Source organism: Hippichthys cyanospilos, chromosome 1 (genome assembly GCF_059441005.1).
Source record: "Hippichthys cyanospilos isolate Australia breed blue-spotted pipefish chromosome 1, RoL_Hcya_1.0, whole genome shotgun sequence".
NCBI lineage: Eukaryota > Metazoa > Chordata > Actinopteri > Syngnathiformes > Syngnathidae > Hippichthys > Hippichthys cyanospilos.
In genome coordinates this window covers 7,145,659-7,614,326 of record NC_142369.1, presented here as the reverse complement: position 1 = coordinate 7,614,326, position 468,668 = coordinate 7,145,659, and the positions used below count along the sequence as shown (strand labels likewise).

Genomic DNA, 468,668 nt, shown 5'->3' with positions numbered 1-468,668 from the left:
CAATTTACATGGACATAGTAACTTGGCACTATGATAGTGGCTAAGCCATATCTTTGTCTGAATGAAGCTCCTCAATTTCATGTCAACATAGTTCTAAACTGTGAACATGCGGGGGGGTTCACTGTATGAAATAACAACAATGAAGGCTATTTTTTTTCTTTATGATTATATTTTTCTGAACTTGCTTAGAGCTAGTAAATATTTCCATTTTGGGAATCGTTATTTCCTTAGTGTTGCCATAGCACGTGTGATGTGTATCTTTTCTCGTTATTTTTTTTTCGTGGAAAAAAAAAGGGTGCGATTTCTTGTCCAACAAGACGGCGGCGTGAGTATGTTTTTTTTTTTTTTTTTGTAGCAGCTGGGCGGCAACGTTGCCAAAAACCCCGGTCGAGATCCCCTTTCCCCTTTCTGAGATTGCAAGAGAAAAAGCAGGGTTCTAAAAAAAATTTTCAAACATCCTGCTATCAGATAGTTGCCGATGTTCTTTTATTTTTACGGGATTTCCCGATTGGCTTTGGGGGAAATGTTCATTTTTGAGAGAAAAAAACAAACAACAAATGCGCTCGAGACCCCCCTCACCCTCCCCCACCCCCCAGACTCATTCTCCTCACTCCCATGATGCACTTTTTTGCGAAACAGAAAGCATGACCACGAGGTACCATACCTTCCAGTCCATTCAAGTTGTCGGGCAGGGTTTGAATGTAGATCAGTGTTCAGTGGCGACCCTTCAAGTATTATCGCGTTATCCCGACGTGACTTTTTTTTTTATGCAAAACACGTGCAATCCCGCCCCCACTTTCAAGCCACCGCGAGGGCTCATACCTGCAGGAAGTCTTTCTCTCTCTCTCTTTCTCTCTCGCTCGCTCTTTTTTCCCTCTCTCATCAACCAGCAATTTTTTTTTGTTTTTTCACCAAAACAAGACAAGCAATGCAGTGCCTGTTCCAGCTGTCCAACTTGTACATACATGTAAAATGTGACATAGACTTACTTTTTGGGCGGGGCTTATTCATGTCCTAGCATGTCAGCGCACATGAAGCTTGCTTTTGGTTTTTGAAATGAGATGAAACAAACTTTTGGTTTTGTTGTTGTTGGTTTGTTTGGGGCAGCGCTATACAGTCTTTTGAAATGCAGGGCAGGTCTTGTGGCACTTTTACTTACCCCCCCCCCCCCCCTCCCCCTCCCCCACACCCCGTCGTGCGCACGCAACAACAACAACACCAACGAGGCGTTCTGTATACCTATGTAGTGATGGTAGTTTCGCTGCGAGTGTGTGCAAAAGGTCTTTGTATGTATCTGAATGTATGTTTTAGAGGATTTTTTTTTGGCCCCCCCTTTTTTTTAGGAGACACAAGGTGTCCATTGTGAACTGTACAGGCCTTGATGCCTCCTTTTTTTTCTTTTTTTTTTGAAGCGACGCCTTCCGGTCGGTTACATTTGGTGCAGGGGTTAAAATTGCCACAAGATTAAAAAAAAATCAGTGTAAATAAAGGCTCAACTTTTTTTCTTTTTTTGTGATTGTTACTGTTATATCCAGCCTATACTGCTAGCAGCTGTTCTTACTGCAGTCAATTACTGGAAGTGGATATATTTCCTATGCAAAAACTGTTTAAACAATAAAATGAGCTATGCTACAACAAAAAAAAAAATGTCTGCGTTTTTCTCCGGTGCATGTTTGTGTGATGGATTGATGGTGATTAGAAAAAAAATGGTTGACTAAAAATGTAAATATTTATTATTTATTTATTTATATTTATCACTTACTGCATATTAATATTTATATATATTTAGATGTAAATGTCATGAATCAATATTAATATATATTATATATATACATATAAATAAATCAATTTAATTAATTACTTTTTGGGTCTGGTTTCAACCCGGTGATTGAGTTTGTGGACTGATCACATGGATTGCTGGTTGCGCTCAAAAAAAAAAAAGAATTAACCCGAACAGGTAAAACGGTCGAAAGTCCCCGTGTCAACCATTGCTGAAATTCTAATCCACCCCTAAATTTCTCTAAAATCTTTAAAATTCTGGACTTAGAAACAGAAAAACGTGTGCCTAATAAAGGCCGTTTTTGCCTGTTAAAAATATCGACCGAAAGCGGCCACTGTGCCCGGTAAATAGTTAACATGAAGAAAGCAAAGAAAATTTGACAACTGCGTCCAAAGTAACAAACTAAAACCCAGAAATAAACTTCCGACAAAAAACGTGAACGACAGACTCAGAAAACCACTAGAATTAGACTAAAGAAGACACTTCAACAAGAAATGAAAGGAAACAGGATACTAAACACATTCAAAATTGACGAAACAAACAAGGAACACCTGCACGTGATACAATAAGAGCAGAAAGCTGATTGGCAGACACAAGGGAAGCAGGTCAACGAGGACAGGTGGACGAGACACTGACACTGGGGAACAAAAACATGAACTCAAACACGCAAACAAAACCCCACAATTCAAAAAGACAAATAAAAAAATCCAACAAAAGCCAAAAACAGAAAAGAAAAGAAAACCCAAACCCAATTGTACATTTTCTGTTCAAATTAATCGGAACATAGAACAACCTATAGCTAAATTTTGATTGTGACCCATTTGCAAAATTGAGTGCTTTTATTTTGTTAAGTCTTATAAGGATACACATTGTCATCATTAGCACAATGCAATGCCATGCAAAAATAAAATAATATTTCACAATCTATCTTCTGGAGTAGGTGACGAAAACAACAATCAAGAGATATCATGACGAATGTAGTTCCAAAATTTAATCAGACATAAAACGCATACCACTCTGTTGTGTCTTTTTTTTCTTCTTCTCCCCCATCCAAAAAGGCTTTGCGCTGGAGCACTTGCCTGAAAAATCACATGGGGCACATCATTGAAAAGGTTTGAGAACCACTGTTCCAACATATCTATATCATAATTATTTACAGTTCAAAGTCAATTTAATGAGATTAACTTTCCAAAAAATATGACTGAATCCATTTAGGTTTACCAATTTCGAGGGGGGGGGGGCTAATTACAGCACTCGCTGGATTAAGCCTTGTCAGTCGGAAACCGGTAACAAGAATGCCTTTTTTCTTTAAGATGCCTTCACTGATGACGTATCTCGCTAATTGGATTTCATCCGTTCTCCGAAAGAGCGGGCGCGCTTTTACTTTGCTAATCTACTGTAATACCGGAATCCCGCATAGCCGGGAGACCATCTCAGGGAGCGCATTGTGTCTCTCGGGTCACTTGGGGTAAAGTCCTTGCGGGTCACAGTGTCAAGTAGGCCCGGCTCTGATCTAGTAAGCCTCCCTAATGGGATCGAGGCGGCAAAAGTCTGTCTAAGGCGCCAATTACGGCTCATTACGCCACGGCCTCAGATGCTCCGGCGGCGTCCCGAAAGGCCAGCTCACCGCCAATGGGGCATGCTGATATAAAATGACCCGATCTCTAATGGCGATCATTGCGCCGTTTATCCAAATTGGCCGTCGGGACTCGGCATCTGGCTTCAATAGCGGTTGGTGAAGGTCTTGGCACCCGCTTGTCTCTTACATATTTTCCGCTCTCCTTTATCGAGGCCTGCCGTCGGTGGGTGATTTGAGGAGGACGGATGGATGATGATTTGGCGCGATTATGTTTCGCAAAGGGGATTTCTTGATTGCCTTTGGACCCCAATCCCCCCCCGGATCTCCAAGAGGGGCCTTGAGGTATACGTCGAAAGTTATGTACAGACGCGCGGTGCTCTCACACGTACTTGTGAGCGCAGAGGTTGGCCTAGACCTGCGCCAGTGCCAGCAGAAAAGAACTATCACATCCCTGACATGCTTCTTTTTTTATCCATCAACAAAGCTTGTGCGATATTTCGCGGGCGCCCAAGTACAAGGACCAAATAGCGCAGCCATCATCAGTTCCACGGAGCGACTTGAAATTGGACGGACATGAATCAGAACAGGAAGTAGGAAAAAGTCTTAAAAAGACACGCCCGACACGCAAAAAGTACCATTATGGATTCAAGTAAGCATAATGGGGACAACTCCTTTAACCCTTGCGGCATTATCTTACAAATTATGGAAATTCCTTTGATTTTTTTTTATATCATAAAAGAATCAATGGAGAAAAAAAACACGAGCTGAATTTTCCAGCAGATGAGTAAAATATGTAACATTTTAAAATGCAACGATTCTGATATTTCTATGTGATAGCAGCTGGACATGCAATATTTTGTGTGCAAAAATAATTATTGTCCAAATTATGGCCCATAAAAAACCATCATAATTGCAATTTTTGAGATGCATTTTAAAATCAATTATGACATTGATTTTTCTGCAATTTTGCAACATTCTGTTAAGTGGCTGTCAAATATTTATTTATAATTATTTCTTTTTGAGAATAGGTCTGACTTTCTTGATTATTTTTTGTGGGCAAATATTTATTAATAATTATTTCATTTTGATAACAGATCTATGATCCAAACACTTTAAGTTGATTATTTTTTGTGGACAAAATAAATGAATGAATAAATGAATATTTGACTCTGATATAAATATTTCTCTTTGAATAGGTCTGACACTTTATGCGGATTATTCTTTGTGGACAAATATTTATTAAAAATGAATTCTATCTTTCGATAACGGATCTATGATGCAAAATTATTTTTTTGGACCAATACAAATGAACTTTGAAAGGTTCAAAAATTGAATAAATCAGACACTGATGGTATGATTCGGTACTTGTACTGAAAATACATTTTATAGGGGGTACATCATTGAAAAAAGGTTGAGAACTACGTTCTTTCTGATTGGCCAGAATTTGGTGACACTACTGCCATCTGGTGGCCCGGCATGCATCCATAAAACCGCACTATGCGGGCTTGTGTAGCAGCGATTTTTTTTTCAATACACAAAGCCATGTGTATATTTTGCACACGAAAGGGTGGAGGATATCGGGTTAAATAGATGGATATCGGAAACAAAAATCACTTTCATCGATTAGGCAGGAAACACACACAAAAAAAAAAAGACCCACGCCCTGCGATTGAACCGTTTTGGTCGAAAGCCGCCATTTTGGGTGAGTTCCAGGCCTCGCACTTTGAACTCCTCGACAAGACGTTTTCTGGCATCCATTTTGCACAGAAGCTGGCCTGCTCGGCCGCCGTTTATGAGTTCAAAAGGGACACAACAAGCTATTTTGCAACTGAAGAGGGCTGAGGAGGGAAAATGCCTTAAATAGTGTTCTCATCACCGTGTATTCCCACACGCATTTGCATAAATTTCATAGTCTTAAGTCGCGGATTGGGACGGGAGCGTGTTATTAGTCCGCGTTTAGGTGGTCGTACGAGCCCGTGGCACTGAGGCTCCTTGTTATCTCGCTGAAAGCACGAGCCGGGTCTTAAGATCGTGGGATTTGTTCCCATATTAAAGCGGCGGGATGGGCTGGAAAAAAGAAACAGGTGTTGGGTGTTTGTGCGTCCGTAGGTTGCAAAAACACGCTGTTCATCTGTTGTGTTTGTGTATACATGTGACAGAGGGGTTTCAGTGGGGGAGAGGGGGGGGGCTTTATTGAAAAGTGCGCCTCTCCTCCCCTGTTCAACATGCTGGATTAGCACCAGCAGTTTCCCATGGAGCTGCCCCCCCGCCACCCCCCCGCCCCTCTCCCTTCGCATTTGCATAAGGCGCAGACAGGCGGAGATGTGACAAACAAACCTGGCACACACAATACACACACAACACACACACGACGCCGACCGGCTGCCTCCTATACATGAACCCGAATGAAAGTACTCCCTCCAAAATGATCACCTTACGACATATTTTACTGGCTCTCCGCAGCTTGGCTCTCTGCGCCGCTGTCCCGCCGCCAAGTTCCCATCAGGCGGCTGATTTATGGCGCTCGATGCATTCCTCGGGCCGCCCGGGCTGAAATATGAGACGGGATGCCGAGGGGATATTCGCGCTGCAACGCTGCGCAAACTTGGTCTCGCAAGAGAATGTTCAACACCGTTATATAGGCGGCATTAGAAAGCCCCTGTGCGTTATTCTTTGCTTCCAAAATGGCTGCTCGGAACCAAAATGGCTGATTCATCTTGGGAATGGATCCTTGAGAGACCCGTGATGATCGATGGTGTTGGTTAGGGATACCAGCCAGAGGGAGCAAAGTTGATTTTGGAATTTGTCTCTAAAATGGCCGCTTTAAAAAGAGAATGGCCGATTGGCCAATGTTACATGTGCTCTTTTGTGACAGATACTGTATGTGCGCCAAGTTTCTGTTAAAGGTTCCCCTATCATGGAAATTTAACTTCTCTGGAGATTTTAACCGTGTTGCAATGTTAACTTTGCACAATAAACACCTACAAAGCTATTTGCTTTCTTCGACCCATTTCTGAGGATTTTTTATGTTTTAGTGTCTCAGCACCACAATATTTTTTAGGGGGTACTCAAGACTTATTCTTTTCTTGTAGTTTTATATATGTATCACTGATACATCTACAAAAATTGTATAAGTATCCCTAAACCTGAATCCTTTTTAATATTAAAAAGAGAAAAAAACAATATAAATCAACTTTCAACTGCTGTTAATTATTTTTCTCGTGTTTATGTGGGTTACAGCTTAGTCTAAAGCTGAAAAAAAATCACCAAGTGCATCAAAGTACATAAAAGTACAAATAAATAAATAAATAAATAAATAAATAAATAAATAAATAAAATTGTATTTTATTGCAATTACACTTTAGATGACAAAAAACAAAGGCTTTCCCCGGGGTGATCTGAGAATTTTGGTAAAGTTTACCAAAGGAAGTAGTAAAAGAAAATAGACAAGAACTAAAGGGGTGAACGTTCTTGTCAAAAATGATCAGCAAAACAAAAGTCGGAATATTTTGAACAATTTAATAATCAAAATGCATACAATTATTATTTAAAAACATAAAAAAGATTACATTAAATGAATCATGACAGCGCATTGCATGTAATTTTTATTTTTTATTTTTTTTAACTGTGATTTCTTTCATTTTACGCATAGCATGCGCGGTGTTTTGTTGGTACCAGGAAGTCAAGACAATAGACGCCTCCCTGACAGTGTCAATCAACCAATGAGACATTTGTGGGCGGGGTTAACTCACCCAAGCCTCTCTGTGTACACACCTGTTGCCAATCTGCTCATCTTCTCTCTTCTCTGTAATTGTTATAGCCTTTTGTTTTATTGCAGACATATTTTAAATGGTGATGGTACTCTCAGACAACCTTGGTACTAAATCTTTATCGTCTTGAGCGAGAGAAAAGGTGAACTACATAAGTTGGCAGAAGTACATCATCAAGCTAATTTCTGTGAGTAGTGTCAATGGCCGTCCTCTCTTCCTCACGTTTTGATGATGTTTTTGTCCCCTTTTTACATGTTACTCACTAAAACTACCGAAACAAACAATAAAATGTTTTTCTTTTTTCTAATATACGTGTGCTCTCGGCCAGTTAGTAGCTAACACAGCTAGCGAGCTAAAAAATAGCATTAGCGTTGATTTGTGAACATGTTACTGTGGTTCGAGTAATATGAAGTGAATCCTTAAATAACTTAAGACGGATGAATCAAATTACATGATGATTTAGCGTTATCTGTTTTTCCTAAAATGAAAAAAACAACTGGTGGCGTTTTCCAAATAGTTGGTGGCTAAAGTGCCTGTGGAATGACCCAGATGTGAACTGTTCCCTTGAAACAGCTTGAGGGAGATGTGCGACTTTGTTCCGTGTGAAAATCACGGCGAAGGATATGTCGTCTGCTTAGCAGAGACGCACGATTTATAGCAATGGCACATGTCGGATAAAACGTCACGTACGTGCGATATTTTCGAGGAATACTGCATTTGTGTGTTCTTTGCGGTGTTGACGCCAAGCTGATGTTTGAGCGAGCGCCTTTTGCAAGGCCGACGCGAACACCTCGGCTCCGGCCTACTTTTCTCACCCGGGCTCTCCTACGCTCTTGGCTCCGAGGCGGTGGGAGAGCCCGGACGCCCGCCCGCCCGCCTCGGAGCGGGCGGCTTCTCGTTGGGCTCGGGCCAGGAGGTGAAACTGCGGTTTTTTAAAAATAGACGCACAGTGAGCCCCCGCTAAACCAATTCAAATGTATTGCGCACCACAAAAAAAAAGAACAAAACGTGTATGTTAAACAAACGGTTCAAAAAGACTAAACGCATTTTAATTTAACATTACATCATACTACGCGGTAACGGTAACCAACGTGGTACCCTTGGTCGCCTCCAAGTTAAATAGCTGTTAAATAGCTCCCTTTTTGATTGGACAATATAACTTCATAGGAATGCTCCAGAAGTGATACTTTAACATGTAAACACTACTAAAGATGAATACAGTATGTAAAGTATGTATTAATTCTAGAAGTTATTAATACTAAAATAAAAAGATAAAACTCTGAGAGATCATTTAAGATGTTTTTTTTTTTTTTTTTCCAGACATTTACACTGCAAGCCCTTCGCATTTATTAAAAAAAAAGGTAGGTGATTTTGATCTATATTGAGTTCTGTTATATGGTTTTTCACATTATATGTTAGCATTAAGCTACTGGACTTCTTTTAGACCCCCCCCCCTCCCAAAAAAACAAACAGCATATATATATATATATATATATATATATATATATATATATACACACAGAGTGGACCCCCGGTTTACGACATCCCCGCCTTGCGTTTTTTTTCAGCTTGCGACGTCCCCTCTTTACGCCATTTTTTGCGGCATACAACACATCCAACATTGGCGGCCAGTGTGCAGTGTGCGCGCGTGACCGCCATGTTGGATGTGTCTGCGCTCATACGGCTATATACGTGTCACCGCCTACATCAGTACAAAGCTGCTCTGCTATTGGTCGACGTCACAGTCAAAACGGCTGCATGCTAAAGACTGGATCTTGTCCTGCGTGATTAACAAATTTATTGTGCATTTGCTTAATTGAAACTTGAATGGGTTAGTCAAGATTGCTAGAAGATGAGAAGTAAGAAGAAGATTTATATGGAAACTAAGCTCTGATCCTGGTCCGGTTCTTTTGTCAACGTTTAGAATCCTTTGTGGTCCTTGAGTCAAGAAGAATGTTTATGAAAGTTGAATGTTTATGAAAGTTGATTGTCTAGATGTGACGTAACAGCACATGACCTTACATAACCTTACATAACCTTAAAAATGACTTGGCATTTCTATAGCAACTTATCCTTACAAGGGTCGCTGGCTTGCAAGCACCTATCCCAGCTGTCTTCGGGCAGTAGGCGGGTGACACCCTGGACTTGTTTCCGGCCAATCGCAGGCCACGCAGAGACGAACAACCATTCGCACTCACGATCACACTAAGGGCAATTATTCATCTCCGATACGCCCACCATGCATATTTTTTGGAATGTGGGCGGAGACCCGACACGTAAAGTCCAGACAGGTAGACAGTTGCAAGCTGGAATCGAACAATGTGAGCCAGACTTGCTAACCACTATTCCACCGTCCTGCCGCTGGCTGCAAAAGCAATTAAAAAAATCAATTTCCCCATAACGTGTCTTCTATAGATGCAATCAGCGATTTGACTTGCTGTAAAATCCCCCAAAGAATTCCCCGTCTTTTCCCTGAAGCACAATGCGCAGGCTTGCCGCACATCTGCAAGCGCGTACGCCCATGTGAGGCTTTTGTTGACTTGCGTGTTACACCCCTGCCGTGGCACTTTGGCACCTGCGTACCATTAAAAAGCTAAAGGCTCCATAATAAGCTGCAGGTGCACCCCTGGCAAAGGCGGGGAGGGGGGGGATAGTCGCACTTCAGTGTGTGTGTGCGTGTATACGCGTGTCAGTTTGTATTTCGTATTTCAATATCGTTGCTCCGATTTTTGAAGCTCAGCAGGGAAACAAAAGAGACACTTCTGCCGGTCACGGCCGCCCATCTGCAACACCGTCGATACTTATCGACGTCAATTTCTTCACGCGGTAGCCGTGTCGGCATGTATGCAAAATGCAGCTCCCATCGCCATTGACAAGCGACGACTTCAAGTGACGGCCAATAAGGATGCAATCTACTTCCTGAAAAATCTAATTACGTGATGAATGGCGCCATGTATATACCCTGGCAGCATAATATCACACGCCCACCTGCGAAAAAGCGCACTGGAATAATTGTTTGTTTTCCGAGCGGCGATCCGACGTTTGAGTAGCTTTACGAACTCTCACAAACTTGCTGACTGAGCACTTTTTTTTTTTTTCTGTGAGTTTCTGAGTTGCAGCTGCTTTCTGCGGAAGATTGATGATAGAAATTGGCGTCATTAAAGTGCTGGAATCCCTCACCTGCTTAGCATTTACAGGACTTTGTGCATGCTCTTCGCGCCATTAAGCATTTCCAGATTTCACGAGCGATCGGTCTTTCCGCTCTTCCTGAGTTCAAGGACGGTTCATTTTATTGTTACGAGACGGTTAGATCCAAAAGGATCACTATTCCGTTTGTGAGGGTTTGCAATGTGTTTTACCATAAGAACCAACTCGACATTAAGATAAATGTGGCATTGCGTTCAGAGATTTTATGACCATTCAAAAGTTTAAGAACACGCTTTAATTCCATGTATGAAAAAAAGTGAGAGTTGTGCCAAAAACTGCATTAAATATACAGACCTCATAGATATTGAACATACTATTGAACAGAAGAAGGCAAAAAATCTATATAATTTCTATTAGTTATTTGACCACTTTTATAATTGAAACCATTTGTGGTCCCTCTGGGTTATAGTTTGTTCTGTTTGAAAATCCTGTCATTGCCCCAAAAAATAAATATGAATTAAACTCACTAATGTTATGAATTATTAACAAAGAAAAGGTGTTATGTTCTCAATTATTCCACTGGAGCGGAATAATCACGCATTTTTGTTTTGTTACTAGAAGAAAAAAAAAGTGATGTGACAAAAACGGCATGAAAAAATTAGACTTTATATTTATAGATAGGTCTGATTTTATATGTTCATATCAAAAAATATAATTTCTAATGATTATGTGAACACTTTTATAACCGGAGCCATTTGTGGTCCCTTGAGTTTATAATGCTGTTTGAAAATACTTTGAAATGACTTAAACTCACTAGTTATGTCAAATATTCCACTTCTAAACATTTTTGGAGGAAATAATATATAATAACATATTTTGTGTTTATGTAAAAGAAAAAGTGTTTAACAAAACCAGCTTGAAAACATTCAATTTTTTTTTATTTTTATTGTACAAACATTGTCTTTAGTTTGACCAACAGTTATTTTAAAAAAATGTTTTCTTAAAAGTAAAATGTATCGCATCACTTGACTAAAATACTCCAAGAATGCTGTTGAAAATAAAAAAGGCCCAATAAATGGTCAAAATCCTGCAACCCCTTATAGGACTTTTGACATGATTTCTTTGTGAAATCAAAGGAGAACGCATTGAGAAAAAAAAAAAAAAAACACTAGGGAGTTGACACTTTACGTCAATTATATAATCATGCGAAAGTTCAAAATACAACCATGCTGCAAATTTTAAACTGTTGCACCTTGGCGTACAAAATTTTAATCACGCCTAAGTTTATTGTCCCAGTTTGGACCCACACACACTCATTGTAATCCATGTTTTTTTAAATGGATGTTAAACCTATGTTTTATATTGCATCTCCTCTGATTTTTGCACCTTGGTATTGAGCAGCGGTCAGGATAAGTGGACAAAGGAAATTCTAGGATGACTTGTGTGTTCCACCTCAAGACAGTCGGTGGTGCCATAGAGCAGAAAATGTTTTTGACCGAGCTGTCTCTTGCTTTACACAACGCAAAGCATTTGCCTGGAACCAAGTGCAGTTGTTTTTGGCTGTACTTCATGTACGTGGGAGGGGGGTATGTCATCTTGCCGGAGTTTATGGGTGATTTTTGTGTTAATGTTTAATAGACGCTATAACAAGTTCTTCGAGGACACATTTCTTGCTGTTTTTGCTTGAAAACTCTTTGCCCGAAATTTTTTTTGCAATCGCTTGCCGGTATTATTTTTGTTTTGAAATTCCGCGTGTCTGGATGTACGACAATTCAAATCGATGTCGGCGCTCGCCTCAATGGCGTTTTGAAGGAAAGTTGAGGCCGTTATCTGGTCAAAATGATTTCATTTCCGGTTAGATTGTGACATTCTAGTTCGAACCAAAACTACTAAGCGGGACTTGCGTTAAGTTATATGACGTAGCATTGCTAGCATGAAAAAGCATCCTCGCATCACAATGTCAAGGAAGTAACTGAGGAATGAACATATGGCTCACGTGTTCAAACCTAGCAAAGAGCGGAAGATGAACAATGATTTGTGTGAAATGAAATGGACCACCCGCAACACCTCCACCCCTCCCAAAAAGTAAGTGTGTATGTATAACCTTCACTTTCATGTGCCCATGGGAGTGAGTGAGTGAGTGAGGGAGGGAGGGAGGGAGGGAGGGAGGGAGGGAGGGGCGGGGGGGGTTATTCCTTCCGCTGTGTTTGCAGCGAAACGCAACTGGCATCGCGCGCACACTTTCTCCCATATGGCGTATGGATCTGGGATGCGAGGATGCGGTGTCTAAAGAAAAAAAAAAAAAGTAGAATAAAAAGAAGTCCCATATGCGTGTCTGTTTCTCTTCATTAGCTGGCGGTCGGAACAGAAGTAGCTCCTCGCCGGCTTGACTGAAATGACTGACGGTAAATTCGTTCCAACAAGGACTCGACGCCGCGGAGATCTGACGTTCCCTTGAGGGCGACGCTTCGGTTGCGCCAATTTTGGCTTTCATACGGTGGAAGCTGGAGGCTAGTAACAGATTATTATTACACTTCTTTACAAAGCTGGAAGCGTGGCGCTGCCAATGTAGAGTCGACATTTTTGACTGGCAAAACTCACACGTTGTAGGCTAAATGCTAAAGACTTTTTTTTCCCATAATGCAACAGGGCATTGACTTATACATGCATATACCCTTGGTAGTACGGGGGGAAAAATGGCAAAATGATAATATATAAATTAAAAAAAAACTAATAAACTACTACTACTTTTCTAAATGTCATAAATGTGGTATAAATGAAAAAAAAATCTGCAGTATTTATACTTATATTTATACTTTATTTAAAAGTAGTATTTAAAAGTACTTTATTTATACTATACTATACTATGTTTGAACAAGTTTGTAGTATTTGCAAAAACGTTCAAACATATTTGCACTTCACTTTCATGTGCTCATGGGAGCGAGCGAGTGAGAATAACATTTATGACAAACTTGTTCAAATGTATTTGCAAGTACATTTGAACTCATTTGCATGTATGTCCAAACAATACATTTGAATGCTTGCAAATACATTCAAACAAGTTTGTCATAATGTTGAATTCCTTTTGGCACATATTTGCAAGTATTTCGAACATGTACAAATTCGGACGGATTTATTTGCAAGTGAATTCAAATGCAGTATAACTAATTTGCAAGAGTGTTCAACTTGTGAACAACTTGTTTCTCGTAAATGTTGACTTGACATTGGTGTGCATTTGCAATTTGTGAGTAAATTCAAATTTTTTTGCCCAACAAATTTGCAAGAACGTTCAAATGTACTTGCAAATATGGTTGAATGTACTTGCAATAACGTTTGAACAGGTTTGTCATAAATGTTGACCTCACATTGGTGCGCATTTGCAAGTACGTTCGAATGTATTTCCAAATATGTTGAATTTTCAAGTTAATGCGAATGTATTTGCATGTGAAGTCCGCCGAATTTGCAAGAATGTTCAAACGTACTTGCAAATACGTTTGAATGTACTTGCAATTACATTTGAACAAGTTTGTCATAAATGTTGCCTTCACGTAGGCATGTAATTTCAAGTACATTCAAAATTATTTCCAAGTATGTTGTAGATACGTTGCAGATACGTTTGAACAAGTTCATCATCAATGTTGACCCCACATAGGTGTGTATTTGCAAGTACATATTAGTAGAACATACAGTACTTGCAAATGAGTTTAACTGCACTTGCAAATATTTTGAAACGCACCTTGCAAATAATGTATTGGGTTAGGGAACTCGTTCGAACAGATTTGCAAGTTTGTTTTAACTAGTTTGCCGGTCGAAAATGTTTATTCCGCACTGGCACATATTTCCAAATTGTTTGAACATAGTTGCAAATGCCACAGAACGTACCGGGCCATACGTGGCAATTAAAATTTTTTTGACATGCAAACTCATTCAAATGGATTCATAAGTGTGTTCAAACAGTCTTCAAACATACTTTCACATTTGTTCAAATAAATTTGCAAGTTTGTTTTGTTTTGTATTGTTTTTGTTTAACAATTTTGACAGTCAAGAATGCTGACTCCACCCTAGCACTTATTTCAAAATAGAACATACAGAGGACCCCCGCCAAACTAAATTAATCCGTTCCGAAGTTGGGATCGTAAGGCAAAATCATCGCAAGGCGGGCAATAGAAACCTGTGGTGAATAGCTAATGCGGGCAAAATCCCAGGTAAAAACATCAAAATATTATACACATTAAAAATTTGTAACAAAATAGTAAGTACTACTTATACATAAAATATACTTGTATGCTTCTATATAATTAAGTAACATAATAAATAAAAATATAAGGTAAAAATGAAGTTTCATTTACCATCATATTCCTTAAGGAGGGTATCTACATTCATATTTCTTGATTATCTCGAGCTTCATTTCAAAACTAATCATCTGTAGAATTGAATAACATGATATATAAAAAAAATGTAAAGGAAAAGTGACATTTTATTGACCTTTGGAGTGACGTGACTTTAGCTAGTTATGGCCATATAACGTAGCGATGCTAACGATGTGCGTGCCTTCTTCATATTTCTTGATTATCTCCAGCTGAACATGTTTGAACCAGTTTAGTAGCGGAAAATGTTGACTCCATATTGCAGCTCCTCACTTTTACACTTAGTAAAAGACTGAGTGGAGACCACTGATGCTTCGGCTCTGCTTGCCTTTTGATTTTGGCGTGATAGCGGTGGAGGGCGGGCAGTTACTCCCGAGATCCAACTATTTGTATATACCCAATTAAAAAGTCAATTTTACGTAATGTGTCCCTCTAAGCATAACAAATGCTAACATGCCAACACACTTGTTTTTTTTTTTTTTTTATCAAGCAGAAAGCGCAGAACCCCCTACTCTCACCTCAACTCCTCCTTGGGCCAAGAGGCAAGGAATAAACTGATCCTGTGTCAGACATTCCCCGGATAGTACAGCGTAGCCAGCAGCGCTATTAAGGTTAAAGAGCATTCTGGAGCGCTTGGAGAATCAGCGGTGCGGTGGGAGGAGGTGGGTGTGTGTGTGTGTGGGGGGGGGGGGGGCGATGTTGTAGCTGTGAGGAAGTGATGCCGGCGGAAGGGTGGCGGGAGGGGCCAACGGTGCGCCCCTGTTCGCCCCTAGCCACCCTCCTCCGACTGCCATCTGATGTGAGGTAACATGTGAGGGCGAGCATCCATCTGTCGGCGGTATACGCTAGCAGAAGGTGCAGCTAATGAGGCTTGATTTGCCGCTGCACCTGCCTCCAATCTGGGGGGGTGCGCGTGTACGCATGTGTGTTTGTGCGCCAGGGATGCTCCATCTCGCCAGCCGCCCCTCAACCCACGGAAACCTCCATCGACACCCCGCCCCCTCCCTCAAGGTGTAATCATTGCTAAGCTTGTATGGGAGCGCCTGCAGGTGGACGGATCCTGGGAATTCATTAGGAAGTAGGTGAGACCCTGGCTTGAAAGCGCCTTTTGACCCCCCCCCCTCCCAAAAATCCCCGTCTTAGAAAAGATTCCCAAAAAAGAAGCCGCGTCGGCAACATCTCCGCGCAACTCGGTCAAGCCGGCGTCTCCAGTCAAGAGTACAAGTAAAAAACTTGTGAATAGAAAAAAAAAAACAAAAAAAACAATTGGGTACCCATGATGGATATTTGCTCATTTAACGCCAAACACAATAAAGACAAGTAAAACTTTGTGAGTAGTTAGCAAAAATCTTTTTTTTATGGGCTGAATGTCAATATTCGGGCTGTTGATTAATATTCTGTTGATTATTTTGTCAATTAATTGGATAATATTCATAAAAACGAAATAACACAACAGTAATAAAAACAATAAAAAATCACAATATTTAAATGGTTTAACTAAACAACAGTTAAGTAATAGCACAAGACAGAAATTGATGTTACTCACCAACCTTTTTGAAATGTATTTTTGGATCACTCCGTGTTTTCAAAAGTAAAATTTGCAAATGTTTTTGATTCAGCAAAAGAGATCATCAGTGTTATTACTGCTGAGAGGCTGAAATGAGGATTTAAAGTTAAACAATGGCTCCTAAAAAAATTATTCATGAAAAAGTTCATGATTAATTTTGATTCATCGTCAATCGTCAATCGTCAAAAATGGAGTATTTAGTCAAAGTACAAAAAAAAATAAAAGGATGCTAAGGGTTGTAAAAAGAGGGGGGAAAAAACAGTCCTGATTCAAATCGGTTATGTCTAAGGAAAAAAAAAGTCCAGACTCTGAAAAGTATTTAAGTACTGAAATGAATTTTACTGTCATTTTTACAGCCTGTTTTCCTGCCTTATAAGTCCCCCAAGATCTCGTTCATTGTCGATCCCGACAGCGTTTGACTTTTTTCTTTGTCGTTTTCGCATCATTTCATTATACATAGAGACGTTTTTGATTTTGGGGGGGGTAACAAGCCAATTATAACAAAGCAAAGAGCAGAAAATACATACGTAAAACTTGAAAAACCAGCTAACCCTAAATCACACGCTAACCTGCTCCGGAATCAAAGCATTGATTTTTCGTTACTTGCCGCCGCCGGTCCTGTCGGCGTGTTAAATGCGTCACGCATAACACAACCCCCCCCCCCCCCTGTCAGAGATACCATTTGACACAAGAGCTCTTCGGGGGCCAGTTATTCCAGGCCATTGAATCCAGATCAAAACCAGCCCATCGGTGTTCCCCTTCTGCTTCTGTCCGTAAACCAAAACCCGGCGCGAATCGTCCACCGCAAACCGCAAATATGAGCTAAGTTATTATTGTTCGAACGTCTGCGCCGAGAAGCACTTAGACGAGGAGCGGAATTATAAATCAAGGCTGCAGACAAAAGAAGGGATTGGCGGGAGAGCTGACACCGTGATGACTATTACTTCTTAAGAATTTAGCAGCCTCGTGCAGGAAAAACTGGACTTGGTCCAAGTGTCTAAATCTCAATTGAGTGGAGCGCTGTATGGCAACTCTGTAGCCGTTTCCTGAGCTCTATTTATCCGGAGGTAAAAATGAATTACGGCATCATCAGCAAATAAATCGAGCGGCGGCAAATAAATCCCGGCCTCGCGTTGAAACCGTGAGGCGGTTCCATGGGAAACTGAAAGGGCGGCGGGGAGTTTTAGAATGCCGATCGTCCCATTAGGCTCATTTCTTCGCGTACCGATTCAATTTGGTATGCTGAAAGAAAAAAGAACAGTGACGTATAACGGGAGAAAAACTTGTAGGGGGGTGCATCTTATTATATGGGTACGAGCCAATAGGAGGGTACCAATAGGTGAAAACGCAAATTTTGCAAGGGAGCGAGAAAAAGATTAAAAAAAAGTAAAAATCGATGACCGTGAAGAGGTGTTGTTTCATTTTTTTCCCACATAATATTCGAGGACACGGGGCAAACTCCAGTCCTCGAGGGCCGGTATCCTGCATGTTTTCCAAACCTCTTTCTCAAGTACGCCTGATTCAAATGATTACGATCAAGCATTATCAGCATGCTAATAAGATAATCATGTGAATCAGGTGTGTTGGGGGGAGAAAACTGTAAAACATACAGGATACCGGCCCTCGAGGACTGGGGTTCGATACCTGCGATGAGATTCAGTTTTGAAGCAGAAAATATGGAATAATGAAATGATGCGGTAAAACTTTGTGTTTTTCTCAAAATGGGGGTTCCCAGAGTTACAAAATTTGTAGAAAAAAAAAGGAACGAGATTTCCATCTGGGGTTTTCGTCACTTTGTTTCTCCATGTACAACAAACTAAAAGTTGAAAAAATTACATTTTACCAAGCGATCGCATTCTATTAACCTGTTTTAAAAATGTTTTTCACGTTTTAACCGATTAAAAGGGATAGGTAGCGTGTAAGATTTAGAGTGTTTTTCATTACGGACAGCAGGAGGTGCTGCATTTACTGTTGTCCGAAGCTATAAAAAACATGGCCGCCTCCGGAGAAGTGCCACCCCCCCAAGTAATATAATTTAATGATAACTCGACCTATGGTTAGATTTAAAACATACTGTTGATCATTAAGAACACATTCATTTGCAAGTTTTTGAAATCCTCAATTTGATTTATTCCTTTTTAATGAAAAATGGATGGATGGAATTTCTGCCAGGATCGCCCCGGTTTCTTGAAAAAAACACTACAAACTTTTGTGGCACAGTATTTCATTGTATTCTGTATTTCACGCTTTGAAACCGTTGAATTTCGTAAAAAATAGCGTTTGATGCCGCGTCTTGCTTTTTTTTTTTTCATTCCATTCTCGCTCCCCTGTAAAATGTGCGTTTTCACCAAGTGGTCCCCCTTCTATTGACTCCAATGAGATACAGGCAGCAAGTATCCAGTGACTTTGAAATGGATGAGAGAGCAGTTAAGGGGGATATCGCTTGTTTACTTTTCAATCCCCTCCATCGTGGCTTTGAAACTGGAGGCTGACGTTAACGCTTGTCACTTGAGACGGCATACTGCCCTCTTCTGGCATCAGCTTTTTCCTGTGACTCACGCAGGGCACATCAGATTTCACCGATGCTCACTTTTTTCTCCATCTTCACAATGATATGATATGATATGACCCCCCCCCCACCCACACTTCATAAACGACGGAATAAGCGGGACGTTTGCGATTGTTTGCTCCCCAACCGCAACGTCCCAGTCAAGACGCTTAACGAGCGCCGTAAATCGTTCATTAGAGCGATGTGTAAATGCCATATGCTGGGGACCGCGTCTCTCTTGTGCGTAATGGCGCTCCATCGCGGCGGCTGACGTGGGTCAGATCTCCAGGCAGGTGGCCGGGAAATGGAGGCAGATGGGCCCAGTGGGCCTGCCTGCCCGTCGCCGCCGAATCTGTGAACTTCCCTCTCTCCCCCTCTCTCTCTCTTCACTTTCAAGCGGCACTGATGGGCCCTTGAATTATTACCGGGCCCCCCATTCATAATTACCCCGGGCCTGGTGGGGACCAAAGCCCCACTAATGACGCCTTTGTTGCAGCTGATCAACGGCGCACAATCAACAAGAGAGGACGTATGACTGAGAGAAGCATTGAGCGATAACGTGCCTTTAGGGCAGCCTCTCTAAAACAATCACGCATGCTTTCTCTTCGCTCCCCTCGTTAAAGACCACTGTTCACAGGGAGCGTGAGACTCTGGGTGTGTTTGTGCGTGTGCGCGCGTGTGTGTCGGGGCCTCTGATTCGGCGCTTCCCACAGGCTTTATTGCATCCACCGTGTGTGATGTCTTTAGACGGCAAACTCTAAGGTGCTGCTTTCAAATAAGTGACGTGTGAGCGCAAAATAGAGACGTTCGCCGTGAACGCAACTCTCAATTGATGTTTGTCGCGAAGCAAAACAAAAGCTTGCGCCATCAAGAGAATAAAACAATTGAGATTAATTAAGATCTGTTTTATTATTGTGGTGGATGAAAAGATTGATTTACAACAGCAAAAATAGTGGCTTGTCATTTATTTTCCTCAACAGACGCTTTGGAATCGTTTACCTTCTGCTGCAAACTTAAGTTTATACCATGAGGCGTAATGGTCTGTTTTCTTTTGTCAGTTAACGTTACAGTGGACCCCCGTGTTACAGCGTCCCTGACTTGTGGTTTTTTTCATGTTGTGACGTGGAATACGGAGTTTTGCGTTCCCTCTTAACGGTATTTTTCCGGGTTTTTGACAAAAACAACTTTCATGACCCTAGGGGGTTGGCTGTATTGGTGTTCTTTTGTTTCCATCTGCAGGCATTTTTAGGTAATTGCACTTATTTTCTGTTGCCTAACTGCCTCTATGCAACGCGTCACTACAATGCTCGTCTCCTATTGGTCAGCGTCTCCTCACAAAGATGCTGGTCTACTATTAGTCGGCGTCACTTGTTTCAAAATGGCAGAATGGTAAAGCTTTGTTCTATCGCGTGTGGTTCCAAAACTGTATTTATAGTGCATTTTACTGCTTAATTCAAACTGAATGGTTTAGCCAAGGGTCCCAAGATGGCTCGTGATGTTAAAGAGCGAAGTAAAAAGATGATTTATATGAAAACAAAGCTGGAGATAATCAAGAAAGACGAAGCTAGCCTAGCCTGGGCTACCCTTACTAAGGAATATGGGCATAACTAGCGCCACTCAAAGGTAAATAAATCATTTCTATATTTTTTATTAATGTTTTCTGAATGTATACATGTATATTATATATACATAGCACATACGATAATCTTTTGGTACCAATTTTAATTTGTCCAATTTAGATGTTTTTACCTGGGGTTCTAAACGTATCGAACGTATCGAACTGAATTCGTCTTACGAGCCCAACCGCGGAATGGATTAATCTCATAACACGGCGGCCCACGGTATAATAAAACATCATCCGTCATGTCCGTCGCAGACTTGCTTAAACGTTTTCTCAAGTTTTAATTGGCAAAGAGCTTTGCTACGATTTGCTGCATTAGCATCTTGTTGCTATCGTTAGCTGTGACTGCAGTCACAGCTTGATGCTTCGCATTTATATGATCTCTTAAACTTTTTGTGCCGAGCAAGCTCCTTTTGACAAAGAACCGCTCTTCCTTCATAAAATGTGCCCTCGGGACCTTCCACTGGATTCATTTAATTCAACATTTTGTCTCCTATTTGGAAAAGTCAGAGACTTAGAACAAGTAACTAGATTACCTGATGGAAAGGATGCCCTAAATCTGCATGTGTTTGGAATGATTTTTGGGTCATTTTCCTTCACATCATTCTCTCAGTATTTGAGCCAAGGGACGGCACACTCCTGGGAGTGTGATAACCAAGTGGTCATGCCATGTTGAATTTCAACATGTTGTCAACATCTGGGTGAAATTTCAGCTCCCCAGTGTCTCCTTTCAATGCTTTCATGTTGATATGAAATACTTCTGGGTGTTAATGGTGTTTTTCAAATGTGTCACAGTCAAACTTTGGAAAAATCAAAACATGGTTTCTCTGTGTAGACAAAGCAGGACAAGAGGACGCCATATATGGTACAGGTGTGAAACTCAAGGCCCGGGGGCCAGCTCCGGCCAGCCACGTCGTTTTATGTGGCCCGGGAAATGCTGATTTGACTTTTTCCGGCTAAAATACCAAACTTGCGAGGTGTCTTCAACTTTTAAAAACTTGGGGGGGAACACACAAGAATTTATTTTATTATTTCCAACCTCTCTTTTGAACAGTTTTTGCCGGCCTGGTTTTAAAACCTTGCTAAGTGTATGACTAACACACTTAAAATCAGTCATACTGTCCATCTCACAGAAACTATAACTACAACGTGGCCCTGTAGTCATAAATCACATAAATCTGTGATTTATGATATTGAATTCATATTCAAGAACTTCTGCGGCCCATGTACAGTTTATTCCTTTCAAAATGTTATTCGTATTTTGTTTTTTAGTCAACAAATTGTCGTCACCATGCAACTTGTATTTTATCGACGCCAATTTTCGAGATGTCTAGACGAGATGAAGCTTGAAAACCGGATGGGATCTTCCGAGTCCCAGCAGAACTCAGATTGCAAAGGATTAAAAAGTTTTCAGTTTGGAAAGCAGAGTTGAACTGAGGGCAACATTGTTTTTCTTTCTACTTTATTGGAAATAAAGCACTGCTAAAGACTAATTCGTTGCTCATTTTCTCCCACCTGGGATTAAGTCGCCTCTCAAGAGGAGAGTGAAAAGGACAAGGATGAAGTGCACCTGCTGTCCTTTCTTTGTATTTGATGCCAAAGGTGCCGGGGTGCCATCAATGATAGCAATCATGTCGGCATTAATATCCTACTTTTCGCTTTTGAGATGCTCTCAAACGTCCTGCCAACCTTGGCAGATTATCCGTCATCTTAGCTGGCAACATGGCGGCGCGAGAGCATCTGTTTTTCGCTCGCCGTGACCGAAAGGAAAGGAAAAAAAAAAAGAAAAAAACGGGAGAGGATTTATTGAGTGGTTTGATGGAACCTACAGAATATTTCTCGCGCATCAAGCGTCTGGCTCCAAAAAGGCTTTGACGGTTAGCTTACTGCAGAATGTGTGGGCGGACATCGATCTAAGATGGGTGGATCCCGGAGTCGAGAACTTGGCTCCTTTTCAAATGAAAAGTGGATGGGGGCATTTTTATAGGGCCGCTTCGACAGCTCCCCCGCAACCGCCGCCCCACGCCGCCCGCTAAGTCACATGCGTGAGGACAGCGTCTTCGGCTTCCCTGCCCCTTTTACAGTCAGCAACTATTGGGGGTAAGACCCTTAGGACGGAGTGGAAAAATAAATATGTCCTGATAAGCTTGGGTCAGAATAAATAAAGGATACAGAAGTTTGTTTTTTTTTTGTCACCGTGACGACTGCAGGACCATTAACTCTTCTGTTATGTTGGTTTGAAAAAGACAGCAGTAATGTCATTTGTACACCCAAACGTCTCCAAAATGGGTATAATTCTAATACATTGTTGTTGTTTTTTTAAACCAATGGTTTATGTTCATTTCTTAAGATACCAGCAATACTGTCTCTGTCTCAATATGAACTGGCGGTGCGTACATTTATTCAAAAGTGTCCAAAATGCTGTTTTTTTGATTGAAGACCCACTCACATAATAACAAAGGCAATAGTTGTTGTGGGCCACATGTTGTTTTTGTTGAAAAAGGCACTTGCTTTACTATTCAAAGCTTAATACTGTAAAATGGGGAAAAAAAAGATTAAGCAACAAGGGAGAGGTGGTGGAAGGTTGTTGACCCAAAATGCAGAGGTATAATGAAAAATGCAGCAATAATAATTTAATGTAAAAATGACCAAAAATCAAACAAACTCAATAACGACAGCAATAACGGACGAAACATTCAATAATGACCTGCAAGAAATGAAAGGAAACAGGAAACTAAACACACTCAAAAATTAGACAACAAGGAGCACCTGGCTAAGACACAATTGGAGCAGGGAGCTGATTGGCCAACACAAGAGAGGCAAATTAACGAGGACAGGTGGACGCAATCACACTAACATGGCAAAGAGAAACATGAACTAACATGAACAAAAGATCAAACAACTCAGAATGTGAAAAGACAAATCAAAACCCAAGAAAAACCCACAACAGAAAATTGTTTTTTTTAAAGATATTTGGTTTACTTTTATTACAATAATTTCAACAATAATGCAACGAACTTGTATCCTTTACTTGTGATTTCAAAACCACTAAGTTTGTTGTGTACAGTAATAATACTGTGAGATGATTAAACATTTACTTGTTTCTTCATCATAACAAGTTTGACACCCCTATACTAAAGTATAATAATAAATTACTGAATTTATTTAGTACCAGCCAATATTGAACCCATCAAACACTCGAAAATGTTGAATAAAGTAAAAATAGCTGAATAAAAACATCATTGTTACATTCATTATCAAGATTGGTGCAAAACTTTAAAATTCAGATCAGCTAACGAATGATTGATTGTGTAATGACATACACTAGCTCAAATTTAGATATACAAAATCAAAAAAAATCTCTTTTAATCGCGTTCGACAAAAGAAAACAAAAAAGCCAAATTTGATTTCCTCTTACCAATAGGACATTCAGGACAGAGCAGCTCTCCTGAAATTATTCATCCTCTTCCCGGTTCTGGGAACACGGCCATCTTGGTCCCCTGGCGCAGATGTGGAAGCCACCCAAAATCCGGGTGAGGAAGAAGGTTCCCGCCGTAGCCTAGCAACGGTGAGTGGAAACACACACACGTATGCACACGTACACTGGATGGGTGGCCTTGCGCTGCCAGGGGCGGGATTGGGGCGCCTGGCTGCAGCTCGCTGGCAGATGACAGAGAGTGAAACCTGCCGTTGTGAGATTAGCGGATCAGATCCTTGCAAGCACTTCGTCATGCAAAATGGGAAAATGAGTGCAGGAGTTTGGGGGGGAAGCTTTCCTTGAGCGTACGCATCCCGTGCAAAATGTCACGTTACATCAGCTTTGACGACAGCGGTCTGCTTCGCGACAGTGTCATGGACCTCCAGGATTTGTATCTGCTTGCTCCCGGCAACGGCTAGATGATCTGGAATTCCAGCAATTGCACCCTGACATGACCTGGAATGTACTATGGCAAAAAAAAAAAAAAAAGAAGACATACAGTTGGCAAGTCATAATCCTCTATAGTTTGACCGTAAAATGGTGAGACACTTATGGTAGCCCTGGAGTGCAAATCATAAAAACGAATGACTGAGCAAACAAACAAAAAATGGTCATCGCAAACGTCACACACGTTACAAAAGACATTGTCAACTCAGAAATCACAAAAAAAACTGACAAATCGATGCAAACAAAAATACAAAACACAACTGCAAGCAAATGGAGCGCAAACAAAAACAGGTAAACAAAATGCAAGCCAAATCGCAAACAAAAGAGTAGAGAAAATGTGTTGCAAACAAAAACAAAGACAAAAGACAAATGCAGATCAGGAAACACAAAAGAACAAAAAGAAGTGCAAACAAAAAAATACACATCACAAAAGATGAAATGCAACAATGTCAAAAATGTGACATAGACAAATTTGTTGTAAGAAACATAAATAACTATAGTAATCATCACCATCAAAATAATAGTTAATGATAATAGTCAATAAAAACATACTTAATAATGTCATTATTATATTGAAATTAGAGAATGCTGTTTCATCACCCTGGATTTAACCTGTTAAAAGCTCCATTAATAGTGACTCATTACTTAACAGTTACATATAATGCACATTAGCTGGCTAAAACATATACAAACAACTCCTCCCTGAAGACAACATGCTATGATGCATTTGAGTCGATTAGTAATTTTCATTCACCGTTTGTCAATTTGCAACTCAATCCAAGTCAGCACTGGTTTGTTCCATTCTTTAGTTACAGGGGTGTCAAACTCATTTTTGTTGCGGCCCATTTTGTACTTTTAACTTCCCCTTTCAGGGAATTATGACGAGAAAACCAAATTGATCATCTCACAGTATTATTATTGGATGGATGGATGGATGGATGGATCTATCTATCTATCTATCTATCTATCTATCTATCTATCTATCTATCTATCTATCTATCTATCTATCTATCTATCTATCTATCTATCTATCTATCTATCTATCTATGAGATAGATACAAGCTAGCTAGCTATGAGATAGATACGAGCTAGCTAGCTATGAGATAGATACGAGCTAGCTAGCTATGAGATAGATGCGAGCTAGCTAGCTATGAGATAGATATGTAGCAAGATAGCTATGAGATAGATATGTAGCTAGCTAGTTATGAGATAGATATGTAGCTAGCTAGCTATGAGCTAGCTATGAAATAGATAGATAGCCTTGTTATCATTTCACCTGCACAAGTCATATCCAAGAAACATTTAATACATTTGAGTGATGGGGGAAGACAGACGGCAAGGCCCGTCGAGATGCGCTAATGCTGTTGCTTTCGAGCGCACATACAATGACGTGGAAGGCCTGATCTTGCCACCGGGCCTCGAGTTTGACACCCGCGCTTTAGAACATATATACGGAAAAAAACACAGGTAAAAATGCCATGTTGTTTTATGTGAAACTGGTCCATAGAGCCCCAAAAGGGTTCGGGACCGGCGCTTTTCGACAACCTAAAGGTCCCGCTGCGTGAGGCGGCCAATAACCCCGGGAAACGTCCTTCATCTCGAAAAGTATCGAGCCTTCCCGCCGGATCCCATCGCGAGGCGGATTACAGTGGGAAAGGGCAACCGGGATCGCTCGGAGAGCAGGCCCCCTTCCACCCGAGCGAGGATGACGCACAGAGGGAAGGGAGGCGGCATAGTTCGGATTCCCAATATGCGTCCGGGGAATCCGGAGCGAGGCCAGATGGCACGGGCCTGCCGGTCTTTGGGAACGGCGGCATACGGCGGCGGGACGCGCGGCAGAAGGTAGCGGGAAACGGCGGCGGGGTCAGCTCTTGATGTCGGACGCTCCCCGGAGCGTTTCCTTCCCTCCCTTTGAACAAGAAGGAGCGTCTCCCAGCCGCAACTGTGCCGATTCCCCGCTTAACACGGCGCTCCACTTCAAACGCGGGCCCCCTTATTCCCTCCTGCCCGGAGCCTCGCCAGTTCCCAACATATGTTCTCGGGCCCCGACGTGCCAATAACACGCCGGCGACGAGCGCACGTGGACATATTGTGTTCTCTTTCCGCCTTTCATCTCGCACAATTCCGGTCCGGTCGCGCGACGGCGGCCAATTATATCGCTCGCGCTCGGAGACAGATGTCCAATGTAACCTGGTTAGCGCTAATAGGCGGGTTTTTGAAACCGGAGTAATTATTCATCATTCACGCCGGGCTAAGAGATATGTGATGCTAAGTGCGCGTGACAGGTGTTAGCGTCGATTGCCCGCCCGATAACCGCGGCGGCCATTTGCCGCGGTAGAGAAAGAACGGCGCCAATCTTCCTCCATTTTGGTTGGAATCACAGCTTTTTAAAGGTGCCGTATAGACAAAGACCCCTCGTTATTCTCATTAATCCTCCATCTGTCTCCTTGGCAGAAGCCCACCGTTAGCGATCGCGGCGTAATTAACATTTCATCTATATGATGTCCTGATGAAAGCGGGAGAAATCATTGATTTCGTTTTGTGTGAGCTGATTTCATAAAGAAAAAAAACCTTGCCCGAAGACACCAATTGTATTAGATGATTTGGATCTTTTTCATTTAAGTTAAGTCAATAAAAGTATACTTTTTTTTTTAAGACGGATAATGCTCTAGCCTCCTAATAATATATATATATATATATATATATATATATATATATATATATATATATATATATATATATATATATATATATATATATATATATATATATATATATATATATATATATATATTAAAAAATAATAATAAATTTATATATATATATAAATATATATATTAGGGCTTACACAGTAAAAGCATCAAAGTTAGGGCGTTCTGGAGATTACAATTTTATGACTCATTAAGAAAAATGAACTGCGTTCAAACTATTTACTTTCAGTGGAACTTTACAGAGTCGCCAGCACAAAGACAGACAAGGACATATTTTCACATAAAAGAGCTGCTCATCGAAAAACAAAATCAATAAATCAGCCTCCCATCTCGACTAAAAAAATATGTCTTTGAAAAACGTAAACAATTTTGGTGGTATTATTTCACATTCATTCCTAGATTCCTGATTAGTAAAAATGTTGCAATTTTTTGTAAAATGCGATGAACCTTGATTAATTGTGGAAATGTTTGCAATTACTTAAAAAAGTGAGGTGTCTTGACAGCACATATTTATATACACTCATACACAAACACACAAACGATTTAAATTACCGACATTGCAAATGAAAAGAAGGTAACTGTTATATTTAGCGTTTGTGTTGTGAGGGAGAACTGGCATATTGTCTCCACTGGGATATGTTCCAACTCCGTGACCCTCCAGCAGAGAATCCTAAGCATGCATCATCCCATTCCTAACACCACCCAAAAAAAAAATTACAATAAAATATCCATCTGTTCATTTCCCTTTCCATACCAAATTTTTTGCAAGCGCACTCACACACACAAAAAAAACTCCTACAGCAGATTTGTCATGATTTTTTTTTTCTTAAAGGAGAGAAAGGATGCGGTCTGAGACCAAGCAGAAAGCATCCATCTTGTGCAAATCAATGAATGGACTTCCATTTGCATTTGGTCACTCAGCTGGCTACTGATCTTACAATTTGTCTTGAGCGCGGCACGGGCTCATTGATTTCCTTTGCGCAAATAAAGTGCAATGGAAATCAAAGATAATTAAGATGTGAATAAAGGCAGAGCCGCTCGCCAGGGAGCATGAGTCAGCCAAAGCACTGATATTATACACTGAAAGAGAGATTGATTTTTTTTTTCCAATATAAACAATGCCTCATGAATCAATTGAGGGAGCCATCTGATTAATCGGCAAATGTAAAATAGCTTCAGCGTGGACATACGTTCTTTGATTTCTAATTCATCTGAATTTGACGCACTTTATTGAGCACGTTTTGCTCACCCCAAGTACTATTTTATGAAATGATGACGAGCTCATCAAATTTTGATTGATTGGTTGACTTTACCGAACATATAAACACATTACAAGTTTTAAAAACAAAATAAACAAACAAAAAGAATAATTCATGGACTTTACAGTTCAGTTTTGCACTCATTTATAAATGTACTGCATCATATTAAAAAAAATATATCAAGGTACTGTGTCGTGTACCACTAGAGGGAGCTGTTTTACTCATCCAAATGAATCACATTTAATTTTGCTGTCAGAATTAGAAGAAATAACCAAGTAACAATAACCAATCACCGATCCATTTACAAGATGGATCAATCTAAGCTATTTTTTTCAAGGCATAATCACTTATTCAGCACAGTTAATTAATTTTATGATGACATTATTTTTTATGCACAATAAACAACTTTTAACCTTCAACTGCAAATAGCGTCATATTTCTCAACGCTAAACTAAATCCCGACTCATTTCTGGGTTTGGTCTTTGGAGCACTTTATATCGTTTAATATTAAAGTAATTCATTTTCAATCATTTTTAAAGTAATTAATTCTAAGTAATTGATACTGAGGTACTAAACAATTACTGTTTTCTACCTGTTTCGACAATCTATTGTCATTTTTAGCTTTCTAGTGTTTTGTTTTAATGCTTTATCTGTGACATATCAAGATCAAAGGCCCAAATTGGGTGTAGTTAATAGCAAGGGGTTTTAAGTCCTTAAGTAATCAATGGCTTCATTTAATGAAGTACTAAATTGATGACTTTAGGGAATTGAGTACCAATTGAATTGATTATTTCATATAATTAAGAACTAAAAACTAATTGATTAGTTACTAAGATGCCCCTCGATTATTTTAGGTACTTACGTGCTAAAGTACTTGATTTCTTTATAGGTACAAAAGTATTTGATTACTTTAGGTTCGAAAGTGCTAATCAATTGCTTCTGGTGTTAAGTACTTAAGTAATTGATAAAGTAATCAATTGCTTTATTTATTTATTTATTTATTTGATTATTTATTTATTTATTAGGTAGCAAAGTAATTGATTTTAGGTACTACATAGCCAGAGTAATTAACTACTTTATGACTCGTTTACATTTGTTGTATTTATTTATTTTTTTTGGTACCAGCTAGGGCTAGGGCACAATTAATCGAATTTTAATGACGATCATGATATTGGCTGCCATGATTAATTAAGCTGATCCTCGGGCATATTCACATTTAAAAAGCCGGCTACACCACACGTCAAATCAAGCACTTTGTCATCCTACCACCAGGGGGCAATGTTTCCCGAATGTTTGCATGACATAAGCCTCTGCTTTTATCACATATATTAATACTAATATATTAATATCCAATGTGAAATCATGTTGTTTCTCACCTGACTCCTAATAAATACAGTATTAGCTGTCAATTGAGACCCATTTGGAAAAATCCCACTGGCAAACAATTCTGGTTGAAATGACCGAAAATGACTTTTTAACTAATTGGTTAAGATTTACTTGAAAGTAAATCATGTGTATGACTCTAAGTAGGCTTCATTTTTTTCCATTGGTTTGCACTCAGCAAGTAAGTAAATTATTTACTATTATTTATTATAGTTATTATTTTTATAATTTTTTAGTGTCAAGCCTTGAAGCCAAGTTTATATACTGCTTGTTTAAAAAAAAAAAAAAAAAAAAAAAAAGGTAATAGTCAAGTTTGACCAAACATGATGAATGATCGTGATTTCCATTTTGACCAAAATAATAATGATTATTATTTTGGCCATAATTAGACCCTTCTTTCACCTTTTTTTAATGCATATAAGTACCTGGGATTGAACATCAGAATTCTCATTTTAAAATAAAAGTATAAATATGTCCTTGGGATGGAATGAGTTCATTTCAACTGCTCCCACATTTCATACAAAATATCTACTAATTGAACTAATTGAATCCAATTGATCAGATAAGCATTTGGTGTACTTTATGCTTGCAAAAATTTCAAGAAACTCAAGTGATGACATTTGTTCATACCTCATAGGTAAATTGAAATAAATATGGACAATCAGATGAATCCGAAATCCTCCTCGAATGAACTTTGACCTTGTGCGCGGGCGTTACGCAATCAGCCTCCCGCCTTTCACTCAAGTCTTATCTCGCCACTCAGACCACACATAAAAGCAGAGCGGCGGCATCGCACGCTATACAATATCAGCATGTGGGATGTAGCGCTGCACCTTAATTGATTGGTTCCAAATCTGCTCTAAATGCCCCGAGATAATTTTTTTTTATTTTGGGGGGCGGGGGGGGGGGGGGGGGGGGGGGGGTTGTTTGTTCGCTCCGGCTTTGAAGACAATCCAGCGATTCTGTTTGGTATCTGCGGACCGACGCCATTGTTCCCGGAATTTGGGGTCGGAGCCAGAGTCCCCGACCGACGGATGATTTATGTGTTCAGCTGGGATGATGAGGGGCCAATCTCATCTGGCTGGAGAAAAGGCGCAGCCCAGCAGGCCCGGAGGAGGCTTAAACACAAGCAGGACGCCTGCCAGCTCCTCTCCTCCGCCATTGTGCTTTCATTAACCTATATAGGAGCCCACCGCTTAAATGTGCGCTGATAGATAAGGCCCCCTCGGATGATTGATTTATTTACCGCGCGCGCTGCCGATTTCCATAACATTACGGCCGTGTCGGCCGCTAAAAGTCCAAGCCCTGGCGGTGTCGGAATCGGCGATGGTCATCGCCACGCTTTGGGGAGAGCGGGACGCACCCGCGCGGACTCCGTGACGCTTTTTGAAACGGTCAATAACCGTTCCCCCATGCGGATTTTCATATGATGGACGTTATTGTTGACGATAGGGCTGAAACGATTACTTGAAGACTCAATAAATACAACATAAGATATTTTTATGCTGTCTACTCTGGGGTTGAAACCATTAACCGATGCTCCCAAATCAAGATCATGACATTTCTAAGAAAGCGGATTGTGTATTTAACTCAAGGGGTGATTAATCAAATACTCCCAAACCAATATAATGGAATTCGCAAAAGTGTACCGTTTAGTTATATTCAAAGGTGAACTATTCATTAAATACTCCCTAATCACAGTAAATGGATTTATATATAGTGGACGTATACGGTGGACATTATAGTTGAATGAAACGATTAATTGTAAATTCTTTAAATACACTATAAGAGATTTTTATACGGTAGATTCTGGGGTTGAAACGATTAACCAAAACTCTCAAATCAAGATAGTGTTCTATCTAAGAATGTAAACTTGTTTGGTTAACTCAAAGGGTAAAACGATTAATCGAATACTCCCAAATCAAGATTATGACCATTCTAAAAAGTGTTCCATTTAGTTACCATATCTCACAAACAGATTTTTTCTATAGTGGACAATATAGTTTACTTGAGGCCTGAAACGATTAATCGAAAACGAAAAGATATTTGTATACAGAGCACTTTGGTGTTGAAACGATTAACTGATACTCCCACATCAAGTTAATTACATTTCTAAGAAAGTAGACAGTATAGTTAGTTCAAAAGCGAAACCATGAATCGAGTCCTCGCAAATTACGAAAGTGAAATACGACTAGGTTCAATTAAGTCGTATTACGATTCGAGTCAATTCGGCACATTGTAGTTTTTGTCATGTTTAACATTATACATCAAAATGTAAAAGCTCTCGGCAACCCATTTGTGTCCAAGTCTCTAGTAAAAGATCATTGAATAAGGTTTTCGATACCGATTTTCGGATGGATTGCTTCTTAAATGGGTTCGATTCACCAAATCCAAACCGACTTCCCGATTTTGAGTTGGTTTTTGTTCCACCCCGAGTGGACTGTACAGTTCACTGGAGGGCTGAAAAAAAAACGGATCTAAAATGATTCTAGGGCTGATTTATGAATGCCAAATAGGGATTTTTATAAAGGGGATTAATCACTTATGTCCAAAGTCATTTTATAAACTTTGCTTTGGTACAAATATGCCACAAGATGGCAGCAAAGTGACAGCTGTTGTATAATTTGAACACCAATGGGCGCAACTTTTGAAATGAACAATGAAAAAATAGGTCATTGTTGTAAATGGATGAAATTTTGCCCCGCAGCCCAAGATGAGGAGAACGTCTCCGGGATCAAAATGCGGGCAGCATGTTTCCTTCTCTTTTTTCGCAAGCGGGCCCCATTGTTCCCCGCGCTCCACCTGCGCCACTCCAATCCTTGCGCATCCGCCAAGCATCGCCATCCTGGCAGATTGGCAGTTGCCATGGCGATGCTGGAAGCCATCACCAAAAATGGCAGAGGGGCGGGGGAGCTTGGGCCGTAAATCTCCATGTTTTTTCTCTTTTTTTTTTTAATTTAGGAAATTGGCAAAGGAAGTGCGGTAAATGAATCCCTGTTAATAATAATTCGCATATGGGACAGAACGCAATTAGGCGGCTTTTGGCCACAGGCAAGGAGCAAGGCGAGAACATGATCTCATCTCAGCAAAGCGTGGAAATACTATCACGGATGGAGACATCCATCACGTTGAGATGCTCGCTTCCTTATCAGCTCCCGCGAAGACTCCCTTCCGTGTCCTCGGAGACGGCGAGCGTTGCTTTTCGCTCTCCCGGGCTGAGCTTGAGCTCACTTGTGTTTTCTGTTATTTTTCCATAAAGCGTGGAGCAGAGGTGAGCAGCGCAGCTCTCCCGTTGCTTTTAATAACCCCGTGGCCAGCATCCAGCTCCGGGCGAGCGTCGGGATTGGCTGATCCTTTCACACTCTGGCACCTGGAGCAGCGTGTGTGTTTCCGCGTGTGCGTATGTGCGTTCGCCCTTGGTTTTTGCCACGTGATGGGGTCCAACATCAGACAGTTTTACTGTCTTTGTGAGGAATTCTTGCACTTGTGGGGAACCATTTTGGTGGACCCCACAACTTCACACCTCTTTTTGAGGGTCAAAACTTGCTTTTAGAGTATATAATACATGCAATATGTCGACGGAATGTCCCCACACTTATAGACAATGCCGCAAGTGTGTACTCTGTGACCTTTTTTGCTGCATTGCGGGGACTAAATGATGGGAGGACCTCTTGCATTTGTGGGGAACCATTTTGGCAGACCCCACAACTTCAAACCGCTTTTTGAGAGTCAAGACTTGCTTTTCGAGTACAAGTTTGAATTGGATTTTGCTTGAAATAAGAGTAAAGGTTAGAGAGAGTTAATCTGTTGTGATGGTTATGGTTAGGCTAGGGGCTAGGAAACACAATATGTCAACGAGATGTCCCCACTGTTATAGAAAAAAAGTCCTTCTGTTTATGTGTGTTTGTCCTTGTTTTTGCGAGATGACGGGAACCAAATTCCAGGTTTTACTGTGTTTGTGGGAACTTGTGGTGGACCCACAAGTTCAGACCTCTTTTTGAGGGTCAAGACTTGATTTTAGAGAAGCGGTTTGAATTGGATTTTGATTGAGACGAGGGTAAGGGTTAGGGTGAGGTCATCGCTTGTCGTGGTAAGGTTAGGGTTAAGTGCGTTAGTGGGTAAGTGTATGTACTTGTTTTAACTATATGGTGGGGATTAAGTTGCGGTTTTTAGTGTGTTTCTGGGGACCTTTGTGCTTGTGGAAACCATTTGGGTGTACCCAAAAGTTCAGATCTCTTTTTGAGGGTCACGATTTGCTTTCAGAGTACATGTTTAAATTGGATTTTGGTTGAAGTCAGGTTTAGGGTTAGGCCATCTGTTGTAAAACTTAAGATGAGAGTCTAGGACAGGGGTTCTCAAACTTTTTGGAGCCAGGGTAGAGAACAAATTTTCCATGGACCCCCCATTGCAAATGTTAGGCGCTATCAGTGCAGTATGGACAGCGGCCAGAGATGGCGCCAAAAACAAAGATTAAGCCAAACAAGGCACAAATCTTACAAACTTATTAAAAGGTAAGCTAAATTAGTTCCAAAACACCCATGGACACCCTGCGGTCAGGCCACTGATCCCCGGGAGTCCCCGGACGCCACTTTGAGAACCACTGGTCTAGGAAATGGACCCCACTACGATTGAAAGCCCCCTCTTTGAGTGTGTGAGTGTGTGTGTGTGTGTGTGTACGCGCATGCTAGAGAAGCCAGTGTGTTATTGGTGGCTGCACCACTGGAGGCGTGACAGCGAGAATCAAAGGCCCTCACCTGCAACAGAGTGAGAAGCAAAAATCCTTATGTGGCTGCGGGCCAAGCAGCCCTTGCATACGTTTATTAAAAACTTCTTTCATGTGATAAAACATTGAAAAGGAAAACCTGCAGTCCTGCAAGATTGCAGCCCCCCCCCCCCCTCCCGAGCCTGTTTGCGTATGATTAACACCCGCCGCTGCGAACCGGCTGCGCAAATACGATATGTGTGTTTGCGCGAGCGTTGTCGAACATTTCGGCATTAATCCATAATCTAAACGGAGACGGACGCGCGTTTGATTGCTCAGCTGTGGTTGTAGGAGTCGGCGGGGCGTTGGTAGTAAAGCTTTGGGTCAAAATATTAGCATCAATTAAAACATGCGTGAGTGGTGCATTCAAAGTCAGGGACAGGAATGGATTTTAGCGGATGGGACGAGACACAAATCCCACAAAAACGAGATGTCTCACGAGAATAAGTCCACAAGGTGACGTTTTAGCTCATTTTATTTACAGTGTTTGTTTTTGATTTACAGGTTTTCGGAATATCAAATCATCTAAATTTCACCGTTTTAAAGATTTCCAGTAGACATTTATTTATTTATTTGTGTATTATTTAGACATTTTTATTCATTTTCCCATGAGAATTTCTTAGTCCAGCCATTAAAGATAAGATAGCCGATATTATTTTTACACCTCCAGTACAAGGCAATGAAAGTTTGACTTAAAGGGTTTTTTTCCACTTCCTGTGTACCCAAAATGACATTTGCTGTGCTCAAGACTCAGGTGACAACTAATCACAGCTCATCTGTGTGTCATGTGGTGTTCACAAGCTGATCTGTGATTGGTCATTACCTGAGCCATCAGCGTGTGATGTCATTTTCAGTCAACAGCAAGTGGCAAAATCTAGTTTTTTTTTTTAAAGTATGTGATGTACAAATTGTAGCTCAGTTGTCAACATTTTAATGACAATTTTCACTGCTAAAAATGACTAAAGGATCTCTTTAATCATGTTTCCTCCAGGAAAGTGCTAAATTCTAAAACCAGTTGGTATTAGAAAGAGCAACATGAAACAGTATGGTACAATCATAGAAAAAATACAAATTATGGCTAGTTTGTTGACTATTTAATCACAATTAACAAACTTGATTATTCAGTGATTTCAATATAGTATTTATTCAACTACCGAAAATTTATATATGACCTAAAAGAACAACTCTAAAGTAAAGAACATAATGAAATATGATTGCAATAATACTGAAAAAAAAAAGTACTAATGCCACCACTTCTTAGGTCTCCTGAGAAGGCAACAGCTTGAAGCACACAAAAGAGAGCCCTTTTAATCTTCCTCGAGTCGAGTGTCCGCATGGGGGGCCCACAGACTGTTGGCCCCCGATCAAAAGATGTCGAGGTGTCGCACACGCGTACCTGTGCCCTTTAGCAGATGCTAGGCTGAGGTGAGGCGTCTGAAGAATAAGAGCACAGAAAATAAAAAAAAATCAAAAGAGAAACAGACTTTATATATTTAACACCAAACTAGTCAAAAGAATCATGTAATTAAATTCAATTAAAAAAGAGCTTTATGCTAACAAAATGTGTAACATAATAACATAATACACTACCGTGGCTTCTATTCGATGCGCCCTATGATGCGCAATCTGTATGAAAACAGATTTAATACAGACCATTCATTGAAGGTGCGCCTTATAATCTGGTGTGACTTTGATGTTTATCTATAATAATGTCCTTGAACGATATATAGTATGCAATCTTACGGCTACACTCTAAAATAGCCTAGCTATGCAACTAGCATATATTTATGGTAATAGTAATACTAATAATAATAAGAATATTTTAGTCTTGTTGAGTATTTAAAGGCCACCCGTGTCCATCTACAATAATATTCTTGAACAATAGCCGACTATGTTAATGCTACACTCTAAAGATGGGCTAACAATGCAACTAGTATATATTTATCTTCATTATGATAACAATTATAATAATACTTTAGTCTCGTTGACTATTTAAAGGCCACCCCTGTCCATCTACAATAATGTCCACGAACAATAGCCTAACATTGCTTAATGCTACACTTTATAGATAGTCTAACTATGCAACTAGTGTATATTTTCTGTTCATAATGATAATCCTGATAATAGAAATAATAAAATCACTAATCAGGCTACTTTAGTCTAAACTACTTCAAGTGTATTTCTGTCTATATATCATAATTTCGATGACCTAAAAAAACGTTAGCTTAATGCTAACAGAATGAAAAACCCTATAGATGAGCTAACTGCTCAATTATCATAGATTCCCCTCAGTTAACTGTTACTTTAACATACCTTTACATCAAGTAGTAACTCATACAAACAGCGCTTTAAGGAAAAGGCCCCAACGGGTCACCTCTGTCCATTTTGTAACCTGTTATCATGCCAGAGACATGTGATGACAGTGAGGTTGATCTGCGTTCAATTTGGGATTGGTACGACGACAGAGGGCCGCTGACTGTGAAATTGCTTGATTTGCAGCGGAATGTTGGGCCTGAAGCCGCACACAATCCGCCGGCGGCGCTCAGGTTTAAGCGCGCTAATCCACTGGACCTGTTTCAGCCTTGCTTCTTCACGTTTCAACAGCGAGAGAAGCCCGCACTAGTTAAGAGCCGTGACCTCATCATTTTACTAAAGCAGTGACTGTATCGTCTGGCGTCACCACTATTTGACCAGTTTAATCCCAGTTGCATGCTCAGATTAAAAAGAAGAAATCGTTTTGATTCTAGGTGTGTTTTGACTTAATGCCTTAATTTCGGAACTTTGAAAATGTGAAAAAGTGCTGCATATTTCTGTGTTTGTAATCACACTTGTTGAGAACCCAACTTTGAAAGCCTGGCCATAGTTTAGACACGACTTTGAAACCCTAACTTTAGTTTAAAAGCCTATTTTAAAACCCTAACCCCAGTATGAAGCACTAACTCCAGTTTGAAATCCATTCTTTGAAACCCTAATCCTGGTTTTAAAATCCTACTTTGAAAACCATGCCCTCACTTGAAACTTCAAAATTGAAATTTCAAACCTTATTTTAGAATCTTGAATTCATTGTTTATAACCCTACTTTATACAATGAAGCTTTAATCCTCATTTAAAACCATATTTTGAAACCCTAACCCCAATTTGATACCCTACTTTGACAATTTGACAAATTTAAAACCCCAATTTGAAACCATATTTTGAAACTCTAACCCTGATTTGAAACCTCAACCCTAGTTTGAAACCCTACTTTGACATCCTAAATTTAATTTAAAACCCTACTTTGGAACCCTGACCTTAGTTTAAAACCCTGCCTTAAAAACCTATCCCTGATTTAAAACCCTACCTTGTAATAATTTCAAACCTTACTTTAAAACCCTAACTTGTTTGTAACCATGCTTTACAAAGCTAACCCAACTATGACACCAAACATTGGAACTCTAAGCTTAGTTTCAAACCCTCCTTTAAATTCCTAGCCCCAAGTTAAAACCTTGCTTTTAAACCCTAACCCCAATTTGAAACCGATCATGAAAACCATAGTTTGAAGCCCTATGTTAAAACACTAATACCCGGCAAATACCCTACTTTGAAACACTAACCCTAGTTTAATATAAAATATAAAAATATGTCACCCATTATTCGCATCCATCATTAATTTGATATTAAAACAGTAGATATTCACGGTGATTGAAAAAGTTTAAAACTCCCTTATGGACCTTCGACAATGTGAGCGCCATTGCACCACCTAGTGCCATAGATGTGCAATTACACTTCACCGAGTAAAATTAAAGCCCGTTTTTCACCATTTGAGGACTGCATCAGTGGGAGAGGGGCGGAATGCATTGAAAAAAAAATTAAAAAATGAGGAAATCTAAAACTGAAAATATTTGTTGCCATAGCGCCACCATTGGGTACTACCCAGTCCTCAGCCTTTGTACGTGCTCATCAGTTGAAACGCGGAATTTACCGAGCTCCAAAATATGCGGTTTCATGCTGAGGATAATAAAAGGCCCAACAATGCTGTTGAATCATTTGGCCCGAAACGCAAACGTGACTGCGTTTTTGGCACCAATATGGCATTTTCCGCCGCGGCTTCATTTCCATTTCAGTCAGGAGATCACCGTCCCGCACCGGGCTGGCGTTCGCCTTTGAAAAGCGGCGAATCTTTGATGCCGGGCGCGTCTCGTCGCCGTATTTGCATGGAGCTGGAAAGGAGGCCTCGGCGGGTGACAGGCGAGCATATGCCTGCAAATGCCATGGGGTCCCCGAGCCGGATCATCTCCAAAGGCTAACTGGCAGCTCCGAGCGGGGACGTCGCCGATGCATATTCACAAAGAGCGTGATGGAAGACGAAAATGTTGCCCGGCTGCTTTGTTGGCGCCTGCCGCCTTTCCGGACCCGGACGCCGAATTCCCCGCGCGGAACCCCTTCTTTCGCTCGAGTGGCAACCGATAAACTGCTGGCTGCGGTCAGCGGGTTATATGTATATATTATAAATAATTTGGGATTTTGCGAGATCTGCTTACGACGCATTTGTTAGCGGACAAGCAATAGAATAGAATGCAATAGAATAGGATGTCTGGAATGTCACAACACTAAAATGGAATTTCAATATATTTATGGCTTTATACCCAGGGACGTAGCCAGAAATTTTTCTGCGGCGTGAGGGGTGGCATGTAATATAAATATATAGTATGTATGTAGTATGCATATAGTATTTATTTTCATTCAATTTGATTTACTGTATTTTAATTTATATTACAGATCAAAGGGTGTCAAACTTGTTTTAGTTTACAGGCCGCAAAGAGGAAAATATCTTCCCAAGCGCTGCAAACTAGTAAAATCATAGTATGATTTTATAACTTTAAAACGACAATTTCAGATTTCTTTATTCTATTTCATACTGTCCAAAATAGTACAAGCGTAACATTACTGTTAATCATAAAACATTTAAATGTGTTATTTTTTGGAATTATATATGTGTGTGTGTGTGTGTGTGTGTGTGTGTGTGTGTGTGTGTGTGTGTGTGTGTGTGTGTGTGGTGAGAGAGAGAGCTAGGGATGCTTGCATACCTATTGGCACACACATGCACTCATTCACACGATAGATAGGTAGGTAGGTAGGTAGGTAGGTAGGTAGGTAGGTAGGTAGATAGATAGATAGATAGATAGATAGATAGATAGATAGATAGATAGATAGAATTTACTGCCCTCTGTGATTGATAATCTATAAAAGGCGGAGTGTATTGTGGTACTTTAGATGGTTTTATCATATAGTGTGATGGCGTCCCCTGCTGGATACAAAGAGAAGTACCGTTTGTTTGAAACGCTGAACAGGATGTAAAAACGTATTTGAAAAGGGTTACGGTTGGTTAGGGTTGCGGGTTGGGTTATAGGTGGGGTTAGGGTTGCAGTTAGGGTTAGGGTTGTGGTAAGGGTCAGGGTTGGGTGAACTTGCTCTTTATACACAGGTTAGGGTTAAGGTTAGGGTTGCGGTTAGGGTTTGGGTCAAGGGTTAGGGTTTAGGGTTAGGGTGATACAGTGTGGTGGCGCTGCCTGCTAAATACAAAGAGGACCGTTTGAAATGCTGAACAGAATTTAAAAACATTTGAAAAGGGTTGGGTTTGTGGTTAGGGTTAGAGAGTCTACAAGTATAAAGAGCGTTGGAGAATATTGAGGTACTTTGGATGGTTTTATCATAGTGTGATGGCGCCGCCTGCTGGATACAAAGAGAAGCACAGTTTGTTTGAAACCCTGAACAGGATTTAAAACCTAATTTGAAAACCACAACTCTGGTTTGAAACCATCCCTTGAAACGTTAACCCTCACTTTGGAGCTTTAATTCTAGTTATAATCTATCCTTAAAACTTTTAAAGTATTTTAAAACCTTAATTTAAAAAATGTTAATGTCATATAAAACTCTCATTTGAAGCTCTAACCTTAATTTTAAACCCTGGTTTGAAACCCTAACCCTAGTTTGAAACTATACTTTGAAACCCTAACTCTCATTTGAAAGTCAATTTATGACTTATATTTCAAACTTTACCAATTATTTAAAACCTTACTTTGAACATTTGATCGTCGTGTTGAAACCTACTTTAATAGACTAACACTAAGATTTATGTACAGTAAGTATGATTGTATATTTATTATTTATTTTTAAATGTTTACGTCTTGGTTTATGGTATCAAACGCTAAGGTTTGAATATCTCATCATAGTTTGAGATCCTACACTAACACATTAAACACTAACACTGCTTTTTAACGCATGCTTTGAAACCCCTAACTTTAATTACAAACCCCACTTTAAAAACCCTAACCATATTCTGAAAGACCATTGTGAAACACTAATCTAATTGTAAAAACCACATTCAACCTTTATTGAATTTTGAATCCTAATTTTAACTCCTACTTTAAAACCTAAACCCTAGTTTAAACCCCTAATCATAAATTTAAATCCCACATTGAAACATTAACACTTATTCAAAACCCCACTTTGAATTTTTAATCTTAATTTTAACCCTTCATTTAAACCCAAACCCCACGTAGTTTGAAGCCCTAATCCGACATTCAAACCCTAATATGTAACGTTAACCCTTTTTAAAGGTTTACTTTGGATGTGTAATCCTAGTTTTAACCCCTACTTTAAAACCTAGTAGAGACCACACTATGGTACATTGAAACCCTAATTTGACAATTTAACCTGATTCAAAGGATTTACATTTTCAACCCGAGTTTTAACTCCTACTTTAAAACCCCAAACCCCATTTTAAAACACTAAACCTAAAATCGTAATTTTGAATTTTTGCCGGTTGCAACGTATTTACCTCACTTGGCCATGAAATGTATGCCTTTGGCCACCAGATGGCGCCAGAACCCCAAATAGAAGTTTACGGGGCGGTGTGGAATGAAGTCTTCCGGCTCACGTTTTGGTGGGAAATCGGCGGTAAACCTCAAATTAAAGCTATCATAAATTATTAAAAACCAGCTGTGCACAGGTGAGATGCTGAAAATGGCAGTGCTCAAATACTTATGGTCCTCTTTCTGTTATTATAAAACCTGAACACTTCCAAAGGTAAAACACAACACAGAAGCACAATTCTGCATTTTACATACTTTTTATTGTATTCAACTGTTTTTTTTTTTTAAAACTCAATATTAAATAAGCATACGAACAGCTTTGTAATCAGGTCTCGGACCGTTCATTCCCTTGAAAGTTTCAATAACAGCAGGAATTCAGTTGAAGTGCTTCAAGTGGCAAACGCAAGTGCCAATACAGACTGGAGGGCAACAAAAACAGCCTAAACAACGTTAGGCGCACGCACACGCACACACACACGCGCACACGCACAGTGCACCATACAACTTAAGACTTAACAGCACCAAACATCCCCAAAATAGGATTGTAGCGACAATAATACTAAGCTTAACATTCCTTGTTGAAATCGGTGGTTTTGCGTCACGTGATGACTTTTCATGCTCGTGGAACGCATTCGGGGGTGGGGGGAAGGGGGGCACCCTCAACCCAGCAGAGGGTGCCAGGCAAGCAAAACCCAAGCGAAGAGCCGAGCACAGGCGGCGCCACCTTGTGGCATTTAGGTACTGATGAAGCTTCCTGAGGTACTTCTGATAAATATATTTTTTTACCCCTCTAGATGGTGCTCTTGGTTTAGGGATAAAGGCTACGCTACTACAGTGGAAATGTATTACAAATGCATCACATTTCATCTTTAAATTAGAGTGCCATTAGAGGAGTCCAAAATATCACAAGTGCCTCATGAGGCTTCATTTGTCCATCATTACATTTTGGTATCAAAGGAAAGGGAGTGTCATTCAGACAGAAGTAGTGTTTTTTTTGGGGGGGGGCGGGGTCTAGGTTTTAAGACAGACAGTTGTAAACTTTCCATGGGAATTATTCTGAATAAAGCAAAAAAATATAAAAAAAAAGTATATATATATATATATATATACACACACACACACTTTTAATTTTTTTTCATAACCAAGCATGGATCTTAATAGGAAAGCAAAATACGAGACCGTGAAAAGGAGCTTTCATTCCCATGGAATGTTTGCAATTTGAAATTGAAGTGACCAAAAATGCAAGCTTCCACTATATATTGCTGCGTTGACATGTGCAAATTCCACAGGCGGATTTAGCCCGGGCGCCGTTTATTTGGGCTCCAGGCGGGCGGCGGGCGGCGAGGGCGAGGGCGGCAGGCTCTTGGGACACAGCAGCCCGCGGGAGGAGGCGCGGTCGCCGTTCAGGTTCTTGTAGGCGTTCCGGTGCGGCGTGCGAAAACACATGGAAGGGAAGCGGAGGCCCGCCAGGCAGCACGCCGGACAGGAGACCGCCTCGTCCTGGTCCAGGGAGTGGGCGTCGCCCTCGCTGGGGGGCGAGCGGCAACCGTTGTTGTTGAGCCCGGCCCGGGCGGCGCTCCACACCAAAGGTCCGCTCAGAACCACTTTGGTGTTGTCCAGACGCGGCCAGCCGTTAACCGAGGCCTGGGAAGGAGTGGACGTCCGCTTCGGGGGGGAGGACAGTTTGGAGTCGCAAGACGAAGACGAGCCGTCCGGGGTGTCCGGCGAGCTGGCGCAGTCCATCGGCGCCGTATCGTCCTTCGTTCGCTCCGGCGACGGCGGGAGCCCCGAGTCGCCCCCGCCGTGCATCTCGCAGTCGCACAGGCGGGGCGAAAGGTAGGGGAGCGGCGTGCACGGCAGCGAGTGGCAGCGCCGGTGGCGCCTGGGCGTCAGCTGGCCTCGCCGGGAGTCGGGCGGCGGCGGCAAGGCGAACGTGAGGGAGATGACCGACTTGCTGGGGGTGTCGTACAGCTTGATCTTGCCGCCTTTGAGGTCGTCGCGCCGCGAGAAGGGGTTGACCCGCGTGGGCGCCGTCGGCTCGCCGTCCGCCCGCAGCGTGTCCGACGTGCTGCGGCACAGGCCGCCGTCCGGCGGAGGCGGGCCCAGGGAGCGCCGGCGCGGGGGGGCGGCGGCCGGGGAGCGATCGCCGACCGGCGGCTCGTCCGGCCGTTCCAGGTCGGCGGCGATCTCGGAGAAGGACGGGCGCAGATCGGGGCTCATCTGGCGGATCGGAAAAAAAACAAAGTCGGGGCGCGTTCGCCTGAGGACGGCCCGCGTCTCGACCTTTCGTACGTTGCAGCAGACGATGGCCAGGTTCAGGAAGTGGGCGGGGCAATCGCCCACCATCTGCGTGAAGGCCTCCACGTGCAGACCAAAGTCCTGTGCAAAATCAACGGACCGTCAGGAAACACAGACTCTCTTAGGAATTTTTACCCAGTAGAAACAGACCTTGCGCCAGGTTTTTAGTGACTGTTCACCCTAACTCATTTCATCTCAAAAACGTATTTACATGCTGTTAAATCTAGACATACAATCTGAGGTACTAATTTCGTGATTTTTTTTCTGTTAGGGTAAACGAGGGTCTCAAAATAGATTTCCGTATAAACAAACTACAAAAATCTATATAAATCAATAAAGTACTCTGGATTGCATGTCTAAGAATGCATGCTTATGCTAACTGTGAGTGCTAACCTGCTAGCATAGGCAAAGTTTCCTGTGTGTGTGTATAAGGTAGAAGCCATGTGAATACAGTAGTAGTAGTAACTACTCCAAACGCTTCCATGCATTAAAAAAAATAAATAAATAAAAGGGGGGGTGTGGTATGCATATACAGGCTCCTCGCTAGCGTACAAAGATGGTTAAGATGGCTAAAGATAGTTTGCACTGAAGAAAAATAACAAACTACAAATGGGTAAATTCAATAATGATGAACCCCATGATTTCTCTACCTCGGTGCGTGGTAAGATGTCAGGGTCTGCCTGTATCCTTGCAATGATTTCACACAGGATGATACCGTACGCAAACACATCCACCTGCAGGAAAAACAAAGCGTATTTAAAAAAATATATATATATATGTGTATATTTTGGTGACCAACCTTCTCGTTGTACAGCTCACCACGGAGCACCTCCGGAGCCATCCAGTAGGGGGAACCCACCACAGCCAAAGGTTCCTGGTCTGCTTCTCCACTGCACCAGAAAAAAAAAAAAAAAAAAAAAAAGCAGCTGAAAATGTTGCAATATATAATTTGTTTTTGGTTACTTGGTGAGAGCATTGTGCAACTGCGAGAAATTGGGAAGGAACTCTGCTGAGAGCGTTTGGGGACAAACACGTGCTTTCACTGCACTTCACTTTTTTTCCCCCTGGCAAAAACATACCAATACTCAAAAGGTATATATTCTTTATCCTCTGTAAAACATGATTAATATTACTGCAGTTACTGAAGTGCTATACTAAAGTCTTTGGCTCTGTAACTTTATGCTGCCTCCTTGTGGCCAACTTGCATAACCCAGAAGGAGCCGCAATAAAAGGGACTTTAAACTTATTCAGTTATTCACATTCTATAGCGTTACCACACTAACGTACTTGTAGGCAAAAAAATACATTGGGGGGGGGGGGGGGGGGGGGGGGCATTGACCTAAATTATTAGATGCACTTGAAAATGAAGGCTGTAAACATTACTTTTTATGGTAGGCTTTTAATACAATGCCAAAATGTTCTGCATCTTTTCTCAAAATGCAACAGGGTATGTTTTTAGTTTTGGGCCTACACATGTACAACTGAATGTATTCTCAAGTTCAAACAAGCACGCAAAAATGTTTACTCAGATTGGCAGCGCCACACTTCCGTAGGAACATGATAAAAATGTGGAAAAAAAAAAAAAAACTGTTGCGACACACTCCACTTCCTATCTGTGCTATTTCTGAAAGTTAATGCGAGCTACGATACGGAAGGAAAGCGGTGGCAAAAAACACCAGCAAGGAGTCACAAGAGCCAAAATGGAATAGTTTGACCTTATTTGGAATTATCCCCCCCCCCACCCTCCTACACAAACATGTGAACCGGCTTGTCAACACCTCCGCCACTCCAATAGAAACCAAATGGAGAAATGTGGAAGTGGACCTAGAATTATTCATGACATAATGTGCAAATAAGGAGATAAAACTATGTGTGTGTGTGTGGAGGGGGGGGGGGGGGTGCACCCTGGTTATCTCCATCCCACTTCCCCCTCGCGCTACCATTTAAAGCGTCAATAAAATCTGCCACGTAAATGCCAGCGCGCAATAAAGAAAGACCGAGGAGGGCACTTTCAACATTTGTGCGTTTAAAAAGTGGCCGCGCGGTCTGACCCGGCCCGGCTCCACGGAACAATGAGGAGCTGAGATATGGCGCGGAGTTCAGATAAGAAGGGAGTGAAGGAATGTGCTTTTATTGACCCCAAGGGTTGGGCCAGTGGTGTGTTAAAGGACGCGCACCGTTTACACACACACACACAATTGACGTTACAATCTCACACATCTTAAAGATAATGTACACACACTTTACAGTGTCATTTACTCAAACACACCTGATGATCATGTAAACACACGTGTTACAGTCAGAGATGGGCATTTTACTTTTTTTTTTTTTTTTTGCCGCGTCGTTTACGGTCCCGTCGGCCCGCCTTTTTTAGTAGTGTGCTCAAACTGTAATGGTCGGCCTGTCGGTCCGTCAGCCAATTATCACGTGCGTCACCAAAATCCCGCTCCATCAAACCAGTATCCTAAAGCAGATGGCTTTGAAATATCCAACTGTATTTGAATGTGCCGTGCGGCTCATCTTCACGCCGGCGGCGACTTGGACGCGTCCAGGAAATCAGAATGAAACCAGCACTTAATTTCAAATTAAAAGCCTTATAAAGCCATTGCATTGACATTCATATTTTATTCTGTGTATTTATTCGATTTTGAATCTGGCCTGTGTAAGCGCAGCAATGTCATGTTACGTTGTTACGGTGCTTGACGCGATTCCTCCTCTTACTCCTAGTTCTCCAACAGCGACCCGAATCGCGGCGATTATTCGGTACGGATCGCCGATTGAGTCTAAAGTTGGCACTCACAAGCAAACTGTGGTTCAAAAACCATTCGGGACCAGCGAGTCCATATGTTTCCGCAAAGTCCCAAGTTTACGCAGGCATCCGAGATAACTTAATTCTAGCCTTGTGCATTTACATTTACACACCTGTAATCAGGGATTTTTTCCGCCAATCCAAAGTCACCCACAACTGCCGAGCACACGCCACCTTCCCAGCGCACCAGGCAGTTCTGCACAAACAACGTGAAAAAAGAACACATAAAAAAGAAAAACTCTACATTTTCAACTTTAAGCCCCAACTTTTTTCTCATGATTTGAGCCCTGTGGCCCAGGGCGGCTTATCTGAAGCTATTTCTTTACTAGCCACCAGGGGAGCAACCCCTCAGTAAAACAAATGTGCGTATCTGTTCACACGTGTCACGCGTCACCTTGGAGGTGAGGTCGCGGTGAAAGATGCCCTTGGCGTGCAGGTATTGCAGGCCGCGGGCGATGTCCAGCGCCAGGGCGAGCCGCGTGCTCCACGACAGGTACACGTCGCTGTCCAACAGCTGCTCCAGGTTGCCGCCGTTGATGTACTGGGAATAAGAACGGCGACATGATGCGAAAAGCGAGCCGCGGCGTGCAGCCGACTCTCGGCGTCCTACCTCGGTCAGCGCGTGGAGTTGACCCTTGTGGACGCACACCCCGATGAACCTTGGGGGAGCAGACACAGGTTACACACGCACAGAAAAATAAGCCTCGGCGACCAATCGGGGTTACCTGAGGATGTTGGGGTGCGACAGTCTGTTCATCAGCTGGACCTCCCTGAGCATGTTGGCCCGGTTACTGGCCTGGATGTTCATCTTGAGCGCCATCACCTGGCCCGACACGCGATGCTGCACCTGGATGTCACAGCGGGGACACTTTGGACTTCTGAGACGTTTTTAGCACGCAGGTGCCGATACATGCACGTGTGAAAACTAGCGTGTGAAAGCGCTTCGCGTTGTCATTAGTTTTACAAGCCAGGGATTTTTTTTTTTTTTTTGGGGGGGGGGGGGGAACTATAAACACACACCCACACATGCATGACAGTCTTACACTCGCTTGTTTAATTTCACACTTGACGGGTGGGCAGGCCTATTTGTTATCCGAGCCAATAAAAAAGCAATTTTCCAAGGCACGCTGCATTGACATGTAAGGTCCCACGCTCACAAACACAACCTGGCTCGAGGCTTTGACAATCGCAACACTTCAGAAAAAAACAGCTGGCACACATTAGATCTTGTTACGGTGAGAATTTCTGGAACAGGTTAAAACTAGTCTGAGTCTTAATCTCAAGGACGGGACCAATTTTGTTGGAATCAGTGACTACTTGTATGTCTCGGAACAAATGCTGACCTGTGGGATACCCCAGGGGTTAATCTTGAATACCCTATTGTTCAAAAAGCACATGCTTCTGGACGAAAGTCATAATCAGCACCAATGGAAAGTTAGAAGCTAGACCTGAAATGAGTCCTCGAGTAATTCCCGTTCTCTGTTCCCTTCCTGCTTATTTAGGGGACGTACAATTTTTCAACTGGAAATGTGTTGAGAAGGACAACTTCAACAGTTGCTCCCAAACGTCTGATACAAACAACTCAACGTTTTTCTCAAAACATGTTTGATCGCCAGTTCGGGTCACTAACATATGACTTCATTACACTATAATTGAAATACAGCACATGTTGCCAGCGTTTACCGGTGGCTAGGGCTAGGTTATAGCTACGTCTAGCATAATATAGTTACTAGCAAGGAGCGCTCAAGTGCTCCATATAGGCTGGCGTGATGGACGTAAATTATCAATAATAAACTAAAGTGTCCTCTTCTGGATCATAGTTTGAATATGTTATCTTAAGAAATAACTTCATAATTAAAACATATTTTTCACCCAAAAAAAATCAGTATAAAGTGTCAGACCTGTTCTGAAAAAGAAAAAAATATATAAATATTTGTCCACAGAAAAATATTCAAAATAAAGTATCCAGTTTTGGGATTACAGTGGAGATCTCTTCACAAAAAAAAAATCGTTCACTTGACAGGTAACGAGAGGTGGCACATGAGAAGTTCTATCGAACCATTCCAGTATGGGGGAGAATCGGAGGTTTTACAATAATGAAATTGAATAAGCTACTGAACTTAACATTTGTTTCATGAACTATTTTCCTGAATCAATTAATTCAAATTTATTTTCATAGGATTTTTACATGTTTGTTTTATTTAAAATCTCGAGTACGCCCTGAAGCTCCTTCGAGTACCCCGTTTGAGAACCACTGCACTAGAATATCCCAACTCCAAGTTAGTCCATAGCTGCAGCTTCACTTGATTTCACTTTTTTGTGAAGCGCATTATTCCCGTTTGTATCCTCGATAGAGCCAACGGACCAAAGCGAGCGCTCCCATTCAGATGCGGAGCCGCTAAATGTTTGTTTACCTTGGGGCAAGGGAGCGGCTTTCCCAGAGATCAAGCCTACGTGCTGGTGCTCATCCGCGTCAACGCGATAAACTGGAAGCCCCCGAGCTATTCTCAAAAGCACGACGAGGCGCCAACCGGCCCTGGCCCCGCCGCTCCGCCAATGGCTGAACGCGCTGACATTTGCCTGCTCGTTTTGCCATTCAAAAATGTGCAACGCTTGAGGGAGTGGGCTCGGTAATGGGGCGCGTCTAATAGAACGTCCTTTATAGGACGACCGCCTATCAATTCCTCCATCCGTTTTCTATGGGGCTTTTACGGGCTAACTTTGGGAATGCGAATGGCTCGTGGGGACGGTTGCCGTGGATACCGGCGGAGGAACTCGCCTTGAAGACCTCGGAAAAGAAGCCGGCGCCGATCTTCTCGCAGCTGAAGTCGTCCAAGCGGGCCAGGCTGGACACGGCGCTGCGCAGGGCCCGGTAGGAGGACGGCCGAGTCCGGTTGGAGCCGTGGACGCTGTGCAGGGGCGGCTCCGCCTCGCTATCCTGGTCCGACTCCACCCTCTCCATCTCGGGCGGGAAGCGGGAGTGGGGAATCACAGTTTGCTCGGGGCGGGGGTAACGAGCGCCATGTCAGCCCCCCTCCGCGGTTGCCGTCCGGTCCGGTCCAGTTGAGGGCTGCACGACATCGAAGACGGGGAATAGAATGACTGAGCAAGAAAATTGGAACGTTTCCCCTCCTCCTGATTTTGTAGTTGCCTCAACAAATACATCAGCGCCTCATATTTGTGAGATGAATGTTTCCTATTTGTCCCCCATTAATTTAGTGTTCAAACAACTCTCATCGTAACATTTATTTCAATTTCGGAGTGAAGAACTTTACTAAGATGGGAGCAAATGATTACTTTTGTCTAAATGAAGCTCCTCCACTTGCTTCAAAAAGTTGAGTCATATTTACTTTACTTGAAAAAAAAAACATGAAAATATTATTTTCATAAAAATCATGAGTAAATTTTAGAAGGAGAGCTTGTAAGTAAAAAAAAAAAAGAAAAACATCAGTCACAATATTTGGGTTGGGAGATAGCCACACTTCTGCCTAAGAAACTTTTACTTTAATAAAGATGTCAAGAAATATACTCAGAAACTCATTATAAAGTTTATTTAGAATTTCTGAATGAAAAACTTTACCTAGAGGCCGACATTACTCTAATTTTGTCTAAATTTGCCCATTTTAACAGTTCTTTATCCCAAAAATACTGCAAGATAACAACAAATTACTAACTTGCTCTTTGAAGCTCCATAACACATTTCAAAATAGTTCCTTGGCGCCACAATCCCACAAGGTGGCGATAAACCACAAACTTTGTCTCAATGAAGCTCTTCAACTCACTTCAGCATTGATTCTTGCCACGAACATGCCAAAATATATATTTAAAAAATCTCGAACTTTACGACACTATTTCAATTTAATACAACTTCCAATTTTTCAATGTAGATTCTTGACACAAACCTGCTGAGATTGCAGTAATTTTGTCTAAATAAAAACATACTCATTTCAATAGTTCCTTAGCACCAAGACAACAAGATATCGGCACCTCAAAATAGCTCCTTGGCTCCAGATTTCCACAAGGTGGCGGTAAAGCACTAATTTTGTCTAAATGAAGCTTTTTGACTCACTTCAACTTAGTTCCTTGGCACAAAGAGCCCAAAATGGTAATTAGGTGACGTAGCACGTATAATATAAATATAAAAAAATACTCCTAGATGGTCAATTTAAAAATACATGGTGGACACGTCAGGAAAACTTTGCCCGCCATTTGGTTTCGCAGGCATAACACCCATATTAGATGTATGTACTGGGGGGGGCGTCGGTTGTCTGCGCTATCTCGACCCGACAGATAGTTACCGGCCGCATTTTGCACACGCTTTCAAATCGATCCAACTCAGGTTCCCGACGGACAAAAAAATGGTAAAAGGAGGAAGGTTGGGGGGTTGATTATCTTGAATGGAGGACCCCCCCCCCCCCCCTTTTTTTTTTCCTCCCGGCTCGTCAATTCAGGAGTCCGGTTGCTTCTCAACATATAAAGCGACGCACACGGAAACGGCCTAAAGTCAGAGAGGCGACGCTTGCATACAACGGACGTCACTCACCCAACGAGATAAATACAAATAATCCGTAAAATCCAAGAACGGCGTCCTCGCAGCGATGGAAGCTCAAGGCAGCGTCCCCGCCCCCCTTTCCTCGCTGTCGTCCATGCGAAGCCCCCCCACCCCCAGGTCGCTCTGCCCCCACTACGTATGGCGTCGTTTGCACACGAGGAAGGGGGCGCCGGCTTTTACGAAGGAGGGGTTGGGGGTGCGGCGGCTGCTCACGTGACTCCCCTTTACGTTAGCAATGTGCGCTCGAGCTTTGCGTTTTAATGCGTTCGTGGGAAATGCGGTAAAAACAAATGTCATAATTACCTCCGCAGCGAGGCTTGTGTTTGCATGTGAAGACGCTTCGCCAGTTTGCTTTGGTGCCACTTCCGGGTAAGCGAGCTGTCTGTTCACGTGATCACATACGCAGACAAAACGGAACTGACTTTTTTTATTTTCTTGTGGCTTAGCGTCAAAAATGTAATAAACTTTTTTTTTTTTTTCAAATTTACTATCCGACTGTTTGACAGGTTACAAACAGAGCTAGAGCCGTCAATTTGGAGTTGCTTGGAATGATTGAATCATTTTTACGACGTCAGAAAATGTGCATGTTCAAAACATTTTTTATTTACATTGTTCATTGATTTATACTATATTTGTGACTTCTGTTATTTGGAGGATAGAGGATTTTCACAGGACGCCTAACTTCCGGTTGAGGGGTTTACTACGCACCGTAACACAACTGTGGATAGAGGTAAGGGACTTTTTTTTCTTTGTAATAAATATAATTTTTAAATCATATTCTTGAATTCATATTCTGATTCTGTTCATTTATGTAATGAAGTATCTATTTAATGTAAATTAAATTTTCATTTTTGTTGGCCCTTGCGTGTTACTTCCGGGAATGGGCTCGTTTGATTGGTGCTTTTCGACGTCACAAAAAAAGCTACTATTTAAATTGTATTTATAAGTGCGTATGTGGTGAATACATGTTACATGTTTATTTACTTTAATTTGTTCAATGATGAGAATGTAAATATAAATCGCAAATGAATGTTTGCATTAATTTAGCTTTTCTTAATTGAATTCATGACAGCTGTAATGAAATCTGTAGTAAAATTATTTGCATTAACGTATTAAAAATATATCTAATCAACGCATTAGTTAATCATTATCAAAATTAAAGAGCGATTCATGGTGATTTAAATTACAATCGGTTTATTAAATTATATATGCTGTTGAAAATGTATTCAAAAATTGTTGAAAATTGTGTGCTCATCTGACGTCACAACATGTTCAGTTCTGAGCACGACCCTGCATTATTTATCAGTCCATTGAGACTGTTGGAGGGGGAAAAAGACGTGTCACAGCACTGTTGTTGAAAATATTACACACCATATATTATTTACAACAGCTGATTACTTATTCATTGAACCAGAATGTTGAATTTGCCTGGAGTTTATGAGAACTAAAAGACAGTGACCCTGATTGGCGTTTGGAGGGGAGGGACACCAGCTGTGCTACAGGGGCCCCGTTCCATTTTTTAAAATTTCACTTTAAATATTATATATTTACAATACAATTATATTAGAAGTGCTATAATATACAGAACCATATATATATAAAACCATATATATGTGGTTTTGTTTTGAGGTTTTTTTTTTTGTACTTTGGCGCTATCTAGTGGCATAATCCTTGATTAGGGCACAAATTCTGCTTTGCTGTCATCTTGTGGTATATGGATGGATGGCAAGGCAAGGCAAGATGTTGACCTGGGGTAAAGCGCAACATTCAGATAAAAGTAGTGCTTTGCCACTATTTTGTAGCATCTTAGAGCCAGGGCAATATCTTGAAATGGATTGCGATGATTCATTTTGTCGTGTCTTCCGGCGTAAGGATTCAAGTGACTCTTTCTAGAGAGCAACCGATTCCCCTATATTTATCAACTTCCCAAAGGTCAAAAGTTAAAACATCAAACATCAAAACCCACACTTTTCAGTATGTTTTTTTTTTTTTAAATACATTAGACCACACAGTCGGACAAAGTTGCACTCATCCATTTCCCTGGTTAATTCGTCCTTTCCTAACTTATATTGAGCTAAAGCACATACAGTACTTCGATCTCTTTTCCGCCTCTAGTGGCCTCTAGTAGTCATTGTTTTACTTCACTAACAGAAATTAAGGGGGCGCGCCTTAAAGGGACAGAGTGAAAGATTTAGATTGTTTTTCATTACGGACAGCAGGAGGGGCTGCAGGTGTTGTCAGCAGCTATAGTGCCACCCCCTATGGAATACAATTTACCAATGATTATGTTTAAAACATACTGTTGGTCGTTAAGAACACATTTATTTGCAAGTTTAAGAAATTTATAATAATTTAATGTATTCCCCTTTAATGAAAAACGGTCTAAATCTTACACATAGTCCCTTTAAATCCCGTTATTGTTAAGCTAGTATTTTCGTCCATGTCGGGTTCCTCTTTGGTTAAACATGTACCCAACTTAGCTAGCAGTTAGCGACATATTAGTCAAGCTTAAGCTTTAACTTTGCTTCCATGGTTGATTGGATGGCTCTCTGTTCTTAAGTGCCTCGCGAGATTCATTTCCGCAGAGCACTTAGCTGAGCTCGGCTCCAGAGCTTCGAAATCCAACAGGAAACATTTATTTTGTAAACCCCGTTGCATCTAAGGTGCAGCTTCCGGTTGGGTGGACTCCCCAGCCGTCAGCAGCCGTAACTAAGCTCAACGCTGATTGGCCCGTTAACTCAATTCCAAACGTACGCGTCCAGCCGGTCCGACTTGACTACCGTCAACATGGCTCTGACTGGCATCGAACGCATCCAGAAATGGATCTACGACGCGTTCTTGGCAATTTGCTTCGCCTTGTATAGCTTCCTGTGCGCCCGGCCCGCCGAGGGCAAGCGTCAGGTTCCGCCGGTCAGCAACCCGCTTCTGACGGTGTCAGCGACGCAACTCGCCGGGAGGATCCGACGACGGGAGGTGAACGCCGGCCGGCTTGATTGCGGCTCGAGGCTCGGTTCTGCTCGCGGAAATCAATATTATAGCCTTCGGTCTTTGTCAATGATGCAAAACGAAATCTGACTTTGGGTTCATGTTTACTTGCAATTTTTCGCTTATCATCCTTCTTTTTTTTTTTTTTTTAATCAATAAACATCACTGCGTGTGTAGGTGTCCAGCGTGGAGGTGGTGCAGGCTTACATTGACCGGATCCAGCAAGTCAACCCGTTGGTGAACGCAGTGGTCAAAGACAGGCAAGGCTCTCTATTACCTCCCCCAAGTCCAACATAATTTTGTTCGAAACGTTTGAGTTAAAAAAAAAAAATTAACGGTTAAAAGTGTGAAATTCTGTCGGGCAGATTCCGATATTTGACTTAACAAAATCCCAGACAATTCATCGGCCGTACAATAGAAAAATACATATATAGTGAGTTTAAAATAAAAGAATCAGATCTTAAACATCTGAGCAGGGAACGATTATAGTTTACAACACAGAGTGTAAAAATCAATATAGCACTAAAATATAGCTCAAAATTCGTGTACGCCAGGGGTGTCAAACATGTGGCCCGTGGGCCGGTTCTGGCCAATGAAATAATCTTGTAATGAGCTGATTCTTTTCAATAAATGAAAAACTTGTGTTATGATTAACATGTTAATGTTTGTGGATTAATATTGATGTTGTGCTTGTTGTGTTTTTGAAAGTATTGATAAAGAATAATACATTTGTAGTTGTTGTATCAAAGTTATAGAAATATATATATACCATCGATCCGATTCACTTAAGAATAGATTTTCCTCTATGCAGCGTGCAAGCCAAAATGAGTTTGACACCCGAAGAGTACAGTGTTCCCTTGTTTATCGCAGGGTTATGTTCCAAAAAAATTCCTGTAATAAATGAAATCCACAATCACAGTAAAAAATAAATGAACATGAAATGTTCATTTATTTTTATATGTATAGAAATTACAGGGGCGTTTTTTTCCATGTGCAGTGTATTAAGGTTTTATTATTGTTTTGTTCTAGATTTTTTTTCATTTCCAATATGATTTGTTTATTCTTCTGTTTTTTTTCTTTAAACTGTATGTTTTAATTTACAGTATTTTTCATGTATTTTTACATTTTTTTCCCCAGTTTTTTCATGTAGTTTCATGTTTGGTTTATTATGAACACTTTTTTTTGTCCATCAGAAATGTTTTTTTTTTTCATTTGTGTTTGATATATGTTTGTATATGTATATATATATATATATATATATATATATATATATATATATATATATATATATATGTATGTTTTTCTATTTACAGTAAATTTTCATTTCTTCTTATGTTTTTTTCTCCCATGTTTCAAAGTGGTGAAACTTCTCGCCACAGTTGATCATTTTCTCAGAAGGGCTAACATTTTTTTCCGATTTCACTCATTTAATTACACTTAAAATTCAAACCTTGAAAAACCCGCTGCAAAAGACTTAATGTAAAATGCGAATTTTGCAATTAAAGCGCCGAGGCTTAAGCTGCTCATTTGATCATTCCTGATTTTCTACCACCGTCCAGGTTCTCAGCCGCGCTCCAGGAAGCAGCGCAGGTTGACAAGTTGATTGACGAGGAACCTGGAGGCGAGGAAGTGTTGGCGGATCGGCTACCTTTCCTCGGCGTGCCGTTCTCCGTCAAAGAGTCCTTTGGTCTCCAGGGTAAAGTATTGTACCCAGTGACGCAAAAAAAAAAAAAAAATCTAAATTGCACTCAATTTAACCCCAGGGTGTTCGGGGATTTTTCACTAGCATATAGGAAAGGGCGCCAACACCCCTTTCGTGTACAAAAAAAATCTAAAAAGGGCGATAATAGCATAAATAACTACGCTGTATGTTTATGAAATTGAAATAGGAATATTTATGTCAAAATTAGAGTATGATGACCTTTGAAAACTTTTGCATTATGGCAGTCCAGGGTAAGCCAATCATCAAAGTTATTGAAACGCTTGCGAATGTCATAAGCTGGCCGCTAGCGCTAAATGGTGGTTTTGGGCTGTTAAAAATTTCTATTGCGCCTCCCTATTGCGGTTGAAAGGATGAATGCAAAAATGGGGGGAAATGGGTGATAAAACCGGGTTTTCAATATGTTCAAAATTGACAGTTTCAATTTTGAATGGCAGTAAATGAGTCTGACATGGGCTAAATCTGACAGCTATTGGGTGTATCGCTCCACCTCCTGTTTGCAAGCGTTTAGAAGGGACGTGGCATATTTAAAGTTGTCATGTTATGACAATCTATGCAAAATATTAGCTTCCTAGTGTTTTTTGTTATGTTTTCCTTTGACATCACTCATCAAAAATCCAGAGTTGGATCAAAATTCCCCCCAAGTGTTATTGAAATATAATTGAAATATACCCTGATAAAGAACACGATCTTTGTAGTATGAAAATAAGCAAAAAAAGAATAAACGAGGCCAATAGAATAAGTTCTATCCTTATTTATTTTGCTTGTTTTGTTTGAATCCTTTGCGCATTCTTTACTAACTTCAAGATTATACATTGACTCTTTCAGGTTCGCAGCCATTAATAATTCACTCGCGGCCAACCTTTGCTACTTTTTTTTTTGCCTACTCACCGCTCGTAGGCATGCCCAACACCACCGGCATCCTGGCAAGGCGAGGGGTGGTGGCGGCGGCCGACGCGCCCCCCGTGGCCAACCTCAAGAGGGCGGGCGCCATCCCGCTGGGCGTCACCAACACCAGCGAGGGCTGCATGTGGGCCGAGTCGCACAACCACCTGTACGGCATCACCAAAAACCCCTACGACCTGGAGAGGATGCCGGGAGGGAGCTCGGGTCGGTCTGCTCACAAGGTTTTTGGGGTCTCGGGGGGTCGGCGGGGTCCTTTTTTATTACAGTGCATATACAGTATATTATATATGATATTTTGTCAGAGTATAATCCACGAAATTTTACCCAAAGTATGGGAGTGGCCAGAGTGATCTAGGGCGGGCATGGCCAAAAGATAGCTCCGCCCCTGCCCGCTTTGCTTGGGTTACTTTGTTTCTGTAAAAGGTTTGGCCATGTATGGCGTATCATTCTTTATGATCAAATCAGCCACAAAATTTATAGCTCTGCCCCTGCCACTAAGATGGCTACTAATGTGCTTTTGTTATTGTACTTTGTTTGAGGTTTAGGCATGTGTGTCATTTTTTCTTATTATACCATCCAGTAAAATTTCTCAGGCATGTCCAAAGCCAGTCCTGGAGGGCCGCCTATCCGGCATGTTTTAGAGGTTTCTGTCCTCCTACCGCACCTGATTCAAATGATCAGAGAAGCCTGACAACAAACCCCATCATTTGAATCAGCTGCATCGGACGACGGAAACGTCAAAAACATGCAGGATAGGTGGCCCTCCAGGACCGGTTTTGGATTTGCCTGACTTAGGCGAACGATGCTTTGGTTACCCTACTTTATTTCCATTAGGTCTTTAACTACTGAATATTTCTGGAATACATTTTTCATCGATTAATCGGAAAAGGAATCGTCTTGCCTAAGTTTATTGCAATTACAATGACATTTTATTAAGTATTGTTTAGTGGGGTAAAAACAACTAAACAATTTTAAGCAGTCACATGAGTGGGCTTGATCATTTTTTTTTTTGGGGGGGGGGTTTAGTCCGTTTTCCAAAGTAAACACGACATATAATTAGTCTGCTCACTTTCCCGAGCAGACTACATTCCACGCAAATTAGCTAACCTTGTTTTATTTAAGTGGAGAAAGTACAGAGCCCCTCTTGTCTATGTCGAATAGACATTGACCAATGTGCCCAGCAGGAGCTGAAGTGCGCAGGGACCCGCTGCAAATTGCAGGTTATTCACGATGAATATGAATAAAACTTTCCCAAATTCAGCAAAGATTTCTATATTCAAAACAGATGTAATAAGAACATGGGGAGCTATTTGATGTGTTCATTGACTTGGTAGTCACACATAACGGTGGTATCGTCCCCCTCCTGCATCTTGCAATTTGCAGACGGTCCCTCCCTGCGCACTCAGCTCCCGCTGAGTCTATTCACCCAAGATGACTGGTGAAATATTTTACAAATGTTGTTTTTGTCATTGCCGCTATGAGTCCATAAACTGAGCGGATTACTAAACTGAGCAAGTGGATTAGTACAACTGCATTTTTTTTTTCATACCAGAGGGGCTCCATATAAAAGTAACGATTGTACTGTAAAATTAAAAATCACCCTTGCGCTGATACACAATTTTGCCGCCCAATGAACATTTTATGCTCAAAATACTATACTGCCTAGTATTGCCCAGTGCAGGTTCTTAACCTTTTTTTCCTGTGAAATATCTTTTCACCCAAATACCGCTTAACCAGTGCAAAACATTTTGGTAAAAAAAAAAAAAAAAACGTAAAAAATGCCATCAGTGCCTGATTGATTAAACTTTAAAAAAAAACAATCTAAAATGTCTTCTTTTGGATCATTAAATAAATCTGTTATCAAAATTATTTTTCCACAAAAAAATAATCAATTTCAAGTGTCAGACCTGTTCTCAAATAGAAAAAAAATATATAAATATTTCTCCACAGAAAACTATGACATAAAGTATCCTTTTTTGGGATTACAGTAGAGACGTCTTGATAAAAATAGTCAATAACTTCCTTAAATATTTGTCCCCCAAAAAGTAATCAACATAACGTGTCAGACCTGGTCTCAAAAAGAAATAATTATGAATATTTGTCCGGATAAAAATATTCAATTTAAAGTGTCCTCTTTAGGGATCATAGTAGAGATGTATTGACAAAAAAATCATGAACTTGACCGATGGCACAATTTGGGTCGAACCATTGGAGTATGGGGGAGTGTCTGGGTTTGAAGAAAAATAAAATCCAATAACCTACTGAACATAAAATGGAACTTTTTTGTGAACAATTCATTCATTATTTTGAAAGGATATTTGTTTTTTTTTTGAAAATCTCGAGTACCCCCTGAAGCGGACCCCCATCCGTGTCGCCAACAGGCGGCGAGGGCAGCTTGCTGGGCGCGGCCGGCGCAGTTATCGGCCTGGGCTCCGACATCGGCGGCAGCATCCGCATGCCGTGCTTCTTCAATGGAATTTTCGGTCACAAAACCACACCCGGTAAGAGATTCGGCCCGAATTTCATGACATCTGCCGTTTTTTCGCGTTATTTCGGTCAGCTCACGCCATTTTCGAACCCTTGTAGGCGTGGTTTCCAACGAAAACCAGTACCCCCCGTACTCGGGTAGGCACGAAGAATACGTCAGCTCGGGGCCCATGTGTCGCTACGCTGAAGACCTGCTGCCCATGTTGAAAATCATGGCGGGGCCAAACGCCGATTTGTAAGCTAGGGAGTTTTTACTACCTTTTTTTTTTTAACTTCAATTTTCCAGGGGACCCGGTAGGTTAGAATGGCGTGTTTTGATGCAGGTTGTCCCTGAACGAGAAGGTGGACCTCAAAAAGCTCCGCTTCTTCACCGTCCCCGACGACGGCGGCTCGCCTCTGACCTCCCCCGTCAGCGAAGAACTTCGACAAATCCAAAAAAAGGTGACTCAACCCTCTTATCTGGAAGAAATTGGTTTGCCTGAAGTATATTTACTCAGCCCTGCTGTTTAAACATAATATCGTTATCATAAACATATTTAACTCTCTCTCATAATAACACTGTAAACTTCTCACAGCTGCTTCAATTTCAAAATTGCTCAGGGCTGCAATGGTGAACTCATTCAATCCCAAAGACGTATTTTTATATATATTTTTTACTCAAGACATTCAATCCCAGGTACTCACAATATGAAAATATAAACAGTATTTTTTTTTCATAAAATAATGCATATAAGTAATGAAATCACTTTAGTACCTCAAGTAGTCATTTACTTTATTACTTTGATGACTTAAGAAAAAACAAGCACTCAAGTATCTCAAATAATTGGCTATTTTAGCACATAACCGAGAGTAATTAAATATTTTAGTACTTAATCGCCGCAAGTAATTGATTTTGTGATTCATTTAGTAGCAGCCATCTTTAGAGCCTCCTTTAACCAAACACTTGAATCACATTGAAAGAAATGTAAAGAGGTGCCCAGGATTGAATGTCAGAAAATAAAATAATTTAAAACATGGGATTTCACTGTCAATTAAAAAATACATATTGTTTTGAATAAATGAATTATTCAGCGTTATCAATTAACTATTTAAAATAAGGATATGTTCTTGTCATATTAAGTGTAATTATGATCAAATAAGAATTGGCATCTTTTAGGGGGGGGGGTACTTACTACATGGAGGGTCTTTGTGGAAAAAAGAGCCTTGCAATACGTGAAAAAAACCTTACTATACTTGGTAGGCTTTTTTTGTGAAAAAAAGAAAGCCTTACAATAAACTTGGCTTTTTTGTGGGGAAATTTGTTTTTGCGTAGAATAATCCCCACTATACATGCTCATATTAGGTGAAAAAAAGCCTTACGATAACAGGTTAATTATTATACACACACACACACACACACACACACACACACACACAATGTAACAGTTAAAAATGCCAATGTTAAAAGGCAAGATGAAGTGATGGTCACCAATGGAAATCCACATAAGTGAATGTACATCATTGTATACAGCATAGTAGCGCACATCCCCGCTGTAAGATATCCACTCACAACGTTTCGTTTTCACCCCCACCTGAGGCGGTAGAGCGTCTGGAAGCCGATCTCGGGGTGTCTGTCCGAGAAGCGCGTTTCCCGGAGTTGCGCTACGGCTTCCGCATCTGGGACGCCTACATGGCTCTGCCGGACAAAGAGGGCAAGGTGCGAAAAGAGGCCGCGGCGTGCGGCACGCGCTCGCCGAATAACTCACGTGTTCTCGAGCAGCCTCCCGTCTCGTTCGCCGCGGAGTTGGGAGAGCCGGGCCGGCCCGTGTGGCCCCTGTGGGAGGCGCTGAAAAGATTGCTAGGAAAATCGGATCATACCGTGGCCGCCATCGGTGAGCGTCAACGTGCGGAGGTGTTTCCCGGCCGTAACTGATGATTGTGACCTTCGCAGCTCTGGCCGTTGTCGAGAAGAGGTCTTCCGCCGTACCTTCCAAATTCCTTGTGGGCTTGAAGGAGAAGCTGCAGAAGGATGTGGACGAGCTGCTGGGGGACGACGGCGTGCTCCTGTACCCGTCGCATCCCAGGGTGGCGCCAAAGCACCACCACGCGCTTTTTCGACCCCTCGACTTCGCCTACACCGGTTCGCAAACGTAGACGTCATCCATTCCACCGGGACGCGCCAAGTCATTCCTTCCCGGTTTCTCCGCAGGGATCTTCAATATCCTGGGTCTGCCCATCACCCAGTGCCCTTTGGGGCTGAACGAGGAGGGACTGCCCATGGGCGTGCAGGTGGTGAGCGGGAAGCTGCAGGATCGCTTGACCCTGGCCGTGGCGCTCTACTTGGAGAAGGCCTTTGGAGGATGGAGGGAGCCTCCAACTAGCATCCATCGGATGAAGTCTATCTAGTGATTGCTTCACTTGAGGGGCGTAGTTGTGGGGAAAAAAAGGCATTTTTAGACATCTCTAATTTTATTTTCCCTCCGTGATTTTTACAATAGCGCAGCGGCGTTTGAGCTGATGGATGGAGGTGACACTGAAATGACTGACAGGGAATGTATCTAGAAGAAGGCTACTAATTTTACAGTAGCTGGTTATTTTTCCTTCGAGATACGCGAGTACCGATAGCAAGTATCGGTATTGGGACAATACCTAGCCTTATTTGAAGAGCGCTAACTCGAAATTAATTCGTTCCAGGGTAGCTTTCGTAGAGTGATTTTGAGTCCAGTTTCTTCTGTAAAGGATGTGAACTCGTGCCAAGAAACAAAGTAGAAAGCTGTGGACCTTACTTTGAACGAGTCACCACCTGAAAGCGTTAGCAGAGGAGGAAGAGCGCAAACGACGCAAAATGTGCCTTGGAGGAGATATTTCTTAATGGCTGGACCAAAACCACTCTCCACTGTACGAAACACTCCCCTGTTACCTAAGCTTCCGCGTTAGCCCTTCACATGGCAGGAAGCTAAACGACTAGCCGGGGCTAGGAGATAGCCAATGGGAAAGCAGGATGGCAGAAATGAGTCGTATGTTGTGTTTTGGGAAATTGGGACTTTGTTATCCCAAGGTAGCGCCGTATTGGCGCTAGTGGTACTGGCACATGTTAGAAGAATAGAAAATTCCATTAATTTCATGTCATCAAATTCCTTGACGTTTGAAGGAAAATACTATATAGGAACAGGTTCTTTGAAAACGATCCGTTATTTTTTTGTGGTTGGACGCTTTTTGTATCAAGTGTGCTAGGGGTATCGGTGTCAATTCAAGTTGAGTAATCCTACTGGTACGGGTCGGTAAGAAAACGGCTTTGCAACAAGAGGCCCAGACTAATAAGACTAGCAATCGGTGTCAAAGAAGTAACGTTAACATTATAACCTTTAGATTGAGATGTTTGTACATCGAGAAGGAGCAAAGTTTGGCCTGTGCTGTTCCAAACGGTTCAGTACAAACGAGTGATGGAACAAGATTAAGAGTGAATACGCCAAAATATAAAGACATTTTGAAAGTAAACATTTCATAGTTTGTGAAAAAGCTTGATTTGAATTTTTAAATGATTGATTTTTAAAATTGTATTCTGATTTGTTGCCTAGCCCTATCTGTAAGACATTTATTTTTGGGGGGGGCTATTGGCATGAGTTCACTGTAAAAATCACGGTAAATATTGGGCTGTTCCGTATGATTCGTAACATTCTTAAGATGTTTGAGCCAATGGATGATGACAATGAAATATCCTACAAGATGATTTCCAAATGTACATCCATCAAGGTTTCCAAACAGGTGGATGTGAATTGCAAATACAAATAGATTAACAAAGATTTTTTTTGTTAATACATTTTGGACCGATTAAGTGAAATTCAAACTGCTGCGGCACAGTACCTAATTTTCCAAGACTGGTTCTGAGAATGGTAATTAACCCTTGTGCTTGTTGCGTTCAGCCACTCACTCAAATAAAAAGATCTTATGAACCAAACTGTTAACAGTCTGCTGTCGTTTTATTTTCTTTCCTTTAGTCTGAAAAAAGGGACGAAAAAGGGCATCGTTAACCACTCCGTGTGTTGCGTGTGTTCTCACAAAGACGCCGGTTCGAAATGACATGGGGAAATAAACGAAAATCTATCCTGCGCGCGTGTGTGTGTGCGCAGGAGGAAGGAACTTCTCTCCTGCCGCCGCCACAGCCTTCCCGGGTGCTCGTTTGGGCTCGAACTTCTGAATGTGAGCGAATATGGTCGTGAGCGAGTGGGGTCCACCTGTCGCGCCTCTCACGAGGTGTTGGTGATGGGCTTGTACTTTTTCAGCCGGGTCCACTGACCCGTGGAGTAGTTCATTTCGAAAACCGTGTCCACCAGCATGGTGGTGCTGCCCGTGCCGTCCGCTTTGGGCAGCACCTCCGTGTGCTCGCTCAGCTTGATCTGAATGATGTCCCCTTGCTCCGGGCACGGGTTCTCTGCGAGACCAAAAGATTCAACGGTTAGGCCTTGTTTGTCCCGGGCGATATAGTCCAGACCCGTCGGCGCGACATGGAAATCCCTATTTTTTTTTTTAATAGATGTAAAACCTTAAAAAAAGAGCTCATGAAAACTTACACTTTTTGAACCATGATTTTGTTTTTCCAAAACAGTAAACATATTTGAAAAGAACATAAAAAAAAGTCTACCAAGGGGTATTCAAATACTAATACTAAAGAGCCACAAATAAATCTTTCTGAGCCAAAGATTAATGTATCAAATACAGTCAAATGAAATGTGCAATAGTTTAATATTCGAAATGGTCTTTTCAATGAGGGAAAAACACACAAAATCCAAACTTTATTAAATGGTTATTATAAATAAGAGTTTTAGGACTATTTTAATTTTCCGATAGAAACAGAGAACCACAAAAAAGAAAATCTCGGTTTCACAATCAAATCTAACTTTTAAGTGCTATGTCAGGTACAGTACAGTTTTCTTTTCAAATTAAGAGCAAATCAATTAGAGTATTAATTTATTGCTAAATTGTTTTATACTGACTCCTTTATAAAATGTTCCATGACTTTATTTTATTAGGTTTTACACAGATGTGCATTGTCATCAGTGACACAATTTTCCTTCAAGAGAGGTAAAAGAAAACTATGTGCTATCTTCTGGAGTTTCTGTAGTTTTTTTTTCCCCAGACATGGATGGCACAGTACTCCAAGTTTTTTATTTTTCCGGATTAAAAACAAACAAAACAAAAACGCTAGTTAGGGGGCTGACAAATTATTTCACAGAGAGGACCTCATTGAAAAAAGGTTGAGAACCACTTTGACTCAATAATAATGCTTTTTAAGTTCCGAGTATTCAGTTAAAATAGCACTTTGTTTTACGCTCTTATTTTGAAAGGCTAATCGCCCCAATTCCGTAAACGGATATGGTGCGGCAATTGATCGTTATCCTTGTCTCATTTTGTTATGTACACACAGGGCCGAGCTAGGAGGTAACATACCTCTGGATCCTGCCATAAAGCCTAAGATGAGAGCCTTCTCTGGTCTGGTGACCTTGTTGGCCGTCTTGAACATCTCCTGAGCTGCATACATCTGGTCCCTCTGGAAAGCGTGGAAAATAAAGACTATTTCGAGTCGGGTTCTGGTTCAGCATTCTAGGCGAGACACACGTGAGGCCGTACCGTCAGCGAGAGATTCTTTTTGGGCTGAGGTTGCGGCGGTGTGGGGGTGGGTGCGGGGGTGGGGGCCTGAGGCGTGCTGGGGGGCTGAGCGGGCGTTTCGGGCTGGCCGGCGGTGGCGGCCGCCGGCGGCCCGTTGCTGGCGGGGGTAGAGGTGGGCGTGCTGGGTGACGTGGGGGTCGCCGGGTTGGCCGCAGTGCTGGCGTTGTACATGGGCGTCCGCTGCTTGTACTGGCCCGGGAGCGTGGCGGCGGGGGCGCCCGCGCCCGCCGTCGCCGACTCTTCCGGTTGGCGGGCCGACTGCAGCGTGTCCCAGCCGGAGCCGCCCGCGTTTGCTTTCGGGGAGAGCAGACGACCAAGAATCACCCTTGGCCTAATTTTCCATCGTTTTCTTAACGGTAAAAATCCCTCACCTGGTTGAGCCTCGGAGCTGGGAATGTAGGAGGAAGAAGGAACCATGCTGGGTGTGGCGGGTAGGTAGCTGGTTGACGGCAAAGGATTCTCGTTCAGCGCCCCGAGTTTCTGTAACGGACAACAACCTTGACAGCTCCTCACAGCAACTACATCAGCAACAAAATCTGATAGACTATTCAAAAACGTTTTTAATACGAAGTTTCCCCCCGTCCTACCAACTTTAAAGGTGTATTTATTCAAGCACTTTTTAAATACATATTACGGCTGCGTGAATATGACCTAAATAATACTGACACCACCCACGATTGTTCTATATTGTATAGTCTATAAATCAATTTCACGTTTTTTCACTGGCAACCGCAAGAGGGCACACTTGAGCTATGTATCTGTACCTACTACAAAAAAGGAAATGATTCTGCAAATCACAAATCGCTAGTCGTGAACTATGAAGCTGAAAACTGTAATCCAGCAACAAAAAGCAAGACAAAAATCAGATTCAAACTTGAGTGCCTGATTTATCCACTATGTATTAAGGAGCAACTATTCCATTGTCTGGCAATTACATTCTGATTAGTGGGGTAAGCACTGATTTTTAATTCAAAATTGATTTTAAATCACAATCTTTTGTTTATTTTAACTAAATGGTACAGTTGAGCTGCTCAGTTACAGCATGTCTTTCTACAGTTGTAAAATCAGATTGTGCCATGTAAAACAAAACAAGCACTACGCTACTTCAGCTACCTTAAAAGTAAATGTTAAAATAAGTAATTCATGTAAACTGTACGCCCAAGAAATGAACAAGCTATGATTGATTTTTGCCAGCTGCATAGCAAAGTCCTCTTCCTCTGCCATTATTTCACTCAGAGAATAAGTATGCATACACTCCTCTGAAATGACCAAAAAGATTGTGACTAAATTCAAGCACCTGTGCAGAGACGAGGCCTGCTGCATAATCCGGTGTGGTGTTCTCCACCACTGCTTCTTCTTTGGCTGCTTTTTCTTCTGCTTCTGTGTCTACAAAACCAAACAAATGAAGACCAAAAATATAAGACACTTAGCAGTCAAGTCCACATTGGTTAGACTGCGGGGGCGCTGGTGTGATGTCGTTACCCAAAGTTTTTCTACGCCGTTTTGCCTCTCTTCCGGCTCCGACCATGTTCAGCTCCTTGATATCCAACAGCTGCAGAAGAAAAAACTGAATGTAATCTCCAACATGTCGCTTTTGCGAGAAATGAGGTGACATCCTGACATCCTGAGGTGACATGACTCATCCTAACATATTCATCAAACTACGTGTATGTGAATGTGTACCTTGACACCGCGCTCCTTACGCAGGGGCGTGCGCGTTGGGGCAATAGGTGTTCGGTTGCTGGGGGGGCTGAACATGCTTGGAGCTGTGGGACTTCGAAACGGCGCCTTGGGAATCCCCTTGAGAGGGGCTAAAAAATAGATAGATGAATAATCTGTCACATTTAGCCCAAGTTGCGGTCATTATTGGACATATATGGTTCAAAAAGAGGCATGGTTATTGGGCTTTGCTGACAAGCATTTGTTCACACAAAGCCTCGATATCCTCAACTTTTTAGGAGTCAAGTCATTTAGCGCGCCACTCACTGGTCGTGTCAATCTTTTTGACTAAACCTCTTCCTTTGGCATGAAAAGGCACTCCGGCAGTCTTCTTCAGTTGTTGTGCAGTCTCTGTGGCTAGAAAGCAAAAGCAACCCATTTAGCAAAAACCACGTCGGTAGTTTGGCAAATAAAAAGGTATTATTACATTTCTGCAACAGTTCAGCTCTGAGGGTGGCACTCTTGGGCTTTCTTTTCAGCTGGAAATGTTTAACCGGGGGCGTGAGGGGTCCCACCAGCGTGGTCAACGCGCTCTTGTTCAGGTACTGGCACTCTAATGGAAGCATGGCGGACGCCTCGCACTCCACAACTATCCCACACAACCATGCAAAGAGAGAGAAGGAAATTCAACCATAGAAATCACCCCTCACATCAAAAAGTGAAATTAAAACGGTTTTACTTTTTTCCCTGAGCTCGCCGAGAATGTCCTGCACGTTCGGATTCTGCTCCTCCAAGTCCAAATTGAGAGAGCCCGTCTCTGGGAAGGACTTGAGGATATCTGCGACCATCAGCACCCATGGCTCAGAGTCCACTGTGGCCAGCTGGATTATCTCTGTGAGGGCCTCCTTCATCTGGTGGAGAACAACACTTAGCTTCAATCAGACCTAAGGTTTAACAATTCAATCATTATAGGACAAAGTGGACGGATAAAAAAGTGATGAAGCTATATTGTAAAAAAAGTAGAGAGTGCTACTATATTTTTTTGCTGTACAGTATATATAAATATGGTTTCAATTTTAAATAGACCAAATCTACAACTATATTTAAGAATCAGTATATACGCTTTCTGTCACGTTCCTGCTTGCTTTGAAAGATTTTTTTAGCTTTTGCTTTCTTTCTTTTAAATAAGCGTGCCTCGGCTCAATAAGGGTTGGGAAACAAGGTTGTAAGGACGGTACCGCCCCCTTCTGTGTCTTACCCAGTCAGTCACAATGTCTTAACGAGAACGACAGACGTTCGGTGATAAACGCCAACATCTGGTGGATTGAGTCGTGTTGACTTTAAGCTTGTACGAAGAAATGACTCGGTAAAGGAGCAAACATGTCGGGGTTCCTGCTTAAATCCGCTCGTTAACATCTCGTCATCGTTTTTGTCGGAAGCTAGCATGCTAACGCTAAAGTAGCTGACTGGTGTTTTTATGCAGAGCGGTGGTATTACAGCAACGGTAAACTCGGAATAAGTTACTTGAAACAAAAGCGACTTTTCGTTTTTTTTTCAAGAAAATATGGTCGATGACACGTGAATGCAAAAGGAATAAGATGTGGTTGGAAGGCGCCCACCTCGTCCACGGTCCGGCGGGGAAGATGCAGCATCCCGAGGAGCAACTTGAGCTTGACGGGCGGCGATAAACTCGAAAAGCACAGGCGTATGTTGTCGATGACGGACACGGTGAGAAGCGACGCGATGCTCGGAGGCGTCCACAGCTCGTCCGTGGAGCCCAGTTTGTTGTGAAGCCACAGGCCAGTGTCGCTGTCCTTCATCGACGCCATCTTGGAAAAAGAAGTGTTTTGAGTTCGGGCATTTTAATGGACTACTAAGAAAACGGCAGTCAAGACCCCGCCCACGTCTCTTGTGGAGGCCATTGAACAACACTGAAATATTTTTCGCGCTAGATCGTATTTTTATTCCAAAATGTGTGAGGAAACTTAAATGTTACTCAATGTAATTCATTCCGAATACAAAAAATAAATAAATACAAGATGAACTGTTGAGTGGTGCACAAGCACAAATTTACGCATTTTTTAGGTACATAAAACTTTATTTAAAATAAAGTTAACATGAACAATGACGGTTCAAATATCAACATGAACACAAAACGTAAAAAAAAGACCTATTAAGGTCAACCAAGGCTCATAGAATTTTACCGAACCCTAACTTTTACAATCACACTTTAAGTAACAACATTGATCTGTGATTAGTTTAAAATGTGTACAGTATTTGAAAGACCAGTAAATCATTCCCACATATTTTGATTTAAAAAAAAGAACAGGTGAACATTCGTTTCCATTTGTTTTATAAATATCTGCAAATTATTTGAAAAAGTCTCAAGAATGAGCTGATTTGAGAGTGACTTATTATTATGGTCACAAAAGTATAAAAAAGTATCTGCCTACTTAAGTTATTATTTTTCTGACAACAATTTCTCATGTATGAAAACAATTTCTTACTTTTTAAGCCTGACGTTAATTCATTACCCTTGCATGACAACAGCATGCAAAAATGAGACAGTAACTTAACATTTGAATCATTCAGCCTTTTGGGAAGTTTTACTAACAGAGAAGCACTTGCATAAAAGTAAAATATGAAAATACATAGACACCTCACCATCAATGTTCAGATTGTAGGTGTTTTTAGTAACACTACCTTTGCACAGTTTGTCAACATTGAAGCAGTTAATGGAAGACAAAAAAAAGTCAAATTTACAGTCTTCTACAACTCACGGTGGTAAGTTTATTATGTGAAATTAAGACCTATAATACATTCTACAAAACATTTGTGCAATATATACACACCAAAAAAGAAACAAAATCAAATGATTTTCTCAAAACAAGTCCGTTAGCTTACTTCTAACATACAATGTGAGACAGCACATTCAAAATCTACATCATCAACATAATCCAATGCTCATGTTACAACAATTAGTAGTTCTGATGATAACAGGCCAAGATTCAAAAAATAATATTCGCCACATACCAATGCCGACGCCATGCCTCTTCACTTTAGCATGCATCATTTCAGTCGTCCTCCTCTTCCTATCTTTTCAACTTGACTTCTATTTGTAACACGTTAGCTACGGTATTTATGCAGATGATTTACTCTTTAATCCTTTACTCTGTCAGTTGAGTAAGTCAACATGAGCAAAGCTTTGTGACATCAAACACAATAAAAAAAAATCAAATCACATTATATGTGTGTCATATATATATATGTCATATATATATATATATATATATATATATATATATATATATATATATATATATATATATATATATATATATATATATATATATATATATATATATATATATATATATATATAATGTGTGTGTGTGTGTGTGTGTGAGTGTGTGTGTGTGTGTGTAGGTCGCACTTGATTAAAGAAAAAAAGCTTTTGTTTTAAACAGAATAAAGATCCATATATTAAACCTGTGTCTCCTCTTCATAATGTATTGGGTATTTTATATTAATTGATTACAAAAAGAAAAACAAGTATTACATTTTAATCATCGCTTTGACTATTATCAGTCTTAATTTTACACAAGTATTTGTGCTTCTCCGTTTGCCACAACTGCCTGAAACGAAATACTTCTTTATTAGATGTAACTGAGAAACATTCCGTCCATATTCCGTGTGTGTGTGTTTTTTTTTTAGCGTTTCCGGGCAGTGGATAATCTTACAAATCCGAATTATGAATTTCGATTTCGAGGTCGTCCAGTTTTGCCCTCAAGGAACATGGCGAGCTGTGCGCATGCGCAACCTCTGCATTAAAAACATCTTCACGGGCATACCGAGCTGACCTGGCGTTCCGATTAACGTACTGTCGACAGATTCGGAGTAGGTCAAGGGCATTATTATCACGACGCATTGTTGCTTCCATGCACATAGTAACCGAAATCCACACACCTAGGTACTGGACGATGGCACCCGGAGGTATGTTGCAGGCAGCGATGCTCCTGCTGGCGGCCCAGCTCGTCCTGTGCCGCGGTGGTGCTGCGGATGCGGACCGGGAGACGGGGACTGTCATCCCCGCGGAAAGTAGGTGCTATATTTTGGATCCCAATGGCGAGCCGGTTCCGATAAACAAGCTACAGGGGAGGGAGGTGACGGTTTACGACGGATTTCCGTTCCTACGATGGCGACGTAACCCGATTTTTTTTTTTTACGTAGCGTAAATCGGAACGCGTCGTAGTCAATATCGTCAATTTACTTCTTAATTACTTGATTGAACCAGCGGTCACTCTTAATCCACATTTTTGAATTTTATGTCATTTTCACACCCACGCAGTATTTAGAGATGCCTTGATACACTAGCACAATGCATTTGAATTTACTGGCATTTTAAAGAATAATATTTATAATTTAAGTGAAAACTAAATTATTTTTATTGTCAACATACAGAAAATCAAAATAATTACTTTCCCACAATTTCTTCAGAGATTTCTTCAGTCCTCTATGACAGTGGTTCCTCAAGTGGCCTAACTGAGGGGTTCGTGAAAGAATTTGGGTCATTAATTTATTCACTGCTAGACCAGTAAACATGGATATTTGACGTCTATAGCTGTCATTGGCAGCGAAACGGTTAAACACCTCAAGTAGTTAATTACCTTAGTACTTAACTTATTCAATCCCAAAGACATTTTTTTTAAGTTTTCAAGTCTAGACATTCAATCCCAAGTACTTATTTATTTTTCCAAGATTCAAGAGTCTTATTGTCATATGCATAGTAATCCTACACAATGAGTAGAGTACATTTCATAATTGAGCAAATAATAAAGTAGGCATTATCACAAAATCAACAAGAAAAAAAACAATAATAACAGATCATTTTTTCCAGGTTTTTGACTTGAGGGGCACCTAAAACAATCACTAACTTTAGTACATGAAAGTCCTCACCAAAGAGCTTCATTATTTAGTTACTAAATACGATGATTATTTTTTTTTTCCACAAACATTTGCAAAGAAGGTCCTAGGAAAATTTGCTTTCTAAAAGGGGTCCCTTGATTATTAAACCACCCGTTAGGGCTGCACAATTATGGCCAAAATAATAATCACGATTATTTTGGTCAATATTGAACTAGCGATTATTAATCATGATTATTCATCATGTTTTGTCAAACATGTCTATTTATTGCCCTTACTTTAAACAAGCATAAAGTAAATAATAATTAAAACACATTCACCCAAAACATGGCACACAGGGGAACACAGCTAACTTAGTTGCTTAGCGCAAACCAATGAAAAAAAAATGAAGCCTACTTAGAACCGTGCACACTTTTTACTTTTAAGCAAATACTAATCAATTAGCAGTCTAAATGTCAATTTTGGTCATTCCAAACCAAATTTATTCCAATTTTTTGCCAATTGGATTTTTCAAAATGGGTCTCAATTGACAGCTATCACTGTATATATTAGGAATCAGGTGAGAAACTAAATGCCATTTCACACTGGTAAATAATACATTAGGGTGAGAAAAGCAGAGGCTTTTGTCATGCAAACATGTGGTAAACATTGCCCCCTAGTGGTAGGGTGACAGATTGCTTGATTTGACATGTACGGTAGCCGTTTTTTTAAATGTTAATATTGCCGAGGATCAGCTTAATTATTCATGGCAGCCAATATCGTGATCGCGATTACAATTTGATTAATCGCGCAGCCCAAGTTGCAACCCTACAGTAAATACTTATATACTGAAATGCCTCACGTAGTTGTAAATGGACTATCCCACCGTTCCCTTCCCCCTAAAGAGATATGGCCTGCGAGTCCGCTTATGAATATTCAGGATGAGCTAAATATAGGAATAATAAAGCGATGCTGTCTCTTTTTCCAGGTCGCCCATGCGTTGACTGTCATGCCTTTGAGTTCATGCAGAGGGCCCTGCAGGATCTAAAAAAGACTGCTTTCAACCTCGACACCAGGGTATAGAGGACTACTTCCATTTTTTGCATAAGAATATTGCTTGAGTATATTATGTTTGTATTGTTTGTAAAGTTAAAAATCGAGCTGTAGCCCTGCAAAAATGTATACACATTTGCTTTGATAACTGTCCACGTTACATGGCAAGTAGCTAGCATTAGCTCGATTTTTATGCTATCAAAAGAAGCATTGCTAACTGGGTGCGACGTTTTTGCGGCGCAGACGGAGACGCTGGTGCTGAGGGCGGAGAGGAGGGCTCTTTGCGACTGCATGCCCAGCTCGCTGCGCTGAATCCTCACAACACAGACGCTTCTCCTAAATTACTCATGTACAGCAATTTTCTTTTTTTTTCTTGACGCAGCCGACACTTTATTTTAAGCTCATGTCTGTAGACCAGTTTGCTTGGAAATGGTAGTTAAAAACACAAAACGTGGAAGGAATTGACTTTTTTTTTTTGATTATTTTGAGGCAAGAGAGAATCCGTTTGTTGGGCTTTCCTTGGCACAGCACTGTAGCATGAATTCACAGCACCTTTTTGTAAACGTAGAGTCTATGTAAAGATTTTGAAGTCACATAAATATTGATATGTAACAACTGTTTATCTGAAATGTAATGTAACGTTCACTGGAGATATTTAAAGAGTTTGTAATGGAGGAAAATGTGAAAACGTGTGTGTTAAAGTCACCGTTGTATGTAAGTCAGTGTACAAATCAAATAACATGCATATTTTGTTCTTGCAATGTTTTTTGTTTGTTCCTGGGGGGGTTAGCCAAATAAAATGTGTGTACTTAAGGTACTTCATTTTATTCTTTTATATTTATTACAAGGAAGTATTTTTAACAAACATATTAACTGTAATCACGGCTTGATAAAATATGGCCTATCAAATATGTATGTGTGTATATATATATATATATTTATTTAGATTTATAATCATGGCCAACAAGAGTTTTTCCCCCCAAAATATTTAACAAGTTGGACAAGGCAAATGGTTAGGGTATGTATAAATGTTTAACAGAAGATACAAACTTGGAAGAACATTTTTAAAAAGTTCAGTCTATTTCACGGATTTTGGTTACTGCGGGTATATTTAAGATCGTAACCCCGCAATAAAGGAGGGAAAAACCCTTAAACAAAATTGCAATGCCTTAAGTTCACCACTTGAAGGCGCTAGTGGGCAAGGCAGAGAGACAGCTGTGTCGCAGCGATGCGCCATTCTCCTTCCCAAATGGAGGAAAAACCTTCTGAAGGCAAATGTATAAACGGAATCCTTAAGCGAAAACTCAGGCGCCACCTGCAGTGGCCTAAAGGCAAAAAAGTCACACTCGTAATTTTGAAAGACACGCACACTGCAGAAGTTATACCGCAAAACATGTAAAACAGTCTTTGTTTTTATATTTAGCTCTTTTTTTTAAGGTTAATTGGGGAGGGAAGGGGGTCATCCCCAAAAGGGCGGCGCTGCAAAGGAAAACAAATAGTTTGTGAGCCTGTACGCAAAATAGGTTTGGTAAGAAATATGTTCTGAAAGACTAAATACAAAACTACTATACTTAAAAGTTATTTTTGAGTGAACTTTAACTTATTTCATGGTGCTTTTGGTACAATCTTGATGCCTAGGAACTATGTTGGAATGACTAGAGTTGCTTCAGTTTGAGAAAAGTCGTGCTTTGTCTCCATTGTGTGCCATCAATTGAGCTACATGACATGATTTCAACTTTTATTTATTACATCTACGGTGTGTATCACAGTAACTTACATTACATGACGTTTCGTTCTCGTTCAAATACGGAACGTGTTTTAAGAGTGTGTTGGTTCACAAGGACCAGGACATACCACAGTGTCAGGAGGGAGAGTCAGTAGTCTCACAAGGGGGCTGCAAGAAAAGTCAAAGGTCACATTCATGATGATTGCAACAACATGTGTCAGATAGTTGTATGTTTTGTTTGTGGTTCATGCTTTGGACTTACAGTTCTGGAGTTCTGTTTTCAAATGTAGTTTAGGTTTATTGAAAACTCTTGATTGTCCAAAGATTCGAAATTGAGTTAGTGGCATTTGCTAGGCAACTGGCTGATGACCTGTCCGAGCGTTTTGTCCACTAGGAGGCAGCACTGGCGACAATCATGCAGGGTTAGGAACCTATTGCATTGCGATATGTGTAAAACTTGCTGGCTGCGATAAGTAATGATGAAAGCTTTTTGTGTGCGCGTGTGTGAATTGGTAAGGGGCGTCACTGTTACGTACTTGCCGCTTTTAGGGGGCAGTGGCGCGGGGGCGTGGAATCTCTGCAGTGCACCAGTCATCTGGCGATGGAGGATGCGCAACCGGGAACCACCTGAGGTCATTAAAGCTCCTTTAAAAATAAACAAATAAATATATGTGTGTGTTTGTTTATTTGCATGTTGATTTATTTTTAAAGGAGCTTTAATGCACCCAGGTTTTAGTGAGAGTTGAAAAGCAGTGAGAAATCCAAAGTTCCGTTTGACGCATCATCACGGTCGTAGACTTTGCAGCAGCAGCACCACCCCTCCCTTGATATCGACCCAAATAGGCCCACATCGGTTGTGGTTTACGGATGCGATACAAAAAAAAAAAACCCAAAGCGGGGCCCGCGTGTCTCTCCTCCTCCATCAGCATCTCACGGTATCCACCAATCGCGGCGACGAGCGGACATCCATCCACACGCCCTGCCCCGCCTATAAATACGGCTGGTGGCAAACCGGCGAGCCTTGGTCGCCAATATCGCTCAGGGTTGCAGCAGAACTCCCCTTCCTCTTCCATCTCCTTCTCCGTCTTCTCCCCATCCATCGTCTGTTCTTTTCATTATTATTATTTTTTTTTTTACATTCCGGTTTCGAAAGGAAACGCTGCAGTGCACGTTGGAGGGGGTGGAGTGTCTACTCTGCGGCCACTTGCATGCATTGTTCGTCTCCCAAAATGGTTTGCGAGACTAAAATAGTGGCGGACGAACACGATGCTATACCCGGGAGCAAAAAGGAGCCCATGATGTGGAGCGCCGCCTCGTCCGCGTCCGGCGAGGCCAAAGACGTGAGGCGGGACGCGGTCTTCATCCGCGAGTTCGAGCGCGGGGATCAGGAGGAGGTGCGGCGCATCTTTTACGAGGGCATCATGGAGAGGATACCCAATACGGCGTTTCGGGGGCTGGGACAGCAACCCCAAACCCAATTTTTGTACGCGCTTCTCACAGGTATGTAAAACCCACGGCCCCGTTCGCTTTTTACGCGTGCGCGCGTGTTCGAGCCCGAAGTGATTCAACAGGTGTTTGACGCACCGATGGGGAAATTTGTTGCAACAAAAGGCATGGGCGGCCCTACTACGCTTGCGCGGTAACCGGCGGGCAGTCCTGCGGTTAAGGCTAGACACGAGCCTCGCCTGGAATGAATGAGTGAATTTGCCCCCCCCCCCCCCCCTCCCCGCCCGCCCCCCCACCCCCAATAAAAAAAAGTCACCCCTCCACTCATCTCTTCTCAAAGGTATGGACTTCGCAGCTTTAAAACCATGCTCTCCCCCCCCCTAGCATCAGATGTGCGCACTGACTCCAACATGGCTTCCACAGTTTTACAAGCTTCTAACACAGCACGTGGACAGTTAAAGAAAGAAGGATGCATGGCTTATTAGATTTGTGTCAAGTGGAGGAGTGGGGTATAGCGGTTGCTTTTCAAGACTGGCATTTAGTGAGTCTTTAAAGGTGAAAAGTTGTTCTTTTAATGCACAAAGAAAAATGTATGGATAAACAGCCTCAGTATTTAGCCAATAGACCAGAGGTTCTCATATGGGTGAGTAAAAGATTTGTAAGTGGTTTCTGCAGGTATCAGCAACATTGTATGCATTTTTTTTGCCCTGACAAGCATACTGCATGTTTCTTGTTAAATTAAGAGCAAATTAATTGGAAACATCATGGCATAGTACTTGCTTTTAAGTATATATATTTGTTTCATTCAAATCTTTTTTGGGGGGGCGGGGGGGGGGGGGGGGGGGGGGGATCATTAAAAGTAGTTGAGAACTATTGGGTTAGACCATAGGTGTCAAACTCCAGTCCTGAGTGGTAAATATCCTGCATGTTTTCAATGTTCAAATTATTAGCCTTTCAGTAAGCTTTGCAGAAGCCAAATCTTAATCCTAATCATTTGAACTTATAAAAGATGCAGGATACTGAATAAAGACTGAATCTTCACACCTGTGGGTTTAGATCTTGTGCCAAGAGCCAGAATGAAAGTGATTGGTTTCAACACTAGCATGCTTTATTTAAGGTGGCGGTTTACTTCAGGTACAAGAGCTATAAAAACAGAATGGATGGATGGATGGATGGCCTAAGATTGGCCTAAAATTGCACACGAGTTGGACCCTGAGTCAAGAGCCAAGATGGAAGAGGTTGTTTTCAACACTGGTATGCATCTGATTGTTCATCAAGTACATACTAAAAAAATGCATGGCTGTATGGCCAAAACAAAACTGATCCATGGTTTAGACCATGTGTCAAAAGTCATTATGAAAGAGGTTGTTTTCAACATTAGACCTGTTCATTATTCAAGGTGAAAATTTGACAAGCACGATAAAAGAGGATGAATGGCCGAGACAAAATTGACCTACGGGTTAGCCCACGTGTCATGTGTTGTTTACAACATGGTTTTGCATTATAGGCTATTCATCATTTGAGGTGGAAGATCAAGAGAACAGGCGCTATAAAAATGTGATGGATAGCTTATGCAAAGATGACTCATGGGTTTGACCATGTGACAAAACACTGGCATGCATTAGGCTATTCATCTTTTGAGGTGCAATTTTACTCCAAATAGTCCAAGCATTGTAGAAACTGGACAGAGGAATTTGTTACCTTTCTGTGTCTCACATGTGTGATTCTCTCTTCTGACAGGTTTCGTTTGCTTTTCTCCCATTTCTCTGCAGTCATGTGCTTTTTTGTGACCAAATCCCTGGCGCTGACCTGCTGCGCTCCGCTGGCGCTCATGGGCGCTCGCTACTACTACAGTGGGAAAGTCATCCACAGTTACCTGGATCACGCCTTGCACACGGACATGGCTGACATAGAGGCTTATTACATGAAGCCTGCAGGTAAGACTTTCAGATTCTTAGAATAAAGGAGGGAAAAAGACTGACGTGGGTTTGTGTGTGGCCGATATGCCACCCCTCCTCCCAGCATTTTTCCATTTCCTTCCCCCCACTCTTGAAGGCCTAAAGGGAGGGGGGGCTGCATCACCATTGATCCTATAGGGAGTGGAAGAACCGCCGCACTCAGTATTCAGGCATCACTGCTTTTGCACAATGTAAAGTGAAATGGCGGGGAGGGAGCACTTGAACCTCACTTTTGCAGTTAGTAGCCCCTGTGAGAATGATTTTATTTCAGAAGTTTATTGGGGTGATGCAAAAAAACGACTTGTGGCAAGGGAAGGGCCAAAAAATACATGCATCTGCTGACTACATTTAATTGTTGTGCATGAAGGTCACAATTTAAATTGCCGTAAGAGATTCACCATTCAAAACCAGGGCTGAGTGTTATGACTTTAAAAGAAAATGTAATATTTTTCTAAAAAAAATCATATTTTAATGGTTAGAAAAAGCCAATGACAATCACATCAATCAAAATGTCAAACAAGTTCAGCATTTGTAATATTAAAGAGGAAACAAAAAGACGTACAACGAAAAAAGTTGAAACAATAAAATATTAATAGGCAGCTTAAGTTTACGTGAAGTTTGAGGAAAAAAATGGTAAAAACAAGAGAAGGGGGGAAAAAACATCCGAAAAAGAAAAAAATTGATAAATTCAATAGGAAAGTAAAAAGGAACAGTTAGAAGAAAAAATGAAAGGAATGAGAGGATAAATAATAAAGGGGGGAAATAAAAGAGAAAACACGAGGTGAAAAAGAAGAACAATGTTAAAACAGAATAAGAAACAGAACAAAAAAGAGAGAACAAGGGGAACATTTAAGAAAGAAAGAAATAGAAAAAGGAGGAAAGAGAAACTTAAGAGATTGTTTTGAGAAAACCATAAAAGTGAAAAGAAAAAAGTGCCCAAAATGTGAGAAAGGAAGATAAAAAAGGAAGGGAAAGAGGAAAGAAAACAAAACATAAGGACAGTGTAAACACTTAAAGCACATACCTCAGGTTAATGTTCCCAACATTAAGAAATTCAGCAAGATTGAATTCCTTGTAACTAGACTCGTCTCTTTTCCTAATGTAAAAAAGCAATTTATCACATGATCTTAGCGGGAATTAAAAGTCACGAGTAATTTTTGGGGGAGACACTTGTGAGAGTCAACAACCCTGACTGTGCTTTTGTAAACCAGATCCACTTAGCTGGCCCAAATATATTCATCTCTTTCCCCTTGCCATGGGGGCAATAAAGCCATAATATCTCAATCAATGATGGTCAATCAAGGAGCAAGTTAATAACAAACGTTTGCAGCAAGTAGCTGAAGAGTTCTCATCACTCGGGAGCGGCCCAGTGCGGAGGAGGCTGGATATAATAGAATGCGCTAAAGCCTTAATAGCTGTGTGTGATACATGCTCACTCTGTTTAATGAAGAGTTCATTTCAAGGCCCCGAGTGAGAGCGAGAGAATGAGGGAGGAAGTTAAGCAAGTGCTGGATGAATGAGTATCTGCAGCAGGAATGGCCAAATTATGTTAGCGATGGGATTGGATTCGCATGCCACTTTCTGATCATGTCACAGTGTGGCAGCTTTGTGAAACCTGAGGAAAAAAACAAACATGAGATGAGAAGGTAACCTTTATACGTGGAGTACTAAAACCATATCTTCATAGTGCATGAATATAACGTTAATAATAACATAAAGCAGAAATCGGACATAAAACAAAGACTGAAAACAAAACTCATAACAGACTGCAAATAAAAGTGGAGTAAAAAGGGAAAAATGGAAAAACAAAAAAAAGAAAGAGGGAAAAGTAATGAAAAACAGAAAGAGAAGTAGAAGTAGGGGAAGAAAAAATGTCAAACCGAGAATCATTTATAAATGTGTAAAAAATAATCGAGGAAAGAAGAGAAAACAACTAAACCAGAGGAAAGAAGAAAAAAATGAGAAGGAAAAAATGAATTAAAAATAGAAAAAGAAAGAAACAATACAAAAACGAAAAACAACGCTTTGAGAGCGTAAAAGTTAAAAAGAAAATAGAAAAATAAAAAATGAGAAGGAAAAAATGAATGAAAAATAGAAAAAGAAAGAAACAATACAAAAACGAAAAACAACGCTTTGAGAGCGTAAAAGTTAAAAAGAAAATAGAAAAATAAAAAAGGGAGAAAAAAATGAAAAGGGAAGTGAAAGGAAAAAGAAGAAAACAAGCAAAGGAAAAGACAATAATTTGAATAGTGAAAAAAGAAATGAAGAGACAAGAAAAAAGAAAGGGAAAGGTTCAACATTGAGGAAAGAAAGAGTGAGTCAAGAAAACGGAATGAAGCAAGGAGAATGAAAAACCAGATGAAAAATGAAATAAGAAAAACTGAACACAAAAGGTTCAAGTACAGTAGGAAACAGAAATAAAAGTAAAAAAGACAAATGTGAAATAAAAAAAGGAAGAAAGGAAAAGGATCAACAGAAAAGGGAAATATGAGAAGTAACAGAGAGAAAACAGCAAACAAATGGAAAGGATTTGAGTAGAGACAAGCAATAAAGGGAAAGAGGCCATGTGGTTGTGCAATCGCCATGGCAACCACAGAGATGCTATTCTTAATACAAGCCTGTTAAGCAAGTCCAATATGCTATGAGCCATCCACCTTGTTACTTTATTCCTCCGTTGGCTTTTAATATTGCGAGGAAAAAGATGCAGTCTTGACTATGTTCATCCAATTTCATAAAACGCACTTGCATCTCCTCCTCTGCAGCTTTTTGACCAGTTGCACCCAAAGTGGCACGCATACATTCAAGCGTAGCTTGTGTGCTTCCACAGAAGCCGTGATGAGCGGGAAAAGAAAGGAAGGGGATCGGATGGAGAGATGCTCTCCTTTCTTTTCGTCTTCCTCCCTCAGAATTTTTTTTCCCCTCGCTGGAGATCATCAGTATTCACAACAACCCCTCCCCCTCTTCGCTCGTCTCCATCCTCCCCTCCCTTACTCTGGATGTACGCCCTTGCAGCCATAATGGATCCTTTCAAGACTCCAGAACCTTCCATTTGTCTCGTAACGGCAGGCGTGGACGGGAGAAAATGGCGTTAAAAAGGATTGAAGGACAGTGAATTTGTGCCGCGTGCAAGAACTGGAAGTCGGTTCAAACGGTGGCTTTCTTAAAAGCTGTGATGTCAGGCAGCTTTGAGGTGATGACACCCTTCAACTAGAGTGGCAATGTGTGTGTGTGTGTGTGTGTGTGTGTGTGTGTGTGTGTGTGTGTGTGTTACTCACTCTGAGAGACAAGAGGACGCATGCTTTTTCCCTGCCTGTTCTCATTCCTGGCATTGGCTCCAGTCAGACAGATGGTCAGGAGGGCATTATTGAACACCCTCTTGGACTCCGGCACAATGCACACAAATCCTGCAGCATCATTCCTTGAGTAAAAAAACGGAGCTGAATAAGGCAGGGCGGGAGAGGCAAGAGATGGGGGGGAAAAAACAAAAACAACAGGGGGAAAGAGGTTAAAAGAAACGCGAATAAGGAGTTAAAGGAAAGGAGGTTTAAGAGGCATGAGACAAAAGGGAGAAAAAAAGAGCAAAAAGAGGAAAAGGAAAGATTCAAGAACAGATGGGGAGAAAAGTAAAAAAAGAACATTGTGAAAACAAAAAGCACGGAAGACAAAATGCAAAGAAGAAAAATTGGAAAAATTGGAGGAAGATGTAAAGAAAAAATGGAAAAAAGGAAATGCTTTGTTCAGGAGCAATAAGAGGGAACAGAAAAGAGAAAAAGAGCAAAGTAAAAAGGTAAAAGCAAACATAGGACAAGGATATAAGGAAAATAAGTTTGAGTAGAACAGGAAACAAAAAAAGAGAAAAAGAAAAGGGCAAAGATGAAAAAGAATGATTAAAAAACAAATTGGGACAACAGAGAGAAGGGAAGACAAGAGGAAAATGTGAAAAAGAGAGGGAAAATGAGGAGAAAAGATAAAAGATTATAGTAAGAAAAAAAGAAGAAAGGTAAATGAAAAATGAGGAAAAGCGTAAAAATAGAAGTGGAGTAGGAAACAAAAATGATGAAAAAAGTCATTAAAAAAGGATGATGAAAAGGGGGAAAAGATCAAAGTAAGAGAAAAAAATAGAAATAAAAAAGGAAAGACTGAGGAAAATGAGAAAAGGGAAATCAAGAAAGAAAAATGTGGGAAGAAAGTAAAAAAGAAGGCAAAAAAAGAAAACATTTCTGTTGATTATGAGAGAAAAACAAAACAAAATTTTCACTTACAAACAATGCAAAACAATCCAGGCATGCAAGCAAATAGATTAGTAACTTAGTGTTATATCCGTCACATACTTGAACAAACAGTTATCTAACTATACTTACAGGCATATCTTCTTTATCCTCTGCGAAAACCAAATAATATTACTTTGGCTTATCGAGTGACCGTGTACATGCCTGTATTTATTATACTGCCCCCAGGTGGCCAACCTGCACACACAAAAAGATGCGGTTTTCCTTCCAGTTCATTTTTATCTGCAGGCTATTTTCCTCATTGTAATACATGATCATTTTTTGGGGTGAGGCTGCTGCAGGCTATTTTCCTCATTGTAATACATGATCATTTTTTGGGGTGAGGCTGGAGTGTATTAATAGTATTTTGGCCCCTGCTAGGCTCCTGCTTCTGGGTAGCGGTGCTGGACGGGCGCGTGGTGGGCATCGTGGCGGCGCAAGGCCGCGAGGACGACAACACGGTGGAGCTACGACGCATGTCGGTGGATTCTCGCTACCGTGGCAAAGGCATCGCAAAGGCCCTGGGTCGCCGCGTTCTGGAGTTTGCCATGCGCAACAACTACGCGGCGGTGGTCCTGGGCACCACGGCGGTCAAGATGGCTGCTCACAAGCTGTACGAGTCGCTGGGCTTCCGTCGGACGGGCCAAAGCGAGGACTACAAGCTGCCCGGGATGAGCCGCTCGGCGCCCGAGCGGCTCTTCTTTCAGATCCGGCACAGTCGGTACCGCCTGCAGCTCCGTGAGGAGTGAGAGGTAGCCAGAGATGGAGGACGGAGGGACAGCGAGACAGAGTGACCGCCCCCTCTTCTCCTCTTGACAGATTTTATTTATTTGAGTTGACATAATCACTTATATTCAAGTCACTAACATTGCTTTTTTTGTAGTATTGTTTGAAATTTCCATTGTTTTCCTTTTTTTTCCTATTAATCTGTTTTAGTATCGTTCCAAATGGAAATTAGTGGCAGCACCTCCATTTCCTTTTGCTGTCAGGACCCCTGCATGATCATTTCTTCACTGGGACTGGGCGGGAATCAGTGGTCGAGTTGCGCATTGTCCGTGCATATACACAAGACGCCATGTTGTAGCACAGCCAACCAGAGAAATGCATTCTGCAAACAACTGGGTTGAAAGTAGGGCTTGAGCCATTAATCGTCGATAATGGCCCGTCCAACATCAGCCCAAAATATTTGGCCAAATGGCTGATATTTGCCGATTATTGTGACTTTTTACCTTACTTTTTACATTCATACACAAGGGTGTCATAATTACACATGAATCCATACCATAACTTTAGATTCTTAATTCTTAAAACACCATGCAATCAATTCTGGGAAGCAAAAAGGAAAGTTTTTTTTTTTTTCTCACCAATCTATTTACTGTTAAGCCCGACTATTCCAGGCCAGCTCGTGAATAGTGAGAACCCACATAAAATCGACACATATCTTATGAATTGGGATGAAACAAATGCTATTCCATTCATTTAACATAGGCCCAGTGATAGACTGGTTGGCACGTCCACTTTTGCTACCAGCTCTGGCTGTCCTGTGGGGAGTTTGCATGTTCTCCCCATGCCTGTGTGAATTTTCTCTGGGTACTCCAGTTTACTTCAAAAACATGCATGGTAGACAAATTGGACACTTCAAATTGTCCTTAACTGTGTTTGTGAGAGTGAGTGATTGTTTGTATTTGTGTGCCCTGCGATTGTCTGGAAACAGATTCAGGGTGTACCCTGCCCGATGTTTGAAAACAGCTGGTATAGGCTCCAGCACGACTGCAACCCTTGTGAGGATAAGCTCTCACGATAGATGGAACATTTATCAACCGATTTTTTGGTAATCAGTATTTTTTTTTTTTTCTGCCAAAAATCAGCATCGGCCTAAAAATCCATATTGGTCAGGCCCCGGTTAAAGTAACCCAACCGGGTGAAATAGCTAACCCGGCGCCAGGTCCAAAAGGGACCGAGCCAATGCTGGATTAGTTTTCCCCAACATATTGGGTAAGCATTTGAATGTTGGGTCCAAATTTTGGTCCAGCAAGAAGAAAAAAAGGTTATGATGTTATTAATACAGCCATGGTTAAAAATTAATAATTGGGCAGACTCACAAGGCCTATTGAATTGAGTTTTTGATAAATAGCATATGCTAAGTGCCGTGCAAAAATTTAAATCAGAACAGCTAATTCACAAAAAACAAACAAAAAAAACATAGATAAAAATGACAAAAATCTAGCTCCTTATATTTCAGATTGAAACTATTAACATAGGCGATTCAATTAAAAAAAAAAAAAACATTTTTTTTAAGTACAGTACTTGTACAGCACTTGTGGGTCCAGTGTGGCCATCTTCCTGCCCGTCCCCTTCTCCATTTCTTTGCATTCTGAACCGTGCTCTCTGTGATAGGTGGAGATACTAAGAAGCAAACATATCGCAAACCTTCTGTGTAACCTTTCGGCAAACCAGTAAAGTACGATGGATACACGTTGTACGCAAAAGCAACAAAGCTCATTTGGCAGGCGACAAGAATAGAAAGGTACGAACACAGGCATACATATTTTATACATTCTTTACCAGCAGCATTGTGAGAAACCGGTTAACGTGTCCGCCTCACAGCTCCGGCCTTTCTATGTGGAGTTTGCATGCTTGCCAGAAAGCCCGGAAAACTGCGAGGCTGACATAGTAACCTAGAATGGAAATTCACACTTACAAAGTCCCCGTTGGGTAAAAACGCAACAATGAGCAATATCTAATCTTCAGCACAAGAAAAGCCGATTTCCTTCTTCTTACAGAGCAAAGCCAGCGATGTTCATTCCCCCCAAAAGTATCATCATATCTTTTGTAAAAGTCAACTAATGAGAGGGGGACCTCATATACACAGAAACCTCAACATGTGACCTTCCTTGTCTTAACACCTCTCCCTACCTCCCGTTTAATGAGTCTGTCTGCAACCCTGGGTCGAGACCCAGCGCCCTCCCCCCTGGAAACCTTTGACCTTCCTTGTCCCTGATCTCAGCCTTTTCCCACCACTTCTGCATGAACCGCAGAGCCTTGCTGCACTGCTTTGATGACGTCATATTTGAAGCTTGCAGGGGCCCCCTAGAAGATCAATGCGCGGCCTTCACCCCCTTCACACACACAGTCACACATTCAACCCCTATTTGTGTGTGCGGGGACTAACCGAATGCAACGCTGTCCTGGATGACATCTCGCCTGCCAGCCAACCAAAACGCAGAATGCAAAAGCAATGCAATGCAGCATGCCTGTGTACCTGGTATGCCCTGGAAAAAAAATAGAAAACAAATAATTCATATATATTTATATATGCCTGCTATATATAATTATATAGAGACATATATATGAAACTGTATCATGCTACCTTTTTTAGCTAAAAGATAATGTGAAACAATTGCATGGAATGTCTTTCTCAAATTGTAACGGAGATTTAACTCAGAGCACACGATTAAGAATGAAAGCGGTTTGGTAATAAGTGTAAACAGGTGGGAGGAAGTGGAGACGTTTTGCATGGCATGCATCGCCCAAGCTCCAGCCGATAACTTCATGTGTAACTCGATCTAAGCTCAAGAACTGTTCTCCACGCGAGTAAACGAAGCAGCCGATTTCGTGGCCGATTTGAACGGAATCGGAATATTTTCAAAATTGTACTGCGCCAAACTACTTGGTCTCACTATCTCCTTCACAGGTTGAATGTTTAGAATAAGTGGCGATGATATTTGACGATGCCGGAATTCTGAACAAAGCATACAGAATGCCTTATTATTGAAATCAATAAGTGGAAGGCCCAAGTAGCTTAAAATGGAAGTCAACCCCCATTTTTTTTTTCTTTACACTAATATGGTCTATGCACCCCATGAGTCTCAACAATTTGTTCTGTGCAAAATGAATTAAAGAGAAAATCCACCTGCTTTTTTTCCCTGTAAAATGACATCACAGTTACGCAGGGCTCAGGTAACGAAACATGGCTTTGCTGATTTTCATGTTTGGTCATGTGACATTCGCAAGCTGAGTCGTGCGCAACTGTGATGTCAAATTTCAGTTGGCCGCAAGCAGCAAAATGACTGCTACGTGAGATGTATTTTAAAATAAACCTAAATTTACCGAATAACATATGGACACAAATTTCTTGGTATGCATCTATTTTGACGTTTTTCCCGGCAGCGTGTCTCCGTGTAAAAACTTTGCTAGGCCCTCGATCGCAATTGTTGCTTCTGACTCCATATATAAACAACACAAAGTTGTTCTGAAATCATGTGTAATCGCCGATTAAGGGTACCAACAAACTTAAGTACGCTCACATTGACATACGGCACCTGCTGCAAGTGTTTACCAGGCTTCTTTATGGCTGCGTTTAGCATACTTAGCCTTTAGCTAGAGGTGCTTGAGCGCGCCATATTGGCTGGCGTAACGCTGCACACTTTGACGCGAACAGCCTAACACAGTTGCTGTTCCTACGGATCACTTTTAAACAAACTATGCTGACTCAAATGTGCAGTTTCAGCTGGCAAATTTGCTTCTCCGCTCAAAATTTATGGGGAGAAATTTGTCTGGAATCCGATGGTTGAAGAAAGGAGAGTAGTGCGTTGCTAGGCAGTCTAAATTTAAGTAAAGAAAAATGTGAAGCATCAAATATTTATAAAAGATGGTCATTTATAATTAAGTAGAACTGTGTTATTTGGTCTTATATGTTTGTTTTTTTTTCCACCAAGCCAAAAAAAAAAGTTTTATGTTTATCCAAATACTTGATATGAGATTTTCTGTAGGATATCTATACAAAAAATCTATCTACAAAAAACCAACAGCTTCAGCCATAAATGTAAAGAAAACTTTGGAGTTGACTTCCTTTTTAGAAGGTAATTTGGAATTGTAAAATGCACTATGATTTTTTTTAAATGTATATTTGCTACTTCAACCAGTTCTTAGTAGAATGTAGAAAAGATTCTATATGCAACTTCACTCAAGAGTGTGTTTCTTAGGTGGGATTTGTGAGGTTTTTTTTTCAACTGGCTGAGGAGGAATGCTGCTCCTGTACGTTGGGGCCCGTTTACTTGAGGTCTTTAGGCCCCACATATCTTCACTACTAGGCACGAAGGCACAAACTGCCAAAGTTTAAGCTCCTCCGCAGTGGCCCAAAATCAAATCCAACTGTTAAATAAAGATTAGTAGTTTCTCATTCGCAGTTTAAAACAGCACAAATGTACAGACGCTTTGTGTGTTTTTACTCTAATGATGTCAAGGGGGGTGAGCACCTGAAGGCAAGAATGTAAAATGCTGGTTAATTTTTTTTTTTTATTTACCTTTTTTGGGACGGTGTGGTAAGAAGTGATGAACATAAGGTTGTAAATAGCTCTACGGCCACCGTTTTGTGTCTAACTTGGAGCAAGCTGTCATTTGAATCAGTCGTGTCTTAGAAAAAGACTTCAACGTGGAATGTTCCACCTTCTGAAGAGGGTGAGGGAGAAGTTAAAAAAAAAATGTGCGCATTGGGGGGGTATGCTGCAAATGGAAGGACATGGACTCGCTCTTTCTCTCCACCTCCAGTGAGGAGCTGGCTTCACTGTGGCCGACAACAAAAAAGGACTCACTCTGGACTGGGGCCACACGTGCCAAGAACACTTCAGCACTTGTAGCACAACCGTGTCTTGTATTACAGTACAAGTTTTGATTGCTATTTTTTTTTTTTTCTTTCCGTGAGGACTACAGATCAAGTTTGTATTCCAGACAGTCATCAGCATTAACTCAAGATGTCGTTGCATGATGTATTACTCATACTGACCAATGGCTATTTTTAGAAAATGAAAATCCAATGCCAAATGTGACAGTGACGGACGCCGTTTCACTCCTTATGTGGTGATATTTTGTCGAAAATGTAAATGTTTTCGGAAAAATCCTGCCCACGTGCCATCGAATCGAGCAATAAACACAAGTAGGCAAAACTACAACATAATTTCCACATGGATTTTGTCATAATAATGCTGCAATGTTATTCATGTCCCTTACACACTACCACGAACACTTAAGATTGAAAAGATGCTTGATTGTACTTTTTTTTTTTTTTTTTTTACTTTTATGTCAACAAATGCACAGATGTATCTCTGAATTTGTGTACAAATGTCAATAGGCAAGGGAATGGAAATATGAGCCCAAGCAGACAGGAAAAAAGATGGCATGGGAGCACTCTAAACGTTTTATTACGTATACTTTGGTCAAACCGTTGATGATAAAACAAGCTAAAACTGCAACTCTCTCAGCTTGTAACAGTAGACCTGTATAATACATTTTCCTGTAAATGGCATCAGGTGGGTCATTTTTATTCATTTTTTTTTACAGAAGCTGTATAGTGAAAGACATGCAAATTCTATTTTAAAACTATATATGGCACTGAATCTTCAGTAATCGTTGTAGTAGTGCTTGCTCAAACTACAGCTGGACAATGAAAAAGCCATCATATGTGCTGAAGTCTCAGGTAATGACTAATCACAACTCACCTTGCAAATGTCACATGACCAACAAGTGAGCCGTGATTGGCCGTTACCCGAGCCTTGAGGAATCTTTGAGCCGCCATCAAATATTCACTTTATACTGTTGACAATGGCTATATATATATATATATATATATATATATATATATATATATATATATATATATATATATATATATATATATATATATATATATATATATATATATATATATATATATATATAGCCTTTGTGATTTGAAATTGGCATTCAACAAATTGAATTTGATTAGTAATTCAGCCCAAGTTCAAACCTAGCCTTGCTTTTCCTGCCTGTCTGCTTGAACTCTATAGATGTCAAAAAATGAGCAGTCAAAAAGCCCTGTCCAGCAACATGCCCTGTCATGACCACCGCATGTTGCCGGGAAACGTCCTCGCGCGCAACGCTGCGGGGAACTGATATGCAGCCGCGGTGTTCGGAGGCAGGCGGGTCAAGCAGATGGTCGCGATAGAGGACTGGAATAGCTGATGGATGGTGGGATGCAAAGGCGTTGGGGGATGGGACTGAGGAAACTTCGTAATTGGGGTGAGGGGGTGGGGCAGCACTTATGCCACGGTGTGGAATTTGAGGAAAGGGGCCCGTCGTCACCGGAGGCAATGAGTAAATAGCACCTGAGGCCCACTGACTAGGAGAGTTTATGAAAGGGGAGGAACAAGGGAGAGAATACAAAGCACAGCTACATTTGCGGATGGGAGGTTTTTTTTGTTACATCAGTTTGCTGTCTGTCTCTCATGCTGTTCTACCACAGAGGGAATAAAATCTGTGACTATGAACCTTTTTTTTTAATATATTTGCAACTGTAAGGCTGTACAGGTATGAAGGTGGAATTCCCTGCATTATGATAAACGTGGCTGTGCATATATCGTATCAATTAAAAAAAACGCATTAAGCTTGAACACCTTTATGAACGACGTAATGTTGTCATTTCACAACCTGCATTTGTCACACTACAGAATTATATCCAAGTACTCACACATCTTACTGTTGCCATGGTAACTGAGAGGAGCTCATACTGTTGCCCATGCCAACTGGACGCATATTACTCCTGACATAAGAGGTCGCTACAAAAGAAGAGATTAATCAACAAGGAGGTGATAGGAAGTGTAATGTCAGGCTGGATTTGTGAGTGTTTGTTCTACCTTTCTGGCTTTGAACGCCCATTCTCCAAAAATGCAGGGATCCCTGAAGAATGTGCACATGCCGGTCTCACAGTCCCCTCTGCGGGGGAGGAGAGTAGGGGGGCGTCCACTCTTAAACAAACAGAACAATGAGAGGATAGACGGCCAGATTTCCATAACACTGTCCTCTGCGAGGCTCGGCGCTCTGCTCAGAGACTATTCTGAAAAAAAATAATAATAAAAGGAATCCATAATAATCGATGCCCAGTCAGTTGGTCTTGGTACTGTATTATCTAATCCTAGTAGAGATAAGGGTGTGCCACAAGGGTCAATTTTTGGACTATTCCTTTTTATAATCTGTATAAGCAATATTTGTTAGGAGATCAAATTTTCCTCTCATGAGATGACTGCTGCTAATGATACTATTCCTTACAATTTGCTGACGTTTGCGCTGATTTTATTTCCCTGCAGTATGCCCTGATCTATGCTAAGCATGTCCTCAACCAAAATGATGTTCTTCAATCACCACTCAAGACTCATTCTGCCTTCATTTATGGCATTGAATGGTACTGTCATTGAGGTACATCCATACAAATATCTTGACATCTGGTTAGATAATGGTTTGAATTTCAGGCATCATACCTCCCTACTTGTCAGAAAAGGCTCAAATTCATTGTGTGTTTCCTAAACAGATCCAGGTCTTATTTTTTTGTTGTGTCCTGTGTCAAGTCAATAGTTTATTTTTATCGTAGCTTGACTGTAGAGACACGTTCTACAGCAGAGGTGTCCAAGCATTTTCCTCCAAGAGCCACGGACAGAAAAATCAAAGGATGCAAGCGCCACAAGCACACCAAAATCAGTCAATGAAGCAATTGACGCTGCTACATTCAGAACCAAAACAGGATCATTTTTAAAGGACTTACTTGAGAATCTTTTATATAATATGTTCACTATTTGGACCTTCACAAAGCAGAAAGTGTGGACTTCTTTTTTGCCTGTAAAAAATAACTTTGTATACTTGAGCGTTAGAGTTTTAAATTAGATTTAGGGCAGAGGTGTCAAACTCATTTTTATCTTGGGCCAAATTGTCATAGTTTCTGTCAGAGGGCTAGTATGATAGTGTTTGTCACACACTTACCTAGTTTTGAAATCAGAGGCCAGTAAAATCTGTTCAAAATAGAAATTGGGAACAAAAGATGCTTGTTTCCCCCTCAAGTTTTGCTAATTTAGCCAGAATCGAAGTCAAATCAGCTTTTCGCAGGCCACACAAAATTATATAGCGGGCCAAATCTGGCCCCCGGGCCTTGAGTTTGACACCCGTGGTTTAGGTTATTGAAGTAGGATTTCAATCTTGGATTATGGTTTCAAGGTAGTTTTAAACTTGTCTTAGGCCTTTAAGTGACAATATGTAAGATTTAGACTGTTTTTCATTAAAAATGAATAAATTAAATGATAAAATTACACAAATCTAGTTTAAACGTTTAAACAAATCTGACATGGATGGCACAACACTCTTAACCCCCCCAATCCAAAAATAATTTACGGTGATTAATGGGTACTTGGAAAACAAATGAAAAAAAAAATGATGTCAGAGGGGGTACATAATTGAAACACCGTTGAGAACCACTGGTTTACGCCACAAAAATATGGCATTGAAAAGGGGTGTGTACACTTTTTTTTTTCTATCATCTGAATGGTGATGCTCAGACCAATCACATATACATTAGGTATAAAAAGAGCGTTGTTAACTGAGAGAGAAACTTGGTCTCTGTGCCTGAAAGTCTGTGCAAGTGTATTCATGGGGGCTCGATGGTGAATACAGAGTGTGTGTGTGTTTGCAAAATGTGTACGAGTATTTGTGGAATGCGTGTGTTTGTGTGAGGGGCTCCACTCAAGACAAAAGGGGCTCAAGCCAAGGGAGTACTATTGGAGATGCTGGAGTGAAAAAAAAAGAGACGTGCTCAGGGTAAACTGTATGCATGCCATATATTGTGTGAGGACATGCAATTACAACAAGCAGCGCAGAACAATTACCTCTAACAGTACAAAACAGTAGAAAAACACATGTTATGTTATAAATAACAATAATTTAATAAATATATAACACTTTAATTTTTTTTTTAGGAGAAGTCAAGTCAAAAATGCTTTTTACAATAAGCTCCATGTGCCCCCAATAGTCTAAATAGGCTATTCTGATTAAATTTGTATTAGTAGAATATGAGTTACGCAACAAAATCCAGCTAAGTTTGGGTTCAGGAGATAGCCATCATGCCACTTGCTGTCGATTGAAAATGACATCACATTTGCTCAGGAGTCAGATAACAACCAATCCTAGTTCAGATTATGAACTTCACAAACTCGGAAAACAGCTGAGCCAGATTGGTTATTACCTGAGCACTAAGCAACTGCGACGTAATTTTCAGTTGAGAGCACATGCCAAAATAATCACTGAGATGGTTTAAATTGTGTTGATTTTGCTGCTTAATTCAGATTCACACATGCTATGATAATCAAAATGCAGTTTAGCGTGATTATTGTAAAGAACATTTATGATTTTACTTTCCTTGAAATACTTCCCGGAGTATACTGTATTAAGAACCTCTAGTCCTGAATTAAGTATCTTAAATTACTAACCATGCATGTTTAAAGCATAACTGAAACAAGCTGAAGCAAAACGAAAGATCAAAACACACAAGCTCAAACCTGAGCATTTAGAGAGGGCGGGAGAAAATACAAACTAAGTTGGTGGTGTGTTAAGTGCAGACATTGAACCCCAAGACTTGCCACATGAGACCGCCACCTTCAGGGGGACCTGCAAAACACAAAAATAAAAATAAAACCAACAATATTTTTGACACTAGAACAAATTCCAAAGTAGTTCCTCTTTTCTCTGCACTCACATTAAAATGGAGTCCAAGTTGGTAGATGGAGCTAATGGACTCCATAGTGTGCTTCAGCAGATCTGTTCACAAGACACATATTTCAGTTTGAGGTCTCATCAAAATTAAAAGTGAAGCCTACAAAAATCAAAGTTAGTCACCAGCAAACGCGTCCACCTGAGCATCCTCCACTTCAAAAAGGAGTTCGTCTTTGAACTGGGCCATCAGCCTACAAAATGAAGAAATCATTCAACACAAAAGCACATTTGGCTTTTGTTTATTTGGGCTTTTTCTCAAAATCCACAGCTACCCAGTGAATGGGTTAGGAAAATAATCCAGCATTTTTTTCCTCTGCATCCTTCACTGTATAAAGCGAGTCGTACCTGGCAGAGATTGTGACGGAAGTGGAGAGCATTTTGGCCACTTGAATCATTGCCATCTTACAGATATCTGCCATGGATCCTGCTCCAGAGTACAACATCAACAACAAATATAACTCTCTTAAAAGCGTTCATTTACAAACATAGCATGTTTACTTTCCTTAAGTAAAAGAAGGATGTAACACCAATTTAAACGATGACTTCTACCCACCTTGCAGCACAAAGGCAACAGCCGCCTTCTCTGCTCGTATGCGTACGACTCTGTCGCCAGAATTGATATGTTGCAGGTGGAGCCGGCGGCCCATGAGGGAATACACACAACCTAAACAAAATGCAGGCATACATTTTAATGAGCTCCTTTTACTGTTTTATTGTTTGTTTGATTTTTTTAATCTGCAGTCTGTATTAAGCTTCATTACAACACTGCAACATATTCACTTGCAATTGTGGTCAACTTTACAGTGTGCGTTGGTGAAAATATAATTCTCTCACATAGTGTGAGTCTGTTTTATCAGCAGGTACTTTGTGACAAAATGTATATATTTATTGATGTAATCAACATATCAAGGGAGGTAGGAGTGAAGGAAAAAAAATCACACGCCAAGACCATGTTGCAAAGGCAAACTTCAAAGTAAACAGACAAAATAATTTGATTTTATTTAGAAGATGGCCTTTGTTGTGGCGAGGTTCAGTCCTCCCGACGCTGTATTTTTTGCCATCACGTCATGTCGCTACCAACATCAACACACCACCATTAAAACAAATGATATTCAAACGCTGATTTAGGACCCTAAGAAACCACAAGTAAATTACATTGTCACTATATAATACGGCACAAGCCTCCAGTGTTAGCGCTAGCCGCTGACGTGATGAAGTCAAATGCAGTTGGACATCAGGCAAAAAAAAAGTCCATCAATACAGTTACTATTAATAATTGCAAACATGTAAACAACTTGGGATTTATTTTCATTTATAAAAACTGACATATATCAAGAATGATGGTGGTGAAAGTAATTCGATATGTTACTTAATTGCAATATATGGTCCATTAAGTTGGTTATGTTTACAATAACTAATCAAATAACGAGGATTCAGTCTTGGATTCCAGTGGATGATATGTCAATGAATCAAAATACAGAATAAATATGCTTTAAAAAAATTTACCCCAAAAAAACTAAAGCACTTTTAAATGTGTTTCCTTTAAGTTAGTGTTAAAACATGACATTGTAGGACCACTATAAAGCTTGCTTTGAAAAAAGTGATGTTTGCATAAAAACAAAGCCTTTTGTCCAATGTCTCCTTTTTAAAGTTATGTAGAATAATGGACCTGTTTTTGTTGCAGATAATTCTTTGCATTAAAATATTTTGCATATATTGTACCTATATAATATCTTGAGTCACTGTCAATCTTTACATCATTTTAAATCATGGTATGCAAATTGAGACGACTATATGTCAGCAATTATGGTCATTCTGTACCTCCCTGTAAAAGTGTGCGACCAAATCCTGTGCAGTGCGAGCAACTAAAACATTTTTGTCGCACCAGTGTTACCAGCACAAATGTGATAGGGTCCCACTTACACATAACCCTGCGAAAGAACACCAAATATAAAGAAAAATGATGAATGGATGAATTGTGCAGGATTAAAATCAGGCGAATTGTGCAGGCAAAATCAATTAGCCGAAAATCATCTGTGTCCAATACGTGTGTAGTTTAGTTCCTAAAAATATGAAGTGCCACAGAGATAACACACTAACCCATGATCACATGCAGGTATGCGTCAATTTGGACACACACACTCCCACACACAGCAAACCAGTACATTCCAATAGCGGGACAATGGGCAGGGCTTTACAAGTAAATCCCTCCAGTATCCCTCACTGTGAGGAACGTTAACCGGGGCATGGAACCTGAATGGCCCGCTTCCCATTCATGTGCACGCACGCACACACGGACACGGCCAAATACGTAGGAAGTGAGCTCACGACAGATGCCGGCCAACACAAAACCCCTCCGCTGACCCGTGACAACTTGCACGGGCCTTTTCGCAATGGTCATGACCTTTGTGCCGGGCCCCAGCGGCACTTTGAGGCTGCCAATGTTGCATCCCTGTGTGCACTGGAGTGGCTGTGAGTGACGCTGGAATGTGCTTGCTGACACTGTATCATCCCGTATGTCATGTATGGAAGTTCATGTGTGAATGAGAGGGATTTCCAGAAACTCCCTGAGTCACACACGGGAGAGCTCAAACTCTAAGTAAATCTACACGCTGGCTTCTTTTGCAAAACATTTTGCGTGTTAGCTGGAATGTTTTCCAGTCGAGTTGTGAGCGGTGAATACACACAGGACTAGTCGACGGTCGATCTTTTTTTGCCAAACACCCACTAGGGCTGAACGATTTCGAAAAATAATCGAGATGCAATCCCCTCCCCAATAATGCAATGCTTGATTATGATTTTGAAGTCCTGGTTTTTAATACATACAATAACAGTCAATAGTTTGGTTCAGTGGTTTTTATTACCATTTACAAAGTTCCTTAATTGTAAATTATTACCTAAAATGAATACTTATTACTGTATTTATCACTTAGTTAGCCATGTTCAGAAGTAAAAAGTTAATACTTTGTAATTAGTTTGATAATTATTTTTCATTAACAATTAATATCTTTAAAAACACATTTTCCTACTTGCTGTGGACTGAAAATATCACATACTGTCAGAACCCTCCTAATGATCAATCGTGGCTCACCCGTTTTTCGAGTCTGATCATGTGACATTTGTCAACTGATTGTTTTTTACCCGAGCATGTGATGTCATCTTCAGTTGACAGCAAGTGGCGAAATGTGATTTAAAGGTATAAACTGTACGTGAAAAATTATGAAGTTATGAAATTAATTACTGTATAGTGACATTAACCTTTTACTGCTGAAAAGGTTTAAATAAGCATCACTTTAGGTCAACAGCATTATGAAGAAATATGGATGGAATTATTTGGTAATAAGTTTAAATTCTTCAAAGATGGCACCTTTTGCACAGAAAACAACTCGCCATTTTATTTTCCTGTGAAAAATTGAAGGTGTTTCTACACCTTTGACTGGTACTGTACAATTGCTAACATTTTTATACAACAGGCAGGAATACTGCATTTACGAAAATACGCTTTTGGGATGTGGGACGAATCCAAGATTAGAATTCAAAACCCTTCAACTGTCAGGTTCTATGCTGTTCTATGCCTGCTTCTATTCGATATGTAATTAAAATGAAGCATTGTTGACACACTTCTGTTAAGTGCAGCATTAACAGTATTTTGTGAGTCAAATCTCAGGTGTGCTGAGTTGGCAGTTCATGTCCAATATGCAGTAAACAGTATTGACCTGTGGCAGTTTATCTTCCTCCTGCCAATGCTTGTGTATCTACTTCCTCGGCCAAGATCATTGCAAAGTGTTGCTCGAAACCACGGGCCTAAGCAAGATTAACCTTGGGGGAGCAAACAAACATACCTTGTTTGCGGCACTGCTGGATAATCTTCATAGTGAAAGCCTTCACTTTTTGGAATTCCAGAAAGAAGCAGTCCTGGAATTGGCGGGCCTCCATGCAACTCACCCCTTTGATGCTGGCGAGGCCATCTCGGCCTGCGGGGGGAAGAGATGCATACAGTATGAGGAATACGTTTTGGAGAAGTATTTGCTTACTATTATGTGAGGATAATTGATTAAGGCCCACCAAATCAATTAAACCCAAGTACTGAGTACGGTTATTTTCCCTGTCTACATATGCTGCTCCACCGTATATGTTCCGATATCCATTTCTTCTAAGGGAACCATAGATGCTAACCGTTAGCATGTCAAAGGTGTTTTACATCAATTGTTTTGTACCTGTAATTTTCTTTTTTAAAGTTGGCTTGGCAGTAAACTTAAGTCAAAGCACCCCCATACACCCGAAAAAGAACAAACAATTGCTCGTATCTAAAAATAAAAAACGACAAAATTGGGTCACTCATATCTCAAGGCACGACTGTAGTTGAGCGTGAGCGTGTGTTTGTGTGTGTGTTACAGATCTGCCCCTCCTCCCTGGCCTGATTAGTGTCCTGCAGAGAACGCTTCATCTTAGTATTCCGTCTCCACGGCAACACATCCCTCCACTGGGAGCTGTCTGTCTATGCTGATCAGGAGCACCCTCAGTTTATCTTCTTGTTTCCCTCATTTTTTCCTCCGTCTTCACTGGGGCCCACTTGCCACCTCCCCAACATCCGTCATCGTCTTTTATTTGTTTTTCGGAACACCACATTGCTCATTTCATACATTTTTGAAACCTGTGCTTGAGTAGACAGATTGATAGCGATTACACGCACCAATATTAGCGTGGTTGATGCCATGAATGAGGGTCCACGTGAACTCACGGGAAAAAACACGTGTGTGAGGACCATAAATGGGTCACCGGTGACATACACAAACCAGCTACTGTTCAGATGATCACGAGAATCCATTATATATACATATATATACATATATATATATATATATATATATATATATATATATATATATATATATATATATATATATATATATATATTATATATTTTTTTTTTTTTTAAGACCACGACATGTAGTAGACATATTTGGGCATCTTATGTCGATGACATCTGCTGTAGAAATGTTAATTTTGAGGAGCGGTTACCCTCTGTGGCATTTTGGGGGGAAACCTCACTTTTTATTCAAAACTCAGCTAGGGAAAGTGGATGACATTTGTACTAACCTTTCCCATACAAAATGGAGGACATGATGCACTTGGCTTGTTCTATGTCCTTTGATGTGACAAATTGCTTGCGCAGCCTGAATAAGAGACAAAAAGAAATGAATATCAATGAATTCACATTGGGAGTAAAATGTTGACACAATTTAAATTATATATTCTAATATTAAAAAGACGGAATGTAGATCACAAATTAGTCAGGAGGGGACAGATTAATGAGTTGTGATGCGTGGAAGCATCTGACAGGGTGGGATGACACCTCTCCAAAGTGACAGAGTGCTGACACCAGGCATCAGTGTATCAATGTCAGTGTACATTTCCTCAAGCTTTGTCTTACAAACACACGCTTGTGTATCTGTTGCCTAGCGTTGTACAGCAATGCTTTACCATTATATTGATTTCAGACAGTGGACCTCACAGTCTGCTCACAGTATTCACCACCAAATTACTGAAACTTTACATGAAATGGCAACAGCTTTATTTATTTTCATCATGAAAGTAAAAAATGACACTGGGTTTTGCTCGTTAGTACTATATGAAGAGCATGTGAGGGATATTTTTAAATGCTGGGTTTCTACCTGGGTGTCCTATCTCATTCCATAAATGCATCTGAATATAATCTGCCTTTTTGTTTTTAAAGATAGTGAGTTCCTCGGTTCTTAAGTGGGTATAAATGTAATGCTGAGAGTATGTGAACTCACTTCAGGGAAAATTTTAACGAGGACACTGCATGGATAAAAAAAAAATCTAGTTTTCTGCTTTCATACCGTTTTTAATTGCACCTCAATACAAATTTGATACCCACCATCGACTGCATATACATGTGTTGGCTGTTGGTGACAAGAACAATACATTCATCTTTTCAAATCAAGCGCAAATCAAATGTAACAGGAAGCAACTTGTGTACTTCAACCCATTGTGTTTTTTACAATTACAACACATTTTACAATACAGTTTTACTATATGCTGTATTCATTTATTATTTTATATATATTATTTTATTATCATTTATTATTGCTAAAGTGTGTTATAGTGACTTTGCAAGATGTTGTATGCCTTGATTTTGTGAAGTTTTATGCGGATGTGCGTTGTCATTGGTGACACAATTAGCCCACCTCCGGCAGGAGGAAGTTGGCCGGGGAGGGGGAAAAAAAAATAAAAAAATTATATATATATATATATATATATATATATATATATATATATATATATATATATATATATATATATATATATATATATATATATATATATATATATATATATATATACACACTGTATATCTGTTCTTAGTTCCATGCTGAAGCTGCTATCCAACCCTGGATAAGCGGAGGATAATGGATGGATGGATGGAGGTTCTCAGTGTTGGATTGGATTTATACTGCCTCCTGCTGGAGATTTCAATATCACAGGAGCCTAGCGCAGCTACAAATTTTGTTTAATCCTGCTAGATCAAAAATAAATAGAATGGAGCCAGAATTTATTGGCTGTTGCACATCGCTTCAGCACTGATTCATCACAAACGCAAAGTGAAAGACTTAAAACAAAAAAGTGCTGAGCAGGCTGTAGAAAAACATTATAAATGAAGGTAAACATGCATTTTGCAAAGCCTTTCACTGTGTTGGACTCACCATTTAGTTGCTAAAATGGTATAGGCGTCAGCCTCAGTGTCAGTAAGAAGGCGGATCAGTTGGGGGTCATTAGAGAAGTAAGCCAGGAGTCGGAGCTCCAGTTGGCAGAAGCCTGAAAATATCACGCTAAATTAAGGCATATGACGGGAAAGTCAATCTACAATGTTATTTTGTGGTGCCCCACCAAAGCTTAACATGCCTAAAAAGACAAATTGCATGACAATGGTCTTTGGAACAAGGAGCTTCTCTAAAGATCTCATCCTATTCATGCTTTATGAGCCTAATTGATTGACATTGATTAGCTAACAGGCTCATTTAAAATATCATCATTACAATCTTTCCCGAAACAAAGCTTTGCACTCTCAGAAAGCATCTTGTAAAAACACATAGTGTGTCTTTGCAGTCCGAACGTATAACATTCCGGCACTTGTAATATCTTTTGACGTGCCTCTGAGTTGAACTTTTCCTCGGGACATTGGCAAGTGCATAATGCTTTCTCATAAGTTTGTGAAGGACACAAAAAGGATGGCCAAGTGAGGGCTTCCCTGAAGGAGTTATTTCCATGGCAACCTGGCCTCTGACTCCGCAATGTAACTCTGTGTATGCTAGTGGGGCTACCTCTCTGCTCATGTAAACGCATGAAACATTGTCACTGACAATGTGGCCGCCAGTGGGTATTACTTCACCTGCGGCGACAAAGCTCCAGCCTTCTTCAGACACAAATACAGCCCGAGGATTAAGGCTCACCACATTTGGCTCAGTTCCTGTAGAGAAAAACATCAGAGATGACATCCAAATACTAATGAGCATGGTTCCACATCTTGGGGATGGAGAAACCAAGGACTAAAAGACCAAAACATTGTTGTACATTAAATCTAACCTTTTTTCACAGTAGAACAAGCCAATTTGTTGTTTTAAGTGTAAAGACCGTGAAAAAGTAATCACATAAAATCGGAATCACGATATGGAGTAGAACGGCAATTAATGATTATTTTAAAAAATCTATTAATTTGTTGATTTTTTGCACTTCTAATATTGAGGGTAAAAAATAACATGTAATTTCATTCTCAAAATTATTTATCCCTAGTGGACACTAGCTCAGTGTTGATGACGCTACATCAACATGACAACAAAACAACATCAAAGTGTACCGACAGCGGAGGAACGTGAGGATGCTGATGGAAAGAAAGGTGGGATGGGAGGAGGAACTCGGGGAAAGCGAGAAGGAGGATTTGATGACCTGCAGCTTTCGGCAGCGAACAGAGGTGCTGATGTTAGCGCCGATGAATCACCCCCCCCCTCCCCCCCCCCCCCCCCCCACACACACACACACACACACATGCACGCACACACACTTAAACACACACAAACACAGAAAAAGAGCTGAGTGTGGCCCTGCTTGTCAATGTAGCCTGGCCATGCCGACAGATGGAGGCAATGATTTGGATACTTTATTCCTCCGCTAACAGTTCAATTAAGTGTTTGCTGCAGGGATATGAAAATAAATGCACACCATCACTCATTTCTACAGCCTATCAAATGAGTTGAATTCAGATTGAGTGAGTGCACCAAGGATGAAATAACATTTGTCTTCAATGCATGTTATGTGTAAGTGATTTAGTTATAATTAATGGACCTAACATGTTAGAAAAAAAAACATATATATTTTTGTTTTATTATTATTGGCACCCGAACCATATATTGGCCACCCCAAGTATGTTCTTACCTTCAATTTGTGGCATTAAGGTGATATTAAGTGGCTCTCTTGGAATGGTATCAAAGTTCTAGTTTGGGGGAAACAAAATACATGTAATCAAACACACAATATGTACAAAATATGATTCCTAAAAGCTTCATTGCCCTTAAAAATAGCGTATGGTTGATTTGATGCATATAGCTGCAGTGAAAACTCTGCTTAACTTCCACTTAATCCAGGCAAACGCAAGCTCCTCCCCCAATATACAATTAATTGGTCTCTCAGTTGAGATGTAATATCAGCTCTTCAGCATAATTCTATGACACTAATTATTACTTTCAGCATTTGTGGCACAGAAATAAGCACACAATTGTGAAGACATGTACTTACGAATGGAGGGGGCCCACTGCAAATGTTTTTCTGCTATTTTTATTTGTTGAAGTTTGTTTTGTGTGGTATGGTAATGTCATGTGATATTAAATGTTATATATTAAGAAAAAGTAAAATATGTGTCTTTTTTCAATAAAGGTAGGGAAACACTGCACTACACTGTGTGCGTGTCTTTGTGTGTAGCACATAGGAACATAATCACACAAAATTACCCCTCAACTGACAAAAACTGAAAAGTTTCACTTTTTCACCACAAAGAAAAATAACACTTTGTTTGCCTGACATGTATTTGATGTCAAATCAATTGGGACATCCTGTGTTGTTCATTCTAATTGAATGCCATCTTCGAGACGCCACAGGCAGCAATGTAAGAAGATCATACACGATATCTGATGTCGCATTATTCGAGACTTTCCGACGCGTCTCTAAATAGCAGAAATGCCAGTCGATCCATTAGCCCAGCCAAGCGTAATCTGAGAAAAATGCTGCAGGAACACACTATTACACGGGCACATATTTTCCTGCAAAGCAAGCTAAACAGAAAAGTGATCAGTCACACTGCACGCCTGCCGCTGTGAAGAAGGGGACTCAGCAATTCCATTTCAATCGTAAATGATCTCCCTGCATCCATATTTACAATTAAGGATGCCGCGCTAAAGAAGGGGACACGCCTACACGCGCTGGCTTTGACCCTTTCTGGTGAGTGTAGTTAAGTGTCATCCGGAGAAGGACGATGAAAGCGGGCATACTCTGCTACCACACCTCATTTATTATTCAGCAAACATATGGAGGAAGTGACAGAGAAGAGGGTCGACGAGGAAAGACTGCAGAGGCGGGGTGTGGACACGCCACAACGACGCTATTGTGCAACAGTGGCAAGAGCACAACTCAGCGACTTGGGAAACTAAATAAATTGGAAATTGAAAAACTACAGTGAGGACCTTGTCAAACAGATGGAGCTAAAGTACTTCTGGGGGGGCAGTGTTAGGCATTTTAGTTTCTTCACCGTATAAATGACTCATCATAGAACATACGCACATCAAAACACACATACGCGTTCACACTTGTATTTGCTTCACATTGCAATTACAAATACTAAAGCGCCATCTGCTCCGCATTGGCAATCACATTGGTGCTGACCTAGCAATAGAAAAGGGAGTTGGATGGGAGGTAGTGGGCACTATGACTCAGGGCAGTAGCAGTTACACTTTGACTTCCAGGAGATCTAAAAACAGATTAAGCAGGGAAGGGAGGGTGGAGCAAAAGAGAATCTTTCCTCAGCAGAAAAATACCCTTAAAAACGCTTTAAAAGTCAATTTAGAGATTTGATTCACAAGATCATTCCTGAAAACGTGCAAAGACTGAGAACTATTTAGTGACCAACTGTGGCCATATAGCGTTAAAACTGATTTTAACCATTACAGTTTTCCTGATTTTTGAGGAGACAGATTTGTGCTCCTGTGTGAATGACCAGCAATACTTTTACATCAATACCTCATTTATCAAATGTTATATTATTGTCTTAATAGGCATATGAGGGGATGGAGATGAACGTAAAAGATACAAGATAACAATGTGACTCCAGGATTTGTCTTTTACTTGCTCACACCTACTGAATTGCATTTAATGTTTCATGAGGAAGTACGATATCAAAGTCTAATGCAATTGTTAATTCAGCTTGACTCATCTCCTAGAGATAGACTGACTATCATCGCTGATATATGGCATTTTGAACAATATCGATATCGGCCTTATCATATCGGCGTCGGCTAATAAGAGATCATCTTAAAACTGTGTTAGTTTGGCACTGTTTTGTAATTGTCATTGTGTTTTCTTGTTGTTTTTAAGTTGCTAATGTTGGACTAAAAACAAAGTTAAGTGAAAGATTGCTGTTTCCATTATATTTGAATTTTGAAAAACTTTGGTTAAAACCCTTGAATACATTACGGACCTAAAAGTATTTAACTTTCTAAGACATTCTTCTGAGCATGGGAGTTATTTGCTGTTTTGGTATGAATTTTAAAACAAGGATTGTTAAAGATAAACAAAAAAAAAAAATACACAGAGCTATTTATTAAACATTTGCTTGAATTTTAAGTAATGTTGGTTGTTAATATTCCAAATTTTGATGTCACTATTAGCCCTTTTGCTACAAACAAAATATTGGCTCCAAGCATCAGTTGTCAGCCTCCTTGGCTACTACAAACCGGCTTTGACAAAAAACACAATTCTATTAATGCACTCACTGGGTTTGCTGAGATGATTCTGCCCACTGCTGAGCTCGTCTGTGTCCAGTTTGAGGAGATGTGGCCCTGAGGAGTTTTCAAGAGTGAAAAGAAAGGAAGTCTTTTTGTTTCCGCTCATGTCATATAGGCTCACCTTAGTCATCATGTACACGTAGGTGTTGTCGACCAAGTTTGCCTTTGTTTGTTCAACCTGACAGAAACAATGCAGGCGTTAGTGACTTGCAAAGTCATCCAAGTGGAGTTCATTGTCTGAATATTAAGAGTAGGATAGGGATGCGCAACCATGGCAAACTGTACCTCTCTGTACTCTAAGATAATATTTGGTAGTGGGTGTATGTCCTGGTACATCTGCAACTGCAAAAAAAACAGAGGATTTGTGTTTCACTCTCATTTTTTTTTTTTGTTCTTGTTTTCAAATGCTGAGTTGGGTTGTACTGTTTTATTTGATGCGGTGTCACCCGGTGTGGTCATGTGCCAGGGAAGTTTATTCTCATGTAGGCGCAGTTTCTCAAAGAGAACCTTTTAAATTGAGAAGGATCATAAAAACAACAGTAGGGCCAACCGCTTTGCTTTTTTTTTTTTAAGGCTGATGCCAATGTTGAGCAGAATTAATGTCTGATACGGCCCTAGACGTCAGTCAAAAACATTTGCGCTACGAAACGTCAAACCCACATCCATGCAGACATCGTTACTAACTTTTCGGATCTGGTGAGTGCTGGTGATGAGGAATTCTTCTCCAGCAGCTTGATGTGCGTCGTGCTCCAATTGCTTCATCTTAGTCTAATATAGACAAACAAAAACTACATGAATGACAATTATGCACAACACACACAAAGCAACTTCCTGCTAGATTTCATGAAATTGGCATTGGAGTGTTGAGGAAATCCTCAAATGGAAACAAGTGGCCTTCGTACCCCCTGAAAACATTTCAGACTTGAGCCCAAAATCTGAAATATGTTATTTTCTCACCCTGCAGCATGTGTCAGACTGCCTCATCAATATTAAATATGAGCCCTTCGGCAATGGATTCAACACACACAAAGAGAAGCGGCCTTAGTAGCAGGAGAGATGACCTTGACAGCTCGGCTGCAAACAACAGCAGGATGCTTGCACAAACTAGCCTGACTCAGCATTTTGGCCGATGCAGATTTATGCTTGTTCTTGACACACACACAGACACAAACTCACAAATGTCACCCTTTTAATAAAAACAAGAAACTTGCTTCCCCTAAAGTGACATCCCGTCGCGGGCTCACTAGATGTGACGAGGTGAATGATCACGGCCGTCTTAAATAGAACTCCCACAGCACTCATTCCATTTGTCTGCTTACCATCAGCAGCCTTGACATATTTTCCCAAGTGTCTTTATCCAACTGGATACATTGGCTTTCCATGGCTGAAAAAATACAAGCGCGTTATGCTTCAATGTCAACTATTCACAACTGGGGAATTATTTTAAAAGCCTAAGCCATCAGGAAATGTAATGCTTTGTAATGACTTGACATGAATAACGCATATTTTGTTTGAAATTAAGCGCAAATCAACTGGAACATGACGAACCTTGCTGCTAAATTGTGCTAGTGACTCCTTGTCAAAATGTTGTATGACTTTATTTTGTTAAATTTTTTACAAATGTGATTTGTCATTACTGTTGCAGTTTTCTGGCAGAAGAGTCAAAAAATTAAACAGACATTGTTACATGATCGATCTTCTGAACTTACTGAATATAACACGTCTAGATGTACCCCAAAAAAATGAATTCCAAAGTATAAAAGGTCAGACACAGATGGCACAGTACTCTGTTTTAAGAATTTTTTTTTTCCATCTCAAAATTTTTAGCATTGGTTACATTCAGGAGGTACATCAGTGATAAATGGTTATGTATCTAGCTGTTACCATTCGCACAACAGATTAAATTCTACCAATTTATTGAGGCATTGACTTTTAACCCGAAACAGAGATGAGCAAATCACCTGCAAGAACTGGTATCATTTTCAGTTCAACATCAAAAAAAATCTTCCAAAGGCCTTGACACTGTAAACACAGATGAACATAATGTATGGGTATATGTGCGTGAGTGTCAGCGAGGGCGGAAGAAAGACAGAATAATCTTACCTGCAGGTCAGCACAAAGCTTCTCATTCAGGCAGTAGAGGGAATAAAGGTCTGAGATGACCTGGGACAAAAGCATAAAGTTTTTCAACATGTCACAATGACAATATATCCGCTTAAAAAAGCTTACGTTGGCAGGTGCTGCATGGGGGAGGCTTTCGTTTATGTGTTTCCGAAGGAGACCTGTGAAAGTGCAGGAAGGATCTTCGGGGTCCAGTAGCCACCCTGACACCTGAGGGTCCTGGATAAAGCAGTCTGACACTAGAGGTGACAGAAAGGCATAACAAATGACTGATCTGGTTTGATTTGAAAGCAATATAAAGGAATTAGTTTTAAATCAGCAACATGAGCAATGCTCAAACTGTGGCACTCTTGAGGGCCAGTGAGCTGCAACTTGGGGGCACGTAAAACGATTCCAAATAAATGTGTCTCATTATTTTAAAAGGTTTGTACCTGCATTTGAGGACTGTGCAGAAAATCATCATAAAGATAGTAATTGAGTTAGCAAACATACATTTTAGATGAAAGAGACCTACCATAGGAATGTAAATCTTATTCACATATTACAGAGAGCGGTATATTTTTGAGTCACTTGTTAGAATATGACTGCCTTCCCTTGTTAAACTGTCATTAATACCATTTTATAATTTTATCTTGGTAAAAAAAAAAAAAAAAAACACCGGTAAATATTTTATCCTGAAAGAAAAATCTTTGTAGTTGTAAAGATTGCAACTTTCTCAATTCTCCTGATACTACAAAGTATTTATTTAAACGTTGACTGTTAAAAAATAGACACCTTTTTAGTGATTGCTTTGCCATTTAGGGTTAAACTGAACACTGTGGTCATATTTAATTGGTATTAGTATTTTGACAGGTCCCTGGACTCGAACTTTAAGAATGACCGATTTAAATGCTTGTTTGCTATGCCTTGTTTCCAGCTGAAGTATTGTCTGCACAACTGCAGAGCTGCGCTAAGCAAATCCTTGGCTCCATAGCAGATTGTGACACCAGCTCTTGATGACATCTGCAGCAACAGGGATCTGTGGCAAAAAAAAAATGAACAAAAAGCAAAAAGTATGGAACTGTACTACAGAAACGCGATGCCCAGACATACCTAGTGAAAATCTTCCGTTTGGCCGGCATCTGGCTACAGTCCAGTTGATGGTACAACAGAAGGTCGTTTTGGCTGAGCGACTGCCTCCCATGGCAGCTGTCCATATCATTCATGAGAAGTAGAAAGAGGCCACACACTGACTGTGCAAGATCCTGTGGACTCTAGCAGAGGCACGGATCGGTCAAGTTAGTTTGACTTAGAACAAAGTAGGGTTTTTTATATATATATATATATATATATATATATATATATATATATATATATATATATATATATATATATATATATATATATATATATATATATATATATATATATATATATATATATATATATATATATATATATATATATATATATATATATACACTCGGCATACCTCTTCTGACTGCAACTGTGTGGTACCATCTTTGAACACCAAGGTTAGCAGTAGGACCTTAGCCTGCTTAATGTTCTCCATCATCTGCTTTTTCTCGTCTGGGTTAAGTGCCTCAGTGTTTTTCATTTTATAGTCCTCGGTCAGAATTTTGATCAGGCAGTCAAGTTGCGAGGCACTAGAGCTACTCCCAGTTTCCAGACTGGCACAAGCTACCCTCACTTGCTGTATAGGCCTTTGAAAGTGAGTAGCCGGTTTGGGGGCTGATTTCGGATCGATTGGCCTCTGCCAAGACGAATGCTGCAGCTTCTTTGGTTGTGCATTTTCTGAGCAGAGAAACTTGCTCTTTTGCTTAAAGGAGGAGGTATCCTGGGCCTGAAAAAAAAAAAAAGTGTTATACTGCCTTTTTTACTCTTGCTAGTTCAAGCAGGTGAATAAGTCATTGAAAGAGTATTTTCAAACATGTATCTGCACTACAACTTAAGTATACAGTAAATATCTAGCTCCTAGCACCTAGTAGCATAAAAAAATCTTAAAACTCACTGGGGAACCTTACTACTTACAGTATATTGCATTGTTTTCTGTGGGGATCAAGGTAATAAAACCCTATTTTTTTCTCAAGGAACCATTTTGAGTGTCTGCACTTACCTTCTGTAATACGGTAAGATTCACAGTAGACCACATGTGTGCAACGCAAGTCCTGGGGGCCAGATCCGGCCCCGCCACATGAGTTTATGTGGCCTGCGAAATGCTGATTTGACTTGAAGTTTTTGGCTAAAATACCAAACTTGCAGTTTTTTTTTCAACTTTTAAACTTTAGTCACGATTTCTCTTTTGAACAGTTTTTGCCTGCCTCTAATTTCAAAACTAGGTAAGTGTGTGACAAACACACTTAAAATGTATTTGACTTCACCGTCATACCGGCCCTCTGACAGAAACTATGTCGGCAATATGGCCCACAATAAACATTACTTTGACACCCCTGCAGTCAACACTTACTTGGTTTCTTTTCTTTACTCTTTCTGAGGAATGTCTTCTAGGTGGCTTCTCTGAAAGAGAGTCAGAGCATTTTTCAGACTATATTGACAGGCGGATTTCACGCACATGTGAAAGGAAAGTAGATTACTTTTTCATACCTGTTCTAATATTGGAATTAGTCTCCATCAAGTAGGTGCAGTCCAGCAATGGTTGCCTGACAGAGCATTTGACATCTGCTTTGGAGCTAGAGCTGGTAAGTTGCGCATCTCCTTTTTTGAAACTAGACTCAAGGTTGGTCCCCATCTTAGATGGACCCCCCGGACACATCTGCTTATCACAATAAGCTCTTAGAGTTAAGTGGGGGGTACTCTTAGCATCTTCCAAAGCGTAATCTGTCCAGGTGGAACTCTCAGGAAGATCTTTGTGTAATCCATCCGTCGACAAATCTGTCTCCATACCTTCTGAAGGTTTCCCAAAATTGATTGTAATCTGATTGAAATTACTGGCAATGTCCTCCTTGGTGGGCAAGGTGAAAATAGGATAGCCCTCTACTTTAGGATGAGGACTACTGCTAATCCTGGCACTCGTTCCGAAAAGAACTTTTGTACTCAATGAAGTGTTGCTCAAATTAGTACCTTCAGCCGAAGAGATTTTTGTCTCAACATTTTCCCAGTTATCGGTTGGCCATTCTGTAATCTCGAAATGCTCTTCGGAAATTTCATCCAGCCCTGTAAATCCTAAATCTGCCTCCACAGTCTCTGAATCCATCGCTGCATTGCATGGTGATTGATTGACCTCAACATCTCGACTCTCATCTTTTGGAGAGTTACTGTGGAGGACCTGCGGCCCGGTTGCACTGTTGGGAGCCAATGACATTTTTTTTCTACATCTGGCCTTCTGAGACAACATGTTTGATGTCATTTACCATTCTGGTTCCATCCTCTCTTCGTTAAAGCGATGGAAGACTCCGCCTCCTTCTTGTCGCTGAGATTCGTCTCAAATTGTATTTTTCCAAAGGCAAACAAAGGACCTAAGTGAAATAAATGAATAATCAGAATTCTACTATTTTGTTAAAATGACAAGCAGGGTACAATTCATACAAAACATATTTCAATCATGGATTATCCATGATGAATATCTTATTGGATAGTGAAGTTCGTTTTCACTCACCACAGCAAAAAGTGATTTGCTTTTTTTCACCCACCCCCCCAAAAAAAAATCAAATGAAACCTGTCTCACAAAATTAAATCAGCTAAAAGATCTAAAACAAAATGCACCGTTCCAAACCAATTCCAAAACAGAAGAGAAAATCAAATACTGGACATCAATCAGTCTGGAAAGTGATGAAAAGCCATAAATGTTTAGGACTCAAACAAATGACGATGAAAACGACAAGGAACAAATGGAGAAAATGATAGATACAGTATGTATATAGGTAGAAAAAGATGTATAGCTAGACAATATATACTCTAACTATATTTATTATCTCCGCTTATTAGCTAACCATAATAGGTAGTGAGGGAGGATAAGTGGTTGAGAGAATGGATTATACAATAAAAAAAAAAAATCCACCTATCTTTGAAATACAAGTTGTTTTATTATCAGCCCATCAATGCAAGATACAGAATAGATGCTCTAATTACCAGAACACATTTTAAAGCCAGGAGGAACCACACTCATACAAGGCTAACTGTTATTTTAACAGAACTTCTTTTAACGCAAAACAGAATGCTGAGATTGGCATTTTTGTCTTCATTCCATTTGATGACTCCATGCTTCTTCCTTTTTTAGGTTCATCCGTCGCTCCAGGCCATCAACGACTTTCTGGAGGAGACTGACATCCAAGTGAAAATAGACATAGAGTTCCCTCTCTTGTCTGAGGAGGGAATTGCGTTCCAGCTGGGAGCGCTTGGTGTTGACCTTGCCTGTGATTTCTTTGATGGACTTTTGTAAATGTTGCAGCAAGGATTCAGCTTCTTTGAGTTTTTCCATCAGCTCCTGAGGAAAGGAATGCCAAATAAGATGTAAAATCATTCAGTTTTCATGCAACAAACCCATAGTGACAAACAATCAGGCCTGATTTTGCCCGATCAAACTCAGCAAAGTCCTGAAATCATGCCTTGCTATGCGTAGGGTCATTCACATGACACATGATAAAACGCTGTATCAAATGTGTACTCCTCCTTAACACTTTTCTTTCGATTGAACACACTTTTGGGTACACAAATAATTGCTTAAAAGAGGAAACGCACCGTGCCACCAGCTTCCCAACACCACAGTCATTTAAAAGTCAAACTCACATTCTGGATTTCTTCTGAAATGTATTGCTGTTTAATGGTAAGTAGTTGAATGCGTGTAACATAAAAATGAAACCAACCCACCTGTGCATTGGGACACAGCATATCCTGGTCGGCAATGGCCTTAGGACATACCTGCGGCCCTAAGACCAGTTGCTGAAACTCTGTAGTTGCGACCTCGTGAAGGGCCTTGCAGTGACCTTGAAGTTGAGTTACTGTGAAGTTTTGGTCCCGGCTGGCCGCTGCCAGCCCTTCGAGGGACGCCTTGAGATTATTTGCCAGGCTACAAGCAGCCTCGTGCAGTGCCTTATATGTCTGAAAAGGCTCTACTCTCCTGGGGGAAGAATCGTGGTCGAGGATTTGCAGAAGTCTACGAGGAAAATTGTGGTTGAACAAGTGAGAAGAGTGTTGTTGCACCACCTAATGATGAGTTGGTAAATTACAGAAACATTGCAGTAAATGTACCGCCAAACAACTGTGGATGATGTCTTAAAGAAGATACCCTGAACCCAAATAAATATATTACTTTGGTGCCATCTAACGGCATCTTGATATGAAGGATTTCTGCCAGTTAGTTTAAGAGTATTATTCAGCCAAAGATAATGTTTTACTGCCAAATTGTTTAAACCAGGTGTCTAGGAATGAGGGCTGAGCAATATGGCCCAAAATGATGCCCCCCCCCCCCCCCCCACCCTTGACAATTATGGTTTTAGTCAAAGTAATGAATCCAACAATCTAAAATGTTTAAGCCATTCAAATATAGTGACATTAAATCAATTTTAAAGTAAATCCAACTGTCAGTTTGTGCACTTAAAAAAAAATAGTAACTCATCATTTGTCCATGATTTGCTTAAATTCCGCAATTGAGTGATAAGTGTGGGTAATGCAATGTTGGGGAGTGGTTTCTTTGTCTTTCTTGTTGTGTTTAACAAGTGTGCATACCCTTGATTACACGGCTTTAACACCTGCTCTTATAAAACACCCATGCAGCATTTTGCCACACTAATAAAACCTCAAGTTCACGATTTACATTGTCAATTTTCAAAATGACAAATTAATTGAATTAATTTGATTTTTTGCCTAGTTTTATTGCCTTTGCTGCCATCATGTGGTATTTATGGTCAACCATGAACCTTAAATAGAACCCCTTCCTAGACGAATGGCAAACAGCTGTAATCCACATTATAAAAAACATTGCACAATCCTGCTCAGATGAATGTCACTGGGCAAAACATCTCCAACATGTGAAGCTTGAATTAGCTGAAATGCCAACAAGATGACTAACTAAACTTGAAAAGACAAAATGGCACCATAGAAGGTATTATTAAAGTGCTACTGCGTAACTGAGATGTTGGTTGAATCCCCCATGAGTGAATGGGGTCAAGTCTACCGTAAGGATGTTACCTGCTGAATGCTGCGTCCTTGCTGGTTATGATCGGGTTGGGTCTCATATTTATTGCCAGCTCGGGATTTGCTAGAGCCTCAAATCTGAGGGACGTGATTCCACATTCTTCAACAATTCTGCTGTTCACATCGCTTAGATGGTTCAGGCATGCTCCCCACTTCCTTAACTCGATTTGCTGAGCCAAGTGGAGAATGTCGAATGAGGCTTTCTGGCGGAGGAGACAGTCTCGAACCTGGTAGGAAATTTTGACATGTCATTCTATGTTTCTTTTTCATATTGTCTGTGGGTATGTTTGGCAAAAGGTATGATAGATAAACATCAGGACATTGTTACAATATATGTATCCTACCCAGCTATCATATGTTATGTAGTGTAGTATTATATCTTATATTTTTTATGGAAGAAATAATACAAAGACAAGTGGTCATTTTGCTAACACACCTCATTCTGCTTGGTTGTGAGATACTCCTGCCTGGCCAGTTGCAAGGCCAGGTCTCCCTTCACCACCGGCACATTGAGCAGCCGGGCAGACTCCTGAAGTGCGGATGGCACCGGTCCGTGGAGCAGCGCTTCGATCTCGGCCTCCACGGATTCCAATTCCTTCCTGGATGCTAGCTCACGCACTTGAAGCAAGGCAGAGCTGGCGATGCTCTGGCAGGGTAAAAAACAAAAAACAAAAGAGGTGATGCTGATGTACTGAATTGTCCAAAACATTGTGATGTTGTGATGTTTTATGTTTACCTTGACGCTTGAGGACTTCTCAGAAAGCCAGTCGAGGCCGGCCATGATACTTTTCTCCTCTGCGGTGGCTTGCATCAGCTGGTGCTGGGTCACGATGTGTGCTCGCTGCAGTCTGGCCAATTGGGTCCTCCTTTGCTCCACTTTACTCTTTTCCTTATCCTCCTCTTCGTCATCACAAGAGCTGAGGTCCAACACCTGGAAATTTTCTGAGCAAGAGGTCTCAACAAGGTCGGCAAAGAGGTGCTTCCGAGTGAAAGCAGAGAGTGTTTTAGTGTTGAGCTCTTCTTGGCGTAGATACGGATTCAGCGAGAGCTGAGAAAGAAGCTCCTGACTTCCGCCCGCAGATGCAAGAGTGCCTTCGGGCTGAACGGTGATGTGTGATGCCAGCTCGTTCACTTCATCAGCGAGTCTTTGGAGTTCAGCGTTAGTATTGGCGTTCTCAGCTCCGAGAAGCGCGTTAGCCTCCGCTAGCTGCGACGCAGCGCTCTCCAGCTCGGAAGTGAGTCGGAGGTCGACGCCCAGGCGGGAAGTAGCCACGGCCTGCAGCCTCTTGCAACGCTGCTGCTTCAGTGCTTTCTCCTTAATTAGTTCCTCAAGCTCTGCTTCCAGATCCTCTACAGTGATACCATCCTCAGTTGCACTGCTCTCTTCAGACGGTCCAATTGTTTTAAGAGCCTTGACCAACGCCGGTTCATCCAAGATAGGCTTGCCGGATTTCTCCAGCTTCCGATAGGCCTGCACTTCCTCCGTGGTTAAAACATTGCTTCGGTTCAAGGTCCGACAGACAAAACGCCAGAAGTGGATGTTTTCTGGGGAACCGTTGAACAGCCAGTCAAACTCCGAGGCCTCCAGTGAAGATGCATCGGGATAGCCCAACCGAGTCATGGCCTCTACAAAGTGCCCACCGTTTAACATTGTGTTAAGTGTATGATGTTGTTGCGCAGCTGGATGGAAGGATCCAAAGAAAAAGAATATTACCAATTTATATACAATGCACATTTAAAAGGGGCGACTGCAAGCACCTTATTTGATTGTTACCTAAATTGTAAACACAGTTCACTGCTGCTTCGCTATTCACAAATTAAAGTGTATTTCTGTGTGGACTCTACTTGGCTGTCACACATGTCCTTCTTCATCTATTTGCATGTATGTCAACTTTTATTAACCCAATAAAGTAAATAAGAGTTGTCAAGCAAGAGAAAACAAATCTGTGCAAAGACAAATCAGATTTTATGCACGTATTTTGCGTTGTTATACTTAATGTGACCATTGACCACAATCATCGTTGTGCAAGGAGCTGTCATCATCATCCGTTTAATAGGGAGTCGCTTCAAAGTTTAATGTTTATGTTTAAGGATATGTTTTTACGTACGAGCTACAGTACTTTACCATTTTCTAGACAACTGCCAACACTTAAGAACCATCGCATGAAAATACATTACATTTCAGGAAAACAAAAGAATACGTTTGAAATGACTAAAATCCCTAACTGACGGCAACATCAAAGGAAGGCTGTTTAGCTCGCGACGCGCTTTAATTTCAAGCCAAAATGAGAAAATACTACTCACAATTTCTGCAGCTTAGCAAGTAGCCACTTGAAGCGCGCGCCTAACTTCAAACTACTTCCGTCATCAAAAGGGGACCTTGTCGACTAAATGACATAAGCATGCTTTCAACCAATCACAGGTGACCTAAAAAAAAATGTTTTCCGCCAATGTTTCGCTCTCTTCCACTGCCTCAAATTAGTCGCCACATTCCCCAAGTCGGATCTCGCTCACATGGTCTTCGCACTACAATCGACATTAACTGGTAAGAAAAACCAAGCGTACCCATGGGGGGAAAAAGCCAAGTGGAGCATTTACCGTCTTAACTTTATTAGAAACTTGCTAAACCACGTTTCTACTCCTTTTATCGAGCCCGCTAAACGTCTCACACGGCTATTTTATTTTTTATTTTTTTGATCGTTTTGAAATTAATTCAATAACAGAGCATTACAAATACTAGATCTAGAATGCTTGGTTTAACACAGGGGGCTACGTACTTTGATTTTTAACGGGTCACGTGGGAATTTTAATCTGTATAGACGGGCCAGGTCATTCGTACATATTAAAAATGAATAAAAATAAAGTCACATTTTTATTTGTATAATGAATTTCGCACATTTTGGGACAAACCAACGTTGTATTGCCTCACAATGGAAAAAAAAAAGCTCTTTGTTTTACTATTTTGTATTTAATGTAAACATTTTATTTCTGTAATAAAATAGTAAATGCTCATTTTAAATTGTACTAAAATAATATTACAGTTAGATGCATACAAAACTTTTTTTTTTTACTTGTGTAATAAAACAAAGCTTGTTTCCTCGATGCAATCAGTTTATAATACGTACCCAATCATTTTATAAAATAAGAAATGTACAACTGTTGATTTGGCAAACATACAGTATCTGTTGATCACTCAAACTACTTTTTAAAATTTTCTTACTTCCAATTGATTTTAGCCATTAATTACTTCATAAAATAAAATAAGATTTTAGACATATACTGTATCGTTTTCAAGGACTCGATAAATTAATCATATGGTCAATCTAATCCACCAATGTTAGCTGAAAAGTTGTTAGCCTTATATTTTTTAATGTAGTGGAATGAGTAACCGCTAATCAGAATTTTATTGTGACAAATATCAAACTTGGCATCTCCCTAAAATCTGCACCGGCTAAGATCTGTTATTTACAATAAACTAGAAGCCAAATAAATATTTAAAAAAAATATATATTTTAAAATTTCAATGTGGTTTAAAAATTTTAAACGCTAAACGTTACAGGACTGGATTGAATAATGGAGCGGTCCACCCCTGGTTAAACCTGTGGAATCCCTCGCACTGTCGTACTTTTGCCCTTACTTTGTAACGTTTAACTTCACACTGGCGCGGGTCCATTGTGTTATCCTCGAGGTGCCGCGAACCATGGTTCGAGCTAAGTCGTGGATCCTGACCAAACATTTTGAGGGCTTCCCCAAAGAGAGCGACTTCCAGCTCAAAGCAGAGGAGCTCCCAGAGCCTAAAGATGGACGTACGGCCAATTTTCCTTTTTTTATTTGAAGGGTTGGGGTTCAAATATTAAACTGCCATCTTAATGATGTTGCTGTTCACTGTTGGCTTTATTTCAGAGGTGCTTTTGGAAGCAATGTTTCTGAGTGTTGACCCTTACATGAGGTGGGTGAAATGAGTCTTTTTAAAAATCAATTAATGATTAAGAGGCCCTTGAAGAAATAGTTGCTTTTTATATTGCGATATTGAAGTCTGCGACGCCAAATGTATCAATGTGGCTTCTTGTTTCCCCAGGCCGTTTAGCCGCTTTCGCATGAAAGAAGGAGATGTGATGATCGGAACTCAAGTGGCCAAGTAAGGGGCTGAAAACTTTGTCGAAAGCACATCTTGCACATGTGGTTCACAGCAGATGCAGAGAAACAAACAGGCTGACTCACTGGGATGGAATTGGACTGTTTTGCATTACTCACTCCCTTGATTTTTCCAGAGAACTTCAAGGTCCTCCTTGCTTTGTTGTTCTGTAGGGTGGTCCAGAGCAAAAACGCTGCATTTCCTGTCGGGACTAACGTTGTCAGCCGCGGCGGATGGAGAACTCACACCGTGTCGGACGGTTCCGACCTCGTCCCCGTTATGCCCAACTGGCCGCAGGATGTTTCGCTGTCTTTGGCTTTGGGAGCTGTTGGCATGCCTGGGTAAAGAATGTGTAAAATTCTTAGCATAAGATTTTGTAAGACATTTGACACCAATTACAATGAAAATAATGATTCCACTATAACATATTGCGCAAAGAAGTAAAAATCTAGTCTTAACGTGCCCACAAAGACAAAGGTGCTGTTACGCTGAATTTGGCCTCTTTGGGTAACTTGACTCCCCTATGACCTTTGTCCTCGCTTTGCCTTCTCCCATCTATCTGCACCCAAACCAGTTAAGACTGTGGAGTCACACATAGAAAACGCATTGTTTGCTCATTCTGCGTTCCTACGCGGGCGTGATTAGGCAACATAAGAATAGAGATTGTTTAGAAGACCTTCAATCATTCTGGCTTCCATGAAATAGTTTATCTGAGAACGTAATCTTTTGCTAGTTAGCATTAGCTTAACATTGCATGCATTAAAGACGTACAGACCAGTAAAAGTTGGCCAAAAAATTTGGAATTGGTGTCATGACCTGGATTCTTACCTTATGCGCGTCCTCGTAGGCTGACGGCTCTTTACGGAATCGAGGAGGTCCTGGAGCTGAAATCGGGCGAGACCCTGTTGGTGAACGCGGCGGCAGGGGCGGTGGGCTCGGTGGCGGGGCAGATCGGCAAAATGAAGGGCTGCAAAGTGGTGGGTTCGGCGGGGTCCGACGCCAAAGTGGCTTTCCTTAAACAGCTGGGCTTCGACGAGGCCTTCAACTACAAAACGGTGGCCTCCCTGGAGGACGCTCTCAGGAAGTCTGCACCCGGCGGATATGACTGCTTTTTTGAAAATGTGAGCCAATCCCGATGATAGCATTGCAACTGCTTTCTGCAATTATTTACCGGTATATTCTTACTCTTCAGGTAGGAGGCCTGTTCTCCAGTGTTGCAATTGCACAAATGAAAGATTTCGGAAGAATAGCAGTTTGTGGAAGTATCTCCACGTACAATGACACTGAGGCTCAGACAGGTATGTTCTCACCTGCTTGGGTTTTGAGTTGAATTGCATATATCGTACATGGCGACATCTGATAGATGCCTTTGTTTTCAGTAGGGGGCAACATTATGCTTCTGATAAACTACAGGCAGTAGACGGCCAACTAGATTTGACAAAGTTTACATAAAATAGGATGTTTTGTTTCAAACTTTTAGTTATGTTGTTTATTGATAATTTTTTGACATTGATTTAATAAAATAAAAAATGTGAATTTCAAATGAGTAATTCCCAAATTTGAGGCAAAATGGCTACATGCATGCAGCAATTGTTTTTTGGGAGGGATTAAACCGTTTTTCCAGAAAATGTTTTTTCAAGATTTTTCTTGTTTAAAATGGTTTAGGGGTTTCAAATGTTTTTTGTTTGTTTTTATTGCAATTATAACAGTGGTCGATTAAATTTGGATTTTTTCCATTAATTGAATGACAAATAGCAGTAAAGCTGATGCTCATTACAAATGCACTGAAAAATACTGTTTTGTTTTGTTTTTGTTTTTAAATCTAAAAAGTAGTATAAACCTTTAAGAAGCGTTATTCATCAATTCAGCTGAACTGATGATGCCCACAGTTTTATTTAGGGTTCGCAGTTACAATTAACCAATTATTTAAGTAAATGAATAAAAAATGAAAAGTACAAATTATCTAAGGAATTTTAGGCTGCGAAAATACATCAAAACAACAAATGTGGTGGCTACTTTGCAGTTGAAAAAAACTGCAATTTTAAATGTTAATTTTTGTGGGGAAAAAATCTCAGGTTTGTTGTGCTTAAATCTGTTTTGATTATCTAATAATTGTTAAATGTTGAATGGCTTTTGTTTTTTTAATGTGTAAACCAGTGTTTTTGTTTATCTGTTATAATAAATTATTTCATGTAATATGTAAACGCATCAATACAATTTAGCTCATCTTTCTGAAATTTAATGAACATGTATGACTAGACCCTTGCTAATGTAAATGCTATATGTGGCCCACAGGCCCTACTTTGCCTACAACCAGCTGTGAGGAGCCCTTTCAAGCTTTAATTTTTTCATTCCGACAGGCCCGTATCCTCAAATGACCATGATTGTCAAGCAGCTTAAGATGGAAGGCTTCATGCAAAACAGATGGGAGCGAAAGCACCCGGAGTCCCTGCGGAGGCTCATGAGCTGGGTGAAAGAGGTCTGGCGCTAAAAAAAAATGTGCCATCATTTGATTTCTTGTCTAAGTTTCTTCCCAGTATTAAAAAAAGATCAATGTTTTTTTTTGTTTCCGTCTCACAAGGGTAAACTGCAGAGCCGCGAGCATATCACCAAAGGCTTTGAAAACATGCCAGCAGCTTTCATGGGAATGCTGCGAGGAGAAAATACCGGCAAGGCGATTGTGGCAGTCTGATGTGGAATTCAGTATTATTAGTCTGAGGGATTGAAACTTTCGTAACCACACAACATGCAACGATGATACGTTTTTGTTTACAGTGTATAGTTTTGCAAATGTATTGAAAGCTTAATAAAAATAAGTCACTTGTAGGTTTGTACAGCTTTTGCGTAATACTATGTTGATGCAATCAGCAGTAATTACAGGATCAAGCCTTTTTGGATATGATGTCACAAACTTGGCGCACTTACAGCGGAAATAAAAAGTTTACTACACACCCAAATTGTTGTCTGGATGCCAATTTCTTGTGGTCTAAAAAAATTAAACCAAGATTAACAATTTAAAACTTTTTTTCCACCATTGTGAGGGATCTTGTTTATAAATACTGGAATTTCTAAGGAATTAATTATACAAATGAAAAATAGTGACATGGTGAAACAATGGCAGTTACATCACAACTGGACACTTCTTAAAAATGTATGAAACGAAGAGAAATAAGCTGGTCTGGGTGGCTGTACAAAAGCCGTTACAGACGTAGCTGCGGCAATTTCTGGCTAGCACTATCTGTTTAGCACCTGAAAACAAATTACTGTTTTCATATGTTGGGACAGTGGGGTAGCGTGGCAAGACACACCTTATCTTATTAAAAAAAAAAAAAATTCCAAGCATGGTGACACTGCACATTTGGTGTTTGAGTTTTCCTTTGTTTTAGAGTATTTTATCGCTGGCCTTACTTGGATATAAATTAAAGAAAATAAAATATCACAGACTATAACCATCATGATAATAGAAAAAGTGCTCCTGCTAAAGTGGACTGTCGTTGTGTTGTCTGCCATTTTAGCCTGATTTGAATCTCAACAGACTGCGATGAGAGCCTTGTCGCCACGGTTACCGGAGATGCTATCGATCTATTATAGTTCAAAGAACCACTTGTGGTTGTTGGGGCAACAATAATGTGTGCTAAGAAATCCTTTCATATGCTTGGAAATGAAAACTGATTTGGTTTGAACCTTGAAATATTACACAATAAAATGTAAAGGGTCCGTGCTTGTTGAACATTAACAAAACAAATGACTAAAACAAAACTAGTGCGAATAAAACTAATTTTACAGAATAGAGATGTTTGAGATTTAAAAAATAACAGACCCACACCAGAAAAAAAATCCATATTCACTCATTTTTGAACACACTGAGAGAGTTTTGACATTCAGTTTAAAAGCCTCCGCTAGGGGAACCCCTGCACCATCTAAAGTTGGAATTAACGCTTCATACTTACCGCACTTGACTTTTATTTTGGAAAGTAACACAACTTCCTCCTGTGGCCGTGTTCAGTCCTCTTGTATTGACACAGGGAGGAGTGTCTTGAAAATAAACTGCCTTGCCTGTGCAGAAATCTAGTCATTTTCCACTTCGCCGTCAAGCGTTTCATAAAAGCTAGCTGCATTTTTTACAAACCACCAAGGGTCAAGATGGTTGTGGTCCAAATTGAAAGCTTGGTAAGTCGGCTTTTCTTCAAAGCATTTACAAACTTTATTTTTGCTTATACTCACTCAAAATAGCATAATTTCACTTGTGTACACGACAGTGGAACAATTCATTGCAATTTGTGGACTAGGTTTGAATCTCGAAATGACGCGATTGCATAAAGTTAAAAATGCAGATAAGGAGCAGAGCTTATCGTTATTAACCAAGAAAAACGAATAAATGGAAAAGTAACTTCGGAGAGTTAAAGAGGGCTTCTTCGGGATCCATCGGAGTGACTCGTGCATAGCGAGGCCGAGCCCGGGCATTACAGCTAGTGCTAAAGCTAATGCTAATGCTAACGTCATCGGCGCTCGAGTGACATCGCACCCAAATTTCCGGAAACACGGCAATTTTAATACAAATAATGTTAAAGGCGACATTCAATATTTATTAACAGTATTTTGGACTCGTTGAAGTGATTTAGTTTAAAAAAATGTCGACTCGTTGCGGCGGGAAAACGGGGTACTTTAATTGGCTCCTAAAAACTTCTATTAGTCATTTACAATTTATTTATCAATTTTATGAACCTCTTATATACTGTTTTTATTATTGTCATATATACATATGATAATAATTTTCTTCAAACTCACCTAAATTGGTTAACTGTTAACTGGTCTCGCTCGAACTCTTGTATCGACCAATTTGAAATTATGACAATTTAGAAATGTAAAGCCAACTGGATGTCACCTGATTTTGACGTCATGCTGCGTTGGGGGTGTGCGGGAGAAATGGATTATCTAAATTTAGTCAGTCTATTAGCAAAATCTTTTTATTTTTAGGGTGATCTAAAATGTGTTTAAAACCATTATGGCATCATTGTTTGTGTTATATTTGTTTATCTTATGATCGTATTCCTTTTTTTTTATATTCCAGGAAGAGTTTGATGGGTACCTGACAAACAGTGGAAACAAGCTTGTTGTAGTGGACTTCACAGCTCACTGGTGTGGCCCCTGTAAAATGATTGGCCCTTATTTTGATGTGAGTTCACCCGAATCATAATAAAGTTGTGCTTACTCTCTGTTCTATGTTGAGTGAGATGGTTATAAGGTTGTGTTGTTGTTTTTTTTCTCTCTCGCAGGAATTGTCAAACAACTCGGAATTTGCAAATGTGGTTTTCCTGAAGGTGGATGTGGATGATTGTGAGGTATGCTAACTATAGCTTGGCAGCTAAACTGTTTCTAAAAATGTTAAAGGGGCTGTATCATGCAAATTCAACTTTTGTTTTCGCGTTTAACCACGTTATAGTGTTAGTTCCTCACCCTCAAAGTGTTATATTCCATCATTGATGCATCCCCCCCCACCCAAAAAAAAAAAATCCTTATTGTGCTCTCAACGTGTTTTGGAGCACACGGCCAGACAGTCAACATTTGCAGTAAAAAATTCACCCGCATGCGGAACTGTTGTTATGAGTGGGTTTTTCGAGGGGACCTTTTTACCCGGCGGAATGGGTGTTTCTTCATGCATTCCCTTGACATGTCTCTCTTTGTTGGTAACTCCATCTCATTGTCTAGTAAAACACCTTTTTTTTTTTTATTCTTCCTTCATGGATTGCTACATTAGCTTTATTTTTTTGTGATTGTGGCACTCAGCTATGAAACGGTAAGGAAGAGGGCGTGGCAGCCACCAGGCTCTCAGGGTTTCAGTTAACAAGTCGTTTCACTTCCTGGTCAGAAATGCAGCACCAAAAAAGTAATATAATACATTTAGTTTTCAATTCATATCAGTAGAGAAATGTTTAATGTCAGCATTTACATCCAGTTGTATCTTTAAGTTCTGTTGTTTAACCATCTGAAAGTCATATTTGATCACGTGGCAATGTATGTCATTTAATTTACATTTTTTTAAAGGTATTTAAGCAATTACTACTTTTAATTGAGCAAAACAATGACAGTTATGGTTGCAAGAAATGGAGATGCCATTTGGGGGGGGGGGGTGTCTCAGAATAAAACATCTTTATCAAGTTGTACATTGTAAAAATCAACATCAATTTCTGACGTTAGTTCAAAGGTTTTAACATAAGAAGCACAAAAAAATGTAACATTTTGTTTTGGGCTGGGGTTGAATTACAAAGATGATTGCACCTTGACTGACATTCACTTGTGCTTTCCAGGATGTGAGCGCGAAATGCGAAATCAGCTGCATGCCCACATTCCTCTTTTTCAGGAAGGGGGAGCAGGTAAACATGAGATGTTTTGTGTAGCCTTGTTGTTTATTGTTTTATTCATATATTTTTTGTTCTCTGTTATTATCCTTACAGGTGGATAAGTTCTCCGGGGCTAACAAAGAGAAACTACTGGAACAGATCCAGATACACAGTAAATCACAATAATCTTTATTCCACCCAGCATAATCGTTTGACTTCAGTGCATGTTTTGAGTGTTTGAACCACTGGCAAGCTCAGAAATGTTGATCCATGTGTGGTGTTTCCATTATGGTGGATTTAATAAATGTTAACTTGGGACCCTTCATACTTTTGTCGTCATGAATGCTTAACATACAGAGTATGTCAAAAACATGTAATCAACAGCCATTTATGCTTTAATTAAACAAAAAAAAAAAAAGTTTACATACACTGGACAAACACATCCATAATTTTTTTACAAGTATATAGCAGCATATGTTCAATACTGTTGTTTCTTTTATATGAAAAAATACAGCTTTATTTTACAAATTGTTTCTTGCTTTGCTGGAGATGTTTTGTGAGGACGCGCCCTCCGAACGGGGCAACTGGAACGTTTAGAAGTGATAATATCCTGACCTCCTTTTCCTGAAACGAAATAGGGATGTATTTCAGGGTGTGATGGCAAAAAAAAGAAATGAATAAAATCAAAAATGGAATAAGCATTACCTGGAACAATCGTGTCCAATCCAACCTGGACTACAGTGACACCTGTTGGGCCTTATGCATCTGCCTCCGTTCAGACACGGTGACGAACACACAGCTGGAAACGCACAAGAAATCAAAAGCCGCAGCTTAAGCGGCAGGTATCGCGGACGCCGCCCGCCACCCGGCCGATCGCTCACCGCTGTGACAGCGGGTGCCCGTCCACCCCGGGGGACAATCGCACTGGTAGGGGGCCACGCAGCGCCCTCCGTTCAAGCACGGCAGGATGCAGATAGCTGTCGGAAAAACGGAGAAAGATCTTGCGCTTCAATCCCGAAAGCGTGAATTTGTTTTGTTTTTATTCACGCTAACTATAAAACTTTCATAATATGTCATCGCTATGGTCAATTTCAGTCAACAAGTGGCAAAATGGCTGCTTAACTCTTTCAGTGCCATGGATAGAATTTATGGATAGACTCTTTCTTTTTTTAGGTGAAGTCAAATCTTTTATATGGTACCACTAATGTCTCCATAGTCATACGATATTCTGGGGGTCTTGAGAGATGCGTCAAAATGCTCAAAATTGTCTGGTTGCCTTTTCGGATAACGCTTGGCACCGAAAGAGTTCATTTCAATCTCACAAAGAGAATATTTCCTCATTCACAACCAGTCCAGTTAAAAATGATTTTTGCTTTGGCCATCAACGACAGTTAACGGTTAACTTATTCACCGGCAACCCAGTAAAATTCCTTGTGTGATGTCTACTGCCGTCGTGGTAGTTCATCAGAATGTTGTGTTTGGACTGGTGGGGGTGGACAGAACATCATTTAAGTAGTCAATGTTCAACTCACATTCACAATCAGACCTCAGGGCAATTTGGAGTGTCCAAAAGACCTAGCCTGCATGGGAATGTGCGAGAAAAGCCATGCAGGCACAGGGAGAACACGCAAACTCCACACAGGAAGGCCGGAGCCGTAATGGAACACTCTGAACTTTAGGCCGGACGTGCTAACCTTGCCGCCACCGAGATAACTTTCAATGTCTCAACAAAAGTGAGTACAATCCTGAGTGAAACTGTCCAAACTGGGTCCCAAACCGGTGTCACTTCTGGATGGCGATTCAAATTTTCAAGATGGTTACTTTTGCTGGATGAATGTGAGTCCTTGGTGTCGGATTCGCCTCGTCATGAATGACTCAGCTACTTACGCTCTTCGCAGACTCGGCCCATCCAGCCCTCCGGGCAGGCGCAGGTGTTGGGCCGTTGACACACACCTCCGTTCTGGCAGGGCAGCCAACACACGGCTGAGACAAACACACACACACACACAAATATGAAAACAAAAATATAAAAACAACTTGTTTTCATTCTTGAAATGCACACTACCGCAATAAAAACATATTTTTACAGTTTGTTGGTTTCACACCAGTCCGTAAATGATTCCATCTTGCGAAATACAAACATGAAAAGTATGTCGACAGAAACTGGATAATCAAGATGACTTTCTGAGTGACTCCTTATCCCACAATGCAGTACAGTTAACCCTCGCCATATCTCCATTTGCACCAGTGGCGGAGCTAAAGTATATACTGGCCAGGGTTGCTATGGCCACGCCCACACTTAAGGGGAACATTTTGATATCTGTGATTTTTCCGCCATTTTTCCTGTCCTTCTGTCCTGATGACATATTTTAAAACTTTTTCAATCACAAGAGTAATACTCAAAGTAATAACAATAACAACTCAAATAGTAACTTTATATACTAAACTCAACCTTGTTCAACTGTCAACACACAAAAGAAACAGGTCAAGCTTACTTTATCAGTTCATTCCCCATCTACAAATCCCAATCTCAATATTGATCCATATATAAGGCGCACCTGATTATAAGACGCACCATCAGCTTTTAAAAGAAAATAAGGCCTTTAGGTGCGCCTTACAGTGCGGAAAATACGGTAAATAAATCTGACAGTTTCATGTAATAGTGATATATTTATGTCTGTCCAATCCTTTGATTTTTCCATCGAAGGCATTTTACATCAAAATGAAAGCATTGAAATAAGATATTAGGGAGCTGAAATTTTACATGCCGAAATTCAACATGGCACCATCACTTGATTTACACACTATCAGCAGTGTGCTATCCCTTGGTTAAAATACTGCAAGAATGATGGTCAAATGAAATGAGAAAAAAAAAAGACTTTTACCGTCTCTCTATTTTGGATTTTCACCTATCGCGGGGGGGGGATCTTAGACATACCCCCTCGCGATTAACTGTTCATACAGGTCAAAGGAAATCGGACGCCCCGCACCCCTTGATGTGGCGCTCTCTACCTCTGCACGTGGGAGGCGGTGTCCAGCTTCCGTTCTCCAAACACCGGCTCCTTCCGATGCCCTCCATGGCATAGCCGCCAAAACACGAGTACGCGGCCACGTCCCCGAACTGGAACACCGCCCCCCGCACCACCCCGTGGGCCACGTGGAGGGGGGGGCCACAGGAGACCCCTGTACAACAGCCCAGACGGAACGACCCGCCGGTTACGACAGCGGAAAAATGTTTTCCCTCTTGCAACGTACTGTAGTAGTTCATTCAAAATCCTGTAGTTCTGCCATCCCCATTTGAGTCCCTCTGGCAAATGAATTTGTTTTCCACATCATATTTGTAAACAGGCTTTCCCAATGGGGAATTGAAAAGAGGACGCACAAGGGAGAATAGAAGCAAGCCGACCACACTTGAGGCAGACCAGAGGGTTATATGACAATGGTTGCTATGGCAGCGGTATACACAGTGGCAGTGTTTGATGCAAACCCAATTGGATGGGATCAAAGCATAGGTGAAAATCCGCAATAAAGAGCCCTTTCACAACCCCACACAAAAGTTAGTATATTTCCTTTGAGCAATTGTAACAAAAACAATCAATACTTCTAAATATAAAAGTTTAAAGACTTTAAACAAAAATGTTTGTTGTTTTACTTATTATTAATTGAATTTTTTGTTCAACAATTGTATTTTACAAGAATCATACTGAAGGATCAAAGGACTTTATTAACTCAGTCTTTGAAATGAGTAATTCATTTTTATTTGATTATTTTGTTAATTCCAAGACTCTGCTACAAGCTTTAGAGCAAGATTTCAAACTCAAGGGCCAGATCTGGCCCGTCACATCATTTTTGCGTGGCACGCCAAATGTTGATTTGACTTCAAGTTTCTGATCAAAATACCAACTTGGCTAGTTGTCTTCAACTTTTAAAAACGTTTTACTGGCCTCTGATTTAAAAAAAAACAGTGAGGAAAATACCTAAAATGTTTTTGATTTCAAGTCATACTGGCCCTCAGACAGAAACTATAACTACAACGTGGCCCGCGATAAAAATGAGTTTGACATCCCTGAGGAAATAGTTGTTGAAAAAAGCCGATTAATCCCGATTAAATTCAAGCTAAGTTAAGTAATCGTGGTGGACTTACTCTCACACACGGAGCTGATGGGGCTCCAGGTCTGGTCTGGCCTACACGTAATGCTGCCGCCCCCTCTCACTTGCTGGCCTTTAGGGCAGCTCACCCGTACCGACTGACCCACATAAAACTTGCGGGCCTCGGTCCTGCCGTCCTTCCAGCCCGGAGGAGTCGGGCACAGTTTAGCTGCGTGTGTCGGGGGGGGGGGGGGGGACAGATTAACATTAGTAGAAGGAATTTGTCCAAATCACTGGCATGGGCCGCCCGCTTTCTTACGTTGGCAAGTGGGAAAGGAGGAACTCCAGGAGGTGCCCCCCATGCACATCACCAGGGCATCTCCCACGAGGCTATAGCCTTTGTCGCAATTGAACTCCACGGCGCGCCCAGTGATCAGGTTGTGTTCTTGAACCTTGCCGTGCAGCATTTGCTTGGGCCTTTCGCAGCCCTGACTCACTGAAATGACACAAGCGGGAAAATCGTCATCACCGTTATCCCAGTCTTTCTCAACCTGTATTGAGTCAAGTCTCGTCGTGGGAAATCTATTCTTGAGAACAGTTCCCTAATTGAAACGGATATTTATTTAGCCAGTTTCAGCATATTCGTGCCAATTAAGGCATTCTATTCTCTGAAAAAAATGATAATTTATCTTTAAAATACACAGTATAATATAAATACCATTTAATAAACAGATTTTGGCCCATTGCTATTGAATAAAAATGACATCACATGCTCAAGTCTCATGAAACGACCACATGATTCACCTGTTTTCTGGGTTTGGGCATGTGACGTTTGCAAGCTGAGCCGTGATTGGTTGTTACGTGAGCCGTGGGTACAAATGATGCCGCTTTCAGTCGACAGCGATTTAAAAACATTTTTTTTTAGTTCATATAAAATGACTTAGGGCGGCTCGGTGGCGCAGTGAATAGCACGTCTGCCTCACAGTTAAAGAGACCCAAGTTCGAATCCGCGTGGCTCCGGTCTTTCTGTGTGGAGTTTGCATGTTCTCCCTGAGCCCTCACGGGTTCTCCCCAGGCACTCCGGCCTCCTCCCACACGCCAAAAACATGCAGGGCAGGTGTATTGGACATACTCAATTTTCATTGGGTGTGTGAATAGTTGTTATAAGATTTTACAGTGAAAACTGGCTAAATATGTCCAGTAAATTTTCCATTTAAAGGGACAATGCGTAAGATTTAGACCATTTTTCATATCGAACAGCAGGAGGTGCTGAATTTACAGCCTCCGGAGGAGTGCCACCCCCCAATATCATATAATTTCATGATAACTAGACCTACAATTATATTTAAGACATACTGTTGGTCATTAAGAACACATTTATTTGCAAGTTTTTGAAATTTATAATCATTTAATTTATTCCTACATCTTACACATTGTCCCTTTAAGACTATGGCCACTAATTCTATAGATATTTGCACTGTGGCATAAATGCAAATTTTCAAATGGGCTCAAATTAAAAAAATTTTGCATACCGCAAGGGAAGCCTTCACTTTGCTAATTACCAACATAAATGAAATTGGATCAACGTGCTGAGGGCCAAATGATTGGGGATCACTGATTTCTCCGAGGCATGGTTACCTTCACAAGAAGGTAAGGGCAAGCTCCACGTGCCGTTGGCCAGACAGACAAGCGTCGTCGGCCCGACCAGCTTCAGGCCGGCATCGCACGTGAAGCTGGCATTGTGCAGGAAAGTTTCTCCCGTGGCCTGCACCGTCGCGTTCTTGACTGTCGGGGGAGGCCCGCAGGACTGTGCTAGGGAGACCACGCACGCCCGCATGAACAAAGCGTCGGGCGGCACCCCTTGGTCGCCCGTCTGAACGGACTTACCAAGACAGGCCGGCTGAGTGCCACTCCAAGTTCGGTCTGCCTGGCAAGTCTGGACAGAGTCTCCCTGTGGAAAAGACGATGAAAGCTATACAAAAGGAACTTACAGGATACGTATACAAAGCTGCAAAATATACTCCATTATTTCCCCGTTAACTTTAGACTAGCTTGAAATTTGGAGGTTAGGACTTGGGACTTATGACATCTGGTTAGTTGTAACATAAATAAATGTATGATAATGGCAGAGCCATAACTACATTTATGGCTTCAGCCGTGCTTTTCAAACAATTCCAGCCACAAAATCTGTGTGTCCTCAGTTGATCCATACGGCATGATAGTTTCGCATCCCTATCAAGGAAGTATCTTATCATATCACTCTACTGTATGTGCACAGCATAATGATAAGAGTTGCAGGGAAATCACGTGATTTCCTGTAAGTGGATTCTTAGCCATTACATCAGCGTGGTGGGCTAAAAGTGAAACTCATCCGGCCTTCGATGCAGAAGGAAAAAAATAAAAGAGTCACCAGGCACTTGTTTTACCCCATTATAGAAACTGTCAATGATAAGCAAAAAAAACAGCTTAACTGGGCCACTTACAATCAATATTTATCTAATAATGTGACAAATATTGACAAAAGCTATAAAATATTTCATATTCACCAGAGATGCTGATTATGACATGTATTAGATTGCAACGGATATGTGACTGTAATTCAGTGCTTCTCAATTATATAATGCCAAGTACACCCCAGGAAAGAGAACCCCCCCCCACTCGACGTGCTGACTAAAAATGATATAAGTACACCTAAACATATATCCCTTTAAACATTAACAAAAGAAAATAAGCAATATAAATCAACTTCCAACAACTGTTAAATATTTTTTACAGCGTTTATACAAGTTACAGCTTAGTCTAAAACGGAAAAAAAATTGAAGTGCATCAAAGTGCCTGAAACTAAGAAAAAAAAAATCTTACTTTATTGGAATTACACTTCAAGTGACAAAAACAAAGCCTTTTCCCAGGGGTCATCGGAGCCCCCCCACCCCTCCACCTCACCCCTGATTGGATGAAAACAATTCTAAAATCCACTATGATGCCAGTCGGAATGATTTGAATCGAAGAAAATACTTCAGCAATTACAAATCTCTAATAAAAGCTTGCGGTGAGCACAAACCTTGATTTCATAGCCAGGCAGGCACGAGTACATGACAAAGTCGCCGTAGTTGTAAGTGTCCCCCTCCCAGACCCCGTTGACCAGAGGAGGGGGTTTTTCACACACCACCGGCTCACACGAAACAGACTCGATGCTCGGGGCCCAGCTCCCACCCAGCTGATGACAAAACAGAAAAAAAAAAAAAAGTTTGGTCTCTCATCGGGAAAACTTCCTGCTTTTACTTGCACGATGCGTACCTGACATTCTGAGAGCGCCGAGCCTTGCAGGTAGAAGCCGGCGGGGCATGAGAGGGTGACCGTGCTCCCGACAGGAGTGAGATCCTTTCCAGTGATCACAAGGTGAGGGATGGAGAGATTCGCGGGGAGGCCGCAGGGGACGGGGCGGCACCGGATGCTGTGCTTGGACCAGGTGCCATCAATGAGGCAGGAGAGAGTCGCTGTCTGTGTCGCTAGCTCATAGCCATCGTCACATCTGCGGAAACAAATTGAAAAGAAAATGTTTGGAATTGAATACAGACAACCCCTATGCGTCATTGGGGTTACAATCCAGAAGAATATGTTCCGAATTTTGATTCGGACCTCGCAGATACACCAAGCCAAAGATTTTCTTTCTATGATGCTTTTTTCTCATGATGTACTTTGACCTAAGCTCTGTTGATGTAAAAGCAGTGCCATCTTGTGGCATTTTGGTGCCAATGTGAAGGAAGTTACTCCCATCTGTTGTTTTCTTGCTATTTTGTGACATACAAGAAATTAGATTTTTTTTTTTATGATTATTTGCTATTGGGCTCAATCCCTGCAGAATGACTGTAAGACAATGATGACGACAAATGTTTTTTATAGGTTCGTCTGGATTGTCTTTTATCCCATACGAAGGCATGATTCTGCTCTCTCAATGTGGAGTAAACATTTTTTGAAATGATGAGCAAACTCGTTTGAACGTACCTGCAAACATGTTCAAACATATTTGCAAACAGGTATAAAGGAAGCTGCAAATGCATTCAAACGTACTTGCAAATATGTTTGAATGTAATTGAAGGCTAAAAGCTAAAAAAAACGTTGTTTTTTCATAATGCCATAGGGTGTTAACTATTTGCCAACATGTTATTAATAAATTAAGTAAACATTGTTTATTGGTCATTTTTGATGGTTTTACTATTATGTCTAGTTGGCATTTTTTCAGTCAAAATCCAATGGCATTATGAGAAAAATGTTGTATTTTGATCTAGGAGTGTTTAATATTTATTTTTATACTTATTATACCACTAGTACTTTTGATCATTTTGTTCCGTTTTTTTAAAAATCACATTTGTTAAAGATGGAAGCCCCGGACACCTGTAACTTTGTAAGGGCACCTCATAAGGCCAGTGAGGAGTGTTTTGAACATAGTAAACCATTCATTTATATATTTATGGGGGTCGGGGGAATCTGTTTTATATTTTATTGAGGGGATCCGGGGATTTTCTCAGATTCATTATTACTGTTCAAACGTACTTGCAAATACGTTTGAAGATGACATTCAGAAATATTGACAAGTTCAAACGAGTTCAAAAATGTTTTCTCCACATTGACAGTCCCACACTTCCATATTCCCCAATGATAAAGAGGGGTTCACTGTACAGGGCAGTTTGAAGTAACCCTTGGCAGCAGTTTACCTGTACGTGACGTGGTTTGGGAAGTTATATGCTTCTCCTTCCATTTGAGCATTGGCAACAGCAGGGGGTTTTCCGCAGTTGACAGGCTCGCAGCTGATCCTCGGCTCACCCCATCTGCCGTCTCTCCCGCAGGAGAGGTGTGGCAACCCCCTGGGCTGATACCCGGGCCTGCACCTGTATACAACTGTGTCGGGGATGGTGGCGCTGCCGCCCTGCAATACAGCGTTGGGAACTGGAGGCGGGGCGACAGCGCACCTCCCGCGGCCGCACACAGGGACGCCGGGGTTCCACACCCCTCCCTTCTCGCACACGGCGTGAGCCGGACCGAGTAGCCTGTATCCGTCGTCGCACTGGAAGTAGACTTGGTCGCCGCAGGCACGGTCGCGCCCCAAAACGACCCCGAATTTTAAAATCGGGAGGGCGCAGATACAAGGTCGACATTGGGGCACGGTACCGATCCAGATTCCTTGAGCTGAGCACCGCAGGACGGGGTCCCCGACAACCACGTAACCTTCGAAGCAGATATACTCCACTACGTCGTCGTGGTTGAAACTGGAGCCGTTCAGAAAGCCGTGGCTTATATCCTCGGGCGGATCGCAGCTGATGATATCGCAGCGCGGTGCTGGTTTGTCCCAGAGCCCGTCTGACTGACAACGACGCGTTGGATCGCCAATGATAACGTATCCTTCGTTACATTCATACTTCACCTTGCTATTGACGCCGAATTCTGACCCTAACATTCGCCCATGAGGGATTGGCAAGGGCTTCTCACAGTGGGCCGGTACGCAGGTGACAGACTCATGACTCCAGGTGCCATCAGCCTGACAGACACTGACTGACTTCCCTTTAATGAGGAAACCAGGCTTACAACTGAGTTCAATCTCCTCGTTATAGACAAAGTCTTGGCCTTTGAAAGTGACATCAGTAGGCAGATCGGGAGGCCCGCAAGACACCAACTCACACTGGGGTTTGAGTCCATTCCATTTGCCATCAGCCTGGCAAGTAATCCGATCAGCACCCTGAAGGAGAAACCCGGGATCACACTTAAAGTGTAGGACTTGGGGGTAAACGAAGGAATCTCCATGAGTTGTGCCGTTGGGTACGGGTCCTGGGTCCCCACAGAAAATGGGGCGACACGCCGGGGCATCATTGGTCCACAGTTGCCCTGACAAGCACTGCCTCACCGCTTCTCCCTCCAGCTCATATCCTTCTTCACAGGTGTACGTGACCATGCTGCCTTGGGATGTGTCCGTCACGTTCACATGACCGTGCTCAGGAGTCGGCGGGGTCACGCACTCAGCCGGAACGCAGGAGGGGGCCGTCCCGTTCCAGCTTCCGTCTTCCTGACATGCCAATCTGGTGGGGCTGGTGAGGTCGTAACCTTTGTGACATCGGTATTCGATGGTTGACCCGTGGAGGAAGCTCAGATCTCTCGGGGACCCTTCCCCCAAGTCCGTGGCCCTAACGTAGTCCCCGAAGTCAATGTGAGGAGGCAGGCCGCAGTCGGAGGGCACGCATACGGGAACGGCGCTTGACCAGCCAAACTCTTCGCATGTGAGGTGGTCCTGTCCAATCAGCTGGAAGCCAGGGAAACAGCTGTAGAATATAGTCACACCGAAACCGTGATCTTGACCTTCTACGAAACCATTTTCAATGGGTTGGGGTGGCGTGCAGGATATCTGCACGCAAACAGACGGTTCAGAACTCCATTCCCCGTTTGCGAGGCACTTGACAGTCTCCGGACCTTGAAGGCGGTAACCACGGCGGCAGGAGTAGGTGACACTGTGTCCAAATTGAAGCTTGGTGAAAGCCACTTTTCCATTGGCAATTTGTTTGGGAGGTGAGCATTCAATTGGACGGCAAGAGGGAACCCCTCCGAGCCAAAGTCCCTTCTCTCCGCACAGGATGGTTGCGTTGCCCACTAATTGATATCCAGGCTTACAGCTGTACAGCGCCTTGCTGAGGTACATCAAACCCTGCACGTCAACAATGCCATTTGAAATCTCCACCGGCTGAGGACATTCAACGGGAATGCACTCTGGGTATGGATCACTCCATTTTCCACTAGCTAGACAGGACACGGAGTCTTCTTTTCTTAAAGTGAAGCCGTCCATGCATTTGTAGGTCACCACGGAGTTGAACGGATATGGGGGGGACGTTGAGGAAGGGCCACCGAATGATACCTCAGGCGGAGGCCCGCAAAGCACCTGCTTGCACACCGGAAAAGTGCCGTTCCACTCCTGGGAGGGCAAACAGCGGAGGATCTGTGGACCCTCGAGAATGTAGCCGTCCTCGCAGGACAATTCCACCGTTCCAGTTTCAGAGTCCAAGCCTTTTAGAACCAGGTGGTTCTCCTCCAGCTGTGGTTCTGGGCACTGCACGGGCGAGCAGCGCGGACGTCTCGATTTGTCCCACCGGCCGTACTTGAGACAGGTCCAGACGGGATCGCCAATGAGCTCGTAGCCTTCGTCGCAGAAGTATTCCACTTTCCGACCCACCTGGAAGTCGGAGCCCTTGAATTGCCCGTGCGCGATTTTGGGAGGGGGTTCGCAGGTCAATAAGACGCAAGTGGGCGGATCGTTGTCGGACCATTGGCGGTTGGCTTGGCAAACTCGTTCCGGACGACCCACCAGTCTGTAGCCAGCGTTGCAAGCATACATCACCTTGCTGTTGAAGGTGAATCGACCTCTGACCTTTTGAGGAGAAAGAGAAGTATCTTAGTAAGAGTTGCAGGATCAACCAGCTTATAAAATAAAAAGATACACTATTGCTCTTTAAATGATACTCTCAGTTTCAAGTGTTATGACAATTTATGCACCTTGGCTCAATGAAGGTTGGAAAACACTAAGTACTGTTTGAAAACTAGTGTGTGCTAACCTGGATGTAGCCATTCTTGAGAGGCGGGGGTGAGGAGCAGGACACGGGAATGCAGGAAGGTAAAACTCCGCCCCACTCTCCATTGGCTTTGCAGGTCCGCCTCTTCTCCCCTCGAATCAGGAAGCCCTTATCACAGCTATAGGCCACAACGGCTCCAAAACTGTAATCACTTCCGCTCACGTAGCCCCGATCGACGCTGTCCGGCTTGGAGCACCTGACGGGCACGCAGCTGATATCGTACGGCCGGGGGTCCCATTCCCCACCCAGGAGGCACCGCAGCGTCGCTGTGGTGTTGAGCATGAAGCCCTCCTCGCATTTGTAGCTGACCTCTGAGGTGCTTATGTACTTGGGTTTGTTGAGCGAGTCTAAAATGGCGTGGGGGAGTTCTGGCGGACGCAGGCAAAAGTTGGCGATGCAGCGAGGGACCTCCTCTCCATCGGGGGGCGCCCATAAGCCCTGCGCGTTGCACACCATCTTGGAGTTGTTGCCCGCCGTGTAGCCGTCAGTGCAGTAATAATTGGCCGTGTCTCCAAAAAGCTGGTGGCTTTCGTAGGGCTCGGCGTGGTCAATGGCAGGTGGGGGACCGCAGGAACGAGGAACACACTGGGCAGAGCTCTCGCTCCATTGGCCGCTTGGCAGACACTCTCTGGTCTCGGAGCCAATCATAGTGTAGCTGTCAAGGAGACAGAAAAAGGGAAGAGGGTGTTATTTAGGAATTTGGCAAAGCCGGCCCAAGAATACCTAAATTAAAATGATGTGGGGCTCCTCTAGTTCTGATGATGATATTTAATTTCCCATTGAGTGTTTACAAAGTTTAGTGTAATTATAGCCGCAGATTCAAGAGTTTTATTGTCATATGCATAGCAATACCACACAATGAACTTCATGTACACACACGCAAAATCAGGCTTATATCTCCGAAAGTAAAAATGTCATTTCAGTTCATTTTTCATGCTACTCTGCTCTTCCTTGGGCCGGCTGTGTTTGTAGGTTCACATTTTTCAATAGAACAGAATCATTTACCCTTCCTTGCAGACATAGAGCACCTTACTCCCCAGTTCATAGTTCTCTCCTTGAATTACAGCATCTCTCAGGGCTGGGGGGTCGGCACACAAGACATTGACACAGCGGGGGTAGGGCCGGCTCCACTCCCCTGTCTCTTCACAAACCAGTTCCACGGGTCCTTGCGGTCTTTGTGCAAACAAAGACCCATTGGAAAAAAAAAAGACAATGTGGAGACAGAACGTTGAATGGCCAAAAAGTCTTTAGTTTCCACATTGATTCATAAATAAGTTTTAATCAACGAATTTCTATACCTGTACCCTTCCGCACAGGAGTATGAGACAGTCGACTTGTATGTGTTTGTGGTTAGAGTGTAGTAGGCGTTCCGGACTATCGGCGGTCCCCCGCAGGACACTGGATGGCAGACAGGTGGCGTCCCGCTCCACCTCAGATTAGAAAGACACTGGAACTCGTAGGGGATTTGAGGAAGGAAACCTTTCATGCAGCTGCAAGAACAATTGAGACATGCGTGTCAAAATTCGGAAATCCTGCCAAGTTGACATCAATGTCCTTCATGAATTTTGATAATATAATGCAAGTTAGCGTGTGAAGAACGACAAAAACCGCAAGGGTCCTCCGCTGTGGTGGGAAAAGCGACGCGGTGTTAAAGGGTACCTGAAAGTCACCTTGCTTCCATAGGTGTAGTTATTTCCATTCATGACGGAATTCTCTGGAACTGTTGGCATTGGGCAAGATTGGGCTGTGGTGCAGACACACAGGAACGGTTAGAAATATATTGTAACACATGCCGTTACATACAAGCGCCCAGTACTGCAACGCACTGGTGCGTCCGCCATATTGGATGTGGCAAATGCGCCTGTAAGCAACATAAGGAAATGAAATGAAGGTCTGCTACTCACCTCTGCAATATGGAACGAGGCCATCCCAGTTTCCTGTTTCCAGGCACTCCAGTTGCGCCGCACCGATTAATTCGTAGCCATTTTCGCAGTGGAAGATCACTTTACTGCCCATCAGGAAGTTGCTGCCATCTCTGTGGCCAAAGTCAGGTTCTCCAGGTTGCTCGCACTTGACGGGCTCTGCTCCAATAAAAGAATACAATATTTATTTATGTACATTTGTGGGATAAGATTAAGATTTTTTTTTTCTTTTCAAAACACAAGTACAGTGTTCCCCTTCAATGATTGAGATAAAGAATGGCAAAAATCACAAACTGACATCTCTCCATTTTTTTTATTTCCTACAGCTGCCATAAGGAGGTGCTAAAGCACAAATTTTGAATTCTGAATGAGGCGCCTCAACTCACTTTAACATAGTGCAAAGGTTTTTGCCATTTTTTAAAAATACTTGCAAGAAAGGAATTTATTCTATTCTAGTTTATAGGATGGTGGCAAAACACAGCTTTTTGCCTAAATTAAGCTCTCAACTAACTTCAACAATCTTTTAATATATATGCAGTATAATCACTTAAGAAGTCGAGAAGCTTTTGTGGTTTCTAATGTTTTCTTTCCTGTGGGGCAGTCAAAATGGCTCTGTATATTATCAGTTGCTGACCCTTGTTCTAAATGAGCTGCCTCAACTCACTTCAACATAGTTCAAGGACACAAAGAAGCCCCAAAACAGCAGAAAGGCCTAAATTTTGTAAAAATCAAGTTCCTCAACTAACTTCTACAGAGTTCTTTAGTACAAACATGCTACAAGATGGCACCCAAGAGCTGCTTTTAAAAATCAAAGCTAAGTTATTACAGGGAAATTTGATAAGTCCCTGCAAAAACAAGCAAACAAACACACAAAGTCATGAATATTCAGAGGAACACTATCCGGGCCACCTCCACATTTACCTGTGCAGTTCTTTCCATCGCCACTGTACGGGTGGATACAGGTGCACATGTAAGAGCCGTCAGTGTTCCGACAGCTGGCGTGACTGTCGCAGTCCGATCCCAGGGCGCACTCGTCCACATCTCAAACGCACACAAACGATCGTCATGAAACACACTGCGCTTCCATCTGCGCGGATTAAACATCAACGTGAAGTACCGAGACAAGCCGGTGGACTTCCTCCCCATTTGCCGCTGTTGGAGCAATGAACCTTGGCGTCACCCAGCAGGTAAAAGCCGGGGTTGCACCGGTAGACGACCGAGCCGCCGGCGTGGAAATCGTCGCCCTGAAACTCGCCGTTATCCAGGGCTTGAGGGGGCCCACAGGATACGCCTGTTAATGAAAGCCAAATCACTTTGCTAGTCTTAAAATGAATCATTGTGTAAATATGAAGTTGTTTTTTCAGCAAAATGAGACTTTATCGGCAAGAAACCAAACTTTTATTTACGTTCACAGCTGGGAAGAGGGTGGCTCCACTCTCCTTGATTTTGGCACTGGAGAATGGGCTCCCCCACCAGGTAAAAGCCGGGATCGCACGAGAGCTGAACCTGGGCGCCAGGACTGACCTCTACCGTGGAGGCATGAAGGTGAGGCACGGCATTTTCCAGGTGTGGGCAATCTGCAAACAAACATAAATATGTGTAATATATTCTAATATGGTACCATTTCCAGTGAGGTAACCAGATTCAAATAACTTTTCTAATATCAACTTTATTTACTTAGATTTTTGTATAAGCTAAGAGATAACTTGACAACACATATTACTCAATGTAGGAAAACTTGTTGGCCCGCTAGAAGCAGCAGTGAAAAAGAATTGACAAGCTGTCGCACTCCAATCCTCGAGGGCCGGTATCCTACATGATTTTGATGGCTCTCTCTCAGACACACCTGTTTCAAGTGATTAAGATGATTTTCAAGCTCCTGCTAAGCTTGCGAATGAGCGAATCATCAGGTGTGTTGAGGAGAGACACCTGGAAAACATGCAGGATACCGACCCTCCAGGACCAGAGTACACTACTAAGCTGTTAATAGTGATCAATAATTAAAAATCCAAGAAATCACCGGATTCTATTCATGAACCATGTATCATTTTTATATTAACCACAGCGGTCAGTATCTGCAAAATATAACTATTAACTAGTAAATTGTAAATATTACTTTTGGGTTAGGGTTAGTGTTACTTTTTTAAAGTACCCGTGGCAACACTGCTCCATTCACACTTACCAGCGCAAAAAATGCTGCTGAGGTTGACTTTGACCCGTCCCAAAGCTCCATTGAGAAAGTCTGGCCAAGCCAGGACGTTTCCTCTGTGAGTGACGTGGGAGGCGGGGCAGCTGCTCGCAAGGACCTTGATCTACACAATAGCAGTAAAGGTGGGCTTTAATTCTTATCTTTCAGAGTTCTATTATCATGCGTGACTTTAAAGTACAGTAATGATTTTTTTTTCCGATATAAACGTTTTACAAAGAGTGCGATGAGATTCCATGCATACCTGTTGCTGTGTTAAGACACGATCCCAGATGTTGAGCTGGCTGATGGAGCCAACGAAAGATTCCACAGGGTTGAAGCCTTCGCCTCTTTGGTCTTGGTCCTGACCCAATACCAGTGCACCTCCACCTGCAGGACAGGAGTCAAGCCTCAGCCGTTAACAACCATTGCCAAAAAAAACAAAAAAAAAACAGAGATTTTTCTACTCTGCAGAAAGGCCTTGCATATTTTTAAATCAGCATTCATAAATTTGTTTTCAAGGACAAGCAGCGAAGAAAATGGATGGATGGATAAAAACATTTATTTCTCATCTAATCTCATCTACTTTCAGTTTTAATGAGGTGAGTTGAGGAGCTTCAAAGTATATAAGTATATTTATGGTAGAAACTATTAGTATTGAAAAGAAAAAGGTTTCCTTTTTGCAATATGCAGCATAGTTCAGTCCCTACTTCCCATACGATAGTATATACTGTATTTAAATGAGCGGGGAGAGGATAGCACTACACCTGGGATACTGGTGCCGACTGACAGGCCTTTGCCTCCATCTGAGGGCTTGCCGTTGATGTAGATCCTCCAGTCCCCGTCCCAGCTCCTCCAGGAGACGCCGATGTGGTACCAGCTGCCGGTGTTCACCGCCGGGCAGTCGGTAATACGCTCCTTACCGTTCACGTACAGAACCCACCTGCAGGGACAACATCGGGAAGTGTTTGTTTTTCTTCCGAGGATCCTCTAATAACGTTAACAGTAGTTGAACAGAATTGATTGAAGTTTTCATTTCGAGTTAAGTAGTACTTTGACACTATCTTGTGGCATCTTGGTGCCAAGGAATAAAACTGAACTGAGAAAATTAGTATATTCCCTACATGTTGTTTTCAAAGAACTATGTTGAAATAATTTGAGTAGTTTCACTTAGACAAGAAAAAGTGATGCTAAATCAGAATCAAATCAGTGTAAGGATGAGCAATTTAGTAAGTTTGTTTTCTTGGTTCCTATGCAAATGCATGTTCATATTTTAAATCAGACATTAATATTAAGTTCAACTAACTTTGTATACCCCAAGCTATGCCAGTTTGAGAACAACTGTGTATTACTGACCCGTTGTAGTCTATGAGTAGAAAAGCATTATCGCTGCCCTCCACGGCGTAGGAGATAGGTGTGCCATAATTGGTGGTGTCTGATGACCTCATCCAGAAAGTGCACGTGATCTCCGTAAGAGCCGGCATAACTCCATCCATCAATACGTAACCATGGATACCTGACACCTCAAAGTCCAGGTTGAAGGCGGAAGACATTTCTGGCCGAGGAGCGAGGAACATTTTTATCAAGGTTGATATACAAAAAAGTGTATTTTTATTTCGTTCTACAACCACCAAAAACAACAAAAAAAAACTTGATCTGCCCTATATAGTACCTGTCTCACACCTGGTTCCGTTGAACCCAGGGAGGCAGCGGCAAGTGTAGGACCCGAGACCATCCAGGCAGCTGGCCCCGTTCACACAGGGATTGGGGTCACACTCGTCCACATCCACCTCGCAAAACTGACCCCTGTAGCCCTCCACACATTCACACCTGCAAATCAAGAACACCTTGCCATAAACAACCATATCAGGACATTCAGTTTTAGTCTCAAATTTAGGGAATCTAAAATGCATTAAATGCTTTTCAGGTCAACTTACATAGGGCAGCAAGTTTTGTTGCCTCTGTATGTGTTACTGCTCTATAAGTAGCACCAATTATAGCCCATTACACATCGACCAAAAATAATTGGGCAAACGGCTAATGTTTGACGATTTTTTTTAACTTTTTACCTTTATGCACCCTCTTTTAACAGGACATGCATTTGTGTAACAAACTTGACACAAATCTATACTATATTATTGTATGCTCAATTATATATCATGAAATATGTTGATAGGGTCATTCTGTGCACCCATCACTCAAAACTAGACAAATCTGAATTTTTCTAGGAAGTTGAGAGGAAGTGACTTGGATGTCACTGCTTAACACACAACCCGAAGTCAGAATATCTTTAAAAATAATAAAAAACAATGTTCGACATGAATAAAGCATAAATGTGTTACATATGGCAAAGATTAATGGCCTGATAATTTCAATTACTCATTAAATCCCAAAGATATTTTTAGGTGTTTTCAAGACATTAAATTCCAAGTAATTTATATTTCTTTTCTTGAGTTAAGCTAAAGTAGGTAATTAAAGTAAACTAAAGATAATTTATTAAGGTAATAAGGTACTTCAGGTAATGAAGTACTAAGTAATCCAGTACTTTACAGAACTAAATCCTAACACTGCAAAAATTAGCTATCATTATAGTAGATAAGTAAGAACAGAAGTAACTAATTATTACTGAAATAATCTATTATCTATTACTATAGATAATAGATAATCTATTACTTTAGGTGATTATTTTAAGTTAAGAGTTTTGTACTTAATTATCTAGTTTAGAATCAGCCATTTTGTAAATAAGTAGTTGGGATTTAATGCCTGATCTCTTAAAAAAAATAGAATGATGTTTGGGATTGAATGAATTAAACACATTGAGCTACACGATGCCTTGCGGGAACGAAAAGGGGCTTTTTTTTAACAATATGTAAATCCACATATATATGATGCCCATTGAAATGCATTGGGAGTAAAAAATATTATAGTCAATAGAATTTTTCAATTCAATCAGACAATTAATCTTAGCCCTAGTTTTAAGTAGCTGTTGTTAGGTTAAAAATAATAAAAAATAACATGTCTAGAGCATTTAGTATAATGTTAGCATAGGGCTGGTTAGCATAAAGCTGTCAGCTAGCTTTGTAAAGCTGTCAGCTAGCTTTATGCTAACCAACAGTCATTAGACAAGATATGGTTTGTTTGAATGAACATTGACCTTAGTTAAACTACCCCAACAAATCTCTGTTGTGATTTGCTGACACTTTACGGCACTCAGTAACAAAATCATAAAGAAAGGAATTGAATGTATCACATCACCTGAAATCATTGAGTCCATCCACGCAGGAGGCGCCGTTAAGACAGGGGGCGCTGTTACATTCATCCACGTTGACCTCGCAGCGGTCCCCCGAGAAGCCCACGACACAGTTGCAAGCATAGCCGCCTGTCAGGTCCTCGCACACGCCGCCGTTCTCGCACGGCTCGGAAAGGCACTCGTTAATTTCCAGTTCGCAGCGAGGTCCTGAGGAAGCGGAGGACAAAGCAAAAAATTGAAAAATGACATGCGACTTTTGTTTTGGGGAAAAAACGTGAACATATTTCTGACCTGTGAAGCCGCCGGCACAACTGCAGGTGAATCTGTTGACCTCGTCCACACACACGCCTTCGTTTAGGCAAGGGGATGAGAGACATTCGTTCACCTCCGCCTCACACAAAGCCCCTGACGCAAAAAAAAAGTAGAGAGGGGGTCAAAGTTGACTTTTGAGGCAATACGATTGAGTACACGAGAATAAAACGAGACACGATTTATAATATGAATAATGCTCGATGTAAATGCTACAGTTTTCAAAGTTCTCTTGTTTAATGAGCAGATCGCAAAAAATAAACAATTTAGCATGAAAATGTAAAGATGAATAGGGGACTCATTTTTGTTACAGGCTCATTTTTCAGCTATATCTGAGCTAGTTGCTTTCGCCACAGTGGTGATTGTAAAATAACAAGGGCATCCTGGATTTAGGGCTGCTTCCATTGAGTATTTTGGTAGTCAGATAAAAATAAAAACATGTTTTTGTTTGGTGAAAAACAAGTAATATAATTTTTTGATAATCAACATTTTTCAACTGAAATTTGACGATTATCTTTTTCATTTTAATGAGATGAAGAGACGCCAGACCCACAGGAGACACATTTTGACTGAGCCTGGTATTCATATGTTTAAAAGTGATCAGTAGCAACAGCAACCGTGTCAGGATTTTATCATCAAAGTGCGCAGTTTGGAACAGCTTCTGAGAATGAATTTGGGGCATATCATTATTTGTTAAGCTAAGGTGTATTTAAAGCTATTTTATCAAAGCTTTGGCTGGCCTTCTCACCACATTTGGCGTCGTGTTTTACTGTCATGCATCGCATTCTCCTGTGTACTCTATTGAACTTATGACCCAACAGTGCCTCTATCTATCTATCTATCTATCTATCTATCTATCTATCTATCTATCTATCTATCTATCTATCTATCTATCTATCTATCTATCTATCTATCTATCTATCTATCTATCTATCTATCTATCTATCTATCTATCTATCTATCTATCTATCTATCTATCTATCTATCTATCTATCTATCTATCTATCTATCTATCTATCTATCTATCTATCTATCTATCTATCTATCTAGCTATCTATTATCTATTAATATATTATTATCTATTATCTATATAGTATCTATCTATCTATATCGAGTATTAACAGGCTGTTAGACCTTTCTATCCATCCATTCATCCATTTGTTCTTATAATAGTATGTATTTTACAAGTTTTTATAATAGTATGAAATCAAAGAATGACTGACCTAAAAATCCTGCCTGGCACTGACACTGGAATTCTCCTATGCCGTCCTTACACAATCCTCCATTCTGGCACGGAGCAGAGTCACACTCATCCACGTCGACCTCACACTTGGCGCCTGTGGGGGAAATATTTTTCAATTCCGGTCACATTTATTATTATGCGGTAGTTTTGAAAATATTCTTCCTTTGTAAGTGGTTTCTGGTTTCTGTTTACCTGTAAATCCGGGCATGCAAGTACAAACGTAGCCAGCTCCCACTTCTTCACATGTTCCTTTATTCTGACAGGGATTAAGGAAACATTCATGGAAAACCTGTTGGGAGAGAACCGAATGACGCACACTGTATGGCACAAATAGAAAAACAACAAAAACAAACTAGAGTCAAACCTGACTGCTGGCTTGGTAGTCATCTATGACCTCGACCTCTGGAGCGGCAGTCACACTCTCCTCTTTGGGAAGAAAACTAGAGCCAAAACCTGAGAACAAAACCAGTAAAGATAACTGAACTATTTCTGTCGAAACTAAGTGTAAATGTGGAAGAAATGATGCTGGAATGAAATGGTACAATTGAAAAATGTGAGACACATTGAAAGTTGCCATGGTTTGAAGCGGTTAAGAAATGTGGAAGGTGGATATAAACATCAGCACTGAAGTGGAACTCATACTGGAGCAATGCTGGATGGTGGTTGCCCCGGTAACTGTGGTGGTTCCGTAGAAGGGACAGGACAGGCAGTAAGAGCGTCCGTGATCTGGCTGGTAGTAATCTCTAGGGCAAGCGTAGCAGGGAACCAGGCCGGTGCGGGAGAAATGACCTGCCGAACATGGAACTGGGGAGAGGTTGTTGAATTAAGAAAGACTCACAATATATACATATATTAGTGCTTTTATTTCAAATTAATTCAAATTTGTAGTTAATTGATTTTATCAGTCTCTTTTAAATTTCACCTAAAACTTTCTGACATTGTATTACTGTGGCAGAACAAGAAAGTGGCTTCAATCATTTTTTTTTCCTTGAACAAACTTTAGCAGATGCATTTTGTAGGCATTTATCTTCAGTCCCAGGTGTTGTCTGCAATCTTTAGTTTTGACCATCAGGAGGAATATTGCTGTTTCCATCCTGTCCGTTAGTGCCTGGCTCAAAGGTCGAGTACTCCTGAGTTAATTTTGGCAAAGAGCTTTGCTATGGCTTGCCAAATTAGCCTCTTTGTTGCAATTGTTATCTGTGGCAACAGTCACAACTGGGGGCTTTGCATTGATGTGGTAGGCTAAACTTGAGCTGCATCTACGGCAAGCAAGCTTCTTCTTACAAAGAATGCATATCAATTCACCTTTATCAACAAATTTGTCATTCATTAGACCAGTAATTCTCAGGTGCTCTTCCATTTTCATGTCTTCTTTCTGTTCCCTAACCTGTCTTCCTATGAGTTCAATGTATTGTTATTTTTTACACAAGTATATGTATGTCTACCGAGTTACATCATGTGAGTGCGTTTGCCTCCTCTGATTTGTACTGGCTAAAAACAAAAAGCGGGGCGTCACCTCCACACTCCAATTCATCCACAGCTCCCCGTGTGACAGTGGACGTCTCGTCAGGACAGACTAGACACTCCCTGGCGCCGTAACCGGGCTGGAAATGACCCAACGGACATGATTCACATATCTCCAACCCATTCAGAGAGTGACTGCCGGGTTTGCACTGCCCTGAAAACGCATTTTTGCACAAAGATTGCTATTTTTACACCTTTATTTCCAATTCAAGTCAGGAAGTGAAATTTCTTAGATTTCTAAATGAAGGTTCCCTACCTTTGCATTCGGCCATGTTGCGAGAGTGGAGATAGGCGGTGGAAGTTCCCTCAGGGCAGGATTTACACTCCAGCTGACCCTCCTGATCCTGGTAGGAACCCAGCCAGCAGCTCTCACATTCATTATACTCCAGGGAGAAATAAGTTCCCACTGGACATTGGACTGTAAACAGCGCACGCAATCAGCGTCAAGGTGGACAACGAAAAAAATGAGGCGATTATTCCGGCCCACCTACCGCACATCCTTCCTCTGAGTACCGAGCCAGGTCGGCAGAAGAGCGAAGCCTTTCTGCTCTCCAGCGACTTGGCGTCGGCTACAATCATCTCAGAAGACACGTGGAAACTCGACAGCGACTGCCTGGCCAGCGTTCGCTTCAGGCGATTGGTCAGCTGCTCCAGGGTTCGAAGGAGCCTCCTCTGATTGGCCACCTCGATGGAGTCGTTCCTCGACAGCGGAAGAGGGACGCTTGCTAGGAGAAGGGACAAAGTTCAGAAGAATTCTTATTCGAGTTAGATTTTGAAACATGTGAGTCGTGATTTTTTTTTTCCTTTCAGTACTGCAATGGTACTGAAGCAAATTATTTTGAATGTATTTGCAAGGACATTTGAATGTCCTTGCAAATACATTCAAACATACTTGGAGGCTAAATGCTAAAACCATTGCATTGCCCCCCAAAAGGCACATGCCTCATGGCTTATTATAAGGAAATAAAAATGTAACCTCCAAAAATTGTTAATATTTTAAATTTTCAAACAGATCTTTAGCCAAAAGCTGGATTTTTTTTTTCACATTTTTTCAAATATTGTTATACACATACATTTCAATGTGCTTGCAAATACGTTAAACTATTTTTGCAAATATGTTCAGACATACTTGAAAGTGCTTGAAAATAGGTTTGAACATTTTTGTTTTATTTACATTTATGCTTAATAACATTTTCCCATAATGCCACAGATAACTGACTTCTGCCTGTGCATTACCTTTTGGCATTAAGGCAAAAAATGTGATTTAGCAACGGAAAATCTAATGGAAAAAAAAAACCTAGTAATAAACAATGTTTACTTACTTAACTTTCTAATGTATTGGTGTGTGTGTGTTTTTTTTTAGTTGTGCTTGTGCAATTCAATATCCTGTGGCAACAGCTGCAAGCACGATACTACCGTACAAATTTGTACAGTGTTTGTTTGTGATTTTTTTCAACACAAGCGATGAATTCTATCTTATTACAAGAAACGAGATCATATCTATCACTATGCAAACACCATTCGTGTTTTAAACACTCTGAAGTCTTTTTCATTTACTATGCCCACTTCACAAATTCTTTCCAATAACTGTCGGTTAAAAAAAAAGTTGATAGGAATAATTACACAACATATGCATATACAGTATGTTTAAAGAAAAAAAAAACACAGAAAAACGCAAATTTTCTACCTGTGATGTTAAAAAAGATCTGTATTTTCTGGTCTCGGGTAGGTCCCCGGATCTTTCTGTGCCTTTTGCTGCGATGGCGACTTTGTTGTCTCTCGGCGGGCTGGTGGGTGCCCGTGGCAAAGCCTGATTCGAAGTAGGCATAATCTTGAGCTCCCTGAGGACCCCAACCCCCTGGTACTGAAATAGTCAAGACACAAAAAATGATGAATCCAATTCTAAACCCAAACCTTGGCTCTAACTTTGGCTGTAAATAGATATTTGTGTCATCATACCAATGGCGAATCCATTCTCATAGTCGTAGTTGTACTCAAGACAGTTGCCTTGTGGCATCACTTCCAATTTGCAGGTCACATCATCACCGCTACAAATATTTGGGAGCTGCGAAGAAAAGGAAACGTGTATTTTTTTTTTTCTTGCCGTGGGGGTTAACAGTAGCAGCTTCTCACCATGCTTCGCAGTTTAGATTTCAACTCCCCCGTGAAGGACTTGACCAAGTCGACGTCATCACAGCGTGAGGCTTTAAACAGCATCTCGAATGGCTTCAGTCCATTGTTGGCTACTCGGTTCACTGATTAAGAAAAAAAAAAAGTCAGCAAACAAGCTAAATAATTATGAACTTATCCCTCATCACACCCACCAGAGCAGTCGGGTCTGTCCGGGGAGTAAGGTGGCTCCCACAAACCGTTGTGGGCGCAGAAGTAGCTATGCACTGCGTCCTGAGTGAAGCTGTAGCCATCTTTACAGTGTAGCGTACAATTCACGCCTTTCTCTTCCTCCAAACATATGAATTCTCCGTTAATGGGGACGTACGGCTGTTCGCAAGTCGTACCTGGATCAATAAAATTAGTCACAATCAAATAATAATAGCATCGTATATGAGTACCACCTAATGAGTGCAAACCATTTTTGGACAAGAAAAAACAAAAACAAACTTTCAGTCGAGTTCTGAGTCATCCATGCCTGAGTTATTAAACTAAAGAACTACATTTGTAGTGGTTTCTCTACGTGCATTTTGTTCGGCAACTACAGTAACTCCAAAAGATGGTGTAAAATGCTCATCCACATAACAGTTACTAAAAAAAGGCATTTGACAATTTGGCAGTAAGTTGCTTCATGTTCCTATTAATTTGCCCTTAATTCGAAAATAAAAATGTACTGTTCCTGTCACAGCACTAAAGAACATTAAATAAGATTTGCTGATAAACTCTGTTAAAAGCTCACGTACCACTTGAAATGCCTTCATGTACCACCATTTAAAAACCATTGCTATATACTATGATTTCACAATATAATGTCATGATTTACCTCGCACACTGATGGTGAGGTTACAAGTGCGGCTGTTTCCTGCCGCATCTGTGGCCGTATACTGGACCAGGGTCTCTCCTACTGGGAAAAGTGAACCTGGAGAATGGCTACTGGTCACAGACAGTCGGCCGCCTTCAAGAAACACAAATAAAAGGGTGGAGCTGATTCATAAGCACAAAATGGGTTAGGTGTTATCCTGAAGGGGGCAGTCTTAGATTTGGTTTATTTCTCAGTGCTAAATGCATTTAAAGAGGCAGTATCATGGGAGTTGACTGTTTTGGAGATTTTAACGATGTTACAATGTTGAGCTCGCACACAACACATCACCTCCGAAGTGTTGCCTTTCATTGATGCATTTCTAAGCATTCTTTGCTTATTCTGCGTTGTCAACAGCTAAACATGACTTGCAAGAGGCCTGGTGATAATAGCAAGTCCTACTACCCGTGTAAGAGTACATACATGCCAACCTTATCCAGGTGTTTTAGTTTGTTTTTGTTCCGGAGTTGAAGAGAGATTTTGCACCGAGTCAGCCAAGTAAACAACAACATTTTTTACTGTAGAAAACGTGTGGTTCGGAGCTCACAGCCAGACAATCAGCATCAGTAGTAAATAATTCACTCTTGTTATGAAAACCTACGGAACCGATTTAATAGGAGGAACAGCTCTTACTGAGTGCGGTGTTTCAACATTGTTTGTATTTTAGTGTTAGTAAAACGCCTGTTTTGGCTCCTTCATTCACTTTGCTGGGGGCGTATCCAGCGCTTCACGACCCTTGTGAGAATAAGTGGTGAAGATGATGGATGGATGGGTGGCTTGCGGCCAGCATTGAACCACCTCATGAAGGGGGCGAGGCGGCCACACCGTGAGAGGTGCGGCTTCAGCAAACAAGACATTTTAGTTCCCGGGAAAAAATATCAGTACCATAAAACTCATATTTAATAGGAAATTAAATCACAGATGTGCTAAAGGTCATTTATATGCATTGATTTAATTGTGGAAAGTTAAAAATTTCATGATATGGGAACTTTATGAAGCACTTAAGTAATAAGCCTTGTTCCGCCTGTTATTATACATAGATAAATCAATTAAGACACATAGATGACAAATACTTTAAAATGAATACTTGTTCAGTTTGTCTGTGAAACGTTTAGAGGCTTTGAACTGCAATGAAAGTGGAGTAATGTGACTCTAATTAAACCCCAAAAAGCACATTTTAGAACGGTCAAATTTTATTTGGCTGGAATGCGCTGACTCCTATTTGATGACTTTGAATGTACTGGTTAATTTTGAACATAGCCACTTCCCAAATTACAAGAGTGTGTGCACACATGTGCAACCACGTAATCCCAGATGTTTCGTTTTATACAGCCACATCAATAGTTGTGGCAGGGGGGTGCACACTTGTGCAAGCTTTGCATCTGTCTGCATTTTCGCATCTTTGGCATTAAATTTGATCTCACACACAATCGCAATGCTCTCTCACACACACTACAGAATAATTTTTGATCTTATCCACGACTATTTTTTTTCTGAAAACATCTCACATCCACAGAGCTAAAATGCTCTCACACACTACTGAAATGATCTCATACACAAAAGTGAAATGCTCCGAAAGAGGTTGACCTTTTCAGGTCATATACTAGAAAAAAAATGAGGGGCGTAAAAACCTGAATGCTCCCCATTACAGCACAACCACGTCTGGGGTCTCCCTTTGAAGCCTATACAAACAAATGTATCGCATGTGTGCGTGTCTGGCGAGTGGCGGCTATATTTAGATCCGGCATCAGGGTGTCGACTGGAAAAACAAAACATTGACGTCAAAAACAGGGCTGGGCTAACGTTGTGCAATTCCCGTGGAGAGCCACTGCAACCTGTTATTACAAATTCGGGGGGTCGCCGAGAGCCCTGTTGAGACGCCGAGCGTGAATGTTTTGTTTCTTTCGCGTACAGTGGTGGAAAATGACAAAGTGCAAATATTTGGTTATCCTACAGAAGTAAATTGTTTTTAAGTACTTTTATCCCCCGAATCTGATATTTAATGAAGACTGAATAAAAAAGTACTGAAAGATCGTGTTTTGTAAATAAATATAAACCGGCGAATTTGTCCGTGAGAATGGCGCCAGGGCCGGTCGAAATCCGGTTCGTCATCTTTCACCACGACAGATTACGAACACAAGGCAGCTCTAAAGCAGTCCCTCAATGCGGTGGCATCCCAACAGGAAGTCAAGGTTGCAAATTAAGGACTCCGCTGGCCGCAGCAAAGCAACATCGCAGATGTGTGCGTGACCTCCTCCAATATTGGGGCACGTCTCTAAGAAAAGTGCGGAATGATTTAGAGCAGGGGGTGGCAAAAGGTTCGCGTGGTCAAGCTCAACTTGGGACAGATGGCTCAGGTCATTCAAAAAATAAGTTAAAAAGTAAAATTATTTAATCAATCAATTGGTATTTTATTATATCATTACATTGTTTTCATTACTAACTAAATATTTGTTTCATGAATTAAATAAAAAATAGAAACTATTAAGCTCAAATAATAATTCATTCTCATTTTAAACGGTTAATATTTAAATCAATATAAATACTAAAAATGGTCCAATGTAATTTTTTTTAAAATCACAAATTACCAGTAACTGATAAAAATTAGAACTGTCAAACGCTTAAAATTTTTAAAGTAATTATCACAAAGGTTCCCAGAATTAATCTCCATCACATTTTTAAAAATCTATTTCCTGAAACGCTTTTAACTAGTGCTGTCTAGTAATTCAAATTTTTTGGCTAAATACTTGCAAGATTTTCTTAACTTAATCGCAAATAATCACATTCTTCAACAACTATTTCTTACAGAGGTCGTAACAGATATTTAATTGGGTATAATTTGGGATTTCACATAAAATCAACAAAATATTTCATTTCAAAGACTGTTGTAATAGCTTTCTTTGATTATTAAATTTTAATTGTCCTACAAAATACAACAGTGTAACAAAACTGCCAAGTCTGACTCATCAGAGGAATTTTTTCTTTAGGGTTTCAGAGAAACAATTTTCAATGAGCTTTTGAGCAACCTTTTAACACAAATCAAAGTAAACGTTCATAAGTATAAGTTTGGTTGCAAAGTTAGCAGAATTCAGGTGCCACAGGAAGTTGGTAATTTTTTTTTGGGTGAGTTTTTTTTTTTTATAACATTTTAATTAATTTCCAAAGTTATTACTTTACCTTTGAGAGCCCTAATCGAATACATGTTTATTGTATCATTTAATTATTTATTTTACTGATCTTTTTTTATTTCCATTAAAACACATGACTATTTAATGACCTTATTAATGACCCTCATTCCAATCCAATCCAACTTTATTTGTTAGGCACTTTAAAACAGCCACAGCTGACCAAAGTGCTGTACAAAACAATAAGAACATCGTAAAAACAGACACAATAGCTCAAGGATATAAAACGCTAAATCTGATAAGACAAATGAGTAAGGGTAAAACATAGAATAAAATGAAGGATAAAAAGAATAAAACAGCGAATAAAATGATAGGGATAAAAGAATAAAGGAATAAACGACATGTTTATAATGATGAGGCCTGACCTATTAATAGGAGAAACAATTTTAGATAGCCAATAATAGCATTTTGAAAATGTGTAAAAAACATGTTTTTTTTTAATTATTATTATTTTTTTTTATCTCTGTTGACAACAGCACTGTATATGCATGAATGCCTGTAGTGTAAATCATTTGTTTACAATATTTGAGCGGCAAATTCACATGAACGCTATTTCTCTCGGAGACAATTACAATCCGTCTCTCAAAAACATATAGCAGAACCGCACACAGACCAGCCCCCTTTTTCCAGTCATTCAATGGAAACGATCTTGTTTATCCATCATGTGGGGGAGGAGGTGACGGGAGGGGAGGTGGGGGGCAGAGAAGAAACCACTGGAGCGCGGTCACCAGACATACCTGAGTTATCGGAAAACTGCGGCTCGTCCCAAACCACCGCCGTCTCGGTGTCCGCGGCCTGGACCGTAGGCGGGGACCTGCACCTGTCAATCACCGGGGGCTCCGTATCTAGAAAGGACGGTTGCATGTCAAAATAAAAGAGTCGAAAAAATCAAAAGGTGAGCGGTGCTGTCATAGTGCACAGTTTAACCACATGTTTCCCATGAAAAAAAAAAAAACAAAAACCTCTGCATCAACCCCTGTAGTAACATATGGTAATGTTCATGGATTTTTTTTCCGCCTGCCTGCTGGGATTACAGACGGTTTTTTTTTTTTTTTACTTTTTTTTTTTTGCACCTGCTGAGATGAATGAGCTGCCTGAGTGACTAAGATCCGAGAACGTTTCCTGTAAATGTAAGCCTACAATTACACTTACTAGGCTCACTGGGCTGGTCGGCAGCCAATCTGAGGGCAGAAGGAACCCCCGCAAATATCGAAAGGCTGCTAAGCATTGACGCTCACAAGATAACAGCAAAGCACTACTTCTGTCTAAATGAAACTTCTCAACTCATTTCAACAAAGTTGCTTGACACCAAGATGCTACAAGATGGTGGCAAAGTCCTTATCTAAATAAAGTGTCTCAATAAAGTTCGGCATAGTTCCTAGACACAATGATGCCACAATATGGTAGCAAAGCATTAGTTTTGCCTGAATGGAACTCCTCAACTCACTTCAACACGCTGTTTGTTCCTTGGCTTCAAAAAACCAAGCAAGAGGGCCGAAATGGACCTTTTTTCTATATCAAGTATCGTGTACTTCTTTCACTTCAAAATGCAACAAGAGAACAGCAAAGCACTACTTTTGTCAAATTTAAAGTCCGCAACTCACTTCAACTTTCTTCTTTGTCCTTGTCAAAATGAAGCTCTTCAATTCATTTCAAAATAGTCCATTGACACGATTGTGGCAAAGGACTATTTTTGTTTGAATGAGAGTCACCGACTCACTTTGGCCTTTCAGGTTGTTTCTTGATCAATGGCTCATTTTTTTCATCATTTTCTATTATTGTTTTTTTTCACATCAGCTAATGTGTTACTTGACTTCAATATGCAACGAGAGGGCGACAAAGCATTACTTTTGTCTAATTGGAAGTCCTCAACTCATTTCAACATTCTTCTGTCTCTACAAGTAAGATTGCAGGAAAAAACTTCCCTCGTCTAATGAAGATCTTCAATTTATTTTGAAATAGTTCATTGAAAAGATAGTGGCAAAACACTATTATCTAAATGAGGCTCTTGCACTCACTTGAGAGTTGCTTGAGACAGAAATTCCACTAGATGACGAACAACATTACTTATTTTAAAATAAAACTCAACTCATTTATGTTGTTTCTTGAATGCAAGATGCTACGAGATGTCAGAATGAAACTCCTCCACATATATTTAACACAGTTCTATGACTCAACTTTAACCAAGTTTCTTGAACCTAATAGGCCACAATGTGGTGGTAAAGCACTATTTGGTTCGATAAAATTCAAATGACCTCAACATAGTTCTTTGATTCCAAGATAACATTAAATCTCAAAATGAAACACCTCAACTCATTTCAACAAAAATCCTCGGCACCAAGGTATCATAAGATTTCGCCTAAGTAAAACTTTCATTGCATTGTCCTGAGCACAAAAACAGCAAAACATTTTTATGAATGTTAAATATGTGCTTAGATTTAAGAAAGGCGGGAAAAACACTGTTACCAATAACAGTGACCGTGAAAGAACAGTTGGCTTGGTTTCCGGCACGGTCGGAAGCGATGTAAGTGATGGTTTCTGTTCCGATTGGGATCAGTTGCGGTGGAGTGTACACCGGTTTCACCTGCACCTCCACCTAGAGGAAGAGTGGGATACTTTTAGAAAAAAAAAAAGCACTCAAAAAGCGTTCTCACATATATTTTGCAGAGGACCATCGAACCTCTTCTTTGGAGTTGTCGGTTGCAATAGGAGCGTTCCAAACGACGTGAGCTGTGCTGCGCCGGTCATCTGTCTCTGCGATGATCCCCTCCGGACACTCCATCCATGGTGGTTCAACATCTGAAGAAGTAAAACAAAAACGTCTCCTGTACTGAGTACGTCCCCGTCAATCACAGAGACGTTGCGCACGCAATGGAATACCTTTGCAGACTGCCTTGTGGACATTGGCGGTCCAGTTGCCCGAACCAAGGCACACAGCCTTTCTGTTTCCATGGAGAATGTATCCTTGGCGACAGGTGAGCATGCAGGATGAACCCGGGGATGCCAGCCTTTTGGTGCAGGCGGGAGGCGACACTAGGATGTTCTTTAGGGGCCCAATCGGGGGACAGCGCGCCTCTGGAAGCGAGATGGTAAGTAGTGAGATGCATCTGATGCGCAAATTGCCAATCAATCTTATGCCGAACATTTATGAGAAACTAGTTTCAACACATTTTTTATGTTCAATAGGAAAATGTACACCATAATGTGTGATTATTGTATCTTAAAACATTGAGACTACGCTACAGCATTGCCCACTAAATCACGGCGCATTCTTTGCAGACATATGCATGAAAACCGTGAACTGCTTCGAAAACCCCCCGAAAGCTCATCATTGTCTATAGGTGCCAGAAACTCCTCAACTCACTTCAACATATGGTACTACTTTGACATTAAGACAAGATGGCAGCAAAACACTCTTTTGATCTAGATAAAATGCCTCAACTCACTTCAACATATGGTACTACTTTGACATTAAGACAAGATGGCAGCAAAAGACTTTTTTTATCTCGATAAAATGCCTCAACTCATTTCAACATAGTTCTTTGATTTAAGCTGCCACAAAAGATGCTGTATAAAACTCCTTAACATTCTTTAAAAAAATTAGTTGACCCAAAAATACCACAGGATGGCAGTAAAGAATTATTAAGGTCAAAACGACACTACTCAACTTATTTCAACATAGTTCCTTGACACTATTGATACTACTAAAGATGGGGACAAAGCATTATTTTTGTCTAAGGGGAATTCGAAAACTCACTTTGACATGGTCCTTACCACAAAAGAAGATGACAAAGCACTGTTTATGTCTATAAGATACTCCTCAACTCATTTCAACATTGTTCCTTGACACAAGATGCCACAAAAAATGGTGAAAAATCATTATTTTGGTTTACTTTTGTCATATGAAATTCTTATACTGATTTTAAAACACTTCCATCACACCTAGATGCCACATGTGTAAATGAAGCTCCTCAATATACTCTGACATAGCTTCTTGACAGCCAGATGTCACAAGGTGGCGGCAAAGCAACTAAACCAACCATCAACTAAAGAATAATTTTATTGAAAAAATTATAAGGGTTTCTTTATATGAACAAATCGTAGATTTGAGTTTACTTTAGTAATGCAGGCAAATGGAAAATGTTTTGATGAGGTATCCATTTTGGGGGAATTGAAAGGTTTACTTATCAGATTTTCAAGGAAGGCTATCCAAGTGTCCCGTTCAACGAGGTCGTTTTCAGGAGTCATAAAGAGAACTGGAGGCCTTTTATTTCATTTCTGGGACGCAAGCCTGCACCCTCTAAGTCATCCGCTACGAGCCTTGAATGGGGGCTTCACCCACATCTCGCCATCCTCTCTGGGAGGTTGAGGCGCTCGTCTTACTGCCTTGTGCAAACAAAACGACTAGGAACTTGGAGATTTAAGGCGGAAGCTTCGAGATGGACAAACAAACAAGGAAGGACTCAGACATTTTTGGGAATCAGGAAGCGGGCGAGCCGGGTGTTATAAAATAAAAAAAGTGGAGCAAAATCGTGCACCATGGCTTGTTGACTGACCAGCGGGAGAAGGCTTACCCACACACCGAGGTAGGGGTCCACTCCACTGGGAATTGGCCAGGCAGGTGATCCTGGGGTCCCCCTCCACTCGGTGGCCTCGGTTGCACTCAACCTGGCATTCTGCCCTGTAGGAGGCGCCGCCGTTGCTACACTTCAGCGTGCCGTGCGGGGGTTTGGCGAGGGGTGGACATGAGCGTGCTGCGCAGAGATTACCACGGAAATAAAATCAAGAAAATGGGTGTGTTACACACACATTACAATACTACACAAAACAAGGAACCGAAAAACGTTAATGTCATTTTCTGTGTTTGTTTTTTTTTCCCCAGCAGGTGATTGTTCTGGGTGCTATTTTTGTGAGTTTTCTGTAGCTTGATGATATCTCAATAAGATGTTTTTTTTTTTTTTTTTTAATTTAAGATACTGAATAATTGATCAAAAAAGGGGTTATAAGCTATGTAATGCCACCCAAGGAAAAAAACAACATAACTTTGCCTTAGTAAAGTCTGCTTCGTCTAATGCTAATAAACAATGCAAAATACTATTGACATGTTAATGGTTAGCACGGACAGGTAACAATACTCACAGGTTATTCATCCTCCAAAAAAATGTACACTTCTATGACATTTTACATGAATCAACTTCAAGTTGTACTGTAGCAGAAGAAGTCTATTCTTCTTTGTTTGAATATGCATTAGAGCTCAGTATCAATACTGCCCCCGTTGGCTGAGGTAAGTACACCAGAAGGAGTAGCACAATTTGAATGTGATGTTAAATCATAATACACAATTGTTTTTATGCCTGTATAGTCTATTAAATTTTGTTATAAGTCGTTTTTTTTAAAAAGTACATTTAATACATGTCAAATTTTCAATTTTAGAGACATATTTTTATGTATTTATTTATTTTTAAGTAGCCTCTACACCAGGTGTGTCAAACTCATTTTCAAGATGGGCCACATTGTAGTTATAGTTTCTGTCAGAGAGCCGTTATGACCGTGAAGTCAAATAAATTTGAAGTATGATTGTCACACATTTACACCTTTTAAAATCAGAGGCCATTAAAAACTGTATTGATAACAAAAACATTGTAAAAGTTGAAGACAGCTTGAAAATGTAATATTTTTACCAGAAACTCGACCTCATAATTAGCATTAGCATCGCGGGCCATATACACCTGTGCTGTACACACATATAAGAGGGTCTAGAAATGGCTGTTATTAAGTAAGACTTAAGTATCAAAGTAATCAGTTACTTTAGTACTTTGGTATTGAATACCTAAAATAATCAATGAAGTAAATTTAAGTAATATAGTAATCAATTACAAACAAGTACTTAGGCAATCAATTAAATTACTATTATGATTACCAAAGTAACTAAAGTAATTGATTGCATTAAGGTATAAAGTAATTGATTATTTAACATGTAAAGTTAATTATTACTTTAATATTTCATTTATTTACTGTAGTACCAACCATTTGTAGACAATCGCTTAGCTTAAAACCTGAAAAAAAAAGGAACCAGGTAAAATAAGTTCCTGGAATTGAATGTCTACTTTTAAAAAAATGTCAAATTCAGTCTTTGGGATGGAATTAATTGAATAAGACAAAGTTTATTATTTTGTTTTTGGGGAATGATAGAACGAATTAATGGCTTTTCCATTCATCTAAATGGGGGAAGTAATCAGATTACTTTTTCAAGGTAACTGTTGTCCGTAAGTATGAATGTCAATGGTTGCTTATCTGAGTGTGCCCTGTGATTGGCTGCTTCTATCATAGTTTGATGACAAAACGAATGTTTTGAGACAGACTTAAAGATCGAGATGACTTTTTTTGTGCTTTCTGCTCCACAGATGTTCTGGGAGAAGAAGAGGTAGGCAGGGTCCAATTAAAGAGGGGGCTCAGGAAGGAGGAAGGACACACCAACAGGAAGGAATGTTATAGGGGAGGGGAAGCTCGTACAGATGCGCGTCTGAGAGTTCAACAAGTCAGCTGGGGAAGGGATGAAAAGGATGTCAAGCATTTCACGCGGAAAATGTCACTTTCAACGACGTGACTCAGAAGACATGAAACATCAGAGGGTGGCTTGATCATTTCCAGTGTGACAAAGGTTTCCTTCAAGGGGAGCTCTCCTTGTATGATGTTACATTCAGTCATTTAATAGGACCTCCCAGCTTTTTAGGCCCGAGGGAGGGGGTCTCCAAGGAACCGCCTGTCTGTCTGCTGCTAGTGAAATTGACACATAACACACGACTTGCCTGGCCCACCCCCCTTTTTTAAGACTTCCTCATAACTTTGTGAGGATTTTTCAATCTGATGTGAGGGGTGAGTTTGAAATTCTGTTTGTTTTTACTATCATGTTATGTTATTCCATTGCTTACCAACTGTTTTTTTGCAAAGCCCCCCCTAGGAAAGAGAAAACTTTTTGCGGCCCGCCACTTGCCATGACAACTCTAAATAAGAGTATTATCTACAGAAGTTATATTAGTAGACCGAAAACCGTATCCCTTTTCACATTAACAAGGGGAAAAAAAAACAATATAAATCAACTTTCAACAACTGCTTACTACTTTATACAGTATTTACACAGGTTACGTGTTAGTCTAAAACAGAAAAAAAAATCAAAGTGCATAAAATAAAACAAAATTATGCCAATCCTTATTTTGTTGCAATTGCACTTCACATGGCAAAAAAAGTATTTTCCACGCCCCATCCATTAAGTTTGTGATTGTGTTGTATAGATTGATTCCTTTATCCTAGACACTGTGCTAAATGCTGGCAATGGGTGCCATACAATATAATGTTTTTTTTTTTTTTTTTTTTTTTTTTAAGAGCCCTGAATCGGGGATTGAATGTGATTCCAGAACATTATTGAGCTGTTCGATTAAATCAGGACTTGCCCGGCTCCCTCCAGGAGGGAGGAACAGTTTGTGCAGTAGAAAGACTTGTTCCCATTGTCAAAATAGGCTTCCGGGAAAAACTTCAAAACTGAACATTTCCAAGACGTTCGTGTTCATTTATTGTTTGGTATGGTAAGGTTATTTATTCATTGGTAGGCTCACCTCTCATTACATTTGCCCATGTTTTTCTGTCACACAGTTAATTCTGCTGTATATTCCATAGCACTTATGGCCCAACAAGCCCCCCCCCCCCCCCCCTCCAAAAAACAAAACAAACAAAAATCAAAGGATGAGACATCTCGTGGTGTTTTAATCTCACAAGATCTCATTGTAGGGAATCTTATCCCATTCCTATATACCTTAAATAAATGTTGACTTCTTGCTGAAGGCATTAAATCAATATCCAATCGGATGACAACCTTAAGAATCAAAATGGAGATACTACTTACGTTTACAAGAAGCTGGTGAGCCTGACCAGGTGCCATTAGCCTGGCATAGCCGAATGCCCGTACCGTGGAGGTCGAACCCGGGCTGACATTTGATGCCGCAGGCCGCGTCGTAGTGGTTGTTGCATACGTTCTGGATAAAGAAGCCATTTTGTGGAGGGTACAGTGGAGGGCAGTGAACCACTGGAGTGGAAAAAAAACAACAAAAGAATGTAATTTTTGGTTAAAATGTGGTTATTGAATGCTGAAAGTTTGCAAAATGAGGAGTTAAATATGTAACACATGAGACTTTATTGTGAATTTTGTCGAGGAAAATGTGAAATACTGAAAAAATAGAGATTTGTTGAACAATAATAATGATGTTGAAAAATTAACACCACACAGTAGATGTCTTAAATTGGCTGAGTAGTTTCTTCTAATCTGTGATTTCCACTTTGTGATCGGAAGGCCCCGATGCGCATACAGATATGCGATTAATCATTTCAATTACCCTGGCAGGTCGAGTCTACTCGCCGGTAGCCTGGTTTGCAGACGCAGTCGCTGAGTGAGGTACTGCCGGGCCGAGAGGTGTGCTGTTGGTCCGGGCATGGCAGGCAGGTGCTCGAACCTCCGGGCATTCCTTCCGGTTTGTAGGTGCCGGGGGGGCATGCTTAAAAAAAAAAAAAAAACACACTCAACAGATATAAAGATGGAAAAAAAACTAAAACAACTAAATAACAACAATTAATGACATTCACAAAGGTTTATTGGTTTAAAATGCACTTTCCATAGCCATTTAGGACAAACCGCTAACCACTAGTCCACTGTGCTTAAATCATTTTTTGGGATAACACTTGATTAAAAACAGGATGCAGAGGCTCCCCATTTTTTTCTGGACAATTTAATATCGTCAGTCATAAACTCAGAGAGTCCACACCCACGCACATATTTAAGCATGCTCGAGAGATAGAAAAATACGCAGGGAAAAAAACTCTCCACAGGGGATATTAGATGGGATTTGTAGGCCTTAAGCAGTGAGACATATTATGCGTTTTCCTTCCAACACATTTAGAATTCACAGTAGTTGCAATGTTCGCATATTAAGCTTATGTGAAACATGGAGTGTAAATACTCAACATGAAAGTTTTATGAGACCTCATTTAGTGGCAGTCAGTCAAGTCAAAAGACCTTGTGTTAATACACCCATCACTAGAAAATTCAGCGGACAGTTTCAGTCACATCCGAAATTGGACAGGAAGTCGGCCATTTTGGTTTGAAGCACAAATCTATAAGAAAGGAGCCCTGTAAAAAAAAAAGCCCCTGGCAGCATTTTCATCAAGTTACAAGAAACCTGGCGGGTTTGTCTGTCATGACAAGATGCATGAAAAGGTCTGAGGGACACATGACTAAAGTTGAAAAGGTAATCCACTATTTTGATATGAAGCAGTTCAAATCTTCATGAAAAAAAAAAAAAAATCAACCAGGCTCGTGTCTGAAATCCAACAGGAATTCAGCTATCTTGCTTTGGCCCAAATTCCAAACCCTAAAAAAAAGGGACTCGGAAAGTCAGAAGCTCGTGAGCAGTTTCACTGAAGAACACAAATTTAATGAGATGAGAACACAAATTTTATTAGATGCGTCAGAAGACATGAAAACATCTCAAGGACCCATGCCTGAAAATTAAACAGGAAATCGACCATCTTGGTTCGTTGCAACCATTTTTGACCCAAATTCCACTATTAAGGTAAAAAAAAAAATCACCCTTTTCACCAAACAATACAAATTTCGGCTGACTTCTGTCATATATTTAAATATAAATATATATTTAAATATAAATATATATATATATATATATATATATATATATATATATATATATATATATATATATATATATATATATATATATATATATATATATATATATATATATATATATATAAATAGCTCCTATCACCCATTTCACATATTGACATGACATTTGTTGAATATGTCCATCATTAGGACGCAAGAAAAGTCTCAAGGACTCATGCCCGAGATATAACAGGAAATCAGCCAGTTTTGTTTTAACCAGACATTTAGGGCCCAATTCTAATAAAAGCACGGCCTACAAAGGTAGAAATAAATTACCCCTGACACCAATTACACCAATCACCACAAAAATCAGTGGACATGCCTGTCATAATATGACGCACAAAGATGTCCAAGAACCCAAGCCTGAAATTTAACAGGAAATCTGCTATTTTGGTTTAAAGCACCCATTTGAGGCCAAAACTCCCGCAAGGTTGCATGTTCTGGCTTACGGTGCACACAACAGATGGATGCACACACACAAATACACACACGGTTCCGTAAGAGCAGACTTTCTGGCTTGTTCTACCAGGAATGGAGCCAATATGGGAGGGATAAGCAGGAAGTGATGAACGGCGAAAGAATGAACTTCCTTTTGAAATGTATCAGCACGCCACAGGCCACATAATGAATCTGCAGCCATTGTGTTTGGATGCTGCAGCGCTCGGAATTACACAGCAGCCAGACGTCGGGGCGTTTATTTAGAGAGGAAGTGGAGCGTCAACGGGGCAGATGAGCAGAAAACCCTTCTGCTTTGATTGGCTCCCGTTCTGTCATTAAAAAACAAGAACAATTGAAAACGTGCTCTATTAAATCCTGTAAAGTTCAGACAATGCACAGACAATCAGCAAAGTAAAGTAAAGAGAAGCTCCAGCAGTTGTAGTTGCTTTCAGGGAGCAAAGAGTATTGATTGATGACAGTTTCAAATATTAATAAGTCATTTCCCTTCGCCCATCCATAGAGATTCTTTTTTTATGTTAGTATTAAGCAAGCAAACAATCGTTAAGCCGCAGGGGTTCAAATGAACTTCACGGTAAGTACATGGTCCAGGAGGAAAAGCAGCTCCAGCTTCCCAAACTAACCTAGACAAGATTTCACGGCTGGAGCGGAGTAATTACTCTCTGAGGAAGAAGCGGGAAGTGAAAAAAAAGGAAAACGCAAACAAAGTGCAGGCCAGTTCATAAGCAAGGAGCCAACGTTACAATCACACGAGAACGTTTCGATTAGACCGGCCTAAAAAAAGACTGGGCCGAACACTAAAGGTTTATCCAGAGGGACCGCAGTGACCAACATAGAGAGGGTGGTTTCGACTCCGAGGGTCATATTCCGAGGTCCCGGTGTACATTCATAGGCCTGCTCCCACAAAATCCGCAAACACATGCTAGAAAACGCACGGCGATCCACACGGTGCAATTACAAACGCGGCTTCCCACCTCTTATCTTCGACACAAATTATCTAATTGCAAGGCAGCAAATCTCACAATTTGATGTTACCGACAGAAATATGTCGGCACATCTGGTCCCAGTCATCATCTGGTTTATTTTATTCTGCAACCGAAGCCGGTCGATTCCAGATGGGGGATCGAAATTCTGCCATCTCACCGTAGGAGCGTCGACGGCTAATCTGAGAGTTTCCCAGAAGTAGGCCGAAGGACGGAATGGATCAAAACTCACCAGTTTGAGTTACCCTGTGTAGTTGAAGTGCCGTAACATGTTGTTGAGCATTACATCTACAAATATCTACAACTATATTTGGTGAATCGCCCACTATCACAGGATCAAGTGAACAAATCTAAATTTCAACAAAAACAACAATTTTGAGGCTTGGGAATTTAAAGAGAGAAAGCACTCTAACACCACTGTCAGAGATCATCTAGAAATTGGGTGAAAATGTCTGTCATAACAGGAAACATTAAAAAGTCTTAAGAGCCCATAAATGAAATCGAAAGGGGAAGTTGAATCGGGCGGTTTGAGGGAAAATTACTTAAAAAAAAAAAAATGCCTCGACTGTTATAAAAAAATTATTCAGCCGTGGAGACCAGTTTCATCAAGCCACATCAAATTTGATGGATGTGCTCATATGTCATTAGATGAAGTACAAAATTGTTTGAAGGACAGGTTCCTAAAACAACAGAAAGCCAAACATTTTGGGAGAAATCATTTTGGGCCAAGTTCAATGAGAAAAACGGTCGAGAAACATGACAAAAATGCACAAAACAGGTCTGTCATAATAATATGTATGAAAACGTCTTTAGGAGTTTAACAGGAAGGCAACTAGTTTGGTCTAAAGATGCCATATATGGCCAAATTTAAAGAAAACCACACTGTGAAAAGCTGAAAAAAAAATCAGCTCCTGTCACCTGTTTCAGCAATCATCAGAAAATTTGGTTTATCATTCCAGGACAAAAATTCTTAAAGGCCTATAAATTAAATTGTTCAATTTCAATATCTTGTGCGGGAAGGTGAAGCAGGAGTTTTGAAGGCCAGATCCTTGAAAAAAAAAAAAAAAGCCTGCAATGTTGTGAAAAAAAAAAAAAATTCAGGACACCACTTTCACCAAGCCATGTCAAATTTGATGGAGATGTCTGTCATAAAATGATGCACCAAAAAGTCTGAAGGACCCATGCCAAAAATTCTACAGAAAGCCATAAATTTCAGAAGCAACCATTTTTGGCCAAGTCCAATGAAAAAAAGCGATCTAGAAACTTCAATCATAAAAGGATGCATGAAAAATGTTCAACAACCTATGTTTGATGTTAAATAGAAAGTCAGCCATTTTGGTTTGAAGATGCCATTTCAGCTCAATTTCAACAAAAACAACTGTGCTAAGTAGAAAAAAAAAATCCAAACACCCGTCCCCAGTTTCACCAATCATCATAAATATCAGTCAAAATGTCTATCATTAGGGTGGCGCAGTGGTTAGCACGTCCACTTCACAGTTCAGGGACCCATGAATGAAACCGAACAGGAAGTTGGCCATTTCGGTTTGAAGCGGCCATTACGAAGGCCAAAATTCTTTGAAAAAATTGGCCTGGAAAGATATCAAAACGTCACCAAGCCACATCAAATTTGATGGACATCTGTCATAAGATGATGCACGCAAAAGTTTAGGATTTGTGCCTAAAATTGAAGAGAAAGCCAATTTTTGGCCAGGTTCAATGACAAAAGTGGTCTAAAAACCTGGCAAAAATTAGCCTCAGACATTATCACTACCAATCATGAAATTTAATAGACTCTTCTACCACAGCGGGCTCGACGCATGTCTCAAGGACCCATGAAGGAATTTGAACAGGAAGTCATCAATTTTGGATAGAAGCGGACACTTTGGAGCCAAGGTCCATGAAAACGTTGGTGTGAATTTCAAAACCAAAAACACCCTACACCAGCTCTACTAATCGCCATAAAAGTTGTTTGGACCTATGAAAAAGTCTCAAGGACCAATGAATAAAACTGAACAGGAAGTCAGCCTTTTGGGGGGTCCAAAGAGTAATTCTGGGAAAACTCCAAGATGGGTCGTTGCCAAACTCTTAACGAGTGAGTTTTGATCCATTCCGTCCTTTGGGCTACCTTGGCATGCTCAGTGTGCTCACTTGTGGTTGAAGGCCCTCTCCCAGCAGACATTCTATCAAGCCGACTCTTAAATTCCAGAGTGTTGCGAGAGAGACGTTCCACTCGCAACTGAGACTTAACATGTGCATAAATAGACACTGGAAATAGACAATTAAAGTGTATAGTCTGGCCTGCAAAACACATTCACGCCAGTCTGACAAGGAGAGACAAAATGGTGGTTTTATTTGCGTTAACGCACCCCGTGTAGAGACTTTCTCTTACGCGGCACCCATCGACCGGTGCGATTTACAAGTAAGACCACCCTAACCCTAACCCGCCCGTGGAAAGGGATCCAGTAAGAATGACCTTTTTCTATTTCCGAACACAATAAAAGAAAGGCAATTTCAAGGAGGAAGTCAAGCGATCCCAAGGCTCATCGGAAGAGTGACGATACCTATCGCAGACTCCCAAGGACGCTGGCTTATTACAGACTACGGGAATGTTGGGGTTCGGCGGGGAGAGTGAGGCGAACCGCTAAACAACTGTACAAACACGGGCAGCTCTCCAGTCTGGTGAGCTTGATTATAGACGGCAGTGTGCTGGGAAATAAGTGACAAAAAGGCCCACAGTGCGCGTGGGGTATGGTGTAAATAAACACTTTGAAAAAGAGAAAGGTCTGTTTTCAGTCATCAAAGAAGTAAAGATAGTTGATCATGATGGACTTGGGAAAGAAAAATTCAAGTGATGAATGAGAAAATACCGTAATTCCTCAATTATAAGCCGCTGATGTGTCAGCCACAGTTTTGACGCACGGATGTGCATTTTTATCTCGACGTAAGTTGGCTATTAGCAGCCAGTGCCTGTTGCTGTTAACAGCCACTCTGTTAGCTGAGGTTGTGTCGGCATTATTTTCAATAAAAGAAGAGAGCAAACTGAACCAATGTCCAAGTCCATCCTTGTTCGCACACAGAAATGTCACAAAAACGGCGAGGTTATAATGTCTCCAGCTGATTCAAATGAGAGTGGCAAGGCTGCGTGCTCTGGTTAAAAACCAGATAAAAAGGAAAAAGAACTCCTTCGAGCGCATTCAACGTTACATTGGCGAGGCGTTTACTGACTGCTCACAATGTGGAAAATCACACTTATCTGAACCCGCAACAAATGTATAGCTTACGGATATGAACGAAAGAAGATTTATTCTGTTCTGTGATTGTTTTTACATTGTTGCCAAACTCTTGGTGCGTCCTATACTTGATAACATAAAAAATACCAGAATTTGACCCCAAAATTAGGGGTGCGTCCTATACGCCTTGGGCTCTATATTTGGGGAATTACGGAAAGTCCATCTTCCTTGGAGCTTCTTCTTGAAACTCGAACAGGACCTTAGGAGTACAGACAACACAAAACAAGCTAATGGTCTTCTAAACGATACAAAAATTGTCTTAGAAATGTGATTTTGGTCCCGCTAAGCACAAAATATCCACACTAGCCATCAGTAAAAGCCTCTTAAAGACCTGTATATGTCATTTAACGAGGGGGGAGGGGGCTTTCCATAACGCTTCATCTGTTGGTTACAACATGTGTCTCACTTTCGTAGCTAAACGCGGAGGTGATGTGTGTTTTCACTCCCACACCAGAACAAGACCAGATCTGCAAATGAGGCTTTCATTTTGGCCTAGAAGAAACAAGACGTTGGAAAGAGACAGGCACAGTGTCCAGACGGTTTACAGTTATTGATGCCGCGGGGGGAATTTAAGGTTTACACAAGCGGGAGGTAACAGAGAGTCCTTACTGTTTATGTAACAAGTCTACTCCTTAGGTGCAGAATCCTGACTTATTACGGCATCCAACTGTAAATTATTGAAAATAGAAGGGCACCTTCATCCTTGTGCTGGCAGCAGAGAACTTTGGGGCGTGGGGGGTGAAGGGAGCTTCAGACAGTCCAGAGCAAGGCCTGATTTTTGTTCACTTTGAACCACCATGTCGGCACTAAATTGTATTTTAAATGGAAAAAAATAGTGCTGGGGATAATTATATTTCCAGGGGCCTTTTTCATAAAATCTGTCCTATCAGTAGCCACTTCAAGCCTAAAAGGCTGACCCTGTTCTATTTCAGGCATGTGTCCATAGACTTTTTCACGTGCCCTGTTACAACAGACATTACCACCAAAGTTTATGGGAATCAATGAAACTGATATTTGGTATTTTTCAAGTTTTCAGAGATCTTTTTTTCACAGTACAGTACGGTAGGCTCAAAACTAGCTGCCTTCAAACGAAATGGTTGATTTGTTTAATTTTTCACATGTCCTACTATGGCAGACCTACCTACCAAAGGGATTCGATGAAACTGGAATTTGGGACGAATTTCGCTTTCAGGGACCCGTATTCCCAGTATTTTGCTCAAAACTGGCTGTGTCGAAAAAAAACTCTGACTTAAACTGCAATTTCAAGCTTAAGTCCTTGAGAATTTTTGTACGTCTAAATACAGCGGATATTTTGACCAAAGACAATGAATAAAACTGGTATTTGGGCCTGAGTTTTTCAAATTCTGAGAAAAAATTTTCACTCTATATACAGCTCAAAAGTGAATGCTCCCCCAAAATGGCTGACTTTTTTTTCAATTTCAGGCATGGATCTATGAGATCCACTTAAGATCTTTTTCAGTGAGTTTGGCCCCAGGATGGCTGTATTAACCTCAAATGGCTCCCTGTTCAAGTTCAGGTATGGGTTCTTATGGTATTTTCGTACAATCGCGTACAATCAATGTTGTTTGGTGAAACTGGTATTGAGAAATAAATATTTGTCTAAATTATATGTCTCCAGGTTAACTAATTCAAACCAAAATCGCAGACTTTTTGTTCAATTTCTCACGTGTATTTTTCGGGCTTTTTAATGCATCCCATTATGACAGGCATATCCACCAAAGTATGTTTGGATTGGCGAAACCAGTGTTGAAAAAAAATACCCTTGGGCTGTCTATGTGTGGAAAACCAAGCACAATATCCAGGGGGTGCTACTGAGTTAGTTTAAGGACACCACAAAAACACAATCCAGAGCTGCTGTCAATCTCCCCAGACTCCAGAAGAGGTCACAGACCCCATTTGACTCCTAGTCCACAAAACCACTTGCCCAGGTTTCCCCATGACGGATATTTACGGAGTGACAACGTCCCGTTTAACATCGTCCGGCAACCGCGTCGGAACGGGGCCTTGCCTTTTGTCTTTATCTGCTGGAATTCCACTCGTGTTTTTTTGGAAGAGACTGTTTCTCTTGGCTCGGACGGGACTATAAACAATACTGCTGTACACAGTGGGGATTTGGATTGGGTTTCCAACCAAATTGCTCAGTCAATAATAATAACAGCCCCACTGACAGCACTGATGTTCTTGTATGTTTTTGGAAAAGGGGAGCCAAAAAAAAAAAGCACAAACCTCAGAGTCTAGACGGCAAACCCACCTGAAGCCACTCACACACACACACACAAATATACACGCACATACACAGCGGAGAGGGAGGTTTGACTCTGGCAGCAGTGTTTAGCCGCGCCTGTCAAAAAAGCTGACCAATGACGCACACAGAGTACTCAGAATCCACACAACAGCTCTGCTTCATTTAACCAGGCTACTTTAGGTAAACTTGAACGTAATAGAGGTGTATTTCTTTACTATGATCTTTTGCTAACTGCATTTTGTTGTTACTCAGTTCACAATGATCACAAAAGGCCCCGTGGAGAATTCCAATAATAATAGATCGCTTATGAGCAGAGGTGCACATAAGTGGTACGCAGGTACGCATGCAAGACAAAAATCAGTGATGCGTAACGTCGGATGCTCTTACTGCACCTACTTTCATCCGACAATTATTGCTAACAAACAAGCTACTCATGAAAGATGTAATTTGCCCTCACATATCTGTATGTAATCTCACACAAAATTTGTAGCGCATGCGCAAGATAAAAACTAAATGTGGCATAAAGAACGTTGGCAATTTATTTTTCTTCTAATTCCAAACAAAGCATTATTATCATCAACAGTGATGGTTGCTATAAAACCAAATTTAAAAGCACGATAAGAACAGGTTGCAAATATAAAGCAAAAAATAAAGCTTCGAATTAATAGTTCCAGCAATTTTTCTCCCTGCGGTTTAACAGATGCTTATCGAGACACTTAATGCGCAACTGGCTTTCTTCAGCAAGAGTAGAAGGAAAAACTCAAGTGCGTGATTGTGGTCATGCGTCACCGGTGTTACCTCGCTACCGGCCTTTCAAAACAAGAGTTCAAATAGTGTATACTTCAATCATTTCAAATGAATACAAAATTACAAAACCAAATTAATTTGCAAGGTTTTTTTTACATGTTTTTGAGTTTTGATTCGTTTAGTATTGACAACTAATGTATTTTCTTAACGAATATTTTTTTAAAAAGCTTTTATTTTGTGAGGGCTATTGTAACCAGGGTTATACCTGCGTGCATAGGAAAATGTAAAGATTGCGAGGTACGGCATACCTGCTTAAAAAAGTGTTTCCACTTGTACGAATTACGCCGGACGAGTACAACTTGACAGGTATGCAAGCTAGTCGAGAAGCAACGGCTAAATGCCATCTTGCTAGGTGGCGAGACAAACTACAGGCCTTGGATGGATTAAACTGGATCTCGAACGAACTTCGTAAACCATAATTGATGGACCTATAAAACTTTTCGAGGACGCAGGCTGACCGCAGATAGTGTGCTGCTAATGTGGGAACGACACTGAGAAAAACTTTGTGGAAGACTTTTTAATGAAAGAAAAGTGTGCGTAGTAAATATTAAATGCTGCGACTTATGTGAGTAACCCATGAAAAAAAATAGGTGCACTCATGTTTATAAGCTAGTCATTTGAATCAGGTGTGTTTAAGACAGATGCATTAAAAACAAGAACGATTGCGGCCCTCGAGGACTGCAGTTTGAGACCTATGTTTTATTCCTCGGATGCAAATAATTATTTATCCATTCAGTCTTACTTTTTTCTGTTTTTTCAAGTTAAAAGTGGCTCACCAGCAAAGACTGTCCTGCTTGTTTCTTTTCATCAAACGCTTTTCTCTTCTTTTTGGTCGGAAAGCGAAATTTTTGGAGATACTATCTCCAGACATGGCAAAATTAGGTCCAGACAGTAAAAACCCTGCCACAGTTTGTTTTTAACCACATGTGCTTTCACTTAACAGGTAAGTTAACGAGCTCATTTGGCTGCAAGTTGATTAGAAGCACCTGGGGCTGAAGCCAAACTGTGGCAGGGTTTTAACTTTCTGGACCTGGATTCCTTGTCTCTGACCACTTCATGTTCTCTTGCTGAAAACTAAAGAGTGGAAAAGCTACAAACTATCTTGTTTTCTGCTGAAAGAACAGAGTATTTGATGGATCACAACATAGTGGGGGATTATGTAGCGTATATAATTTTCTGTGATGCTTTGTTTGGTGGCGTTCCATCAGATTTTTCTCATGTAAGATATATGCTTCCATTCAGTAAATGTTGGAAAACACGGGCCTTAAGTGTCTGTCTGTATCAAAGCGAGCGAAACAGTTATTCAATCACTCACTTTGGAGCCAGTGCATCTGTTATTCATTTTGTTGCAATCACACATACACACAAGTGCGTACACACACACACACACACGGAGCTTGTGTCTCCCAAACGCAAATGAACATGATGTAACCTTTAACACGACCAGGCCACCTGCCCTTGTGGAGTTCCAGGGCGAGCGGCGACGCCACGGAAACACAAAACAGGGTTTAGAGTGGCAACGTAAATAATGCGAGATGAGCGAATCTGTCATGACGCCTCGCACTTCATCATCGCCTTCGCTGGATGGAGTTGAAGCGACGCAATCGAGACCAATGAGGGAATACATTGTGGTGAAAGTTCATCTGCTGTATCAGTGCTGACAGGGATGAGAGCCATGGCTCTTCAAGCAGGGGTTCGCAAAATGCGGTCTTTTGAATTCACTTGTCAAAACTGGACTTGAATTTTCATAAGGAGTAGATTATGACTTTTTATCTTGAGGAAATGCATCTTTGTTTGTCATCTGACGTTCTTCTGGTAAACTTTTTTTTTTAACTCATTGAACTTCTTTATTCTTTTTTATACGACAGTTTTCCTTTTGGAAGCAACATGGAAATGTATTAATTTGCTCTATTAATTAACATGTTACATGCTAATTAATGGGATATTTTTGTATTACAAAAATCTTACTGTTAACGTATGATTTTTTCTTTACCCTATAATCAATGAGAACTAAGTTTTGTGTTCCTTCGTTAACATTTATTTTTACTACCACAATAACAACTGTTCTATTTTTCATACCATAATTAGCAACCTAAAATAAAAAAAATACACAATTAGAAGAATAAAGTCCTTTTAATGACAGTTGTATTTTTTGGAGGGTAAGGTCCAGTTTTTAATAGAACTTTTTTATAAACAGAGCATAGTGAGTCAGACAGACAGACAGATAGATAGATAGATAGATAGATAGATAGATAGATAGATAGATAGATAGATAGATAGATAGATAGATAGATAGATAGATAGATAGATAGATAGATAGATGAATTTCTGACTATATGCTGCTACTTTCTTCTCACGCTTTAAACCCTGCAGTTTATAGTCCAGTATGGAATACCTGCAGTTTTTTCACTAGCCACCAGATGGAAATCTCCAGGTAAACAAAAGGAAATAGAGGACACTATCAAAGTGTTTGAATTTGGACAGCAATTCGACTCGCCACCAGGGGGCACTTGTAACCACAATCAGGCGTGTTACAGTCGTGTTGGTGCAGTATTCAAGCAAGCCGAAGAGCATATCAATGTTATGTTGAAAATATGTTGGTGTGATTTATAGTCTTTCGATATAAACATATATCAGAATATACTATATTAGGTTCAATCAAGTGCAGTGTGGCCAGTTTTGGCGCAATCTACCTGTGCATTCATGCTGCAGACCCTTTCCGTAGTATCCCTTCTCGCAGATGCAGTCGTAGCGGCCAGTGTGCGTGCCGCACTTGCAGCTGGCCATCACATCGCAGCAGTCCCGGCCGGCCTCGCACAAGGACGAGCACCGGGACAAATCCTCCTGGATGTAGCTACCCGTGGGGAGATCTTGGGAAACAGGGCAGAGGTGTTAAAATACACAAAACATAAAAACGTCTCTTCCCTTCAAACGTGACGAGTGGCGAAACATGTGAGCGAAAGACTCCAAGCGCGCTTTGAGGCTTCCTGACCAAATTCATGACAAAGTGGAAGTATCACAGCAAGGCCGGAGTTAGTTTTTCGGTTCTCACGGCCTTATCCGCGTTTGCCTCTGATCTTTTACGACTGCGTCTCCCCACTCCGGGGCTTCAGACAGCCTGCAAGTCGGTGCTGGTGATTTACAGTTTTTCCACATTTTGTTTCATCAGTTTGTTTCCCAAATGGATTGAATCAATTTTTCCTGAAAATTTTGCAAAAAAATTCCCATATTGACAGCATGAATATTTTTTTGTTGTCAAATCAAGGGGACAGTGTGGTGCATACATGCAGACACATTTTTATTAAAGGGGAAGTCAATCGAACACATAAAAGTTGCTTAGGGCACAGATAACAACCAATCACGGCTCTTCTGTTTTCTAAGTTTGGTTATGTGACATTAACAAAGTGAGCTGTGAGTGATCGTTACTGGAGCCTTGAGAAACTATTATGTCATTTTCAGTTGACAGCAAGTTGCAAAATGGCCACCCATGAGTTGATTAAAAACGAGTGGATTTTGCTTCTAAATTCATACAGAATACTTTTTTCAGAATAGTGGGGTTGCATAGAACATATTACTCTAAAATTTTCATTTTGAGGTAGTATTTCATATTTAAAAAAAACAATTAAAAAAAAAACATAAAGATAAAAGTCATGGCAAATCTACAGAATTATGATAAATGCATTTTTTGCCACATTAAATACATATATCATACATTTTGAATATTTTTGTCATTTTTGTGTGTATTTTGTGTATATTTCTTATTTAATGGTTTATACTTTGACAACGATACTATTTGTCAGCCCATCTATGACGTTTCTCATGATATGTTTGCATTTTGCTTGTGCAAGCTAATCGCAAGATGGGACCATGCATTTTTGTGTAAAATAATGAGTATAATTCTGTTTATTTTGTGCTACAGTAAACTTCAACTAGAATTGTCAGCGTACAGTTTTAACCTAACATGCTATCCTTAATGGCACGGAGAAAATTGATATTTTCTTTATGACTTCTGGCTTAAAAGCAAACCACACTTCAACCATATTCATTAAAAATGTAAAAGTATTCTCATTAGCTGATGGCAGCAAACTGATGAAGTGACCTTATATAACTTAAAGAAGTCAATGGAAAGACGGGTGCAATCCGATCCAAAAGTCCATCAAATGGAGTAACAGATGTTTTTGAAGTTGGTTAGCTCATCCTAAGAATTCTGTCATAAAAAGATGGAAAATGGTTTTGGTCCATCCTACAATAAGGAAAAAAAAAAAAACGTAAGAGACGAACCTTGCTCAATATCTTACCTTCATGCAGCGCACGACGAGCAAGGGCTTCGAACTCGGCAAAGTTGTGTAGCAGGTAGCAGTGTTGGTCCTTGGGGTGAGAGGCCATGTCGTGCAGCTCTCGGATGTTGCCCTGCCAGATTCCAAGTGTGAAAATTTCCACGCCGCGCTCCCTCAGGGCCGCCGCCACGGGACGAGGGTCTCCACCGTTGGAGTAGCCATCGGTGATCAGAAAGATGACCTTGCTGGCATTTGCACGGGAATGTCGCAGGATTTGCTGTTGGGAGGCAATAGGAACTCATAAGAACAAATGTTTTGCTATGATGTGCATAAACGAGACAACTTATGCTCAAAAATGGGTTTAAGGTGACTATGTGCAACAAAAATGTTCAACAAGATAATAATAAATAAATAGACAATAAAAACCACTGTATTTCCCGCACTATAAGGCGCACCGGATTATAAGGCGTACCCTCAATTAATGACATATTTTAAAACTTTTTTCCATATATAAGGCGCACCGGCTTATAAGGCGCACCCTCAATTAATGACACATTTTAAAACTTTTTCAGTCACAAAATAGTAAAACTCAAAGTAATAACAATAATAACTCAAATAATAACTCTAAACTCTCAATAGCATAATAACTCAATGTCAATATGACCAAACTTGTTCAACTGTAAACACACAAAATAAACAGGTAAAGCTTACTTTATCACTTCATTCTCCATCGACGAATCCCGATCTGAATATTGATCCATATATAAGGCGCACCTGATTATAAGGCGCACCATCAGCTTTTAAAAAAATTAAGGCTTTTAGGTGCGCCTTATAGTGCGGAAAATACGGTACACATTTTTTATAGTGCTGTCAGACTATAAAAATGGTTAGCTAATCAATCACAAAATTTTCCCTAAATGATCATGAAAAGAAAGTGACAATAATTCTCTACAATCTACAACGAATTGCATTTTACAACTTCATTTGTCTTTGTTTAGCTGCCGTAGAAAGTAAACAGAACGAAGCAAACGGTTTTGTTTAACTCACACACATATATATTTATACACTCATATATGTACACACATAAAACAAACACTGAAACTAATAAACTAAAATGAAGCATTATGAGAAAAATAAAAAAGAACTTGCCCTAAAAATGGAATTAACTAAATTTTAAAAACATGGCAAAATGAAATAAAATCTAGCTATAACCTCCAGAGACCCAGCCATTTGCATCCACTGTGGTGGACATAAGTTCTTGCTCCATATCTTTTTACTCATTGAGCTAGCTAGTGTGCTTGTTTGAGAACATAACAACCTTCCCAATGATGTCCCATGTGTTTGGGCGTGTTGCAATTAACGTTGCTGTCTTGCTGAGACGAAATGAACACAACAGAGGACACAAATAAAAAGGCTGTCTGTCAGGAGGCTATTGCGAAATCCAAAACTACGATCACCCTGGCTGGGATAGACTCCAGATCACGCTAATTGTAACAAACTGTATAGAAAATGGACGGTTAGAGTGTATACAAACTGCATGTTATATAATCACTGAGCCGAATCTTCAGTGATACAGGCAAGACTCGGAGTGAATATCGCCCAACGTCACACATGACCACTAAAAGCAACCCTCAATTCTAGACTGCTTCAAATCCCTACCTCAGCAGGAGCAGGGGGTGAGAGAAAATGAGAGAATGGCCTAAAACTGTAATGATTTCTCCGACAGACAAGCCAGCTGCTAGCCAGTGGTCGAAAACCGCCAAAAAACACTGGGCAGACGCAGATTCGGTTCCCAAACTAACTTTAGCCTCGCATTTACAATCCACCACATACAATTAGACAGGACGTCCAACTTGGTGAGGTATTTATTTTCAGGGGTCCGACAAGCTCGGATTCTCTAGCTGGTTCGCTGGCGCTGGAAGCAGGAGAAATCCTGACGGTCGGTAGCGAAGACGATAAGCTTGGCCGACTGCTGAAAGACAGAAAAGTGACTACTGCTGATTTTGCTAACAAGGAACTATGCAAAGATGAGTTGGGGAGTTTATTCAGACGACAGCTATGCTTTGCCACCATCTTGTGGTGGCCATGTTTTAAAGAACTACGTTGAAGTGAGATGAGGAGTTTATTCAGACAAAAACGAAGCTTTGCCACCATCTTGTGGCATCTTGCTTTTAAAGAACTATGTTGAAGTGAGATGAGGAGTTTATTCAGACAAAAACGATGCTTTGCCACCATCTTGTGGCATCTTACTGTCAATGAACTACGTTAAAGTGATTTGAGGAGTGTTTCCTTGAAACAAATAGAGTGTTTTGCTATTTTTATGTCAAAGACCAATACTACTCTTGGTTTAATGGTGCAGTGGAAATGTAATGCATTTCTATAGCAATAGCTTTGATTTTTATACCAGGAACACCATCTAGAGGACTGACAAAACATCACAACCAGTTTATGAAGCTTAATTTTCCTAATGCTATCTTGGTGACAAGGAACTATGTTGACATGGGTTGAGCAGTTTAATTTAGACAAAAGTATAACATTATTGCCATCTTGTGTCATCTTGCTAGCAAGGAACCATTCTGAAATGAATTGAGGAGTGTTATTTGAACAAAAGTAGGACTTTGCTGCCATCTCACAGCATTTTGGTGATCAAGAACTATGTTGACATGAGGAGTTTCAATAGGATGAATGAAGAGCTTTGCCATCAATGTGTATCATCTTGGTAGCAAGGGACTATTCTGAAGTGAAACGAGGAGTTTGATTTCCACAAAAGACAAGGAACTATACTGACGTGAGTTGAGAAATTCAATTTAGACAAAAGTAGTGCTTTTCTGCCATCTTATTTGATCATGGTAGCAAGAAACTATGTTAAAGTGAGTTGATAAGTTTCTTTTAGACCAAAGTAGTGTTTGCATCATCTTAAAACATCTCGGTGACTAAGAACTATGTTGAAGTGGATTGAAGCATTTCACCTTGATTAAAGTAGAGCTTTGCTGCCATCTTATGGTATCTTGTTGACCCAGAACTACGTTGACATAAATTGAGGATGTTCATTTCGACAATAGTGGTACTTTGCCACCGTCTAGTGGCACCTATAAGCACAGTTTCATTGTTTAAGGCTATAAACTTAATACAGTATATACAGTAATTGAAAATAAGCATTTTTACTGATCACTTTTGGACTGTTAAGAGTTGAATCAGCACTTTTCTGCACTTTGGCCTGAATACAGAGTGTGAGTACATTTGCCACCTCTGAAAACAAGGGCTGATTTTCCCTGCATTCAGGAAAAAAAAAATCCTAGGAAAAAAGGGACATGAAGGGTGTGACGGGGTGAATAAGAGAAAGCTCTGGTCTTTATTGTCTAATTGGCTAAACATCAAGCGACCTCTGGCAGCAGAAGCGTAATTACAGAGGCCACGAAGCGAGGGAGTGAGGGAGAAAACGGAGGACGGCTGCCTTTCAGCTGTCAGCGTGACTGCTCGCGTTGTTGCGCTCAGGAGAGCCGGCCGGGCCCTCCGTTGCGTCGCTCGCTTGCTATAATAGCTTATTGGTAAAAAGTAAAAATATCCTGCTGTTGGACACAAAAAGTTAGTTGATATGATACAACTATTATATAACACATAAAAGTGCTAAAGACAGATTGTGTTTTTCTTTCTTTGTTTTTCTCCGCGGAAGAATTGAGAAGAAAATGGGCACATCAAAGCGAAAGCCATTTGTTGCAATGACGCCAGCTGGAGCTTAATTGCTATTTTATGCGCCAAACTGAAGAATAGCAATTGACTAAGGAATCCCTCTGTCTCAAAACAATGTGGCTAAGATGAAACTGAAAAGCTCATGTGCATACAAGTGCAAGATATCTTATATATGAACAATCTATAACCCCCCCCCCCCCCCCCCCCAAAAAAAACCCTTAACAAATGGGTTTTAGGGGGAAAAATATGTGTTTGAGGGGTCCTCACATTATTTACTTTTATTTCCTCAAATGTATGCAAAAGTTTAATGAAAGCATTTAATACATTAAATTAATTGCTTTTTTATTTGAATCATTAAAAATGACATTTTTTTTTAATAGAAATTTCCAAAATTATTCATTAAAAAAGAACAAAAACTACCAATTTTCTTCTGAAGAAAGAAAAACAAACCTATTCTAAACATGAAGAAAATAAATCTACTCTCTACGCTCCCCCTTTTTACTGTTTAATTTGTACAAAAAATACTAATAATAATTCTGGAAAAATGAAAAAGTATTTTAAAAAATATTTAATACAAATATATTTTATTAGATTTTTTTCAAATGCACATTTTTCTTTTTTGGTAATAAAAAAACTCAAATAGTCAGTCAAAAAAATACTCAAAAAGTAAATAAATTAATTCTTTCTCACTATTTTTCTTGCCAATTTTTTTCTTCCTTTTAAGTCAGACCAGTCGAGAAAAAAGGGAATTTTATTTGTGAAAAAAATCATTTAAACCATGACAATATTGATTTTAAACCGCTACAACATTAGGCAGGCCTCCTACCTGCCTGTTTATAAATCACTTGTCAAAACCCATCTTTTCTCCTTGGCGTTTAACACTTAGTAAGACAGTAGACTTTTTACTTTTATTTTATTCCTTTATTCTTTTATCCCTATCATTTTATTTGCTATTTTATTCTTTTTATCCTTCATTTTATTCTATGTTTTACCCTTACTCATTTGTCTTATCAGATTTAGCGTTTTATATCCTTGAGCTATTGTGTCTGTTTTTACAACGTTCTTATTGTTTTGTACAGCACTTTGGTCAGCTGTGGCTGTTTTAAAGCGCTTAACAAATAAAGTTGGATTGGATTGGATTGATCATCATATCTGCTGCTGGTTTACCTCGCTATTTTTCATGATACATTTCCTAATTCTCAGTTGGACCAGACAAACAAAAAATATATATATTTTTATGTAATATATATAACTTTTAAGAAAAGAAATAAAGTAAAAAAGAAAGAACAGCAAAAAAAAAGTTCTCCACCTTGTGAATTTAGGTTTGGGACCGTATCTACTCAATAGGGAACTCTGTTTAGAATATAATGGGTGTAAAAAGTACATGGAAAAAATAAGAAAACAAGCCATCTTGCGCTTCCCTTGGGGTGATGCATTGGACCGACTCTTGCGGGCCATATTGGCACCAGTCCAAGAAAGATAACAAGCTGTCGACAACAAGCGCATATCAGTGTGTGTGATTTGGAGACAAGGATACAGTACGTGTTAGAGGATCACTGATACCAAGCAACATGTCTGGGGTGATTCAACAAAAAAAAAAATCAGTTGACTCCCTTGACTTGCACCCGGCGTGACCAGAGACGTGGTCTTTTTTTCTTGTGATTTTTTGGGGGGGGCTTGCACAGATCCAAAAACAACAACAATAGCAATGCGACCACATCCGCTCAGAAAAACCCCGGCCCCTCCTTCCCCCTTCTATTCATTTCGGAAGTGAGCGTGCTTATTTTGACAGGCTATCTGCTCTGCTCTATGCTTTTTGGTAAAACAAACGTCAACATGCGCCGCTCCGCACCGCCGCGCATAATCTTATTTTACCATTCCACAAAGTCTGACTGAGTTGCTATGCTACGCTAATATTTTGCCTGAATCACAATAATTACAGTCGCGAGCTATGTGCAAATAGCTTCTTAGAGATCGCTATCAGGTCCTGGGGAGAGAACTTGGCGACATGCGCAGACGATACACCGCAGCACCTCCTGAGTGACGGCGATCGCGAATGTGGCGTGTAATTGAAAGTGGCAGCAGATGCCGCTAAAGCCACTGACAGCCACTTCCTTTGGCGACCCCCTGACCCTGCCAACAAAGTATTTGCTTTCAAAGCCTCCACACGGTTCACTCCTCATCTCCACACCTTCACTGGCGTTCGTTTATCAGCTCCCCGCATACGCCTCGGACAAGGCTGGCATACCGATTGCGTGGGGTTATTTAAAGTCATGGGTGGCGGATGATGGTGGGCGTTTATGTGCTGAAGTGAACTCGGTGGAACTGTTTGGGAAAGTGTTGGTCTGACGCCGTGTCTGGACTCTGGGCCGGCCAACTCCTGACTGCAAAATTTCATAAAACATGGATCTCCGGGTATTTCCTTCAAAGGAATAATAGGGACTTTTTAAAAGCATCACTGCTCATGCTTCTTAAATTCTTCACTCGGGATGGGAAGAGATCTCATAGGGAGCGAGATAAAAATACCATCGAATTTTTTGTCCCTGCACAACATGATATTTTGTTGTGTTTTCGCTTGTTGGGCCACAAGTGCAATAGAAAACACAGGAGAATGCGTCGTGTATTTTGCTCTGCATGACATTCAAACACGCCGCCAAACTTGATGAGAAAGCCAACCATCTATTTTCCATAGCCGCTTATCCTCGCAGGCTTACTGGTGCCTATCCCAGCTGACTCCAAGAGTAGCGGGGGACACTCTGAAATGGTTCCCAGCCAATTGAAGAGCACACATGGGAAACCTACAGCGCGGGGACCATAAGCTTATTAATCCGTCCAGCCAAACTTGAAGAAATTATCAACCAGGAGGAGAGTGATAATGTTAAAGTCCGGAATGATATCACAACTATCAGTGCTTTAAGATGGCAACTGTTAGCAAAAAAAAAAAAAAAAAAAAATGTTCATTTACTATTCAGTTACAGGAAGAGTCATTTCATTTCATTTTAAATGCATGGGACTTAAATAATGCTCTTGTAATGCTTTTGTTAATTTTCTATAGAAAATAATGCACGTTTTTTTGTTTTTGATACCTCACATTTTTTTTCTCTTATGAGGTAGAATATCAAAACACTCTATACATCTGATCCTCGTCGGGCCCTTTTTTTAAATTTTAGAACACTTTGCGGCCGTCAGAAGTGTGCCCACCCCTAGTATAGACACGAATACCTCGGTAGACTTTTATTTTGAAGCTCTTTCCAAAAGCATGTTGCATTAATTGTGATTTGACTTCCTATACCTACAGCATGATTTGTTCCTCGATCCCAGTCGGGAGTCATGACTCACAACGTAAACAACACAACAACGTTCTGAAAGTTCATTCAATCGCCAATTCATGGCCTTAGAAAAAAAATCAACTTAATCACACTGGTATTTTACTGTACGGCGTCTGTTAGCAGGACTAGCAGGACTGGACTGACCAGAGAGCTGTTGGATTACTTTTTAGAGATAGTTTAATCGACGTAAATCAAAACTGCACACGTTGAGGCTGACATTGCGAAATAATTGCTACTGATCACATTTGAATGCACATAACTTTGTCTCATTGAAAAAATAATATGTCTAAACTCTCACAGTTTAAATTCAAGTAAAAACATTATAAAATGTGGTTATTCATTATTAGATGGAAATATGTTGGTCTTCTACGTTAATAATAATTGTTCATCAAACGAAAAGAAAACTTTGAAAAGTGGAAAATTTATGTTGTGCATTATTTCACCTTACTTCATCTCCCTTTACTAATTTTTCCCAAATCTCATCTCGTGGACTGAATTTCGTCTGGTGGGATTTGTGTCAAGTCCCATTCCCATTCTCCACGAATCACGACTTCTAGTCCTCTAGCGCTGCGGCTCAACGACAGTCTGACATAGACAAATGAGCTCCCATTTCCTCGGGTCGAAGGTCGTCACGACTGATGAACTCGTTGACCTCACGGCACGCCCGTCTGCGGTTTACCTGGCCGTCTGTCGGCACGTCGCCGCATATACGTGCTTGCTGAATTCAAAGAGTTTCAGATCAAGACGGACTGACAGCGTGGAGCAAACGTATCGTGTATCCAGATGTGGCAAAGTATACTCAGAACTCAGCTCTTTAGGAAAAGTTCAGCTATACTGACAAAGTGAAAGTATTGAATCATCACTTAAAGGTTTCCGGTTTTTATGATGATCTAGCACAGCAAAAAATAGCTTATTAACTTGAATAAAAAACAAATACAGTTCTATGATAATTTACATACACTATATAAAAAAGATGACATTTACTCAATTGAAATGGAGCAACAAATTACATGAAATATTATTATTATAATTCACTGCTTGGAATGTATTCATTATATTATTTATTTATTTATTTAGACAAAACTATTGCTTTGCTTCCATCTTGTGACATTTTGGTATCAAAGAATTATGATTACTCAATTAGGATTTCATTTAAACAAAAGTAGAGCGTTTAGGCCATCTTGGAGCAAAGGAACTATGTTAACATGATTTGAGGACTTTCTTTTTGACAAAATTTATTATCACCATCTTTGTGTTGAACTACTGCAGAAGTGAGTTGAAGAGTTACATTTAGGTATGAGTATTGCTGCTTCACTATCTCCGTGCCAACAAACTATGTTGATGAAAGCTGAGGAGTTTCATTTCATCCTTGTGCACTATATTGACCATTTTTTTTTTCCCCACTTCATTCTCGCGGTATTTTAGCCAAAGAATGCCACACTACTGGTAGCGTGATAAACAGGGGGTTGTGCTATGTTGAAATTTTACAGGCTGTCACCATCTGGGTGAAATTTAGGCTGCCCAGTGTCTAATTTCAATGCTTTCCGTTTGATGTAAAAACCTTTGTTGTAAATATCAAATTATTAGACAAACGACTCCACAAATGTAGTTTTGCCGCCATCTAATGACAACTTGGAGCCAAGGAACTATGTTGATGTGAGTGAAGGAGTTTTATTTAGATATAAGTAGTGTTTTGCCACCATCTTCTCGTGTCATGGTGCCCAGAATTGAGTTGGAGTTTTATTAAAATAAAAGTTTTATTTTTACTATGTTTGTTAATATGAACAAACCCCTGAACAGGATACCTGAGAAATCTACTTGAGTACAAAGACAAAGTACTTTGCTACTTCCCATCATCTATACCGCCCAAGATCCAATTTATATGTTGTCACGGGTGACCGTCAGGGTGAAGGTAGGGTTTCCAGGGAAAAAGAATACACATGGCAATGTAATGTCTGAAATGATGGAAACTATCTGCGCAATCATGAATGAGGAGGCCTCGGGGTCCTTGCGTTCAGACGCTCAGAGGCTGGAAAGTAGGCCCAAATTTCTGGAAAATATTCACAAAAGAGGGCGGGAGCGGGGAGTCCCGGGAAGGAATAGTCATTTGTCAAACAATTAGACTCGAGCGGATCGTCGCGGCGAGTGAGATCATTTTCACTCGCGATGACCTTCTTGCCTCGGTAGATATTTAACTCTGCGTCTTATCGCGGCGAGGTGAAGCATCCCTGATAGCGAGGGGCAAGACGGAGGGGCCGCGTGGAGGCCGGCGACAGATGCACCGCGAGTGGGAGGAAATGATTAAGGCCAAGATGGCGGGAAGCGGCGGTTGCCCAGACAGGAAGCAGAGCCTGGTCTTATCATTTTATCACGGTCTGGTCTGACCCTTGGGAAACGGATCAAAGACTTGCACCTTGCTTTCATTTTCTGCAAAGGATGCTCTTTCGCCATGGGGTTTTTTTTCACTTTCAGAGGAGATGTGGGGCTCCGTGGTCACTATTGAGATCTCAGGGAAGGTTTTCATTTACGTGATTCTGAGACGAAGAAAACGGAATCTACAGTTGGTGTTCAACAACCCATCACATTTATAATACAAGCAGGGACAAATCTAAGTAAAACCATTTAGAACATTGTGGTAGGTGTGAGCGTTTGAATGTGAGCTGTGGCCTACAGCAGTTTCCTCTGTTCCCATTTTACGTTTGCCCCTGTTCAATAAACAGCAAAAAGTGCATTATCATTCTTTTTTTAGTTCCACTTCATTCAAGTGTCTCTGCATCTGGTTTGTCCATGTAAATAGACAAAACAAATCAAGGTAATATATTGACAGCCAGTAAAAATACATTTTTACAGTTTGTTTCTGTTTTCGTGGCTATGTGTTAATGTGCAAAAACAGGCCTTTTTTAAAAATGATTTTCAAGTGTTAATATAAACTGATTAAATTGGCCTGCCATTTAATTGGTTATGGGGTCTTGGAAAAAAAAAAAAAGTCTACAACCCTTTATTAAAAAACCTGATTTTTTTTTCTCAAATAGAGAGTGTAGCAAAAAAAACCCAGTCTAGAATATTTTTATTATTTGATGATTGGTTCGGTAGGTAATATGTCAGAAAATGGGTTGAACTATTGATAATTATTTTTCAAAGCAGATGTTTGCGTCCATCTCATGATAATCAGTCTGTTTTCATAGAGGAATACAGAAATTTGAGAATATTTACCGCGGAGAGGCTTAAATTCTGTGGATTTGGACAGTTTTGATGATGAATCAGCTGTCAATCAACCAACATAGATTTTTATAGATATATTCATTGTTTCGTTATGTTCAATGTGCTCCCACTAGTTTTAAAGTGGTATCGTCATCAATATTGTGTTTGAGAAATATGAATTAAACCTGTTATTACCTATTTCAGGGAGCAGTCATTTTGCTGTCTACTGAGAATGATATGACATATGCTCAGACATCAGGTAAAAACCAATCACGACACACCTGTTTTCTGAGTTTTGTTTGTCTTCTTTGACTGTGATGTCATTTCCAAAATGTTTGCCCGCGAAATAGAAAAAAATATCATGGAAAAATATCATCCAAATTCTGTTTAGACTAGGGGGGCCATGTAAAACAGATTGTAATTTTTTTTTAAACACATATACTGAAGAGTCTGTCCTTCAACTAAGCACAGAGTGTGTGTTCTTCTGCCACCTCTGAGCACTCGCAAATATTATGACCATGGGTCTCATTTAACCTTGCAGACGGCGTTTGAAGCGGTCTTCAGTTCGGACGGAAAACACAGAAATGGGAGGAATGGGAGACATTGTGCTGACTCACTGGAATGGGAGTCACGTTATTTGTTTGGCCTGCTGCGGCTTGGCAAAGCTCACGACGGCCATTTGTATTTTTAGCGCCGGTTAGGAGTTATTGAAGCGATTACGTGACACAGACGCGCTCGTGTCTGTTTTACCGCCGTCGTGCGCGCACGTGTGTTCGCACTCAAACCGCCCTAATGTACTTTTAATTACGCTCGATGACAAACATAGAAAGCCGCGCAGCACGTCCATAAACATTTCGTTGTGATTAATGAGCCCAAAGGCTTTCCGGGTGCATTTGGAAGAGTTTGCTGCAGGAGCGAGGGAAATTTAAATTGACCACCTGTGAGTTGAAATGCTGGCTGGCTGGATCATGCCCGTAAAGAATTGCGGTATCTCTTTTGAGCCAGATTCACGTGTAGCCTTACCATTAGCTACTTGAAAAGAAAAAAAAAAGTTGCATTCTTTCTTGACCTCTACAGCCTTTTTCCTCACATTCTTCCATCCCCTCTTTCCCACTCGATTTTCCCTCCATCAACTTTCCTCGCAGGCTTGCCCAAAGTGAGGACATCAAGTCCACTCAAGAGTCGGAACCGAATGTACACCTGCCACAAGAAGCTGACTGAGGTGAGAACTCTTCAAGACTTTTCTTTAAAAAAAAAAAAAATGCAATTGCACTTTCCTAAAAAGAAGACAAACTATTGATATTACGCTTTCCTAAAAAGAAGGCAAATTATTTGTTATACTTTTCTAAAGAAAACAAGCCACTTATATGGCACATTGCAAAAAAGAAGAGGGACCATATGTTACATTCCTTGAAGATAAATTATTCACATTGGACACTTCTAAAAAGAAGCCAAAATATTGACTGAAGATTCCTAAAACGAAAATAATCAATGAAATTCTATTTTCTCAAAAAGACAAATCCTTGATGTTGCACACTTAAAAAGAATTCATGCTACATTTTTGTAAGATAAGGAAAGAAAATCCTGATGGTGCACATTTTTTAAGATATAAGTGAATATTGTACTTTCCTAAATAGAATATCGGCTATTCATGTTACATTACCCCAAAGATGAACAATTCATGTTGCACTTAGCTCAAAAGAAGACACATTATTGACTGTAAACTTTTCTCAAAGAGGACAATATATAAATATTGCACTTTTCTGAAAAAAAACCTGTATGAGTGGCAGTGAAACCTCTGAGAAAAGACCATCAATCAATGTTGCACAAAAAGAAGATAGATTAATGATCAACTTTCCCGAAAAGAAGACAGCCAAAAAATGCTGTTCCTTCCTAAAAACACAACAAGCTATGAATAAGAAACTCAAAAAAAAAGACCTTGTAATAATACACTTCACTAAAAAGAAAACAAACTACAAATATTGCACTTCCTTAAAGGGAAAACTACTGATGATGCAGTTTCCAAAAAAGCAGACAACCTACTGATGTTGCACTTTCCCATTTGATTTTGCACTTTTGCACTTACACAAGGCAGCTTTTAATGAGGAAAAATGTCAAAGTTTCCTCATGTGGGGGAAAAAAAATCTCTATATTGTCCCCTAATTCTCTGTCTGCATTTTTTCCACACGCAATGCAAAAAAGGCAAAAATGAGACATCACCAGGACGCATGCTGACGACGCTTGACACTTATGCCGAGACCGAGACATGAGACAGATGGAGACCAAAGAGTCGTGTCTCTACATGCAAGCCTGGTGGAAAAATGTCTCCTTCCCTTAATAGATCCCAGTCTCATAGAGCCGCCGGGGGAATAAAACATGGCCCTGTTATGATTATTACGCAATTATCAATTATCTTCATCGCCGTCGTGTCCCCAAAGAACAAGGAACGCTCAACTCGCGAAAAATGAGAGCGTTGCTCAACAAAATGACATTACGTGTTTAGTGAATCTGATAAGTGAGCTGCAGAGGGGGCCTTATCCATAAAGTACAGCTTTTCACCTAAGGAGGGTTTGGAAATACTGTTAAAACATTTCAGGACCCAACCCCCTGGAGGGATTTTCTTTTTCTTGTGGTTTTTAGAAGCTGGGACCAGGCCAGGAGTCTCCTTATCAGCATTTAACTTAAGGAGGTTGAGTTGAAAAACTGTCCTGAGGGCCAAGCTGTTAGCCAACAGATACGGTCCAGGGCTAATTGCTGGAAACTCGGGGGAGAATCCAGTACAAACCGCCCGAGCGAAACAAGACGACTAAGTGCGTATTGCGTGTTTCGTATCGCGCCCACGAAGTTCAGTATTTGTGTGAATCCATAAACCCTCACAGACACAAATGATTGAAGGCAGACCGGAGGAATGAGATGTTTATACAGCACCAGCCTCATACCACCAACATGGCTTACTTACACAGCTGGGCTGCGTGGACTTGACAGATGAACCAGGCCATATGTCCTCCACGCGCGCGCGAGTGTATGTGTGAGTACGGTCGGGTGTCAGGCAGCTCAAATCAACAAACCATAAAAAAGCTAACCTTTGAGCTGCGCTAAGATGACAAACATTTTATGGCAACACGACTACAAAAACACTTAAGTCAGGTTGATAATGGTTTTAGATCCCCCACCCTCTATTTTGGTATTACCTTTAATGAGACTTGATCAAATACTAACACATTAACAGGTGCTATGCTAACAAATAACAATATTGCAACATGGTCACAGTTGATAAGATATATATATATATATATATATATATATATATATATATATATATATATATATATATATATATATATATATATATATATATATATATATATATATATATATATATATATATATATATATATATATATATATATATATATATATATATATATATATATATATAGATAGATAGATAGATAGATAGATAGATAGATAGATAGATAGATAGATAGATAGATAGATAGATAGATAGATATAGATAGATATATATGTTGCTGTATGTAGATTGCAACTTGAAGAGAAACTTCTCATGCCAACTGACAAGTAGACATGACATCTAATGAGAATTGAGCAAATGCTAAAGCTTGTGATGCTAACACGTAGCAAATTAGCTTCCTGCTCACATCAAAAGTGTTGAGGCAAATTGAGAATCATATCCTGATACCATTTCGATTGAGAATTAATCCAGTGCTTAAAATTGCTTTGCTAACATATAACAAGAAGCTCCTGCTCACAGTGGTAATGCTAACATTTGGTTGCAAATGTTCCTAAAAATGATGGATTGGTCAATTCAAGCTGATTTCAGCCCATTCATTTCATCTCCTAGTATAATTACTTTGGCACCTTGGTGCTAAGAAACTATATTAATGGGAAATGAGCTGATTACTTTGGTCGAAGTAAAGACTTGGCCACGTTCTTCGGCCATCTTGGTGCTGAGCTCCTCTGTTGAAGTGAGCTGAGGAATTTCTTGCAGACAAAAGTAGTCATTTGCCGCCATCATGTGGCACCGACAGTAAGTCATATATCTTTTTAGCAACTGGTGTTGTAGTTTGTAGTATGTAGAACACAGTCCTTCTAATGAGAATTGATCGAATGCTAAAAATTGCTATGCTAACATAGTAAGATACGACCTTAGATATAAAACTACATCATCTTCTGATATTCACGTCATTTTTGACTCACCGCAGCACGCTGGAAGGCTCCTTTGGTGTAAGTGCCCCCTCCTCGATAATTGATAGCCGGGATCTCCTTGTTAAAGAGGGAACACTTGTGCTGGTGCGGTTTGGGGGCCGTGATGTGGTCCACCCGCGTTACCACGTGGGTCTTGGACGAGAAGGTGACGAGGGCAACACGCGTGTTCTCCGCCGTGACGGGGAAGTCGGAGAGCATCTTGCGCACAAAGCGCAGCTCGCTGCCAAAGTTCCCAGCACCGACGCTAGACGACTCGTCCACCAGGAAGACCAGGTCCAGGCAGGCGCTTTTGTCCCGAAGCTGGCGGACGTTGCGCTTGAACACCACGCCGAGGCGCGCCACTTTCCTCTCGGCGCTCTCCGAAAGGTTTCCGGCCCATGACGAAGATGCCATTTGCCGGGAGGAACGGGGCTGCACTTGGCCCGCGGTCCATAAGTCCAGAACGCACAGTACTAGCAAGCAACTAGTCCACCACAGAGTGGACCTTTGCCACCACATTGTGAGGGGTTCTGAAGAAGGTCTTTGCAGAGGTCAAGGGGGACTTACGGGAGATCGATGCGTCCTATGCATGACAAAATTCTCAAATTAATACTTCATTAGTACATTTTTATCTAATCCTTCCACATTTCTAAACAGATACATTGTGGACATCTTTTTAATTATTGGAATGTATTTTTCATGTTCCTCAAGTTTCTACTTTTTCAGACACATCCTTCCATATTTACCATCCAAATTAAACTATAAGTCCATCCGTTCCTCCATCCATTTTCTTAGCCGCACTAGGGTCACAGGCATACAGGTTGCCAGCCAATCACAGAGCACACAGAAACAAACAACCATTCACTCTCACAAACACACCGAAGAGCAATTTGAAGATTCCAATATAGCTACCTTGCATGTTTTGGAGAATGTGGGACAAAATCGGAAAGAAAACAATGCAGGCATGAGGAGAACATGCAAACCACACAGGAAGGCTGAAAGCAAACCTGGGACCTCGGAAGTGTGAGGCGGACATGCTAACCACACTTTTACCATGCCACAAATTGCTCCAGTATTCAATATTCCAATATTTGGAGGACCAAATTTGCAATTCAATTGCAGACAAACATTTTTCAATTTGGCTGAATACTTCCACATTTCTTGTTCACCCATATGCGCTCTGCAATTGGCTGGCAACCAATTCAGGGGGCTAGAAAAAAATGTATTGATGGACTTCCATGTTTCTTCATACAATTATAACTTCAATCTTTTCAGTTAATTCAGGGGTATCCTGGAGCTACAGAATAAAACACAAAAGTTGGGAAACACCTTCATATTCAAAAACATTCAAGCCACTATACATCTTGAAAATGCACAGCTGAGAACTGAAAGTCATTCCAGGTCATGAAGCATCAGCCACATCATAAAGCTGACAGAAAACGCAAAGATGTTCAAAGCCTTTATCTGGGCAACAGATGCTTACATTAACCCTTGTGAAGTAATTTGTCAAATCAAAGAGAACGCATTTAAAGAAGACGTCAGGGAGCTGAAATTTCACCCAGAGGTCAAAGTTCAACAAGGCACGACCACTTAGTTATCACACTACCAGGAGTGTGCCAGGAGTGTGCCCGGAGTGTGTTGGATAAGATACCTCGAGAATGATGTGGAAGAAAATGACAAATAAACGGTCAAAATACTGCATTTAATGAAGCTCAATTAGAAAACATGCACGGTCTTTATTATTTCTTTTATCAAATTTCGTCATAACGCCGATGATTTAAGTATTAACCTAAAGCACGGGAAAGCCAGAATTAGAGAGTGTTTCCAAACTTTTGGCTGGTACATTCCCAAAAATCCCACACCATGAAATTTTTTACCTAATCCTTCCACATTTCTTGACCAATTCAAACCAGCGGAATTCGTGTCCTCGAAGCTCAGAGCGTCGTTCCTTAAAAGCATCGCTTCTTCTCTCAATCCAGCGCTCCCTCGGTGTCTCCCCCGCAGACTGAAACCTCATGCCCCTTTCGCCTTGAAAAATCTAAACAAACCTGTGCACAAACCCCATCCTTCGGAGTCCAGACGCTCGCCTTCAGCCCCGGTGTGCCGACCCTCTCCAATGTGACGCTCCCCGCTCTGAATGCTCCTTCGCTCGCTTCCAGAATCACTTAGGAGGTGGGAGGAGGGAGGAATAAAAAGTTGGGAGACAGAGAGAGAGACTGAGGGGGGAAAAAGGGGGCAGTCCAGCCATGGCGGTGAAGTCATTTTTTTTTTTCTCTCACCTCCCCCCTTCCATCGTCTTCAATCTCTCTCCCTACATGTGTGGACTGTCAACATTCCCGGAGAGAACAGCGGGGCCAGCGCCGCCAACCACCAGAATGGGATGAGACTCAGGATAAAGTCATCCTTTCCCCAAAAAGATGGGAGTCTCTTGGCTGTGGTTGTCCTCTCCCCCTGGAGATTTTATCTGCAACCAAAACAAAGGCAGACGCAAGGGAATTAAAAGGGAAAAAAAGAAAAGTGGCAGACGCTCAACCGGTGGTCAAATTTGAAGCGGCTGAATTTTGTCAAACGGAGCATTTTCCATTTTATTCTTTACCATTAACGTCCTAATACTTTTGCTTTCCTTTCTACTTTTCCCTCAATTCCACTTTTTCCATGAAAAGAAATCCAATTGAAATAAATGAAGGAGGGGCGGAGCTACAAGGTAGGTGGTTTGAGCTCCCACCCACCTTCAGTCACTCAATGCTACGCACCTGAAGCCTTTTCTATTTATTTATTCATATTTTTAACCCTTCCTTTCATCGTCATCTATTATCGCCCCCACAAGGGCTGCGGGTGTGATGGAGCTTTTCCCAGCTGTCTTCAACATAAGAGTATACTGAACTAGTAGCCAGCCAATCACAGGACACACAAAAACAAACAAAAATAAATCTGCACAAAGACACCTAAGGACAAATTAGACAATTTATACCTGCAGTGTTTTGGGGTTTTTTTTATGGAATGTGGGAGGAAGCATGGAGCAAGCATGGGGAGAACATGCAAACTCCACACAGGAAGTCCAGAGCCGGAAGCAAACTAATAACAAATCATTCCTACTTCAAAACGCTCAGTTTATTAGTGACATATTGGAAAGTATTTCCATAACACCAACATTTTTTAGGATTCCATATTTTCCAAAACACAATTCCAAGATGCAGAAATACAATTTTTTTACATATTTCGCCCACCCGTGGCAGATCGTGAGTTGGACCCTCATTGGGTATCCAGTGACCTAATCCAACTCTGAACGCATTCAGTCCCAAAGATGAACTTTTTTTGGTTTAAGAGTCCAGATATTCAATTCTAGGTACTTATTGATATTTTTTACAATTTTTTTTAAGTGCTTCCCTTAAGGAATGTCTTCACTAAATGAATTAAGTACTAAAGTAATCAATTTCTTTGCACTGTAAATCAAACTTTGATGGGCACAGAGTCCAACCAATCAGAAGCTATAAGGAGCTGAACCAATGAGAGGATGAGGAGATTCGATAAAGTAGTGACAGGTAAATCTAAAATCTGATTGGCTAAAAGAATACTCAGCAATTTCACGACATATTCCAGCTTCAAACTGGGTCTCATTTAGGAGATAGTGCACTTGTTTTATTTTCTATTGCAACTTTTTTTTCGCGGCTGGCTTCACTTGATAGCGGATTTAACTATAACTTTTTCTACTGCAGGTTTACATCACTATTTTTCTTGCATTTTTCGTTCCTTTTAAAGCGGACAAGTTAAAAAAATAGCAATTTTATTTATTTAAGAAAAATTCAAACTCTATTAAATGGTTTTCATTTGACCATATCTATTGCAGGTTCATCTTGCTAATTTCCTTGATACTTTTCCTTTTTCTAAGTCAGACCAGACAGAAAAAGAAATCACATTTTATATATTTTATTTATTAACGAACTAAAAAAAGATGTTCAATTTCAATTTGACAGATTTCGGTTACTGCGGTCATTTTTGGAAATTTAACCCCTGCGATAAATGAAGGAAGGCTGAGTTCCAAAATTCCTCATTTAATGTCAAAATTGGACAATTTTTAACTAATCCTTCACATTTCAAGTGATTCAAACCATTCCAACTTCAAACTGTTCAGCTCATTCGGGACATTTGCTTTCCATTACATTGATTCTCTATTTCCAATGTTGAACATTTTTAAGTGATGAGTGCCATTGTCTCATACGGTTACGTTTTTTCGTCTGAGTCAAGTGTCTTTGGTTTAAACCCAAAATGGGAGTTGGGCAATGGGTTTATGTGGCCACATCATAAGAAAGACAGACACAGACAGACATGTATGTGCGCATGCACGCACAAACGCACGCACTCACACACACACACACACACACACACGCAACCCGTCTCCTTTACACAATCCCCTCTATCTCTCTTGGGACCATCACCAAGTCTGATGAGGTCTGCAGTGCCAAAAAGCAGGAAGTCACAGCTGTGTGTGTGTGTGTGTGTGTGTGTGTGTGTGTGTGTGTGTGTGCGTGTTTGTGTGCGTGTGTTTGTGTGTGTTTGGGAGTGTGTATTAAGTGTTATTAGGAAAAGGAAAAGTACCTAAGTCCAGGGAGGGTTGTAAAATCCTGGTCAAGTAGACTCAGCGCTTTTTCTATTCAGGTTGCTATTTTACTGTTTGTTAGTGTGGCCACTCCTGTATTTTATCAAATCTTGTGATAAAAAGTACACGAGGGCAGGTAAGGATGTTAAATCCATGGTAAATGGCAGAAATATTTTTCATACTCAGGCTACTTTGTTACTTTGTGTTAGCATTGTTAGTATTTGATCAGTTATCCCTAGCTTTGAATTTAATCTAAAAGAGTCTTAAACCGCCGGTCCTCTTTTTAGCCGTCTTCCTTATTGAAGCTTTTGTCATTATGGAGTTGTATTATACTGCCCTCTCGAGATGGATGATCGCCATTACAACTTCGCTTTGTAGTGTAGTACATTTAGTTGTTTTGCCGTATTGTACTGTAGATGGCAGCATAGGACTGAATTTATCATCTTTTGATGCACAAATATGAAGGATTTTTTTTTTTAAAGAAATAATTGAGTTTTTGTAATTATTTGTAATGACACTAATATAAACGAAATGACATTTATTGTACTATTTTCACTATTTACAAGAAATGAATTAAAAATGTATAAACAAAAATATTAGTCCACAAATGCCTTTTGACATTTTGGGGGGAAATAATGGTTAAATAATGCAACAAATGTTACAAAACCTCTAGTAGTGTAAATGTTCAGTGTGTTCCCCAAAAGCAGAAGTTGACTCATGACCTAATTTATTTCTTCAAGTCTTTTACCTTCTGCAACGCACTGAAACAGCTGTAGAAGCGTGTTGTTTTTTGTTTTTGTTTTTTAAAAAAAAAGAGGTAGCCCACACCTTAGACTGGTCGCTGATTGACTGAACCACGGCAATTTTCTGGGTCCAAGAAACATTTATGGACCTGGACAAATAGCTGATATTGATCATCGAAAATGTATAACAGTCATCAAAAATTTAGTTGGTTATCCATAAATAAAAGGAAATGTATAATTTGTTTTTCATCTAAATAATTGAGATTCAATTACATTTTTCTGTAAATCACCACAATACAGATGCTATTTAGTGTTAGCATGTACATTGCTAACACTGGTTGCCAGTCAAGTGCATATGAATTTGCCTGCATTATTGTTGCAACCTGACTTCATTGAATGGTTGTTATAAAAAAAATTGAAAGCATTTTTTTGAAAAAAAAAAAAAAAAAAAAGACATCTTAAACATCTTAAATCATAATAGTAATATTGAGGGAAAAAATGCAATGAGATTATTTTTCGAAATCGTAGAAATAGGTCAAATGTTAAAGAAAATAGCACTTTGGTTTCTGCAGCGTGTGGCAAGGCGTCCGCCAGAATATCAATCATTACTCAATTAGAATTCAGTGCACATGCAGAATGGTGATGAAGCAGCAACTGTCTGGCCATGTAAACTCATGCTTTCAAGTTCCGATGCTATATATAACCCTCAAGCTGCACTCCTGTAAATATTTAATGGGTCCAAGTAGCCTGTAAGAGTGTGAAGGGTGCACACTTGCAGATCCATCACAAGCATCCTGTAAAATAAACTCAGAAGGGCTCTATTGGATGAGTCAATACACAAGCTGTCTTTCATTTTGAGAGGGCCCTCTGGCAAGCAATCAGTCTTGAAGCATTTCACACTCAAAACAATCTGCAAATAAGCAACGGTAGTCATTTGCGGAATACATCCGGGTCTCCCAAGAGGGAAGCTTGGCAAAATGACTGCAAACGCTGGTGGATTATAGACACTCAAAGGTGCAATTTTGGGAGCGCTGTGAAAAGTCCACACGGGAGGGCGGTGTGACATTCAACACCTTCGCTGTACACGAAGTTTGTCTTTCCAGGAATAAACTGAAAATTATTCAAAAGTACATGGAAAAAAACACATTACTTACAATAGATTTGATCCCATATAACTCAGTCAGAATTGTGGCTCCAACAGATGTTGGCCTGACTATAAATACTCAGAATGACTAAAGTCAAGTTGAAATCAACATCAGAATATTGATTGCAATTATCACACTGCAAATGCTGGAATTTGGGAGAAAAAATGCTTTATGTTGGATGCATATAATTATAATAATAATAATAATAATAATTATTATTATTATTATTATTATTATTATTATAAATGTGTACTACCATAAACATAGGATTTATAATAATAATTATTATTATAATTATTATTTTAAATCCTATGTTGTTTATAGTAGTACACATTTATTTAACATATTTGTTTAAAAAAAATACATAGTAAGAAGTGTTTGGGAAAAAAAATCACATATTTCACTCATTCAGTACCAGCTTATTTTAGACCCTCAATAACAACATAGCAAAATGAAAATAAAAGTATATATAAATAGATACCTGGTATTAAATTTCTGGGCACCTAAAAAGACAACATATAAAAACATTTTGGGGAGTGAATGAGATAAATTGCAATCACTATATAGTATTGCTGTTATGGTTGAGCCCTATCATGGTTACATTTATATATCATATATTGTCACACAAGTGAAATGTCAGTCTAGTTTATAAATCAGATTTTCTGACTTCATTGCAGATTAGTCCAAAAAATAAAATAAAAAAAATACCTTAAAGTGCATCAAAGTGGTTGAAATAATATAATACGCCAATCTTATTTAAATTTGAAACACTTTCAAACAATTGAACCGTTTGATGCTGAAAAAAATAATTGACTAAATATTAATTCATTTAAATTGATCTGAAACATTAAAAACAAGGGCACAAATATTGCATACATTTTAACCTGAAGAAAAAGGTAAAAGATACTGTGCTGGGTTTTTTTTTCTAAATCACATTCACTATTAAAAGTTGTCAGCAATTTAAAAAGTTTATAACTCCAGCTCAAACTTTGACTTTGAGTGCCACTGCACCACCTGGTGTTGTGGATGTGCAACTACACTTCAAACTCCAGTGACACTCGTGCCCCCCATGGCATCACATCAACTGCCATATGCAGACGTAACAAAAATTCTGTTGTCTACAGTATATGTTGGGAAGACTTTGGAGTACTTTCTAACAACATTTATGGAGCTTTTGTACGATATAGCTCGGTAAAAAATATTTACGATCGCAGCTTCATGTGTCCGTACTTTTTGAAAAAATATCCTTTTTTTTGGGGGGGGGGGGGGTATTTTCTAGAAATGTAATGAATAAAAACTGATATAGTTAAGGTAGTAGCATTAATGTGTACGGCATAAGCTTTTGCATGAGTCACTAATATGAAGTGAAATCCTATGGTGGCTGCAAGATCCCCCAGCTCAAGAAGGCACGTGAATAGGCCCACTTTGTTTTCTAGCATACACCCAAATCATTCACAGAAGGCTTGCGAGAAAGCTCTGTGGTCAAACTTACAGAATTCGCTCTGTAAAACTTGGAATGATCAAAATTTCAGAGTCACATTTTCACTTTGATTCTAAATCCTGCTTGGGGGGGTGAAAGGGGTGAAAGGGGGGGGACTTCCTGTCACAAGAGAGTCTCATTAAAGTTTTGGCATAAACACTCAAGGACAAAGCATGGGAAGGAATAAAGTGCTGTGGAGAGGAATCAAAAAAAGAGATTAAAAAAAAATAATAAGGCAAGACAAGGCGGGCCTATGTTGGGGCAGAGAGAACTGGATTCAACCAGACTCCCATGAAAACAGATTCATCGTCCAACGCTCAAGGAGGGGCTACGGCCAAGAGGGAGGAAAAGAATATAAGAGACACAATACGTCCATGCAGGTTGGGGGGGTTCTCTAGTTACTTTGTTGTTTGACTTTGGCCAAGACAGCCTGAATTTCTAGGTTTAGTATTATGAAAAAAAACAGCAGAGTGGAGAGCAAAAAGAGAAATGGAACACAGACGAGTTGAAACAGGCGAAGAATCAAGTCCTGACACTCTATCAGTCCAAACTGAGATCCATGTCCCCAAAGGGTGTGCATCTCTCCAATAAAAGATGATTTATTCAGTATCTCAATATAATTCAAGGGCGCTTCATTTGAAAGCGGAACAATTGGATTAATTACGATTCAATGTGATACGCTCGGCTTGATGGAGTGTATATATGTATATATATATATATATATATATATATATATATATATATATATATATATATATATATATATATATATATATATATATATATATATATATATATATATATATGTGTGTTTATATATATATATATATATATATATATATATATATAAACACATATATATATATATATATATATATATATATATATATATGTGTGTTTATATATATATATATATATATATATATATATATATATATATATATATGTATATATATATATATATATATATATATATATATTGTGTTTTTATATATATATATATATATATATATATTTCCGCCTTGACATTTTTACGAAAACAACGCCCCTTAAGGTCTCGACTTTCATTTCCCAGCAGCCAAAAAGGTCAAATTGTAATTAATCTACATGCAAATAAGGGATGAGAAGGCGATGTGCACAATTGAAAGATGAATATCCCAAAACGTTAAGTACATTTTGCTCCAAACTAGTGTTTCAACTTATTGTAATATCTGCTTTTAGACAATTAAGTGTAGAATTAGAATATATCAATATTTCAATGTTTATATAATTTTCAAAGTATTAACATATGAATACAGTACTGAGATATGTGTTGACTACCGTCAGTTTAATTACACAAGATTGTTTCTTTACATGATCTTTTATTACTCAGGATACTGTGGATTATTGACATTTCAATTAATTTAATGGGGATGATCTTTTATTACTCAGGATACTGTGCTTTATTGACATTTCAAATCATTTAATGGGGAAATTTGATTTGATATGTGAGTAATTTGAGTCACAAATTAAATTCCTAAATCAAGGTACCACTGTACTTTTAGACTGTTGTCAGTGCAGTTCCCAGAGAAAAACGCTAAAAACTTTTATTATTGTGGTGGTGTGTTACAGCGGTGTAGAGTTACGTCAGGCCTGGGGGCGCTTGCCATATTTTGGCAGGCATATTTAGCAACGCCACTGGGCCAAAAAATGAAAACGGGCTCCCTAAGATATGACGCGATACACGTTTTAGAACTCAGCACGTGTTTTGGAACACATTGTCCTCGGAGCGGGACCTCGTGTGTTTCTGGGTGCATGGTAAACACGCGGCTCCGGTTACTACCGCACGCCCACTTCGCTTCTCCTCCTCCAAGCTCTTGGGCTCCCCCTTCTTTCCCCTCGCTTCACTGTAAATTCACACATTCCTCTTCTACGCCTTAAAATGTTCAAAGGGATTTTTTTTTTCCTTCCCTCCTCTTGATGCGGTGTTTACAAACAGTATCGCAACTGTCTCTCATGCCTGGGAGGCATGCTGGTTCGAGGAAAACATTATGCTGGAGACAGTTACTGGGTAGATTGAAAAGCAGGTATACACTTGAATTACAGCTATGAAACAGGCTTATTTTGAGTTTCCAAATCATGTTTTTCGCCTTGGGTTTGGATTTCTACTCAAGGATTCAAATTATGGTCTCAAGGCCAGGTGTGTGTTCAGAATTGTGTTGAGTTGATGGGCAGGTGCTGAAGCTCTAACTTTGTTCTTTCATGGTCAATCTTTCTGATCTCCCAACCGGCTTTTCATCCTTCAATCCTTATGTCCTTCCATCATCCCTCTATTGTTTTTTTTTTCTGTCATGTATCCTCATTTCTTTCAATCCATCCTTTCTTTTCTGCTTTATTCTATGCTTCCTTCCTGCTTTCGATCGTTATTCCTCCCTTCCATCATTACTTGGTTCATTCATTCCTTCCTTTACTCCTTTCGTCTCTCCCTACTTTTTCCATCTTCTTTCTTTCTTTCCTTCTTTCTTTCTTTCTCTTTCACCTACCAACCTACCTTACTTCCCTCTTTCCTTTTACTTTGTTCCTGAATTCCTTCCTTCCTCTCTAAATTCCTTCCTTCCATATCATCCATGTTTCCAGTCTTTTATCTTATGTCGATTGTATCAAGGGCGGCTCGGTGGTGCAGTGTATTGCAAGTACGCCTCACAGTTAACGGAACTCGAGTCCACTTTTCTCCGGTCTTTCCGTGTGGAGTTTCCATGTTCTACCCGAGCTTGCATGGGTTCTCTCTGGGAACTCCGGCTTCCTCCCACACCAAAACCATGCATGGTTGGTGTATTGGAGATACTAAATTGTCCTTAGGTGTGATTGGGTATTGTTCGTCTCTGTGTGCCCCGCAATTGGCTGGCAACCAGTTCAGGATGTTCCCCGCCTACTGCCCGAAGCCACCTGGGATAGGCACCAGCAAGCCTGCGAACCTCGTGTGGATAAGCGGCCCTATAAAACGAATGTATGGATGAATCTGCCTATTCTTTGTTCTTTCCTTCATCACATCCTTGTTACCATCCTTTCCGCCCTTCTCTCTCCTTTGTACCGTGTTTTAAAAAGCAAATTTAAAGTGTGTACACATAATTTTGCATACCTTGTATAATTACTTATGAATAATCAAACATGTCCTGTTCAAGTTTGTAGCAAGTTTTGAATAATATTTGAAGTCACACTTTTTTATACGGCAATATTTGCATACATTTTAACGAGTTGAAATGTATAATATTTTACAGGATGCACACATACACAGACCCCATACTAGTGGAAGATGACTTCATGTTCCCATGCCACTTCCCAATACTTTTGTCCGTTTAAAGGGAACTTTGGCTTTAAAAGACCCCGTGATTATCGGATGGGCTCAGGCTACAAGGGCCTTTGTTGTCCCGCCACCTCGGGATAGTCATGTTACAAACGGGATCGTTTTTCAGTCTGCGGCCATGCAAAACTCACACTTAGACACATTTTCAGCACTTCAGCATAAGACTGCAGATTTTGAATTGCTAATCCCTGCAGCTCTGCTTATCTTTTGGGGTTAACGTGGGAGTACTTGTCAGGATATTTTGTTGTGATTCTTGTATTTACCCTGATATGGTCACCAATGCAAAAAATACGCTCCACTTGTGATGGCATAGGCCAACATCTACTTGTTGCACATATTTGTATGTCATTGGTCCAATTTTTCCATCCACTGCGCAGCAAACAACACGAAACAGGAGGGAGGCTTACTTATTAACAGCCTTATCTGGAGCATCTCCGTGACTTTCACTACCCAATCTGTCACCTGCCCGCATATGTGTGCCTGCGCATTCTGGATGATTACATCAGCAACCACATGAAGGAAATGTCTTCTTTGTAATGTGTGGTGTGTTTAGTGCAGATCATGCAAAAGTGTGTAGGGAAAAGTCACAAGTTCAGATTTGAAAGTCACAGTTGCACACCGCTGAGTCAGGACATACCAATGAAGTTCAAACCACTGCCGCCTTTCCTTCTGCACAACTCTGATAATTCCTTTCAATCCCTCTGAGTTTCCTTCACGCACATAACCACTCGATTTAAAACACTTAGAAAACAACATTTGTGATATTTTTCTCAAAGCAAATTATCATTCAAAAGTATAATGTAAAATTTGCTGTGTTCATTCCCTTGAGACATGGTCCAACCCATGGATCAATTTTGCAATTAAGGTAAATTTTCAGTAAATTTGACTTTTCAATTTAAGAGCAAATTAATAGAAACATGAAGCAACACATTGCAATTTTTTTCTTATCGTGACACGTTTGAAAAATGTTTGATGCATTTATTTTGTTTTTTTGCGATGTGCATTTTCATTAGTGATCCAATTCCGGGCAGATGAGTCAGAAATGAAACAAGATGTAGTTACAGGGTAAATCTTATGGAGTTACTGAAAAAACATGCCTACAAAAGTTGTTCCAAATTCTAATTAACCAGACACGGATGGCACAGCAATCCGTTGTCTTTTTTTGTTTCCATTCAAAAATTCTTTAGAGCTAAATAGCCCAACCCATGGGTCAATTTTCCTTAGGTACTTCAACTATTTTCCATACCATGTCTCTTTATTAGAGTAAATTGCATGAAAAATGAGAAAAGTCCGTATGGACACAATTGCTGAAGAACAAGCTATACAGTATAACCCATTTTTGACACATAGTGCTAATTTTAGTCAAACCACCCATTCATTCATTTTCAATGCTGCCTTTTCTCATAAAATTATGTCTCCACCTCAAGCATAAAACAGTCCGGTGTATGCCAGTGTATTTAAAAAAAAAAAAAAAAAAAGGTATTGCCGATCCTCCCTCCTGACACATGGTTTAACCATGGGTCAATTTGGTCAGGCCTTTTTGATGGTACTTTTCTACAATTGGTCAAGTCTACGCCTCAAATGGCAAATCTAGTGCAAAGACAAAAAAACATTTTTATTACTTGTCTTGTGTGACCCATGGGTCCATTCTGCTCAGGCCATCCATTCAAGCGTCAAGAGTCTTCTAAGAACACACACAAGCAGGGATGCAAACTCACAGTCTCAAGCAGTGAGGTAGCATGAAAACACTACCCCATCGTGCTCCGTCAATGAACATTTTCTTTCTTTCTCTTTCAAAGGACACTCGGGTGCTTCTTCTTACTCATTTAGCGTGTGATTCCAGAGCCTGATTGCTTTTCTCAAATGGAACATTGCGATCAAACACATACGCATGCATATGCGTACGCACACAGCTCAAGCGGGCCTCCAGGGAGCTAAGCAAATACAAAGTGCTCCCTGAGGATATTAGGTGGAGCAGGTCACATGACAAATGCACTCAACAAGACATTTCATTTCCATGTTCCTGATGTCATCTCCAAAAGGATCGCTAATCCACTCAAGATAACAATGCCAAATCAAAAGCTTTTAAAGACATTGACGGCCAAACGCTGTCACGGCAAGGTCACCAAGGGGCATTGTGACTGATCGCGTCAAACTGACACTGATAAGCTCAGTACAAGCAACTTTAAATTCTACTTTTGCAATTTAGTTATGTTGTCTGTACATGTGTGGAGGTTTTGGGGGGAAGGGACTTCTGCAGAGTCAGCAACAAAAAATGCTCAGTTTTGCAGCTTTGCGGTTATGCAAGTCTTTTGTTTGCCGGCTATCATGAGTGTACAGGAAGCTCTGGTGTCTCAGGTGAATGTAGAATTCGGGACGGACGGACGGGGGGGGGGGGGCAAACTCAGTGTCGACATCCAAGTTTGTGACTGATTCGGTGAATAATGCATACAGTAGATGACAGAAACAAAAATTGCCAACATAAAAGTGTGTGGGGTTGTTTCTGGTTGAATCATGGGGAGGAATATGACGCCCAATCTTGAGAAACAAGTGTCTGTTTGTGTGTGGCTGTGTGTGTAAAATTTCATTTCAATAGTAACATTGTCTTTTAATTATCATTGTTTTAGACCAAATGATGAAAAACAAGGTGGCTAACATTGTTAAAAAGAGAGTTGTAAATGAAATGATTAGCAATTTTAAGAAAAAAATATTGTATTCTTACATTATATTATTTTTGATAGGGAAGGGCGAGTACTGATGTCAGCTATTGGTAACGGGCGGGGCCTTATTTCAAGGTCTTGGTACTCACAATGGAAGTAGATACTATGATCAGACACTCTCTAGGAGCAATTTTACGATCAATTTATGAAAGTAAAAAACATATGAATTAGAACACAAAATTTATTAAATTTTGATATTTAAAAAAAATGTTATATCTACTTTAAAATTATCTGTCATTGATTTTTGGGGAAATTTTGTATCTGTAAACTACTATTTTGTATCTATGAACTACTAGTGGTATCTGTACTTGGTATCGGTATCGATGCTAAGAGTGGTACTATATCGGGTCTGTAAAACAGTGGTCTCAAATGTTCCTAATTTATGATTATCTCAGCCAATTATTTAATGTTTACATTCAAAATGGATCACATGACTAATATTCTTTTGTTATTTAGAAAACAAAATAAATTCATAAAATCCATTTAGGATAACACATTTTAGTAAAACAGTCAATAATCATTCAATTGTTAAGTTGTTTTAATCATATTACACTTAATAATTAGTGCAATGTTCATTAAACTACTTTTATTATGTTAATTCCGCTATTATATCATGAGGAATAAAAATAAAAAACAACACTCATATATTTGGAGTTAATTTTATAACAAATTAACACATATTCATAAAGTATAAAGGTGAAACTAAAGTGTAAATATGTTATGTGATGAATATGTCAAATTTAATATGTCATGGGTGACAATATTTTCCAAGCGAATCAATACATTTTATTACATCTCGGCCACCGTACTTATTTATATATTTGAGGCTGGGGGGCTATTAATACAACAAATATGACGTGATGATGTAAATTTGCGCCTGGTTTTACTGTACTCCTAATTCTTACCGCCCCACCCCTGATGGATGCAGAAAATAGGGGTGGGGTCCAAAAGATAGAAAAACAAGGCCGGGCGTATGACGCGTATGACGCATTCATGAATTTTTAAGCAGCTCACCAACAAAACCCACCTCGGAATATTTACGACGCGCAGCTGACTCAACATGCTCCAGTCTCCTTAAAGAAGCAAATATTACATTTTCCCGCAACGGACCGAAAGTTTGCGCACGCTGTGCCATTTGGAATATGCGCGTTTGGCACGACAGACGGACTTTACGCACGTCCCACTGAGACCACCGGTGGATTTTGGGGGTGTCCCTCGCACTTGGAGCTTTATTTCCATGTGTGTGTTAGCGCGCGTTGCAGGTTGCTGGCAGCGCATATAAGCGCTTCGACGTGCGTTTTTTTTTTTTTTTTTTTTTTGCGAGCCGGGACAACATTAGGCGGAAGGCTCGCACGAGGAGAGGTGAGGAAGGAGGCTAACAAGGAAGACGCGCAATCTTTCTCGAGATGTCGGACGGTCCCAGACAGCGCGGCGCTTCTTCCAAGGATGCTGCCGGAGAGGAGTCGGCAGACGGAGGAGGAGTTGCACTCAAGAAAGAAATCGGCCTTGTGAGCGCCTGCGGTATTATAGTTGGTAAGTTCTTCACAGCGTGTCCTCCAATTTGCACCTCAAATGAGAAACAGCCTCCTTGACACATGGGCTAATTCGAACCCATGTGTCTATTTCCATCCTCCCATTTACACCTGCCGTCATCGAGGTGAATTTCTTCCTCAAGTAAACATTTGGAGACACTCCAATGGGAAAAAAAATCATCTTGACACGTCCTAACCCATGGGTCAACTTTCCATCCGGTGTTCCATTTTGTATCTCACTTGTCCTCTTGAGAATAAACTACTCCCTTAACAAGAGGAATAACCAAGTTCACACTAATGTTGAAAAACAACTTCTATGGCCCCCCTCTCTTGAAACACGATCTTACTCATGGCTCACGTTTTCATCCACCCTTTCATTTTTATTATACTCTCGTCCTCAATAGAGAATATATCCACCTCAAACGATAAACAACATAGTGCACATTGTGTTAAAAAAAAACTATTTTGTTCTCCAATCTTGACAAACGGTGAACTCTTGAGTCAGTTTTGCTAGGGCCATACATTGAGCCATTTTTATGACACTCGTCCTCATCAGGGTCAAGTCCCACCTCAAATTACAAACATCTAGATGCATTTCAATGTTGAAAATCAACCTCTTTAACCCCTCTGTTGACACATGGTCAATTTCTATGTGGCATCCATTTTCTATATGCTTGTCCTCTTCTATTTCAAGCGGAGTGTTGTAAAGTAGACTATTACCCCCATGCCCCACACCCTTTCTGATACATGGTCCAACTCACGGGTCAATTTTGCCATGGCTGATTAGAATTGTGGGTAAATGAAGACTACACCTGTTCATTTTTGGTTGATTACAGATACACTGCGGACTGGTCACAGACCGATCATTCGAATCAATCATTCAGTCACATTGGTATGTTTAAATGTTAAAAGACAGAATACAAGCTGTCCGCCCATGTGTGTATTCCTTCAATTGACCTTGACAGGTGGAAAAGGCGTGAGGGAGGGGAGGGCGGACTGACTCATCCAGCCGTGCGTTTCCACGGTAACTGGAGGAAAGAAAAAAAGAGAGTGCACAGAAGTCCCAAAAGAAAAAAGATGGAAGGGAGAGAGAAAAGAGAGAAAAACGTTTAATAAGACAGAAGTCCTAAATGATGAGATGTTGTGATGTTCATTGTATCAGTTTAAATCAATTTTAACTCATTAAAACACACTTTTTAATATACCCTAAACATATCTGAACATATTGTACAGTTAAAAACCAAACGTTAAATAAACACAAATTTCTCTTAGCTTAATGCTAACGTAGAGCAAAATGCCAATATTAGGTTAGTGAAAATTAGCATTCGCGACTTTTTTTTTTTTGAGTGCAGTCGGATTGCTTTTATGGCCCTTCCAGAGTCCAGAACTTCTTTCAGATCACGTGTGCCCAGTGTGATTTGTCTCAGCCACGAGCGATCCTTGTTTCCAAGGACATCAAACGCATAGCCCCATTGTGTCTACTCATACACACACTCACACACACAAACTTGTAACAGGGATTACAAGTGAACTTTAGGCCACTTGCAACAAAGATAACTCAAGTTGTATTAGCATGCCCACATGAGCTAGCTGGCACTCTTTAGTTAGCGAATATAATTTATTATTTCTTTTTGTTAGTGGCAATTCAGAAATGAAATAAATGACTGGCGTATTATAAAATGTCTTCATGTGTGACTGGGGATATACAGATCTAGATCACGAAATCAAAAATTGGACCAGATCGCATTATTTTCTGCTGATCGGAATCAGAGGGGAAAAAAATCGTGGTTAAAAAATTTTCCGGGCTAGAAAAGTACAGAGATATTGCCAAAAGAAGATATTGCCAAAAGGTAAATAAAATAAATAAACATGTGTACTAAATGCAACATAGCCGTAAACAACAAACGTAAACACAATCAGAGGGGGGATGTTTAAAAAATTTTGTCCTTAATACATTGCCGAGGTATCAAATCAGGACTATGCGAGTCTCAAAATCAGATGACTTGGCTTCAGGTGCAAAAAATGTGTGATTTGAACATGTGACTTTTGTGGTAAGTGGTTTTGCTCTGACTGACCAATCACAGAACTTCAAATTTAAATCTAAAAATAATGTAGACACTATTCTCAGTTTTCATCGGCGATTTATGAGCTGCACAGAAAATTGGGTCATGACTCAAATCTCAGAACCCGGAAGCATTCATTTTTCGGGCATTGAGCCATACTGTGTTCCACTAATGTGGTAAAACCCCGTGGTGTGGTTCCTTAATGATTTCTGTGATTCAATCGAAGTGGGTTTTGGGCCTGTGTCCAAAAAAAGGCCTAACAGGAACAGAAATCTGCTCGTCGAGCATGTCTGAGAGCAAACCTCTTCCACTATGAAACAAGAAGCCGGCTCTCACATTTGTCAGCATGTCACGAACGCAACACGCTATAAAATACGCATCATTGTTCATTGTGCGGATAGATTGCGTCTACCTTGGACTTTTGTACTGTACTGCCTATCATGCGGGGCGATAATCATTCAACGCGACCTTTGACATCAGCGCTTTTATGAGCCATCCAACCTGTGACTTTTGCTTCGTCAAGGCTACATGTCGGAGCATCTATAGGCCGATATCCTGAAACCACCCGCCTCGTCTATAATCTACTTGCTACATCAGCAGATTAGCACTTCCCATTTGGCCTAATGACTGGGCTGCCATGTCGCCGTGACAACGATGCAACCCCCTCCCCCCCCCGAACACCTCATGCACATCTGTCGCTCACGTTTTCGTGCGAGTTATTTTTCCTGTTCCGTTTGCCCACAAAGCCACATTTAAAATAGGTTACACACTGACGAAATGGAAACGTGATGTGCGGAAAGCTGTCAGGTTAGAAAGTATAACCCAGAAACCAATAAGGGACTGTACCACTTGCTGGTAAGGTACTTTTCCATTTGTGATTATGTTTTGTCAACTCATTGTTTGTCAATCTTTACCGTAGCAACCCTCTCATTTTACATTTGAAAAATCCCACAACTGTCACAAAAAAAAACTGAGCCCGACAATGATGTGATACAGTACGTTTTAATCCACCAGCAATAGGTGAAAAATGATCATATGGAAATACAATATTAGAACGATAATAGTACCTATCCCACACACTCTAAACACATCTAATGTTTGAAAGTGTATGTTAACAATATCGATGTGTGATACCCCTTTTTCCAGATCGGTATAAGAACATGTACAAGCCGTAGCCGATTCCAGGACCAAGTACCGAAACCACCCCCCCTCCTTCATTTTTCCTTAAGATTTCCTTGAATTAATTCTGCTTCTATTCATCTATTCTATTTTCTACTTTGTGATCGTAAAATTGCCCCAAGCGTAGTCACCAATACCGACAACAGGTTTTACAAACTCCCACCCTCTGCCCCCTAAAATGACATAATTTTAAATAAACACCAATACATTTCAATGTAGTAGTTTTCCCTAAAATATAATTAAATTAATGGCAAAATTCTATTATTCTAATTTCTACTTTGTGAATGTAAAACTGCTCCAAGAGAGCAGCAGATACTAGTATCAGCTCTCATTGCAAGTACCAATGCAGTGAAATAAGGTTATGTTTCGGCCCGATACCAATACTTGGCAACAGTTCACCTACACCTACTTAGTAGTAATAGTACCAACCGGCTTTTTTTTTTTTTTTTTTGTCAAGCAACAGAAGAAAAAAAAACAAATACAACATGTTCAACACAGGTCCACTATTTTAACCATAACCTTGCAGAACGCTAGCGGAAATTTGTATAGATATTGCCAATAATATATAGCGTTAAAGGGCAAATCAACGCCCAGATTTTCTTTACAGTAATATTTTCATTGCGACCCTACTGGTCTAACCATGCCATTCATTCCAATATTACATTTGTGGAAGATTAATTAAGCTGTAAAATACTTTTTTTTTTCAAAAATCCATCTGTTTTTATCAATCTCAGGTGGCAGCCATTTTGTCAGTTGCTGTCAACTGAATATGACATCACAGTTGCTCAGGGAACAAACGGTCACAGCTCACCTGTTTTCTGAGTTTGGTCATGTGATGTTCACAAGCTGAGCCATGATTGGTTGCCCTGAACAGCTGTGATTTATTTTTCTTCTTCAGCAAGGGGCAAAATGGCCACCCCCTGAGATGAATAAAAATGATGGGATTTTGCTACCTAAATCATTGTCCAAGGAGTATCAATTAAAACTAGCTCTTTAATGTTTAAAGAGCAAGTCATTGATGAATCAACAATCGATTATAAAAATAATAGATCCAGCCCTAATTTAAATGTTTTCAAACTCTGATACTTATTTTTCTTCTTCCTTTAGGTAACATTATTGGATCGGGAATTTTTGTCAGTCCGAAGGGCGTGATGGAGAATGCCAGCTCTGTGGGCGTGGCCCTCGTGGTGTGGATCATCACGGGCGTTATCACTGCCATTGGGGCGCTGTGCTACGCTGAGCTGGGCGTCACCATTCCCAAGTCAGGGGGCGACTACTCCTATGTGAAGGACATATTTGGAGGCTTGGCTGGGTGAGTAAACACTTCAACGATTTTTTTTTTTTTTTCACCTGTACCGAGCTATTCACTGAAAAATTCCATTTTTTACTTAGGCTAAAGCTGTAAACCTTTGCTTTGGTGCCACCTTGTGGCATTTTGGTGCCAAAAAACTCTTTGGAAAAGAATTGTGACGCTTCATTTCAACAAAAAGTGTGATTTGTCATCATGTTGCTTCCATGGGTCTACTGTATGTTTAAGTGAGTCAAGGAGCTTTATTTGGACAAAAGTAGTATCTTGCTTCAGATTTTAAGACATCCTGGTCTTGAGGAACACTATTGAACTAATCTGAGGAGTTTGATGTAGCTTTGCTGTCTTCTTGTAGCATCTTGGTGCAAAGTAACTACGTGGTACTGAGTTGAGATGTTTCATTGAGGCAAAAGTAGTGCTTTGCCGCCATCTTGTGGCATCGTGGTTTCAAGAACTGCTGTTCAAGTGGGCTGAGCAATTTTTGCATTATTGGCAACTTTTGGCTCCAAGGAACTTCATTGAAGTGAGTTGACGAACTTCCTTCAGACAAAAGCACCTTTATGTCTCGGAACTGTTTTGAAGTAAGTTGAGGAGTTTGATTTAGATAGCTTTGGAGACTTCTTAGCATCAGGGAACTATGCTGTTGTGACCAGTTTAATTTAGAGAAAAGTAGTGCCTCGCCACCATTATCTCCAGGGATTGATGTTGACTTTGAGGAGACCTGTTATGGCCTTTTGGTGCCAAGAAACTTTGTTGAAGTGGGTTGAGGAATAATATTTCAGACAGAAGTAGTATTTTTGGCCTCATCTTGGTTCCAATAATTTATGTAAATGTAAGTTAAGGAAATTAATGTAGGCAAAAATGGTGCTTTGTGACATCTTTGAGCCCCCCCCCCCGTTTTTGGGGGCCCCAAAAAAAAAGAGTTTGAATGAGTGGGGTGGCTCAGGTTCAACCAAAGTAATGTGTTTACTCATAACTGTAATTGTAATTCTTGGTTTTAAGTGAAAATCACATGAAGACAAATGAAAATTATATGACATTTTATCCTAAAGGCATAATTTCATGTGTTTTAAGAGTCCAGATCGTCAATCCCGAATACTTCTTTATATTTTTTTTGTTAGGCTAAAGATGGGTCTCAAAATGACAGTTACTAAATTAGTTAAAGTGGAAGTCAACCCCCAAAAATATTTTACAAAAATGTTTTCTATGCAACTGCACTAATCTAAACAAAGTTTTATAATTGCTATTGTATTTGTGGAATATGAATTAAGCAGCAAAATCCACCTGTTTTCATCCATCTGAGGGGCTGGGCATTTTGCCACGGACTGGCGACTAAAAATGAAATCACAGTTGTTCAAGTAACGACCAATCACGGCTCAGCAGCTCTTCTGAGCCATTAGAAACTGTGATGTCATTTTCAGTTGAGAGCCAGTGACAAAATGTAATGTTAAGAATACAGTAGTACGTCATATAAAACAATGCAGTGGTAAAAAAACAAATTCTAGCTTGACTTCCCGTTTAACAAAAAAGATGAAACGATAATTCAGTTGCAGCAGCAATCGGCATGATTTGCAAAATTGTTTGTTCCACTTTCGGCTCCGCGTCAAATACAACTTAGTCGAGATTGCTTTTGTTTTGTTTCTTCAAATGGAGATATGATTCTACTTCTGTTTGTGCAATTAACTAAAGAATTTCAAAGTGTTTTTTTGGAGCCCTGGAGGAAAAAAAATGAAAATTTTCAAGTTTCATGAAGCAAAATCAAGTGTTCTCATTTCAACATCTGACATTGATTATACTTCTATGGGGACTGAGCCACCAAATTTAATATAAAAAATTAATAAAACATGGATTTCGGACTAGATGAGCCTGAGGATCAGACATTTGGACCTGGAAGGGATTGCAAATAGGCCGGCTTACAAACCACTACGGGGGGTTTTGTTGTCGCCGCTGGTGGTTTTCAAATCCGCCTTCCGCTGATTCATTCAAGGTGCTCTTACCGTTGAGTGCTTGGGAACTGTGTGGCAACTTCCCCAAAACCAGCAAAAACAGACTGTACTTTTGTCCAGAAAACAAACACAGATGAGAAGATTTGTATGGGGCCACCACCCCCCCCCAACACTTCAACTATCACCACCAGGGTACTTGCAATCAGGATGTATTGTGGGAGAGGAATTCAATCTGACAAAGCAGCCAAGGATTGTTTTTTTGTCACTGTACGCCGACCTTTACCTCCTGAGACAAACTTCGGCTCGGGTTGAAGTGTCGGGCCTCCTAGTGCCCGCTATCTTGGATAAATATACCATGTTTGTTAGAGTCAACCCCCGCTCCTTTTGTCCCTCACGTCCGCCAAAACACAACATCAATAGACAAACAACAAAGGCTGCTATTACACCAATGCTTATTTAATCTATAGTGTACACTACAAGCTGCTATAGTTGGCGCGTCCTGCCGAAATATTTTTTCACGTCAAACACACACATTCCTGTGGGATGATCCGCCATAAGCCTCTGTTAAACCCCGGTCGGAACAAAGGTTGTTATATGACCGAGCGAAAACAAATTCCAAGAAGTCACCTATGTCCTAATCCCCCATCAGCGCCTCCCTGTGTTTTTGTCCAGGTTTTTACGTCTGTGGATCGCCGTGCTGGTCATCTACCCGACCAACCAGGCGGTGATCGCGCTGACGTTCTCCAACTACGTCCTGCAGCCCCTCTTCCCCACATGCTTACCGCCGGAGATGGGGCTACGCCTGCTAGCTGCGGTTTGTCTTTGTAAGTCGTCAAAATAAAAAAATTAGATTAGTTTGAATTGTATTCAAATGTTTTGGAATCATAGTTTGTTATCTCAAGTTCATTTCTGGGGATACGTTCCTGATCCAAGTGAAAACGCAGATACAGAGATCATATACAGAACCGGTAAACACCTTGGAAACATCTTCTCAGTTTGTTCAGTTTGGTTTTTTTGGTTTTTTTTTTTTGCATTATTCAAATATTTTATGAACTTTAGATGAATACTTAATATGAGGCGTCCACATGTTTTTCTCTGAGAGATAAATACAAGTAGAAAGAGGGCCACAAATGGCCCCTGAGCCCTACATTAGGATGAAATATTGTTGGAATTAGTTGGTGAACAACAAAATGTCAATCAAAGCAGAGTGCTTCATAATTTAGTACACTTAACGCCGATGTGATTGGTTTGATCATGATTGGGTGATGTTCAGTGATTGGCTGTTTTTGCCAAGTGAATTTGCCAAATGATCAGTGATGTCATTGATCTTGATGTGTCATTGATATGAATGTTCTAAGGGGCAACATTACACCTTTTAATTGCACTAATGATTGTTTTATAGTTATAGGAATGTTTGCTGTAGCATCCATTCCTTATTTGCAGTAATGAATTTACTTTGTGCTATAATTTAATTACAATATAGAGATTATTTACAGTAATTTTTGTTTCCATTATACAGTATCTGTTTTTACCTGACTGCATTTTCAGTTTATGTCTGGCCAGTCCTTAAATACCTTTTATAGAGGTTATTCATGTTTTTACTTTTGTATCTCTTTCAGTTTAGGCATGGCAAAGATGGCTAAACCATGGTAAAAATGTTTTATTTTATTAAATAGACATACTGCTTAATCTTATGATCGGACCATTGATCGGTTATTTTTCAACTCGCAATTGTTATCGGACCCAAAAATTCTGATCGTGTAAAGTCTATAATCTATTAGCGGGGAAACGATTAAGCTACAGCTAATGGGTAATCATCAATCTGTCAACAAAATAAAGTACATTAGAATGGATTATCAAAATATGTGTTAGATGCAATCCTATAATTTATATTCTTCAAAGTAAACCCTTAGCCCCGATACTGTAAGCGTTTTATCACAGCTTGGTATGTTGTCAGTGATTTTTATGATGTGGATGATGCCTTATGACCCTGGAAACTACTTTTACTTTACAACTGTGCATTATCAAGCAAACAGCTTAAACTAATTGACCTCTAATGTGCTTGAGACTATTTGAGTTGAAGGTGTTTCCAAACATTTAATCTTTCAAATGAAAATATATTTTGTACTTTTACCCCGCTCACATGCTTTATTGCCGTTTTATAGTTTAAATGTGTTTAAACAGTCCAAAGATATCCGCCACTGACAGCTCATTAGACTGTAAATGGATCAGGCCCGACTCTATTACGCTGCCCCTCCTGTTCTTGTTTTCTCTTACCGAATGTTTGCACGGCTCTGACAGCAGTTTATCCGCATCCCTCTAAAAACTTAACACGCGCTGGGCAAATACTGCACGCAGACATCAGACAGCCAGCGAGACACGGCGGCATGACTGCGAGCTTTGTTGCGCGGCGTTCGTTGAAGCAAACTTTGCTGAGAAATATATGTTTTGTGTGAAGATTCTCGAAAGAACAGCGCAAAGTTGCACCCCTCTCGGATTCCTCGAAAGTTGTGCCAAAAAAGTGGTATGGGGGGGCGGGGCACGTGAGAGGTGCGCAGGGAGAACTTGGCCGCTCCAGTAAATTCACGTGCAACCGCCTAAATTTACCTCTTATGAATGTAGTCTTACTTAAATTAGAGACGTATCCAGATTCACTGGCCTGTTAACGGTGGGTCTTCTGTTTCAGAAACATAATAGGAGCAACCTTGCTTTAAGGTGGCAACCCAGTCGTGTTTGCACTTGCACAGTGTTTGATTTTGAATTCTCATCTTACCGACAGCTGAGCTGCACACTAAAGGGTTCTGCGATTAGATGTCTATAGTAGTTGGCATTTAGGATTTACTCACTGAAAGTCAAAGGTGACAAACGCACGCATAACAAGCCCTAAACTACTGGTTCAACTTCTGTACTGAACTAAAAAAGTAAACAAGTCCAGACTCTGAAATTTACTGAAAATCACAAGCAAAGGTTAAAATACAACAACTCACAATTGAATTTAAAAAAAAAAAGTGCATAGTATATAAAATGAAGCCCAAAATTGTGAAAAAGCAAACACAAAATGTACTAGCCACTAATAATAATAATAAATTATAATAATAACGGTACAAAATGCACTTTTGGAGTGTGGGTATTAGTGTTAAAGTAAAGTAGCAAGGGACATTACTTTCTATCACTGTTGAAAGCTCCAGGATCACTAATCTATTAAGAAAAAAAAAAATCCATATTCCTGACAAATAGCATGTCAAAGAGGCCATTTTTAATGGCATCCTATTGGCGTGAACCTATTGGCCTGTTAAGATGGCTCTTGTGTAAGCTGATGGACAAGCTAAATGCACACGAACCACGCTCAATGCACGTGAGCCTCTCCAGCCTCTGACCCGGGATCATATGTGGTCACATGACAACTCGAAGCACCCCCTGCCAGTTTTCGCAACTGTGAAAAGTCACATAGCAATGATACGTATATACGATCTTATTGATTGTATGCATTGTGTTTGTTTGTCCAGTGCTGTTGACATGGGTAAACTGCTCCAGCGTGAGGTGGGCAACCAGAGTGCAGGACATATTCACGGCAGGGAAACTGCTGGCCTTGGCCCTCATCATCATCATGGGCATCGTGCAGATTTGCAAGGGTGAGTCTCTCCTCGGGGTCGCTGAGGACGTACGTCCCCCTCCCATCAGGAACACCATGGGGTTAGGGGGTTAGAGTGCATTAATATTAGCGTGCGTTTGTAGCTTTAGCAGCGACAACATGGCAGAGCGCCAGTTGTTATAGGGGCCCGCGGAAGACGAGGCCCCTGAGACAACAAAACAGGAGTCTTTGAAGACAAAGAATGAGGTGGCTTATGGCTGTGGTCTCCAACCACTGGACCGTGGGATACACAGAGAGATTGAAGAGAAAATATTTTCACCTGTCGGAAAGTCTTCTCTGTATACTTTAAACTACTCGTTTCATTTATGTGATAACCGTAGCGAGAAAAAAAGGATGCTCAGAAGCTAGAGCGTCTTCAGAAAAGAGAAAAAGGTCAGATCAAAAATATCTTCGTCCGGTTGGGGATCATTGACTTATTTGCTAAAGCAAGTTGTTGGGAAATGTAACATATTTGCGTGTTCAAACCAATACGCTGAATTTTAATGATGCTACCACTTGCGGCAGAGGAATGGATGAAACTTTACCAATCGAAATGAAGTTATGACACTTAGCACTTAGTTTTTTTAGAGGATTTTACACATCGTTATTTTAGATGATTTTTTTTTCAAAGTCTACCATGCCTCACAGTAGACATTCATGGAAATGTCGCGCAATGAGACAACAATAGGGCAAAGTGATATGGTATCACTACTGCTTGCAGAGTTAACTCAACAAGCTGCCTTGTAAAAATAATTAGATGGCAATCCATTTTGTTTTTTTGTTTTTTTACCTTCTTGGGATGCATGGAGGATAAGGAGGAGTTTGTCTTAAAAGTAGTCTACCAGCGATGGTGCATTATGAATTGCTAAGAACAAATTAATAAAATAAGAAGGATGTCTTTCTTTCTCTCTCTCTCTTTCCTTCCTGAATTCGTGCCTTCATTCATTCATTTGCACTAAACATGTAATGGAAAATAAGTATTTCTATAACAATTTGTTGTTCACTTATTGTAATATCGTGACTCCATGATATTTTTTCTCATGGTTATCACACAGTCAGAATCTAATATCGGCTCATGCCTATTGGTCATAATACATTAATCTGTAAGAAATGAAGTATAAAGACTTCATCCTGTCCATCCAGGGGAGTACTACTGGCTGGAGCCGGCCAATGCCTTCGAGCCCTTCCAGGACTACGACGTGGGATTGATAGCTTTGTCCTTCCTACAAGGCTCCTTCGCCTACGGTGGATGGAACTTCCTCAACTATGTCACAGAGGAGCTGGTAGATCCTTATGTGTAAGACTTACTTGGCTTTCCTATTTTGCTATCTAAAACCTTGATCTACTATCTGATCCTGATGCATTATTGCACCTCCATGAAAATACCTTTTTTTAGATTTCCTATTTTAAACCTTCACCCTTTAACACACTCTTTAACCCCATGCAGGAATCTCCCCCGCGCCATCTTCATCTCCATCCCACTCGTGACCTTCGTCTACGTCTTCGCCAACATTGCCTATGTTACGGCCATGAGTCCACAAGAGCTGCTGGCTTCCAATGCTGTCGCTGTGGTGAGTGGCTCTGACAACATGATAGTTTACCCTCAAAGGAGATGGAAAGTCCAGATCTAGAAAGTAAAAACTCTAACAATCTGACTTTTGTCAATAGTTGGTCAGTAAACACTTCCTCCCATTTGGTTCATTCATACATAATGTTATATGAATATTATATATGGAAAAACAATACTCCACAAATAAACTTGCAGTCACAATTCTTCTTCTTGTTGAGCAGACTGGGCATGTTTTGTGCTTCACTGCCCCCTGCTGGGTAAAAGTCTAAGACCTAAAACAGAGCCACTGTAGATTGTTTGTAGCGAAGAGGTTATGTGCCCGGATATTATAGTCCTAGTGCTTTTTTTCCCCCTTTGTTTTGGCAAACGCCATGTTTTCTCCCTTGCCATCATTGCAAAACAGCATACAAGAAAGCCTTAAAGAAAGCCATTAACCATGTTTGGGATTTTTTTTGTTTCTTGTCTATCCCAGACGTTTGGGGAGAAGCTTCTTGGTGTGATGGCGTGGATCATGCCCATCTCTGTCGCTCTGTCTACATTCGGGGGAGTCAACGGTTCCCTCTTTACGTCGTCAAGGCAAGTCGGCATCTAGTGGCACTCTTTCAAAGTGTTTCCTCAAAGGTTTATCACATTAGGTTATGTTTTTATCCTTCACAGGTTGTTCTTTGCTGGGGCCAGAGAGGGACACCTCCCAAGTCTACTGGCCATGATTCACGTCAAACGCTGTACTCCTATCCCTGCCCTGCTCTTTACCGTGAGTTCACCACTCCACCAGCTCTACCACCGATGCCCATTGTGTTCTCAGCACAAGGGGTGACCCTCAAAGCCTCTCTTTCCACAGTGCCTGTCGACCTTGCTCATGCTGTGCACCAGTGACATGTACACCCTCATCAACTATGTAGGATTCATCAACTACCTCTTTTACGGCGTCACTGTTGCCGGGCAGATCGTCCTGCGGATCAAACAGCCCAACATGCACAGGCCCATCAAGGTATGTCTTGACGGATGGATAGTTTCTGTTTATGAAAGTGTTGCTCAAATTCTACGTCTACTTTCAGATCAGCTTGATTTGGCCGGTGATTTACCTCCTCTTCTGGGCCTTCCTGCTTATCTTTTCGCTTTACTCTGAGCCCGTGGTGTGCGGAATCGGCCTGGCCATCATGCTCACCGGTGTGCCCGTCTATTTCCTGGGTGTCTACTGGGACAACAAGCCAAAGTGCTTCGACGCATTTGTTGGTATGTTTGTTCGATGTCAATTTATAGAATATTCAACATGTGTTTGGAAAACAATTACTGTAAATTTCAGACTATAATCCGCATCCGTATATAAGCCGCAGCAGCAGAAATTGAGCAAAAAAACATTTTTGTCACAGAAAACCTGCAGTTGATTCGATTTGAAAAGGGGTTACATTGTTATTTTAGAGGATTTTTTTCAATGTCTACCTTGAAAAAAAGGTAGACTTTTTTCCTATTTTGTGACCCAACAGCCGCACTGGACTATAAAACACAGGTCATAACATTAGATTATTTATGCAAAAAGATGTTATGTGGAATAATAGGCACCAGCAAGATGACGACCCTGTGTGTGTGTGTGTGTGTGTGTGTATATATATATTTATTTATTTTTTTTTTTTTCAATACTACATTTTTATAAGTTTTTGAGCACAGCCATTGATTCACATCTTTTCAGTTCTATATACACTTTGAACAGATACACACATTTGCTTTATGCGGGTAGATTGCCCTCTGGTGGCGAGTGAAAAAAAACTGCAGACAAATGCACTGGACTATAAGCCGCATCGGCTCAAATCAGTGCAGCTTATAGTCAGAAATTTACGGTAATTAGACAGCTTTTATAGCTGCTTACTGATTACATCTGTAATAATAGGCAGGATAGCAATTAAAAAAAAGTAAAAATCAGTGTTCCTCCTTAAATGCAGAATGCAACTAGCCGCAAACCATAAGAATTGGACTGTTAATTTCTTGAACTCGGGTCAATCCAAAAACTAATGCTGTGTTCCTATCTATCCTCCTTCAGACAAGATGACATATTTGGGTCAGAAGTTTTGCGTGGTGGTTTATCCTGCTCAGACGCCAGACGACGGAGACGAGGGTGAGGAGATGAAGGAGGCCAGGTCCCCTCTGTCCAAGGGGGATGGCGAAAACCACAAATCAGCGGATTGCTGAAGTGACAAAATTAGTGCCACAGTTCGATGTGGATTTACTGATCAACACGCGTACTCCCTCTCATACTGTATATCTTTAGTCGCAACATTTTTTTTTTATCTCTGTGCCAAATATGCTGTGACATTTTTAGGAGCAATATCACCCTCGTAAGATTTCACCTGGGGTTTGAAAAAAATGTGCAATAAAGTACAGGTTAGCTCATCATTTTCACACTCCTGTAAGACAAACACCTTAGTTTGTCTTATTATTATTGTTAAATGAATTCACTGTGAGGATGTCTTATCTTTTTTTCTACTTTTGTTTTCAATCTTGTAAATGTTTACTTTTCTTTCACATACTCAAAACACCAAAATTGATTGTGCAGACCTTTCATGTTGTGAATAACATGAAGTGGAAGATTCCAGAATGCAATTCTTGTTTTTTGTAATTGTTTTTTGATTTGTTTTGTTTTTTTTTTGCAATATTTTAGATGTTATGTGTTTGATTGTAGTTCCCAGCATCATAATTCATCTGCATTTTATTTTTACAACGAAGTACTCCAGAGGCTTACAGTGAGCCCCGGCCTGCATATTAGTTGTTCTTTTTGCTGTGAAGGAATTATGCTGAAGTGAGTTGAGAGGATTTCATGTTGACAAAGGTAGTGCTTACCAACAATATTGGGGCATCTGTAGACAATTATATATAATTTTAGTGAGGTTTCATTGTTTACCATGCAGATGATGCAGGAAACGACATTTTCTGTAGTTCGATTGCAAATTGTGGCACTAAAAGCCACATTACTAATGTCAAGAAATGCTAGTCCTCATGCAGATTTTAATGTAATATAAAAAAGTCATTTATTTGTCTATTATCATCAGTTTTGTTGTTGCTATTCAAACCATGGAGATAACAGCCTGAATGCTTTTCCACTACAATTTGTTTATGTTATTAATCCTAACACCGACACCTGAATGACCGCATGAGTGACATTGAATGGAGGAAAAAAAAAGACAATTGTCTTGTCAGTATTTTTGTACTAGCTGTTTTAGGTGTAGAACTATATATATATATATATATATATATATATATATATATATATATATATATATATATATATATATATATATATATGTCTGAAGGATATATATATATATATATATATATATATATATATATATATATATATATATATATATATATATATATATATATATATATGTATACAGTATATATATGAGAAATAGTATGCGATAGGATGAATTTGATACCCCTGAATTGAACCAGTTCTGCGATTATTCAAATAACTTATGTCCAAAAAATGTTCATCATCCTCCTGTACATCATGTTTTCATACCTGAAATAATGATCTCGGTCTCTCAGGGCAACCCAGCCTCCTTAACTATGCTGCCAGACAACAAAAACGCTAAATATCTGTACGGGTGCTACGATGATATTTATTCCTCTCAGGAGTTCCACCACCTCCCAGAATCACAACGACATGGAAATATAACTAATGCTGGGCCAGTTTTGTATCGGTTTCTCTTGTTTAAACTGTCTCTTTGAAATGACATTGCTTTGATTATGTGCCTGTTAATATTGCAAACACGGACGTCTCCTAGCAAATAAAACACTGACAGATGTATTTTGGAATTTCAAGGGCTTTTTGTTGTTTTCAATGTGTAATTCTTTATGTACTTGCGGACTAGTGTTAATTCATTATTGTGATTAATTTCTAATCTCTCCCAAGTAATTTTGTTTTTGCTTCATGGGAGAAGTTCCACATTTTTTTTTAATTTTTTTTACAAAACCAGTGGCGGTTAGAAACCCTGAAGTGTGAGGATTCTTTTTTGATTGCTTTTTTAATCGGTACTATTGAAGGAAGTTTATGAAATTCTTGAAACAAATTTATACTTCTTTTTTTTTTAAATAAATCTACAAAAGCCTATTGCAACTTTTTTTCCAGTGTGCTGGAATGAAGAGGTATTTGATTTATCTCGAAGTCAGAATTACCCCAGATGTGAGAACATAACTGAGATTATGTGGCCTTCACACTTTTCCACATGGCAGATAAGGTTTGAGACACAATTATAGCCTGTCTTCATGAATGTCTAGAACAGCGTAGTCCTATTACATTACATCTAATATGCTCCAAATTACTGTATTGATATTTCCATTTGGCTAGCTAAAAACTGATGTTCTTATTTACTTTATGAACATCCACTTGTCTTTCCATTTTTTTCGGAAAGGTGGTGAGACTAGTTCTGCTTTCCTCAGCTTGAGATTCTCATGAATCACCTTAACAAAGATTTTCATTATATTAAATGTCTATTAATGTTATCAAGTCTGTTGAGATGATTCACTTGTCAGAAAATGACCCTCAAGAAGGATTTTAAGGACTTCATCTTGTTCAGGAAATTAGTTTTGTCTCTCAAATCCACTTATTAGTAAATAAACATAGACCCATCTATTATACCCCCTCGTGGTCACTAAGATGTGCTGGAGCCTACCTCTGCATCCATCAATCCTTTTTCCTTTGCGAGTTGCCTTCCAACTTTCCAGGGAGGTCCTGAGATGTTCCCATGCCAGCAGAGGGATGCACTATCTCTCAAATGTCATGGATCTTCCTTAGGGCCTCTTCCCATTGAGTTCCAGGAACAACTGACCAGGGAGATCCAAAGCAGCAGAAGCCAGAGATTTTTAAAATCCTGTACAAGACTTCTGCCAGGTCCTTAGGTATTGCAGTAGGTACTGTAGTTGTATTTTTAAATTTTAAAGTACAATGCATTTACATTGAATCAGTTTCATTCATCTTTTTATTTTATCAATACATTTTATTTGAAGTGCTAACTCATTTTTTTTTCTATATTTAGACCAAACAATTGTGCCTAAGGTTTACAATGATATATACAAATGTACTTTTTGGGAATAAAACATTTGACTTGTACTACCGCTGGAATTTAATGACGGTTATTGAATGGTACTTTTGGAGATCAGGTGTTTTTGAGGAGTCAAAGGGTTTCACAAACAATGGATTAAATACAAAGAGGTCAAAGTCAGATATTTTACAGGTATGGGGGCTTCTTTATGACTGTTAATGAGAAGTCGCTGTTGAAAACTAGACCTTACCTGCCGCGTCCAACATGCTCCATTGTCTTTGGACGATTAAATAAATGCAAGGGGACAAAAAATGCTAAATAGAAACTTGCAGGGGACAAATAAGCCGTAAAGGTGTACTGTTTGACGGGATGGCAAGGACTGTCAAAATGTGGCGGCCGCTCTGACGCATGAAGCGCACGAGTCTATGGTTATTGTTAAAAATAAAGTTATGTCCAAAAGCCCCATATCCGTTTAAGAAACGATTATAGATGTGCCCTAAGGAAATTTTGAACTATGTAATTTTCAGGGCCAATTCGATAAACGTTTCCAATTCCCACGTTAGTTACGACAAACGTTTTTAATTTGCCGTAAAGTAGTTTTAAACTATGTAGTTCTCTGGGCCTTTAAGCGGTAAGCTTTGTGCGATTCAAAAAACTACAACGGCTTTCCTCGCTTTTCCCGCGTGCTTGCTCAGCATGCGCATGCGCCTTGATACAGGAAGTTAAACGCGACTCCCCCATTGAAGGTTACAGAATACACGTTTCTTTTTATAATATACATTGAACCGGTAAGTTATGTATTAGTAAGATAAACCTTTTCTCGAGTCTCTTAGAATTGTGCAATTATCAAATACTACTCCTTGAATTGTTGATAGTTAGGCTAACTATGTAGTTGCGATCTTGTAGGCATGCACTTTTTGTTACTGTGGGACGGTAGCAGCCAGTTAAAAGCAATCTTGCTTGTACTTATAATCTTATGAATGTCATCTTGCCAGTATTATAACATTCTAATTACTCATCTATGTATGGCGTGTACGAATAATAATAACAGTAATAACAATGTATTTTTGGTCTGTCTTGCAGTTTCCATAATGCCTCGCATTGAGAATGACATCAAGCTGGATTTCAAAGATGTGCTCCTCCGACCAAAGCGCAGCACCCTCAAATCAAGGAGTGAGGTAAATACAATTTAATATCTATCCGTATACATACTTATGATAATGCAGTCATTGGAGATCATTGGTGACTCATTGTGTGTTTGTTTAGGTGGTTCTGCAGAGGAGCTTCACGTTCAGGAACTCCAAGGGCAGCTACACAGGAATCCCAATCATTGCCGCTAATATGGACACAGTAGGCACCTTTGAAATGGCAAAGGCTTTGAACAATGTAAGTGAAACTCCTCGGTGCAATCGGAACCCCTTTGCAAAACGTGCTATCGAGTCATCTCTTCTCTTCCACCAGTTCACTGTCTTCACTGCAGTCCATAAACATTATTCTGTTGACGACTGGCGGGAGTTTGCGACCAAGCACCCAGAATGCCTCGAGGTACTTGTCATGTCATTCACGTCATTTTATAAAAGTATAGGAAATTTACAGAAAGCTTCTTGTGAATTCCCTTGAAACGTTCTAGTTCAGCAAAGAAGGAGGGAATTTCCCAATGAGTGTTTAAAAAAAAAGCTTGTCTGAAACTTGTCTGAGCATGCAAAATAATTTTTTCTCACTTATATAAACAGCAGGTTCTCAATTTTCTTCAATTATTCTGGATGATTATGATATGCATCGATTTTATTAGAATAAACCTATCAAAAATAATGAATACATTTTAAAATCACTTATCTCAACTTTTTTACCCTCCCCTAGAATGTTGCAGTCAGCACAGGCACTGGCGAGGCCGACTTCCAGAAGATGTCGGCCATTTTGACCGCTGTGCCGCAGCTACGCTACATCTGCGTGGACGTCGCCAACGGCTACTCTGAGCATTTCGTGCACTTTGTCAAAGATGTGCGGCAGAAATTCCCCTCCCACACGATTATGGTCAGTGGGAGTATTCCTTGTATCGCTTTCTGCAGTGTTTCACAACTTTTTATGTATTTATTTTAAGGTAACTCGAAATGTGCTCATATATATTGGATATGTATTCAGGCAGGAAATGTGGTGACAGGAGAGATGGTAGAAGAGCTGATCCTGGCCGGTGCTGACATCATCAAAGTGGGCATCGGGCCAGGTGACTATATTCAATGTGATTTTTCATTTGACTTTTTAGGACTCAAAATAATATGCTGATGCTTAAAAAAAAAAAGGGCCAGGCGATTATGGGATGGAAAAAATGTTATTTTGATTTATATTCAAGTCTCGAATAGTAAAATGACTTCAAAACGTAATTATTCAAATACTAAATTTCAACTGGTCAAAACTACCATTATGAACACTTAGTTCTTAAACACTATTTTTGTTTGTTAGGTACAAAATAATGTAAATTAATCCTAAATATAAATATGACCTTTTTTCTGAGTTTGGTCATGTGACGCATGCATGCTGAACCATAATTGTGCGTCGCACTAAGGTACTGTGATGCCATTTTCAGTCGACGGGAAATGGCCAAATGACTGCCACTTGAGATGGATAAAAAACGGTGTATTTTGCTGCTTACAGTAATTCACACTCCACAAACAATATTAAGCAGATTGTCGTGTTAAGAGAGGGATCATTGTTAAAAAAAATGCTAATTTAATGTGCCTTCGCTTTAACTGGTGAAATAAAGTGTGAGTCTACCGTTGGTGTCTTTCACAGGTTCCGTGTGCACAACTCGCAAGAAGACCGGCGTGGGGTACCCTCAGCTGAGTGCTGTGATCGAGTGTGCAGACGCAGCCCACGGACTGAATGGCCACATCATTTCTGTGAGACTTATTTGTGAACGAATGCTCGGATTGTTTACAGCTCGAGTCCTCCAACTTAAAAATTATAATAAACGAAAGAGCTGCCCATTTTTGTTCAGGTTTCAGCATGCTAGACAGACGAGTTAACTATAAATGCACTTGCCACAAGTGCTCCTCGGACGTTTAAATGCTGCAGTACACATATTTACTTTGATCTTAAAGCATTAAACCTTATACAGTAACTGTACTGTTATCCCTTTCCGTTTCCATCGCTTGGCTGTTGTCCAATAGAAAGCCGCAGATAGCTTCGTATTAGGGGCGCACGGGAGTCAAATTAGAGTAAACCTGTAGCTGACCAAACATGATAACAATCACAATTTACATTTGAAATTCCAATTTATTATAAAAGAAATCAAGGTAAGACATTTGCAACGCTCTGCTGTAGGGCTGCTCTCTCCGGGTCTCCCGTCACGTTTATCTAACAAGTGAGTGTGGGTTTCATGAGGGAGAGAGCACTCCTCTCTTGGTCTCCTTTCATGTCTGTCTAACCAGCGTGTTAGGGCACTCCTACAAGACACGTGATTGGCTGCGGGTGGGACTATTGCTTTTCTTTTTTGTCTCTATTATTTTTAAAAATCCTGTCCTTTTTGAGAAGCACTGGTTTATAACAGGAACGCTGTCTCACACAGGATGGGGGATGCACATGCCCAGGAGATGTCTCAAAGGCTTTTGGTGAGTCAGAAAATGATGTGGTGCATTTATTTGATTTTAACCGTGTGACATCTCTCAGGTGCCGGAGCAGACTTTGTGATGCTGGGCGGCATGCTGGCGGGCCACTCAGAGAGCGGCGGGGAGACCATCGAGAAGCAGGGCAAGAAGTACAAACTGTTCTACGGCATGAGCTCCGAAGTGGCCATGAAGAAGCACGCTGGCGTCTTGGCTGAGTACAGGTCAGTTCCAATCAATTATTACAATTTTATCTGCTAAATATTGTAATAGGCATCACAGATTTTATCTTATATCTTGATTTAAGTGTGTACGGCATTTGGTAGATTTCTCCTTTTTCTCCTCTAGAGCGTCTGAAGGCAAAACTGTAGAAGTGCCATTCAAAGGTCCCGTGGAGGCCACGATGCGAGACATCCTGGGTGGGGTGCGCTCCACGTGTACCTATGTTGGGGCGGCCAAGCTGAAGGAGCTGAGCCGCAGGACCACCTTCATCAGGGTCACCCAGCAGCTCAATACTGTTTTCGGCAACGACGGCTGAAATCCCAAGACTGTTCAACACTGCTTGTATGTACGCATACAATCACACTGTCATTCCTACTATGTTACTCCAATTGAAGTCTTAAATGTGACACAATTACGGTCCACTTACTTATACTGTTCCAACTTTTTCGCTAAAGTGTCATTTTTAATGTCTTGTTTGTTAGACTGGTGTACCTCGACTTTTAGTGAGCTAAGGCTCATATTTTACACTGCAAGAAAGATGGCAACGCACCCCTAAAAAAATGTCACAAAAATTATGTAGTTGGCATCCCCCCAAAATGATTTATCCCTTATGTGGTATTTTGTTTGTTTTTGGCAATTCTGATGATGCAGAAGAGTCCCACACACCGATCATATACCACATTGGGGTTACAATTGACTGTAGATGACACAAAATGGCAAAGCGTTAGTTTGAACTAAATGAAACTCCTCAAATCACATCAACATAGGTCAATGACATCAAGATGTGAAAAGATAAGAGTAAAGCTCAAACGTTTCAAAAATCAAACTCCCTAATTTGCTTCCAATGTACTTTATTGACACCGGGATGGTGATAAAGAACTTTTTTTTTTTCTGATTCAAAGTCCTTAACGCACTTTGACGTAGTTCATTGACATGAAGATGCCTCAAAGCAATATTTTAATGTAAATTCAGTTCAGTTCTAAAAACACTGTTTTTGTCATAATGAAAATCCTCAACATACTTCAACATAGTTCATTAATGCTAAGGTGGTGACAAATTATTGAGTTTTCTCTAAACATCCTCAACCCGCATAGGTCATTGACACCAATATGCTACAAGACAATTCAAACATTCCAAGTCCTCAACTCACTTCAACGTAGTTCATTGACATGTTGATGCACGTTGGTAGCAAAGCAACATTTTAACGTTAATTACACTTCTCAATGCACTTTTTATGCTCAATATAGTTGACACCCAAGATGTCGGCAAAGCGCTATTTTTGCCTGGAAGTCCTCAACAGACTTCAACATAGGTAATTGACATCAAAGTGGTGACAAAGCACTATTTGTCAAGCTCTTAACTCACTTGCACATGTCCATGATTCTAAGATGGTAGCAAAGCATTGTTTTTGTCTATATGAAACTCATTCATGCACTTCAGTCTCATTCTTTGAAGCCAGTGGCGCCAAAGTAATGCATTTATTGGTTTGTCTTTGTGTTACAATGATAAGCTTGTCTCATTTATTTACGCAGTAGGAGTTGATTACTAAGCAAAAACTGGACCTTCTGCCACTTAGTGGAAGAGTATTTACGTTTGTTTTTTTTTTGTCACTATGTCTCTAAAATAAATGGAACAAAGTAATATTCATAATAAAGCAGTCATTTTGGACCAATTAAGTTAAATTGAAAAACTATTTGTGAATCAGTTCACTTAAAAAATCTTATATGCAACAAAACCATCTCTTCTGTTACAGAATGTTTTGGGATTTTTCTCTTTATTTTTGACAGCGACCAATGCCAAAGTTTGATATTTTTAGTGATGTTCACTTTCAGATCCCGGTATGGTATTTTGTTGCCTTTTAAGCAAGTGTTCCTTCTGCAGTGTTTGTCAGATCATGAGTGTGTCTGTTTCATCCGTGTACAATTCAATACAGCTGTTGCACATCTGCACGTTTTACTGTCTTTACTTGAAAATGGATGAATGATTGGGGATGACAAATATTTACAATTGTATCACAAAGAAAAAAAAACAAAGATCAGCTTCAAACCTCCAGTTTGGCCTGGCCAATCTAAATCATGGGTTTTATAACAATTCCCCCCCAACTCAGTTGAGGTAAGCCTTCTGCGGTGGCTGCCATAGCTCCACCCCCTCAATGATGCGACGGATGACGGAGGCAGAGGTGATGAGCAGGTGCCCGGCGGCGTTGAGAAGGGCTGAGGCCACGCGGAGGGCTTCTCTGCAAAACAAAATTTAAAAAAAGCTTAACTATGTTGTACTTCAGGACTTTTTTTTTAATTAAAAATTTAATGAATTCTAAATAAATCCTTTAGTTATTGCCATTATGAACAAAAATGAATTGTTTGGTATACAAAAATGTTAAGTAAAACAATTAGATTATTCAAATAAGGTACATTTTTCCAGATAACTTTGGACATATTTGAATTTTCTCAGTCAGCTTTTATGATTGGGATAATGCTTTTATGATTATTTTTCAGTTTTTGTTGACTGAAGATGACATCAGTTTTTCTAGTAACAACGAATCAAGGCTTAGCTTGTCAATGTCACATGACCAAACTAAAAAAAAAAACAGGTGAGCTGTGATTGGTTGCTCACTGGCAACTGTGATGTCATTTTTAGATAGATCACAATCCAAAATGGCCGCCCCCTTACACTGATTGAAACAAGTGGATTTTGTTCATTAATATTCCTAAAATTTGAATATTGGAATGCAACTACTGGGAGCGCATCAAACATTACGGTAAAGAAAACGTTTAGGTTGACTTCCCTTCTAATGATTACGACAAATTTTACTGGGGTCCACTTTTGGGGTTCTGCTCACCTGAGGACTTTCTTGGGTCCCAGACACTGGAAATCTGCGCTCACCGAGTACAGGCCTTGAAAAGTGGCCTTGACGCTCAGAGAGCCAAACAAATCTTTAGGGTTCATTTTGTAAAGGTCCACGGTCACGCTGGCTATATCTTTCCCCGTCTTCGACTTGAGCTTGTCTTGACTTCGGGACATAGCCGCACCCTGAGGGAATTTGAAACGGTTAGGAAGTGCTATTAGAGGTAAAAAGGTACAAACACACATTTAAATAAACTTCACGAAATTCGGCCACCATCACTTCATTTGGTTTTCTTGCAATAGAAGTATAATACCCGTTGGTGAGCTATTTAGCTGGTTAGCCAACCTTAGGCAGCCATTTTGTTAGTAGATGCAGTGCAAGTATCGTAATTCCCCAAACAAGCACACTTAATTTGGGTCAGATTCTGGTATTTTCTATGTTACCGTGTATAGGACGCACCAACAATTTGGGGACAATGTAAAAACTATAGCAAAACAAAATAAATCCCATCTTTGTAATCAATATTTTCCTATGTTCACATTTGTAATGGGTAGGACCTGTATGAAGCTTGCGAGTGAGTGAGTGGTCGAGCAAGTAAGAGAGACTGAGCAGAGTGTACCTTAAAGAGAGCCTTAGGTAGAGTTTCACTAAGAGTTCTGTTGAGATAAAAGTGAAGGCTGATCGTACCTCCTCGTTATCCTGCTCGCTCGGCTAACAAGCTCCGCTCTAGGTCAACGTGCTACGGCAGTCGGCACAAACCTTGTCACAGCCTCACAATTTGCAACCTGCTCTCTTACAAGAATCACTTTCTTCTTAAACGCTATTGTAATATTCCTGTGTGTGAGAAAGGAGGGACTCGGACGTTGGTTCAGTTTGCTCGCTTCTTTTATTGAAAATAATGCCAAAACAACCTCACCTAACATGAGCTGCTGTTAGCTGCAACTCAGATACTGGCTGCTAACAGCCAATTGACGTCCGCCCTCTAGCTCGTCCCACTGTAATTACTTTAGGGAAGAATACGTCCGATGTAAAAATGTGCATCTGTATGTCAAAACTGGGGTGTATGTGGCTGATTGATGCAATCTTCAATCTCTAATTTACTGTTTATAGGACGCACCCATACTTTTGACCTTTATTTTAGGGAAAAAAAGTGCCTCTTATATTTGGGGAATTACGGTAAGTGAGGACAACTGTTGAACAATGGAAAGTCTGCAGAAAAATAACAAATTCGCGCAGTGCAAAAATGCAGTACCGATGGCGGTCGCCACGTCTGTCCAGGCTCCAGGGCCACGATAGCGGCGTTGTCCGGCAGAGTTGCCAGGAAGTCATCCGAGTCCACTTCCGTCCCATCCTCCTCGCAGACTAGGGACGCCAGAGACACCAACGACAACGCCCGACAAACCTGGAACCAAACGCAGTCACCAAAAAAAAAACTCACAATGAAATTTCTGAAACCACCGGAAAACTCACCCTCTCTTTCAATTCCTCCAGAGTCCCAGCCGTGATGCCCTTCTTGGCCTCCCGGTTGTGACTGCGCACCCTGAACGGACGCTGGGCTGGAGACCACACTCGCTTGGTTACTGACCTAAAAACACCGGGAAAAAAAAAGAAAAAAAGCCTTGCTATCTCCCACAAATATGTTAAGAGAGTTTCCAGTAAATTCCCATGCGGAATCAAGATGGGAGAATTTCAGAACTACCTCATTCCAGATTTCTAGAATTTTGTAACCTCAAAACAACAAACATTTATACTTACTTTATCAACGACGACGTTGTGTCCATTATGGTCGAATCTGTTGTTGTCACTGGTGTGGCTTTCAGCAACGACGTCAGCTTTCCTTTAGAGTCAGGCGCTCTGGACTTTGCTCCATAAGTGGTGACCATCCACATACAGCAACACAAAGGCAAAGTTCATCAAGATTGTTCATCAACAGACTCTCCCGGTAAAGCACTATCATTTTATGTCATTAATCTAAATACTTTGTTGCTCTTTCAAGTTGTGTGAGATTGTCGGCTCCCAGAATTTAAAAACTCATGTTTCAACAAACTAGTTGTCAACTTGTTTGCTTATATTAAAAAAAAAACAACCACAACTTGTATTTAAAATTTCAAAATTAAAAAAAAAACAACAACATCCATTGTGGGTAAAGATTTTTCCCTCAATATTATCATTGACAATTTTGCTTGTATGTGAAATGACTTTTTTTGTAGGGCCAAAATTCGTACTTGTTTATTCCACTTAAAAAGTACATCATTTATAACCGCTGCAAGTCCTATTTCATGTTAGTACAAAACTACAACTTTTTGTTGTTGATGAAACAAAAAAGTGCCTCCTCAAATCACAGCTAATTTTGTAAACATGTTTAATTGGATTTCATTGAATTGCTATTGTGTTTCTCCTGCCTCTTTTTTAAATGCTCTGTAGCACTTTGAGATTGCTGACAGATATAACATGCAATAGAAACAATGTATTTTTATTTAATTTAATACTTCAATTTATACACAAGCATTTGTGCGATGTAAAATTAAAAAAAAATAAATAAATGTGGTCACCCAAACACGTTTTTTTTCTTTTTTGTTGTCATACTGTCTTTTAAAATTGCTCTTTAACAAATCCTCTGTCAATATACAACAGTGAACAAAGAACAATATATACAATCAGACATTTCAGATATTTATGACATTAACACATTGTATAAAAATTACATAACATATAACTGACAGACTTCACTTAAACGAATTAGAATAAATGTCAAGGAACTTCTTACCTCTCTTGTTCACTCAAAGTAAAAACCAAAATCAACTACGAAATATTTAAACATGAAGTGCTAATTAAAAATAAAATTAGCTTTGTGAATATTAAATGTTCCAAACAAAAAGACAAATGATATTGACCATTTCTACGTCTTTGTGCATTAAAAGTGTGATTATACTTTTGCCTTTAATCTTTATTCCGTGATTTTTACGTCACGTAAACAAATCGGAAACCGGAAACGAGAAAACTTGCGTCATATCCTAAAGAGCTATAGATGCGCTTGCTATGAGGACCGCATTGTTCAGACGGGCGGTGTTTATCAAGCAAAAGTCATTAGTCGGTTTGATTGCCGCCCGCGCAGAATGCGAGTTACTTTAATTAAACACCCAACTGAAGGCGGGAAGGTTATAAACGTCTTTAGAAATTTCCGGTACAAATGCGGTAAAAACGCGAATTCGCGGCAAAAAGGACAAATAACTGCAGACTTGTGTTTGCAAAGAAAATATCAATTCCATCGTTGAAAATTGAACAAGTAAGCGCTGTTTTTTTTAAGTTAATCAAGGAGAGGACTTAGCAGCTGTTAAGCTAGCCTTTAATAGTTTCTTTGACTCGAAGAATGGCGTCAAGAAAACCAAACGACATGTTTGAGGGTGAGTATAGTAGAGTTCGTTAAATTACTTATTTAACATGTAGCCCACTTTTAATAACTACAATTTAAGACACTTGTCCATGTATGTCCATTTATGTCCATACGACATAGTGTTAGTTTCTGTTGTTTTTTTTGTTTGTTTGTTTTTTGTTGTTGTTCTCATCTGTGTACATTTACGGTTTGTCATTCTCTTTGACCTGAATAAAGTAGTTTGTCACTATTTTGTAAAATACCTTTGTGGTTAATAACATCACAGATATGTATTGGTAATTTTCAATGATGTTCTTTTATTTCCTTGAAACTGTTTTGCTTTGGGAACATGTCATCAGTGCATGTCATAAGGAGTGTCATTGTAATGCAATTCTTCTTGTCTAGGTGTCAGCCTCCCCTTTGCCGCCTTGCAGCAGCTGGCTCCACCCTTGCGCTTGGTGTCCGCCGCCCTCTGGAAGGTCATGAAGCAACGAGATGTGGAGCAATATGGTGTCCTAGCAGATTTTGTGCAATCCACTTGCGAGACGGTGCCAGGCTTGCTCACATTGAGACACCAGGCCAAGCTCGGATTGGGGTTGAGAGCGCGAGTGGGTATCTTGTAAAGAAAGTGCATGATGAGTTGTCTTTTAGCAAAGTGCAACATAAATAGTTTGTGGTCATTTGAACTCTTTTAGTGCGAAGTATCATAAAAGACAACCCCTTGAGTGGCAGCTGATTTTAACCATTTGGACCCATTTTTCAAGGCCAACAGAATATTGTGTGCTATGTCTACACAAACATGAAAGATTATCATATAATAGATCTTATATGATAGATTGAATTCCAGTCATAAAGAAAGAGTCTACCTTATTCTGTTCTTTAGTAACATATATACACATTAACAGTAATACATATTTCTCCTGGATGCAAGTGGACATTGAAAAATTTGCACGGCCATCTTGTTTGCTTGCAATATATTGTGGGTGGACTTTCAGAAATCACTTTGTGTTTGGCTTGATATACAGAAGCGCTATGCTACACATTAGTGCTTCCCTATGTGTTTTCTAGAAGATTATGGGAATGGATCTTAGCCAATATTAGTGGATCCCTAAAGGAATCCACTCATCTGCCCCAAAGTTCATTTTCTCCTCTTGTCCAAATGACCTATTTTCAAACAGCGATTACTAAAGAACAGAATAAGGTAGAATCTTACTTTGTTTTTGGAAGTAAAGAATGGAATCCAATCTTTCATATGTCTATGTAGAATACAATACAATATTCTGGCGGCCTTGAAAGACAAGTCAAAATGCTTTAAATCGACTGGCACTCGAAGGGTTGCCTTTTCAGAATACCTTTGGCCCTGAAAGACTTCATATTAAGAGGAGCAAGTGTCATATACCCATAAATTAAAAAAAAAAATTGACGAGAATTCTTGTCACTGGCACACAACCTAAGTATTTTTACTTGATGAGAATTCTCGTCCCCGGCACGAAAGTGGTGTTTGTTTGACTTGCGCCGCCTGCTTTCCAGCTAATCTTGGAGCTAATGCGAGACCCCCAACCAGATGCGAGCGTCATCAAGAGTCACTTAAAAAAAATCTGCACTCCATCTGGCCCATCCACCTCATCAGCTCCAACTGTGGTAAGTGCGCTCATTTGATATCTTTTGTTTGTCATAGCTCATCTAACTTTTACCCACGCAGAAGACAGATATCAAGGTGAAAAAATCAGTCGAGATTTTCCACACGTTGGTCCGCGACCTGCTCCAAGACCCAGCGTTGAAGGAGGAGTATTTTCAGGTCAAACAACTATAGTATATTTAAAAAAGAGAGAGATGTTGTGTGATCTATCACTGATTTTCATCTATAGTGAATTGGTCTGGAATCGACCAAGATAAACTTTGTTTTCTCTATTTTGCACTGGTAGGAGGAGTTCCTTGAAGACTACGGTCCTCCGTTCGACCAGGCGTTGGAGAAGCTGCTGTGGGAGTTCCTGGTTCGAGTTGATCAACTGCTCCCTGTGCCCAGTCTTTCTCAGGTAAGGGAGAGCAACTCTTCAAAAGAAGCCGTCATAGTCTCATCTAAAGAAACAAAGGGTCCATTGTGCAGACAGTGTCCTGGTTGAGTGAGACGCCCGCCGTTTTGGAAGAGTGCGCTCGTGCCGCCAGCCAGCCCCAGCTCCTGAAGATTTTGCTCGACCATCAGGCTTGTCTTGGGCACCTCGATGCAGCAGGTAAACTTGTTATCAGCCAGTGTTGTTGTTGTGTTTTGATGGAAAAATATCATTTTTATTTTTTTCAGTTTGGAGTAATGCTGGTAACATAGGACAGTGTGGGGGGAAAAAATGAGGCTTTGCGAATGTTTTCCAGGTGCACTCTACTCAGTCTTATTATGACAAATGCTTCACTGAAAAGTTTTATTTTTATCATGAAAATGGCGCTAAGTTTTATTCTTCTTGATTACAAGCATACACTAACAACATAATAAAAACGTAGTGTGAATAATTTGCCACATTTTCTGCCTATATTCAATGGCTTGTGCTACTTCTGGTGTGATTACCTGGGAAGTCAACCCCAAAAAATCTTAACAATTTGTTCATTGCAATCCCGGTACTCCGAACATGGTATTCTGATGAATAAAACTGGAATTTCTGCCAAAGGTTCTGAACACCTAATATATGTGATTTTTTTTTTTATTATTATTATTATGCAATGGCTATGTAACTATTTTTTTTTTTTTAACGGGGGAATGTCAAGTTTGTTCAATTTTAAAATAAGTGCATTGTTATTATTTATTTTTTTTACCCACCTCAAACAGCGTCCCTTCCACCAAACTTGGGAGACTCCATTTTGACATCCCTCTCTTTGCCCCTCTCCGGAAAAGTGCTTTCAAATATGCAACAAAACTCGTCATCTTCCGAGAATGGGGCCCCGCGCAGACAAAACCAAGAGCTCCCCGCCGCCATGACCGACAATGACGACCCGCCCGTAATGAAGAAGTCCAGACAAGATGAAGGCAGGCTGACAAGGTTGAAGAAAAGGAGCAGGCATGTTTCCAGTGATCAGAAAACGATATCATACCAAAACTGCCCCATCGCGGCATCCTGTCTGCTTCGCCAACCCAAAGTCGTGATCCGAAAACTGTCGCGCCTGGAGTTACGTGGAGGAGCAACGTCTGCCTGTAGGCCGAGGAGTAGCGACGATAAAGAGTAAGCGAACAGCGTTGACACATTTTCGGGACTGTTGATCCCATTCAGGTGATGCGTTTTGACTGAGACACGCTTTGGATGCCATGCAGGTTTAACCTGGGTTGGTGTGAAGAGTCTTCAGCGCATCTACTTGAAAAATCTATTATGTAAGATGTGTATTGTTAGGGTAATGTAAATAGGCTTCACGTAACGTGAACAAGGTGAAATAATGATAGTATTTTTCCATCTGTGTGTTTATGGTTTAAACCCGTTGTTCGCAAACACCACCATGGGAACAATAAAGTACTGACAACTCCAAGTACCACACTTAGAATGTCCCACAGCAAAATATAGTAGATCTTATGTGTTTATGAAAAAATATTGCAAGGCACTTTAACATAAATTATGCACAGTTTGAACATTAACACTGTGCCTAAATATAGATAAAAGATAAAGCAAGCTACTTGCAAAGTGATTCCAAAGTAGTAGTGCACTTTGGTAAGCCTGACTGTGTGTGTGTTTTTTGTTTTGTTTCGTTTTAAGCTTGCATGTACATGAATTGTCACCACCACCCAAAGCCTTACTACTATAAATAATGTTTTCAAAAGGCCTTACTGTGCATATTCTTTTATAAAAAACCTATACACACACACACACACACACATATATATATATATATATATATATATATATATATATATATATATATATATATATATCGGGGGGGGGGGGCTCATGAAGTTGGTGCTCTTGGTTTAAATAGTGGCTAGCGGTGTAAAGGAGTGCCATCTAAAGGCGTCAAAAATAGCCAGTGCTTCGTAAAGCGGAATTTGTCCATGCCTACTTTATGGGGCGTCGTTTATTTTTGCAACAGAGCTTGGTTTTTACCCTCACAAGTACTGTAATTTAAATAAATGAATGCTGAATTCTTTTGACTGTCCTCTTTCCATGTTTTATCAGCAGTTATTCAAAGTGAGATATATAATTATATAATAATTATATTAGTGATATAATTTTAAAAATAGTTATAATAAAAAATTGGCAACTGCAGTTTTATAAAATAGAATTTGATGACATTTACTGTATGAACCTTTTTTTTTTTCCATCTCAACAGGAATCATCCCACAGAAGTCGGTGAAAGTGGCTTGTCATCCTCCCAGTGGAGCAGTGCAGGTAGAAAGTCCTATAAATGTTTTTTAAACAGAAATAGGTCATTTGTATTCAAGGTTTTTTTTTTTTTTTTTTTTTAATCCCTCACTTTGATTCCTACCACTTATACTACTTAGTCCTCTTTTTCACTCAAACATATTACCAAAAAAAAAAAAAGAAGTCACGGGGACTAGTTTTTTTCCCCCATTAAAAACATTTTATGTTCACCATTCAATATTTTTTACTTTGAAATTCAACATTCATTCCCAAAGGTTGTGTATCATTCATTTGAATAGCACACAGGTGTCAAACTCAAGGCCCGGGGGCCAAATCTGGGCCGCCACATTTTATGTGCTCCACAAAGTGTTAATTATTAATTATTAAAGGTTTCTGACTAAAATACCAACTTTGCAAGTTGTCTTCATTTTTTTTTTTAAACAAGCATTTTTTTTTGTTAATAATCCTCCTTTTGAGCAGTTTTTACTGACCTTTTTTCAAAACTAGTTTATGTGTGACAATCACACTTAAAAATCTACAGCCCCACCAAAATGGCCCTCTGACTGAAACTAAAAGTACAATTTGGCCCATGATTAAAATGTGTTATGACTCCCCTGCAATAGCACATTTAACATTCATATCATTTCCATTTAAAATGTAAAAATGTAATGTAATCCTTCTCCCCCCCCAAACAAAATCCCAAACCAAAAGTCTAGATTTATTACAGCATTACATTCATTACACCATCTGTTCTTATTCCCATTTGAAATTAAAAAATGTTCAATTTTCATGCCACAATTTCTACATTTTCTCAACGTTCTCACTTTTCTTTCTTAATGACAAAGTAAAATATTCTTGTCATTGCCATTACAAATTCAAAATGTTCTGCTCTTTTAGTTCATTTTGGAAATGGTAAAAAAAAAAACATTGATTGCATTGAATATCATTTCACCTCATTCAACATCATTATTTTCAATTTCATTTCACATTGTTAAAAATCATTCCACATTTCATGTTTTTCTTTCATCTTCACAGACAATTTTCGCACGAATTGCAAATGTGTTTTAATGAAGTATTTCTTAGACTCCTGATCATGTGATACTTTTTTTTCCCCTTAATTTTCTGATTGGGTTTCATCTATGTGCATACGTAGAAGCGCCGAGGCCCTCCGGCGACGACTACGTCGCCGATTCTGAGGATGAAGGCACGAAGAAATTCAAGGAGAGGGTAGGTGAAGACTTTCTCCTTCAATGTTCGTCGACGCCCCCCTGTTGATCCCCTTTTCTCTTCTCCCCCAGCTGTTTATGAAACGTTACTCCAAAACCAAACACGGCACGTATTTCCCCACCCTGCGGGAATTCTGGAAGCTGGGGAACCGCGCCTTGCTGCTTGGCGGTCGACGATAAAAATGTGTTTTACCATTGGGGGATGATCACATGATCAGTGCATCAAGTATCAACTCAGTAGCTTATGCAATTTAAATCAATCTCTTTATTGAACTAACCTTAAAAAAATATGCATATTCACACACGATCAGCCAACTGTACACTCATTGTCTGGCACCCACATGACTCACCAGGCCAAGCCCCGCCTTCTAAAATGTCAGTCACAGGTATTACAGTAGAAGGTGAGGATAATGAACCCAAAGACACAATAGTATCTGCACTTCTTATAAGCACGACTGTTTTGAGCAATGTAAATTTCATCCCATTATTTTAATCAGATAATCGGTAAAATACTCGTATCTGTGGCCATTCAAATTACAAACGGAAGGTAGTATGCGGAAGGCGTAAATTTGTTCTGATTTTTGTTGCTCAAGTAATTACAGTCGACAGCCAATCCCCCCCGTCGCTGCGATGGTCTCTCCCGTGATATACGAAGCTTCCTCTGAGCACAGGAAGGCGACCACTCCCCCGATTTCATCCGCTTCCCCAACTCTGCGGAATTGGGGAAAACGTTCAGATGGCGGGTTTGATTCAGAACTTGAAGGTGAACCGTACCTCTTGATGCACATCTGCTTTTTGAAGTTATCCATGATGTCATCATTTTGCCACAACTAAAAAAAAAAAACAGTAAAAATGTCAAGAATTTTTTAATGGGACTTACATTTCTTTGTGGCCTCTTTTTCAGCCCATTTAATTCATGATTTGGCATTCAAGAATTCACTTTTTTTTCTGTAATGTGGCCCGAAAAATAATACATATTTTTTATTCGTGTTATAATTCAAGTCCAAACTCAAAAGCTTTCAAAGTAAGAAGTTGACATCTCACCGGGGCGCTGAAGTGGGTTTTGATGATGCCGGGGGCCACGCAGTTCACCCTGATGTTGCTCTGAGCGAGTTCGGGGGCCAGCGCCCGAGTCAAACTCACCAAGGCTGTCTTGCTCACGCTGTATGCGCCCAAGCCCTGCAGAAATAGCAAATCCGATCAAAAACATTTACAAATAAAATCTTGCAATTGCCGCTTTGTATTTTGATTGTCTGACCTGCATTGGTTGGTAAGCAGCCAGGGATGACACAAGCACGATATTTCCCCCCCTAAAAGAAGCACCGGCACGATAAACTTTTTGCCAGCGCAAATTAAACACTGAATAATGTTGTCAGGTTAGACATATTTTGGTGGGTAAAATAGCGTAAAATAGTCCAGTGTTCTTCCTGTAATTCAATATGGTCGAACTTTTGTGATTATTTTAGCAGTAAAAAGTGTGTGGTCATTTTCAGTCGATAGCTAGTGCAAAAATGTGGTTTTGATGCATTTTAATTGTAAATAAAATTAATTTGGTTAGAAAATTATGGACAAAATGTTTCTTTTTTACAGCTGAGTGTGGTTAAATATGTTTAGCACCCCTTTAACTCTTTCAGTGCCATGGACGAGAATTTTCTTCATGTTAACTTAGTAACTTAGGTTGTGAAGAATTTTTATCAACTCATTTTTTTTTTAATGAATAGATGACACTCGTGGCCAGTGCTCCGCTTAATATTATGCCAATTGAACATTGTTGTGATGTAGTTACATACATGAGCAAACTGTTATTTTGCCATCAAAACACATTTTGACTGTTTTTGTGCATGGTTTATCGAAACAAAGGTCTGTTGAAATGTTTCTGATGTTATTAAGTATACTCGTGTCAAAAGTTGTGCACAAAACGCATCTTTAAACAAAAAAGCTCGTTTTCTGCTCTAGTCCAAATGACCTATTTTCAAACATTGATTACTAAATAGCAGAATAAGGTAGAACCTTACTTTCTTATGTTAGGTAAAGAATAAAATCCACTCTTTCAGGTGGTACCATCAATATCTACAGTACATAGTCGTACAATACAATATTTCCCGGCCTTGAAAAAAATGCGTCAAAATGCTGAAAAGCGGCTGGCACTGAAAGGGTTAAATGCTTAAATTTGCTGGCCCATTGATCAGTTGTTGGAATTTTGCTCAGGCGAATGTCCGCCTCAAAAACATAAAAGTCGGGCCCTACTTAATTTTATTTTTGGTTTGTAACTCACCCCCTCTTTTCTATATGTGGCACGACCATCTTGGTCATGAGGAAGGCCGATTTTACGTTTACAGACATGACCTGAAAATGATAAAATAATTTAGACTCATTTTGTCTAAAAGAAAAAAAGGGAAATCGTGGTATGAACCTTGTCCCAAACTTCCTCTGTGGTGTCCATGAGATTTCCAAAGAAAGGGTTCACCGCTGCATTGGACACCAAGATGTCAACGCCACCACACTGATCCAGAGTCTGCATGAAATACACATTAAGATTTACAGAGCTTCTGCGAAGTATTCACATTTCTGCACTTTTTTTCCACCGTCTGTAGCAGCCTTTCTCGATCGCTTTGGTTCCCGACGTTACAAGTTGTGCCGGTGACCCGGATGTCCTGGCTTTGCAGCAGGGCCACGGCCTTATCCACGCCGGCCTGCCTCCTACTGCTCACCACCACGTGGGCCCCTCTTTTGCCCAGGGCCTGGGCTATGGCCAAGCCGATGCTGGAGGTGGAGGAAAAGGGTTAGGATGCTGGAGGTGTTTGCTTTTTAAAGGCAAAACAAGATTCTCACCCTGCTGTCGAGGCCGTGACGATGGCCACTTTTCCGGCAAGGCTGCTTTGAGACATGTTTCTTTGCCCTGAGACAGGAGTGGTCCGAAGACACCTGAAAGCAAGGCTCAACATCACCTGTGGTCACAAATAGGGAACAGACATTAATTCAGAGGGATGAAAATGCGTAAAAAGGTTTAGAATTGCCTATAGAAGACACAAAATGGAGCCAAAGCACTATTTTTTTAATCCAATCTCATTTTGCATCACAACAGTATAGTTTCATGACGAGTACCAAATTACTATTTTTGTTTAAATGAAACAACTCTAAAAACGTATGTTTTATTCTGCGTAACCAATCATAGGACGTAAAATGCGGAAATAATTGTGGGCTTCTTGTCGCTAAAAAAAAGAAACTTGACAGCAATACAGAGGCTGAAATCTGAATGGGGGAAATTTAATAGTCCGTTGGGAATAAAGTCATACAATTTCATGGCACAAATCATCAGTTTCTGATTTGGTTTAACCCATCATTTATAATTGTATCGGTAATAATGTAGTCTAAAGTGGCCCAAATCAGTTCAACGAACTAGTTAACCGTTGCGTTATATTGTCACAGTTAGACACAAACGAGATCAATTGTCATTAATGCAAAATAATAATAAAACATTCACTGATACTAAAAGTAAAAACAAAACCAAAAACATGGAAAGACCTTTAGACTGCTCGCACTCCGTGCACTGGAACTGCAGTTGGTCTTCCGGGTGAGAAAATAACCTCCAAAATAAAATCTTATTTTGTAGCTATCGGTTCAGTTTGTTTTCGTATTTACACCCTTTTAAAGTTCATGTTGCCTGTTCTAAATTTTTAAAATTGTGTCGAAATATATTTACAGTTCGGTGTGTTCTAATTTACAACTATTTTATTGAGCTCATAAACGCAACTTGCGGAAAGGAGCCAATCAGAGAGCGAGTCGGTGTCCGAAGTTACGCGATCTCACAAGTAACTGGATTGCATTTCGGAACGGGCGTTACAGCTCCTGCTTATTTGTAAATCGAAAAATGACGTAGCCGTAGAGGGCGGAGATATCATTTTGTTGTCATAGGCCGAAAATGATTGAACGCCAATGGCCACTGCTTTTTATGCATAAGAGCTTTCACCTCATCTCGCACCGAACCCCGATGTGAAGTTTACCGGCGAATTCGAGCCAGTAGAAGGGTAATGTGAATCTTTGCTTTTTATTTTCACGCCACCGCTAGTCGACCTCGGATGGATTTGACCTCCTTTGTGTGAAAATTGCTGAACAGAACCAGCGTTTTAGTACCGCTAATGTTTGCGACCTAGGCCGCGGTAGTGAATTACACCCCAATGGAGACCACATTTAATATTTTCGCAGCGGGGCAAACGACGAATTCCGGTATCATTTGAACGCAGGACCGGATGCTAAGCTGTAGTTAGCTTCTAACGTTACTGGGGCGTGGAATGACGGGACAGGTGGTGCCTAGTAGCTCTCGTGTCAGTATAATTTCGACAAATGTCTGCTTTAGGTCACGGTTCCGAATGACTCACAGGCTCAGCGTTTGTGATTCACACGGCGGAGACGATGTGAACTGAATGGACTTTGTTGACCGACCGGAACACTCAAGTTCGACGTTCTCAGAGAACCATTAATCCTCGCAACTCAACAGCCATGTCTGTTTCTGTAAGTATCGAAACGTCTTTCCATTCAGTTGCTGCAAGGCTGTTTTTGTGGACCAAATATTTTGGCTGTGGGGTCCCACATGGCACTGATCCCCAGGGGGTTTGGCTTTAAAAATGAAAGGGGGGGCTATTGGGTTGGCAATTAAGCCTAAACAGCAAGGGACAGATGTGCCTCTCATCCCCCATCCCCCCTTTACTGCTCTCATCCCGCTCATTACCATTAAGCCGCTCTGTCCATTTGACCATTGATCCTTATTTGGCCCTTCGTGATCACTGAATGTTTTAAAATGTTAACTTTATTCCAGGCAGAATGATAGATAAATAAAAAGGCCTGCTGTACTCTTCTTAAGGTTTGAAATTCGAATCTAGACTCTCCTGTTTTTCATGCGCTTGCATAGGTTTCTCCAGATCGTTAAATCCTACATTTTAGGTCTGTTAACGAATTCACTATCAACCTAGTTAAAATTGATTTTTGATTTATATATCTGTCAATGGCAATGAATGAGTTCATGACTCAAACTGTCTAGTCAGAGTGTGAGTAATTGTTTAAATATGCCCTGAGATTGTCTCCAGCTCACTTGCGACTCAAATGAGGATGTGCTCTATAGAAAATGGATGGATGGAACTTGAGTCTATTATCCCTCTCAAGTCACGGACGACATCGTCCCTCTTGTCCTGTATTCAAACCCCGAAACAACCGAGCTGTTTAGCATTGCCATCAATGTACTAGTTGTTCGAGATGTACAAATGTCAGTTTGTCTTGGCTGCTAGAAATAAGACTATTAAAAACCTGTTGTTTTTGGGTCAAATTTTAATAAGCGTCCCTTCCTCATTAGACGGTGTTGGCAAAAGCGCTCTTTGACAACACAGCAGAGAGTCCAGAGGAACTGGCGTTCAGGAAGGGGGACATCCTGATGGTTTTGGAGCAGGAGCAAAGCGGTGGGCCCGGCTGGTGGCTCTGCTCCTTGCATGGCCGACAAGGCATCGCCCCGGCCAATCGTTTGCGCCTCTTGCAGACCGCCCCTGCCCCCAGCCAGGACTCTGTCTACTTGTCACCCGGTCCGCCGATGGCCCGCGGCAGCGTGGACGACACGGACGCCGTGTACCGCTCTCCATCGGCTGCGGGTGAAAGCCGAGGGGCCGGCGCGGCCTCAAGACCGGGCGAGCTTCGCAAGGCGGACGGAGGTCGTCCACGCTCGCACTCCAGTTCTGGTTCCCGACCCAGGCCCGATTGGGATATAGGAGTGGGAGGTCGACCGCGCTCTCCTTCCCTCAGAGGACGGGGGACGGATGCGACCGGAGCTCTTTATCAAAGTCCGGTGAGCCCGCTGCCAACTCAGCATGCCCGGCAGCCAGGAGCTCAAGTGGCCCCAGAGTCCGTCTATCTCTCCCCAAGCGGAGTCGCAAGAGTGGGCGATGATTCTGAGGACACCACATATCTCGTCCCTCGGGAAACACTAACCACAGGACCTTCTGACGACTGTTACTTGGTGCCAAAAGGAACACCACTTGCCGGTGAGGATGTTTACCAAACCCCAACGGGAGGAGTTCTAGCTCCCTGCCCTAACGGCCCCTCGACAGTCAGCGGAACTCAGACTAAAGTGGGTCAGGACATTCCCGGGGTCTATCAAACACCCTCTTCTATGACGGTAAGCCTTCAAAGAACTTCGTCATCTCCTGCCCAAGCGCCTCCCAGGCCCCTCCTCAAGGGCCCATCGCCCAACCCTGCTGTAGCCAGAGGTAAAGCAGGTCTTGCCTGCCACCGAGGCTCCCCTTTGCTGGTTCGAGCCGGTCACCCCAGAGTTCCCGGATCACCAAATTTTGCCCGAAAGCCCCCGCCGCCAGCTCCCCCGGTAAGGGGAGTCACGCGGAAAGATGGTCAGCAGTCCACACCTTTATCAAGTGATTGCGCTGTGACTGCCAACCCTGGATCTCAGGCGCAGGAGATAAACAGACTGACGAGTCAGGACCTGGAGAAAAGCGCCAGCAACAGCAAAGTAGAAAATCAAGATTATGCAGATCCCGTGGATGACCAGGTTTGTGTATTTAATGCTTTGTATCCTTTGACTTTCAACACAACAACCTTGCTGTTGAACTCTGTACCTTCAGTCACTATTTATAGAGCACTTCAAAAACAACCATGACTGCATACAAAGTGCATGAGGTAAAACCCAGACATACAAAAATGAAGGCAGTGACATAGACCCAGAAGCCTGATAATGATCTGGTCTTTTGAATCATATGTCGCTGAATGTAACCTGTAAAAAGCATGCTGGATACTGGCCTTCAGACCGAGTTTGGACACCTCGGCTTTAAGGCCTAAAATCATCAAACTCCACTTGACGATATGTCTTGCCTGTTTTCCAAGTTTCTCTTTTTAAAACACACCTGATTAAAATGATGAGCTCATCAGCAAGCTCTGCAGGAGATTCATAACAATCATGACCATTTGAATCAGGTGTGTTGCAAAGAGAAACTTGAAAAGAATGCAGGACACTGGCCCTCGTGGAATGGGGTTTCATGCTTTTAGGCCTTAAATTGTTAGGAGAAAGTGTCCTTTTTGCCCTAATGGAGCATAGATCTGACTGTGACATGCAGAGCATTGGAAAAAACATACCATTCTTTCTCAAGATGTAAGCCAGGGGCAGCCAATATGAAATGAAAACAGCAGGTGCCCCAAAACTGAACCCTGTGGAACACCATACAATAGTGGGGCAGAAAGAACTGCAACCACAAAATGTTTCTGGCAAATCTGGCAAATTAGGAACCAAACCACTCTCGAGCAGTCCCACCTTGGGCATGCAGTATTTTATATAGATTTTCTGCTTACTTTTCTTTTTTTTGGGGGGGTTGATAGGTATACGACACACCACCCAGCGGCCGGTGGCAACGTGCAGTGCCAGCAGTCCTTAGTAACGGCGATGACGGCATCTATGACACGCCTCGCACCGTCCCTGCGGAGACAGAGGTGATAACGCATTTTTTGCTTGGCATTCTCTCTTGATTTCATTTGGTTTAGCTGCATGAGAATTTTGCCTAGAGCAGTGTAAAATTTCTAACGGTAAGCCACCAAATGAAAATGTCACAAAGGACTTCTTAAACAATGAATTGTACTTTGACCAAACTCAGCTTTGGTGCCATCTTCCTTCAAGGAACTATAATTAAGTGAATTGAGGAGTTTCATTTGGACAAAAATAGTGCTTGTAGCGGCGGTTTAATTTTGTTGGTGCCATGAATTTAAGTCAGTACATGTGTACCTAACTGGACTGAATGTCAAAATGCTGTCAAACCACTTGCCTGCCTCCCCCAGTTCCTTACCCCCCCCCCCCTTTCCCGAGGGGAGGCCACACCTGTTTCTCCCCGCTGTGGTAGCCTGTCTATCCGGTCCAAGTTGCTGCTATTTTCTCCCGGTCACACCCATCTGTTAGGGCCGGGTCAAGGCCACAGCACTAGTGGTCTCTCTTTAATTCTCCTTGAATGTGCATGCCAGCTGTTGGATTGTTTTTGCTCCACTTTCTGCATATGTGTTGACACAGGGATGTTCAAGCAGATAAATATATCCTGGCCTTCATTTGGTGGTTTGAATCACTTTGATGCATCTGTATGTGGGTTCTTACTTCAATGAATACATGCACGTGCATTTAAAAGTCCCGCCAGTCCACGACATCATATACTCTCATGGTCCACTTGATACAGTAATCCATGTCTGTTTGTGGCGGAAGTAACAGAGCTCTGCTGCAAATAGCGCCAAACTCTGAGTAGTTAATTTTCTTCAGAAATGTTTATAATTGCCTTTATTGATAGTCTAAACCACCACAAACTATGATCACACTATTATTACATGACTTTAAACTCGTTTTACATTACACTTAAAATATAAATGGACAAAAATGATGTCATTTCAAAAGTGTGAGTGTATATAGAGGAAAAAGAGCCATTTTACTTGAGCTACCAAAAACTGGATCATTTATGTTTGTATTATACCTTATATTCCCGTTGCGGTATATACTGTTGAGCATGTGGCAAAGTCTGCACTCTGGCTAGACAAAAAGCTTTTATTACTTCTCGAAAGCTAAGGATTGTGGTTACATCATCTTTCCAAAATGCTTTTTCCAATGTTTTCAGCCAGGGGTAATGGAATCAAAAAAAAAAAAAAAAGTCAGCTGAAAAGTATGTTTTAATGGGTGGGAATTAATCTGCACTCACTTATCTTCTTGGCCGATAATTTCCTTCTGTATTGAAGCGGGGGAAGTCAACCCCAAAATCTTCATTACAATAATATACCTTAATAAGGCAGCCATATGCAGGCACTGCATGCTGTAATATTGCATTTGTAGAATATTAGTCAGCTATTTGCCACGTCTGAAAATGACACCATAGTGGTTTGGGTAGCAACCAATCAAGGCTCATTTGTTTTCTGCGTTTGTTTAACTGACATTGGCAATCTGATTCATGATTGGTCATTACCTGAACAACTGTGATGTCATTTTAAGTCAACAGCAAGTGGCAAGATGGTTACCACCTCAGGTTGATTTTGCTGCTTTATTCATACATATTATTCGTAAAATATATTCTTTTTAATAGCAGTTTTCAACTTATTAAAACAACAAATTGACAATTGACTAATTAGACAACTGGTTGTTTTCTTAAAAAAAAAAAAAAAACATTCTGACTTCAAATCTTGGCATCATCAAGTTTCAGACAGTTTAACCTAGAAATAGTTAATGGATTTGTTCTCAAGGTATTTTCAACACTTTTAATTAGTTAACTCACGCACTGCTAGTTCAGTGAAATAAATGTTTGCCTATATCTATAGGATGGCTCATTATAGCCATCAATTGGATTAAATTAGTTCAAAATGACCTAAATGTTAGATTGGACATACAAGGTTTTGGTCTGACAGCGACAACAAACTTCTTTCCATACCCTGCATCTTTCCATTTTATTCTGACCTCTAATGAGAACAAGCGACATAGAAAATGACTGATAATGAATCCCTCATTTCCATTTGCAGGTGTATGACGTCCCCACCATAACGCTTAACTGCTCCACATCAGAAGTCCAACAGAGCGCCGCCGTGCCAGCCGAGGCGGACGACGTCTACAGTGTGCCCACTCTCCCCGGTGTGCCTCTGGGCCCTGGCGAGTCCGCCGCCAGCCTTTCCGGGGAGGACGCGAATCAGAACGGTCAGACTTATTGCGTCTCAGGCTCCGAAAAGCGAGCGAGCGCAGGAGAACAGCCGCGGGATTCCCCAGACTGCGGGGTCTACGATATGCCCGCCCTGAACCCCGAAGTCCTCCCCCACTCGTCCTCGTCTTCCTCCTCCTCCACTCGCCGTCTCTCCGTGTCCAGCAACGGCTCCGGCGATGTCCAGTGGAGGGCCTCGCTCTCCAGCCTCGTCCACGCCGTGCTGAGCGCCACTTCCTGCTCGCCCGCCGCTCTGTCGTCTCGGGATCTGGCCACCTCGCTAGCCGAAATCCTGTCCACGTGGAAGGCCAGCCACTGCGGGGACCCTCCGCCGCCCCTTCAACAGGCTTGGGCCCGCCTCTCGGATCTCCTGCCCGCGTTATCGGCCATCGGCAATGCTCCTCCGTCGGAAGGACTCCTTTCTCTGGTCCAGCGCTCCCTGGAGGAAAGCGCCCTCCTCCTGCAGGCTCAGAGTCGCCCCAGACTGCCCTCCCAGGAGTCTTTGTCTCGCAGGCCGCTGCCAGCTCTCCCGGTGTCGGACGGGAAGTCAAACGGAGGCGGAATGGGCTCCCGTAAGAGTAGCTGGATTCAGGAAAGGCCTCTGCCCCCGACTCCTCAGCCGGCCTTCCCCTTGGCCCCAACTTTGGCCACGGTGACGCTCACGGTCGGCCACAGCAACGGAGACGAAGATCCCAGCAACGAATACGCCGGGATTGGCCTGACTCCCGTCCCGGCCCCGGTCACAAATGGGGACAGTGTTGGATATGTAAAGCTGCAGGTCAGTTATTTTGTACACGGTACCCACTGTTCATTTTTGAAATGGTTCCTCACGTCACCCTGTAAACCGGGTGTCCCCTGTTCTCTATCTCCATGTAGGGAAAACCGGAGCTTCCCCTGGCTCAGAACGGACAAACGATCAGTTCGGAGCCCAGAGTAAGTTGCCTCCAAAGCCATCTTGTTAAAGAGCATTTGTATGTCGCTGGCTTAGATTAATTATTTGTACTGAATAAGTAATCCGTTTTGGACCCTGTGAGTACGATTGCATCAGCCTGATGATTTCTCACGGCCCAGTGGTCTGGAAACACTGGCAGATGAGTCATTGGTTGAGTCTGTTTACCGATGTGCCGTGCGACTGAGGAACAGGTTTTGCGGTTTGGGATTTTTCATGATAGTTCATTTCTATTTCATTATTTGTTTTGCTTTAAATCAGTTTATTTTAATTCATTTTTAAAGCAACTTTGAAACTAACCCTGGAAATTTCAGGATTCCACCCAATACCAGCCTTCTAGAAAAAAATAACACTAAACTTAAACTTCTATTAAGCGTGATAAAATTAAAAGAAAATATGGAGGATTAGGCTCTGCGAAGAAAAAACAAGTGTGTAGGAGTATATATAACTTTTCTATGATATTTATCAGTGAGAATTCTGACTTAAAGAGAGAATTCAGAGATAAAAGTGAAAATGTTTTTCTTCACTGGCCCAAATCATCTTTTTTTTTTTTTTTTTTTTAATTGCAGGCGTTGGCCAAAATTTTCCATCTCCAATATCACCATTCTTCTGGTGACCCCAAAAATAGCAAATGTCTTTGTTCAAACTTTAGTATTGCATCTTGAAAGAAAGCAAGTCATTTTCAATAAATAAGCTAAATTAATAAGGCCTTTCTTGTACCATTAATTGACAAAGATAAAGATGGGCATTTTCATCATTATTTTTAGTTTTCGAGATGTCATTTTAGTTTGTTTTCTTGCAAGCATTTAATGTATTTATATGTATCACTATATTCCATTTAAGAAAATTTCATGCAAGTTTAGTTTTCAAGATTTCAATATTCTTCGTTAATTGTAATAACCTTCGTCTGGAATCCAACTCATTGGCTCCCATCCTGCTAAGTTTACTTATTACCCCGTCAAAACATTTTTTTCTTAGGGAAATCACAATGGACGATGTCAATATAAGGGACTCTTGGGGCCCGATTAGTAAGTGGGGTTTTATTATCCAGTCTCCGCTTGGAAGACCGACGTCTGCATTTCTAGCCCGCTCGCTCAAGTCCTCGCCTGGGAGCCAACAAGAGCTCGCTTGTCTTTGCTAACAATCTGGCCTTACATAGGACGGGACTCCGCAGGACAACAAGCCAAAGACAAGGAGGCTTTCAAACACACGTTCAACTGGCCGTACTGTATCAAATTGTGCTTGGATGTCATTTGAATATATTTGGAGTTTCTTGAGAGAAAGGAATTGAACTATCGCAAATCCATTTCCGTTGTCTTCAGCTGACGCCGTCCCCTCCCCTGCCGGTGTCCCTCTCCCTGGAGGATTCGGAGCTGCTGTCCTTCTACTCGTCGCAGAGCCTGGCTCACCTGTCGTGCCTGGCCGACGCCATCGACGTGCTCTTCGCCAGCGTGCAAGGCAACCAGCCGCCGCGCATCTTCGTGGCGCGCGGCAAGAGCCTCATCGTGACGGCGCACAAGCTGGTCTTCATCGGGGACACGCTCTCCCGACTCCTCACCTCCGCCGACCTCAGGGCCAAGGTGACTGTGATCCCTAAGTTTCTTTCAGTCTCGCCTTCTTCACGTTGTTCCTTTCGTCATTTCGTACTATTCCGTTTGATTGCTTTCTTCATACTTTCTTCTTTCATCCTTCAGTTTTTCCATGTCTTGGTTTTTGGGATTTGTCTTTCCCTGCTACACACAATGCTGCCTTCCTGCCTGCCTCTACTTTTTTTTTTCTTCCTTGCTTTCCTTACAGCCTTTCTTTTTCCTTCAACTTTCTATAATCAAATTATAAAGAATGTCCTCTTTCATTAAAAAAATATATGCCATGTGTGAGTGTTTTTTGTTTGTTTTTTTTACGTGCACTCTTATCCTTTTCCAGATCACAACCTCGGGGGGTCGCCTCTGTCAAGCCTTGAAGGCGGTCGTCGTGGCGACAAAGGGCGCCGCACAAAACTACCCGTCGGTGTCTGCCTCCCAGGAGATGGTGGACCGTGTTGCCGAGCTCTCTCAGCACGCCGCAGGCTTCTCCACTCTCCTGCAACGCCTGGCTGAGATATCCTCATGATGTTTTGGCTCAGGCGGCATGAAAAACCTTGTTGACACTACACACCTTTTCTCCCTCTATTGGAAAATGCCTTATTTTGTTATGACACTATTTTTTTCTGTCTTCTACTGTTGTGTGTCTTCACTCTGTCCACTCTTGTGTGTGTGTGTGTGTTAACTTATTGAGGATCTATCTTAAGAATATATTATTTCCTCCCTGTTTTAAACAGCAGAGGTGGGGGGCTGTCACATCGCTAATTTTAGGACTTGCGATTTGAAACTTACTTGACTTAGACTACTTGACAAATATGTTTGCATTTGAATGTTCAGTTTTAAGGCGGAGCCTTTTTTTAAGAAAAATTATATTACATATCGTGTGCGTAAACCTGAAAATCCATGAGTATACTTTAATGTGAAAATCACACTCCCAAAAAACGGGAAAACAATCATGTGAAAAGAAGGAATATAATCCATAGTTGAAGGTGAATTTTCTGATCGTTTATTTGTATTAGCCGAATCAGTAAAATTCAGGAACTGACTAATGACTTGACTCAGCTGTCTTGAAATTTTGCTGTGACTCATATGGACTTGCTTAATTTTTGCCATGGTAACTTGAAGGTCAAGCCTTACCTGATGTGCACATACAGTAGCTCTCAAAAGCATTTTTATAAATATCTGTTTTGAGAAATAACATTAAAGAAATAACACTGCTTGGATATGAAGTGGGCAGTGTAACGCTTCAATAGCTGAAAATGTATTGTATAATCATGTTTTTTTCTAAACCGCTGGCAACAAAAGTGAGCACACCCTTAAGTTAAAATGTCAAGTGTTATTTCTTCAGTGTTATCCCACAAAGAAAACTCATTTTTTGTGAGATACTGTATGTGACTTACTCCCACCTCTGCTAAATATAGCACAGAAGGAAGACATTTACATTCTGCTTTTGGCCTACTTTGTAATTGCGGTCCCTCGAAGGCAGTTTCTCCCATTGTTCCCCAGCTCTCCATCCTTACTTGGTTCATCTAGGGTTGTTATCCGTCCCGGCACACGTCAAGTGACGATTCCCGCCTGACGAGAATTCCCGTAGCGTGAACAAATCTAGGGGCCGAATTGCCTCAGGCGGCTACGCTTTCCCACAATGGCAGAATAGCGAGGCATACAAAACCCGTGGACCGGGTTTACCCATCTCGGCGTGTTGAGACGTGCTTTTTTGGATTTAGCGTGGCATGAATGGTGGCCTAGATATTTTTGCTAAGGCCACCCATCCGATGTAACCTTCAAAGAGGATCATATCATAGGGACATGTCATCTTTCACCACTTCCTTATTTTATTATCCATCCTTTTAGCCTTTCCATTTGTTCATCTGATCCATTTTCCTCACACTTTCTTCCTTCCCTGCCATTTTTCTTGTTCAAGTTATTTTCTTCCATCTTCCTTCCTTGATTCCTCTGGCCTTTCTTGCTTCTATTCTTCATGTTATCCTTCCTGCCAGTCTTCCTTGCATCAATTGTTCTGTTCATACTTACATCTGATGGTTCTTTCCAACCTTCATTTCTTGATTCCTTCTGTCCTATCGTCCTTACATCCTTAAATCTTCCCTCCGTTCCTTCATGCAGCTTTTTTATTCTTACATCCTTTTTTTCATTCCTAGCGTTCTTCCTTCAATCCTTTCCTTCATTGAGTTGTTCTATCCATTCTCCTTCCTCCTTTCCATTCTTCCTTTCGGGCTCCCTTTTTCCTTTCTTGTGTTCTACCTTTTCATTTCTTGTTTAATTTTTCATCCGTTTTGTTTTCCTTGTTTTCTTCCTCCCTTTCCATAATTTCCTTGCTTCCTTTCTTTGCATTCTTTATACCTAACTTTCTATTGTCCTTCCAATCTCCTATCTATCCTATTTATACTCATTTTCTTCCCTTGTTCTTTCAATCTGGTTAACATTCCTATTTACTGCCTTCAAGCTTTCATTTCGCTTTTCTTTATTTCACATCCTCATTTCCTTTTTTTTTACATCATCCCGTCCCAGAATCCTTCACTCCTGCCGTGCTGCCTTTCTTTTGTCGTTAAATTTGCCCCAGCAGCTTCTCTTTTTTTTTTTTTCTCACCGTCTCACAACGGTGTGCATGCAAAACCTGTCAACTGAGTATACTCGTCGGCACAAGTTACATACATGTAGCTTTTTTTTTTTTTTTTTTTTTAAACATTGGTGCAATCAGCACTCAATGGTGGACTGCCCACTTTTGAACTTCAAAGCCGGACTATCATCAAGTCATTTACTGAGGCTACTAATCAAGTGTTGCTTCGTATGAATTAAATTCACATGGACAGTCACCATAATTATATTTACCTCATCCTTCCACGCATGCTTTGAGGAATCTTCCTGTCCCATTTTCTTCTGCTGTGGTGTCACCATGTGGATGTTTGAAGTATTAATGGAAATTACACATATTAAGAGTTTGAAGAGACGCAAGTAACCTTTATATTTATTATGATCTTTTTTTTTTTCATTCATAGCTTTACTGTGCTTGACTTTATGCACATTTTGTGTGAATTATTTCGGTGCTGTATTGCAGTGGTTCTCAACTGGTCATTAGAGGAGGTACACTTCTAAACTGTCTCTTTGCAGCCATGTTGTTAAGTGTCAGTAGTTCATTTGAATTGGGTTCAGTTACTTTAAAAAAAAAAAAAAAAAAAAGGGTCATGAAAAATTAAGGTGATGTTACTAAAATTCACAATACACATGGCGGTTATGTTTGATTGGTAATGATAAGCTCCTCTGGACCTAAAAGGTTTTAGAACCCTGTTCTATTTTAATGAAAATGTCCCCCCACCCTTTTCTTTATTTTGAAAAAAATATACAGATTACTGTTATGTTCAATGCAAGTTTTCTACACGTGAATTTATCCTTGTTTGCTAAACTCTAGCAATACAGAACTACACCTCTTCACATTTGAACACTATGTTACTGTATGTCAGCCTTGTATTTCAGTCCAGAATAAATAAATACTCTTTTGCAATAATAAATAGTGTCACTTTATTCTGTTACAGTCCTGTACATGAATTCCTTCCTAATTTTTGTTTAAGTAGTTTATTTGGGCCAAACAAATCAGTCATCAGAAAACCAAAACAAAATTCATATACAGTACAGTCAAACAACCCAGATATACAATATTATTTTTACATCATAAAATTTAGATACATTATACATTGTATAGATATTCTGTGTCAATATAACTACATCTAAAGTTAAATCATTTTGTTCATAATTTTCGGTGCTTATATAACCACACTTCCCTTTTGTAGCTATAACCAGACTTTTATACATGGTTTTGAAAATCTTCATTCATGCAAACGTTTTCAATTTACAGTCAAATTATTATGCATATGACAATTAATCCCTTGAATCTTTTACTGAAATACATTTGTGTGACATTTGTTCCAGTGTTTGTTTTTAAACATAAAAAGTCCTCTCACTTCACGGTAACTGTGTTGGAAGAACCTCTGAACACATCAAGGGAGCATATTATTATTTTCTTTAAAAATACTACTACTATGTGTTATGAGCCAAAAACTTTGTTGCAGGCCGAAATTTGAGTACAAAATTGAGCCCCGTATTCAGTTACGGCACTGGTGCGATGAATTGACAACCCCAAAGCCGTTTTGGGGTGCGAGAATTGGTTACTGGCATTCCGATTCATTTTAAAGCGGAGAATTCGTTTTGCGTCAAATTCAGTTATAACTAGGTCACGCTAATAAAATCATAAATTGCGGCACCACTGAACTTCACTTGAAATGTCAATTTGGCGCGCCGAAGTTTTCCGGACAATACCGAACTATGGCTGCGATCGCTCGTCGTTTGTACAGTAGAGTACAGTTAGTATTTAAAGCATTCAACTGTAAAGTCACTCGTATGTGCCGAGATTCTCCGGAAACAACCGAACTACGACGCCGCGGGGCAGCAGTCACCACGCTTGTCGATTACTGTACGCATTTGAACTGTCACTCGGGTGGTACAGAAGTTCTCCGGAAACCGCCGAATTATAGCGAGCGCTCGTTGTTTGTACAGTAGAGTACAGTCAGTATAAAACGCATGCAACTGTAAAGTCACTCGGATGTGCCGAGATTCTCCGGAAACAACCGAAGTACGACGTCGCGGGGCAGCCGTTACCACGCTTGTGGATTAGTGTACGCTTTTGCCACTCGGGTAGTGCCGAGGTTTTCCGGAAACTGACGAACTATGACGCCTAGCGCCTGCCGTAACGACGCTTGTCGGGAGTACTTTCGACAAGATGGCGGACGAGGATATTACGCTTGATGGACAGCCTTTACAATCCCTCCGAGTCGCGGATTTGAAAGCCGCGCTCGAGCAGAGAAACCTGTCCAAGAGCGGTGCGAAGAGCAAACTCATCCAGCGATTGAAGGCGGTGAGTTTAGCCACTGTTTGGGGGGCGGGGAGGCGCCTAGTGTTGAGTGTGGACAAGTTTACTAGCAGGAGGCAGGCGGAGGAGGGAAGGGGGGCTGGAGGGTCTTAACGGTGTGTGACGGCTCGGAAGCGGGAAGAAGCAAGCACGTCGCGTCGGTGCCAAATAGTACACATTAACACTTGGAACGTGTGTACTGTAATGGTGCATGTTTGTGGACGTCGCCAGGACGGCTAAGCTAACTAACATCGAGCCTCGCTTCGTGGCTGAATCGATAACTAGTTGTGGGGCACCGTGTTGCACAGTTGGAGTGTGCACCTGTCAAGTGGAGGCCTAAGCCGGGCGGAAGCGAGCAAACAGCCGCTCTCTGTGGACTTAAAAAAAAAACGAAATAATAAAACCCCGCTCGTGTCGTCTGGGCCCACATTGTTATGTTTGTTGTCATATCTGCCGTAAAAGCAGAAGCCGCAGAGCTCGGTTTATATGTGGAATCGAATTGTCGCCACTAAACCCTGCACGCACGACACTTATTAGACACATAGCTCGGGACTCGTGGGTACTCGTTTTACGACGTTTCTCCACCCCTATGGTGACGACGTAACTCGAATTTGGACGTAACTCGGGCTCACGCCTGTCACTGAAGTACACAAACGCAGTCGTAAAGTCGTAATAACTAAATATTTGTTCAGAATAAATAAGTACAACAATAGCTGAGCCTGCCTTCTCGTGCAGCATGACGAAATATTAACCAAGCTGTAGTTCACTATCTGAAACTGTGTCAAGGCTTACGTTGTAAAATCCAAATTACCGAAAAAATATGTATGTAAAACACTTCCAGGATATACATTTGAAACACACTAATGAAAATCACTAATATGATGGTAACTTAGTAACATATTGTGCCTCACAACACATTTACACCTTGTTAATCTCCAACCGAGTGCTTATCAAATGGTACCCCTGGGGATATCTGAAGCCAATTTTGAGCTTACGTAAGGGTTTAACATTCTTGAGATGTCGAATGTATTTTGTGTAATGCTGTGACAAGAACGGTACATTTTTATTTTCAAATCAAGAGCAAATCAAGTGGAACATTAATCATATTTTTTCTAAATTGTATTATAGTGACTCCTTTGCAAAATATTGTATGCCTGTTTCAAACGGATGCTCGTTGTCATCAGTAGTGATGCCATTTTTCAGCAGCCGGAGCAGAAATAAAATGGGTGATGGTACTTCTGAATAAAATATGCCTAATGTAATTCCAAAGTTTAAAAATAAAATCAAACACTAATAGCACTTTGTTTCATGTTTTTTTTTGTTTTTTTTGTAATCCAAAAATGCTTTGCGTTTGTTAGGGTCTACTTGGCTGGAAAAATATTTCACAGGACATACATACAAACAAAAGAGGACCACATCTCTAGCCTATGATAGTGCAGTTGTAAAATCGTAATTTTTAAAGTAAATATTCATAAAAAATAAACTCTTATATGCTTTAAATAGTAAACAATCAAATAATTGAAAATGATGGTTTTCTTATACCAGGCCGTAGTTTATAACTAACATATTTTAGGTCAAGTCTTCGTCCAGAAAATGCTTGTATGTTGTAATTACAATACTGTACTAACATTTTTAGAATACATGATGGTAGCTAAACTTCCTACAAGGTGACCCATTGTTGTTCTAAACTATTAAAATTGTAATTGCAGGAAAACAAATGCCTTAAAAGCATTTCTGGGTCATACATATTAAACAGTAAAACAGAAGACATCTTTCTCACAAAGTTTTTACAACAATAAATGTTTGCGTAAAAAATGACTCCAGGAGTATCTCAATAAAAACATAAGTCCTCTCTTGTGCTATATTTTTATGTTGAGCTAGAATTGTTTCATGATTACAGTAACTATTGAAATACTTGTAGGCCATCAAACAAACAACACAAAAAACTGTTCAATAAACAAAAAATATATATATTATTCCATGTTCTCTGCAGGCACTGATGCTGGAAAACCTGCAAAAGTCATCCACCTCGCAAAGCGGACTGCAGCCCAACTCTCACGTAGTGCTCTTTTCTCTTGGTCCTTTTTTAAAAATATTTTTATTTAAAGCATTCTATACACTGCTATTTGGTATTTGTGTTTCACACCACAGAGATATGATTTTTATTATTGTTGCAGATGGGTGAGGAGATGAGCCAGAATAGCATCATCCAACAGTATTTGGCCAAGCAGCAGGAACTCCTTCGTCATAGACCAGCGAGAGAAGCACAGCTTGAGGATGAGGCCGACGGTATTAGAACCCATGTGCAGTATTATGACAATTTTCGGGTCATTTTCTTCCACATCATTTTGGTGGTGTGATAACTAAGTGGTCTGCACGAACACACATTAAATATGTTTTTGTTTATATTCTATAGATACGTTAGCAATTTCGCCAAAGGTAGTTATATAAACTGGAAAATGCGGCTGCCAATACCAACAATAACGTTTCTCTCCGCCTGACAGAAAGCTCAGCAATGCCAGAAGAGGATGAAGACCAGTCGGACAATGACAGCTCATCTTGCGTCTCTGACAAGGTTGGTGGCCTCTTTGTTGTAACCCATTATAGCCAGTCCCACCTAAAAAACAAAAAAATTCTTTTAGGGACGGGCAAGTACAGAGACCAGGTATCATTAACGGGCTAATGAGAATTCTATATTGGAATAAGTAGGTCTCAAAAGTCCTGCAGCTACCGAATATTTTTTTCATTCCAAAATTGGCCTACTATTACAGAAAATTCAAATTTAATATCGGATATTAATTAAAATGTTTTTGCTTTTTAAGTTTTAACTTAATAAAAAAAATGTATTTAGGTGTTACATCTGTCTTTCCTTTTTTAATGACAATGATGACTTACCAGTCGAAACTTCAGAAATTCCTTTAAAATTCACATTTTTTTCCCCCTGCATTTTAATGTAGGGAAAGAAACAAACAAAACATGAATGAATCTCATTTTGAAAATAGAATTTCACAGAGGTTTTTGATACTAAAAAGGGCTGTCTAAAGAGTTTTATATACTACATATACAGTGTTCAACCATCATGTATTGATAATATAGATGCGATGTTCACGACACTTTATGTATCTGCTTTACAGCAGCTACTACCACAAATTCTTCACTAAAACTACCACGCTCAGTCCAACGTGAAGTATGAACCAGTCTATCAATCTGTTCTTATTGGGTCTCGTTCAACCGCAAATAAAGGTACTTTTGCTTAAAACTAAACCACTGCTTATCATAGATAGATGGAGTCATAGCATTATTTAAGGGGCATTTTTGCCTTTGTGGGTGTGCATGGGGGCGTGGATGAGGCATGCAGCAGGACAAAGAGAAGTTAGTAATATGTGTGTGTGTTGGAGCAGCGTGTAAAATAAAATACAATTAATTCAAATATAATGACTGCTGCATCGTGAGCGCTCCCTCCCGATCATTATAAGCTCCGATTTGGTCGACGTGCAGTGACTGCTTCCCAGAGGGCGCCTTCAGCTCTGGAGAGAGAATCCCCCGTGTCTCGAAAACAACATTCAGCGGATGTGAACAGGAATAAACAACACAGGCTTGGTTCTTAATAGAACCTTCCATTGCGGTGATTGTGCCTTGGCAAATATATGACTAATAAAATACCACAGTGACAAAATATTTATTCTCCACGCTTTGAAAAGCACTCAAAGAAGTAAATTAGTCAGGCTGACGTGTGAATTTTTTGCACAGCAGAATCCCCTTTTGGCAGAAAAAGCGAGATCTCTGAGGAGTGAAAATGTGACGTCACAAAAGCCAGATTGTGCAACTGGTCACTCGGAGGCTCCAGAAACTCCCGGAATGCAAATTCAGAGGTCCACCTTTCCTCAAGGACACAAAGAGCCCCCGGCCCCCTCTCCACCCCGTGCCGTGGCTTCCCTGTCAGTGCGCGTCCTGGGCCAGCCGGACCGCCAGGGACTACCCCCCGCCTTGTCCAAAGCCCAAGAGAAAGAGGGTATCGCGCCGAGCGAAACCGGATCAGCCTACTCGGTCCTCCACCTCAGCAGATCGGCCGGAGGTCGGGCGCAGGAGGACAGTGACGAGGACGACGACAACAATGACGATAGCGGAGATGACGAGGATTGGGGGCCGGGCCCCGGCGGAGCGCGAAGGGGCAGCCGGGCCCCTCCGCAGCCTCCGCAGATGCCCGCCAGTTCTGTGAGGTCCAAACGGAAGCTTCAGCCTCCACAGCACATCCCGCCACCGCAGCCTCACGAGAATCTGATGCAACTCCGCCACCCCACGCCTCCTCCCTCGCCACCCCCTGACTTGTTCCCCCTCCCCGACACACCCAAGCAGAGCCCACCGGACACCAACGACAAAGAGGGCGAATACTCCGGAGCGCCCTGTGGCATCCCGCCTCAGGCCTCGCAGAGGCCAGAACCTGACTCCAGATCCCCCTCCAGCAGTCCCGAGCCCCCCGCGAAGCGCAAACCGGGTCCGCTCTCTCTGCTGGTGCACAAGATGGAGTCAGAGGAGGCGCAGACCAGCGCAAGCACCAGCGAGTCTCCGGAGGGGAAGGACAAGAAAGAAAACAAGACGAGCGACCGAAAGGAAGACGTGAAAGCACCAGGTGAAGAAATCAAGAAAAAGCCAGATGCTGACAATAAGCGCACGAGCGGGGGTCGGGAGTCGGGTTCCTCATCTGATTCGGACTCGCAATCCGCCTCCTTATCCAAATCATCATCCTCATCATCCGTCAGAGTTCAGTCGCGTCGTGTGAGCCAACTGAAGGTCAGTGATCAAGCTCATTTCAGCGGCAAAGAAAAACAAACAAAGATAAACACAGTTTTAGTCATGAAGTCAGAATTTATGGGCCGATTAAGTGCAGTTGGATCACCAGTGGTTTGGTGTCACTCTGATTGGAGCACTAACGAAGATCTGGGAACTTCTGGGTGCTTGTCATTGTCATATATTTGCAAGCTAACACACTCTTATTTGTATTTGAATGTGTGTGCATGTTTGTGTGTGTGTATGTGTGTGTCCCATTATCTCACAGAGAGCCGAGCTAGGCCAAGACGCAGAAAATGAGACAAAAGAGACGAAGACAGAAAAAGGACACCCCCTGAAAAGGTTTGCAACAACAATCATGTTTTTACACTCACAAATAAGCGCACCCTGCTAGAATCGCCACAAATTAATATTCTCTATTTGCTGCCATGTTAGACAAAAGCACGTTTTTGTGCTTTGTGTCAACATACACTTGGGCTAAGTCATTTTTGGACTAAAAACCCTTTTTAAAAAAAAAAAGAAGATTAAATAAAAAATCAACGATTTAATGTGACTTTTATCTACATTCAGTTTGATAATCAGATATTACTGCTCATGTTTGTATTTTGAAATCAAGTAACAAAATAATTAACAGCCTTTTAAATCAATTTTTTAAACTAAGTACATTTAGCTATGCAGCAATTAATTATCAGGCGTCAACTGATTTTTACTGTGTCACATTGTAGTTAGAGTTTCCCTCAGAGTGTGTTATGACAAACTATATAAATGTTTGTGTATTATACTTTTACATGTACACAAAAAATAATGAATTTGTATTAAAGCAAAAATCACAGGATAATAGCTGTTAAAGACCATAAAAAGTAACAAAAAAACGTGTTGCAATGTCTGAAGATATTTTGATTTATATTGTATATGAACATTTGAAATTTTAGCAAGAATGTTGGAAGTTGATATACCAGATTTCACTTTCACTGGGCACATAAAATATTTTGTGGGTTACCAGGCCAGAGTTTGACAACAGTGAGTTGGTGCCAGATTACAGTCAAGAGTTTTTCTTTGCCCAATCCTGGTGGACAGAATAACTAGTATTTTGATATACTTACATAGTGTGAGCTGGTAGTCATATATTAAGGTCTCAAAATTATTTTGTCAGCTTCTGATACCTTAAAACAATATCTTACGTTAAGTGCTTCGTTGCGGTAATTGATGCTATATCTTGAAGCAATCGTTGACTCATATGTTAATCCTATTCTACATCAGAAAGGTTTTTGTTCACAATTTGCAAATTGTCCTTTTATTAAATGACATTTGAAGTATTTGTAGCTGAATATTCAATGAGCGAATACTTGTACTGAATTGTATTCCTAACAGGAAAATCTGACTAATTTTAGCAATACTGTATAGAAATTGGGCACAGAGTAGACTCTGCTCAATTTTGAAGATGGGGTGGGGGGAATAATGTGTTTCTATGCACCCTGCGAGCGGCCGGTGACCAATCCAGGGTGTACGCAACCTCTTGTCCTAAAGTCAAATCGGAGAAGCACCAGGTGAGCACAATAGAAAATGGACGGATAGCTGTTGTTTTGTATGTGCCTGAACAAATGTATTGGATCATCTCAATTGCTTTTTTTAATCCCCCACTAACCATGTTCGTGTTTTTTTTGTGAAACGATCATTATCGATCGGAAACTGGAATAATTCAGTCTAATGACGTCGTGGAGTTATATCACTTGTTGTGTTTTCGGTCAGGCATGTCTTGGGACGCTCTGCCACTGGATTGGCTGTCGCCTTTTTTCTCTAATGGGTCCTCTCGTCCTCCTCCTGTTACATCTTGGCGTGATTTCCGCTCGTAGCTAACGGCGGTACCCGGCCTTTAAATCATTATATGGTCTATTCGTAATATTGTCGTAAGTTTCAACCAGGGGTTAAGAGTCTTAAGTGTAACTTTTATTTCGCAGGTGACGTTGGAATATAACTGGAGGGGGGTTGTGTCTTTTTTTCTTTTTTACTTGACGCCTCTTTCGCTAGCCAACATGGCTGGCAAGCCCACATTGCATCCTTGATCGAGACGCAGTAATTAGCCGTGCTGTGATCGAAGCACCTCCGTCGAGAGTCAAATTTTGGAAAACCCTTCGCGGACCGGGACTATCGCGTAGCGCGAGTGGGGCTTTTTTTTCTGTCTCTTCCTCGTGAGCGGCGAGAATGCTATCCGAGGCAAACAAAAACGGGTAAGAATGGAAGCGAGCCAGAGGGCGACACAGGGTGGCGGTGATGAACTGGTAGCATGTGTAAATGGCGACGATTGTCTTTTGTTGCGTGTAGTGTCCATGTGTTTATTTGCATTCTCCAGCAGAATCAAAACACCGTCAGTTCATCGTTCTCAAGGGACCATTGTCGTCTTACTGTTATCAAGGGATATCATTTGTAGATGAGGGTGGATGGGGACCAATACATACAGATTGATGATGTTAGTTGCTTAGTACTGTTTTGTCCAATGTATCATATGATATTTAACTGTAGTTGTACATCTAACCCTTGACACATTTGAAAGCAACTATTATATATAAGAAATAAATGGTCCTTCATGAAGATTAACATTTTGGATCCTTAAGAATCTTTCTTCTCCCTTTCTGGTAGGACGGTGTCGGAGCCCAGTGAGGCAGCCGTGTCCCAGGTGGAGACCCACTCGGGAAGTGGTGATGCCCGGCAACCGGTGCCTGATGCTGAGCCCGTTGACGGAGAGGGCCACCTGGAGGAGGTAAGACCGACCAAGAGGGTCGAGTGTTTGGCCGTCTCCTAAAACCTCACATCCTCATTTATGAACGCGCATGAGTAGCTGTCACGAGGCTTGAAACCTACACAAACCCCAAATGCAGTGGTACCTTCATTTACAAGTGGTCAGATTTAGTTCTTTATTCAATTAGTTTTCACTACATCTATTTATTTATTAACTTTAGCATGTATTTGGAAATGTCTTGGTGGCCATAAAACCAAGAGAATTACATTGTACATTTCTTTTTAAAAATCAAGCTCACGCACTCAAAACCTAGCCTTCTAGGACCACTAGTGTAATCCTAAAATTTAATGTAGACACCCATAGATTGTCTAACGTTTCATTGATGTTGCAATGCTGTAACTATTAAAACAAACAAACAAAAACTAGAACATAATACAACAATGTTGATAAACAATATAAAAATTCTGACAGGCACGTTCAGCTACTTTAGCTAACGTGACAGTTTTCTTTGTTTATATCTGTGGGTATACAGTATATTACGTTTTCGCCTTTTGATCAAGCCATGCATTTGGAGTTGCTGCTCAATAAATTAATCTTGAAGAATTCTTTTAATCATCAAATTAAACCTTTTAATCATCAAATTAAACTCAAGTCAAGGCACCACTGTATCATTGGGTAATCCTCAACCTTTTTTTTGTTGTTGTGGCAATTCATTGTGTTTTAACACAACTAATTACTCATAGTGTGCCTCAGAGTCTTGAGTGCCGACGACGCGCGGTAGTTGACTTAGCTTGTCCATATTACGCCGTCCCAACTGCATGTCCCTCATTGAAGGGCTAGCTTTGTCATGTACCATTGTGGTTTCTCTATTTGCTTAAAGTTGCATTTAAATCGTTCATATCAAAATTCATTAGTTAGTTAGGTCTCGTGATTAGTCTTAAGAAATAATATTTTAGGCGTTTGTCGTGTGGTACGGTGTGTCGTGATGCATCATGGCTTCTTTCTTGCCTCTCTCCTTTCTCTCTCCTTTAGACTTTTGTATCCCCTCATGAACGCTTCTCTCTTACATATATTTAATGGTGTGATTGTTGTTTTAAAACCACATTGATTGCTTTGTTATGAAGGTGCCCATGCCTCTTCCATTGCCCCTATTGGTACAAGCTGCGTACTACTACTACCACCACCTCCACCAACACCACCACCTCCACTCCTCCTACTTCTCCTTCAACTCCTGCCCCGATATGCCTGAGTGCGTCGCCGCTGCCCGAGTTAGGCCCAGAGTCTGCAAGCCCTTGTGGCACTGAATAAAATCTGCGTCGCCAGCAAGGACTGGAGCGCATGTTGAACAAGCAGCACCAGCGGCTGTGGCAGCCATGGTAACGGCAGACCACAGTTGTCACGGTAACCCTGCCTCAAGAGTTGGAAGCTGAGCTGCTTGCTGAACTCAGTTGGACTGGACTTTTGTGGTGCTGATTTATGGCGGTGTGCCGAGGAGAGGTGTGTTGGCCAGCCTCCCGACAGCCAGGTGCCCGTTTATTTTGTGGCACTGGATTGAACCTCCGCCAAAAGTCAAATGTGGACATTTCAGAATGGAAATAAATCTGCCGTGACAATGTCAGACATGGTTGAAAGGAAGCTGTTCTTCATGGAGCCCTTGAAGAAACTTTCAGCGGACATAAAGCCATGGAAATGTCATTTGTGGCCGGACTTGCTGGTTGTGTAGCCAAGATGTTCCAAATTGGACTTGAATGCTGTGAAAGGGCTGCTGCTGCCTCAGTGACGCGGTTCCGCCCAACACTTGGCAATTGTCTGCATTCACCCACATGCCCTGCTTCCTGCATTCTCCCACATGGACTGCTTCCTGGATTATAATTCTGAACGCCGCAAATCCATCAGTCTTATTTTTATTATTTTTTTTATTTTTTCACCTTCTCAATTCTTAAGACTGCTTTTATTTATTTCTTTATTTTTGGGGAGCATCACAAAGACTTTCTAATGGACTGGTACTTTACCTGCAGAATCATGGACATTAAAGTGAACCTCATCCCCAACCCAGTTCCACGGACACTGTTGTGACTTTGTAAACATCTGCTGATGAACAAACGCAGCATCCCCACTTCAAAGACTATAAATCCACCCTTGTGATCAGTTCCTGCACACTCAAATCGAGGCATGTCCTCACTCCTCCACCATCCCCGATTGGATCCTTGTTGCCTAGATACAGTGCACAGGGTCGTGCGGTTGGGCCCTAGTCGAGCCAGTAAGGAATCAGGTGTCAAATGGTACCAGGCAATCACTTTTCACCATTTCAAATGTCTTTTTGCTGGAGGAGTTAACATTCCTCCTAATAATTTACAGCATTTTTTGATACTGCAGTTTCATTTATGATAGTCTGACTCAAGTGGTAGTGCTAAAACTCTACAGTCTATTGTTAAATATATATATATATATATATATATAGATACTTTTTACTATAAAAAAAAATAGTCCCTAAGACTCCGTGTTCCACCTCTGCTTCACAGAACACATACAAAACTTGAGGAGTTTTTGTAATGGATATTTTTCTTTTTGATTACTTTACACAGTCAGAACGTTTATATTTAAGAGAAAATGTGGAAAATAGATCAACTAGTTAATCACATCTTTACTTTGACTCACATACTGACACACATACGCATAACACATAGAAGTAGTATTACAATCTTTGTGTCCTTGATCAGAGGTGGAATACGGATGTTTCTGGCCTCTTTGCAGACATTTTTTAAACCCCCCCTAAAACTTTTCCTCAACATATATTCCTGTTTGACGTCCTGTTGCCAATTTTGAGTTCCCATCTCACCCCTGCCCCATTTGGGGTTTTTGTATGTTCTTTTCTGTGTCTCCCTCTCTTTCCAGAGCACCACTCCGAAGGCTTTTGCCGCTCGCAAGATCTCCCTGACCAGTAGGTGTACCCAAATGAGATGACCCCTGGCTTCTAATTTCTGCCTCCTGCTTTTTCTCTGACTTGTTATGGCTCCCCCCACAGGCAACAAGACACCGCCTGCCGACGCCGATGGTGGAGCAGGAGACGCAGATACTATTGCGGCAGGAAGAAAGAGACGTTGGGGCTCCAGCACTTCTGTTACTGCCAAGAAGCCATCCATTAGCATCACTACTGACTCTCTCAAGGTGGGGGGAAATAAAGAAAATTCTCAATTAGGGATGGTGTGGTTTGTGAGTAGCTGGCAGAGCTCATATTTGGCTATGGATCATTTTCATCTTTCTCAATTTGTCTTCTCATAACATCTTAATCCTTTCCCCGTTTGTATCCCACAGTCTTTAATTCCAGATATTAAAATAGCCCAGGAGGCCGTAGTGGACCTTCACCCAGAGGAGCTACAGATGTCCGGGGACGAGGACAATCGTGACAATGGACAGGGAGACGAAGACGAAGGGCTAAAGATCCAACGCACGGTTACACAGGTAAGGGAGTCATTGGAACAGGGCCGTCCGCCAACCTGTGAACGTTTGCGTGTCCGCGTCCTCTCCAGGTGGTGCCCGGGGACAGCCAAGAGAACGGGCGGGGCGACGAAGAGGAGGACATGGAGACAGCGGAGAAAGAAATCCCACGACCGGCCCTCGTAGACCAACCCAAGCAAGCCACTCCAGAGAAAACTGTGGAGAAGCTTGATGGAGAGCTGAAGAAAGGTGAAGCCTTTGAACCTCTTCCTTTAATCTCTGAGCTTCCCATTCATGCTCCTGTCGTCCGTAGCAACCCCTGATGACGGTTTGGTCCGTCGCTCCATTAGTCAGCAGCGGTCCGGCGTGTCCATAACCATCGACGACCCCATCCGATCCTTGCGGAAGCCCTCACCTCCCCGTGGCAAGCTTTCAAATATAATCCACGTGACCAACTTGGTGGGTTTGGAACAGAAACTCATGCACTGTATCTCATACTAAAAGGGGGGTAGATAAACTATTGTGCTTTACACTTGAACAACCTTCATTCTGTCAATAGTTTAAAATCAACTGTCCTTTTCTTTTTTTATCAGACTGTGACAGAAAGGGACAGGCAAAAGAACGATAACGCCAAAACATGTTTCACTGTCTGATAAAGAGGAAAACAACAGTTGATATTGTGCTTTACATTTTGTCATTCGTAAAATACCATGTTAAAACTCAGTGAGTGATTTTGCAGCATAAGTTATTAGTCAAAATGTGTGTATCCTTAAATGAATGACAAATCTGAGAATTCCATATTTTTATTTTGGAAGGTGTCGATTTTGGCCTCTTAAAGAGTTCATACTTTAAGAAACTCCTTTTTATCTGGATTGTCCTCAACCTTTGTGTTTCATCTAAAGGTGTTCCACATGAAAAGTTAGTTAAAGCTTTTAATTTCATATCACGATGTTGCTCCTCAGATTAAATAATTGATTAGGAAATCTCAAAAGAAAAACTTTTTGTGCCTCTGTCAGTTTTCTTACCTTAACATTAAATAATTAATACATTGCGTGTTTTGTTATGCTACTTCTTTCAACATTCTACTTTTACTTTTAAATGAATTCTACATTCAACAATAATTTTTGTACATTTAAAGGTGCGGCCGTTCACATTGATCCAGCTCAAGGAGCTGCTGAAGCAGACTGGCAGCTTGGTGGAAGAGGGCTTCTGGATTGACAAGATCAAGTCTCACTGCTATGTCACGGTAAGCCACCGCCTTGTACTTAGTTCAGCGGTTCTCAAATGGGGACATGAGTACTTCTGTGATAGTGTCTAATTTTAGTTTAATTAATTCGGCTCAGCCTAACTAACTCGCTTTGGAAGTGTAGATAGAACAGGGGCGGCGGAAACAACGTTGTGGATTGCGCTCACTCAAACAGTGTATTCACCAATTATCTTAGTCAGCCGAATTACGCAACAGTGGAGGTAAGCGACAGGTAGTAGTAGTAGTACTAAAAGTCTTGGGATTTAATTGTTTGGTTTTGAAATTCAACCAGCTGACAGACCGCATGTACACCTGCTCACCTAACCCTAACTAGAGCCCCGCCCAAACTGTGCATAAGCAGTTACAGTACATTTTCAAATGAAGACCAAATGAACTGGAACATGAAACAATTTATTGCTCTCCCTCCCCCCTCCAGTGTGAATCCAATGCAAACTAATCTATGCCTTTAAATTTTAAATGGAAGCACAATGTCCTTAATACTGCAAGTTTCTGACAAAAGAGACATAAATAAAAGTAGATTATACACAATCGATTTCTGGAGTTGGTGAATAAATTACGCCTGGCAATATCACTACAAATATACCAAAAAAAAAAAAAAAGGTTGAGATCTGTGTATTGACGGTCTTTTCTCTGCCTGTTCCAGTACACAACGACAGATGAGGCAGCGGCTACCCGAGAAGCCCTTCATGGAGTCAAATGGCCTCAGAGCAATCCCAAAGTGCTCAGTGTAGATTTCTGTGAGCAAGATGAGGTAAAACAAAAAAAAAAACCAAGGAGCGCATACTTGGTCGTAGTACCAGGGTGTCAGACTCTCTCCAGCAAAATGCTTAAAAATTCTGACAGATTTCCAATTTTGTTTCTTTTCCTCACACCCAAGCTGGACTTTCACAAAGGCGTGTTGAAGCCGAACCTCCCGGAGCCCCAAGTCCCCCAGCCGGCCCCGCCGCCACCGAGCCGGCCGCCGCCGCTTATGCCCGAGAGGGACAAAGAGCGAGATCGAGAGCGGGAACGGGACCGCGACAGAGAGCGCGACCGCGGCACAATGGGCGTGCGGGACCTGTGGGCCGAGCGACAGCGGCAAATGGAGCGCCGCGAGCGGGCCCGCGGAGAGCGCGAGTGGGACCGCGACAAGATCCGCGAGTTTGCTAGACCGGGGCCGGAGAAGGGGGAGCGGCGTTCTAGGTCACGCGACCGGGAGCGAGAGCGGCGGAGGCGGGAAAGGCCAAAGAGCAAGGAGAGGAAGTCTGACAAGAAGGGTAAGTTGGAAAAACAGCTTGTTTGTTTTTCCCCCTTCTGAGATTTCTTTGATACCACACACATCTTACAATGGTTTTTCCCCAACATTAACTTTCAACATGTTTTGCAGAAGTATTATTTTCTCACAGATAATGTGAAAATAAGTGCTTCCTATTGGACATAAACGTCCCTTGTCAAAATATGTCAACAAACAGTCTTTGATTAACTTAGAATATGTTCAACAATTTAAGAGTAAAAATTTCCAACTAACTATGGATGGCCCGCCAGCTCTCTCACGCTCTTTTCTCATGTAGAGCTGCCCAGATGAGGCAAGGTGACCTTTGCAAAATATTTTCGGCTGGGAAGCACATTCTTTGGGTCAAAAGTTTCCAACATGTCGATAAATTGCTCTTTGAGGCCTGTCTTGTCTTACTCAAACCGATGTAAAAATGATAACGCTTGTTGTCTGTTGACAATGTTTCTTTTAACTCATGGCATGTTAGTGGAAGTACTGCATGTCAGTAAAGTAGTGTTTTGAACTAGACACCATCTAAACAAATTATTGTCAAATAGATTCAAATGAGTAAAAAGATTTAGGCGCAAAACTGGTGAGAATCTACAATAGAGATCTTAATTTATTTGGCGGGATTTTACCAATCCCACGACGTGTTAAATGCATTTTAAGATTTTCTCATCACAAACACATTTTATTTAAAGGAAGAAAAAAAATGCAAAATTGAATGAAGTGTAATGCACCGTGGTTACCTTTAGATGGTAGTCATGCCTTTGGAATGGCAGTCCAGAGCTGGTGCTGAGAGGAAATTGAAGTCCTTTTCTTTTTTTTCGTGGCCACCACAGGGCTTAAAAACCAAAGTACAATTGTTCTTTCTAAGAATGTGTAATATTAAAATCCCACATCACCATTGAAGTGTTAATTTTGCCCTGATTACTGCAGTAATATCTAATATCTATACAGTACTCTTCAACACGTAACTATACTCTAAAACCTCTAAATGATTGCTGTTATCTGCAGATATACAAGTAGGAAGAAAAAGTATAAAAGCGTTGGATTTGTTGCCCAGCGCAAGTTAACGTCAGGTATTGTTTGTTTTGCTGCCATCAGAAAAGGCAGACGAGCCTCCGGCCAAGCTTCTCGACGACTTGTTCCTCAAGACGAAAGCTGCTCCTTGTATATACTGGCTCCCCCTCACCGAAGAACAGGTTGGTGTTTGTCCAAGAGTGAAGGGGGTCTGCTTGTATTTGCATACGTTTAAATACTTTTATCTTTTTTGTGTGTGCGAGTTTTATAACTTATACCAGTCGCGTAAACTGCTAAGTGTGTTTATCCGTTAACATCAGTTTGTGCTGGTATGTTATTTATGCGAGAACGAAAGCTAGTGCTATTGATGAGGCCCATGTGAAGGTTGGTTGTTGGAATTAGATGCTCAATGCAATTGTCTATCATGGGTTCATGATTAGGACTGGTAATTAAGTCAACCAAATCGGGTAAGTCGTGTTTAAAAATAGGTCAAATAAAAATAGTCGCCTCGAAGCTACTTGATGGGATAATTCACTTTAAATGGAAAAAAAAAAAGGTTCGGAAACGTGTTCATTGATTGCTTTGTATTATGACTGGTTATTTGTTGTGATTTATGTCTCTAGCATAGTCGCAGAACAAATTGAAATGGTTTCTATCTCCCTGTCTAGCTACCTGAAAGATTATCATTGTATAGAAATAAATGTTTGCAAACACCTGCATTTACTTTGTAGAGCAATGAGTGTTTTTACAAATTTTCCGACACATTACAATTATGTTTGTTGTATTTCCACAGACCAATTTGAAATAATGTACCATTTTTAATTTGGAAATTAAAACAATTTTCAATCCAAATTATGGGCAGATGAATCCGTCATTACAATCATTAGGTGCGATCCAAATATTCATGTCTGTATTTTTTCCCCCCCACCACTAGGCGGCACAGAGGGTGGTAGAGCGCAACGAGCGGCAAAAAGAGCGAGAGCGCCGCCTCAAGGAGCTGCAGAATGAGCAGGAAAAAATCCGGGAGGAGCGGAAGAAGGAGAGGGTGAAGACTCGGGAAAAAGAGAGCAGAGGTAGTGGCGGCGGCGTGACCGCGTCCAGCCGGGGAACCGACGGCGACCGGGAGAAGGAGCGAGGCCGGACCAAAGATGGCGAGCGCAGGCGGGAAGGTGAGCGGCGGCCGCCGGCCGGGCGGCGCTCTCGTAGTTGTAGCGACACCCGAGACAGGCGTCGCTGAAACACGCGGAAGGGGGAGGGCACTTTCCCTCATGATGTGGCGTCCGTTTGGAGGTGGTTTGGGAGGCCTTTTTTTTTTTCCTCTTCAAGTTCTGTGGTTCCACAGTTTATTCCTCCTAAAGCCCTATAATAAAGTCCAAAATAGATACCCTGTCCCTCAAAACTTTTCTCTGAGCAGTTTTAGTGTTTCCACTTTCTTCAGCACTGAACTTTACAGACCAGTGAGGATTTTCTTTTTTGTTGTTGTTTTTAATTTTTACATTTGATCAGTCATGTTGAAACTGAGAAAATGCTGTCAATGCTTGTTTAGGAGGACAAAAGAGGAAAATTGTCCCCTCCAAAATCCATGTACACTATTTGCAAATAATCAGGGACATTGGACTTTGGGGTGACATTTCAAGGTGACCCTTAAATGGTTGTGATCTTTTATGAATAAATGGCTTCTTAACCTTTAAAATGTCCAATTTTTTTCAGTAGTTTATGCTCAGCTTGTCCTTCTCCGAACAAGGATATTCAGCGCCTTGTTGGAGAAACGCAAGTTGTGCAACTCAACAGTTGGACATTAAAAAGTTTCAAGCAAGTCCAATGAAGTTTATTTGTAGAGACTCCAGCGCATTTTAGGCTCACCTTGAAATTTCTGCTCAACTCCACATACCCTTGCGTCGTCGTGAGTAGTGCATCTAATAGAAATTCAAATTGTCTTCTAATACCTATACAAAAAAAAATCTCATTTTAACATTTTTTTAGTTGAAAACTTGCATTTTTGTTGCTGCTGAATGTATTGCAAGTCATGACAAGTTAATAAATTGAAGTGCTGTCCGACTTCAGTTGGGAAAACCTTGACCTCTTGCTCTCTATCTGTTGAGGGGGGGGGGGGCACTCTGACACAGACACGCTGGGAAGCTTCAAAATCTCTTTTATATGAACTCTGAAATGTACAACCACAAAGCAGTCTTATTAAATCTATAGTGAGAACACAAATGTGTTATTACAGCATACAGAAATTACAGTAATTGTCCTCAAATTTGACTGGTTTACCTTAACAAAATCTCTTTAGGTGAGATTTAAGTGCAAAATGTTTGCTAACAAAATATATACAGTTAAGCAGGATCCTTTGTTCTTCTACAGCAAATGAGCAGTAGTCTCCTGTTCCCTTTTTTTTTTTCTTTTGTGACCGTACAGTAAAAGTACAACAGCAGATAGAATGGACTCAAGGAAAGGGCGAGTCAAAAGGAACCGCGGGAATGTCTTAATATCAGCAGTTACATGGATTTTTTTTTTTTTTGGGGGTGGGGGGTCATCAATTGTGCGTGGCGCCGCTGCACACTCTGCTCATGTGACACGGGTGGCAGAGCAGATGAGAGTCCAGAGGGAAGCACTGCGAGCCGGGCTTATCGGAGAGCTGCTTGCCACACTCCTGCGGGGAGGAGATAAGGAAATGCGTGCGGGAAGTGACGTCAGCAAAAACAAACAAAAGGGGACGGGGGGGGGGGGGGACTGTGCGTCGCTCACCTCACAGTGGTAACACTCAAAATGGTAGTCCTTGTTCATGGACACAACCCTGAGGATCTCCTCGCTGCCCTGCAAAACAATTTCACAATCGACTGGTTGCCGGAGGAATCGCGTGGAATGCCAGTCAAGTCAAATTGATTTACTATACGGCCCTTAATCACCCAAAGAATCTCAAAAGGGGGGAAAAAAACTTATACAGAATGGAGGGACAAGCTAAAATGTCTGAATTTCGGATTTTTTTTTTTTTTGCCAAATTTTCTGAGCACCAAAAAAAGGCTAAAAAAAAAATATATATATATATATATATATATATATATATATATATATATATACACATATATATACACACACACATTATGCTTGATTTAAAGAAGAATATAAATACAGACAATGAAACATTTACACAAGTTTGAATTTTTCACTTTATTTTTTTTACTTTAAACAGACTGCTTTGCTCTTGAGAAACATTAAGTGCCATTTTAGACAATATCTCCCCAATGGAGTTCATGAAACAAATTGACCTCAAAACCCTCGTAGCGATTTGACTAAGCCTGGTTTGTTCAAAAGTGATCAGTAGGAACAGTGTTTGTCAGTTCATTTGATTATGTCTACTAGACTGCTTTTGAAAAGTGATCTGATGGCTTTTTCCGGCCTGTAAGGGGCAGTTGAGCGCTGCTAGCCGCTAACTTTGGACATCGCTGTCAATGGTCTTCTTCCTGACAGTGTAAACAAAATAAATACCAGAAGCAATCAAAAAATAAATTCCTTAAGCATTTTTTAAATGATACTCAAATTACTCAAGGACACGTTTGACCAGTATTTTGAGGATAGAAATGCTGTACTTGAACAAGTTGTGAGATGGTAAAATACTGTATATATATATTTTTTTTTTTATCAAGCAAAATATTTTGTTCTTAAATTAGTTAGCAATTAAGTATGTCCAGTAGTTTTTCTTTTTTTTTTACGGGTACCAGTACAACACTTTTGATAGTTAATATTTTATTTAACGTTCGGAGAAAAAAAAAAAAATGCGAGCAAAGGCCCTGTTCTGTTGATGATTTGCTGATATCAGACTGCTGCAAAACAGCACCTGGCGGAAGTACTGTACTGCCATGGAGAGCTTAGGTCGGATTTGTTTATTATCTTTGGTATCTGGCTGGTATCAGCCCCCTCCACAATAATATATTTGGAAAAAAAGGCCAGTGTTGGCCTAATACTGAGACCTGATAGCAATTATGACTATTTTGAAGAAGTCATCCACTGCCATTGACTGCTATTGATTTCAAAGATCCACTTGAAATTCTTGAAAAAAGAGCTACATGAATGTGTCCTAAAACAATGATGGCACTCACCTCAGTGGGTAAGATGGGCTGCAAACAGGCAGCACATTTTGGGGCAAAAGTCCTGCAGAAAGAGAAGGGGCGAAAGTTTAGGAAAATTGCCACATGGACTCAAAGTGTGTATGAGATGCGAGTACTTGTTGTAGTCGGCCACGCAGTAGATGTTGCTGTGCTGGTCCACGGTGAACGGAACCCCGTCCAGGGCCTTGGCGCACACCACGCAGCGGAAGCAGCCGGGGTGGTAGGAGTTCCCCAGCGCTTGCAGGATCTGAGGGCCCCAACGACAACTTTTAGACACAGTTCGGATCTGCGTGTTTCTGTGGGACTTGGGGAGTTCAAATATCAAGATTAGAAGAATGCAACGGGCGTCCCTGGGGTCTTCCGCTATCGGTTCCCACCAAGCTGGAAATATTTGGATGGAGCAGTCGGGATTTGTTCATTCAGAAGACCACAACATATTTCTCATGTATTCACAGCTACAATCAGAATAGTTTCACGAAAAGCTTGATTTTTTTTTTTATGTCACAAATAGGCATAGATATGTAGCTTGCTAGCTATTTGATAGATACGTAGCTAGATATGTCATAGATATGTAGCTAAAATGCTTAAATTTTAGTTAAAAATTGCTCAAAACTGTAAAAGCTGTTTCATAAATTAATGTATAAATTAAATAACTGAAGGAATTAAGTGAAATTGTGTTAGTTGGTTTAATGTGTTTATAATTTTTTTCACCTAGGAAAAATATTTTATTTATAACTGAATCTTTGATATTCAAACAGATTTTTTTTTTGTATGGCATCCATATACCAAAAATACTCAGTAATGGAACATTTCACTTTTGGAATGGTTTGCAACCAGGAAAGATGATTTAAAATAATTGCCTACATCCTCTTTGGGGTTGGAGTCAGGGGAAGGAACCCTCACCTGTTCCAGAATGAGATGGCCGCACACGCTACATTTCTCCGCGGCGGCCTGGAAACCCGAAAACTGCCAAGTACAAGAAAAACAATGAGGACTTGGCGCCCCCCAAAAAAAAACAAAAGAAAAGAAAAACTAAAGCGCCTCACCATGTAATCTTCTTTGCAGTACACCGAGCCATTCACGTTGTAGAAGTCCTTGTTTCTCAAGGCACGTCCTGCAAAAACAAAGCGCTTTCAAATCCCCTTTTTCAACTGCTTTAATTTCAATACGCACTTTTTTTCGACTTACCGCAAGACACGCAGGTGAAACAGCGCGTGTGATAAAGGCTGTTCAGAGCCTGGCAGGCATTGTCGGCCCCGTATACGCCTTTACCGCACTTGATGCAGGTTCCTAGCGGAGGGACGGAAATGAGGCGTTTAAGTCCCAGTGTGTCATTTGCATCCCTCGTTCACACCGCCTACGGGGGGAGCACTTCGCACCCAGGAGCCAGACATTAAAGGGAAATTCCGACACTTCCTGTAAACCCCCTCCACCCGTGTCTCACCTTGTTTCAAAGGGAAACATGCACTTCTGGGGGCTACCTTTGCCGCAAAATGGTGGGACTCCCATCAGGATGGAGCAAAGGAACCCCGGCTAGTTTGGAGCTAATTAGGCTAGTCAGCATTTGCTACTTTTTCAAATTGAAAGAAAAGCAGCCAGGCGGTCCGAGCTGTGCGGTCGCACCCCCCTTCCAGCCCACTCCACCCCATTCCCTGTGATCTATTCCAGGATCTGCCCACATTTTTTTTTTTTCTTATGTGGCTGAGGGAGTGCCACGCAAACGAAGCATTCCTGCGCGCCGCTCAATATTGGAACCGCTGGAACGCTCGGGTCCTCAAAATAACCCGTCTGGAAAAAGTCAAGGGACTTTCAACATGAGAAAAGGGACGAAATCACATCTCAAGGAAAACGGTCCATATTAAAATAAATATAAAGCGGCTCTTTCGAAAAAGTTATGCAGCCAAATATACTTGATGCTAGGAAAAAAATCCAGACCCAATTGAAGGCACCCACCTGTGAAATCCAGCCAAAATTTCCTCAAACTGTACCCCCATTGTGAAATATTTTTCAGCTAAGTACCCGCTAAAGAGCACAAAGCAATTTGGGATGAAAAAAAATGTCTTAGTGCTGTGCCATCTTTGTTTAGGATATTAAACTTAGGAACTACATTTGTAGTGGTATCTCTTGGTATATTTTAGTCAGAAACTGGAAAATTGTTTCTCATGCACACAAAACGGTGCATGTTCCAATTAATGTGTTCTCATTTTGAAAAGAAAAAATGATACTCCTGTCTTGGCATAACATTGGATTTGCTGATGGCTGCAGTAAACTGTTAAAACATCACATACCCCATAAGTGTCTTCAAAGGTACCCCCATTTGAGACCCACTGCTCTGGAGCATTGGTTCCCAAATGGGGGCATGTGCACACTGGGGGTGCGTTAAGCTACTCACGAGGAATTACTGAATATTTAAAATATAAGCAGGAGAAATCCATGCAAAATTCATTATTAAACACTGATTGAGTTTAATAATGATTTTGTAAGATTTTTTAGATAATGAAATTGAACAGTCAAATATATATTATATACTGTATATATTATATACTGTATATATATATATATATATGTATATATAGATATATAGATATATATATATATATATATATATATATATATATATATATATGTATGTTATGGTCAAAAAAGGACCCATTTGGGTCTATTTGATCCGACTTTTTTTTTCCACAGTTTTTGGTAACATTTTGGATTTTTTTTACTGTAATTGTACTAGACCAGAACGATGGGTCAAATCAACCCATGTATTGCTTTGTTTTTAGTTGTGTTTTTCACCAATAATTGGCTTATTTTACACCCAACTAATTTAGAGTGAATTATGTAAATATTTCAGGAAAATATCCAGTAAGTTCATAAAAAGTATATCAACAGTAAGCTATTCAATTTCATTCGACTAAAAAAGTCACCCTCAACCCAGTCAAATGTCACTTAAAAACTCTATTTAAAATGAATTTTCCTTTTCAGACGACAACTTTACCAAGATCCCAAATATATGAACATTTTAAAGTGTGCTAATCTTTATTTAGTGTATATTGCATGTGGAAAACCAGGCTAAATCTCACCGCTAGCTCACTTCTTTTTGGAAGCACAGCGCAAACCACGGGTGAGAGAGATATAAATAAAAAAAAAAACGAATTCAACTCGTGCATACGCATACACTTGTCGGCAAGATGACGAAAGGCAAAGCTCATATTTCTCCCCAATAGGCGAAGTGTTACGCCGGAGCACGTCCCCTGAGGGAACGCATACCTGAGCAGAAAAACAGGCTGCAGCACACCGCCCCTGCATCCATCCCCACACACACACACACACACACACACACACACACTGTGGCGCATTACTGTGGCCTGAAGTCACCAGGGGAAAACACACCCTGCCACAAAGAAACGGCACACCGACACACACACACACAAACACAACACACACTGGGCCCTACGCAGCCTTGCGTGACTCACACTCGCGGCTGGCGTTTATATCCCAACCATGCAATTTTCTCCGAGAGTGTTATTTTCAACGGTAGATGCCTACAATCAGGTAGCGGCAAGCAAACCAAAAAAAAAAAAAAAAAAAAGTGTTCACCATACCTCCTCAATGATACGTCCATAATACGAACAATATAGGGCCTGTCTTCAACTTGTCCGGATCAGTTTTTAAAACACGTCTACAAGTGCCAGCAGGTTTGGGAAGGTCGAGAGAAATGCCATGGAAAAATAATTGAACTTTCCCAGAAATTAAAGCAATAACGTGACCTTGAGTGACTTGCTCTTCGCGCGGGAGACGCTGCTTATCAACAAGCAATTATTCAGTATTGATTTTGCTGTTTTCCGAACCCTTGTGTGGTATTTTATCCAATACTTTGATTTATACATCTAAGGATTATCACATCAAAGGGAAAACATTGAAAGTAGGCACTAGGGAGCTGAAATTCCACTCAGATGCTGACAACGTAACATTACCAGGAGTGTGCCATCCATTGGCTCAAATACTTTTTCCAAATTTTGTAAATGCTTTTAATGGTGTAGTAATTAAAGTTATTTATGATTTTTTTCCCCTCAACTACTAATTTGTTCAGTTGCATCAGTTTTATCCATACATATGTATTATAAATTATTTAACACTCACAAAAAATTCTGTCTTTGTTGCCTGTGAAGTGACGATGACACTAAGACATAGCCATTTACTGGTCTCTACTGCCACCTACTGTTTTGAGGTGAAACACAAGTCAATAGTTTGACTGCCGCTCAAAGGAATGTTGACTTAAAAAAAAAATTGCAGGAAAATCAATGTAACAAATACTATTAAAATGCATCCCTAAAATTGTCATTTTAATGGTTTTATATGGTCCAAAATTTGGACAATGATTATCTTTGTACACAAAATCTTGCATGTCCAGCTGGAATCACATAGAAATGTCAGAATCGTTGCGTTTTTAAATTTTACGTTTTAATCCTCTGCTGGAAATTTCAGCTCCCTAGTGTTTTTTTTTCCCATTGATTCCCATTGATAAAAAAAGAAAGAAAAAAAAACTACAAAGGGATTTCCATAATTTGTAACAAAAAAAAAAAAGACCACTTTTTAAGGGACTTAGTTAGGCCCTGATCAATATGGACATTTTTTAGGCCAAAGCCGATTTTTTTGCAGAAATAAATTCAGATTAATCGTGCCATTAATTATAACAATTATAATGACTAAAATAAGCATGTTTCCTCCCAATGCAAGGAATAATATTAATTATATGAGGATTTTCACTTGTACCTCTTCTCAGCAAATAGCAGGGGTCAAATATAAATATTTCCTTTTCAGTTCCCAGAATGCATTGCATGGTGCAATCAGCAAAAGTTTAAGAACATTAAGTATTGTCATTTTAATTTGTGTCACTAGTATTTTTTTGGGTCTCATATTTGACACATATATGCTTCATCTATGTTGCACTATGTATTTTATGATTTTTTTTTTAGTTTAAAAAACGGACTTTAATTTGCTTGAAATGTCAACTTCTTTGTACTACTTTACTGTTTTGCACACCTAATCGTTGCTTGTAAAAATGAAGATGTGCTGTGTTTTGCACAATGACCTCATCAAAAAAAATTCTTAATTTAATATAGGAATACTAAGTTACAGAATGGATTTAAATTTAGCAAATAAATGGCATTAGTGTTACTTGTTTACAACTGTAGTAAATTGTGAGAGTACGTCAAGATAAACAATGTGTGATGGGTCAATCTAAACCCAATTTAGGCCCAATCTCTTATCACATTAAAGGCATGTTTACTCCATCTTGGTCTCTGGATTTTTGATCTAGACTGGTTCAGACCACTACAGCAAGTACTGCTGCTGTGATCCGTGAGAAATTGCAGAAATTGTAAGAATGAATCCTTTCATACGGCATATTTTTTTGTCTTGACATCCATAAATCTTGGTTTTGTCCTAATCTGGCTTTACAAAGGTCTTGGTCATGTCTCAGTTTTGATATTCTTTAGACTTGATAATGTCTTAGTCTCATTTGGTAACAGCAACACTGGTCTCAAATCATGGTCGCCCAACAGAATTTTGGTTCTTTTTTTAGGTAGTTTCGCATGAGTCCCGATTCCATATATCGGTATCGCCTTGTTTGTAGGCATCGGTATAACATGCTCACATGTAGTTGACACTATAGTGCCGCAGTTTGACACATTGCGATCTTAAATAATTTGTATCAAATGTACTTAAGTATCGGTAATTGGTATCTGTGAGTAAAAAGAGGTAACAATCATCTACTTGAGTTAGTGTAACATTTAGCATCTGTCTTGTGGAACAAAGCGGTCTCACCAAAGAATTCCTGACGGTTGTCGGCAGCATCTCGCCCGGCGGCGACCCCGAGATCCTCCTGAGCCTTGAGCGGCGGGCCGTTGGCAGACTGCGGTCCTAGCGCCGCGCCGGGTTTGGTCAGAGCGGTGAGCGCCACGGATTGTTCTTTCAGCATCAGGCCCTCCAGGAGACCCCCGCCTTCCAGCGCCGCGTCTCTCAGAAGAAGCCGGGTCAGCTCTTCTTGGTAGCGCGTGCCGGGCAGGTCGGAGTGGCGGCTCTTCTCACCCAGCGGGACGCCACCTTCTTTGCCTCTCACCCCTGAGCGCTGCTCATCCCACCACTCGGGGCCCGCCTGGTAGCACGCCGCGGCCGGACTTCCAACGGCGGGCGGGTAGGAATGCCGACTGTCGTAGGCGCCCTGACGCACCCCTCCGTCGAGGTAGTGAGTCCAGGCCTCTACTGAGGTTCTTCCGTACACGGGCCCCGTTTGCAAGGAAGGGGACTGTTGCTGAGGCGGGATAGAGTACCGGGAGTCGTAACCCAAGCTGATCCCGCTGGTTCGGTTGCTGCTGCAGCGGCTTCCCATGGGACTGCCGCCCCCTCCGCCTCCCCCGCCGCCGCTGGCCGTGCTGGAGGCGAAGCTGGACCGGGGACTGACCAGCACAGACTCCTGAAGGCTGAAAGACGAGCACGGGCTGAGGGTCGGCCCAGGGGGGTAGAAGAAACCATCGGCCGGGCGGTGCGGCGGATGAGACAAAGACGCGGGTCTCGGACTCTCCCACATTTCGCTCCCGGTGCTCAGGCGTTTGTAGAACAAAGCCTCCTGGAGGGAAAGCCGCTTGTGTCTCTCCGGTTCGGACAGGTAGCCCGTCTCAGCGGTGCCTCTGGGGGTTGACCCGTAACTAACGGCGGTCGGGTACGGAGGCGGCGGCGGTTGGGCGAGGAGGAGCTGCCTTCGGACGAGCTGCTGGAGCTCCAGGGAGTAGCGGCGCCGGTTCAGGGACGCCTTGTGACCCGGCGCCTCGCATTCGGAGCCCGGGCCGGACTCTCGCCTCAGGTGGGAATCCAGTCCTTCGCCCAGGTAACACGAGGCCCTTTGCTGGGGGGAGCGACGCCTCAGCGGAGCCAACGTGGAAGGGTGAGGCGCTTGTTCTCCCTCCGGCTGTGCGGACGACGGCTGAGGGAGCTGAGAGGGGGACATTCCCAATCCAACCCCGCCGCCGCCGCCGCTGTTACCATTGGTGTTGTTGCCGTTCCCGGCGGAATCGTGTTTTTTCTTGGAACTGTTGAACTTGACGCTGCCAGAGTCTGTGAGTTTCAGCTTCTCCAGCAACTTGCTTATCGGTCGATCCATGTTGAAAAACACCCTTTCCTTATGTTCTTAACCCTCGAATGCAGCTCAAAAATGACTTCTCTGAAATGACTTACTGCAGAAAATAAATAGCTTGATAAATAAGACCAAATGGAGGACTCAAGACATGACTTAATCCTTACTTCTCTGCCATCATGTGGACAACCTACAGGCGCAGGTTGGCTCCATCGGACTAAATCAGAAGAACATCCAAGACACATCTAGCGGTGGAGGGCCTCCTTTGTGGACCCTCGCGTGGCTCCACATCTGCATCGTCCCCGAGTCTTGCGAAGATATACTTTTAACACAGTGTGCTGGGAAAGTGTACTTTCTTTCATTGGCTTGAAGAAAAAAATGATACTAAATACAACAGATCCGCCTATGCACGACTCACCCGAATCCTGCCATTCATCCCAGAATAAAACCAAAACAAACAAACAAAAAAAAAACCACTAGTAGTCCAGAGAAAACGTACGCATAGCTTGACCCCGTCCGGTAGTGGAGAAGTTCGGAAAGACAAGGAGAACTCTGTTCTACCGACTCGCTTCTGTCTCAAAAGACCTACTCGGTATAAATAAAATCCCTCCCAGAGTGCATTGCACGGGCGACAACTTTCTTTCTTTCTTTCTTTCTTCCACTAAATAATGACTTACCTCCCCCTCTTTTTTAAAACAGTAATGCAAACTATGAGCAGGTTATTTCGATCCGGCTGGTGATTTTCAAAGTAAAATCAAAGTCGCTTCATTCAAGTCATGATCAAACAGATAGTGGCAGTTTTTGTTTTATTTTGAAGACAAGTCCACCTCTTGGTCGTTTTGCCGTCATCCAGCTTGACTCTTCCTCGTTTCCTTTATCAGTCAACGGCGGCGACTCGTTGCCCCCGTAGACCCCCCCAAATGCTCAACGGAACCACTCATACGATTTCATACTATTTCTAAATTTGTATTCTTGTGTCGCATACTGTTTTCTGGCTTTATTTGACAAAAAGAATCGCTATAAAGAACGGAGGTGGTGCTTTTTGAGTGGCACTATTTGATTGTACCCGCAGCCTGTGGAATGTGCGGAAGCACACTTTCGGAGTGATGCGTCCTCCGGGGAGAGATGGAGCCCTTCACCCCGGAGTCCCCCCCGCCGCCGTCGGCCTTCCACAGCACACTTGCCCGTTCGCCTCGCCTGGGCCTGCGAGTGGCAACTTGTCTGAAAAGCTAACAGAGGAATTCTTTTGGGCTTGTGTGTCGCAGCAATTCGCAACAATAGTTTGCAAAGCGGCGAAATGCATTCTTACTACTATACACCGTGATAACATTGTAACCCTAGTTATACACAAAAAGTATATATATATATATATATATATATATATATATATATATATATATATATATTCATCCTACCTTCTACTTCCATGAAATATTTTGCGAATAGTGCATCTTCTTACTTTCTTAGGGTCTTATAAATATTAACACTACGTAAAGTACAAATAAATTTAATTTGATCGTATTTCCGAAGATTATTATACATTAAGGAGTAAATAAATCTCAGAATGTATTTTTTTAATCAGTAAAGACACAGAGAGATGGATTGTCTCCCCCAATCAAAAGTGCATTCATGGTGAAAATGTATTCTGTGAAAATCTATTGTGGAATTGTGGGAAAAGTGTGTGCCTTAGGTGTCATGAATGAGTTCAAGTTTTTGATTATAAAGTGGTTTAAAATTGTTTAAAATGGAACGTTTAGACAGACAAAAGAGCTATACTGTACTACAGTAATGAACTGTTTACGTGAAAACCACTCTGAGAGAAATACAAATGAGGGGTTTTATTACCATCTAGCGGTCATTTTTTTATAATGTCAGGCGTATGTACTTTTTTGGGCGCCATCTTGCAGTCGTTTGGTGTAACTACAAGCAACATGGCGGGCTCCATACGGATGCTGTGCTTCTCCGGTGCGACAGTCGTTTTTTTTTTTACTCATACGTTGATCGAGCCTAGCTTCTAGTCGTTTCGTTTCAGAGTGATAGTAATACTTTATTTTATCCAGTCACTCCTCGTTTTAATCGTTAGCACACAACACTACGGCTTCCTCTTAGTGTAGCTGATAGCTAATGCTAACAGGGTCAAGAGTCAATTTGATCACACTTGTGATTTGTTTCTACTCTTTTTGTCTTTGTGTTGCAGCGTTCAGACACCCCTGCCGGCAGTTGAGCACGACGCGGGTGGTGCAAGGGGGGCAAAAGTGGAGGAAAGAGTGAGTTCGACTCAACTGTTATTTAGGTGTCAAACTCAAGGATAGGGCACTGACCCCCCCGCCTATTCGCGAATTTGTCGCGATCATTTTACTTGCAGCAATGAGACGTACATATTCTCGCAGAACAATATTTTATTTTTACTGTTTAGGCACGGACTTGCACGCAGTGGTACAGAATATGGACCCTTAACAGATCTACCCGATTGGTCTTTTGCAGGTACACGTTCTCAAACACATAAATAAAATTATGCATAATATGTCTAATAAAGGGTCAAAAGGATTTCAATTCCGCTTCCATTGGTTTGCAGATGGCAGGCCAGCACCACCAATGAAGGGCATGCTGAGAAGAAGGCAGGAAAGGGAAGAATTGGCTGTAAGTATTTTTAATTTTCCAATCGAAGTGGCTAGTCAAATCAAAATGGTGCCGTCCTCATGTTTTAGACTATCTTTGTTGATGCATGTGTATGTCTTTAACTCATGTGCACACACTTTGCAAACTGCACGCATTGCATTTTTTTCTAATTTTGTAAATGCTTTAAAAACATAGTCATTCAAGTTATTTATAAATGTTTTTTTCTCCTTCAATCTCTCATTTTGAACACCTGCAGCCTGTAGGAAGTCCAACCTTTTTTTGCTTTGTAGACCGGCAAAGGGAAGTGGACATTTTGGGCATACTGGGAGAAGAATAGCACCAGGAAAATAGTCCTGCAAATAAAGTGACATCAGTTCTATCCATACCTATGTAGATTCCATTTATTAACCCGCACAAAAATGTTTTTAAAAAGTGTATGCTTTGTCTCTGTAGTCTGTGATGTGATGATCACACTTTAAGAAATCGCCATTAACTGGTCTCTACTGCCACCTACTGTCTTGAGGTGAAACACAGGTCAACAAAGAATTTTCTCTTTGCTGACACAGTTTCATCATCGCTCAACGGAATGTTGCAAAGATTACAAAGATTATTTTTGTACACAAAATCTCGCATGTCCAGCTGCAATCACATAAAAATGTCATAATCATTGCCAATCACATAAAAATGTCATAATCATTGCATCTTGAAATTTTACATGTTTTAATCATCTGCTGGATATTTCAGCTCCCTCGTGTTTTTCCCCTCGATGAGTCTATTATAATATCATGAAAAAAATCAAAAGAGTTTCCATATTTTGTAACAAAATGCCACAAGGGTTAAAAGGTGGGACCCAATCTGGTGACAAAACAGCAATGGAAATTGTCCTTTTTCTTTAACTCTTGGCTTTATGAAATTTCTTTTCTGCAGAGGCGTATCGTGATGCTCGACGCCGAGGTTGACCGAGGCATCGAGTCATGGCAGGAAAGGAAAGAAGAAGCGCGAAGAATAGAGGAGCATCAAAAGTCTCTGCTGCTCAAACCTAAAGGACAGCTACTGAAGAAAAACAAGTTTCGCACTTAGAAACTGCCTGGTAAAATAACACCCCCTTCTCCCGTAATCTTATTGTTTGATTAACTGTTATGTGAGTTATTTTCATGGAATAAAGTATTTCTAATGAGTTAGGGTTATTGATTGCTATTTTCTGTTGTTGGAGTTCTTCCAACATCCATCGGGGGGCAGCATTTCTTTAGTAAAATTCAATCTGAAAGCTCAAGCGCCATTTTGTAGATTTTGTGTGCAAAATGAAGAGCAATCTTTGGCAAAATATGGCATGTGGGCCATATACGTTCTATTCCATTCTTTAATCTGTGCCCAACAAGCGATAGCATTATCAATTATTATTTTCTTAAATAGCATACATTTTCTTTTTGTCAACGTTTTTCAATTTAAAAAAAGTCTACTGTCTTGATTAATTCTTTGGGTATAGTGAAAGGGGGGAAAATCACATTCAACATTTTTTATTGCGTAATTATGTATGTTTAATAAGTATACATCGTGACATTATTTACGAAGTAAAATATATTGTCTTTTTATCATGACACTTTTCAACTTTTTTTAAAATGAGGTCATTAGTTTTTATATTAATGATCCCAGTTATTTAGCCATTTTCCGCAGTTTGATTGCTACAGTATTTTTCATCTACAATTGATAGTTTTAACAATAGTTTTACCACTTAACATCAACTGAAAATGATGACACGTGCAGACCAATTACAACTCAGCTTGTGAATATCACATGACCAACAGGTGCTCCATGATTGGTAGTTACCCCAGCCTTCAGCACGAGTGATGACATTTTTATTCAACAGCAAGTGGGAAAATGTCTTTTCAAAGGTATTTATTGGACATGAAAAAGAATTTACCCATTTTTTGTAGTAAAAATATGACATTTTTATGACTGAAAATGGTGAATTAACTGGACAAGAAAGTAATATTAAAACACTTTAAATATTTGTTTAAAATGTAAAGACTTGTAAATAGCAAAGAACAGAACTAAAAATCAATTTTATAGTATTGTTTTGTACATTACAAAAGTTTTTTTTATTGTAATTTAAGAAATTGCATCAATTTAGCTTGTTTATTTTAAAATAATTTTACTAAGTATAAAAATGAAATAAAAAAATAGTGAAGCACAATTCATTCACTTGAAGTCAGCATTTACTTATTTACTTTTTGACATGAATATTATCTCTCATCATTTTTCTAAAGTTATTAATCATGAGATTATATTATTCATAGACTATTCAATGAGATTAATACCGAAATAATATTTAACATATTATTTTAATATTATTTGTTCCACTCGTTTTTTTTTTTTTTTTTGCTTACAATTCATCAATAATTTTCTGACATGTAAAAGGTGAATTGGGAAAAAATAGATTTGAATTAAGGTATTTTAGGGGTGACAATAAGGTCATGTCTGACAACTGACAACTTTTGGGTATCCGCAAGACATGCACTATCATAAAACTATTACAATAGTAAAGGAGATGCACATTTTGCGGACTTAAGGTGTACGATAAAAGTCGTTTTTCAGAATGTGCATCAAAGTGGACTCAGCAGTGTGAGATGTGACTTCCAAACAATGTTTAGGCAAAAAGTTAGGCCCTCCATAAACGCTGTTTTTGCTGACTTATAGGATTGTTGTGGGTGGACGCGGTATTGCGAGAATGTCCCGAGTGGTCCACGTGAGGCTGCTTTTTTTTTTTTTTTTTTTTTTTCCTTGTCCCTCCCCCGACTCATTCCTGGTTCCTCGCTGTGTTTTGCTTTTGAGGAAATGAGAAGCAGATGTTGGCTATTGTGAGGAAAATGGGGGACTGGGGGTGAGGTCTGTTTGGGTGAAGGCAGATCAGCTGACAACACGGGAAGTATATTACAGTGTAGTAGTAATTCTTTGTTATATTGTGGGTCAAACTGTCCCATTTGAAAATTAAAGTAAATGTTCAATGCAGTTTTTCCAGTATCTTCGCTTGGCTTATGTCTAATAATCAATTTATCGTCATTCTGTCTTTTTGTCTGCATTTTGTTATATTTTTTCTTTTTTTTTTTCTTAATTTTTCCAACTTTTTTGATAAATAAGCAAAACGCAGGTCAAAATGACCCAAGAATATCGTTGCTGTTTCGGAGTTGGGGAAAAAAGGAATCACAAGATTTGTTAGTTAGCAGGATTACGCAACAAAAAAAGTTTTTGGGGCTATTTATAATTATACATTACTTTGGATCAAATTGACTCAAGATGCTATTACTATTCCACCGAAACAGACCCAACACATAGACACAAATTTATTATTTCGTTTGATACTTTGTGAGTGGGTTTCCAACTAGAAAAAAAAAAAAAAAAAACTTGAGTTTTTCACACCTTTGGATAAATACACATCTGGGTCATAGTGACCCAAAAAACATTATTGCTGATCTTGAGAATTTAACATAAATCACTGCTTGGAATTATTATTGGATTATTAATTAATTAAAATATAATTATGCTAAATATAAATAAATAAATAAAACAATACATTAGTACATAATTAAAAAAATAATAAATGGATCAAAATTAATATTGTATTTGGATTCTACACATTTCAGCCACGTTTTGGAGACTAAATAGTAAAAGTGACTCTCAACCTTTAAAAAAAGGTATTTTCCGATCAAATTTCTTAAAACTCAGCATTATAACATGTTTTTTTTTTTCCAAACTAAGAATTTTACATGTAGTCACAGTTTCAATTTCAATCTTCAGTCCTTGTGCTGCAACTTTCAAATTTCTTCTTCAAATTAGGTCTCATAATAGGGTCAACATGAATCTATTTTGGAATAAGACAATAACTTTCCAGGTGCACTCTGGGTCTCTATTTCGCAGTGTCCCAAAAGGGGCGCTGCATCATCATTTTTTTTTTTTTTTTTTTTTTTTAGCAGCTGTTTTCCTGAGTTGGAAAATGTAGCTGTTGAGGTGCCACGATGTAGGTCACTCGAACAAAAAAGAATCCAGGGTGAATTGTAAGCAGCCACTTCCCGCCGAGGCGCGGAAAGGCCAGACTGTGAGACAGTGTGTCAGCACAAAAAAAAAAAAAACCTCCCCCCACAAAAAACATCAGACTCATCACTATTTCCTTCGGCGGGGAAAGCGTATGCTTTGCAACAAAAAGACACACAAAAACAATCTCGTTCGGTTTTATTGGTACACTCATCATTATAAATATAATTTTCCTCGTTGGAAAACATCCAATTCCCCTTCGAAAATATTTTGTTTGAAGAAACTCAGCACCGCGTGTTCATAAATAGCGTCGATTATCACGAGCTAATGTCTGGAATTTTTTTTGTTTTTTTTTCCAAAAATAATCACCTGATTTCATCGGATTCATCTCCATGCGCCGTAAACCGGGATTTCTCGCTTTGATCATTGTCGTGCTGTGCCTCTGTCCAGCAGGACTCTTGACAATGTACAGATGCAAAAAACGGGAAAAAAAAAAGATCGACAATAATAATTATAACTGTACTTATTATAAAAACACAAATGCGACGATCATTTACAAAAAAAAATTGCACTGTATTGCTGGAATCTTGATTGATCCCCTTTTCTGCTTCCTGACCGTAGCTGAGCAGATACAAGAAAAAAAAAAAAATCTGTACCATATGGACTATCTATGCAATGTCTCCACTCTTGCCACATTTACATCTGTGGACGCAATACTGATAGAAAACAAAACCAAAATGTAGAAAAGTTGTATCCCTGTCCTCATTTCTTTGGCATTTGGATATAAAATCCAAAGTGTTTTTGCATGCTTTGCAACAGGAAATGTTACAAGGATATCATGTCTCACAATCAAACAGCAGTTCAGCCAGTCGTCCAGTTAAGCAGACACTACTCCAAAACGTTCAGGATATTGAGCTTTTGGATGAAATTTTACAAAGAAATGCATTTAATTAGACTTTCTTGATCCAGAAAAAAAGGTACGGGTAGGCCCGATGTCGGGCATTTTAGGTTCATCCTAAAAAAATCAGCCCAAAACTCGAAATCCCCAACATTTTGGGAGTAGTGTATTTAAAGAGAATAAAAACCCGGAAATATGAGCAAGGAAGCTGGGAAATCATTGTCCTTTTTGTTTTGTTTTTTGTGTTTTTTTTCTTCTTTTTTTCTTTGTTTATATATCCCTTCTGGAGTTGAGGTTGTAGGCACGTTCTCAATCTGTGAAACAGTACACGTAAATATTTACCATACTAATACACCGGATTTGGGTTCATGCTGTAGAAACCACCCAAATATTTGGACATCCCAGTCATCCGTCTTCTCAGTGCTCGCACCATCCCGCTTCCCAGTTTCCATCTTCATCTGGCCCTCGCTCGCTCATTTTTAGGTCATTCTGCGGTAGTCCATCAGTCCCCGGTGCCTAGACCTTGTCCAGAAGTGATCTCTGGCAGTAGAGGAGGCGCCGGGGTGTGCCGTATTTTCTAAAGAACAGCAGCACCCCCAGAGTGAAAACCACCAGCACCAAGAGAAGGATGGGGATGACCACGGCGATGGGCCCGACGCCGCCTTGAGCCTCGTCCACCTCCAGGATGATCACCTCCTCTTCGCGACCCTTTTTGGGCTCCTCGCTCTCGCAGCCCATCCAGTCGCTCAATACAGATTTAGGGTAGCCTGACTCCACTTTCATATACTGGTTGTTGAACTTCCAATACTTGTTGGCTTTGTAGAAGTATGTGTACGCTGAGGGAAAGATGTCTTGGTCACTTATTTGCTGAAGACAAGTACTTGGCTTTGGATTGTACTGTACTTACAGCCGTCCTCGCTCATAATGGCGGCCTTGATGTTGTCTGGCGCGCCGCTCCACATGCTGATGGGCTTTGGGTAGCCGCTATCCACTGTGCGAGTCTGTTCGTTAAAGCGGTAGTACCTGCAAGGTTCGTAAGCGTGTAAATACGCGCAGAAAATGAGATCAGGTAGTAAAGAGTACGACTTAAAAAGGTGCAATTTCGGAGGGATAAGTGTTTCAAAAAGGCTTCTTTGGAGTGAAAACTTGGGGGGCAAACTCACTTTGAGCCTCTGAAGAAGTAGGTCTGTCCCGTAGGGGTGTAGAATAGTGCTGCGTCCATTTTGTCTTTTGGGAGACCGGTTCCTATGTCTTTGAGGCTCTTGGGAGAATCCTTATCCATTGTGGACTCGCTGAAGACCCAGTACCTGTCACCTGTTCATTCGTTCCACTTGTAAGTCAAATGCCGATTTATGACCATCGAATACAAACTTGTGGCCGCAAAATAAGGATCACATGCACACAAAATACTAAATTGTGGCTTTAATATCATTCCCATATGCCTGGGTAAGGAAATAGAGGGTACCATTAGAAGAAACGGCAATAGAAATTGTAGATACAGTAGAGAGACGAAGGGATATTTAACTGAATTCATTCCATTGCCTGTGTTCTAAGGGTCGAGCCTCAAAGCATAAAGGACTTTTCGGAATGTCTTTGTATCTTATCTCGAGCCTAAATTAAAATGCGTTCATTATTTGCTGTAGCTTTAAGCCTCTATACCCACTGGTGAAGGTAGCAACTCTTTTCTGGGTTCGTCCGAGGTCGTAAAAGTTTGCAAACATTTGCCATGTTTTTGCCTGTTCTGCTCTTGTTGCAAGGAAAGAACATTTGCAACCTTGTGTGAACCCGGACAAGATTAAAAGATCTGCTACTTCCGCAGACACTAGCCAAAGTTCAACCCTAGTCGGACAGGGGCTCTACCTTACGGTTTCTTGACCTCAATTTACTTACCCAACTGTCCAGGAAGGCACCACAATGTCTAACATTTTGTAGGCACGTCAAAACTAAATTATGACTCCACAGATGACTTCCTAAACGGATGTCCAAAATCAATGTCATGGAGCTTACCCTTGAAGAAGATGAATTTCCCATCGTCCCGCTCGTATGCAGCGTTGATGTTGGAAGGTAGGCCCTTCCAGAAATGACTGATGGCCATAGGGTAGCCCGGAAGAACCTTGTTGTTGCGCACACGCCAAAACCAGTTGCCCTGGAAGGTTCATAAATAGTAATTAAAGATGGTAACTTCAATCATCTTGACCCGAGGGTTCATTTTGAGAGCTAATGATACCTTAAAGACAAACTTTTCTCCTCTGAGAATGGCGATGGTGTCAAAGTGACCCTCGCAGATGTCTGGGCCGTTTTCTGGTCTCTTGGGATTGGAGGACTTGGTGGGTCTTGGCGGAGGAGGAGGACCACCTTTGGTCCCTGTGGGAGAATTGTTCAGACTCGGAATGAGTCACATTTGTGTGATATAATGAATTTCGAACGCTGAATATCTTCCAACAGTTCTCTACCGTAGATGGCTTGAATGCCTCTGCGGTCATCATCTGGAAGCTGGAAATTTTCCGTGTCCATCCACTGGTAAAAGGGAGCCATGATGGCTGAGGGGTTGTTAGAGTGCTCCAGACCCAGAGCGTGACCCAGTTCATGGACCGCTACCAGGAAAACGTCATTCCCTGCGCGGAAAGAAAGAGTGCGGTTTCATTTCTGGGCTAATGAGTCCAAGAGGAGAAAAGTCTTTCGCTTACCACCCTGGTCCACGTTCCCAGTCGTCCAGGGCTCGGCGAGGTCAAAGTGCGTGTCTCCCCCGATCCCTTGACCGGGGAAGTAGGCGTGAGCCAGGAAGCCACCCTCGCCATCAAACGGTGTGCTGTCGCCGTGGAAACCCTCGGAGAATGAGAGCATGATGTCCGCGTATTTGTCCACCTTGCCTCGGATGTGGCTGAACGGGATCTCTCTGAAAGTGAGCGGAATGGCACTCTCCCACACTTTGAAGGCCTTCCGGATGGCCTCGTAGGTCGCTCGTTCGCCAACCTTTGGAGTGTAATTCTCTATGCTACGTCGAGAAAGAATGATTTAGACTTGAGACCAATCAAGGACAACGAAGATTTGTGGGGCGTAATCCTCACCTGAATGTCACCTCCGACTTGTCCCATTTCAATCCCTGAACTGCGTACCGCTTCCTCCTCAGGTTGCTTTTGAGCTCCGCCCCGAATTTGTCTGGAACGCCGCATCGCGGACGACTCATTGCCCTGGCAATGTTCAAAGCAGAGTTCTAATGTCTCGGATCTGGTGAGAGAGTCCGATGGATTTTTTTTGTTTGTTTTCATACGACTTCCTGAGACTCACTCTAACGTGTTGGTGTCTACTGAGCCGGTGACGGTCAAGCCGTAGAACCTCTGCATGGCTGCGATGGCTGTCTCGATGGACTGCGGCGAACGCATGGCCTGCGCTCTGACGTCGCCGGGAGGCAGGTAGCCATATTGCTGCAGCCACGCCTTCAAGTAAGATGAAGAAGGGAAAATAATTCAACTAGGGCTGTATAGACTGGAGCTTATCACGGTTGACTTTGAGCAAGAAGCTGGTTACGAACTGGATTAATCACCAACCAATTACAGGGCCCATACAGTATAGGCAGACAATAATACATAAAAAGAAGTAAACTGGTTGTATAAATTATTAAAATGTGCAGTAAAGTTATGTTTGAATTGAACTTTTCATTAGATGTAGGGTGACAGCTTTCACATATTTTGGTGTTTGGAGAGCCAACTGAAAATTGTATCAAAGCTTTTGGATAAAAATAAAATCAATATATTTGCTTGGTTTGATTACAATTCTGATTAAAGAAGACAATAAAACGCAATTCAGCTAATACTATATATTGTGTCAATTTTAGATTTTCTTAGCAGCAGGATAGGTGGCAGTGAAGCCCAGCTAGCTGCTAATACTGCTAGCATAGGTGGTTGTTTGTTTTTTATTGTAAAGCATCCTGGATTAGGATAATGAGTAATTGAACTTGATTTCAGGACAACATTCAAGTCGGTGATGAGTCAAATGGATTTCAAAATAAAAGAGTACCAACGTATTTATGTCCTTGTGGTATGTTACGTTATGTTTATTTTGAAGTTGGCGTTAGCGGCTTGCTACTGTCATGCATCGCATGAATGCTTGTTGCTGTGGTTGGCATCATTTCTTCCTGACAGTACACACTAGATAAACAGCTTCTTGAGATGGAAAAAAAATGCCCTGAGCATTTAATGGAAGGTCCTTGAAATACTCAGGGACTTTTTTCACCCCTTAGTAGCTACCACAGTTATTTTTTACGGTCCATAATGAGACATAGTTCTTTATAACACCCACTTTAGAGGACCTGCTGTACGGTTAAGGAGGGAATCGGGCAGGTTACTTTTGTTTGGGTCTGTGGGTGTTCCATGTGTCTGTTCTCAGTTATCTTCCAATGCTTGTTCGGACCTGCGTGACACACTTGGACGGACCACACAGATTGCGCGAGGACCGCAACGTTCTCATTTCATGGAGAAGTGCTGAACATAAGAGCGGAACTTGGTGTCAAATCCAAACATCATCCTATGAGAAAACCTTAGTCACCGCGACCCACAAGTCTGTCTGGACTCTCGCAGCCAAAGACAACTCACAATGTTGGAAAAGTAATGGAGTCCATCCTCTCAAATCTTAGTGGGTCAAACAAATCCACCGTTTATTTTTACACCAGGCACACCCTTTTTCCACTAGCACTCTTTTTGGAGTAGCATCTCTGGGACATTATGCTGAAACCTAATTATGGCAATAAGATGGCCCTTACCTGCTGTTCCTTTTTTTTTCTAACCTAAGTCCATTTGAGACAAGGGTTGCAATTAATAATTATTTTAAGTAGGGGTGTTTTATATCATACACAGTATACATGTTATACTTTATACCGTATGAACTTATCCCGACTTTTTTTTTTTCGATAACAGTACAAGTACTCAATTCTTGAGTAGTCATCAATACCAAGTACACACTTCCTGTAAGCATACTACCTCTACACTACATTTGCGAAAATTGTCTACTTCGGGTAAGCTTGGCACAAAGATGGCGGCGTAAACATCGACGTCCTGTTAGTCAGGTGCAACATATATATATATATATATATATATATATATATATATATATATATATATATATATATATACCTTGTCTGTGGTTTTTGAAGATGTTATCAAACTTATTGTGGGTTCTTAAAATGAATTCCACTTTCGCTTGCCACTAGAGGTCGCTAACTCAACTCATTCCTTTAAAAACTGCAACATTTTGTCGATTTCATGATGATCAGAAAATGGCCACAAAGGGGCAGCCAATTTTTTTTATTGTCTGTTTATGCTAGAAATGTACCGATACCTTGACAAACGGATGGTATTGGCTATTTGTATTCACCCATCCCTAAATTTGATAATCGATTAATCTGTTGGTTATTATCATTTTTTTAATAAAAGTTGAATGAGAATTTAAAAATGTCCAAATTGTCATCCCTTTGTGAATAAATGTGGATATATACTTTTTAAATTTAACAATGCAATAACACATTTTGTATGATCCGATTGCTAGTTTGGTCCGTAGTGGCAAAATATTGTCAAAAATCGTAATCATTATTTTCAAGAATAAAATCTGATGTTTTCAAATGTTTATTTGATATTTGTGATGTCACGTGAATAAATGTTTTAACTTATTACAACGTTTTCTAAGATTTCGATCTATGATAGTGATCTATGATTCTCCAGTTGCAATTTTCGACAAATATTTCCTCTAAAGCTTATAGAGTATAAAGTATCTTTTTTTTGTTTCAATGAGCTGTCTAGCAATCTTTTAAAGTTAAACTAAATAAACGTCCATCTTTGTCGGTCTCCTCAAAGTTTGGTTGCCAAGTTAGCAAAGATCAGCTGCCACACAAAATTTACATCAATCTTCAAAGTTAACACTTTAGTCAAGTCAAAATTAATTGTATAGCCCTGAATCACCTCTAAAAGGGCTTTATAGGTGAAAAATAAATCATACAGAACATCACAAATACACAATGGCATCCCCTGAACAAAGCACCCAGAAGAGGAAGGAAAAACTTGAAACCCATATCTGGGGAAAATTAGAAACCTTCAGAAGGGACCGCAGGTGGGAGGGGCCCCCTTTCCAGACTCAACAGGTAGCACTCGATGCCAAGTGCTAAAAATAACACGTTGTGCCGTATTAGGCAGGAAGTGTCCAATACAAAGATGCCTTGATGGCAGGCGATCGGGTAAGCTCCTTCTCACAGTCTGGCCCAGCAAATCTGGCACCGGTCGATTGGCGCAGCTCTGCATGACAGCGTTTAATTCATCTTTCACCATCTAGCCCCTTCTCCAAAGCAGGAGAAGGGGCAGGAAGGAGAATAAGGAAGCTGCAGTCAGACAGACCCATTGACTAAGTGCAGAAATGTGTTTTTGTCAGGATTTAAAGTTTTCTACTGAGGAACTTCCATTGATAGCGCATTCCAGAGAACAGATGCGCAAATGGAATAAGCCCGGGATCCAGCAGACTAAAGCCCTACTTTATATACAACAATCCAGATTCTGAACAAATTCTTCACTCACTAATCTGCCTTATCACCAGTCACTTTACCGCATGCACATATGAACCTTAAAAATCCTGCACAGTGCAGGAAAGCTGCTAAATATATAATATCTTGCACTACATGATATTTTGCACTAACGTCCTCATATGTATACCGTTTCTTTCACTTCATCTACTCCATAATATGCTCAGAATGTGAGCCTATTCATTTACTAGTGCTTGATTATTCAAAAGATTTATTGTCATATGTATAGTTGTACCATACAATGAAATTCTTATTCTGTTCACTTACCCTAGCAGCAGACTACATTCCATAATTGAGCAATAAATAAATAGCAATAAACAACAAACAGAGACAATGGTGCTAATAATGTAGTGCAGAATACCATATAGTGCAAAAAAAATACTGTTTTTTTTAATTTTATTGCCTACTTTATTATTTGCTCGTAGTCTGCTCGGAAGTGAACAGAATAAGAATTTAATTGTGCAGGATTACTACATATATTGCATATGACAATATGCATATGCATATTACAGCTTTCCTATGGGACTTAAGAAACTTGAGAAGTTTTCCAGTGGAGAGGCTGAAATTCAGAGCATATGGACAATTTTAGGTCTCCGAATGATTAATCGTTGACCAAAAACGATTAATTTGGTAATTGTTGAATGATAGTCACAGTTCTATTTCAGCCTTTTTTTTTTTTACTTTCATTGAAGCACAGGAATTAAATAAGTACTTCTACTTTTGCCATTTTTTTTCTTTTCCAAACACAAGTATCTGTGCTTCTACTTAAGTGCGTGTCTGCTTTCGCCACCTCCGCTCCCTGCCAAAGGAATGACCACAAAATCTCCCAGTCGTTCTCCTCTCACGCTGGTTTTCTCAAGTCTGCAACAGCATGTGACATGGAAGAAGGAAGACTGGAGTGAGTCGGGGCACACACGGCTACCTGTTGGTGATGTGGCAGCGCGATGGCTGGGGAACAAGGTTCGCTTATGTCCGCGCACAGTGGCAACTTCTCTCCTTCCCTTGCACATTCTCCTAATAATCACCGCCATCTTCTTCCAAAAATCACCCAAATTGGCCCTCAAAATTATATTTTATTGATCGTCGGAAGCTGAGAGCTGTTTCGTATGTAAACTTGTGTACATTTGCAAAAAATGTTGCTCTGGATTACGTAAAGATTTGATTGGAGTCATCCTCGCAGTGTCCTGACTGCTGCCAGTGTTTCCTTCTTAAAAAAAAAAAATGGAGCAAGCGCCATCAAAGGTTCTATTTATCGAGGTTTGAACATGGCTGCTATTGTTGGCCGTGTGTGGCCTGCGGGCTGGCAGCTGACGATTGGGGTAAACACACACCTGAGAGCGCGTAGTGTGTGTGCTGACGCTTATTCACGCTAAAACATGAGTCATTGTCATGTGAAGTGGGCTAATCTTTTTGGGGAACTTATCTAGAGTAAGACCTTTGAGCATTTTTTCAATAGTGTATACCCCCCCCCCCCCCCCCCCCCTATTTATTAAACTGGAACTACATTTGTTGTGGCATCTCTACACATATTTGATTCAGCTACTCTAAAAATCATCATAAAACAAAATAAAATCAGAGAACATATTCCAAATTGCTTCATTTTCAAATTAACTCATTGACTCAAAGATTTGTTTTCAGATTTAAGTTATTTATGTTGTATGTGTTGAATAAATTAAATATTAAAGTAATTCATTGTTTTAGGTAGTAAGTACTAAAGTAATCAAGTACTTTAGGGTAATGAGTGTTTCCTTTAGTAATTCCTTTAGGAGTTAAGTACTGAAGTAATCAATTCCTTTATACAATATAGTAATCAATTACTTTAGGGACTTCCGTGCCTAATCAATTAATTTAGTACTTGAGTACCTAAAGTAATTGTTTACTTTAATACTTATTACCCAAAGTAATTGAGTACGTTAGAAATTTCTACCCTAACGAATCGATTACTTTAGAGCCGTATTAGTCAGTTCCTCTTAGTCTTTTGTGCTGAATTACTGAAAGTAATTGATTACTTTAGTATTTTGGTATTTGATAAGTATGTATATATATATATATATATATATATATATATATATATATATATATATATATATATATATATATATATATATATATATATATAGAGAGAGAGAGAGAGAGAGAGAGAGAGAGAGTCTGGTCTCATTGTAAAAAGGAAATTTAAAGAGGAAATTTGTTCTTAATTTGAAAAGAAATGGAGAGAAGCATTCCTGTCATTGCATTAAAAAGCGTTAAATTTGGTTTGCTGGTGTTTTTTTGTTTTTTTTACCCCTACATGATATTATGCAATACCAAGTGGCATTATAAAAGGCTGCCGTTAAAGTGAAGTGTACTCGTAGAGTGGTTCTCAAATGGGGGTAATTTCTAAAAATGTCGGTAAATGTAATTTAATACTTTTTTCGGAATAGTGCATTATTCTTTTCAAAATGAAAGCTTATCATTTGGAACATTGAGCAACTTTTTGTGTTGATTTCATTAGTGACACCATTTTTTGTTGATTTTACACAATTTAACCTCTAGAGTCACTGGATAAAATATGCCTACAATGTTTTTTTATAAAGTTAATAAATCAAACACAGATGACACAGCACTCTGTGTCTATATAAACTATAGACATTTTTTAAAAAAGGTTGAGAGCCACTGTTAATACATGGATACTAATGCTGCGTTGAACAAATGCTCAATACGTATTAAAAAATATGTTGCTGCCCTACCAGTGTGCTGAATTGTCTTTCTCGAGAGCACAAAGAGTGTGCTTGCCAAATAAAATGTCAAATGGTTTTCCATAAACGCTGTATGGCCTTGTCATGTGACTTTTTGTATTCGAATCAAATTCTTGGAATTCTCCGAGGTTTTTAGGGCCAACAAGGGGTTAAGGAGAAAATGAGGGCGTCTCGTTACATGAAGCAAGGTCAAGATATTAGACTTGGTGGCGGTAGGAAAATATACGGGACGGGAGTGAGACACGCTTTGGAAGTATCGCTGAATTTCAAATTGAGACCGAGTCAGTTGTTCCTCTGCCTGTGCCAGTGGAAAAAAAAAAAAATCTACTCACGTGTCTCCGGAATCTCACATTATGTTCATTTCTTTGCTCCGGCGACCCAGTTAACACCAGAGATGCCGTATCTGGACTAAAACCTCCCCGAAAAAAAAAAAAAACCTTCATGGCCGCTAGGGGTTCAGTTAGCTGAGTTTTCGGTTTATCTTTGATGCTAGCATCAAGTCAAGATGAAACCAATTGAACCCAGATGGTTCTGAAGCGCTGGGATCATCACTTTTAAGACCCGTTTGTTTTCACTGCTACCCACTTCCTTCACTTACAGGGTCCAGCTAAGCACTTTTATTAAACAAATAGCAGCGGTGAGCAGTAACCAAGTCCAAATATTACTTCACTAAATAGATTTTACTTCATCTCCTCCTCTACTCGTTTTTTTAGTCAAAAAGAGGCTACTTAATTTTCCCAACTGTAGAAACAATAACTAAAAAAAGAGGTAAAGTCAACAGTGGTTGACTATGATAATAAATCGAGATGACTCATTTAAATTTGATAAAGTTCAGATAAATACTCTGGAAACTCAGTTCAATTGACATCCTGTGGTAAAATTCTGCTAACTACAAAAAAATCTGCTCGTATCAAATGTGATCATTTTTACAAGTAAAGAATTGTAATAAAGGACCAAAGAAAGATACTACAACAGTCTTTGAAATTAATTGTTTTGTATTTGTTGATTTTATGGTAATTCTAAGATGTTACTCATTTTATTACTAGTTTAACCCAAAATAACTGTGAAAATGCAATTATTCACAATTTATTTCAGAAAATTAAAATGTAATTGCTCGACAACACTAATATATATATATATATATATATATATATATATATATATATATATATATATATATATATATATATATATATATATATATATATATATATATATATATATATATATATATATATAGTAAATCTGTCATTAAAAAAGGCAATAATGTTGATTGTTGTTTTGCAAGGTCAAAAAATATTTTTGGAAATGTCTTATTTTGGTTTAACACAATGATAATCAGTTTGCTTTTATTGGGTGCTAAAGAAATCCTGAGGATTTGGAAATTTTTAGGTTTAGTAACCAGTTGTCGATTAATCGATCAATTGTTCCTGCTCTTGTTCAAAATGTTGCATTCACATCTTTGAAATCAAAATTAGTTTTCCAATTCTAATTGGCTTTCATTACATCCCTAATATATATATATATATATATATATATATATATATATATATATATATATATATATATATATATATATGTATATATGTGTGTGTGTGTGTGTGTGTGTGTGTGTGTGTGTGTGTGTGTAATGCTGAAACCATTACAAAACAGTTGCTTCAGATCTGAAAGTATGTCTCATAATTTCTCAGATTGTCGGAGAACTGCAGAATTTGTTTCACTTCAGCAAATTGACACGGTTTCGCCATGTTTCTTTGTCCACGCCCTGACGTCACATCCCCATTCTCTTTAATCCCATGCTGTCATATGCAGGTGATGCAACGTCGCAGCCTAGAAACTTTCAATGGAGTACGAAGAAAGACCACGGTTTTGTCACTTCGCCTGTGCATCCTGTGGTCAGTGACTAAGGACATCCTTCAGGCCTGCATCCTGCACCGCCAAGTCAAAATGTGTGATTCACTTCCCTCTTTGGTTGCTTATTCACTACTGGCACATACAGAGCACATCAAACTGTCGCCAAATTGCTGCTTTTGGTGGTGAGCATTTGCAAACTTTGCAGGGCGTTACTTTGGTTCCATCAAAGTTGGAGAGACACTCTCAAAATACGTTTTACCTTGGAACTAAGAGTTACTCTGATGGACAATAACTAGTCCAATAGTTGTTTGGATGAGACAAGACTGGTGGTTCTGATGAGACGGTCATTGGTGTGCTGGAGCCTATCCCAGCTGACTTAGGGCAATAAACAGGGTACACCCTGAACTGCAGAGCAGACATTCGCAGGGGACGTAAAGACATCTAAGAACAATTTAGCGTCCCGATAAACCTCCAAAGCAAGTTTTTGGAATGTGAGAAGTACCCAGACAAAACCCATAAAGGCACGGGGACAGCATGCAAACTCTACAAAGGAAGGTCGGATCCGGAAGCAAACCCACGACCACATTAATGTGAGGCAGACGTGCCAATCAATCAACCGCCGAGGACCCATAGTCAATCAATATTTTCATATTGTCTCTCTGAATCGTAGTTTTGAGATACAAAATTGTTTCTTCGTATCCATTTTTAGACCCAGATCATTTTCCTTTGGCGATTTTGCACTTCCTAGGTCAAACAATCATATCAGGAGACCCTAGCTGTCTACAGTCTGCACAGGCAGATGAAAGCCATTAAACTCCCTCCCCCAGAGTGGGGAAAAAAAACTTCTCCCATTTGTCCGTTTCTGAAAAAAGCAGAACAATCCCGGACAAACATGTCGGAACTAGAGAATATTTTATCGTGATTAATTGGGACCATCTTTTTCCATTGACTGAAACATCATCTCCAGAGCTCTATGGTTCTTATGTATGGAAAATCCCCGTCCCCGGCAAAGGGGGGTTGCTTTTTTGATCTTGCAATGTGCTCTTAAAGTCTAAAAAGTGCGAGAAATAAACTCCGCACGGGCGGGACTTACTTCTGCTCTCAAAACATCTGCAGTGACCGAAAAGCAGCGGATGGCGCAGGCCAGGGCGAAGACCAAGAGTGGCAGCATTTTTTCTTTCTCCTCCTTCCTTTGATTGATGAAGAATTTGAACAAATCCTGAAGTCTTCCTAGATGATCCTAGAAAAAACAACTTGTGCGACTCTTGGAGCCAACGCCGCAGTCCAGTCTGAACGCAGAGCTAAAGACAAAGCGGTGAAATCATCCCATCTGTTGTTTCTAAACTTCTCCCCCCCTCCTTTTGCTGGGATTGTCTTACAGCGTGTGTGGACGTGGTCAGAGAGATGGATAAGACTTTGGGTCCTCCTCCAGATGTGTGTGTGGGTGTGCTTCTTTTTTTTTTTTTTTTTTTTAGCTCCCTCTTTGCTGTGTGTTGAGCATATACACACGCAAACACACATAGACGGTGTCTTGAGCACTGAGGAGTACGCCATATTGGGTGTGGCAAAGTTTGAACACCGCACACACTCTTTAAATGCAAAGACTTAGGAGAACATCACTAAAATACGGCGGAACTTTTCGATGTGAACCTTCTCACGAATCTCAGAGGAAGTTGCTTTATAATCTGGTTAAATAAAGGTTGTGATCGATAGTAACCCCTCTTGGGATTAGAATATTTTCCTGATATTAGGACCTTCACTTGGTACTAGAGGATTTTCTTAGGTAAGAACCCTCACTTGAGATTAGAACATTATAAGTGGATAAGAACATTATTTGAAGACCAACATTTTCTCTCTGGACAAACCTCACTTCTTTCAGGTCTGTGTCTTGGTACCAGAGACAAAACTTTATCTTTGAATTAGAACCTTCTTGAGACGAGTACTTTTTCTTTCAGGAGTAGACTTTAGGACTACTACCTTCTCTTGGGACTAAAACCATCAAACCTCCAAGAATGAGAGACCTCGTTTGAAACAAGACTTTTAATTTAAGATTTGAACCTTTCCTTGATATTCGACATATTATCTTGGACAAGAAACTTTGTTTAGTATTGCATCCTTTGGGGACCAAAATTGATAAATTCACTGGACAACAATTTTTTACGGGATGAGAGCCCTCTCTTGGGACAATAACATTATCTCAAGATTAGAACCTTCACTTGGTACTGAACCATTATCTTGGACAAGAACCTTTGGATTTGTACATTACTTAAGGACTAGATCCTTCTTTCCCCGCAATACAAACCTCACTTGGAACTACAATCTTGTTTCAGGACTGGTCCTTCTCTTTGGGACCATAACCATGTGATGAGAACTTCATCTCTGGACTAGACCCTCCTCTTGGGAAGTATCTTTTATTTCAGGAAGAGACCTAAGCACTCCTCATGGAACCGAAAATCCATCTAAGTTCTCTTGGGACGAGAGCCCTCTCTTGGGACAAAAACATTACCTTGAGATTAGAACCTTTGCTTGGTACTTGACCATTCTCTTTGATAAGAATCTTCACTTGGTATGAGTACCTTATCTACGGAGCCTTCTTTGAGCACCAAAATATTCCTTCTGGACTCAGATTTTACCTGGAAGTCTAATCTTCTCTCATGAGACAACCTTCTCTTAGGACCACATTGGGATGAGTATTATTTCTCGGGAGTAGAATTTATTACTGCTATTTTTCCTTGGGACCAGAAACCTTAAATACTTCTCTAGGGAGAAGAGCCTTTCCTCAGGACAAAAACCTCACTTCGGTTACTACTACAGCGCTTGGGTGGAGAATCGTCTCTCAAATATAAAACTTCTGTTGGAACCACAACCTTCTCTTATTAGGACCCTTTTTTAAGACCGGACCATTCTCTTGGGAAGAGACCTATAACCGTTTACAGTATCAACATAGATTGTATTGATATTCTTTGTTTTTTTTGTTTTTTTTGCTAACTCAAACGCATGTTCGGGCCGAGTCTAATACTCCGTCAATTTAAATTGAGCAACAGTGACACCTATCGATTAAAAAGCGAATCTGGTGCTGGCTTTAAAGAATACATTCAGCCACGTGACACTGAAACTCCGCTACTCATGCGTCATCGTGCTAAAAAAAAAATACGGAAGTAGCTCCGAACTTATCAACAAGAACCGATAGACAAGGTAATGCACTATTCCGCTCTTAATTATTTAATTACATTTCGACAACTCTTTCGACAGGTCGCATTTATACGTTAATATGTTTGACGTTAATCGTAGGTCCAATCCGACTCAGGAAGGAAACCACGACGTTAGCATGTAGCTCGACCGGATGCTAGAGGCTAGTAAAGCTCTTTTAGTTTTTAGACGGAAACTAACCCGCTTCACACGAATTAGGGTCCAAGTGTTGTCCCGTGAGAGGGTCAAAAGAACTTTTAAACAAGCCAATTGTAGAATTATGCCAATTTTAAACCCCTATGGACTACTGAAAAATGTGTCCCGATGGACACTTTCGTGGCTAAAATGTAAATGCAAAATTGCTATACATTTTTCGGCTTGTCATGTCATGTCACTGTCATAGGGACTAATGGGTGCCCAAAAGTAAGAATATTAATGAAAACACCATCCCTCTGAATAATTTTCTTCAAAACGTGAAACGTGTATGTTATATTAGTTCACACTACACTAAGTGAAACAATACAAGCCTTTAAAAAACAAGAAATATTTAGATTTCAAACTTTGAGAAAAGTGTATTGAAATAATATGCACTCATAATTTTGTTGGGACTCCTTTTGCATTAAATATAGTATCATTTTCGTGGAGTTTAACAGTCTTTGGCACACATCAGTTCTCATTGCTGCCCAAGTTGGTATAATCGTGGCCTTCAGATCGTCTGCTTTGCAGAGTTTTTCTTCCATGATCTTCCTCTTGACAGTATACGATAAGTTTTCAGTTTTATTCAAAGTCATGTGAGTTTGCTGGCCAATCAGATCCTGTTATTCAGTTATTCATTAAACCAGATATTGTAAGTTTTGACCTTGTGGGATGGTGCCAAATCCTGCTGGAAAATAAAGGCTTGGAGCTCTGTGAGCATTCAGGGTTTTTTTTTTGTTTTAAATGAGTTTTTCTGCACAACCGTTACTGTCTTTGCCATGACTTTGGAGCCTACTAAACCATACTCAGACTATTTAAAGGCTAAGGTAAATTTCTGAAATTGTTTTGCAAGATTAGGACCCAGGGGGCACACAATTTAAGCGTTGTCATTATATTCTAATTTAATGAAACACTTAAGTGTATGTGTGTTCGTTTGTGTCTGTAAATCATAGTCATTAAAATTAAAGAAGGCTTGAAATATTTCACTTTGAATGTGTTGAACTAATGTAACACACAAGCTTCACCTTTTGAAACAAATGATTAAAATAAATGAACTCTCCATCGATATTCAAGTTTTTTGGCACCCGCCAAAAAGATCCATTATTAGTGAGATGAACTTGGATAATTGTCTGGGAATTGCAGGTCTTTTTCATATCCTCAGTTGTACTAAATATCTGCCGTTACTCTGCAGGTGACGTCTTCCAGAATATATCTTCTAAAAATGGCACTTTGCTGACATTTTTTATTTTTTAATTTTTGCCCATTATCCCCACAATGGTGCACATCCGCAGCCTCTTGCTTTTTTGCTTTGCTGGTGAGTAAATGAAAAATGCTTCATGTGTTTGACAACATTTAGAAAAGTGTTAAACTCATGTTTCCTGTCCACAGCATGCAGCCCGTCACGTCTGGCACTTTCTTTTGGTAAGAATTGTGATTCTATGTCGCATGATTGTAAAAAAATGTGTGGAAGAGCATTTTGCTTACAGTATTTTTTCCCTGAAAAAAAATCTCACTAAGGATTTATGAGGATTTTATTGTAGGTTACGATCACAATCTCACATGCGTAACGAATTATGAATAATCTTGTAATATATGTCAACTTGAATTTTTGTCAAGTGAAATTTTCCTCTTTTTGTTTTTCAAACCCAGCTTTTGCAAGGAAATATCTCAATTTTTTGTCCTGCTTTTTTCAGACCACTGTGGACATTCCCTTCAAGTATTGGACAGTGACGTGGGGGAGATCTGGAGTTCTGCTTACCATACTTACTCCTACCATTTTGGTTCCATTTATGACTGCTGGACCATTCAGGGTGCAGTAGGGGAACCGATCATTCTCAGGTGAAATATACGACTCACAAAAAAGGTTTCGCAGTAGTTCATTGTAGATTCCTTCTGAAATTTTTTCTAATAGCTGACTGTCATCGTCAAAAAAGTAGTGTGCTCATTTTCTTTGTATTTGTTTGTTTTTTCCTCATTCAGCTTCTCCCAGTTTTCGGCTCGGTGCAGGAAGGAGTGGCTGGCCATCAAATCGTCGGCCGGCGGCACGCCACTCGTTTTGTGCGGCTCCAAATTGCCGCCGCCCGTCGAATTCCCTGGCGGAAACATCACTGTGGTGCACCACTTCCTGCCGCATATCTACCCCGTGTCATCTTTTCGCTTGAATTACGCCAGAGGTGTGTTTGTTAAATTGTCGAGGGGCTTCCACACCGAGTTGCGAAGGGGTTTACATACACAGAACATTTTTAGAAATTTTCCAATAAATTTCAATATGAAATCAAGATGAGAATTATTTTGAAAATATTCCCAATTTTCAATTGTAATTTTGGCATGTTCTATGAAAGCATGGAGCCGCCAATTTTGATCATAAATTGCAATTTGGTATTGGGGTGGGGAACTATAGTGAAAGTTTTACCATTTTTTTTTAGAATGGTCAATTGGAATTGCGGGAATTATATTAAAGCTTGGAGCCGTCAAACTTTCCAGGAAATTTCAATATGAATTTAAGACAGGAATTATTTTGAACATCCATCCATCTATTCTCTTAGCTACTTATAATTCAAATTATTTGAATTTTCAATTGGAATTTTGGGAACTGTACAAAAGCATGGAGCTTTCATCCTTTCCAGTAATCATCAGTAAGTAGTTGAGTTTTTTTTTTTTCGATTTTCAGTTAGCGTATAGGGAATTGTACGAAACCATAGAGCTGTCAAATTTTCCAGTAAATTTGAAAATGAAGTTAAGATGGACAATTCATTTGAAAACATTCCAAATGTTTGAATTTTTTATTTTTTTTTAATTTGGGTAATTGTGCAAAAACATAAAGCCAACTTTCCCAGGAAATTTCAAAACAAAGTTAAGAAGGGAATTAGGTTTAAAATATTCCACATATTTGAATCTAGAATAGGAATTTGGAGAATTGTATGGAAGCGTGGCGCTACCATGTTGATAAGTAAACGTTTTTTACTTTTACAGATCGTACCTCTGGTGAATGTCCCCTGACGTCGTTTGAATGCCTGGGAGGCCGCTGCCTGCCCCTCTCGTGGCGTTGCAACGGCCAGGTGGAGTGTCTCGGGGAAGCCGATGTCGTGGGCACAGATGAAGAAGGCTGCGGCACTGAGGGGACGCAGCCAGGAATGCTCGTCAGGGAGAGCGTGGTGACACCGGCTCCCGTCCAGTGGCCCTGCGGAGGACTTCTGCGGACCTTCTACGGGACTTTTTGTCCCCCGTCTCCTCGGGGTTTCCCTTTACTGTGCGTTTGGACTTTGGACCCGGATGACTCTCGGCCCTTGCGGCTGGACCTGCAGCAGCTGGTGCTGGGGCCCGGGGACACGCTGACAGTCCATAACGGGGCGCAAGGCAAAGGAGACATCATTAAAATTGTGAGTGTTCCACACACAATTTGGAAGAGGGAAAAAAAAAAAAAGCTCAAGTATGACAACTTTTGCGCTTCGGGTACAGTTTTGTTTTTTAAAATGTGTAGTGAGGCCATGACAATGTAGTCAATTGTTCTATCAGAACAATAATTGAATTCTAATTAATGTCCCATTTTTCTAATGCAAGAAATAAAAAAAATATTTATAAATCTAAATGTTTAACATAGCAGTTTATTAATCATTATAATGAATGAACCTAAGTTATGCAATACAAAACATGAAATCAAAACGATGAGGTTGTACTAATTCATTCTGTGAGCTAATGTACCATTAAAACATGTATTTTTGTTTTATTTATTACTTGTTAAACAAATCCTCCCCCAAAATGCTATTTAATTTTCCTAATATTTTTATTTTATTTATAAAGATTGAATGACATTAAATTATTGTCATATCCATCCATTTTGTTAAATAATAGAATATCTTTAATGTTTTAATTAAATTTACCAATCAGTTAATACAAAAGGTAAAAATGCTAGCTACTGTATGTGTTCTTATCTTTCCAATAATACAACAGATGTTAGAATAAGGAACTACTGTATATCACTGAATTTTCATTTTTCATTACAAAAATAGTTTACCAATTCTTTTGTGATGAATGCACAAAAAAATGAATATAGATTTTAATTCCCTGATTTTTGGGCAACAACATGATCAATAATTTCATTTCAGAATAATAACGGAATGATCCAAAGGACGTAGCCAATTTTAGCATAGGTGGTCAGCATTCTGAGGATATGTTTAAGGCAAAGGTTTTTGATTTTTTGCCACAATATGACTTGGGCCTTTACTAGCATAACTTTTCCGTTACTTGAATTCACCAACAGATCACAAGCGCCTCCAATTACAAATGGATCCAAGTGGAGTCCCGCACGGGCCTTCTGTCGCTGACTTATCAGACAGTCGCCGGCTCACAGGGCGGCGGCTTCAACGCCACCTTCCACGTGGGCAGCTACTGCCCGCCCTGGGAGGGCCGTTGCGGCGGCTCCTCGGGGGGCTGCTTCACGCATGAGCAACGCTGCGACGGCAAGTGGGATTGCCCCGAGACCGGCAAGGACGAGGAGGGCTGTCGGGGATGCGGTCGGGAGCAGTTTGCCTGCGGGGTCTCCGGCCAGAGGGCGGCGGCGGCGATGGCGGCCGGGCACTTCGCCGCCCGCCCCGTCTGTTATAACGTCAGCGAGCGCTGCAACTACCAGCTGTACTGCGCCGATGGCAGCGACGAGCGGGACTGCACCGTCTGTCAGCCCGGAACCTTCCACTGTGACAGTGACAGGTCAGCTCTAATACTGTTAAAGCACCCACCCAATGGGATCTACTGGGAAAATCCCCAAAATATTCACAGCCCTTTATGTGTTAAAACTTCTACTTCTAATATTTGTACGCCTAATCAGAGCAAAGCATTTTGCAAAACAGAACGCTTTACCACCTGATTTATTCAAATTTGGGACATTTGTTATGCTATTCCTGTAAATGTTTTAACAATAACGCCAGAGGTAGATTGTCACTTCTTTTTTTTTCTGGCTTGTCGGCTGGAAAATTGCATCATTAATGACATTGTGCAGTCTTATAAAACCTAACAGAATAAAGGCATATGTTTTGTAAAGGAATCAGTCCAACAAAATTAGCAATAATTGGGTTCATGTTTTAATTCATTTGCTCTTAATTTGAATACAAAAAGAAGTTTTCTTGCTAAGGCATTATATGATATTTTGTGGTACCTGTAAAAATTCTGTTTAAATCTCACGCACCCCTGAGGTGCCTTCACCTCCAAAAGACCAAAGAAATGAGTTGGAATGAGTTGGATCTCTCAATTTGGATCTCTCACAGGTGTGTGTTTGAGAGCTGGCGCTGCGACGGCCAGGTGGACTGCAAGGATGGCACGGACGAGCTCAACTGCACCGTCATCCTGCCGCGCAAGGTCATTACGGCGGCCACGGTGGGCAGTCTGGTTTGCGGCTTGCTGCTGGTCATCGCCATGGGCTGCACCTGTAAGCTATACTCGCTACGGACCAGGGAGTACAGGTAAATGCCGTTGAGCATTTATTAAAAAATATAAATAAATATTGAGTGTGTCCATGCATTCATGTGTGTCCTGCATTCGCAGCATGTTTGCACCAATCAACCGACATGAAGCAGAGCTGATTCAACAGCAAGCCCCGCCCTCTTATGGTCAACTGATCGCACAAGGCATTATTCCCCCAGTTGAGGACTTCCCCACAGAAAATCCTAATGAGGTGAGAGGAACTTTTTCAAGCCAAACTATGATGCTCAATCACAACTAACTTCATACAAATGGCGATTTTAAAATGTCATTTTTTAATATGTGGACTATTTGTCAAGTGTGAGATGGGCAAAAAGGTCACTAAGTATTGTGTAACAAGGTAAACTACAATCTTCAAACAACTGTTGAGCCTTTAATTTTTTAAAAATAAATCCATTTAACAAATCCCTGACAGCACATCAATGGAATTTAGAGATTGTTGATACTACTTTTTACTCTGATATCAGTACAAGTGCTCAACTCCTTGTATATCACTGATATCACTAACTTTTGTTACACAAAATTCCCCTCAGTAAACAATGCAAAGGTATGCATATCAAGAGATCCAATTTTCCTTTAAAAAAAAACATGAAATTTATGGAAGTTTTTTATTCTAATTCAAATTTATTGTCATTGTATAAATTGTAAACTTGGTATCGGTACATGCCAATGCCTAAAAAAAATTAATTGATGAAGATGAAAGCCAAGGACATTTTTGCTGTTGTTAACAGTGGATTTTCAAAAATGTAACTCATCATTGAATTAAAAGCACTTCAGTTTGTATTTTTTTTAATATGTTAACTAATGTTTTTTTTCTCCATTTGAGTTAATTTGAGTTATTTTGTTAAGTTTCATTAAGTACTATACAATGTAGAAGACATTTTTGAAATATGAAACTAGTGTGCACCAAATTAGTGGCTGTTTCCAAAATTTTGACTGATGCTGTTTATTAACTTTATACATCCAGAAATTTTTCTTTTGGGTGTTCAGCAACACTTAGTGAGGCACCCTTCACAGGTTTGCGGGAAATAGCAATTATGTAGGTATATGTGATTAATATAAATAACTGGCAGTAGGAATGAGAATAATGCTATAACGCGATACGGGCATTAAGATCAGATATCAAAGATGTGTTTTAGATGTGGCGGTGGCCAATAGGGTGCCACAGAATGACAATGGGTGGATTGGCCACCCCTGGCCACCTTGTAACTCCACCCCTGTTGTTCTCAATATTTACAGACAAGCATACGCACTACCTCTTCGTGCCCTGGTTCGCAAAATGTGCGCAACTAATGTCATGACGTTTTTCTCTTCAGACTTCTTCCTTGTCCCTGAGGGGAATCCTGCAGCTCCTTCGCCAGGACGCCGTCACGTCCCCACACCGGAGACGCAGGCCCCGCTTCATCCGCCGCCTCGTCCGCCGCATGAGGAGGTGGGGCCTGATTCCCAGGCCTGCTTCTAGACCCTCTCAGACGGCCGGCGCCAGCCAGCAGCCGACCGACGCCGCTCCTCCGGATCAGGGGACATCTCGCGCCGCCCCCGCCAGCTCCTCGTCTTCGGTAGAGGCCGCCAATCGGCCCGTGCAGAAAGTGGCTCTGTCCGCTCAGGCTCCGGTGCCATCCGCCTCCTCTCCTCCGCCGCCACCTCCGTACACACCGCCGCCGCCTCCGTATACCTCGCCGCCCGCTCCACCCGCCGAGGCGCCCCAAACGCCCCCGGTGGCCATCCCGCCAAGCAGCCCATCTCTGGCGTCCATCTTCCACACGCTGGGCCTGAGTCTGTCCTTGTTCAGGGCGTCGCCCTCATCCGGCAACTCCATGCCCCTCTCTGCCTCCCCCTCATTCTCTTCGTCGTCCGCCTCCGACGACGACGTGCTGCTCATCCCGCTTTCGGAAGACGCCACCTCGGAAGACGACGTGCCCCCCACCTCAGAGGACGACGTGCCCATGCTCACTTGAATCACCTTTGTGACCTAGTGCCTTTTTGTTAGTTTTTTGTTGTTGTTGTCGTTAAATTGCTTTTCAGTTTGAAATCAAGTATTTTTCCATTTCGAAGAGCAATTTGAGGGAGTTTTAGAGCAGTGTTTCCCAACCTTTAGCCAGTTTACACATTTTTAAAAATAATATTAGAAAAGCAATTCATTATGCGTTATCAAGTGCTGTAACTCTTTGGTTTGTAAATAATGCTAAATTAACACTGAGCGCCATCGACGTGAAGGGAAGTCTTCGGAAACCCTATTGAGGAGCACCCCCTGTATCATTTGACACCAACCTAACCTTAAAAGAGTTAGAAATCAGTACTAGTAGGCTTGGATCAATTTTAGTTCTGACATGATAACCTTGAGCAAAAATATCATATTAAAATTTCAGTTCCAAAAATGTCTTTTTGAATAGTTGTGTAAATAAAACTGCATTTTTTTTTCTACCAATTGAACACATTCCGTATTAATTTTGAACAAAATAAGTATTTGGTGCATTGAGAAACATGTACCGTGTGAGGTTAAAATACATGACTAAATGTGTACTTTTTTTCTTCTTCTAAGTCACTTCTGAGCTAATTAAGCTAATTAAAATACAAAATTAAACCCTCCTCCTTCATGTGTGCTCAGGAGAAAAGATAGTTTCCAATGAACTTAAAAGAGGCGGCTTGTTGACTCTACTTAAAAATGATCAAATTATGATCTCTTTAGATGTTCGCTCAAAGAAGAAAATCAGCTCTTTATTGATTTTAGCAGTTATTTAGCAATTATTGAAACCTTGACCTTAAAACAGCAGGAAATCTCTCAAATTGACTCATGCCTAAACCATAGCTAAATTTATGACACCTAAATGTTATTAATGCAATGTGTTGTTTTGTGTATTTGTTTCCTGTCAGGTTTGCATTGTAAATGAGAATATGCTCTTATCTGGATGAAAAAAGGCTAAAAAATATTTCAAACCAACTTTACATTACCCTTAAAAAATGGCGCTCCTGAAATAATGATCTTCGGGCTGTTGTATTGAAATTGGCTATTGTATTGAGACCGTTTGATTTTCTCTGGTTGGGAACCACTGATTTAGAACAAAAGCATGGCTGACGACCTTGTACATGTAACACTGGAACATGTCAGGTGAGCTTTTTGCACAGAAGAATCTTCCCTATCCACTTTTTCGACTCCTTCCAAACGCCGGATAACGTCCGGCGGCGGAATACGTTTGTAGGTGGTCTTCAGGTATTCGAGAGAAAGAAAATGCGTTCCCCCGTCCCTATTTAAGTGCCTTTTTTGAGGACTTTCCCATAGGTGGTCCCCTCCCTAGTGACACGCTGCACAGAACACACACTGACGGCTCGCTGGCAATAACTCTTTGGACGCGGGTTTTAGTGCTGTTTTCCTCCTCACCCTTCCCAATTGAATGTATGGGAATGTGTTGCTTTGATGCCGGGTTTTTGGATGTGTGAAATTCCCCCACCCCTCCCCGATTAATTTGACACTTGTGCCAATGGAATTATTACTCTTAGTCTTGTTGCTTTTTGTAGAATGTATCACATAGCTCAGAGGTTTTTAACTTTGCAATGTATCGAGATGAGTAAGAAAGTTTAAGGATTAATAGGGTCAATTTCACTGTATATAAGTCCAAAATGTGGCTGCGATTAAAAGATTTGCACTTTTTATGGGGGGTCTGTGTTTGCTTCACACCCCGCTCCACATATGTGGCTTTGTATTCAAAAAAAGGTTGCGTGGAATTTCACACCGACGCCCCCCAAAACTCCTCAAGGAAGATGGGAGGAATCAGTTCGAAGTTGCCTTTTGGTAAGACAGACTCCAGTAAACAGGTCATCATATTTATCTTTTTTTTTTTTTTTTTTAACATTTCATCGCTTGTATTCACTTAATAGGTGATGGTTCCCCGGCGGGGATTTTGGTTGTATTTTCCTCTGTTGTTTGCGGGTTTGTGGGTCTCCCCGCACCGGTGCGTCTTTGATGAAGTCCAGCCTAGAGTGCGAGTGGTACGCGGCGCCCGGCAAAGTCCGGCGCCAAGCCCGAGAGAGGTCGCCCCGCTAAGGATCGGGATTTGGCTTTCTGAAGAGAGCGACCACCTGTCGGAGGGCCAGGAAAGGCGACTGAGGGACACCGTGGAACGGGCTGCGAGGACTGTGTCATCATTACTATCAGGTACACAAACTATCTTTCTTAGACCCAAACTATTCATTTGTGTCCACTGTAGTGGACATTAGTTTTTGGTGCATATCTTTTGACTCGTTCAAGCTATCTTACTAAGTCCTTTTGAAAATTAGGCAAATTGAGAGTGCAATAAAATGTGAATAGGCTTTCGTCTTAGGAGAATTAGAAAAAAAAATCAGGCCATTGTAAACCATCTGAAGACGTGGTCTACCAATAATGTGACATGTAACTGGTACAACTCAAAAAAAAAAATGAGAAAGGAAGCAAAATAAATAGGGATGATTTGGTTGCATAAGTATGCACATATTAATCTTGAGCTCATTTTGAAGACAGGTGTGTATAGACTTTTTATATCTGCTATACAGGTTGTAATCATAATCAGACTTTAGTTTTCTTTTTCAGATAAAAAAACATTAGAAGGACAAACTTACATTTTTAACTGAATTAAGTTGAAACGTTGCGAGGATTAACTTCTATTTATCCAAGTAAACATGTATTATATCCAACAGTTGTCTTTTTCTAAGGTAAAAGTTACAACGTTATGATGTCAAAGTGCTTTTTTTAACAAGTGTATTTCCAAAGTTGAACTGCCCAGTATTAAACAAACAAATTAATCTCTGTCTTGTTTTGCGCAGGGGTGTGTAGACTTTTTATAGCCACCATACTGCATGTACTCATACATGCAAAAAATCAAGTTAGTATTTTTGTAGTATTTTTCAGAAAAAGTCACAATGATAAACCTCTAAGTGAAAAAAGTTGTAATGGTATGAAATTTAATTGGTATTTACTAAAGCACAACTATATTTCATCAAATAAAATGGTATTTTTTTAAAATTGAATTAGAATCCCCTGATTTGACCTATTTGAAGTTTATTTAAAAGAATAGAACTTTTTCCCCCCCAAATAAACCCTTGATTTAAAAACATGACACTTTCATTCGCAATGTTAGTTGTTTTCTTAGTTATTAGTTTTCTTATTGTTTTCTTATTCTAGTGGAGCGAGCCTCAAGCCCATTGCTGCTCAGAAGGGACATCAACAAATACTGCAAGTTTTTGTGGAAGGATTCAAGCACCGTCAACTACAACAAGTGTGTGTCGAAAAATGGTTTGGATGAACGCACTGCATTCTGCATTCTGTCACCTTCTCAATCATTTCATGAAATGATGCTTTTAGGTGTGGCCAGGCAAACAAAAACTACAGACATGAAACATGTTTGGATGTGAAGGTCAGTGCGCTATACAGCTGGATGGTATTATGATAATTATATTGCTTTTGAATTTTTCTTGCAGTTACAACGATGAACGATTGATTTGATACCATTATGGATACAATAAATGCTGTATGAAAATGCAATGGATGAGCATCGATCTGTGCTGAGTTCACAACATACAGCAAATCACATGACCAAAAACATTTAAATAAAAACCGTAATAATCACTGGAATTCATAATTATGAAATGGTTTGCTACTCAAAGATGTCAATGCAACTTTGTCACTATATACCACAAATTCTTTTCAGGAACAAAATTTACAAAAAAAAAACAAAAAACAGTCATTTTAAAGAAATGTCTCTATGTTCTAATATGAATATTTTCCTTAAAATGACATAATTAATGTTTTTTTTTTTTAATTTATTTATTTGTAATTTTTGCTTATTGATCGTTAAACTGTTTAAAGAGAGCAGCTGATACTAGTATCGACCGTCATCACAAGTACTGATACCTTGATACTTAGTACCGATACTCACCCATACCTAGCTAGGGCAATTTTCGTTTCAACCAACCAATCAAAGGTTTTCATTTTTAGTAGCTAGCTAGCCCTGAGTGGAAAATATGAAATCTGGTTACAAAATCAGTGTCATTGCTAATAGTTCAGTTTATATGTGCCAGCTTTACTAATTATGGAGGTTCTGGGCAGGTTAGATAAACATGGCAACACATCAAGGCTAAACTGTAATTGGACGAAAATATAATTGACATATAACGTGGTAGATTCCAGTGCAAAAGCAATTCAGATTTTTTTTTTTTTAATTTATCCATCCATCCTGACCCCAGATCCCGGATGATCACCTTGATGCTTGCGAAGTCCACCCTCAAGCCAACACCGGCCGCGGCGTCTTTCTCAGGAGTCCCGGCGCCGGAGTACCCGACGTTGACTTCCTACTTTACCTCCACGTCCAAGCGACGGACAAATGCGGAGCGCAGGTAGTTCTACTACTTTCCTATCTGAAGGAAGGCATGTCGCTGGAAGGCTCAGCCGGTTGGAACGGTGCTCACCAGGAAAGCCTGTTGGCCTACGCCGCCCACTGCCAGACGAGCTCCAGTGGAAGACCTTTGGCTGGTGTTGTGGTCATCTGCAGGGATGGACTGCCAAGACTGACCGTCCAGGTTTGATTCATCTCAATTTCCCGCTTTATTTTTTTTTTTTGATCAGGTTCTGCATCCACATTTGCTGAAGACTCTCTGCTAACAACACAGGCTAAATTTGCTCCTCCCCTTCCAGACTGTGGTCCATGAGCTGTTCCATGTGTTGGGCTTTTCCAAAGATCTTTTTGCCTCGTGGAGAGAGTGCTCGGACGAAGAAGGTTTTTCGGCCGGTGTTCCCTGCTCCCGTCGAAGGAAAGTGACTCACGTGGACGGATCGGGTCAGACGAGGATCTACACGCCGTCCGTAATCTTGGCGTTGCAGAGACACCTGATGACCGAGGATCCCGAGCTGGGGGGCCCCCTCGAGAACTCTGTGCGCAACCGTCACCGAGCAAGTCCGCGGCATCGTTCTGGATCTGACTCGTTTGTCTTCTGGCTCCAGGACGCACCCCCCGGTGGCGTGTCCTCCCACTGGGAGTCCCGGCTCTTGCAAGGTTCCATCATGTTGGCCGCGCCAAGCCAGTCCGGCGCGGCGCGCGTCGATCCGCTCACCTTGGCCGCCTTTCAGGACACGGGCTGGTACGCTGTCAACACCAGCCGGGCACAGAATCTCATTTGGGGAAAAGGTACGACTGCGCAAAGTTAAGTACATGCAATTCTTGGTTTTAATAATAGATTGACCTATTATTTTTATTGTATCATTAGTTCAAATCAAATTTCCAGATATTCAGTAAAGTAAATACAAACAAGTTAAATGTAATTTCACATACTTTATTCAGTTGGCTTATATCTATTTTTTATTGTATTGTCTAATTTAATTTTACTTGATTAATAAACTTATTGAAGTCAATTTACAGAATAAGCGTTGGCCAGTTATTCATTAAACTAAATACATAACTACAGTACTTGTAAAATTGTTCATTTTAGTGACATTTTTCATTCATTCAATTCAGTTTTTCACAATTTAGCTATAATGGATTTACTTATTATTACTTATATTAATATAGTGGATTATAATATTGGATTTTATTGTTATTAATACAATAATAGTTATTATCGTTACTTATAAAATATTACTATAAAACATTAATTATAAAACCATGTACCGGTAATTTTCATTTTAAAAAAAAATGTAATTTATATGATTTAATCATAGGTGATTCATCAGTACATTTTTTTTTAATATTTGGAGAAACGAGTTTTTATTGGAATGAAAAATTAACACATTCTCATTATTTATTTAATTACATTTGAATCACCAACTATTTAAGAATATAAAATATTTTTAAAAAATAAACACGTTTCTGATCGAGAATAGAAAAATAATTTCAATTTTTAAATGTTTTGATTGTCTATGATGAATAAATATCCATGTGTAAAATTGTTTAGTAAACAATAATTCCGTTTAATTTTTAATTCATTTTCACAAACATTAACCAAATTTCCCCCAAAATGTTGTATTTAAAATAGTTAATTTTACAATCAATCAGTTCATCGAATGTTTTGAATGTGATAAATTACTAAATGCACGTTTAAAAAATGAATACATACAATACAACAAATGTTAGTTTAAATAAACAACCAAACATCTCCAGAGTTGTAGCAAAAAGCGCACTTGTGATTTTAATTTTTATCTTTAACCTTTTTTTCAGGCGAAGGAGCTTTGTTCGGTTCAACATCGACGTGCCGCGACAACTCGTCGTCCTTCTTCTGTGCCGGCAGGTCGCCCTGACTTTCACCGACTTCGATCCCGTTTGAACTGAACCATAACAAAGACCCTCCATTATTTCAGTGGACTCGGGTGCCATTATTTGCATCTTCACAAAGGCCAGTGCCAGACTGATGCCTTTCTGGACGGCTGTCGGATCTACAAAGCTCTGGAGAACCGAGTAAGTTCTTCTCGTTTCGTGGCGGTCAAGTGCGATGTTACGTGTTTATTTTTTTTAATTCGATGCTTGTGTTTCAGAGTGAGTGCTGGAAGAAGGAAAATGAGAAGAAGTCAAGTGAAGAGCGCCAGGGCGGGGAGATTTTTGGCTCAGATAGTCGTTGTTTCTTCTCAAATCTAACCACACTTGTAGGTACAAGCAAGGCGTCAGGATTTTGATCAGTATTTTCCCCAGGTTTCATCATGCCTTATTCCAAAACCGGATTATGTGTGTTTATTTCCGACAAATCAACACACATCACCCCATAATGACAGCATGAAGAAATATTTGTTTATTAATTTATTTAGGATAAAGATGAGGATAGACAACGTTTTTTTTCTGTACTATCTTGTTTGTGTCAAGGAACTATGTTGAAATGTGTCCAGGAGTTTCCTGCAGACAAAATAGTGCTTTGCTGCTATCCTGTGGCATCCTGGCACCGAAGAACTAAGTTGAAGTGAGCTTAAGAGTTTCATCGAGACAAAGATAGTGTTTTGCCACTTTTTTGTTGCTAAAGAACTATGTTAGAATGAGTTGAGGGGCTTCCTTTAGCCAGAAATTGTGCTTGGTGTCAAGGAACTGATTTGAGGCAATTTATACAAAAATAGTGCTTTGCTTGTATCCTGCGGCATCCAGATATCATGGACCAGTGTTGAAGTGTGTTAAGCAGTTTCATTATGTAGTGCTTTGTCACCATCTTGGTGCTAACCGCTAAGATAAGTAACTACAGTATGTTGAAGTGAGTTGAGGATTTTCCTTTAAACCGAAGTAGTGCTTTGCACTGTATTTGGTGCTAAAAATTAGATTGACATGAGTTGAGGAGTTTCACGTGGCATCTAGGGGTATCATGGAACAGTGTTAAAGTGTGTTGAGGAGTTTCATTATTTAGTGCTTTGCCACCATTTTGGTGCTAACTGCTAATGGACTGTTGAAAGTGGTTGAGGAATTTCCTTTAAATGAAAGTAGTGCTTTGCCACTTTCTTGGTGCTAAAGAACTATGTTGACATGCGTTGAGGAGTTAGTTCCCTTTAGACCTTGAGTCCAGTTCCCCAAAAGGACGAGTTCTCAAGGCGTCTTAAACTTGCACGTCCTCTTTCAGGAACAGAGCCTGAGTCAGTTCATATTGACGGGACGCTGTTACAAACACAAGTGCACTGGACCGAACCGCTACCAAGTCCAGGTTCTGGGCTCCGATTGGGTGGACTGCCCAGCAGGTAGCAATATTCAGGTAAGTTTGTACAAAGTGGAGGAAGCGCCTTGCTAAATTGGCCAAGACAAGACTTCACTTCTACCTCTGCCATCATGTGCTTAGATACCAGGTTATCGGGGTTCCGTTTTCTGCCCTGACAAGAGGTTTTGTCTGGACTATGACATTGGTCTTCCGACAGTGGCTGAGGATGTTTTTTCCACAGGGCGAGTATTTTTTTTTTTTTAATACACAAACCTTTAGCTATGGTAAATTTAAATCAACACTTGTTTTTTGGTCTCAAACCAGTCAGTCAGATGCCACGGAGCTCCAGGATACCACCCAGTCAACAGAAAGCCTGGTCACCACTGTGCTCTGTGTTTCAGCAGCGCTGGGTGTCCTGGTTCTCAGTCTGGCAAGCTCTAGGTGGTCGCGCTGCAAGGTCCGAATACATGCAGCTTTGGGTGATGTTTAACCACTGAGATCTTCTTTCTGTTGGGGGAAAAAATACCCTGTAACCAGTCATTTGTGGTATGCCTTGGAAATGTGAATACAATAAAGATGATTAAATTCATTCATGGGTAAACCATATGTCAAGAAAAGGTATAATTGAGGCTTTTTTCGTTTTCTTTTGGATGAGTAAAAATAGTCTTTGAAACAATGCAAAGTCATCCATGCTGCCAGTGTGTTACGAATATCAGGAGGACCTTGAAAGCACCGTTGTACGTGACTGTTTAAAGGGGAAATCTCATTGGTGGTGAAACAGGAAGTTGCAATGTAGTTTATATAGTTAACCTTTTTCACACATTCAAGACACAATACATACATTTGTCATCGGTATTGACAACGTATTATTACTATTATTACTACTACTATTATAAGAACAACATGTTGATACTATAAATAAAGATTTTTAACTGTCGAACAAAGGCATTTAAATTGTTTACGAGCAGCGAGTGCTATGTTGAGGAAAACTGTTACAAAGAGTACTCTCACCCCTAGAACGATTTTCTCTCATGAATGGCCTTATTTGGGGTATTTCAATAGATAAACGGTGCTGAACCCATGTCAAATGGAGATCCGTAATAAAAAAATATACTAACTGAGAAGAGATATTGAGTCATCGCGCAGCTCCTCTGCAGTTGGATCATCAAATAAACGACATGCAGATCGGGACAGTGAACGTCTCGCCACTGATATGACGTGTTTCCCCCTCCTCCATTAGGCCGCCTTGTCTCGTTCCATCTTCAGCTCTTGGTGGCTCATTTCACGGCCGTGACGGTACTGCGCACAAGTCCCGCTCTTTGGGGTTGGGAAGGGAAAAAAAGACGACGACATTTGAGACCAAATCGACCGAAACGAGACATTTTCTGCCATTTTATTTTCTCATCGTCGAATACGCATTATGGATCCAATGACTCAGTCTGCTCAGATCTCGTCGTCGCAGGGACTCGCCGATGGACAAAATTCTGCGTTGAAAGAATCGAGGCCGTCCGGTAAGAAACAGTTCAAAGCCAACACTTTAAAATCAAAAACATGTTTTGACGCCCATAATTTAATTTATTTGACTCGCTAGCGTCCGTTTCCACAATTTCGCTTCTATTTTTTTTTGTCTATTGTCGACGGCCATTGTACTGCCTAATGGCTACACCTGTGCTGATATTTGACATAAAAATAAACACCCAGCATTGCTTTTAATTTTTAAAAATGTTCTCAAATTTTTAACGTTAACCCCCCTATTTATTTTTTGTTCATTTTAGTACCTAGTGGAACGTTTCAGTGCAAATGTTGCTTGTTGTGCACTGCGGGGAATTACAACGTCAAGTGGCCCCAAACGCAGCATCTCTTAAAGGCGCAGTACATACCTTTTTCATGTTTTATTGTTTTTTTTAAAGACCGACTTTCTAAGAAAATATATTAATAATTAAAAAAAGGAACTATCATTTACTTATTCTCAAAGTCATTCGAACAGGCTGCCAGTCTTGCAGCCTTTGGCCTGATAATGCTGCTTATTATTTTTCAAATATAAGGGAGTGGCAGCTTTCATCGTCACCCCAACAATCAATTCCATGCAAGTAAAGCCTTCAAAAAAATGGGAAAAAAAGAAATTCCTTTATACAAACTTGGGTGTGGAGTGTGATCCCAACCACTGTGTATGCGGATAATTGGACCTTTTGATTACAAGTCAAGAAGTGGTGATATCAAATGATGTTGTTGCACATTGTTTCGTTGATTTTGAATGTGTCTATATGGAAGCTCAATTGATTTTATTTTCTTCATCGTTACGTCCCAGTATCAGGTAGGCTATTCTTTTACTTACTGTAATGTGATCCCCTACTATAAGCAGCTGTCATCTTTCACTGCTCAGCTGTTCCGCAAGTATCTATTAGCCACCACAATGCTGTTTTTGCTTCAATCTATTTCATCAAATTGAAAAGAATGTCTTTTAATTGCCATTGGCATTCCCGTCAAAGACCCTTTTTAAATAGGCTGACCCAACAATATGACCGAGTAGCCTCAAAACACGGGTTTGAGGCCCTCCCTAGCATTCTCGACAGAGATTATTGCTTAATGACGTGTGCATGTGTGACTATTTAACCATACAGAAAATCTAAAAGCGGAGACCTGGTATAACATTCTAGCTCCCATTTACATGCATTTAGAAATGAAAGCATAGTGTCATTTTGGTCGTATTTTAACAATCTCTTAGGAGTTTTATTGTTTTTACTGGTGGTTTTTTGATTTGTCAAAACCCAAATTGGGTAAAATTGACACCTAGGACCTGTAATTCATAAAGTTATGGTTGTGTCAGGGGGTCAAATATGTATGTTATTCATTGTAAATTTTTAAAATTAATTATCTGATTAACCATTTATTGGGCAGTCATTCTGCGACGTATTTGAACCAACCTAGAAAAGCATTTGTTTTTGGTTGTATCTTTTATGATACTTCCCTTTTAAATTACAGCCCATAAACTTGAAACTAAGTCATTTTTAGGAACCGGAATGCAATTTTCAAGGCATTGTCGAAGTGAAAAAATGCATACAAAGCAAAATTGCAAGCTTAAAATTTAGGAACGCCCTGATCTCGATTTTCACTGAGTCACTTATTTTGATTCAGGCCAGGCCAACGTGGCCCCCCCCAAAAAAACTGTATGTATGTATTTATGTGTGTGTGTGTGTGTGTGTGTGTGTGTGTGTGTGTGTATATACACAATTCTAATTGAAGTAATAAACACAACAAACATTTATTCAGAGAAGATTTGATTTATACAAAAAAAAGATGCAAAATGTTCAGACCACCTTTAATTTTTTTAAAATCATTATCATGCAAACTTAACATTTATAGTTAACTTCATTAAATTCCACATTTAGGTACTTAGGCAAAACCTCAATTTCACAATTTAACTCATTTTCTTTTTTTTTTTTTTTTTTTTGAATGATGAATTAATCAAATTAATTAGATTTATTGAGCAGCCATATTTTTATATTGTTTATGAATAGCATTTTATATGGCTACATGGTTCAAACAAAGCTAACAATGTTTTTGTTATATTTTTTTGTGGTGAAGCTCCAAATCAGAATGCTTACAAATAATACTTCAACTCATTATCTTCAATAAAATGTCCCCAAAAAATCCACATCACGCAGTTACAAAATAAAGATCTTCAAGGTCCTTTATTTTATATTTATGACTCTTTTTTCCGACAATATTTCAATATCAATATTTCCATTAACTCATCCTTGGCCAGGAAAATAAAGATTTATAGTTGTTAATAGGATCGAATGAGTTGACATAAAGTGTAAAAACCCATACAACACAATATCTGTGTAAATAATGGGACTGCAAGAGGTGAACCATGTTCTAATTGTCAATCGGCCTGTCACAAAGGAAGTGGCACACTTAAAATGAGGACCTCATTTCGCCAACTGCATTACATCAGAGGAAATCTGCCCACAAGAGTACATTTAGCCTGCAGCCTAATTTTGGCCCGACGTCTCATTATTAGCAAATACATGTAAACATACACCTAAGCATGTAATTTCATTTGGCCCATATCTGATATCACAGTGTTCAAGCAGTGACAGCACGCTGCCATGTTGGCGTGTGCGAAGTTATGAGCGTACAGTAGTGTAATTATGCTACTGTATTATTTGTGTAATTAGTGGAAAGTGGCAAGTTTATATTATGTAAGTGCCGTCTTTGAGACTCTACTACTTACAATATTTAGTGCGCTATGTTTTTGCTGTCATTTTGCTGAGGGGGTTAATTGCTTTTTAAAATTAATTATGTTTTTAATGGACGGTCTCTACTACTTGGGTCTGGTCCTGCGGCACTTGCAGTGGCAGATGCAAATCAAGATTTTTCGCCATTTGAAAGAGACTTGTTTCCATGTGACTTTATCAGATTTCACAGTTAGTTTTTTGTGACATGATTCCTGTGTAAGCTTGGCTTAAAAGGGAAAACATAATGAATTTAGGAACTTGATTTGTCAAGGGATTGGAAAATTAGACAATGCAAAAATAAGCATAATTTGTCTTGATTTGAGATGATAAAATTTGGGTAAGAAAACTTGTCTCACTGTGTATAAACTTCTTAAGATTCAAAAGTGAATCTAATATACTGTGACAGACTTTCAAGTATACAGCGCTGGCTTCAGTTTTACGACAGTGTTGCACCACCTCTTCTTAAAAGAGTCCATTGATCAACATGGGCAGGGCTCTGGAAGGCTCCAGAACATCAAGTCCTTTGGGCCTCCTGCTCTTCATACTAGTGCCTCCTCCTCCCCCCTGATCCGGCTTGGATCATTTCACCGAGGTCACCGAAGCAATCAAAGAGCCCTCGGGGGGGAAACGTTACGAGATAGGTCAGCGTTAGTCGCTATGGCAGCACCATCTGCGCAAAAAAAAAAAAAAATCTCTATCTTTTAGTAGAAACTACTGTGGGAAATCTGAGCGCTTCCATCTTGAAGGTGTGGCTTCTGAGGGCAAACGTCCCCAAGCGAGCCAAGAAATGGAATGCCGCTCCACAAGGGCACACCAACCCCAACCTGCAAAGCCTGTAGCACATGCACGTGCCACACCCCCCCGCCGCCTCCCACCTGGGAGTCGATGCGAAATAGGCGTAGTAGTCGTCATACCTCTCCACGCATTCCTTGCCACAAACAAGAACGCAGCTCTAGCGGAATGCCAGCCAGCCCATTGAAAGCGGTTTCACTGCCAGCCACGCCATCAAAATATCTGGGGAAACATTTTGCCCAGTCGACGTTATAACACAGAGAGAAAGACAGTGAAGGGCTTTTTTCTGTTTGTTTTTTTTTTCCTGTTTCTTAGACATGAAATGGTATCACGGGGGCTGTCGCGCGCATGATCTTTCTCTGTCATGCCCAATTCTTTTCATTGCAACTCAAGCTATGAGAAGAAAGTGTCTTCAGTTCACCAAATTGTATAATCTGCATCTGACTGTAGTGAATATAGAAATACTGACTGAAATTTAAGTAAATTAACAGTATTCAATTTATACATACAATCGTACATAGACACAGTACCAGTCCAAAGGTTATAAACACCTTCCGATTCAAATGGTCTTAAACATATTCGGGTCAAGAAAATGAAGATATTAACGCTTTGAAATTGCACGCCTACCTGTAAGCTAAAAGACATTCACATCATCATGCAGACTGATGTGTTAAATTTTTTTACTGATATTGATTTTTAGTAGTCTGTGAAGCCGATGACCCATATTTGGAGTTGATTTGTTATTTGTAAAAGGGAAACTGTAGGTGTTAGAATTAGAAGAAAAAACAGCAACTCTTTGTTATATTAACCAACTTTTCATATTTGCATGTTTGTTTTTATTTATTTCTAAAACAATTTAGAGAATCGTCACCGACTTCATCTAAGGGCTTCTGTTTTTTTTTTGTTTTTTTTTTTAAATATGTTGGAGGGTTAGGGTTAAGGTTAGGGTCCTTTAGGTTAGGGCACATAGCTTCCTGTAGCTTTTTTTAAATTTTATTTTTTTAATAAATCATGTTAACCAAAATTTCAAAATGACGCAATTCACTTTTATTTTCAAAGAAATTCCAAAGGTGGGTCAACTGAATCACTGGTCGATAACTGGAAATTTAAACAAGTTCCTCAAAACCTCCGACTATTTTTAAAGTGATCAGTTATCGGCCACCAGATCATTGTAAAGGCGCCCAAGCTTCATCAAAATGCCAAAAGTTCGCACCGATAATCAGACCCTCCCAACTAAAAACATTTCTCACACGTTGCTGCTTAGTATGAATGACGTCAGGATCAATTTACAATGTAAATTAAAAAAAAGAAAAAGAAACGTTGAATTTGAAGGAGTCTCTAAGCCTTTGACTTGTACTGCTACCTGAAAAGCATATGAAAATAACTTTTAGTCCTTGGCACCACTGTAAACCTGCATGTGCATGTCCATAGATGTTGTAGCATATAGAGTTGAGTAAGTTTAGTGGTTTTGCACTCGTACAGTGCAGTGAACACGGGGCTTCATTTTTCTCCAACGTTCACTCTTCTGCCCTTTTTTGTTGTTTTCATTTTGTTCCAGATTCCTTTCTTTCCTCCTCGCCTGTATCTCTCATTCAGTCGTCACAAGGCAAGTGTATGCTTCACTTGATGCTCCTCGCCTGCTTCTCCATCTTTTTTTCTTAGTGCCCAGCTCTTGCCACCCCCCGCCCCCAAAAAAGTCCGGACTAGAGTCATTGCCCATAGCACCCTTGTCGTGCCATCGTTGCCAAAGTCACGAGTCGTGTGACTCACCAAAAAAAAAAGTGCCTTAATCCGATCACATGAATCGGCGTCTTGCTGCTTGTCTTCACAAAGAAGACGTGGGCCTCTGCAGCTGCCGCTAGTCCGATCTGTTTCAGTCTTTATCGCCTGCGAGTGAACATTATTGAGGTCAGCGGGACCGACTGCAGGTTTGAGATAATCCCCAGATTGCCACCCTTTATTTTAAGACGGAGAAGTTCACAGCGCACGGGCCGCGTAGGAACCTAAAAATGGATCTGGTTGGTGTCCTACGGGGGTTGTTCCCACCTTCCTCCTTAGCTTCCCCTCCCCCTTAGCAGACCTAGAAGTAAAGGGGCCCAAGGAAGGTAGACTGGCACGGAAGAGATCACTCACGGCCCAGTGGGGGCACTGGCTCACCCCCTGGCTGTCCGCTCGCCCTCCACCCTGCTCACTTATCTTGCTTGTGGCTTTGCGCATGTCACGCTTCTTTGCTTAGGCCATTAAGACTTAGCTTTCATTTACAACTTTCCTTAGCTGCTTTTCACAAGTCAATGTCTTAAATAGTGCTTCGTAGTTATATCAGACTCGTTGGTAGATAGATCAGTAGTGGCCCTTAAGCTTTTTGGTTCACACCCTTCAATGATGCCAGAATGAAATGCTGTTACTCAGTGGTAAGTACTGTTTGTGTTTGTGTTTTCTTCTCTACACAAAAGAACATTACAAGACCTCGGGAGCAACATTATCTGTCAAACAGTTATCTCAAACTATTTCAAATATTTCAAACTTCTTTTACATTACTCTTAGAAAATAGGTAACATACGGGTTTGAGCTCACGCTAGAAGTGTGAGGTTTTTGACAAACTTTCTTCACAACCTCTAAAAATAACAATTACTACTTTCCGACCAGACATTTTATTACATTGTTGATTCTGCAATACACATACTTTTTTTTTTAATACATATATCACAAGCAGCTCTTATTTTCAATATGGCACTTTCTGTAATTAACATTGAGCGGTTAGCTGTAACTTCCAACACTGCTAATTGGGATGCTGACCTTTATCTGCATCACCTTGAGAAGTTTGAACTCTTGCCTGTTGGACCGCTACGAAAATCTTGTATAGATCTGTAAAGTCAGCCGAATAGCAGATGGTGGCCAACACTCGATGTGCCACCGCTAAAATGGCTTCCTAGAAAGAAGTTTTTTTTTTGTGTTTTTTTTTAGTATCTTGTGACATTTTAGGATATTATAGAAACAGCATAATACTCATATAGCCACAAATAGGTGAATTTTTCAGTGTTGAACGGTTAAGTTCCACAGGGGAAAAAAAACCCTGAGAACATAATTATTTCACAACATAGAAATTACTAGACAGTATTACACATCGCCTGATGCTGCTTTTTTTTTTTTGTCAGTGGATCAAACAGGTATATTGATCAGAGAGAACTTTTTCGAGATTGTACAGTAAATATTTTGTGTTGACTTCACATGTTGAATATTTAAGGAACTTAATTGCAAGTTATTAGTCCAATGGATGGCAGTTGTTTTTTTTTGGGGGGGGGTATGCTGCTCCATGCTATCATTATGACTTGGGTCCCATGTCAGTTGCTTCTTCATTGCAGCTACTGCAAAACAAGTAGGCCCATCACGTTTGTTCAGTGATTTTACATTCCCATGATCCAATGCATGAATGCTTGGGCTGCAGTAACAGTAAGGCCTTACATAATTAAGAATATCAGAATTGCATTGGAGTTAAGAAGTGATCTGTATGACCTCCCGTGCTTTCTCTTCTCCTTTGCTGTCGTCCTCCATACGTGTCAATGCAGACATAAGGACTGTGCTGGGTTCCAGCAAAACCGGTGAAGGGGTTGCAACATCTCTTCGCTTTTCTTCTCAGCCAGGGTCTTTTTCGCCTGATAGTCATGGAGGCGAGGCAGAGCCAGATTCGCCAATAAAGACGTCTCCAGTTTCTGAACGCATCAAGGCTCTCGAAGCACTCGCTGCAAAAAAGGAGACATATTTTCGAAGTGACTGTTCCTCGCACCTCAAAGGCCGCCACTATGACAAATCTCCCTTTGATGTGGTGAAACCTCCCAAGCATTTCGGGGAGAAAAATATGCCAACACTTCAGATGAAGAGTTCCTCTCCGGATCAGGATTCACCTGAATCACAGTTTGAGGTACTTGGAGAGTTGCGACGAACAAATGATTTTGAAGAAACAGAAACTTGGATGAAAGCTCATATACCACCAGAGCCAGATTTGCACGCCGCAGGCTTCATTAAAGGCACCGGTTGTTCAGAAGTGAAGCCAGCCGAGGAAATTCCTGCGCTTCCAACTCTTGCTGGTGTCCACAATGCTCTCATGAACTCATCACATGAATCTGAAAAACCGAAGAATCCACAGAAAGAGGCCAGTGTTGAGGAGGCAGACTTTGACCTTAACTTTCTGCCAACAGCCTACATGTGGTCTCAGCAGGACAATTCTGGTGTCCAAGCGCCATCACAGCTTGATTCAGATCATCAAGCTTTACCTCCACTGCCTTCCTGTTCTGAGCCTGCATCTCCTCCTGTCTCCCCTCCAGACGACAGGAGGGCTACTTGGACTGATGAACTGGAGCCTGTAGAGACGAGGGAAGGAGACAGTTCAGGAGAGTCTGATGAAACTGTTATTGAAGATGGTTTCATTCCTGATCTCCCCTCTCCAAAATCTGATGGTTTCACTTCCGATATGCCCTCTCCAATATCAGATTTACCTCCATCTAGTGACATCACGCCCACTCCTGTGACTTCGACTGATGCAGACAGGGTAATGTCATCAGCAAGAGCAGAAAGAAAGTTAATGCAGGTTCCCACAATTAATGTGATCGAAACAGACGAGCCAAACTACAGTGATGATGAGATGGAAATGGAATTTGAAGAAGAAGACGACTATGAGGTTGTCAATGAAGAGCCAAAAACTGTGGAAATGGCACCTGAGGAGAACAATGAAACACATAACAGAAGGCCTGTAGAAACGGAATTCATGGAAGGCTATTCTCCTACTTCCTCCCCTGTTGAATCTGAAGAAGAATACAGCCCTCCAGAAAAGAGCCTCAATCCTCAACCAGATGCATTCCTAGAAAAATCTGAACTTCACGACTCTGGCTTTGATTTATCCCCAGAGCAACCTGAAGAATCAAAGAGTGCTACCACTTATTTTACAGAAGCTAACAAAGACATTAACTTAGGCGGCAATGACTGGGCAGATGAAGCACAGCAAACAATTGCCGGACAAGACCTCATTGATTTTCCTGCTCGGAACACCTCGCATACTGACGAGGAAGTGACTGTCTTTTCTAGAAATAGTTTTATGCGAGATGATACTTACGAGGGACAGTCGTTTGATTATGATCCGTCGTCTCCCTTCTGTGAGAATGAAGTAATGACAAAAGGAGCCAAAGACTACTTTGGTTCAGATTCTGCTGAAGTTGATACTAAAATCCAGGATACGTCGCAGAACCACGACAAAGCCATTGCATCTACTGGCCATCCCTTTCCCAATAAACCATCTGACATTTCAGAAGCTTTGGGCTCAGATAACAGCTCTGCTTCTGAGCCCGTCGATAGTTTTGTGGAGTTCATGAGAGAATGTCTCAAATCGAGAGAAGGGGAAGAACCGAACGACTCGCGAAGTGTTCCATCTGATGATGAGTGCAGTCCACAGTCCCCTCCAGCTGTCTTGATAGATGGAAATCAGGAGCCGCTTACAATCAGTGAGCTCAAACAGTCTGAAAGCAGTCGAGAGACAGAAGAAGAAGAAACGCTGCCACTTCGATCCAAGACTCTTGAAAATGCAAACGCCGCATGTATCAAGCGGGGTTCCTTTACCCCGCAGACAAGCGTGCCATGTTCCCAAAGCAACATACTTGGCACTGACGCCACATATTCTGAAGAGGTAGACGCCGTCGACATATGGGTCGCGGAGGCCTATCATCTTGCAGAGCATGTCTTGATGGCCGTACTAACCCACGTATCAGGTAATGCTAATTCTTTTGGCTGGTTTAAGGGCGGCTGTCCCTGGCTGTGTCTCAAATCGTAGTCTGTGGATTTACTGTAGCATGGTTAGTAAGTTATTCAAGTAGGTGCTGTTCTCTCTGAGTATCTAGTGACAACACACGGGACGTGTGAGAAAATTCATCTCAACTTTATTTATAGAACATTAAAACACAACCTCTGCTTCGTATAAAGTGTTTTACATAGACCAAAAATTAGTCAAATAACAAGACCGTAAGTTGATAACATACATATTTAATTACCACAAAACACTATGACAATGCTGAGTCAAAAGCCAAAAAATGAAAATGCGTTTTAAGATGAGTTTTAAAAAATTGGCAGCCAAACAGGTCTTACCAAAGAGTGGGACCCCAACAGAAAAGGTCCGATCTCCTCCGGGCCTCTGCTTAGTCCACCAGTAGCATTTGGTCTGCTGACCCCGAGGCACAATGCAGGTGTGATCTGGCAGCCACCTGCATAGCAGTGGAAGGAAATACCATAATTTGCTTAGCTAGAACCCAAAAGCACCAGGTATAACAAAACAAAGGCCCCCGTATTGAACCGTAAATACTCTGGTCCACCATATTGACCTCTGCAGTTGCGCTGTTCAGTACATAGCGCAGGGGGCTGCAAACATAATCTTAGCTATGTTTGCTTCTATGCTCAAATCTGCATGTTGGAAACTCTGGACTTCAGTGGCAACTTACAAAACACATGTGTTTCCTAATTGTGATAAGGGTTATGTTGTCTTAAGGAAGTTCTGGCTTGCTGAGTGAGAACGGGACCCCATCGGGCTTTGTGGGCTCAGGGTTATATCTTGCTTCACCTCTTTTAAAAATGGTCCATCTGTGTCCAAAGTGTTTTCTGATTGCAGCATTGAGCTTCACGCTGCATTGTGTAAGCGAGCTAGCGCTCCAGAGGGGTGGCAAAAAGAGAGCAGGGCTGAGGAAAGGGAGCAAAAAGCCACAGTTAAAACAAGCCAATCCGGCTTCAGCTGCCTCTCGGCAATGTGGGAGCGTGCTCGTGAACACGCACGTTCACATGGCCTTTTTGTGCATGGCTCATTTTTGGGCCCTTAAGAATTTCAATCTAGTCCTAATTTGACCCGGTTTCCCTGCGGATGATGCAGGAAAAATCCTCCCTCCATGGTATGCGGTATTGACACAATGTCACTGTTGGCTTACAGCGGTCTGAGTCAGGAACAATAGAGCCCTCTTTGTTTCCCTTTGAGGCCCATCAACAGTGGTGGTGCTGCTGCTAGCTACTGCTGCTGAACACGTAATCTCTTTTGCATGATCTGAATTATTCAGCGGTTCACCTTTTTAGACTTTTTTTTTTTTTTTGTCCTTTGTGTTCAGTTCTTCTCGCAAGCTCACGTGGACTCGCTCAATTTGGCTAAAGGTTAACAAGCTTGTGTGACCTGCAAAATGAATTGCACACAAAGATGTTGCCATTTTAGAAATTGCATACCTACACTGGCTCGGCGGTAGTACAAACATGTTAAAACAATTACTCATCCCTTACATAATTATAGGCCAATTAAAACCTGCTAATGTATCATTAAAGAAATCATATATAGAAATAAGGAAACCCTAAGGAAAGAAGATATGGATCTGAGAACAAAATTTGGAAGAATTCTCAGAACCCTCAGTTTGAAGAGAGAATTAGGACTTTGTCAATCTTAAATTCAGAATTCTCATTTTCAAGTAAGAATCCTGACTAAAATTTTCTTAAGTCAGAATTATCAATGAAAAATCTTAATTTGGTGAGAATTCTGACAGTGAAAACTGACAAATTGTAGTCAGAATTCTCATTTTGAAATTGTACCTTCTCACCTGACATAATCCTGTTCCGTAAAATAGTTTTTTTTTTTAATGGGGGGGTGATTTTTCATTTTTTAAATCTCAATATGCTTTTTTTGTATTAAGATTACAACATTTAACCTGACAAAATGCATACTTGGAATTTTTTTTTTTTTTTTTAATCTTTTTTTTAATCTCCTTTGCCATAACATTAGTCATTATCAGTAGGTAGATAATATGTCAGTAGGATTTTTGGAGATCCCGTTGGTTAAAAGAAAAAAAACCAAAATATATATAATGTGTGCATCAGGGATCAAGTTTTGGCCCCCTCCCCCTTTGACCAGTGACCACACAAACTAAAGTCAACCACCAGATTCAAGCTGTCCTCGAGGCACCGAGTCACATGACACTTCCAATGTGCAACACGAGACTTTTCGATTGAACACACAAACACACACACACACACACACACACACACACACACACCTTTATTTCCCTCCGGCAGTTTGAGAGTGCCAGCCCACTGAGGTTACGTAACACTTGTACAGAGGCAATCATTTCTGCATGCGCGACTCTCAACAAACATGGACAAACACGTCCACTGCCACTCTGCCATTAAACTCGACGTTTTGCTCAGTCTGCTTATGTGAATTTCCATCGTGATGTCAACAGCGTGTAATACCCTCAACCTCTACTTGCCCACAGTCAAGGATCTGATTCACTGGCGGGACCCCAAAAAGTCGGGCTTGGTGTTCGGCCTGTCCATGCTGGTGCTGCTCTCCCTGGCCGCCTTCAGCGTCATCAGCGTGGTGTCCTACTTGCTCCTGGCCCTGCTCTGCGTTACCATCACCTTCCGCATCTACAAGTCGGTCGTCCAGGCAGTGCAGAAGTCCAGCGACGGCCACCCCTTCAAGTAAGCACCCTCGCTCCAATATATTGGACCGAATGAAGACATTTATTTCAGTTATTGAAGATGGGAGTGGCAGAAGCGAGATTTGGCGTCTGACTATTATCCTGTGTTCCTGACACCGCCGTCTGTGTGACACGACCTCCTCCCTCAGGGCGTTTTATTTTCGAGGGAAACCTCCATCGTGTCAGCTTCTGTTACGGTTGTAATAATTGGGTCCCGACTGATTAATCGACGGAATTATGGCCCTTTTAACATTGGCCCAAAATAATCTGGCGTTATTTGAATTTTTTATGTTTATTTTCTCTAAAAATTTACAGCAATTGCACACAAGTAGTACTAGTGTCATTTATTAAACAACTCCATACCAATACCTTAAATTTTAACATTGGCCAAAAATAATCTGGTGTTATTTGAATTTTTTTATGTTTATTTTCTCAAAAGATTCACAGCAATTGCACACTAGTACTAGTGTCATTTATTACACAACTCCATACCAATACCTTAAATTCTCAAATCATTATTATTATTATTTACTGTGCAGACCTGTCATTCAAAACAAAGCAATTCTTCATTTTGTCAAGCAATTATTAGGTAAGCATGGCAAGGAAGTTCTGCTAAGGATCGGCCTGAATTTCATTACTTGACAGACAACCTTCACTCAGTTTGTTTGAAAGAATAACACAACAGCATAAAATACCTAGTTCAGCATAAGTTAATAAAGGTGCTATATATATATGAGACCCTTTCAACTACTAGTAATACCCAACGCATGACAAGAATTAATGTCCTTAGAACTTCATTATTGTGCTGCATTCTTGAAAAGATTATTTTTAATATATAATATGTATTGACCCATGCTGTTTGAGCATAGTAGGTATCAGGCCGCCCTGTGAATGGTGAAAATCTAAATCTGGTTGAAATGTATTTAAGTCAACTGGGAGGAAACAAATGCTATTTTATTCATAAGATATTGGAGAGATCTGATCTGGAGCACGTTAGTAGATATTTTGTATTTCATACAACATCGGCGATCGGTTATAACATCATAATTTACCAATCAGTTACATCATTGAACCGATTCACACAGTAAGACCGCAAACGCTATCTTGTTGACTCCAAGGACATTCTTTAAGTATCTGTCTGGTTTTAGTCATAACTCAGTCATAGTTGACTGTGACCAAATCCACTCAGTTTCTTCTTTTAGTTGCCAGAGCAGCTGCCCCAAGATTAAAAAAAAAAGAAAAAGGAGAAAAAAAAGCTAAAAATAGCCAAGGAGGCAGTGCTGGTTGTTGGGGACCACTGATCTACAGGATTTCTCTGGCAGACACCAAAGCCTTTTTTTTAATCATCTATTGGTCCTCCCTGCAGATCGCTGATAGATAAGGATGTCAGCATTCCCCCAGAGACCTTCCGCAAGCACGTGGACACCAGCCTGACCTACATTAACCGAGCCCTCAAGCAAATGAGCCGCCTCTTTCTGGTCGAGGACCTCGTGGACTCCCTAAAGGTGAGCCCAGACGCTTTTTCCGCAAGTTCGCTTGACATGAAAGCCGGAGCGAGACCGGGGACGCGATACCTCCAGCTTCCTCACCCAATCACAGATCAGGACTCTCATCACAACTGTGCATTTGGAGAAAGTAGGAACTTCGAAAATCGTCAAATTCTAAGAAAAACTGATGACTTGCTTCAACTTTAATGTTTTTTTTTTGTTTTTTGTTTTTTTGCCCGTGGGGCTTTTTTTTTTTTTAAAGTAAAAGGTCTACACTTGAGACATATGACTTGGGAATTGGCCCCCAATTAATCAGATCTCCAGAATGTTTCTTAAATCTAATTGAAATGAGGGTAGCTGATGCGATAAGATTCTTTTTTTTAAGAATTGGTTGCGCATGGACATTGATTTTTCCAAGGAAACCTGCTGAGTTTACGCTTCCTTTGTGCAGCTGGCTGTGGTCATGTGGCTGCTGACCTACGTGGGCGCCGTCTTTAATGGCATCACCATCCTCATCCTCGGTAAGAGCCACAACAGCTGTCCTCAAGTGCACCGACGATTAATCGACTTAACTGAATTGATTTCTAATTGGATTGGAGTCATCCTCAAACAAGCCCGTAAACATCGTGTTAGGATGGGCGATATGCCTCCCCCCCAAAACTTTTTTTTTTTCTTTTGTCTATATCGCAATTTTTTTTTTTTTTTTAACCTATCAGTTTTAAGCACCTGTAATGAAAACCATATGTGTCCAAATTTAAAACAGTGCTGTAAATAAAAGTGGAGCATAACAGACTTTATCATAAAATGGGGCTTTTTATTTTTTTTATCTTTTATTAGAAATAACAATTTGTGTCTGGTTTGTCCTTTTCCTCAGCGGACATCCTGCTCTTCGCTGTGCCACCCATCTATGAGAAGAATAAGGTAACGATCAGCTGTTGTCCAACTTCACTCTAATGCTAAATACACTGACATATTACAGACCTATTAATAATATTGATTGTTATGTGAGGGGAAATGCTATAGGTTAGAAGCCATATTTTAAAAAAACAAATCTTCTCATAATTCATGACAAGTGAAACTGATGAAGCCACAAATTTGTTAGAAATACGATTGTAATCAGATTTAAGACTTACCTGTATGGACTTAGGTTTTAGTGAACACCTGTCCAGGCATACTACCCGACCCCTTCTGTCCAGGCATACTACCCGACCCCTACAAGTGATCCCACCCCCCAATAAGTGGAAAAACCACGCCCCATACTCAACCATTCTTTCAGGAGGGAGATGAGCACTCCTGTAAGACACGTGATTGGCTCCAGGCACGACCATAGACCAATGAGGGCAGGAGTTGTAATCTACTCCCTCCCCAACTCTTGGTTGTTAAACTGAGAGGGCTGTGACTATCTGTCATAAAACACACCCACTGTTTGATAGACTCAACGGAGAGGAGCAAAAGAGCTTCACCGGAGCGTAGGGAATCTCTTACCTAGATGTCTTTTGTAATAAATTGGAAATTCAAGCGTAATCTCTCATTGGTATCATGTTTGGTCATCTACTGTACAGCTTTCCCTTCAATTAGACTTCCAGGTGGCACTTATATAACCGCGGATCTCCGTGACTACGTTCAAAGGGAATGGGAACTGGAAGGGAGAATAGCACAGTTACTGTATAAGGTTTAATGATTTAAGTAAATATGTGTACTGGACTTAAGACGCAGTTCCACGTCCGAGGAGAGTCCGGGGCAAGTGCATGTATTGTTGCCCCCCCCAATTGCTATTGGCAATGCGCGAAGTAGCCAGAGATCACTGTACGCCACCTGTTTTCAGCCTTTAGTGCAGCCCCTAGCATACTGCACGTTGCACTTGTGAGCACAACCGGCTGAGTCAAATGTATCTTCTGTGGGTCTGATGTCACCAGTCATTTATTGAAAAATTTTAGGCAGAGCGCTGTGTAAAATTTCAGTTTAAATTTAAGTCAAATGTTGATTATTTCGCGGAAATCTGGCTTCTGGGTTTGTAATTGTTTTTTCACCAAACAACAAAAGTACCTCTCTTGTTTATGTATTTAGCTTTGTTCTAGGAAGTCTTTGTCGATGAAAAGAAAACTTTGAAAATTACAATATTTGTACTATGCGTTATTTGACAAAATGTACCCAAATTTCATGTCATTCTCATGGACTAAATCTCGTAAAACATCTCGGATCATGGGATTTGTACCGCGTCCCATCCTTAATGACTAACGTTCTTCTTATTTTGGTGGCCACAGCATGAAATCAAATGAATTAATAAAACGGAGGGGGGTGGTAAAAGTAAGTACGACATGCTGGCGCCTGGGAAATTGTTGAAATATGTTTTTTTTAATTCAAAATTGTTTAGCCCTTCATTAAAGCAATGCTGTCTGCGTGTCATCGTTGAGATCATTCGGAGGCCGCCGGCGTGCAGCTTTTGTTGTCGACACTGACAAAAAAGGCCCTCTTGTTCTATCCGCAGACGCAGATCGACCAGTACGTGGACTTGGCTCGCACCCAAATCAACACCACGATCGCCAAGTAAGTGCCGCAGGCGCCGCCGCCAATGCCGTCTTGGGGGCGTTAACCGCAAGCGTTTTGCTGTGTCCGCTAGGTTGCAAGAGAAACTCCCCGGCGCCGTGAAACGCAGCAAAACCGAATGATCTGTTAAAACAAAAACAAAAAATGAAAAAAGAAAAAAAAAAAGATCCTCCTGGTCATCTCCATCATAGACCCCGCCCCCAAGCACCGCTCGTCTACACTGAACCTTACCAGGTAGAAAAAAAAAGTCTATTTAATGTCAGAACTACTGCGCTATTGTACCAGAGCGTGAACTAGACTGAATCTCTGGCCTGGTTTTAAGGGTGCATGACAGCAAAACGTCTGTACTAAAACCGTACCATTTCCATCGTCAAAAGTAAGAAAACCTTGAAAAAGCGCATCCTATTAATACTAACCATGTCCTTGTGGCTATTCTCGTCGCTCCGCGTAGATTGCCCTCATTTTTTTTTTCTTTTTTTTGGTAGAAGCGGGTTTGCTTGTCGTTCACGTGTGTGTGCACTGATCTTTTATTCTGAAAACGCCGCCGAGCGGGATGGATTCACAATAATAAAAAAACAAGTTTTTGCAACACTCAGCCGGCTGTGGTGATTTAGTCTAGTTCACACGGGCCTCACTCGTATGGCGACTTGTTGGAGCATTTATTCCGTGTCCTACTAGCGCATGAATTGTCTGTGTACTAGTAGAACGGCCATCTTGCGGATTTTTTTTTTTTTTTTTAAATAATTGCACTGTATGACATTTCTTTTCACTTTTGTGACACTTTTGTGCACTAATAGAAGGACTTGTCACTAGTGAGGTAAAACTGCTACGAGTACTGCTTGTGACACCATAAAATTCTGCTAGCCAATTGTACTAGTACCGCACAAATATAGCAAATCACGTCACCATATATATTTTACCAGTTTATTACTAGAAAGAAGAATCTGTGCACTAGTAAAACTTTCTCACCAGTGATATTTTTCCACTATTGCACACTAGTAGAGTGTTTGCAGTGAGGCAGAGCTACTCCAAGATTCTGCTAGTAACATCCAGACTCTACTAGTAATACTAGTGAATATGACAAGAAATGTCTCAATATTCTACTAGAACACAAGTAGAAGCAAACAGGGCGTGCACAAAAAAATTTAGAAGTCAAAATTTGAAGGCAAAAAAAATGTTTGGCAAATGAACAAAATGTATTTTGTGTATCAGCGAGGTGAAAATTGTGTTCCTAGTTTTGCTCCATAAAATTAAGCTAGTTAACATTTATCTAGGTCTTGCTAATTGTAGTTGCATAATTGTACTAGTATCGCACAAGTAAAGTAAACCACATGAGGGATTATTATACTATCAGGCAATGTTCTATTACTTTTCTTCTCACTTGTAAGACCATTTAGTATACTAGTAGAATAATTTTCTCACTAGTGATGTTTTTTTTTTTTTAATTTCTGCATAGTAGTTGACTTTTTTTTAGTGGAGAGGCAGAACTACTACAAGATTCTACCATTTAACATCTGGCACTCTGCTAGTAGTACTAGTGATCATGGCAAGATTGTTTTAATATCCAAATACACTAATAGAGGCAACTAGGGGGCACACTGTAAAAAAAAAAAAAAAAAATCAAAAGGCAAAAAAAAAATGTTAGGCAATTAATATTTTAAGTTTTTTTCTTTATGTATATGTTATTCCACCTCAAACTTGTTTTAGCCCCCCAAAAAAATATTTTGAGAATTGGTGACATTTCTCCTACTAGTTTAACATTAATGGACACAAGTATGACAGCAAAAAACTGTTACTTTGCAGTACTATTACTATTAGTGAAGTCCTTTTATTTAGCAGTAAAAAGTTCATATTTTCTTGAATGACTTTGACATGAATCAAGTATAACTTTTTGCTAGTTGCTGTCGACACCACATGGTGAAGGCTCAGGTAATGACCAATCACAGCTCAGCTTGCCAATGTCACATGACCAACAGATGAACCGTGATTGGTCGTTACCCTAGCCGGCTACCATACCACAGGCTACCATATTTTTAAATTATACATGAAAATTAATTGTCATATAATTATTGACAACATATTAAATTTTTACTGCTGAAAATGGCTAAATAAGTCCATTTAACTTTTATGCTTGTATAGCACACGGATAATTTAAATACTTAATAGCATAAAGTGTGACTAAATGTCATACAGTGGCGTGTGGAAAAAAATACTTCTAGTAAGACATGGTCGTTCTAGTATTGCGCTAATTTGTCGTATTAGTGAAATAAATGCTCAAACGGCTTTCTGTACACTCGTGCATGTATATATACTTACTACGGTAATTCTAAAGACGTGGCAGATAAGTTTGCAATTTAAAGATGAGATAATAGTGTGTGTAGCTTTTGGAGGTTTATTTTATTTTTTGTCATCACATTTTTGCAGGTCTAGCATAGTTCTCACCCATATATTGCAAGTTGGATTAAGTTTGTCATTTTTGTATTACCAGTGGTGTTCGTATCGTCGTGCATTGGCGCTCCGAAGGAAAACGAGACGTGTTTTGTTTGTCTCCCGCCAGGTTTAATGACTTTTACCGGTCTGACAGTCCCCGCTTTTGCATGCCCACGAATGTCTCGTTAGACCGACTCCCCTTTTCCTGCTATCTACTTTGACTCGATTTAAGCCTGAAAGGCTCGCTCAATGTTTCCCCCTTCCTTGTACGATATAATGAATGAAGCCGCTTATGCGTAAAGCATGCTGATTTTCATCGGGTGTGGGAGGATGTGCGTGTGAGAGACGGGATCGCCGTGTTTTATTCTTTCGTTACTCTTGATGTCGTTCTCTTAACATGTTCTGTTTAGCTATTATGGTTCGAATATTTTTTTTTTCTTCCCCTCCGTGAATGATGTCACAAAAGAGTCAAGGATGGGCGGGGGAACAGTGTGTGGTCTCTGTACTCATGTTCAAGTGAAATGAATAAAAACACGTCAAAGGTATCTTCAGTTTCTTCTGTTTTGCACCCAAAAAAATGTTGATTTGTCTTGTACAGTAAAACTGGTTGGTTAAGAAGGAAAAATGGGCATCCATTTATTGTAATATTTAATTAACATGCAGTACTATTACTACTAGTAAGTTATTTTAATCCTTGTGCTTGCAACTTTGCAAACTATACACATTGCATTTTTTCCATAATTTTGTAAATGATCTTAAAGGCATAATTAGTTACCAAATTGTTCAGTGGCATCAGTTCAATCCATACATAGGAAAAATGGTATGGTCTGTCTTTCTAGCCTGTGAATGGATGACACTTTTAAGACAGCCAATAACTGGTCTGTACTGCCACCTACTGTCTTGAGGTGAAACAAGTCAACAAAAAAAATTCTGACATAGTTTGACCGCCTCAACGGAACGTTGCAAAAATTGTAGGAACATCAATGTAATAAGTCCTATGAAAAGTATCTCATAACTGTTATTATAAATGTTTCATATGGTCAAATTTTTATACATAAAACCTGTCCAGCTGCAATCACATACAAATGTCAGAATCGTTGCATTTTGAAATTTTACGTTTTTGTCATCTGCTGAAAATTTCAGCTCCCTAGTGTTAAAAGGGTTAAAGAGACTATTTCGCCATTTTCAGCAGTAAAATGAGTACAGTGGTACCTCGGTACTCGACCATAATCCGTTCCGAGGTGGTGGTTGAGCACCGATTTGTTCGAACACCGAAACAATTTTTCCCATAAGAAATAATGGAAACTATTTTAATCCGTTTTTACCATTAAGAAAAATACCTAAAATATTATAAGAACATGTATCTAAACAACAATGAGGACGTAAATGTGCACAAGCGGTACATGATAAAGATATATAAAGCATTATTAAGCATTTTGTATAATTTACTTACGTTTTGGAGAGTGGCTGATGGCATACGGGAATGGATGCGGCGAGGACGGGAGGGAGGGTTAATCCTTGGAAGGGGAATCCCCTTTCATTGCCTTTGCTTACTAATTGCTGTCACTCCCATTGCAACATCAGCTTTCTTTAACACTTCCTTATGCTTCAAGATAGTGGAAATGGTTGACTTTGCCATTTCGTACTTCGATGCGAGGTCGGACACCCGTAGACCACTTTCATATTCTGCTATTATTTCTTTCTTCCGTTCGATAGTGGTCCTCACTGTTTTTCTCTTTGCCTTCCCCTTATCACTATCTCTCTTAGGACCCATCATTAAGGGCTAGCGCAACAGAAAAAAGTTGAAAATTGGGAAGAAATACGTACTCAAACAAACTGCGTAAGCCTTACTCCGTTGGCGGTCTGAGTTGAACTGGCGCTTGAACTGGCCGAAAAGAGCCGAGGAGCGCGTTCGGGTCGGCCGAAAAGAGCCGAGGAGCGCGTTCGGCTCGGCTCGGCTCGGCTCGGCTAGGCTAGGCTCGGCTAGGCTCGGCTAGTCGAGCACCGAAAATCTGATCGACGTCCGATGCATTACCTACTTGATTTTTTTGGTCGAGCACCGATTTCGTCGAGTAAAGAGGCGTTCAAAGACCGAGGTACCACTGTATTTGTCTTTGTGATGCCACTTGCTGTTGACTTAATGACATCACATGCTGAAAGCTGAGGTAACAATCACAGCTCAGCTTGCCAATGTCACATGACCGACAGAAGAGCCATAATTGGTCGTTACCCTAGGCGTGAGCACTGGTGATGTCATGTTCAGTTTGTTTTTTTTCTTCCTTGTTTTGCTCACAAAAAAATAATGTCCATTTGTCTTGTAGAAGTGGTTGGTAAAGAAGGAAAAACAAGCATCCATTTATTGTAATATTTAATCAAAGATGACATGGAGGTCAAGCTCAGGTAACAAAAACATTTTCAATTCCTGTCATTTCAAATGAATTAAGTGCTGTATGTGGAACGATGGAAAATTTTAGCTCATGTCACTTGTTTTTAACTTAAGTGCCACTGTCTGGAAAATAAGTGAATGTTACTGAAGTGCTTTTTTTTTTCAACCAAACAAATATTGTTGCTAATTTCGGCATAAAAATTTCCCAAATTTGTCTTCATCGGACCTCCACCGACACAACAAAAAGCACAATCCCTGAGATTTTGCAGGTTGAGAAGGGTCCAAAAGTTCCACAAAATGGCATGTAAATGACGCATGCGTTAAGTCCAAGCTGGGTTGCAAGTGCATTCATATTTCCCATAGTGCTTTTCCTCATTAGTGAGAAAGGGGCGGGGTTACACCATGGACTGGTTGCCAGCCAATCCCTTGGCGCGTATGGTGTATTCAGAAAATATTTTGGTAGAAAAAACACAACTTGATTCATGGCTTTTTCAAACTAATTGAACCCAGTCATGTATTGGTTCATTCATGGGTCAGAAAACTTGCTGTTTGGCTCACGTGAAATTGGCAACAAAATTTCTATATGCCATTGTATGGCTCCAAAATAATTTTGTTGGGGGGGACAATGAACATAAATGCTTAGGGGTTTTTAGGTTGTTTTTTGGGGGGGAGGGGGGCATTTTGAAACCTCAGAAAACTTGCTAAGCCTGGTGATCATGGACAGACTGGTAAAATGTCTTCGATGGGAGGAGCAAAATAAATATATTCTACTTTGGACATAAGTGTGAAAGAAAGACTTAGCCAATCAGTCTGAAGGTGAAGGGGGGGTGTCCAGACGACACTACCGTCAGCCCCCCCTTCCACACCCCTGACTTAAGATTTCCCAGATTTTCTTTCTTTCGGACCCCGATCTGGCTGAGATATTAAGTTTTACGAGTTTTATGAAGGCGGCAAACTCGTGTTCGTCAATTTGTTAAAGGACATTTTGATGTCCTTGCAACACGAAAAACAATTAAGACTGTTTCAGAATGTCTTAAAAACGAAACCTGACAAAATCAAAAGATACCTCCGCCGACACTCTCCTATGTTCGGCGCTCGGTGAGCTGGGACTTTAATAAATTAGCAAAAACATAAAGGCAACATTTTTAACGTTGTAAATATGAGATGTTATGTGCATAATTTTTCAACGGGGAAGAAAAACTATATTTGTGGCGGTGGTTTATGCGATGAAGTGCGCCATGTCGGTGCGGGCGTGATCCCCGGAGAGGAAGCAGTCGTCGGCGTGGACGAAACGTCCGGCGTCGGAGTCGTAGGCCAGCGCGGCGCGACGCCTATCGTCGTCCCCGTAACTCAGCGAGTGCGCGTGCACCTGCTGGATGTGGCGCTTGATGGTGCTCACCTTGAGCGTGGCCAGCGCCGCGCCGCACACCATGCAGATAAGCCCGTGTCGCCGGCAGTCGTAGTCCATGAGGAAATCGGTGCGCCAGCGCACCTGGTAATTCCGTCGCTGGTCCTTGCCCGGGTAGTGGCCGTGGCGCAGGGGAGCGTCCTTCCCCGTGTCCTTGACTCCTCCAAACTCCTCCTCCTCCTCGTCCTCGTCCTCTTCTTCCTTAACCGTCACTTTGACGTCAGGGGAGCTGTCCTCATTCGGGCCTTCGGTGAAATTTAGGACACCGCCGTCACTTGTGCTGATTTCTGTACATGCGGGAAGTTAAATGTGAAGCTTTTGCGGGTGCAAACATCCGATCCGGCCAGTCGCAGGGCACGTAGAGATGAAGGAACGTTCACGCTCACAAATACGCCAAAGGGCAATTGGAGTGTCCAATATACTGTACCTACCATTAGGGCTGCACAGTTACGGCCCAAAAAATAATCTCGATTATTTTGGTCAAAATTGAAATCCCGATTATTCATCATGTTTGGTCAAATGTCTATTTATTGCCCCCTTTTTTTTTTTTTTTAAACAAGCAGTATAAAAACAGGGCTTATATATGTATATATGTATATGTATATATATATGTATATATATATGTATATATATATATATGTATATGTATATTATATATATATATATATATATATATATATGTATATGTATATTATATATATATATATATATATATATATATATATGTATATGTATATATATATATATATCCCACGAGTAGGGTTGGACCATTTTAAAAGAAAAAAGTGAAAAAGTGAAGCACTTGCAGAGTTTTGATTGTGTTTTCCGTCTCACCGTCTTGCGCGAGGATGCCGTCCGCGCAGTAATCTTTGGTCCAGGCAGCCGCCGTGGCTTCCCGCTCTTTCTGGCTCATGCTCAGCGTTTCGGGATGGCATTCCTGAATGTGGCGGCGGAAGCTCCGCACTTGGGTCCCGCGAAGAACCTCGGCGCACACCATGCAATAGACGCGGCGGCCCCGGGGCCCGTACGCCACCAGGTAGTCGAGGCGCAGCTGCCACGACTCTCCGCAAGCCACTCGCCGTCGCTTGGCGGGGCCCGGCCGGGAAGCGTCGGCGCCGCCGTCCTCGCCGGCTGCGTCGTCTTTGGCGTTTGCTTTTGATTGGGTCGAGTTCTCTGACTCGTCTGTCGCAGGAAAAGACAGTTTACTTCGACCTCAATACCAACATTTTATACTAGGGATAGAGTCTTGACTCTAGATCGACATTGGCTCTTTAAAAAAGAAAAAAAAAAAAAAATTCTGAGCTAATAAACTCCCGTCATTTTACCTGGATGAGGTGACACAAGTGGTGACAAGTACAATGATGGATTAAAATGATGGACCGACTACTGTTCTCTCAGTCTTAGTCCGAATTTTAATCGCGATCACGATATTGGCTGCCATCATTAATTAAACTGATCCTCGGCGATATTAACATTTAAAAAGCTGGCTAACGTTCATGTCAAACCAAGCACTTAATCATCCTACCACCAGGTGGCAATGTTTTCCACATGTTTGCGCAACAAAAGCCTGTGCTTTTCTCACCTTTATATATCATTTACCGGTGTGAAATGGCATTGAGTTTCTCACCTGATTCCTAATATATACAGTGCTAGCTGCCAATTGAGATCCATGATGAAAAATTGGAATAAACTCTGTTTGAAATGACTGATAATGATATTTTGACGGCAAATTGATTAAAATTTGCTTAAAAGTAAATGTGTTCAGTTCTAAGTAGGCTTCATTTTTTTCATTGGTTTCATTACTTTATTATTACCAAGCCTTGTTTGTTGCTTGTTTTAAAAAAACAATTGACCCATTGATGAATAATCATGATTAATAATCGTGATGTCAATCTTGACCAAAATAATCATGATTATTATTTTGATAATTATTATAACCTACGGCAGAGGCAAAAATGTCACTAGTAAGACATTTGTCCTACAAGTGCACAGAAATGTCTTCCAGTAGTGGGAAAATAAACAAAAACAAAAGGTAGTGATTGTTAGTAAGGTCAAAGAGGTTACTAGTTCAGGGTGTGCGCTCACCGTGAGTCCGAGCCCAGGCCTGCAGGACGCGGTGCTTCTGCTCGGAGGTGTAGACCAGCGAGTCGGGGTGGCGCTGTAGCACGTGGTTTTTGATGTGGTCCAGGTGCAGCGAGGGCAGCTGCTCGCCGCATAGCATGCACAGCAGCAGGCCCGCCTCCGCCTGGTACTCCATCAGGAACTCCTGCCGGAACCACGCGTGCAGCGACGCGTTCAGGTAGCACTCCAGCGTGCGGGCCTGCTCCGCTGCCGCCGCCGCCGCCACGCCCTCCTCTTTGCTCGCATCCGCATCTGCCCCAGCGTCGTCCGCCGCTTCGTCCACAACATTGTCCACCGCTTCGCCGGGGTCGTCGTCGGCAGCCACTTCGTTCGCGCCATCGTTGGCAAATTCACCCGGCGCTTCGCTCACGGCATCATCGTCCGCTGCGTCGCCTGCGCCGTTGTCCGCCGGGTCGCCCGCCTCGGACGGAGGGGACAGACTCCGCCCCTTCAGCGGTTGCGCCTCAAAGTCTGCTGTTCCAGACGCAGGTGGGCAAAACCAAATAAATCATTTAACTAATAAACCGATTACTAAAACATAAAATGTTTTCAATTAATGGAAAAAAAATCTTTGAACAGCAATCTATGCACGATAATGATTTAATAAACATTCAGTGCCAGCGGGTTTCAAAGCCGGCTTGACTTTATTTGTGAAACTCAAAACTAAATAAATACATGGGATTAAACATCTGGATTGCAAAAATGTATACACACATCTTTGGGGTTAAAACATTTAAGATTACCACATCAAACAAATAAAGTTCAATTGTTTCCTAATTCTGCATTTTTACATCAAACAGCATTTCAATCAAATCCATACTTTATTATTTACGTACATACTTGGAAAAATTATGGCTTTTTTTGACTGATTTAATGGCATAAAACAAAAGGATTTTCTATATTTTATACAAAGGAAAGTTGCCAATATGTTTGATTTGAGATACACGTTTTTATCATCTTTTCATAATAAACTAAAAATTAATATAATACAAAATGAAAATGGTGTATTTTACCATAATGTATTTCATGGTAAAATTGCATTTTAATAAAATTATCACTGTGTATTACTCATTTTGTTCATAATGCTTTTAATTATTGTATATTAGCCAATTTAATAAAATGCTCAACATGTATGTATTTCATGGGAACATTTCGAATGTTATATATTTTAAATTGTACTTTTTTAATTGATTTTAATGAAATACACAACCCTCTATAACAATTATATTTAATTAATCCACCAGTTTGATAAAATAGTTGTGCACTTGTCTATTTTAAGAGAATATCTGGGTCCTGAGTCAAATTTTTCAGCGTTAAAATCAATCTTTTTTTTTCAAGAAATATTTATAATTTTACTATTGAAGAAGTTACTTGTTTAGAATCAAAATAATTATTTTACTGTTAGGATTTTATGTTCAATTTTTTATTTTACTTTTTTTATTATCCAGTGGAGAAAATAGCCTATTTTAAGTGATATTGAGAATTTTTTAAGGATGTATTTATTAACTAAAATGCACATTTTGATGATTTAATAGGTATTCCAACAAACAATAACAAACTGTTCAATGGGTGTATAGGGACTCGGCAAAGGGACTCACCCGCATCATGGACGATCTCCTCGCTGTCCGTGTCTCGGTCGACCCGGAGCGGCGGCGGGGGCGGCGGCGACGCCTGCAGGGTTTGTGCAGCTAGCCTCAGGTGGCTCTCCCAGCTGGAGCGGATGACCTCCTTGTCGGCGGCGCTCCACAGCAGCGAGTCGGGGTGCTTCTGGCGGATGTGGCGCTTGATGGTGCTCAGCTTGAGCGTGGCCAGCGTGCTGCCGCACACCATGCAGATCATGCCCAGCCGCAGCGGATCGAAGTCCATCAGGTACTCGCTGCGCCAGTACTCGTGGTAGTAGCGCCGGTGGTCCCGGCCCGGGATGCGACTGAGGCCCGGCCGGGACGCCCGTCGCACTTTGCGTTCCGGCGGGCCGGGCGCCGGCGACAGAATTGGGGGCCGGTCCGGACTCTCGCTGATGCTCCAGTAGCTGGTGCCCGGCGACCGGACCGGCACCACCGAGGACTCGTGGTGTCCATTGGCGAGTGTGTCTTCTGCTGAAAAGATGCAATGTGGGCTTAATTCATGTTGAAGTCAAGGATATTCAATTGAATTAATCTGAAAAATAACACTGGCCAGATACACTTTGCTGCTATCTGGTGGTGGCCTGGTGAATAACTATGTGGAAGTGATTTGAGGCATTTAGTTTTGAGAAAGAAGAAATGCTTTTGTTGACATCTTAGAATAGAGCGTGTGTATATATCGTTTTTTTTTTTTCAATTTAAGTTATCAATTATTTCAATAAACAAAATTGTTTATTTTACATAAAATGTAAAAAAATGCGAGTTTTCAAGTCTCATTTAATAAAACACTGTATTTTTGTGTATTTTATGAAAAAAGTTGACAATAAATTTGATATAAAATAAGTCACATTAATTTTAATTCAATGATAACAAACTAGATGTTCATATGATAAAAAAAAAAAGAAAATGGAGTATTTTAATATTCATTTGTATTTTGCGTAAAATGTTTATTTTGATAAAATAATCCATGCACACTACTCTTTATGTTTATAATGGAGATTAGGACCACCCTAGCTAGTCGTTCACAGGGCACATATAGGCAACAATTCATCCGGTTCCAGAAAGTTCGCTAGTGAGCTGGAGCCTACCCCAGTTGACGTTGAATAAAGTTGCAACATAAAGAAGACAAGCTGTATAGGAAGCAACATTGGTGGTGTTTGTCCACGCTTAATGCACTGTAAATCTTCTAAATAAAATTCGGCTACACCCCAGTTAAAATCAACACGTTTTTTTTTTATTAATAGCTAGTATCTTCTGGGGCCTTTATGCTAAAAGCTAAAGCTAAGTGGCAAGCTGCGGTGTTTTTTTTTTAGCTGTAGTATCTCTACTGTCCACGCGATGGCAGCCGCGCGCTCCTCAGCGCTGTTAAGCCTTTGTTTACAGGAGCCCACACAGAGGGGCCAAGCCGTATTGGTATTGTCCCACATTGACAATGGCCGCGGATTTGACAGCCACGCACACATGAAAAGCACCACATTTGAGTTGTCTTTTTGTTCTACGTCACCTCACCTCTCGAGTCGCCGTGGCAGCTGGCCGCCTCTTCCTCCTCCTTCTCCACGCGGGCGGTTAATGAGAGCGGCTCCGGCCGAGGCCGCTCGTCACGCCGGAGCTCGGCGGCGGCGGCGGCGTCCATCCCGCGCTAGCTGCGGTTCCGGGACGTGTCACGCGCAAACGAGCACGTTTGTGACGCGCATCTGGCATCGCACGGCAGCTGCGACGACGCGTGTGTGTGCGTGCGCGCGACCCCGTCAATGTAAAGCCACCCCCCCAGTTGGCAAGTTAACTTTTCACGGGTTCTCCCGTGGTAAACATGCGGCAAATGCGTGAGCGCGGGCCTCCAGTTGCGGATTTTGGAGACTCTAGCTTGTCTTCAGGGTGGGGAGCCGGACGAGGGGCCCCTGGGGCTCCTTAAGGGGCTCCTGGGTAAATTTAAAGAGACAGTACCCGCGTCCACGAGAGCCCGGGACTGCTGTTGCGTCATCGGTGCACGTTTGGCAGGTTGCTTTCGTCAACATGAGAAGTCTTCGCAGAAAGACTGTTCAAAACTACGTTGTTTTATGAGATGCGACAGACAGACAGACAGACAGACAGACAGACAGACAGATAGATAGATAGATAGATAGATAGATAGATAGATAGATAGATAGATAGATAGATAGATAGATAGATAGATAGATAGATAGATAGATCTTTATTCATGTAAAAATAAAAAAAATCAATTCAGTATAGGAATGGAATAAGGTGATGAGGCGTAAAGTAAAAGAACATTTTTTTGTTCTTTTTTCGTAAGAAAAATTAGGTAATGTGTTTTTTTATATTGTTGGTTTCGTCCCTTATCATATGCACAGGTATTATTGTTTTTTTTTTAAATTTTTTACGTGGATATTTTATACACATACTCATCGTTTTGGTCTGTTTTCTTTATTTCTTTTTATTTTATCATTTTTTAAAACCAAATTGCTTAATATTTTTTCAATGATTCCTACAATTTATTCTGTGTATTTTATACACACTTCGCTTTTAAACACAATTATGATTCATTTTATTCTGTTTCTGTGCACACACTTCTTATCATTTTTGTGTATAATTTATACTTGTTTTGAAATATTCATGTATTTTACACACCATTTCATGCAATAAGATATGAGGGTAACATATCTTTATAAAAATACAAATATATCCAATTTTTTTTACCCATTTAATTGCGAATGTTTTACACCCTTATTGTTTTAGTGATTTTTTTTTGTTTACACAATGGATTTTATATATTTTTTAAACCATGTTTCTGTTTTGTTTCTTTTATTCTTTTTTTTCTTTTTTTACAAGCACACCTTTTACATTGTTTTCAAGTATCCTTCACGTATTTTTTCTTGTATTTTCCACACTTTTCTCTCTCTCTTGTGTTGACCACAATTACAATTGATTTCTAACAGAGACGCGTGGACAAGTGCAGGAGGTCTGTCCAACATCCGGGTCTCCCCGTACGTTGTCAAGGCAGCCAGTTTCCTGCTAGCTAGTGGCGGGAGCTAACCGCGGAGTCCTCCCGGTCTGTCCTCACATAGACACCGAAAAAAGCAAGCGTTCCCCCCGTAAAACAGACTAACATAACTCGGTGACAAGGTAAACGAGCATGCATGCTTTTTCTCCACTTCCTTTTTTTTCCGCCGTTTATCGCGAGAGGCCCAACGGCCGTAGACAAACGACGAGGACAACATGTCCATTGTGAGACAATGTCCGGAGCCTTGTCGGGGCCTCGTTCGTCGGCCGTCTTTATCCGTCACTGAAGCCGTTTCGCACTCGTCTTATTCGGTCGCCTACTCGGCGAGACTGTAGTTCGCCGCGGTTCGAATGGAGCAAAACGCTTCTTAAATGGGACACTTTGACGGTCGGCGGGTGGAATTTAGATACTGGGGGGGGGGACACATTTTTAAAGGGATAGTGTCACTATGACGACATATTTAAAGGGACAGTCGGTCGTCGCTGGGCCCCCGCCTCCAACAACAATAAAAAACAGACGTTCAATACATTTCTACACGTTAAAATTCAGGAACACGTTTTTTTTTTTCATTTATGTAAAATGTATTACATAGAAGCACTTAATAAATACATTTTACTTCCAACATAGGTTTACACACTGTTTGATATTATGCATGAGTTCACAACTAGTTTGCCATTTTGTTCTACTTACATTTATCAAATGAAGTAACACTTGATTATTTTATATTACTTCTATGATTGAATAAATGACTTTCATGGTTCATATTTACTTGTTTTGGGGATAGTGTTGTTTACTTCTTTTTGAGATAGTATGCTTGTGTAGGCTGGGATTGTATTCCAGCATGTGTTAAGACCTTTTTTTTTCTCACATGCACACATTGTTTTTTTTTTTTTTCACACATCGATTTTGTTTATATATAGTACTATATTGTGAACATTTTTATTTAAATGTTTAATTTTTTTACTTGGTAAATTCACAATTCAGCCAGGATGTACCGATTATCAGCGCTGATGTTTTATATTTTGATGAAAATTGTTTACACTATTACAGTGGTGTCCAAATTCAGTCCGCGAGGGTCGGTATTCTGGGTGTTTCAGGGTTTCTTTCCCCGACATACCTGATTCCAATGATCAAGACGTTATCAGGCCTCTGCTGAGCTTGCTGATGGGCTGATCATTTAAAAGAAATACATGCAGGATACCGGCTCTGGTTTTTGCCTGGCGTTGATCAGATTGAAATTGTTTGTTTCATTTGTCATGTTTTTGATTTTATCCTAATTTTCCCTGGACTAACAGTCAGGGACGATCTCTTGCAAACATGTAAAATCCATTACAGCGAAATGCTAACTCCTGGTCTGAATGTGTAAACGTGCAAATTCAAACCCAAACCCAGCCTAAAAATTCTGGACAGAGGCTTGCAAGAAAACCCATAATGAACAACCAAGGTGATAATCTGCTAAATTAAAACTTAATGTCAATCTTTATCAAATATATGTTCTTTTTTTTAATGTGGTTTTCATCAAGTTAGCTCAGAATAACGGATGAATGAATAAAAGCTTTTTCCCGCGAGATGAACGAGTATTGATTATCTCATTGATGATTCACAAATCACACACTGATACATTCACAAAACGCAAAGAAATCAGAGATTAGCAATATGTTCACTCGCAGATTTGTTTTGTTTTGTTTACGTTTTACCCACAGATTTGTCTTGCACAGGCAATGGCATACATTCACTCCTTGATTCATTTGTGAAAGCATGGCAGTACATTTAGTAGAGTCTCTTTCCCGCCCGACGCTGACTGCTGATTGGTCATAACCGAGGGAAGAATGAATCCCTACAGAAAGTGATTCATTAACTCAAAAGATTCATTCGTTTGAATGAAACACTCACTCCCAATACAACACTAACATGTAAAGATTTTTAACTTCATCTACTTCAATTCTAAAGAAATATTTTGATATACCAGTTCCTTTTTTTTTTTCAAGTTATCTAAAGAAGAGTCCAAAAATAACTGGTCCTAAACAAGATAACATTAGGAGCTGGAGTTGTTTTGTGTTTTTACTTAAAATGAATATCGGTTCCAGATATTGATTAACGGCCTCCTTGACTACTAATAGGTCATAATAATTGGTATCGGCCCTGAAAATAACTAAAATATAACGGTCTATGTCTACAGTGAAGTTAATGTTTCATCTGCTCTGTATCCTGTAGGACACCCAACTCTGTATGATCCTGTAAGCTCTGGCCCACAAAACCTTCAAAGAACTCCACGGGACGGGATCTTGTATGCCGCATGCCGACGGTCAAGAAAGAAGCCAGCTCGAACTCAGAGTTGGATGGCGCCGCTCCGGCGACCCCCGGTTCATCAGGTCCTTCGGTTCAACCTCGGAGTCTCGGAACGATGGCCAACGGTGGCCGGAAGCGAATCAAAACTGAGCACCTGTCGGAAAGCGAGAAATCCGAGTCCGAGGAGGATCGAGTGGCCCGTCGCCGCGAGCAGTGGAGGCTGAAAAAGCGAGAGCAACGGGCCAAGATGGCGGCCAGGCTGGGCAAAACCCGAAAGAAAGTCACACCGGTGATAACGGCTTCTGCTCACTTCCTCCTTGATGCCAACCGATCTAGCCAAACCCAATCACAGACTTTGCGCAAATCCGCGCGAATGATGAAAGAATCTGCTGGAGAGCCTCCAAATATTGTGCCTCCATCAACCACCCCGCGATGTAGAACACCTTGGCAGAGATCCCTGGAAGCACAAAGACTAAAAAAGATGAGAAGCATCCCCCCGATGGACAACAGGGACACCCCCGAACAGATCATAGCCAAAAAGCGAGAGTACTGGCGCATCAAAAAGCGAGAACAGCGAGCCAAGATGTCGATGGAGGAGAAGGAGAAGGACTCCCTCGTACGGCGAGTGCGACGCTACCAGAACATCCTGAAGGAAATGAGGAGAGCTCGGGCGTTGGAGAGTGGCTTGGAGACTATCGGGGGCTTCATCAAAGAGGACGGGACGGTGTCGGCGAGCGTTTCCCAGATGCAATCCTTAAATGGCATCGCCAGGAAAGATAAGCTTGGAGCTTCTCATACCAAGGTCCTCGCGAGAGCACCCACCCGGAGCTCAAAGACGACACCCGTCCAGTCTCACAGTCACCTCACCCTCACTTGTCCTCAGCACCAGCGCAAGGCCGGCTTTTCCAACGCAGGCCCCAGGGTAGGCCGGGCTGGCTGCATCATGAAAATGCTTGTTTCCGACAAAACCTTGAGCAAGGAAGACCGGATGGCGAAGAAGCGCGAGTACTGGAGGGTGGCCAAGCGGCAACAACGGGCGGCGCAGGCGGCTCGCCTGAGGCAAGGCTTCGCCGAGGCCAGACTCGGCCTGGGGGTGCAAAGGAACAATTCGCCCAGGCCGGCTTACCGAGCTCCTCTTTTGAATGCCAGCCAGCCGACTCATCCTATCAAACAAGAGCCTGACCCGGAACAAGACTTTTGCCCAAGCCTCAAGCCTCCGCCGTGGGTGCCCAAACCCCGGCCTGACCCGGCTCGGGCCTCGGACTGCCAGGCAACCACTTTGCTGGCGGTGGCCTCCATGAAGAAGCTTCTGGAGGAGTCTCTAAGCACAGTGAACGATGACAAAGAAGAGGAGCATTATTTCACAACCAAGGTGAAAGAGGAGCCCGAGGAATCGGACTTCCAAGACGAGCCCGACAAATCGGAGTTCCGAGACGAGCCCGACAAATCGGGGTTCCGAGACGAGCCCTGCAAATCGGAGTTCCAAGACGAGGCCGACAAATCGGAGTTTCGGGAGAAGCCTTACAAATCGGAGGTCCAAGACGAGCCCAATCAATCTGAGCTCCAAGAAGAACCGCGCAGAACAGAGGCGGCCCCTGTGGTCCGCCAGCGTTGCCCCGGTGCGGCGAGCAGCCTGCAGAAGAAACGGGAGTACTGGAAGCTGATGAAGAGGCAGCAGAGGGCCCGGAAGAAAGAGAGGCAGGGCAAGGCCGGCGCTGGCCACGGCGCTGGCGGTGGGAGGAGTCTCCCCCTCAGGAATAATCAGGTGACACCTTGGCATTCTACACATTGCTTGGTTCTCGTTTTCTTCTCTGAAATTGTTTTTCAGCCAAAGCATTTTTAGATTAAATAGAAAAAATAGGCAGGTCCATTCTTAATAAACCCGTTCGTGGGTGAGATATGGCCCATAAGCCTTATCTTTGACACCCCTCGTATGATACTTTACAAAAAAAAGACCTAACATTTTCTTAAGGAATTACTATAACACACTTTAGCACAATGTTACTTCATGTTCCAGTTTATTTGCTCTTCATTTGAAAAGAACAGTATATACAGTACACCTTTATACCCTTATAATATTATATCAGCTATCCAATTGATTGGTTTGGCTTTACTTCAGATATTTAAAAAAAAAAGTAAAACTAATACTAAAACTAAAGGAAAGCATTTTATATATATATATATATATATATATATATATATATATATATATATATATATATATATATATATATATATATATATATATATATATATATATATATATATATATATATAATAAACCTGTTGTAAAAACAAATTAAAAGTAACTGAATGAAAAAAAGTTGAAATAAAATTAGTAGTATTGTGAAAAATCCTAAAACCATTATAACTCTGCTGTGTGTCCGCGTAAGTGTCAGTGTATAATGGTCCATTGTCGTCATGTGTCACTGTCTGCTTGTGTATATTTGTGTCCAAATGTGTCCAACCAGTGTTTATGTCTGTAACTGTGTCCTGGTCTTAATCTTCTGTTGGTGCTTGTGTGTTTATGTCCTTTTGTGCGAAACTGTCTTCAACCCTGCGTGTCCACTAAAACCTGATTTGTTACTGCAAACCTAACCCTCAACAGCAATGTTTTCATCATGCATTTTGTAAATCCATATTTAGACAGGTTCTCAGTAGTGTTTGGGTCAGGGGATGTTTCGGTCACCCCTTGTGTTTTTCTCCCACGGGGCAGTTTGAAAGGCATGCTTGTGTTTCTTTATTTTTCAATATCTCCTACAGATGTTTTTGTCTCACAGGCTCCAGCCCTCGCCGTCCGTTCCATTAACATTGCCAAGACGCTGGTGAAGATCCTTCCAAAGCCGTCTTCTTTGGAGAGCAAAACTCCCGGCGAGTCGCTCAAACCTCTCAGCGTCGGCAATTGTGCAGACCTGGACCCCGTGCTCCCCGCTCTGAAACCTCCAGACAACCCGCTTTCCGGCATAATCCTGCACTCCATCGAACCTCCCGCTCAAAACGTGTACCTCGCTCCTTTGAAACACTCGTGGTCGCCCCCCGCCCCACTCAGCAACATAAGGCCTCCCAAGCGCCGTCCCGAGGAGTCGGAGGACGATTTTCTCAAGCGGAGGCGCGAGTACTGGAGGATCAAAAAGAAGGAGCTGAGAGCCAGGAAGTCTGCGGGCGAGAAGGGGATCCCTCAGAGGATAAGACAGTCCACCGTACCGCATGCTCAGAACCTCCAGGTACAAAATATTGGGGGCCGGTTACTAACACGAGTTGCTAAGTAGGTCATCTGGGGTCACCATGGCAACAGCAGACACTAATCTCCTTATTTCAAGTCAAACATAGTGGATTGCATTCATTCCCATCTACTGTACCACAAGATAAAAATGATCTATCTTTCTATATCTATGCCAATAGGGCTGCAAGTAATTATTATTTGGGTAATCGATTATTTTCTCAATGAATCCGATCAAAGAAATTTTGATTGCCATTTGTTTATTCAAAACGGGACATTATTTCAAATTGACAGTGCAGAAAATGCAAAACATAAATGAATTAGGGCCCAGTGACTGGTTTGGTCTGTAATCTTTCATAAAAAAAGGGCAGAATTGTTGATTTTCTGTGTGTGTGTGTGTAAAAGTGTTAATTATGCTAATGTGGAGGACTACAGAAACAAGAAATTTACAAGGCTGAAATGTCAGATTTGCACAATTTTTAATTTAAAACAAATCAAAACTATCAAGTGTTATCAATTAATTTGATGATCGATTAGTTGTCGAGCAATCATTATTGCCATTGTTCTCTATGCCGATGTTCTATTGCGACATGCATTTTTTTAACGCAACGGGGACATTCAACTTTTTCTGTTTAAATCACCAAACATCATTTTTGCCAGCAGGCGATTTCCGACCCCTTGAGTGAGGCGCCAGAACATTTGATCAGGTACAGTGGTTTACAACCTTTATTTATTTATTTATTTATTTATTTTCAGTCCCCTTTAACCAGCGCAAAGCATTTTTGGATAAAAAAAAACAAAACAAAACAAAAAATGACTCAAACCAGAGTGCTGTGCCATCCATGTCTGTTTTATTAAATTTTGGAACTATATTTGTAGTGCTGTCTTTAGTCATACTTTATTCAGATAGTCCAGAATAAAGTCACACAGAATTTAGGCATATATAGTTTTGCGAGGTATAACACAATTTAGCAATAGATTGTTTCATTTTCCAATAGATTTACTCTTAATTTGAGAAGATGTACTGTTCTTGTCACGGCATTACATTAGATTTGCTGATCCCTTCTTAAAATCTCAGCTTCTACCTGAAGTGCTATTTTAAACCCGCATTTAAGGATGTTATCCTTAAGATAAGAACAAGATGTTATCAAACAGTATAAAAATCTGTGATGGCTGATTGCACCCACATATGTGCATTTTGCTTTTGCTTTGCAGCAATTCTGTGGACGTCAGGAACAACTCTCATTACCCAGCATCACTAGAAGGGAACACACTAACAGGTGAGATTTAAAAAAAAAAAAAAAATCGATATTTGGCTCCGGTCTTCCTGGGTGAAGTTTGCATATTCTCCCCATGCCTGTGTGGGTTCCAGGCACACAGCTTCCTCCCACGTTCCAAAAGCATGGTAGTTGTATTGGACACTCTAGATTGTCCTCAGCTGCGATTGGGTGTTTGAATCTACCGTTCCGTCAATCTTTGTCCGTCGTTTTGAAAATATTTTCGTCATTCGGTGGTCAAAGCGTCGGCCTGTCATCAACTAATCCGTCAGTACCGACTAAGTGCGCGCCTCTGATTTTATAATCCCTCAACCATATCGACAGATGAGCTATTAGCCAATGACGAGTGCCTCGCCGGCGAGGAAGGCCCCGTGTCAGAGGCCACCTGGAGGAACGTCTACCTCATGGACTACGACCCCCTCAACCAGTTGCTGGTGTGCATGGCGTGCGGCCAGCTGCAGCACTCGCAGAGCCTGGAAGGCGTGCTGGCGCACATCGACGAGGCCCACCCGCACACGCGTGCCCTGGAGCCCGACCAGCGGCGCCGCATCCTGGAAGCCTGGGACGAGCAAGTGTCCCGGCGCGAGCGCTTCTTCACCAGGCAGCTCCTGCAGCGGGACGCAACTCTGGCAGGTAAGGACGCTCGTGGAGTAATTGTTGAGGCCGCCATGTTAACAAACTTCGCACTGTGTTCCAAATTATTACAGATCTAGTATTTCTATTAAATACATTTTTTGTCAGGCATCATAATAAAGGTCAGCAGGTCCGTTAAAATGGATATTTTCATTATTAACTCATTAAATGCCAAAGATGTAGATATAGTTAGATAGAGTCCAGATGTTTAATGCCAGGGACTCACTGAATTTCCAGTGTTTGGCTAAGAGAGTATCTAAAAATGGTAAAATCAAGTGCTAAAGCAATCTTTTACTTTAGATGATTAAATACTAAAATAAGCAATTACTATATACATTAAAGTAAATCAATTTAGGTACGATAGTACTTTTATAACCAAAGGAATTGATCACTTTAGTATTTATTATATGAAGTAATACTTAAGTACTGAAAGTAATCAATTCCCAAGTCATTACTTTCATACAAAGCACTGATCATTTGGAACACAGTTTGTTTATTTCAAAGTCCCTGCCCGCAATTACCTGTGTTATTGTTTCCATAACAATTATTAGGTGTTTATTAATAATATCCCCGCACTTGTTTTCACAGAAACACACAGGGACTGAACTGCAGGATAATACAAATCTTCTCTTGCAAAAAAAATGACTCCAAATGATTATAGCACACTTGACTCTCTCGTGTCAACGTCTCTCGTGGACTTGGGACTCGTTTACAGGTTAAATGTTTTCAAGTGACTTTTTTTCTCCAATTAAACTTTTTTTATTATATATTTATCTTTTGGAAACTTTGGTCTTCTTTTTTCTAAACACGAGCTGCAGATTTATTCATACGTCAGTTGTCCAGGGTTCAATTTTTGTTTTTTGTCGGTTAAATGTCCTGGTAGCTTCTCCCGGTTTCTTATCAGGTCCCCAAAACACGACTCCAACTTGGGCCTCCGATTCCAGTCCAGGGTGGCTCCACATATCGAATGAGGGCAGGCATTTTCGAAAAGGGAAGGATAAATGAGTCAAACAGTCAGTTCCTGCTCCTCCTCGCCTCCTCCATGACCTCGGATTCCTCGGTGGGTAACTCCTCTCTCGGTGACTCCTCTCTCATTGACTCTTCTGTTGGAGACTCCTCTCTCTGAGTTTCCACGCTGAGCTCCCTTGGGCCGGCTTGCAGGCGAAACAGGGTAGGGGTCTGACCCAAGATGGGGTTACTCTCCTGTAGACCGGAGATCCATTGGTTGAGGGTGGCTTGGTCCCCCTGGCTGGTCATGCACATGGCAAAAACTGGACCTTCATCCACTGGGGAGAAAACAACACTGTTGAGTTACCAGATTTTTTAAATTTTTTATTCTTAACTCAAATCTGAAAGATGATCATCTTACAATCGTCGACATCAAAGGTCTCAATGTCCCCGAGGTCTCGATCAAAATCAAGGTCTAATTGCAGGGGGTAGTAGAAACTCCGTTCTGGATCATAGGGCTCCTCCACCTTCAAAAAAAAAAAAAAAAATACATGGAATCATAAATAAACATACAGCGAAGTGAATAAGTAGAATGTTCACTTTGGGCTCGTTCCTTTTTATTTTTCCCAAAGTCTGCGGAGGACACGGCCTTAAAGGTACACTGTGTAAGATTGGACAGTTTTTTATTACAGACAGCAGGGGGTGCTGCATTTACCATTGTCCATAGCTATAACAAACATGGCAGCCTCCGGAGAAGTGCCATCCCCTCATGTCATAAGATTTAATGATAACTAGACCTACGATTATATTTAAAACATACGGCTGGTTGTTAAGAACACATTTATTTGCAAGTTTTTAAAAATTTATATTCATTTAATTTATTGCTGACAGTGCGCCTTATAATCCGGTGCGCCTTATACAGCACATAAACTATGTGTTTTCATTTTGGGGGGAAGAAAAAATAAAATAATCACCATGGCAATTATTTCATTTTTACAACTGCATTTCTGTTACAAATGTATTTTTTACAATTAAAATTTTATAACACCGTTTCAAATTTTGATATGTTACATACGCTTCAATTTTGAAGGAATTCATATGGGGTCAAGACGGCTTTTTGTAAAAGAAAGCGCAAAATAAATCCATAAACAGTTTGTAAATCAACAAAACAATATATTTGAAGCTTTTTGGTTGCAATTTGATTTAAAAAAAAAAAAATCTCTTACTCGATTTGTCTTCAGCACTGATCAAGAGTCTAGACAGTCTTTCAATGTAATCAAGAAGTATTTTTTTTCCCATTCTTCAGACTACTAAAAAAAAACTGCTGTTTATTCATTTTGGGAGTGGGAACACTTATTGTATATTATATTACTATAGTTTGACTAACTTATCTGATTGTTCTGTTGACATTCCATTTAACGCGGTTCAATCTAGTGGATGCATAATGCAACCTCTTATAGCTTCTATTCTATGTGCCTTATAATTTGGTGCACCTTGTATATGAAAACAGTTTTAAAATAGGCCATTCACTGAGGGTGCGCCTTATAATCCGGTGTGGCGAACTTTTTTTTTTTTCTCCCCTCAGTTGTTTTTTGCCACCTCTGCTTACCTTCTCATCAGGCGGCAAGGGTTCGGCCCGAAGGACATAGTAGTGGACGCATGTTTTCCTCAGCCAAAGGGGAAAAGGTCCCTCCACAAATATGGGCCTGTTTGGGTTGTGTTTGGCCAGGAGCTCCATCTGGTCGGGGCTTTGGATGCCGACGATGTGGGGGAGCGTGATCTGGTCGCCGCTGTCCGTCACATCCGTGCATGGCATCTGGTGAGGTAAGACGATTACGGTTTTGACGCTTCGTTGAGGAAAGATCGAATTTTCATTTTGTTGCATACGAGATTTGAAAATAAGGTCTATCTTAACAAAAAACATTTGTTTAAAAGCGTTCATTTTCTTCACGAAAAGCTACGTTAACACCTAAAATTAAAATCTACGATTTTAATCGACACTTTGAAACTTAGCTTAGCCTTTTTACGTCTTTAAGTGTTAGGGAAAAGGACGGTCTGAAAATGGCTCCCAATCATTGGGGTAATATTGCGTTTCCAGAATATGAATTAAGCAGCTAAGTGCTTTTTGGCTATCTCATTTTTCCCATAATGCCCGTATGACAAGCAGTGGTTTAGTTCAAGCAAAAGTGCCCTTCTTTGCGGCTGAACAAGACCGAATATTAACAGGCTGTTAAACTGATCCATACTCCACGTTACACTGAGAGTGGGAGTGGTATTGCAGTATGTCGAGTAGATGCTGCCATAAAGCAGTGAGTCATAAATACTGCATCTTTGGTATAATCAATATATGACGGTCAACGTGATTTTGAAAAATCTGTGATGTTGAGAAGCTGTGAACCGCAATATAGCGAGGGATCACTGTAAATATGTCTTTGGGATGGAATGAGTTAAAAGTGTAAAGTTTTGAAACTATATTGGTCTTATTTTTTCTTTATATCGTTAAAAGCTAGCATTTGAACAAGGGTGTGTGTACTTATTACACAGTATATGTGTGGAAGTAACCTGAAAATCTTTAGTTCTACGTTGAAAAGTCTTGAAACAGCACCTGGTAAACGGTGACTTTGGCGTCCAGGTCGTTGGCTATCCGCTTCAGGCTGAAGCGGGCCAGGTCCACCGGGTCCTCGGGCAGTTGATGCGGGATGGGGAAAGGGTTGGCGTGTTTGAATTTGGGGAACCAGTACATGATGCGCTGGTACTTCCTCACAGGATGGCCCTTCGCACCAAAAATCTGCACCAGCAGGACCTTGGTCTCCACGTTGGGCATGACCCCTATGGAGGAAGAAAGCTAATTTAGTTTGCTGATTTGAGCGCCTGGTGGAACTCGGACACGCACCGTAGTTCTCCATTTGTTCCAGTACTTCCACGGCGCACTCCTGCTGGCGGGGATAGTGGTTGAACATGCGCTGGATGAAGTTCCTAGGGACAAACACCTCCTTGGGAAACACATCCAGCAGCTGGTTGTAGATGGCCAGGTCGCGCTCCACGCCGAACTCGGGCATCTTCTTAAGCGCAGCGTAGATAAACTCCACGTGGCCCCGCCGCCTAACGTCGGTCTTGGTGAACGCCCGCAGCGCCTCGGAAAAGGCGGCCTTGGTTTTGTCCTCCGTGGCGAAGGGGTCGCGCGCGACCACGGGCGTCTTGCCGCGGTTATCGGCGATGACCTCGACGGGCACGGGACCCCCTTTGTTACCGCGGAAACGCCTCACTGCCTGTGAAAAGATATAAATGCGTGGTGACACTTTATGGAACACGTCGCAAAATTCTTGAAGAAGAAAGAGACATTATTCAATCCTAATAACTATTTTTAATATTATTGAAAGCCAATGGAAGATGATACAATTTGCAATTCATTAAATCAAAATTTAAAAATAACTATAAATAGTAGGGCTGCTGTCGAAGTTAAAGCTTTAATTTTTGGGATTGACTTATGGAGTGTTTAAAAAAAAAAAAAATCTCAGTTCTATTTCATTCCTTTGGCAGCTGAACTGCTAACTTTGGATCAAACTGAGTGGACAATCTCCAGCATACAGACAGACAAAGAAGGACGTTTATGTATTTATTTTAAAAAAGGTGCTCAATTTCATTGGAAAATTTAAAGGTTTGCCGTCAGATTTGTTCAAGTTATATTTTGCGTGAAAAGAAAAGCACTCACATCATGCTAGGAAACAAAATATGATTGTTGTATTTGATTTTTTTTTGGTTTTAATCACAAAGTAAAACAATTAGCTTAGTATAACAATATATTGATAGTGTTCTTTTCATCAAGGCAGTCAGTGTATTAGAAAAAAAAGTTCATAATTAAGAAGAGTCAAGGAAAACAAAGACCATATTTTGTAAATTTCAAAAAATAAATATTGCACCTTTTATTCTGGAAAACCACCGTTATACTTTTTTTTTTTTTTTAACTACAGGATAGTAGTAAATAGTTGTTTTGTTTTGGTGGTCTTTTTATGTCAGCATGCACTTTTTTTTTGTTTCAATATTCAGCACAAATGATTTTGCAAAACTAAATTTTACCTGGTTGTGCTGTGGATTGTGTAGCAAAGTGGGGAGAGCAGACCGGGCTGCAGGGTAGGTGGACTGGCCAAGCAGCCGGAGAAGGCAGCGTGTGCACCTCATGCTGTACCTGCAAGAAGAAAGCGCTTTACTTTTGACATGCTCTTGTCACACTTTATTTTTTTTTTTTGCAGTGTCACCAATTTTGTCATTTGCTCAGAGGGGTTGTCAATTTTGACAATATCCTGTAAGCAGAACTATTTTTACATTTAAAAGAATAGATCCCTGTTTAAGTGATTCAACAACAAGGTAAGTGTTTCCAAACTAACTAGTCCAAAACTTTCAATTGTATTTAACTTTAAAACAAAATACCTTAAGAGTGAATCAATATTGTTCTGTATTCAAGCACAATTGTTCAACCTGCACACTGTTACAATACCTATTTTTTTTGTAATCTGGTTCAGTACTTTTTCCAACGAATTCAGGCCATTTTACCATACAAATATATTATAATACAATTCAATTTAATGTAACTTAAGTATTTTTGTATGTAATATTTAAAAAAAAACATATTTCCTTTACGTCATACTGTGCATTTTAATTTATGCGGCTTTGTGGTTCAAAAATTGCCTGTAGTTAAAACGTCTTAGTATGTATGTTTATTATGACCGCATTGGCCCGCTCGACGGTACTGTCATGGTCATGATGGCGACACCGGTCCCCAGGTATGCACTTTTTTTAAGGATACGACATCTTTTTTTTCGGATGATGTATCGTTATTTTATGGGAATTGTTTAAAAAAAACCGAGCCGTTGTCAATGCAGTACATCGGCGCGCATTTATATAACAAGAACACTTATCGCTCACCGTCTCCTTCAAGTTGCTCTTCATGAGTGTCACCATAAATAAACACCGACAAACTTCCGGGTTTTACATCAACTCCCGTTCGCGACGACATGAACGTCAACATTTGTTCCGCTCTTGTTTGTCATAAAATTGAGCTAAAATCGATGTAAAAATAGGTTTGTTGGTAAGAACGATTTCCTTCATTTCAAAATACCGTACCGCATGGACGTATTTATACGCATTTTAGCCTTTACTTTATTTTTATTCTGTTTGATCATCTTATTGTGACAAAAATAAACAAGATTATAAAGGAGGAGAACATTTACCATCCATAACCCAACCATAAACGCAGTTAAAAATACTGTAAAACGTGGGCTGATTTCAGACTAATTTGAGCTTAAAAAAAGTTTCGTTACATTTCATTATATTCTGATCTGTGCTAGGATAAATTGAACAGTTAATATGGAAATGTAGCATCTTTTTATTTTTACTGCTGAAAAAACGCGTAATAGCAGGGGTTATATTGAATACCGAACTGCGTAATATGAGTCAGTTTGTTTTTTGTTTGCCACATTTCATCATAAAGTGTCCCAAAAAATGTATGAAAAGGGGGGCTTAAATTGCATTTTATGATAAAATAAGTCAAACTCTATTAATAACAACAGAGTGGTGATCAACAATGTTAACGTGCAATACTTAGGTTAAATTCGCTTAAACCTCACTGAAAATGCAGCTATAAAAATGTCCACATGATGGCGACAAATACTCAAACAGATAAGTACGAGGCGTACTGTACGCTCTACTATGAGGAGTTAAAACCGAAGCGAATTCGAGTTAACTAATAGTCAGAGTGCGGATACAAGACATGGTGGACTTTGTAGACAAAATTCTCTCAGCTTCCTTTGCAACTTGACGTCAAGTGACACTTCTCTCCGCCAGCATGGGGACGAAGCACACTACTTTCTGGTCGCCACGGGACTCTCGACGACACGCGTCATAAAATTTAATAAATAAACAAAAATCACAGCATGGAGTCCTCAACCAACAGCTTGGGTGAGTACTTTTGTATTGATCGGCAAACCGTTGCTTTATTATAATAATAATAATAATTATTATTATTATTTTTACATTGCGTGAGCATGTGAGCGCTGACATAAATGCGTGGGCGTGGAGGCAGATGCTAGCTAGTTTACAAAGTTGTGTGTTAGTGTATGTGAGTATTTTTGTAATCAACTGTTTCCTTGTTCGTAAATAAATCATTTGTAAACGACGTTTTGTAGCCGTGGGGCTGTTTAAAATGTGTTTACAGTGGCGTGGAAAAAAATCTTTGCCACTTCCTGATTTCTGCGTTTTTATCTGCATATTTATCACACTTAAAAGTTTCAGACAACCATACAAATTTGAATGCCAAAAAAGCCCAGTTAAAAACAAATTTCAGTTTTTAGATGAAGTTGTTTCTATTAAGAGATAAAATTAATCCTAATCTCAGCCCACGTAAGAGAATAATTTCATTTTGACCCTGATAGTGATCTTCATTTAGACGTAGTACAATGCCAACATATTAATGTATCCGCTTACCAAGGAATTATATGAAATGAATTCAGAAGTTTCAATTAGACAAAAGCAGTGCTTTGCTGACATTTTGTTGCCTATTGGTGACAGGTATCTATGTTGAAGTAAATTGAGGCGGCATATGAGTTGTTGCTATCCTGTGGCATCAAAGTGCCAAGGAACTTTGTTAAAGTGAGTTGAAAGCTTCACCTAGCTAAGAGTAGTTCTTACCCACCATCATGTGGCAGCTTGCTCCCAAGAGCTATTTTGAAGTGAATTTGGGAGCTTCATTTGTTTTTCATTGAACCCTTAGAACATTCTTAAGAACCACAATACCACCATTGATTGTGTGTAAGTGTTTTTGTGTTTGTGTGCCTTTGTTTGAGTCAGATGTTTGCAACACATAACGTCTGCAATGAATTACATAATTTCTTTAAAAATCCCTTCTAAACATAATGAGCATCTGTTCCTTTACAAAATATGCTTCAAAGTAAGAACATTTCAATTCGACATTGGTAGAAGATTTGAGGACTGCTTTTGTTGTTTTTTAGGAAGTCTGGTCTGGATTAATGGCATTTCAATGTAGAAAACGGATTTTATACACATTTATATTTGTAAGTCAAGTCACCACTAACATTAATATTAAACAAGCATCAAGAAAAGAGTCAATTAAATTCATTGTCTTGCTACTAAATGGATGACAATATAAAACAACCACTGTAATGGCACATTGTGAAACACCATTTTATTATTCACGTTTGGAGCAAGCTGAGTCACGCCGATTCAGTCACCGATTGCCAAATCTGGCTCCTGTACGTTAACAGGCGTAGCGCGCTTGGGCTGGCTTCCAATAGTCCATGGTACATCAGCAAAACCTCAGCCTTTGTGTGATTTTTGGAAGAAAAAAAACAAAACAACAACAACAACAAAAAATTCACAACAAGCAGCAATTTTGCAGGTGTTTAACATTCTTTTTTTTTTAAACAGCCATCAAGCTGTTTAATGCCACTCCCTCTTGAACTTACTGTTAAAACTAAACTTAAATAGAATTAAGACTTAGCTTTGCCTTAGGAACATCAGTTTAGGGTAATGCTAACAGACAATGTAAAGACGCTAAAGGCTAAAAAAAAATAGCATCCATGTTATGAAAGAAACAGATATTTTAACTCAAAAGAAGTGGTAATACTTTGATAATATAACATTACTCTCAGATTATATTCTTTATCCTCTGTCAAAATTACTCATATAACTGCATTTTACTAAGGAGTTATAGCATTTAGCATAAAACTGGAAGGGAAGGCAATGATTGAATTAATGCCATGAGCATGTGACATACTGGTAACTCACAAACTACAGTATTTTCCGCAGTATATGGCACACCTAAAAGCCTTAATTTTTTTAAAAAGTTGATGGCGCGCCTTATAATCAGGTGTGCCTTATATATGGATCAATATTGTGATTGGGATTCGTAGATGGGGGATGAACTGATAAAGTGAGCTTTACCTGTTTCTTTTGTGCGTTTACAGAACTGATAAAGTGAGCTTTACCTGTTTCTTTTGTGCGTTTACAGTTGAACAAGGTTGCTCATATTGACATTGAGTTATTATGCTATTGAGAGTTTAAAGTTATTATTTGAGTTATTATTCTTATTACTTTGAGTATTACTATATTGTGATTGAAAAAGTTTTAAAATATGGCATTAATTGAGGGTGCGCCTTATAATCCAGTGCGCCTTATCTGTGGAAAAGTTTTCAAATATGTCATTAATTGAGGGTGCGCCTTATAATCCGGTGCGCCTTATGGTGTGGAAAATGCGGTACTTATCTCAACCAGTACCATTTTTTCACTTTCTTTTTTTTACCCTAATATGTGAATTAAAAAAAAATCTGTAAATATGTACCGGGGATTGAATGTTTGCACTACGTAAAACGAAAAAATACTTCTTAAGGATTGAATGAGTTAATCATACTACCCCCAAGTGGTCAAGACGTACAGAACAAAAAAAGCAGTAAAATGTTCACTGAGGTAGAGCAAAAAATAAAAAATCAAACTTTTGTTTGTCATTGGTATTACTGTACATTGTAATTATTTTTATGAATGATATGTTCATAAATATTAAGTCAGTCTAATAATAATGTCTCTAAAAGTGTTCAGAAACGAATGACATTTGGTCACATCCCTGCACATGACATGGAGATATTTTTTAGAGGCTAAATTTGACATTTCACCAGTGTGTTAAGAACAACTGTACCATTGATGTCCGACTCTAGACAAACGCTATCATTCTGGAATTTTCTTCCGGGGAGACTCCCCCCTCCAAAACAAGATTGCATCTGGGATTCTCTCATAAATTAAAACCTCTGGGCCTTGGCCGAAACCTTTTGACACAAGTATCTGTACTTCTACTTAAGTACGGAGTGTGTGTACAGCAAGCAATGCTGTTCACAAGGGTCAGGCTATGTGCCAAAAATGTAAGACCTACACGCTGCACCGTGTTTTCTGAAAGCCTGTTCCAAGCGGGAAGAACCACAGGAAACAGACAATAAAACTTTGGACTTGTTCGCCAAGTTAAAAGACGGCTGCCAAAAGTGGATCCCGTGAAGAGGCAGGAGTGGCCGTGGTGCGAGTACAGCTTGTCGTGTTTCCGCCATGCGGGTTCTTCACAGGCGTGAGGAAAGAAAAATGTGAATTTTCTTGAGTCAACCTGGATGATTACAATTTTGATTGACTATAACGGGAGAAATAAACCCAACAAACATTTATTTAAAGGTGTGATATTTATAAGGTTTGAAAATTTTCTGGCAAAAATAATCAATGCAGATTTAAAATCAATTTCAACACAAACATAACACTCATAACTTGTGCATAACGTGCTAAAAGCAACAGTTGATTTTGTCATTTTTTTGTATTAAAATGTAATCTTTATGGCTTTACTTGATAACAAAATTATTTTTCGTGTTTGTTTAATACCTAAAAACACATTTCTCTACTTGCTGTTGACTGAAAGTGACCATATATGCAGAACAAATCAAGGCTCATCTGTTGGTCATGTGACATTACCAAACTGAGCAGTTATTGGTCGATACTTGTGCCTTGAGCACAAGAAATACAAGAAATACAAAAAACAATGTCTTTCGTATTCAATGAGTCAATGAGTTTTTTTTTAAATGATATATATATATATATATATATATATATATATATATATATATATATATATATATATATATATATATATATATACTATGGTTTTGTGTAAAGTAGTGACATCCAGGTCAACTTTGCACAACTTCCTTGTATTGCTCACCTATTCATTAAAATTCAGATTTGCTTTGCTTTCAGTCAACAGCTCGTGAAAAAAAATATTATTATTTGTACGTGAAAATTTTGGTTATCAAATAAACTCATTCAATCCCGAAGACGTAATTTTACGTTTTTACGAGTCTGGATATTCATTCCCAAGTACTTTTTTATATATAGTTTTTTAAAATATTTTCAAATATTAGGGTAAAGGAGTGTCTAAAAATGCCTGGTACTAAAATAATTACTTATAGACAAAATATGAACTATTTTGCTAAAAAAAAAAAAAAAAATAGGCAGAATTAAGTCGACTATCTCGTTAAATGCTGCAATTAAGTAGTTAGTACCTACTGCTCACATGCCTCGCCCTGGCCTACTGTGACAAAAATTTGAAGCTCCACCAACATTCCATCATTCTCTTTGTCCTCAGATGATGCCTCGGTGGACGGCAGCGGCGAATTCGCCGACCGGGCGTCGCTGCTGGAGACGCGTCTTCAGGCGCAGGAGGACGAGATCACGCTACTCAAGGCCTCGCTGGCGGACGCCTTGCGCAAGATCCGCCTCCACGATCGGCTTCTTCCGGTGCTGAAGCAGCAGCTCATCGCAGGTTTGTTTGACCCGCTTTCTGTCCAACTCCAAGGTCTCAATTTGACTCCTGCGATCTATCTTTTTTTAGTGAACCCCGCTGCCGCCAGACTAATCAATCAAGTCTGTTGCCACGAGAGCGGAAAGCTCTCTTCCGGCTTCGGCGTTGAAGATGGAGTCCTCCAGTGTGGTTCCAGGTGCTGCACTGTCATAAAAAAACGAGCATAGACCTGCGTGGTTTGCTTCTGTTTTTATATTAGTCTTGCGGGTATCATCAGCACAATCAAAACATCAGTAGCAGCAAAAGCAAAACAAAATTGCAGATTCAAGCAGTTCAATTCCGTCTCGATTTAAGAACTGAGCCACAGTTTTGGTCCAGTCCAGAGAATGGGTTCCCCGCTGACCAGAGAGTCAGGTGTTTGAATCTTGTTCTCGAGTCCAGGGGCTGAAGGAAGACATGAAAATCAACGATTCTATAACAGCGGTCGGTCCGATGAATGATAAATTTAACTTAAAAAAAACACCCCAATGGCACCTTTTATAAAAATAGAGTGATATGCATTTTTTGTAAGGTCAGGTTTTTTAGCCTACAGCATCAATGCAACGCACAATGATAGCAACAAAGACGCTAATATAGCGAGCATAACAAAGCCAAACTTCTGACATTTCTATGTGATTACAGCCGGACATGCAAGATTTTATGGACAAAACTAATCATTGTCCAAATTTTGGACCACATAAAACCATTATAATTAGAATTCTTGAGATGCATTTTAATAGGATTGATTACTTTGATTTTCGTTCGATTTTTGCAACATTCTGTTGAGCGGCGGTCAAACAATGTCAGCAAACAGAAAACTCTTTGTTGACTCGTGTTTCACCTCAAGACAGTAGGTGGCAGTAGAGACCAGTTATTGGTTATGTCTTAAAATGTCATCATCACGTCATAGACTACAAAGACAGACCATACCATTTTTAATTTTTTTTGTGGGTGTTAATAAATTCAACCTACATATGTATGGATAAAGCTGATGTCACTGAATAATTTGAGTGGTTGAAAGAGCAAAAATATTCATTAATAACTTAAATTATCACGCCTTTAAAAGCATTTACAAAATTAGGAAAAAAAATGTGTAGTCTGCAAAGTGTGTGCACAAGGATTAAAAACGTAAAAATACGTCTTTGGGAGTGAATAAGTTAATAAAAATGTTTATTTTGCCGCAGATATTGATGGCGCACGTAAATTTGAACTCCATTTTTTGTATCCAGCCAATCACCACAGAGCATTGCGGCCAAGACTAACGGCCACACGGCAGGCTCGGCGTCGGCAGAACCGAGAATGTCGACAGTGGACCGGTCCACCCAGACGGAGGCGAGCGAGGCCGCTCAGGAGCCAAACGCGTTGCAAGGCACGGCGTCTCTCTCCGGGCGGTTGCAGAGCCTCCACCTGGAGGACGCCCTTCCTTCTCGGGCCAAGCTCCACCGCGCCTCCAGCGTGGAGGAGGACGAAGACGAGGACCTGGAGGACGAAGAAGAACCGGCGGAGCAGGAAAAGGACCTCAATTGGATCGCTTCGGTTGAGGATCCCATCCAGCCTAGCACCATCAGCGGTCTTCGGGACGAAAGTCGTTCTCCGGAAAATGCCGATGGCGATCGGAACCCCGACCAAACGCCCGGCGCTCCGTCCCCCATGCGGAAAGAACCACACAAACCTCTGTGCGTGAGTTTGACAAATTTGACTCTTCTTTCTCCGGTGTTAGTCCAAAACTTGGCTAGGACCGCCACTATAGAGTATTTTCGGTATACAGATACCCTACAGAACACGTGTCTCAAGCTCCGGTCCTCGAGGGCCGTAGTCCTTCGTGTTTTCCAGGTTTCTTTTCCCAGAACACCTGATTCAAATGATTAGCTCATCAGCAAGCTCTTCAGGAGCTTGAAAATGAGCCTAGTCATTTGAAGCAGGTGTGTTTGGGAGGGAGGCATTTAAAACGTGCGGCCTTTGAGGACTGGACTTAGAGAGCGTTCCAATAAAATATAGTTAATTAATAAATTGTCAACAGGAACTATTTATAACAAATTTAAATGGACAGAAGAATTCTTAGCTCGTATTCTATTCATCCTAGCATATGGCTACAATAGATTTTTCTTTTTGTAGGTCTTGAGGTGGTACTCGTGCGTTTTTTTTGTTTGTGTGTGGTTTTTTGCATGTCTTTTGTTTTAAGGTTGTTTTGTTTGCAGCTGTTTCCATTAGTGTGTTTTTTCTCATTTCTTTTATTTTTGCGTCTTGTTTTTATTATCACATCTTTGTTTTGCAGTGGTTTTCTGTTAAGTTTTTTTTTTGCTTCCATCTGTTTTCATCGCTTTTAAGTTTGCATCTATCATTTTTGTGATTCTATTTTTTTTCCAGCGGTTGTTTTTTTTTGTTAACGAGTATGCAGCTATTTTCATCTATGTGTTTTTTTTTGTATTTGTTTTGGTTTAAGTTTGCATCCATGTCGATTTTCTGATAGCATTTTTTTGCAACATTTTTCTATTAACAGGTTTGCTTTTTGTATGCAGCTATTTGAATCCGTGCATTTTTTTGCGTTTGTGCTAAGTTTGCAGGGGTTTTCTTTTATTGTTTGCAGCTGTTTTGGTCTTGGTAGGGTTTTTTTTTTGGAAATTTGCTTCTATTGAATTTTTGTACTCAATGTACACGCAGACTCGTTTCAGCCCTACTAGTCTCAACCACCGTGTAGCGTTAAAGCAGTAAATGGGAGAGGGCGCTGGAAAGTGCCGTCACCACCAATTGACGCTTTTCAAGTTTGTGAACATATTTGAAGCCAGTGGAAAAAGTGACATCAGGGCAATTTAGCGAGTGTTTACAACAAGGGTTCTCACACAGGGGGAGAACTTTTTCCAAAGACCACTTTCATAATCCTAACACCAATGAAACATAACCAACATGTGCATAGTTCAAGTATCGGTGTGGAGTATCGGAACTTTTTTTTCGTACGGATACAAACATATGGTCCTGGTCTTGGTGCAAGTAAAACTTAAACATTCAAGAATATGAATTTCAAAAGCTTAACAAAGGTCAAATCAGGTTCACCAGCAAATGTTATCCTCATTTGTTTTGATTGGCTGAAAGCTAAGGCGGGGCATGGTAATTGCTTTATTACGGTTAGTTTATTGGCTCGCCTGTCACTATATGTGGCAATGTATACACTTTTGAATGATAAGGCTTGATTTATTGCAAATTCTTTTTTGACGCAATTTACAGCTCCAGTTTGAGAACAGGTTTTAACAGGAAGATCATCATTTCATGCGTTTTCCGATACCGATCAGTGATCTCATCCTGTCTTTTCACTTTGAAAGACTCGTCGCTCTCTTTCTTGCCGCGTCAAGTCGATACTGTCTTTTATTGAAGCGAGCATGTGCGTGCATGCTTTATTCCTTGTTGTGGTTTGCTGATTTTGCGCGGCGATGGTTCACACATGCCGCAGCTGGGCTATTTTGGCTCGTGTTCTCGTGTCGGCGGTTGATTTTAACTTCCTGCTTCTCAGGCTGGTCCACATTGTCGCAGCTTATTTGCCGTCAAGGACAGATTGTGATTTTACTACTGTTTAAAGACGCAAGGATTCACAATGCTTCATTTTTGACATGTTTCATCAGATGATTTAGGGTTGTACTAGTTAAGGATTTTATTGCATTTAGGTTTGACTTTGTCTTAACTTTTTAAGCTTCGGTTAGTTTGAAGACTTTTTAATGCGAGTCATTATCTCTTTTAGTGCCAAGCGTTATCTGAAAAGGAAATCCGTAGAGGGCCAGTATGTTTAGCATTATCGTTCATCTTTCAAACCAACAGAATATCATGTGCATTTTCTATGGAAATATGGGCAGTATTATATGAAACATTGACTTCCATTCCTTACTTTGAATTGTATGTAGGTAGTAGTTATGTTGTATGTTTGGAAACACTGCCATCCAATGGTCACAGTTATCACTACAGTTCACAATTGGCTTATACTTGGTAAGCATTCGTCAAGGGTGTCGGCCGCACTCCATAAAACTTCTCAAACCTTTTCTCTGCCCATTGCCATAAACGTTGATGGTGCTCCTTGGTAGGGTTTTCATCGATGTCCTTTTGCATTAACGGTGCCCAAATGTTTGATTCTTGAGGGAAAAAAAAATACTTACGAAATTTCCGATAAATTGGCCAATTCATTAAAAAAAACAATTCCTCCCAGTACATTTTAATAAGTGTCAAATATATGCAGATTTTCACTATTTACGGGCCGACCTTGCACTTATTTTCTTAGTAGACATCAACGATCAATATATTGTTTAAAAAAAGTTTGCTTTTATTTTGGAAAGCAATCATCAATCAAACAAAAAAATTAATCATCAAAAAATGTTCCTGCGCTGACAAAAAAAAAAAAAAAAAAGAATACAAGGATAAAAATCAAAATATTTTAAAAAATTCAGTCTATTTATTAATCGATTATTTAAACAATGATTAGCCGGAGCTTTTTTTTCTGTGTTTTTTTATTTTGTCGCATATGTTGAATGCATTATAATTGTGTATTTTGAAAGAAAGTAAACAATAATTCTCAAACAACTGACCTTCTTTAGCTCATGGACACAAAATTGAAATAAATATATTTAAAATGAACTTCCACTAGAAAACATACAATAAGAATTCACATAGATGAAAACAAAGGACATTAACGCTATAAAGTTCATTTTCATTTCGAAAAGCATTTGATTTTAGTTTATTTTGTTTTCCTTTTTGAATTTTCGTTATTTGATTTAGTTTTCATTAACTGCATTAATTCACTTCATTTTCTTCCCACCGCACTTTGAGTATTTATTTATGTATTTCGTTTTGGCGGCAGCATTCGAAGGAACAGCGAGAAACTGGGGAACCTGAAGAGGCAGGTCAAGCGCCTGGACAAAAAAGCCGCTTCCTCGGCCATGCTCCTCGCCCGCTCGCCAAGCTTAGAGAAGTCAGGCGCTCATCTCATCGCTTGTCCACTTTATCCGATGCCTCTGTTCATCCCATTTGTCTTCCTTTCTCTGCAGCCGTGCCAAGGAACTCATTGCCAATGCAGGTGATGCATTTTTTTTTACCCTAAGCATTTAAATTGTGGTTTTGCATTCATTTACACATGTGGTGGTAATAATAAAAATAATGATAATAACGTAAGGTTCAGATAGCTGAGAATCTCAAGTAGAGCAACAACGTCCTGCTACCCTTCACTTGTGTAGGGAATGAGTGATTGCGAGAGGTCCAAGCCAGCAACATTTGTGGTTCAGAGTAGCTTTTTATAGGATACAGTTAAGATTTATTTTAAGGCCACGTCTCCTGCAGTGTTCGGGAAACATTCACTTGCACTTAGAAAAGCAACTGGAAGCTCACAAGTGGTAAAAGTTTGTCTTTTTTTCTTCCTTAACAAATAAAGACTGTTTTTTTCCAGAGTAAAAGGCATTATATTTTGGAAGCAAAGTTATGTTGTGTTTTTCAAATATACTTGTGAAACGACTCCATTGTCATAATATTAGTCTTTATACTTAAATCCTTATCCTCATAAGATGCCCTTTTATCCGATTATGACCAGTTTCATCAATTTTCTATTATATGTCCGCTTGAATTTTCACTCACAGGATCCCCTGGCTCCAGGAGAGCAACATACAGTCAAGGTTGGTACACCCGCAATTAACATTACACACACACACACATATGTGAAAATATATCTTATATATGTGTATATATATACACAGTATATATTGTATGAATGTATCGCTAATAGCAAAAACACCATACTATACTCTTTAGCTATATGGGATTTTGAGAGACCTCAAATAAATAAAAGTTTTTTATACAATATACCTTACTGTTTTAATGAATTAATTTGTGAGACATGGCATATGAATGGTTTAAGAGTTATTTAGTAAACAGCTATTCGTATATGCATTTCAACAATGCACAATCAAATCAATTGAAAATAACTCACGGAGTTCCCCAAGGGTCTGTGTTAGGTCCTAAACTGTTCATCTTCAAGATTCAAAAGTTTTATTGTCATGTCGTATGAACTGAAATTTGCTCTGCTCTGTATCAAAACACTTAAAAGTCACACTTAAAATGGCTTCTGCTTAAAAAAAAGAAGACATGTTTGACTTACTGTTCGGAAATATGGAGAAACACCCACAAATCAAATACCCACATTCTTTTCAAACAATATTATTCAATCAATTCATAAAACAACCAACAATTTCACTATTTACCAAACTAACCACTCTGAAATTCTACGAGCTAGTTGAGTTCCAAACTTTAGATATTGTAAAAAATCCAGGAGTTTTTGGACATATTCATTTGAGTGTAATGATTATTGATAGGCTGTTGTTTTCCAGGCCAGTCTATCAAAATGTTTATCCGCGGCCGACCAATCACCATGTACATCCCCTCCAACATCCAAAATTACGAAGACCTGAAAATGGAGCCACCTTCTGAGAGACTGGAATTGGACTGGGTGTATCCTTTTCCCCAATTGCTCAGCCATTAAAGCAGCTGTAAGATGCGTCAACCTTGACCCTGACGCTGCAGCTATGGCTACCGGGGGCGAGACTGTCGGGCCAACCTGTACTACCTCCCGACGGGCGAGGCGGTCTACTTCATCGCCTGCGTGGTCGTCCTCTACCACATCAACAACCGCACACAGCGCCACTACCGCAGACACACCGACTGTGTTCGCTGGTTTGTGCAGAAAACAAATTAGCAACCTTTGCCTAATTATCGCTTAACACAAATTGTAATGGTTGATGTAAATATTTGTGCTTTTCTTGCAGTCTCACGCTGCATCCCGACAAAGTGCGGATAGCATCCGGGCAAACGGCCGGCGTGGACAAAGATGGAAAGGTGCTAATCCCAATCAGAAATTGAAATTGTTCATGTATTTAATTTATAATTTGATGTTCATTCATTCTTCCCAGTGCCAATTGGCAAGAAGAAATGCAAACAGTGATTTATTTTTTTTTCATATATACATAATCACTACTTTGATACTCTTCTTCTTTCTCCATTTGTCTACCGGGAGATTGCCCTCTGGTGGCTACCAAAATAACTGCAGATAAGCTGCACTGCTTTGTAAGATACAGGGTACAAAGCGTGAGAAAAAAGTAGCGACTTGTGAGATTTACTGGATAAATGGTCATCTTTTATACATTTTTTGATGAGCAACATTGTTAATCTTAAGTCTAAACTGTTCTACGCAGTGCACTTCTTACCTCCTCTTCCAAATTTCCCTTCATAAATTTTGGTATGAGATGATTTTGCTGGCTAAAACGACACATTTCAGTCAGCACGGTTTATTAAAACGTGATCATTAGGAAAGGCAACTGTGTCAGACTGCCAGCATCAAATAATCATTTACCTCTATCACGCCAGCCTATATGGAGCACTTGAGCGGTGATAAGTAACGACTAATTTACGATAGACACAGCTAGAATGGAACCCAACGAACTTTAAGGCAATTTGAATAACAATTACATATTTTGTTTCTGTGTGATAGCCTCAGCAGCCTTGCGTTCATATATGGGACTCTGCCACATTGGTCACCCTGCAGCAAATTGGACTAGGAACATTCCAGAGAGGAGTCGGATCTCTTGCCTTTTCCACTATGGTGAGTATGTACATATATATAACAGGAAACAAAAGAACAAAAGCAGCCACAGTGTGACACTTAATGCATCGTCACATGTGGGAAAGGAGAGCGATCGTTACAGATGCACTTTGCAGCCATTTTTTAAATACCTCGTACCTTACTGATCCGCGATAACTGCCGTAACTCTAGTTTAACTAGACTAGGTGAGAATTTACCATATTTTTTTTTCCCACTGGAACATTTGTGCTATCCCGTGTTTGTGTTTTCAGGACTCTGGCGTCTTCCTGTGCGTGATTGATGATTCCAACGAGCACATGTTGTCAGTGTGGGACTGCACCAGAGGGAGCAAGCAAGCTGAGGTCAAGGTAAGGAACAGTCAAACGTTGCAGCACTCCCGTTAATACGCGACGTTCACGAACACTTCCCGCACAACCAGCGTGCCGCGTGGGAAGGACAACTTATAAATACACGAGTTTGTCCAAGAGGAACAAGATAATTACAGCAGCCCCTCCCCTCTGAACCGCTCCAGGACAGTCCATATGCCGCTTTACTGCTCTTGCATGAATGGAGCTTTTTGTGCATGTGTGTATATTTTCTTTAAAATTTTGCTACATGGGGAAAAACATCTGCCAGAAATCTCGGCAAAGACCGTTTGAATAGATTTTCTTTGGCGAAAGAGTATGAAATAATGTAACAATTATGTAAAGCGACTAACATTATTTCAAGCTCATTGTTAATAGTTCAGTGTGTTTGAACTTGGCATTGCAAAAAGTACATTATTTTTATTCTTCCAATGAGCTATTGAAGAAAATTTTAATATGAAAGTGTATAAACATTCATCTTTGTCTGTCTTTGTGCCCGGCGAGACTCCTCTAAGTCTGGTTAGTTGGATTTCAGCTGCCACCGGAAGTAAATAGAACCGAGAATTGTTTCAAACGCTTTATGATTTAAAAGTTGATGCTTTCACCTTGACAGCCTGACTTATTTTTTTACTTTTCATTTTTTTAAGACCACCAATGAGACTGTCTTCGCTGTGGACTTCCACCCTAGCGACAGTGGCAACATCATCACCTGTGGTAAATCCCACGTTTACTTCTGGACTCTGACTGCGGGGCAGTTCACCAAAAAACAAGGCATCTTCGGAGTAAGACTCACTTGAGCCAATATCCTGCACCTCACTTTCACTTCCTTAATTGTCTCGTTATAAGATAAATAGAGAAGTAGAGCCTGGTCAAAAAAATATATGTCCACAATGAGTAAAGAAAATTACTTCCTACATTTTCAATGTTTCTTTATTATCACACATGCACAAGTGCAAGCCAACAAAATTTAACTTACCAGGCTCGAAATATCGAAAAAACACACAGACAATCACGAACAAAACGAGACAGGGCGGAAAGGTCTGCCAGTACTCGCTAAGAAGGTTTTAGACGAGAAAAGAAAAACTTGAAGGATAGGGGAGGAAAGAAAAAAAAATAGGACTCAATGGGGGCCACAGTATAAGGCAGGAAAAAAATTTGCACGTCACATAGAGATCACTACAAATCTTGACTGACAGCTGTTCCAAGCTTCCTACAGCAGCTCACTCCTGGCATGAGTCCGAGTGTTGACCACTCATCCCACACCAGCCGAAAAAAAACAGCAGCTAGTTCTTCAATCCAGCCGCGCCCATCTGGAAAGTTTTGCGATAAATCTAGAACCCAAAAACTCCAATAAGTAGGTTCCCTCTTATTTGGATTCCAGTAATGTAGATGTCCTCCACATCCTCTATGGACAAGATTGATAGGCAAACCATCTACCACTTGTTAAAGGAATCCATTGTATATACATCGGCAAATGTGGCAAAGGGGTAAGAAGGCTCTTCTCGTTGGGAGAATTGTCAAATGAGTTCAGAACACAGCTGACCAATTCATTTCGGAAAAAAAAGATTGCAGGAGTAAAACGATGTTTGAGACAATAGACAGCACAGGACAAAGTCAGCAAAGCAGTGAGATAAGAGTCAGAGAGGAGCACAGTTAAAACTCTCCACCTCCGTCAGAAGACAAGCCTGTTTCGTTTTTCAACCTCCACGACATGATGTAATTGTACCATGTTACCGTCCTGAAAGCGATTTATTTCCTTCTCTTCTAGAAATACAAGAAGCCCAAGTTCATCCAGTGTTTTGTGTTCAGCCTGACTGGTGAAGTTTTGACTGGGGATTCAGAGGGGAACATCCTGACATGGGGCAAATCTGCCGCAGATACCCGAACTCTTGGCAAAGGAGCCAAAGGTAGGTTGCGGGGGATACGTTGCAGATCACATGCGATTAAATACAAAGAATTAATTTGCATATTTAGCAAAGCTCTAAGGTATATAAAACAAATTAATTACTTTAGCAGCAAACCTCATTTTTTTATAAATGTGGTTGGTTGTTTAAAAAGCCACAAATAGTCCCTGGGCCATAGTTTGAGCTCCACTTTTATTACCTATAAGTGAAAGCTGTAATGTACATGTTTTTTTTTTGTTAAATATGCTATACAAACAATGTAGACGCTTGAAGTGATTTTAGTGTGTTAATGTGGAACAATTTCAAAGTAGCCCTCACTTCCTTAAACCCTCGGTGTATAGTGTGTCGTTCTTATATCGGCTTATTTCCTTTCAGAGACATTCCAGATTATGCGACAGACCAAAGCGCATGAAGGCAGCGTGTTCACCTTGTGCTCGCTACAAGGAGGCGCGCTGCTCAGCGGAGGAAGTAAAGACCGCAAGATCATCCGCTGGAGTGCCGACCTGGCTCCCGAGCACGAGTGTGAGGTGAAACAGTCTATAAGTCAAAGTCTAAAAGCTAACTATGCATAGCTCTGTTTTCCTTAGTCAGTGGTGTCCAAACTATGGCACGGGGGGGCATTTGTGGCCTGCCATCCCACTTTTAGCGGCCAGAATGCAAAACGTTGCTTTTAACTTGAGACTTGTCTCCAGTGCTGGTTACAATCATTAGTTTCCACTATCAGGAGGAATGGAGCAGTTTTGAAAATAACATCAAAACATTGACCCTTAAACTTAGGCTATTCTCGAGTTAAGTGCTTTACCATAGCTCACAACATTAGCATCTTTGTTGCTAGCATTAGCTGTGACTGCAGTTGGAGCTATGTGCTTGGGATTTATGTGGTAGTCTAAACTTGAGTTGCGTCCATGGTGAACAAGCTTCTTTTTACAAAGAATGCATTACTCTCCCTGTATCAAAGGTGCCGTGTGGGCATTTTTTATTTTTGTTTTAATTTAAGCATTCATCGGACTGAAAACACAAACACAACGACAGCCAATCAGTGTCCAGCATTGTGTGATTGATATTTGTTTTTCCACCCATCAACAGCTCAAGCACAAAAAAAATAGAAATAGGCCAAAGATTAAAATGAGATTAACACGATTAACAACTGTCACTTTAACCATATCTGTAATTAATTGATCGCACTTACTCTTTTAATCTGACTTCTGTGAAAATAGTTTCCACCTTTCTGTTCTGTGTCAAGGACAAAATTGTAAACATCCCACGTAAATGATTCTCAAGTATCTTCTAAAACAATGGCCAGTTTACGCAGAATTGCTCCTGTTTTTGGTTCCGTGTGTAAAAATGGGATTTTACTCTTTTGACATTTTTTCCATGACTCTTGCTCTTGTGTTTCACATGTCCAGATTCCCGAAAAATTCGGCGCTGTCCGCACCGTGGCAGATATTGACGGGGAGGAACTGCTCGTCGGAACGACGAGAAACGCCATCCTCAGAGGCACCTTCTCCACTGGGTTTTTGGCCATAGTGCAAGTGCGTGGTAGAACCTTAACTCCTTACATTTCTGGTCGCCATTTTGAACGTGACTCGCTCTCAGGGTCACGTGGACGAGATGTGGGGGCTGGCCACGCATCCCTCAATGAACAACTTTCTTTCCTGCGGCCATGACAGACAGGTGTGCTTATGGGACACCGAGGAACACACACTCCAATGGAGCATCACCCTGGAGGTACAAACCAACTGCTCTGGTTATTTTGTTATTAGGGATGGAACAAAACACAAAATCCTTAAGACCAGATGTCTCATGAGATTGACTCCACTAGAATGAGATGAGATGGGACTTTTGCAAAATTTGTAATTAACCGGAAAGCTAAATACTGTATTTTTCTGACTATAAACTGCGACTTTCTCATCATGATTTGAGCCCTGCGGCCTTTAGTCCAGCGCGGCTTTTCTGCTGTTTTTTCAAGCGAATGTGCGTTCAAGGAGTCAGTTTATGGAACAACTATGAAATATAATTGAAAAGATGTGAATCAATGACTGTGCTCCAAAAGAGTTTTCAAATATATTATTAAAAATCTTCTTAAAAATGTCTAAATTGAATAAGATCTTGTATAAAGGTTTACGACGTGTAAATTTGATGTACTGTATACAGTATATATGATTGTATTTATAAATGTATGATTGTATATTTTATTTATTTGCCTTTTAGTCCGGAAAATAAAATTTTTAGTTTTTTTTTTTTCTTTTTATTGAGAAGACACGCTTGCATATAAATATCAATATAATCTAGCATTCAAATGTAAAAATAAAAAGAGACAAACTGTCTTTTTTTTTTTATCTGCCGGTATTTTACCTTTCTTTTCTTAAACCGTAAAACCAAAATATTACCACATAGGTGATTTGAAAGTAATGAAAGCAACCTGTATTCCTCCTCTAGATCTATTGAGCATTTTAGTATATGGATTAAAATAAAAGCAAAATGATTAGGTTTTTTTTTTTTTTTTTTGCTTGATGAAAATCAACTATGAACACAGAGGTCCAAATAACACGTTTACATTTAATTATAAACGACCAATTTTTGTGGAGCTCAACATTTTTTTATTTTACACAAATATAAACTGTGATTTTATACAACTCTTACACCATGGATCATGGGCGCCAAACATTCGGCCTGAGGGCCGGGTAAGGCCCATAAAGAGGTTTAACCCAGCCCACGAGATGTTTTTCAAATCACCATAACTAACTCACGATAAGGAGCTAGTGGCTAATTTGGCAACAAGTGCTGTACATTACATCGTAAAAATGAAGTCACCTTTTTAGCACCCTGAATTAGCGATCGAACATGATTTCACAACAACGTTGTGTTGACTCGCGAATCCAGGGGCAACCATCTTTGGGTGAGTCAAGTTCACCGTCGCTGCGATACCTCTGCATTATCGATTTCAAAATAAAAACATACCCAGAGGGTTGTGTCAATATATTATTAGGGATGGGCGGGTTTATTTTAGAGCCCTCACCAAAATTGACTATGTTTTATTGTCACGCAGAGCTTTTACAGGCAAGGGCAATTTCCTGTGTACCCATGTTAAAAAATAAAACAAAAAACAGTCGATAAATCTGGTGTTTTAATCTCGCTTTACGTGATCTCATCCCATCCCTTTTTGTGATGCAAAAATTCATACTGTTTTTCCATAGGAATATGGCTTGTGTGCTGATTTCTGTCCAAATGGATCAGTGGTTTCGGTCGGACTCAGCACAGCAAGGTAACGAATTACGCTGTGGGCCACTTCAGAAAGTATTCACAGTTTATGTTTGAGCCTTGTTTCAAAATAGCAGCTTGAACTGTCTCTGCGCTTTGGAGCAGATGGGTGGTCCTGGACCTGCTGACAGCGGAGGTCATCTCCGAGTCAGTCGACGGGAACGAGCAGCATTCTGTCATGAGATACTCTCCAGGTGCTATACAGTACAAGCCCCTTCTGGGGGGCGTGTGTGGGGGGGTGGGTCCTCTTTCCGCATTATGACCGCTCATGTTTTCAGATGGCAGCTGTCTCGCTGTGGGGTCCCACGACAACTTCATCTACATCTATAACGTGTCTGATAATGGACGGCGGTATACTCGTTTTGGCAAATGCAACGTGAGCCTCCTCGTGGTTTTTTATTTGTTTGTTTGCTTTTACATTTTTTTATCATGCTTGTTTTTAGGGTCTGACCAATTTTGGGCAGAAAAAATACCAATGTCTGTTTTTATACGTCAATAAAATGACCACACTGAGGTTCAATGTATAGTGCCCCTCAAAAAGTTTGGAAACACCTTCTCATAGTTTGTATTATTGCAATTATTAAATATTGAAAATGTCCAGCTATATGTTAAAAGTCTTGTCTTTTTAAACATCTTTGAAATGACTACACTTTCAGTTCCATGTCTGCATCAAAAGTTTGTTCTTCGAATTGCATTGATAGCTTAAGAAATTCAAATTTGCAACTGCTTAAAATGCTCAGTTGTATATTGAAATTCATTCCATTTCATAAAGCATCGTCCACATCATGAAGCTAAGAAAACATGCAAACTTTTCATCTGGGCCAAAAATCTTTACAGTAATTTGAAGATTCTGAAGTATAAAACATTCCATTTTAAGTAACATGATTTGGTTTCCCAAATAATTATATTAATATTTCTTCATAATGTTAAGAATTTAAGTAACGTATTAAGCCACAAATCAGGGCATTTAAAAAGAAAAAAAAAAATTCAGGTAGATGGTGTTTCCAAACTTTTGACTGAAACTGGACTTGATAAGGAAAAACTAATGTAAGTCACCATATTTTTTTCCCAATCTGTCCCTACAGGGCCACTCCAGTTTCATAACTCACTTGGATTGGTCCAAAGACGGGAAGTACATTATGTCGAATTCAGGCGACTATGAAATTCTCTATTGTAAGTTGATGCACATTTTCAATTCAATTTTCAGGAAAAGTATTAATCCAGATTACACTTTTGCACGTCTTTTTAGAAGACAAAGGTGGCCTTAATACTTAGTATGTTCTATTCTGTTAGGGGATGTTGCTGCCGGCTGCAAACTGTTGAGGAATCGCTTTGAGAGCAAAGATCGGGAGTGGGCCTCCTACACTTGCGTTCTGGGCTTCCATGTCATGGGTGAGGAAACAAAAAGTCTATGATGAAGTCATGATCATGCTAAAAATAAATGATGCATTTTGGGACTTTAGGATGGATTTATGTCATTCAAATTTGTTAATTTCATAATTTGCTAAATAAACAGCTGTGTTTTGGCAGTTGGCAACTAGAAGGAATAACATTTTGTTGCCATTGAATGTATTATGTTGAAGTGAATTAAGGAGTTTCATTTCAACTAAAGTAGTGCTTGGCTGCCATCTTGTGGCTTCTTGGTGTCCATCAAGTATGTTGAAATGTAAATTTTGATTTTTTTGTGGCAGGACTTAATCAGCTATTGCAACTTTTATCATTGTTGCCATTTTTAATCATTTAACATTTAGACAAAACTATCAGCAAGGGCATCAGCCGGTTATTACCATTTTATGTTGTAAATAAAAGAGTAAATATATAACTGTATCGCTGTAAAGATAAAGGTTCCAAAAGAAATATAATTTTATTCTTTATTTAAGTATTTTCATGAATCTGTATATTCATTTTTGAATTACTGTTTCAAGAGATTAAAAAAATAAATAAATAAAAACTAAAAAAAAATTATGGATACTTTGTATTGTTGTGGCAGATAAAAGAATAAAGGGACCAAAAAAAATAATCAATTTACTATTTGTTCGTATTTTAATGAATCAGCACATTAATATTTAAATTACTGTTTGAAGAGATGTAAAAAAATAACTAAAAAAATTCTAGATTAAAAAAAATGATACTTTTTGTTGTTGTGGCAGATCAAAAGATTGATATACAACAACATAATAGTGAGTTCAGTCATTTATTTTCTTTAAAAGATGCAGTAACCATTTAACTTTTGCTGTATTCGAGTCTAGTCCCAAGTGCCGGCTGCAACCTTTAGTTTAAAGTTCAGTTTGGCAAAGACCTTTGCTATGGCTCGCTACGTTAGCGTCTTTTTTGCTAACGTTAAGTCTGGGTGTTTTGCATTTATGTGGCAGGCTAAACTTGAATACAATTATCATTCATTGGACCGCTTACATGCTCTTCCAATCATGCGTCATTATGCTCCTGAAAATGCCCTCCCACTCACAACAGGAGCGTATCACGTCATGTCAAACACAATGACAGCCAATCAGTGTCCACTTCAGCCTTCATTGATCTTTGTTTTCCGATCCCCAACAACTCAAGCACAAGAAGCCCGATGCATGAAAACAGATCTAATTAGCAACTAAAAAACATGGTTAGATATAAAAAATTTGATCAACATAATTAATAATAATAATTAACTGGTTACATTTAATCCATTATTTTGACACACTTAATCAGATTATTTTTCAATCAACTATAAAAAAAACAATCCTTATTCCCATTTTGTGGATTCTCTAGGTGTGTGGCTGGAGGGCTCGGACGGCACAGACATCAACGCGCTGTGCCGCTCGCACAGCGAGCGCGTGGTGGCGGTGGCGGACGACTTCTGCAAAGTCCATCTCTTCCAGTACCCCTGTCCCAAACCCAAGGTACGCGGCGCCGCGCTGTGTTTTGCTGAAGCAAATATTATTCTACCACGCCTCCCAACTGCTCAAGGAAAACCTGTTTTGGAATTTACATAAGTGCATGAGAACATGACTAACTTTATTTGCTGCTTCGTTTCAATGTTCCTCTCTTTTTCTCCCATTTGCTACTAAATCAGTGAAATAATTTTTGAGAGTTTCATTTACTGTAAGGAAAAAAAAAAACAAGTAAAGCCTCTTGTGTTTAGAATAGCGATTGTGTTTTTCATTTATTGTCTTCTGTGTCTTCAGGCCCCAAGCCACAGGTACGAGGGTCACGGTAGCCACGTCACCAACGTGCGTTTCACCCACAGTGACTCCCACCTGCTCTCCATGGGTGGCAAGGACACGTGCATCCTCCAATGGCGGGTGGTGCGAGGCGGAGCCACAAGCTCCGCGGAACCCGCCCACAATAGCCAGTAGGTGGCCACGACAAAAAGAGAACCAACATGAAGTATGGACAGGTGATAGACTTTGCAGGACTACTTTGGAGTTTGGCCTCAAAAGAGCAAAATGTGACTGTTGCTGTGATATTCAAGAACATTCCGCTGTTTACTGTCCTTGTTTTTTGTTGTTTATTACACTGAAAATAGCCTGGAATAATGGTGGTACCGTGACTTTCAAATTGAATTTCATTCATTTGTATAGCAATGAAAAGGTTTCCTCTGAAATGTATTACAATGCAACTTGAGTAGGGCCCGACCAGATATACATGTGACAATAATTCTCGAAAATCTACATGGATTTTTTTTTTTTTTTTAGGCTGATGCCGATTCAGATAGGAAACAAGACAGCTCCGATAACTTATTAATCATATGTAAGCATGGGCTTATAAGAGATTCTGATGATGTGATAACAATTAGTAAAAACATCACTTTCACAGTATCACGGTATTAGAATTACATCTCAACAGTATTCTTTTTCCATTAAACAAAATCTATTCTATTTTTAAACAAATTATTGAATATTTGGACCATTGAGTAACGCTCACCATGTTAACCACAAAATAATTAACATTCTCATTGTTGTTTTTTTTTTTTTGTTCTTAGCGAGCCACAGTGCTCTGTAACTGGTAAGCTATTTTTAAGACAAAGACGTCCTCCTTATTCTCCATGCATGTCAAGAAGGTAAAAAAAAACAAAAAAAAACAGCGATTTCCATTTAATTATTTTCAGACTGGCTTTTTGAGTCAAGTCTGCAAGCACTAGTGATACCCTATCAATGGTCATATTTCTGTCAAACTGCACGTTTCCTTGAATGCCCACTGTGAGGCCCATTTAAAAAAAATCCCCTAAAATAATGATGTGATATATTTTCAAAAGAGCTTTGAATGTTACCATACCTAAAAGGTTTGTTGAAGCCCTGCTTCAAACAACTTAGCCATAATTTGATGGCTGTGTTGGCTAACAATGAAGCTGCCAGTAACAGACTGGCAAAACCTGTTTCCAGGAAACAAACCGACGTTACCTTCAAATGGCTAGTTGTGCATTTGTGTATACATTCCAACAAATACTGTAGAATGAATTATGTGACTCTGGAACCATTTTTTTAACATTATCTCAGCTGACCCTGGACTGGTCACCAACCAGTCACAAGGAAAATTAGATAAACGACCGTCCACACTCAGATTCACACTTATGAATAATCTAAATCTTGACCCAAATGTGTTTTTTTGGAATGTGGGAGGAGTAAAGCTCCAAAGGCAAAACGAGAAACTCAAATTCCACAAGAAGGACTACGCCAAAAACTATCGGTAGAGGGCAGTGTTGGTCCGCCAGAGGTGCTGTAAACGTGAGCATATTTTTTGTTTTTTTCGAGCTTAATTTTTCAATTTACTCGTGACTATTTTTGCCCAAACAAAAACGTAGTCTGTAATTTTCGACAATTGTGTGTTTGTACTTCTTTGATTGCTTTTTTTTAAACATCACTTGTTTTGATTTTGATTTCTTAACTCTTCAAATTCCATTTTTGAGGCAAAATGTCCAAATTGGAAAACGACCTCAAATGAAATTGTATACAGTGTTTGCATTCTCTTTGCAAAATCTACAATTGAAATCATTAGTTAGATAGCGTAAATACATGAGTCATTTTTAACTTACTGTCATGATTGTCATTAAAATAAATAGAAATGAATATAAATGAACGTAGTTTTCATAGTCTCAGTCATTATGATGCACTGTTCTCCTTCTAGTTGTTGGATTTGTTGTTTCCCGTTAAAATGAAAATATATTTTGGACATTTATACTATATTGTGCAGTATAAGCAATTATTTTCAATGTACAGCGTAGGTTATTTGCTAAAATCGTTTTGCTCCATTTGGAAAACATAAAAAACAACCGATTAGAACCAATCTAGATTTTTTTTTTCAAACGTAGGTTTCAATTGGCTAAATGATGTGACAATTAAAAACATGATGTGAATAAACAGTATAGTGTTCCTACATTTCATTGTGTTTAAGTGGGCAAAGCGAGTGTTTTTATTACTGTTATTTTAAGTAGAAATCGTCCCAATTTTACGTATTAAAACACGCTTCGTATTGAATTTATCGCTTGAGCCAGGGCGACATTTCCGGCGTTTGCCGAACGTTTCCGAAGATGACGTGAGGAGCGTGTCGAACCGAGCTGAGGTGAAGAAGAAGACGAGGAAGAAGAACGAGAAGACGAAGAGGAGGATGAAGCTACGCTGAGCGGAGGATGGTGGGAAGAGTGGAGGAAGAGACGTGTGAATGAGCGAGTGAGGAGGCGGCGGAGGAGGAGGAGGAGAAGAAGGTTGTCGCGAGGGAGCGAATTCAAGTCCAATGTTTTGGAGGAGCGTTTCGTGACGGAAACTTTCAACTTTTTTTTTTTCTTCTTCTTACCGCCACTCACTCGGCTTGTTGTGCCCCGGAGCCGGCCGGCTTTGTCTCGCGACGCGGGCGTCTGTAAATGGACTGAAAACAGAGCCCCGCAGTCGACCGCTTCTCATTACCCTGGAGCTCATTACTAAAGAATGGCGGCCAACATGTATCGAGTGGGAGGTAAGTTGTCTTATTTTCTTTTTTTTTTTTTTTTTTAGGCACCCCCCCCCCCCTCCACCGCCTCCCTCAAGCGTGGTTGTTCCTTCGGGCTGCACGTTAGCTTAACCGCACGTTAGCTGTCTGTGAGCTAGCCGCTAATCCCAGCTAGCTCCCGCTAAGCTAAATCGTGCGTACGTCTTAGTTTTCAATTCTAGTTAACTACTTAAGTCACGCATTAACTACATGTGTAACCCCCGATTTTGTGATAATGTTCCCACATCGTGGGGCAATTGGACACATTTGAAGTGCGCGCAAGTGTTGCAAAAAGGTCAACTTTCAAATTCGATTCGTTGTCCGCCGATAAAGTTATCAGGAAGCTACTCGTCCTGCAACGTCGGTCTGTAACATTAAATTCGGCGAACTGTATCAACACTTTGCCCCTTTTGATTTACATCGGGCCTGAAGTGGACTCTTCACACACGATGCTAGTTAGCATTAGCTTCGCGTTGAGAATGCCCGGTAGGCAAAAAGATGCTGGTTAGTTTTTGGCAGCGAGTTATTTGACACATGACTTTCCTTTTTTTTTTTTTTTTTTTTTTTTTTTTTTTTTTATCTGAAACTAAAATCCGCGAATAGTGAAAGTTCGCAAGTAACCAATGCCATACTGTGAAAAGCAACAATCTGCTTGTAGATCTAACAAGAAAGTATTTGTGGTAAAGTACTATTTTTGACTAAATGAAACGTCTGAACTGCATCCGTATTAAGCAACTCAGTGGTCACTGTAATAAAGCTGTTCAATTAATTGATAAACTGACAACTAATCGATTATAAAATACATCAATAATCAAAAAGTCGTTTACAGCCATCGTTTAATTTATAGTTAATCAAATCCTCCAAGTTCCTTTTTAAACAGTTGTAATTCTGACTTCCACAGTGCTTTGCGAAAGTGGTTTAATATATTTTGTTTAATTAAAAATGTGATTTATTGTGGAAAAATGATTACCGCACGAGTGACCGAATCACATTCATTAGGTTAGTGACTACTGCGTTAATTATTTTCGTTTAATAATTGCCTAATTATGTTTTTCAATCACTGAAAAACAAATTAACAATAATAATTGGTAAATAAAGTTTTAATGGGGAAAAAAAACTGTTAATACACCATCATGCAAAATAAAATTCAAAACAACTTTTTGATTTAGCGGACGCGTGGTCTTCTCATAGTTAAGACGTGAATCATTGCTTCTGTGTGCCCTGTGATTGACTGGTGACCAATCCAGGATGTGTTCCACCTCTCGCTGCAACGTTAACTGAGCTTGGCTTCAGTGTCACCCTAATGAGGACTATATTGATGGGCAGATCATGCAATTCAAAGCAGCTTTGGCACAATATTTGGGTTCGTAAGCACATACAATTGTTTGCAATGTGTCGATTGACTGGCACCGTGCTTGAGGTTTACGCCGCCTACTGCCCAAAGACAGCTACGATAGGCACTAGCGGGCCCACGAACCTAGTGAGGACAAGCTAGTCTTAATAGGATGAAATGGTTCAAATTAGTGGATTAATATCAATTAAATAGCTGTTTTTGCAGTGCCTTCGGAGGACGACAATATCGATAGACCGATCAGGTAATTCGAGGCGACCTTGGCAAAATAGTTGCAGCTTGTAAGCTCATGCACCTTGCGATTTTGTCATGTGAGAATGTTACATTTTATATTTAGTGAGGTCCTCAAAGTTAGGATGTGAATGGTTGTCTCCTCATGCCCTCTGATTGACACAATCCAGGGGGTATGCCATTGGTCGCCTCAACATCCAGTGTCACCTGCTACATGACCTAGTACAGCATTGTTAGACAGACGAGGCAATGCAAGGCAAACTTAGCAAAACGCTTGCATCTTGTGAGAACATGTTTTGGGTCAGTTTGCATCATGTCTATTAGCTGTTTTTGCAGTGTATATGTTGTCTACCACCGCGCTCCTTTTTAACATACGTGAGAATGTTTCCACTCACATTGTCAGTTTCTCTGTGGGATTAGGTCACCAGTTAGTCTTTTTTAAATGAATATTTATTCTACCTGTTGCAAAATTTAGCAGCAAAAAAAAAAATCGGCACCTCAAGATTTATGGTAGTTCATATTTTAGGTTGAGCTTAGTCTTTAGTAGTAAATAAAATCACAATATTTTGGGAGGGGTTAAATCTACCTTAGGCTGGTGAGATGCTTTTAAAAATGTGCTTGGCAATAAAAAATATCTTGGCAGACACTGGAACAGGTCGCCCCCGATATTAAGTCATTTTTATATGTTTTGTGGGGATTCAATGCACATGAACATTTTACTAGTGACAGAGAATGTAAATGCACTCCTATTAGATTCAAAAGGCTGATTGCTGTGTGAGTCATACTTACATTTGCATGTCATGGGCAATGTGTGTCACCAAAGAGCAAAATGTGGAGAACATTTTTATTTCTAACATTTTCTATGCTTCCATCTGTTTAAGTGTCAGTTGGTATTCTAGTTTGCCTCTTGTATCTATAATAACCAGGTGTAAATTAGTGTGTGCCTTCTGAGAATCTCTGAATGGTGGTGGTGGTCACACAATTTTCCCTCTGCTTCAGTCTGTAACACAACACACTACTCAATGGGAGCCCCCTTCCACTTCTGCAAACCAGCGTGATGATCTTCGAAAGCATCCCACGTCTCCACCTAGTTCGTGGGGCTTTTGTCAGTGTTTGCGTGGATGCTTGCCAGCTCGCTATGGCAACGGCTGGGATGCTGGTCGATTTAATCTCTTGTGGGGTTCTTCTTCCAGATTACGTGTACTTCGAGAACTCCTCCAGCAACCCGTACCTGATCCGCAGAATAGAAGAGCTCAATAAGGTGTGCCCCCCCCCCTCCCCCTTTCAACAAATCTGGTTTGACCCTGTGGCGACGCGGGTCGCTTGCTTATGTGTCGTAGTGACCCAACACTGGCACAAGATCTTCCTTATGTAACACCCCAGCGCCAGTAGCAGATTTGGAGCCAGGCAAAGATGGAGCATCCTTTATGTAACACTCTTACCCTGGAGTGCTAATGGATGCTTTTTGCTTGGCCATGGTGCACTATGGATGGCACAATCACACAAAGCAAGAAAACATTTTTTATACCGCTCAGACAAAAATATCACAAAAAGTGTAAACAGTGCAATAATGATATGAGTTTGCTGACAATTTTTCCTTTTTGTGAAATTTGAGCCTGTTTTGTATGAACGGCAACGTGCCATCTATGGGAAGAACGTTTTATCTTTCTGCTTGTCACTATACATTGCTGGCATAGATGGATGAACAAAATAAAAGCATGCGTTGTAAATATATTTGTTATTGGGCATTTTACTGCAACTGCTGCATTAGTACAATTTCTGTTTTAAGTTATACAGTTTACAATATTGATTTCACAAGTGAAGTTGATATAGATTCACCACATACAGCCCTTGCAATGTTTTGTTATCAAGGATTACAACAAAAATGTAGCACAATCCATAAAATATTTTCTTACTCATTGCCAACTCAGCTATGCCCTTGATTTACAGACTATACTATGTTGGAAAAAGTACACCCTAAATGCCTGTCAAAGTCTTCTATAAGTTTCACGAAGAAGAATGAGCTCCTCTGACATTTTTCTAATGTAACTTATTTATCAAGGTACGGTAATTGATGGTAGATTCTTGTTTGAAATGCTGACCTGGCTGCAGTCATGTGGAAGAAAACAAACATTAAATACAAGCAAATCCATAGACAACATACTGTACATATTTACATAAAGGTTCATATTTGCACATTACATAATGTACATGGTAAATAAATGCTCTACTCAAACGTGTTAGCATTTTCTTATTAGCCCGGGTTCATGACACAAGAATCAAAACATTTGAATCGACCCAGGCCAATAACTTAATAAATGCAGCCATTTATTGATAATTTAGCTATTTATTGACTCAATAAAAGTTTCATACTTTAAAAAAGAGTGTAACAAAAAAGGTGTGTTTTTTGCAGACAGCTAATGGAAATGTGGAGGCCAAAGTGGTGTGTCTCTTCAGGAGACGAGACATCTCGGGCAACCTCAACACTCTCGCTGACAGCAACGCAAGTAAGTGCGACCCATTATTATGCTGTTACTGTCCCCACTCCTCCACTATTTTCTTTTTTTTTTATAACTACCTATATATTAATAGGTATAACCCTGGTTGTAACACAAACTTTGAGACAGATCACTCATCATCGATGACCCACCAAGTCACTGCATGTCCATAAGAGCCCAGACAAGTGTATTCCAACTTTCATGGCCCAACTAGTCCCAAAAAGTCTTTTCATCTCCTTTCAGTCCTTAAAAACCTTCAAGCCTCCACATGTCCCTGCATGTTTCTACAGGTCCGTCCTTGTTTTAAGTCTCTTCATGTCCATACATGTCATGTCCTCGTGCCACTTCCAGTCTCTTAAAAGTCTTAGTCCTGTCTTTAAAAGTCCCTCTAAGTTTCTTCTTGTCCCTAAAATTGTCTTCTTGTCCATTCATGTCATTTCATTGACTACAAGTCTCAACAGGGCTCGCCTTTCTGAAGGTCACAAAGGTTCCTACAAGTCTCTTTATGTCCCTCCATCTTGCATCAAGTCCACTCATGTTCTTAAAACAGCAATGTCCCCAAAAATGACATATGTGAAAATGCTATGTCTGATTTGAAGGACCGGTTCAACCTGAGTACAACACACCAGTAATTAAAAAAAAATAAATAAATAAATCAGATAATTGCTTTTGGTTTGGTTTTGGAAGAAATGTCTTCTTGGGGTACATTTTTATGTATTTTCACTGATAGAAACTCGGATGCAAAAATGCCTTCAAATTAGAGCGGAGGACGGCTCCTGAAAAAAAAAATATGTTTTGTGTTGGACTAGAGTGCCTTTTTGGGAAACATTTTTTTGTGTGTTTTCGTCAATAGAAAATCTTGTCCAAAAACGTCTTCAAGAACAGCTGTTATTCTTTGTCCATGCATGTCCATAACTGTTTTGTGTGTGGTATAAGGACCATGGCTGGGCGCTGCTTATGACATGCAGCCTGCCGGAGTCTGATCACATTCACTCATTAGCAAGCCCCCCACTCCTCCTGCCCCCCTCCCTCTTGGATGTGCTGCCTCAGACAAAGACGTGGCCACCTCAAAAATAGAGGCGCTGCGGTTTGCCCACCGTACTGTCAGCCGGTCACATGAGGACACTGTCGGCAATATCACTCCCAAAATTCCAAATTTGGATTCGGTCAGGATGGTCGTCCAGAGGAAATGACCATTTTACTACTGCCGCCTGTGTGTTTTTCCTCACACACTCATATGGCAGGACAAAAGGCCTTTCATGTGTCTCCCTGGGGCGCGGCACCTAATGTGTTAATCCTGGATAGTGTGTGTTTTTCTTCTGGCGGGGAAAAAAAAATATATGGTCCCCCCAAGATGGAGTGTGTTGCTCTGTGTGTGTGCGCGTGTCGCGAGTTGGGATACATGTTGGGGGGTAACGGGGGGATGGGCGCCTCAGGTTTGGTACACAGGGTTTCCTACATTGTCTGGCAGGGACTAGCCGGACAGGGGGGTGGGGGGTGAGAGGTTAACAGAAAAGGGGTGTAGCCGAAGGTTGCATCCCTCCCCTAATGCGTGTGTGCGCGCCTTTGCTCGCTTGCTTGCCCCTCACTGACAGGGTTTCCTGTGGCAAAGCGCAGGGGCGGAGTCCTTCCAAAGATGGAGCGATAATGACTCCGCCCCTTTTGGCTCGCAACAAATTGCGCGGCCGCCCGAAAATTAGGAATGGTGTCGCCAAATAAACACATACGCGAACGTGCACGCGTCTTGAACAGATGCGCTATGAACGGCTCTCATTACACCAAAGCTGGCAAAAGTATTCACACGCTGTACTTGTTGGCATCAGTAAAAATACAGTACAAAAAGTAGAGATGGATTTTTACTATCACCTGAATTCATTTCACAATCCTATTTGTTGTCCTCTCGTGACTCGCAGGGGAATTCGAGGAGGAGTCCAAGCAGCCGACGCTGGCCGATCAACAGAAACACCAACTCAAACACAGAGAGCTCTTCCTCTCCCGCCAGTTTGAATCGCTACCCGCCACTCACATCAGGTAACAACAAGCGACAGCCCTTTCAGTGAATTTGGGTTTCCGGGCGAAAACTTGCCTGACCCCGCGCCAGTAGCAAGAATTGTGCAATTGTTTCCATGTGTTCAGTAGTGCTGCTTACTGTCTCCCTAGGGGGAAATGTAATGTCACCCTCCTCAATGAAACAGATGTCTTGGGAGGATACTTGGAGAAAGAGGTAAGAGCTTTGAGTTCTTGAGCAGCGTTTCACACCTTAGCTATCATTTTTAAGGGGTCAACCCCTCAGAACATCTTAATAGTAACGCGCGCCCAATCGTCAAACAACAGAGCTCTGGTTTATATTGTGTTTGTGGAATATGAATAAAGAAGTAAAAACCAGCCAGTTTTTGCCACTTGCCTTTGACTGAAAATGACATCACAGTTGCGCAGAGGCTCAGATAAGGACCAATCACGGCTTGAACTGGCCTTGGCAAGCTGAGTCGCAATTGGTCATTTCTTGAACCCTGAGCAACTAGGATATCATCTTCAGTCGACAACAGGTGGAGAAAGGGCTGCCCCTATGGGATGGATAAAAACAGGTAGATTGGGCTGCCTAATTCATATTCCATAGACACAATATTGATCAGAATACAGTGTTTAGCCAGATGATGATCATGCATAAAAACTGGCTTCATCCTATACACGAAACAATTATATGGAACCGTGTGGACTGTACTTCTTCAACATTGAACTGATATACACCATAAAAATAAGTTAAATCTGCATATTATAAATTCACCTGCTGGCTGACCCAAGCCAAAGGCATTTATTTACTCACTTACTTTACACAAATTGCATTCTGCTACAGTGCGAAGTTGATTTGAATTTGATTATTTGTTCCCCTCACGTTATCTTGATCTTCTATTGTCTTTCTCAGGACTGTTTCTTCTATTCATTGGTGTTCGACCCGGTCCAAAAGACCCTGTTGGCCGACCAGGGAGAGATCCGGGTGGGCTCCAAGTACCAGGCAGACGTCCCCGACAAGCTGGCGGAGGGTGAGTAGGGAAATGTGCGTGCCCTCCTTTCCTCACCTGACACCTCTGCTTCTGTCTCAGGTGAATTGGACAACCGAATCCAGGAGAAGCTAGAGACCAAGGTGTGGGACCCTGACAACCAACTCAAAGACCCCCAAATTGACCAATTCCTAGTGGTGGCAAGGTAACCAAAATTCACATTAACATGAACATTGTATTGTGTGTAGAAAGAACGAATTTAACCTTTGCCTTGCACTATTCACAGAGCTGTCGGGACGTTCGCTCGAGCCCTGGACTGCAGCAGCTCCATCCGCCAGCCCAGCCTGCACATGAGCGCGGCAGCCGCCTCGCGAGACATCACACTGGTGAGACATGCGCACATGTTTGAAAATAAACTAGCAAGACAGAGCTTCTCACTCTTGTGCATCTTCTGTGTTGTAGTTCCACGCCATGGACACGTTGCAGAAGAACAATTACGACTTGGCCAAAGCCATGTCCACCCTGGTGCCCCAAGGGGGTCCCGTGCTGTGTCGCGATGAGATGGAGGAATGGAGCGCCTCCGAGGCCATGTTGTTTGAAGAGGCTCTGGAGAAATACGGCAAAGACTTCACTGACATCCGTCAGGACTTTGTAAGTCGTTGGGGGGGGGGGGGACATAATAAGGCTGAACGATTTTGAAAAATATTTGCAATTTAATATATTAAGATCCTCCTTCCCATATATTTTGTTATTTTTTTGTCATGTGCAGCTCCCTTGGAAGTCGTTAGCAAGCGTAGTCCAGTTTTACTACATGTGGAAGACTACAGACCGCTACATCCAACAGGTGAACGCTGCCACATTTTGTGTTCATGTTATAGCAATACTGTGGTGCCATTTTTTTCCCTCTCTCTTAATGCCATGTCTGGGTTTGGTAATCCTCTTCACAGAAACGACTAAAGGCAGCCGAAGCGGACAGCAAGCTGAAGCAGGTCTACATCCCCACCTAGTGAGTATGATAGTCATTGCACCATCACTGGAGTACTCCTTGAAATAGTAACTTTTATGGTGCCCGCTTCCAACCAGCACCAAACCCAACCCCAATCAGATCATGGTGCCAGGCAGCAAACCCGGCATGAACGGGGCCGCGGGCTTCCAGAAAGGGCTCAACTGCGAGAGTTGTCATAGTAAGTAGCTAAATTTGGCCTCGGGTCGAACGCTTCTTTTTGTTTTTGGTTTTCACCCATATTTTCCGTTGATCTTTGGAAAAACAAGTTATGTTTACTATGATTTTTTTTTTTTTTTAATTGTCCTTACAATGTTTAATTTGATGTTTTGGAGGTCAATGTTAGAGTAAACTCCAAGAGGGAGTTATTTTGTTTTGTGGCTCACAGTCCGCTTGTTTGGGTTTTATATTTTATATCAAGCAGCGGTGAAAAAAATCATACTGTTGGTCATTAAGAACACATTTATTTGCAAGTTTTGGAAATTTATAATCAGTTTGTTCCTTTTTTTTTAATGAAAAACAGTCTGAATCGTGTCCCTTTTAAAGAAAAAACAAACACAAAATAATCATCTTTTTTCACCCTTTTTCTTTTTAAGTTTTTGTTTGGCAATTAAAAATGGAAAGAACAAGTGGCACTTAGAATAGGTCTGCTTGACCTTTTTTGTTTCTAACCGACTCTGCGGTCTCAACGCAGCGGCCCAGTCACCTCAGTGGTACGCCTGGGGGCCCCCAAACATGCAGTGCCGACTCTGCGCCTCCTGCTGGATCTACTGGAAAAAATATGGCGGCTTGAAGACCCCGACGCAGCTTGAGGGTGCAGCAAGAACAGGCTCTGTACGTCTTTGTAATTCGGTTCCTGCCACAGTCTCCGTTTTGATATCTATTCTCGATTTCAGGAATCGGGACCGCGCGGCCACATGACCCGCCAGGAAGTCCAGGGCCTGTCGCCGTTTACCCGCAACGAGGGCCGCGCCAAGCTGCTGGCTAAGAACCGCCAGACGTTCATCCTTCAGACCACCAAGCTGACCCGCGTGGCCCGGCGGGTCTGCCAGGACATCCTGCAGCCTCGGCGGGCAGCGCGCCGGCCATACGCCTCCATCAATGCCAATGCCGTCAAAGCCGAGTGTACGTACTGTACATGCGCCCTCCGTCTGTCACGCGTCAAGGTCACGCGTCGGGCCCACATTTGACTCCGCTCTCCTCCAGGTATGATCCGGTTGCCCAAAGCGACGAAAACACCTATGAAAAGCAAGCTGGTTCCTCGACCGTCGCTGGCCAACATTGTGAAGGACTTGGGTAAGAGTTCTTAATATATTGTTGAACAGGCTGGAAAATTCGGTAGGACTAAAGAAAAAGTCCAAAAATAGTGCAGGTCCTATTTGGAGGAACGGCGTTACTTTGTGATGATCGGGAGTTCTCAATCTGATCGGATGGCCATGATGTGGTTTCCCGTCAGGGTCATTCCAAGGGCCTCTTTTCTTCAGTCTGTTTAGAATGTTTCAAGCAGACCAGGAGAAAACCTTTGAGGCATTTTTCTTCGGTAGAAATGTTAATTGTATTGGCTGGATCTGACCAAAAAAAAAAAAATGGAATCAAAACGTTTTTTCATCGCCGATTTTCCGATTTTGCTCCTTGCCTATAAATCGCTGATAGTTTTTTGCCCTGAAAACATTATAAGAAAGGCCAGGTGAGTATAAAGCCCGTAGGGCTCTGAGATCTACCTGAGATTTATCTGCGGAGCCCAAGTTTCAACTCAAACACGGCGGAAATGGTATTGAGCTGTTATGCTGCATGCAAATGGAATAAGTTGCCAACAGAAGAGAAGTCAGCCCCAAGGATAAATGCTTTTAAATCCAGGTTAAAAATGTCCTCGTATAAGCTCTAACAATATTGTGTCTGACTTAGCTGGCCTTATTTTTTTTCCACAGCTATCTCCGCTCCTCTCAAACTAAAAGCATCCCGGGGACCACCGACGCCCATCAACAGGAACCAGTCCAGCGTGCCTCGGGCGGGCCAGGGCCTCCTGGGAAAGAGGGGATTTGACAGCGTGAGTATCCTGGCGCGGCCACATTTTGACACTCAAAAAAATGTTTTTCTAAAATCCCGCTTTGCTTGGGACAGGCCACAGGGATGCCCTACTCAGCCAATGGGCGCGCTTACACTTCAGGCATGAGGACCACCTCCCAGTCTGTCATCAAGCGTCAGAAGGTCAGCCAGGGAGAAGCCCCGAATCCCGTCGTGTTCGTTGCCACAAAGGACACCAGGTACATTGGATCTGGAACGCGGTTACGCTGCTTCGCTATTTCCGTATTTTGTAGGTAGCAGCCCAAAGCGCGGGTGAATATTTGACAAATGCTTTCCCACGCAGGGCTCTAAGGAAACATCTGACCCAATCTGAGATGCGCCGAGCAGCCCGGAAACCTCACCTTCCGGTTCGGATCAAGCTGCCGCCGCCCCCTCGCACCCTGGCCGTGCCCCTGCTCCCCTCCAGCACCAGCGAGCCCATCGTCCTCGAGGACTAATTGGCACTCGGGGGGCTTCTTTTAACAGAATTTGGGTCTGTCCGTCGCGTTTTTTGTTTTTTTTCCCCAAGTCCCCATTTCTCTTGAGTCCTTTTTTGTCCACCACCAAGGATTTTTATCTACCCCGACATTTATCAACATCTCAGGCTTTGAAGGATTTTATTCCAGGTCCTGAAGATTTTTTTTTTTTAACCACGCCGGTTTTGAAATGTGTCCCTGATACAAATTTGCACACCACGTGTGAATGTGTGTGTCGTCGCTTGTATGTGCCCAAAATGGAGAGGGTGAAGCTTTAAACCATTCAAACTTTTACTTTCAACTCCTGCACCTTGAGCATTTCGAATTCACGTCACAAAGGCAAGCAAGCACAAAATTACTTGCATGCTGTTTGAAAATCATTCCCAAAACCTTCCGAGTGCCACCATAATATTGTTCAGGACCCCTCCACTTTCATTGACTTTTCTATTTTAAAGCCGCCTCCCCATTCCATTTTTAAGAAAAACAAATACTCATAATTCTCGAGTTCCATAGCACTTGAAGGTTGTAAGGATTTTTTTTTTTTTTTCGAAGCAGGATTGGTCCCATTGTGGGCTTTTATCTTTTTAAAAAGAATAATAAAAAGTTTTTTTTTGTTTTTTTTTAATAGGAACGTTTGTAGCAAATTCTAGTCTGTATGAAGAAATCACTGCATTTTGGGTGTCTTATTTCCTCCCAACAAACTGAAGTGCATCGCTGAGCTGTTTTCATGGCGAATTGGGGACTGTATGCCTCTACCCAATTGGGTACAGGGCCGTTCAGGAGAACATTAAAACAAGGGGGTGGGAGGGTACTGACTTTTGTATGAGCAGTGAGTGAAATAGACGAAAACAATTTTTTTCTCGTCTTTTTTTCCTCCCCCAGCGTCTGTATCCTGTAATGTTTCTTGAGGAGAAAAGAATAAAGTTTTGTTTGTTTTTTTTCCTCTGGTCAAGCAGTTCTTGTCTCTTATTCGATTTGATTTGTGTCTGATAGCTTTCTTTTCCTCCATCATTTCTTTCTTTGCTGCTTTCATAAATCCTTGTTTTAGCCTGCCTTCTTTTCATTAATTTCGTCTCCATTCAGCCTTTCATTCGCTTTTTTTTTGGTAATACCTTCGCATTCCTTTCTTCCATCTTTCACCCTCGTTCGATTTAAAATGTTAATTCAAAATTCCCAACTGAAGGGTACTCCAAATTCACCTGACGCTTACGTGGAACAATAACTGTGCTTGTGATAAATCCCCTCCCAAAAATATTTTAGTAACGATACTACGCAAATTATAAAAAAATGGCGTTACGTTGTCTTTTGCATATCTTGTGTAAATACACCCAATTAATTAAATCAATAATAGTAGTTTCTTTACCACGTGACGAAAACAGCATGTCTGGTTGGTCCTCGTGTACCATGTGACCCTCACGCGCACCAGATCTTAATTTGAACAATGGCGTGCCTTTCGCTTGGGTTTTAAAAAACTAGTTCACATTTTACAACTTAGAAATAGACGTGGGGATTTTATTTTGTCCTCGCCTGTCCTCCTCACGTAGATAACCCATTTTGTGGATCATTTTCTTGCCCCCGTAAAAAAAAAAAAAAAAGCTTCCTTTGATTGTCTCCTGTGCCTCATTAAGCGCCTCGCCAATCAACAGCAAGTAGCCCGGCAACTACGCAAACAGCCATGATCGAGGTAAATTGTGCCGACACTTTTTCAAAACTTCACGACTACGACAAAGCAATATTTTAGTTATTCACAAATGTCGATTTATTAGATGAGTACTGAGTTGTTCCGCCTGCAACGCTTTCATATAGCTAAAGGAAGATATCGGTATTGAAGTGAGTGAAAATGACTAATTTATTGGCGTTTGGAATCACTGATGAATTTGCATTTATTATTGGCCTTCTTCCCAATCAAATAAAGTTGAACACGGCTCGCATATGTCTCAACAAGGAAACTTTAAATTTTGAGACGGAACCGCGCAAGCACTAGGACCATGTCTCTCACCCAGTGGACACGTTGCAATGAACCTTTGATGCTTTGAACCTGTTGGCTTTGTTTTTGTTGATTTGGACAATATTTTGCAGTTTTGTGTTGGCATGCGAAGAATGAAGACGTACACTTGAATAGCAATGTGTGGTATCTTCGTCTTTTCACATTGGTGACCCCGGAATATTACAAAGCATCACTGTTTTATTTAAGGGCAAACTATGCATCCTAGTTTGTCACGTTTATTTATATTTATTTTGAAATCGAAACAACAATTTACCATGTTAAAATGTCATCATGTCGATGCTTTACCGGTGACCTGGTGTGCGCATCTTGGCCACCAGGGTGCAGTATCGTTATTAGTAATGCAGAATACAGTCTCTTTGGCTATTTGTTTGTGTCCAAGTTGTGTGCATTGTGTCTTGCAATAAAGCAAAGTTAATTGCATCCCAATCAAACGCATGAGACATCATTGGAAAGACCAGGGTGTTCCACTTGGGAGCACAATACGTAATGGTAAACTAGCTCGAACGAGTCATAAGATGTCAACCAAAATGACTAATTTCACCCATTCATAGTGTTTAGCATTGTGTGTTAGCATTAAGCAACCACTCCTAACATGACCCTTTCTCTGGCAGGCAAACAACGACTCGCTTCTTCCTGATTACGACGACGAAGAGCTGGTAGCCAACCTGCTCTCCAGCGATGAAGCGCCGAGCGTCAACGGTGACGACAGCGGTCTTTCCCTCGTCAAGGCCCTCATCCCCGTTTTGGACCCTCCCTTCCCCCAACTCCCGTGGATTTGCTCCACCCGTTACAAGACAGAGCTGTGCGTCCGTTACGCGTCCACTGGCTCGTGCAGGTACGCGGAGCGCTGCAGTTTCGCTCACGGCCTACGCGACCTCCACGTCCCCTTCCACCACCCCAAGTACAAGACGAAGCTGTGCCGAAGCTACCACGTGGAGGGCCGCTGCTATTATGGCAACCGCTGCCTCTTCGTCCACGGCGCCGCCGAGCAGCGGCCTGCTCCGCGGCACGAACACCTCCCTGTGCCCTGCCGCAATTACAGCAGCTTCGGCACATGCCCCTATGGCATGCGTTGCAAATTCCTGCACACGGAGGAGGCAAGGAGCGACAAGATGGCCGTCAACCTCCCTGGGGCGCCGAAGCCCTCGGAAGCCAACTGCCGCACATTCAGCTCTTTCGGCTTCTGCGTGTATGGCACGAGATGCCGTTTCCGGCATGTCCTTTCCAGCGCCATGAAAAGCGTCGAGTCCGGCCCAAGCAGCGTGGGCCCGGCGTCGCCGGCCTTGGAGTCTCCATTGGCGTCGCCCTCCGCCTTGCAGGCCCACAACGCCTTCACCTTCTCCAGCCAGCACCTCAGTGACCTGCTGCTCCCTCTGGCATTGCATCTGCAGCAGATGGAAAACACCAAGCCCCAAGATGTGTGGGAACAATATCAGCACTGAACACAAATTAGGATATATATATTTTTTAATTTTTTAAACCCTTGCTTTTTGAAGGTTATGTGCCACACGTGGTTTTCAGTCATTTAAGCCAGTGGGACTGTGTTTTACTGAATCACAACTAAGTGTAATGTAATTTTAAACTTGTACATACTGGATAAATGTCCAACTCGTTAATAAACCTTTTTAATGCGCTACTTTTTGCCAAATATGTCTTTAGGTGGTGTTTGTTGTGAGATGCCTTCAGCATTTGCTTCATACCAGAAATAAATATACCATAGTTTGCCCGAATTTGAAACCATATGGAACAAAACACTGCTGAAGTGCACTTGATTACTTAAATCGACGTTATTTGTTGAATACTTTGTGTTGGCAATTTCAGTAGGCCGATCCTTTTAAAGTAACCGGATGTTGTGTATTTTACTTTGACATTCACGTACAAAACAGGCATTCGTTCCGACTTTGTTACGAGCTCAGGTATTCTACCTTTTTTTTAATAGACAAAAAGGGCTGGAAAACTCCCGGGAACGTGAGATGTAAACCCCAAATAGTACTCCAGATATCTTATTTTTAAAGCCGGATAAGATCTACTTCCTGTTTACGGACGTCCACCTATTATGGCGGATACAGTTTTGGTCTCGCAACACTCAAGAAGCAATCAGTTCACGTGTAATATTCCACCTCGATTTACATCCATATCATAATGTAAGTTAAAATATCTAATTTTGAACAATTCGCATTATCAACATTATTGAAAGCGGGGTTCTATTGTCTTATGTTGACGGGTGGTTTATAGTTAGCTTTCGGGTGTTAGCATGATGTCATCTACCAAACCCTGTTGAAAGAATGCCCCGATTCAGGAAAGAAATGCTCACTAGGAAGACATATGGTCACCAAATTCACTTTTAAAAATTTGAGTACTATGCAATATGTTTTGGGGTTGATTCGGCGAAGGCCTTGACACGTTCACGCCTTTCACGGGAAAGCTGTTTGCTTTTAAAACTGGACGTGTGGTATTGTGAGGTAGGAACAATTTCGATTTTAGCATCTCAGAAATCAATGATTAAAGGGGAAGCCAACTTAAGTGATTTACTTTACAAAAATATGCTGTTCAAGCCCACTTGTCTAAACATTATTATGATGGATAATGTGTTTGTGAAACTGGAAAAATGAATTGAGCAGCAAAATCCACCCGTTTTTATTTCATTTGAATGTGCAGCCATTTTGACACTGGAGGGCGACTGAAAATGACATCACAGTTGCTCAGGTAACAACCAGTCACGGCTCAGCTTGCAAATGTCACATGACTACAAAAAAAAAACAGGTGCCATGATTGGTCTTTAAGGTAACGATGATATAATTTTCTGATTACAGCCAGTAACTAAATGGCAAACCCTTGAGATAGGTCGAAATGCTAGTTAAATCATATTCCCAAACACAATATTAATCACAATGTCATGTTAAGACTAGTGGGAGTGTTTATAACATATTACGGTAAACAAAATTTCTAAATTTGAGGCTTGTCTCCTACATTGTTTTTTGTACTGTTAGAGAGACTCAAATCTTTGGGGAGGAGTTTGTTTTAGCCTGGGTTGTTAGTGAAAGTCAAAGAAGAACGCTTTCTGTATATTTACATATACGTAGACCTTTGCTTATGGAAATGCCGTAAATTAATTTCAGCTCGCTGGAAGAAATGGGTAACTTGTTTCTAAAGAAAACAGAATTTGAACTTGTGTTTCCTTGCGAGTTCATTCACAATCATTTTCTTTTTGCCTTTGTTAAGAGGGGAAGCAGATGGCGGAACGAGAGGAGCGACGCTTCGCGGAAGTGTCGCGGGAGTCCGTCAAGCTCATGGCCGAGAGCGCAGGAGTGGAACTCGGCGATGATGTCGCCGCTCTGCTGGCCGAGGATGTGTGTTACCGATTGAGGGAAGCGACGCAGGTAAGTAAAACGTATTAAAACACACTGGGAGTGCACTCAGATGTTTTTTGTTTGTTTTTTGTTTTTTTACAAATATAAAGAGTAAAATAAAATACACTTAATTTAAATACGTTTACCAGATTGAATTTGTTCATTATCTCCTTCAATCCCCGAAACATACCTAAGGTAATAACTAATTCATGAGGTGATTGATTACTTATTTACCTAAAATAATTGATTAATATAGATTCGAAAAGTATTAAGGTAATCGATCGGGTACTAAATGTACTGAAGTAATTGATTACTGTAGGTGCTAAAGTACCAGGAATCACTTATTTCAGTTCAAATACTAAGGTAATCGATTAAATTTGGTAAAGTACCTAAATAATTATCTAAAGCAATCAATTACTTTAGTACTTATTTCATTTAGTACCGGCCATTTTTTGACACTTCCTGAACCAAACTCTTGAACAAAAGAAATGCAAAAGACATAAATAATTTCCTGGGTTTGACTGTCTTAAAAAAAATGTAAAAATCTTTCTTTTTGACTATTAACGCATTCAGCCACATACAGCTGAACTGCACTTGACAAATTGAATTAAAAATGGATTTCAAAAAATAACTAAAACCATAATAATGCAGTCATTTATTTTTGTTACTCTTCACATACCTACGACTCCTAACATTTGTAATAAGAACAAAGTGGTGATGATTATGTATAAACAAGTACTGAACATGCGTGTGTGTGTTGGATTTGTTCTTTTAAACACAACAAAACAGAGCAGCTCTCATTTCATGAGACATGCCAAGAGAAGGAAGCTAACGGTTGAAGACTTCAACAGAGCTCTGCGCTGGAGTAACGTGGAGGTATATACTATGCATCCATACAGTACATATTTGTTTATGACTCACATTAACCCTCACATAAATTTCCTCAAGCCCATCTGCGGTTACGGATCCCAAGATGCACTCCCTTTCCGCTCGGTCAAAGAAGGGGAGCTTTTCTTCACCGAGGAACGCGAAGTCAACCTGGTCGAGTTGGCCTTGGCCACCAACATTCCCAAGGGCTGCGCAGAGACCATGGTTCGAGGTACGGTGGTCGCCTTGCGTCATTTAATATTTTTTTTACAGTGCTATAAGTATTAGCTGTATTTAAATGTTTGAATTACTGATTAAAACGCAATAAAATGATTTTGTATATAAAATAATGAACAACCTGGCGGTCAGCATTTTAATTTTTTGGGGGACTCAATAACAAAAAGAAATTAATAAGAAAATCTGATTCTCTAGCAGCAGTTCTCAAATGGGGGTATGTGAAGACCCTTTGGGAGTTTAATGCCTTGACAGGAACAATACACTGTTCTTTTCAAGTTAAGAGCAAATTAATTGGAAAAGAAAGTAAGTTAATACATTGTTCTTGCGTTGATCACCGGCGTTATCTTCTCAAAATACCAACAGTAAATAAAATCAGCGAAGTAGATATTGAAGGGGTTTTTTTTGTTTGTTTCCTTTTGTTCCCTTTTTTAATTTTAGTTTGTTTCTTTGTTTAAAATAACAAATAAACTCTCAAGAAATATAAAATATATAAAATAGAATAAAAATATCAAGATAAACCTGCAACAAATAAGGTCACAAATGAAAATTAATGTAATAGAGGTTGATTTTTAAAAAAATATATTTATAAAATTGTTTTTTTTTTTTTACCCGTCTGACATAAAACAAGAAAGAAAAAAAACATTGCAAGAAATAGAGCAATGACAACTTGTAATAGAATAAATTATGATCACAAAAAACAAAATCTGTGACAGGGCGATGCTGCAATAACCGAACCGCAATGTAGCAAGAGAACACTGTAAAAATTTCACTTATATTCACTTATATATACCCCTTTGCAAAAAGTGTTTGCTTTTATTTTGTTTAGTTTTATATGCATGCGCACTGTCATTAGTGACACAATTTTCTGGCAGACAAGCCAGAAATAAAACAGCTGATGTTGCGCGTGACTTTCTTCTGGATTTGTTGAATAAAATATTACAACAAATAAGAGTTATTATTGTGTGTTTTATGGTTATTAATAAAAAAACAGGAATAGATGGCCACAAGCTTAGAAAGCAGCAATAATATTACTCATTTTGTGCAGATGATAAAGAATATATGCTTGTGATAATTATAATGCGTGTCATAAATGTGTAGCTGCATTGCTTCCGTTCAAATATATGTTTTTTATCGGTTCTGACTATTGGGATATTAATATTAGTTTAGTTAGCTAACAGACGTTTAAAGTTCTGTATCATGAGGGAAACGGGTTTAGTGTAAGCTAAGCCTCTTTTTCAAAGCTCTTTCAGAAGATTTTTTTCTGTTGTTTTGCCAGTGAGCGTGTCTTACCTGGACGGCAAAGGGAACGTGGAACCCCAAGGAGCAGGTAAAACTATTGGACGGCTTGCAACGACGACCGCCGTGACCAACCGCTGTCTTTTCAAAGTTCCCTCGGCGGTCCAGTCGCTATCGGAGGACCTGTTGAAGTACTACCAGCAGATCACACGGGCCATCCTGGGAGATGACCCTCACCTCATGAAGGTGGCTCTGCTGGACCTGCAGTCCAATTCCAAAATTGCCGCCTTGCTTCCATACTTTGTTTATGTCATCAGTGGGGTAAGCCCGGTGAAGACGGTCATTCCAGCTTGCGCGTATTGAATTCTTCCTTTGATTTTTTTCCTTTTGTTTTTTGCAGGTGAAGTCGGTGAGCCATGACCTGGAGCAACTCAACAGGCTTCTGCACATGGTGAAGAGTCTGGTCCAGAACCCGTACCTGTATCTGGGCTCTTATGTGCGCAGCCTTGTCTCAAGCGTCATGTACTGTATCTTGGAGCCCCTGGCAGCCTCCATCAACCCGCTCAACGACCACTGGACCCTGAGGGACTATGCCGCCCTGCTCCTCAGCCACATCCTCTGGTAGGTGCGGGGCCCCGGGAACACTTACAGAAAAATTTTTTTTATCACCACTTAAACATAACAGAACCGCTTGTGTATTTGCAGTTCGTCATTTTTTGCTGATTTTTACAGGGGTGAAGGGTGGGAATGGATATTAATGCCAAGGAACCATGTTGAAAAGAGTTGAGAAGCTTCATTTTGATAAAGGTAGTGCCTTTGCCCCAAACTGGTGTGTTCTTGGTGCATAGGAATGTTGAATTGAGTTGAGGAGCTTTCTTTAGACAGAAGCAGTGGTTTCGCTGCCATTTTGTGGTCTCTTGGTGCCAAGGAACTTTGTTGAAAAGAGTTGAGGAGCTTCATTTTGATAAAAGTAGTGCCTTTGGTCAAACTGGTGTGTTCTTGGTGCCAAGGAACTATGTTGAAAAGGGTTGAGGAGCTTCATCTTTATTAAAGGTAGTGCCTTGGCCCAAAATGTTGTCTTCTTAGTGCCAGGAACTATGTTGATGTGAGCTGGGAACTTCAGTTTGACAAAAGGCATGATTTTCCACCATCTTCTCGCATCCTAATGTCAAGGAACTTTGTTGATATGAGTTGAGGAGCTTCATGTCGTTATAAGTAAGGCTTTTGGTGTCAAGGAATTATATTGAGGTAAGTTGAGGAACTTCATTGCCTCTTGGCGCCCAGTTTTTATATGTGTTGATGAGCTTTATTTAGACAAAATGGGTGCTTTGCTGACATCTTGTGGCCTCTTGCTGCCATGGAACTATGTTGAAGTGAGGTGTGAACTCCAAATTCCCGCCATCTTTTTGGCCTCGTAATGTCAAGAAACTATGTTGATGCGAGTTGAGGAGCTTCATGAAATCAAAAGTAAAGCTTTTGGTGTGAAGGAACTTTGTTAAAGTAAGTTGAGGAACTTCATTTTCGCTGTGTTGTTGCAGCATCTTGGTTCCAAAAGAAGCTATGTTGTGATTTAGACAAAATTAGAATCTTGCTGCCATCCTCTAACACCAGTCAGCAGTTATAACTTTTTTTTGTATTTTGGATGTCTGTTACTTGAAAAAAAAAAAAAAAAAAAAAAAATTGGTGATTGTTTTCAATAAGTGACGTGGTGGCGATCTGGTTTTAGGACTCACGGTGATCTGGTGAGCGGACTCTACCACCAGATTCTGCTGTCTCTTCAAAAGGTTCTGTCGGATCCCGTCAGACCGCTGTGCTCCCACTATGGCGCTGTGGTGGGCCTCCATGCACTGGGATGGAAGGTATGCCCCACCACATTCTCAGCATTTTGCATCATTAACAATTGTTTTATTCATTGAACTTTTTTTCTAAAATTACACACTAGATTTCTTCATCCCATTAAGTATTTGATTTTTTTCTTGTATATAATTACAGTCAAACAATAGTTCACTCAATCATTCAATTTGTAAACCACCGTCCTAGTCATTTTATCTTAAATATACAAATATTTGGGGGGGGACCTACGCACCCCTTTATGTGCGAAAGTTGTAAAAATGTGATGTAGCAAAAGTAACCACGCTGTATATAAATGAAATTAAAATAGGAATATTTATTATCATGATTAGAGTATTATGACTTGAATCTTTTGAAGGCTTTTGCTTTATGGGAGTCCAAGCTAACCCAATCATCAGACAATGAAAGGCTTGCAAATGTCATAAATTAGCCGCCAGCGCAAAACGATGGGTTTGGGGTGTCAACACAAACCTTTCTATTGTGCCCCATTTGCGAGCTGCCATTGAAAGGATTATTGCAAAAAACGGGGAAAATGCATGATAAAACAATATGTCTAATATTTTCAGTATGTCCAAAATTGACAATATTTCTCATTTTGAATGGCAGTAAATGAGCCTGACATGGGCTAAATCCAACACCTATAGAGTGTACCTCTTGACCTCGCGTTTGCAAGCGTTTAGAAGGGGTGGCAGCGTGGCATATTGAAAGTCGTCATGTTTTGACAATCTAGGCAATATTTTAGGCTCCTAGTGTATTTTTTGTTTGCTTTTCCTTTGATATCACCCTTCAAAAACCCTGAGTTGGGTCAAAATTTCCCCCATTGATCCCAAATTGTGCTACATGATAATCCCGATTCTTATGTGCATCAATTTTTTTGGCCCGACCCTATTATTTTATGATGATTCGCAATGAATGACTGACTACTGACTAACCTTGGCCACAGGCCGTGGAAAGGGTCCTGTTCCCGCATCTTCCTGCTTACTGGGCCAACCTGCAGGCCGTGCTGGACGACTACTCGGTGTCCAACGCTCAAGTCAAAGCAGATGGACACAAAGTCTACGGCGCCATCTTGGTCAGTCCCAAACATTCCCGATATGGTCCGAAATTTGTACTCATGATGTACAAAGTCGTAAAATGCCGCATTACATTTCATTGTGTTGTCCCGTAGGTGGCAGTAGAGCGCCTGCTGAAGATGAAGGCGCTGTCCTTGTCCCAGCCGGCAGCAGACGGAAGCCCCGGCGCCCATTCGGGCTCGGGGGCGGGCGTTTTGGGCTGCAGGGTGAGCTCGCCCGGTCTCAGCCCGCCGCCGGAACCGCTCTCCGAGGCCGCCCTGGGCATCGCCAGCCACCTTCAAACGGGCGGCGCCGGGTGCCCGTGGGAGGACTGGACCCCCGTCCCGCTCCCCGCCATGTACTGTGAACTCTACGCCTTCTTCGGGGACAGCTTGGCCGTTCGCTTCAGCACCGGGCCCGGGTTTGGCGGCGACCTGGCGCAGGCCGGCGATGCCAGGAAAGACCCCCCCGGGCCCGCCTCCAATCACGACACCGCCCGGAAGATGCCCCAGCTCACGGCCAACCTCAACATCAGTCCCAGGCAGGACGGGAGTCCCCGGACCGACCCGCCCCCGCCCAGTCTGGCAGCAACTGGACCTGGAAGGTACAAAAATGACAATTTAGTACTGCATGTTATATATGAGCCATAAAAAAAGTGAGAAAAATGATGAACAAAGAAAAATTCAAATTTGCCACTTTTCAAAAATGTAAATTATTAGTTAGTAATTATGAGAGTCACAAGATTCAGTTCGATATGAAAACAAGTTTGAAGTTGACTTTAATTGAAATTTCTCTTTTTGTCATCGGTAATTTAATTTTGATGCATACATTTTGACTTACATGCATTACGCGGTGTCCTTTTTTATTCAAAATGAAAAATAAAGGTATAAGCACTTGCACTTTAAACTTAAATGATTTAATGTAAGAAAATTTGAATGACACATTTTTCTTTTCAAATATAAAATTGTAAACGAAACATGTGCATATAGTAAAGACATTTGTTTTTCTTCAGGTTCCTATTTTGCACTTTTTATTGTACGGCACTTTGGTTGACGATGCTCTTCCTAAATGTGCTCTATAAATAAAATTGACTTGATTAACGTATGTTGTAAATTTTTATCGTAAAAACATTGTTTATCATAATTTTTAATTTTATATTCATGGCAATGAACTCATTCAATGCTAGAGATGTATTTTCACGTTTTTTACGAGATTAAACCCAGATCAATAAGTATTAAATCGATACTTAAGTACATTAAGTACATCAATTTCCAGACGCTTAAGTATTAAATCGACAGTATCTGGTTTTAAATGGCTGGACTCCAAAAAAAAAAAAAAAGAAAATACGTCCCTGGCATTGAACGAGTTAAAAAGGATTCAAGTAAAAGCTCGGTTCTATTTTTGTTTTTGTGTTTCCCCGCCCCAGCAGATCTGTGGCCCGTTCATCTTCCTCCGTTCAACGTTCGCGATCGTCCACGTCGCGACCGGGCCAGCGGCAGGCGGGTCCGTCTCGCGACGTCTTCCCCAAAGCTCGCTTCACCTCCCCTCAGGCCGGACCCCTGGTCTTCTCCTTCCTCATCGGCGGCAGACAAATGGGCCGCAGTTGCCGGGGCCGCCGGCCGTTCCAGACCACCTTCGCAATCACGCCGGCCCCGGCCGCCGTGCCGCCGCGCGCCTACACCCACAAACTGCCCGTCATCGGTCGGGTGGGGAAACCTGTCCGCCGTTGGGCGCGCTCCCACTACTCCCTCCACCTTCCCCTTTAGCGCCGGTCCCCACATGCAGGTATGCACTTGTTTCTTTTTTTTTTTACAATACAGTATAGATTTTGACTGATATTTTCAAATGGATTTTCCCGGATTAACTCCAGGGATATTTTGCTATCAAACTTAGTTGTACACTTTCTTCTTATGGTCTTCCTGGCAGAGCAGTACGTGTTCAATGAAAAGGATTCTACAGATAGCAATTAAAAAAATGTTAACTACGTGTTTGTTTTTCAGTCATTTTTTGGACATTTCTACAGAAATTCCTACCATATCAGACTTTGAGTTAGAATAGAATTGTCTGTAATGTATAACATCTAAAAAAAAGTGTTACACGTCTTAGCTAGACCAATAATATGCGGATCCCAAATGGAGTGGACACAGGTATCAAAGACTAAAAAGTTTAATTACAAAAAATGCACCTAACACAACAAAAAGCGCATTTGGAAAAGCCAAAGTGAAGCTACCCGGAAAACCGAAATAAAAAGTTGCACACCAACTTTATCTTGCTGGGAAAGCCTCACACATGCAAACTTACTTACTTAGAGGGGGTGGAAGAGCTTTGCACAGACCCATCTTTTGAAAACTTCACTCAAGATAAGAAAGGCTGAGGTTGCGACACAATTTTATCTTGCTGATAGAGCAAGACACTACTTTTTCCTGTTGGTGTGATTTATTGAAACAAATGGACCAAAAAAAAAATCACAAAATTATATACCGTATTTTCCGCACTGTAAGGCGCACCCAAAAGCCTTAATTTTTTTTAAAAAGCTGATGGTGCGCCTTATATATGGATGAATATTGAGATGGGATTCGTAGGTGGGGAATGAACTGATAAAGTAAACTTTACCCGTTCCTTTTGTGTGTTTACAGTTGGTCATATTGACATTGAGTTATTATGCTAGAGAGTTTAGTTATTAGTTTTTATTGTTATTACTTTGAGTATTACTATATTGTGATTGAAAAAGTTTGAAAATATGTCATTAATTGAGGGTGCGCCTTATAATCCGCTGCGCCTTATATTTGGAAGAAGTTTTCAAATATGTCATTAATTGGGGGTGCGCCTTATAATCCGCTGCGCCTTATAGTGCGGAAAATGCGGTACACTATATGCGTCTTCAGGGTACAGTCAGTGTCTAAGAGTGAGAACATTTCGACAATCATTTACAATCCTTGCACTGCCATGGTAGCTCTTTTCTGCATTTCCCACATGTGTATCTGTAGCAGTCAACACAACGCACAGTGGCATGATTCTTCTTGCACTGATGTCTGACCTGACACAAGGATCTTTTTCCAGGTCTAGCTGGGGAAAATCGTTCCCCGAGTAATTCTTCCTTTTGCGCCTTCTTGGCATCCATGTGAGAGTTAGCCAACTCTCTTGCAAGCTCCACCAGAAAGTCCACCCGTCTCTCTCGTTTCCCGCCGCACGCTTGATACAGCACATATGCATTGAAAGCTGCCATATCGATCATGTTATAGAACACGGCGACCGGCCAGCGCCGTGTACCCGCGCGGACGGTGTACTCTCTCACCATCTGGTCCATTACATCCACGCCACGCTTTGTGGTATCGTAAAGGGTGACAGTGTTTGGTTTCCTTTTGGCAGTATTGTCAATCTGAACCACATTGTGCATGCTGCTGAGAATGTAGACAGCCTTTTTCCGTCTGGGAGCGTACACTGTGAGTGTGGCACCAGTGGTTGAAAACACCTGAGTGGTGAATTCATCGCGGTCCACCTTTTTAGCGGATAGTGGAATTTCCCTGCAAATCTTGTTGACCGTGCCAAGGATGGTGGTTTTCCGGCTAAGAAGTCGCTTTGCAAGTGACAGTGATGTAAAGAAATTGCCCGCCGTCACATTTCTGCCTTTGTCCAAAAATGGTTCCATCAGTTCCATGACTACAGTTTCAGACAGTCTCTCCCCGTCGGGTTGACTGGGATCCTTGCCAAGATATGGGAGGACATTGCAAATGTACTTGGTTTTCAAGTCACAGGCCACCCAAAACTTGATCCCAAACTTGTCCGGTTTACTAGCAATGTACTGGAGGAAACAGCAGCGGGTCTTTGATGGAAAAAGTTGCGCGTCAACGGTGATGTGTAGGCCAGGGTTGTACGATGTGATGCAATTGGTGACAAATGACCCCCACACATCAGAAATCGCAGCAAACTTATCGGTTTTTACTCGCTCGCCGCGGGTGGACTTGTCATCAAATCGCAGGTGTTTCATGATATCTTTGAAGCGGTTCCGAGACATTATTTGAATTATCTGCGGGTTTCCCAGGTTTGCTGACCAACAGTCATTTAGCGACGGTACCCTGGTGACCCCGCGCAAAATTACTACTGCGACAAAGGCCATCAGTTCAGGAAGGGCCGTAAACCAATCGTCGTGCTCGGTTTGCTGTGCACGTCGAATCGTTGATTCCTGAATGGTGCGAATCATGTCAAGAGTGACAAAGCACAGGAAGCTCTGAAGGCGGCTCGCAATACTGCTTCTGACCGCAGTTGATGGCTCTCCATTTTCGGCGTAAGCTTCGATCGGGGTGAAATTGAGTTGAATCCCCAACTGTTCTTCATGCCACACAGTGCCGTCTTTTGCCGTCTCTGTCAGATCAGTCTCCAACCGAGCTTTCTTTTCCGGCTGAAGAGCGGTTTCCTCGTCTGCAGAGTGAAAAAATATGAATATGTGAGCAATGGGAAAGTCAAATCATCTCACAAATGCATGGATATCTTCTGTATCCAAGTAGAATCTGGTATATCTATCTAAATAAAGACACAAAAGAAAGCTGAAAAACATCTTGCACTTCAGATGGTGCTATGAGGACAAATATAAAAATTAAACAGAAAAACGCTCTGCTTCAACTTTTTTTTTTTGCATTTTTCACCCTGTTTGAAAAGAAATACAAAAAAGGAAATATTATAAAACAAAATCTTACCCGAAGACAGCTCAGACTCTGAATCCAATGGAAGGTTGATTTCTTCTCCATCTGAGTCATTGTGATTTACTTCACTCAAGATCTTTTCCAAAGCATGTTGAGCACTTCTCTGCATTTTCTTTCTTGAGGTTTGCACACCACAGAAATCTTCAGGGAAGTGAAGTCGATAGTCTTCGCAGTGGAGTATTTATCCCCCTCAACACAATAGTAATGCAATTTGCATCCACAAAAGAAGTGAAGGTGGGTGTGTCAACTTGCATGTTTACATCTGGGTGCAAATGCAAAAAAGTCGTCTGCTTGCTACATGAACAACCCCACAAAATCTTGTTTTTCTTTCAGATTGTACCACAGTTAGTCTCAAGCAAGGGAAATCTGCATTTGTACAAAATTACGAAATGATAATGTTAGTTTAGCATATAGAAAGGCAACAAACATGACCCAAAACAAAAGTCACTAAGAGTCTTTTTTTTATTGATTCTGCATTGCTGCAACCCTCGACTGTGATTGAAACCACAGTTCCCTAAGAGTGAAAATATGAAAAATCCTCATTGGCATCCAACATACCCGTTTTTTTTAAAACACACATTTTTTTTTAGCTGTTTTTGTTTTGTATTTTTCTGCTCATGCTGTTTTACTTCTTGTGTGTTTGGCTGTATATGTAGATTTGTCTTTTCTTTTTTGTGTACAAAAAAAAAAGCCCAAACGAAACAATTCTGACCTTGAACGATGTTTTCAAAAAGTTGAGTTTGTGGAAGCTTTTCCACCCCCATTCAGATAATGGTCACATTTGCAAGTGTAAAGCTCCCCCAACAAGATAAAAGTTGTAGAACTTCTCTTCTGCTCAATTTACATAACAAATTTAGCCATTCACAAGTGATTCGGGATGCGAGCTATAATCCTTGTTGCTATTTGGCACTCCGATGGTCTCTATAGGTAGAAGTGCCAAATGGCGCCTCTGGTCTTTCTACTTAAAGTAACATTAATTAGCACTGATCTATGGTAAACTATGATACTATATATACACACACTATGATAAATATTCCTAATAAGACGAAGCCGGGAAAAAGTGGCTTTCGACGCTAATGTGACGTCACACCAATGTGACGCCTTCCAGTGCGACAGCACCTCTCACTGTCACACGCGTGATCTGGTCCAGGGGTACTCGGTACTTGTAGTCCATTTGGAAGTCGTTGCCGACGCTCACGTGGAAAGAGTCCGTGTCGCACCCAATCCTCATCTGAAAGACAAAAAAAAAACAGAACACACACACACAGGTGAGCAGTGGGTGAATGGGAGCGTATGGCAAATGATTGGTGTTACCTCAAAAAACTGCCCGAGTGAAAAGGGAAAAAGGCCCGTCCGGTCCTCCCACTGCCCCCAGTGTTCCGCTAGTTTGGAATTCCGCACAAACACGTTGACGCTACCCCAGTAATCGAATCGAGGATTCAGGTGCAGAGCGATGCGGTCGCCAGTGTCGTAATACTCCACTCGAGTGATCAGGCGAAGCGCGGTGCGGTCGCTATTGCTACTGCCAATGTGGAGGTCGACGGCAAAACTGCAACACAAAAGTACAAACAAGTTGCCATGGAAACAGCCTTTTATTTTGAGGGAATGTGGACGCGTACCGTTTTGCGTTTTGATCGACTCGCCCTCTGATTGTGATGATGTTGCCCACACTGAGAGGTCCAACCAGTTCCCCGACTTGAACATTCTACAACAAGAGAATGCAATGTGTTGTGCTAAAACACCTCCATTGAAGAAAAAGACGCTAAGAAACCGCCCGTGAATTATTTCATACGACACAAGTCTCCAGCGCTAGCTGCCAGCTGCGTGGTGCTTTCAAATGTAGTCGCGGACATGTCATACTCAAACTGAAAAATGTCCATCTATTTCATTAAACATTAATTTATTCACTTCCAAACACATTTATACGTTTAAATGTTCAAACATCTAATCCCAGGGTACCTATTTATATATTTTTATTTTTATTTCTAAAGGCTAGGTCATAGGCTAATGGAGGTGTCTAAAAATTGCTTATGAAGTAGTTACGAAATTATTATACAGTATAAGGTTATATAGTATATTGGTGCTCAAGTGTTTATGTTCCTGATCAATTTACATTATTATTTACTGATTTTTGATTTTTTTTTCAGTATCTAACGATTCAGTTGGTCAAAAAGGGTTCTAGTTTAAATATGTATTGATATACCATCTATTTCAGGAACTTTGTTGCACTTGTTTTTCAGTTTCAGACTAACCCATAACATGTATAAAACGTGTAAAAAGTTAAAGATTTGTTGAAAGTTGATTTATAGTTCTTTATTTTAACGTTAAAACGGGTACAGTTTTATGCATGTACTTGTACAACTTTTAAGGATAATGATCTTATTTTGACTTGATTTGGAGGCTAGGGAGGCTTTTGCAAAAAAAATAAACAAGAAGCACTGCATTGATTTATTAACTTAGTCATTAGTGGCTAATTTAGCGCTAAAGGACTTGATCTCTTCAAGTACTCAAGTAAATGATTACAATAGTACCCTTAGGACCTAATTATTTACTTAAGTACTAAAAGGCAATAAAAAAATCCTTTAATACTATACACTGAATGCTGGACTGTAAAAACTTGTTTTGGGGATTGAATGAGTTAATAAATCACACAAAAAAATGTAACACACCCCTGCAGCCTCCATAATCACTGTGCATGAGGATCTGACATCAAGTGAACATGGCTTCTTGTCCTCGTTGACCTTTTGGGGGTGGGGAGACAAGACAAGTTAGCATCATCATGAGGTCACGCCCCTTTTGGTGGGTGACCACTCACGACTTTCCCCGTAATGGCCATCCTGGTGACCAGCTCCACTGCCAGTTTTTCGTTTACATTCAACGCTCCTGAGGCTTTTGGCACCACCTGAATGCAACAAACAGCACCATTAGCTTAGCATCGCTCCTTTTTTCTTTCAAGATGGCGACTCACGATGGTCACAAGGTTGGCTCGTTTGCAGATGTAGCTCTCCATGGTGCTGTTGCAGTCGTAGTCGTACCAGCGACCCCCTTTGTTGACCACCATGGCGGCACAGTGTGCACCATGTTTGCCCTTGGCATAATTGTTGGGCTGCCCTTCCCCCCAGTTCCTGCAAAGACAAGAAAAAAGAAACAACAGAAAAAAATATATATAATACAAAATACGCAAAAACAAAGACGCAAATGAGAAAAAAGAAAAAAAAGACGCATGCAAAAATGCAAACAAAAAGCAACAAAGAAAAAGGATACCAAAACTAGAAAAAAATTAAAAAAGCAAAAAGACGCAAGCAAGAAAAAATGAAGCATACAAGAACAAAAACGCAAACAAGAAAAAAGAAGCACAGTGGCTCAGTTGGTTATGTTTTTGTTTTTAAAAGCGTCGCTGTCTCAAATCCCACTGGCAGCAGATTTTTTTCTGTTATTTTTTTTTCCCTTTGTTTATAATTTCTTGCAGCGATACTTGCCTTGGGATAGTGCATGTCTTTTTTTCTTGTTTGCTTCTTTTTTTCTTGGCATTTTCTTTCTTGTGTGTGTCCTTTTTCTTGTTTGTGTCCTTTATTTGTTTGCTTCTTTTTCCGTTTGCTTCTTTTTTTTCTTGTTTGCTTTTATCTTGTTTGCGTCCTTTGTTGTTTGCTTCTTTTTTCTCATTTGCATCTTTTCATTTACTTTTTTTATTGTTTGCTTTTCTCTTCTTGTTTGCTTCTTTCTTTCCTTGTTTGCTTCTTTTCTCGTGTGCTTTTCTTTTATAAGAAACACAAGCGAACAGACGCACTATTTTCAATCCGGCCCACCGAATTTTAAGAAATTATCAATCAGGAGGAGAGTGATAATGTTAATATCCTGAAGGATAGCAAAACCATCAGTGCTTAAAAATAGAAACAGTTAACAAGTAAAACATAAACATGTATAGCGGCATTGTGTTCATTTAATTTTCAGTTATTAAGAGTCATTTGAATACAGTTAAATATATGAGACTTTAATACTGTTCTGATGCTTTTGTTCATTTTCTACTGAGATTAAAGCACATGTTTTTTGAGATATCCCGCATTGTTTTTTCACTTATTAAATACTCCAATTTTCTCCCTTGTTTCAAAAAGTTAGCCCCCCTCTGGACTACTAAAAAGTAGTTGAGTTATTGAAAGTTAATTTATTTTGTTTTTTATTTTGTTAATGTTAAAAAAATAGTTTTATGTATACTTATACAATCTTTATAGATAATAATCTCATTGTCTCATTGATATGTGGATTTTCAAGTCCTGTTATTATGAGGCATATTATCTGTGCTGGCACTTACGCCATGGATTCTGTGAAATGACTTCCGTCGGTCCATCTCCACGCTCCTTCCGTGTGCCCATCCGTCAGGCCCAGCCAGGCCTTGCCCTGTCCCAAAGTTGTCTTCAGCCATTCCTACGATTAATCATAAAATAAGGAGCTCATTCATGGTAAGATACAGTAGAAGTGAGCGAGGTAGAGGTGAGCCCACGTGACCTTCTCGTCGTCGTTCAGAATGCTCGTCAGGGTGCTGTTGTGCGATAGGCAGTAGGCGTTGGCCTCCCTCCATGCTTTGGTGTCTCTGGAGATGTAGTAACAAATGTTCTTGTGATCCTGCCAGCCTGTGGGACACTCACACTGCCCTGCAAAGAAATTGACCAACAACAATGAGACAAAGTACACTTGTTTTTTTTTTTTCATATGGTTCACTCAATAAATCCCAAAGACATATTTTTACTTTTTAAGAGTCCAGATATTCAATTCCAATTTACATTTTTTTTCCAATAGTTTTTTTTTTTCCAAGTTCAAACTCAAAGGTCTAAAAATGGCCGGTGCTAAAAGAATGATGTATTAAAATAGTCAATTACTAAATTAATAAAGTACAGTAATAGATTATTTTATTTCTTTATAATAATGTAATCAATTACGTCTTTAGTACTTACATAGAGTAATACATTACATTTGGGTAATTAAGAACATTCTATTTATTTAGTACTTACTTACGAAAATTCATTTATTACTTTAATAACTAATCATTTTAGTAGGAGACAGTTTTACAACTTGCTTTGGTTAAACACTTGAAAAAAAACTGGGAACTATAAGAAGAAGAAGACTTTTCTGGACACTTAAACGAAGAACATAAAAATACGTCTTTGGGATTGAATGAGCTGAATGAATCTTTTTTGGGGTTTCTGGCAAATTTTCAAAATTATATTTTTTGTTACTTTCACTATGTAATTGTTTCAAGATTTAATCATGACATTGTTTTATTCAATGATGGCACTTTTGTTCCCTTGTCCATTATGAAGTTTAATGTCAATTAAGAGGAATGATAGATCAGTACTTCATGACGCAATGCACGACAACGAACGAGACACCAAAATAAATACTCCTTTGCATTTTTTTAATGGAAATATCAAAACTGCTTCCCAATACAGGAAATAAATGCTATCGTTTTTTGTGCACCTTTCGGAGATTGCTGTACTATCGACATTACCATTATTGTCCACGTAGGGTCAGTGTTGTAACATGTTCGCACACGTTTTTTCTCACAACGTTTAAATGTTGAAAAGTTTTTATTCATCATAGGCAAGCACGGTGACTGATCCAGTATTTTGCTCATGACTGCAAAAAATATGACTTAAGAGATGTGCGGGTTTAAAGATCAGAAATACACTTCACGCTAAAGAAAAAAAACGCTCATTTGAATTAAAGTGTCAATTTACAAAGTATTTTTCTAGCGAAGGAGGAACGTTTTTTTTGTGCTTTTTTCACTTCAAGGACTGCATATCAAGTACATTTTGTGAAGATTGGGGGGTGGAGGGTTCTTACCGAATCGTTTTGACTTATCGCCGAGTCAAAATCGTGAATTTTTCATGCGCTAAATTGTAAAGAGTGTCACAATAAAGTCAATTGCAAAGAAATTACACGTCACGTATTTGCGGAAATAATGACGCAGAAAAAAGCAAATTGTCAGTTTCTTCAGACCTCACAATGGCAAATAGCAATATACAAAATTAAACGTCACATTTTAAAGTCACTAAGCAAAAGTTCAATACCTGTTGAACAATCCATATTTACAAATATAAATGTTCTATAATTGAAATTCAATTAATTCTAATTGTAAATAAATCTGAATCTCACCACTTCTCAGAAGGACACTGAACAGAAGAAGGAGAAACATTTTGACTTGATTGATCATTTTAAAGGCTCCGTCCTTCGCTCCGTGGCCGTTCCGACTTCAGGACCGAGTCAGCTCGGATAGACGCGCGAGTAGTCGACCGGAAGTGCCACAAACGACATCCTCACGTGCACGAGGTAGTCCTTAATGACTTCGCAATAGGTGTCCAACTCCGGTCCTCGATGTGAAGTGTCCTCCAGGTTTTACAGTTTGCTCTCCTTAACACACCTGATTCAAAGCTCATTAGTAAGCACTGCAAGAGCGTGTAAATGATCCTAATCATTTGAATCAGGTGTGTTTGAGAGCGAATGTTAGAAAATAAGCAGGATACCGGCCCTCGAGGACTGGATTTTGACACCTATGACGTAGCCTATAAAGGACAAGGAAAAAACAACACCGACACGCTTACCAACATGCTTTACATTTCATTCAAATTTTACAATTCCACATTTATTGAACTCAACGCACATTTAAAAAATATTATCAAGGTTCAACTGCTTGCTAATGTGGAGCAAATTAAGAACTTTGACGTAGAAATATGCAATTGATTCTCATCAGAACGGTAAAGCAACACTGCACATTACAGCAACAGGTGTGTTTCAAAAGGGAGTCTTGCACCCTTGAAAGATTTTTTTTTGTATACACTTTTAACCACTAGGCATGCCTGGGGTACAGACACACACCCAGGACAAAGTGTTTTTTAATTTGCTACATTGAGCTTACACCTGACAAAAACTGAGGATTTAGTACATTTTATCACTGGGATGTCCCCACTACAATAGAAAGACTCATTGCGTGTGTAGGTGTGTGTGTATGTGTGTGAGACCTTTCTTATCTCACCAACGCAACATCTGCTAATGTAGGTGACATACATCTTGCTAATTTAGGCTACAAAGTTTCAAATTAAAAATTTGCAGCTGGTGGTGTGTCTTGAGATTTTTCCAATGAAAAATGTGTCTCGGCTCCAAAAAAAAAAATGCAGAAAAACACTGTACCAAAGTACTTTTGATTTCTCCTTCAGATATTGGTGGTGCTGAAATATGTTCGCCTCCTGCTAGGTGTGGTGAGGCCGATGTAACTAGACCCACGGTTACATACATTAAAAAAAAAAAAAGTATGCTGCTGTGATGTAACCTAAATCAATCCAAAATAATTTAAAACATTAATTTGAGAAATTTGGATTAGTGAGAAATTGAATGTGAAAAAAATAAAAGACAAATATTGGAGATTTCAATGTATTTTGTGTGTGAATTGTGTAATTATACTTTTCAATCTTTATTTGGTTCGGTGATCAGTCTTTTGAAAAATAAAGTCCTCCACATCTTCCCAAAACTTTACACTTGAAGAGACGTTCACAAAAAAGATGGATCACACTCTTTTGGTCAGACATACGCATTTCATCCAATGGAACAAAATTATGCATTATTTTTACATGTATTTCTCTGACTTTGTTACAAAGAATTTACAAAGAACAAATTACGTCATACTCACGTCTTACATCAGTTTATCTTTGGAAATTGAAAGCTCTAGGAGAATTTCCGCCAAGATTTTTTTTTCTATGCAAGGACTTTCTAATATGATTTTTACTACAGTGTTGACACATCCATACTATTTTATATGAAATGTTGCGTTTTGGGTTATATTTATTTTCTAACCTCTTAATTGTCAAATACCACTAGAATAGTCTTTACTACTAGATTAAATTCCTGCAATGTGATGGGGAATTTTTTCAATTAAAAAAAAATGTTCTCAACAGATTTGTGGTTCATTTGTGTACTAAACAAATCCTTTATGAATTCCCTTATGAAATTAGAATTGTTTCTCGGTCGCTTCTTCGTGATGACGTCACGGAAAATGATGGGCACGTTCAAAGGGTTCCTTGCCCGCAAACACGAGGCAATTGTTAGCTGCGTATAAAATAAAATATTAATTTACGCATATTTTTTTTCTATATTTATTTGTTCTTGATTATTTTTAGTACATGTTGTAAATCAATTTTGCGCTTCGCGGTGACGTCACGAGTAACGTACCCAACGATAGGCGGGACCTTTGCGTCCCACCCATTTCCGCAAACATGGAGGCTGTGTTGAGCGATGTTGTTGCTCCCGAGGACTTGCTCGTAAGTTCCCCCTATATTCTCAAAACACTTTTCCTTGTGCTTGTCGTTTGGCAGTTCGCAGTCCTACTAAAAAAAGTGCGTGTAAACCCCTTCCACGCTGCCAAATTAATGAATTATTTTAATTCGCGGCGACTAATTTGTCGCGTCACAGTATTAGCTAATGCTAACGCTCCTTTTAAATCTTTGACAGTTGTGCTAACGTTAACGACATGTGTCTGTACTACTTTTGTTATTTACCTATATATATATTTAAACTCTGACTGTGATATCTTTACAGATTAACCTTTAAAATAAACTGTACAATTATTGTCTCGCGAAAGCAAAGATACGAATTATTACGACAATAACTTTACTTTTCGCCAGTTTTTCGGCTTGTTTGCCACGTGAAGGATATTTTCATTTGTAAAACTTCGTATGTCCTAAATGACATTACTTTAAGTTTGGCATTGATTCTATTTTTTTTCTTGCTTACTTTGAGCCATGATGATTTGGTCACGTGTGAAGCTTGTCTAAATTTAGTGAGTCACTTCCTTTGTTTTTTTTTTCCTGCAAGAAATTTGAAAAGAAATACAACATTGAGTTGGCGAAGGGAGCTGTTTCGAAGGAAACCAAGTTTGAATATGCCTGGTGTCTGATCAGGAGCAAATACACAGATGACATCAAGAAAGGAATTGCGTTGTTGGAGGGTGAGTATTGACAGCAGACGTGTTTTCTGTATTAGTGTAGTTATTTTTCACAGTGTGGAAGTTGTTCTTAAGAACTTGTCCAGAAAGCCTCAAAGGATGACACGCGTGATTTCTTCTTCTATCTCGCCGTGGCCAACTACCGACTGAAGGTGAAAAGCTCGACAACATTTCACCCTTATTTTTCTTGACCATTTACATGAATATATGAGTGAACAAAAGTGATTGGGGTCATAAATGTAAACATTTTTCAGGAATACGAAGAAGCCCTGAAATACATCCGGATCCTCCTGAAAAACGAGCCTGGTAACAAGCAGGCGTTGGAGTTGCAGGCGCTCATTGACAAGGCTTTGAAAAAAGGTAAAATTTATACAGTGAGAGAGGGCTGTCAAGAGTTTGTGAGAGCCAAGTGTTTGTGAGAAGCAGTGAGAGTAACAGTGAGAGTGTGTACCTGAGAGCAAACTAGTGAGTGAGTGTCAAGTTTGTCAACCTGTGAGTTATTGTTGAGAGAGGCTTTGAGCACATGTAGAGCGTTGAGTGAGTGATGTCAGAGTTCATGTGAGAGCAAGTGTCCTGAGAGGTGCAGTGAGAGTAACTGAGAGTGAATACGAAAGTGAGAGTACATCATAGACAAATGCTAGTGAGTGAGTGATGTCAGTGTACCTGTGAGAGCAAGTGTTGTCGGTCAAGTTTCTCGACCTGTGAGTTACTTTGAGAGCGTGTAGAGCTTTGAGTGATGTCAGAGATTATGTGAGAGCAAATGTTCCAGAGAGGGACAGTGAGAGTAACTGAGAATGAGTGAGAGTGAAAGTGAGTACATCGGTGAGCAAACGTTAATGAGTGAGTGATGTCATTGTGTCTGTGAGAGCAAGCGTTGTGACTGAATTGGTCAAGTTTGTCTAACTGTGAGTTACTGTTGAGAGAGGGCGTAGACCAGTGAGTGAGTGAAGTCAAGAGTTATGTGAGAGCAAGTGTTCTAAGAGAGGAAGTGAGTACATTTGAGAGTGTATGTGTTTATTTGAGTGAATGTGCATCTGAGTAATTTTGAATGTGTTTGAGAGTGAGTACCAGCGCCCTAATCTAATCTGGTCTTGTTTTTTAGATGGTTTGGTCGGCATGGCGATCGTAGGGGGAATCGGTCTGGGCGTGGCCGGTTTAGCTGGACTCATCGGCCTGGCTGTGGCCAAACGAGGGCCCAGAATCTAACCGGGAACCCCCCATGCCCTCTCTCTTTTTTTTTTTTATCTTTTTTTTTTTTCTTCCAATTTTTTTTTTTTTTTTGCTGGACTTCCACTGTTCGAAGTCTCGGCTTTTGCATTGACATGGCTCGCCAACTTCCTCCCGTGTACATAACAAAACCTACATCAAGCCACGCCTTTTATTTATAATCCAATTTGTTTTCATGCTGCTTACTGAAAAGGGAACGTCCTGTCAAAAGTCCCGGGTTTAACGGCTTGTTTTTCTCCAAGCATCAATAAAAGAAAGACAGAAAACAAAAGGAAAAATGTCCACTCGAGTCCTCATCAAACAATTCCATTCTTATCGCCGCCACCGCAGGAAGTTGCTCCGCTGTACATCGCAACCTCAACATGAGAGTGTTGACATCAACGAGGGGGAAAAAAAATCTAAGAAAAAAAACACACATGCAACATGGCCTAGTTGGCTGGCCTTCTACAATCGTTTTGACCCAAAGATGAAATCAAATTTGTCAACCTTGTTTTACGACGCCATCATGTGTGGACCAATGTATGTGTGTGTGTGTGTGTGTGTGTGTGTGTGTGTGTGTGTGTGTGTGTGTGTGTGTGTGTGTTATCAGCCTCGTGGTGTGTTAATCATTAACTCACCTGACAGCAGCACCGAAACTTCTAGGTGACAAATGAGTCATTTGCCGTGATATTATTATTTTTTATTTATTTAAAAAATATATTTTTAATGCACCAAATCATACGCATAGTGAGGTTGTGAGTAAATAGCAAAAATAATTGAAATACAGCACTAATGCAAATTATTACCTACGTAGTTTAAAACTGAAAATAAGTCGTTTGGGTTTATGAGATTTGTTTGAGTATTTACATTCAAATGGCAAATATTACCCATTTAAAGTTTTATATATTTCTAATTGTATTTACATGTAATTTTTTTTAGATTCATTTAGAAAAGTTTAATCATGCACAGAGTACTTATCAGTAAACATCAAGTATGGAAAGCTTTTTTTCTTTATGTAAAATTTTCCTGAATTGGAGATTAATATGTAAGCTATCGGCATTATAAAGTAATATTGATAAAAATCTTTGGTAAACAAATTATAAGTACAATTCTTCAAAGTAGGGCCCTTTGTCAAATACAAGTTATGCACATTATGGTATTTTTTTTATATTCGCAATATGAGCTGGATGATTTTTTATGATCTGGAATGACTTTCATTTCGCAGCTGTGAATTTTCAAGAGTTATTAGCTTGAATTTCTTCATCTAATGCGTTTGAGACCGTTCGACTTTGAAATTGTTGACACATTTTTGCTGTCATACTCAAGGCTTTGCAATATTTACTTCCGATGTTTATGTGTTTCACATAGTGTTCTGTCCCCTGCACTCTCGCTTAAAAATCAAGCGAGTGGGAGAAAAAAAAATCCCTCACAAAGGTCTGGTCTTACTCAACATAGCTTCAATGTTTGTGTGTCACAATTAATTAGCTGACTGATAGTGTGTGGAAGGGCACGGACAGTTCATCAAGGTGACACCATTCTAACAAAAACAAGCATGTTGGTGGCTTTTTTTTTCAGAGATGCCATTGGTTACTGCTAAAATAACACAATTACACAGGATCTACTTATTGATATCTCAAAATCATGTCAACATTCAACTTTTTTTTATCATATGCGTAGTAACACTACACAATGAAATTCTTGATCTGTTCACTTCCCTAAGCAGATTTATATTCCACAAAATAGAGCAAATAATAAAGTAGGCAATAAAAAAACAATAAAACAGTAATAGGGCAATAAGGGCAAGTGACAAGCACAAATAAAGGGACAGACACATTCTGAACATATTATTTAGTTAGCAGCTTTACTGCACCGTGCAGGATATACAAGTACTTGACAAGTACGTCCTGCTCTGTTGTAAATATTTATGGCCCGAGCTGTTTGCAAAGCAATGTCTACTGCCTTCTCCTTATGCCTTTATTTGATTTGCGGTCAATGACGCTGCAGAAACATCTCATAACTCATGTTCAAGAGACAAAATTGCAAGGAGCGGTAATGAACAGCGATAGTTTCAATTTTATAACCCATCCAAGTGGGAAATGTATTGTATTAAAAACTCACATCATATCATCCAGTTGAGTAAGTACACTTTTACATACAAATGTATATAAATGTGTGTATATGTCTTTATATGCGCAATTGAACGCATTTATGTATATGGGCGGCTCGGTGACCCGTTGTTAGCACGTCTGCATCACAGTTAAGGGACCCGAGTTCAATTCCAGCTGGCGGAGTTTGCATGTTCTCCCCGAGCCTGCGTGGGCTCTCTATGGGAGCACCGGCTTCCTCCCACACTCCAAAAACATGCATGGCAGGTGTATGGGACACACTAAATTGTCCTTAGGTGTGATTGGGTGCCTGAATGCTTGTTGGTCTCTGTGCGCCCTGAAATTGGTTGGAATTCAGTTCAGGCCCAACTGGGATAGGCACCAGCATGCCTGCAACATTTGAAGATAACCGATTATAGATCATAGATGGATGTTGATATCTACTGTATGTTTGTATGTATACATGTATGTAAATATGTTTATGTAGATATGTGTACATGTACGTATATATATATATATATATATATATATATATATATATATATATATATATATATATATATATATATTTTATAACTATATTTTGACACTTGTGTCTTAGATACACAACATTTAAAAAATACTAATATAGAACCTGTTTTCGAAGCTTCTTTAACCTAACTAAAATAAATAAAAAGAAGTACCTGGAATTGAATGTCTGGACTCTTGAAATTTCAAAAATATATATATTGTTGGGATTGAATGAATCATTAGCGTCATAAATTAATCCCCACGTAAAATTTGCCATTGGAAAATTCTGAGAATTTTGCAAATCTGTGAATATATTGGATCTCTCAAAAATTGGTTAGAATGTGATTTCCCATGTTATGAATATGCAAGTAAACGCGGATGTATTTTGGTTCTTAATTCTTATCCATTCACTGACTAGAACTTTTAATATAAAAATTATTAGACTCATTACATCCTACACACGTAAATATTCGTCTTCACAGAGTGCAGACATTCATTCCCATGTACTTAAAGTATTTTGTTTTCAAATATTAGCGTTAAAGTGTTTGAAAATAGCACATTCAATCCTAAATAAGACATAATTATATTTTGTCTTTACTGTGGTCAAACATTAAATCCCATGCACAAGAGTACTTTTTTCAACGTATTAGAGTAAAAGTGAGATTAAAATCATGACTATGTTATCTTTATCATATATACATATTCTTATCATTTTACTGAATAATACCGTAGTCATAATTAATTAATTAATTAAGCATGAAATGGAAACCACTTTGAATTGAATTTGTCACCATATTTTCTTAAAAAAAAGATGCACCCTCCTCTCATCTTAAGCCATTTGATTTCGTCGATATTTTAAAATTTCCATTCAACCCGTACAACGAAAAAAAAAAACAGAAAATTCTGCTGCTCGTGTGACCATTGGACTCTGTGAGCCGATAAACACCTGTTGTGTTTCGGGGGTGTTAAGCGGTAGCCGATAGGCGTGCACGCGCGTGTTCGTGTTAAAGTGGGCGGAGAAAGCAGGTGATATAAATCCATGTCTTTGGTCGGCGTTAATATTTGGCAAGCGTTCATACTTGTGCAAGCCATCGCAGCCGATGCTTTGATTCACTCTCCCGACGTCGGGACGTCCCCTCTTTCTTGCCTCTTTTGGATCTTGAGAGTGGGCGTGGTGGGTTCGGGGTTCGAGCATGGATCCGACTGTGGAAGTGGTGGCCTTGTTTTTGGGCTTTTTGGGTTGGGTGATGGTCGGGGTGGCGTTGCCCAACCGCTACTGGAAGACGTCCACGGTGGACGGTAACGTCATAACCACGTCCACCATCTACGAGAACCTTTGGATGTCCTGCGCCACCGACTCAACCGGCGTGCACAACTGCCGAGAATTCCCGTCCCTGCTCGCCTTGAATGGTGAGTTGAACCTGATGGTTATTGCAAAAAAAAAAAAAAAAACTATTTTTTGTTGTCGTACCCTATCTATCAAGGTTACATCCAGGCATCCCGTGCCCTCATGATCACATCGGTGGTGATGGGCGCCTTTGGCCTGGTGGCGGCGCTGGTGGGCGTGCAGTGCTCCAAGGCGGGTGGTGACAACATGGTGCTAAAGGGTCGGATCGCGGGCGCCGCAGGCGTGCTTTTCATTCTTCAAGGTACCATAGTCCCACTCAAGATATCTTTCATTTTTTCACATTAAAAAAAAAATCACTGGTCCACGTTCATCTATAAAACACCCATTGTCAAGAAAGTTATTATTGCTCATCATGCATAACACTTTTCGCAGACTAGTTTTTCATACCCATCCTGATTACCACCAAAAGGAGCGTACCCATTGAAACATTACTTGTAGAGCCTACTGTAAGTGTATTTTTTAAGTTAACGGTTATTCATAATTAATTATGGGTGTGTACTGATATTGAGCTTTTTTAATGTTTTTAATATTTCTGAAGGTTGTCAATACCAACCATTGATCCTTACTGGAAAGAATATGTGACAATAAGTTCTCCGTGCTAGTAGTTAGCGCTACACTTGAGCAATATGACAAATCATAAGAGGAAAATCTTTGTTAGCAATTATTGCTCATTAACTTTGTCCTATTTTCAGACACTTACACCCTAATATTTAAAAATAAATGCCATAAATGAGTACATGAATATGAAAATTATGTCTGTGGGACTGATTGTTCTAGCTTTTTTCAATTTTACTCTATAGTACTTTGAAAAAATCTTATTTAGGATTTAATGTGCTATTTTCAAACACCTTTCTCCTAATACTTAAAAACAAAATACTGTAGGTACAAGGGAGTGAATAACTGCACTCTATGAAGATGCATATTTTTGATTAGCATGTAATTCATCTAATTTTGTTTAGAGAGGAATTAAAAGTTCTACAGTCTGAATATATAAGAATTAAACACCTAAATACTTTTGTGTTTGCTTGTGTATTCATAATTTGGGAATTCACATTTTCACCAATTTTTGAACGATCCTATTAACAGATTTGCAAAATTCTCAGAATTTTCCTATTGCAAACTTTCCTTGGGGATTAACTCATGACACTAGTAACTCATTCAATCCCAAATAAATATTTTTATAATTTTCAGTCCAGACATTCAATTCCAGGTAATGATGTAAATGAGTCAAAATCATCCTAAAAAAACAAAACAAAACACAACTGCTTTTGGTGACATAAAATAGGTAGACATTTATTTTACTCATTCAATTCCAAAGACATAATTTAATATTTATTATGGAATCCAGACATTCATTTTATTCCAATTTTGGTTTCAAGCGTTATGCTGAAAAAGGTTCTAAAAATGGCTGGTAGTAGCTGAGTTAAGAAAATAGTTGAAAGTGAGTTTAGCAGTATCATTTGGACAAAAAAATAAGCGCTTTGCTGTCATCCATGTGACATTTTAGCACCAGGAAACTAAGTTGAAGTGGGTGATGAACTTCATTCAGACAAATGTTGTGCTTTGCTGATATCGATCAGCAATTACAAACTGTTTTTTTTGGTGATTAGTTTGCGCGGATTCCTTAATTTACTTGCAATTTGTTTTGCTTTGTTAAAAAACTTAAAACAAATATTCTTTGTTCTGAATGGCAACAGATTAATTTTCATGTTACTGCACCTTCTGCCATCTAGTGGAAGAGCATTGAATTGTTTTTCCTGTCGCTTTATTTGGCTCACGTCAATACTGTAGATGAAAAATATAGATTTTTGTGAGTAAATTCGAAGTTATTTTGGATGATTTCCACAATGAGCCATAGTTGGTAATTACTGCTTCAAGGTGAGCGGCAAGAAAAAAAAAAACGACATCATCAAGCGTAGCTGCCGTAAAACACCTTCACGATAATAAAAGACGTGTTTTATGAGGTATAAAAATCAATTTTTCTTGTGAGACTTTGGACTTGTTTGGCAGTCACTGTCTCCTTAATGATTAATTTAAAAAATTAGGTTTGCGCACAATGATGGCATTGTCGTGTAGAAATGGAGAAAGTACAGTTGTATTTACCTTTCTGTTACAATGCAGTTCATCTTTTTCAATTTTTTGGGGTGAAAAACATTTTAGTCATTGAGTTTGAGGTGAATTTGTTCATTTTTGTTATCAGCATTTGAGAAATGTGAAATTCAAGGTAAAATTGTGAGTTTTCTGCATTATTTTACATTCCCATTTTTTTTGGAATATTTTGAGAGGAAATAGTTCCAAAAAGTATTTCCACTACTAGAATTTTCATTTCAATGGAAAATTTTGGAGGCATTTTCAGTGTCCTTTATTTGATTGAATATGTTTATAATTCTATTTTTCTATAGGTTTGTGTACGATGGTGGCAGTGTCCTGGTACGCCTTCAACATCACCCAGGAATTTTTCGACCCGTTCTTTCCCGGTACAAGGTACGGATGACGCGACACGTGCGGGGAGACAACCTCACGCGCGATTATTCTCGTGTTTCTGTCGCCGTAGGTACGAAATCGGCGAGGGGCTCTACATCGGCTGGTGCTCGGCCGTGCTCGCCATCGCAGGAGGGGCGGTTCTCATGTGCTCATGCAGGATGGGTTCCGAGGGAAAATAGTAAGTGACGCCGCCTCACTTCAAACCTAAAAAGTCCTTTGATTTTGTTCTGATGCGTTTAATATCATTCCTGCAGCCCTCTGCCTCATCAAAGCAGAGGAACCGTTTACTCTGGACCTGCCCGAACCAGAAGTGTGGCTGCTAGCACTTATGGACGAAATGCGTACGTTTGAATTGAGTTTTGTTTTTTTGTTTTTTATACTTTACATTAAATGATTATGATTTCTCGTTCTCATTGCTTTGTTTTGGACATTTTGTACGAGATTTTTTTTTATTTATGTCAACTATTCACATGTGTTATGCAATAAAATTATATTCATTCAGTTTTTGTACATCTGTTTTTACAGTTATGCACAATAAATATACAGTACATGTTGAACAGGGGTTTGGATTCATTTTTATCTAGAAAGAAAGAATCAATGAATTATTTTTTTTTTTTTAAGAAATTTGGAAAGCAATCAAATTTGGTAAAATTCGTCCTAATATTTGATTTAAAAAAATATATTTAATAATGATAAATATGTTTTTGTTGTTTTGTTGATAAATATGTTGTTGTTGTCTGGTCGTTGATTTTTTATTTATTTATCTTTATTATAATTGATTTGTAATGCAACACAATGTCCATAAGAAAGATACCATTTTCAAGGCAAAACAAATTAAAAGCAGTAAGAAAGACAAAATAATCTTTTATTCTCGGTCAACTCAAGAAAGTCAATAATAAAAGTGCAACGTGTATTGCCAACAATAAAATAGTCAAAGTATTTAGATTGTGTATTTATTTATTTTACAATTTTAAAAACGATTTATTTTTGTTAAAAACCTCCTTGAATTTGAAAAATTGAGTGGAACACGCTCTTTGTTTTTATCTATTAACTTTGATTTGTAGCAATGTATACAGTATAACAATATAAAACAATTTAAATAGCAAGGCCAAACAAGAAAGACCAACTCACAAAGGTCACAAAGGTCAATAAGACTTATCTCGTTCAAAGCATGCAATTATGTCTTTCAAATTTATCGTAATGGTGTGTCTGGTTTTTTTTTTTCTTCTACGCATAAATTTTTCAAAGTCTCTGCCCGAATTGGTAAACCTGCTCTTTGTTAATATTGAGCATGAACGCGGCGACCCGTTTTTGTCCAATAAACAGAATCTGCGTTTCCAACCAGATCCGGAGTTGCTGCCGCGTGGACCAATCGGATTGCGGAGTCGTGATGAAGGGCGGGTTTACTAAAAACCAAACGAAAACATATATTTTCAATATTCTTTTGTGTTGTTACGGTGTAATTGTGTATTTGTGCCCTTCATTCAACTTATAAAATTGTTATTTTTGTTTTGTTTTTTGTTTTTGTTTAAGTTGCGATACAGGTGCTCTGTTGCCTTGGGAACTTTACCACCGAGTTATATTTTTTACACGGGACATAATCATAGACGGACCATACATACACTCTTCTGCTTGTTGTCTCTTCCGACGACAAGAACCCTTAAACTGCAGAATGGCGTTTCAATGAGTACGACATCTTGTTACATGTGTTAATAAACTATCGCCGGGATGGACTGGGGACGCCTGACTGGACTCAGTGGGGTCCTGTGCTCCTTGTCTTTGCTTTGTCACATTCTAGACCTACAGTTGGACGGTAAGGCGGTGTACGTAAATTATTATTATAATTATTATTTTCCATTTTAAAAGGCGACCGTGTTGTGTTCCAGGCGTTTTGGGGGCAACTCGCGACGAGATTGAGCATCACTTGGAGATGGGCCGCAAACTTTTGGCAGCCGGTCAGCTGGCTGAAGCCTTGTCCCATTACCATTCTGCTGTGGGTAAGCTTATCATAATCACTCTTTCAAGTCCATAGCAAGAAATTTAAAAAATGCACAAATAACAGTCGGAATAGTTCAAATGGACAGAATACTGTTGAATTTGAGGTGAATTTGTTGCATTTGAGCTGATGCGAAAGAGTGAACTGTCAAAAGCGATAATTTAAGATGCTATATCTTTGTGTGTCCAGAGGTGGATTCGAAAAACTACCTGACATACTACAAACGTGCCGCAGTGTTCCTGGCCATGGGCAAGTCTCGATCGGCTCTTCCGGACCTGAGCAGGGCTGTCCAGCTCAAACCTGACTTCCTCGCCGTAAGAAAAATAATACAAATCCGCATCATCTCGCTTTGTCCAACATGACCTTTTCGCAGGCCCGGCTGCAGCGGGGGAACATCCTTCTCAAACAAGGGAACGCGCGGGAAGCCCACGAGGACTTTGAAGCAGTGGTGAGCATCAGGGTTTTGCCATGGCTCAAATTCGAGAATCAAGTGTTATACCTAGTCTAATAGAGATTTAAAACAGTTCAACTTTGCAGCCAATGTGGTTTGGGGTAGTTCAACACTTTATGGTGCTACATTTGCTCTATGGTACCATCAAGTGTTCCAGAAGCCGAAGAAGTCAACTTTTCAGAATTTTATGGCGTTGTTTCAGCTCCGGGCGTCTTCGGACCACATGGACGCACGGGAGCAGCTAGCGAGAGCCGAATACCTGGAAGAGCTGCAAGAGGGCGCCCGAGCAGCGTACCACCGGGGCAACTACGATGCTGCCATCTCTGTACTGGAGCAAGTTGTTGAGGTACACTGAAAAAACTGGGCAGTTTTGCCTGGAAATAAAATCTTAGATTTAAAAAAAAAAAAAAACTTCCAATTTTTCCAGTTTTTTTTCTATTGTTCTATAGAAAAGAAGTAAAAATGATACAAAATTCAAAACAAATTTGGCTTTTATTTAATCTGGCATAACTCCCCTTTTAGAATTAAAGTTCAAAACGTCTCCCTTGCATGAAATATGTGTGAACAAATGTCATGTAGTAGAACAATGAATGAGATTTATAAAGTACAAACTTACAACTTTTTATCAACTTTGTTAAAAATAAACATTGCAACTTAAAAGGATACAAACAAAACCATTTGGATAAGGTACTACTAACTTAACTCTACACCCAACGATTCAAAGACAATAAAGGAATCCCACTGTATTTTCAAAGCCAAAAAAATGCACCCTTTTTAATGGCGCAGTCTCAGTTGCCAGTGCTACTTCTGTATTTAACACACACACACAACATGCACCGTAAAATTGACAATAGTCCAAAATGCTTGGCAACATGAATACACAATCGCGTATGCTTTACTGTCAAAACCAAAAATGGTGTAATTCTTTAAAATAAGATGTACTGACAGTACAAATAACACGGCATGATTGTAATTGATATGCTTTTATTTTAAAGTTAATCCTGGAATCTTAGTCGCGACCAACCAACTTTATAATGTTTGGTTCCCAGCATGAGCAACATGCTGCTGCTCTGGAATCAAACACATTCACACAGGGTCACTTGGAAATTCAGGGCACTTGAAAAACAATCAAGTGACGACTTACATTCTTTTTGTTTTTCAGTTGATGCTCTTTATTTTTTTCTTGATTGACGTTCTTTTTTCGTCCGAGTTTTCAGCAAAATTTACAGATTTTGGAACTCTCCTAACAATCGTACGGTGGTACTTGCTCCACGTCTGTCACCGTAAACACCAAACAACTTCCATACCACTGACGATACAACGCCTGTCTTTTAGAAATAAACAGTTTGCTTTCATTAGCTTTCTGTTGGCTGTGTGTGTGAAGGAAATAGAAGAAACTTATGAGGGCGAAATGCGCCACAGTAAACGGGAAATATCAATATTATTTTTAAAATTGCCCTTAAAAAAAAAAAAATGACAAAAAAACTCATGTATTTATATTTATATAGATATATAGATTAACATAGATGTATAAAAAATATTGCCTAAGCCTACCTGAATTCACCTGATGATTCACCACCTCTCTGGTAGATCTCGCCGTGGGATCCTGAGATGCGGGAGCTGCGTGCCGACTGCTACCTCCGGACTGGGGACCCGCAGAAGGCCATCCAGGACCTGATGCCTGCCACCCGACTGCGTAGTGACAACCGCGCCGCCTTCCTCAAGCTCAGTCAGCTGCTTTACGGCATGGGGGAGCACCACGAGTCTCTGAAGTGAGTTGGCAACCCCGTAACAGCATTCTCTCCGCCCCCGCCTTCTCACGCCCTTTCTTCCTTGTGTGCAGCCAAGTCCGAGAGTGCCTGAAGCTTGATCAGGACGACAAGGATTGCTTGGGCCACTACAAGCAAGTGAAGAAGCTCAGCAAGCAGCTGGACTTTGTGGAGGAGCTCATCCAGGCGGAAAGGTGGGTATAGAAAGGAATGACACGCCGCCGTCCTCTCGCCTCCAAAGCCTCACTTTACTCTGACCCTCCTCCCAGGTACCGCGACGCCATCGAGAAGTACGAGGGTGTGATGAAGGCGGAGCCGCATGTGACGCACTACACCAACCTGGCCAAGGAGAGGATCTGTTTCTGTCTCGTCAAGGTGAGACGCCGTCTTGCTATAAGTCAAAAAAGCAACATGAGTTCTTGTACAACTGTTAACTACTCTTTACAGCATTTCTACAGGTTAGTCTAAAACAGAAAAAAAAGAGTAAGTGTATCAAAAAAAAGATGCCAATTTTTGTTTTACTGTAATTACACTTCACATAGCAAAAAGCTTTTTTCCTGGGGTCATCCGTGCCCCCCCCCCCCCCGGCACACGCCCACCCAGGCCCCACTATATGAGAAGGATTGTCTCGAAGTGATTGATAATTTATCAGAATATTAATTTGGTAATCAATTAGTTATGATTAATCAATTACTTGCATCAGCTTTTGTGCATTAGCATAGATTGCTAACAGTAAAGTGCTAGCTTTACAGTAGGAAAATAAAGATAAAGAAATACTGCACAACACCATGACGATGCACGTGGCCGTTTCCAGATCAGGTCGGCCAAGGAGGCCATCGACGTGTGCTCCGAAGCTCACCAGAGGGATCCCCGCAACGTCAGGATCCTACGCGACCGCGCCGAGGCCTTCATCCTAAACCAGGACTACGAGAAAGGTGAGTCCTGCTTGTGTGGTGCGACCTCCCACCACAGGGTGGCACTGTCGCTCACCTGGTTTCCTTCGCCACCCGCCGCAGCCGTGGAGGACTACCAGGAGGCGCAGGAGTTTGACGGCGACAGCAACGACATCCGAGAAGGGTTGGAGCGTGCCCGGAAGCTGCTCAAGATCTCCCGCAAGAGAGACTACTACAAGATCCTCGGAGTGAGCCGGTACTGTCTAAATACACGCCAACAATTCAATGCGCAAGCATTTTTTTGAAGGTCCTCTTGCCGTGTATTTTCAGTCGGTGACTTTTTGAGCTTTGGTTTCAGGGCGGCCAACAAGCAGGAAATCATCAAGGCGTACAGGAAGCTGGCGCAGCAGTGGCATCCTGACAACTTCCAGTCGGAGGCCGAGAAGAAGGAGGCGGAGAAAAAGTTTATTGACATCGCGTCGGCCAAAGAGGTCCTCACCGACCCAGGTCAGGAAACTGGACTGGTTACAAAAATAGACGACTGACTCGCGAACTTTATCTATATGAGCTAATGCACTTTTAAAGGGATACTTTTATATTTAGCTTTTTCCAGCAGTAAAATTTAATATTTTGTTTCTGATTAATTTGACAACTAAATGATATTTCATCAATTAGTAAACTTTCAAATCACATTTTCCCTGCCGCCGTCACCTGAAAATGACTTCATATGTACTCAAGGATAAAGTAACGATCATTCATAACTCATCTGTTTTCCAGCGTTGGTCATTTGACCTTCACAACCCCAGTACATGCCATTTTCAGTCAGCAAGTGGCACTGTATTTTGACAGGCTGCAAATGTACTTAAAAATATTTTGTTTTCAAATCTAGTAAAGAGAACATTAAGTTTTTAACTGCTGAAAATGGCTAAATAATTTTAGTGAAGCTAGTTTCACTTCCTGGTTATTTGGGCCGGTCTGCTAAAGTTAGCATACTAGCCTAAATAACGCATCAGTTTTAAATCGGCTTAAGTTTGTTAGAGGTCAGTTGCATTGAATAAAAATGAGAACATTTTAGCTCATCAATGTTCAGTTGATTAAATGAAGTCAAGTTAATTTGAGTTTATTTTGGGTTGACTTGGTTAAGACAAGATTGAGCTCAGATTAATTAGGTTCAATTTACAATAATAGTTTGAGTAATTTGAATCGGAGTACTGTAGTGTGTTCTGTATTGGAGCGTGTGATAAGTTTCAGGTGATACGCGTTGAATAATATAACTACTGAAAACATTCATTTGTGTAACAATGGCGTGATGTTGGGTACATGCGAGGTGTACGACGGTGTTGCTGGGTTGTTTCAGGTCAAAGTCTTAACGGTCTAAGTGCTATGCCGCCATCTTGTGGTATCAAAGCGTTAAAGCACCGTTTTATTTGCTTTTTCATCATTTCTTGCAGTTTATTGTACGTACTTATTAACGCACAAAGAATAAGCAGCCAGTTTAGACGACCATTTGTATAAGCTATCCAAACTATATTTTTTCTCTCCTGTTTTCAGACATGAGGCAGAAGTTTGACGCCGGCGAAGATCCTTTGGATCCAGAGAACCAGCAGCAGCAGGGCGGCGGACACAATGGCCACGCCTGGCCTTTTCCCTTTAATCCCTTTGAGTCGGGTGGCAGTTTCCACTTTAAGTTTCAGTAAACGACAACTACGATTTGACGTCACGGTGAGGACTTTTCCATTGAGAACAAAAACGGCTGACAGACTTGCAAACTTTGAAGATCACTTCGTTTTTAGCCCATTGAGGTTTTTTTTCCTTGTTCCATGTGCCATTGTTTTTTTTTTTTTGTTGTTGTTTTTTTTATTTGCTCAGAGACTGACCACCATGAATATTTACTTTTTAAAAAAAAAAATGCACTTTTATTTTCAAAACCATTTTCCGGACAAAGGCTCCGAAATAGCAACTAGTATCAAGCCAAAAGTGTCTTAGGAATATGACTGACGCTTCAAATTACAGTAAGATGCTGGATGTACTCGGAAAACTTCTGTCATGGAAGCACTGTCCCTAATTTTTCAAAAGAAATATTTACATTGTAATTTAAAGAACTAAGTTATTTATTGAGTTTTTTGTTTTCACATTTTCTGTTGTCAATATGAATGCAGAGGGCTCAACTGCATTAAAATGAACCCTCAAACATAATGTTACTGATGCGTGTTTTATGTACACCCTCCCAACCCCCCCCCCCCCCCCCCCCCCCCAAAAAATAAAAAAAAAAAAAAAAATAAAAAACACTTGGAACCAATTCTAGGTGGCTTCGGGAGGGAGGGGCGGGGCATGAAAAGATGACAGATTTTTCTTCCCACAAGGAGTTTTTCACTGCAAAGAGAATAAAACTCCGTGAACTCAACTTCTGTGTTTTCTTCTGAACTTTGAGATGCCATTGGAAAAAAAACAATGAATTATATTTAATTCAACAAAAAAAAAAACTCAAGTCCATTCTCCCAATTCAGTTCATTTCCTAGTGGTTCACGCTGAAAGCTTGCGTGTCGTCCAGAATCTCCGCCTCGGCCTCGATAGATACCACATGGTGACCCGGGATCATGGCCAAGCCCAGAACCCGAGGTTCCCCCTGGGAAAAAGTGTCTTAAAAGAAGGGGGGGAAAAACATGAATATCGATCAACTGTCCAGCAATCTTGCTTGAAGCTCACCTTTGGATTTGAGAAACTCCTGTGCCGACCCGAGGATTATGTTACAATCCCGGTCTGTGCAGAGAAAAAGGCCCACCAAGGTTCGACCGTCAGTCATTCGTATCCTCATGTTCTTGTTCAGAAGGCCCTGTAGTTTATGCCTCGCCTGGGACGATGAAGGTGCATCATGTTGTTCCTACATCCAGAAATTGCAGTACATTTAATACAGTTCAGTTGTATTTACCTTTTTTTTTTTTTTTGGGGGGGGGGGGGGCGAAACTATTTTAATTGGGCATTATGATGGCATGTGAAATGTTCCATATCATATTTAAAGGGACAGTGTGTAAGATTTGAACCGTAGCCATAAGAAACATGGCTGGCTCCAGAGAAGTGCCACCCCCATGTAATATAATTTAATGAAAACTAGACCTATGATTCTATTTAAAACATACTGTTGGCCATTAAGAACACAATCATTTGCACATTTTAAAAATTCACAATCATTTAGTTTATTCCTTTTTAATGACAGTCTAAATCTTGCACACTGTCCTTTTAAGGTCCTTAACGTTTGATATTAAACCTGCAGGATATCCTACAAGGAAGGATTCTCATGTTTTAGTCTGTGTATTGCAGGTCACGTTTACAACTTGATCATAAATATTAGATTACGACAAGTGAATATTACATAATGCTAAAATGTGTGTTCATTGAGTCACCTGAGCGTTAATTCGATGGAGACATAATTGCTCAACGCTCCAGTGTCGCTTTTCGAAAAGCAGACACGCGTATTCGGGGTAAAACAACAAACTATAAAGTTAATAGTAACGACGATCAGAGCGTAAAAAGAGTTAAATCGACATACATGAGTTGACGGTCCGTTTTCCTCGATTGTTGCCATTTGTGCATTCTTCTTCTATGGTTTGCTGACGGAAGTATTTGTCACACGGACATTTTCTATGCAACACTTGACCAATAGCGACTCTTAGCGGTATTTGGCATACATGACAGGCATTACAAACTACCAGTTCACTCCAGAACACGTTTATTGACGTTGTATTACTTTAATAACTGATCAGTAATATTAAATATGAGGTTATTTCACTCTTGATTTTTTTTAATCGTCAATTTGATTTATTACCGTTAAATGTATTAAGTTAATAATTCATATTGTGTGTGAGCCTCCTCCTCTTATTCATTCCTTTGCTGCACTTCATTTTTCCCTCCTTCCTTCTTTTTTTCTTGCTTCCTGCCTCTTCCTACCTACTTGCCTTGCTTCTTTCCTTCCATCTATCCATCCTTGCTTCTTGTGTGGTGGTTTCCTTTTCCCACCTCTTTTCTTATTTCCCTATATTCCTTCCTACCCTCATTCCATCCGACTTTAAAGCCATCATTTCGTTCACCCTTCCTTGCTTGCTTCCTCTTCTTTCATGCTATCGTCCTTTCCTTCCTTAAACCCTATGTTCGACCAAACCTATTTCTCTTATTTTTGTCCTTCCTTTCCTACACCTTTGTATCCCCCTTCAGTGTTTCCTTTCATCAACTTTCCTTTTTTCCTTCCTTCCATACCTTTAATCCCCCCCTTCCTTCTAATCTTTCTATCTCCAGTCTTTTGAAGATGCTCTCTTTCATATTTCCTTGTTTAGTTCTTGGCTTTCTTTCTTTTACTTTCTCCCATCCTTCCCTTTATCTTTGATTTCTTTCAAACCTTTTTCCATGTGCCTTACTCCCATCGTCCTCAGTCTTTCCTGCCTTCATTTTGTACATATGAATTTCCTTCCCTCCATTCCTTCAAGCATTCCTTCCTTTCTTCTTTCTTTCCTAATAAAATTGAAAAAGTTTTCCTTTGTTAGCATACCACCTGTCAGCATAGCATCACCATTTCTTTCTTTCTTTCTTTCTTTCTTTCTTTCTTTCTTTCTTTCTTTCTTTCTTTCTTTCTTTCTTTCTTTCTTTCTTTCTTTCTTTCTTTCTTTCTTTCTTTCTTATCCATTTCCATTTGCTATCTTTAACTGTTAGCATGATAGCATCCATCAACTGCCATCACAAGCTTTCTCGCTTGACTTCCATCCTCGCCACAAGCGGTTAATTTTTTAAGCAATACAATCTGATGTAAGTCTGGGCATGGCTGCGGCAGTTACCCCCCCCCCCCCCCCTTTTTTTTTTCTCTCGATCCCTTCTCAGCACACACACATTGACAAGCACGAAAATATATTTTTTTTTTTATCCACTGGTGGGGGCCATGCTTGATAGATTTGCTCTGCAATGCAGAAAGTGACACCACAAGTCTGAGGATTGGGAGGGGGGCACACATTCTCAGACCGGGAGGGGGGGCACAAACAAGAAATAATAATGTAAATCGAATGCACACCCCCCTTTTCCTGTAACAATGTGAAGCTTTTTGAGGAGGGAGGGGGTGCGCAGGGGGGAAAGAGGGGGGGCTGCTGAAATAATATAGTCAGCCATTTTTTATGTAAGGGGATTTTTTTTCTTATTGGGGGGTGTGTGTAGGGGGGGTTGTTAAAAAATAAATATAAGAGGGCGGCCATCTTTGTTGCTCTCTGCCTAGTGTAAAATGCCCCCCCTCACTTTCCCCCCCTATTTGAATATTAAATAAACAGCACGATACATTTTTTTGTTGTTTTTTTGTTTTGCACACAAGGACGGGATCCCGATGAGAGGACTATCATGTCCTATCCTCCGCGGGCCTGTGAGGAAGACGAGGGCACGGCGCTTCATTCCGAGGGAGGAGATTTTGAGGAAGAAGACGACGGAGACGGCGACAGCGGAGACTTATTAGACGCGAGAAGCGACATCAACTCGCCGGCGGCGCTTCGGCAAACTGCAGCCGCCCCAGGTACGTGAAGGCGTCCCGGATGAAAACAACACTTTGGAAGCGACGCTTGGACGCCTGGTCCTAGCAGCTGCACTGCAAATAATGCACGTTTGCAGCTGGGTTTGGGGGGGACGTTTTAAGCACTGGGATGCGCACGAAACAAGCTCGGTCTGCTCGGGAAGTTTTGTCCACGGCCAAAGTGTCATCTTCCTCACCAACCCCCCCACCCCACTCCGTGACACGCGTGTCACAGTAATGACAGCGTTCCAGGACATTTTTCGTGATGCGTTCAAACACATTCGGGTTAAAGCGACGCACAATTGTCTCTTGTAACAAGACCACCGCTACCTCACGGGTGATTTCCCAACATGTTTATCCCACAAGAGCCCAATTCTGATGAGTTCTAGAAGTTTCTGGCGGTGAAAGTGAAATGTGTACAAAGTGGCGGCTTTCTAAATGTTTCTAACGGCAAAGATTCATTGGATTGATCCGGACTCGCACACGCCGCCGTGCTAGACAGTTAAATGAGCTCCCACTGCGAGGTCCTTAACCCCATCGCGACCTCCACGGCCAAAGTTCGAGCTCCCCCCGTTGCGTCGCGCCAATCTACCAGTGAGGCCTACAAGTCCCCGGGCTCGAGTGGAACCGGTGGCTGCCCCTCGGCGCGCCTTTGGCGGCGTTCCCGCTCGATAGCGGGGTAGCTGATAGAGGTGGAGGTAGACACAATGTTTGTCGTTTCTTAATTGTTTTATCTCTTTAACTTCATTATGTTAGCTTAGGTCAGCTTGTAGCTTCAAATGCGTTGTTCTTGACTATCATTTTTGCCATTTGAAGCAAAAAAAAAAAAAAATCCTTTAAAGATTTTCCATCCAGATGTTGAAAACCTGACTAAAAGCAGTGAAACAATGCAGACATATTTAGCATTAGCATGTGTATGCCTCAGGGTTCGAATATCTGCTTTAGTCTTCCTCAGTAAACTTAACGTTCCATTTCTGCTTATGTGAGTATTTTGGTACTACATTTTAAAATCATGCACGTTATGGAGAGCTGTCAAAAGAAATCGATTAATCGACAAACTACAAAATAAGACACTGGAATTAAAGAAAAAAAAAGATGATTGAACCAGTAACAGAATCAGTTTCAAGTGAACTGAGTACAACATTAATCACTTTTCTGTAATATGGCATAATTGTTGTTTAGTTGTTTTTTGTATTTATTCACTAAGCGATTAAAAATAAACAACAATAATTGGCAGATACTGTACATTTTACCTAAATACAAAATCATTTATCTATGTAAATATTCAATTAATTGGTGGAATAATCAATTCTTAAAATATTAAATATTGACAGCCTTAATATTATGCCACAAGATTGATTAGCAAACGCTACAAGGAATAACAAACAAACTAGCCTGTTCTTACCGCAGCCCTACCATCCATCCCTCTTTCTGGACTGTCCATTTTCTTCACATTTTTTTCCCCCGCTTTTTAATTCATGCTGTTCTGGTGATTTCCATTTTTTCCCCCCAAAGTTTCTGGGTTTGTTGGAGCTCGTTTTTTGGCTGTTGGCGTTGTCATCTCAACCCCACGTACTGAAAGGTTTAGATTCATAACAAAACACTTTTGATATTTGCATAAGGCCAAGATTAGGAAGTAACTGGTCTAAATAATCAAATGATGAGTTGTGACTTGAGTACAACTTTAAACCCCCTGCTGACTTTCACGTTTTAATCCGAGACTACATTTGCGGAAATTCTTAGGTTTAAGTACAGCTTTTAAGTTTATTGAAAACTCAAAATTGTCCAGAGATTTGCTTGTTTGTCTGTTTGTGACCTGCAATGGGCTGAGAACCCGTCCAGGTTGTACCCCAACTAAAGCGCTTTAGAAAGTTGATGAATGTGAAGATGTTCCTATTAAGTTGCCCTTGTTGTGAGTTAAGTGGATCCAAGATTGCATGTTTCTTTTTGATGATTGTTTTTCTCCCTAGAAGAAGAAGTGGACACATCTGACAGGGAGGTCCCGTGTAAAAAGAAAGGACGTCCGAAGAAAAAGAAGGACGCTAAGAAGAAGGACAAAGACGGGAAACCTGCGAGGGTGAAAAAGCGCAAGAAGATTGTATGTCGGATCACGTTTCTGTTGAATGTGCTTGATCTTATCAGCTGTTCTGCACCTTTTTATCATCTGCCCAGGACAGCGATGTAGAGAGGGACTCGACGAGGGACAGGGACTTCGGTGACCTCTCGGACAGCGTCGCCAGCGGCTATGGCTCTGGTGAAAAGAAGAAGAGAAAAAAGCATAAAGAAAAGAAGGAGAAGAAAACCAAGAGGAAAAAAAAAGATGATGAGGACCGAGACAGCAGTCAAGAGGAAACCACAAGGGTAAATCAAATTACAGATACCTGCAAAATTTGAAACAATTATAGTATAAACAATATATATATATTTTTACTATAAGTTATTTGGGTTTTCCTGCGATTTACTCGATGACAGGAGGTACACAATTAACCTTTGCATCCGTATTTTGACTGGATACACTCATACTATGGACCAACGTATAGTTGGTAAAATACGACAATACTCCTGGTTCTGATATCATACTTATTTGAGTGCTGGTCCCTTCTCAGCAGCCTCTGGAGCAGAAGACCTCAGCCCAGCTGGCAAAGGAGTGGGGTCTGGAGGATGTTGATCATACCTTCACCGAGGAAGACTACAGGGAGCTTACCAATTACAAGGCCTTCAGTCAGTTCATGAGGTAGAGCTCTTGAGAAATTGCAAGTGCCCGGACGTCCAGGTTTCCATTCACTTGGCACCTCCTGGCAAATTCCAATTTCTCCTTCTGCCAGGCCCATGATTGCCAAGAAGAACCCCAAGATTCCCATGTCCAAGATGATGACCATCCTTGGAGCCAAGTGGAGGGAGTTCAGTTTCAACAACCCCTTCAAAGGCAATGCCGCCGCCGTGGCTGCGGCTGCGGCGGCCGCCGCCATCGCTGTCGCCGAGCAGGTCTCCGCGGTGACCACCTCGCCTCAGCCGGCGCCTGTGCCTACGCCGCCGCAGCCGCCACCCATCCGGAAAGCCAAGACTAAAGAAGGCAAAGGTCAGTCTTTGCTTTTGTTTTCTCCATGCTTATCTTATAATAAAAGCTTAAAACGCACCTGTCATGGTATTTTAAACTTCCCACAGTTAAATATCTGCATATAAATGATCAAATTTTACATTTAGCACATTGGTGTTTTGAATCTATGCAATGCAAATTGTTCATTTTGATACAACAAAGCTAAAGTGTACTTCCATGTATGGCCTCTCCATTGGGTGCAATTATGAAAATTGCACCAGCTTTCATTTGCAATATTACGCCAAATCCATTCTTGTAATGGCAAAGGTTCCCCATGCTCTCAAACACACATTTCTTTAAATTTCCATGTTATGGTCTGCCTTGCTGGATGGACCCTACTTTGACGTGCTTTTGGCTGGATGGTGTCTTGTCAAATTCGCCATTCCACCGATTGAACGTACGGTTTGTTGGCAATGAAAACACATGACAACATTATCCATCATATTGTTGTCAGTCTTTCTCTTTTTAAACCTGGAATGTTTCTAGGAGATGTCTCTTGCCATGTTGTTGAACAGCTTCAAACTTGACTTCATCTTGGTCAGCTATTTTGCTCCTAACCCATTAACCATCTGTGACGTCAGTTGAATTGGTGAATTGGGCATCAGTTGAATGGTTTTAATGTCAATGTTAAGGAAAATAAGGCCTCTCAAAACTTTTCTCAGAAATGCGTCAAATTAAGAAAAAAACAATTCGAGGGTGTTCGGGGTGAGAAATGAACACTGCGACAAGTTTAAAAACTCCAAAAAGTTGAATTCTCATGATATGGGCCTTTCAGTATTGCTGTTTTGGTTGTCTAGGCCCAGGTTATAAGAAGCGCAGTAAAAGTCCTCGAGTCCCAGACAAGAAAAAAGCCCTGGCTGCAGCCAAAGCGAAAAAGATGGCGCCCATTCGTCTCAAACTTTCCCCAGTGTGCGCAAAGAGGAAGAAGAGCTGCTCTGTGAGTACAGGCGCGCTGTCCGCACAGGTGACCGTTGATGCGATCGCTAGTAACCTCGCGCGTCCCGCAGAGCGACGAGATGGACGAGGACGAGTCGGAGCAGGAGGACTCCAGCGTCCACAGCTCCTCGGTTCGCTCCGACAGCTCCGGCCGCGTCAAGAAGAACAAGCGCGGGCGGCCGTCCAAGAAGAAGAAGAAAAGTAAGCGCGGTTTGCAGCTGTCGGCTTGAAATGTCATTCATTTGCATAATCGTCCAGTCCCAGGTGACGAAGAGGGCGACGGCTACGAGACTGACCACCAGGACTACTGCGAGGTCTGCCAGCAGGGCGGCGAGATCATCCTCTGCGACACATGCCCGCGAGCGTACCACCTGGTCTGCCTGGAGCCCGAGCTGGAAAAGGCTCCTGAGGGCAAGTGGAGCTGCCCTCACTGTGTGAGTCGGACTTGTTTGGAGCAGGGCCCAAGCGATAGGGATTTTTTTTTTTTTTTTAAGGCTGATGCTGGTTCTGAAAAATTCCAATCACTGTTTAACCACACAAGGTATTATTTGTTTCCATTAATCCATAACATTTCTTGAGCATCTTAATTTATATTATATTATATTATATTATATTATATTATATTATATTATATTATATTATATTACATTACATTGCATTACATTACATTACATTACATTACATTACATTACATTAGGGCTGTCAAAGGTAAAGCATTAACTTTGGAGATATATGTTTTAAAAAATTTTAAAAGAATATTCTCAGTTTTGTTGACTTTCTGTGGCTGAAGAATGTTAAGTTTGCAACCATACTTAGAGGAGAGTAACTGGCAAAACGACAAATCAATGATGGCCATTTGTGTAGTTTTACTTTTAAAAATTGCTCGATGACTCATTGGAAAAAGACTCGTTTTGAAGGATCAAAGAAAGCTATTACAACTGTCGCAGCAAAATTAATTTTTTTATTTGATGATTTTATGTTAATTCCAAGATTTTACTCAACTAAATGTGATGAGCGTCATCAAAAATAGTAGTTGTAAAATACGATTAATCGTGATTGTGGAAGATTTTGTGATTAATCAGTTAAAACGACAGCACTAATATGTATAAATACTGTATATAATCTTATTTTATGTACATGAAAATATGTGTATTAATTCAAAGACTGCTTGGTTTGAAAGCAAACCAATGTGATTCTAGTCATTGATTACGATACGATCTGGCTCCTGTCAGTAAGATTACGATTCAGTTCATATGGTGTGGGATATTGTTGTCATTTTAAATACATTTTAAAGAATTGTCAGTTCTAAAATGTGTGATTTCTTGCTAAGACTCAGTACATCTATGGAGTAAAAGAATTTCATGTCAATATCCTGTATCTCAAAATAGAACAATTCGGTTCAATTCAATAATTTACTGCCATTATGCCTTACATGGACGTATGAGGAATGGGTCAGGATGTAATTCCAAGCCCAAATGTTTTTTTCTTGAGAAAATAAGATTATATCGGTGGTTGATCTGAACAACTTTGGCTGGTGATTCTTATTGGGAACGGGCCTAATTCAATCTGTTCAATCATTCAATCTGTCGAGCCCAAGTTTTGATCATTCCAGATCTTGCAAGGGTCCGACGTTGACCCTCTCCTTGCGCTCTCCTCCATAAGGAAAAAGAAGGCATCCAGTGGGAAGCAAAAGACGAGGACTTTGAGGACTTCGAGGAAGACGCGGAGGAGCGAACCCTGTCGGAGGTCGGGGCGGGGGTGGAGGAGGACGACGACCACATGGAGTTCTGTCGGGTGTGTAAAGACGGAGGTGAACTGTTGTGCTGTGACACCTGCACATCCTCCTACCACATCCACTGTCTAAACCCTCCACTACCAGAGATCCCCAATGGAGAGTGGTTGTGTCCACGATGCACGGTTAGTTCCTCCGACGCTCGCCCGCTTCCACGCATGCCGCTCACGTCACGCGCTTCCTTGTCTTGTCTGCTTGGGCTGGGCCCCTTCGCCGGGTTTCCTCATTTTTTCTCATTCCACAGTATTTTTTAATTCCAATACTAGTCCAAATTAAATCATAGTACTAGCAGTAAAGTATGAATAAGTAGTTCCTCCTGGAATTAATGTCCTTTTGTAGTTCCTCCTGGAATAAATGTCCTTTGTCGCACTCTGCATTGTTTCATTCCTTCCTTGCCTCCTTCCTTTCCTCTGTCCCACCCTCCCTTTCTTCTATATCTGTTATCCCTTCCATCCTTCCATCTGTTTACCTTTTCAGTTTTTGCCTTCCTTCTTTCCTTCCTTACTTCCCCCTCCCTTCCTTCCTACCTTCCTCCCTTCCTTCCTCCACCCGTCCCTCCCTTCCTAACTTCCTTCCTTCAACCTCCCCTCATTCCCTATTTCCCCCGCCCGTCCTTCCTACTTCCTCCTTCTCGAGCGCCATTCCATCCTGTTCCTGTTCCTGTTCCTGTTCCTTTCCTTTCCTTTCCTTTCCTTTCCTTTCCTTTCCTTTCCTTTCCTTTCCTTTCCTTTCCTTTCCTTTCCTTTCCTTTCCTTTCCTTTCCTTTCCTTTCCTTTCCTTTCCTACTACCTTTCCTTTCCTTTCCTACTACCTTTCCTTTCCTTTTCTACTACCTTTCCTTTCCTTTTCTACTACCTTTCCTTTCCTTTTGTACTACCTTTCCTTTCCTTTTCTACTACCTTTCCTTTCCTTTTCTACTACCTTTCCTTTCCTTTCCTACTACCTTTCCTTTCCTTTCCTACTACCTTTCCTTTCATACTTCCTTTCATACCATCCTCATTTCCGGTCTTCTATCTTTTCTTTAATGATTAATTCCTCTCATATCCTCCTTATTTTTCCCTTAGTTTTTCCTTTCTACCTTTCCCACCATCCTTCTTTCCTTATTTCCAATTTTTGAGCAGAAAGTCCAAATAATCTGTTTTGAAATGTAGGGACAAAAAAAAAAAAAAATTGCCAAAAGGCAAATGTTTATAGTACACCTGCGTGAAAAATCAAATTAGCAGAATGTACTTCCCACCACTAGCATGCTGCCCATGTCGACAGGGATTTGGATTATAGGAGCCACAAAAGCCCCCACAAAAAATGGTTGAGTATTAAAGTTAATCCATCGCCCAGATGACTGTCCCATTATTTCTTCTTGTCTTCTCCCGAAGACACATTTCATTCATTCCATCATTTTGTTTCATGTCTAGTGTCCACCTATCAAAGGACGCGTGCAAAAGATCCTCCACTGGCGGTGGGGGGAGCCCCCGCCTCCGGTCCCTGTCCTCGCGCCGGATGCGCCACCCACTCCAGATGCACCGCCCGACCAGCCTCCGCCACCGCCGCCCATGAAGGGCCGAGCTGAGCGGGAGTTCTTCGTCAAGCTGGTGGGGCAGTCCTACTGGCACTGCACATGGATCACCGAGCTTCAGGTCTAATGGAAAAGCCACCAATTATTTTTCATTACCACCCATTAAAATGTATCTTTGATAGCTATAGCCATCAGTGATTTGAAAAAAAAAAAAAAAGCGGTTACAATATTTTTAAAAATGTCTCAACTCTGCAGTTGGAGATCTTCCACTCGGTGATGTACCGTAACTACCAGAGGAAAACGGATATGGACGAGCCGCCCGGTTTGGACTACGGCTCCGGAGGAGAGGATGAGAGCGGGGCGGGAAAAAGCGATAAACGACGCGCCAAAGATCCCGAGTACGCCGTCATGGAAGACAAGTACTATAAATACGGCATCAAGCCCGAGTGGATGATGATCCATCGAATCATCAACCATAGGTAAAATTCTTTCTTTCTTTCTTTTTTGCCTGCTTTCTTTCTCTCTCTTTTTCTCTCTCTCGTTCACTCTCTCTTTCCTATTCTTGCCATTTATTTTACGATGAACCGATTCTACCTTTTTTCTGGCACAGTACAAGTCCTCAAATTTGAGTCCTTGCTAATGGTAAGTACTAATTGTAGATGATGTCATTCTGTCTGTGACAAAAATGGATTTTTATTTGAATCCGATGTTTCTCAAAAACACAAACTGAAACTTCGGATTTTGCAGAGCATATTTTCAGAGCTAAAAGTATTGTCATCTGTGTCAGGCGGGTCAAAGGGCCTCTGTGTCATAGTAACAAAGTGTTGAAGGATTGTATTATTTTGGATGACTCAGGATGACCATAGTAAATTGACATAACATCAAATAATATACGCTGTGTGGCAGTGTGGATAAAAAGGGGATGTATCACTACCTGGTGAAGTGGAGAGACCTGACCTATGATCAGTGCACCTGGGAACAAGACAACATGGACATCCCCGACTTTGGCATCTACAAGGCAAACTACTGGAGACACAGGTATGCCCTTTGACTGCTTTTGGACATGGGCTCCGAACTCATGCATGTTTTACGTAGGGACGCCATCCTGAAGGAAGACCCCGATAAACCCAGGAGGATGAGGAGCAAGAGTCAGGAGGGAGATGACGAGTCTTCTCCTGCTTCGCCCGTCACCGACGTGAGCTCCTGCCGTGTTCTTGTCAGATGAGAGGGGCTGCATGTTTTAAGAAAATATATATGTTTTTTATTTGCAGCCAACTATAAAATATGAGGAGCAGCCTGACTTTGTGACGTCGACGGGCGGCACCCTGCACCTATACCAGATGGAAGGTCTCAATTGGCTTCGATTTTCTTGGGCTCAGGGCACCGACACCATCTTGGCGGACGAGATGGGTTTGGGCAAGACCATCCAGACCATTGTCTTCCTCTATTCGCTGTTTAAAGAGGTGCCTGGTGTCCAGTAACTCTGTGTAACGCTTTGTTGATTTTGTATTAACATCAGTAGTGTTCCGTTTTAGTTTTCAGGAAAAGCAATATCACTATTAAGAAAAAGAAAATAGAAGTTGTATTTACCCAGAAACAATTGCTGCAAATGACCATTATGTTGTATTTTTGCAAAAAAAACATGATTTAAAAAAAAATTACTTATTTAAATATTTAGAAAGGAAAATTGCAAAACTACAAGCAATAAGTCATTGATTTGGGGAAAAATGACACAGGATTACAACAACTCATGCATGTTTTTCAAAGGGAAGAAAAATGCTTGGGGGTGGTTCGTGTATTTTTTAAAATACCCTCTCGTTGTATGTTTTAGGGTCATACCAAGGGTCCTTTCTTGGTCAGCGCGCCTCTCTCCACCATTATAAACTGGGAGCGAGAGTTTGAGATGTGGGCGCCCGACTTTTATGTGGTCACCTACACAGGTGACAAGGACAGCCGAGCCATCATCCGGGAAAATGAGTTTTCCTTCGATGACTCGCCCATGAAGGGTGGCAAGAAAGGGTTCAAGATGAGGGTGAGGCGAGGACCTGCAAATACTAGCCCATACATGCCAAGGGTACACGCAAATTACAACATTCTATCTCCCTGTCTTTCAGAGAGAGACACCAATAAAGTTCCACGTGTTGCTGACGTCCTACGAGCTGGTAACCATCGACCAGACGGCGCTGAAGTCCATCGACTGGGCCTGCCTGGTTGTGGACGAGGCTCACCGCCTTAAAAACAATCAGTCCAAGGTACGAACATGGCTGGACTAACTAATCATAAGTTGGGGTGAAACAGGACCTTGAGTAATTTGAGTACCTCTTTGAGATAAATAAATAAACAAATGAATAAACAATGTTGAAGGCGTTTTTCTTGTCATAGATATCCACCTATCTGTACACTGCAGACAAAAAATGTCATGCCAATCATTGCCAGTGCTGTGTATGACCATGAAACACGCTGGAAATGTGGTGGGAAGATTAACGTCAAAATAAACCTTATTTAAGAAAAAAATTATTATTACTGAATATTAAAAAAAAAAAAAAAAAAAAAATATATATATATATATATATATATATAGGAAAAGATGGCTGTGAAAGAGCGTAATTTGAGAAAAACAAGTTGAATTGGTGAGACACTGCCCAAGAAAAATTTCATACATAATTGCCAATATTTGCCACAAGATAGCGCCAATACTCTTTAAAAACAACTTTATGCGGCAACGATAGATCATTTGATGATACATCAATTTGAGAGCTCTTAAATTCCAAAGGAGTTCTGAGCTATGATTGTATGACCTCTAGTGACTGCATTTTATTAAAACATGTAATTGCTTTATAGTTCTTTCGGCGTCTGAATGACTACAAGATTGACCACAAACTGCTGCTGACAGGAACACCACTACAGAACAACCTGGAGGAGCTTTTCCACCTGCTCAATTTCCTCACACCTAATCGCTTCAAGTATGACATGCACACACACACACACACACACACACACACACACACCGTCCATGCTTGCATTAGGGGTGCAAACTCATAGGATGTTGTTGTATGTAATCTATGCATTACATATAATTATTGAAAAATATTCAGACAGTAATATCTGAATTTCTTTAAAAAATGTCTCAATATTACAGGAATTGAGTTGGATTTTTCTGAGCTGTAATACCAAAGTTAAATGTTTTTTTGTTTTGTTTTTTTAAATTAAGCTGCATTCTTTCAAAGTTGCTCAATCATGAGAGATATTATTGTGCTAGTGTCATAAGAAAGAAGTTATGGTGTCGGGATTTTTTCCGAAGAAAAAAAGTCACTCTTTTGCTTGAAAGGTGTTGCTTTTTTCTCTTGTGATATAGTAATATGATGAGGTTGTGTTATTTTTTTTTTTTGGGGGGGGGGGGGGGGGGGGGGGGGGGTGATACTACTATAAATACAAAAATTAAGTCACATTTGTCAGAGTAGAAACGCCACACATTCATTTTGCCATAAATACCCGAAGTTGCGCACCATCTGTGTTCCACAAGTTTATGATTGTGTGTATATGCCAAAAGACCACAATTAATAAACGAGTCAAATGGAATACCTTTCCCTGTGCTCCAACCAGTGCACACAGCTTTTATATCTTGCCACTCTTACTTGAATCAGATGGAGACATCATAAACATGATCCTCTCCGTTTTAGTCATTTTCCTGTATGTGAACAAGTATGGACTCGGATGTTGGTTCAGCCTGCTCTCCTCTGTTAGTGAAAATAATGCTGAAACAACCTCAGCTAACACGAGCTGCTGTTAAGTGTAACGCGCACTGGCTGCCAACAGCCAACCGACATCCATCCTCCTGTTACGGTAATTCTTGGAAGTAAGAATACGGCTGACTTAAAAATGCACATCTGTGCATCAAAACTTGCCTTATGTGGCTGACAGATCAATCTTTGAATGGTGGGGAAAAAAAAAAAAAAAAAAAATATATATATATATATATATATATATATATATATATATATATATATATATATATATATATATAAGTTAGTGTTTAGAGTACCCACCGATACTTTTTGCCCTCAAAAAGTGCATCTTATATTTGGGGAATTACGGTAAGCTTTATAATAAAAGTTAGATAATTCTTCATTAAAAAATAAGTTGATATATTTATTCATTGGTAGAACTACATACAGTAGCGTGAGGAGTCATATTTTATATTTACTTGGGAACATATGCCCCCTTGCGCAGCAACCTGGATGGCTTCCTGGAGGAGTTTGCTGACATCTCCAAGGAGGACCAGATCAAGAAACTGCATGACCTACTGGGGCCTCACATGCTGCGGAGACTCAAGGCCGACGTCTTCAAGAACATGCCCGCCAAGACTGAGCTCATCGTGCGGGTGGAGCTTAGCCCCATGCAAAAGTAACAAACTCTCAGTCAGAGTCACATCCCTTCCTTTTTTTTTATATATATATATATTTTACCATTTTAGCAGTGTTGGTGCAAATATCAAATAAGAAAAAAAAATGTGCGGATCAGAATTTTTCCACTGAAATGAATTGAGATGCCTACACAATTTATTCCAGCCTCACAAAAAACACAAACACAATATTTTTAAATATGTGTGAATGAGAAAAATATCTAGTTGTATTAAATACTATATACTATATAAACATATAGTAATAACATAATGAAATAGCATAAGGAGTTTAACACTTTGTGCATCATGTTGTAATTCAGTTGACATCATGCCACTCCTTTTGATTTACATCTGTTGGCCACCAGAGTGCAGTATAATACATATAAACAAATCACATATGTTTGACAATAATACGTGATATTCATTTATTTATTTCAGAGAAAAATGTCCTCAATTCAATATTAATTTATTTTCATCATTATTACAGCGAATAATAAAAGAACGAAATAAATGAGTTTTTTTTTTTTTTTGAGGACAGAAGGTGCTATATCAAAAGAATAAAGTTCTCTTTTCCGAGAAAAAAGTTGCAATATCAAGTTGTAAAACAAACATGAATACCCGTATCGTTTGCCAATCTATTGTGTTTTGCAACGTGTGTTAGCATTAAACGAGCTTTGTAAAAACAAAGTTAATTTGTTTTGGTTTCAATCGTAATGTTTAATTCTCTTTATTTTATGTTTTGTTCGACAGTAAACTTCTAATTGGAGTAATAACAAACAGCTTGAATTCTCTTTTTTTTTTTTTTTTACTTCAGAAAAATTGTTCTCAGTCTGCCAAACTGTCAGTGGATTTTGTGGCTTGCGTTTTTGGCCACAAACAAACTGAATGGGTTGTAAAATCAAACAAAAGACTGAAAATGTTGTTTTGTTGTCTTTAAACACAGAAAATACTACAAGCTGATTCTAACCAAGAACTTTGAGGCTCTGAACTCCAAAGGCGGAGGAAATCAGGTCTCCCTGCTCAACATCATGATGGACCTGAAGAAGTGCTGCAACCATCCCTACCTCTTTCCCGTCGCCTCCATGGTGGGAAAAGTGCTAAAGTGCAAAAACGCCACAAATTCGCTAACTTACTTTCCTTCCAGGAGGCCCAGAAAACGCCTAACGGCGCTTACGAGGGCTCGGCCCTTACGAAAGCTTCCGGGAAACTGACGCTGCTGCAGAAGATGCTGCGGAAACTGAAGGAGCAGGGACACCGAGTGTTGGTCTTCTCACAGGTAATCCTTGCAGGTTTGCCATGATTTCCCATGCGAGACAGTTTTGATGACGTCCGCTTTTTCGCAGATGACAAAAATGCTGGATTTGCTGGAAGATTTCCTAGATTACGAGGGTTATAAATATGAAAGGATTGACGGCGGTATCACTGGTGCACTTAGGCAGGAAGCCATTGACCGCTTCAATGGTAAGTAATTGATTTTTCACTTTATACATGGATATTAATATTATGACATTTTATTGTGCCAGTGTAGTATTTTTTTCTGTAAGAAAATTTACATTTTTACAAGGATTAGTTTCTCTAAAATTTGTGGTTTTCTTAGGGAAAGTTGATTGATGACAAATGTGACAAAATGTTAGATCCTTTCAAAAAAAAAATAATTTTATTTTATTTTATTTATTTTATTTTTATTTATTATTTTATAATCAGTTTAATTTTTACAAATGAATACATCAGAGGATAAAATGAAGGTTGTGATATTACAGATATTATAGTAAATGCAAATTACTCTAATACATATCTTTATCACTGGAGGCATTTTTATAATTAATCTGCCGATTAATTGGTTAACAAAATTTAACTTAGCCAATTATCAGAATCGGTCGAGCTCTAAAAATGTTCCAGTATTTGGAGATTTATGTCTTATGAAAAGAAATAGTTAAGGCTCAATTAAAAAAATATCACAATAAAGTTAAATTGTGGTGGTTGCAAAAATACAAATTTGTAAAAAAATAAATAAATTGTCTACAAAATAAGTATTTTTTTTCTAGAGCAAATGTTTCAAATGGTACGAGTTAAGTTACAGTTTTACCAAGAAAAAAGCTACAAATCACACACTTGAGTTGCATTTTTGTGTACATAAAATTGTAATAATCAGAGAACGAAGATGAATTTTTTCAGGAAAAATGTTGCAAGAACAAAGTTGCATTCTTTCAAGAAAACAAAGTGAAAGAGTCCTAATTGAATTTTATCATGCTTCTTTGCTTCGATATTAAAATGAAATAAGAAAACAACATTTTTTCCTCGAAAAATGTACATTTCATCATTATCGTAGCCGTAATGGTATTTGGTATTGCACTTTTCTATTTGCAGCTCCCGGCGCTTGTCAGTTTTGTTTCCTCCTCTCCACCCGAGCCGGAGGTTTGGGCATCAACTTGGCCACAGCAGACACTGTGGTCATCTTCGACTCGGACTGGAACCCTCACAATGACATCCAGGTAGCGGCGCCCCCGGCTGCCATGGGTTTGTCTTTTTTGGCCCCCACCTCCTCTGAAAAGCGCTCTTGTCCGCCCTCCAGGCCTTCAGTCGGGCTCACCGCATCGGGCAGGCCAACAAGGTGATGATCTATCGCTTTGTGACGCGAGCCAGCGTGGAGGAGCGCATCACGCAGGTGGCCAAGAGAAAGATGATGCTGACCCATTTGGTGGTCCGGCCCGGCCTGGGGTCCAAAGCTGGCTCCATGACCAAGCAGGAACTAGATGACATCCTCAAGTTTGGAACCGAGGAGCTGTTCAAAGATCAAGGAGACGGTGAGTGTACGATCGGATTGCGTTTGACTGAGAGTCTATTAAAAACAAAGTTAAACTGTACATATACTATTTTAGGAATTAACTCATTCGATGCCATTAATGTTATATGCATCAATGATCCAGTTATTATCATTCATCAGTATTATTTTTTTAAACATACATGTATTAGGTCTTTATTTTTGGAGAATAATTCAAAATATTACAGTAATAACATTTCTCACTTTTTTCTTTTTCAAGAAAAAAAAATGCAAGATTGCTTAAATTTTGTTTGTTCACAACATTAAAAGAGTGAAGTTGTATTTAAAAAAAAATGGAACTAGAAGAAATCTTTTTAAAAGTCAAGTTTTGAAAACATAGAATAAAAAGATGAATATCTATTTTATCTAATCAGGTTGTACCTTGGATACAACCTCATTGATTTTTTTTATTTTTTTTTTTAGAAACAGCCCCAGCTTTACATGAAGTGGCCTTTTTTTTGGTAATAAGATGCAATAGTACAGGAAATTAATTGTTTGGGGTTTTTTTTCCCAACAAAAGAGTTACAGTATTTTTCAAATTTTTATAGAGTGCAAAGTTCTATTTTTTGCTTAGTGTCAGGAGTATACGATTTAAATTGTTTTTTTTATTCTAGGAATCAAGTTTTTATTTTTTATTTATTTTATTTTTTTCCTGAAAACAGTCGCCATTTTACTCAAATCAGCTGTATTTTACGCCAAGGCTAAAAAAAATCCCTGTATTAATTACGAGGTTTTATTTTCATGAAAAAAACTAACATTTTTCTGGAATTAATTTGTATATATCTTATTCAAACAATATTATCTTGGTACGAAGTTGCAATGCTGTTAGAATTAAGTTGTTGAAAGTGGTGATATCCCCAAAATTAAATCAGACTTTTTCAGAAACAAATAACAGTATTATCCCCCAAAAAATTTTCAAGAAAAAAATTAAATTTGTGTAAAAATCCGGTCTTTGTTTTGTTTAGAAAAAAACATTAGCATTTTATTAGAATTATGTTGTCCTTGTGGGTTGTTATGTGTCAAATATTGATGGCTTTTACTGTCCCTGACAGGTATGAAGAATTCTTCAGGGGATAAAGGTGACGACGAGGGCAACGTGATCCACTACGACAGCACGGCCATCGAGAGGTTGCTTGACCGAAGTCAGGACGCCACAGATGACTCAGACGTCCAGAACATGAACGAGTACCTCAGCTCCTTCAAAGTGGCCCAGTACATGGTCCGAGAGGAGGACAAGGTAAGAGGCAAAGGAGAGATTTTTTTTTTTTTTTTTTTTTTTTCCTGGGACTAGTTTTTTTCTATTTCACTTCCAGCTTTACCTTTTTTGGACTGTTGCTGGGAAGGAGGAGAAAAAAAATTGGCAGCTCCGTTACATTCATCTTGGTTTACGCCAAAAAGCAGTGAAATAATGAGCCGAGAGAAGCAAAATAGCGCTGCAGATAACTGGGGCGATAACTCACGCTCGCATTTCTCATCGGAGCTGTATAAATATATTGACGGCCGCTGCTTTAATCCGCTCCTTGCGAGGAAACATCTGTATTTCAGTAAGGAGCTTGCGCACATTAGCTATGGGGGCAAAAAGCTTGTTAATGGTGCACACATAGGAATGGTTATTGTTTCCTTGCTCTTCTCCATAGCCTTCTTCACACTGTCCGTTATGGTGTTTCCTAGCGTTTATTGACCAAAAAAATTATAAAAAATGTATTAACAAAAAAAAAAAAAAAAAAAAGAGAAATCACAGCATGTTACCAAGCTTCAAGAAAAAGATATTGCTGAAAGAAGTCCTTGAGTAATTTGAGTACCTCGGTTCATTTTGTCTTTCCCTAGATACCTGCTTATTAATGTATATCTTAAAAAAAAACAAAAAAAAAACAAGTCAATCAAACAAGTCAAAGTCAATCGAAGCAACAAATGTCCATGTAAAAATCCTGGAAATGCTGTGAGTTGGCCAACTTCAAAATAAAACGTAGTTTACCAAATAATATGTACACGTATGACTTGGCATGCCTTTAAGTTTGAAGTTTGTCACAGCAGCGTTTCGTGGTGTAACAGCTTTTCTATTCTTTCTACTGCAACTGAAGGCTGACTCCTGATGCAAATAACATAACATTGTTCTTAAATCATGCTCAGTCGCCAATTCCGGGTGCTAACGAACAACATCATTACGCTGACATTGACATTAGGCACTTGTTACTAGTGTTTACCGGTGGCTTAGACTCCGCAATATACCTATTGATCGTTTCTTTGTTTTGACATAAATGGCGATTAAAGAATCTAAATCTATCATAGATTAGCTGCTAGCTAGCTGCGCTTAAATGCTTCACTTTTTGATGCTCACAGCCTGGTGCAGTTGACATTCGTTTCGAATTTTCTGTAGGGTGTCCGACTACCAAAAATACATAATTGCCGCTGTCTCTAATTTGATTACAAACCACGGAAAACACATGTAAACAGATAATACAGCAATACTTGCAGGCTTCTATCCTCTGCAAAATCAATGCAGTTGTGAATGTACATCCATCAATCAATCCATCCATTTTTTTTCTTTACTGCTTATCGCCACAAGAGGCACAGGCATGCTGGAGCCTATCCCATCTGTTTTTGCGCAGTCCATATGTCTGTATTATACTGCCCCCAGGTGGCCAAGGCACACACACCATAATCAGCACACTTTCCATTTCTTTCTTTCTACTTTCTACTTTATTTAACCAGGGAAGTCCCATTTAGATTAAAAACCTTGAGTTGAAGCAGAAAATATAGCAAAGCTGTTTCCTGTATTAGCGCTACTTCTTTTTTGTGTATGTGTGTGGATGGGTGTTTTGCTGTCCTACCTGAATGTATTTACCTAACGAATATCTTCCATTAAAAAAAAGCTAAACAGCTCAAAAAACTGATTAAAACTTGAATTTTAAGGTGTTCAATTTTAAGTTAAATTTAATGGTTAATCCTAATGTATTACAATCCCATTTTGTATTTCACCTACCTTTTGTGCACCAGATCGACGAGATTGAGCGAGAAATCATCAAGCAGGAGGAGAATGTGGATCCCGACTACTGGGAGAAGCTGTTGCGGCACCACTACGAGCAGCAGCAAGAAGACCTGGCCAGCAAACTGGGAAAAGGCAAGAGGAACAGAAAGCCGGTCAACTACAATGATGCTGCGCAGGAAGATCAAGGTAAGTGAAGGGATGATTTTTCTGTTTTCTATATATATATTTTTTTTCTCCTGGAACTTCTGCATCATATTTGTCATTTCAGAGTGGCATGCCGACATTTCTGACAACCAGTCGGAGTACTCTGTCGGCTCCGAGGAGGAGGATGAGGACTTTGACGACCGCCCAGAAGGTGAGTCATAAAGTCACCTACAATAAAACTTCATTTATCAGCTTTGCTTACATAATGTTGAGAGAACATATAAAAAAACAAACTTTTAATTATTTTATTCTTCCTACATGTACATACCTCATGATTGTTGGGCAAGGTACCCAGTAAATGTATTGAGCTATGTTACAAGCTACATTAAAGGTATCTTAACTAAAGCTACCCACCATACAAATGTAGGTCGCTAAACCGCAATAACATGCATTGCATTTTATTCCTAGGGTACTTTTACGTTGCAATTTGACAAAAATCACTCAAAACTCTGATTTTTTTTAATCATTCTCTACACTTCCACAAGGTGGAGCCAAAGCTTTGAAATTAGTGTTGTGTGGAGTACGTAGAAGCTTCCCCCCTATATTGTGGTTTGTCCTTTGCTCCCCCACATACTGTAAATTTTTGGTGGAATGTATCTGTCACAGAAATTGCTGCTACTTTATGGAAACCAAATTTTTTGCTTCAAAACGTTTTTCATGGGTTTTTAAATTAGACTTATGTTACATGTGCAGTTTTTTATCAAATCAAATCAGCATTCATTTCATTCAATCAGCGTTTTTTTTTTTTTTTTTTTCTCGGGCGGCTGTCAATTACTTGTGCTATTCGCGGCAGGGCTCCGTCCCAATCCACCACGAATAACTTCACAATGAACCAAATTTTTATTTAGCAGATCCAGTTCCCTGGCACACTCATGCAAAGTCCTTTGCCAAAACACACAAAGCGCGCTCGAGACGGCCATCTCCGAATGAAAGAAATGAAAAAAAAATTCACATTCTCCTTTCCTTACCTTGCCAAGGAGCTCAATGTTTTCATCATCGCGTGAAAATCATTTTGAAAGGCGAGCATGCGATACAAGATTGAAACAGTGCCTTTGCAATGTTTTTTTTTTTTTTTTTTTTTTGCCGGGCCTTGGCTGAAGTCTTCTTTTTTAACCCCTTGATTTCCCTCAGGCCGGAGACAATCTCGCCGCCAGCTGAGGAACGAGAAGGACAAACCGCTCCCTCCTCTTCTGGCAAGAGTGGGCGGCAACCTCGAGGTCCGTGCACCTGCTTTTGTTTTCCAATGTCCAAATTTTCCCTACGTAAGCAGAAGTAAATTTGAAAGTTAGCAAGAATAGTCATCAGCTTTCTAATGTTACTACATGTAATGACTTGATAGTCTCTTGATAATAATTTGACAACTATCAAGATCTCAGCCAAGCAAGGGTGTAAAATGTATACATGAAAAAATGATATTTATCAACAGAATATTTTCTCTGTTTTTGAATGAAAGCAGTCAGCCTCAGCACTGCCTTTGCATTTGACAATTTTTTTGTGTGGCTAGGTTCTCGGCTTCAATACCCGGCAGCGGAAGGCTTTCCTCAATGCGGTGATGCGCTGGGGGATGCCATCTCAAGACGCCTTCTCCTCTCAATGGCTGGTCAGGGACCTCAGAGGCAAGACTGAGAAGGAATTCAAGTAAGTTTAATGAGGAAAAAAAACACAATGACGCCGAAACGATTCAATTTCACACTGAGCCGTTTCTCCGCTAGAGCATACGTATCTCTCTTCATGCGTCACTTATGCGAGCCGGTGGCCGACGGCGCAGAGACGTTTGCTGACGGCGTCCCCAGGGAAGGTCTTTGTCGCCAGCCGGTTCTCACGCGCATCGGTGTCATGTCGCTGGTCAAGAAGAAGGTAGTGCTCTCTTATACATGTGACAATAATTCTCAGCAATCTACAATGTGTTGTTTCTACTGCAACAGCGGTGCTAGTTTTGTCAGCTTGTAAATGGATTTTCCTTTTAGGTGCTAGCATTAAGCTAGAAGATGTTGAAAATTGCTAACCGAGTTTCCCTTTTAGTTTTTATTAGTTGACCTTTCAGGGTCGTAATTGCAATTTATTTCGCATTCAGATTCAAGAATTTGAGCACATCAACGGGCGCTGGAGTATACCGGAGCTCAAGCCCGAGGTTATCTTGGACAAATCCTCATCTAGGGCATCGTCCCCCACCGCCAAGACCGCAACGCCCACGCCGGACGCCAGCTACAACAACACGCCATGCACCTCCAAGCCAGGTAGGCGGCAAAAAAAAATATACATCAGTGTGAAATACGCCGACTCTCCAGACGACGTGAGCTCACGACATTTTGTTGATGTACAAAGCGACACCGGCGCCGGCAGACAAGCCTGAAAAGAATAGCAAGGAGGGTGAGAAGGAGGACAAGAAGGATAGTGAGGCCCAGTTAGAGGAGAAAAAAGATGACTGCAAAGAGGGAAACAAAGAGGTGAGAATTGAAGGAAATGTCATTTTGATAAAACTTTGATTATAATATCTTGGGGGCTTAAATGACATATTTGCTGGCATTGAGCCAAAACGTATGAGTTGTATTTGAATTATTTTTTTTTTTTTTTTATGTTACCATCAGTCCATAGATGTAGTAGGTGTTTCGCAATTAATTTGGGGGATTTTTCAAAAGTGATGATTTTGGAAATTTGAGAATTCTGCCGGGTGCCAGCCATACAGTATATAGTTTTAAAAATCTGCTCAAGCTGGATATAATTTTTTCATCTTTTACAATTGTATTTCACTTTTATGTATAGTGCTATTGTATTCAGTCTTGTAGAACCTTTTTTTATTTTACACTAACGAGTAAAATTTTTACTGAACAGATTTTAGCATAGTTTATTTTCTAATACGTCCCAATGTTTTGACATGTTTTACCCTTTATTTTTGTTAAAAAAGTGACCCTCGATTACAAAAGCTCACCAAGGCTTATGTCTTTTCAGCCCTGCGCACCGCAAAGCATGTCCCCTCACTGTCCGAAAACAGAGGGTAAAGACGGTGACGGCAATGACGGCAGCAACCAAACGCGTGAGGATGAGGAGGACCAAGCAAACAGCGCCCTGCCACTGGACAGGAAATCGCCAGACGAAAGCAAAGTAACAAGTGAGCAGGATGGGCAGGTTCAAGAAGAAAAAACAGGTCCATAGTCCCCCCATAGTAACGTCAGAGAGGGGTGGATCCCCAGCTATTCACAATTTTGTGCTTTTTTTATCTAACGCTAAAGCTCCGCGTCTCCCTGATGCTGAAGCTGACAAGGAGCGGCAAAAAGACGCGGAGAAGCCCGAAGCAGCAGAGTCCAAGGAGGCTGTTGAAATTAAGAAAGGTAAATCCAACAGCTGTCATTCAGTTTTTTTTTTTCCCCCGTTCTGGCCCTAAACCCTAGCTGGCGGATACTCCTTGTCGTAAACAGAGGAGCTGAAAGGTGAAAAGGATGCTGGCAAAGAAGTCCGAGAAGCAAAGATGGAGCTGGCCAAAGGGAATGGCAAGCTGCCTGCTGAGCGGCCTCGCTTCATGTTTAACATCGCTGATGGCGGTTTCACTGGTCAGTCAGTGCAATGCCGAATTGAAACAAAAAATAATCGTTCAATTGCAATATAGTGCAATACAGTGAATATTTATATGAAAAAAATGCTTAGATTGCTTTTCTTACTTAGGGAAGGTAGATAGCTTGCTATTTATCTATGGTAGGTTGAACAATAAACTAGATAAGATAATAGGGCTGAATGATTTTGAGAAACATTTTGCAATTATTTTTTCCCTCAACATTGCGATTGCAATTCATTATGCAAATATTTTTTCAGTCCTCCTCACATACATTATTCTTTAGTGTGCTAGATGGTTTCATCTGCATAAAGATGAAACTTCGTTTGACCGAAGTCTCTACTGAAATTATTTTTTATTACTAAATGGAAAACAAAATGGGCCTAAAATTGACCCCTGCGGAGCACCTTTTTTCAAGCAAGGGCTGAAGTGCAACTTTCCAATGCTAAACGCTAAATCCTACCACTCTGTAATTATTATTAGGGATGGAGTATAATTGGAATCATGTTATATGAACTTCCCGTGCATTAAGACACTATTAGTATGTGTTTCCCTCTTCCACAGAGCTACACACTCTTTGGCAGAATGAGGAGAGAGCCGCCATCTCCTCTGGAAAGATGAGTGAAATCTGGCACCGCCGCCACGATTTCTGGCTCCTGGCAGGAATCGTCATGTATCCTTGGTGGATTTGTAACCCAGCCCCCCCTGAGTCCCCCCCGGCGTGCTTGTTTTTAACAGCAAACTAAAACATTAAGTACATGTTGTCCTCGCTATTTTGCGAGTCAGGGTTGCATATCAATGACATAAATCTAGTTTTATGATGCCGCAAACTCAGAGTTCTCGTGTTTCATAAAATCCATCACCCATAAGCCAACTTTATCCGCCATAAATTTGGCATCTTGGAAAATTCCAGATTGGCACATAACTCCCAATAATGCTCCTTTGCTTGTATGATATTTGTGTGTGTGTGTGTGTGTGTCTATGTGACTAAAAACTATTTGATGTTAAGCTAAGGTAATGAGACATTTTTTCTTTCTAAATATATATATATATATTCTTCAGTGATCTTTTTACTATCTGTCCTTGACATCAGCACCAGTCACGGCTACGCTCGGTGGCAGGACATCCAAAACGATCCACCGTTTGCCATTGTCAATGAGCCATTTAAGTCACAGGCCAACAAAGGCAACTTTCTGGAGATGAAGAACAAGTTCCTGGCTCGGCGCTTCAAGGTAAGGCAATGTAAATGTCCTATTATACTGTAACTCATATAAGTCTTCCATATACTTTATACATTTTAAGGATGAAACGAGTCCTCAAGTATTTTAAGTCAGAGATGAAAAGGATGGGCGTCGTTTTAGTTTAATGTTCATTTTTAATTGTTTGGCCATTGATAAAATACAACATTGCTCCTAATCTTTGAAACCAAAGGTTACAGCTAGCATCTGTTATAGTTTGTTCAAGTAAATAAATGACAGAAGCCACATTTTTGCTGTTGTATCCCAATCTTTTGATCCACCGCAATAGCACAATGTATCTAAATGTAAAATTTAAAAAAAAACTCTGGTTCAGGGTTTTCCTTTTCATATGTGAAGCCCTTTGAGACGACGGTGATTCAGAACTATACAAATAAAATTTGATTGATTGATTGATATGTATGATGGATAGATAGATCCAAATAGAAAACATGTTCTAATAATTTAAAATGTTTTTAAACTTAAAAACATTTTTGAAAAGTGAACCTATAAAAAGTAATTACATTGTCTCTATATTTTGCAAATATCACTTGTCCCAGGTTAGTGTGTAACATATCCCCAACAATAAATCATGGTTCCCTGTATGTAAAATACAAATACAGATATATTCTTGGCAAGCTCTTTCTTCAGCCTGACATTTTGTGAAGAAAGACACTTTATTATGAGCGTTATGCTGTCATCAATCACCTGACAAAATGCCCCAAGGCCCACATCTTGACCCAGCCAGAATGCTGACTGCAGCGTTTCTCATCCTGTTTTTGATTGCCTCACATGTTTCAGATCTTCAAACATCCTCATTTATGGCATCTTTACTCAATCGTTCAAAATCTTGTCTGAGAAAAAAAAGGAGTTTTTTTTTATAGGATTTCCCTCATATTTGAGATTCATTACAAGATTTGAAGTAAATATATTTCAGCAAGGATATTCAGTAATTATGTTGCGACCCAAGTTAGGTAGGTTGGAGGTACCTTGGTAGCTTCCCTGGTACTTAATTGATACTCGAAGCGAATGCTTAATTAATTTCAAATTAGAATGGAAGAGAATAGAATTCTGAAATTGCAAATACTGCCATTCAAACAGTGCAGCCTCACTGAGTATCCATTGAAGATAGTTAGTTAGGTCCAGTTCTTTTGTCCTTTCGTCATCACTCCTGGCATGATTTAGAGTTTAGGAGCCAGAGTTGCTATTAACTCATTCACTACCAGCTTGTTTCAATGCAGAATATCTGATCTTTCAAGCCCCACAGAATAATGTATTCTATTGACACTAGACTTGATAGTAAGCAGTACAACATTGGTTGGTTTCTCTAAAAACATTGGATTCTGACAGAAAATTGGGAGAAACAGGCTTTTTTTTCATAAACATTTCAAGCATAACATTGTTTTCACAGTTACTCTAAACATTCACACTTTTTTTCTTAGCTGCTGGAGCAGGCACTTGTCATCGAGGAGCAGCTGCGACGTGCTGCCTACCTGAACATGACACAGGACCCCAGCCACCCGGCCATGGCGCTCAACGCACGCTTTGCCGAGGTGGAGTGCCTGGCCGAGTCGCACCAGCACCTCAGCAAGGAGTCGCTGGCGGGCAACAAGCCCGCCAATGCTGTCCTGCACAAAGGTCAGTGAGGCCAGCTCAATTTGCATCCATACACAGCACATTATAGAGATTGGCTGAGTGGGAAAAAAAAAATCCCCTTGTTCCCTGGATACTTAATATGGGTACCCCAAAAAGATGCCGAAGAACCTAAAGTGGGTAGCTAACTGTAGTATCTTGGTACCCAGGTACCTAATGTGGGTACCGCACGTAGCTTTCAAGGTACCTACAGTGGGTACCCATGAGGAAGGTGTCAAGGTATCTTGTTACTCAGGTACCTAAAATGGGTCCACCAGGAAGTTGCCAAAGTTCCCAAAGTGGGTAGCCAATTGTTGTATCTTGGTACCCAGGATCCTAATTTGTTTACTCCACGTAGGTAGCCCAAGGTAGCTACCCAAGGAAGGGACATAGGTACCTGAGGAAGTTACCCAGGTAGCTTAAGTCAGTACCCCCGGAAGCTACTCAAGAACCTAATGTAGTATACCAAGCAAGATGTCAATGTACCTAAAGTTGCTTTCAAAGGACGGTGCGTAGGTGCCTGAGGATAGTTAGTACCCAGGAAGCTAAAGTTGGTATAGAAATATACCTTCTGTTGTTATCTCGTGGAAGGTGCCATGGTACTTAAAGTGGGTACCCAAAGAAGGTACCTCATTATCCCAGGGAAGGTATTGGTAGCAAGGTCTGTTTTTCTTTCTTTTTTTTTTAACCCACTCAGTTTAAGGCTTTGTAGTCCTTGAATCAAGTCGTATCTTTCCAGATGAGCCAAATAAGGTTGAATGGAATCAGCCCCATGGAAAATGATCCTAATTGTATGATTACGGTCCAAGCAAAACAAAAAGAAGATAATTCCACCTGGAAGACATTATTAGTTGGGAGCAAGGGAGTCATCTGTTGTTGTCCTTGCAGTGCTCAACCAGCTGGAGGAGCTGCTGAGCGACATGAAGGCCGACGTGACCCGGCTGCCGGCCACACTGTCCCGGGTGCCGCCCATCGCCGCTCGTCTGCAGATGTCCGAGAGGAGCATCCTGAGCCGACTGGCAAGCAAGGGCACGGAGACGCACGTCCCCCCGGTCAGCCGCCTTTCTTTACACCGAGCAGAAACACTCCACAATCTTTGCGGGCTGCCAGTGGAAAAATGATGGAGGGCGGCCAGTAAAAACACAGAGCCCATCAACCTGCGCTATTTCACTCCACAACTGCTTAGTCAGCAGATTCTCCTCACCATCTTTAAGCACTTTACAATGTTATTCCCGTTCCCCTTGCTGCTGTTTTTTCCCCCGATCCGTAAATGCCATCTTGAACCGAACTTAATTTCTCCTTTTCCTCGGTGCAGCCTATCCCTCCCGGACCCTACGCCATCCCTCAGAACTACGGCGCCCCCTTCACTCCGGCCCCCCCGAGTGCTCTTCTTATGGGCGGGGCCAACTACAGTCAGATGCCGCCTGGATCCTTCATATCAGGTCAGTGAGCCTCCAATTTCTTTCCCAAATAGACTGAACACAAGAATTGAATTCAATCTATTCAAGCTTATTACTTTCTCTTCTGTTATTTTTTGAAAACGACCTCAAATAATTGCCGTGTGGCCGAAACCCTTTCCGATAATATAGTAGTCCTACTCGGGTACTCCTACTCGGTATGTCTGTGTCTAAATTGAAGTTTCCCTACTTTCCGATTGGATGAGGATTTGGCGCCATCTTGTGACATCTCGGTGCCATCAACTTATTTACATGCACAGTCCTGGTGGGTTTTATCAAAATCAAATAAATGTAATTTAAAGTGATATAAGAACATTTTCTGTTGTAGCTACGGCTAAAACTAAAAATGGAGATTTATAGTTTTTCTTGTGGGCATTATTGCATCTGGCTTCATTCCCCATCCCTGTATCGTTATGAAAGACTGTATACAGGCAGTGAAATATGTTTCCTCATGAGCTCTTGCTGAACATGTCCAGTGAATGATTGATGGTTTTCTGGAAGATCTGGTGCATTGTCTTGGTCTGTCTGGACATATTTTGTTGGCTTGAAACGGGGGTCAAACAGGACAGTCAAAAAAAGCAACAATGGTAGCGAGGAAGGTTTGCTTTTTTACTTTGCTATCCTGGACCAAGATTATTGTAGTTTAGTTAAATTTATAAATACAACTGAGGTTAAAATTTATTTTAAAAACATTTGTTCGTGGAATAAAATTATGAGTACTAATTTACCTACCTGTAAATACTTTTTACATTTATAAAACTATAAACAACTGAAATCTTAACAAAAATGTCATTCATTTTCTTCAATTTCATAAATGAGCTTATTTATTTATCGACTGACTGTATGGCCATGACAGTTATTTTGGAATTCTTGTTCATTTTACATTATTGCACAACTTATTGTGACCCATATTCCACATGTATCTACAATAAAAAGCTAATACATACTAGCATTTATGATAAATTGTCTTATACTTTTACGTAGCGCTTTTCTACCTTATTTACTCAAAGTGCTTTTCACTGACTACTCATTTATCTTCTCTTGACGCGGCATAAGGCACTACTGGGGGGGTTCGATGTCTTGCTCAAGACACATTGGTTGTGGATCGAACCCGCAACCTCTCGGTTGGGACACGACCATTCTACCACTGAGCCATGCCACCTCTAATTCTAATTAAAACTTACAAACATGCTCTAAAACCTATTCTAACTGAATTTTCAAAAAAAGAACAAAAGTCAAAACAAAATCAAAACTGACTATAAAGAAAAAGCCAAATGATTAGAACCTTGTTCTGGACTTGATTACCGGGCGGCCCTGAGCTGATGACGCAGGCAAAAAGCCAAAGCAAAAAGCAAAGTCAGTGTTGCTCCTATTTAAAGATATCGTCTGAGGAATTCCATCTCTGTTGTTGTGGGGGGGAATGGAAAAATGCAATGTCAACATGATACTTAAAATGTGAAGCACTGTCAAATGAATGTTCATCTCAGACCCTCAAACTCCACCGTGGAGTCCATATGGGGGGGTTCTCGTATTGGAGTCCAGACAACCACCTGAAATAGACATTAGTAAACGCTCTGTGTCTATATTAAGGTTCTTTTACCAAAATGTCAGACCTGTCTGACGACTCATTTGGGTCTCAGGAATGCGCACATTGTGTTTTGGCCGCGACGTCCGACTCGCCGCCTCCTGCAGCCGCCTGTGAATTGATATTCGCCATGGCATGTGCTCGCCAGACGCGCTCTGTGGCTGGCCAGCATGTGTGTGTGCATGTGTGAGTGTGTGTATGCGTGGAGCTGTTTAGCTAGCGGAGATGTGGCAGAGATAACTGCAAAAACCTGGTCTTTCCCCAACGGCTGGAGCGCGCAGCGCCGTCTTGGTGTAACTGGAGACCGAAACATCTGTCAAAGGCATTGCACGTTCCATCGGCGAAAATGTCATTATCCCCTGGCCACGCCAAGAAAACATGCAGGAGGTATTTTGAGAGGGACGCCAACCGCAGAGGCACTCTGCTCGCGTAAATGCGTGACGGAAATAACCGTGAGTTGCCCTGCCGGATCCCGAGTCTGCGTGCAGTTCGGTATACGAGGCCACATTGCCACCCCTGATTGGGGTCCTGACCAGAGAGGGAGAAAACGAGCTGGCTGGAGACGTGGACGGAGTTAAAAACAACAAAATCCAAAGAGTTGGCCACCGTCAAGCTCCTATAATAGCCCTGTCCTCGGAGACATTCCCATGTGATCCCCCCCCCTCAACCCCCGCTCACTTGACTGCATAAAACCTGAATGTAGTCCCATTGTGCTTGTTGGGAACTGAGATCCTGTTTTTCAGGGGGGTCCGGTTCAATGACGGAGCGCTCCTGAACCTCGTGAACACTTCACATCCTAGGTCTTGTCTGTAATGGACTTTGGAGGCTCACCGGGAGGCTTTTATTCCTTTTAGGATGAAAGTTTGGGACCTCCTCCTTCAGACAGCAGCGATGACCATTGATAGGTCTTTGACGGCTTCCCTGGAAGAAGTGGAGAGATGCTTCGGGCTTCTGTTCTCGGTTCTACGCTTCTCAAAAAATATACTAACAAGGAAGTGGCCAATTACCTTAGTGTCTCACAGAGAAGGAGAGACTGAAAGAATCACAGAAAGTGGAATAAGTCACAGAAAGGTATAGAAGTGGATGCTCTTGCCTTGCCAGTACAAATGATCAAGACTGTAGTCAAGATCTCCTAGTCTCCTCCTTTATGGAGTCCAAGTCAAGTTCGAGTCAAAAAGGTCAGAGTCCAAGTCAGGTCCAGGTTCCAAAGAGCCAAATCCACGTCAAGTCAGTGTCCACAAGTTCCAAGTCCAAATCCAAGTCCAGATGTGATCAAGAGGAATAATAGTTTTCCCTGAAGACGTTCTGGCTAACACAAGTAACCGATGGTTGCTAGAATTAAATTTTATAACCCCGCTGTTGGCTGACATAACTGAAAGAAAACAATTGCATGCTTGACACTCATGGTCAGGTTAAATAATCAGAGTCTGAAAAACTTTGTTTCAAGTTTTCTTTGAAATAGGACCTCAATTTTCTGGAATAAAATCATAATTGTACTCGGGTGATTCTAAAAATATTGTGTGAGTCTGAGACACGTCCGAGTAGTTAAGTCCAAGACAACAACAAAAAAATGTCAAACTCAAATTCGAGTCTGGACTCCACAGCCCTGCAAAGTACTTGATGCATTACACCTTGCAATCGTGAGGAAAATGTTTGTTTTCTTTTCATTTTCATCAAATACTGTTCCAAAACACAAACATTACAGGTCAAGTATTGGCGCCTCTACCAGGATCCATATCTGTACATCTTGTCCCATCAAAAGCTTAGAGAAGGTCAAACTAAGTTCAGTCAACTGAATTTTCCTTACATTTTGTGTGTATTGTGTAGAGTATGTTGTTTGTGGTGACTGTGGCAAGGCAAAAGTATGCTCACTGTAGTGACTCTGTCTTGAGCTGCACTCCGTCAACCCTAAGCCTTCATATCCTTCCCCCCCACCTGGACTCGCCGCAGGAAAGATTTCCCTTTACGTGCACCACGTGGGTTCATTCAAGCACCTGCAGGATTACCGACCCCCGTCCCCGCCAGCTCCAGTAGCCGCTCCTGACCGACTAAACCCCCCCACCCCCCACCCCCCTCACGGGGGACCAGTAAAGTGTCACATTATCGTGCTCCCCGTCTGCAAGCCTCCACTACAGTCTGCCGCTTGTCTGCCCCCACAGAAGCCGCCGGCGGAGCCACTTGGGGAGGCGGCGGGGGGCCAGCCGCCGGCGGCGTGTGCCAGAAGACCAAGGAGCACGATGTGGTGCAGCGACAGCGGGTGGTGGACCTGTGGAAGGACGGCAAGTCGGAGGGGGCCATCGGCGTGGAGCTGCGCATGCCCAAATCCACTGTGCACAGCATCATCGTCAAGTATCGGCTCAGTAACACCGTGGAGAACCTGCCGCGCAACGGTCGGCCCAAAAAACCGTGACAAACCATCGAGACCGTGCCTTGGGGATTAGCGAAGGAGAGAAGTCGGACGCCGAAAAGTGGCACCAGCGACTTGTCTGTCGGGAGTAAAAAACCAATGTGGACCTCAGTTCAACTCAATTCAGTCTTCTGACCGAATGTTAATGTAATTGGAGGTTTTCAGGAATTCAGAGCGAGGAACACAAATAAATTCCTGATTTCCTGAGGTTTTTATCCCCCCCCTTTGAAAAAAAAGAGTTCCCCTTGGATCAATTCTTCATCCACCGGCAGACTCAAGGAGCCTTTCTCCTCGCTTTGACCCTATACTCCCTCATTCCTCCACAGTCTTCCACTCCTCCGTCTCAACACACACACGCGCGCGCGCACACACACGCATACTGTCTGGACCCCACACAGAATCTTGCAAAGAACTTCACGTATCTGCTGACTAGCAAACGAACGACAATGACCAAAGTCATCCGGGAACACCAAGCTCCATGGACACAAAGAGTGGGAGTTGAAGCCAAGACTTCATTGTCTCGCTGGAATTGGATTTGGCTGTTAAACAGTTAGGGGAAAAAAAGCATCGGGATGGCATTTGGTTTGGATCAGCTCACTTATGCTGGGCTGGCGTGTTGATGCTTTTGGTTAAACGCTTAATTAAAAGGAAGCAAAGGCTATAAACGAGCCTGAGTCTTTTCGTCCATCATTTGCAATCAGTTTGCACTGGGTTAACACAAATGTACTTGACCGGTATTTTTATAAGTATTTTCCCTGTATCCATCCATCCATGTATCATCCATCCATTTCTGTAGAAGAAACTAGTGTTTGACACATTGCCCATGTGTCAGTTTTCCATCCATTTCTTTTCGAGCTTGTCCTCATGTGGGTAATTTTTCGTCTCAACGATGTAGTGAATACCAGTGTTGAAAATCAACCTCTGTTTTCTCCCCTCTTGACACATGGTCCAACCCATGTGGCAATTTTGCTGAGGCCAGCCATCCTTTAGGTTTCCTCGTTAGAAAATTTACCTAATCGAACAAAATTTCTCAATGAACTCAGTGGCGCATAGCATTGTTACAAACAACCGCCGTTCTCACTTTTGACACCTGGTGTAACCCTTGTGTCAATTTTGCTTAAACCATCCGTCCATTTCATATACCACATGTCAGTAGGGTAAATTTGCAAACAACCTCTATTATCCCTCTTTTGACACATTGTCTACTCTAACCCATAGCTCAATTTCCCGATGTACTTCACTTAATCACAGTAAATTTCAAAATGAACCATTTTATACCGACTGTTCCAATATACATTACTGAGCCCCTCTTTGACAAACACTCGTGATTGGCTCCTGGCGTGACCATTGACCAATGAAGGCAGGAGTTGTAATTACTCCCGCCTGGGAGTCGTATCTACCACTGCCCTCATTGGTCGATGGGCGCACCAGGAGTCAATCATGCAAATCGTCCTACAAGACACTTGATTGGCTCCCGGCGTGACCATCAACCAATGATGACAGGAGTTGTAATCTAATCCCACCCTTACCTAAATTTCTTTTGTAATAAATTGTCATTTCAAGTGTAAACTCTGATTGTTATCATGTTTGGTCAGCCTCAGCCTTCATTCTGATAAGACTTCCGGGCGCCGTTAGTACAACCGCGGCTTTCCGTGAGACTACCCCAAAGGGATGGGAACGGGAAGGCATAACAGTACAGTTACTGTATAAGGTTTAATAATTTGAGATTTAAGTAAATAATGTATGTGCTGTAATTCAACGTCCAAGGAGTGCCCATGGCAGGTGCATTTATGGTAAAGTCGTCTATCTGGCGTGCAGGGAAACTTCACAGCATGTCTCTCCGTATTATAGCTTTTTTTTTTTTTTTTTTTTTTTAATGAAAAAAAAATCTGTGATGCACTGGGAACCGCGAAGTAGTGAGTGATCACTGCATTATTCTTGCCCCCCCCCCTTCCTGACACATGGTACAACGCATGGGTCAATTTTACAAAGGCCATCCATTTTAATCATAGTTAAATTCCAATGTAGCAAAGTGGTACATACTGCAGCAATGCGCACTGCATGACTCAGCCCCTCTTTGACCACATGGTCAAACTAACCCATGTTTCAGATTTGTTAAAACCACCCATCCATTTCCCCTAGTACAAGACCTAATGCGGATACATTTCCAAATAAACCTATTGGAACATTCCAGTGTTGAAAACAAATTGCTAACCACCTAGCTTGATACATCTATTTTCAATAACACTTGACCCGACCACAGTGATTTTCCAAATGAACAAAGCGGTCCATAGCAGTGTCGAAAATGACTGTTATCCACCCCTCTTGACAGATGGCCGAACCCATGGGTCAACCTTGGTTAGGCATTCCATCCATTTTCTGTTGCACTTGTCCTTTTTATAGTAAATTTCAACTGATTTAATTTTAGGCCACTTGGTAATTTCTGGAGACCCATACATGCTACATTCCCAGCAGCAGTATTTAGCGTCTGGCTTTTTTCTTTTTTTTTTTTTTTCTTTCTTTTTTTTTTATCCGGTAAAGAAGTAGATTTCCTCATGTGGATTTGGTACAGAGCAAAAGCCCAAAGAATGCTTCTGCTGCTGCTGTGTCATGGATGTGTGTCAAAGTGGTGCTCAGACACCCGTGCAAATCACTTCCAACCTCTGATTTCCTGCTCTCGATTGAGAAAGTCCAGCGGCGCATGGATTTATGAAAGCCCAGCTGGAGCGACTCTCCGCTCTGAAGTTCTGCGCGCACACACAGACACACACAGAAACGCTTGGTCCAGAATAGAACTCCTTGGCACGGCT

The 468,668-nt window shown here is 40.6% G+C and overlaps 36 protein-coding genes and 2 long non-coding RNA genes across 75 annotated transcripts; 24 read left to right on the top strand and 14 right to left on the bottom strand.

Annotated features, from left to right (window-relative positions):
- Nucleotides 1-41,511: 41,511 nt before the first annotated feature.
- tesk1b (testis associated actin remodelling kinase 1b) lies at nt 41,512-51,338 on the bottom strand. 2 transcript variants are annotated; one of them, XM_088412867.1, is made up of 10 exons: nt 51,236-51,338; nt 49,160-49,450; nt 47,106-47,227; nt 46,991-47,039; nt 46,775-46,921; nt 46,494-46,576; nt 44,371-44,461; nt 44,222-44,305; nt 43,566-43,652; nt 41,512-43,493 (listed from the first exon to the last, which is right to left on the bottom strand). In XM_088412867.1, exons 2-10 carry the CDS (start codon nt 49,340-49,342, stop codon nt 42,585-42,587), a joined length of 1,755 nt encoding a protein of 584 aa, XP_088268993.1. In that variant the 5' UTR covers nt 49,343-49,450; nt 51,236-51,338; the 3' UTR covers nt 41,512-42,584. The 2 variants fall into 2 exon arrangements, with proteins under 2 accessions (XP_088268993.1, XP_088269001.1); XM_088412875.1 differs by lacking the exon at nt 51,236-51,338 and adding an exon at nt 50,924-51,142.
- Nucleotides 51,339-53,618: 2,280 nt separating this feature from the next.
- On the top strand, nt 53,619-62,974 carry faah2b (fatty acid amide hydrolase 2b). The gene is made up of 11 exons (XM_088412902.1): nt 53,619-53,905; nt 54,095-54,177; nt 55,477-55,613; nt 56,538-56,747; nt 58,925-59,044; nt 59,130-59,265; nt 59,354-59,471; nt 60,607-60,726; nt 60,790-60,901; nt 60,961-61,149; nt 61,219-62,974. The coding sequence occupies exons 1-11, from the start codon at nt 53,720-53,722 to the stop codon at nt 61,413-61,415; spliced, it is 1,608 nt and encodes a 535-aa protein (XP_088269028.1). The 5' UTR covers nt 53,619-53,719; the 3' UTR covers nt 61,416-62,974.
- Nucleotides 62,971-69,503, bottom strand: nelfa (negative elongation factor complex member A). Its single transcript, XM_088412889.1, has 12 exons — nt 69,369-69,503; nt 67,955-68,164; nt 67,075-67,246; nt 66,823-66,984; nt 66,663-66,752; nt 66,360-66,487; nt 66,159-66,228; nt 65,974-66,062; nt 65,048-65,156; nt 64,638-64,969; nt 64,458-64,557; nt 62,971-63,441 (listed from the first exon to the last, which is right to left on the bottom strand). The coding sequence occupies exons 1-12, from the start codon at nt 69,381-69,383 to the stop codon at nt 63,257-63,259; spliced, it is 1,662 nt and encodes a 553-aa protein (XP_088269015.1). The 5' UTR covers nt 69,384-69,503; the 3' UTR covers nt 62,971-63,256.
- LOC148428915 (uncharacterized) lies at nt 67,565-68,384 on the top strand. Its single transcript, XR_015865344.1, has 2 exons — nt 67,565-67,701; nt 67,895-68,384. It is a non-coding gene; the product is annotated as an uncharacterized LOC148428915 (long non-coding RNA).
- Nucleotides 69,504-70,112: 609 nt separating the features above from the next.
- Nucleotides 70,113-73,107, top strand: nicol1 (NELL2 interacting cell ontogeny regulator 1). Its single transcript, XM_088421287.1, has 4 exons — nt 70,113-70,232; nt 70,306-70,433; nt 72,226-72,314; nt 72,534-73,107. The coding sequence occupies exons 2-4, from the start codon at nt 70,316-70,318 to the stop codon at nt 72,600-72,602; spliced, it is 276 nt and encodes a 91-aa protein (XP_088277413.1). The 5' UTR covers nt 70,113-70,232; nt 70,306-70,315; the 3' UTR covers nt 72,603-73,107.
- Nucleotides 73,108-75,011: 1,904 nt separating this feature from the next.
- On the top strand, nt 75,012-88,324 carry aspnat (aspartate N-acetyltransferase). The gene is made up of 3 exons (XM_088420962.1): nt 75,012-75,516; nt 77,235-77,399; nt 82,070-88,324. The coding sequence occupies exons 1-3, from the start codon at nt 75,225-75,227 to the stop codon at nt 82,435-82,437; spliced, it is 825 nt and encodes a 274-aa protein (XP_088277088.1). The 5' UTR covers nt 75,012-75,224; the 3' UTR covers nt 82,438-88,324.
- A 3,012-nt stretch (nt 88,325-91,336) lies between these two features.
- On the bottom strand, nt 91,337-120,575 carry poln (polymerase (DNA directed) nu). 3 transcript variants are annotated; one of them, XM_088409726.1, is made up of 27 exons: nt 120,524-120,575; nt 119,686-119,791; nt 108,819-108,923; nt 108,052-108,749; nt 107,915-107,964; nt 106,919-107,290; nt 106,540-106,700; nt 106,353-106,465; nt 105,556-105,686; nt 105,430-105,489; nt 105,288-105,348; nt 104,646-104,710; nt 104,011-104,094; nt 103,750-103,833; nt 103,612-103,668; nt 103,448-103,504; nt 103,315-103,380; nt 100,709-100,766; nt 99,669-99,746; nt 98,983-99,094; nt 97,355-97,431; nt 96,097-96,228; nt 92,808-92,918; nt 92,600-92,678; nt 92,378-92,445; nt 92,238-92,299; nt 91,337-92,149 (listed from the first exon to the last, which is right to left on the bottom strand). In XM_088409726.1, exons 3-27 carry the CDS (start codon nt 108,830-108,832, stop codon nt 92,075-92,077), a joined length of 2,925 nt encoding a protein of 974 aa, XP_088265852.1. In that variant the 5' UTR covers nt 108,833-108,923; nt 119,686-119,791; nt 120,524-120,575; the 3' UTR covers nt 91,337-92,074. The 3 variants fall into 3 exon arrangements, with proteins under 3 accessions (XP_088265852.1, XP_088265870.1, XP_088265862.1); XM_088409744.1 differs by lacking the exon at nt 103,750-103,833; XM_088409736.1 differs by lacking the exon at nt 119,686-119,791 and having other exon boundaries at nt 120,524-120,571.
- On the bottom strand, nt 109,490-116,091 carry haus3 (HAUS augmin-like complex, subunit 3). Of its 2 annotated transcripts, none has more exons than XM_088433541.1 (6): nt 115,855-116,091; nt 112,337-113,280; nt 112,037-112,246; nt 111,595-111,827; nt 110,275-110,560; nt 109,490-109,891 (listed from the first exon to the last, which is right to left on the bottom strand). In XM_088433541.1, the coding sequence occupies exons 2-6, from the start codon at nt 113,249-113,251 to the stop codon at nt 109,646-109,648; spliced, it is 1,890 nt and encodes a 629-aa protein (XP_088289667.1). In that variant the 5' UTR covers nt 113,252-113,280; nt 115,855-116,091; the 3' UTR covers nt 109,490-109,645. The 2 variants fall into 2 exon arrangements, with proteins under 2 accessions (XP_088289667.1, XP_088289660.1); XM_088433534.1 differs by lacking the exon at nt 115,855-116,091 and adding an exon at nt 113,905-114,083.
- LOC148428910 (prostaglandin reductase 1-like) lies at nt 114,019-118,692 on the top strand. The gene is made up of 9 exons (XM_088433553.1): nt 114,019-114,145; nt 115,289-115,406; nt 115,504-115,549; nt 115,679-115,738; nt 115,909-116,076; nt 116,583-116,856; nt 116,928-117,033; nt 118,096-118,214; nt 118,317-118,692. The coding sequence occupies exons 2-9, from the start codon at nt 115,301-115,303 to the stop codon at nt 118,425-118,427; spliced, it is 990 nt and encodes a 329-aa protein (XP_088289679.1). The 5' UTR covers nt 114,019-114,145; nt 115,289-115,300; the 3' UTR covers nt 118,428-118,692.
- Nucleotides 119,738-122,401, top strand: txnb (thioredoxin b). Its single transcript, XM_088409757.1, has 5 exons — nt 119,738-119,905; nt 120,807-120,911; nt 121,012-121,077; nt 122,044-122,109; nt 122,191-122,401. Exons 1-5 carry the CDS (start codon nt 119,879-119,881, stop codon nt 122,260-122,262), a joined length of 336 nt encoding a protein of 111 aa, XP_088265883.1. The 5' UTR covers nt 119,738-119,878; the 3' UTR covers nt 122,263-122,401.
- Nucleotides 122,245-187,191, bottom strand: svep1 (sushi, von Willebrand factor type A, EGF and pentraxin domain containing 1). Its single transcript, XM_088409769.1, has 49 exons — nt 186,669-187,191; nt 172,252-172,507; nt 170,647-170,823; nt 158,809-158,967; nt 158,322-158,501; nt 154,996-155,175; nt 153,302-153,496; nt 153,102-153,220; nt 152,888-153,017; nt 151,159-151,266; nt 147,201-147,332; nt 146,533-146,724; nt 146,342-146,463; nt 146,168-146,273; nt 145,896-146,072; nt 144,700-144,933; nt 144,465-144,626; nt 144,201-144,362; nt 143,327-143,488; nt 143,049-143,137; nt 142,877-142,973; nt 142,665-142,778; nt 141,424-141,537; nt 141,138-141,339; nt 139,555-139,712; nt 139,239-139,437; nt 138,650-138,825; nt 138,148-138,272; nt 137,880-138,009; nt 137,104-137,274; nt 136,815-136,988; nt 136,619-136,738; nt 135,680-135,856; nt 135,435-135,519; nt 135,074-135,265; nt 134,781-134,948; nt 133,758-134,430; nt 130,881-133,573; nt 129,463-129,697; nt 129,227-129,382; nt 128,053-128,116; nt 127,804-127,977; nt 126,485-126,661; nt 126,221-126,394; nt 125,089-125,259; nt 123,964-124,059; nt 122,958-123,053; nt 122,782-122,875; nt 122,245-122,700 (listed from the first exon to the last, which is right to left on the bottom strand). Exons 1-49 carry the CDS (start codon nt 187,173-187,175, stop codon nt 122,670-122,672), a joined length of 10,785 nt encoding a protein of 3,594 aa, XP_088265895.1. The 5' UTR covers nt 187,176-187,191; the 3' UTR covers nt 122,245-122,669.
- Nucleotides 187,192-201,641: 14,450 nt separating this feature from the next.
- On the top strand, nt 201,642-217,159 carry slc7a8a (solute carrier family 7 member 8a). Its single transcript, XM_088421378.1, has 11 exons — nt 201,642-202,217; nt 206,566-206,770; nt 209,383-209,534; nt 212,217-212,342; nt 213,485-213,638; nt 213,789-213,912; nt 214,384-214,487; nt 214,569-214,665; nt 214,753-214,902; nt 214,970-215,147; nt 215,950-217,159. Exons 1-11 carry the CDS (start codon nt 202,091-202,093, stop codon nt 216,096-216,098), a joined length of 1,566 nt encoding a protein of 521 aa, XP_088277504.1. The 5' UTR covers nt 201,642-202,090; the 3' UTR covers nt 216,099-217,159.
- A 2,491-nt stretch (nt 217,160-219,650) lies between these two features.
- gmpr2 (guanosine monophosphate reductase 2) lies at nt 219,651-224,723 on the top strand. Of its 2 annotated transcripts, XM_088421426.1 has the most exons (10): nt 219,651-219,741; nt 220,037-220,131; nt 220,220-220,339; nt 220,415-220,498; nt 220,814-220,987; nt 221,096-221,177; nt 221,744-221,850; nt 222,519-222,561; nt 222,620-222,779; nt 222,904-224,723. In XM_088421426.1, exons 2-10 carry the CDS (start codon nt 220,045-220,047, stop codon nt 223,091-223,093), a joined length of 1,047 nt encoding a protein of 348 aa, XP_088277552.1. In that variant the 5' UTR covers nt 219,651-219,741; nt 220,037-220,044; the 3' UTR covers nt 223,094-224,723. The 2 variants fall into 2 exon arrangements, with proteins under 2 accessions (XP_088277552.1, XP_088277543.1); XM_088421417.1 differs by having other exon boundaries at nt 220,220-220,498.
- cideb (cell death inducing DFFA like effector b) lies at nt 224,218-228,581 on the bottom strand. 5 transcript variants are annotated; one of them, XM_088421486.1, is made up of 6 exons: nt 228,390-228,581; nt 227,378-227,509; nt 227,093-227,207; nt 226,875-227,024; nt 225,617-225,807; nt 224,218-225,013 (listed from the first exon to the last, which is right to left on the bottom strand). In XM_088421486.1, exons 2-6 carry the CDS (start codon nt 227,503-227,505, stop codon nt 224,881-224,883), a joined length of 717 nt encoding a protein of 238 aa, XP_088277612.1. In that variant the 5' UTR covers nt 227,506-227,509; nt 228,390-228,581; the 3' UTR covers nt 224,218-224,880. The 5 variants fall into 5 exon arrangements, with proteins under 5 accessions (XP_088277612.1, XP_088277631.1, XP_088277622.1 ...); XM_088421505.1 differs by having other exon boundaries at nt 227,378-227,486; XM_088421496.1 differs by having other exon boundaries at nt 227,378-227,481.
- On the top strand, nt 227,489-236,108 carry tinf2 (TERF1 (TRF1)-interacting nuclear factor 2). 3 transcript variants are annotated; one of them, XM_088421398.1, is made up of 10 exons: nt 227,489-227,564; nt 229,401-229,603; nt 230,526-230,636; nt 230,698-230,793; nt 230,921-231,031; nt 231,103-231,226; nt 231,811-232,201; nt 233,295-233,353; nt 234,480-234,553; nt 234,625-236,108. In XM_088421398.1, the coding sequence occupies exons 2-10, from the start codon at nt 229,478-229,480 to the stop codon at nt 234,730-234,732; spliced, it is 1,200 nt and encodes a 399-aa protein (XP_088277524.1). In that variant the 5' UTR covers nt 227,489-227,564; nt 229,401-229,477; the 3' UTR covers nt 234,733-236,108. The 3 variants fall into 3 exon arrangements, with proteins under 3 accessions (XP_088277524.1, XP_088277532.1, XP_088277516.1); XM_088421390.1 differs by lacking the exon at nt 227,489-227,564 and adding an exon at nt 228,705-229,026; XM_088421406.1 differs by lacking the exons at nt 227,489-227,564; nt 233,295-233,353; nt 234,480-234,553; nt 234,625-236,108 and adding exons at nt 228,698-229,026; nt 232,291-232,795.
- On the bottom strand, nt 234,024-249,237 carry dhrs4 (dehydrogenase/reductase (SDR family) member 4). 3 transcript variants are annotated; one of them, XM_088421449.1, is made up of 10 exons: nt 248,239-249,237; nt 241,894-242,017; nt 237,385-237,500; nt 237,138-237,315; nt 236,966-237,067; nt 236,828-236,898; nt 235,811-235,862; nt 235,597-235,731; nt 235,327-235,382; nt 234,024-235,263 (listed from the first exon to the last, which is right to left on the bottom strand). In XM_088421449.1, the coding sequence occupies exons 3-10, from the start codon at nt 237,495-237,497 to the stop codon at nt 235,149-235,151; spliced, it is 822 nt and encodes a 273-aa protein (XP_088277575.1). In that variant the 5' UTR covers nt 237,498-237,500; nt 241,894-242,017; nt 248,239-249,237; the 3' UTR covers nt 234,024-235,148. The 3 variants fall into 3 exon arrangements, with proteins under 3 accessions (XP_088277575.1, XP_088277584.1, XP_088277564.1); XM_088421458.1 differs by lacking the exon at nt 241,894-242,017; XM_088421438.1 differs by lacking the exons at nt 241,894-242,017; nt 248,239-249,237 and adding an exon at nt 238,078-238,152.
- Nucleotides 238,457-250,300, top strand: efs (embryonal Fyn-associated substrate). Of its 3 annotated transcripts, none has more exons than XM_088421346.1 (8): nt 238,457-238,580; nt 238,910-239,064; nt 239,900-241,099; nt 241,921-242,031; nt 244,078-245,028; nt 245,127-245,183; nt 246,522-246,779; nt 247,123-250,300. In XM_088421346.1, the coding sequence occupies exons 2-8, from the start codon at nt 239,053-239,055 to the stop codon at nt 247,306-247,308; spliced, it is 2,775 nt and encodes a 924-aa protein (XP_088277472.1). In that variant the 5' UTR covers nt 238,457-238,580; nt 238,910-239,052; the 3' UTR covers nt 247,309-250,300. The 3 variants fall into 3 exon arrangements, with proteins under 3 accessions (XP_088277472.1, XP_088277489.1, XP_088277480.1); XM_088421363.1 differs by having other exon boundaries at nt 238,483-238,580; nt 238,934-239,064; XM_088421354.1 differs by lacking the exon at nt 238,457-238,580 and having other exon boundaries at nt 238,767-239,064.
- A 1,244-nt stretch (nt 250,301-251,544) lies between these two features.
- On the top strand, nt 251,545-268,284 carry acin1b (apoptotic chromatin condensation inducer 1b). Of its 2 annotated transcripts, none has more exons than XM_088408381.1 (17): nt 251,545-251,706; nt 253,694-253,759; nt 253,878-253,989; nt 254,205-254,275; nt 255,454-256,491; nt 256,757-256,830; nt 259,126-259,246; nt 262,121-262,166; nt 262,251-262,393; nt 262,541-262,687; nt 262,756-262,912; nt 262,977-263,122; nt 263,802-263,909; nt 264,574-264,681; nt 264,808-265,186; nt 266,290-266,387; nt 267,140-268,284. In XM_088408381.1, the coding sequence occupies exons 1-17, from the start codon at nt 251,572-251,574 to the stop codon at nt 267,440-267,442; spliced, it is 3,252 nt and encodes a 1,083-aa protein (XP_088264507.1). In that variant the 5' UTR covers nt 251,545-251,571; the 3' UTR covers nt 267,443-268,284. The 2 variants fall into 2 exon arrangements, with proteins under 2 accessions (XP_088264507.1, XP_088264499.1); XM_088408373.1 differs by having other exon boundaries at nt 255,451-256,491.
- Nucleotides 268,285-268,340: 56 nt separating this feature from the next.
- Nucleotides 268,341-278,118, bottom strand: ajuba (ajuba LIM protein). Of its 3 annotated transcripts, none has more exons than XM_088408390.1 (9): nt 277,611-278,117; nt 276,138-277,543; nt 271,503-271,604; nt 271,361-271,428; nt 271,218-271,280; nt 270,431-270,561; nt 270,306-270,357; nt 268,954-269,022; nt 268,341-268,858 (listed from the first exon to the last, which is right to left on the bottom strand). In XM_088408390.1, the coding sequence occupies exons 2-9, from the start codon at nt 277,468-277,470 to the stop codon at nt 268,742-268,744; spliced, it is 1,935 nt and encodes a 644-aa protein (XP_088264516.1). In that variant the 5' UTR covers nt 277,471-277,543; nt 277,611-278,117; the 3' UTR covers nt 268,341-268,741. The 3 variants fall into 3 exon arrangements, with proteins under 3 accessions (XP_088264516.1, XP_088264525.1, XP_088264532.1); XM_088408399.1 differs by having other exon boundaries at nt 276,138-277,781; nt 277,862-278,117; XM_088408406.1 differs by lacking the exons at nt 268,341-268,858; nt 268,954-269,022 and adding an exon at nt 269,358-269,669 and having other exon boundaries at nt 276,138-278,118.
- Nucleotides 278,119-279,258: 1,140 nt separating this feature from the next.
- mrpl52 (mitochondrial ribosomal protein L52) lies at nt 279,259-282,036 on the top strand. 2 transcript variants are annotated; one of them, XM_088420212.1, is made up of 6 exons: nt 279,259-279,408; nt 279,641-279,710; nt 279,860-279,927; nt 280,019-280,083; nt 280,990-281,152; nt 281,868-282,036. In XM_088420212.1, exons 1-5 carry the CDS (start codon nt 279,312-279,314, stop codon nt 281,140-281,142), a joined length of 453 nt encoding a protein of 150 aa, XP_088276338.1. In that variant the 5' UTR covers nt 279,259-279,311; the 3' UTR covers nt 281,143-281,152; nt 281,868-282,036. The 2 variants fall into 2 exon arrangements, with proteins under 2 accessions (XP_088276338.1, XP_088276332.1); XM_088420206.1 differs by lacking the exon at nt 281,868-282,036 and having other exon boundaries at nt 279,260-279,408; nt 280,990-281,239.
- A 2,236-nt stretch (nt 282,037-284,272) lies between these two features.
- Nucleotides 284,273-297,476, bottom strand: mmp14a (matrix metallopeptidase 14a (membrane-inserted)). Its single transcript, XM_088420195.1, has 10 exons — nt 297,237-297,476; nt 288,278-288,426; nt 288,058-288,180; nt 287,677-287,984; nt 287,443-287,604; nt 287,217-287,353; nt 286,997-287,135; nt 286,153-286,303; nt 285,897-286,012; nt 284,273-285,825 (listed from the first exon to the last, which is right to left on the bottom strand). Exons 1-10 carry the CDS (start codon nt 297,312-297,314, stop codon nt 285,506-285,508), a joined length of 1,683 nt encoding a protein of 560 aa, XP_088276321.1. The 5' UTR covers nt 297,315-297,476; the 3' UTR covers nt 284,273-285,505.
- A 1,782-nt stretch (nt 297,477-299,258) lies between these two features.
- lrp10 (low density lipoprotein receptor-related protein 10) lies at nt 299,259-308,651 on the top strand. The gene is made up of 10 exons (XM_088434119.1): nt 299,259-299,338; nt 300,720-300,842; nt 300,917-300,949; nt 301,222-301,366; nt 301,508-301,701; nt 302,501-302,907; nt 303,789-304,234; nt 304,789-304,983; nt 305,066-305,195; nt 306,319-308,651. The coding sequence occupies exons 2-10, from the start codon at nt 300,803-300,805 to the stop codon at nt 306,958-306,960; spliced, it is 2,232 nt and encodes a 743-aa protein (XP_088290245.1). The 5' UTR covers nt 299,259-299,338; nt 300,720-300,802; the 3' UTR covers nt 306,961-308,651.
- A 230-nt stretch (nt 308,652-308,881) lies between these two features.
- On the top strand, nt 308,882-315,165 carry cirop (ciliated left-right organizer metallopeptidase). Its single transcript, XM_088423586.1, has 13 exons — nt 308,882-309,155; nt 310,158-310,251; nt 310,338-310,389; nt 311,219-311,368; nt 311,444-311,551; nt 311,667-311,903; nt 311,973-312,156; nt 313,183-313,252; nt 313,323-313,419; nt 313,497-313,604; nt 314,555-314,683; nt 314,768-314,868; nt 314,951-315,165. Exons 1-13 carry the CDS (start codon nt 308,882-308,884, stop codon nt 315,114-315,116), a joined length of 1,770 nt encoding a protein of 589 aa, XP_088279712.1. The 3' UTR covers nt 315,117-315,165.
- A 679-nt stretch (nt 315,166-315,844) lies between these two features.
- On the top strand, nt 315,845-335,154 carry rtn3 (reticulon 3). 4 transcript variants are annotated; one of them, XM_088423411.1, is made up of 8 exons: nt 315,845-316,137; nt 321,218-321,265; nt 327,939-328,146; nt 329,512-329,650; nt 330,084-330,153; nt 330,507-330,553; nt 332,121-332,179; nt 332,253-335,154. In XM_088423411.1, the coding sequence occupies exons 1-8, from the start codon at nt 316,047-316,049 to the stop codon at nt 332,299-332,301; spliced, it is 711 nt and encodes a 236-aa protein (XP_088279537.1). In that variant the 5' UTR covers nt 315,845-316,046; the 3' UTR covers nt 332,302-335,154. The 4 variants fall into 4 exon arrangements, with proteins under 4 accessions (XP_088279537.1, XP_088279545.1, XP_088279553.1 ...); XM_088423419.1 differs by lacking the exon at nt 321,218-321,265 and having other exon boundaries at nt 315,848-316,137; XM_088423427.1 differs by lacking the exons at nt 315,845-316,137; nt 321,218-321,265 and adding an exon at nt 321,925-322,070.
- Nucleotides 335,155-336,960: 1,806 nt separating this feature from the next.
- On the bottom strand, nt 336,961-344,030 carry zfta (zinc finger translocation associated). Of its 4 annotated transcripts, none has more exons than XM_088423478.1 (5): nt 343,656-344,030; nt 342,123-342,620; nt 340,489-340,998; nt 339,238-339,585; nt 336,961-338,690 (listed from the first exon to the last, which is right to left on the bottom strand). In XM_088423478.1, the coding sequence occupies exons 1-5, from the start codon at nt 343,777-343,779 to the stop codon at nt 338,215-338,217; spliced, it is 1,956 nt and encodes a 651-aa protein (XP_088279604.1). In that variant the 5' UTR covers nt 343,780-344,030; the 3' UTR covers nt 336,961-338,214. The 4 variants fall into 4 exon arrangements, with proteins under 4 accessions (XP_088279604.1, XP_088279631.1, XP_088279622.1 ...); XM_088423505.1 differs by having other exon boundaries at nt 336,961-338,648; XM_088423496.1 differs by having other exon boundaries at nt 340,489-340,995.
- Nucleotides 339,733-353,336, top strand: LOC148428892 (uncharacterized). Of its 4 annotated transcripts, none has more exons than XM_088423449.1 (7): nt 339,733-341,013; nt 342,102-342,393; nt 347,359-349,198; nt 350,214-350,657; nt 351,314-351,360; nt 351,869-351,933; nt 352,255-352,928. In XM_088423449.1, exons 3-7 carry the CDS (start codon nt 347,441-347,443, stop codon nt 352,641-352,643), a joined length of 2,703 nt encoding a protein of 900 aa, XP_088279575.1. In that variant the 5' UTR covers nt 339,733-341,013; nt 342,102-342,393; nt 347,359-347,440; the 3' UTR covers nt 352,644-352,928. The 4 variants fall into 4 exon arrangements, with proteins under 4 accessions (XP_088279575.1, XP_088279566.1, XP_088279584.1 ...); XM_088423467.1 differs by lacking the exons at nt 339,733-341,013; nt 342,102-342,393 and adding exons at nt 345,025-345,266; nt 353,152-353,336 and having other exon boundaries at nt 352,255-352,563; XM_088423440.1 differs by lacking the exons at nt 339,733-341,013; nt 342,102-342,393 and adding an exon at nt 345,023-345,266.
- On the bottom strand, nt 353,040-358,520 carry ecsit (ECSIT signaling integrator). Its single transcript, XM_088423517.1, has 7 exons — nt 358,435-358,520; nt 357,589-357,697; nt 356,405-356,780; nt 356,117-356,340; nt 355,121-355,327; nt 353,933-354,038; nt 353,040-353,849 (listed from the first exon to the last, which is right to left on the bottom strand). The coding sequence occupies exons 2-7, from the start codon at nt 357,688-357,690 to the stop codon at nt 353,578-353,580; spliced, it is 1,287 nt and encodes a 428-aa protein (XP_088279643.1). The 5' UTR covers nt 357,691-357,697; nt 358,435-358,520; the 3' UTR covers nt 353,040-353,577.
- Nucleotides 358,521-359,242: 722 nt separating this feature from the next.
- eml3 (EMAP like 3) lies at nt 359,243-382,086 on the top strand. Of its 3 annotated transcripts, XM_088424748.1 has the most exons (24): nt 359,243-359,466; nt 363,695-363,871; nt 363,941-364,046; nt 365,119-365,565; nt 368,727-368,837; nt 368,914-368,942; nt 369,496-369,531; nt 370,243-370,363; nt 370,436-370,585; nt 370,678-370,747; nt 371,400-371,510; nt 371,762-371,857; nt 372,502-372,636; nt 373,623-373,761; nt 374,134-374,285; nt 375,165-375,290; nt 375,355-375,486; nt 376,956-377,023; nt 377,125-377,213; nt 377,298-377,395; nt 378,105-378,192; nt 378,313-378,411; nt 379,780-379,910; nt 380,196-382,086. In XM_088424748.1, the coding sequence occupies exons 1-24, from the start codon at nt 359,442-359,444 to the stop codon at nt 380,364-380,366; spliced, it is 2,907 nt and encodes a 968-aa protein (XP_088280874.1). In that variant the 5' UTR covers nt 359,243-359,441; the 3' UTR covers nt 380,367-382,086. The 3 variants fall into 3 exon arrangements, 1 of the variants encoding a protein (XP_088280874.1); XR_015866884.1 differs by lacking the exons at nt 379,780-379,910; nt 380,196-382,086 and having other exon boundaries at nt 377,097-377,213; nt 378,313-378,373; XR_015866883.1 differs by lacking the exons at nt 379,780-379,910; nt 380,196-382,086 and having other exon boundaries at nt 377,094-377,213; nt 378,313-378,373.
- A 467-nt stretch (nt 382,087-382,553) lies between these two features.
- mta2 (metastasis associated 1 family, member 2) lies at nt 382,554-394,540 on the top strand. The gene is made up of 18 exons (XM_088424718.1): nt 382,554-382,959; nt 385,747-385,814; nt 386,967-387,060; nt 388,965-389,082; nt 389,212-389,275; nt 389,975-390,092; nt 390,153-390,255; nt 390,337-390,436; nt 390,513-390,701; nt 390,820-390,894; nt 390,998-391,056; nt 391,134-391,234; nt 391,748-391,887; nt 391,950-392,178; nt 392,260-392,349; nt 392,982-393,100; nt 393,175-393,317; nt 393,422-394,540. The coding sequence occupies exons 1-18, from the start codon at nt 382,932-382,934 to the stop codon at nt 393,573-393,575; spliced, it is 1,992 nt and encodes a 663-aa protein (XP_088280844.1). The 5' UTR covers nt 382,554-382,931; the 3' UTR covers nt 393,576-394,540.
- Nucleotides 394,541-395,144: 604 nt separating this feature from the next.
- Nucleotides 395,145-397,237, top strand: cth1 (cysteine three histidine 1). Of its 2 annotated transcripts, none has more exons than XM_088425283.1 (2): nt 395,145-395,277; nt 396,213-397,237. In XM_088425283.1, the coding sequence occupies exons 1-2, from the start codon at nt 395,269-395,271 to the stop codon at nt 397,041-397,043; spliced, it is 840 nt and encodes a 279-aa protein (XP_088281409.1). In that variant the 5' UTR covers nt 395,145-395,268; the 3' UTR covers nt 397,044-397,237. The 2 variants fall into 2 exon arrangements, with proteins under 2 accessions (XP_088281409.1, XP_088281417.1); XM_088425291.1 differs by lacking the exon at nt 395,145-395,277 and adding an exon at nt 395,985-396,090.
- A 369-nt stretch (nt 397,238-397,606) lies between these two features.
- On the top strand, nt 397,607-406,180 carry taf6l (TAF6-like RNA polymerase II, p300/CBP-associated factor (PCAF)-associated factor). 3 transcript variants are annotated; one of them, XM_088422467.1, is made up of 11 exons: nt 397,607-397,745; nt 398,824-398,981; nt 399,741-399,827; nt 399,900-400,050; nt 401,332-401,382; nt 401,443-401,612; nt 401,692-401,912; nt 403,018-403,150; nt 404,086-404,214; nt 404,311-404,798; nt 405,624-406,180. In XM_088422467.1, the coding sequence occupies exons 2-11, from the start codon at nt 398,835-398,837 to the stop codon at nt 405,958-405,960; spliced, it is 1,914 nt and encodes a 637-aa protein (XP_088278593.1). In that variant the 5' UTR covers nt 397,607-397,745; nt 398,824-398,834; the 3' UTR covers nt 405,961-406,180. The 3 variants fall into 3 exon arrangements, with proteins under 3 accessions (XP_088278593.1, XP_088278585.1, XP_088278602.1); XM_088422459.1 differs by having other exon boundaries at nt 405,621-406,180; XM_088422476.1 differs by lacking the exon at nt 397,607-397,745 and having other exon boundaries at nt 398,853-398,981; nt 399,746-399,827; nt 405,621-406,180.
- A 3,158-nt stretch (nt 406,181-409,338) lies between these two features.
- Nucleotides 409,339-415,496, bottom strand: LOC148428886 (uncharacterized). Its single transcript, XM_088423388.1, has 10 exons — nt 415,491-415,496; nt 414,733-414,745; nt 413,398-413,543; nt 413,204-413,316; nt 411,863-412,019; nt 411,710-411,796; nt 411,564-411,635; nt 410,514-410,599; nt 410,209-410,443; nt 409,339-410,125 (listed from the first exon to the last, which is right to left on the bottom strand). The coding sequence occupies exons 1-10, from the start codon at nt 415,494-415,496 to the stop codon at nt 409,979-409,981; spliced, it is 1,062 nt and encodes a 353-aa protein (XP_088279514.1). The 3' UTR covers nt 409,339-409,978.
- A 1,637-nt stretch (nt 415,497-417,133) lies between these two features.
- On the top strand, nt 417,134-419,392 carry fis1 (fission, mitochondrial 1). The gene is made up of 5 exons (XM_088434176.1): nt 417,134-417,200; nt 417,754-417,886; nt 417,959-418,035; nt 418,138-418,243; nt 418,986-419,392. Exons 1-5 carry the CDS (start codon nt 417,156-417,158, stop codon nt 419,087-419,089), a joined length of 465 nt encoding a protein of 154 aa, XP_088290302.1. The 5' UTR covers nt 417,134-417,155; the 3' UTR covers nt 419,090-419,392.
- Nucleotides 419,393-422,691: 3,299 nt separating this feature from the next.
- cldn15a (claudin 15a) lies at nt 422,692-426,153 on the top strand. Its single transcript, XM_088418637.1, has 5 exons — nt 422,692-423,114; nt 423,189-423,353; nt 425,515-425,596; nt 425,667-425,774; nt 425,851-426,153. The coding sequence occupies exons 1-5, from the start codon at nt 422,898-422,900 to the stop codon at nt 425,945-425,947; spliced, it is 669 nt and encodes a 222-aa protein (XP_088274763.1). The 5' UTR covers nt 422,692-422,897; the 3' UTR covers nt 425,948-426,153.
- Nucleotides 426,154-427,021: 868 nt separating this feature from the next.
- dnajc3b (DnaJ (Hsp40) homolog, subfamily C, member 3b) lies at nt 427,022-432,951 on the top strand. The gene is made up of 12 exons (XM_088434046.1): nt 427,022-427,409; nt 427,483-427,593; nt 427,782-427,906; nt 427,966-428,040; nt 428,246-428,389; nt 429,634-429,815; nt 429,887-430,006; nt 430,082-430,187; nt 430,627-430,747; nt 430,829-430,961; nt 431,064-431,212; nt 432,257-432,951. Exons 1-12 carry the CDS (start codon nt 427,325-427,327, stop codon nt 432,400-432,402), a joined length of 1,497 nt encoding a protein of 498 aa, XP_088290172.1. The 5' UTR covers nt 427,022-427,324; the 3' UTR covers nt 432,403-432,951.
- Nucleotides 432,952-432,967: 16 nt separating this feature from the next.
- On the bottom strand, nt 432,968-434,339 carry naa38 (N-alpha-acetyltransferase 38, NatC auxiliary subunit). The gene is made up of 3 exons (XM_088434058.1): nt 434,253-434,339; nt 433,412-433,586; nt 432,968-433,345 (listed from the first exon to the last, which is right to left on the bottom strand). Exons 1-3 carry the CDS (start codon nt 434,286-434,288, stop codon nt 433,221-433,223), a joined length of 336 nt encoding a protein of 111 aa, XP_088290184.1. The 5' UTR covers nt 434,289-434,339; the 3' UTR covers nt 432,968-433,220.
- A 1,674-nt stretch (nt 434,340-436,013) lies between these two features.
- On the top strand, nt 436,014-466,527 carry chd3 (chromodomain helicase DNA binding protein 3). 5 transcript variants are annotated; one of them, XM_088434017.1, is made up of 40 exons: nt 436,014-436,244; nt 438,218-438,339; nt 438,414-438,602; nt 438,848-438,975; nt 439,067-439,320; nt 440,136-440,275; nt 440,346-440,475; nt 440,533-440,708; nt 441,937-442,191; nt 443,479-443,700; nt 443,835-444,058; nt 444,486-444,617; nt 444,675-444,774; nt 444,851-445,042; nt 445,411-445,611; nt 445,694-445,831; nt 446,421-446,542; nt 447,810-447,983; nt 448,925-449,066; nt 449,126-449,257; nt 449,325-449,442; nt 450,349-450,473; nt 450,554-450,785; nt 451,855-452,039; nt 453,800-453,977; nt 454,060-454,146; nt 455,127-455,212; nt 455,500-455,633; nt 455,708-455,852; nt 456,070-456,232; nt 456,321-456,442; nt 456,945-457,140; nt 457,226-457,324; nt 457,412-457,543; nt 458,107-458,215; nt 458,642-458,774; nt 460,220-460,415; nt 461,298-461,461; nt 461,725-461,851; nt 465,611-466,527. In XM_088434017.1, exons 1-40 carry the CDS (start codon nt 436,076-436,078, stop codon nt 465,859-465,861), a joined length of 6,324 nt encoding a protein of 2,107 aa, XP_088290143.1. In that variant the 5' UTR covers nt 436,014-436,075; the 3' UTR covers nt 465,862-466,527. The 5 variants fall into 5 exon arrangements, with proteins under 5 accessions (XP_088290143.1, XP_088290133.1, XP_088290152.1 ...); XM_088434007.1 differs by having other exon boundaries at nt 438,212-438,339; nt 438,851-438,975; XM_088434026.1 differs by having other exon boundaries at nt 438,212-438,339; nt 440,539-440,708.
- Nucleotides 450,099-455,114, bottom strand: LOC148428881 (uncharacterized). Its single transcript, XR_015867846.1, has 3 exons — nt 454,964-455,114; nt 453,786-453,913; nt 450,099-450,763 (listed from the first exon to the last, which is right to left on the bottom strand). It is a non-coding gene; the product is annotated as an uncharacterized LOC148428881 (long non-coding RNA).
- Nucleotides 466,528-468,668: the final 2,141 nt, after the last annotated feature.

What these genes read in the sequence shown, in the direction of transcription:
- ajuba (XM_088408390.1), bottom strand. Translation starts at nt 277,470, where the DNA reads ATGGATCGACCGATAAGCAAGTTGCTGGAGAAGCTGAAACTCACAGAC. An exon ending in ACTGCAAAGAAGATTACATG is followed by an intron (nt 271,281 to 271,360) that starts GTGAGGCGCTTT and finishes TGTACTTGGCAG; the next exon opens with TTTTCGGGTTTCCAGGCCGC. An exon ending in TTGAGTGTTACCACTGTGAG is followed by an intron (nt 268,859 to 268,953) that starts GTGAGCGACGCA and finishes TCCTCCCCGCAG; the next exon opens with GAGTGTGGCAAGCAGCTCTC.
- LOC148428886 (XM_088423388.1), bottom strand. An exon ending in TTCTGAACGACGACGAGAAG is followed by an intron (nt 413,317 to 413,397) that starts GTCACGTGGGCT and finishes GATTAATCGTAG; the next exon opens with GAATGGCTGAAGACAACTTT. An exon ending in GTCGATCAAAACGCAAAACG is followed by an intron (nt 410,444 to 410,513) that starts GTACGCGTCCAC and finishes TTTGTGTTGCAG; the next exon opens with TTTTGCCGTCGACCTCCACA.
- mmp14a (XM_088420195.1), bottom strand. Translation starts at nt 297,314, where the DNA reads ATGCTGCCACTCTTGGTCTTCGCCCTGGCCTGCGCCATCCGCTGCTTT. An exon ending in GTAGACACCAACACGTTAGA is followed by an intron (nt 288,181 to 288,277) that starts GTGAGTCTCAGG and finishes GAACATTGCCAG; the next exon opens with GGCAATGAGTCGTCCGCGAT. An exon ending in GAAATTCATCTTCTTCAAGG is followed by an intron (nt 286,304 to 286,996) that starts GTAAGCTCCATG and finishes ACGAATGAACAG; the next exon opens with GTGACAGGTACTGGGTCTTC.
- LOC148428892 (XM_088423449.1), top strand. Translation starts at nt 347,441, where the DNA reads ATGCCGACGGTCAAGAAAGAAGCCAGCTCGAACTCAGAGTTGGATGGC. An exon ending in CGCATGCTCAGAACCTCCAG is followed by an intron (nt 350,658 to 351,313) that starts GTACAAAATATT and finishes CATTTTTGCCAG; the next exon opens with CAGGCGATTTCCGACCCCTT. An exon ending in AGAAGGGAACACACTAACAG is followed by an intron (nt 351,934 to 352,254) that starts GTGAGATTTAAA and finishes CCATATCGACAG; the next exon opens with ATGAGCTATTAGCCAATGAC.
- LOC148428910 (XM_088433553.1), top strand. Translation starts at nt 115,301, where the DNA reads ATGGTTCGAGCTAAGTCGTGGATCCTGACCAAACATTTTGAGGGCTTC. An exon ending in ATCGGAACTCAAGTGGCCAA is followed by an intron (nt 115,739 to 115,908) that starts GTAAGGGGCTGA and finishes GTTGTTCTGTAG; the next exon opens with GGTGGTCCAGAGCAAAAACG. An exon ending in TGACACTGAGGCTCAGACAG is followed by an intron (nt 117,034 to 118,095) that starts GTATGTTCTCAC and finishes TCATTCCGACAG; the next exon opens with GCCCGTATCCTCAAATGACC.
- naa38 (XM_088434058.1), bottom strand. Translation starts at nt 434,288, where the DNA reads ATGGCAACAATCGAGGAAAACGGACCGTCAACTCAT. An exon ending in AAAACGGACCGTCAACTCAT is followed by an intron (nt 433,587 to 434,252) that starts GTATGTCGATTT and finishes TTCTGGATGTAG; the next exon opens with GAACAACATGATGCACCTTC. An exon ending in GGAGTTTCTCAAATCCAAAG is followed by an intron (nt 433,346 to 433,411) that starts GTGAGCTTCAAG and finishes CCTTCTTTTAAG; the next exon opens with ACACTTTTTCCCAGGGGGAA.
- dhrs4 (XM_088421449.1), bottom strand. Translation starts at nt 237,497, where the DNA reads ATGTTGAGCCTTGCTTTCAGGTGTCTTCGGACCACTCCTGTCTCAGGG. An exon ending in CCACATATAGAAAAGAGGGG is followed by an intron (nt 235,863 to 236,827) that starts GTGAGTTACAAA and finishes TGCTTCTTTTAG; the next exon opens with GGGGGGAAATATCGTGCTTG. An exon ending in CTGCTTACCAACCAATGCAG is followed by an intron (nt 235,732 to 235,810) that starts GTCAGACAATCA and finishes CTATTTCTGCAG; the next exon opens with GGCTTGGGCGCATACAGCGT.
- chd3 (XM_088433998.1), top strand. Translation starts at nt 436,076, where the DNA reads ATGTCCTATCCTCCGCGGGCCTGTGAGGAAGACGAGGGCACGGCGCTT. An exon ending in GCAAACTGCAGCCGCCCCAG is followed by an intron (nt 436,245 to 438,211) that starts GTACGTGAAGGC and finishes TTTTCTCCCTAG; the next exon opens with AAGAAGAAGTGGACACATCT. An exon ending in GAGTGGGCGGCAACCTCGAG is followed by an intron (nt 455,213 to 455,499) that starts GTCCGTGCACCT and finishes TTGTGTGGCTAG; the next exon opens with GTTCTCGGCTTCAATACCCG.
- lrp10 (XM_088434119.1), top strand. Translation starts at nt 300,803, where the DNA reads ATGGTGCACATCCGCAGCCTCTTGCTTTTTTGCTTTGCTG. An exon ending in TCGCTTGAATTACGCCAGAG is followed by an intron (nt 301,702 to 302,500) that starts GTGTGTTTGTTA and finishes TTACTTTTACAG; the next exon opens with ATCGTACCTCTGGTGAATGT. An exon ending in TTCCACTGTGACAGTGACAG is followed by an intron (nt 304,235 to 304,788) that starts GTCAGCTCTAAT and finishes GATCTCTCACAG; the next exon opens with GTGTGTGTTTGAGAGCTGGC.
- svep1 (XM_088409769.1), bottom strand. Translation starts at nt 187,175, where the DNA reads ATGTGGTGGCAAAGGTCCACTCTGTGGTGGACTAGTTGCTTGCTAGTA. An exon ending in ACTACCAAGCCAGCAGTCAG is followed by an intron (nt 142,974 to 143,048) that starts GTTTGACTCTAG and finishes CTCTCCCAACAG; the next exon opens with GTTTTCCATGAATGTTTCCT. An exon ending in GTGCCAGGCAGGATTTTTAG is followed by an intron (nt 141,538 to 142,664) that starts GTCAGTCATTCT and finishes TTTTTGCGTCAG; the next exon opens with GGGCTTTGTGTGAGGCGGAG.
- tesk1b (XM_088412867.1), bottom strand. Translation starts at nt 49,342, where the DNA reads ATGGAGAGGGTGGAGTCGGACCAGGATAGCGAGGCGGAGCCGCCCCTG. An exon ending in ACCGCGACCTCACCTCCAAG is followed by an intron (nt 46,577 to 46,774) that starts GTGACGCGTGAC and finishes TTGTTTGTGCAG; the next exon opens with AACTGCCTGGTGCGCTGGGA. An exon ending in GAAAAAATCCCTGATTACAG is followed by an intron (nt 44,462 to 46,493) that starts GTGTGTAAATGT and finishes TTTCTGGTGCAG; the next exon opens with TGGAGAAGCAGACCAGGAAC.
- mrpl52 (XM_088420212.1), top strand. Translation starts at nt 279,312, where the DNA reads ATGTCAGGCGTATGTACTTTTTTGGGCGCCATCTTGCAGTCGTTTGGT. An exon ending in ACGGATGCTGTGCTTCTCCG is followed by an intron (nt 279,409 to 279,640) that starts GTGCGACAGTCG and finishes TTTGTGTTGCAG; the next exon opens with CGTTCAGACACCCCTGCCGG. An exon ending in AGGAAAGGGAAGAATTGGCT is followed by an intron (nt 280,084 to 280,989) that starts GTAAGTATTTTT and finishes TCTTTTCTGCAG; the next exon opens with AGGCGTATCGTGATGCTCGA.
- mta2 (XM_088424718.1), top strand. Translation starts at nt 382,932, where the DNA reads ATGGCGGCCAACATGTATCGAGTGGGAG. An exon ending in CCCCGACAAGCTGGCGGAGG is followed by an intron (nt 390,093 to 390,152) that starts GTGAGTAGGGAA and finishes CTTCTGTCTCAG; the next exon opens with GTGAATTGGACAACCGAATC. An exon ending in GTGCAGCAAGAACAGGCTCT is followed by an intron (nt 391,888 to 391,949) that starts GTACGTCTTTGT and finishes TCTCGATTTCAG; the next exon opens with GAATCGGGACCGCGCGGCCA.
- efs (XM_088421346.1), top strand. An exon ending in CCGTCCCTGCGGAGACAGAG is followed by an intron (nt 242,032 to 244,077) that starts GTGATAACGCAT and finishes TTCCATTTGCAG; the next exon opens with GTGTATGACGTCCCCACCAT. An exon ending in CCGCCGACCTCAGGGCCAAG is followed by an intron (nt 246,780 to 247,122) that starts GTGACTGTGATC and finishes ATCCTTTTCCAG; the next exon opens with ATCACAACCTCGGGGGGTCG.
- slc7a8a (XM_088421378.1), top strand. Translation starts at nt 202,091, where the DNA reads ATGTCGGACGGTCCCAGACAGCGCGGCGCTTCTTCCAAGGATGCTGCC. An exon ending in ATATTTGGAGGCTTGGCTGG is followed by an intron (nt 206,771 to 209,382) that starts GTGAGTAAACAC and finishes GTTTTTGTCCAG; the next exon opens with GTTTTTACGTCTGTGGATCG. An exon ending in GCTAGCTGCGGTTTGTCTTT is followed by an intron (nt 209,535 to 212,216) that starts GTAAGTCGTCAA and finishes TTGTTTGTCCAG; the next exon opens with TGCTGTTGACATGGGTAAAC.
- rtn3 (XM_088423402.1), top strand. Translation starts at nt 323,168, where the DNA reads ATGACCTCCCGTGCTTTCTCTTCTCCTTTGCTGTCGTCCTCCATACGT. An exon ending in ACCTCGTGGACTCCCTAAAG is followed by an intron (nt 329,651 to 330,083) that starts GTGAGCCCAGAC and finishes TCCTTTGTGCAG; the next exon opens with CTGGCTGTGGTCATGTGGCT. An exon ending in CATCACCATCCTCATCCTCG is followed by an intron (nt 330,154 to 330,506) that starts GTAAGAGCCACA and finishes CCTTTTCCTCAG; the next exon opens with CGGACATCCTGCTCTTCGCT.
- nelfa (XM_088412889.1), bottom strand. An exon ending in CAGGCCTCGTCTCTGCACAG is followed by an intron (nt 65,157 to 65,973) that starts GTGCTTGAATTT and finishes TGTCCGTTACAG; the next exon opens with AAACTCGGGGCGCTGAACGA. An exon ending in CAGCTCCGAGGCTCAACCAG is followed by an intron (nt 64,970 to 65,047) that starts GTGAGGGATTTT and finishes TCTCCCCGAAAG; the next exon opens with CAAACGCGGGCGGCTCCGGC.
- poln (XM_088409726.1), bottom strand. An exon ending in GCACTCACCAGATCCGAAAA is followed by an intron (nt 103,834 to 104,010) that starts GTTAGTAACGAT and finishes TCAATTTAAAAG; the next exon opens with GTTCTCTTTGAGAAACTGCG. An exon ending in CTTAATGCCACAAATTGAAG is followed by an intron (nt 99,747 to 100,708) that starts GTAAGAACATAC and finishes TTTTCTCTACAG; the next exon opens with GAACTGAGCCAAATGTGGTG.
- nicol1 (XM_088421287.1), top strand. Translation starts at nt 70,316, where the DNA reads ATGGCACCCGGAGGTATGTTGCAGGCAGCGATGCTCCTGCTGGCGGCC. An exon ending in GACTGTCATCCCCGCGGAAA is followed by an intron (nt 70,434 to 72,225) that starts GTAGGTGCTATA and finishes CTCTTTTTCCAG; the next exon opens with GTCGCCCATGCGTTGACTGT. An exon ending in CTTTCAACCTCGACACCAGG is followed by an intron (nt 72,315 to 72,533) that starts GTATAGAGGACT and finishes TTTGCGGCGCAG; the next exon opens with ACGGAGACGCTGGTGCTGAG.
- ecsit (XM_088423517.1), bottom strand. Translation starts at nt 357,690, where the DNA reads ATGAGGTGCACACGCTGCCTTCTCCGGCTGCTTGGCCAGTCCACCTAC. An exon ending in CCAAAGTCACCGTTTACCAG is followed by an intron (nt 355,328 to 356,116) that starts GTGCTGTTTCAA and finishes TTACCTCACCAG; the next exon opens with ATGCCATGCACGGATGTGAC. An exon ending in GACCTTTGATGTCGACGATT is followed by an intron (nt 353,850 to 353,932) that starts GTAAGATGATCA and finishes TTTTCTCCCCAG; the next exon opens with TGGATGAAGGTCCAGTTTTT.
- gmpr2 (XM_088421417.1), top strand. Translation starts at nt 220,045, where the DNA reads ATGCCTCGCATTGAGAATGACATCAAGCTGGATTTCAAAGATGTGCTC. An exon ending in AGCACCCAGAATGCCTCGAG is followed by an intron (nt 220,499 to 220,813) that starts GTACTTGTCATG and finishes ACCCTCCCCTAG; the next exon opens with AATGTTGCAGTCAGCACAGG. An exon ending in TCCCCTCCCACACGATTATG is followed by an intron (nt 220,988 to 221,095) that starts GTCAGTGGGAGT and finishes ATATGTATTCAG; the next exon opens with GCAGGAAATGTGGTGACAGG.
- eml3 (XM_088424748.1), top strand. Translation starts at nt 359,442, where the DNA reads ATGGAGTCCTCAACCAACAGCTTGG. An exon ending in AAAGAACCACACAAACCTCT is followed by an intron (nt 365,566 to 368,726) that starts GTGCGTGAGTTT and finishes TTTTGGCGGCAG; the next exon opens with CATTCGAAGGAACAGCGAGA. An exon ending in GAGAGCAACATACAGTCAAG is followed by an intron (nt 369,532 to 370,242) that starts GTTGGTACACCC and finishes GTTGTTTTCCAG; the next exon opens with GCCAGTCTATCAAAATGTTT.
- fis1 (XM_088434176.1), top strand. Translation starts at nt 417,156, where the DNA reads ATGGAGGCTGTGTTGAGCGATGTTGTTGCTCCCGAGGACTTGCTC. An exon ending in TGGCCAACTACCGACTGAAG is followed by an intron (nt 418,036 to 418,137) that starts GTGAAAAGCTCG and finishes AACATTTTTCAG; the next exon opens with GAATACGAAGAAGCCCTGAA. An exon ending in TGACAAGGCTTTGAAAAAAG is followed by an intron (nt 418,244 to 418,985) that starts GTAAAATTTATA and finishes CTTGTTTTTTAG; the next exon opens with ATGGTTTGGTCGGCATGGCG.
- cldn15a (XM_088418637.1), top strand. Translation starts at nt 422,898, where the DNA reads ATGGATCCGACTGTGGAAGTGGTGGCCTTGTTTTTGGGCTTTTTGGGT. An exon ending in GTCCCTGCTCGCCTTGAATG is followed by an intron (nt 423,115 to 423,188) that starts GTGAGTTGAACC and finishes CTATCTATCAAG; the next exon opens with GTTACATCCAGGCATCCCGT. An exon ending in ATGGGTTCCGAGGGAAAATA is followed by an intron (nt 425,775 to 425,850) that starts GTAAGTGACGCC and finishes TCATTCCTGCAG; the next exon opens with CCCTCTGCCTCATCAAAGCA.
- acin1b (XM_088408373.1), top strand. Translation starts at nt 251,572, where the DNA reads ATGGCGGACGAGGATATTACGCTTGATGGACAGCCTTTACAATCCCTC. An exon ending in AAAGGACACCCCCTGAAAAG is followed by an intron (nt 256,831 to 259,125) that starts GTTTGCAACAAC and finishes CCTTTCTGGTAG; the next exon opens with GACGGTGTCGGAGCCCAGTG. An exon ending in TCGCAAGATCTCCCTGACCA is followed by an intron (nt 262,167 to 262,250) that starts GTAGGTGTACCC and finishes CTCCCCCCACAG; the next exon opens with GCAACAAGACACCGCCTGCC.
- aspnat (XM_088420962.1), top strand. Translation starts at nt 75,225, where the DNA reads ATGCATTGTTCGTCTCCCAAAATGGTTTGCGAGACTAAAATAGTGGCG. An exon ending in TTTGTACGCGCTTCTCACAG is followed by an intron (nt 75,517 to 77,234) that starts GTATGTAAAACC and finishes ATTTCTCTGCAG; the next exon opens with TCATGTGCTTTTTTGTGACC. An exon ending in TTATTACATGAAGCCTGCAG is followed by an intron (nt 77,400 to 82,069) that starts GTAAGACTTTCA and finishes GGCCCCTGCTAG; the next exon opens with GCTCCTGCTTCTGGGTAGCG.
- faah2b (XM_088412902.1), top strand. Translation starts at nt 53,720, where the DNA reads ATGGCTCTGACTGGCATCGAACGCATCCAGAAATGGATCTACGACGCG. An exon ending in GCGGGGCCAAACGCCGATTT is followed by an intron (nt 59,266 to 59,353) that starts GTAAGCTAGGGA and finishes GTTTTGATGCAG; the next exon opens with GTTGTCCCTGAACGAGAAGG. An exon ending in TGCCGGACAAAGAGGGCAAG is followed by an intron (nt 60,727 to 60,789) that starts GTGCGAAAAGAG and finishes GTTCTCGAGCAG; the next exon opens with CCTCCCGTCTCGTTCGCCGC.
- cirop (XM_088423586.1), top strand. Translation starts at nt 308,882, where the DNA reads ATGGTTCCCCGGCGGGGATTTTGGTTGTATTTTCCTCTGTTGTTTGCG. An exon ending in ACAAAGCTCTGGAGAACCGA is followed by an intron (nt 313,420 to 313,496) that starts GTAAGTTCTTCT and finishes CTTGTGTTTCAG; the next exon opens with AGTGAGTGCTGGAAGAAGGA. An exon ending in TCTCAAATCTAACCACACTT is followed by an intron (nt 313,605 to 314,554) that starts GTAGGTACAAGC and finishes GTCCTCTTTCAG; the next exon opens with GAACAGAGCCTGAGTCAGTT.
- zfta (XM_088423478.1), bottom strand. Translation starts at nt 343,779, where the DNA reads ATGGACGCCGCCGCCGCCGCCGAGCTCCGGCGTGACGAGCGGCCTCGG. An exon ending in GGCCTGGGCTCGGACTCACG is followed by an intron (nt 339,586 to 340,488) that starts GTGAGCGCACAC and finishes TTCCTGCGACAG; the next exon opens with ACGAGTCAGAGAACTCGACC. An exon ending in CGGCATCCTCGCGCAAGACG is followed by an intron (nt 338,691 to 339,237) that starts GTGAGACGGAAA and finishes CCGCATGTACAG; the next exon opens with AAATCAGCACAAGTGACGGC.
- cideb (XM_088421471.1), bottom strand. Translation starts at nt 227,511, where the DNA reads ATGTGGATGGTCACCACTTATGGAGCAAAGTCCAGAGCGCCTGACTCT. An exon ending in TGGAGGAATTGAAAGAGAGG is followed by an intron (nt 227,025 to 227,092) that starts GTGAGTTTTCCG and finishes GTTTGGTTCCAG; the next exon opens with GTTTGTCGGGCGTTGTCGTT. An exon ending in AGACGTGGCGACCGCCATCG is followed by an intron (nt 225,808 to 226,874) that starts GTACTGCATTTT and finishes AAATTCCCTCAG; the next exon opens with GGTGCGGCTATGTCCCGAAG.
- haus3 (XM_088433541.1), bottom strand. Translation starts at nt 113,251, where the DNA reads ATGTTAAACGGTGGGCACTTTGTAGAGGCCATGACTCGGTTGGGCTAT. An exon ending in TCACAACCAAGCAGAATGAG is followed by an intron (nt 111,828 to 112,036) that starts GTGTGTTAGCAA and finishes ATTTCCTACCAG; the next exon opens with GTTCGAGACTGTCTCCTCCG. An exon ending in TGCTGTGTCCCAATGCACAG is followed by an intron (nt 109,892 to 110,274) that starts GTGGGTTGGTTT and finishes TCCTTTCCTCAG; the next exon opens with GAGCTGATGGAAAAACTCAA.
- tinf2 (XM_088421390.1), top strand. Translation starts at nt 228,993, where the DNA reads ATGGCGTCAAGAAAACCAAACGACATGTTTGAGG. An exon ending in ACCAAACGACATGTTTGAGG is followed by an intron (nt 229,027 to 229,400) that starts GTGAGTATAGTA and finishes CTTCTTGTCTAG; the next exon opens with GTGTCAGCCTCCCCTTTGCC. An exon ending in TGGGCACCTCGATGCAGCAG is followed by an intron (nt 231,227 to 231,810) that starts GTAAACTTGTTA and finishes CACCTCAAACAG; the next exon opens with CGTCCCTTCCACCAAACTTG.
- dnajc3b (XM_088434046.1), top strand. Translation starts at nt 427,325, where the DNA reads ATGGACTGGGGACGCCTGACTGGACTCAGTGGGGTCCTGTGCTCCTTG. An exon ending in TCAAACCTGACTTCCTCGCC is followed by an intron (nt 427,907 to 427,965) that starts GTAAGAAAAATA and finishes ACCTTTTCGCAG; the next exon opens with GCCCGGCTGCAGCGGGGGAA. An exon ending in TCTGTTTCTGTCTCGTCAAG is followed by an intron (nt 430,188 to 430,626) that starts GTGAGACGCCGT and finishes GGCCGTTTCCAG; the next exon opens with ATCAGGTCGGCCAAGGAGGC.
- taf6l (XM_088422459.1), top strand. Translation starts at nt 398,835, where the DNA reads ATGGCGGAACGAGAGGAGCGACGCTTCGCGGAAGTGTCGCGGGAGTCC. An exon ending in CTCCTCAGCCACATCCTCTG is followed by an intron (nt 401,913 to 403,017) that starts GTAGGTGCGGGG and finishes ATCTGGTTTTAG; the next exon opens with GACTCACGGTGATCTGGTGA. An exon ending in TCCATGCACTGGGATGGAAG is followed by an intron (nt 403,151 to 404,085) that starts GTATGCCCCACC and finishes CCTTGGCCACAG; the next exon opens with GCCGTGGAAAGGGTCCTGTT.
- txnb (XM_088409757.1), top strand. Translation starts at nt 119,879, where the DNA reads ATGGTTGTGGTCCAAATTGAAAGCTTG. An exon ending in TGATTGGCCCTTATTTTGAT is followed by an intron (nt 120,912 to 121,011) that starts GTGAGTTCACCC and finishes TCTCTCTCGCAG; the next exon opens with GAATTGTCAAACAACTCGGA. An exon ending in TTTTCAGGAAGGGGGAGCAG is followed by an intron (nt 122,110 to 122,190) that starts GTAAACATGAGA and finishes TTATCCTTACAG; the next exon opens with GTGGATAAGTTCTCCGGGGC.